Source organism: Wyeomyia smithii, chromosome 3 (assembly GCF_029784165.1).
Source record: "Wyeomyia smithii strain HCP4-BCI-WySm-NY-G18 chromosome 3, ASM2978416v1, whole genome shotgun sequence".
NCBI classification, from domain to species: domain Eukaryota; kingdom Metazoa; phylum Arthropoda; class Insecta; order Diptera; family Culicidae; genus Wyeomyia; species Wyeomyia smithii.
In genome coordinates, this window is record NC_073696.1 from 61,459,503 (window position 1) to 62,036,218 (window position 576,716).

At 38.7% G+C, this 576,716-nt stretch overlaps 15 protein-coding genes, 1 long non-coding RNA gene and 1 other non-coding gene across 42 annotated transcripts in view; 12 read left to right on the forward strand and 5 right to left on the reverse strand.

Moving 5' to 3' along the window:
- Positions 1 to 963: 963 nt before the first annotated feature.
- LOC129727753 (probable serine/threonine-protein kinase mps1) lies at positions 964 to 19,439 on the reverse strand. Of its 2 annotated transcripts, none has more exons than XM_055685889.1 (3): positions 19,015 to 19,439; positions 6,029 to 7,515; positions 964 to 5,447 (listed from the first exon to the last, which is right to left on the reverse strand). In XM_055685889.1, the coding sequence occupies exons 2-3, from the start codon at positions 7,496 to 7,498 to the stop codon at positions 5,325 to 5,327; spliced, it is 1,593 nt and encodes a 530-aa protein (XP_055541864.1). In that variant the 5' UTR covers positions 7,499 to 7,515; positions 19,015 to 19,439; the 3' UTR covers positions 964 to 5,324. The 2 variants fall into 2 exon arrangements, with proteins under 2 accessions (XP_055541864.1, XP_055541865.1); XM_055685890.1 differs by having other exon boundaries at positions 19,038 to 19,433.
- A 38,947-nt stretch (positions 19,440 to 58,386) lies between these two features.
- On the forward strand, positions 58,387 to 74,590 carry LOC129728307 (uncharacterized). Its single transcript, XM_055686740.1, has 13 exons — positions 58,387 to 58,754; positions 59,174 to 59,557; positions 59,617 to 59,686; positions 59,764 to 60,082; positions 60,139 to 60,382; positions 60,438 to 60,786; positions 69,331 to 69,473; positions 72,616 to 72,786; positions 72,840 to 73,223; positions 73,281 to 73,350; positions 73,404 to 73,722; positions 73,781 to 74,024; positions 74,079 to 74,590. The coding sequence occupies exons 1-13, from the start codon at positions 58,595 to 58,597 to the stop codon at positions 74,417 to 74,419; spliced, it is 3,198 nt and encodes a 1,065-aa protein (XP_055542715.1). The 5' UTR covers positions 58,387 to 58,594; the 3' UTR covers positions 74,420 to 74,590.
- Positions 74,591 to 85,366: 10,776 nt separating this feature from the next.
- Positions 85,367 to 95,737, forward strand: LOC129730075 (neuroendocrine protein 7B2). Of its 2 annotated transcripts, none has more exons than XM_055689099.1 (3): positions 85,367 to 85,526; positions 92,381 to 93,089; positions 93,636 to 95,737. In XM_055689099.1, the coding sequence occupies exons 2-3, from the start codon at positions 92,418 to 92,420 to the stop codon at positions 93,705 to 93,707; spliced, it is 744 nt and encodes a 247-aa protein (XP_055545074.1). In that variant the 5' UTR covers positions 85,367 to 85,526; positions 92,381 to 92,417; the 3' UTR covers positions 93,708 to 95,737. The 2 variants fall into 2 exon arrangements, with proteins under 2 accessions (XP_055545074.1, XP_055545075.1); XM_055689100.1 differs by lacking the exon at positions 85,367 to 85,526 and adding an exon at positions 85,610 to 85,711.
- A 9,260-nt stretch (positions 95,738 to 104,997) lies between these two features.
- LOC129732232 (uncharacterized) lies at positions 104,998 to 108,008 on the forward strand. 2 transcript variants are annotated; one of them, XM_055692891.1, is made up of 3 exons: positions 104,998 to 105,137; positions 105,199 to 105,313; positions 105,369 to 108,008. In XM_055692891.1, exon 3 carries the CDS (start codon positions 105,689 to 105,691, stop codon positions 107,990 to 107,992), a length of 2,304 nt encoding a protein of 767 aa, XP_055548866.1. In that variant the 5' UTR covers positions 104,998 to 105,137; positions 105,199 to 105,313; positions 105,369 to 105,688; the 3' UTR covers positions 107,993 to 108,008. The 2 variants fall into 2 exon arrangements, with proteins under 2 accessions (XP_055548866.1, XP_055548867.1); XM_055692892.1 differs by having other exon boundaries at positions 104,998 to 105,313.
- Positions 108,009 to 108,071: 63 nt separating this feature from the next.
- LOC129728308 (uncharacterized) lies at positions 108,072 to 110,408 on the forward strand. Its single transcript, XM_055686741.1, has 3 exons — positions 108,072 to 108,119; positions 108,167 to 110,124; positions 110,183 to 110,408. The coding sequence occupies exons 1-3, from the start codon at positions 108,072 to 108,074 to the stop codon at positions 110,406 to 110,408; spliced, it is 2,232 nt and encodes a 743-aa protein (XP_055542716.1).
- A 2,648-nt stretch (positions 110,409 to 113,056) lies between these two features.
- On the reverse strand, positions 113,057 to 368,231 carry LOC129732231 (mucin-4-like). 7 transcript variants are annotated; one of them, XM_055692890.1, is made up of 7 exons: positions 368,074 to 368,231; positions 263,280 to 263,409; positions 170,899 to 171,083; positions 143,805 to 143,878; positions 117,550 to 117,995; positions 114,737 to 117,419; positions 113,057 to 114,269 (listed from the first exon to the last, which is right to left on the reverse strand). In XM_055692890.1, the coding sequence occupies exons 5-7, from the start codon at positions 117,741 to 117,743 to the stop codon at positions 113,694 to 113,696; spliced, it is 3,453 nt and encodes a 1,150-aa protein (XP_055548865.1). In that variant the 5' UTR covers positions 117,744 to 117,995; positions 143,805 to 143,878; positions 170,899 to 171,083; positions 263,280 to 263,409; positions 368,074 to 368,231; the 3' UTR covers positions 113,057 to 113,693. The 7 variants fall into 7 exon arrangements, with proteins under 7 accessions (XP_055548865.1, XP_055548864.1, XP_055548862.1 ...); XM_055692889.1 differs by lacking the exons at positions 170,899 to 171,083; positions 263,280 to 263,409; positions 368,074 to 368,231 and adding exons at positions 162,784 to 163,199; positions 163,943 to 164,339 and having other exon boundaries at positions 114,737 to 116,408; positions 116,475 to 117,419; XM_055692887.1 differs by lacking the exons at positions 170,899 to 171,083; positions 263,280 to 263,409; positions 368,074 to 368,231 and adding exons at positions 162,784 to 163,199; positions 164,317 to 164,347.
- Positions 136,635 to 136,706, reverse strand: Trnaw-cca (transfer RNA tryptophan (anticodon CCA)). The gene has a single exon. It is a non-coding gene; the product is annotated as a tRNA-Trp (tRNA).
- On the forward strand, positions 212,542 to 213,929 carry LOC129732236 (DET1- and DDB1-associated protein 1). The gene is made up of 4 exons (XM_055692911.1): positions 212,542 to 212,699; positions 212,878 to 213,016; positions 213,105 to 213,166; positions 213,225 to 213,929. The coding sequence occupies exons 1-4, from the start codon at positions 212,697 to 212,699 to the stop codon at positions 213,318 to 213,320; spliced, it is 300 nt and encodes a 99-aa protein (XP_055548886.1). The 5' UTR covers positions 212,542 to 212,696; the 3' UTR covers positions 213,321 to 213,929.
- Positions 227,600 to 418,878, forward strand: LOC129732233 (receptor-type tyrosine-protein phosphatase kappa). Of its 16 annotated transcripts, none has more exons than XM_055692893.1 (18): positions 227,600 to 228,441; positions 231,067 to 231,843; positions 270,086 to 270,662; positions 392,893 to 393,017; positions 393,150 to 393,173; positions 395,154 to 395,434; positions 395,805 to 395,939; positions 397,219 to 397,359; positions 398,058 to 398,224; positions 398,324 to 398,459; positions 398,523 to 398,772; positions 416,356 to 416,432; positions 416,554 to 416,685; positions 416,749 to 416,970; positions 417,027 to 417,121; positions 417,576 to 417,711; positions 417,762 to 417,868; positions 418,738 to 418,878. In XM_055692893.1, the coding sequence occupies exons 3-17, from the start codon at positions 270,619 to 270,621 to the stop codon at positions 417,840 to 417,842; spliced, it is 2,046 nt and encodes a 681-aa protein (XP_055548868.1). In that variant the 5' UTR covers positions 227,600 to 228,441; positions 231,067 to 231,843; positions 270,086 to 270,618; the 3' UTR covers positions 417,843 to 417,868; positions 418,738 to 418,878. The 16 variants fall into 16 exon arrangements, 15 of the variants coding, with proteins under 15 accessions (XP_055548868.1, XP_055548869.1, XP_055548873.1 ...); XM_055692894.1 differs by having other exon boundaries at positions 227,600 to 228,105; positions 231,004 to 231,843; XM_055692898.1 differs by having other exon boundaries at positions 227,600 to 228,087; positions 231,305 to 231,843.
- Positions 405,439 to 416,349, forward strand: LOC129732235 (uncharacterized). Its single transcript, XM_055692910.1, has 3 exons — positions 405,439 to 406,022; positions 406,083 to 415,481; positions 415,542 to 416,349. The coding sequence occupies exon 2, from the start codon at positions 406,654 to 406,656 to the stop codon at positions 407,785 to 407,787; it is 1,134 nt and encodes a 377-aa protein (XP_055548885.1). The 5' UTR covers positions 405,439 to 406,022; positions 406,083 to 406,653; the 3' UTR covers positions 407,788 to 415,481; positions 415,542 to 416,349.
- Positions 417,985 to 424,767, forward strand: LOC129728309 (uncharacterized). Its single transcript, XM_055686742.1, has 2 exons — positions 417,985 to 418,004; positions 418,738 to 424,767. Exons 1-2 carry the CDS (start codon positions 417,985 to 417,987, stop codon positions 422,513 to 422,515), a joined length of 3,798 nt encoding a protein of 1,265 aa, XP_055542717.1. The 3' UTR covers positions 422,516 to 424,767.
- Positions 424,768 to 429,427: 4,660 nt separating this feature from the next.
- On the forward strand, positions 429,428 to 435,453 carry LOC129726884 (CCHC-type zinc finger nucleic acid binding protein). Its single transcript, XM_055684086.1, has 3 exons — positions 429,428 to 429,581; positions 429,825 to 430,122; positions 431,380 to 435,453. The coding sequence occupies exons 2-3, from the start codon at positions 429,900 to 429,902 to the stop codon at positions 431,622 to 431,624; spliced, it is 468 nt and encodes a 155-aa protein (XP_055540061.1). The 5' UTR covers positions 429,428 to 429,581; positions 429,825 to 429,899; the 3' UTR covers positions 431,625 to 435,453.
- A 6,998-nt stretch (positions 435,454 to 442,451) lies between these two features.
- Positions 442,452 to 444,145, forward strand: LOC129731449 (phosphatidylinositol glycan anchor biosynthesis class U protein). Its single transcript, XM_055691456.1, has 4 exons — positions 442,452 to 442,709; positions 442,762 to 443,395; positions 443,461 to 443,732; positions 443,788 to 444,145. The coding sequence occupies exons 1-4, from the start codon at positions 442,586 to 442,588 to the stop codon at positions 444,039 to 444,041; spliced, it is 1,284 nt and encodes a 427-aa protein (XP_055547431.1). The 5' UTR covers positions 442,452 to 442,585; the 3' UTR covers positions 444,042 to 444,145.
- An 83-nt stretch (positions 444,146 to 444,228) lies between these two features.
- On the reverse strand, positions 444,229 to 445,605 carry LOC129731450 (immunoglobulin-binding protein 1). Its single transcript, XM_055691457.1, has 4 exons — positions 445,441 to 445,605; positions 445,158 to 445,366; positions 444,489 to 445,101; positions 444,229 to 444,434 (listed from the first exon to the last, which is right to left on the reverse strand). The coding sequence occupies exons 1-4, from the start codon at positions 445,558 to 445,560 to the stop codon at positions 444,324 to 444,326; spliced, it is 1,053 nt and encodes a 350-aa protein (XP_055547432.1). The 5' UTR covers positions 445,561 to 445,605; the 3' UTR covers positions 444,229 to 444,323.
- Positions 445,606 to 448,759: 3,154 nt separating this feature from the next.
- LOC129732149 (prolyl endopeptidase) lies at positions 448,760 to 452,029 on the forward strand. The gene is made up of 8 exons (XM_055692711.1): positions 448,760 to 449,065; positions 449,120 to 449,483; positions 449,541 to 449,954; positions 450,145 to 450,304; positions 450,373 to 450,882; positions 450,943 to 451,079; positions 451,143 to 451,355; positions 451,416 to 452,029. The coding sequence occupies exons 1-8, from the start codon at positions 448,987 to 448,989 to the stop codon at positions 451,810 to 451,812; spliced, it is 2,274 nt and encodes a 757-aa protein (XP_055548686.1). The 5' UTR covers positions 448,760 to 448,986; the 3' UTR covers positions 451,813 to 452,029.
- Positions 452,030 to 453,565: 1,536 nt separating this feature from the next.
- Positions 453,566 to 576,716, reverse strand: part of LOC129732148 (rab3 GTPase-activating protein catalytic subunit) — a 335,897-nt gene continuing 212,746 nt past the window's right edge. Inside the window, exons 2-5 of one of the 2 annotated variants that reach the window (XM_055692710.1) lie at positions 479,275 to 479,480; positions 454,003 to 454,967; positions 453,813 to 453,901; positions 453,566 to 453,744 (exon numbers count right to left, since the gene is read on the reverse strand). In XM_055692710.1, coding sequence (XP_055548685.1) covers positions 453,678 to 453,744; positions 453,813 to 453,901; positions 454,003 to 454,967; positions 479,275 to 479,480 — 1,327 coding nt within the window. In that variant the 3' untranslated portion in view covers positions 453,566 to 453,677. Of the gene's footprint in view, positions 453,745 to 453,812; positions 453,902 to 453,969; positions 454,968 to 479,274; positions 479,481 to 576,716 lie in introns of both variants that reach the window. The other variant, XM_055692709.1, reaches the window with a different exon arrangement.
- The window catches only part of LOC129732150 (uncharacterized), a 202,403-nt gene continuing 140,909 nt past the window's right edge, over positions 515,223 to 576,716 (forward strand). Inside the window, exon 1 of the long non-coding RNA XR_008729189.1 lies at positions 515,223 to 516,805. This is a non-coding gene — a long non-coding RNA (uncharacterized LOC129732150). The remainder of the gene's footprint in view (positions 516,806 to 576,716) is intronic.

Below are 576,716 nucleotides of genomic sequence, written 5' to 3' on the forward strand. Positions count from 1 at the left end.
AGAGTAGAGTGGAGTAGAGTAGAGTAGAGTAGAGTAGAGTAGAGTAGAGTAGAGTGGAGTAGAGTAGAGTAGAGTAGAGTAGAGTAGAGTAGAGTAGAGTAGAGTAGAGTAGAGTAGAGTAGAGTAGAGTAGAGTAGAGTAGAGTAGAGTAGAGTAGAGTAGAGTAGAGTAGTGTAAAGTAGAGTAGAGAAGAGTAGAGTAGATAAGAGTAGAGTAGAGTAGAGTAGAGTAGAGTAGAGTAGAGTAGAGTAGAGTAGAGTAGAGTAGAGTAGAGTAGAACAGAGTAGAGTAGAGTAGAGTAGAGTAGAGTAGAGTAGAGTAGAGTAGAGTAGGGTAGAGTAGAGTAGAGTAGAGTAGAGTAGAGTAGAGTAGAGTAGAGTAGAGTAGAGTAGAGTAGAGTAGAGTAGAGTAGAGTAGAGTAGAGTAGAGTAGAGTAGAGTAGAGTAGAGTAGAGTAGAGTAGAGTAGAGTAGAGTAGAGTAGAGTAGAGTAGAGTAGAGTAGAGTAGAGTAGAGTAGAGTAGAGTAGAGTAGAGTAGAGTAGAGTAGAGTAGAGTAGAGTAGAGTAGATATATCGATTTACCTGCAATTAAATCACACAAAAAGTCATCAACTCAAATGTAGAATACCATACCACGTACAGCAAAAGTCAGAATAAATAGAAAATTATTATCTATTCAAAATGCACTATAAATGATAGATCAGATTCCTAAGGAAAGCGAAGATGGGACGAACATCTTTTTACCAGCAAGTCATATTTCAATGAATATTGCAGCAAGTTAGACGACAGTCGCTTATGCTTATTCATTGTGCATCCATTCGAGAACTTGTCCAGAGATGTGAGACCTTCAGTAGTCTGATATGAAGAAGTTCGCCGTGTGAATCCTCTGGAGAGTGGAGGTAAGAGGAATTTGTTTCTGGTTCTGCATGTGATCGCCGAGGGGCGAGAACAAATTAACTGCCAGTTTGATTTCGTTTTCCATCTCGGTATATTTATTTTCAGTTTGTTATTATGATCATAGTATAATTTATATCATATGTACAAAGCAGTTTCTTTAGATTATGTATAAATATATAGAGAGGATATGTACATTTGTGTGTGTTTTATATTTTTTAATGTATATAGAAGAAGCCTCAAATTCCACGTTTCTATTTCGTTCTTTTCATAGGCTGATTTAATGTGAGAGTTCACGATTAATCGAGAGCTGCTTAGTTCTCACGTGGTTGATTTTTCGCCACTACTTGCAGTATCAGTTTGACTTGAATAGAATCACCTAAGAAGCTGCATAGTACCGGCAGGTAAAAATCAAACAATACTGCTTGTGGGTTTCCTATGTATATTCACTACAAGTTTCACAAAGTGGAAAATGGGTTCCAATTTTCTCTACTACTTTCGCAACTCCTACTCCGTTAAACTGTACTCCGTTGATTTGTGCATCTGACAATGATTTCTCGCCATGTAGAAATTGAAATCCAGATTCCAATTCCGATGTCTCGAATGAATAATTTGTTAACAAAATTTATAAAAGTTGGTTAGCTTTTGCCGCTAGAAATACCATCAAGTTCTATCATTCCAATACTTTGTACAGAGTTTAACACTTATTGTTTTCCTTTTCACTCAAGCACTGTGATTATTAGTGGAACAAAGTTCGTTTTCAACTTAGTCGTTGGTGTGTATCGAAAAGCTACTCGTATGTTTGTGCAGTTAGAAAAGTTGGCACTCTGTTCTGGGGGTCTCACTCTCCCTGTTTGAAACTAAAACTATAACGGGAACCTAATAGTTCGGGAAATCATCCTTGATTTCCGTTTGCAACACTCAACTAGAGCTGGACAGGTCAAGGAATGTGTGCAAGAACTTTTGCTAACTAGAGAGAACACACTGATACGTATTGCCATTAACAGCGACTCTCTGTAGGAGTTACAGCTTTGGTTTTTACACTTATAATCCTTGATCAACTTGGTTGGTTACTGCACTAAACAAATTGTAGTATCATTTGCATTTAATAAAAATTACACATTTTTAAAAAGTTAGTTATTGTCAAATTTGTTTTTCTTGTTTTTTTTTTTACATCTGCTGTATCGTATCTTTCTGTTTTATTTTCATTAACTTTGCTTGTATTTCTTTTTTTTTAACGAAGGCGAATGGTTTGCAAAACGAATCACAAAAGCTACATCTCAATGCAAGATCCACAGTGGTATCCAGTGCGATGCTTACTATGCTGATCGATATTCACTTTTCAGAAGTAGAAAATGATTCAATTGTAATTAGTTCTAAACATTACCATGCGTCTCCATGCCTGCGCAGAAAACCGATGGAAACGCATGGTTGTACACAGTGAGTAAATTTTTTCGCGTGCGTCACAATTACTGATGGCAATTTGTTTCGGTCCGATCGATTCATGATAGCGCTCGGGCTGTAATCAGCTTCCGAAGGGGGTTGATTCGATCGAGATAAAAAACCATCAAACAGTTGCTGGTCTCGCACGCTTTACCTACTACCGTGTCTTTCTTCGTGAAGTGGATGAGCACGTGCTTTGTTAATTGCATTTATCTATGTCACCCTGCTGAGAAAAGCGTATGGAGGGAAAATATTTGTCCAATTTTCAAAACAATGATCGTGTCTTTCCGCGCTGCGGACTGGCACGATTTGGGGTTATGCAAAATTTATTTTAACAACGATGGAGGGTTAAATGTGGTTTGTGGGTGACAATAAAATGCGAAATAATTGCTCGCGTTCTCGGACTTTTGTGGAAAAAATGGTTTGAGAATAAATAGTTTGGTTTGTATACCTATCTAGTAAAATGTTACACGACCATTGTTTAGTTTGTATCCGGTTGCGGTTATTTAATTGTATTCAATTTACCTCTCTCCTTGCATCGTGCAGAATATGAATTGCCTTGTATTATATATGTAACTCTAAAATTATTTCAATCAGTTTTTAGGTACGTGATTTACTACGTGAATGTTTGGAAACATTCGTCACTGAGATGAAAAAGCTATGGAAAGATGTTCGAGTTGCAACTATGGGCTTGCACATTGAAGTGTTTTGGGCTGGATTCAAATGAATGAATATGCGTCGTACATATGCAGATGTGCGCTGATCATTCATTCATTATCAAGAAATGTAACAGGAATAAAAATTACACTAAAGTAGTACAAGCTACGAATGGGGTAGCAACAACGGTCAGACCCGTCTCCAAATTGACGTCATCCAATTAATAGTCGTGCATAGACTAGCATAATATTCTCCGATGCGCTCTTCTCTCTCTTCCTTGGCGAATTCAATGGAACTGGATAACTTAAACGAGGGGTGCGCAAATCTTCTAAATCATTTCCATTGCACTTTCTCGGACACTTAGTATTTGTGGATTATTTTTCTCTTAAACAATGATAAGTTCTACTTCAGCTACCTGCAGTCCTTGCTCTCGTTATTTTCGTATAGTATTTGCTCAAACTTAATAATCAGTTCATGAAAAAAGTGAAGACTATCGTTCTCCATAGGGTTTTTTTTCCTTGTGATAAACTAGCTAAGCATGGACAATAGGAGAATGTTTTGTTTTCTTTATCACTATCCCGTACAGCAAACCTAGCAGCACCATCTGGAAAACGTAGGCGGTTTGCCGTTTAATTTTCATTAGATTCGCAAACAAACAAAGCCGGTGCTTTTATTAATCAGTGCGCGCGTGGGGAAAACATAACACATGACAGGGCATTAAAACGTACAGCACGAAGAGCAGTGGGAAGTTTGAGCTTTCGATTATTATTGTACAAAAAAATGGAAAAGAAAACGGCAAAGTCGTAGATGTGCTTTTTTGGAAAAAATTAATAAATTGTTTCAGCGTGATTTCATCCATTTTGATAAATTTCCTATGTACAAGAATGAGTCTTTCATCGGGTTTCAGTTGAAGGTTACCGACTTGGAGACGCTGTGGGTAGTTTTCCTTCTCCTTTCAATTTTTTTTAGGTTGCCTCACATCGTATAACCTAAGGGGTAATGTAATAAGCTGCTGGTTTCTGCCTGTGATTAATTTCGTGTGATTGGAACTGCAAAAGTGTGCCGTTCATTGTGTACCTAATAGCGTAACCACTGTATCAATCGGTTTTCAGTTTTCGGTTTATGTTGGAAACTATTTGAAAACCAGCTCAGAAGCGGTTGACAGCTTGAATCGTGTTTTTTTTTATTTTGATTATTTTCATCGATAATTTCGGGCGCTAGCTGCCATCGGAAGGGTCTTGTGGTCTCTTTCCGCTGTCTTATTTTTTCACCTTAAACACGAATAGTTTATTGATAATACTCTGTTTGTTTACGTGTGTTTTGATTACATGATTGGTTCAAAAATTTAGCCCGAGATTAGGGTTATTTCGTATCTGTGAATGCAGCCCGCAATGCAAGCTTAATTCGGGTTTAATGTGCTGGAATGGTATGTTTATTAACATCGACGGAAAATATTAACTGCTTTTACTTTCGATTAACATATACTGTGAACTTCCAAATCAATCGAAGTTCTTATATAATCGCTAAGCTGCAAATTGACATTATCACCTCGGTCCAAATGAACCATAGCAGTTTGTGGGGGCGACGGTCACGGTTCGTTCGCTCATTTTAACATGAACAGTCCAACTCGTAAAAACGAACGAATCGGAGCGTCACCGGTGCAATAGACAATTGGAACACTAATTTTAAGCTCAAATATAATTTAAAAAATAACTTGATCTCTGAGGAAAAGCCTATTCAGTATGAGCATCTCGCTACTTATGTACAGGTAATAATAATAATTAGCTTTAAGTATGAAGAGAATATTTCTTTGTTCTATTTTTCAACAGAAAAGTTGACTCAAAAGGCTAAAAATTTTCAAAGATCTCATATTTTCAGTTCTCCTTTTATCGATAAATATTTATATAATTTCTGTTATCTTCATCGTTAATAATTATTTACATAGGTTCAGTCTCAATCAGTGTTTTCTTTTGTGTCTCTGTGTGTTGTTTTACTTTAAATATATAACTTGTAATGATTCTCCGATTTGTTTCATTTGTCGGGAAGCCTTTTGCAAGTTTGAACTAGCAAACATAATGGCATGCGGTCGGGGATGCATTCTTCCCTCCCGCTTTCCCCCTAAAACACTCAAACCCGATAACAACAAAGGGCTGCCCCGGTTGCAAAAAAATTGCAGCAGTGGTAAAATTTGAAGCTTTGGCTCAATTTCTTTTCCGGACGTTATCGAAAAGCAAGTCAAATTTTAGCTGATTATGAAGGTTTCACCGCTAAAGAAATGATTGGATCCGATATAGTGTTAAATGGCGCTACCAGTGGGGGTGGAAAATTTATTTACGCCGTTCGTTTGAGGCCATCCAGTTGCTGTACCAGGGACTCCTCGTTGGTTACGAAACGTTTATGAACGCGTGTACCTTGGTGCTTCTGGTTGTCCAACTGAAGTGCCAACTCGGCATCCTGGAGGAAGAATGAAAAAGAAAAAAAAATGTTTTAAATAGAACGAAACAATTAAAAGTTAGCGGAAATAATAACTCAACGCTAGAAATTGCTAGTTTATATTACATACACAATTCATAATTTCTACAATCATGGAAAGGATGAACGCCATTTTAGATTTTTTGGAAATTAGTCTCTGATTCAATATGTTTACTACTAAACAAGATTAAATATTGCAATAACCATGATGTTTATTCCGTATTAGCAAAATAAAAAAAAGAATAGCAATATCAACCCGATTGAACTGACGGCGAAGATAAAGCGGCAGATATTTCTGGTATGAACCAACAAAATGGCGTAGACAAATCGAGAGCGAATTACATGTAGGCGAATAAGCACAGGAGAATAACATCTCTCGTTACTCTCGAGGAGAAATATCATGGACACATAAAATTTAACCTTGTTTGAGAGTCAGCAATACGATTTATCATTTGTTCGAAAGAAATCTGATAATGATTAAAAGTTTGAATCAAAATCTGCTCTTTTCTGTTTTTTTCTTAATTTAATGAATTTCGTTGGTAAAAGAGAAAAAAACCACTTACCTCCAGATTTTGCTGCATGTCGATAATCTTCTTGATCGTATCGTAAACGCTGCCGGGCTTCACCTTAATAGGTTTGGCCTGGGCAATCATGTTCACTACCGTACCGGCTGTCGGATGGTGGCCGCTCTGTTTCTGCAGACCGCTTAGATTGGCGAAGGGGTTGCGTACCGGGGCGGCTGGCCGAGGCACGGCAACCTCCTTCTGGCCGTTGTACTCGTTGCGTGTTTGTGCCTGCGAGGGCTTTGCTGAGGTTGTCAACGTTTCAACCGTTACGACCGTCGGGGTTGTCGTGGTCGTTACAGCGGCGGGCGTTGCCGTGAAGGGAAATATAGGCAGCGCCAGTTTTTTCGGCTGAACGTTACGTTTCCGGTCCCAGTGGCTCCAGTTGTCGTCGTACTCGTTCTCGTAATCGTAGCTATTGTACGATGGACTGTCTCGCTGCCAGCTGTCGGTGTTCCCGTTCTGTTGATAGTCACTGGACATCGAACGTTGCTGTTGCTGTTTGATGTCTGGGATAGGAGCTGCAGTCGGAAGTTCGTCCTGGAGCTTATGGAACGATTGTAGGAATTGTGGTTGGTGTAGCTGCTGCTGCTGTTGCGCTACGCGACTGTTCTTCTGTTGGTGGATTAGTGATTTAAGCTCTTGAACTTCCTCATCATCTTCCAGAGCGTTTTTGGCCATACTGTTTCGTAAGCTAGTAATTTTGCTAAGTGTGCTACGGCTATTGCTGTTGGCGTTATTATTATTGTTGCTATTATCGTAGGGATTGATATAGCTGCTGTAACCAGCGTTGCCCGAGTCGGCGTATGGTGTATCGTAGTATTCTGGATCTGCTCCATCGTACTCTTCATATTCTTCGCCAGAATCGGGCTGATTGTTGCGCAGTGAGTTCATCTGTTTGTTGTACATGATGAGATTCCGGAGGAAGGTGGAATCGGCAGAATGTCGCGCAGGACTCTCGTACCACTGCTCTTGGCCAACGGGCATGTAATCACGAGCTCGTTCCCGCTCGTCTTCCTGAAGCATTTCCTCATGCAGATCATCCAGCGGATTGTTCAGCTCCCGGTCATCCGAGTAACTGTAGCTGGGAGCATGAGCGTAATAGTATGGAGTTGGTTTGTATTCGCCGCGATATGTCGGAAGTCCGTACGAAGGATAGCGGTCTTGTCGCTGATGCCGTCGATGAACAGGAGGAACGTAATAATAGTTGCTATTGTAGTAGCCACTGTCGTCGTAATAATCCGCAGTTGAGGGGTTCATTGAATACGACGGCAGCGCCATCGTGTATTGTGACGGACTGTCATAATATTGAGGAGCGGGTGGATATGCCGGTATTGAAAGTGAACTTCCGTAATTGCTCGGGGGAAGCAAGTTTGCTCTTGTGTATCGCTTAGTGCCGAAAACTGGATAGTTTAGTGATGCGCTGCTGAGTGCCATTAGGCCGAACAAAGGCAACAGGCAAGTATACATGTTCGTTGTTCGTACACCTGTTGAGGGAAAAACGAGAGAGAAAAAAGAAAATTTTGCATTCTGATGCGGGTATAAAATATCCGTCGGCAAAACGACGCAGTTGATGGCGGCTCAGTTGTTGCCCGCGGAAAAAGAAGGTGAAAAGCCAGCGCTAGAAGTGTTAAGCATGCGAATGGAGGTTGAAGCAACAAAACACTCATAACACTTGCACTATTGACTGAAGCTTTGTGCCCTGACGCTAGTCGCACCGTACGGTTGAAGGACATTGAAAGGAGTAACGCAATTGCTGGCCGGCTGAAACTAGCGGCCTGGTGTGGGTTTGCTGAGACGGGGAGGTATTTGCGTCATCGCTGCTAGACAAATACGGATAAACATGGCCTCGGTTGGCCTTCAGGCGCGGATAGTGATGAGACCGATAGGACGCTACCGGGTTGAGAAAAAATAGAGCAAAAGAGAGAGTGAGCCACTCTGTGTGTATCGTTGATTCACATACAGCCGAACGGGTATGAATCCGTAGTTTTTATTTCACCATAATCGTTATAATTATTTTCCTTTGCTGTCCGAAAGCAAACCTGCGTCACGCCACCACAACGACGCACAGTGCAACGTTCCATAGACAAAAATCAAAAAAGTTGATTTCCTATTGAACCAATTCTATATGCTGATATGTTTTATACATGTTTGAGACGTACTGTAATGATATTATTAACCTCGTAAGTTCACCCATACGATTATGAAATGCATCTACTGTGAAATGGTTTCAACTATTCAAAAGATACGTTAGTTTTGAAAAATTCTCATAGTTTTCAAATTAATTTTTTAATATACTCTATATCTTTTCAAGTTAAAATCAATATGGCAACGGTAGTGGCATGTAACTACTACATTTTACATGTTACTATTGAGACACAACGTAGCGCACTTGGAAGTAAAAGGCTTCTTGGTCATGCTTCTTTATGTTTGAAGAAAAAAGACACTTTCGATTTAAAATCGATCGCCAAAAAGAGTACCCCAAAGTACCTCTCTGAATTTCACTTTTTCCCCTTATTTGGAATATCCTTCAAACTTTAGAAGTGATTCCCATTGCTCAAGTTCGCTCTTTCAACCGGAATTCGCGTTTTCGAATGATACCTCTGGAACCAAGAGTGAGCAGTTTATCGTACATATGTCCCTTATTTTTATGAATAACACGTAATTTATGTGTAAAACACATAAAAGATTCCTGGATTAATGATGTCTAAATGTTTTGCAACAGTAAACCATATATAAACTTAATCAAAAGGGTGTTAAATAAAAATAATAATAAAAACTAATTGTGGTGGCGTTTAGGTCACTTTTTCATCGCCTATAAATTATTTGAATATGATTTTCAAGCCTTTTATCTCGTAATAGATAATATTCTTGGAAAATTATCATTTTATGCCTATGTACAAAAAATGGCGTTTGAGACATTTTTGCGATTACGTATTTGACATTCACCAATTATGCAAATAGTAGCTCTTATCAGTACTAAACATTTTTCGTGTCACACTAATTGAAAAAAAAAAAACTAGAATGGCTGTTTTGATTTTTGTCCCGCGTTCCCATACATTCAACGCACTGTGCGACGGGCTGGACTATGCTGCTAGCCATAAGTATTTCGTATGCCAGCAAGCTTACGAGCCCAGAAGGTTGGTGTTGATCGAACATCGAACGGAGCATGAACCTTTTGGGCTAAATATAAAAATATATGTGCTGCTATTTTTGGATACACCAATTACGAGCAAGTGACAAAATTGACAATTATCGCTTACAGCTGGCCAGCTTTAAAAAGAAAACCAGTGTGAGCTAGTTAATTGGACTGCAATTAAATAATAAAGAGATAACATTTGAGCATAGCGAGTGTGTTTCGAAGCTGTATTCAACATAATGATTACTGATTTTTATCGGAGTCTTGGAAGCTTTCTAGTCATAATTTAACCCACTCGGTTTTGTTGACAATGATTTGACCGATTTGAACATGTTGAGTTTCATTTCAAAAGTATCTCTGCATATTACCCAGTGTTATGTTTATCAGACTTTTAGTTAAGATTTATTAATCAGAGTCTTAGTTGTGATATGAATAATTAATTCTATATTATTCATCCAATTTCTTTGAAGTCAAAGAATGCATTGTATTATATCGATCGTATTTTTAATAAATCTACGGTTGTTGCTGGTGAAATACTGAAATTATCCAAACTTAATTTAAAAAAAAAAACAAAAAAAACGGATGCATTTAGATAGTTAGTTATCAGCTGCTCAACGCTTTTGAAATTATAAAAAAATCATGCTGCATCATCGGAATTTAATCATTTTGAGTGTTAAAATTTGATACAAAAATTCAAAATATAACTTTTAACTTAAATTTTTGCTACATTTCTCTATCCAGAACTTTTCCTGAAAAAATGTAATAATATCAAAATTCAACAAAGGGGAAAATTTTAGCCTTTTTAGATTTAACGAATAGTTTAGTATTTTTTTTTTATCATTCTCAACTCAAATTCAAAATTACTTGACCGCATTTACGAAGTTAATTAGGGACCATCCATTAATGATGTCACGCGTTTAGGGGGGGGGGTAAGGAGTTTCAATTATTGTGACATTTTGTGACATATGGGGGAGGGGGGGGGGGTTAGCTTGCGTATGACATCACATTTAAACTCAAAAAGAAAAATAAATAAATAAAAAAGTCACATTCCTAACCACAGTTTTCAACTCAGAACTATTTATGATGTTTGTATCATTCTTTTATAGTTCTACGATCTCTTTTTTGCTTAAGATTTGCTTTAAATAAAATAAAAAACATTTTTTTTCATGTTAATAAGCATAATGTTCGTTAATTATGTTTTATCGTGCAGGTTCGTTTATGAATGACAGCGCAATTTCATTTATTTTTAGTGTCTCTCAATCCAATCAATAAATACAAAACTTGTGACAAAACGTAAATAAAAATGCTTGGCTATTGTAACATGTGGAGAAGATTTGGATTGCGAATTGATTGAAGAAGAGGAACTAAAATCTATGTCGTCGATATGCGACTCCATCAACAGCATCCTTGGACTTAGAGCTAGACGCTTTCTAGTTATCTTCTATAATCTTCTTTTCCTTTTAGTTTTAGTTTTTCTTTCAGTAAAATCGTTCTTATGAAGAAAAAATGCATGTCTAACAAATTTCTCGATTTTCAATGAATTATGAGCAAAAAAGAGGGAGGGGGTTTTTTTTTTAAAAACATGAAGTAATTAAGGGGGGGTCAAAGAAGTTGTGACAGCTTGTGACAAGGGGGAGGGGGGGAGTTAATTTTTTCCAAATTTTGCGTGACATCATTAATGGATCGTCCCTTATTTTCGAGGTATTCGATTTGAAATGACCATTTAAATAGTATGAGTGCAAATATTTTGAAAAATGTCAATGTTGAAAATATTCTTTAAAACTCAACCTTCCAAAAAATGTTTTGATTCACTGCTCCATACTGGACTTGTTATCAAAAGCTGCGTTTCAACATCAAGTTTGCTCAAAAAAAAATCAATTTTTTTTTTGTAAATTTAAATTCAGTTTTGATTTTCAATTTCTTCAAGTAGGTACCAAAAAATTTTTTTGCGGTGTATATTTTTTACAAGGTTTTGAAAATTTCATGCAACTCGTTTTTAGACAGTTTTTGTAAATAACAAATGAATTCTGAGCTGAAATGCTTTGAATGCTCTGAAATGAAAGCCCAAGCCAAAAACCATTTGCCAATATTCCAAGCTCTGAAAACTTTCTGTGGGAGATACTCAATTTGCATAGCTAATACGTTTACAAAGTTTTATTTAAATAAACCATCGATATTCAACCATTAGTCATTTGGCGCGATTTTACTGCAATGTTACTTCCACTAAACAGATCCTGAACACTAATGTCTTAATCGATGAGTGAAGTTTTTCCCAAACTTTAAGTATAAGAATCGGCATATCTTTGGAAACCAGTGAAAAAAATGGAAAACCAATTGGAAAAGCAGTGGCTTTCCAATAACGAGCTCGCTTTCTGTTTCTGACGTTTATTTTAGAGCTGTCTTTTAAACAACTCCGCCTTTATTTCAAGTTCTCGAAGTCTTGCGAATTTTCTAGAACGGAATCAGTATTATTAGTAGAATGTACCGAACTTTTTGTTCAAAATCGAATTAATTTCGTATTTACCGCTGGTTATGTACAGTATCATTGAATTGTGCTGAATACAGCGTATTTCGATTTTATTACGGTCCAAAAAACACCCAACGAAACTGTGGATTTGGTGAAATGATGAAAATCAATATTTTGAAGTAGAATACTTCTCTCAGGAAGTTCGGCTACATAGGGATGTGAAATAAAAATCTAAAACCGAAAAAAGTGAAAAATATGTCCAATTTCAAATGCTAATAAATCGGTTAGTATTCGATGGATTTCCTTCGTTCTTACAGCAATAGATTGGAAAATCTTCTAAGATTCTTCCCAAATGAAGATCATTGTTATTTTATTATTCAAACTATTGTACTATTGTAAATAGTCAAGCCTTGTCAAAACGAAAAATTCGACCTCCGATTGGTCGTTATATGATTGCTTCCCAAGCACGGTCGACAGAATCATATACCTTGCAATTGAAAATATGCCATTTGGCCTATAAAAGAGCCTGTTTCAGCCGAAGCCGCTCATAATAGTTCTAGACAGCGACAACAGCAGTCATCCCTTAGCAGCAGCAGTAGCAGTGCAGTGGATACCAGCGATAGCGGATAGCGGCCACAGCTGTGGCGTAACAATGGATAGCGCACTAGTTGCAGCGGATCTCAGCATCGATGGCAGCTGGGCCAGCTGATGCAGGGGCAGCGTTACTAATGGCAGCGTATAGCGGCATGGCTACGAATAGCATAGCAGTTGCAGCGGGTATATCTGACCATGAAGCATTTAGGCAATAATTGAATAAAAATTGCAATTGCAGCATAGGCCTTTTTCAAGGCTACTAAATGTTTTTGGAAGAGGTTTGATGCTACTGCAAATGCACAGCAGTGTGATGTTTATTACGTTACGTTGATACTGTGCTTAACAAGCGGTATATACGAAACAAATCCGATTTCAAAATGACTGACAAGCAAGCAGACGGGTTATCTTTATTGTAAAAGTATTCTAGTTAAACCTCGCGGTCGTGGCTTTGCACACAACCTTCCTGTGATTTTTTTATTAAATTTCAATGTTATTCAACAAAAAATATCAATCAGCATCATTTCACCAAATCCACAGTCTCGATTCCCTGGAAAATGTTTTTTCGGCCGTGATTTGATCGAAACGGCTCTGTATCACACTACAGCGCATTTGTAGCGGCTCCTAAGAGACCATCCATTAATGATGTCACGCGTTTAGGGGGGGGGGGGGTTTCAATTATTGTGACATTTTGTGACATATGAGGGAGGGGGTGTTAGCTTGAGTGTGACATCACATTTAAACTCAGAAAAAAAGTAATGAAAAAGTCACATACCTAACATAGAGTTCAACTCAGAACTATTTATGATATTTGCATTTATAGTTCTACGATCCCTTTTTTTGCTTAAGATTTGCTTTAGATAAAATAAATGATGATTTTTTTTCATGTTAAAAAGCATAATGATCGTTAATTAAGTTTTACCGTGCATGTTCGTTTATGAATGACAGCGTAAATTCATTAATTTTTAGTATCTCTCAATCCAATCAATAAATACAAAACTTGTGACAAAACGTAAATAAAAATGCTTGGCTATTGTAACATGTGGAGATGATTTGGATTGCGATTTGATTGAGGAAGAGGAACTAAATATTGATGGTCTTTAAAAAATCAGCAATGATGCTGCAGTTACTGTCTCGGCTTTCTATGTCGTCGAAATACGACTCCTTCAACAGCATCCTTGGACTAATAAATCAACGCTTTCTAGTTATCTTCTATATTCTTCTTTTCCTTTTAGTTTCAGTTTTTCTTTCAGTAAAATCGTTCTTATCGAAAAATGCATTTCTAAAAAAATTCTCGATTTTCAATCAATTATTACCAAAAAAGAGGGAGGGGGGATTTAAAAACGCGACGTAATTAAGAGGGGGGGTTAAGGAAGTTGTGACAGCTTGTGACAAGGGGGAGGGGGGGAGTTAATTTTTTCCAAATTTTGCGTGACATCATTAATGGATCGTCCCTAATCACGGTTGCAGTTTAATAAAAAATCATTCATTAGAACGCTCATCCAAATACCTGTAATAGCTTTGGAAAAGACCGATTATTGCTCTTGCAAATTTCATTTGGCTATTGCATAAAAGAATCATGCTTAGACCGCTACGATATCCGTACTGACATAATTATATAACTGAAGAGTTCAATGAATAATAACACTGGCCGACAAACAAAATTATAGCTTTTTTACCATTCTTGTGAATTTTGGTGCCCCTTGTTTGGTTAAAGGTGCGCAAAAGCTCGCAGAGAATTGCTCATCAGGTGCGTCGCTTCTATGTTGGGAAACTTATTAAAGTCTTTGAAAAAGTTATATTTGCTAGGGGCCCCAAAATTCACAGGAAGGATAAAAAATCCCCAATCTTTCATTTGTTTCCAATTGAACTGTGCAAGGTAAGTAATTTACGTAGTTCTACGTCTACCATGCGATCGTGTCTTTGATACCACTCTCCAACTATTTTTAACTTTTTAATGGCAGTTTATTGACTACAATCCTAATGATCGTCAAATATATTGGTAACTAGTAACTGAGATGTTTCTAATCTAGTTAGAAGACAGTTTCTTTAACGATGATTACAATTACAATAATAAATATTTTAATTTTTTTTTTCACAAATCACAAATCATGAAAGTATTTGAATATTTCTTTCGATGTGTGGTTCTAATAAAGTTTTGAACTGTTTAATGAGAACCCTAAAAAGGTCGATTTGAATGCTGTTTGATAAATCTGTCGAAAATATTATTTTATACCTTTAACCAACAACTAAATAAAATAAATTGTCTAAATGTTTTTGAAAAATTCAACTCTGCCTCGTAATAGTATAAATATAATTGATATTGTTTTTCAAATACTTCCAATTGCGATTTTGGACTGTAACCATAATACTGGTCTACGATGGTTTTACCCGATAAAAATGAAAGATTATAGCCAGGGCCGGCGGTTCATGTGGGTAGTGTGGGTAGTAGTACTCATTCGGAAAATGTCTCTGTGGGTACTTACCCACACGGAATTATTCCCCTCCGTTGCATTGCTTACTACCCACTCAGGAAAACAATGTGACGCTGGCTCTGACTATAGCTTTCTAACCGTTCTTGTGAATTTTGGCGCTCTAGCCGCTTCGGAAGTACGTCAAAAGGCCACAGAGCAATCGTTCGCCGGGTTCATCGTTTCTCCATTTGCTGGCGGAAAAACTTCATTGAAGTCTCTAAAGACTCAACGCACTTCCGAAGTTTTTCGGCTCTTTTGCCTTTTGACACGCTTCCGAGGCGGCTATGGGCACCAATATTCACAAAAACGGTTGAAATGATATAATCATTCATTTTTTTTAATTTAAGCTCTAGCTTAACTTTTTTTTTGCTTTTGTCGTCCAGTGAAATCAAATATAAGTTCATCTGTGGAATGCTAATATTTTTTTCTAAATTGCATTAGCCGCATAAGAAGTTTGAATTCTTTTTAATATTAACAGTTTTATACCAACTTTTCTGGGTGAAAAAACCAGTATTCAAAATTTGGGATAGTAACTTTACAACTCTTCTGCAGTTTTAGTTATAGTTGAGCAAAATGAATTAAATATTGTACATCATTATTTCTGAGATACATTGGAAAGCAGTAGTTATTACCTTATTTCCTCCTCTCAACTAATCTAGTTGATCGAGAACAATTTTGTTGTTAGTTTGTCATGAGAAAATAATTTTTAGGCTGTGCTTTCAATTTTATTCCGTTCTGTGTTAAAATAACAGAAACTATTTCAAAAGTGATTCTACTTATATTAAACCTATGGCAACTTTTTTATCAGCTCTCTAACAGTCTAACAGAAGAAAGCTAACAGAACAGGTTGATTTTAACCATTGTTAGAAACAATATGCTTTGACAGAGACGAAAAGCTGTTAAGCTTGCTCCCTAATAAATATATTTTAAGATTTGTTATCACATATCACTCAATAAAATTTTTGTTACCAAAAACATTTGGAAAAATACAAAACTGGATCAAAATATGTTATTTGTATTGTATCATGAACGGAAAAGTCTGAAAATGTATCATGATAGGAACAATTTTTCATATGCGAGATTGCTCTACAATTTAATGAAAAGTAATTTCAAATATTTACCTTTAACATCAAACAATTTCTCCTGATGATATTCGGCTAAGTTTTATTGAAATTTTAAAGGAATACTATCAATAAAAAAGTTTTTAGAAACGATCCATTTTCAAGCGCAATTCGCCCTCACGATTGCTATCATGCCTTTTTTCGAGCAGTGATAATGAAATCAAAGACTTGAAAAATACAGTATATCTTCCAGTAAAATGCTTCCTATAACATCTAAATTTCAATGCTGAAACAGTTCTTGTGCAAAATATTTGCTTTGAAGTTGGAGTTAACTATTGGAAGAATGCGATGGCCTGTTTTGTATCATGATCGGAACAGCTTACTTCTGAGACTTCATCGCTTCACTTTGCCTGTGCTTGATATAAGATGGATTTCACGTAGGTTCAATGGAAAAGCTTTTATTAGAAATTTTTTTTCTTTGAGAGGACACATTTCGAACTATTGAGAATAGTTTTAGATAATTGAAAGTCAAAAATACTTGAATTAAAATTGATCTGAAAAGAACTGGCTGTACCGATTATGATACATTACATTTTTGTTACGATCATGATTCACCCTGTTCTGATCATGATACAAACTCTATAATCAGATAAAACGATATATTTGCATAAATTTATATCATTTATTTTGTGCAACATTAACAGGGGAAATGTGACATGAATATCTATGTACCATGAAAATAGTCTAAATTGTTCCGATCATGATACAGTACCTTCAATAGAACCTTAATACTTCAAATATACTATTATTGATTAAAAAAATAGAACCCTAATTTTTTCAAGTTCGGCGCTTCTGATTGGGATGTGTATTATATTTGAAAAAGTTCTTTTCAAATATAAAATCAACTTGTCAGGTGGAATGCTCAGTACAATTCTCTAAACATACCGATTAAAAAGAAAAAACAAGAAAGGTGTTAGAACAACAGAAATTTTAACAAAAATGATTCTACTTGTATCGAATTCATATCAAACTTTGTTACTAACGTATCCGCTTTTTAACAAAATAAGATAGCACATGGAAATATATAATAACAGCCCTTGTTGGAAACCACAGCTTTTGATAGAGACGAAAAGTTTGTAGGAATTATTTCAGAACAACTTCATTTTAGAATTTGCTCATCGTAACTCATTTAGATTCAATTTTGTTGCCAAAAGTATATAGAGAAATACAAAATTTTATCAAAATATGTTATTTGTATCTCCTGTTGATAATATTTTATAATTTTTCAGTTATGCTTTTCTGATCGGGGTGCCATACAAAAGACATTTTTTGCTCCACAAAAAAAACTTTGCGTCTCGAAGCTCAAGATTAGGCGACGAGGAATACTGGCAGCAGTGAAACAATTCTTGGAGTTTCAAGTTTTTAATCTCAAACGACCGAAAATGTATACAATATAAATACGTAACGATAAATGGCAGAAAAAGAAAAAAATGTTGAGTTCAGGAATTGTTGGCTCTGTGCTCATTCTTGGTAAAATGATATTTGATGTTTTTAAAGCGCGCAACTTTTTGTAAATCATTCGCGTCTCGAATATCTTACAACTTTTATTACGAAAAATGCGTCTCAAGGACCCTTACCATGCCCCGCAAAACCAGACAAGTGGAGTGGATGACTTAGACATTTTCTACGGTTACAGTGGCATACTGTTTGGCAATGAAGATTGAAATAAATTACTAGAGCTTTTTGTACGGAGCGTTTTTCGTGTGCCAACAAAAAATAGAGTTCTATAAGAAGCGATTGTGGCTCAAATTAACTGTTTAAATACTTGTTTTTGTTCATGCTTCCTATCATTTGATTGCATCGCATTACGAAATTCAGCAATCCCGTCGGCAGGCTGATTTATTTTTGCTTCCGATGTCAAATATTATGAATATGATGAACGCAAGAATCAGTTAAATTCTTTTTAAGTAATCATGTACTTCGGTATTGCACTCCAAAACATTATAGCAATTCTTTTTCGCTTCAACAATCATTATAAAAACGCTATACGTCAAATTTAGCCGCAAAGTGCAATTTGATTCATGGACATATTACATCAAATATCAGCGTCTTTTTTCCCGGCGGACTAGATGGAAGAGTTGCGATAAGCGATATTTAGAGGGTACTTCAATTCAAGTCTATTATGCTTTTATCACAGGCACGCAGTGCCGTATGAAGCGGAAACCGACGGAAAATGGTGCAAACACTATCTTTGGTTGTGGTAAAAACGCCAAACTTATGTTTTCTGCTTCTGAAACACTTTATCTGAAGTACTGCTAAATTGATTCCGGAATTTATGCTGATAGTAAACCACCACCAAGGTCATTTTAGCTGCGAACATGATTAGGGATGATTTTTCTGCTGTGTTGTTTCAATGTGAACTATTATATTTAGTAAGAGTAAAATTCAGCATCGAAAGTATGGATTTTGATTTGAAAACTCATCACCTAAATTTGGTAATAATGTATTAATTTTTCTGTTTTGAAGCAGGGAGGTAAAATTCCATTCCCAACCGAAGGTTTTATCAGGATTCTAACGGCTCTTCTCGAGGGACAATTATGTGAGCAAGCGCAGCAGCTCAAGGACCTTTTAGCTGTCGCCTGTAACTGAAAACCTAGCGTGGTTATTGAGTTCGAGTTAATCCAGCTGCTGTTTCGACATTCTGTTGCAGCCTGTAGAACCTTCTTCAGTAGTCTAGTGTTTTTACAAAAAATCCATCATCTGAAACTCAATTTGCTCGTAGCGAAACTAGGGACGTCCTTGCGAACAATATTTAAAATGCTTAGTCGAGCAAGGGTATCGAAATCGCATGAGTGTTTCGAAGGCTGACGAAGTGGGGAAAAAATTAACTGAATTCTACATGCCTTCATAGCGCCAGGATTCAGTGATGGTACTAAAAAACAGCCTGCAGCAAAATAGGTGTGAAATGGGAACACAACTTGCAGTGCAGCAGCTATTTGGACGCTGGATATAAGTGCATGTTACGCTATGTACTTCACAATCCGGTATGACCTATTTTACTTCAACAGGTTTCATTTCATGTACCACAAGCACAGCCTTATTAAATTGCCTCGGTAGGCTCCGTGCAATGCCCTGAGAATATGTCCAGCATGCGAATAGCGGCAGCTCACAAACAGGATGTTTGCACGGTATTTAGGTCAACGTTCAAGTGAACGAATTAGCATATGGAACTTACGGCTGTACTCCGTACTTACCTAAGTAGGACAATTTTACTGACCAGTATGTATCCAACGAATTTCCTTATTTAACACTAGGTTTGCACTGTTGCACTGTTTTAGGCTGATAGAACGTTTTCTTAGGCTAGTATAAACTCTCAACCAGTAAAAGTTGATTGTCCTCTGAAGTGTTCTTTTTAGTAGTAACTTTTGAAAAGTGTACTAGTTTTTTTGGTTAACAATTCACAGCTACGCTGTAGGACGCAAAATTTTCATCTGCGTAGGTGTTAGTCCTCTGTTGATCGGCTGTGGCACTCACTCTCTCTCTTCTTGGCTTTAGTTTGCTATCTTCAATTCACTATCACAATTCACTGGTATGTTGCTTTTCCTCACTGAGAGTATCCTGTGGGTTAGTAGGGTTTTGTTCCCTTTCGGCTTTTCACTCTACTGGTCGCTTGCTGAATGTGTGATTACCGATGGAACAGTCTCCTTTTATAGATTTCGGTTCGGCTACTGTTCGGGTTTTTCATCGGAAGTTACACGTCTATCGCCCACACATTCTGAATGAAAATTCCGCTTCGCTCCCTTACTATTCCCTCCGATCTGCTTTTCTCCCTATCGTACTTCCACCAGTTTTCCATTGAGCGATAGCGTTGGATCGGCCCACATCTTCCGAAGCAGGCTGTGCTGAAGCTAGTGCGACAGTCCGGAGCTTTCTTTCATTAACCACTAGTGAAAGCTTTCGTACGAGCCTCCCATTGGCTCACGCGCAGTCGATTGTAAAAGCTTTGGTGGTACCCATTAGTGTGTGTGCGTGTTGTAGTGATGCGGCCATATGGTACTTTGGCCGGCATATTTATGACGTCTTTAAATGATCGCACCAACACACAACCGCCACATGGTAGAGCAAAATCCTTACAGGAACCTACAATAACGTCGGAGTGAAAAATCTATTTTTGGAGCAGAGCTCTCTGTATGGCGGCATTTGCGTTGCGAGGCTCCACCGGGTACTGCTCCGTCCCGTTCCGTTCCACCCATCGCACCGGTCCCTTTGCAGTTTCCGGGTTCTCTGATTGCTAGGCAGCGACAGCACCAGCGGCAGCAGCAGCAGCGCAGTGATGATAGCGAGTGTTTTCGTGCTATTCAATCGAGGAAAATGATGTTATATTCCACTCCACCGGCCGGCTCCGGTCCCGTCAATGAGGGGACTACCGTTGTGAGTTTGTTGTTTTTGTCTTGATTTGCGGTACATTCGTTTGTTGGCAGTTCCAATGGAGGACCTCGACGGTCCTAGTGTTATCGTTTCAACGTGCAAGGCAAAGTTGGATCGGTGGGGAAAACGAAAGATGTATTGAGCGCAACAATATAATTTTCAAGAGTTAACGGTTTCTTGGAGAATTGAATTAATCCTATTTGAATTCCCACTGCAGGCATGCTGATGCTCATCAAATTGTCGAACGAGAAAGTCCTTCATAAGATAGAACAAAGCTGTAAAACGGCAGCCTTACATAACGAAAGAAACAATTCCTCTGACAATCTGTTTTCGTGGAAAAAGGGATTATTAACAGATCTGTTGGACGTTTGAAGAAATTGTCACTGTCTAGTTAAGGCTATAAAGCTTTTTTTTATCGTTTTTTAGAGAGGCGTGCATTGAATCTTCAAAGAGGTAAGATATCATTTTCATTTAAAATATCGTTTTCATTCACGTGAATGCCAAGCTTGTTTTATAAGCGGATGATATTGTTGGTTTTTCTCCTGAGTATTAAATTTGTTTAATGAATTTTTCGTCATTTTGCAGTTCTTTACAAGAAATTTCAACATGAAAACTATATCTCCAAAAATATATTGTTTAGATGCATTTGAACCTTCAATATTGCTCTTAATATACGTGCACCAATTTTAATTTTAGAATCTGAAAAACGAACTTTTGTTATTCGTATAAACTTACTTTCTCTCGATGTATTGATCTTCTTGAGTATTCGTAAAAGTTCTCGGCAAACTGTCAAACGTTGTCGTTGTCTGCATCGCGAAATTTGTCAAACTTTCTAGATCGATTGTAAGTACTATTCTCCAATGCTAACAAGGTTTCCAGTGTTACCATACTCACATCCTAGACAAAACCATACAGACAAGCTATGTGAGCGAATTTTCCAGGGACTTACTTTGATGGCCGAACGGAAAAATGGACTGAGGCGAATCTTAGCTCGGAAACTGTACCTAGCCAAACATAATAACGATACTGCAAGCAGGTTTTTTGCAGGCAAAGTCGTTCGCAAAGGATTACACTAGTAAACAAACATAGGTTCTGCCCTAAAGCTCAAACTGAGAAAAATGAAAGATTATACCTTTTTACCCATTCTTGTTAATTTTGGTGCACTTATAAAAGATCAGCTTTCCAGAGACTTAAATAAGTTTTCCTGAAGACAACGTAGAAGCCATTAACCAGTGAGCACTTAAAGTTAGATCCGCCTAACAGTCAATGACAGCGCAGTGATGAGGAAGATTTGTTTACATAGTGGTGAAAGTTTCATCAAATTCAAGTCAGTAGATCAAAAGTTTTCGACGATGGAACGTGAAAGACGTGAGAAAATTTTGCACACTCACGTTGAAAATCCGATATTGCGAAGTGCCTGAAATGCCCCGAATCAACCATAAACAGCGTGTTGAAACGTTTCAATGAAACTCTAACGCAGGATCGCGCTGATCACAGCAACCACAGAAGTGGAACGATTGACAAGTAGTTACGATTGAAAGTTTTCGGCACCGTACAGCACTGTTCGACGAATCTGTCGACGTGAAGGCCTGCGGTCGTTCCACGCCAGCAAGTACCTCAACAGGACCCTCAAACAGAATCTCATGGCAAAACGCCGCGCTAGGATGCTAAAGGGGAAATTCTTGACCAAATTCGACGGCTGCATTTTAATGGACGATAAAACATATGCAAAATTGGATTTCGCGCGGTTCCAAGGAAGGAAAAATTATATGTCCAAGCGCAAGGGTGATCTCGCCAAGCGGTTTAAATTCGTGTTTGCTGACAAGTTCGCTCGGAAGCTGATGGTGTTGCAGGGAATCTGCAGCTGTGGCAAAAAAAAAACACAAGCAGGGAAGTCATGGATTGGTACAACTAGAATGGAATTGATATCTTCGAAAAAGCTATCAACCCACCAAATTGCCCAGATTTTCGTCCAATTGAAATAATCCACGTCCACGTGAAGGAAGACCAGCAACCTTCGAAGACGCCAAACGCCAGAACAGCTTGCTCCGATATTAGGAGTTACCCGCCAAGCCATTTTCGAGCGATTGCGTACTTTAGGAGTAATTCAAAAACAAGGAAATGGGGTCTCTTATAATTTGTAGCCAACGGACATTGAACGTCCTTTTTAAACCTGTAAACAACTGCTCCAGCGGCAAAAAGAGAGGTTTTTTACATCGTGACGGGTGATGAAAAATGGATTCATTGCAGTAATTCAAAGAAATCACTGGGGAACAGTATCGACTCCAATTGATGTGACTAAGCCAGGCACTGCTCGAAAAATACACACTACAAGCAGAGGTTGCAAAAAGTGATTCTACTGCATGACAACGCTCGGCCTCATAGTGCCAAAGTCGTAAAAACTTATTTGGAAAAGTTCGAATGGAAAGTCATACCGCATTCGTCATTAGAACCAATAAGTTCTAGTCGATTTTTACTTACCCTAAAGGTGATGAACCTACGTGAGACATATGATAATCAAACCGCTTCGACACCTGAGTGACCCTGAGTTTGTGATTTTATTGTGGCGTCATATACTTTTTGTTGTGCGAACATGTTTGATTTTGGGACAGATTATTGTCATTTGCAGAAAGTTACTATTTCATTGAAAAAGGTAGTTGAGATGCATCGAGAGTTGAAAAAAGTTTCCGGAAATGCTGCTCTAAGTGAAACAACGTGGCCATGCCAAACACGGGAAGAGCTTGCTTCGATATTACGAGTTACTCCCAAGCCATTTTTAGGCTATTGCACACGTTGGGCATAAAAACAAGGAACTTGGGTTCCATATAATTTGAAGCTAACGGAGGTCGTTCTTTCACCTGTGAACAATTGCTCCAGTGGCAGAAAAGAAGATTTTTTTTCCATTGCGTCGTGACGGGTGATGGAAAATGAATTCATCACAGCAACCCAAATAAAAAAGGACATTGGCGAAGATTCTTCTGTGTGGTACCAGGTCCGTGTTGAAACCGAACGAAACCATCCCTAAGGAACGGTATCGACTCCAAATCATGCCCTGCTCAGAAAATACACACTACAAGCAGAGACAGGAAAAAGTGATTCTACTTCATGACAACGCTCGGCCTCATACTGCCAAAGTCGTTAGTCCTACCAAATTCGTCTTAAGAAAGTTTTGGAGTTACATTCCGATTCGGAACTCGACATTCTGTTTTATTATATACACAGACTTCATCCGCCATATTCATATTGCTGTCCGATTATTACTTGTTTCGTTCTATGGCACATATGAAGACATGAAAAAGGCTTGATTTGTGGATAACCTCAAAAGGCTTATAGCAGCCGTGATAGCCAGAAAGATGAGTTATAGTTGTACATAGCAGTGGATAATACTTTGAATGATTTAGAGGTAAGTCTTTTTTCAAAATAAATTTGCATTTTTGAGAACTTAGTTGTTGCCGTTTTTTTTTAATCTAAAAATAAATTAATCGAAGAAATTATTGTTGCTGCAATTTGTGTTCTCCAGAATTATATTACTATTTTAAGATTTGACGGATATAAGTTTACAAGTTTTTATTTTAAGACAAAACATTCGGCAGTGAAAGTCGTACTCTTGTTCTCATTAACATCCCTGTACCCGTTCCAGCAATATTAAAAATAAATCCATAAATATACCATTAAACATTCTCCGACTTGTCAGCCGTGTCCTCCACAATCGATAATATCATTTTCGTTTGTTCTTTATTTTCATCATCCAAAGAATAGCCAGCCAGGAGCCACAGAAAAAATGGTTTACGTCAAAGGCATCGCGAACGCGAAGTCGTGTTCTCAAGGAGAATTTCTCTGTAAGGCAAGTTTTGCGTTGAGTAACATTTTTCAGCACCAATTCATGTTGGTGTTTGTTAATGTGTGTGCGTGTGCTTAATCTGAAAATATATGTGCACTCGCTGCCAAAGAGCTGAGTAGCAGTTTCATTCACAAAATTTTCTGACCCCCTCCCCTCCGCCTCCACTGAGCAGAAAAGTTACGAGCTTGGTGTGCTCACGCCGTCCACTGTCGCTACCCCCTCCGTGGAAGGTTTCAATTTTCGTGAATCCCCGGATAGATTTTCCCTTCTAGGTAGTAGTGGTGAGAATGCTGTACTGCATGGGGCATGTTTTTCCCTTCGCAAAACTGTCAACCGTGGGCGTTCTGTTTTCCACTGTTGCGGTGTATTTGCTTCTATGTGTGGATGTGCTTTTGTGTTCAACCGCTTCGAAAGCTTTTGCTAGAAGCATCACAATTTGGTAATCGGTTCCGAGTAGCCCACGAGATTCTCGGTTTGACATTTACTTCTACTAGCGAAGATCTCCACCTAACTTGTTGTTTTTTCACCCGTTCTGCTGTTTCGTATTAAATGAAGAAAAATAGTCACTCGCACGCTACTGCTTTATACATTGCGCTGTGACTTTTGGGAGTTGGATCTTCGTGGAAAGACAATTAATTTTGCTCAACCATGCAGCAGGCAAACAGGGAATTGCTTTGTTGCGTGCTAGGATGTCGTACATATGGTCGATGCGTTGATGGGAGTTGGAATGAAGTGAACTGTATACAGTTCAATTTACGCAATAACATTAAAACATGGTATCTATTGGATACTGACAAATGCGTTGGAATTAGTTACAAATTCACTCTTTCAGAGCCACCCACGATTGAGCACAATTTCATTGACCAAAAAGCCCAGAAATCCACTTCAAATTATCACTTCTATCACTAAGATAGAATTTTTAGTGGTATAACTAAAAAGCAAGCGTTCAATCTTGAAAGCTTACTGAAGTCTAAATCAGCCTACGCCAAGCTTTTATTAGCTAGTAATCAGCTTGCTGGAAATAATTAAAACAGTTATCATCGTCATATGCTTGAGAGAAACACAAGAAATAAGAAAACTCGCCAGCCTTTCTTATAACTGCTGCTTACTGGGGGTGAGGCGTATTCGAAAAGGTAAGACTTCCCGCCAAGTGCCAGATCGCTTGATGCAGTTATGTGATAGGTGCTGTAATCGAACAACTGTAACGGGAACCATTATCGGTGTCAGCATGTGGCAACTGTCTGGTGACGTCAATGAAGGATGTACTGTGAGGATGTACCATGTACCAATTGTACTATGCCATAAATAGCAACACTTGAGCGAAAGGGATGCGGCTGACAATCTATCATTTCCACGAATCGGATCGAGCTAACGTCGATTCGAGGAAGAAAATAATTGCGTCTTACTATACGTTTCGCATCGCAAAAGATAAACACGTGAGTGAGAGTCGATTCATCATGTAACATGGCAATGAATGTCAAACGATCAGGTATGATTGAGCTATTAAAAGCACATTGCTTACCGGCGTTATAAATATAGTGACGCCTTCGCGGCTTGTTCGGAAACGATCTTAATTTATTATATTCGAATATTTGAACTGCCTACCCGGTTTAAATATGACTGACATTAAGTCTACACTACTACTAATGAAGTAGTGAAAATTCAATTAACTTAACGTCAAATGGAATTTTGAAAAGGATGATAACATTTCTAAAGAGCTTTCAGCGCCACGACTAAAAGCAAAGCTGTTTTATATCAACATACAGTATAGACGCTGCGGGGTTTAGGATTTTGGAGCTTCTGTTTATGCAATACAAGAGCGCGTTTATGAACAAGAACAATTAGGTGCTACTAATTCAGTCAATCTCTGTTAGCCGCAATTCGAAACAACTGTCCAAAATATATTATGCTAATAGACCCGACGAAAGTTAGCTGTCTAGAGTGAAGGTTAAGGCTCGTTCAAAACGCAGGCAAAAGTCTGCAAAAATCTGCACACATTTTGAAAGAGTCTGCTTAAATATAGGGAGACTCTGACAAAAATCTGCAGAAACTATTGAAAATCTGCAAATATCTGCGAATTAACAAAAATCTGCAAAAATCTCTAAAAATCTGCGTTTTGCAGACAAATTTGCACATCTGGTTTCCCTGCGATACACTGGAGTTTTCTCCGTTAAAGCTATTTCTCGTTTTTTCTCGCTGTCTTCCTTGCTCGCATTCGCTCCCGAGATCATTGCACACAAGCGCGCTTACTCTTTAACTCGCGTGTAGTCCCCTTCTCGCGAGCATAACCAGCCGAGTACAATTGGGTTGTTTAGCTATACCAGTTTTTTAAATCATCTGAAAGTGCTGCATTTTCTAAGCAAAACGTGATATTCAAAAAAAATCTATCGTTGTCCTTCAATTTTTAAATCACAAATTTAAACTGCTCGAAATCGCTACAATGACAGTTCGCCCATACACCAAATGTCATTGTAGCGATTTGGAGCAATTCTTATTCTTCATTTAAAAACCGAAGGACAATGATATGAAATTTTAAAAAAATCACGTTTTGCTTAGAAAATTACACTCTTTTAGCTGATATATAAAAAACAGAAATCCGTGGATAGCTAAACAACCCAATTGTTTCAAGATGCTTTACGATAGTTGTGGAGGGACAAAAAAAATATTTCAAACAGGATAACGGACTACTTCGGTAGCGGTTGGCTTCGGCAGGTTTTGAATTAGACTGCTATAAAAAACTTACCAAATCAGTCCGATACCCTACACGTTCCAGTATGCGAAAGTTTACAGATTCTCTCCTCACGTTCGGATGTCGGTGCACAAAGCAAAACCGGAAAGATGAAGGTAACATTTTCGTTTTCGAGCACAGTTTTTTAAGCACTCCTCCTAGTCGAGCAATTTTAGTCGAGTACTCCTACTCGCTAGCAGGAACTCGCGTTCTCTTTTACTGTCACTGAGTAGCAATACAAAAGAATTTTTTCGTGTCGATGCGTGTTTGCTGCTACGCAGGGGAATGCATGAAGAAGAAAGAGTATCTCGAAAGACTTGAGAAACGTAGCATACAGTCATGGAGAAAATAATAAATGCAGTGTTGGATAATTTTTCGTATTTACGCACTGATTTTAATTGTTGTATGATGTTATGTTACGTCATTATGATCCGCAGACACTCTTTTTAAAAGAGGCACGGAGACATGCACATAAGACGGTCCACGGTGCTCCCACAGACCGTTATTATAAAAAAAATGCACCAAAAAATCTGAGTACACCGTTCGATTCGTTATAACGTCCAGAATGTCTGGTCAAAATTTCAAAATCATTGTACGGTACATTTTTGAGTAATGCCCTTTTGAAGGTTGTAAAGTACAAAAAAGTGATATAAAAACGACGAAATACTTGTTGTAAAGCACGTTTTTCAACCACCATTTTATGAAACAACTTCCAAAATAGTTTCTACACATTCCAAGGGTTATATTTCAAGATAATAACAATTGGTGGAAAAATTGATTTGAAAATCCCACAGTGCACAGTGGTCTAAACTCGAAAAATCGTGATCGTCCTAGATTTGACTGTGAAAAATTGATTTCATGTACTTCATGTCTTCAGCAACATTGTTTCATAGAACAAGGCTTTACTTTTGGCGTTTTTAGTTTTTCGATCAATCCACCTAATAGTGAGATAAAAAAAAAAAATTTCTAATTTTTAATATATCGGATTGCTTCCTTCAGCAAAGTTGTGGAAAATTAAAAAAAAAACAATTGCTGAATACTGCAATGTCCTATCTGTACGTTGGACACGACAAAATAGAGTTTTTTGTGGAACACCCCTCCTTATAATCAGTTTTTTGTCTATAATTTTTTTTGTAATGGTCAAAACAATGCAAAACGTTCTAAGATTTTATTCATTCAACTAATATTCTCTCAAGACTTTATAAAATTTATTGTTTTAACAATCATAGAAAAAAACAAAAAACTGATTTTAAGGAGGGGTGTTCCACAAAAAACTCTATTTTGTCGTGTCCAACGTACAGATAGGACATTGCAGTATTCAGCAATTGTTTTTTTTTAATTTTCCACAACTTTGCTGAAGGAAGCAATCTGATATATTAAAAATTAGAAATTTTTTTTTTATCTCACTATTAGGTGGATTGATCGAAAAACTAAAAACGCCAAAAGTAAGGCCTTGTTCTATGAAACAATGTTGCTGAAGACATGAAGTACATGAAATCAATTTTTCACAGTCAAATCTAGGACGATCACGATTTTTCGAGTTTAGACCACTGTGCACTGTGGGATTTTCAAATCAATTTTTCCACCAATTGTTATTATCTTGAAATATAACCCTTGGAATGTGTAGAAACTATTTTGGAAGTTGTTTCATAAAATGGTGGTTGAAAAACGTGCTTTACAACAAGTATTTCGTCGTTTTTATATCACTTTTTTGTACTTTACAACCTTCAAAAGGGCATTACTCAAAAATGTACCGTACAATGATTTTGAAATTTTGACCAGACATTCTGGACGTTATAACGAATCGAACGGTGTACTCAGATTCTTTGGTGCATTTTTTTTATAATAACGGTCTGTGGGAGCACCGTGCGGTCCCTATATAGAAGAGTGGCCAAAATTACCAAAATGCGAATTTCATATTTAGGATGTTTTGAGCACATGATTATTTTCATAATTTTATATATTTTTATATATATTATATTTATATATATATTTTTATATTTATATATATATTTTTATATTTTTATATATTTTCATAATTTTTGAATGAAATCTTAATACAAAAAACGGTTCATGTTGCAAAATGCCTTCAAAGTTACCTATTTCAGAAACGGAGAAAAATAGTTTTTCTTAATATTTTGAAATATATGAAAATCTACTGAAGCTATCATGGTATGTTCACATATGATTGAAAGCTTATTGAATTTCTTTCCTAAAACAGGATGGGTAATGGATTTCAACCCTACAGAGGCAGTCGCAGGCCACATTGAAAATATGCATAATTTTCCTAATTTTGACTATCAAAAACATTAAATGTAAGCACGTGTAAGCACAGCACCTGATAGTGTGTCTGAGAGCCCTCCTTGTGCCCTTCAAGAATATGTGTTAAAAGTTTGCGGAAAATTTGCGTTTTGGTAGAGAAAGATGATACAAAATTTTCCATTTTTTGCAATTTTTGAATTTTTGGGTGATTTTTCAACAAAGTTTTTCGTATATTATAGAAATTTGGTTCAAAACACATTAAAAAACTTGAAATTATTAGATTAATTGGTTTATTAGAATATACATTGTTTAAAACATATGTTGAAAGTTTGAGTAAAATTTGCGTTTTTGTAGAAAAAAATAATTTGAAATTTTCAATTTTTTATGTAATTTTTTGGAGTTTTATGGAGGCTTATCAACGTATGTCACAGTAATTAGGTTCAAAAATATACTGGAAAAACTTATAATTAGTATGATTATTCAGTTGTACACACTTAAGTAAAAAATATTTTTTTTCATTTTGTTTGAAAAAAAAAAGGTTAGTATCAGCAATAAATTGATTTCCGCGTGTATATTTATTATTTTCAAACGATGTTTTGTTTATCAACCCAAAGTTTTTTTCTGAAATTTATGTTGTTAACCCATTACGACATCGCTGAGAAACTTAGCGATTATTCATGTGAAATCATACTAAACCGAATAAAAAAATGAATTATTATCCCAAAAATGATTCCCAGTGTTTGTTTTATGAAAACACGGCCATGGAACACCACACGCAAACTTGTCTTACCAAACACAAGTATCACCGCCAGAGTTAAACAAATGGTTCGAGCTTGCATTTGGGCATTTAATCGTCAGTTACAGCCGAAGTAGAAGCTGTGTACCGGATATGTCGGCATACAGCATAAACAAATGGAGGTTCTCATGGTCGAACTTTCCAACATTGCAGTCAGGTTTTTCATACACAAAATTCCATTGAGTTAACCGTCAATATCAAAACTACTCCCACGCGTAAACCCGCAATCTGACACATATTGTTATGCTCTTGAATCAGGCGGCTCATATGTCTTTTATGGCTGACTGATTCTAGTTCATACCTTTGAGTCGGTCTCATTGCTTGTGTATGTGGGGGAAACAAAGTTTTATGTGTGCTTTACAGTTCTGAAGTTTTATTAAAGTGTTTTACGAAGAAGCGAGCAATGTCTTAATAAGATCGATTTAATGAGTTTGTTCATACAATCTAGAACAGAAAATGTTATAAATGATTGCATTGAATTGATCAAGCACCGTTTTAAAACAGTTGTTCACAAACAAGACCATAGAAAACTGTATCAACATTTGGTGGCTCTACAATCGAGATTTGCCAAATCGTTTCGTCTTCAGTAGTTTTGTTCGAATTGAATAGCTTTACAACTTTGCTGAAGAAGCCATATCTCTTGAATGTTCCTATCAAAAGTTAGATTCGTGCGCTATCTCTGCGGACAAATCGCGAACTAACTCTCGAAGCCATAAGAAGCGTTTTACTATTATGTGCATCTTTGCTGAAAACAGTAATCGTTTATCTAGTTCCACTAACGAGTTATTTACCTTTATTCGAAAACACAAGACATTTGCCTCAGATTACGTGGTTTATAGACAGCCCCTTGTCAGTCCAAACTTTTCTTATGTGTCATAATCATCTGCAGTGGAAAGCCAACAATTTGGCACAAAAAAAATGAATTTTGGCCGGAAATTTCAATTTTCCGACCATTGTGACATGGCTGAAGAAATTTCTTTGTCGGTGATTTCGAAATTTTTTTGCCTGAGTTAGTGTTTTTAAAGTGGCGACAAAAATAAATACACTATTGAAATATATATACAAAACAATCCAAATTAGCTTTATTTCTCTACATATCGTTAGCAAAGTGACCTTTAACGTTACAAAACTCACTTTCAAATTTTTGTGGCTTGTCTTTTGTTTTGTAAAGCCATATTCAATCTTCCGGGTATGCTTACCACCAGGTTTTAACGAGTAGAAGCTGAACTAGCATTTCACCCTGCCTGTCCGACGTTTCATAAGTCTGTTTTATTCTTTGGATGATGCTTTGCAACCTAGACTTTTCTAATCTTCCATAGAATTTCTAAAGGATTTGAATTAGGAGTCTGCGCTGGTCAAACTAATAATTTTATATTTTCGTTTAAAAATCATTTTCGTGTTTTCAATGCTGTATGTTTAGGATCGTTACTCTCCAACGAAGAAGCATGTTTTCTTTGGCATACGGAAGCATTGCGCTACGTAAAATATCTACACAGTCGTTAGTATTCATAGTCTATGTTATAAAATCAATGAGTTCCATACCAGCATCAGAAAACAGTATTACACCGTTTTCCAAATTTTACTACTTTCGTGGTTAATTGTGCTTTGAAGGCAGTATTCACCGGTCTTCTCACTAGCTGCCAGCTGCTGACCGTTTGAAACAAAAAGGTTAAATTTCGACTCATCCGACCAAAACACGATGTGCCATTTAGTTGCACCCTAGTCTAAAAACTTTTTAGAAAATTCAGTTCTTGCCAAAATGTGTCGCTTTTGAAGTAGAATAAAGTTTCCTGTGTTTTGCTTCCATATGCCGAAGAAAACATGCCACTTTGCTGGATCTCTATGCAGTATAACGATCCTAAACATACAGTATTGAAAACATGAAGATGATTTTCAAACGAAAATATAAAACTATTAGTTTGACCAGCGCAGACTCCCAATTTGAATCCTTTAGAAATTCTATGGAAGATTGGAAAAGTCTAGGTTGCAAAGCATCATCCAAAGAATAAAACAGACTTATGGAACGTCGGACAGCCAGCGTGAAATGCTAGTTCAGCTTCTACTCGTGAAAACCTGGGGGTAAACATTCCACGATGATTGAATATGGCTTTACAAAACAAAAAACAGGCCACAAAATTTTGAAAGTGAGTTTTGTAACGTAAAAAATCACTTTGCTAACAATATGTAGAGAAATAAAGCTAATTTGGATTGTTTTGTATATATATTTCAATAGTGTATTTATTTTTGTCGCCACTTTCAAAACACTAACTCACGCAAAAAATTTTCAGAATCACCGACAAAGAAATTTCTCCGTGCCACTTTTAAAAAGAGTGTCTGCAGATCATAATGACGTAACATAACATCATACAACAATAAAAATCACTGCGCAAATACGAAAAATCATCCAACACTGCAAGTGTATTTATTTTTTTCTCCATGACTGTATGTCTCATTCTTAAGCAGAAAGGAGAAGAAAGGTTTTGCTTCTCATTCGATTTACAAGGTTAATACGCTCGTTAAGCTGGGTCCCTATAATTTGGTGATGTCACCGAGCAGCTCGGAGCGGTGCTTTTACCAAGTCACTGTGATTGACAGGTGGAAGCAGCACTACAATGAATACCTGAATGACGCAGAGGCAGAGGATCAAATCGGTAGAAGAAACGACTTCGTCAGCACAGCGGATGAAGGAGTTATGCCGCCCCCACGATAGGTGAAGTTAGAATGCTATCAAGCAGCTCAGAGACATCGGAACATCTGCTTTGCAGTTGCGGTGCATTATTTAAACGCAGATCAAGGCTTCTTGACAGTGGCTTCTTACAGCCCAAAGAGATTTAATAAATAAAAAAAAGCAGCTCAAGAAAAACAAATCAGCTGGAAAAGATAACATCGCAGCGGAGCTTATCAAGCTGAGCCCGGACAGGATGGGTTCCTGTCTTTATCAGATGATAGTGAGGATCTGGGATACAGAACAGCTCTGGATGAGTGAAAGGAGGGAGTAATATACCCAATATACAAGAAGGACGACAAGTTGCAAGCTGGTTTTGTGGATGGGCGATCGACAATGGACCAAATTTTTACGCTGCGGCAGCTCCTCCAAAAGTATCGCGAATACCATCGACTTTGAGGTTACTTACCATAATATCGACCATGTAGAGCTATGGAAAGTTATGGACGAAAATGGCTTCGCTGCGAAACTAACAAGACTGATTGGGGTCATGATGGATGGTGTCGCCGCTCCGGGTCAGACACTGTTGTATGACACCCCTAACATGGGGACAGCCGCGTACGACCCAGTCAGCATGCGACCAAAGTTTCCAGCGGAGGTTAGTTACCCGAACTCCGCTAAAGTATCCCGGTCGGCACCTCGTGGAGGTTAGGATAGAAGTTGCTGGACAGAGGGGGGTCTCAAGTTACACGTGTCCAGCCGTTTACCAACCGAAACCACATTGATAAAATTAAAATTCCGAACTTAACTCCGAAATCCGCGTAAAAAATTTGCTCATTACAGTTGTTACTTAAAATGTTTACAATGTTTTACTTACATGCCAAACATTATATTTCTAGTCTTTCACGGTGTCTCTGGTTGAAGAACTTATCCAAAAAAAATTAGTATCGCTCTAATACTCGTCGTTCGAAAGCTTGAGCTGTCTCCTTTAATATCTTACCAAAATTGAAATGTTCTATCGGGGGGTCTAGAACAATTTGTTTTCGAACATATATTTGTAATTGAAAAACTAGTGAAATGGAAATAAATAATATGTTTCAGAAATACAAAAAGTTATCAGGGTTGTCTGATCGTACTGTAATATTCAGGGTTGTTTTCATTTATATAGCAAAACAAAGCTTTACATAATATTAGTTTTTTTGAAAAGGGTTGAGTGGGGTCAAAAAGACACTTGAAAATTTGGAGTCGAAAATCAGCTGAAAACGAATGAAATGTTGTGACTTTGATTACATTTATTTTGATTGATGATTGATTTGACTGATTTCTTCAAAAATCGACATTCTATCCTATGAAAAAATATAAAATGCCGGTTGTTAAGAATTGATGTCGTGGTTTTATTATAGGATATTTGCATTTTTCTTCAAAAAATGGTGATTATTACAACTCTTTTTTGCTTGTCAACAAAACTAGACCTAAGTATCTAAGCTATACGTTTTATAGAGCAACCCTTCATTTCATTTGATGTTATTAAAAAATGCGCCGTTTTAGTAACGACCGAGAAAATTGCATTATTCATACATGTTTTAAATCATTATTTAAACCCATTGTGTCAGGAGCGCAACTCCGGTTTGTATCGATGTCCCCCAATCGAGCTTAAATTTCCAGGGTTTGTTCATCCATGAAATAATTTGTACATATAAGTTTTTTGTGAAAGGGGTTAGTGGGGTGAAATGCAGAGCGGGATTCAGGTGTTGGGGGCCGGGACAGAAATTTAAAAATAGTTGAAATGATTTAACGCTTCGCTGGAAGGTGACGAGCAAAACAAAAAAAGGTCTCCAACCTGTATCCACGTCTGGTCTAGAATCAGGGGGCCCCTCGTGTCGAAAGGGCATTTGCACCCCCCCACCCACTCCCCTCTTAAATCCGGGCCTGGTGAAATGGCAATGTCCAGGTGCTGCTCAAAATCATATTGTTTGAGTAGAATGCATCGATTTTTTTGCAATTCGGTATGCTTATTGTACCATTAAGAATGTTTGAAGTACTGATTACTAGAGATGGTCGGGTTTGGTTTTTTTCAAACCCGTACCCGACCCGTACCCAAATTTTGTTTTTCGGTTGAAACCCGAACCCGACCTGAACCCGAAACTTTTTTTCCGATCGAACCCGAACCCGAAAATTTTATTTTTGGGAAACCCGAACCCGACGCGAACCCGAAGCTGTGAAACCCGAGCCCGCCCGAACCCGAGATTTTTTTTGGAGGTCAATTTTTTAAACCAATTTGAGACTAGGATGTTATAGAGCTATAGCCTGCTATAGCCAGCAAATTAAATGTAGGTACAAAATGGAGTAGCGCTCCTTGTGTAAATAATTCAAATGATGGCCTAAACCTCGTTATGAAAAATCGATTTTTTTAAACGGTGCACTTTTTGAATACGTCCAATAAAAGCCCTTGAGTTGATTTATAAAACGTATTGTTTAATTGTAAGACCTAGTTCTGATGACAAAAAAACTCCAATAATCACCATGTTTTTGAAGAAAAATGTAAATATCTAATTATGTAACCTCGACAGCATAGATAGAATTACCATATCAATTCTCAGAGAAATCGATTAAGCGTACAAAAAGTTATAGCTTTTTTTGTTTTTTCAGCAGTTTTTGGAATCAAAATTTTCGAGTCTTTTTTACCCCACTTTACCCTTTTCAAAAAATCTAAGATTATGCCAAATATTGTTTCATTATATGAAAAAACAAAACTTGAAGGTTTCAACACTATCTGATCGGGCTCCCCGGCACCTAAATCCCTTGATAAGTATACATAGTTCCCATTCCACCAGCTTTTCAATTACAAAAAAAAGGTCTGAAAAAAATTGTTCTGGACCCGCCGATAGAACATTTCAATTTTAGTAGCACATTAAAGGGGACACCTTGAGCTTTCGAATGATGAGTATAAGAGCGATACTAATTTTTTTCGGATAAGTTTCTTCTACCAGAGACACCGTGCTTTTTCAGACTGGTTTAAGAAGCAAATATGCGTGTTTTCCTGTTTTCAATTGTGTTTTCATGTTTTATGAGATGAATATATGGGCTGAGATGAATAATGGAGCAGTTCCCTACCATTTTTAAAAAAAATTATAATTTGGTGTACTCGAAGTTTAAAATATTGCATTTTTTTCTCTGGATTGAACACTATCATGTTTAAACGAGGTTTAAACATTTAGGTCGGTTTTCTTCGTTATATTTGCAACTCAAAAAAGTCTTTTTTTTACGTGGGCCCATACAAATTCGGAACGCATCCCCGCGTAAAAAAAGACCTTAGTGTATTTCACAATAGGTCTCACATATGTAATATAGTATAGTTTGCTAGTGTATGGGCCTTGTAAATTGCGGCCGAATCGCCCAATGATACCCAGCATACTGTTAGTTTTACTTATGTCAGAGGTATAGTGTTCTGCAAAAGTAAGCTTGGAGTGATCCTATCTAAGTCTCTAAAAATTTGCATTTTTGTTCCTAGATTTCCGAGGGATGTTACAATATGTGGTGTGTCAATTTGTCGTTACATTTTTTGACATTAAATTCGAGTGGACTTTACGTCGCTAGAATTGCGGATATCCATGAAGAGTCTCATGTCGTCTGCGTAAATTAGTGCCGTCGTTTCGAAATTTAAGATGGCTAAATACAAATGGCAACACGGAGTAGAATGTGGTGCACGTAAAGTTAACTGTCGCGGTGCAAACATAAAAACAGTTGTTTTTCCCACGTAAAAATCCTCTGAAGTTAATGTAGTTGAAGATCGAGTGCTAACGGTCCACTTAATACCTGGTTGCTGCCTTATCGCCAGGGGTTTGTAGCAGAGAAAGGTGCTTTTTGTTGTCATTATTTTCCAATAAACTTACTTGTGCGGAGGACAAAGGCATCCATTCGGTCAGTTATAACCTGTGTATATATTGAATCCCGCCATGACGACACCACAAACACGGCTACGCAATAATCCAGTCAGCAAACCTGACGGTGAAATGACCGTTGCGGATCTCGCAAATATAATGCAATCCCAACTGACTAGCTACCAACAATCTTCTAAAGAGGACTTCAAAAAATTGGGTGCTTCTCTCTCATCTCTAAAATCTCAGCTGAGTACTCTTCGGGATGATATCGTCTCGGATATGGAGAAACTACGAGAGGAAAATAAACGTACGTTCACTGCAATCTCTTCATCGATCGATAAAGCCAACAAAGATACATCATTGGCACTAGATCGAAGCTCTCGCATGAACGACCTGATGGTTAGTGGAATTCCGTTTGTAGATGGCGAAAACCTGCTGTCCTACTTTCACGTATGGTGCAAGGCTCTGGGATACGCTGAGAATAATTTTCCACTGGTAGATATCCGTCGGCTCTCTAAAGGACCAGTGGCTACTGGCAAAGTATACATGATTATGCTTCAATTCGCAATAACTGTCCAGCGCAATGAGTTTTACTCCCGTTACTTACGATCTCGCTCACTATCACTCTCGGAGATAGGATTCTCCGTCAATACACGCATATACATCAACGAAAACTTAGGACCGTGCGTCAGAGACTTGCGATCTAAAGCCCTGAAACTAAAGAAGGAAGGAAAGCTGAATGGAGTGTTCACGCGTGGTGGATTATTGTTCGTGAAGAGAAGTGGAGAAGATAAAGAGATTGCTGTATCGTCAGAGAGTGATTTTAACCGACCAGTTTAAATCCTATCCTTTCTAGTTTCTGTTTTTCCTTTCTCTCCTATCCCTGCGTTCCTGGCATTCCTCTCCTAAAAGTCTGTTCGTGATGCTGCTGAGTTGTTGATGCTGTTGGTGCTGCCGTTGCTGTTGGTGCTGGCTGGCCTGCTGGTTGACTTGCTGCTGCTGAGTTGTTCATACTTGGAAACCGCCGATTATGGAGTAGAAACCTAAATAAGCTGTTATTACTGTTTGCATCACATATTTAGCGATAATATGTTATTAGTAATGAAGAAGGTTAAATTTGTTTTCGATGAAATGCTCAATAACTACTTTTTCTATTTTGCTGTGTCGTCTTCAATTTTACCCAATGGATAATGAGTCTGGTCCCTACACTTCGACGAGCTGGTGCATTCCTGGTACCGTAATGAAATCCGCATTGTATGATGGAAAACTATCCATATGTTGTGTAAATAGCCAGAGTATTTGTGCTCGGAAACTATGTAAAATTGAGGAGTTACGGCAGATTGTGACCATTAGTAATGTTGATATTGTATGTGTGAGTGAAACCTGGTTGAATGAAACCATCAATAACACAGTTATAGCTATCGACGGCTACAATATAATTAGACATGACCGCATCGGTCGGCTTGGAGGTGGGATCGTAATATATGTTAAAAATGATCTTGCTTTTAATATGCTTACCAAGTCAAATAATCAGACAGGCATTGCCTGCACGGAATTCATTACAATTGAAGTATTTGTTCAAAACCAAAAACTTATGATATCTGCAATTTACAACCCTCCTGAGTTGGACTGTACAGATATTATGGAGAACATACTGTCTACATATGGATCTGCCTATCAACACATTTTCTTTTTAGGTGATTTTAACACAAATCTGCTAAATAATTCATCACCGAAAACTGTCAGGCTTAACAGTCTTATTACCACTCATTGCCTACACTGTTTAGGTAATGAACCAACTTTTTTTCATAGAAATGCAGCGTCATTGTTAGATTTAATCCTAACTAATGATCCATCGAAAGTGTTACGGTTCAACCAAATCGAAGCACCCGTTTTCTCCAACCATGATTTAATTTTCGCATCTCTTGATTTCTCTTTTTCACCCACTCCTAAGGTAATTCAGTATCGTGATTATAACGCCATACAAATTGATCCGTTGATAGAAGCCTTCAATGCATTTGACTGGAGTGCTTTCTACCGAATTGATGACCCTAATTTGCAGTTGGAATTTTTCAATGAAGTATTGTTGAATCTTCACGATACTTTTGTTCCCACCCGTACTGTTTCGTGCCACGAAAAGCGTAATCCTTGGTTCAATACAACCATAAGTATGGCGATTGTTAACCGTGATGTATTGTACAAGGAATGGAAAAGAAGTAAAAATTCGGATGTTCATCTTGAGTTTAAAAGAATTCGAAATCAGGTAAACCGACTTATTCGCACAGCTAAACAAAATTATTTTACCTCCCGCCTTGACATGAATGTGCCTCCTAAGGAATTGTGGAAAAAACTGAAAACTCTAGGAGTTGGTCAATCATCATCGCAAACACCGAACAATTTCACTGCTGATGAAATTAATCACAAATTTTGTAGTCATTTTTCTCAAAACAACTCGCCTTTCTCTAGTACCCTCGGAACATACGAATTCAATAACGATGCTTTTTATTTTGGTAGAGTTAATCAAATTGATGTCATTACAGCCATGTACTCAATTAATTCTAATGCTATGGGAGTCGATTTAATACCAATGAAATTCATAAAAAATATTTGCCCTATTTTGGTTGAGCCTATAACACATCTTTTCAATTCTATAATCACAACAAGTGTTTTTCCTGATGCTTGGAAAAAATCCAAGATTATACCTATTAAGAAAAAATCCAACTCTAACACGATAGATAATCTGCGACCCATAAGCATCCTTTGCGCTTTGTCTAAGATTTTTGAAAAAATAATCAAAATGAACCTTTGTGATTATATAACCAGGAAGAACCTGTTAAATCAGTTTCAGTCCGGCTATCGGACTAAACACAGCCCAAAAACCGCGATGCTAAAAATAATTGATGATATTGGTCTTGTACTTGATGGTGGTCGGCCCGTTGTTCTAATTTTATTAGACTTTTCGAAGGCTTTCGACACAGTGTCACATACAATTTTATGTCAAAAACTGAGATCAAACTTTGGACTTTCATTACATGCATCAAATCTGATAAATTCATATCTGAGTGGGCGATCTCAAGCAGTCTTCAATAATGGAATACTTTCTCAGTTTCTGCCTGTATCATCCGGAGTCCCACAAGGCTCTATTCTGGGACCAATTTTGTTTTCTTTATACATAAATGACCTTCCTGAAGTCATCAAAAACTGCAAGATTCATCTGTTTGCGGATGATGTCCAGTTATATTATGGATGTAGTAGTAACTCGGCTGTAGAAATAGCTCATAAAATTAATGCTGATTTAAAACGAGTCTTTGATTGGTCTGCAAGAAATAAGCTCACATTGAATTGTACAAAAACAAACGCAGTTTTTATTAACAATGGCTCTATACATGGTACCTTGAAACCGGTGTTGTTTCTAGGCAATGAAATTGTCTCATTTGTTGAGGATGCTGTTAGTTTGGGTATTCGCATCCAATCTAATTTTGGTTGGGATAAATATGTGCTCTCACAATGTGGTAAAATTTATAAATGTTTACGCTCGCTTTATACAACAACAGCGTTCCTCGCAACTAACACAAAATTGAAACTTTTTAAGAGTTTAATTTATCCCCATTTTTTGGCATGTGATTTTTTGCTGGACGATGTTCCAGTCACTGTTTTTAATAAGCTAAAAGTTGCGTTACATTCATGTGTGCGTTATGTGTTCAACTTAAACAGGTTTTCTCGTGTCTCCCACCTTCAGTATCGCCTAATCGGTTGTACTTTGGAAAATTTTAGTAAGCTGCGTAGTTGCCTATTTCTACATGGTTTGTTGGAAACGAAGCAACCTGGTTATCTACATAGAAAATTACAAATGACCCGAAGTAATCGTTCCTTGAAATTTATTATACCTAGACATCGCACGTCAATGTACGGGAACTCATTTTTCGTACGAGGTGTAGTACACTGGAATTCATTACCCAATAGTTTGGCCAACATACCTTCCTGCACAGCATTTAGAAGAGGATGTTTTGAGCATTTCAAATAAGTAGTTATTCAAGTATTATTGTTATTTGAGTAGTTTTTGTCATGAAGTTTCTTTACTATCTGGTATTTTTTGTGTGATGCCTATTCTACTTCAAAAGAGTTAACAATGTAATATTAAAAAGACAGAAGTCTTAAGTTACGAGATACAAATACTAATAAATAAATAAATAAAATAAACTTATTGTAAAATAAACTTATTATTGTAAATAAGTAGTGAAATATAAGAAATAATTTCAAATTTTAAGGTGAGAACCGTAAACAAGTTTCGTTATAATAAATCATGAATTCCTATTTTTCACGCTATCTCCATCATACGACCTTGAATTCACTATTGTTCTTTTTACTACAACACACTTCATAAAATGCTCGTTTGATTTGCCCGTTTGTTGTTGTACATTCCGACAGAAATTTTGGTTTCTCTTTTTGACTGCCCCTTTTTGCATTTGAAGAAGTAATGATGAAAAACTTTAAAGATGGTGATAAGATGCGTAATAAATATATTCACAATTTAAAAGCGAACTTAAAAAAAATAACACAATTGTTCTACAACTGTAGTTTCTACTAATTCAGCATTTCGATTGACAAAAAAACATTGTCACGCACATCTCAATCAACAACTTGTCACGAGACTGATGTTTACTCAAAACAAACCAAAGTAGAGTTGAAGAGCATATATTTCCGAAGCATTTAACTTATCAGTTATTCTAGCTGAGCTTTATATCAAATTCAACAAACTAGTTCCCAAACTCGCATGAAAGACAGTATGTAACTGTAGTCTATCGACCTGTATGTCTCCGAGTACCACAAAAAAAAAGTAGGAGGGTGGTATTCAAGACACGACCGCATGACGTTGACTACCGTATTCTTATAAAAAAAAAAAAAAAATATTCCATTGAAGCAAATAGTAGAGGGAATTGCAACGCTTCTTTTACAAAACTTCTGTAATGAAATTTCGAGGCACCAAAAGGGGCCAGTTGCTGAATATATCCTTGTTTTTGGTTAGTCCGTCCAGAATTCCAGCCATTTAAGTGTTTTGCAGTAGCCATTTACTACTAAAAGCCACCAGCATTACGGGTGAAACCGGCACGAGATGACCGGTACTCTTTTGTCTTTCCTCCTTTAAGCTGCTATCACCTAGCGTCCGCATGTCACTGGTGCGGTTTTGGAATTAGAATGATGGGGCGCCGGCCGCTGTCGTAAAATTAACACCAACAAAAAGATGCATATTTGCAAGGTTTTTCCCGCTAGCAGCAGCATAAACATCGGAAACAGAAAGTGACAACAACAATAACAACAAAGTCAGATCGATTGTATCCGTTAGTGTCGACTGTGCTTGGGAAGAGAGGTAGTGATTGGCTGCGCGGTATGATTTAGACAATCGATATTAATTACCAATTCTTCAATAGTGTATCTCAAACAATAGTTTGTTTTTGTTACATAAATTTAACCGTAAAAGAATTTCTGATCGATTGATGTCAAAACCTCGAAAACGTGATTATAGATGACTGCAAAATAAGCGCTCAAAACCTGACCACTTTTCTCTGGTTTTCCCTGGTTGAATTACTAGATTTTCAAATTCAGGGGCCTAACTTCGATATAGACGTTAGTCAACGTCAAAACAAGCCGGAAATATGTCATATCCATTATCCATCGAAGCTCGATCGATTTTCCATCTGCAGCCAAATCTTGTGTCTGGGTATTCGAATAAACCTTCCTATATCTGGACTGTGCCAAATAAATCCTGCACGGACGACGCAACGGCGAAACTCGAACCCGAATATAGCCTTCACTGGCAGAAGTCAACTGTGGCCAATATCACACACTACTCGATGAAAACTAGTGGCGAACTCACGCCCCCCCCCCCTCTGAAGCCACCCACTCCAACTGCTAGAGTCCCACGGATTTATTCGCATAAACACCAAACATCCCCTCCTTTCCACACTATCGCCAGAAACGGCACCAGCAGCCGACGCTGTACGAATGGGCCACTGTAGTTTAGCACAGAAAGTTATTTTTAAAATGACTAGTCTGACCGTCGCCAGTCGAGTTTTCCAAGTCGGTAGCTCGAAAACGGTACACGGCAAACAGACCCCTCCCCCACCTCCGTCTTATCATCACAGTTCCATATCCGGCATTTATTTCACGCGCGCTTGAGCACTCAAACCCGCTCTGCGGGGGTGGCTAGCGAAGCTCGCGAATTTTTGTGGCTGCGAATATTAATGTCTTATGCGGACATTAATTCTACCGCTTAATGGCTGAGTCGGGCGATGGAAATTTTTTTCGTCCATCAACGGCTCTGCCGTGTTACGCTCGCTGGGACCTCTGCTCGGCGTTTTGCTGTTCAATGTTAAATCCAAATTTAATGAAATAAATACTTTTCTGATGTTGTATTAGTTTCAATTGTGCGTTAAAGATTCCATTTTTGGAAGAGTACACATACGATTTAGTACTAAATCATCTTCGGAAATTTACGCAACTAGGCCCAAATTCGTTAGTTAAACAAAAAATAATTCAAAAGCTGTGAGTAGAAATGTAATCTTAAAACTTATCTCAATTGTTTGAAAATCTGTCAAGGTTAAACAATAAGCGTGTAGCAATTACGCATAACTATTCCATACTCATTTAATATAAAACAACAAATCATATTTTCATGACATTTTATTAGCACTTCGTAACTTGTTTTACTCTCATAAATTGTAGGTTACGATCGAAGTTTGTGCACCCCTGTAGGCTGTCGCCACAGCTGGTAAAAATTGGATATAATGAACGGACCCTTTTGCACACTTAAAATAGATTTTCTTTTGAATACCAATTTCCTCTGCCGATATGGAGAACCCCAATCTCTGTTTGTATGCAGTCGTTGCGACTACGGGTAACCATACTACGCTTTAGTTCGCAAACTCAGCAGGTAAAATTGGTACGAGTAATTTCGGTGGCGCTAAAAATAACTTCTTATCGTGTAGGCTGTCAAATGGACTTTGCCACTGATGACAAAAAATATTAGTGATTTATGTATGTTGGATTGAATTGATTGTGTCGCCATAGCAGCTATTGGAAAGATAATCATGACATTACGTTTTTCCAGCATCCCGTATCGTTTTCCACAATCTACGAATAGCGGGTGTTTTCCCCGTATTTATATAATTGTTTTGGGTTGGCAGATTTTCCTAAAAGGGAGCTGATCCATGGCTGTTATCCGTAAAAAATGGATAATAAAGCACAAACAACAGCATCTTCGCAGTTTGCGATGAGCTTTGACATTTGTTCGGAAGAGTGAAAGGTTATTTCGCAGGTGCGTGTCAGTATTACTTCTCGGGTGAGAATTCAATATATCCAGAGGCACGCATCTGCCAGCGAAGGCACATTAACAATACATGCTAGAAATAAGATGAACGTAAGACACACCGAAAAAGGTTAGCAACCATACAAGTGAACGGAACATGACAAGCCTCCTCCAGCTTGTGATGAGTTGAGCGAACTTGTGCATTTGTATGAATATTAGATTAATTGAATCTCTGCGCGTTAAGCGTTTTTATTATTCTCATCTGCTCTCAAATTTTTGATATTATTTGCAGTCATTCCTCTTTCAAATCAATGTATTAATGTATTGACAAAAAAATAGAATTTTGGACAGAAAAACCTCTCCGCCGGGCAATCGTGGACATTGATGAAGACTCATTCCCCTTCCCGCTTCGTCCACGTGAACTTTCATCAAAAATGAAAAGTTGAACAATGTTTGTTTCTGTGGTTAGTGATTAAATAGAAAAAAATACGTAACACAACGAAAAGAAAAAGTGAACATACTTAGAAAATTCACTTCGCTTTGGTTTAATTTAGCCTGTTTAATTTGATGATAAAATAAAGTAAAGATCTGTGCAGTAAAATAAAGACCAGAATTTTAAAATCAGTGTCACATTAAAGTCAAAATTTTCAGAATTCTCTCGAATGCCAAATAAAAACGGAAGCAAAATAACTCCGAATTGGGCTTTAAATGTTCATAGACTTCCTTTGCAAACATCTATGCAAAGTTTCAGCCGAATCAAAAATGGTCGTATCAATTGGTTTTGTGAAATTGCTCAATATCAGAAAAGATAAAAAAATGAAAAGGTTGTGCATGAGACACGGCCGAATGTTAACGTAGGAATTACGATAGCCTGTCTCATTCCAATGTATGAATTGCAATAGGTTTTCCGATTGAAGGCTGCAATAATGAAGAAAATCTGTTGATAACTGACTGAGTTAAAAGCACTTGAAATTGGACAATTTTCGTGACGCTCTTGATATTTTCAATACTTCAATGGGCCCTCCTATCCCAAAATATTGTCGCCAGACGTAATTTTACGTCGAAAAAATACCAAATTCAACTGGAGCCCTCCTAAAAGCTGAAAAAATCATATGCAAAAAATACCAACCTCAAGAAAAACCTACATCAAACAAATTTAATTTAAAATGCATAAAAACTCTCGTAGCTACTTTCGCTTGAGACATCTGAAAATACTTCGGAAGGCTTTGATAGAATAAAAAAGAATGAGTTGCGGAAGCAGCTCAAAATGGTTGGTTGACAAGAGGTCAAAATAAAATATGACCAAACTTTAGCCAAAAATGTCTGAAAAAAGCATAAAAAAATTCGTTTAGAAATATATGAGAAAATTCTTCTGAAAACCGAAAAAAGGATAAAAAAAACCTATTTCGAATTGATTAAAAATGCTTGAGAAGGTTTCTAAAATCCAGAAAAACAAACAAAAATAAAATCTAAAATTAGTTCAAATCAGGCCGAAAATTAAATGATTCAGATTCAGCCGAATGACTGAAGAATACTTCTAAATGACAGAAAAGGGCGAAGCAGAAATTGATTGCAAATCTAGCTAAAAGTGATTTCATACAAGGGTGAGTGAAAAAATAGAACTGGCTTCAAATTTGGCTTTCAGCTTAGTTAAAAGCTCCTCAAAGAGTATAACCGAAGCTTATGGAAAATGATTTCCAATAAGCCTAAAAACGTAAAAGTATCTGTGCTAACAAGAGAAAACAAAAAATGTCTTATTTCACATGAAATTCTTGAAAGGTTTTCAACATATTTGAAGCAGGCTTGTAGACGCACAGTGCCCCGCTGGACCGTTATTATAAAAAAATGTCCAAAAAATCCGAGTAGAGGGGTCAATTCTTGAGACCATTCTACAACTCTGGGTAAGTTTAAAAAACTAGATCTCGAGAAATCTTTATTTAAAGGTTTGAGTTAATAAATTTTAAAATAACCCATATCCGATTCACGCAATAATACCGGAAAACGTCCAAAAACATATCCAAGGCATTCTTAGCGAGAATGTTTTTGTTTGCGTTGTTATAATTATGATTATTTACCTGTACCTTAACTCTTCAAATTGACTTAAGTAGGGGAACTGCTCCATTATTCATCTCATTAAGCCGATATTCACGAAGAATACATGGATTAAACACCAAATTTTCACGAAATCATTGAACAAATAAACAAAATACGCTTCCGTGCTCTTATGGAATCGTTCAGCATTGTATATTTAGTAAAATTAGCTAGATTTATCCTGAATTTCGTAAAACAAACCATTTTTCACAACGCTTCCATATCCATCTCAAAACTTAAATCACTGCTCAATTATTCATGTCACGACGCCTTCATATTCATCACACTGTTAATCATGAATGAATCACATTATCATGAATGAACGTAGCCGCAGCCCGTCGTAGTAGTTTACCTAGATATCCACTGTAGTTGTTTACGTGCAAATATGGTAACCTAGGTAACAACAGCAGTGCTGTCCATTTATGTCAATTGTGTCGGAATAATTCAACATTTTCAGTATAAGTTTTTCGTTTTAACAGAAACTGATTTGGCAACTTTTGATTTTCTTCAAGGCAGTGAAAACAGATGAAAATACATACAGTTGAAATTTAGGAATTGTAGAAATTCATCTCATATATTTCTGCTAATTCCAGCTTGTTTTTGGAAATTTGAAGTGAACATTTCAAAGATTAAAGTATTCTTAGTGTAGTGAGTGTTTTTGTTCAATGATCAAAATGAAAAATGGTCCGCTAGTGATGAAAAAACTTTGGTTGGCTGCTGAACGAGTCCCGTTGTAGCCATACACAAAAATGCGCGGATTTTGTTTTCTGAGGCAGGTGATTGAATTAAATAAGTTTTCGAGTGCAGATGCCTGACTATAATATCAAATTTAGAGCTTTTAAGTGAGTTTTTGAGGATTCTACCTCATGAGAAATCTAAAGTGAACTAAGAAGAATCCATTTCATGGATTAGTAGATTGGTGTAGTTAGAAAATATGCGTTTTTTCCTGTTTTTGATTATGTTTTCATGTTGTATGAGATGAATATATGGGCGAGATGAATAATGGAGCAGTTCCCCTATGTTATTTATATGGTTTAGTAGTTTTAGTTTTGTTTAAATGTTGCTTTTTGTTGAGTGAATGATGAAAAATAGAATCCAATCCATTGTGTTTCATTGAAGAAAAGTAGGCGGGACTCAGAACGTCAAAAAGTTTCAACTTTGTGGGTGTTTTCCTCTTAAACGGCTAGCTCATCAAAAGAGTCAGGGGCCATTCACATACCACGTGGACAGATTTTTAACGATTATTACCCCCCCTCCCGTTGACAAATGTCCATATAAATTCTTTTTTTTTGTAAGGACTGTGGACATTCCACAACCCCTCCCCCCCTAAGTTGTCCACGTGGTATGTGGATGGCCCCTCAGTTCTGTGAAAAAAACAAATTCTTTTGATTCCTCCCAAAAGAACTGGCTCTTCGCGAGCGCATTGCCTGTAAACTAATCAAAAGAGCCAGTTCATCGGAAGAAACAGTTCTTCTGAGAGATATCACTCTTTCAATAAACTAAGTCTCCTGATCATCTTGGCAGCGGATTGCCTGCATCTATATAGATTTAGAAGATCAGTGAAACAGTTCTTTCGCCCTTTTCGTTTCCCTTTTACTATCCATTCGTGTGCGACTCGGCATTAGCCAGCCCCTGTACATGTGGCTGATCTGTGTCAAGTTAATTTTTGCATGCTCTCACGACGGGTGGATGGGTTATGCATAGCAGAGCAGACAGCCGGTGGCAGTTGGTTGCTGGGGGGTTCTATTGCAGTTTCGCGCGCGGCTTTGCGTTCGATAAGAGTTCACATGGCTTTCGCATGCAATGTCAGATAATAAACTATAATGATCAAAATGCAGTGCGAAGAGAGCGAGTGAGCGGTTAAAAAGAACTAGTTCACCTTAGTGAGCGAAACCGCACTGATCCACTCACTGTAGTGAACTATTTTTTTCCACCTCTTGTAATTGCCAATTGGTGTAACTCCGTACAAGATACAATTGTTTATAAAAATCGTATTATTCGATATAAAATCTAAAGAGAGACTCGGTTAATTATCTCATATTGTATATCCTTTTCCGACTGAGCCCACATAATTGTGTAGGTAGAAGGTGTCTAAAACAAAACCTCCTTTATTTCTCTTTGAAAGTTAAATTCTTTGTTTTATCGCTTAAAACATTAGTGTTAATTTTACAGCTACTGCGGAGAGTAAAAAACTAGAGCAAACAAGCGTATTTGTATTGGAATTACTTGGATTTAGTTTTTGCACAACAAATTGAAAATTAATTTTATTTTAATTCATATTTTTTACAGAAAGCAATATTAAAACTAAACTGAAGCTACTGAGCCATACAAATAACATACTTGAACAAGCTTCTGGATTTTTTTTTCTTCATCTATAATTTATTTGACACGGCACAAATACAATTTAATGTTTAACGGCGCCAATTATATCTGGTAGCTTACTTTCTAAAGTATCTTAATAACTAAAAGCAAATTTTTTATCCTCGCTGCCGACTACGAGCTGAAACTAAATCTAACTTAAAGCTAGAATGTTTTGAATTAAAAGCACTGATTTGTTGTTTGATGGTTTTCCATCGCCATAGGTAAGCAGCATGATGACACCCCGTTAAGCATACAGACGCGAGGCATACGGACGCGAGGCATAGTACGCTAGGCATAATGGACGGCAGGCATACGGACACGAGGCATATGGACGCGAGGCCGAATGGACGCGAGGCCGAATGGACGCGAGGCCGAATGGACGCGAGGCCGAATGGACGCGAGGCCGAATGGACGCGAGGCCGAACGGATGCGAGGCCGAATGGACGCGAGGCCGAATGGACGCGAGGCCGAATAAACGCTAGGCCGAAAGGACACAAGGCCAAGGGGAAGTGATATGGAATGTGTTATTATCGTCATCATCAACACAGCATTCGATATCATGTATTTCGCTTCAAAGTGTCATTTGAAAAGCAATACACTCGCGGCCTTCGGCCAACTCGCTGTCCGAGCGAATGCTGTCCTTACTCGCTACCGCTCGTTCGGACTTAACTAAGGGAAGAAAACTCTGTTTGAGTAGACCTAGCAAACCAGTAGATCAGTCGTTTGGGTGCGAGAGGCCGCCGCTTCCGACGGCGGGTCGGCGGCCGGCTCGGACTGCGGAAACCACGGCGGCTTAGTGCCGCCTCGTTTCCTTGCCCTCGATTATGCGTCTTCGCCGCATGATTTCAAGAAAGGTATTATACCCAACTTAAACTCTTTAGAAATATAATTACACCTGAACTACATAATTGGATCTCATGCGATCGTACAACATCGCATTCGGCCTCGCGTCCATTCGGCCTTGCGTCCATTCGGCCTCGCGTCCATTCGGCCTCGCGTCCAATCGGCCTCGCGTCCATTCGGCCTCGCGTCCATTCGGCCTCGCGTCCATTCGGCCTCGCGTCCATTCGGCCTCGCGTCCGTTATGCCTTGTGGCAGTATGCCTCGTATCCATTATGCCTCACATCCATTATGCCTCGCGTCTGTATGCCTAGCATACTATGCCTAACATCCATATGCCTAGCGTCCATATGCCTCGTGTCCCGTCCCCAAGCAGCATATTGAATATGTTCCGCTGCTGGGCCAAGATATTACGGACTGGCATATTGGGTTGTCTCCCTCGGGACCTGAGAGTATCGTGCGGGTCTAGTTGCTGTTTCCGGATCCGGGGTCTTAACGTGTTCTTGTCGTTTGGTTGGATGTAGGCGGAAGGGAATAGGATTAAACTGGGGCGTGGATGGATTTCAGGAAAACGTATATAAGGGACATGTAGGATAGGTCACGGCTCGCCAAGACATCACGAACAGGAACAGCCGGCTGCCTACTTTCGGCCTGCAGGGAAGCTATTAATTTAGACCTGGCGTCACGGTGTACAGGGCATGACCAAACCACATGCTCTATGTCGTGATAACCCTCACCACAGGCACAGATACCACTTTCCCCGAGCCCAACACGACGGAGATGCGCGTCAAATCTATGATGATTGGACATAAGCCGGGACATCACGCAAATGAAATCCCGACCTACATCCAACCCCTTGAACCACGGGTTCGTCGATACTTTGGGGATTATGGAATGTAACCACCTTCCCAATTCCCCTCTGGTCCAAGCATTTTGCCAACTGATGATCGTATTCTGACGTACAAGTGCGAAAAATTCATTAAAAGCAATTGGTATTTCATAAATATCAACGTTTGTTGCGCCCACCTTAGCCAAAGAGTCCGCTTTCTCATTGCCCGGTATCGAGCAGTGAGAAGGGACCCACGCTAAGGTAATCTGAGTAGATTTTTCGGATAAAGCACTCAGATGTTCCCGTATTTTCCCCAGGAAATACGGAGAGTGCTTAACATCTTTCATCGATCGGAGAGCCTCAGTGGAACTGAGACTGTCCGTAAAGATGAAATAATGGTCCGTGGGCATTTTTTCGATAATCCCTAGGGTGTACTGAATTGCAGCCAATTCTGCGACGTAAACAGAAGCAGGATTATCAAGCTTATGGGAGACGGTTAAATTGTTATTGAAAATACCGAAGCCAGTGGACCCATCAAGAAGTGATCCGTCAGTGTAGAACATATTGTCGCAGTTGATGTTTCGGTATTTATTGGAAAAAATTTTGGGGATCTGCTGCACGCGTAAATGATCCGGGATTCCACGAGTTTCTTCTATCATGGATGTATCGGAAAACCCAGTAGAATCAGTAGTATTTGATAAGTCGACACGATTTGGAATATTCGAAGAAGGGTTAATATTTTGGGACATGTGATGGAAATACAATGTCATAAAACGGGTTTGAGAATTAAGTTCGATTAACCTTTCAAAATTTTCAATCACGGGACGGTTCAAGACCTCACATTTGATAAGAATACGAGAAGACAGGCTCCAGAAGCGGTTTTTCAATGGTAGTACTCCAGCTAAGACCTCCAAACTCATCGTATGGGTCGATTGCATGCAACCTAAGGCGATACGCAAACAACGATATTGTATTCGCTCCAGTTTGATCAGATGTGTGTTTGCTGCGGAGCGGAAGCAGAAACACCCGTATTCAATAACAGACAATATCGTTGTTTGGTAAAGCCTTATAAGGTCTCCTGGATGGGCTCCCCACCATTGTCCGGTTATTGTACGAAGAAAATTCACTCTTTGTTGACATTTTTTCATCAGATACCTCACGTGACAACCCCAGGTGCCTTTAGAGTCGAACCAGATACCTAGATATTTGTGTACCAAAACCTGAGAAATCGTTTTACCCATTAATTGTGTTTGAAGCTGAGCAGGTTCATGCTTCCTAGAAAAAACTACTATCTCAGTCTTCTCCGGAGAGAAATCGATACCTAGCTGTAAAGCCCAAGCAGACAAATTGTCCAAGGTATCTTGCAATGGTCCTTGCAAATCGGCAGCTTTGGCTCCTGTAACAGAGATTACACTGTCGTCTGCAAGTTGTCTTATCGTGCATGATTTTGCCAGACATTCGTCGATGTCATTTACATAAAAGTTGTAAAGAAGGGGGCTTAAACATGAGCCCTGGGGAAGACCCATGTAGCTAATGCGAAAAGTTGCCAAATCGCCGTGCGTAAAATGCATGTGCTTTTCGGACAACAAATTGTGCAAAAAATTGTTTAAAATTGGAGAAAATCCTTGTCGGTGAAGTTTGCCCGAAAGAATGTCAATAGAAACGGAATCAAAAGCCCCCTTAATGTCCAAGAACGCAGACGCCATTTGTTCTTTGCGAGCATACGCCAGCTGAATATCTGTTGAGAGCAGCGCAAGACAATCATTCGTCCCTTTGGCACGGCGGAAGCCAAATTGAGTATCCGATAGTAGGCCATTTGATTCGACCCAATGGTCTAAACGACGGAGTATCATTTTTTCCATCAATTTCCGGATACAGAATAGCATTGCAATCGGCCTATAAGAGTTGTGATCAGAAGCTGGTTTCCCTGGTTTTTGGATGGCGATCACCTTCACTTGCCTCCAATCCTGCGGTACAATGTTTTGCTCCACAAGTTCAACAAGCGCCTCTTGGCATTGCCGGGTAGATTCTTCAACAAGTTGAATTTGATTCTATCTAACCCAGGCGCGTTATTGTTACAGGACAGGAGGGCAACTGAAAATTCTGCCATCGTAAAAGGTGATTCTATCGCGTCGTGGCCCGGAGACGCATCACGAACAATATTTTGCTCAGGAACAGAGTCCGGACATACTTTCCTGGCAAAATCAAATATCCACCTACTTGAAGACTCCTCGCTTTCGTTGACCGTTACGCGATTCCGCTTTCTTCGGGCTGTGTTAAAAGGGTGCTCATCGATGTCTCCCTCGACGTCTCGTTCACGAACCGACGCCAAAAACGGTAGGCCAAAAACGCGTCGGATCTTTGCGTGTAGACATCGGAGCACTCTTGGTCCCACCACGGAGTGGGAGGCCGTTCTTTAATCGTTACGCCGGGATATTTCTTCGTTTGGGCTTGCAACGCGGCGTCGAGAATCAAGCCCGTGAGGAGGTTGTATTCTTCAAGTGGTGGATGATGTTGAATCGAATCGACCGCTTTTGAAATCATTACCTCGTATAACTTCCAAACGGAATGTCAACTGGTCGCATGCGAGTTGACCCGTTATTAATTGAAATAAGAATAGGCAAATGGTCGCTACCGTGAGGATCGAGGATTACCTTCCATGTGCAATCCAACCGTAGCGACGTCGAACATAAGGATAGATCCAAAGCGCTTGGGCGCGCTGGAGGTTTCGGGATACGTGTCATTTCACCGTTGTTTAAAATAGTCATGTCGAAGTCATCGCAAAGGTTATAGATTAAAGAGGAGCGGTTATCATTGCAAGGGGAACCCCAAGCCACGCCATGAGAGTTGAAGTCTCCCAAAATCAAACGTGGCGAGGGAAGAAGTTCTATTCAAAGAGCAGCCGTTGCCCAACCTGTGCTCTGGGAGGAATATATATTGAGGCAATACAAAGCTCTTTACCTTGTATTGTCATTTGACATGCGACAACTTCGATGCCTGGAATCGAGGGGGGGTTAATACGATAGAAAGAATAGCACTTTTTAATCCCTAAAAGTACTCCTCCATATGGGGTGTCTCGATCAAGGCGAATAATATTAAAATCACGGAAGTTTAGATCAATATTTGAAGTAAGCCAAGTTTCACAAAGGGAAAATGCATCGCATTTGTTTTTATTTATCAAAACTTCAAACGAATCAATTTTTGGTAAAATACTTCTACAATTCCACTGTAAGACAGAGATAGAATCCTTAATATACGCAGTTGAATTAGGCATCGAAGGATACAATCGCTGCAAGGAGGGGCCATTGGGCAGTCAACTGCTTCAAAAATGATCTAACTGTTGGGAGAAATGCTGTAAGAAAAATTTTAATTGGATCGGGTACATTGAAAGTTTCAAAAATCCAGTCCACAATGTCAGAAAATTTCACTAATCCAGAGTTTGTTTCATCAACTGGATGTGCAAAAGGAACAACTGGGGTTTTAGATATTCCTGGCAGTGCTGGGAACTCCTTCTGGGACTTTAAATTTGCAAGCCCAGGAGGAGTTTGCTTCGGTTTTTCCGCAGCACTGTTTGGTTTGCTTGTAACTTTCATTTCACTTTGAGAAATCTTTGGACCTTTTCTGGGAAGTTTAGGAGAGGAAATATTTTTCCTCTTTCTAGACTCCCCAGGATTGGCGTAAGATGTTCCCGCTGGTGAATCGTCAGAATCGGTTTCATCAGAGGACAACAGATCATAAGGGTTTGATGTAATGGGAGAAGTGGTAACGGTCTTCTTCAGCATCTCAGCGTAAGAACGCTTCGAACGCTCTTTGAGAGACCTCTTTATTTTATCCCTGTGCTGCATGTACACCGCACATGTCGAGAGCTCATGCTGACTCTCCCCACAGTGAATGCATTTTTCAGCATTTTTACTGCAGGAATCATCCGCATGATTCTCCCCACACTTGCCACAACGTGCCTTATTGCAGCAGTAGGCGGCGGTGTGGCCTAACTGCTTACAATTCATGACGCGAGGCACATATAATCGCACAGGGAGACGAACCCGGTGGATCGAGACGTGGCTTGGTAGCGCTGACCCGGCGAACGTAACTCGAAACGAGTCTGACGGGGTGTATACTGTTTTGCCACCGATGATCGATGCTGACCGCAATTGCTTGCAGTCGAGCACCTTTACATCGGGACAGGTTTTGTTTTCAAAGCACCCTTTGGCACTTGCCAGTATACACTCGACGGACAGACTCGAATCGGCTATGACACCGTCGATCTCCACGTCTCGTGCGGGTATGTAAACGCGATACTCGCGTGTGAAGAGCTCAGAGCAAGCTATATCGTTGGCCTCTTTCAGGTTACTGACCACGACACGGAGCTTGTTAGGCCGGACCTTGGAAATTTCGGTCACGCCCTTGTACTCCTTCGTCAGGTCTTTAGAAATCTGCAAGAGGTTCAACTGTTTCGATTTCGGTCCCGCCTTTGGCCGAAAATAGACAGTATAGCTGCCCTGGGCTCCGTCTGGGTAAAGCCTGGGGCGAGGGGGGACTGAAGAATGAACAGGGGAGGGGGTAACAGAAGGGTCAGGGTCAGAGGGGCTCGGGGATGGTGGCGCGGGAGGCGAGGGATCTACATCCATTCCGCTAAGTCTAGCGCACTAGCGCCGACAAGAGCACGTACCTTTTTACTTCTCCCTTCCAGTAAGGTTGGTTGTCCGATCGTTCGAAGTTGCAGCCGTTACAGCCAGCAGCACCAATACAGCAGCACCAAACAGCCACCAGCAGCGAGCCAGGTGTGAGATCACTCCACACAGCGATACAACTCACTGTCAACTGATGGCTTCTTCTTTTTCCTCTTTTGTGTCTCGTCCACTGCTGTAGCACAATTCAGCCAGCAGCCAAATCGGCTTACGCACCAGCTGGTAGTCACGATGCGAAACAGTTGCACAAAGGCGCGACCTTGAACCCGGATTTATTTCACTCGACCAGGCAAACAATGCCAACACTTGTTCACACGTCTTTTGTTTTATGTTCTATCGGAGCGATCACCGATCACACGTCCGATACTGATGCGTGTTCGGCACAGAATGAAAGCTTCTGGATTGTTTTCTATGATATAGCGTGAATCGGATATGGAATATTTTTTTTATTTTTTAACTAAAACCTAAAATGGGGAGCTTCGTAGCCGCAAGGTTACAGAGTCCCCTTTGATGAGCGAGTGGTCGTGGGCTCGAATCTTAGTAGAATCAGGCCATTTGGTTGTCACAGGACTTTAACATGGGTTTATTCTCAGGCTCTCCACTACATACCCTTCCTTCAAGCTGAATTCTATAGTACCCTTGCTGACTTTCATCTTAGCAAAAAAGTCCCTCTCATAATAAAACTGTTCTGAGTAACGTATAATAGTTCTCTTCAGTGAATTGTAATTATGGCGCGGTCTTGGCTGGAGGAACGAGGTTTCGATAAGACTTCTTCCTCTTGACAAAATATAAGTCCTTCTTATAATAAAACTGATCTCAGGAATATTTATCCTCTACACGGAATTGGCGATATTGGCACGAGGAACGAGGTTTCGATAAGACTCCTTCCTCTTGACATAATAAGTCCCTCTAAAAATAAACCTGGTCAGAGAGGAACATTAGGTGTAGCCTCAGCTCAGGGAATTGTAATTTGGCGATATTGGTAGGATAGAAGGAGGCTCGGTATAGTGCACAGTAAAGAAAATTTACATTACTTTAAATGCACATAAATGGAGCATTGGAAACCACGTAATATTCCGTGTGGCATTCTATTCACATGCAAAGTAAATGAATATATTGTGAATTTGCATGCATATTTATATTCGAAGCTTTAAGTTTATATCAACTAACGTCCAAAGTTACATGTCTTAAAACGATTCTGTATTGTACATTATTTACGGTGTGAAATTATATATGTTTTTCACTTTATGTGCTAGAAATCGTTATGTGCTTTCATTTGTATTAGTTGTAAATTTCATTTTTTGGTACTGTGTGGAGCAGTAAGCTTAAAACGAAAGGGAAAACTCTCACACACAAGCGTAAAATGAAAAAGCGTATCAATAGTGATACAGCCAATAATATGAAGTGCAGAGTACAGAAAACACCTGGGTAATATCACAATAGATCAAAATGTCTCTGGTCGCAGTGATGAGTCCACACAGAGGAAAAAAACCTAAAAAGTGAGATTTTTCGATATCTAGTCAGAGGATTTTTTTAATTAACTCAGAGGTGGAGAATTGATGCTCATACTTGGTTTTGATAAACAACCATTATATAGGGTATTTGTTCCATTATTCATCTCACGAAGCCGACGTTCACGAAGAATGCACAGATTAAACACCAGATTTACACAAAATCATTGGACAAATAAACAATATATTATAACATTTTCTCATGGAATCACCCAGCAATGGAAATTTAGTAAATTTAGCGAGATTTATCCTGAATTTTGTAAAACAAACCATTTTTCACAACGCTACTATACTCATCTCAAAAGTTAGATCATTGATCAAACACACTAAGGTCGCTTTTTAAGCGATTTTTTACGCGGTGTTTTTACGCGGATTCCGGAATTTACGTGTTTTTTACGCAGTATCTTTTCCTTACGCGGATTCCGGTTTTTCTTCACTCGGATTGCAGAATTTACGCAGGGTTTTTTTACGCGGATTCCGGAATTTACGCGGTTTCTTGCTACGCGGCACGTATCCCCCGCGTAAAAAGCGACTTTAGTGTATTCATCTCACGACGGTCCCATATTCATCACACTGTTAATCACTTTGTGAATGAACGTAGCCGTATACCGTCGTAGTAGGTTACCTAGGTATCTGCTGGAGTTGCTTACGCGCAAAATTGGCAATCTAGGTAACCACTGCAGTGCTGTCGATTTATGTCAATTATGTTGAAATAATTAAACATTTTCAGTATGATTTTTTCGTATTAACAGAAGCCTATTTGGTAACTTTTAAATATCTTCAACGCAGATTTTCAGTACAGATAAGAATACATACAATTGAAATTTAGAATTTGTAAAAAATTATCTCATATTCTGCTAACTAAAGCTTGTTTGTTGGAAGTATTAGGTAAACATTATAAAAATTAAAGTATTCTTAGTGTAGTGAATGATTTTGTTTAGTGATTAAAATTAAAAGTGGTCCACTAATGACGAAAAAACTTTTGTTTGCTACTGAACGAGTTTCGTTGTAGTCGTATACAGCAGATGCCCGACTATGATATCAAATTTAGAGCTAAGGGAACAGTAACCCAATAATAGTTCTCTTCATGGAATTGTAATTATGACGCGATATTGGCTGGAGGAACAAGGTTTCGATAAGACTTCTCCTCTTAACGAGATATAAGTCCTTCTTATAATAAAACTGATCAGAGGTTTAGCAGTAGAGCCTTTTCAGGGAATTGTAATTGTGACGCGGTGTTGGCAGGAGGAAGAGGTTTCGATAAGACTCCTTCCTCTTGGCATAATAAGTCTCTCTTAAAATAAACTTGGCCGAAGAGGAACATCAGGAGAGGTCTTTCTCCAGGGAATTGTAAGTTGGTGGTATGGGTAGGATGGAAGAGGCTCGGTATAGTAGAGCAAAAAGCTTGAAACGGAAGGGTAAAACCTCACACACAAGCACGGACATAAAATGAAAAAGTGAATAATTTATTTCAATAGTGATACTGCTAATAATATGAAGTGCGAAGTACAGAAAACACCTCGGCAATGCCACAATAGATGAAATGTCTCCGGTCCAAATGATGAGTCCACACAGCAGATAAAAAAGTCAAGTGGTCAGGGGTTTTACCTTGAAAAAAAAAAATAGTAAAATTTAATGGTAAGTAGCACAAATTAAAGCGATGAAGTGAATATAGGTGTTTAAATAAATATAAGAGCGATTCCCCTATAATTTCAATTTGAGAAACAGAAAAGTTAACCTCCAAACTTTATTTTTATATAGATATATCATTGATTTTTATTAGGAGAAATTGACAAAAACATACGCAAAAACATAATGTTTTTGAACAAAACAATAATTTAAACAAATCAAAACGAACTATCAATATACAATTTAACCTCTTTTGGCCTCACCATCGCGAATTACATGAAAAAATACGATATTGGATTTTTTTCTGTCATACCATAAAAAATTACCCCGTTATCATTTTATTCAAATATTTTTAAAATAAAATCATTGTTGTTTCTATAGCCTAATGGAGTTAGAACACAAGTTTTTTTTGAAAATTTCTTTTACATTTTTGTGCCGGCCACTGTACTTCCTAATCATTCAATTATTTCTTTGAGTGTATTTTCGTGGGTAGACTTTTTTGCTTCATCTCATCGACGAGTATTGTATACCATATTTCATACCAGGTAAAGAGTGTTAAAACTAAGACATACTGTTATGGATGATCAAGTCATATACAAAAATGGCACAATTTACCAAAAAAAAAAAAAAACAAAAAAAAAGAAACAAGACAGCTATACTATTTTTGAATCAAATCTAACTTTAGGAAAAAATCTTTATGCAAAGAACTGATGGTGGTAATACAGACATTCACCCCTCGTGTAAGCTTGAGTGTGAACTTTGGTTTTCATTGTAAAAACATCCTGCTATCACGTATTTTAAGCTAGCTAAGGTGATAAGCCAAGATAATTCGATATCACCTTCGGTGCTATTGAAAATTAATATGTACTGCTGGGGGTTCAAAACATTCAAAACAGTTCACTGCATACCGCCGTGGGTGGTGTTTATTGCGAAGTGGTTGTTTTGTTTTGGTAGAAGTCAACCTGAAAGTGCTTCACAATGTTCGTAGAGGCCATCTTAGGCGGGTTCTTGTTATACATTGTGTGGGGTCTTTTGTATATGAGGCAGAGAATGAAAGAGATGTCGAAATACTTTCCCGGACCGAAACCGAATCCCGTTTTTGGCAATGTACTTGAATTTTATGACAAAGATATACCGGGTAGGTGATAGAAAAAAGTTTTTCTTTGTTTATTGAACGTTATTCAAAATGTGGATTTGAAATACTTCACATGAATGGCATTAATCCTATAATCAGAGTAATCGAAGTCAGTAAAGTGGCTAAAAACAACCTCGAACATCGATTGTTGTGAAATTTTGTATTTTTACTATTCTAGCATAATTAGTTTTCTCCACTAAGTTCTTCTTCTCGGCATACGACATCCTGGTTAAGTCGTAGTAGCTTTGAGTGTAAAAAACGAAATAAAAACACAAAACCGACGATGTTACATCTTCAATTCGTCACACAATGAAACGTCAGTTGATTAAATCTAGTTTACGATAAACAAAAATAAAACATTGTATAACAACAATAAACTCGAGCCGGCAGATTATCGCCGCCTCTGCCTTATCTTTTTCTAGGTATTTTCGAAACCATTATCGACATACACAAGCGTCACGGGCCCGATATCATTCTCTGGACTTTGGGCAATATAAGCGTAATCGATGTTTGCAGTGCGAAAAATGTCGAAAAAGTTGTAATGGCCAAGCAAACGCAAAAGTCGCTACTGTATTCGTTTGTTGAACCTTGGCTGGGAGATGGACTGCTAATATCCAGTGGGGAAAAATGGTTCCAGCGGAGGAAAATCATTACGCCGACGTTTCATTTCAAAATTCTCGAACAGTTTGTGACGGTGTTCAACAAAGAAACGGACATTATGGTGGAGAACCTAAGAAAACATGTCGGCGGGAAGGAGTTCGACATCTATGATTATGTTACTCTCATGGCTTTGGATAGTATCTGTGGTATGAAAAATTACAGCTTTTAGGTGATAAAAATCATACATGAACTCGGTTTATTTTAGAAACCTCAATGGGTACAACTGTTAATGCTCAAATGGATCCTTGCAATAAATATGTCCAGAATGTTAAAAGGTTAGTTTAGACTTTCTCAAACTGCTTTAAGAATTGTAATATATATATCCTGATATATCCCTTCCATTTTTCTTCAGAATGTCCGTTTTAATTTTGCTGCGAGTGGTCAGCGTCCTGGCTGGATTTCCGATGCTCTACACGCTACTCCATCCGAACGCTTACGAGCAACGCGGTATCATCAAACAGCTTCATAAGTTTACCGATTCAATTATTAAATCCCGAAGGAAGCAACTGGAGCAAGAAAAGATGAAACAAGTTAATTTCGACATGAATGAGGAAAATATGTACTCGAAGCGGAAGATGACTTTCTTGGATTTACTGTTGAACATAAACGTCGATGGAAAGCCACTGTCCGATCTGGACGTGCGAGAGGAAGTTGATACTTTTATGTTCGAAGTAAGTAGACCGCAGTGCTCTGCTGTTGCATAGCTAAGATCTTCTCTTTTGAACAGGGACACGACACTACAACCAGTGGAATTTCATTCACAATCTATTTATTGGCATTGAATCAACACATTCAGCAGCGGGCGTATGATGAAATTGTGGCTGTGCTTGGGAAAAAAGCGGAACCTTCGGTACTCAGTTACCAAACGTTGCAGGAATTTCGTTATTTAGAAACGGTAATCAAAGAAGCAATGCGACTGTATCCCCCAGTTCCATTTATAGGCAGAAAATTGGTGGATGATTTAGAGATGAGTAAGTGCTTGCTTTGGTGTACATTCTTTGGATTTTAGTTGTAATTTTTCAACAGATGGAACAGTGGTTAAAGCCGGACAGGACTTTCTAATCCCAATATACGTGATTCATCGTAATCCAGAAATTTACCCCGACCCGGAGAAATTTGATCCGGATCGATTTTCCGAAACGGCGGAATCCAATCGGGGACCGTATGATTATATACCGTTCAGTGCGGGATCTCGGAACTGCATCGGTCAGCGGTACGCCATGCTGGAGATGAAAACTACCCTTATCAAGCTGCTTTGGAATTACAAAATACTGCCCGGAGAATCTTTACCTCGCCTGCGTGTAAAAACCGATCTGGTCCTTCGACCGGATAAGGGCTTGCCGGTGAAACTAATCGCGAGAAGCTCGCTAGAATAGTTTTGTTGTAATTTCAATTGTTGGGTGGGAATTCATTCGGCAAATAAATTTAAGTACAAACCAGATTTTTTTCAAATTCTAACATTACACTAAAGTCGCTTTTTACGCGTATGTGCCGCGTAAAAAAACCGCGTAAATTCCGGAATCCGCGTATAAAAAACCGCGTAAATTTCGGAATCCGCGTAAAAAAAACTGCTTTAATTCTGCAATCCGAGTGAAGAGAAACCGAAATCCGCGCAAAAAAAATAAACACCGCGTAAATTCCGGAATCCGCGTAAAAAAACCGCGAAAAATTCCGGAATCCGCGTGAGCAAAATCATTTCAAATCGCCTGGAAATACGCGAAAATTTAATCGACCATTTTTGATTTGAATGAAACTTTGCACACGTATTTGGTTTAGCAAACTGAGCATTTTTCACAGGTGGAGAGATTTTTTACACCCATGAGTTACATTCTAAAAGGGCGTATGCCTTTTGGCATAGGTTTTATTCGAAGCATTGTAGCCCAGAAACCGTTGGTTGTATAGACAAACTGTCTGAGTATGAGTTGTAGGAAAATAAACATCAAATTTCAATTTAAAAGAAATAAAGAGTTGAATTTTTTTCTTACTTTTTTTTAAGAAACTTGACGTTAATACGCAACTTTTTAAAAAAGTCCAGAATGGAGAAATGAAAAATATTTTTTTTATGGTAGATTAATTTTTTTATGAAAATTCTAATTCAAACATTTTTCAAAATATTTGTATTCTGATGATTTTAAAAGAGGTAGAGAGTCATTTAGAATCAAAAAGCTCTTGATAGTTAACATTCTAAAGGCATCGGTTTTCGAGTTATTTCTAATTTAAGCTCGAAAAATTATAATTGTTTAGGAAAATACACGTTTTTCTTAATTTGTTCATGGTTCTCCAGCAAAAACCATACGTTCATTGGAATGCTTCATCAAAAATATACAATTCATTTTTTGACAACAAAACGATTGGGCCAACGGTTCTCAAGAAAAGAGTTAAATGTTCTAAGTGATATAAATATATATAAGAATCAAATTTTTATTTTCGAGTTTCATTATCTTAGGAACATATTTTTTATGACATAGATACTTTACAGAACTAGTTTCACCTTATATTTTATATACATCATAAGTAAATGATTCGTCATCTTTTGAGAACAGCTTCGTTTGTATCTTATTTTCTGAAATCGGAACAGAAGAGTAATACTTTTGTGTGGCAGCTATTATTATAGATTTTTTGAAAATATTGCTCCATTCTGTTACTCCTTGTTCATATTCTTCATATGATACCCAACTAAATGACATTTTTGATGAATTTTTATTACTTTTCTGATTAGACCAATCATACAATTCTTTGGCAATGAACACCTGAACCGCAACAGTATCATGATGGAGTACTTCCGATATTATGATGAGGCTGATATTCTTAAGTGTTCCAGATTCTGAATAGTAAACAACAAAACAACAAATTTGCGTAATCTTGATGAGCACCGATGAGCAGGAAAGAGTTTACAGCATTTGGGCTTGGTGTATTCCATTTTCACTTTATTCATCTTAACAAAATGCAAACTGTTACTAACACATCTGGAGTAGTGCAATCGTATTTATATACGAAAACAGATATTATAGGTAATTATTATAATATAATAATTATTAATTATTAATTATTAGTAATTATTAATTATTAATTATTAGTAATTATTAATTATTGGTTGCGTACTTTACAAACAGTTATTATTAGTAAACAAGTAGGTAGTGTTGCACGACAAACATATTTTTTATAAAACATTCGGCAAGGGGGAACGTGTAGGTAGGCTAAGGTTTAGCGCTTGAGTTATTTATCCAATCGTTGTTGTCAAAGAATGAATTGTATATTTTTGATCAAGCATTCCAATGAACGTATGGTTTTTGCTGTAGAACCATGGACAAATTAAGAAAAACGTGTATTTTCCGAAATATTAATAATTTTTCGAGCTTAAATTTAAAATAACTCGAAAACCGATGCCTTAATACCTTAATACCAAGAGCTTTTTGATTCAAAATGACTCTCTGCATCTTTTAAAATCATCAGAATACAAATATTTTGAAAAATGTTCAAATTAGAATTTTTATAAAAAAATTAATCTACCATAAAAAAAATGTTTTTCATTTCTCCATCCTGGACTTTTTTTTAAAAGTTGCGTATTAACATCAAGTTTCTTTAACAAAAAAAAATAAGAAAAAAATTCAACTCTTTTTTTTAAATTGAAATTTAATGTTTATTTTTAATTTTTTTTGGTCAAAAAAATTTTTTTTTGTACAGTGTATATCTTTTTATGGTGCATTTTTAATTCCCTACAACTCATTCTCAGACAGTTTTTCTATACAACCAACGGTTTCTGGGCTACAATGCTTCGAATAAAACCTATGCCAAAAGGCATACGCCCTTTTAGAATGTAACTTATGGGTGTAAAAAATCTCTCCACCTGTGAAAAATGCTCAGTTTGCTAAGCCAAATACGTGTGCAAAGTTTCATTCAAATCAAAAATGGTCGATATTCGACAGTCGGTCATTTGACACGATCTTGCTCGCGTACAAGAACCGCGTGATTTCCGGAATCCGCATAGAAAACAGCCGCGTAAAAAAACCGCGTAACAAGCGACCTTAGTTTATAACCAAATGTGTGATTCGCGATTATCCAAGAAAATATTTCGTTTAGAATTTAATTTCCAGCAACAACAAAAAATCTCAAAGATTAATGTTTTGGTATACTGCAACCATTTAAAAAAAAGAAGAAAGGCGGCTTCCATAAATTACGTAACACTCATAGGGGGGGAGCGATACGATTTGAACATAGGGGAGGTGGGGATGTAAGATCAGCGTTACGTAACGAAAAATCTCTAAGGAGACTCTCCAAAAACTAGCATTTTTATTCAGTAAATTCTTCTACAGCGTTACGTGAATTTTATGGGGCGGTAGGCGTTGGCGTTACGTTTCGTTACATATGAGAAGGTGGGGGTCCAAGAATAGGATTTTTTGCGTTATGTAATTTATGGATGTTGCCAAAGCAACGCACCTTTCGATACAAAATTTCGGATGAAACATAGGTAGTAGATACCGGAAATATATTCAAAGAATGTTGTTGAACTTTGTTGTCCTTTCCGTATTACTTTTCGAAGATTTTTGTTTGAAAAAGGCCTAATACAAGTTGAGTACCGAATCTTGCTTGGGATTCAAATTCAGCTTTTATTCTCAAATTGGATTAGAAGTTACTGATGTTTGATTGGTTGCACTAGATGTTCTAAGTTTCAGTTGAATCTCTAATTTTGATACGGAATTTCAAGACCACAAAAATACCTTACTAGTACCCCACTGCGACCAAAAATTTTTTGACTTAGTGTGGCATTGTCCGGACGTTTTTGCTGTTCGCACATTTGGTTTTTTTTCACCCTGCTACTTGTTGAGAAGTAACCTGCGCCGTATTATAGTGCTTTTTGTCTTCTCCTTCAGACTTAGTAACCTACTTCCTTCCTTATCGACCCTATCATATCCTCCTGCAAGCTATCACTCAGGCGGCGTATAACATGCTATAGTCTATGATATCATTCAATCAAGCTTTAGACCAGTGGTTATTAAGTCTGGAGGAAAGTTTTGGAAGAGCCTGAGAATAAACTCATACTTAGAGTCCGTTTGCCAACGAATGGCTTGGTTCTAGTGAGATTCGAACCTATTACCACTCGCCTGTCAAAGCAGACTCCGTAACCTTGCGGCTACGAAGCTCTCGAATGTTAATGTCACTTAAACATTTTTTCGCTTTGAATAATAAACTTAAAGATCCATATCTACTAATTGACATACATTATTAGTGTCCTACGATGATATAGTACATTGTTTCATACTGTTGACTATAATATCCTACTGGAATTCTCAATGATTTTTATTTCTACTTAAAATTCTAAATAAAAGGTAGTCCTACAGTGTCGATTACTCCAATCAAAATATTCAATTGAGCTTTCAAAAAGAGCATATGCGACATATGTCATATCACACCAAGATTAACGCAGCAGGAGTAAACAGTAGGGTAAGGACCCCACAATTCGCCCTGACCCCACAATTCGCCCACCCACTAATCAACTAATTGTTTAGGGGGTTTGCTATTGAATTATGCCAATTAATAATTTATTTTCAATCTCAGCTTTTTTTATGTTTATACACGGTTCTAAGAGTTGACACTATAATGTGAATAATAAAAAAATAGGTGGGCGAATTTTGGGTATTCGGATAAAGTGGGCGAATTCTGGGGTTACCCTATAGCAAGACGCAATGACTCACAGTTGCGACAAAATATTTGAGCAGTTGTTTATTTTGACCCGCAAAGAAACTCAGAGACAAACTGAACTTGTCTATGAGCCCGATGAATCCAGAGACGAATTATGAATCATGGACTTGAGGGTTAATGCTCCAGAAAGGCTCCTATGCTCACACAGAAGCATTTTTTAGCCAGGTTGAAGTTTGATAAAGTTCATTTCGATTAGCTAGGCTCAGCAAACAGCACGAAAAATGATGTGGTTAAATGAAACGAAGGTTACCTTGATTGATTCCGTTGGATAAAGTTTGACCCGATTGACTGTGCTTAAGCTACACTACACGATTAAAAAGGGTGAAATACGAAGGCAACATCATAGTCTGGGGTGCTTCTCCTGATCTGATACGGAGTTGATCCCCTACACCTTTACGCTCAGCTATTGGAAGACGTTATGCTACCGTACGCGGAGTGGGAAATGCCGTTAAAATGTCAATTCATACAACCCAGTCAACCACAAATCGTATATCAATGTATGAAAACTATCGCAACTATCGTTTTATTATAGTGAACAACATTGAAGAACCTTAAAAAAAATCGAAAATCACAATAAAACTTGTTCGAAATCTTTTAACTCCTTCAATGAAAAATCAGTGTTTCTCTAACAACTAATCAAACTGAAAGTATATTTGCATTTCACATAATAATTTTTAGTTGTAATAGAATTTTTTTCTTACAAATTTAGTTTTCCGATCCGTTTTTTCCTCGTGCAGATCATAATCCTTCTCGCCGACACGATTGCAATTATACCAACTACATAGTAAATTCTCCAATTAATTCAACTTGGATTTCAGTTCTAAACTAGCTGACCCGGCAAACTTCGTCCCGCCTATTTTAGTGTTTAATTTAATAATTTTAAACATTTCAAATTCATTGATTCCTTGCAATTTGTTAATATCGTTTGAAATGATCGGTTTTATCAGAATGACAACATCCTCGACTTCTGGCTTTTGTACATCACCTCTATTCCGGAAATATATATATATCAAACTGGTGTCTGAGGTCAATTTTTAGCTCCTCGCATCATTCTTGATCCGGTGATTCTCATATTGGGCGGTATTTGGTCACTTCAAGTTTTTTTTTCAGAAACCGTAAGTCGTCATCTTGGATTTTAGAATGGCCTTTGGGGACAATTTTTGGCCTCTGAGCGTCATTCTGGTTTTGGAAACACCCATATTGGGTGTTATTTGGTCATTTTCGGCTGTTTTTCAGACACCGGATATCACCATCTTCGAATTCAAAATGGTGTCTGTGGTTGATTCTAGCTCCTGTGTATCATTCTGGTTCCGAAGATACTCATATTGTATGAAAATCGGCTATTTTGGCCGTTTTTTTTAGAAACCGGAAGTTGCCATCTTACAATTCATAATGGTGTCTGAGGTCAATTTTTAGCTCCTTGCATCATTCTGGTTCCGGAGATACTCATATTGGGTGGTATTTGGTCACTTTAGGCTGTTTTCCGTACACCAGAAGACGCCATCTTGCAATTAAACATGTTGTCTGAGGTCGATTTGTGGCTTCAGTGCATCATAACAATTCCAGAAATACCCATATTGGGTGGTATTTGGTAATTCGCCGCTGTTATTTAGAAACCGGAAGTCTTGGATTTCAAAATGGTATTTGGAAACAATTTCTGGCCTCTGAGTGTCAATCTGGTTAAAGAAACACTCATATTGGGTGGTATTTGGTCATTTTCGGCTGTTTTACAGGTACCGGAAGTCGCCATCTTACAATTCAAAATGTTGTCTTAGGTTGATAGGTCGATTTGTGGCTTCAGTGCATCATAACAATTCCATAAATACGCATATTGGGTGGTGTTTGGTCATTTGCTGCTGTTTTACGAAAACAGGAAGTCGCCATTCTGGATTATAAAATGGCATTTGGGAACGATTTCTGGCCTCCATGCGTCATTCTGGTTAAAGAAACGCTCATATTGGGTGATATTTGGTCATTTTCGGCTGTTTTCCAGACACCGGAAGTCGCCTTCTTACAATTCAAAATGTTGTCTGAGGTCGATTCGTGGCTGCAGTGCGTTATAACAATTCCGGAAATACCCATATTGGGTGGTATTTGGTCATTTGCCGCTGTTTTTCTGAAACCGGATGTCGCTATCTTGGATTTCAAAATGTTATTAGGAGATAGTTTTTGGCCTCTGAGCGTCATTCTGGTTGAAAAAACACTCATATTGGGTGGTATTTGGTCATTTTCGGCTGTTTTCCAGGTACCGGAAGTCGCCATCTTCCAATTCAAAATGTTGTCTGAGGTTGATAGGTCGATTTGTGGCTTCAGTGCATCATAACAATTCCGGAAATACGCATATTGAGTGGTATTTGGTCATTTGCCGCTGTTTTCGGAAACCGGAAGTCGCCATTTTGGATTTTTAAATAGCATTTGGGGACAATTTCTGGCCACCGTGCGACGATCTGGTTAAAGAAACGCTCATATTGGGTGGTATTTGGTCATTTTCGGCAGTTTTACAGACACCGGAAGTCGCCATCTTACAATTCAAAATGTTGTCTAAGGTCGATTTGTTGCTTCAGTGCATCATAACAATCCTGGAAATACCCATATTGGGTGGTATTTGGTTATTTGCCGCTGTTTTTCTGAAACCGGAAGTCGCCATCTTGGATTTCGAAATGGTATTTGGAGACATGCCAGAAGAAGGAAGGGTGTCGAAACATTATGGACATGTTTGTTACACCTAAAAACATTCACTTGCCAAATTTGGTTATATTTGCTTAATTGGTTCTCTAGCTGTGCGGAATTTGAGTTTTATTTGTATGGGGCCCCTCCCTTACAGAAGAGGTGTCGAACCATTATGTACATATTTGTTACCCCTAAAAACATTTACCTGCTAAATTTGGTTCCATTTAGATCGTTAGTTCTCGAGATAAGAAGAAATTTGTGTTTTATTTGTATGGAACCCCTCTCTTACCAAAGAGGGAGGGGTGCCGAACCATTATGAGCATATTTGTTACCTCTAAAAACATTCACAAGCCAAATTTGGTTGCATTTGGTGGATCGGTTCTCGAGCTGTGTGAAATTCGTGTTTCATTTGTATGGGACCCCTCCCTTGTAGAAGAGGGAGGAGTGTCAAACCATTATGGATATATTTGTTGCCCCTAAAAACATACACCTGAAAAATTTGGTTCCATTTACTTTGTTAGTTCTCTTAATGTGCTGAAATTTGTGTTTCATTTGTATGGAACCCTTACCTTCAGAAGAGGGAAGGGTGTCAAACCATTATAGATATATTTGTTACCCCTAAAAACATCCACTTGCCAAATTTGCTTCCATTTGTTTGGTTGGTTTTCGAGATGTGCAGAACTTTGTGTTTCATTTATATGGGACCCCTCCCTTCCAGAAGAGGGAGGGGTCTCGAAGTATCTTAGTCACCTTTTTCGGCCTCCAAAATCCCTGTATACAAAATTTCACGCCGATCGGTTCAGCAGTTTCAAAGCCTATATGAATCAGACAGACAGACAGACAGAGCTGCATTTTTATATGTTTAGATAGGTTTCAATTTAGAAATATTTAATTTAACTCAAATGTGTACCAAATAGTGTTAGAATAGAGTGTATTAGATAGATAGTTATGACAAATTTAGTTTAAGATTATTCTAGCTACTTTTATGAAAGATTTCGAGAGATATCGATTCAATTGTCTCTCATCTGCTATCTTTTCGATCTGTCAGAACTGTTCACCCACGCTATCGCTGTGTTGCAAATCACACCGATCGTCTACTGTATCAGTTTTGATAAGGACCGTGTTGCCTGCTCGGCGACTTTGGTCGCAACAAAAAGTTAAATTGGAAAAATGATTTTGGGAATTCTAAAATAAACTTAACAATAGTTAACATAAATTGGCAGATAGAAGAATGGTGTTTTCGAAAAAGTTGTTTCTTATAAAATGTGCTAAAACTTCACTCAGCAAAGTAGATTTTAACATGCAAAAATGAGAAAAATAGAATTCGTTTCTCACTTTTAGGTAGATTATTTATAAAATACAAAAGCTACGTAATGCGGGTACAAACAGACCTCCGCCGGAACCCTAAACAGTTTTGGAATTTTGTAAATTCGAAGCGAAAATGTTCACTAATCCCTTCTAATGTACACCTCGATGGCACTGAAGCAGCATGTTCCCCGGAGTCATGTGAGTTGTTCGCTAAATTTTTCGCTTCTGTTTTCGCCGACAGCACTGCTTCCGAGTTGGATGCTGAAATTACTTCTGCGGATGTACCGCTTGACCTAGTTGACCTAAGCACATTCGAAATCACTGCCGATATGATAGTGACTGCTGCGAAACGACTTAAAACTTCGTTTTCTGTGGGGCCGGATGGTATCCCTGCAGTGGTTTATACCCGCTGTGCGGCCGTTTTAGCTGAACCTTTATGTCGCATATTCAATCGATCATTCGAACAAGGAAGATTCCCGATGATTTGGAAGCAGTCTTACATGTTTCCTGTGTTTAAAAGTGGTGATCGACGAAACATAAGAAATTACCGGGGCATTACCAGTATTTCCGCTTCGTCCAAATTGTTTGAAATTGTAGTGAGCTCAAGAATCCTCTCGTGTATGAAAAACTACATTTCCTGCGATCAACACGGATTTATGCCTGGACGTTCTGTCGCCACGAACCTTTTGGATTTTACTTCGACTTGTATATCGCATATGGAGCAGAAGGCACAGGTCGACGTAATCTATACGGATTTGAAAGCAGCTTTTGATCGGATTGATCACCGAATACTTTTACGGAAGCTCTCTCGACTTGGTGTGTCGCAACAATTCATTGACTGGCTACGATCCTACTTATGTGGTCGAATACTACGAGTAAAGCTAAGTTCCTGTTTATCCTCAGAATTTACTAACACTTCTGGAGTACCACAAGGCAGTAATATGGGGCCGCTTCTTTTTCTTCTTTATTTCAACGACGTGGCATTGCTATTAGGAGCTGGGTGCAAGCTGGTTTACGCCGATGACTTAAAATTGTATTTGGCTGTGCGGTCCGTAGATGATTGTCGTGAATTACAGAGACTGCTGGATGTTTTTATTAATTGGTGTCGCAGAAATTGGCTCATAGTTAGTATTGCAAAATGCCAGGTCATGACATTCCATCGCACTGCGAAACCTATTCAGTTCGATTATGTGATTGATGGACACGTACTCAAAAGAGTTGATCACGTGAATGACCTCGGTGTCTTACTTGACGCTAAGCTAAATTTTAACTTGAACCGCTCATCTATTATTTCCAAGGCAACTCGACAGCTCGGTTTTATTAGTAAAATAGGACGTGAATTTAAGGATCCGTACTGTTTAAAGGCTTTATACTGCTCACTTGTTAGACCATTGTTGGAAAATGCGTGTTTGATGGTCTCCTTATCAACTTGCTTGGACTTTAAGGATCGAACGAGTACAAAAAAGGTTTATCCGGTTGGCTTTGAAAAATCTTCCCTGGCGTGATCCTGCTAATCTCCCTCCGTATTCCGAGAGGTGTCGCCTTATTAATCTTGATACGCTTGAGCGACGCAGGAAAATTCAACAAGCCGTGTTCGTGGCCAAGGTTTTAAATGGCGAAGTCGACTCCCCGAGAATCCTCTCTTTGTTGAACTTTCGTGCACCGCAACGGTCACTTCGATCTGCTGGTTTACTTCAACCCAATGTACATCGCACTTTGTTCGGATATAATGAACCTGTCACTGCATGTGTTCGAGCTTTCGCTCCAGTAGAGGAGATCCTCGAGTTCGGCGAACCGTCACATAAATTTCTTCAGAAAGTGTACATGTCGAATATTTTATAATTGACCATATTGTTTAATAATAGGATTAATGTTTTATGTAATGACTAAGTTGGACCCAATGTATTATTCATTTAATTCTATGTTAGATATGAACTGTTTGTCGTTTTGTCATTGACTCATTGTAACGTAAAATTTCATGTATATTTATCAAAAGATGATGGGGTTTTTATGCCTACATGAGGACAGCCTCAAATAGGCTTTTCCCCATCCACTAACTTTCATGGAGACCTATAAGGTCAGATGGAAATAGAATAATAAATAAATAAATAAATAAATAAATAAATAAATAAATAAAATGTTAACTTTCATAAAATGAAGAATAGTTATTGAAACAACTTTGCTGAAGACACTACGATTCCAAAATCAATTTTTTGAGTAAAAAGTAATTAGTGTAAATCAGCGCATTATTCAAGTAAAAATCATCAATAACAAAAGAAATATGTGAGATACAAATAAACCTTTTTTCGAAGAAATTGTTTGTTTCGTTATAGCAAACAATATTGTAAAACATTGAAAAGTTGTAGAAAATCACTAAAAAGCAAGTTGGAACAATTGATTTTTAGGGATGATCTATAGAAAACTCTTATAAAAATCCATAGATTGATCGCAAAATTGCAACTTCTATAAAATGGAAAATATTTAATGAAATAACTTTACAGAAGATATTGTGGCTCTAAAATCGATTTTTTTAGACAAAATAATATCGATTACATTTTCATAGCTTTGGGAACAATGTGGACTGCCTGGATTCTTCTATGTCGTTAAAGCGTATCAAGAACAGAGAGGTTCGGGATACGAAAGTAGATTAGCAGGACCACGCCAGGGGAGATTTTTCAATGCTAAGTGGATAAATCTTGCATTTTCCAAAAATGGTCTCACAAGTGAACAGTATGGATCTTTAAATTCACGATCTTTTTCACCAATGAAGCCGAGTTGTCGAGTTATCATAGGAATGATAGATGAGCGATTAAGAGTATGATTGAGCTTGGCATTGAGCAAAACTCCGAGGTCGTTTACTTGCTCCACTCTTTCGATTACATGGCCAACAATTTTAACGCACAGAATAGGCTTCGCAGTGTGTTGGAACGTCATGATCTGGCATTTCGCAGTATTGACTATAAAGCCTGCGGCACTAACTTATAAAAAATCAACAGTCTTTGTGAATCACGACAATCATTAGTATAGCCAAATACAGTTTCAGGTCATTGACACACACTAGCTTACATCCATCACCTAATAGCAAGTATATTACTGCCTTGTGGTATTCCAGATGTATTAGAAACAGAGGTACTATTTACACAAATTCTTAAGTTTTCCGCAGAAATTCGATATTTTTCGTTGCTCGTATTCGATTTCAAGAATATGTCTAGATTAAAATATCGCAGCTTCGAAGAAACTATTTGCAGAAAATTGCCCAACTACTTTCAAAAAATCGTTGGTGTTATTATTTGTAAAAAATGCAACATCTGGATGACTTGCAGAATACCAGAGTAAAGCGATAGAACTGTTGCAATAAGTGCTACTTTGTTCTTTGATTATCTAAACCTTTCTTATCTTATCGTGAGATATCGTTATGAATCCTTGCCCCCAAACAAATCTATGCGTACAGCAAAAACCTTCAACAGTCTTCGATCAATCGTTGCCAATTTCGAGTGTTTTAGCTAAAAATGTAAGTGACTTTCCCAATGTGCTGCGATGTTGGTGGAGGCAATCGTAATAGGTATTGCGATTTACTTGGTGGTCAGCTTTATGACCACCAGGAAGGAGCTGAAACAGATGGCTTCCCACTTCACCGGTCCTAAGCCGAATCCCATCTGGGGAAACGTGGCCATGTTCGCCAACAAGGATGTTGCAGGTGAAAATATAGAATTTTCAAAACACAAGTCAGTTTTATCAATGGTCTTTAAGGTATTTTCGAAACCTTAATCGGTTTCCATACACTCTACGGGAAGGATATCATAACATGGGGTCCGCTGAATTTAACGATGATCAATCTCACCAGTGCTGAGAACGTGGAGAAAGTAATCATGTCCAAGAAGACCAAAAAATCGTTTATCTATGACTTTGTCAGACCGTGGCTTGGTGATGGTTTGTTGATTTCTAGCGGAGAAAAGTGGTTCCAAAGGAGGAAAATCATCACCCCAACGTTTCATTTCAAAATATTGGAAAATTTCGTTGAAGTGTTTAATAAAGAAAGTAACATAATGGTTGACGTCCTTAAGAAACAAGTCGATGGACCGGAGTTCGACATCTATAACTACATTACTCTAATGGCGTTGGATAGTATTTGTGGTATTTAGCGTGTTCACACGGTATTGTGAATCAAAAATAACAAAAAATATTTTTCAGAAACATCAATGGGAACCGCGGTGAATGCTCAAAAAAATCCACACAATAAATACGTTCAGAACGTAAAAAGGTGAGAAATCGAGTATCCAAAATACCTGCATCTACTACTAAACTATGTTTCAGAATGTCGGTATTAATTTTACTGCAAACAGTTAGTTTCCTGTCTGGATTTCCCCTGCTGCATGCACTGTTCCATCCAAATGAATGGGAACAACGAGGTATCGTGAGACAACTTCATCAGTTTACCGATTCGATAATTGCGGAACGAAAGGCGCAACTAGGGAGTGAAAAATTGAAACCAGTGGATTTCACAAATGAAGAGGAAAATCTGTATTCTAAACGAAAAATGACTTTCTTAGATTTGCTACTGAATGTTAGAGTAGAAGGTAAACCGATGTCCAACTTAGATATTCGAGAGGAAGTGGACACCTTTATGTTTGAGGTGCGTTAGGTGAAAACCAGCTTATGTTTGTGAAGACATTTTATGTTTTTTTTAACAGGGTCATGATACTACCACTAGCGGGATTTCGTTCGCCATTTACCAGCTTGCTCTAAATCAGTCAATACAAGATCGCATCTACGATGAGATTGTAAAGATTTTAGGTTCGCAGCCACTCTCTAAAGATCTAAATTATCAAGATCTTCAAGACTTCCGCTATCTTGAGGCCGTGATCAAAGAATCAATGAGATTATTCCCACCTGTTCCACTGATTGGAAGGCAGCTGGTAGAAGATTTGGAAATGAGTAAGTAAAGTACGAAAGTTCGATAACATGGTTGATACTATTTGACTTTTACAGATGGCACCACTGTTAAAGCCGGTCAAGATGTACTAATTCCAATCTACGTGATTCATAGAAATCCGGAAGTTTTCCCTGATCCGGAACGCTTCGATCCGGAACGGTTCACCGAGGCAGCCGAATCTAATCGGGGACCGTACGATTATATTCCGTTCAGTGCTGGCTCAAGAAACTGCATTGGACAACGCTACGCTATGCTGGAAATGAAGGCCTGTCTGATTAAGTTGATTTCCGCATACAAAATAATACCGGGAGAGTCATTAGGACAGCTGCGAGTTAAAACAGATTTGGTACTGCGTCCGGATAAGGGAATACCGGTTAAGCTTATTTCAAGAGAATAACTTGTTCGAATAGCTTAGAGTTGTACCATTATTTATTCACTGTCGTGAAAATTAGCATTAACAGTTATTCACATATACTATATTAATCAAAACTTTTTCATCTAAGAAAGTGACAAAAAAAATCGAAATTGTCGAAAAAGCAATTTAAAAAATATAGAGCATGTCGAAAATGTCAGAAATAACAATAAAAAAATTTACGATCGTTCAGTTGATGTTTTGGTGCAAATTACGTATTTATGATTGGTCATTTCATTCGAAAGATTACGTTTGTTGATCATCATTACGGTTTCATTTCTGGGTTTGATTATTTTTGAATGAATTACGTGAATCAAGTTGCTGATGTGAAAATTTCGCATTTCTACAGAAATATTTCAAAGTCCATAGAATAATGAACATTCCAAGAATACCGAACAACGTTCCAAGAATACCAAACAATCTTTGATCAATTTTCACCCAACCTTTAATTCGTTCAGGCTGTTCCCAGAAAACTTTGCTAAATAACAATTGAGAAAGAAGCAGAAATGACTTCATAACCATAAAACGCAAATGACATGTCTCTTTTTTGTCCTTTTCTTCGACATTTCACCATCCCATTGCTAACAAAGGCGTTTTCGGTAAATATTCAAGCAAACTGTCACATTCATGCCTTGCTGCCAGATGCCACTGCTGTTATTTGGAAGTGAGCTTTGGAACAACGGGAGCTTTCATTCATAAAAACGCGTGCCTGGTTCAGGACGGCAGGGGTATAGTCATGCGCACAACAACGCGTGGTTGCACGTAGAAAACATAACCTCTCCATTTTCCATCTTCCCCGCTCCACTTTGTCGACACAATTCGTTTATGGAAACTCGCACATCACAGTCGCCGTTTTTGCGTCTTGGTTCCGCTTTGTGCAAAAAGGGTACTTTTTATGAGCCATCCAGTCGGCAATCACCATCACCAATTACGCGTGTGGGCGGTTATGGACCTTTTATGGCCAGGGCCATAAAACGCGGGTTGATGCGCAATTGCAGCAAATCCTGTCCCTCCAAGCTGCCGAAATATTTGCCTCCTCCGGAGCAATCCATTTTGATGGGGATTATTGCAATCAACGAGAAGCTTGCTCCTAACGACACAGCGAAGGCTCGCCCACACGTGCTGCCGCTTTGCGAAAGGTCCTTTTGGGCTGCACTAAAACCGAGGAGGGTGGATTCTCTTTTTCCTCTAGCTAATATTATCAATGAAGCCCAACTTTCGAACCAAGCGTGGGAATGAAAATGACAACGGTTGGGTGCCGACTCCGCAGCCTGTGTTCGTTCTGCCGTAGCAACGTTGGCCCTTCAATGGGATTCTGAGGATGTTTCGTAATGTGGAACGGCTTGATACTCATGGGGCAGAGACTCATATACCCTCCACCGAGGGGATGATTAATGCCAGCTTGGCAATCCTAGCGTGGGCGTTTGTCGTCTCCTGGCTGTTGCTCTATAGCCGAGCGGACTGTTTGCTATTTTTTTAGCAATAAGAACTTTTGAGCTTTTACGAATGAAAAAGCAGACAATGAACATGGAAAAATGTGTGAACGTCAATATATAGTGAACGTACAAAAAAATGAAACAAATTCTCTGCATTTCGTTCGACGCCCAACCCGCTTTTGGGCTGTGTTTCGAATGAGTAACGAGTGACAGTTTTTTTTCTAATTTTGGATGACTTACCATAACTATACTTTGTTTTCGCGAACGTGGGATGTAATGAGCTAGGAGCTGTCGCTCTGCCAGTTGTTGTTATTGATTGTGCGGTCATTATGTGAAATGTTGCAAATATGATCCTGAATTGTGATGAGATGACGTTCACGATGTTGCTAACAACAAAATGGAAAAACATTAAAAAATGAAACAGCTTGTTTTGTAATAAGTAACGAAGCTTTCTAATAACTATGACATAGATTATTTGCATAATTTGAAAAAAAAAAAACAAAACTTAGCAGGGTTTCCGTTTGAAGAAGGATTACACACAACTGAATTTTCATGTACCAGCTGCTGAGGACTTAACTTACTGTAACTTACAAAGAACTAACATTGTAAATAATCTTTTAAATTTGGAAATCAGATAGCATCACCCTTTGGAACTGTAGCTGATTCAGCTTGTTACAGTCTAAAACAATTTTTTGAATGGTCTGCTTATTTATTTCCGTTCACACTAATTATTTTACTTTTTTAATGCACACAAAACATATAAAAAATATTTTGTTTTGGAAGAAACATGGAACTGTTTCTATCCCCAGAAAACAGATTTTCAAATTTTCTGACTGCTTTCCTGCACCATTTTCATTTTAATGTACATGGAAGCGCTCTGGTAGAATTAAAAATTTTCTGTTAACAATTTGCATGCCAAGATTTAGATTTTCTTTGCTCGCTGTTTTTTTAGGATCAGACTCTAAACGCTTTAATGAAATTCAATATTTTTAGATGGTTGCCGGCTGCTTAAGCGGGTCTCTCCATCGCTCGGAGGCAAGGATAAAAAAAATCACTTACTTGGAAAATTATTTCCGATTTTCTATCGCATGAAATATTTTTGCTAGTTTTCTGTTATCGAAAATAATAGCAGCCGTATATTTACAGCAAAAAAAAAACCTTGAAGGTAGGGTAAATTGACCCCTTTACTGTATTAAGCTATAGTGAACCACCAGCCAGATTAACTAAATTCCTCTTAACATGAATCAAAACTTATAAATGTTCGTGATGTAAATTGGCTGAATGAGATGTTTCCCGATGTTAGCTTTTTGAAAATCTCTCGAGTTTTTCATAAATTAAGTTAATAGGGCGGGTGGTCCGCTATAGGAAAGGAGTATGAGTTAATTTACCCTAATTACAAAAGAATCAATGGCAAAAATTTTTATTTACCGATTTTTATTTTCAGTTTAATAGTTTTTCGCTTTTTGTAATGATATTTTATATTGAAGTACATGCGAGATTGAAATTAAACAGGAAATACTTTCCGAAACACATTCTGTTGGAAAACAGTGCAATGAAAGCTGGTTGCCGAATATTTATTTACCACATGACTTTTTAAAAATTATCGAAAGCAATAGAGAGTCAGTTGAAACAGTGGTTTATTTTCACTCGAACGACTTTTTCCATCCTTGCTTGGTGGTTACCTTCAAATTTATGCAAAAAAAATATTCTTCTGTGTCGCTTAAATCCGAAAAAAAAATAGGAAAACCCACCCTTTTTGAAGCCAATAATAAGGAACCCTTGTAAGTAGTACCCAAAGGATGCAGGTCGAGATTTCATTTGCGTGATGTCTCGGCTTATGTCCAATCACTATAGATTTGATGCGCATCTCCGTGATATTGGGCTCGGGGAAAGTGGTATCTGTGCCTGTGGTGAAGGTTTCACTACATAGAGCACGTTGTTTGGTCATGCTCTGTACACCGTGACGCCAGGTCTAAATTAATAACTTCCCTCCGGGCCGAGGGTAGCAGACCAGCTGTTCCTGTTCGTGATGTCTTGGCGAGTCGTGACCTTCCCTACATGTCCCTGCTATACATTTTCCTGAAATCAATCCATGCTCCAGTATAGTCCCATTCCTTTCCACCCACATTCAATAAAACGGCAAGAACACGTCGTAGACCTCGATTTTGTAATCAACAACTGAACCCCACATCCGCCAGGACCTGAGAACCCGAGGCCTTCCGGGATATTTTGGCTCAGCGGCACACACTTTATGGCTACTTGAACACCAACGAACAACAACAACGAACCATAACCAGCAACTAGACCCCGCACAATACCTATAGGACCCGAGGATTACAAGCCCCTGGCCCAGCTCATAACATCGTGGATCAGCAGAACAAATCCATACATATTGCATATTCATGGCCATTCGACGATCATCAGACGACCATTCAACTGCATGCTAGTTTTAAGATAGACTTAATTTCAGCTCTTGGTCGGCAGCGAGGATAAAAAATTTGCTTTTAGATTTTAAGTCATCAGATATAATTGGCGCCGTTAAACATTAAATTGTATTTGCGCCGTGTCAAATAAATGATATGGTCGGCGTGCGACCAGACCGAGCCAAGCGCCATTTTCTCAAAAATTGAGTTTTTAACACCAGTAGCTGTTAAAATTGATAATCTATCTTTCATGAAAAAAAAAAGAATGATTTGAACAGTTTATAATGGTATTATAACATAATTTCTCTACAGCAGCTTGCAGGAAACATACGGGGTGGTTGAACTTTGATCGCCGATTACTCGAAATGATATTATTGGCGCTTGGTTCGGTCTGGTCGCACGCCGACCATATGTGAAGAAAAAAAAGTAGCACCCAAACAACGATTTTTGTGCTAATTTATTTTTGTATGCAAGCAAACAAATTTAGACGAAAATATGATTTTCTATTTGATTTTAATCTAAAATACTTTCAGTTAGTACATCGTTAAGAGCAGCCGGTTTAGAGATATTAAAGCAATAATTTGTTTTCATCATATTCAAATTTCACATGTTGTTTAAATACTAATGATGATAAAGAATTCCTACAAGTTGTTAGAAATTTCACATTGGTAATTTTCTAATAAAGCGTATGCATCGATAGGTTCAAGAATTTATTCAATACATTGATTGTATCTCAGAAATCTATGGTTACTATAACTATTATGCTTGGAACGGTAGTGATGTCTTGTAATAAAATGTACACTGTAATAAATATTTTTTTAACTGCGAAAAATTTCTAAATAAACCCTAAAGTTGAATTTAAGAAAATAGGAGTTGATTTTTCTGAAGTTATTTTCAAAGAAACTTATAATCATAACAAAACTTTTCGTAAAATATTCAGAAAATGAAAGATAATTTTTTACTGTAGATCAAATTATTGGAAAACAATTCAATTTAAACTTTTTTTTTTCAAAATATTCAAATATAAATTCAATTACTTAAATAAGCCGTTGAGAGCAAAAGTGGTGCATGTGCATTCAAGTAAATTTTTCAGGAAACTCGGTAAACGAAAACACTCGAATAGTAAATTATTATGAAAATTTTTTTCCTACATAATTGCACTAAATCATTGCTGGAAAGATTTTAAAAGACGGTACATCAAAACATAACAAGTTCTGGTTGAGGAACTGACACACTCTTCAATGGAAAAACATGTACCACTTTTGTTTTAATGGGAAAAATAATGACAACCAGAAAACGTCAGTTTAAACATAAAGGATGCATTATTGCTCGCTAATCTTAGGACATAGAACTTCCATGTCTTCAGCAGAGTTTCCTAAATGATCGAGTACTATCAGATGATGATCTTTTTGCTAAGGAATCCAGATCCGGATCCAGAAATACCGTAGAAGAGGAAAACTGAAAATTATTTCGGCTATACTGCCGTTCCACGCATAACTGTCCCATGTTATAAAACGGACAGCTGAGAAAAATGCGATTAAAGATTTGAAAGGTATTTGCCATCTGAGGCGAAATGGCATTACAAAAAACAATTTTTTGATTTAAATTGCCTTAAAGACCAACATATCCAATGAAAATAATCAAAGACTTCATTTGAGGATTGAATTTACGGTCGTTTTCAGAAAAAAATGTTCAGTGGGACTCTTATGCCTAGAATTATAGGTAAATTGGCAAATTCCACACATAACAGTCCCACTGTGAATTTCGCATCGTACCACCAACTCGTTCAAATGATGTTTTAGTTTGTTTGTTTCGTTCAAGTCGTGTATTGTGTGCATCCACTTGTTTCTTTTGCCGAAGTTTCGCTCAGAACAGAAAATAAATGCGTTGACCATGTTGCAAGTATACAGAAGTGATGACAGTGATGATGAATTTAAAACCTGTATTACACTCTTTGACCAATGGTCAAATATTTGACATTTTGACATAATGGTCAAATTTATTTGACATCATGATTCTGGTTCGCCCGTGTTTGCCACATTAAAAAATTGGAGAGTGACAAACAATTATCTTCGACCAAATTTTTATCTGTCAAAAAGTTGCAAATATTTGACGCTTGGTCAAAGAGTGCAGTACAGCCTTAACGGATAAGGTCTCATCACCGCATCAGATTCTGTGGATGGCAAAAACCTGCATAATTGTAACCTACCAAGAAACAAAAAAAAAGTTCGCTGATAACAATTTTACACTATACCAAAACCTTGTGTTTCAAAAGACTCCTCAAGGAATTATAACAGAATGTAAACAAGCTTTGCTGTCAATGCTTCATACAGTTGTTCCAGCGAACAAATTGAGTTTCTACGAAAGTTTGCCTACAAAGAAATGAAGTACCTACAACGTCTTTGTTTCTTGGGCTTTCGATGTGTTTTTGTTTAACATTTTTTTCGTTTTTATGGTTGAATTTCCATAAAATGTGTAGTTTGTTCGAAAGATAGTTATTGTATTTTAAAATAATGCCCCTCTTTTTAAGAAAGAAGACCTCCTTCCTCCCCTTCGCCATCTTTAGAAGTTCCTAACGTCTAGTTTTAAGTATTTCTGAACTCTACGCTTCGTATTAATGATATATAATTAACTAATTATGGAGATTACTCTAGCGGGACAGTTATGCGTGAAAACTCAAGAATGGGACAAACAGACTTGGTATTTTTTGAAACATTTTAAGAACAAAAAATTATTGTTGAAGTGTTTTCCTGGAAATTTTCGTCAAAAAACAACGTTTGGTGATGAAAAGTAAAAATGACCAAAATGTAACATGGAACAATTATGCGTGGAACGGCAGTATAACTCTGATATAAATTATCAAATCTCGGCTGTTCTTCGATGTTATTATATATTATGGTGTTCTGCATCAATTTATACAAAAAAAAACCCAAAAAGTGGAAAAATGTACACTTTTGCTCTCACCACTTTTGCTCGCATATGTACCACTTCTGCTTTTAACGACTCAAATGATTTTTAACGATTTAGGTAGTAATTTAAGATCAAAAAGTTGCTGAATGAATAACCTCCCAAACTCATCAGTTTTTAAGTTTTTCAAAGAAAAAAAATTAGAGAAAGTAGGAGAATATTCGTGGTGCTTGAAATTAAAGATACTTCGTTCGCCTTCGTAATGAGCGAACTTTGCGCGCAATATTGTTCGATTCTGTCGCTTACCACGGTGACACAACCTTTCCTTTCCGTCGCAGCCGTGGAGATTCAGAGAAAAAGTCGGTCTCCGATAACAACGGCTGTTACACCTCCTTTCTCACAACATCCTACCATACCCTAACGATCGTAAAGATATGGTCGGCGCCGTTATCGATCTATACAAAGCGGTAGCTACTTAATTGTTGCACACTGAAGATGGCAAAACTATCCCAAGTAGCCATATCATGGTTCCTTGTGCAACTTTACTAGCCCAGATAGATCATGGAGAAGCAACTACGAAATGCGCGGTTTGACGACCGCTCAAGCTGAATAAAATTAGAAAAAATAGGAGAGTGATATCCAAGACATGACCTCATGATGTTGAACCACGATATTTTTATATCGCATCAAATACTAGATGCAATTGTAACGCTAGTATTTCCTACAATTTTATCTAACAGTGCATTTCTAAATGCTGAGACGTTGAAGCGATTTTCTCGGATAAAACAAATTCTAAGCAAGATAATTTAGTTTGATTAATTTCCCATTAAAGGTAATTATATTAGTTTACTGAAAAAAAAATACGCCCTTGCGAGTGGCTTTCCGACAGTTAACCGGAGCATTCGCCATGGTGGACGAAAACAAACGTGTGATCGCGTTTTGAGCTTTTTCTTCGTTTTAATTATGAATTCCTCCTTAATTGTTGGCGACAAAATTATTAGAGTAGATCTTACGCTTCAGGTTTACCCAGGAATTCTCGATGGGACGCAACTGGGAGATGTAGGCCGGGATCATCATCTAGACCACGTCGATACTCAACCACACCATCACCTCCAACTATCGATTCGAGTAGTGTGCCGACGCCAGATCCGGCCAGAACAACGCGTCTTCGCCCTTATTCTGTTCCTTGAAGAACGACACAATTTCCGGCGGGTAGTATCAATTCGCCGTTCATGGCCAGTCCGGAGCAAAAGAAGAGCGGCTTTGACATTTCCTTCTCGCTGATTGTCACCCACAATAGCAACTTTTTAGGGAGCTTGGTGTGTGAAATGAGCTTCCCTTCGGTGCTCACTTCCTTCGTGAGGGAAGTAAAATACGAAGTGCCCTGTCTGTCGTTACCATGAGATAGATCTCGTCGTCTATCACAACCGCCACGTAGCGATTCGCTGAGAAAATCGACTTGAACATCCTATTCAGCCGCTGCGCTGCGTCATTACCTGCAGTTCCGAGAACAGTAGATGGGACTGCCGCTTCCTGACATGTATGTCCATGTTCGCCTGGTACTTTTTCACTGTTTAGCCGGCCAAACGCACGACCCTTTGGAGTTTCTTGTCGCTCAGGGTCGTAGGCCGTCCAAAACCTTTTTTGATGCTCTGGTTGTTGCCCATAAGTGCCAAGATGTTGTAGATGCCGGAACGGGTGTCTTTGGCGTTCACAAAGTGCCGCACGGTGTCTGTTTTCGACGCGGAGGAGACCGTTTTTTGAACGCGCACACTTTACGGAGAAGCTTTACTGTTTTCACCAAGGGGGTGAAGTCAAGCAGTTTTATCGTAACTCAATATGGCGTCGTTTGTTTACGACAATTAGGAGAGAGCAGCTCAAACAACTCAAACAAACTCGAAAATCTAGCTGCTAACGCGGTTATCAACTCTCCCCTACTGTTGCTTGCGCATGCGAGGAAACGTCAAAGCACCAACGGTTGGTGCCAAAGTAGGCGATGTTGGGTACGCTGGTTTAATAGGCAATCTGACAGCCACTTCTACCCCCTGGTTTTCACCATCACGGTTAGAGATGTCAACTTTTTTCTGCTGACTCATGGGTTACTATGGTTGATGCTGCGTGGTTAGTTTTGTCAATGCGCGTGAAGGTAAATTCAAGAAACATCGGCAATTTTTGTTCATTTTTGAATGCAAACATTGAACAATAGTTCATACTAAATGGAAAGATAAAAATCTTTTATTTTTGCCCCTTCACTAAATACATATTTGAGTCACCTTTGTTCGTGGCCTTACAGACAAATATTTTGTTAAGCGGATCCGGTATAATTTTCTTTTTCCAGCGAACAGCAAACTACACTAAACTATTTGAATTCGAAGAACAGAACGATTCAAGCGGATATTCTCATAATGAGAAGTATCTAACATTAAACGGATAAAACTCATGCTAGGTTAGCTTGGCAAGTGACGGAAAAGTATTGAGGCTACTTCAATTATGGTTTAGAGAATGTAAAAATGCTTTGGTTTTTCTCACAATAGAGATAAGTTTCTTTTTAATTGAGCATCATTCTAGATTGCCATTCACCGATGACACGGAATGATTGCAGTTCTCTTGTTTTTTTCCGCAGGCACTGTAAACAAGCACACAGGACAATAACGAACGCTCCCGCTGAAAACAGTGGAGCTGGATAATAATACTAATATGTCCGGACATGTTCAGCAATGATGTGCAGTCCGCCGGGTGGTTCGTTTGCTGTGGAACGCTGAATGAGCCATCAGCTCAGCCTCACTGCGCTGAAATCTGCTGTTGCTCTACCGGCTGCGAGTCGAGCCAGTTTCCAGTGAAAGTCAACCGTCCTCTCGTTGCAGTAATCGATTATACAAATACAATGAAGACTAAATGTCTGCAAGCTAGTGCCTTTATATGTACTTGACTACTGAGAGCTAAACTCGCCATGGGCGTTCCGCATAACAAAAAATAGATGGTGGTATGGTTGACATAGGATACGATAGTTTTATATTTTATTTCGAGACTATTTTTATAATTTGTTTGCAGAAGTCAGCGAAGAGGTAATCCCCTATACCGATTTTACTTGAGCACAGTTTGCTAGAATGTAAACTTCCTTCTATATTTATTCGTATCGTGATGGTGATTTACCGATTGCAAAACAACATCATGGCTAGAACTAATTGTCTGTATCTCGCAACTGACAAGCAGAGATGTCACATAAAAGGGTTCACCTGCAAGTTTGTGGAAAAAGTAACGATAAATAATTATAATTTTAGTAGAAACAGTAGATTTACAGATATTTTGAAGCTTACATTCAACCATATAATTTTTTTTACATTGCATTAAATTTGGGTCAATTAAAACATTTTATCAGTAAGCGAAATCAGAAATCTTGAAACTTACCATTCAAGTGAAGTTTTGTCATACATTTTTCCATCCAAAACTTTTAATCAAAAACATTGAGATAATGCCTATTTTCAGCAAAAAAAAAAACAATTTCAATGGAAAATTCAACTTTTTTTTTCATTAAAAAAAAGTAGTGTACATTCTCTAATTTACTTAACTTAAATTTAAAATTACACTAAATGTACACTCGCAAATATTGTTCAAGGGTTTAGAATAAATTGTTGTTGGTTCTCTTCTTACATATTTTGTCTCAGCTCTTATGTTTGTTTGTTTTTCTGGATTTAGGTTTCCTCACTGTTAGTCCAAGTTATATTTTTTCATCTGTTTCAGAAAACTTATATAAAATATATATATAAAATAGATATAAAAAATGCGGCAATAAATGAAATTAGTTTTAAGTAATAATTTAATTAGCTCCTGCTCATTTTTTCAAACCGCTACGGTTATGTGATAGGTCACTCAATGTAATATAGCAGCATTGAAAAAAATTAATATTTTTTTGCGTTATCTAAAACAGCTGCTCGTCCATTAATCAAAATCATCCAAGCGATTTATTATTGTCTCCCGGTATCGTTGACAGTGGAAAACGTTACGATTTTCCCAATAGTCGCCAGTAAACACCCGCTGTCCAGCGACGCTTTCGGCATTCAACAGAGAAACTGAACCGACGCATGCGTCGTCGCGACGATATCGAACTCCTGTTTCTCAACCATTTCGGCATGCTGGCGTGTTTTTTTCCGCATTCGACACACGTTTCAACGGCAAGAGGATGGTTTCCGGCGGGCATGTATAGGTACGTGAAGCTCGGAAAAGCTTATCGTTCCAGCTCGGATACCAACTTGCTCTGCCCGAGTCGCAGTTTCTTTCCAGTTCTTCAGTCAGTGAGTCACAGCCAGTTCTGCAGGCGAGTTAAAGGTTAGTCTGATTTATGAGAACAGATATGCGATCAAGTGTTACTAGTGAATTTTTAATTTGGAAATTTTTCTTCGAAATAATTGGGAAAATGTTGCTAGTGTAAAACTTGAAATGCCGATTTACATGTGATTCAGTTAGGTTTGCGGCATAAAACGGTAGCCGTTCAGCATTCAGCAGTTTAATTGGTAGTTTACCAACAATATCGATCCATTTGCTAGATGACGTGGACAACAAACTAGTGGCTGTTTGTCGAAACGATTATCAGTTGATTATTTTTATCTTCGCAATCAGCGCTGGGTTCTACTTATGTTGGAACTCACAGGTCCAATAATATGTACACAGTGCAGTGTAATTAAAAACATTTGTAGGAGATAATACCCAGCTAGCTTCCGTGACGGGTCACGTCATCACGTCTCGCACAATATTGATTACTACTACCCACATCCTGCTGTCACAGATTTCATCTTACAGGTTCGAATATGTGTAGGTAGTGGGTAATAGTGTATGGTGATCAGGACAAATCGAGCTGTTTTTGTGGGGTCAAGAAAAGCTGTGTTGTTTAACAGGTGGTGATTTATAATTGATTTTGCAATACGGATTATTTGCTCAACTGCACATAAATTGCTTGACAGAAGGGTCAGCTTCAGCAGCACAGGCCCCGCGTGTGTTTTCGCGCATGGAATTATGTTCATTGATAACAAACCGCTAGCTGTGGCCGAGTTCCCATTCATAAGGCCACGGTAAACGATCGCAACGCTAGCCCATGTGAACGTCATTAATTTGAAAATACGGCTTGTGGCTTGGCGTTCCAGATGGGGGTAGAATTGATTTTGCATCACCTTTTCTGTATATGAAAAAGGAGTACCTCGTTACGCTTTCGATTTTGTTTAGTTCCTAAGAAATTTCATATTTTCACTTTTACTCGGAGCTGTCATAGAAATAAAAAACGTCATAGGTTATTTATACAAGGGCTTTTACTACTGTTAATCAATAATGACTACGTTTTATTTGCAATTTTTTTAAAATAACTTTTTGATTTTCCTAAGAAGTTATATTAATAATCAATAAAGTTCTCAATATTTAACTAAACTATTTTATACAAGAAATATTGAGCAGTTAGTCAACTATGTTCCAATTCACGATAATTTGGAGTTTAGGTTTAATTTTTCGAGGAAAAGATTTGTTCTGCTGGTTAAGCTGCCTGGTGAGTTATCATTCAGTATTGCGTGAAGTGCACTAAATAAAACACACTTTCTTAATCAGACCTATTTTCGGGTCTATTGCTACGAGCTTTCTGATACTTATTAGAAATCCAAGCCTGATTTTCCAATTTTGGAAACAATTATATCTAAATTTATTAATAACGTTTGTGTACATATTTCTAGTTTCGCATTGTTGCAAACACGAACGAAGAAACGAATTTTGAATTAATTGTTCATGTTATTCTGTTTAAATCTAACCCTTTCTCGGGCAGCGGAAGTAAAAAAAAACAATTTTTTTTTTGGTTTAAAGGATTAAAGAACAAGCAGTAGTTATAGTAAAAAGGATTAAGGTGAAACGGGATTGTGGCCTTTTCCTATACAATTTTGAGGTTAGAGTTCTTTTTACTTCTGTATTTTGATCGAAAAAAATTCGGCTTCCACTAAATAAACAGCACTTGCTACTTCAGGCATGCAACAGTTGTGAAAACAATTGATCAAAGTTTCATGTACGTAGTCTTCATAAATCAAAAAAAAAATAGATTGCAAATTTCGAGTTGATCGCGACCACGACCCATTTCACCTTAAGAGCTAAATGAATTATATAGAAGTGCCACCGTCGTGCCATGCGGTGAGTCAGTCTCAACCCAGAAACAGTCAGAACTTTTGAAAATTTTTCGAAGCGCCGAGGTAAAGAAAATGGCAAATAATTAACACAATATCAACAGAATCATGCCAGAAAATTATACAACTCATCGAGGTAATGCACGTTTTAACATGACGATGATGAAATCAAACACTCAGAATTTTCAATATTCAACAGCCAAGAATCGAGAAATTGAAAATAAAAAATTGAAGAGGTTGTTCAGAAGACACGACCGCGAGTTAACGCAGAATCATGACAGCCTGTCTTATGTCAATGTATTTCTAGCATTAGCAATAGGGAACACACTCGATTGAAGTTAATCAATTTGATGGGCTGAAATGGTATATTTCAGCAATAATTCTCTTTCAACTCTCTCTTTTTCTGAAATAATTGGTAACATTGAATATGTTGAAAATTGCAGGAACAAAGTTGTAGGTACAGTGCTTTTCCAACGTAAGAAAAAACTGAGCACCTCTTCACCTTTTATATAATAAGATGATGGTACCCAAGACACGGCCGCGTGGTTGACGTAGGACTACGATAAAATTATGAATTATTAAAAAAATAGCAGACGGCGCTGTAGCAATTTTTTTTTCTCAGCATTTTCGAAGCTAAAGTTACAAAAATGTTTTTTGAATAAGGCTTTTACAATAACAGTTTGTTATTTTCCAATGTATAAAATATTATTTTTCGACGAACGTTGAAACATGCGTATACATTTATTGCTCTCAGTTTTATCTATTTTTTGCAACTTCCTTTTGGCATATAGTCAAATTAAAATATTTTTCGATTGTAGTATTAACAAGCCAAACATTTAAGTCTTTATTTCACATTTTCTCTGAATTTTCGAGTAATGTAACAAATTGGATACGTGGCACACTTTGGACAGGTGAAGGTAACAACAGGTAGGAGTTTGTTTATGAAGGTCCAGTAACGAATGATGTGTGGATGCATTGGTGACAGCAAACACAGCAAGACAGCAAGCAGCACGACTCAAATAGCATTTAACAGATTCTGAAAATATTTGTTATTAAACAAGTTCACATGATGCTAGATTAGCGACAGTCTTGCTGGTAATTTCACACAGACCGTTTCAAAGGAAATAAGATATATAATAATTACTTCAAATAAATGATTTTGGGGCGCTGAAAAGAGCCGTTGGTGTGTTACAATAGCGATACTCGGTAAGTTTATTTAATTTCTCGTCATAGAGGATTGCCATTTGCATATGAGGTATGTTGATTTTCCAATCGATTGATGCAAGAAACAAGAAAATCCGTTGAAAACTGACTGAGTTTCAAGCATTTGAAAATGGACAATTTTCGTGGTGCTATCGATGTTTTAGGGTTTTCAATTTACACCCTGCAGTGTTGCCGTAAAATTCTAAGTCAAAAACGATTAAAAATCGCATCAACGCTGACATATTAACCCTTTATAAGGCAGTGGCAACTATATTGCCACCAATGACTTTCGTTTTTTTCTGCTTGATAATTACGAGCTATGATCAATGATCAGAAATAAATAATAAAATATAATGACATGTTTTTAGCCTCGGCCCGTTAAAGGGTTAAATCGAATTGTGTTACTTTAATTTTATCATTTATAGAATCTGAACTATAAAAATAGGGTAACAAAGTGCCAAAAACTGATGCTCCGCACTGTAATTTTGTACTGGTTCTGGCTATGAATCATATACCAGACATTCACATATTGCCAACATTCGCGCTGCTACTTCTACCTTCATACCATAAATTTATAATGCCAACTGTTAAAATTTACACTACGAAGCACCTTCATACTAATAGCCGTAAAAAATTGTATAGGATAGTAGTGCCGATGTGATCTCTGCTTCCCCGCATCCGTGAGAGCCAGCGTGCAAATTTTCCAGTACCGTTGGCTTGAAAGTAAAAAATAAATGATAAGGCAATATTTCACTATCATGCAATATTTATTCTTTTTTGTTTCGTTTTTAAATTATTTTTTAGTAAAGAATGTGAAGATCATTTGGTTGGATTTTTAGCAAAGTTTGTTGCGTGACTGTGAACGACGCGCGTGAAATATTTCATCAAAATAGGATGACGTAAGATATCTGGAAGGGTCCTGCGTTCATTGGAAGCATGCAACTTTTATCTATTGGATAAGCCATATTCCACGTGGACTAGTTTATGGTGATTTCCCGCTTCATGAACGTTCGTTCATACATGTTTTAAAAATTCTGTATAAATCTTGGACATTCGCTAACATAAAATGTTCACGTGGAATGTAAATACCCCCCAAATTGCTTTTCATTACTATAAACTCATTTGAGTTGTTTTAGATTGTTAAAATTTGTTAAAGCAGCAAAGTTTCACTCCAAATTCATCAGAACAATGAAGTGAACAAAATCACCCCGGAGTGATGACCTATGTGAAATTTTTAAAGCATGTTAAAAAACAGCAGAATTGTTGCTAAACTTACCATAACCTTAGGACCAATGTAGATGCCTAATGTAGAGCTCTGTTAAACGCATAATTCGACCAATCCGAGTTGAAAACAAGGCCAAATATCAGGCGAAACTCTCAGCCTCATTCTATATCAAATTAAACAACCAATCACTGCTATTCTTTTCGAACACAGCCGACACTATAGTACACTAAAGTCGCTTTTTACGCGGGGGATACATGCCGCGTAAAAAAAAACCCGTAAAAAGCGACCTTAGTGTATATAAATTAGTGTGTTTGATGTATATATATTGTGTGATTGATTGCCATTTTCGTTTCACTAAAACTAAACGGTGAAGACCATTTGGTTGGATTTTCAGCAAATTTTATTATGGAACCGTGAACGACGCGCTTGAAATATTTCATCGAAGTATGACAGCTCGTTACAAAGATGAAAGTCTATTGCAGCGGTTCCCAACCGGCGGTTCGCGGCCGGCAAAGGGGCCGTGTGGCTTATCTAGAGAGATTGAAATCTTGGAGTTCATGGTAAATTTGACAAATGAATAAAATTTCTTTCTAGATATCTCGATGAGAGCGAATTTTCAACTCTTCTGCGTATTAGTACCAAGACTTGCAAGGCGATATAAGACTGAAAAACGCAGCATCGTATTGCAAAACTTGTATTTGAAATTCTTTTGGGTGGCTGTGAAGCTCCCTGTGCCTCGCAAAGGGGATCACGGAGCTTTTTGCGTTTAGCAAAAGGAGCCTCGGAACCAAAAAGATTGGGACCCACTGGTCTAGAGTATCTGAAAGGGTCCTGCGTTCATTGGCTGTGAAAATTGAAAAAAATAGTTGTAATTTTCGAAGAATTTCGCTAGTGACACCGATTTTTGCCAACACTGGTGGGAGCATCTTACATTAACTCTACAGTACAAAAAATAGTTAACACAACTTGCTGTGAGACTGAAAATTTACAAGGTACAAGGAAAAGTAAACACAATTTACTTCGAAAGCCGCACACTCTGAAGGCAGACGCCAAATTTTCGGATGGTGGTAAAAATAAGCTAAGACAGATAATTGAGTTTGATAAATTTCTATCTATGTTAGCTTACTTGCAAAGGCGAGCGGCCGTCCGGCAATTAATCGAAACATTCGCCATGGCGGTTCTTTTTTCTTTTTATTTAAAAATTCCTACCCAGGTTTCGCGACAAAATTATTGGAGTAGATCTTACGCTTCTAGTTTCCCCAGAAATCCTCGAAGGGACACAACTTGGGGCCGTTGGGCGGGTTCGCCAACTTGAATACCACATTTCGGCCATTCCTTCTCCTCCAACGATCGCTTCGAGTAATGGTTCGACGCCACATCCGGTCAATACATCGTGCCTTCGGCCTTATGGTATTTCCTAATGAATGACGCAACTTCCGGCAGGTACATCTCACTATGAATTTCCTCGCTCACGGCCAGTCCGGAACGAAAGAAGAGCGGCTTCAGCAGCACCTACTTGGGGAACTTGGTGTGTGGAATGAACTTCACCTCAGTGCTCACTTTCTTCGTGAGGGTAGTAAAATACGAAGTGCCCTGCCAGTCGTTGTCATCCAGGGTGAGACAGGTCTCGTCGTCCATCACCACCACCACGTCGCGATTCACCAGGAAAATAGACTAGACCATCTTATTCAGGCGCTGCGCTGCGTCATAACTTGCAGCTCGGAGACCAGTGTACGGGACTGCTGCCTTCTGACATGTATGTCCATGTTCGCCAGGTACTATTTTACTGTTGGCCGGTAGCAACGACCTCCAGACCAAGCGCACGCATCAATGTAGCCGCTTTTCCCTTGATCTTCCTCTTCAGAATCCTTCGGGTTTCTTGTCGCTCCTGGTCGTGGACCGTCTAGAATCGAGCTTCCTTTCGATGCTCTGATTGTTGTCCAATAGAGCTGAGATGTTGTAGATGCCGGAACGGGCGTATCCGGTGTCCACGGACTGTCGCACAATTTCCGTTTTTGACGCGACGGGGTACCATTTTTTGAACGCGCACACTTTGGAACGGAGTAGCTTCACTGTTTTCGCCATCACGGTTAGAGTTCGACTGATAGAGCTGTCAATTTTTTCTGCTGACTCGTGGGTTACTATGATTGATGCTGCATGGGTAGTTTCGTCAGTGCGTGTGAAGGTAAACCCATGTAAAATCTGCAATTGTTGTCCATTTTTTACCGCAAGCGTTTTACCGCGAACGTTTTTAGCTTTCATTACTCTATGAAGTGATGCCTAGTTGAGAAATGTTTAAACAAATATGCAAACTTTTATTCTTCATATTTTCTATATCCTGATACTGGCACATTTCAAAAATACCTATGTAGTTTTCTCCCGTTGGTTCAGCTATTCTCCGCAAAGAATCGAACAAACATGTTTTTTATGTTTTAAGGTAAATTTTATTGTCGAAATCGATCATCTGTTTGGGAAATTAGTGGAGAGTGAATAACTGGGTTAAACCTAATCAGCAACTGTGCCGAAAACGAATTGTTGAATGTTATCTGTAATTATCTGTTGGTTTTATCTTATTTATCACGCTTATCTTCTCTTTTTTACAGAACTAAACTAGGTGCACCCTCGTGCGAGCACCTCCAGATGTATTTCTTTTTTGTTTTGGCCTCGCTGATGGCTGCCTGTGCCCCACCGGTGGCACTGGCATACCTATCAGCGGGCTTGAAGGATCAGCTACTGTCGGACGTACTGTTGCGTGAGATCGTTGATCGAATGGGCAAGGACATAGCGGAAGCGGCCGATTCGTACATTGACCCGATGGACGAGTTTCCCGGTCGACTAGCGATGATGGCCCGTGCCAGTAAGGACTTGGAGTCGGAACAATTAGACTACGACGCTTTGCTCGATGGAAATCCGAACCCGTCTACCCGCGATCAGGAGTACTTGCAGCACAGTTCCCTGTGGGGCCATCAGTACGTGTCGGGTGGCGCCGGAGAGGGTCCGCATCGACCGAAACCACAAGTGAAAACCGATGCCAGCCTTCCCGCCTACTGTAATCCACCGAATCCCTGTCCGGTAGGCTATACGGAAGATCAGGGTTGCACACTGGATTTCGAGAATACTGCAGCATTCAGTCGAGAGTACCAAGCTGCCCAGGATTGTATGTGTGACGGGGAGCACATGTTCAATTGTCCGGCCCAGCCGCAAAATGAGGCCGGCTCCCAGATGGACTCGGATTTGGAAAGCTTTATCGCCCGCCAGTTCCACACTCAGGAGCATAAAAATTTGGTGGCAAAGAAGTTTCATGTTAAGAAGGTGAGTAAAAAAAAAGGCGCTCCTCTCTAACCGTTCTGATATCTGATCAACCCGAGACCAATCAAGGAAAATCATAAACCTGACAGTTTTTTGGTCGTCTTTGCACTCACAGTCTGCCGATTCGCAGGAAGTTATTTTTTTCATTACGCAAGTATTATGTGAGTGGTACCACGAAACGCTTGCAGGTACTTCTTGGAAGTTCACGTTTTTCGTATTATTCACAATTGCCACACCATAATGTAAATGACAGATTCAATTAAAGAACGACAAACGACCGTTTGAACTGGTTTATTTGTCATTTACTTGATTACCTTTGCAGTCAGTGATAAATGTGATATCGATAATAAAAAAAAGAGTTTATAAAATTTTCCCAAAGTAAAGCCTGTAGCTTTTTCATCTTCGTTGATTTATCGCCGATATATTTTATGTTACTATTTGGTCAACCCCATAAATTCAGAGTCTCCAACTAGGTTCTTGATAATAAACGACACATCTATCAACATAGAAATCCCCTTTTATCAAAAACGTGTTTGTTTTTTTTCGTAGAATTCCAATCCGTTCCTGAAAGGTGAAAAGCTGCCGATCGCAGCGAAGAAAGGCTACAACGTGCTGTCCTAAATTGCGCGGGTACACTCAAGTACAAACGAAAACCACCCACCACGCAGCAGTACCACCAGGATACTGACGGAGATGACAATCTGGCGCACTCAATATGGACTACGGCACAAATTCATTCTAGGTAGATATATGCGTATATCTGTAAATTACCAGACAACTAGTAACTAGCGCAGCTAATGCTAATCGTCACATAGCGAGAAACAGTTTCCTATACACAAACAATCAATAATGCAGCCTACGATACTTCGAATGAGATGAATCCCACTACTTTTCCCAAACCCCAACCACTTCAACAGGTGCATTCTTTCAACCAGTCAATGGAAAAAATATTTAAGCGAAATAGTCTAAGAGAAGATGCTTTTTTTCAAATAATCGTGATACGTTTAACTAACATTCACCTTATACTATCACTAGCGTCCGACACGTACCAATAACAAGTTCATATGATAGTATCATTGTACTAATCGTGTTATAGTAATTGAGCAAATTGAGAAACAAAGCTACAAAATAGTAGACACAGACACACAAATTGTAACGATTTATAGTGTATTAGGTTGCCCCAAATTCCGAGTTTTTTTTGTTCAAACTTTAATTGATCAACAGCGGATCCTGTAACGAGAGGGTATTATTGACCCAAACAAAACAAAAGAAGCTCTCTGGGAGAAATGAAGCAAAGCTTAAGAATACCCATTGGTGTACAGGGACCGCAGGCATGATCCACAGTTTGTATGCTGCGAAAGTTGCGCTCAGATGACGACACTGACGCAAAGCGGCTTTTGGCGATGAAAAGCGTGAAAGAAGCTCTTCTCGTTCGATATGAACATACACACACAACCGTAGACATATCATGGAAAAAGCTTCGTTTGTGAAAAAAAAAAAAAACAATTAAATGATGTGTGAACGGTGCGGGCGGGATTCACTTTTCCCGGTAGTTGATGTATTTTGGATACTGCTAAAAGGCCTTAATCTGTTGGGAAAAGGTTTGAATCACCGGCGCCGGGAATAATCTTACAGCATTATAATATGGCTATACTGATTTGTTTACGTAAAAGTAGCGAGCTGTAAAAAGCTTTAAAGAAAACTTTCATAGAAAATAGAAATAAATATACAAAATGAGGCATTTATTTTATCAAGATACTCTTGAATCCAGATGTAATGTATATGAAATATAAGTTTAAAAATTACAGTGATGAAGGAAAATCACCTTCATTCGGACACAGAGAACAAAGAAAACATAGATGATAATGGACAGAGAAAAAAAATCTTGTTTGAAAACAACAGAAAATATCGACCACAACCAAGTCAACCACAACTGACTAGAAATTTGACTATAACTTCTTCGCGCGAGTGTGTATGTTTCAGGACTGGGGGCCTCTGGTTCGCATTCATTTGACGGGGAGAAATTCACCATCCTCGCCAGTTTCGAACTGGTTTCCGCGTCATCCTACCATCCGATCGAACCAGGGGCCAGTCGAAAACGTACAAATGTTGTAACAAATAGGTAATCAATACCTTGTCGCTGACAACCTTAAATATAAATAACATGAAAAGTGTTTTGAACAACAGTAGATATCAAAAATCTGCATTTGAAGAGAATAATGAGGAGTCCTCATAATAAACGAGATGACAATATTTACCGCAGCCAAAAATTCTGTAAATCGTCAAGAGGAATGTGCATTGTGCAGATGTGAAGTCGTAAAGACACAAAAAAATCAGTAGCTGATCTTTCTAGCTTAAAAATAGCTAATATACATTGACGTAGGAGACATCGTGCATCGATAAGATCAGGCAAGAGCAAATCTAAAAATTTATACAAATTAACCCTGTAAATGTAAAATTCACTAAAGAGAGCAACAACTACTAAAAAAGTTCTTGATGTTTTAAAAGCTAGTAACTATCATGACTATCAGTAACGTTTAATTTTCTAACTATCGAAAATGAGCTTTCGTTTGTTTAAATAAACTGTTCAACAAATTGTTTGGTTCCTCGAAAATCTTCATCAATGGATGAACAAGTATAATTGATAAAAATAATAATAAAATATTACCCGTATTATCCTATCCACAGCAATTCTGGTAATGGGAGCCGTAAATCGGAAATATACACAACAAAAAAAAACGTATTATCCTTATCATAACACAGCGTTTTACACCTAGCCAATCAAACAGCAGCATACTATATTCCCAAACATTTATGACAAAATAGAAATAAATACAATGAGTGTAGTATATCTGCAAAACTTGTGTTTTGTTACTTACTGGTCGCTTGAATTCGCAAATAAAATGCCTGCTTTCAGAATGGTACGCTTTCTGTACTTGCTTTGTACTTGCTTTTTTACTGGATTTCTCCGACGTTTTCCAACGTGAAGATAATAAGTAAGTTTCTACCTACAAACTAAACTTGCTCTACTGGACATGGGTTGACTTCTCTAGACTGTCGCTGCCCGCTGAAAGTGAAAGTTCTTATTCTTCGTAAGAAACCGTTGAAACAAACGTACGTTTGCATCCACGTTTACTAAAAGGGCCATTCCATACGAAGTAACCACGAAAAAGCACAAACTTGAACACGACAATCACAGATTTTACTCAAAGTTGGGGAATTATTCATCTAGTGTCACTTTGGAAAAATCACAATTTTGGTGTCCATGAGAACATACCCCGTTTTCTGGGACCCTCCTCCTTGTTGCAAGATAACGCATTTTTTGTTAAAAACTCTCTTTTTTCTATTTCCAACAATTTAAAGACGTAAGACGTCCGAAAAATGCTGATAGGTGATTTTTGAAGTAAATAAACAAATTATTTTTGTCCACAAGTGTTGCCAGATAGGTTATTTTTGTAATCGAAACCTAAATTTGCATACTCAGTGACAATAAAAAAGTATGCGAGTTCATGCTAGCGAGTAGGAGTATTCGACTAAAATTGCTCGACTAGGAGGAGTGCTTAAAAAACTGTGCTCGAAAACGAAAATGCTTTCTTCCCCGTTTTGCTTCATGCACCGACAGCCAACACTGGGGCAACGAGTAGAATATCGGACTGCTTCGGTAAGTTTTTTACGGCAGTCTAATGGAAAACCAACCGAAGCAAACCGCTGCCGAAGTAGTCCGATACCCTATTATTTTTTTGTCCCTCTACAACCATCGCAAAGCATCTTGATGAAACAATTGTCTTCGGCTGGTCGTTCTCGCAGTTTGGGGAGTAGGTACACACGAGGAGAGTAGACGGGAGGCATATGATCTCGGGAGTAAATGCGATCAAGAAAGAAAGCGAAAAAGAACGAGAAATAGCTTGAATTGAGAATTCTCTACTGTCTGATAGTGGCAGCTACGAGCTTACGAGCGAGACTAACAACACTGTGCAAAAATAATCTATCTGGCAATACTTTGGTAAAAAATCACCTATCAGTATTTTTCGGATGTCTCAAGTCCATAAACTGTAGGAAATAGAAACAAGTGTCTGACAAAAAATACTATCTTAAAAAAAGCGGTATTCCAATGGACACCATAATTGGGATTTTTCCAAAGTGATACTAGATGAATAATTCTCCCAACAAAATTTGTGATGGTCGTGTATAAGTGGCATGTAGGGGAGGATTGTACAAAACGCACCAGTTAAGCATTTGCGCGATTTACAGCGCTTCAAATCATTTCAAAGCGACATTGAACGTTTGGTGATTGTAGGATCTATTTATTGTATGTTAATGATTAAGTTTATTATAAAATACTCGATTTCAGTATCTTTTTTGGTAAAATTACCATTGCCGCCAAACAAGCCCGTGACCAAAACGCACCACAACAAAGGTCAGTATGCTCCAAAGCAGTAAGCTAATATGCCACTAGCAGAAATCAGCACGCAAAAAATGGAACATGCTCTAAGTTGTCAAGCAATCTCCTGCAAGCTCTTCGTAGTGCAATCTGCCCCAATTTTAATTTTGATTGTTTTCAGGTAAAAGTTGACGAAAGTTAGTGAAATAATTTGAAATACTCATAGTATTATAAATTCCAAAAGTGTAAAGGTTAGGGGAACCATAGTTTTTTGCATTATTTCCAAGTCAGTTAATCATGAAAGCTTAAATAAAATTCATGAATAATTACATGTTGGACAGAGCCAGCGTCATAAAAAGCCACATGTGTAATTTTTTTAAGGATTTAATAGCATGGGCCATCTTACCCAACTGGTGCGTCTTGTACGGTTCTCCCCTACATAGTGTCAAACCACTTTGATCTCGATTGATAGGTTGTCGAATCGTAGCAATCGAGAGTCAGAAGCAAACATTCAAAAAGTAAACATTGATAGATATATTGTATAATGTATAGAAAGTATAGACCTTTTTACGTACGAATGTGTTAGTGCGACTAGTTGAGGAAAATATTTACAAATAGCTGTTTTATTTGCAATGCTATGTTTTAAGCAGCTGGACAAATATTATGTTGAACACTCATTATATGTTTTAAACTTGTTTCTGAATTAATTTTCTCATTCGTGATCAGAAATCAGAAGAAGCTGCTGAACATAATCGACCAAAAATGGTAAAAAGTCGAAGCAACGAGATGCGATGATTTTCAGTTTGGAGGAAACAAAAGCAACTATACACGGGTATACACGTTTCCTAGTGTGCGTAGGTTAAAAGTCACTTATCTCTATAGTTACGAGAACGATACGTGGTAAGCATTAGTACGAAATTTCGCAAAGATGTATGAATTGGCAACATTATATTGTCAGTTGATTACGCATGTAAACACTAGCAATACCTACCTAGAGGGAGAGATATGCGAAGAGAATGTTGTGAGTCAAAAATTTGACCCAAACGATCAAGAAAGGTAACACATTGAAAGGTATTGCAATCAGATACAATAAAGGATAAAATTAGTTTCACACGTTTTTCGTGGAACTCAAAATCTCAAATAAATCTTCGATTGGACGGCACTGAGGTAGATGCGTTGGGTTGCGTATTTGGGGTACAAGTGGAGTCGAGTGGTTGTTCAGGAACGTTTGTGTTTTTTGTCGTAATTCCATCATATTTTATCTGCTCAAAACACATTCTTACCATCGGTATGAAGTTTTGGAAGAAATGGAATCATAATTTTGTTCAAACATTCGTTCTGGTATTTTGATTAATAGCCAAACCACTAGGCTTGAACCATGATTTAAACAAAAAAGGGAAACAGCCCTTTTCTGTGATCCGAGCCGGTCTTATACTACCATCCTGGTGAATTATTGTTGAGGTTTGCAGGAAATTATACACAGTCGGAAAGGGAAGATTTTCGCTTTCAAGATAGTTTGTCATGAACTTTTTGCCAAAATTGTTGTGCGGTTCATAGCGAACTGTACAACGTGCTTGCGGAATGCTCCTTGTTTCGGCGCCATTTTGAGCAGAACTGGGAATGCATAAACAAAACAAAAACTGGCATAAAGAGGAGAGTGAGAACTTTTATATACATACTCTCATTTCTCTCTGAGTGGGTCTGTTGTGGAATAAAAGAGCCTCAAAAAAATTCCAAATTTTTAGTTGTCATTCGTTATGTCCATGTATTTCTTGCACTAGGTTGGTCTGAATCGATACATTCCAGTGATAATTCTCATTCAGTTCTCTCTTTTTTTAACGATTGGCAACTTTGAAGGGGAGCGTTGTTCAATTGGCTTGAAGTCATTCTAAAATAACACATTTGTGAGTAGGGCAGCTCTTCGTAACCGAAAGATTGACATAAAACTACATAAGACTGTTTGTTACATGAGTTGTATTGTTCCATTCCATTCGAAAGTGATTGCGAGTGGCAAGTTCAAAACTTCTTCTTTTGAAAGACTCTTAAATTATGGCTATTTTAAAGAAATAACACTCTGTGAAATTCATGTGGCGGCCTTGAAAAGATTCAAATTGATATGTGACGTCACACCCCGCGCAGAAGATACCTTATGTTCCGTCACGCAGAATTTTGTCATACGGTACATTTTTAGCTTAGTCCGAAAGACAGTAAGCCTTCTGTTGAATGAAATGAAAACAGGTAGAGTGTAAAAGCGGGACACGGCCGTCTGCGTTGTCCACCAAAACAAGACCATTTGTAAAGAAAACCGGAAAAATCTTGAAGAAAGACCGCGAACGGTTCTGCTATGCAAGCGTTGGCGAAAACAATTTGCCTTCCGCGATGAATAATCACTAAAGCCACCGAGGCATTGAATAAACAAAAAAGAACTCGACAGACGGTAGCGTCGCTCAGCGTCGCCCATGCTCACGCGCGGGTTCTTTGCGCTCACGCTAGCGCACGTGTTTGGAAACACATGTTATGGCGCTCCCAATCAGAATGCCCAAAATGTACTAAATGTTAAGCACAAGAAAGAGACAGGCCAAGAAATGCCATAGGCCAGTATAGAACAGCTAGGTATGTGGTGACCGGATCGAAGGGGAAGAGCCTTTCGCTCTGAGTTACCTGTAGGGTACTATTTAAGCTTTTGTGTAAATAAAGTAAGTTTAATCTACCGCTCAAGTCTCGAGTTGTAATTCCGTGCCGACGGCACGTACAGGGTTTTCTGGAGAAAGTCCTGGTAGGTTATACCCAGGATATAGGTATACCTACACAGATATACGATCGATTTAATGTTTCCGGATACTATTTCGGTTGCGGAAATACTCATATTAAGGGGTATTGGGCGAATTCACCAGCTTGGATTTCAAAACGGCATCTAAGGACAATTTTTGGCCTCTCTGCATCATCCCGATTACGGGAATGTCTAAATTAGATGGAATTTGGTCATTTCAGACTGTTTTTTGTGAACCAAAGTTGCTGTAGATTCACGGAATGGAAAGGGCTACTGTCGGTAACGTAGTTCTTGATAACCGAGACACATAATCTACCAAACCATAGTTGTGGAAAGCTTAGCCAAAGACACGATTACATGCAAATCAACCGATCTCTCTCAGCCCAATATTTTAATGCTTCTTGCCTCGTTATAAAAGGGCATTCCACCATCATAATTTCCTCTAACTTACTGGCGATCAACCCAATAGCAAGTGTCACGGCCGGTCACCAAATTAATCATTGAGTAGTTGTAAAATTTTAGTAGCTAGTGTAATAAAGTTTAAATAGTTTAATAAACGTTGTTAGAGTGTAAATTCTTTTTGAGCCAATAAATTAGCAATTGTGTAGAACAAAAATCGTGTAGTGAGTGCTTGAATAAAAAGAACTGGCGCTTTGGTGTGAAGTTAGGCAACAAGCTCGACAAGATAAGGAGAGCGCAATTTTATGCTACTAGAATTCGGGATTCGCGTCGGAGTCGCGGAATATCGCTATATTGGAGGTCACAATAGTTGCCATCTTTAATTTTAATTAAAATGACGTATTGAATTGATTTCTGGTTTTTGGGCATCAGGCCGATTCCAGAGGTGGTATTTAGTCATTTTATGCTGTTTTCAAGAAAGTCGATAGTCTGGCTCGTTTTTTGCTAGATTCCAAGTTGTAGACGACACTCCCAGCTTGCTCGCGACATCTCAAACGAAAAGGTTGGGATTCCGCATGAAACTACTGGCCATTCTTTTCGTTGTTTTTGCAGCCGTCAGTTTTAGGTTTACCCCTAATTCTGTTTTCCTGGTAGTCGACAAACATTCTCCAAATACTTATATTACGTTGGTGACGGTTGTTTTGGCCATATTCAATAATTTTGCCAACTTGGCGTGCGAGTAGTTCGCATTTTAGCAATGCGGAAGCAAAATTTTGATGTATTACTTCTCTTACTTCGACACCATTTTTACAACTGAAAAGCAAATGTCAGATTATATCATTGATCTTGTAATAATATTTCTCAACATAAATACATATAACGAAGTTGACAAAAATAGGCAAAAATAACATCGCCAAACAATGACAGTGTGAATATTTCCGATGCGCGAGAATCAATTGACCATCTCATCCTTGTGGGAAAAGCGACGGTTACGATATTGCGATGCACGCTGAGGGAGTGAAATCAAATGAAAGGTTTAACCGTTTACAAGTCTGGTCATCATCATAAACTCACAATTTCTTACAGGTTGGTGGACGCGCAGTCAATTTTATAATCTATTGCTACAAAAATGAAGGAGATCCGTTCAAAACTAGCTTAGTTATAAGAATTCGAATTTAGACAGTTTTCGTAACGCTATCGATGGTTTTGGTATTTCAATTGCACTCCTATCCTAGAACGTTACCATAAGACGTGATTCTACGTCAAAGCACAACCTGAAAAGTTCTTGTGTATGAGATGGATTAGCTTTCACAAAAATCTTTTTGCAGTTATCATGAAAATTAAACCAATTGGAAAAATCTTCGGTATATATTTTTCCACTAAAACGGTTTGTTTGATTGGCGTAGTGTGTTTGGAAAAGTTGTAGATAAGATAATTTACTTTCCAAATTAAAATGCACCTTGTGAAAAAATCAAAAAAAAAACTTTTTTTTTCAAAATACCATAACTTTTTTTTCTTGATTTCTCCATGATCGGACAGTCATCAATGTTTTGCGAATATTCTGTAGTTTTCATAAAAACATATCGGAATATATATAGTTTCGTAAGCTGTCAGTGGTCACGCACACGCGAATCGCAAGTTACTAAAACTGTCTTCTTTCCTAGCAAACTATGAGGTACACCAAAGTTTGTTATTTTTTTATGTGTAGCAACTACAAGTTACCATTGATTGCGTTTAGTCCTCTACACACCTCCTCTCGCCTGATACACCCATTGAAGCGTGAGGAAATCAGAGTGAACTGAGTTTTAACTTTCTTTGACCTTCTTAGACACACGTGTTATTATTCGCACATGGCTAAATGTTCTGATAATGATTCGTTAAAGATAGAGGAAGATGATTTTGGGATGTGATAGGAATGTAGTGTCATAAATATTCAGCATGTCACAGAGATTTGAAATTAACCAAACCACTATCAGTTGATTATGAACGTCAATCTATAGTAACATATCCAATAAGTCCTGTAACATCAAACAGTTTCATCAATATTAGGTTGTTAAGTGTTGGCATAAGACAGTACCTGACAATGAAAAAGTCAAGAACATCATGGGTTATTTAAAACAAGAGCTCCAACGTAATCCTTTAACTACACACTGACGTTCAAACTGTTAAAGCGATAATTAATTTACCGATATGTAAAAATATCACCAGTCAATACGTTATTAAATAATAAGATATTATGTCATTGCTTTATAAATACAGATACAGTATAAGCTTACACTATTTGTCATTACTTTGAAACATGATGTCAAATTTGATTACCGGTTTTAATTTTAGAGGTTTGAAATATCGCCATGTGGGTTTCGATTTTTCTAAAATCCAACATAGGTACTGTCCTACAAAAACCAAGCATTTGATTTGTTTAAAAAAAAAAAACAAAACAAATTCCGAAGTCGACGTAAAAAACCACACGAGTTCTGAAATTCGCGTAGAAAACTTCGTTTGCTAAAGGGTTTTAACCATTTCTGCTAAATACTTTCGAAAAAGGATTAACAGCAGAGTTATTTCCACATACGAACTGCGTCAAAAACGACTTTTCTGAAAAGTCTGCGTAGAATCCGAAAGCCGCATAAAAAACGCGTTAATTTCGAAATCTGCGTAAAAAGACCTTAGTGTATCTCCTGTTGGAACCCTTATACACATTCAAGGCTTACACCACACATTTCAGGTTTAAAACCAGGAACAAGGGAACGCGGGGACAGGCTTTTCATGCGCGAAATTGATAATGTGTGAGGTTATACCGGAGTATCACAGAGTGATTTGAACTACCCAATAATGATTAGGAGACTTCAGTACCCAGTTATTCTAGGCTTTGCCATGAATATTATGAAGTACGGAGGCGAACTTTTGCACGAATGAATGATTTCTGGAGTAGTTCAGTATTTTATCGTAGGCAACTATTTTGAAAATTGTTATGTTTTTCTCGGTCACATTTGTTTTTGTTTGTTTTGTAAGTTTTACTTGAAATGTAACATCATACAATTGAAAAATTGAACTCTTTTAAATTATACAGCTTAAACGAAAATTAATAAATCATTAGAATTTTTTTTTCTACAATGGTTAAATAATAAAAAAAAAATGTTCTGTGCAGTGTTTTCGTATGGGAGGCAAGATATTCATTCGTCTTCAAATAAACGATCAATCTAAGCATTTTCATGATACACTGAAAAAAGGATGTTTCTCACCGTTAAGATTAACATTTGAGTTCAAAATTCGTGTTGATCTTCTGCATCGAATTGTATAATTGTCATAGTTGAATCTTGATTCCAAACGAGATTTTTTGAAGAAACTTCATCATTTTAGAATAAATACCAGTATTTGTTGTGAGTCGAAGTAATAGTCCAACATGCATTTTAAAAGTGGCTAGCCACTACGGGTCAACTAGTTAGATAAATAGTTTTTAATTTTCTTTAAACTTTAAAACAAAAATATCTCCAAAAAAATGCACCTTGTAATGAGAGAGAGAGAGAGAGTATGTTTATTTTGGAAAGATGTAATTTTATCTTTCCAAAATAAATCTTCAACTTTTCCGAATACATCACACCGATCAAACAATCCGTATTAGATCTTGAAATATTTGTAATCATCAATACCTTCATTAAGCAGACAGTATGTGAAGTAGAGAGAACGAAAATTAAGCGAACTGGAAATATGATACAGATTTGGAAAAATATACCGCATCCCGACGGGAATCGATCACACAGGTCTATAAGAGTTATCAGCATCAGCTGACTCTTCTGTGTGTGATTAGACATTCCTTTCAGTCTATAAATAACGCTTGCACAGCAGTGTGTGTAGTTAGGGATGAGCAGTAGAATAAGTCAGCAGCGGAATGTGATACGATATAGATTGTGGAACAGTACCACCGTCCCCCGTAGTTTAATTGGTCAAAACACCATGCCGGAGACAGGGAGATTGCGGGTTCAAGTCCCGTCGGGAAGCGGTATATTTTTCCAAATCTGTATCATATTTCCAGTTCGCCTAATTTTCGTTCTCTCTACTTCACATACTGTCTGCCTAATGAACTTGCGTGTTAACGGGAAAAAAACCGTTGTTAAAAAAATAGAAATTCAGTTCGAAAAAATCAATATCTTGCCAACAAAGCATTGCAAATAGCTTTTCAAAAATGAGTCGTGTTTCAAAAAATAAAACCAATAGCACTGTCGCTGAAACCCCCCGTTGCGGCGAAAAGGGGTGTGAACAACAAACCGTTTCATATCGAGCGAAAAGGGCCGAGCGAACAAAATGACAATCAGGGTGTAAACATCCGTAAACGTCATCATTTAATCAGTTTCGATAGCAAGTGAAACCGCATATCAGTCGCGAGTTTTTTTTGATTAAGTAAATTTAAACAAATAGTCGTTCCACAGTCCGGAACAATTTTAAATTTATTACTACTCACCACGTAGTAAGTGGTATTTATAAAGCAGGTTAAAAGGCAAAGGTACGTTGCTGAAAATAGTTATAAAATTATACTTACCTGTAACGTAACCTAAAACACACAGGAAATACTTACCGCTAATCGTTGTTCATCGCTGGTGGACCTGAAAAGAGAAGAAACAGAAGGTTTTCCTGAAAGGTAGAAGGGATTAGTAGAAGGATTAGAGAAACACTGAATAAGTAAGAAATTATAAATTATCATTAACACTTTGTTAGAACTTAAAATATATTACAGCTTTGTAGCTGCTAAGTAAGCAACTAAAAAGACGGTGTTTGTTTTGACGATGGGAACATTCTACAAAGTTATTCATCCTGAGTTGGATGATTCGTTACCCGTCGGAGGTTGCCGTTTCGGATACCACTTGGAAGAGGATTTTTCTCAACGATTTACTACTGACAGGTTGGAGTGCAGCATCGAGTACGAAGTCGAAGTGCAGTAATTAAAGTCAGTACACTATTTTATTCTGTCATCATCGTCGGTCGCGAGCTGCTAATTATAAGGATAGTTAATAAACATAGTTAGTTAGCTGTTAGGGGAATAGGCCCGCTCTCGAAATGTCAGACTTTAACGATAATTTACCCGGTGATGCGGCTTCCGTCACCAACGCAAAATATTGCAAAAAGTGCGATCGTACCGACGTGCAAGAAGGTATGGTGTGTTGCGACGTTTGCGATTCTTGGGTACACTTCCAGTGCGCGGGTGTGAGTGAATCTATCGCTGAACCGGATAGGAGTTGGAAGTGCAGAGATTGCATGGCAAACTGGGATGCAGCATCAAAGTCTGCTGTATCGTTCAATGAATCGTCGGTCAGCAAGAGCAGTAGGGTGTCACAGAAACTGCAGCTAAGTTTACAACTTCTCGAGGAGCAACAGAAATTAAAGAAGAAGCGTATGGAAGAAGAGCGACGCATACGCAGGCTGGAAGAAGAAATGAGAATGAAACAGATTGACGACGAACAAGAATACTTGAGGCAAAAGTACGCTTTGCTGATGCAAATGGGAGAGGAAAAGAAATCGTGCAGTAGAAAAAGCGGAGTTAGTGTAAAGATTAGACGCGAGATGATGGAACAATGGCTCGCAACGGAGACCCAAAAGCATGCAGTAGGACAGTCGAAGCCATCTGCGTCTGAATTAAAGGGTACCTTGCCAGTTTCTGCCATCGGTGCAGTGACTTCGAACAATATGGTTCCACTCAACCAGGGTATGGTTTTGCTAGATCCAACGATTCCAATTCCCGGAGGTGGTGTTACAGCTCTAGCGAAATCTTACGAGTCGTTGGTAGTACCAACGATGCACACAAGTACATCAATCAAAGCATCGGCTAATTCAACGATTCCAGTGACAGTAATGACGAGTGCAGGTGGAATTTTAGTCAGTTCTGTTACTACAGCTCCAATAATGTCTTCGTTGATAGTTTCGATGGTGCCAACCGTGCAGTCAGTTCCTAGACCAACGGTGACAAGAATTCAACATCCGGTGCCGTTTTATTCAAATTCAGAAGCGAACGCAATAGGCTCAAGTATAACTGGTTTGATTACTTCTAACCCAGCACCGACGGCGCACGGAAATTGCCCTGTCTTACCACCGATTAACCCAATGCAGTATTCAATAGCTTCTTATGGTCCTCCACAGTTGCCTCCAACCACTACCTCTGCAAGTATGTTTCCGGGAATTCAAAGCTACCCAAACGCCTTTCCCGGTTATCCAGTATTATTTCCGTATACTGGACCATCTGTAGTACCGACATCCATGGTGGTCGATGGGGCTGGGATTAACCATTTAGTTGGTCCGTTGGGACCAACGTCGGCTAATGTTTTTCCGGGAATTCAAACCAATCCGGGACCAATCGAAGGAAATAGAGTTAACCCTTCAGTCGCATTGTCAGGACCGACCAATGCGCAACTGGCAGCTCGGCAAGTAATGCCCCGAGACTTACCGAAGTTCGTCGGAGATCCCGAACAATGGCCTATTTTTTATAGTTCCTTCAAGAACACGACTGAAGTCTGTGGATATACGGAAGCAGAGAATCTGGCCAGACTGCAGCGTAGCTTAGGAGGTTCCGTCTTGGAGGCAGTTAGAAGTCGCCTGTTGCTACCCGCGTCTGTGCCATACGTAATGGAAACTTTACAAAAGTTGTACGGAAGGCCAGAGATATTAATCAGTTCTCTACTAACCAAAGTGAGAAGCGTTCCTCCACCAAAGGCGGATAACTTAAGCACTATTGTGGCTTACGGATTAGTGATTCAAAACCTCGTCGATCATATTATATTAACTGATCAACAGGCGCACTTGTCGAACCCGATGCTGCTCCAGGAGCTGATCGATAAATTACCTGCCTCGCTGAAATTGCAGTGGGGAGCGTTCAAGCAGGCACACCTGCACGTTAACCTTGCGACGTTTAATACCTTTATGTCGGGCTTAGTAAATTTGGCGTCGGAGCTGAGTGTCGGAGTAGAGTCTGCGCAAAATTACAGCAAGCAGCATAAGGCGGAAGAGTTTAAGCCAAAGGAGAAGTTGTTCACTCACGCGAACGAGCTGCCCACATCAACGAAGGAAAACACAGTTGGGGAGATCTCATCTAAGCCTTGTTCGTTTTGCGAGAAAAATAGTCATCAGATTCTGAACTGCGTCAGTTTCAAATCGTTGGACATTGGTGGTCGTTGGAAGGCAATACGACTAAAGAATTTATGCCGGTTGTGTCTAATACCGCATAGAAAATGGCCATGCCGTTCGAAGAAGGAATGTGGAGTAGATGGATGCCGAGTTTGTCATAATATGTTGTTGCACAGTAGTCGGAATGAAGCGGTAGATGGCGCAAGATCCGCTGAGACCGTTCACCATAATCATCACCACACATAATCATATTCGTTGTTCCGGTATCTCCCAGTTACGCTGTATGGAGACGGGAAGCAAGTCGAAACTTTCGCATTTCTAGATGATGGATCGTCATCAACGTTGCTTGAAGAAGAGATCGCGACACAGTTGGGTATCGAAAGTGAACCTGACAACTTATGGTTGAGTTGGACTGGGAAGATCAGCAGACAAGAGAAGACCTCCAAGCGGTTGAGCGTGAAGATATCCGGGGTTGGTAAGCAGAAACTATTCCAGCTGGGCAACGTACAGACCGAACGGGAGCTGGGGCTTCCCAGTCAAACGCTGAATTACGAAGAACTGTCGAGTACCTTTCCGCATCTGCAAGGACTTCCCGTTGCTAGTTATACCAATGCCAAACCAGGCATGATTATCGGTCTTGAGCACGTGAAGCTGCTCACTAGTTTAAAAATTCGCGAGGGCAGCTGCAGCGAACCGGTGGCCACTAAAACTAGGTTGGGGTGGTGCGTGTATGGGAGAAATTCCGGGGACAGAGGGTCCATGGAACAGCTTCACCTGCATGCTCGAGTTAGTATGAGCAATAGCGACTTGCATGACTCGATGCGAAAGTTTTTCGCCGTTGAAGATGCCGTAGTGACAAAACAGATTGAAGCCGAGGAAGACAAGCGGGCACGCAGTATTCTGGAGGCAACCACGGTGCGGAAAGAAGCCCGTATGGAAGCGGGATTATTATGGCGTATAGATAACGTAAAATTTCCGGATAGTTTTCCGATGGCGGTAAGCAGGTTGAAAGGTCTGGAAAAACGGTTGGCTAAAGATCCTGAGCTTCGCAGGAAAGTGAATGAGCAGATAGAGAGCTACGAGAAGAAGCAGTACGTCCGTAAGGTGTCACCGGAGGAACTTAAGCAAGTGAACCCCGAGCGTGTGTGGTACTTGCCGTTAGGAGTGGTAACGAATCCCAGGAAGCCAAACAAAATTCGGATGGTGTGGGATGCTGCTGCCAAGGCTAATGGTGTCTCATTCAACGACATGCTGCTAAAGGGTCCGGATCTACTGGTTTCGCTTGTGGAGGTGTTGCTGCGGTTTAGGGAAGGCAAGATCGCAGTGTGCTCAGATATCCGAGAAATGTTCTTGAGGATTCTGATTCGTGAGGAGGATAAGTGGACCCAATGTTTTCTATGGCGCGCCAGTCCGGAAGATGAAGTGCAAATTTTTGTTATTAACGTCGCCATGTTTGGGGCAACTAGTTCTCCCTGCACAGCACAGTTCGTAAAGAACAAAAACGCACTTGATTACGCAGAACTTTACCCCAAAGCGGTAGATGCGATTATTAGGAACCACTACGTCGATGACTTTCTCAGCAGTGTCAGTTCTGTGGAGGAAGCCGTACAGCTCGTCCGGCAAGTGCAGCTAATACACGCAGCCGGTGGATTCGAGTTCGGAAAAATTCTATCCAGCTCACAGGAGGTGCTCGATCTACTCGGGGAGACTGGTACGTCTGACAGCAAGTCACTCAATTTAGAGAAGGAACGGGTCTACGAGCGAGTCTTGGGCGTGGTATGGGTTCCCAGGGCGGATCACTTCACGTTCGACCGAACAGGGCTGGAAGGAATTTTAGAAGGCGGAATGATTCCAATGAAGCGCCAAGTTTTACGCACAGTTATGAAATTATATGATCCGCTGGGATTCGTAGCGCACTTTGTAGTGCAAGGAAATATATTGATGCAAGAAATCTGGCGAACGGGTACTAACTGGGACGAGCCCATATCAGAGTCTTTGCACAACCTGTGGAGTAGGTGGATCGAGGTGTACCTGACGATCAGCGAGGTGAGGGTTCCCCGATGCTTTCTTGGTCATCTTTTGCCGGAGGAAATCGACGAAATCGAACTTCATGTGTTTACGGACGCGAGCGTAGCGTCCTTTGCTTGTGTGGCCTATCTGAGGATGTCGTATAGCGGAGGCAGCTGGTGTTCGCTGGTTGCAGCAAAGACAAAAGTTGCGCCACTTCAGGCGCTCTCAATCCCCCGCTTGGAGCTTGAGGCTGCCATGATGGGATCACGCTTGTTGCAGAAAAATTCGTACGGCACTTACCCTCAACATTCGAAGACACTTCCTGTGGACGGATTCAGCTACAGTGCTCGCATGGCTCCGCTCAGACAGTCGTCGATATCACCAATTCGTTTCTTTCCGGGTTGGAGAAATTCTTTCGCTCACCAGCGTGGACGAATGGCGCTATGTGCCATCGAAGCTCAATGTTGCGGACGACGCCACAAAGTGGAACTCGGGACCCTCATTTGACCCAGAAAACCGTTGGTACCAAGGACCACCGTTTCTACGAAACCCAAAAGAGCAGTGGCCTGGGCAGTCAGTAGTGGAGGATGAAGCGGATGTAGCATGCGAAGAACTACGTTTAGTAGGCGTACATCAAGCGGCCGAGGAATAATTCGCGTCGAGCGCTTTTCCAATTGGGATCGTTTGCTTAGAGCGATGGCTTATGTTCACCGGGCAGTCAGGATCTGGAAGCGAACTCTAGGGAGAAAAAGTCGACGGCATGTCCTGGATCAGGAAGATATCGTGAAGGCGATGGAAACACTTTGGCGCCAAGCACAGAGTCAGGCTTATGTGGAGGAGGTTCACGCGCTAAACCATGGTCGCAGCGTGGGCAGAAGTAGCCCACTGTACCCCCTAGTTCCGTTTATTGACGAACACGGAGTCGTACGCGTCGGAAGTCGGATTGGAAGCGCACCGCACATTCCCTACGCAACAAAGTATCCCGTAGTGCTGCCGAGAGATCATCGCATTACCTTCCTAATGGTACAGTCGGTTCATCGCCGGTTCTTACATGCTAACGGAGAAACTGTTTGTAACGAGCTGCGGCAAGAGTTTTACATCCCGAAGCTTCGGGTGTTCGTGAAAAAAGTAAGTCGAAGTTGTCAGTACTGCAAGGTGAAGAAATCAGCTCCCAGGCCACCATTGATGGGACCTCTGCCGAGAGTACGCCTAACCCCATTCATTCGGCCATTCACGTTCGTCGGTGTAGACTACATGGGACCCCTCGAAGTAAGAGTTGGACGCTGCGTCGCAAAACGGTGGATTTGTTTGTTTACATGCCTCACGGTGCGAGCAGTCCATCTGGAGCTGGTCCACAGTCTTTCGTCTGCATCTTGCGTGATGGCATTCAGAAGCTTTGTAGCCAGGCGGGGAGCTCCACAGGAGGTATTTTCGAACAACGGAACAAATTTTGTGGGAGCCAATCGCCAGTTGTCAGAGGAGAAGCAGAAAATTCGGGACATTGTTCAAGACTGCGCCGTCACATTTACCAATGCAAATACTCAGTGGCATTTTAACGTCCCTGCGGCTCCGCATATGGGAGGACCATGGGAACGCATGGTGAAGTCGGTGAAGGTGAAGGATGAAAGCTGTGTCGGATAGCACACGTCACCCTAGCGACGAGGTGTTGGAGACCATCATGCTGGAGGCCGAGGCAATTGTCAACTCACGACCGCTGACTTATGTTTCTTTGGAGGCAGAAGACGACGAAGCGCACACCCCAAACCACTTCCTTCTATACGGACGGACTGGGTTGAAGCAACCGATAACGGAACCTGTTCAGGGAAACATTCTGCGAGACAGCTGGAAACTAGCGCAGCATATCATCGACGATTTCTGGCGCAGATGGGTGCGGGAATATCTCCCGATGTTGACGAGGCGAACGAAGTGGTTCGAAGCAGTGAAACCGTTGAAACCAGGTGATCTAGTCGTGATCGTCGACGAACAGGCGAGAAACCGATGGGAACGAGGGCGTGTACTGGAGACGTTTCCAGACAAATCCGGGCAAGTTAGACGTGCCACAGTGCAGACAGCTAGAGGAGTGCTTGCTCGACCCGCGGTAAAGCTGGCGGTACTGGACGTCACCGGCAAAGTGGATACGGATGTAGTGACTCCGGAAACGGAAGTGGTTCACGGGTCGGGGAATGCCGCCGAAACCCCCCGTTGCGGCGAAAAGGGGTGAGAACAACAAATTGTTTCATATCGAGCGAAAAGGGCCGAGCGAACAAAATGACAATCAGGATGTAAGCACCCGTAAACGTCATCATTTAATCAGTTTCGATAGCAAGTGAAACCGCATATCAGTCGCGAGTTTTTTTTAATTAAGTAAATTTAAACAAATAGTCGTTCCACAGTCCGGAACAATATTAAATTTATTACTACTCACCACGTAGTAAGTGGTATTTATAAAGCAGGTTAAAAGGCAAAGGTACGTTGCTGAAAATAGTTATAAAATTATACTTACCTGTAACGTAACCTAAAACACACAGGAAATACTTACCGCTAATCGTTGTTCATCGCTGGTGGACCTGAAAAGAGAAGAAACAGAAGGTTTTCCTGAAAGGTAGAAGGGATTAGTAGAAGGATTAGAGAAACACTGAATAAGTAAGAAATTATAAATTATCATTAACACTTTGTTAGAATTTAAAATATATTACAGCTTTGTAGCTGCTAAGTAAGCAACTAAAAAGACGGTGTTTGTTTCGACGACGGGAACAAGCACAAAATGGCATCTTTAGCCCATAGAAACGTCTATGCACAGTTTCAGCCAAATCATAAATGGTCGATTTAATTGGTTACCCATTTTTGTTGATTTGCGCAAAGCATTTCATGACGGAAAATATTTATATTTGAGTAATAAACCGGGAGAGAAATAAATTCAAAGCAACATGCCGAAACTGTTACTTGATTAAAGTTCTTCTTAGTTCACCTGATTGAATTTTTTTTTGCAATGTGAGAATGGTATGGAATGGTATATATTTACTTACCCTCCTAAGACAAAGTGTGACCTACCTACTATTATGGTTGTCATCTTCAGGATAAAATGTACATATAGTTTAATATGATACTAGTTTTAAGTAACTGCAAGCTCAGTTAGTTGTTGCTGATTTCTAATGTAGAATGACTGAATCCAAAAAGTGATCTCTAAAAACAACGCAAAACAAGTTTATTGAGGCGAAATTTGTTGCATTTTTTTTGTATTAAAAAACATAACCTAGGTATCAAGTAATCAGGGAATCAGGCAAATAAAAACATTATCAGTTTATAAATTATGTACAGATTTATTTTATTTTCGATATCCTACCACTAGTTAATTCGATTTCAACGATATCTGAATGTGTCGCTACGTATTCTGTAGATACAAATCCTATCATTTCGAAGAAAAAAAAATCAAATTTACACCTCTACATTTCCGCTGCTTGCAAAGGCACCTCCTCACACCTTAGAGAGCTCAGTGCACATGTTAGCAGAACTGAACACGCAATTGGCAGCTTTTCCTACTTTCACCCTTCACTAGCACGCTTACAGTTATCGTTCGACTCCTGGCTAAAAAAAATTAGAAACGTTGAAATTGCCTAGCTATCCTAGTGAACATTTTATTTTGCTCCACGGGGCAGACAGCGAACTGGTAATAATTTATTATTAAAATAAATGATTCTGGTTGCAAGTATTTTTCAGCCATACGTGATGTAGTTGTTCTGAAAGTCAAGCTGCATACTTGCTAGCCGCTCTGTCAACAGCCAGATTGTGCATAAATACGGTAGAGCTCGGGGGAATGAATTCTATTTCTACACTCGCGCACTACTAATAATCAGCATCGATAATTGGCCGTTCGACGCATTCTGAATCAACACAATCACACATATTCACAATCGCCCATTTATCGCTCAACGATCAATCACGCGCTCACTTTCTTAACCTGTGGGAAAAACGCCTCGATTGGCAGGATCGGATCCTCGGTAGCTAGAGTAAAATATCCGGGAACCCGCCTTGACAGTAGACCCTTGTTGACCGATTTGAAACCTTTCTCTTTGCTGGCGGACAGCGTAAGTTCAACCACGCGTTTGCTGTAGTCAGACGAGGCACTGTTCAGATCCCAATCGCCTTCATTAAACGAGTTCGAAGACGCATCTTTTGGCGAGATTTTCATGATTGCCGTCTCCGGATGCCGGTATCCCTCAGTTGTTGTGGTCGTGCTGCTGGTGGTGGTGGTTGAGGACGAGGAAACCGGAGCGGATTCTTCGAACCGATTCTGGTTGGCCACAGTGCTCAAGCTACTCAGGTCATCGTTCTTGGCCTCATCGGAACTAGCTAGCAAACTGTTGCCTTCTTGATCTATGTCCTTCAGAGAGGGTTCCGGTTCCTTCTTGCGGTTGAAGTTCTGAATACGCTGCCTAAGGCTTATCTTGGCAGGCCGGCGGCTTGCCAGAGAGTTGGTGTTCAGTACTGGCGGGATGGCGGTGCGATTGAGTGTCTAGAAGTGGAATAAAAGTAAAATGTTAAATTGTGAGAGTTGCTAGATGAAATCTGGTTTACAATTACTTCACTGAGATTGAAAGTTTAATCAGAAAAGTAAAAAAATGCAAATTGTGTAAAAATATTAACTATTGAAGTATAAAGCAAGTTTTTTTTTTAATTTTCACAAAAGCAAAATAGCAAGAATTTTTTTTGTATATTTACAACTTATAACAAACTAAAAAAAGCTTAAAAATGTTTTCTCTCTGTTTTTAAAGGGAGAATAAGCCAATTTCTATCTCTCTACTCTGGCAGAAATCATGTGTCAAAATGGGCGATGGGTTAAGTATGAGCTAACCGTCCGTTACAAACCGTTAACACTTTTAATTCTGTTATGATTGTTGTATCTATTTATTTACCTTTTTGAATTCAGAGGGAGATAACTCAATTTTGTTTACAACACAACAAAGAAGATATTCCACTTACCGATTGTGTCGTAGTATCCTGCTGCCTTATCCGTCCCCGGTTGACTATTCTGGCCGTCGTAGAAGATGGTGGCTGCTGCTGTTGGGGCGCTTCCGTGCTTGCCTTCTTCACGGTAAACCGATTGAAGCTGGTTCTGGTGCCGGTCGGTCGGAATGCTGTCCGTACCGTGGTAGGTTCTTGATTGCTGCCGGGTGGCGACTTCTCGGTCGTGCTGGAGCTAGGCGAAATAATTTCGTTAGAGTCGGTCGTTTTGTTCGGGCGGCCATTGATCACGAAACGATTCCTGGTGGGAAAACGTAACTTGGTAGCGGCTTGGGTCGTTAGTTCCACGTCCAGAGAGTTGGAAGAAGTCGCCACAGTTGATGCGGTAGTTCGGTTCAGTTTGCTGCGATATTCTTTGATGCTAAACCGGGGACGGTTGAGCTCCGTTCGAGTTCGGTTGACCTCAGCACTGTTTTCGTCTGAAGTGAAACTGGTGGAGGTCGAAGAAATACCGGAGCCAAACGAGCTTGACGGTAGCCTAAAACTGGGTTTGCTGTTCTGTAACTTGAAGTTCAATCGAGTGTTCTCGATGTCACGGGTAATCTCATCCGATTTGAAAAAGTCATCAAAATCGTCACTGAATTTACCTCTTGTGCGGATTGGTTTTGGTTCCGCACTGGTGCCTCGATCGCCACCTGGCCTGAAGCGTGACCGAAAACCATTACCACCGAATGAAAACTGATTGTTATCGTTGCTGAAATTGAAGAATGAGCTCACCGCTGCGGTCGTAGTTACCGGTGGTACCTGTGTGGCTGCAACGTCCTGCTGGTCCACCGTCTGCCGATCTTGATCTTGTTCGTCACGGTTGCCATTCGTGCTGAAGCGGTTACGATTGAAATTAGCAGGTAGTTTTTTCCTTTGCTTTCGTATGGAACTCTCTTCCGCTAGGAATGTTGTTGTTGGAGGCGCTAATGTTGTTTTGATTTCATTTTCCGCTTCGGTCGTTGGACGTAGTCGTAGTCGGAACCGGGTTTTGTTAGGACTTTCAGTTGAATCAGAACTCTCGGCAGAAACTTCGGTGCTTTGTTGTGGTTTCGGGCATCGCCGTCGGCCTTTGTTTTTGAACATGGGGAACACAGTAGTGGTTCCCAGTTCCTGGGAGTCCAAATACGATCCGATAGTGACAATTTCTGGTTGATGCTCATCCAATCGGTTTTCTTCCGCCTCGGTGGTATATTTGTACTTGTTGCGAGTTCCAGGGGGGATGTGGGTAGGATCAGAGATGGCATCTTCGATCGTAAAGAAACTGTGCGTAATCAGAGGTTCCTCCGTTGATGCATCGGCCACAGACACCGGGGTGGTTGTGGAGGGTCGTTTGTTCGGAGGCAGTCCCGTGTAACCCGGATGCATCAGTTTATGCTGCTTGTATTCGCTCTCTGGAGAGCGGAAAAGATTTCTGAAAATGTTTGGCTTTTCGGTGGTGATGAATTTATCTCGTCCTATCCAATTGTCATTATTTGGCGTTACAAGCACCGGTGGGCTGTAATTGTTATGATCGCCTGCAAAGTTGATCGTATGAGAATAAAATGGCTGCCGTGGAGTCGTTGTCGTTGGGAAATGAGTAGCGGGTGGGGTGGTTGTTTGTATCGAACTGGGAGTTGATAGCTGAGCGTTGGATGAAGATCCGGGCCTAGCAAAAGATTCGTAACTGAATCGATTAGCATCCTGCAGCGGGGAATGAGGATTAATGTTGTACTTGTTTAGTATCTCCATGGGGTCCTTGCTAGGGTCCGAGTGAGTCAATACTGTTGGTAGAAAAGCTTGTTGGGTGCTGGGTGGTGGCGGAACTAAGTTTTTACTATATTCATCGTGAATTTCGTTAAATACGTGGGTATGCTGGGATTCCTTGAATTTTCCAATCTCGTGAGGCTGATAATCAATCGGAGGCTGTTGATGACTTTGATAGGAGGTAAAGCCAAACGAATCGCTCCCTTGGTGGTCTTTGAAGGAACCGAATTGAGTTGGATGTACCTGATGTGATTCAAACTGGAATTGAGGCTGTTGAATTTTATGTGGTTTTTCTTTATAAACATGAGTCGGGGGTGCGGGAGTCGCAGCCGGCGGAGCAGGATGCTGCGTTTTAAGACTGAAACCGTATTTGTTTTGCTGCTGTTGTTGTACCTGCTGGAAGAATGGGGTTAGGACACTTGGCGGGATGTGTGGGAACAGTGGACTGGACGTAGTTGATTGGATTTTGGACGAATCTTTCTCCCCGGAAGAGATTAGTTTCTTCGGAAGATCGACCTCCAACGGTATGTGATTGTAATAGGGCTGAATTTTGCTCTGCTGCTGCAGATAGTTCATCTTCTGTAAGTTTTTGATGTGTGAGAAAGTTTGCTGATAGCCACCTCCAACGCCAGCATGCAGTAAACCTTTGAGCTGAGCATCAAAGCTAGGATGGCTGGCGAGTTGGCTTATAAATTTGGTTTTTGCGGTCTGTAGCGGGCTGGAAGCCTGTCCAAATTGAATGTAGGTACCGTAGAGAGGAGGCACAAAGTGTTCTAGACGATTCGAGGTGGCCGCTACTGGCTGCTTTTGCCGGTATGCAACGGCCATGTGTGATTGAAGCTTGTTCATTACAGGGTGAGGCTTAAGTGTGGATTTCTGTTGAGATCCCGCAGGTGAATTAGGGACAGGCTCTCTGAAAGAAAAACGAACAAATTATGGTAAAAATTGGCATATCAACTCTCAATACAACTAGGTCACGTTATTAGTCTAATTATTGAGTCATTTTTGTGAACCTTCGTCACCTTTTTCTTCAACCGTTTTACCTGAACTGGTTATTGAATTTGCCCGATTTAACACCGACCGGGCCGAGATGAGACATCGGTGTTACCAGCTTCGGCGTCGGGGGATGCACGATATTTAGTGTGGTGATTTGGTCCGATTTGCCATACGGATTGCCAGCGTGCCGGGCCGATGGTATGACTGGGCTGACATTGGTTAGCAGCAGGGGAGTGGTCATGTACTTGGGTCCCGGGGTGTGACCTCCGTACGGTTTGTGCGGTGACGATTGCGCTTGCTGCTGACTGCTAGCCGACGCAATCTGAAGGGTGTTCTGGTTCTGGTACTGAGTGATGGGCTGATTAAATTGTTTTAGGATCTGCGCATTGTGTTGCGCGATATGAACTAGTTCGTCTTTGCTGGTAGTATCAAAACTTGCCACACTAATCAGCTGTTGCTGAGGCACGTGGTATGGGATGGGTCTCCATGGAACCTACAAGAGAAAGAAAATAAGAGTCAAAACGAATTCGGAAGAGTGCCCATCGTGACTTTAATTGGTGTTATTTTATATCTTGCTCTACACAAACGCACAGAAATCGGACCATCCGCTGTGCTGATGCATTTAAATCCGGCGACCGTTAGGTTGGAAGCTATTGGCTTTGCGATGAAATTGAACTCGTTGCTTAGGATATTATTGTCAATTAATTGCTTTGTCGTTGATCTTGCTTCAAAGAGGCGTTGAACGGGACATTGATTGCGCCGAATTAGACCAGCCAATTGAAAATAACACATCAAAGTGGTTTCTTACGCATCATGGCTACATAGATGAGGAGAAGTTGAACCCGATTAAATGCGTAAGGTAATTAATTGGACCTATATAACGCACGAACCTCATTGTAATTTTTATCGGTTGTTATTGTTTGCCCTATTTAGAAGCTGGAAACTTTCATTAGGTTATTTCACGAGACTTCGAAGCTGAAATTCATTTGACTTTGTACAGAGCATTTAATAGAAACTATAAAAGAAAATATATGAACGTCAGAACTTTTGTGTTTTATTACGATTATCAGTCATAACTATTGATACGGACAACAACTGGTAATATACCATATTTTATACCTAATCCTAATATGGACCTAATAAAAATCCCTGGATTTGTGAAGACTAATTTTTTCGTTTGAGAGATTCTGTTTGATTTTTTTGGTCCCTAAATTTCAAAGGTTGAATCCATCCAGATCCAGAGTAAAGTATACTACGAAAATCGTGGCGATTTGTGGCGAAAGATAAAACTGCTATTTGTGTTGCCGATAACATTACAGTCAATAATGTCAAAACTCAAACAAGTCACACTTAGGTTTTGACTTCAAAATTATTACTTGAACTCTCCTGACCCTGTTTTCAAAACCTTTTAGACTAATTTACAGAAAATGATTAAATATAGGCATGCTCCTTTGAGAAACCAATAGGGGTACTGGGGGTAAGCCCGGCACTGAGGGTAAGACCGTCACCCCTAGGATTTTACTAGAAAACGCTAATTAACTGTGTTTTGGAATATATGAAGTGTTGGTATTCAATATTTTAGACATTTTAAGACACATCGAAGCCACCGTGAAACGTCAAACGTCAAAATAATAGACAAAACATACGCTACTGCAGCTGATGCGTAAACGGATGTAATTTTTCGTGAGTGGAACTTAAGCTTTTATTCATTTGAAAAGACTAAAATTATATTTCGTTGCTCTACAATTTATTGCCTGTATTGTTAGCAATCACAGGAATTCGATCTGTGGTAAATTGGAGCGATAAATTTGTAGAAATACTCTTTTTTTAAAAATGTGTGCTGTCGGGGTATCACCGTCACCAGTGAGTGGGGTAAGCCCGACATGGTCTGAGGCTAGCTGGATGTTACCATCACATATTTCTCATCTATTACCAATGTCTCGCTGATAAATAAATTAATTATTCGACTTAGAACCATGCACTCAAGCTTTTCTGTGATTTATGAATGATTCCAAGGGTTATTAGAGGTGTCAAATGTACTGAATCAAGTCACAAAACTGACGGCTTTCCTGGTGGTATTTGAAATATGCTCCAGTGTGATCAATGTGATCCTGGCTCCGATGAAACTAGTAAATACTATGATTTAAAGTGTCACATGATAGGCTTGCCGAGTATCAAATTCTTTCATTGTTTATACATAATGTTCACCGGAACTTGTTCCGCAAAATCTCCCCAGAACCAGCTAACCGACAACAGCCAAATTCAACAGTAACATACAGAAATGTAAGATCTCTCATTCGGCGGTTTCCGAATTCAAATTGGTTCAGTTAATTCGAGTAAATTCATGAACAAACTTAGGTGCCGGTGTTACCCCCAAGGGGTGCCGGTTTCACCTTCACTACTCCTTGTAAAATAACTATTAGAAGGTACTGAAAATCTTCATATCTAGTAGAAAACAATCTGGGTAATGATTCTGTGAAAGAAATATAACAATATTCGCCATCAAGTGCTACTGAAGAATCATTTTCCTTAGGGGCCGGCCTTACCCCCACTACCCCTACTTTGAAACCAGAGTGAAACTATATTCAAAACGCTTTTGAAGGCTGTCTAAGAATTAAAAAACAAATCTTCTAAAATAATATCTAACTGGTTGTCCACCATAATTCAAAATTCTCAAGGTTCAGTCTTGGGTCCAGTCCTGTACAACATATTTACTTCAGATCTTCTTGATTTACCTTCAGGAAGCAAAAGGTCATTATTCTGCGATTGTATAACAGTAATTCCGTAAAAGGAAAAACATCTTCGTGTTATTGCAGTCGATTGCAGAAAAGTTTAAATATGTGCTCTTTGTAATTGAAAAAAAATAATAGGAAATTCCCCCTATGCTTTTTAAACTTAATTTATAATTTTTCCTCCTAAGCCTCGAGCTTCTTTTTCCCGATCAAGCGATAATCACGTCTTCAAGATTAATAGGGTTATTTGAAATTGGTCTGACAAAAAATAATGTAATTTTATAATTATAAAAAGCGTATTTTCAAAGAGCACATTGAGAATATTCAAACAAAGTGCATCAAATCAACTCATCAATAGTAATTCTAAACTTTGTTTAAAGAATATATTTTGATCTACATGCAGAGTATAAGGCAGTGATAACAATAATAATAATAATAAAGCTATATATACGTTTATTTGTGGCAACGTATCAAAGGAATCCAATGTTATTTCTTCTAAATAACATATTCCCTTAGATACTCAAGTTGCTATGTATATTTGTTATCATTAAAATCCTAATCAGTTTTTGGAGAGATGTTAAACGAAGCAGTTTGAAAAGGATTTAAAAAAAAATAGATGGAATGGAAAAGGGACAAACAAATTTTTGGACCAGCAATGTTTTATGCTGTACCAATCTAGGCTTGTTGTTGTTTCAAAAAGAAGATGTTCTAAGTGATTCAAAATAAAATACTGAAAATGATATTGAAGCGTTTTTCTTGATTTGGTACAGTCAAATTACTTGGGCTTACTTGTATTGAAACATTAGAAGCAATGTCGAATAAAATTATTAGTAACTAGCTGACCCGGCACACTTCGCACCGCCGCTATGAGTTTTAATGATTGTTGTATTGCAAAAGCTGAAATATCTAACTGCTGCTAAAAAAACTTACTCAAGATATTTTTAGCTCTGAATTGTTTTCAGTTTTTTTTTCAATCCAGCGCTCGTAAAATTCTTAGTTTTTATTTCATTGAATATTATAAAGCTCCTTTCAATCATAATCAAATAATTTCAATACGTTTCTGAAAACAAACAGTCATTCTTTCAAATATTCTTAAGGAAATTCTCACGTTATCTTTTCAAATATTTAAAAGCTGGGCCTAATGCAAATATAGCAATACCCTTCTGCCTAGCCATTCTTACTGGAACAGATTTTATAAAAAGCTTTGGAATTCTAAATAATTCAAGCCTCAAATTCGGGATATTCGAAACATGTGAAAGTGGTCAAGGCGGTTCTAGCCATTAAGTTCTTTATATTCCACAGTGTTGGGGTCAGGGTCAGGTGACATGCAACATAGAGCTGTCCTTGTGAGAAGCATGAATACTCGAGGTTTATGCCACAAATTCTCAGTGATTGTCCTTCGGCTTCATCAATAGTCATCGCGAATGCGAGACGCACGGGAAATTGCGGGATAAATACGACTTCTCCTTTGTAGTTTACTGTCAGAATTTCGCTTCAATGACATTTGCCATCGGGTAGTGGCAGCAATGCACCTATTCGGTGGTAAATTTGACCTTGAACCTATTAAGTAGCAGTATTTGAAAAATTCCGATTAGCATTTTTCTCTCAATTGAGTGTTTAAGTTACTCTACTTTACTTTTCTTTTGTTCAGGTCTCGTATGAAGACTATGGAAATCAAAAATGTAACTGACAATACAGTCATTGTATTTTGAAATATATTCACGACTACAAAGCACAAAAAGATTTTAAAGGCTGCTCACAATCACGTAAACTCTGGTAGGGTCAGGAACGGCCTAAGCAGTAGCGCCTATTTTAATCAGTCGAAGAAAACAGGCCTCAAACTCCTGCATTTTGATCAATATCGACAATTTCAATGAAGGAAACGAAAACTTTGATTGTTTAGCTGTCTTGCGCATATAAGGAATACCGTTAACTACAAAGAAATCTGTGAATAAACATAGTTCGAAACAAATCGACCTATATTGCAGCCATTCAGGAGCCACTTCGGAAAATTTAATACACCAATAATTGACAATGAGCTTCAACTTCTCATACGTTTGAAGAACATACGGAGACGTCAATATCAAAGAATTCGTGATCCTGCTTTGAAAGTTATTTTCAAAGATTTACAAACGAAAATTAAACATAGATTCACTTTCTTGCGAAATGAAAATTTCATGAGAGAAGTTGAACAACTAAAACCATATTCCAAACCTTTCTGGAAGCTTTCGAAGGTTCTTAAGAAAGCTTCAAAGCCCATTCCAGTCCTCAAAGATGGTGACCACATATTTCTTACGAATGAACAAAAAGCTCAAAAACTTGCTCAGCAGTTCGAGAGTGTTCATAATTTCAATTTGAACGTAATGAGTCCTATTGAAAATGAAGTATCACAAAAGCGATCAGATCAGATCACTACTCAGGAACTCTTCTAGACATAGAAAAAGCATTCGATAGTGTTTGGCATAAAGGTTTGATAGCTGAAATGTCCAATTTCTGTTTTCCTCTTAACATCACATAAATGATACAACGTTACTTAACAGACCGCACTCTCCAGGTTAACTATTTTATTTATAAATCTGAAAGATTGCCTGTTAGAGCTAGTGTACCTCAAGGAAGTATCTTGGGCCCAGTCTTATATATGTAATATCGTAAATTTTGATCTTCCTGATTCACCACCAGGATGTGAAAAATCTCTGTTTTGTGACGATACAAGCATTCCGTAAAAGGAAAAGTTGAAGAGGTTGTTTATAGGACACGACCGCAGAGGTAACGTAGAATACGACAGCCTGTCTTATGTCAATGTCTTTCTTGGAATAGGTTTGGGAATACACTTAATTGGGGTTAATTAATTTAATAGTCTCTCTGCTCCAGATGACGTTTACCTCTGTAGCCGGCACCGCGTTTTCACTTGCTGCCGTATCCAAAACAAGAATGAAATTGAATTGTTTTGTGGCTGTCTTTTGTATCAAGTTGCATTAAGATATCGTAATTTAGGCAGTGGCTACGAAGAGGCTATAAACAAGGGCAAATAGTGCATTCTTCATCTATATAACAGATATAACAGTCCAAATAACAATTTTCTGCATTTTACGATAGCGTAGTAATTTTACAACTGATTGTTGCAATTAGTAAGACTTGCGTGAAATAATATGTGATTCAGGCTAACTAGCTCAGATAAACTTTGAGGTTAATTGTGTTTGTCAATGCCATTTATTGACAAGTGAATATTTTTTCAACATGGCTAATTTTTATTTAGTTTTGGATGATTTACAGTGATAATTAAATTCTACATGAGGTCTTTTTTTTAGCAATTATGTATATATGAAAATTTCAATCGCTATACTGCTAGCCACACACGCTATATAGCATGCCACACATGCTATAAACTATATAGCATATATAGCAAGCCACACACACTAGCCGCACGTTATATAGCAAACCACACACGCTATATAGCAAGCCACACAAGCTATAGACATGCATATACACGCTATAACACGCTATAAACATACACACACGCTATACAGCTAGCCACGCACGCTATATAGCAAGCCACGCTCTCTAGCCACACGCTCTGTAGAAAACCACACACACGCTAAATAGCAAGCCACGCACGCTAAATAGCAAGCCACCCAAGCTATAGACATGCACAGACATGCACAGACACGCTGGACATGCGCACGCTATATAGCAAACCACGTAGCTATATAGCAAGCCACACGCGCTATAAACATGCACACACGCGCTACAGAAATGCATACACGCCATAAACATACACACACTTTATATAGCAAGCCACGCACGCTAGCCACACACGCTATATAGCAAGCCACACACCTTATATATTAGGGATACACGCTACAAATATTCACATTCACCTGGCGGTGCGAGTCTCTTTCAGTTTCGGGTTGTATTGACCCAACGATATCTAAATTGGATTACCGCTGGTGGGGTCCAACTCAGATCGAAGGGAAGCCGAACTGAAAGAGGTAAGAACTGCAGCTAACTACTACCACCGCCGTTGTTGCCCGCTGCTGAGCTTACTCACATACTAAAACCGCGATAAAAATCGTCATGCGATTTCTGGTCTTTGGACTTCGAAGACGCAAATCAATTCTCTCGGCGGCATCTAGCAAACCAAAGTATCACAAATAACTTAAGTAATTCCGAAATAATTCTCCAACTTACTGAGCAGCAACTGAAGCTTAGACGAAGATAACTTCATTTTTCCTTTTCTTCACTTCATTTCACTGATTCTCAGATCGAAGGGAAGCCGAACTGAAAGAGGTAAGAACTGCAGCTAACTACTACCACCGCCGTTGTTGCCCGCTGCTGAGCTTACTCACATACTAAAACCGCGATAAAAATCGTCATGCGATTTCTGGTCTTTGGACTTCGAAGACGCAAATCAATTCTCTCGGCGGCATCTAGCAAACCAAAGTATCACAAATAACTTAAGTAATTCCGAAATAATTCTCCAACTTACTGAGCAGCAACTGAAGCTTAGACGAAGATAACTTCATTTTTCCTTTTCTTCACTTCATTTCACTGATAAAGAATTTTAACATGTTTTGCAACAGTTGAAAGTGCGAGGTCCAATCTGCATCTGTCAAAGTTTTTGTTCGAATAACAGATTGGCCTACTATAGTAGGTAAAAAGATCCAATCAGAAAGCTGTGCGATATTGTGTTGCTTTTCAAGTTGGACGTTTTTTTCGGATACTCTATTTTTTCATAAAAATCAAAAACCAATTTTTTTTTCACTAAGCTTAAAGACAAGGAGCTCTTCTAAATGGATACGCATAAATTGGGTTTTGTTTTCAAATGTCAGATAGGACCTTTTGAAATGTTCCTCGAGAATATTTCCTTCGTATTTGCAGAAACGGAAGATTTCTCCTAATGCATCAAAAACACAATTAATTATTTTTCCTCATAAACCAAGAGTTTCTTTTTTTTAAACCCACCAATAATCATGAACGGTGCAATCTTAAATTTGTCTGACCAAGTTAAATATTTAGGGCTAATTTATGATAAAAATCTTACCTTCAAGGAGCACATTGAGAATATCAAAACGAAGTGCAATAAATATATAAAATGTTTGTATCCTCTTATCAACAGATAATCTAGACTTTGTCGCAAGAATGAACTGGTAATGTACAAACAAATATTTAAACCAGCAATGTTATATACAGTCCCCATCTGGACAAGTTGTTGTACAACCAGAAAGAAGATGCTTTAAAGGATTCACAACAAACTTCTGAAAATGATATTGAGGTTGGTTTAGCACGAATGAACTACACAGGCTTACAAATGTGGATACATTAGAAAATATGTCAAACCAAATTATCAATAAGTTCCGACAAAAATCGTTGCAATCCTCAATTACAATGATTAGCTCACTTTAGAGTCAGTAAGATAGGTGTAAGATTAGATTAAGGTTTAAGTTTAAATTCTTTTTTTTTTCTTGACAAGTAGGTTTACAATTTTCCTACAATTATATTCACTTAACTGCGGAAGCAATTACAATCTTTTAATGAAATAAAGCTTAAAATATATGTAAGAGTGTTGATATTATATTATGTTGGCTTTCGAGCTACACCAAAATTATGGCTTTTCTGCACCACTGTAAAATGTGTAGTAGGCAGCGAAAACGAATATCACATTATATGTGAATCATTGCACCAGGTATTACACGAAGCAAATATTTACTATTTTTGGAACAGATTTTATTTTGTGCAAAAAATTCGTACCAAAAATAGCAAATATTCGCTTCGTCTAATACCAGCTTAACAGGTGCTTGTTTACTCAACAACGACGCCTCAATAACGACGCTACAAAAGATTGTCTACTGCCTATAGCCTGCAGTCATAGTAATCTAATGACGTTGTTCTTGGAGTAAAAGGCGGGAAAAGGCGAAAATATATATTTTTTAACTTTATCAGTTGATTATTTTTATTTTTATGGCTTATTAACTCGTCGGAGTTCAAAACAAAACAAACAAAAAAGAATCATTCAAATCCGTTGATTCTATTTTAAGTGAAACGCCTTTTAACAGACACCAACTGATTTTTATTTAATAGAAGAAGACTATTATTTATAGTAATTTCTGATCCAAAATGCATCGAAACACGTTGAAGTGACAACTGCCAGCATGTTGAGAAATGATCCAAAATCCCCAAACGCTGGGTGATAGATTTGGGGTGAGAAACCAATCTATCAAACACTTTATTTCAATTCAACTAGTTGTTATTATTGTATTAGTCAGTATATGCATTCACCAGTGTTGCAAAATTATTCCATACAAATAGTCGACCATGAATCGTATCTTTATCAGAACTCTCAATTCACTAGCTCATTAGTTCCACACTATCCGTGAAAAACATCTTAACCGCATCGCCATTTACGGTAGCGAACTCCCCATAGTAACCTATTATTCAGATAGTCGGATTTTCACACGGAAACCACATTAACCGTGTCCAAGTAGCTTTGTTTTTTTTATTTCGCATGACCAGTGCGCACCGCCGATGAACCAATCCCCTAGCAGCACATTATCGTGAGCATTTTTTCTGAGCACCGCACATCAGAAAGTGAAATGATTTTCCTCCTCTGGTTTCTATTAGCTCTTTTTTTGCTCTTCATCACCATCATCATCATCATCACCTTCTTGTTTTGCTTTTATTCGCTTAGAGTTCACTTTCTTTCATATCTACTGCCCACCGCACAATTATCGCGGGCCAACCGGTAGTTTCGAGAAACTATGTAAATGCACAGCACAACGCCACCGCACTGATCTCATGCAAAGTGTGCAATTTGAGAAAATTGTTTTCATATTCCGCGGACGGCCGACTGGCAGCTTTAGCACTGGCTGATGCCGCTTCGTCCCAAACAAATGCAGCAATTTGTAGGAAAATGTTCACCACCCTGCAACAAACCTAGACAACTTGCCGAGCTCTTTTAACGTGCTTATTGTAGCTTCGTTTTCACGAAAAAAAATCATTTTCACCGTATTGTACGCCCTATTCTGCCTTCGATTTGAGCCTCGTCAAGCTGGAAAGTGATACCGAAAACAATTGCGGCCCTTCGAATGAACTGTTGGTAACAGATCATCGTTAGTTTTCAGATTTACGAGTTCGGGGGTTTCTCTTATCGTTTGACCTAAATGAAAAAAAAAAAAATCATTCCGTACGGTCATCTTTCACTTTTGTAAGGCGTGTAAATCAGAACATTATTTGCCTCTCAATATACAGTAATTTCAGTGTCACAATAATCGTGATAATTAGCACGTCTTGAGAAGAAAGTAGATAATAAGCTGTTCCAAATTTTGAAAAAGGATTTCATCAGCAATTCAAATTTTGTTAAATGCAATCAAAAAATTCCTTTTTCTCTATATAATCTATACATTTTTGTACAAACAAGTTGAGCAACAGCAAAGAACAAAATGTTTTTTCCATTGATTGGATGAATAAAGATCGTCTCCTATGCACACAAACTGCCAACGGTATCAATAATCGAGTTAAACACTGGTGGGAAATTTGGCATGTTCCAGTATGATTCCTTTTTAGGTTTGTGATTTATTTGTTTATTTGAAAAATGTAGGAAATAATAAATAGAAAAATAAAATGTACGACTGAGGCTTGAATTGTCATGATTTTTTCTAACCGGGACGTCAATTCACAGCAAGCAGATCATCGATAGTCTTACAAACGTTCAAAAATTAACTCTTTGTGGAGTTTTCTCTCGCTCATCGTGTACTCTGTGCGCTGTTTTCTGTAGTTTATATAAAACAATTCTATTCCAAGTTTTTGACACGTGATATCATCGTGATAAAGTTTTTGTTTCCCTAGGCCTTCATCAACAGCTATGTATCTCTTAGAATTTTATTGTATTAAACGGCATTTTTCTACTCTAAGCATCCTTATATTAACTATACTATAAGGGATATTATTGTACAATGAAAACTACAGGTTTTTGATGCGTGATATAATCACGGAGTATTACTTCTTGTACACGCAAAAGTTGGATGGTGTAAATCCAGTACAAAATTGTTCGTTTTTAGCGCAGTTGTGGATGTGATTTGAAACCAGTACAATGATTGCGTGTTGGGCATAACGCAATTAATGCGCTAGCGTTTTTCCAATGTATTTGGAAGCCCCAAACTACTACACTTAAACAATTTCAACTGGTATCAAGCAGCATTGCAAAGCGAGCGAAAAGCAAAACCTTTCTCTTTCTTTCTGCTTGAGAACGAGACATATGCTTTCTCCAGTCTTCTGCACACACGCTTTCAAGATACTCTTTCTTCTTCATGCATTACCCTGAGTAGCAGCAAGCACGCACCGACAGCATAAGTGAGACTAACAACACTCGTATCAAGTATGTACTGCACTGGTGTCTCGCTCATTCCGTAAAGCGCCGTGACATCGCAATCCGAACCGAAAGAGAAGCTAAAGAGCAACCTGCAAATTGTATGTGATGTGTCTAGTCTCGTCGCACGTACATGGAAATCATATGAGCGAGAGAAAAATTTCTCCGTCGCTTGGAAAAAAAACGCGCGTGCACAGGATGACAAATAATAATTATTCACAATTTAAAGTGTTGCCATAAAGAATCGGCAACGCTTTTGTGGCTTTGTGGAATGGAGGGTTTTACGGTGAAGCTAGCGTTGATTACAAAATGTTGTGAACACAATTTTGTTTCGTTTTTTTCTTTTTCAAATCATTCAATGGTACTTTTTAATGACCAAATCCATCGAAATAAATCGATCGAGTATTATAGTTATTTAAATCTAGTGAGTTCACAAGTTGTTGTTTGCTGCTTGCACTGCTCCATGCAGTCACTAATACACTCGACGTAAGAAATAAAGTGTCGGTATATGATACATATTCTGATTTCATTCTATGTCAATGTATTCGCAGTACAACTGTTGCGTTATGCGTTTCACACATTTATTGTGCGATTTCTGTGCAACATTTGTGCGAATCGGGAAGACACAATGATTGTACAAGACTACAACTTTTGCGTGTAGTTGATGCCTTCCTAAAACAGAACATACTCAGCTGGGCACCTTTTTGATTGAATTTTTTTCGACATGTACAACAACCGGCTAGCAACCTGGTCATATCTTAAGGATCGGACTTGTGGATTCATTGGACCACATATATCATTCATTAGACCACATATATCCACATATTATCCACGTGAAATGTGGACGGACCCTAATGTATACTGATTTGTGACTGGACTGGCTGGGGTAGATGCGGAGGGTCCAACAGAGTGACTATCAAACCGAGAAAAAACCTAGGATTATTTAGCACCAGGAAAAAAAGGAAATTTCACTGAATATTGCATCAGTTGAGTACCGTAAGCCGGGGTGAGATTGTGCCATACAAACCCATTGTTTATCAGCCATCTCATGGCGATCACAAGACCAAAATTTTCTTGAATAAGTTTCCTGGAATACTTAACCAAAAAAGATTAGTCTTCTGACCCGGAGAAGATGGCTGACAAGTCACGGGCTGGATGGTACAATCTCGCCCCGGCTGACGGTATATTCTACACATTTCTTACAGTGCATATATCAGTTTTCCTTTTCTATTCATCTTCCTCTTCGAAGCTAACTTGACCATGGTAAGCTCCGCGGAAGTAGCAGTCAAACGGCTCGAATTTTGCCTAGAGCAAATGTTTTTTTTTTGCATGGTTCACAGAGATAATCTCGCGTGAACTATAATTGACAGATGTCGCCAAGAATACTCACTACTATTGAGTATGCATTCGACGGAGACTTTGCTGACTTCCTACCGCCGCACAGTGGGAAGAAATCAAAAATAATGGGACATTGGTGTTTGCGACGAAACGCATAGTTTTAGCGTTTCGATGTCTTTTAGAAAGTTTCTCAGTTTTATGAGTACTTTATCTGGATGGTAAATTTTTTTGTTTAATAGGGGTGTACACCAAAATAAAAAAAAAACTACAACCTGTAAAATAACTCCACGTTAACCTGTTTTTGCTTCGAATTCAATTTTTCTCCACATATTATTATTCTGTACATATTTCATAGCATTTCCATTTCGCACTCGCGAATCTGACCTAAACCAGACGTCGAACAACTCGGAAGTCAAACATTTCAACACTTAGCTCAAATTTTCGAGCACCTGTCAAATCACCGAACTTCCATGGCACACTTATTTACGGGCACCGATTGTTCGATTAAAAAAAAAGTTATTAAAAAAAATCAAATTCCAAAAAAATCCCAGCTTAATTTTTTTGATTCCAGTGCGATATATATATATATATATATATATATATATATATATATATATATATATATATATTTATATATATATGTATATATATATATATATATATATATATATATATATATATATATATATATATATATATATATATATATATATATATATATATATATATATATATATATATATATATATATACCTATATATATATATATATATATATATATATATATATATATATATATATATATATATATATATATATATTTATATATATATGTATATATATATATATATATATATATATATATATATATATATATATATATATATATATATATATATATATATATATATATATATACATATATATATATATATATATATATATATATATATATATATATATATATATATATATATATATATATATATATATATATATATATATACATAATTGGAGGAAATAAGTATCCGAATAAAACGAAACTGAAAGTAGCTGCCAATATTTGCCCTTCCGCAAGATATGTTGTTTTGAAAATTGTGGCCTAAAATTGCAAAAACTAACATAACTCCTCCAAATTAACCCTCTAGTGCCCTGTGCCGCCTTTAGATGGTCCGTCTGAAAATTAACTTGGGCACTATAGGGTTAAGACATAGCGATACACTTTCTTTTAAAAATATGTGACAATCAATCTTAGTTTGAAGTTTGTAGAACACTTGCAGAACATCGGCAACATTAAGATGAAGGCGTTATCACGCATAAACACATTTTAAGGGGGTGCTTCACTTTTATACCTTATAAATTTGTCAGGTTAAACGATCGAATTTCCCAATCCTCTACAAACTTGCTCGAAATAGCAAGTTCTACAATGTGTCGGAAGGAAGTTACCAAGTTCATCTACCCTTAAACAAAAAAATTTACTAGCCAAATATAGTACTTATAAAACATAGAAACTTCCTAGAAGATATCGAAACGTTAAAACCATGCGTTTCGTCACAAACACCAATGTCCTACTATTTTTGATTTCTTCCCACTGTGCGCCGTAGCGAGAAGCGCCTTGATACTTTTTGTAGAGATCTGATAGCCGGTTCAGGCAAGAACCTTCCTAATAGGGTTTGCAATATTCCCGGGAATTGTCTTCCCGGGAAACGGGAATGAAAAATCTCAATTCCCGGAAATTCACGAGAACCGGGAATAGAAAAAAAATTTAGTAAAAATGAGATTTTAAATAATGTTTCTTAATAAAAGGTATCAAATTAGAAACTGCAGTGTCCAATATTTTCAGTTTGTTGACAAGTAAACTGGCAGGCATTAAACGAGGCAAATATTTGCTTTTGTTGGAATTGAATTTTTTGGGAAAAACATGTCTTCGGGCTTGGTTTTTTATGTAAAATCGTGGCTATGGCCCAAGTTACACTGACTGAGTTTTATTCAATTATTTATTTCTGGTCGTATTGATTTACGGATTCCAATTGTTTTATCAATTCACAAGTTTCAAAATTTTTTTTCAATGAACAAAGAAAAAAATCGAGCAAATACTCGCTCAGTAGTGAACTAACTAGCTAATTTTTCATTCACTGATTCATTGATAAGACAGCAAATATTTTTAACGAATAATTGAAGCAAATGATTCGACTTACACGGCAAGCGAGTATTGACTGTCATTCCAGACAAATATTTGCTTCGTATGATGCCTACTTTAAAGCTGCTTTCGGGAACTCGGGAATCCCGGGATCAATATATCTATTCCCGGGATCCGGGAATCCCGGGAAAAGGTAATTCCCGGGAAATTGTTCCCGGGATTGCAAACCCTACTTCCTAACTTGACCGTGTTTACTGAGAAGATTTTGATTCTATTGCATAGCATAGTACAGGATGCCGCTGGAGGAGACGGAATTGATATCACTAAGTCGTTGATCCACAACGCTCGCATTTCACATAGCCGATATGTTGAATCGTTGAAGGCAAAGAAGAAGGAGCAGTCAGATCAAGATGAAGAAGCCCGGAAAAGAATGCCACGGCCCGTGCTATTAAAGCGATGGAAGCCAAAAAGACACAACTTCTCGCGAACACCCACAAAGAGGCAGCACTGATGGAAGAGGCAATGCGTTTTGCAAGAAAAGTGTAACATAATTTCTTTTATATATTGATTCTTATATGGTTGAGGTAAGACCGGCCCTTCAAACTCAATTTGGCCTAGGAGTCACCGGTAATGAGTATTATATGCGTTGTTTATAAGATACTTGTAGACAACATATCCTCTCCGAAAAGATGACGTCCGTCATATTTCTTGAATTTTTGCAACAATATCTCTTGATTTTAATAAGGCTCGCAATAAGTCACGCTTTTTCAATCCTTAACTGTATGTAAAACTACAGAATTCGAATGTTCAATTACCCGGGAAAAATATTTGAACGAACAGGGCAAAACCGGGAAAACAATCGGGAATTTAATTTCGGGTTTAGAGTGGCCACTCTGATCCAACATCAGCTCAGGCGAATTGCGAAAAACTAAAAGCAATCTGCTCGTTGATATCCAGAAATTCATGCTCAGTAAAAGAAAGCTTAGTGTTAGGCAGGTTGTTGCTGTTTTTGGTACGATCTTTTATGGGCAAAATATTTCTTCGGGCTAATATATGTGCTTGTGTGTACAACTAAACTATGGCAAATGTTCCAAACTCTGTTTACTTGGACAGTAGCAAGACCTCTTAGTTCATTTTTTATCAAATATATTTGCTATGCCATTACACGATGCAAATTATTTTCAAAAATATAACTGAATAGAGAGTAGAATTCTGTGTAAGAATTTATTTGATTAACAGGGACGTTGTTCGCCATTCGGCAAATTGAAGCAAATAAAGTGATATTACACGGCAAGCAAATATTGACCATCATTCCAAGCAAATATTTGCTTTGTGTAATGCCCACTTTAGTGCTTTAGTATTGAAAATTATAGTAAATCATGCAAAATGCTTCGAGAAACTCGGGAATCCCGAGAATCAATATTTCTGTTTACGTGATCCTGGAAATCCGGATTGCAAACCCTATTTCGTGCTTATTAAGAAACAGATGAAATGTGTCATTATATGGAGACCGATTAGTGACCGTATATGCATGTTGAAAATGAAGGGCAAATTCTTGAATTACAAGCTAATCAATTGCTACGCACTAACTAATGGTAAACTCGATGACGAGAAGGAGCAGTTCTATGATCTCCTTGAGAAGACTTACAGTGAGTGTCCAGAGCATGACATCAAGATCGTCATCGGGGATGCAAATTCGCAGATCGGGCAGAAAGACTTCTTCCACCCCGTAATTGGTAGAGAAAGCTTCCACTCTACTACGAACGATAATGGCCTGAGGCTTATCAATTTCGCTGCAGCCACAGCATAGCTATCTCATTATAAAACTATCTTGGCAAGCTCTTACAACTATTAGTTGAAGCTCCCAATTAGAGAAGAGTACTTTAATCCTTCCGTACGTATTTGAAGCAATTTCCATTTTTTTGCAGCGGGCTTCTTTAAACACCCAAAAAAAGTCTAACGGCTATAAACTTGGTTGATTTGTCACGATCAATGTTTATACAAAGATTTTTCAGTGATACACCGAATTTGATATAGGTATTCGTAAGACAGCTAGTTGATCAGACTTTTCGCTTCCGTCATTGGAATTGTCGATATTCAGGAGTTTCAGGCGCGTTTTCTTCAACTAATTCAAATAGTGGAGTGGACTACCAGAAAACAAAAAGCCCTTGCTTCGTTGGATTCTATTCACAGAGCACACATATTTCACGCAAATTAACGCACTTTTATTCACATTCAATGGCGAACACACCTACCATGAAATTGAAGTGTGAAATGCTCATCAACAGTAGCCATTATCCCACCCTACCTTCCACAACAAACAATGGCGAACCGGCAAATATAAAACAAACGAAACAGTCAAACAAACCACGTGCGGCGTTGTTGGTCTGTTACATTAAAAACCATCTGGTATCGGTCCACGGTACCTATTTGCGATCTACTTCTCTGCTAAAGTTGAACATATTCACAAATTTCCCAGGTGTGTTCATATCTTTTCTTGGATTATAATTTCAATTTCAATATGGTAATAAGCATGAGCCGAGATAATTAAATTTAACGCATCGCCGACCGACCGGTCATTGCTTGCTGCAATGAGACCCAACAAACAACAAAATAAAAAAAAACTCGTTCAGCGGTGCGGCCAATTGATAATCGCGATGAACTGTTCAGACAGAGGTAACTATCATATTCATAGAAAGAAACACATGAAAAAAAAAAACTGAAGAGTAATGGAATTAGAGCACAGCTAAGCAAATGTAGTTTTCAACACCTTAATCAACGAGCGGTTTGTGTTTAGTGTTATGTATACATGTTAATTTGGCGGTGTAATTTAAGTGATTATTTATTTAATTTTGATAGCTACCGTACTGTTATATGCTTAATAATACTTACTTTCAAACGCAAATGTGTAATGGATAAATTGACTAAAAGTCGTACAAGGTGAAAGCACTTTGACAACTTTTGCCGTTGTTGTTTTTCGGGAGAGCGATGCAAACAAAGATTAATCAAAACGCAACACCGTTTACGGGTTCAACTGTGCGTGAATGTTAGTGTGGCTGTTCTTTTTTTCGTTTCATTCGTGCACGATGCAAAATATATGCATGCTTGCCTGCAGCAGTGATAAGTAGGTATGCAAACTTTATGTACACTGATGTTTGATTCCGACAAAATGGGCAAATTTTTTATTGCTCGTTTAACTGCGGTGAATGTGAGATAATTGCTACTTTCTCCGCAAGGGTTAGAGATGCATCGTTTACATCGGTCTGTTGAAAGAGAAATTCTTGTACTGTGTACTGGTAGTGGTGTGTTAATCAGAGCATGTACCGCAGTGTCGTAAGACCTCAGATTAGAAGATGGTGGCAATTGATATTGTTTCTCCAGTGAAACTCACAGACAAGAGCATGGATTTTTCTTGGAGTTAAAGTTGAAACTGAAAAAATTGCATAATACAGAGAATCGTGTCAAAATTGTAATTTAAATCATAGTTTTATAACTAAAGTTGATACGGTTTTATAGAATTTATTTAAAAATTGATAGAATTCCAATAGTCAGAAATAATTTATCTTTAACAAAATAGTCACCCTTGAAAAGGTGGAAATTAAAAACGAGAAATCACGAAAGGCAGATTCATGAAAGGTAGAATCACAAACGCAGAATCTGTAAGAAAGACTCACGAAAGGCACGAAAATGCACAGGATACATAAACTATACTAATTAGCTAGTTTATAATTATTATCGATTATAAAGTTAAAAAAGAATGATCACCTCCCCCAACCGCCCTCTAGCCGATAAGGGAAATCCTACGCACGGCTATGACAGAGCTGCAAGGCATCTACTGTCGGTCAATTTAACACCAGGAAACTATAATGTTAGAAACTGGCTATGCTGAGGAGAGATTAATGTCTCTCTTCTCGAAACGTTATGTCATAAACCAAATCACGACATGATAGCTTACAGTAAACAGGGAAGTATACGAAAAGCGGTAACAGCGGCAAACAAAACGGATCAGTCTCGCGTTGGAATCAACAAAATATATCGATTCCACTAATTCCGTATCACTGACAAGACAAATTAATCGCTCTGTTTTTAAGAGGCACCAAAAGCTCACACGAAATTTGAATTATGTTTTCGTGCGGTAATATTAAGACGCATTCATTAAGCGGTTCCCCCTGCTGGCAAACCGTCAGAGGGAGCACGTCCCACAGAAAGACGCCCAATCAGATAAGTAAACACAAAGCGAATCAACCTGTTTAGACTAATGGTTTTACGTACCTTTATGGTTCGCGCATTCACACACCGCCAGCCCGGCACGTTGACCCCAAACTTACAATCCGAGCATCCGGAAATAATAAAACAGACTGCGGAACACATGCCATCAATCGACAACGGAAAGATAAGTTAACTCTCGACCAAACCTCTCTCAGTGATACTGAACATCACCGTAGCTTCGCGACCGTGGCAGTGAAAAGAAGTGGCAGAATAATTTATTGCAACCACTTTTCGGGTGGGCAAGGAAGTACCAAAATGATTGGCACCGCAGCAAAAAAGATGGCTTCATATTGACCCCGACGTGATTTGAACACGCAACCTTCTGATCTGGAGTCAGACGCGCTACCGTTGCGCCACGGAGTCTGCTGTCGGTGGGGCAGGCGTTAGAGTGTGTAACGATACTTTGGTTATCGCGCGAACTTGCTGATAAATATAGCTACGGAACTGCGAAACACATTGAATCTAAACAACCTTTCTCAATACGCGAATCGGCCGTGCATCGTTAAATATCGTTGTCGCTTAGATGCTGCTGCTGAATGGTGTCTATCGCAAAGTGTACCGAGGCACAAGTGCAAATTATCACTCACCGAACTGCGCCAGCTAGCAAGTTCAGGAGTTGGTTGATTCATATTATCGAAGCAACAATAGTTTCAATATACAGTACAGCATTTTGAAAAGGATTTATTTGCCTTAAATTAGGGAAAAGACATTAAACATTGAAGATTATGATCATAAGGTTCGTATTATGGGAGAAAGTTCTTTTATATCAGAAGTAAAGTTGGCAATAAAAAATGAAATGAGTAAAATCAATGATGGATTGGGAAACTACTATATATGATAACGCTTCTAGTTGGTGATGTGTAGTTCAGGACTCAATATTTTACTGGACTTAACTAAGAAAAAAGAAAAAAATGTTAACTATGAGACACAACCGCAAGGTCAATGTAGAATTGCGGAAGCCTGGCTTATGCCAATGTGTCTGCAATAGATTAGGGAACTCACTTGGTTGGGTTTAATCTCTCTTTTTTGACGTAGAACTGGGTCTTTGTTTTCTATACTGGGGTACATTCTGTACAATTTGAACAGAAACTGGTAATATGTTGTTGGATAGATAAAATGATGCAAAATTTTGTAATACGTTAGTTTTCATTATTATTATTTTATTGTTCAGCGGTAAAAAATGATAAAAAGATTCAAAGGACTCTTTTCGCTAACAATGAACGAATCACATGCCAGCATGCCTAGTACAGGCGGCATGAATAGACAGACACCAACCGTTTACTGTGACATTCTCTATATTAGTATAAAAACATTGACAGAGTTTCCAAGGTCAATAAATGTTTCCTTCTATGAACGTGAACTAACTTGATGTCTCAAAGGTAAAAGTTTTTCAAAAACTTGAAACAGCCCTCTTTCTTAAACAATTTGCTACAGGCGAAGAAAAAAAAACAATTTGTTACAGGTGAAGCAGAGTACCGCTGCACAGTGGTCCAAAAAGGCAAAAAGTGGAACTTGATACCATAACGCTGTTCACCGTCATCCTGCCTTAATGGTGTCTTCGAAACAATTATTTGTATGAATGGCCCGCATAAACTCAAATTATCAAAAGTTATTAAAAGTTAACTATAACAAATTTAAAAAACAAACTTTTTTGTATTAGGGATAGAGCTATAGTTTATTTGGCAAAGTTGTAGAGAATTTGAAAATATGAAACTTTGCTGAACAAACAAAATTTCTATCTTTATTGGGTACAAAGTTATGGAAGTTACTCAAAATTTAGTATATTGTACTTAACTTTTGTTAGTTACATTTTACACGAAAACGTTGTTCGGTAGAATTGTTGGAGCACATAAAACACATATTTTTGCCAAAGACCACATATCTCCAGGACTTTTCCTTACAAAGTTATAGCATATTTTAGAATATTTTTTCGACAGCTTAATGAAGTTATAGGGTAAAAAATGCAAAAAAAGTGGAATCATGATGTCAATACCTTTTCTTAAATCTTAACGCATAAACTACAAATTGTTATAAGTCCCATTTGTCCCAATCGACCCACTTTTTACGTTCTAAAAGTTATCGAAAAAATAATCTGAAATATGCTATAACTTTATTAGGAAAAGTCCTGGAGCTATCTGGTCTTCGACAAAAGCGTGTGTTTATATTTCCCAATGTTTCTTTAGAATGAAATGCAACTATTAAAAGTAAAGTGCAAAAAACTAAATTTGGAGTAACTCTCATACAAAATACACTGCAACTCTGTACCCAATGTAGATAGTAATTTTGTTAATTCAGCAAAATATCATGTCTTTACATGTTCTAAACTTTCTCCAAATAAACCATTACTCTATATGCAAATATAGAAAAGTCAGTATTACTGATATATGAGAATCTATTGTAACATATGCTCTCCGTACTCTAGTATGGGTAGATTGAAACAAATGTAAACTGCAACAGTTTGTAGTACTTGAGCTAAACTTTGAGGAAAGTACGGAAGTTAAGTATAAAAATCTAAATTTTGAGTAACTTACTTTATAACTTTGTATCCAATGAAGAGAGGAATTTCATTTATTCAGCAAAGTTTTATATTTTCAAATCTTCTGCGACTTTTCCAAAAAAAAAAAAAAAACTTTTCCTCTATCTCTCAACACAAAAAAGACAGTTTTCTTTATTATTAAAACAGTACACTTTTCATAACTTTTGACAATTTGAGATAATGCGGGCAAGGATGAAAATTGTCACTCATGCTCATTTTTTTCGCAAGCCGATAGCTCATTTGATATGCACATTTTTGAAAAACTTTGTATGACGAGCTTAAAGTCCTCAAGTAGTACTACAACTTTGTCGAAAAAAGTGTTGCTCGTACTCAAACCACGGGGCCGTGAGAACAGATTTAAGAAAATTATCGCGTTAATTATCGCGGTCGTGATAATTATCGCGATAATTTGCCAGAGTGTCCTCTTACAGCTCCGGTGTTTGAGTACGAGCAATACTCTCTTCGACAATGTTGTAGTACTACTTGAGAACTTCAAATTCGTCATACATAATTATTCAGAATTGTGGTTATTAAATGAGCTCTCGGCTTGCCAAGAAAATTAACGCGAGCGATAATCTTCATTCTTGTTTGCGGGTCACTCATACAAATAATTGATCCGAAGACACCATTGTGCTAGAATGAAAATGGAAGGCGCTATGGAATTAAGTCCCACTTTTTGCCTTCTTGGGGCATTGTGCACTGATGGTTATCGGAAAAAACGTGAAATAAACGCCACGTAGGGTAGAGCGCGGCTTGTTGGTCACGGCGCGTGTCGTTTTTCGGTTTGATTCTGTGCTGTGAAAATAATCGCCAGTAGGAAGGCAGCAGAAGCAAGTTCTCCGAACCGCCGGATGTCGGCAGCACCGTTTGCAGCACGGAGCAGCAGCTGCTGGGACCTTTGGCTGCAGATAAGCAGCAAAAGATATATCCTCGCAGAGCAGAGCGGATAATAATGGTAGTTTTTTTTTGTATTTTCTACGGTATCGGTGGTATATTTAGGCCTACATTTTTACCTCTCTCGTCCGAAATGGACGAAACAGTTATCGATTCGTGGGATTCTGGAGATAGATTCTCTATCGATTCTACGTCCGATACAGGCTGATACAGGGTGCCGCGGGTCGGAAAAGCTGCCTCACAAGACCTGATTCATCGGGCAAAACTATACCCGGATGGATATCCGGGGCCCTGGATTGTCTGTCTTTGGTCGAAAACTAAGGCAAGCCTCAAGCAAGCAAATGAGATTGCTGTTTGTGAGTTTTTCACGCTGGAGTACCACGTGTACATTCCAGCTCGTGCAGCGGAAATCGACGGTGTGATCACCGACTCGAGTCTGTCGGTCGAGGATCTGTTGAAGGCTGGAAAAGGCCTCTTGAACGACTCCAGGCTTCATCCGGTAAAGATACTCGATCGCAAGCGATTGCATTTGGTATCGCTTGACAAGGGTGTTAAAACTTGCACCCAATCAGACTCTTTTCGCCTGACTTTCGCTGGGACTGCTCTGCCGACCTATGTGCTCGTGGATAAGGTGCGCCTACCCGTGCGCCTCTTTGTACCACGGGTAATGAACTGCAACAAGGGCAAGCAGTTGGGTCATACGGCCACTCACTGCGGCAATAAAGAACGTTGTGGCAAATGCGGAGAGCAACACGCAAATGATGTCTGCGATGAAGGTGCTGGAAAGTGCCTCTAACAGCACCAAAACATAATTAAGCGGTCTCTGAAAGAAGCGCAGAAATGCTCCAAGAGGCCGCTGCCGCCGAATTAGTTTCCCCGAACCTTTTCGAGATTTTGTCGACTGATGAATCTGATTCTGACGATTCAGTTGGGGAACCCTCTTTAGCTGAACCTGGGAAATCTAGGAAGAGAGAAAACCTCTCTTATCTTAATCTTTCTAGAAAAGGTCAAAGGAGGTCCCCATCTGAAATGACAGATACTATAAAAACTGTTGGTGCTGTTGAAAAGCCGAAGCAAACTCCTCCGGGATTGATGAAGCTCAATTCCCGCAGGGAGTTTCAAATTGCCCAACAGTTTCTTCTTTTTCGTTTAAGATTCAGCCAGAATCTGGACTGTTAAAGTTTTCAGTTATTGTTTAGAAGCCTTCTACTGGCATTTATACCTAAAGTTAAAACATTTTTAAGCAGTTGACTGCTAAACGGCCCCTTCTTGCAGCGATTGTATCCTGCGATGGGTAATTCACCCGCTGAAGTGAAGTATTCTATCTCTGTTTTACAGTGGGATTGTAGAAGTATCATCCCCAAAATTGATTCACTCAAAGTTTTGATTAATAAATACAAGTGCGATGCATTTTCCCTCCGGGAAACATTGCTCACTTCACTGACCTTAACTTTCATGATTTTAATATTATTCGCCTCGATCGAGATACTTCTTACAGAGGAGTACTTCTAGGGATTAAGAAGTGATATTCCTTCTATCGTATCGACCTCCCCTCGATTCCAGGTATCGAAGCTGTCGCACGTCAAATGACAATACAAGGCAAAGAGCTTTGTAGTGCTTCAATATATATATCGTATATATCCCCCCCAAAGCACAAGTTGGAAAACGGCTGCTCTTTGAATTAATAGAACTTCTCCCCTCGCCACGTTTGATTTTGGGTGATTTCAACTTTTATGGAGTGGCTTGGGGTTCCCCTTCTAATGAAAACCGATCCTCTTTGAACTAAAACATCGATATGACAATATTAAATAATGTGGATATGACACGTGTACCAAAACCTCCAGCGCAACCAAGCGCTCTAGATTTATCCTTATGTTCGACATCGTAACGGTTGGATTGCACATGAAAGGTAATCCTGGATCCTCACGGTAGTGATCATTTGTCTATCTTAATTTCAATCGAATAACATTTCGTATGACCTCACACGAAATATTGATTGGAAGTTATACGAGGAAAAGATTTCACGAGCCGTCGAGTCGATTCAAGATCTCCCACCACTTGAAGAATACAACCTCTTCACAAGCTTGATTCTTGACGCCGCGTCGCAAGTCCAAACTAAACGATATCCCGGCGGGAAGGTTAAAACACGGCCTCGCACTTCGTGGTGGGACATCCGTGTCCTATGTCTACGCGGAAGAAACCGACGCGTTCAAAACCTTTCGGAAGGAAGGCAAACCCGACGACTTTAATCGGTATTCGGAGCTTGAGAACAAGTTTAAAAGCTTAGTCCGAGCGAAGGAACGCGATTATTGGAGCCAGTTCGTAGAAGAAATTTTGAGAGAGACATCGATGAGCACTCTTTGGAGCACCGCCCGACTCGGAAGAGAATGTTAGTGTCAGTAGGATCGTAGCGCTAGTCCCGCACTTATCCTGTAAACATAAGGTCGAGTTCCGAATCGGAATGTAGCACCAAGGCTTTGCTTTGCTTTAGTGCTGGTTCAACAGCTTGTTGGAAAAGAATTTCAGGTAAGTCGAATAATTTACGATATTTCATGATGCATCACCAAAATGCGTTTCTGTGCATGATGAATTTCATTGATCTTGCCGTGCAAGGATTCCGTCCCGTTCTCCTCATTGAGTAATCGAACATATCGACATAAAGCACCGATTCGAGAATCTATGTGGCTTCTAGATGTGTTATCACATTTTACACGTTTGTAATAATGTTCATTGGTTTCGAGATAGCCCCAGAATAGAATCAGTTTTCAACATTTTTATAAAAAGTGAAATGCCACTCTGCCACAGGCCATATGCCGGAATTCAGCTTTGTAAATTTTAACTTGGCGGCACCATTCCAATTAAAATATCGTCGATTTGCGAATTGCTTGCAGAGGAAAATACTCTCCATAAAAGTCGAGGTGCCGTTTAGCAGGTGAGTAAATCCGCTCGTAAACATCGTAACCGCGAAAGAAGAAAATATTACTGCTTCCGGGCTCTATCGTTGTTGATGGCGAACTACCGGCATCGCCCCAAAACATTTTTTCTTTCGCTCATTAATTTCGGCAAATTTATGGGTGTTGCCATAAAGCGATGAAATACCTTTCGCGCGGTCGCGCGGAAAAACAGCGTCGAGCTCACGATATTCGCCACAAAATCATACTCACACGTATGCCAACGCATCGGAGGCTGCATTAGGGTGTTTCACTTTTGACAATCGGATTATTTTGAGCGAATTTAATTTCTAGTGCTCGACATGAATATAAGAAGCATACACATTCGCGAGGAGGACAACCTAGTCGACGCAAGTATTATGAATCAACCTTTCTACTGTAAGGGAAAGATAGTTTTTCAAAACAGCAAAAAAATTCAACAAAAAAATTCAACAAATGGTGAACCTCAACCCTGCCTCCAGTGAAACAGTCGGACTGTAGCAGCATAGAAGTTCGCGTTAAGTGATCTTCGGTGATGAGGATTTCCGCTTCATCTTCATTTATCATATTAACCCATACGTGCAAGATATGCTTAAAAACGAAAAAAAATACCGCCAATGCAAAAGCGGTGAAAAATAGAACTAAAATTGGGTGCTGGCCTTTATTTGAACAGCTTCCCGGTAAACGTAGGCTGCATCCGAATGCTGTAAAAATCTCGCTTAAAAAGGTTATGACGCATCGTAAATATATAGGGTAATACATATGGTTTAACGACAGAGTCCATATCTCTTTTAAAATTAATCGACACTGTTTCGTTATAATTTGTCATGGCTTGGGATTAAATTTTTATAATGACGTCCGCGTATTTCCGGCGCCGAAGTGGATAGAATTAAAATATCCGATTTTTTGCTATATGTCGCTTCCTAAGAAAAGCATCGTAGCAACAAGATAACTAGCTTAGGAACATAATAATGCCTCTGATCCATGCTGAAATGATATGTTTTTGGGTCAGGAAATATTGTGAGTAACAAAAATGATATGATCAATCACCGCGACCAATTTGAGTTATTTGAATATCGTTATTTAATATTTTTTACTTACTGATAATTCTAATGCTCTGGGTTCAGCATTTTCACTGTGACTGCTTTTGATACTAAGTAACACTAGCCATATTCCTGTGGAAAAATAAAAAAAAACAACGACACGATTAATAACCATTCATGTTTCACATACCGTACAACATGTGTAACCATCAATGAAAAAATTGCTCACAACCTAGTCTTATTTTTGTTTGTCAAGTTGAAGAATTACATTGTCATGTAAAACACGAATCGATCATAAATTTCACACACTTCACCCTAGCAGCCAATATTAGAGGGGACACCTACCGAGACCTCCTTTTCGTGGGAAATACGCGCAGGGTGGCCCATTGAAAATTGGTGAGGAAATTTCTCTCATTTCTTTCCCCACACCGATTATTAGCACCCATCATCATTTAATTAATCGATTGTTTCTAAGCACCTGGCTGGCGGCTTTAACGTATTCCGATATGTGAATCATCGAGAGCAGCCGAAACGAAAGGAAACAGAGAGTAGAGCACCGTTTTGCCGCGTGCCGTTCGGTTCGCCTAGTTTTTCGGGCCCGAAATGAATTATTAGTTTCGGCTGGGACCTATGCTTCCCATCGGCGGAGGCATCACAGTGGGTCGTTTCGATAGGAAGAGCGGGCAGTCTGCAGTGTGGTTCTCAAAAACCTTCCAAAATGGCTAATATCTGTTTGGTGACGGAGACTATCGCTATCGAGTTTGTATTTAAAAATATACCTTGTTTTATGAAAGAGTATTCTTACAACGCAAACGAGCAACAATATTTTTTCTCGTCTATTCAGTTTAACAGTCTACATAGAATGCTTACAAATAATTATTATTCAAATTATTGATGAAGTTTTTGAAATTATTAAAGAAAGCGTAAAAGTTTAATGACTACCTACAACTCATTTCTTTATAGATGAAGATATAGATTTTTTTAAATTGTTGGCCAATGTTGAAACTACTGTGTGTATGTGCCAATCACTTTGGGTGGTGAGATGCGGCGAACAAAAACCCGATAAATCTCAGTGGTGTCTGTCTTGCGTAGTTCAACTGGGATATGACTACATGATGAAACACTTAAAAATATATACATTACGCAACCTGTCTGGCAACACTATTACTTTTCTTTACACTGAAAAGTTAAGGAATCGTCAACTGAAACCTATGAACTATATTCGCTACACACGAAGGATCGAGTCTGAGCGATTATTGCATTTTTCTAATTCGCACAAGTGCTGATCTGATTTCGCACAAATATTATGTCAAAAGAATGCGGTAATGGTTATCGAGTGAATATTGTGATATAACTTGCAGCAGATTTGACAGTTTTTACAAGTCTTTCGCCAAACAGTAAGATGGTACTATTACTGGTAAATATTTTTTATTGTACTAATTTTTGTCGACCAAAGCTCCAGAAAACATAATTATATGTTTATACATAGATGCATCAAAACTAAGACTTTTCACGATAAGTCAGTATTCTAATTCAGTATTCTAATTGAAGGAAAATTTACGTGAAAGAATCAGAACATACATTTACAGTTTGCCTTATAGTTTAATTCAAATTTGACTCTTTTTGAAGTACGAATATATTTTAATGTACTTCTGCGCTTTCCGGAAGCATTTCCCCTGGCAGCACCGTCTCAGAATTTAATTAATTTAACGTTTTGGTGTGTAATGCGCATATAATTATGAAAAAGTCTAATATGCCATTTTCACCAAAATCGAGAAAACAGTTTCTCGTGATAATAAACATTCCAAACAACATCCCTACGGTAGCCGATTGTCAAAAAATGCGTTTATAGAAGCACCAAATAGGAAACAATTTTGGCTACTATCCAAAATAATGAAAAAATGGTCTAATATATGAGATGTTTTCAACCCGCATGTACACTAATCAGCGTGTTATTACTTCATATTGTTTCAGCACACTTTCGAGATGGTCTTGTGGTCTGGAGTTTTCTGCTTATATTCGAAGTTTTCTATTTTAAACGTACAAGTCAGGTGGCAGGACTCGTAGCTTCCACGAAGTACAGTTTAATGAAGCTGCCTCTTTTCTTCGTGTTTTAAGGGCTTGAGCCTCACGCTTCCGCAATGGTTTGATCGGGGTGCACGGAACATCTGCCTCGTCGACCTTCTCGTCCTTACTTGTACTGCCATACTGTTTCGCCATTTTTTCACAAACCAAACACGACAGAATTCTCAAAATATGCGCATTAGCCAAATTTCACACGGGTTTGCCAACTTTCTTGAAAAACGGGCTACTGCGTTAAAAATGCATAACGGATGGAATTTGGCTGCAGATTTTCCTGTTTGAACTCAACGTCAACGTTCTTGCTATGTGAGGGGTGATTTACTCATTACAAAAGTTATCTTGGACGTTCAGAACTTGTTGTACCGACAAAAACATTCAAATTCCGTTTTTCTCGATTTTTGTCTATGGGCAGTGTAGACCTTACTAACTTTACTACTTTCAACTGTATATCAACTCTTTTTTTTTTAAAGGAGGTTTAAAACGGTGAGTTGTCAACCTGGAAGGAGCGTCAAACATAGTTTCGATCCTCACAAGTTCCTATCTCACACCTCCACGAGTCATATGATCACACTAGACTGCCGGTTGAAACATGGATACAACTGGTTGGTGCTGCCTGGGCTATGTTGTCATCCGAGCTAAGTGAGAAGGTGCGACGCGACCCTGGCGCGTAAATCATATTCCAGCGGTAGAGGAAATGCTTCGCCAATCCGAACGTCTGATCACCAAGATAGTGCGGCTCAAAACAGCGTCTGATCTTCAGGTTAGGAGCGGCTGATCAACGTCCTGGTGGCAGCGTGGGACTCTAAACAAAGCTGACACGATGGTTCCCCAGCGAGACAGGGGTTGGGAAAAGCCCAACGAGCCTCCCCGGAATGTTACATGTTACAGAGATAATACGAAACTGAACCCCTAGGACCTAGGTAACCAAATAAAGACTACAATTGGAAACTTGGGACATGGAACTGCAAACTGCTCTGCTTTCCAGGACGCGACAGGATAATCTACGATGAGCTACATCCACTTCGAAGTTGTAGCGCTGCAGGAACTTTGTTGGACAGTACAGAAGGTATGGAAAGCGGGCACCGGGCGGCTGCTTTCTACCAGAGCTGTGGCACCACTAGCGAGCTTGGAACCGGCTTCATAGTACTGGGTAAGATGCGCCAATGCGAGATGGGGTGGCAGCTGATCAACGCTAAGATGTGCAAGTTTAAGCAAAAAACTTAGTAGCTGTGTGCATCCGCTAAAATCTCTCGGCGGTGTATAACACCAGCCGAAGTCGAAAGCCACGACCGAATATTGAGTAACTGCGGAAGCTGGGGTTGCACAGGAATACGCGCAGCAGCTGGAGGCAGCTCCCGTAAAGGCTACGTGCCGCAACCTGATATGAGCAGGAGCTTGGACGGCAACCTCCTTACGGACGAGTGTGAGGTGATCGAAAGGTGGAAGCAGCACATCGATGAGCATCTGAACGGCGACGCAGTAGAGTCCAAGGACGGTATGGAAACTGATCTTGGTGCACGAGCAGAAGACAACAGGATTCCAGCCCCTTATCTCCTGGAGATGGAGGCCGACTGAAAAATAATAAAGCTGCTGGAGTGGACCAACTTCCCTGCGCGCTGTTGAAATACAGTGGAGAATCACTGGCTAGAGCCGTGCACTGGGTCATAGTCAAGATTTAGGCGGAAGAACGTTTACCGAAGGAGTGGGTGGAAAGTATTGTGTGTCACATTTACAAACAGGGCGTTTGAGTGCAAGTTTTTGAGTGCTGCAATTACCGGGCAACCATCGTTAGAAAACTGTCCACGTGGTATGTGGATGGCCTCCAAGCAGAATGACATTTAACTCTGCTGAAACGTTCAGTAATATTTCACTGTCAAAGCGACGATGGATCTAGTGATGTGTGTAGTTCGGCTATCGGGGACATTCTCGAGTCCCCTCGAAACTTGGAGAGGTTTAAGGCAAGGTGATGGTCTCAAGGAGCAAGGAGGGGCTCTAGAGAAGACAGTGCCAACCTCCCACTCCGAAGAAATCGAGGTGGTCGACGAGTTCGTGAACCTGGCTCACTGGGGGAGCTGCGTTGCCGCAAGGTTATAGAGTCCGCTTTGCCAAGCGTATGGTCGTGGGTTCGAATCGCAGTAGAATCAGGCCATTCGATGACAAAATGGACTTCAAGCATGGGTTCATTCTCAGGCTCCCCACCAGTTAACCTTCCTGTACGCTTGCACCCTTGCGGTTATCGAGCGAAAGATATTGCGTACCATCTTCGGAGGAATGCAGATAAAGAACGGAGCGTGGAGAAGACGAATGAGCCATGAACTGCAGGAGGTGCTTGGGGAGCCATCTATCGTCCACACCGTTAATATTGGCAGGTTACGGAGGGCTGGGCATGTTGTAAGGATGTCGGACGGCAGTCCAGTAAAAATGGTTTTTGAAACCAATCCGTCAGGGATGAGACGGAGAGGTACACAACGGGCAAGGTGGATCGATCAAGTGGAAGACGACCTTCGGACCCTACGCAGACTGCAGAATTGGTGAACTGCAGCCAGGGCTCCGTACAGCGAAAGCCAAACCACGGTTTGGGACTGGTGGGTAAGGTCATGTATGCGTTAGAGAAGGATCAAAATGGGGGAATATGGAGAAGGGAGGTAGGGCATGGGAATAAACCAACATGACTATACGCTTGTCAAAGCGCACTCTGTGAATTTTAGGCAACGAGCTCTCCTTTGCAAAAACGCGAAGATTGGTGGACATGGAAAAGTTCATATTAGAAAAACTTTTTCCCCTAAGATTGCTTATTGATTTGTTCAGAGATTTAGGTTTCTTTTGTCAGTATTGTCAGTTGGAATGCACTGGTGCGGTCTCTTTTTGATTCTCTGTCCAGTAATAATTGGCAAATTTTAAAAGAAATCATCACTGAGTTTCTATTTGGATTCGAGCACCTGGCCAAAACGGATTGTGTATTACGAACATAAAATTATTTGGTTGAGTAATCTTACTCTATGATGAAATACCTAAACCATAATCCGAATAGATAATTAAATATTATAGATATTGTTTCAAATGCATAAGGTTCATCATATAGGTGTTGACCGGTTTGAGAATCGAAGTATTTGCTTTTAATTATTAGTACATGTGACGGTTTTATAGCACATAGTTGGAATAATCATAACATTAACCACTTTTGCACTGAGTGTATCGGTTTAAAAACCCGTACTGTACTTCTAAGTTAGCTCTACATTTTCGCCAACATTATTTTATCATTGAATTGCAACTTCACCTTTTCGCTGCACAAGAAATCTACAATGTAATTAAGTCTGATTGTTTTTTTCTTGAATTAATCACTAAAATCAAAAACAAGTTCGATATCTATTTATATAACTGTCCAACATTTCCTACCGCATACCGGCAACATTTGCTTCTCTTTCCTATTTTCTTTGCCACTCTTTCTCTGTCTAGCATATCGCACTGATTTCGATCATTTCATTCATGAAAGGATTATTGTTGATTCGATGGGGCACTGTACGCTTGCAGTGATTCAGCATACAAGGGTAGAGGAGCCGGGGGCCAACCGAGACAGCCACAACAAATCTTCGTCCGAAATTTGTTCGTGAAATTTACATGAGTGGCAACCGATACCGTCGGTCAAACAACCGAACTCGTATACAGTACTATTATTATGGCTCTACTTTACTTGTACCATCGTCGATCAGTTTCCCGATAGGTATCAACACACTTTCAAGCTTCCCCACCGCCAAATGTTGTTAACCAATGAAGAGGATGCTTCTAAAAGACGGTCATTTTGAGCTGGAAAGTTCATTGTCAAAGATTTTTTATTTGAATTACACAATATTTATTCAAAATACAAAGCATTATTTTCTAAATCCATTAGAATAGAGGGTGACTAACTTTTTAGTGTGAATGTGAACTTCACTTGTAAAAAGTCATACTGTCAAACTCATACTGGCCAGAGTAGTAATAAAACATCGAAAAATAGTAGCGTCTTTTGGATGCCAATAGTCAAGCCTGTAGTACACTCTTTGTCTAATAGTCAAATATTTGACCTTCTGACATAATGGTCAAATTTATTTGACATCATGGTAGTTGTTTGCCCGTGTTTGCCCCATGTTAAAATTGGAGAGTGACAAACAATTATCTTTGACCAAATTTTTATATGTCAAAAAGTGCCAAATATTTGATGCTTGATCAAAGAGTGTAATACAGGCTTCAGTTTTTCTAACACTATTTACGAGAAATTTCTGCTGTTTGTGGTCGAAAACTTTTTAAACGAACTTGGTACGTATCAAAACCATAGACGACACATAAAGGTCTGGCGAAAAACTCAAAAAAAAGCTTATACCGTCGGTTGAATTGACAATATGACGAAAGTTTTTTTCATCAAAACGAGCGGCTGACTTAGAAAAGTTTCTTAGATCCCTGTAGCCCCTTTGTAACGCGACCACTTTTTTTGATGAACGCCCTCGGGCAATCAATGTTTCTCCTATTCAATTCGCCAGTCAATGGAGTCTCATTAAAACCAGCCGAACGGTTTTAGCGTCTCTATCCACTCGCGAGCTCACCCACCCGGTATGTCATCTTGTTAGTTTCGTAAATAACGCTAAACCGGCCACTTTAACCTCGACATTGGTTCCATCATGGGAGCGAGACGGTACAGTTATAGTGTGGCGCGACGGACGGCCCCGAACAACCCATTTTCCGTCGTAGTAAACGGGCCGCGATGACTGGGACAAATGATAGTGAGTCGCATTTGTTCCTTCTTCTGCCTTCCCCAGACTGACTACCACCAACACCATGCGAATCCAATACCCCTACTCTGTAGGGCACACTGAAAACCGTCAAAGTAAGTCAAACCAGCTGGTAATTGGTGCACAGCCAGCCAGTTGCATGAGAGCAAAGTTGAGTGCAGAAAAAAAAAAATCAAAAGCATGCGAGAAAAGCAGGACCGATCATCTTTGTATACCTCTACGAGCGTAACTGTAGTTCAAGTTGTTTACGATACATTCCAGCTTCGAAACCTTTGAGAGTTTATCCTCGTTATCAAGCTACTTCCATCCGGGCTAACCCACCAAGTGCAAAGAGGAAAAGCGAAGGAAGAGCCCTAAGCTGTTTGACCTTGGCCAACATTCAATCCGGTTTGCATGTTTTAATTTATGTTCGACGTGGGTCGGCTCGGTCGGAAATGTATATGTTTAAAATGAAGAGAGGAAAAAAGATCTAATTGATGGTGCGAAGAAAGTTACGAATGTGGCGGCAAGTTTTGGGCTAGCTGAGAGTTGATATCTACCAAGTTTACGATGAAGCATAAAGTTTAACCGGTGTGCATTAGGCTGGAGGGAAGAATTTTAAAAGAGGCAATTACGAATGAGAAAAAAAAAACGAGGAAACCTAGCGGCACTTGACGCGGTGTCAGCGGTGATGCTCTGGAAATTATTCTAGGCGTCAGCATCTATTAACCCTTTGTAAACAATGTGATCTCCTGTGCAAAGAACCCGTTACGAAAAGGTGATTAAAATGCAGTTCACAGATGCTGTAATTGGTGGGAGTAAGTTAGAAAGATGTGAATGTTATTATGACATTAAGATGAACGGTGTTCTTCTCCCGACGATACAAGAGTTTGCTTTATGATCTGTCACATTTGCGGGTGCGTTGCTGTTTAAATGTCTGACAGTTCAGTTGGAACGAAGCATTAAAATGTACGCTAAATCAAGATGTTTATCATCTTTACTTTAGACATAACCTACATTTTATTACCTATGACATTAGGAATGACACTATTTCAAATAAACGTACGTTTTGCCAACATACTATATTTTACTAATTAGTGCCATTTTTGAAAAATTTCATTCGGCGATTCAACTGTATTCTTAAATAAAGAACATTCATCTTTTGATGACATTTCTAATAAAACTAAACGACAATTGCATCGAAATTAAAAATAATAGCTCTGGATCGGTTCACGAAGTAGCATTCAATGGTAGGTAGATAAAAATGTCTCTATAGCAATAAATATTTTATGGTTTTCTTGAATACAAAAACAACCGGCATTACTATTTACAAAGAAATGGTTAATCAGTCGATTCTCCGTGTAATTCAAATTGTTATAAGCCATGTCACATCTCCGCATCGAAGGTTTTGTAAAAGTTTGTCTTTTAACTGTGGGAATGTGAATAAAGTGGAAGGGTTTGAGCCCAAAGTACAGAAATGCAGATTTAATGAAGAACTAATATGATTTTTTTTTGGCTATGAATCATAAAAAATTCTTATTTCAATTTTTTTCCGACTTTAGCAAGGGATTTTCCAGTCCTCACAAACGACATGTTGGTGACCTTCAAAAGAAGATTCATAATAGTATGAAGAATATGTTCTGTAAATGGTCAGAAATGTTTAAGCAAGCGTCGTACAGACGGGGCTTAAAGCCTTATACAAACTTTTAGCAAATGACACAAAGTGGTTTGTTAGAAATATTCTACATTTACATATTTTCAACCTGGTGATATTTATATGAGATACCAGAAACTATTCTAATTTTAATTATGTTGTGTGACAAATTTCTAAAAGTGTATGTTTTGATTGTGACCAACTCCTGAACATTGCGATGCTTGATTTTTTTATTTCACCGATGAAATTTAGAAAAGATTGATTGTGTAGGGTAAATATGTATAAAACGCCCCAGTCCATTTATTCGGAAACACACAAAAAACAAGACATGAGACTATTGGGAATCCGTAGCGGGTCATAGGACCAACGTTCTGTGCAAGTTCGATAATTGTCACTAGCAGCAAAAAATAAACAAAAATCAATTTTGATTTGAGCTGCTTCAGATCTAATTTTTTGCAGCGTTTCCGTAACGTTTTTTCACTAGCGTATAAAGTTTATTACCTGGTATTTGCACTTATATATCTCAAATGAACCTCTAATCAGCTGTATCTAGTGAAGAAACGATAAAAATTGTATAATTCGCTTAAGTATTCAATGCTTTCTGCTACATTACAGCTCCGGGCAATATGCCCCACCGCTAGCCGGGCTGATTTGTTCATTGCTTTAGCGTTTGCTTCTGAGACTTCAAGCGCTGTTTCACTTCGCGTGCTGAGCTGCCATATGATGCTACTGCATGGGGCATATTATCCTGCACCTGGGGCGTTTTGCCCCGGTAGATTGGAAAGCTTGCAATTTTGTCGTATTTTTTAATAAAATTATGGCGGTTTTGTGTAACAGTAATTACAAAACAAAATAATAGCAGTGCATTACCAACTAAATAGTGTATCCAACAGCATGAAAGATTTGTTGTTTGTGATAAACATAGCTACAATATTGACGATGTTCCTTAGGGGGGGGGGGGGGTTTATTATACCTGTTTACCCTACATATAAAGTTATAACACACAAGTTGAAATATAAATATCAAGAGCTATTTTTAAATGCAATCACATTTTCATGGGGAAAATAGGTATATTTCTTTATATACAACGTTTATTTGACACGGCACAATGCATACAATGTTTAACGGAACCAAGTAAAATGGGAAAAGTATGTCGCCAACTTCTTGAAATTTTCATGCGCCTTCAGAAACGTTAGGTTCAGAGTATACTTGAAATTTGGAATATTTTGAAAAAACACGAAAAATTAAATTTATTGCTCTTTTTGAGCAAATGTCTGTTATTATGTAACTCCTGTTTCAATCTTATTTTAAAATACATAATTCAAATTTCCGAGGCAGACGTTTAAATTATATTATGGGTTATTTTCATAACAGGTATGTTTTAGCAATCATCGCCCTTATTTTAGTAAGCCAAACAACTTAAGGAGTTCGTCGATTATTCTTAGTGACTTCCGTAAAAAATATGCATTCCTCTTGATAACGATCACTTCTTGATTCTTCAATAATCTTTTCTTTGTTACGTGATTGAAAAGGATGAATACTAAAATTACGTGGAATTTAAAAAAAAAGACATGTTTTTTTATAACAACATTTGACATATATTTTCTTACAAAAGTAACGGTGACTTAATAGTAACATTTTTCGGTCAAAGCCCGATGTTTTCTTTTTCTGGTATTTGTTCAAACCAAAAGAGATAGACACGTGGTTCAAAAATTATGGACAGAAACGTGTTCTAGAGACTATTTAATCTCACTCATTTTTCTCAGAGATGGCTGGACCGATTTTCATAAAATCAGTGTCATGTGGAAGGTCTAGTTGCCCCATAAGACCCTAGTGATTTTTTTGCAATCGGAATTTTACTCTGCCTGTTATGTTTAAAAATGTGAAATCCAGCTATGAAAAGAAACTTATTCCGATGACTACTTAAACTCACTAACTTTTCTCACAAATGGCTGAACCGATTTCCACAAAATTAGTGTCAAATGGAAGATCTAGCTCATAACACCCTATTGAATAATGTGAAAATCACCAAACTTCATTATCTCAAAAACTACACTCATGATATGAAAAATATTGGTATCAAGTGAACGGCTAGCGGATTACGGGTTACCTAATATAATGATGATTGAACATGTGGTTCAAAAGTTGTGAAAAGAAACATGTTCCGATGACTTTTTAAATTCACTCGTTTTTCCAAAGAAGGCTGCTCTGATTTCAACAATCTGTAGCGTCACCATCAACATCATCATCATCATCGCTATCTTCGTCGCGCCGATGGTTGATGTGACACTCAGAGCACTACAATGACCGTGCTACATTCTTTTCATATAAGACACATTATTGTTCCCGTTTATATCATTTCTACTTTTTTACCAATTCACACACAAAACCGATCTATTGTACCCTCATAAAATTTTAATAAATCTAAACCAATTAGTCTTAGCCTGCTACTCAAACGGAGCACATCTTTTTAAGAGAAACTGCCCAACCAATCTAAGAGACACTAAAGTGGTGACCCCGACGTGATAGGGCACGAAATCGCTGATCTTTCTTTTTGACTACGGGTACCGCGAATCGCCAGTTCGAAGTAGTTTTACGGTCGGTTAGTGCAAACGCAAAATGACGACTGAGGACAATAAAACCATCGTTGAGTCGATACACGCGCCGCGGCTCAATCCGCCCAGCATGGCCGATACGAGCATCGAGACATATTTCATGTCGCTCGAATTCTGGTTCGCTGCATCGGGAATCGGTTCCCATCCCCAGCAGGATTCCCGCAAGTATAATATCGTGATGGCACAAGTGCCACCAAACAAATTGTCCGAGCTCCGGTCGATTATCGATGCCACTCCTACGGCCGAGAAGTACACATACATCAAAGCGAAGCTGATCGAGTACTTTGCCGATAGTCAGCAACGCCGTCTGCAACGTGTTCTGTCCGACATGCCTCTGGGGGATCTAAAACCCAGTCAACTCTACAATGAGATGGAACGGGTGGCTGGCGATTCCCTCGGGGACAAGGTGCTGCTAGACCTGTGGGCGCCCAGACTGCCGCCACATGCACAAACTGCGGTAGTCGCTTCAAAGGGAAACGCGGCAGACAAAACTACCATCGCCGACGCCATTGTGGATTCAATGGGCCTACGAAAAATTAACGTCGTCGAATACAATGGACAAAATTCAGCGATGGCGTCCTCCAGCGTTATGGAAACTGCAGCCATCGATCCGATCCAAGAGTAGAAACGTGAGATCGCTGAGCTCACCAAACGACTCGAAAAAGTGCTGCCCGGTCAGAGGAATGCTCGCGGTCGGTCTCGTTCACATTCTCGTGTAGCTGAGCAGCGAAATTCTTGTCGCGACAGAGAACCATCAGTAGGATTGTGTTGGTACCATCGAACGTTCGGAAACGATGCCCGCCGGTGTCGCAAGCCCTGTTCCAACAGCCGGCAGTCCTCGTCCAACCAGCAATGACGCCATATTGCTGGTCCTGTGGGGGAAATTAGTGAAGTTTCCAACACAGCCGCAATCTATCGCCAAAAATTTCAGACTCTTCTACATCTATGCAAATTCTTATCGATACCGGCGCCGACGTGTCTGTGGTGCCGATAAATATGAAATCAGACAAAGTGAAACCATCAGCAGTAAAATTGTACGCCGCAAATGGGACTGCTATTAAAGTGTACGGTGAGGTGTTAATTAAAGTTAATCTCGGTCTCCGCCGCGAGTTTTTGTGGACTTTTATTATCGCCGATGTTGCGTCGGGCATAATCGGAGCAGATTTTATATGCAACTTTGATCTGTTGATCGATTTAAAACGAAACCGCCTTATTGACAATACTACTCGCCTCGAGTCGGTCGGTTCCCTCACTCTCACTAGCGACTATTCAATAAAGACTTTTAGTGCAGTGTCACCATATGCCAGCATACTGGCAGAATTCCCTAGCATCACCCGGTTAGAACCTCCGGGAACAGTTAGCCAAACTTCGATCGTGCACCGGATTGTCACGACCGGTCAACCAGTTTATGCCAGGCCCCGACGTCTCGCGCCGGACAAACTGGACGCCGCTCGTACCGAATTCGAGCATTTAATGAAGCTGGGAATCTGCCTCCCGTCCAGCAGCAACTGGGCCAGCCCACTCCATATGGTGAAGAAGGCGGATGGCTCCTGGCGTCCATGTGGAGACTATCGTGCCCTGAACGCCCAAACCGTATCGGATCGGTATCCCCTACCGTACCTGCAGGACTTCACCACCATTTTGCAGGGTAAAACAATATTCTCAAAAGTTGACTTGCAGAAGGCCTACCACCAGGTTCCGATTCACCCCGATGACGTTCCGAAAACAGCCATCACGACGCCGTTCGGCCTGTTCGAGTTCTCCTTCATGACCTTTGGTTTACGGAATGCAGCCCAAACCTTCCAACGGCTAATCCACGAGGTCGTCCGAGGGCTGGATTTCGTGTTTCCCTACATCGATGACTTGTTCATCGCCTCGTCATCTCCCGAAGAGCACCGAGAACATCTGTGCCAGCTGTTTCAAAGGCTCAAACAGTACAATCTTGCGATAAACGTCGCCAAGTGCGAATTCAGAGGGACTCGCTGGAGTTTTTGGGACATTTCGTTTCCGTTGCTGGTATCCGGCCATTGCCGGGACGTGTAGAAGCTGTTCAGAACATCAAGTTACCAGCTACAGTGAAGGAATTGAAGAGTTTTTTGGCCATGATAAATTTCTATCGAAGATTTGTTCCTAACGCCATCGGAGCCCAAATCCCGTTGCTGAAAATGACCCCGGGCAACAAACGCAACGATCGTTCACCGCTAGTTTGGACAGAGGAAAATATCGCAGCTTTCGAGCGATGCAAACAACAACTCGCTCAGGCTACTCTATTAGCGCATCCCTCTAAATCCGCTGAATTGTCCCTATGGGTCGATGCCTCCGACATTGCAGCAGGAGCAGTGCTACACCAAATCGTCGATGGTGAAGTTCAGCCGCTGGGATTTTTCAGCAAAAACTTCGATAAAACTCAGCTTCGCTACAGTACATACGATCGCGAGCTGCCTGCGATCTACCTAGCAGTGCGGCACTTTAAGTTCATGTTAGAAGGACGAAACTGCCACATCTACACCGATCATAAGCCGATCATCTTTGCGTTTCACCAAAAGTCCGACAAGGCTTCCGACCACCAAGCTCGCCAGTTGGACTTTATCGGACAAATAACGACGGATATCCGGAACATTGTCGGCAGGGAGAATATCGTCGCCGATTTGCTGTCCCGCATCGGAGCCATCAAGGCCTTGCCTTCGCTCGACTTCAGCGCCCTAGCCGATGACCAGAGGACCGACGATGAACTTCAAAACATTTTGAAAGGTAATTCTAAATCCTCTTTAAAGCTAAAAGCTTTTACAGTTCCAGGCAGCGCAAAACAACTGTTTTGTGATTGCGTAGACGATCGTATTCGCCCATACATTACGAAACGCTTTCGTAATACCGCACTAAAAGCAACGCACAACCTCTCTCACCCTGGCACGCGTGCAACGACCAAATTGATGACAGAGCGATTCGTTTGGCCGAGAATCCGGAAAGACAGTATTTCTTTCGCCATGAGTTGCTTGCAGAGTCAACGTTCGAAGGTGACTCGCCACATACAATCACCTGGGACTCGGTACTCAGCGCCCGACAGCCGATTTTCACACATCAATATCGACATTGTTGGACCTTTCCCTCCAAGTAAGGGCAACCGCTACTGCCTCACAGCCATCGACAGGTTCACTCGCTGGCCGGAGGCGTTCCCAATTCCGGACATGACTACTCCAACTATAGCTGAGGCTTTATTCACCGGGTGGATTGCACGGTTTGGCACCCCAAACTACGTCACGACCGACAAGGGACGACAGTTCGAGTCAAATTTGTTCTCCGAGCTAAACCGCTTGCTTGGGACTACCCACCTACGCACGACAGCATACCACCCACAATCAAATGGCATCATCGAACGGTGGCACAGGACTTTAAAATCTGCAATCCTTTGTCACGATTCCGATCACTGGAGCGAACATCTGCCAGTGATATTGCTTGGTCTGCGGTCCGCCTATAAAGAGGACATCAAGGCGTCGCCTGCCGAGATGGTTTACGGAACCACTCTGCGAATACCGTCCGAATTTTTCGTGGACAATCCGGAGAAACCAAACGAAGCTGAATTCGTCGCTAACTTGCTCAAAGCGATGCGGAATTTGCGCCCGAAAGAGACTGCATGGCACGGTAGTCGAAATGTTTTTGTTCATCAGAACCTACAGTCGTGCAAGACCGTCTTTGTACTCAACGATTCAGTGCGACCATCACTATCGCCTCCATACGAAGGGCCGTTGGAGGTGGTAAGCCGATCAAATAAGTTCTTCAAGGTCAATATAAAAGGGCGGACAGTCAATGTTTCCGTGGATCGACTAAAACCCGCCTACACACCGGAAGAGCAACAACAATTAAATTCTCCTGGCTCAGCCGCTACAACACCCACTACGGATCCACCGACTAGTGTCACTCGTTCTGGTCGACAAGTTGTTACCGCTACCTCTGATGGAACCTAGTCTAGGAGGGGAGTACTGTAGCGTCACCATCAACATCATCATCATCATCGCTATCTTCGTCGCACCGATGGTTAATGTGACACTCAGAGCACTACAATGACCGTGCTACATTCTTTTCATATAAGACACATTATTGTTCCCGTTTATATCATTTCTACTTTTTTACCAATCCACACACAAAACCGATCTATTGTACCCTCATAAAATTTTAATAAATCCAAACCAATTAGTCTTAACCTGCTACTCAAACGGAGCACATCTTTTTAAGAGAAACTGCCCAACCAATCTGAGAGCACACTAAAAATCTTATGTTTGTGTGCCCAAGTAACATTGAAAGTTTTTTTTATACTCCCGACATCGCTGTAATGGCTGTGTTCTTAAATCTACTTTTAAGTAGGATAAATCTCAATAGCTATAATAAAACTATGAAATAACTTTATCACAGCTTCAAGAACCCACACTACAAGAGGGCGTTAAGCCTACCGTCTGCCGGGGTGAGATTGAGCCAAAACGGGAAATGTTTGTATGTTAAATTATTTGAGATTTCCAAAACCTAGTACCTCAAATTCAATACTTTATGAAACATGACATATTTATTCACAACTTAAAATGGAATATAGATAATATCAGTGAACTGTTTCGCTTAAAGAATGTTTCAAAGTACAGGGTGAAAAACATGCGCAAATAACGTTATCCAAAAATGTCCCAGGAAAACCAACCCGATCAAGAAATCACATCAACTTACTGCTCAGTTGGTACGTTAGGATGTCGTCTCCAATATGTTGAGAAAATATTATGCATTGAACCTGTGCCGGCTCAGAAAATAATGTTCCTCCAAACTGTACACTTTTCGAGCCCTTTTGGGGTTAGATTGTGCCAAGCTATATTGAACGGCACAGTGTGCGGAATTCACATTCACGACAAAATTATATCAGTATACACCAAAACATATGCATTGTTTACATAGGGTATGTTTTTTTCCCCACAGCATAAGGTATGTTGTCTAGCTATAGTATTCTTTGAAACAATGACTAAAAGCTTAAGAAGCTCACTGTTCTCAATTGTTAGATTTAAATTTTCAATGATTGATATTACTAATGGAATGTAACAAAATTTTATACTCCAATTCTACATAAACTGATCACTTTTAAAGCGAAGAAGGAGGGTTGTGGGTACGTTTCCAGAGGTTTTGAGATCTCCAATGGAATATACAGTTGTCAATGACACATAATAATTGAAACGAAAAGTCTTCTCAAACTTCATGTCCTAACGTTTTCCCTTTTTAGGCTACCTGGAGACGCCACTATGTGTATAGAGACTGTTTATAAGCCACGTTCTCATAACTAATTACTCTATGTATCAATTTGATCCAGCCATACATTTTTCTATAATTCATATGAGATATAGTTTCTGATCAACCCCCTAAAGCCCCTTAATAGTCCACGTTGTTTATGGTTGTCCCTATACTTACTGTTTTATCATGTTAGTCATGTCGATTATCCGTAGACATACTACTTTTCATTTAACAGGTATTAAGTTCAACTTTTTGTTTTTGGCACAATCTCACCCCATAGAAGGGGTGAGATTGAGCCAAAGTTCATGTATTTTTAGCAAAATTATAGTTTATTGTAACTTAACCATATTTATTGTAGTTGTTAACAAAACATTCTAGAATGCATTGGTGTATTTTGGATCGAATTCTTTGCTTAAATGTGTGCGTTACAAGCTTGAGAACAAAAAAGCATCATTTTTTGGCACAATCTCACCCCGGATGACGGTATATTTCAAAACCAATTATATGAATATACGTTTTAGTCGGCCATCCTTAACACAGCTCTTAGAATTTGTGTACAGTTTGAATAAGAACTTTAATGACATAAAAGAAAACTTAAGATGTCATTCAAAGGATCGCTTGAGGTTATGAAAAACCTGCGTTTATAGGTAGTCACGAGCACAGACACACAAAAATGTGAATCTAAATTGTATGAATTCAATCTTTGGTACAACCACAGACTAACAGACGTAACACTGGAACAGAGCTCCATCGCCACAAAAAAACGTTCATTTCAAATCTTCAATCGAATAACAGTCATCGCGCGAAAACGTCGTCTTGGGCGCTGTCATGCAATCTCATACATATTTTGTTGTTCCCCATTTGACACATGCAGTAACGCTGGCGCTGATGTCAAAATACATGACACAGCGCGAACACGACAGCAGATGGTGCTAGTGTTACTAACGTAAAGTACTGTAATCATCAAAACGAGGATTTAATTGAAAATTTGTTCGACGTGTTATGTCTGTTAGTCTGTGGTACAACTTTAAACCATCATCAAACCATTTGAGCTCAATTCATGATATAATATGCTCTTACTTCCAATAATGAATACAATTTTTCTAATAATACATAATATATTTATGTGCTGGTTTTATCAAGGCCTCTCTAGAAAACTTTCTCCATCACGATACCTTAACAAAACTAAAACCAGAAATACTACTCTTGATCTGCGTTTTATGTGTTTTGAAAAACCAATAAGCTTTCTGGTAGCACGACACTAGGTCAAACGCACTCTGTAGCTTTGTTACCTAATGTTTCTGTCAAAAACGTAAACAAAATCGTTCGGTGTGCAACTTAAAGTGCTGGTTGTGCTTCCTAAGTGAGATAATCAAAGTTGATTAGTGAAGCGCGTGAATCTTTTAGATATTTTCAATGTTTCTTTGAAATACTTTTTAGATACCGTACAAGATTGTGCAGACCGTCGAAAGCGGTCCCAGCTTTTGTGATGTTGTAATGCCGTTGGTGACAATTGACAGAAAGAAAATTTAGAATTTGTAGAAAAGAATTTCTCTTGGTTTTCCGTTCGAGGTTACTACTATTTTTAATCTTTCGCACATATCAGCAATGATTGCAGCTCGCAATTGTAAAGAAATTCGCGATTTTATCAATGCCCTCACGTAAGCCAACAGTGGACCAAACTGTTTTAATGTTGGTTCTAAAGTCCTCCTAAAAACTTGATGGTCTCTAGATACTATCTTAAGACAATGAGAAACCTTTAACACAAGTTTTAATGTAGTTGTAAGGATTAGTTTTATCGTGCAGTTGTATTCCCATTAATGAACAGCGAATAACACATTTAAGAAAAACATGAATCTTACGAGGCATCTGAAAACCTTTCCAAGACGTTCTGAATTTGATTTTTTTTGATGCAGTATGTTGCTGTGTAAAAACTAAAAAGCTTGTTACTTGGGGTGTGAAAGTTATGTTTAAAATATTTGGTGTAGTTTTGCTTTTGGCTACCAGCAATTTGTTATTTAGAGTGAAAAACACATTCTGCAAAAATTATCAAGGTGTGTTTTTTTGATATAGCTGAAAGTTATTTCGATTGCTTTTTAGGCGATGGACATGCAGATTTAAGTAGATTATCTATTAAATTTTCACATCTCAAAAAATCTATGAAAGTTAACGACCCTCAAGATTCCCCCTTGAGTCAAGCTTTTATTTTAAAGCTCGCAAGCATTTCTGTATCATTAATGAATAATGTTGCATCCACAAACGAGAAAAATCTCTCAATAATATTATATGCAAATGATCTTTCATTTTTCGTCTTAAGCCAAGAATGATTCAGTGTTTTTCACTAGGCTTTTTCTAATCATGCTCTATCCAGTTTTACCAAATGTATTGAATTTTGCATTCTAAATTTTTATCTAAATTAAGTAATCCTCTATTATGTTAATTATGTAAAACAATTGCATTTTTATTCTCTGTCTCGTGTCTCACATGCATACCTGCTGTGCTCACTTTGTTTATTGCATTTGATTCCCAGCACAGCACTCAAACAGAGCTAAATAAAACATCCAAGAGAAGGCCCCAAAACGGTCGCAATCAATCACAGTTATTTTACCAGTCAGTCAGTTTACCTCTACCTCGGTTTAAACGATTAAAAAATTCAGTCAATCCAAACGGTATATTACAGATACTCACGGATGATAAAACTTAAGTCGACACGGCGCCTCATCTTGCCCATTAATTACTCATTTATGGTAGTCCGTCGAGTTTGGCTGTTTACTTTGCTGGCCAGCAACAATGACAGCTTCTTGATGGATATCTCCCGTTGCGTTCTGCTGAACAGCTGGTTCCGGGTTGCACCGTTGGTAGCACTAGTTATTGGTATTATTATTATTATTATTATTTTTAATTCTGGATTTCTATCCGGCTTCTCTGTGACTGCAGCAGTCGTTCAAGTTGTTTTGGCACTTTTGATGTGCTTTCAGCACATTTCACTCACAGGATTACCACTTAATTGGTCAGATCATTGTTTCGTCACACTTGGGGAAGCCACGAAAGACATTAACAACAATATACTTTCACTTTATAAAACACCACGGCTAAATAGAACTCTAAAGAATCGAAAATTTTGGAAAATTAAATAATGAATTCACAAAGTTTCAGTGCAAAACACACAGAAGGCAATCATGTTAACGCCCAATTTTTTGGGAGTCTTATTTTTCGCGCGGCCTGGTGTCAAATAGGGCGCGTATGGAGAAACGAATACAAAATAATCATTTTTCCAGTCGGTTAAGTTCCGCTGTTTGTCTTTCTTAGTTTTGTGTTTGGGCCGATGGGGTGAAGTATTTATCACACATTAACAGTTTCGTTAAAACAAGCACAAGCCACATTTGTCTTCATCATCTTCTCGAGCATCAAAGGAGGAAAACGGCACTTGCCCACACCATACATTCATCTGAAAAATTCATTTATTCGCACCCCACGGGAACCGGATTGATTGCGAGCACGCCACACAAAACGCTAACGATGACCGAAAATTAAAAATTCCGATGCTACCGAGCGCCACAATCGGTACTGAATCTTGTCGAACGCGAAAAAAAGCTGTATGAACTAATTAAATCACTGGAGCAGCGAAAAGAAATCAAGTTCGATTGAAAACAAGAAAAAAAAGAGATTTCCAAAGGAGTAACACACTGACTGACATTTACAAGCACACACACTTTCTGTTAGTGCAAGACGATTTGCTAGGGAAAATCGCGTACTGTTCAAGAAAGTAAAAAAAAAATACACAAGCCTTAGCGCGCCACAATCCGGTAAAACTAGTCGTTGCACCGAAACCGGGAGCTGGTTGTACCTGCTTTCTTCGAGACCGCTTAATAACTTATAAAAACTGAATCGAAACTCAAGAGCATGTAGAGTAGTGCGGAGTAAAACTATGCTTAGCAATTTTTTCCACCTCCTTTCGGTGAGAGCGGGCGAGTGAGCATAAGTATCCATCAAACAAACACCGTGTCTTTTTGCATCTTCTTCGTTTGCCACCCAACCCAGCGCCAAACGGAGTGAAGCAGGTGCACGCACCCCACGCGACAACACTTGACGGGTTAAGCGCGTCGAATGTCTCGCGGCAAACAATCGTTCCTCTTTTGCTGGGTCCACTGGACTCCACTTCGAACACCGACCCACTCGAGATGCGCGGATGCCCTGAACAATCGATTGGATGGACTTTACCGCACTAACAACCGTACGCTTTCGAAGTTCAAGTTTAACTGATGATGATTCGCATAAGATTTCTGATGGTGGCTGATGCTTTCATCCCGACTCCGTGGTCCCGCGAGCGCCACAAAGCCGGCATGGCTCTTTCTTCGGCTTAGCATGCTACTTGATTTGCAAGCTGAAGGAGAGAAAACTGTTAGCAAAAACAAAAAACGCGTTGCTCTCACAGCTACTGCAGGTGGGTAGGTACCCCTAGGGTTGCTCAGTGGTTGTTTAGAAATTTATGGTTTGCTGCACGACCATGATGCAATTGAACGTAAAGTTCAATTCTACTCCTCTGTGTTTCCTCTGAGTCATTCATCCTCTAGGATTAGAATATTTATAATTTCTCTTGCATTTAAGATGCGATTTTTTTTCCACAGAATCCGGACAGAATCATACGGTCGACCGTATACCAAAAGAAAACTGGAAAGAATCATAGTTCTATACACATACAATTGTTAAATTTTACAAATCAATAAAATTCAACAAAAAAATTTAACCTCTGGCACTGCTCAAGCGAGTAATGAAAGTTGCAAAACTTTGGCAAAAAAAATTAGAAACTCATTGTTTCTATCCATGAATTATCCTTTATAACCACAGTTAAAAAAATTATAAAAAAAAATGCTATTTTACCTTACTTAAGGGTCAGTAAAAAACACACCAAGTAGAATTCATGTCGAGAATAAGTTTTATTCACTATTCCGTGCTAATACTTCGTCGTATACCTATCCTTTGTTCCGAACGAGTTTCTGCATCTCTCTCTGCTCATCTTCTGGTCTCGAGGCTGGCCTAACAAGCCGAGAGACCGTTAGTGTTAGTGTTCCGGCCTAGAATCGACTAGCTTTGGACAATTACTGACAGGGATCGCATACCAGGCTACTTTGATTACTTCCAATATTTCCTGCTCGCTTTCGGGGTTTTCCATATGAACTGAGTTATTTACGATCTGCCACAGATTTTCAAAAGGATTTAAGTCACAGATTCTCAAAAGGAGTTAAGACTGGCCTGGCCACTCCGTGACGTCGACATTCCGATCAGTAAACAATTTTTTCACAGTTCGTCATAGTCTTGCATGAATTGACATTTTAACGGTAGCCCACTCCACGTACAGTAGCCTGATGTCTTCTAATAATTGGTTTTCGCGTGTACTGCGGTTTAAAGATATAGCCAATCGGGCGATGTAGCCAGTTTTTTTCCATAAGAAACAATCAAGTCAAGCATAAGCACCTTCCTGGTCCTTCTACCACCGAGTCTATGTTCTATAAACCTCTAGATGGAACGGAAACACATAGGTATGTTCAGCTCGTCACTGCAGACTGGAAAGAATCTTTGTTAGAAACTATTTTGATTTGAGCATCACCGCTCGCTGTCGTTTTTCGGGGCATCCAGTCGATTCCTGTTTTTAATATCATAAAGTGTATTGTAAACAAAGGTTTTCTATCGTTTGTTGTCATTCTACGAATAACAATCCGGTGCGGCTCCGTGCATTGAAAAAAGCGGCTCATGTAGCGATATTTTGATCAAAATTCACGAATTAAAATCATATCGGTTTATTTTCAACGTGATAAATACTCTCTAGAATTTGTATCAATCAAGGTATCTCCGATAAATAGCACGTTTTCTTCAAAATTAGTCAAAATAATCAACTGGTCGTATATTTTGTCGCAACTTTATCCGACTGTTCGCTGGAATCAATGTGTTTTGCTAGAGCTTGTTACTTGTGCTGCGTCAAACTTTGTCTGACGTGTTGTCATACTAGTGCAAGCGCTCGCCGCTTGATGTCGCATATGCTTTTCAGAATTGGCGATTTCAAACTCATTCGTATATTTTGCATTGGAGTGGTCTATACGACACTGTATTACTTTTGAGAAAAACTTTCAATGATCAAAGATAATCTGTACAATAAAGCAAGTGCCCCAACTTTTCAAATTGTTTAAATTGGTTCTGGGCCGTTTTTGACCGTTTATTCCTAAATCTCTACGACAGCGGCAAAATAACGTGGTAATTAACGGAATCGAACGATGTTGCGCGCGAAGCTAGCTCATTAGAAAAACGAATGAACGATTCAAATAGTGTGATCCTATACGAATGAAGCGCGTAAAAATCATCTACCATGCTGAGCACCTAAATATTTATATCATTTTCTATCAATGCCAAGTACCTTCGGAAAAAAGGCAAACGTTGCGTAGTCATCGACACGATACATATTATATTGATGCCTTTAAAGCTCTCAGCTTTATCGGTCCAGCTCGGCAAGATGTCCAAAAGAAATCAATTTTTGTACATACATCCGTATTACGAAACTGGGACAAATTGTGGGAGCTTGACAAAAAGGCGGAGCTATTCAGAAGATAGCTTCAAAACAGAATGATTTTTTTTTCGTACATTAGTATTCCAACATACGAAATATTTTTTTCGAACGTTGGAAAATGATATAACTGGAAATAAAGGTGTGACTTCTTTATTTTGTCAGTGCGGATACCGTACGCGATTTGACGACGGCGCATACTAAGTATTCCAACATAAGAAATAAAATTTTCACATACGAAAGAGAGAGAGAGCGTAACGAAAAGGCGCTACCCATTTGATTGTGTCAGAGAGGATAACGCACGCGATCTGACGCATTTATGCGATAATTGAATGTAAATTGCAGTAATCGGCCTTTTTCAAGGCTACTATACGTATTTGGAAGAGCATAATGAATGGTGATTCGTAAACTGTAACTGTGGTTTGATGGTGCTGCAAATGCGCAGCAGTGTGATGTTCACCACGATTCGTTGATACTGTGCATAACCAGGGGTATATACGAAACAAGTCTGATTTCGAACAGAAAAGTTCGACACATTCTGCTCACAATGCTGAGTCTGTTTTAGAAATTTCACAACTCTTCATTAACAAAGATGTCACGTCTTAAATAAGACGGTTATAGTTTGACATCACAGCAGATTTTCGACCTCCATACTCATGTCTGCCATGAGCAATATCAAACACGCAACGGGAACGGAAACATTGTCTCCTTCCAAGCCGCAACACGACACGATACATGTTATGTTGTTGCGTTTGTGAGAGCTTTGTGCAATCGTATTATTAAACTGGGGCATACTGTGGGAACTTTACAAAAAGGCGGAGCTATTCAGAAGATAGCTCTAAAATTGAATGAAATGAGATTTATTTTTTGTACATTAGTTTTCCAACATACAAAAAAAAAATTCTTCGAAGGTTGGAAAATGAGAGAATTTGAAATAGAGGTGTAACTTGTTTATTATGTCAGTGCGGATATCGTACGCGATTCGACCACTGCGCATACATTAGTATTCCAACTTTCAACATACGAAATAAAATTTGTAGAAGGTTGGAGAATGAGAGAACTTGAAATAATGACGTGCCTTTTTATCATGTCAGCGTGGATATCGAGTGGAACCGCATAGCTGCACATAGCTTCTGCTGTTGGTCATTGTCGTAACACTGGTGCCGGCTAGGTAAAGGTCATCTGAAAAAGAAAGCTGATCACCAAATTGATTAGCTCCAATCGTGTGTATTCCGAAACCTATTGCAAGAAATACATTTACATAATATTCTACATATTCTACGTTAATTCTGCGGTCGTCTCTTAAAAACAACCTCTTTATTTTGTCTAAATTAGAACGATTTTTTGAAAGAGTAATTGAAACTGAAAGGAAGAGGATTATGAAAGATAACTAGAAAAAGGTTTAATCATCAGTCTAAGGATTCTGTTGATGAAGCCACATATAAACGATATGGAAAGCTGCAAGACCATCCATATCTAGTTCCTCTTATTCAATCAATTTACAATCCAAATCTTCTCCACATGTTACAATAGCCAAGCAGCCCTATCAATATATAAATAAACATGCAAGGTAAAATAGAGTGTTCGTTCCATTGTGCTATTAAATGTGGAAAGAAATTTGTCATTTATTTTATCTCAAGTAAATCTTGAGCAAAAAAGGGATCGTAGAACTATGAACGAATGATGCAAGTATCATAAATAGTTCTGAGATAAACTCTGTGTAAATCTATGTGTCTTTTCCATTTTTTTGAGTTGAAATGTTATGTCACACTCAAATTAACACCCTCTTCCGCTTATGCCATAAAATGTCACAATAATCCAAACCCCCTCCCTCCCCCTAAATGCGTGACATCATTAATGGATGGTCCCTTAGATTTATCACAAAATTTATGGACCGAACGAAGCCTATTCCGGTTTACCAGCGAGTGAGTCATCACACTCCGAAAACCTTGAGATGAGGAAAACTCACCGGGGCCGAAGACGCGTTTACACCGGACCATTATGGACGACCGCTGGATAACTGGGTAAAATGTCAGTAACCGTCCGGTCAGGACTTACCATTGAAGGCAATACGATCAGATACTTTTCGCGCATAATTATATTTTTTTTAAAGATTTTTTTATTGTAGAACTGCCAATTCTGTCTAAAGATTTGTAGCATATTATTAAGGCAAAAATAATATACAACAATCTACCAAAAAAGAGATCAATTAGTGTCAAAACGGTGAACTGACAACGTTGGGTGTATGAAGTAAGTAACACTCTCCAATCTATTTGCTAAACACACATTCTCCTACCGTTGTCATCCCACTGCGTCGGGCGAGAGCGTGTCATCCACCTGGTCATGCGAGAGGATCCAAAAATCGGCCTCTCCGAAGCCCAAAAAAAATTTCTCTCGCTCGCCCGCTGCCGTTCTAATCCAACGAAAGAAAAGGTGTGCATTAAAATAGTCACATTTGTACTTCGATATCATATTAAAACCCACATCGCACCGCATGTAAAATATCATCAAAACCAATATCACTTGTCTTTTGATTCCCGTATCTCGTGTGGACCATGGTATTATTGCGAGCAGCGTTGCTCGGGCAACAACAGGAACAGCTGATGCAAAAAAAGGCATTCTGTTGTGCACAAAGCTCAGAGAAAGAAAAAACACAAGCCTTCTCATCGTTGACGCTTCCATTTTCCCTTCACTAACACTACAGTGCACTTGGTAAAAAATGAGAGCGTGTACGATTGGTGAGCAAACCATATCTTCTTTTTCAATTTAGACTGCATAATCGGGTGACTAGTTCAAATAAATCCTAAATATATCTTCAAATCAATTCAAGATTCATTGAGTAACCATTATCAAGTAACTAATTATAATTGTAACCCAGAACTTGAAAAACCCTAGGTATTGAAATTTCCTTTATAAAACATTGTTGGCGACACTGGCAAGCGTCGTGCCGAAAAATTAAAATGTTTAATGAAGGCTATTTTGAACGAAAAGAAGAATAACTAGAAGCCACTTGTCACATCCTGTCCTAGCTCCACACCACTACCATAGCACTGAACGCGGATGAAAAAAATGGCTCCTCTCAACTCAATATATCACAAATTCTCCGAATTTTATCAATTGTAAATCCAAGCGACCAAATCACTTTTTCAGTCATTTCCTACTGTAAACAATAATATACAACATCCATTACAACCTGCTACCGATTCCACTTATTTAAATAAACGAAAACACCTAAACTTAATAATAAAACACTGCCAATGGAAGTGATGCCACTCTCCCCCGTTTTTAAAAATTATCGAAAGAGTTGATTTATTCTTTTATTTATTTTATTTTATTTTTCATCAAAAAGTATTTAAGGTCAAGATCAACTACATAACAAAATCTTTTAAACAAAACTAAGAGTGCACTAATCGGTTCAGTAGTTACAGAGAAAATGTACGACTAACTGGACAGCTTGATTTTAGAATTTTTTAAAAATTTCTTCCTTAAAAATATATCAAATTCTAGAAACTTGTATGATATAAAATATCTTCAGAAGTCAAAATCCTTTTTTCAAATATTTCGATTCTTCTACCGATGTCCGTTCAATAATTTCACAGAAGGGACTGATAAGTGTTTCACGGCAGTGTTGGCAAAAAATTCTTATTATATATTGTTATTATTATTTAGTAAGTCACAAAAACGGTGCAAAAAATACATAGGTAAATTTTGCTCTTACTCCACGTAAGTACGTTTAATTTTTTTAGCGAAAATTTTGCTCTTTGCATGAGGTATGAATGTGAGTCAAACCAATGTCTGAAAAAGTTGATAACACGCTCAAATCTTTCAGCCAAGAATGGTTACATCTAACTACTTTGAAAATATTTGAGAAATCGGGATATTCACTGTATTCATAATTATTGTTCATTGTTGAACATCTCTACCGACCGTAATGCAGCTCTCGATGCAACCAGCCAAGAAAAAGCAGCATATTTTGAAATGTCTTGCGACCTCTAGGCCACGCACAGATGAATGGGACTGCACGGTTTGAAATAATCAGAAAAAAAAACAAGCTGCAGAGGAAAGTAATAACACCGCAAATTACCACAGCACGTGGCTGCTAGTGGGCGCCACTGAAACTCGATCCACCGATTGACGAGAGGCCGGCAGAAGGTGAAACGTAGCGCAACGTGCAGCCATCGGAAATTAAAAGTTGAAGTATTATTGCCCAAAACAATTGCCATGAATGTGAGTATTGTAATACTAACCTTCAAATCGGTGGTTGAAGCTTTGCTGTTTGCCGATAATTACAGGCTTCAAGATGATGCCTGGCCTGGTGATGGATTAAGAGAAATGCTGTTCTGAAAGCGGGTCGATTGCCGACCGGACGAATGCTATAGATTGCATTGGCATCAGACGAACGTTTTGTACGCGTTTTTAATCGGTGAAAAAACTGTAATGGGAATAGAAATGTGATGAATTTATTGAATCATTGTTTTTCGCAGTAATAGTTTAAGCGATAACAGAGAAGCATAAAATACAAACGAACGAAATATGGATAAAATGGCTAAGTTCGTATCAACGCATAATAAATATATCAATAAAAAAATGGAAAGTAAAAGTGCGAACTGTAAAATAAAAACTAGAAAATGAAAAAGAACTATTTTTTTTTTAATACAAGAAGATAAATCGGAACAGTATGAAAATATGAAATGAAAACATTTTTGGTTCTATGAAATATTACGTTATAACTTGGCGGGCGTTGACAGGTTTGAATTTCAAACCAACGGATAGTTCCAATCATAAACCAGGTGACTGCGGACCTCACATTCCGGGAATCCGCTTACGCGTCTAATCGATTCTTTGTGCATGCCTCCTCGTTGCACCTAAGCGAGCGTCATTTTATCCCCCATGTGACGCGTCAATATGGCGTAAGCGGGCAGACCGAACGCTTCCGGCAAACGCTGAGTTTCTATTTCAACAATGCAACTGTTATACCGATAGGTATTTTGTCATCATCAAACAACACGCGCATAAATGAAAAGTAAAAGTGATACCCAACCTGCTGTCTTCCGAATATTGATTTGTGGTTGTGGTGTTGTTTATTGTTTCACTTCTTCGTTTGCCAAGAAGTGCATTGAAATAAATGGAAAGAAAAAGCGATAATGCGCACTGAATTTCGATGAGGTGTAAAACATTTCACGCGGTTGTTCGCTAGAAAAGCCCCCAGGAGAAAAAAATAGCGCGCCAATTTTCTATTTCTATCTGCTGGTGGATGCTTTTCGGCCGGACAAGTGCATGCCTGCGGCCTATGCCCACACCATAGGCCTGTGCCTCAACGGCAGTTTCGTTTGCGTTTTTATGAGCTAGTTTTAAAGCCATTACCTTTGCTATCGTATGCTTCTCGGGGAGTTTTATGTGTGGTTTAGTCCAATTTTACCCTCCCGGGTACTGTTATCGAAGCGCAGAAAGGTGATTTCACAATTATAAAATTTCACGGTTCATTTCGTTTCATCGACACCAATGCATCTGGTCTTTGTGTATGGCAATCGAGCAGCAAATGACAGAAAATCGCCGTGGGTAATTTCCGGCCAACCACCTCCACGTGATAAAAACTGTAATCGAAGTTAGAGCATTTTTGTTGTACCTATTTCCACCGAATATCTTCTCAATTATTATTGTACAGTTATTCTCAACACACTTTTGTAATATTATGATTTAACATCCATGTATTGTGATGAAGTTCAAATCTTGCTTCAAAATTAATCAATTAAAACTTCATATTTTGCTCCACCATTAGATACTCTCAAAAAACCACTTCACGCTGCTTGTTTTCAAGCCTACACGCAGAAGTTCGAGCCTGAGCAATTATTGCGTTCTTTCAATTCGTACTAGTGTTGATCTGATTTCGCACAAAACATTATACATTTTTATTATTTACACAAAAGATGCGTCATTAACAAGACAGATTCGTAATCCAGGTTCAAATTTATTCAAAAGTTGCACTAAATCCGCACAATATTGATGTGGTTTCGCATTTTGTTCTTTTTATGACTTTATATCAAAAATTTGTAATAAAAAAGTATTATAGGTCATAACGCATAAATGAGCCATAACGTTATAATTCTATCGCACAGGCCTAATTCGGTCAATGATTAGGCAACCTAAAACGCATCATTTATTCTGTAAGTGAAACATTCACCCACCCGATTCTTCTCCAACGGACGGTTATGAATTCTGCAGGTTTCACTTTCTAATGCATATTACTCGCAGATAAACCGTTTCGCCGTAGCGTGCCTTGCATTAGTTAAGCCGTTCGCTGTTTCATCATAAACCTGACCAATCGTTCGCTTACCAGCAGCCGTCTCATCCAATGGATAAGCTGCTATCACTTAGCGCACATTTTTCCAACAGGGCAAATAGTTCTTCTGCTTCTTCTCCAGCTACCGCCCACAAATGTGACGCTAAATGAGTGCAGGCATAAAAGATAGTAGCTGAACTAACAGCAATAAAATATACAGAGGGATCGACACTTGTTTCAGTGCCCCGCAATGGTCAGTTTAAAATTGCATGCATAAGCAGCCTATGTACTTATTTTAAATGAAAGTGAATATTTGAAAGAAAAAAAAGGGGATTGAAAAGAAAGTAAACATTGAATGCTGTTGTGCTAGGCTCATATTTAATAGTTATTTTTGCTGAATGAAACAAAGCGCGATCAGTAGAATTACCACTTTCTCGAATGAAATAGTTGGTCTAGAACTGATTAGATACAGGTATGTCACGTTAAGTGAGTTAACATAATCTCACTATAGAAAGTTGTCAAGTATTCATCACTAAATTGTATTAAACATTTTCGCTTACAAAAATGTTTATGATTCTTGAACAAAAACAACATTTGAGGGGATTAATGTATATGCATAAATTTTCATTTTAATGGAAATGTTTCCAAACTCAAAAATACTGCCCAACTGCTGCAGCTATTTTCAAACTACCCTGTTTGATAAAGCAGCTACAAAAAACTTACACCAATTATATGAAGCTTACAATTAAATCACCTCAAATTCAATTCGTCAAACTCATGCTTCCCACAAGCGTAATTTGGATTTTCGAAATTTATACCGTGGCATAGCATAAATGATGCATAAATTCGCACCAGTAACAATGCTCTGTTCAGGAGAACAAATTACCCTCATTCGTGGGCAGTGAAATGAAGCTTGGGAACTAATTGGGTCCGCTCCGCCTTTGACCAAGGGTGGACTTTTCACTTTCCCCAGAAAAAGTCTTGTTTTGCTCCATATCAGATACAGTAGGTACAGTTAACTTTTTTTGTGATCAAACATTCACTATATTCTTTATTTCGTTTCAACGCAATCTGTTAGAGCTACCGAGGTGCGGAGACATTTCAATTTTATGATATTGTTTAGCAAAACTATATCTTAAATTTCAGTTAAAGATCGTTATTTTTGCAAAAATGTTGGATGAGGCGATCTTTTTGTCAGCCATTTTGCAAGGTTGTGTTCGTGATTGTATGGTACAAACTTACCAAAGGCCAATGAATTCCGAATATATACTATATGAGTTTCAGTCATACATTCAAGGGAAAGAACAATCACGGAAAAGTCTCAAAAAAGTTGAAACCGAAGACATGTCCATCGCGGAAGCTGCAAGACAGCCAAAATGCAGTCGGCAGACTATCTACAACAAGGTCTCTGATTCACACCAAAGAAAACCAAAGAATTTTCATAACATAGGTCCTTATGTTATAACCTATAAAAAGAAATATGACTAAGCTAAAAAAAATGTATTTTTGTTCAGAGTCCTATCGATTTCTTACCCTCCCAGCTGGTGTCGAGGTACGAACCAGTCGTCGTAGGTTCGACTCTCGGCTCGGGAGAGACTGTTAGCGTCAGTAAGATCGTAGCGCTAGCCCCGCAATTGTCCTGTACACTTAACAGTTGGCTGCGAAGTCTGTGTATAACAAACAGAAGGTCGAGTTCCGAATCGGAATGTAGAGCACCAAGGCTTTGCTTTTGCTTCGCCTATCGATTTCTTGAATCGCCAAAGTAGCCCCAGGTCGGAAGCAACAAATAACTTTTTAATAGCTATATGAACATTTTTTTTTAATTTCTCAACGAATTCAAATGAAATAATTCGTGACTATTGCATACGTATCCGCGTTCAATGTAAGTAAAAATCATTGAGTTTCTATTAACTATAATGGACTCCCATTACCTGAATTACCTGAAGTTGAAAAATTTGGAAAAAGTGTCAAAAGAAGCCTCGTACGACGTTACTATTTTTTCTAATCAAATATAGAAGTTGCCATCTCACAATTCAAAATGGTGTCTGAGGTTGATTTTAAGCTCCTTACATCATTCTGGTTCCGCAGATATTCGAAGACTCTAAGCGCTCGTCGATCGGCCTCCTTCCACGCGCACGATTCATGTCCGTAGAGCGCCAGCGGAGAGATCAGGGTCATATAGAGCGCAAACTTCGTACGGATCTGTAGACTACGGGACCTAAACTGGCTACGCAACCCGTAATATGCCTTATTCGCTACCGTAATCCGTCTCTTCACCTCGCTGCTCACCTCGTTGTCACATGTTACGAGAATACCAAGATGAACAAATTCGTCGACCACTTCAAAAGTATTCCCATCCATCTCCACCGCAGGACCAACACCTGCAGAACTACTACGCTCTCTGCCAACCACCATGTACTTCGTTTTGCCAGTGTTTATGATGAGTCCAATTCTCGCAGCTTCCCTTTTGAGAGACGTAAAGGCCTTGTTAGGGCCATCAGACTGGCAACCAGGGTTGCCACATTTAAATCTGTGTTTTCCCTTGAAAAAATCTGAGCATCTGTATATGGAACAAAAATATGTGTAAAAAACCTTAATCAATCCACCTAGCGGTCAGACTCAGCCTTTCTCATTCAAACTTATTATTTGTAAAAATAGATTTACATGAATGCTTAAATCCAATAAAGGTATTCATATTCACTCATTGGGTTCTAAAATATTGATGTTGTAATTGAAGTATAAAATATGAAATTTGACGTAATGTTAGTGCTTAAGAAATAGCGAAATTAAAGAAATTGCTCTTAATTTCGAACAATTGATTCACGAGCGATACCGGAAACGCTGAGCCCATATATATTGATCAAAGCAGGTATAGTGATGAATAGTCTTTGAATTTCTTTTCTTTCCAAAACTTTTCAACAGCATATCAAATTTTTATGAAGTATGTTATTTGAAGGTTTGTGATTTTTTTTTTGTAAGATTTGGACCACTGGGACCATTATTTTGATCTATTGTGGTATAAGTTTGAGATATGACTCGTTTGTATGACACTAGTTAAGTGCAAATGAGTCGTGTAATACTTGAGATAATAGACTTTCATTGTTTTAACAATTTAATACATAACGGTTGCTTAAGTTTGATAACAATCAAATGAAAAGAGAACGTATAGGGCAGCCAAACTTTGAAACCACGTGTTCAATCATAATTCATCAGTTAACCCTTAACTAGCCCGTTCATCTGATATCAATATTATTCTAAGATAATGAAGTTTCGTGATTTTCACATTTCGATACGATACAGACGAAGTTACGGTCCGATTACAGCAAAATTCAATAGGGTGTTATGAGGCAACTAGACCTCTCATTTGATACTAATTTTGTGGAAATCGGTTCAACCATCTCTGAGAAAAGTGAGTGAGTCCAAGTAGTCTTCGGAATATGTTTCTTTTCATAGCTGGATTTCACATTTTTAAACATAACAGGCAAAGTAGTTATCCGTTTGCAAAAAAATACTGGAGGGTTGTGAGCAAAGCCACGACCGCAAGGTTGAAGTAGAATACTTTTACACAGCTCTACTTACGGCTGTAAATTAACCTACGGCCGGCGTATCGGTTCGCGCCGCTTATCGCGTTTAGCCTGGCAGAGGCCTAACGCGCACGGCCAACACAATAGAAAGGTGTTTTCACATTGAAAATTAGACACGGCTTTACTGGAGTAAGTGTTGGCAAATGCATCTACCGCTAATACCGCCGCTATCGTACGAAAAATGACGCGCGTTTAAGAACACCCGAACTGTTTCGCCGTGCCGATTCCATTTACTTCCTTATTACATCGGTCTTAGGGAAGTTCCGACTGCACCTACCGCTGAGGCTGTTAGCATACTGCTACTGGTACCCAAAGCTATTAACTCTTCGAATTAAGTGTTTTATTTGTCCTCAAAAGAACAATTGTTCAATTCCATATCGGATATGATGCAATCGCATCTCTGTAATATTACCGACAGTAATGTTCTTCTAAACAAAATGATCCTACTTTTCCATTAGAGGAAGTGCCGGCTGATGTACCGCAAAATTCTCGCCCGATCGCTCGCGTTGGCGTTTAGCCTGGCAGAGGCCTGAGACGTGGTGACCAACCACAGGGCAAGTGATTTGTTTAATTTTAAGGCAGCCACAGGCGCGACCCGCTGCTATGGTCTGTTACTGCTGAGTGCCGATATCTGCTGTTACTGCTGTCAACGTTGTGGACGGTTCATCCAGTTCACCTTCCGACTAATGAATGTAGCTAGTTTTCCCAGAAACACTCTTTTATAGCCGAAGGGTGCAACGTAATAGGCCACGCCTTTCAGTTCAGGTTTACCATTTCCTTATGTTCTTTAGACTAATTATTCCACAATTCGCATTTGATTTTTGTATCCAGCGAATAAATACCGATGGTGCTCTCACACACGCAACGGTTTTAATCGGTATCTTATTGCGGTTTGTAACATCAAGCGATTTCGCTTGCTCACTGTTGCGTGTTGCATCATGTTGCAACTTGGCAGCTGGGAGACGACGAAATTCTGTTTATGCTGATTGATTGAATCGACTTCATATTAGCTCTGCATAGTCGAACTAACTGTCTTTGTGAATGCGGTCTAACAGGGCAGTTTGTTATTTAATGTCGGTTATGCTGATCGCAGCCTTTGCGCTGCCCCTACAGTGGGGGGTTTACTAAATAAAGTAAAAATTAGACATCAACAACAGAATTTGGTTGCATCCCGCACAGAATGTCTGCTTGTGTTGATGCCAGAAAATTATTAACCTTCAATTATTTTTTTATTTGCCTTGAAAAAAAAAGCATTTTGCGGTTCAAAATCGGTTGCTAATTACAACCTTTGAGCTGCCCTAACATTGGGGGAATTAAGATACACGGACAACATGCACTGTGGAAGCTATTTCACGTTCAGTAAATTAGACGGGTGCGACAAATTTAAATTGCTAGGATGCAACACAGAAGACTTGCTTGCGTTGACAAAAATTATTAACTTTCAATGACTTTTTTATTTGCCTTCAAAAAGGCATTTTGATTTCCAAAATTGGATTTCCTGATGGCAATCTTCATGCAGCCCCAACACGGGGGGAATAATGGCTGTCTGGCGGCACACGCTGAGAAAAACCGCGCTGCTCCTGAGACGTGGTGACCAACCACAGGTCTAGTGCTGCTGCTAAGGAAGGACGACTGCTGTTGTCGCTGTCTAGAACTATTATGAGCGGCTTCGGCTGAAACAGGCTCTTATATAGGCCAAATAGCATGTTTTCAATTGCAAGGTATATGATTCTGTCGACCGTGCTTGGGAAGCAAGCATATAACGACCAATCAGAGGTCGAATTTTTCGTTTTGACAAGGCTTGACTATTTTCAATAGTACAATAGTGTGAATAATAAAATTACAATTTAAGGAAGAATCTTAGAAGATTTTCCAATCTATTGCTGCAAGAACGAAGGAAATCCATCGAATACTAACCGATTTATTAGCATATGAAATTGGACATATTTTTCACTTTTTTCGGTTTTAGATTTTCATTTCACATCCCTATGTAGCCGAACTTCCTGAGAGAAGTATTCTACTTCAAAAATCGATAGTGTCTTATGGGACAACAAGACCTTCCATATGAGACTGATTTTATGAAAATCGGTCCGGCCATCGGTTACGTTTCTTTCTATAACTTTCAAACCACATGTTTAAATATTATGTTTAAGGGTTTAAAAGCCGATTAATTTGAATTCAACTATGTTCATAGCTTCTAAGATATAAGAGCGATTTTCAAATTCTGACGCAGCGCCAAAACTAAAAGTTTGATTACAATAAAATTTAGTAGCAACCTTAGCGGCAAATAGACCCTTCATTTGACACCAAGATAGAAAGAATCGGTCAGACCATCTCTGAGAAAAGTGAGTGCGAAAAAAAGGTGCACATACACACGTACACACCCACACACAATCATATACACCTAGACATGCATACATGCAGAAAATGCTCGATTCGTTGAACTGAGTAGAGTAGTATATGACATTCGGCCGTTTGGATCACTTTTTTACCTTTTAATTAGCCAGTGATCGTTGAGAGAAAGTCAATATGTTTACTTACATTATGTGATTTCACATTTTTATAAACAACGGACAAAATTACAATCCGATTACAATGAAATTCAATAACAACCTATGGGGCAACTAGACCTTCCATTTGACACTGATTTTGTGAAAATCGGTTCAGCCATCTCTGAGAAAAATGAGTGAGTTTAAACAACCTCAGGATAACTTTTCTTTACATAGCTTTTGAACCATATGTTCAATCATAACGAAATTCAAAATATAGGGTTCTGGGGACAGCCCAATCATTTGAAACCAGTTTTATTGAAATCGGTTGTGTGGTTTCTGAGATATTGATGTTTCGTGATTTTTACATTTTGATACATAACCTCTAAACTAAAAATCCGATTACAATGAAATTCAATAGCAACCTATGGCGCAACTAGACCTTTTATTTGCAATTCATTTTATGAAAATCGGTCCAGCCAGCTTTGAGAAAAGTGAGTGAGAAAAAAAAGTTGCACATACACACACACACACATACACACATACATACATACATACAGAAAATGCTCAGTTCGTCGAGAGAAGTCGAGTGGTATATGACATTCGGCCATTGGGACCACTTTTATACCTTCGGTTTTTCCAGTGATTGCTATACCTTTCTAGGAGAAAGGCAAAAATCTGTATTGTTTAAACATAAAGAACTTTGTATTTTTTAAGTTTTTATTGTACATAAACAAAATTTTTAGCTTAAAACGTGTGAGAAGTTGGAAATATGTTCAATTTGCTTAATATTTCATGAAATAAAATTTGGAGTGTTTATACAAATTGATGTCAATTTCGAAAAATCTGTAAATCTGTACTTTTCGACGAAAATCTGTATATCTGTAAATACAGATTCTGTACCGTTACTTCGGCCAAAAATCTGTAAAATACAGGTTAATCTGTACATGTTGCATCCCTGCTGGCAACCAGTCGGCAGCGGAATGTGTTACTATATAGATTGTGGAACAGCACCACCGTCCCTCGTAGTTCAATTGGTCAAATGCCGACGACAGGGAGATTGCGGGTTCAAGTCCCGTCGGGATGCGGTATATTTTTCCAAATCTGTATCATATTTCCAGTTCGCTTAATTTTCGTTCTCTCTACTTCACATACTGGCTGCTTAATGAACTTGCGTGTTAACGGGAAAAAGCCGTTAAAAAAAGAAATTCAGTTCAAAATAGTTCGGTCTTCTCAGTTAAAATTTGGATTAATACTTTTTACACCGAAAATCCTTCCGGGTTGACGGTAGTTGTGCGCCGGTGATATTTTACTGCCTGATCGGCAGAACTGACGCGATAGGCGCAATCAAACAAATAGTGCGAGTGAAGTAGAAGCGGCTCAGTGACGGAATCCCAAGGTCATTCCCTACCACGGTCCTCCAGGTAACTTTCGAACAGGCCTCCTCAACTGCTCTACGGTTGACACCAATTATGTCAACGTCGTCCGCGAAGCCTAGAAGCATGGACTTCGTGATGGTGGTGCCGCTCCTCTGCACACCTGCCCTCCGTATTGCACCTTCAAAAGCTATGTTGAACAGCAAGTTCGAGAACCCGTCACCTTGCTTCAGACCATCTAACGTCACAAACGCGTCCGAAAATTCGCCCGCTGTCCTGACACATGATGTGAAACCAAGCGTCGCACGCAACAGTTTAATTAGTTTTGTTGGAAAACCATGTTCTAGCATGATTTGTCACAGCGCATTGCGTTTCACTGTATCGTACGCCGCCCTAAAGTCAATAAACAGATGATGATGTGTCTGCAAGTTGTGTTCTCGAAACTTGTCGAGAATCTGTCTTAAGGTGAACTCAAGGTCCGTTGTAGATCGTCCCACTCGAAAACCGCATTGGTATTCTCCAACAAAGGCTTCCTGCAACGGCCCCAGTCGCTGGAACAGGATACGGGAGAGAATTTTATAAGCGAAATTGAGGAGGGTTATGCCTCGATAGTTACTACAGTCCAGTCTATGTCCCTTCTTGTAGATAGGGCATAGGTGTCCTTCCAACCAGTCCGTAGGTAGTTGATCCTCAGACCATACGCTTAGGATAATCTGGTGAATTGCACTACACAGCTGCTCGCTCCCGACTTAAAAAAAAACAGCCGGTAAGCCGTCCTTCCCAGCGGCTTTGTGGTTCTTCAGCTCTTTGCAAGCATTCTTCACCTCGTCCAATGTTGGTGGGTCCACAGCTTGTCCATTCTCCTCAACTTCTATCCTGTTCCCCTCGACGACTCTCCTACCTTCCGCACTGTTCAACACCACTTCAAAATGGTGCCTCCAATGCCTGGCCACCTGTGATTTATCGGTATTCAGATTCTCCTCCCTATCATTACACATGGCACGGTCCGGTTCCTGATTTCGTTATTCGTTCTATAGAAGCTCTTCCTTCTCCGCCTTCGCGAGGACGCAAACGTAGTCCTTTCGGCAGCTCTTGCCTCCCGGTGTTTCTCCCGCATCCGACGCGTCACACGATTAGCTGCTACTAACGTGTTGCCGTAGGCCCGGTTCATCTCTTCCGTCACCTCTAGACACTCAGCATCGAACCACCCACTACGCGTGGTTCCTGTTGTCATGCCTATTCTCACGCTTATTCGCTGACCGAATCATGGATGTGCTCCCGAGTATACTCTGCAGCTCTTTCCACTGTTAACCTGTGGATGTCCAGACGTATCTTCCTCGCCGATCTCGATTAAAATACGTTGGACAGCCGGGCGTGAATCTTACCTAACACGAGATAGTGATACGAGTCGATGTTTGGACCTCGAAAGGACCGCACATCTATGACGTCTGGAAAGTGTCGGCCGTCGATCAGCATGTGGTCGATCTGGATTTAAAAATGATATTTGGAGACATTTTCTAGCCTCTGGGCATCATTCTGGTTGCGAAAATACCTATATTAGAAACCAAAAGTCTCCATCTTTAATTTGAAAGGGAGTCGATTTTTGGCTCCTGGAAAAAACTGGTTGAAATATCTGTTTCATTTGTAGGGGAGACCTTCCCCTTTTCTCGAGTACGGATAATTTGTCAACCAATAGGAATTTGTGTTTGATTTGTCTAAAAGTCCTTTCATCCAGAAGACCATAAACATATTTTTTGCTCTCAAAAACCTCCGCATGCCAAATTTGGTTCCATTTACTTGATTAATTCTTAAGTTGTGAAGAAATTTGAAAGCTCGAGAGCTCTCTCTCTCTCTCTTTTAGAAAAGAAGAGGGGAGGGCGGGTGTCGAACCACCATGGAAATTTTTCTTGCTCACAAAAACATTCACATACTAAATTTGTTACCCCTAAAAAGCTTCACTCGTCAAATTTGGTTTCATTTGCTTGATTAGTTCTCGAGATGTGCAAAAATTTGTGTTTCATTTGTATGGAACTCCTCCCTTCCAGAACAAGGAGGGGTGTCGAACTATTATGGACATATTTGTTACCCCTAAAAACATTCACATGTCAAACTTAGTTCCATTTACTTGGTGAGTTCTCGAGATGTGCAGAAATTTGTGTATCATTTGTATGGAACACCTCCCTTCCGGGGCGCCAGATCTTTTTGCCTTTCTCCTAGAAAGGTATAGCAATCACTGGAAAGCCCAAAGGTATAAAAGTGTTCCCAATGGCCGAATGTCATATACCACTCGACCCCTTTCGACGAACTGAGCATTTTCTGTAGGTATGTATGTATGTGTGTATGTATGTGTGTATGTATGTGTGTGTATGTGTATGTGCAACTTTTTTTTCTCACTCACTTTTCTCAAAGATGGCTGGACCGATTTTCATAAAATCAGTGTCAAATGAAAGGTCTAGTTGCGCCATAGGTTGCTATTGAATTTCATTGTAATCGGATTTTTAGTTTAGAGGTTATGTATCAAAATGTAAAAATCACGAAACGTCAATATCTCAGAAACCACAATACCGATTTCAATAAAACTGGTTTCAAATGATCGGACTGTCTCCAAAACTCTTAACTTTGAAATTTCGGAATTATTGAACATATGGTTCAAAAGTTATGTAAAGAAAAGTTATCCTGAGGTTGTTTAAACTCACTCATTTTTTCAGAGATGGCAGAACCGATTTTCACAAAATTAGTGTCGAATGAAAGGTCTAGTTGCCCCATAGGTTGTTATTGAATTTCATTGTAATCGGATTGTAACTTTGTCCGTTGTTCTTAAAAATGTGAAATCACATAATGAAAGTAAACATATTGACTTTCTCCCAACGATCACTGGCTAATTAAAAGGTGGAAAATTAATCCAAATGGCCGAATGTCATATACTACTCTACTCAGTTCAACGAATCGAGCATTTTCTGCATGTATAGGTGTATATGTTTGTGTGTGGGTGTGTACGTGTGTATGTACACCATTTTTTTCGCACTCAGTTTTCTCAGAGATGGTCTGACCGATTCTGTCTATCTTGGTGTCAAATGAAGGGTCTATTTGCCGCTTAGGTTGCTATTGAATTTCATTGTAATTAAAATTTTTAGTTTTGGCGCTGCGTCAGAATGTAAAAATCGCTCTTATATCTCAGAAGCTATGAACATAGTTGAATTCAAATTAATCGGCTTTTAAACCCTTAAACATAATATTTAAACATGTGGTTTGAAAGTTATAGAAAGAAACGTAACCCGCAGACAGTTTAAAACTATAGCTACGATCAAAATATGTGGCCTCAACATCATTTAAATTTGATATTGTACCATTTCAATGTTTGCGGCTTTGCTCAGGATTGAAGTTGAAATAAAAAGTCATTTCTACCATTTCACTTTTTGCCTTTCTCCTAGAAAGGTATAGCAATCACTGCAAAAACTAAAGGTATAAAAGTGCTCAAAAGGGCCGAAGTTCGACGAGCTTAGCATTTTCTGTATATATGTGTAAGTGTGTGTGTGTGTGTGTGTGTGTGTGTGTGTCAAATGAAAGGTCTAGCTGCCTCATAACACCCTATTGAATTTTGCTGTCTATCATCTCAAGTATTACACGACTTAAAGCAAAGCAAAGCCTTGGTGCTACATTCCGATTAGGAACTCGACCTTCTGTTTATTTATATTTAGACTTCGCAGCCAACTGTTTAGTGTACAGGACAATTGCGGGGCTAGCGCTACGATCCTACTGAAACTAACAGCCGAGACTCGAACATACGACGATTGGCTTGTTAGGCCAGTATCGTACCTCGAGACCATCTGGGAGACACGACTTATTCGAACATAACTAGTGTCATACAAACGAGACATATCTCAAACTTACAAATAACAAACTTCATAACAATTTGATATGCTGTTCAAAAGTTTTGGAAAGAAAAGAAATTCAAAGACAATTTAAAACTATACCTGCTTTGATCTATATATGGCCTCAACATGATTTAAATGTGGTCGTACTATCTGAACGTTCCCGGCATCGCTCGTGATTGAATTGTTCGAATTTAAGAGTAATTTCATTTATTTCGCTATTTCTTAAGCACTAACATTACGTCAAATTTCATATTTAATATCTCAATTACAACATCAATATTTTAGAACCCAAAGAGTGAATATAAATACCTATATTGGATTCAAGCATTCATGAAAATCTATTTCAACAAATAATAAGTTTGAATGAGAAAGGCTGGGTCTGACCGCTAGGTGGATTTATTTAGGTTTTTTCAAATGTCTTTACCCTCCGCGAAAAAATGTGTTCACATGTCTTCAAACCCGAGATGTGAGGAAAAAATCTGCTGAAGATTGGAACCGGCAAATTAAGGATCTGATGTCTTCACATATTTCTCAATGTCTTCACTCTGTCTTCGCAAACCAAAATGTTTTCGCAGCTGGTTAAATGTCTTCATATTAAAAATTAAAGACATGTCCTCCAATCTAGAATCGCTGGTTTGTGAGCCTCCGGTTAAAAATCACTGTGATAATGTAATTTTGAAGCATTCTCAATACATTGTTTAGCAATAGAACAAGAAAAACGTACGAAAATAAACACGTTCTTTTTTTACCCGATTGCAATACTTTGCAATGTGTTGTTACCTTTCTTGCTCGTTTGGCTCACAACATTCTTTTCGCCTATCTATCTTTCTAAATATTGCTAGTCTATACGAACGATCCAAATGCTTATAAGAAGCCGTGCTGCACTCCTTAATTATGACTCCAAAAAGATAAATCTCAAACTAAATAACTATGATTTTTTTCCGTCAATTCATACAGACAAGTAAAAAAAATGCAAAAAAAATCCTCCTAGCAAAGTCGCTTACTAGAGGCGCACAAATTCAACGAGCGAACGGAATAGGTGACTGATAAGGTTGAATGTCACAATCTCACCCCGCCTGACGGTATTATAAAAATATTTTACAGAGTGTTCAAATAGTTCGAATGCACTTTAAAAATGTATTAAAAAATGAAAATACAAGATATCATTTTCTGAGTCAATATAAATTGCGAACCTCAGGTGTCGTACACAAATTACGTAAATTACGTAACAGAGTGTTCAATTAGTTCGAATACACTTTAAAAATGTATTAAAAATGAAAATACAAGATATCCTAATTGCGAACACAAATTACGTTACCTATCGTTACATAGGTGGGTAGGGGGTCTGAAATCTAGATTTTTAGCGTTACGAACGTTACGTGTACGACGCCTTACGACATATTACAACAGGAGGACTATAGACCTTTTTACGTACGCATATATTAGTGCCACTAGTTGAGGAAAATATTTACAAATAGCTGTTTTGTTTGCAATGCTATGTTTTAAGCAGCTGGACAAATATTCAGTTGAACACTCATTATATGTCTTAAACTTGTTTCTGGATGATTTTTTTCTTTCGTGATAATCGCACATAATCGACTGAAAATGTTAAAAAGTGATAAAAGTCGAAGAAACAAGATGCGATGATTTACAGTTTGGAGGAAACAAAAGCAACTTTACACGGGTTTAGACGTTTTCTAGTGTGCGTAGGTGAAAAGTCACTTATATATATATATATATATATATATATATATATATATATATATATATATATATATATATATATATATATATATATATATATATATATATATATATATATATATATATATATATATATATATATATATATATATATATATATATATATATATATATATATATATATATATATATATATATATATATATATTGCGGGGCAAGTGCTACGATTCTACTGGAACTATCTAACATTCTCTCCCGAGCCGAAACTCGAAGCTACGACGACTGGCTTGTTAGGCCAGCATCGTACTTCGAGACCAACTGGAAGGTGTAATCGATGTCATCCCACAGAATTGCTACTAAACTAAACTCTCATGAGTAGTTTGCTTTATCAAACCTCGGAACCATTTTGTGACCAATTATAAAACTTGATTTGCAACCATCAGATACCGACACAAAGGAAACTATGACAAAATAGACAGATAATAAAGTGCAGTTTAAAAGTAATCGTGCCGATAGAAGAATCTTACTCGTGTGACATTCCGTCACATATCAACAGGTGAAAGGCAAATTACATCCGCATGACAAAACTGTAACCGATTACATCACCACCCTCCTAATTTTTCTCCTGATGCTTTAACAGGTAAGTACCGAGACTGAAGCAACGAAGAAAGTGAAAATGTCGTCATATGCGGCTAACATGAGCATAATTTCTAAAAACAATTTAAAACTGATCGTTGAGCTACGCTGGGTCCCATAGCGGAATACGTGAGTTAGAAATAATCAGCGGCCAACGACATTAATCGTTTGGTAGGTAATACCGGCAGCCGAGGCGAGCCGGCAAACTAATCAATATGTTGAGAGGCTCGCAGTACGTGTGCCCGCAATTGTCCGCTTCCTTGACCATCGTGGCAATACGATGCGTACCGTGAAATGATAGCTCTTGATTCATTCCGATCAGTAATCGATACGTGTTGTCTGTTGTCCGTGGCCAACGAAAGTCAACATTATGTTGGGTTTTGCACAATTTCGTAATTCAATGTTTCCATACATAGTTTAATATTTTGAAAGATTTAAAAATTTTTACTGTTTATCAACCTGATGAGATGTTCTCTTGAAGCTGCTGCTCTGTTTCAACTTTGTCAAAAAGGGTGTAATGGAAGCCATAAAATGATTTTATGATCCATTACGAAACAACCGACAATTTTCCGGTCTTAAATATCTGCTGGATCTAATGGCTTCAGATTGCACCATATAAACAATTGCTCTCAAAGTTAAACAACGCGAGCCATGAACAAGAGGACCAAAATCACAATTAAGCACTTAAATTCACTGATTGCTCAACGTATCTCAGCAGCTCAATGACGATAATAATCTAATAAGATATATGACACAGATCGAAAAATTATGCAAATTTGCAGTAACACCTCCTTGGCGCTGGTGATGCATTTTTCCACATTCTCTTGGATCCGGAAAAATCTTCGTATTCTCGCTCATATCGACAAAAGACACGAATGCAACTGCCCGACTCAAACCATTCAACCAAAAAGTGAACATTATGCGAATAAGAGTCCAATTTCTCTTCGGTCGTCAGACTGCAAAACCCATTTGTTATGCGCTGCGTCGCCTGTGCCCCGAATGGGTGGCATTTGTTTGCAACCGAGCCCCTACCCCTCCTCTTTTGCACGTTTGGTTGGTTTGGAGCGCCATGTTTGGTGAGTTCGATGTAGTCGACTATTTGCAAAACAGCTGAAGATTTTGTTTTCGAAAAAGCACGCATAGTATATACATACTTGATTGATGGCAGTAGGAACGAGAAGAAGATCGGCCGGCGGGAGGCACTAACGATGAATAATTTGAATTGCACAACATTAAGATCTGGTGGCCCCGAGGTCGGCTTCGCGGCACTCTCGATTTCTCCTATTGTTTCATGCTTATGGTTGGAAAATACGTTACAGTTGGCGAAAAAACGGCGAAATAAAACGCTGCTGATGATGTAAAATTGATTGCCAAATTTGAACCAAATGCAGTAGTACACGGGGGAGTCAATCGAAAAGTGAGGTGAATCTAAATAAAAAAAATGGCCGTCATGAGCGAAAATGTAATATGCATTCCCTTTAAAAAAAAAATGTTCCTTTCTCAACAAATCCATCCATGCGCATTCTGTGCCGAACACGCATCAGTATAGGACGTGTTTGGTGATCGCTCCGATAGAATATAAAACAAAAGACGCGCGAGCAAGTGTTGGCATTGTTTGCCTGGTCGAGTGAAGGTTCAAGGTCGCCCGCCTTTGTGCAACTGTTTCGCATCGTGGCTGTTTGCTGGTGCGTAAGCCGATTTGGCTGCTAAGTGATTTGTGCTACAGCAGTGGACGAGAATCTCAACACAAAGGAGGAAAAAGAAGAAGCCAACAGTTGACAGCGAGTTGTGTCGCTGTGCTGAGTGATCACACACCCGGCTCGCTGCTGGTGGCTATTTGGAGCTGCTGTATTAGTGCTGCTGGCTGTAACGGCTGCAGCTTCGACCGTTCGGACAACCAACCCTGCTGAAAGGAGAAGTAAAGAGGTACGTGTTCTGTCGGCGCTAGTGCGCTAGATTTAGCGCGATGGATGTAGATCCCTCGCCTCCCGTGCCACCATCCCCGAACCCCTCCGACCCTGTCCCTCCTGCCAACCCTTCCTCTGTTAATTCTCCAGTCCCCCCTCGCCCCAGGCTTTACCCGGACGGATCTCAGGGCAGCTTTACTGTTTTCTTTCGGCCAAAAGCAGGACCGAAATCGAAACCGTTAAACATCCTGCAGATTTCGAAAGACCTGACGGAGGGGTACAAGGTCGTGACCGAAATCTCCAAGGTCAGACCCAACAAGCTCCGTATCGTGGTCAGCGACCTGGAACAGGCCAACGCTATTGCTCGCTCCGAGCTTTTCACACGCGAGTATCGCGTTTATATACCCGCACGAGACGTGGAGATCGACGGTGTCATAACCGATTCGAGTCTGTCGGTCGAGTGTATCTTGGCAAGCGGTTTTGGCTGCTTCAAAAATGCTTTGTGTCACGACGTAAAAGTAAAGATCATAGATTGCAAGCAATTGCGGTCTGTGTCTCTTGTCAACGGCACAAAAGTGTACACTCCGTCAAACTCGTTTCGTGTTACGTTTGCCGGATCTGCTCTCCCTAGCCACGTCTCGATCGATCGGGTTCGTCTGCCTGTGCGATTGTATGTACCCCGTGTTATGAATTGCACCAATTGCAAGCAGCTAGGCCACACAGCCGCCTACTGCTGCAATAAGGCACGATGTAGCAAGTGTGGAGAAACTCATGCGGACGATTCCTGCAGTGTAAATGCTGAAAAATGTATTCACTGCGGGGAAAATCAGCATGAGCTCTCCACATGCCCGGTGTACATGCAGCGCAGAGATAAAATCAAGCGGTCACTTAAGGAGCGTTCAAAGCGATCTTACGCTGAGATGCTGAAGAAGACCGTGACCACTTCTACCATAACATCGAACCCCTTTGATCTGTTGTCCTCTGATGAAACCGATTCTGACGATTCACCAGCGGGAACAACTTATGCCAATCCTGGGGCGTCTAGAAAGAGGAAAAATATTTCCTCTTCTAAACATCCCCGAAAAGGTCCTAAGATTTCCCAAAGTGAAATGAAAGTTACAAACAAACCAAACAGTGCTGCGGAAAACCGAAGCAAACTCCTCCTGGGCTTGCAAATTTAAAGTCCCAGAAGGAGTTCCCAGCACTGCCAGAAACATCTAAAACCCCAGTTGTTCCTTTTGCACTCCCAGTTGATGAAACAAACTCTGGATTAGTGAAATTTTCTGACATTGTGGACTGGATTTTTGAAACTTTCAATGTACCTGATCCAATTAAAATTTTTCTTACAGCATTCCTCCCAACAGTTAGATCATTTTTGAAGCAGTTGACTGCCCCTCCTTGCAGCGATTGTATCCTTCGATGCCTAATTCATCTGCGTATACGAAGGATTCTATCTCTGTCTTACAGTGGAATTGTAGAAGTATTTTACCAAAAATGGATTCATTCAAAGTTTTAATAAATAGAAACAAATGCGATGCATTTTCCCTTTGTGAAACTTGGCTTACTTCAAATATTGATCTCAACTTCCATGATTTTAATATTATTCGCCTTGATCGAGACACCCTATATGGAGGAGTACTTTTAGGGATTAAAAAGTGCTATTCTTTCTATCGTATTAACCTCCCCTCGATTCCAGGCATCGAAGTTTTCGCATGTGAAATGACAATACAAGGTAAAGAGCTTTGTATTGCCTCAATATATATTCCTCCCAGAGCACAGGTTGGGCAACGGTTGCTCTTTGATTTAATAGAACTTCTTCCCTCGCCACGTTTGATTTTGGGAGACTTCAACTCTCATGGTGTGGCTTGGGGTTCCCCCTACAATGATAACCGCTCCTCTTTAATCTATAACCTTTGCGATGACTTCGACATGACTATTTTGAACAACGGTGAAATGACACGTATCCCGAAACCTCCAGCGCGCCCAAGCGCTTTGGATCTATCCTTATGTTCGACGTCGCTACGGCTGGATTGCACATGGAAGGTAATCCTCGATCCTCACAGTAGCGACCATCTGCCTATTCTTATTTCAATTACTAACGGCTCAACTCGCATGCGACCAATTGATATTCCGTATGACCTCACACGGAATGTCGATTGGAAGTTATACGAGGAAATGATTTCAAAAGCGGTCGAGTCGATTCAACATCACCCACCACTTGAAGAATACAACCTCCTCGCGGGCTCAATCTTCGACGCCGCGTTGCAAGCCCAAACGAAGAAATATCCCGGCGTAACGATCAAAGAGCGGCCTCCAACTCCGTGGTGGGACAAAGAGTGCTCCGATGTCTACACGCAAAGATCCGACGCGTTTTTGGCCTTCCAGAAGGGAGGTATACCCGACGGCTATATACGGTATTCGGAGCTTAATACCAAGCTTAAAAGCCTGGCTAAAGCAAAGAAACGCGGATATTGGCGTCGGTTCGTGAACGAGACGTCGAGGGAGACATCGATGAGCACTCTTTGGAACACAGCCCGAAAAATGCGGAATCCCGTAACGGTCAACGAAAGCGAGGAGTCTTCAAGTCGGTGGTTCGGTGCGTCGGTTCGTGAACGAGACGTCGAGGGAGACATCGATGAGCACTCTTTGGAACACAGCCCGAAAAATGCGGAATCGCGTAACGGTCAACGAAAGCGAGGAGTCTTCAAGTCGGTGGATATTTGATTTTGCCAGAAAGGTATGTCCGGACTCTGTTCCTGAGCAAAACATTGTTCGCGATGCGTCTCTGGGCCACGACGCGATAGAATCACCTTTTACGATGGCAGAATTTTCAGTTGCCCTCCTGTCCCGTAACAATAACGCGCCTGGGTTAGATAGAATCAAATTCAACTTGTTGAAGAATCTACCCGGCAATGCCAAGAGGCGCTTGTTGAACTTGTTCAATAAGTTCCTGGAGCAAAACATTGTACCGCAGGATTGGAGGCAAGTGAAGGTGATCGCCATCCAAAAACCAGGGAAACCAGCTTCTGATCACAATTCTTATAGGCCGATTGCAATGCTATCCTGTATCCGGAAATTGATGGAAAAAATGATACTCCGTCGTTTAGACCATTGGGTCGAATCAAATGGTCTACTATCAGATACTCAATTTGGCTTCCGCCGTGCCAAAGGGACGAATGATTGTCTTGCGCTGCTTTCAACAGATATTCAGCTGGCGTATGCTCGCAAAGAACAAATGGCGTCTGCGTTCTTGGACATTAAGGGGGCTTTTGATTCCGTTTCTATTGACATTCTTTCGCGTAAACTTCACCGACAAGGATTTTCTCCTATTTTGAACAATTTTTTGCACAATTTGCTGTCCGAAAAGCACATGCATTTTACGCACGGCGATTTGGCAACTTCCGATCGATGAAAGATGTTAAGCACTCTCCGTATTTCCTGGGGAAAATACGGGGACATCTGAGTGCTTTAGCCGAAAAATCGTATCAGATTACCTTAGCGTGGGTCCCTTCTCACTGCTCGATACCGGGCAATGAGAAAGCGGACTCTTCGGGTAAGGTGAGCGCAACAAACGGTGGAATTTATGAAAGACCAATTGCCTTTAATGAATTTTTCTCATTTGTACGTCAGAATACGATCATCAGTTGGCAAAATGCTTGGACCAGAGGGGAACTGGGAAGGTGGTTACATTCCATAATCCCCAAGGTGTCGACGAACCCGTGATTTAAGGGGTTGGATGTAGGTCGGGATTTCATTTGCGTGATGTCCCGGCTTATGTTCAATCACTATAGATTTGACGCGCATTTCCGTCGTGTTGGGCTCGGGGAAAGTGGTATCTGTGCCTGTGGTGAAGGTTATCACGACATAGAGCACGTTGTTTGGTCATGCCCTGTACACCGTGACGCCAGGTCTAAATTAATAGCTTCCCTGCAGGCCGAAAGTAGGCAGGCGGCTGTTCCTGTTCGTGATGTCTTGGCGAGCCGTGACCAATCCTACATGTCCCTTATATACGTTTTCCTGAAATCCATCCACGCCCCAGTTTAATCCTATTCCCTTCCGCCTACATCCAACCAAACGACAAGAACACGTTAAGACCCCGGATCCGGAAACAGCAACTAGACCCTCACGATACTCTCAGGTCCCGAGGGAGACAACCCAATATGCCAGTTCGTAATATCTTGGCCCAGCAGCGGAACGTGTGCTTACCTATGGCAATGAAAACCATCATACAGTAAACCAGTGCTTTTAATGCAAAATATTATAGCTTTAAGCTACATTTAGTTTCAGCTCGTAGTCGGCAGCGAGGACAAAAAATTTGCTTTTAGTTATTAAGATACTTTAGAAAGTAAGCTACCAGATATAATTGGTGCCGTTAAACATTAAATTGTATTTGTGCCGTGTCAAATAAATTATAGATGAACAAACAAAAAAAATCCATTCATGCATCCATGAATCCAATCCATCAAGGCTTTTTGTAGTGATCTGTTAGTAAATAATTGCATTATTCAAATAGAGTTTTTTAATAACTTAAGAAATATAAAAGATGAGCAATTCTCGCTGAAACCGTCCCATGAGGTTTTTCAAAAAGGATATTTTTATGTCTAAATGATTGAAAGTAGCGAAAAAATGAGAAAACCACTTTGGTTAGTGCATATTGATGGACCCCTCGGGCACAAATCGGTTAAACGGTTTTTACAAAAATTGATATTTTAGCAATTCTTGACCTTTTTATTGATTTATTTCTCTTGAATTTGTCATTGAACCCCCTGCAACCAACACATCGTTTTCAAGAAAAATGATAGAACTTTCATCTGAAGTAGGAAAAAATTGGCCGCCATATTGGATTTCGACGCCATCTTGGATTTCATCAGAAAAACGTGTTTTTGAGCAAATTCGCAACCACCGATTTTGAATTTGACATCACCATTGGAAAGCTGAGAAAAAATGCTTCAAGATACATTCAAAATAATCGAGCTTCAAACAGTTCAACGCATGACGCGCATCCAATATTAAATCAACGCAATATACTGAGCCTGTGGTGTGCGTATGATGTGGTCAGTTAGTATTCCTTGTTCACAGGTAGTAAGTGCACCGTAATTTTCGAATAGCCTTTAATCAATTGGCTGAGTTTCATTAGGTATCAAAAGTACCATTTTCGTCGATAAGAATTTGCTAGGGATCAAAAAAGTGAAGATTCTAGTCTTACTTTATTTACGCTGGCATACGCAAAACTTCTCCAGATTTTCCGGGATATACTTGATTCATATTATACCTTGGTATACCATACCTAAGTTTGTTAATGCATGGAAACAACAGTACATAACAGTAGCAAAAACAACATCTAACAATAATTTGTTTAATTACTAAACACGCGAAAACTGTCCTCCGTACAGAGAACCAAACTTTGTTCTAGCAAAAAATCGTAGAGAAGCTTAATCACAAATTACGTTACACTCAAGGAGGAGCGAGAGAGTGAAGAAATAAACAGTGTGAATGCAGTGAAAAGGGATCAAAGATACGATTTTTTGCTTTACGTAATTTGTGAACAGACCCAGAATCACACAGGCATTGGGCCATCCACATTCCACTTGGACAACTTTGGGGAGGGGGTATGTGTGATGTCCACGGTCCATACAAAATATTGAGAATTTATATGAGTAGTTGTGGGGGAAGGGAAGGGGGGGAGTAACAAAATCCTTGAAAATCTGTCCAGGTGGAACATGGATGGCCCCTAATATACACTACACACAGACACACACACCACAGGCTCAGCATGATTTGATATTGGCTGCGCGTCATGCGTTGTACTGTTTGAAGGTCGATTTTGTAAAGTGACCAGAATGACAAGGTAAACTCAATGCTCACCTAATGTTTTGGATGTATCTTAAAGTATTTTTTCTCAGCTTTCCAATGGTGATGTCAAATTCAAAATCGGTGGTTGCGAACTTGCTCAAAAACACATTTCTCTGATGAAATCCAAGATGGCGGCGAGATCCAATATGGCGGCCAATTTTTCCTACTTCAAATGAAAGCTCTATCATTTCTTTTGAAAACGATGTGTTGGTTGCAGGGGTTTCAATGACAAATTCAAAAAAAATAAATCAATAAAAAGGTCAAGAATTGCTAAAAAATCAATTTTTGTAAAAACCGTTTAACCGATTTGTGCCCGAGGGGTCCATCAATATGAACTAACCAAAATGGTTTTCTAATTTTTTCGCTACTTTCAATCATTTAGACATAAAAATATCCTTTTTCGAAAGACCTCATGTCACCAGTGGGACGGTTTCAGCGAGAATTGCTCAGATTAAAATAAACTTTCTTGGTAAAATGGTGTGTTGAGTTATAGTGAACACTATTGTAAAACATTAATAAAACTTCACAAAAGTTCATCACTAGGCAAATAGGAGTCTGATGTCTTCGACAATGTTGTTGCCACACACTTTTCCGATCTTTTATATGCAAAATAAGAAAAGTAATATTCGTTTCCCTTTTTTAGGAGGAATAATCACGAAATTGTAACTTCTATAAGGTGGAGTATAAATAATGAAACAATTTTGCTAAAGAGAGTATGGCTCTAAAATCAATTTTTTGGGTCTAAATAATTTCGAACACGTTTTTGCAGCTTTGCAAACAGTGTGCACCGCCATCTTGTATCAATCGATAGTATTTTGACGTTTTGGTCTTCGGGTTTGTTCGTTTGATTGCTTTTCACTATGTTGTTATAGGTTGGATTTGTAATGCCGTTAGTAGCTTGAAAATTCATATTTTTACTGCTTTTAAATTTATATTTTCTTTATATTTTTTACTGCTAATAAATGGATATAACAATGATGCCCTCAAATAAAATTCTATAAAATTTGTTCTTGAGAACGAAAGCAATATAAAAGTACACAACTTAGATTTTGACCCTATTTATCACGCCAGTTACAGCTGTGAACCGATCATTCGTGACACCGAAATCTGCTCTTATCATGGAACATTATCAAGCTTGTTAGGAAAATTACCGAGTTCAGAGTGAAAAAAATGAATATTTTTTCAACTCGAATATCAACAATTAACTAAATTATTATTGGGAAATCTTATGTGAAAATTGTTTACGTGAAAATAATATTGATTTATGGGTATATATAAATTTTTTGAAGCTTCAAAAAAGTAATTGAATTCTATTAGAATTATTTCATTTTACGTTAATCGTTAATCAGCTAGTATATAAGTAAAGTTTCTTTCGCGTCAATAAAGGGTCAAATTGTATCACTTAAGGCTGAGAAATTCACGGCAAAACAATTATAGAAACCGTGGAAAAACCTACCTTTTTCGTTAAAATACTACCTTACGTGTTATGTACTAATTATTATTGCCACAAATTATCTTATATTTTAGGTATTGATCATTCTCTCATGAAGTAGGCACTATTCTATCCCCTAACGACTTTAACCATAATGAAACTACTAACTTTTGGAGTAATTTTCAAACCCCGCCTGCTATAATCTAAGCATAACATAACAACAAACCATAAGAAACAAAAAGAAACCACGTTTTTGTGTCTGCTTTGAAGCGTGAAAAACGCGAATGAAATTCCTGTTAGTTAGTATGTTTTCGTATGAACCATTTTCCAACCGGCTTGCCACCCGCAGACTCCGTCGCCGAAGCAAAGGGATGCTGTACTGCTGCAGTCGTCACGTCTCGCCCAACAAACTTCACCTTGATATCGGTATGTTGTTTGAAAGCTTTCAAATTTTCCTCCGCGATCAACTGAACTACGGTATATTGCTTTTTTTTTGTCTGGAGCTTCGTGTTTCTTTCTAGAAAAAGTGCTTTTGAGGGTGATGTATAACTGTAATGAAGGCCGAAAGAAAATGCAAGGCGTCGTGTTTGATGTGGGCATCAATTATCGTTTCAAGCATGGTAAGTTTTCACGTGAAATTGAAATTGTTTTAATGTACTGCACCGTTGATGAGTAGCCTTACGAAGAGAAAGGAATTGTCGAGGTGGAATGTTACGATTTTTCGTAACGACGGAGCGAAAATTAACATTCCAAAAAAATGCCGCACGCCGAGCGGCCAATTGAGCAGGTAGCAAATACCCACAGATAGGAACAAGCGAACATGCATTCGATAACGAATTGATGTTACGAGAAGGTAAAGTACGATAAATGGGTGATGAATAATGTTAATGCTCTTCGCGTCTTCCGCTGCCCAAAAAGCTTGATATAAACGTTAGGTATGGTAGCCAATTGAGTAAGAAGTGAAAAAACTAGGTGAACTGTGCGCAATTGACAAATGTTTCGTAAAATGTTGCACGTATCGCACAAACAACATGATTAGTAGCAAGAATGCCTATTGCGGAAAAATTTCACACAAAAACAAAAAACATTCTGAAGCGAAGCAACACGCTGTCTAAATAATGAATGGACATAGATAACCGAAGTACTAAATAGAAATAGACCAAAAATACTTTTCTAATTTTGCACATTTATAGCATCACATAAAAAAATGGCTAATGATTACACAAACGGCATATTTATTTTTCATAGACGATAATCAGTTGTACTGAGATTTAACGGATAACCGACAATAAAGTTGATTTTTTGTACTCCCTCTTAACACTAATTGCAACAGTGTCGATTAGCAGCGAATAACTCCAGTTCTTCTGTATTAGATAAAAGAAAACTTTCACTTCCGACCGAATCGCAGAGCATCATGTTTGCGTTTATGCTCCGACTGATAATTTGTAACTATAAAAATTAACAGTTATATTTAAGTATTTCATTGTCAGAGTAATCAGAAGACATTTATAGCTTCACACTTACCAATAATAATATGAATGATTTCTAATTGCAGTTTTATACATATTCGGCTTAAACACAGAGCACAGATATCCAAGCACAAGGTCTGGAACTGTGTAAAACGTTCTTTTGGAAAATTTAAAACAATAACGGACCCAAGGAACGATTTTCAAATTAAGTTCTTTCATTAGAATGCTTTTTATTACTGAAATGAATGGTATAATGCAATGTCGATATAAGTAAATTCCATGCGAATGGGTTTCGGGAAAAAGGATTTTTGGGGAATGAATTCCGTGAGCATAAATCTTTTAGTGTGCGAACGATAGCGACCTAGCTGACATTTGTTTTTGTCACTTGGTAAGTCTCAATGAAAATTCGTATAAATTATAAAAATACATGTAATGTACTAATTATTTGATTATTAAAATTGATTATTATTAGATTTTTTTCTATTAATGATGTTCACAACTGTCTTGGTCTTTGTGGATTTTCGCATCCCGTTAAGCAGTTCTAAGGAATGACATTCAGATGAAAAGACGAAAAAAACCCAAATAGGTTCTTTGTCGTTCCTTGATCACTACGAAATGGTCACGTGGTCTCGCTGCTTTCAAACAATTGGTAAATGATAGCCACTGCCACAGATAAACATACACGATACTCATAGCGTTAAAACTAATTCCATCCCCACAGACAGCCATTCGAAGCAGGCTTCTGTTGCGTAGTCTGAAATAGTATTTTTTTTCTCGATTTTCCTTTGCTGGAATCAACTGCTGATACTAGACACCTTGTTTTCAGTGAGAGAAATAACGACAGCGAAATAAGTAAACGACAAGAAAAAGAGTAGCGATAGTTTTCTTTCTTGGTAACTATAGGTGGCAGAAAGAAAGCCAAGAATTTAAAAGCTGGAGAATGATCAATCTAGCAACAGACCTTATTGCGGGCGGTCGTTATTTTCTCCTCACGTTGGATTTATACACTGTTCGTTCGCTAACTGGGCTGAGGGCCTAGCCCAGTTATCGAATGTCGCTCGCTAACTGGGCTGACATTTCAAATACCGAGGGGGATTTCGATGTAATGGCGCTAGGCAAAACTCCCTCAGCGAATATTGGAAAATGTTTTAAAACAAATACACTAAAAATTCTGATTGATGAACAGTAACAGAGAAATAATAAATTGTCTTTAGCTATGCGTGTGCTTTATTTGCACTAACCGTTGCTTGGAAACATTTTCTTCCAACAAAATATTTATTTGATATCTGGTGGATCGCATGTGTGATGACAACCAAAATCCATTGAACTGAAAAAATCAATTTCAATTTACTATTCATGTGCCCCTATCTCGTTTTGACAGCGATATGCCAAACGCTGATTTTTGACGTTCATCTGCTTTTTAACTGGGCTATAGCCCAGTTAGCGAACGCCCAGTTAAAAAGCAGCCCAGTTAAACAGCACCCAGTTAGCGAACAGTTACTGTATTACGTTTGATTTATATTAGGGGAGAAGTTTACCTTCGAATTTCAGTTAGCAGTAGGCCTTAAAGCCGCCAAAGTTTCACTTTTCGAACCTGTAGTAGAAGAGATAGCAGTCATACAAATAAATATAAGTCGATGGTAACAATGATTATTTATTCTAATAGACATTTCTAATATATTCCCAATTCAACCCTTAGGGAAGTTACTAAGACTTCTGAAGGGAGTATGAATTGCCCTATTAATCTCGTACTTGAATGTTATCTGTAGTGGTGCAACTGAAGAACGATAGCGTGAGTGTGAGTGTGATATCATATCCCTAGCGTGGGTCCGAGCGCATTCTAGATGTATCTGTATCTCATTCGACTGGAATAAGCGATGGAGAATAGACGCTGAATAAAATGGGACGTCACGACAGAACCGATAAAAAAAAGCATGAAATTTCCGATGTCGAATTTAATTTTATGCTAAATGTCATGAGAATGGCTGAATCATCAAGATCTGGTGCTGCCTCTTAAAAAAAATCTTTGCAGAATCGACTTTCTAGCAGTCAGACAATCAGAAAATTTTATAGCTGAAAGACTTTCCCAGAAAGCTTTTTTTTTTGAGAAGAACTTTTTCGACAACACCAGCTTTCGAAGTTTCATGCAATTCTGAGATACTTAATTTAAAAAAAATATCAATTTCTAGAATTTTTGCTCATTTTTTCATCTGTCAAAAAAGTGAAACTTTGACCGCTCTAAGGCCTACTGCTAACTGAAATTCGAAGGTAAAATTCTCCCCTACGTGCAATGCAATGCAGAACCCTAACATAAATATAAATCAAATTTGAAGAGAGCTTCGTAGCCGCAAGGTTACAGAGTCCGCATTGATGAGCAAGTGGTCGTGGGTTCGAATCTTTGTAGAAACAGGCCATTTGGTTGTCAAAGGACTTTAACATGGGTTCATTCTCAGGCTTTCTACTACATACCCTTCCTTCAAGCTGAATTCTATAGTACCCTTGCTGACTTTTATCCTAACAAAAAAGTCCCTCTTATAATAAAACTGTTCTGAGTAGCGAATAATAGTTCTTTTCAGGAAATTGTAATTATGACGCGGTCTTCGCTGGAGGAACGAGGTTTCGATAAGACTCCTTATCCTCTTGACAAAAATATAAGTCCTACTTATAATAAACCTGACCAGAGGTGTAGCATTGAGTGCCTCTTCAGGGAATTGTGATTGTGACGCGGTGTTGGTAGGAGGAACGAGGTTCGATAAGACTCCTTCCTCTTGACAAAATAAGTCCTTCTTATAATAATACTGATCTTAGAAATATTTACCCTCTACAGGGAATTTTAATTAGCGATATTGGCACGAGGAACGAGGTTTCGATAAGACTCCTTCCTCTTGACATAATAAGTCCCTCTTAGAATAAACCTGGCCAGAGAGGAACGTTAGGTGTAGCCTCAGTTCAGGTAATTGTAATTTGGCGATATTGGTAGGATATAAAAGAGGCTCGGCGGTATAGTAGAGCTTGAAATAAAAGGGTAAACTCTCACACACAAGCACGGATATAAATAAAAAAATAAAGTGAATGATACACTTCAATAATGATACTGCCAATAATGATAATATGAAGTGCGGAGTACAGAAAACACCTGGGCAATATCACAATAGATCAAAATGTCTCTGGTCGCAGTGATGAGTCCACACAGAGGAAAAAAATCAAATTTGAAGGCTCTGGAAGACCCTAACCCCTCCCCACGCTTAGCTACGCCACTGCTCTCAATATCTTAATGTATTAATTATTAAGACTCTGCGAACACGCGCGTTGTCGCTCTTTCGCAATCGATAGAATTAGAATCGCGATATAATGTATACTAGCAACACAAGCAACAAGAAACTGACACACTTACACACAAAAACTCCCCCATACCCGTGATGCTTGTGGAGTATGCAGGAATATATCAGGCCTCTAGTAGCAACAAGTATCGAACTAACTTTCCTTTCCTTCCTGCAGGCGTCGATACTGATCAGTAGGGATCATTGAAGATGCACCACAGAGAACAGACATTCATGTTCATATGAAGAAATTTGATAATCGTGTGTAAAAATTTGCATCAAAATACGATAATACACTAACGACATCTGTCTTGTGGTGCCACAGTTGCACTGCAAAAATATTGCAGTATCGATATTTTATCGATATCAGTGCTTGGTTTGAAAGAGACGAGAGCGCCACGTAGCGAGAGCATTACCATGAACATTACCATGAGCATTATATGAACATCTGTTCTCTGTTGATGCACATCGAATAGCTAAATTCCAAGCAATAATTAATAAATTCGATGTGCAATTCCGGTCGATCCTCGCCAGTAACGAAGTTGCAACTGGTGATGATCTATTAAGCTCAAGTTCAAGCTAACAAATTTGAGAAATTAGAAAAAAAGTTAAAGGGTATGTGCTTGAGTGCACAAACGAAGGCTTGACGTGGGACTATTGTGGGCAGCGTTGCCAGGTATCAAGATTTAGCTGGATTATCAAGATTTTTGAACATGTATCCAGGTAGACAGCTTTGATGTCCAATTATCCAGATTTTTCATGTATGATCCAGATTTTATTTTCTCTGTTCCGCAAAAAGGTCATCACTTCAATTTTGGCGCGAAATTTTGCAATTTTGTCACCTCAAATTTTGCGTACCCCAAAACTTTTATTCGAAAAATTAACCTTTCACCCCACGAAATGACTTCCAGATTTTTATTTTGCCTTCTCCAGATTTTTGAAAAAATGACCTGGCAACGCTGATTGTGGGTGTAAAGATTTAATTCTGCCATAGCCATAGTATATAACACACACCAAACGTACAAATACCATACACAACAATCCATGAACAAAAAAAAAACACAGACACCTGTCATAAACCATAGCATACAAACTAGTAGGAAAAATAATTAACTTGTTGCCTATAAAAGTATTCTGTCATAAATAAATTTACCTCGGATGAATGCATTTTTGCACACACGTTATACACACATACACGTTTTACACACACGCTATATACACACACACTTCTCACAAGCACACGCTCCTCAGACACACCCACGCTACTTACACACATACACACACCCACTTACATACACACGCCACTTACATACACACGCCACTTACACACATATACGCCGCTCACACATACACACACGTTACTCACACACACGTCACTCACACACACACATTAACACACACACACATTCACACACACACATTAACACAAACACACACACACACATTGACACACACACATTAACACACACACACGCGCGCGCTACTCACACACACACAGATACACACACACGCTACTCACACACACACACATGCTACTCACACACACCCACATACGTTAAGAATATAATTATCATTGATTATAAAGTGTATAAAAATAAATTGTAATTGTAACCAAATATGTATATACATACCAACAGCCCGATAGCCTTGGAATGTGCTAGTGGCCGATCAAATGAACAAATGAATAAATAACACCCCCACACACACGCTACTCACACACCACCACACACAAACGCTACTCACACACACACACGCTACTCACAAAACCACACGCTACTCACACACACACTTACACACGCTACTCACACACACACTTAAACGCGCTACTCACACACACACACATACATGCCGCTTTCTTTCTTCGTCGCTTACGTTGGGTGATGAATGCGATGCCAATTGGCTGGCATTGCTAGCCAATGACTGAATTCGTGAAATCATTTCGTCTATGTTTTTGAAGACTGCGTTAGGGAAATATACCAATCGTATGAAAAATGTATGTAGATATTCGACCTTCAAACTTTCCCGCAATTTTCACGGAGTAATAAGAAAATGGTAACTAAAATTATCATGTAATACAAATCTTGTATGTTTAAGCTTTCCAACGGTATATTAACTATTGAAATCGGAACAGTTGTTTGAGCGCTATTAGCATCTAAAATCGCCAACCAAAAACGTTACATGTTCAATCCAGTTTTCCCAGAATGTACCTTGGTATGGTGAAGAAAGACGTAGTCCCACGTCAAAAATCTTATACACAGCGATACACAGCGGTACACAGCTGACAAGATATCAGAAACCTCAAAAGACACTAAAATCCTTATGGTGTGAATACTGCTGTGAAGCGAAATGTCACTTTTTTGGTACAGAATAATTGGCGGTGGCATTATTCAGGTGCAGAAAGAATCAGCCAGTTATTTGTTTTCTCCTCTGATCGTCTCTGAGCCCCTAGAGAAAACAGGAGCAGCCAAGTGGAACTAAAATCACTCACGACAGATTACGTTACTGTGAAGCATTCTCAGCTGTCAAAATTCCGTTAGGTATCATCGGTATCAGACCTACAAATTTTTTTTAAACTGCAAATATCTGCAAGTCAACAAAAATCTTCACACAAACTCTAATAATCTCCGTTTTGCAGACAAATCTGCACATCTGGTATCCCTGGAGAGGGGCAGTTGATGGTAAAAATAAAAATCTACACTCAAAATAATTTTCATGTTATGATTACCGGAAAAGTTATGTGAATATTTTCCACTGTCATTTTCACGTAGATTTTACGTGATTGTCATTTGAGTTCATCATGATCTAGTGAGATGATTTATCCTGTGAATATTAATCAGTAGACATATGCGTTTCATGTGATTTTCACGTAGAATTTAACTACCGGTAAAGTGAAAAGCATTTGATTAACGGATAGCTACTACGTTTTATAAAACGTATAAATTTCGATTGTGGTTTCCCAAATTCTTAAAAGAGAAGATAGATTACAGAATTTTTTGAAATATGTTGCTAGATAAATCGCACGGGGATGCAAAATTTCCAATTCGAAAATGGGTTGAACGACATAAAAACTGGCAGACATTAAGACATCCACCGTCGAAAATTACTGTTAGCTGCTACTGTTTATGTTCAGGTAACTCCTGGATCTTTGAACTGAATCTGTGCAAAATCTGTAAGCTAAAGATTCCATGTCGAATTATGGTTTTTCTAAATCTCACTCATTGGCAAGCCATCGGTGAAATCAATTTTATGTTCAGAGACCGAATTACACAACAGCTTCGCCATTTTGATTCTTGTATATTTTCGCACGGAGAGTTCATTCTGTTTGACGTTGCCAAGTTCACGTAGATACCACGTAATAAAACATAGTATGCATGTGATTTTCACGTAGATGTTATGTTTGTCACATAAATCATGAAAACTGACAGAAAATGAATAAGTACAAGAAATTTCACGTAACGATAACGTGAAAAATATTTTGAGTGTAACAATACTGCAAGTATCGTTTAGAAAGCATCGATACCGGTACTCGTCTCTCGCGGTTAGTACACTCAAAATAATTTTCACGTTATGATTACCGGAAAAGTTATGTGAATATTTTCCACTGTCATTTTCACGTAGATTTTACGTGATTGTCATTTGAGTTCATCATGATCTAGTGAGATGATTTATCCTGTGAATATTATTCAGTAGACATATGCGTTTCATGTGATTTTCACGTAGAATTTAACTACCGGTAAAGTGAAAAGCATTTGATTAACGGATAGCTACTACGTTTTATAAAACGTATAAATTTCGATTGTGGTTTCCAAAATTCTTAAAAGAGAAATTAGATTACAGAATTCTTTGAAATATGTTGCTAGATAAATCGCACGGGGTTGCAAAATTTCCAATTCGAAAATGGGTTGAACGACATAAAAACTGGCAAACATTAAGACATCCACCGTCGATAATTACTGTTAGCTGCTACTGTTTATGTTCAGGTAACTCCTGGATCTTTGAACTGAATCTGTGCAAAATCTGTAAGCTAAAGATTCCATGTCGAATTATGGTTTTTCTAAATCTCACTCATTGGCAAGCCATCGGTGAAATCAATTTTATGTTCAGAGACCGAATTTCACAACAGCTTCGCCATTTTGATTCTTGTATATTTTCGCACGGAGAGTTCATTCTGTTTGACGTTGCCAAGTTCACGTAGATACCACGTAATAAAACATAGTATGCATGTGATTTTCACGTAGATGTTATGTTTGTCACATAAATCATGAAAACTGACAGAAAATGAATAAGTACAGGAAATTTCACGTAACAATAACGTGAAAAATATTTTGAGTGTAACGATGCCAAAATATTCGATTCTGCGACCTTAAGTATCGATACGTATCGACCTTAAGTATTGGTCAGTGTATGTACTTTTCACTCCCTTTGGTACTGACGTTGAAATATATATGCTATGCCGTTCGCTCCACGGCGTCAGTACCCGAAAAAAAATTTACGATGTATTTTACGGTGAGAACAGTAAACGGACAATGTTTTGTATTGTAACCTTAAAAAAGATATGGTATTTTTACTGTAAGCTTGCAAACGTTTTTTGTCATTACCATGTTTTAAAAACGTTTTTCGTTGTTGCATCTACCACCGACAATATTTTTACCATGAAAAACATTGTCAGTGACTTCTAATTGTATGGGAAGAATGCCTGAAAAAATGCTGTTAAGGGATCATTCAAATAATACATAACGCTCTAGGGGGTGGGAGGGTATTCAGCGGAGCGTTATATTGCATGTGGCCAACATGTAAAATTGCGTTACATGGGGGTGGGTGGGTATTGAAAATTGCCGAATTCCGCGTTATGTAATATTTGAATGGTTCCTAAGATACATAACAACCCATGGTAAAAATGACAAAAAAAATGTTTTTTATTGTTCCGGACAATGATATTCAATGTTAAATTGATGTATTTACAATGAAAAACGTAGTTAAATTATGGTATAACTATGTACAATTACAGTAACTTTTAAGGCTTTTTTGATGTTATTTTTTTTTCAGGTAGCGACATCACACTTTAAATTACCATTTAGCATGACGAGGGGTTTAATTCGCGGGGTATGTTTTTGCGCAAACAAACTTTTGCCTTTCTCCTAGAAAGGTATAGCATTCACTGGAAAAACCGAAGGTATAAAAGTGGTTCCAAAGGCCGAATGTCATATACCACTCGACTTCTTTCAACGAACTGAGCATTTTCTGTATGTATGTATGTATGTATGTATGTGTGTATGTGTGTGTGTGTGTGTATGTGCAACTTTTTTTTCTCACTCACTTTTCTCAGAGATGGCTACACCGATTTTCATAAAATTAATTGCAAATAAAAGGTCTAGTTTCGCCATAGGTTGCTATTGAATTTCACTGTAATCGGATTTTTAGTTTAGAGGTTATGTATCAAAATGTAAAAATCACGAAACATCAATATCTCAGAAACCACACAACCGATTTCAATAAAACTGGTTTCAAATGATTGGGCTGTCCCCAGAACCCTTAACTTTTGAATTTCGTTATGATTGAACATATGGTTCAAAAGTTATGTAAAGAAAAGTTGTCCTGAGGTTGTTTAAACTCACTCATTTTTCTCAGTGATGGCTGAACCGATTTTCACAAAATCAGTGTCAAATGAAAGGTCTAGTTGCCCCATAGGTTGCTATTGAATTTCATTGCAATCGGATTGTAACTTTGTCCGTTGTTCATAAAAATGTGAGATCACATAATGAGAGTAAACTTATTGACTTTCTCCTAACGGTCACTGGCTATTTAAAAGATAGAAAAATCATTGGAATGGCCGAATGTCATATACTACTCAACTCAGTTCGACGAATCGAGCATTTTCTGCATATATGCATGTATAGATGTATATGTTTGTGTGTGGGTGTGTACGTGTGTATCCCATTATTTTGGCACTCACTTTTCTCAGAGATGGTCTGACCAATTCTTTCTATCTTGGTGTCAAATGAGTTGCCCTATAAGACCCTATTGAATTTTATTGTAATCTGATTTCTAGTTTAGAAATTATGTATCAAAATGTAAAAATCACGAAACAGCAATATCTCAGGAACTACACAATTGATTTGAACAAAATTGGTTTCAAATGAACGGGCTACCTAAAAAACCCTTAAATTTTGAATTTTATGAAGATTTCACATGTGGTTCAGAAGTTATGGAAAGAAATGTGTTCTGGATACTATTGATTCTCACTCATGTTTCTCAGAGATGGCTGGATCGATTTCCATAAAATCAGTGTCATATGGAAGATCTTGTTGCCCCATAAGACCCCAATGATTTTTTTTTTGCAAACGGATTATTACTTTGCCTGTTATGTTTAAAAATGTGAAATCCAGCTATGAAAAGAAACATATTCCGAAAACTACAAAAACTCACCCACTTTTCTCAGAGAAGGTTTCCCCGATTTCCATAGAATTAGTATCAAATGAAAGGTCTAGCTGCCTCATAACACCCTATTGAATTTTGCTGTAATCGGACTGTAACTTCGTCTGTAATGTATCGAAATGTGAAAATCACGAAACTTCATTATCTTAGAAACTACACAACCGATTTGAACAATATTGATATCAGATGAACGGGCTAGTTAAGGGTTAACTGATGAACTATGATTGAACACGTGGATTCAAACTTTGGCTGCCCTATAAGTTCCCTTTTCATTTGATTGTAATCAAACTTAAGCAACCGTTATGTTTTAATTTGTAAAACAACGAACGTCTATTATCTCAAGTATTACACGACTCTTTTGAACATAACTAGTGTTATACAAATGAGTCATCTCTCAAACTTACAAATAACAAACTTCATAACAATTTGATACGCTGTTCAAAAGTTTCGGAAAGAAAAGAAATTCAAAGACTATTCACCACTATACATGCTTTGATCAATATATATGGCCTCAACATGATTTAAATGTGGTATCGTACTATTTGACGTTCCCGGTATCGCTCGTGATTAAATTGTTCGGAATTAAGAGTCATTTCGTTTATTTCGCTATTTCCTAAGCACTAACATTACGTCAAATTTCATATATTATACTTTAGTTACAACATCAATATTTTAGAACCCAAAAAGTAAATATACCTTTATTGGATTTAACCCTCTCCCGCTCACGAGGTTTTTCATGATTTAAAAATACTTTCCAGGTCAATTTAGGCAAAATACTTTGCAGGGTAGTTGAAATACTGTAAAACATTGTATTTTGAAGAAAAAAGCGAATTTTGAAATGGTGCTCCAGAGCACCTATGAGCACAGCAGGGACATATTTTAAAACACGAAAAAAAAATTTCTGATACTTTTTGAACTATTTATTCAAATACTATAGAAAAGAATAAAAACAACGTAGTTTTCGAAAAAAAAAAACTTAGTTTATATCTATTTGATGATTTATTTTTTAATGAGTAAGGAACTTTCTAGGCTACAAAATTGGCGTTCACTGCATCGATGAAAGGACGAATTTTGAAGAGCTTGTCATATCCGAGTTCTCCTCTTTTCTTCATCTCTGAGTTGTCATGTATTTAGATTTTGGCTTGCAGCTTTTCCCAGAAATGGTAAGTTTTCGTTTTTGGTCCGCTTTCAATGCGTTTAGAGCCATTTTCATTTCTTTCTTGGCCCGTTTTGCTGGTGTCTCTACTTCTGCCTCGTTTGTCTCGGAAAAATACTCATGAACTTCATCTGTAATGGATCTATCGCAAACATAGCGACTTCATCTTCGATGTCGCTTCCCATCTCATCAGTTTCTGATTCATCCCCTTCTGGAATCACCACGTAGTGAGAAGAACGGCCAACAAAAATATGAAATCAGATATATAGTTTATTTAGGGGCATCGGTTTTTTTGTCTCCTGTATGCCCAGTGGTGTTCTGAGGCACCATTTAAAAACTTATGAAACAAATGAACAAGAACAAAATTTGTTAATTTTATGGACCGTTACACTCAATGAACAATAGATCTACGTAAAAGTTATTTTTATTATAAAAACGAATAATGAATGTTTCAGAAAAACAGTTGCCAAAAACACACATTATTTTTTTATCATAAAATTCGGACTTTTTTCAGTAGTTTTCTTGATAACAGTTCAAACATTGAATCAAGCTGACATTTGATATGCCAAGTTGAAAGTACATTAGAAATGCAAAATTTTGTAGAAAAATAAATTCAAAATAATTTATTTTTTGTCGAGGTATAGTCATTACAATTCTTGGTGCTCTAGAGTCACCATGAGCGGGAAAGGGTTAAGTGTTCATGTAAATCTATTTTCACAAATAATAAGTTTGAATGAGAAAGGCTGAGTCTGACCGCTAGGTGGATTAATTTAGGTTTTTTACACACTTTTTATCGTTCGCCTGTTAATCCGTTCTCTGTGATATATCTACCAATAAGACAATCCACGAGACAGTTGCGATCAGCTGATTTCAGTCTGTTTGCAACTTCTGACAGCTTTATGCATGTTTGATCGGTCGCAACTTGGATGCTTCCACTTTCGCTGAAACGCGAATTAAAGACAACTTGCAAGGAGAATGCAGATAATTTGTACGTCAGATTTACAGTATACCAGCATACGAGAGTGAACGCGATTGACTGTAAACAAAGATAACTAGAACAAGATGTCTAACTTCCATATTTTTCATACATTTTGAACACAACCGATTCCCGACGGTTGGTGCTGCCATCTGATGACTTCAATTCTCATAAAATTGCCGCTATGAGCATAACCGATTTATCGTGCATAGTTCGTCATCGATCGTTGAGCTGTTCAAGATTGAATATGAAAAAGGTGTAGCAGTTTGGTCAGCTCGACGCTTAAGATAACATGCAGATTAATGATATTGTCATTTTTTGCACTAAATGCTATTGCCATATTTTTTGCACTTCAAAGTACGAAAGAAAAGTGTGAAGTTGACTGTCAGAGTGGGGGTTTATATTGAGGGGTTATATTTATTTTCAGGTCTCATTCTATAAAAATTTAAGGCCACATTACACTCTTTGACCAAGCGTCAAATATTTGTCACTTTTTGACAGATAAAAATTTGGTCAAAGACAATTGTTTGTCACTCTCCAATTTTTACATGTGGCAAACACGGGCAAGCAACCATCATGATGTCAAGTAAATTTGACCATTATTTCAGATGGTCAAATATTTGACCATTGGTCAAAGAGTGCAATAAAGGCTTTAAAGTTGGAAATGTCGCAAAACAGGTTTCAGAAACATTGTGCATATGGTCAGGTTCACCGGGGCATCCAATTTTTGCTTTATTAACCTCAGCAAGATTGGAAAACTTGGCTGTAGAGCGTGCTCATAGCGGTTATCAGGTAGTTCTGATGGTACGCTAAATTTTAAATGACGCGCCGATAATTCTTGATTCTTGCGGAAAGTTTCATGCTTGAGAACTAAACATTCGTACACGTTATTATCATTTTTCGGATGGCAGCACCGTAATGTCGTCCACATGGATACTGAAAAAAATGTTTCACCTTTCAGTAGTCATGTCTTGACCTTGTCGTCAGTTGATTTTGACGTTAAGTATACATCATATTAACAGTGTATAAATTAGTTCGACTTTTGCTCACGCGCAGCGACAATCATGTCCGATTAATTCTGCAAGAGTCAGGTATCTTGTTCTAGTCATCTTTGCTTTAAAGATATACGATTAACGAAAGCATTCTGTCGCATTCGCTCTGGTTGACTGGTATACGATCAAACTGACGTGCACAATGTATGCATTTTGCTTGGTCTGTAATTCGCTTTTTAGATGCAATCAACAATAAAAGATTTCGGTTTTGGTCGTGTTTTGGTTTCGCAGCTTGAAAAACATCAACAATAACAAACGCACAAACAGTAAAACGTCACCCGTGGATTGCCTTATAATATATACTAATACCACATACATAAGACATACGTAACACTCAGGAAGAAATCTTCCAAAAAAGTTGGTTCAAAATGAACTACTCGAATGGTACCCCACTCTGAATAAAATCATTGTTTGAGTTGTTTTTGAAGACAGTGTGCCAGTGCAGCCCTGCATTTGTCTCGTTCCTACTCGAAAAATGCTGCATTGATTTTGTAAATAACTTTTAGACAGTTCCTTATAGGATTTTCTTTGGGGCTCGATTAAGCCGAGAAAAAGAAAATTCCTTTTGTTCATTATTTGTCGAGCAGTATGACAGGACGAAGAACGGAGTACAATGGGGCAACGTGTACCAGAAAAAAATGCCAGTGTTACGTATGTCTTATGTATGTGGTAATACCAAAATATTTTTCACAAATATAAAGATGTCTTGCCCCTATTCCGACTAATAATTAATTTCGGCCATCATATTTAAATCACGAAAGTGTTTACCTATAAATTCATTTTCATGATTTGAAAAATGTTTTCTTCTTCACTTAGGGCATCCTTAACAGTGCGCTTCTATACCCCGTTTGGCAGCGCTCTATCATCACTTCATACCGTACCGGTCGCTGCTAAACGCGCTAGAGAAATAGTAGCCGGGTCTCCGGAAAGCATCGCGCTCTCAAATTTGGCAGCCCAGTAACAGCGCTGCTAAAGGTTTATGCTGGATGAAACGTCAAACAGAGACGATAGCAACGACCGGTGTGAAAACGGGTGAGTGCGTAAAATAGCCGCGCTGTACACAGTCGCCATAACAACTTAAATAGTAGCGCACTGTTAAGGATGCCCTTAGTCTTGGATAAATACAGTCACCGCATCCTTGACATGAATCAGATTCAATAACAAATCACTACAAACATTCACATTCTATATATTTTATTTCTACTCCTCGGCGCAGGTAAAAATAACTCAGTGTGAGGTACTTTTTACGAGTGTGTATCTACATCGTTGCATTCAGAGTTGCCAATGTTCCAGTTTAAACTAGACTCTTCCAGTTTTTTTTTCAAGTGATCCAGTCAAACAGTTTATTCCCAAAATCTTCCAGTTTTTTTTATATATCTGCCAGTTTTATCCAGATTTTCTGGACACTCAAGCTCCGACTGGTTTGGAAATATTTTTATAACGTAAATTTTGTGGATTGAGAGTCATTGTAGCAATTCTTAACAGTATTTTCAGTATTGTATCTTCTCGCACGAAACACAGCCAAAATAAAAATCGTATTGCATGGTTGAGATGAAAAAGGCAAGTAATCTCAGCTTTAATCTAAAACTAAAAAATTGGTTTTATCAGATCATGAAGAAAAAAAATTAATTGCAACGATGGGTTAATGTTATATAAAAATAAAAACAATCCGTCTCAAAGATATTTTATAAAGGCAACATTCTCCAAATTTATTTCAGTGGCGTAGCAGTTTCAAAATTGTTCGAATAATTAGATACCTAGGGATAGCGATCTCAGAGAATTGAAATTTAAACTTCACAGATGTAACGTAAGAAAGCGTTGCATCAATTCTTTTGTTCAAAGTTAAAGTAAATGAATAAAGCATCATTTTCGTGATATTGCGATGAACTGGTTGCGCAATTTGTAATTTTGCTCCTGTAAATGAAGTTCTCGAGGTACGATACTGGCCTAACAAGCCAGTCGTCGTAGGTTCGAGTCTCGGCTCGGCAGAGACTGTTAGTGTCAATCATATCGTAGCGCTAGCCCCGCAATTGTCCTGTACATCCAACAGTTGGCTGCGAAGTCTGTGTATAATAAACAGAAGGTCAAGTTCCGATTAGGAATGTAGCACCAAGGCTATGCTTTTTTTGCAGTTTAAAATTTCAACAAAATGTAAGCCCGAAGTTGCTGTATTTAAAACTTATATTGGATTCAATAACCATCACAGAAAAGCTCCCTGACGATTTATTTCATAGGTATTTGGCAAATTCATTTGGAATCCAGTTTTTCAAGTTTTTTCTTCAGCATTCATTCAGTTCAATTAAAAATTTTATTGGCAACTCTGGTTGCATTCCGAATTGTCTGTCAGTCAAGTGTCAACAATAAATTTGCGTTTCCCGTGTGTGGAAGTGATACATTGTCAACACCAGAAATTTGTTCAATTTTGTCGCAGTTTGCCATTCATTATACTAAATTATCTCATTTGTGTTCCACTGAAACATCAAACTTAGCCCTAAGATATTATGGTGAGTTGAATCGTATACTGTAGAAGCCATACCTCGTGCTCCTCGTTCAATCGCAATTCATATGTCATATCCTCTCTGCTAGCTACAGCAAGTTCCATTTTGGAATGATCTTTTTTGTATTTCCTATTATGTATCACAACCCGAACTAATATCTTTGTTTCTACGATTATACTTTTAGTCTATAACAGAATTTCTCAAAGACCTACCCTGCCACAACGAGGAGAATTTTTCACTGTTCAATACTGAGAATGGTGTGAAAACGTCCTCTAAAAGGCCATCAGTTTACATTCAGACAGCCGAAATTCCTTCTGAACAGGGTGAGTTTCCGTTATAGAATCCTAAATTGCTTTTGCATCGTAAGTTAGAGGAAAAGTTTATCAACTTCAATTTATATTATTTTCTCAGTGATAGTTACCGAAAAAAAGAATATTCTGCTCCGTTACCTTCATCAACAATGGGATAAAAAGGTAACAATACACAATTGCAAACATTTCGATCAGATTTTAATATATGTTTTCTTTGCAGAATGCGCCGAAAAAGCGCGATCACGGTAACGAACCATCCAGCGATGCCCTCAGAAAGCGACCCCGACTGGAAAACCGCGAAAACAACAACACGTAAAACGGTAGCATTCCTTGCAAGCTAGAAAGTGCAGCGCAAATATCAAATTGAAACCAATGCACATCCCATCTTGAACAGCAACACCCAGCAAGATAGATCTTTCAATTGCAATTTAAGTTACTCGCGCTTATGAAACGGAGTCGTCTTCGTTCGTTTGACCGATGAAGATTTTAGGTTTAGGTTGATTTAAACAAAAATAGACGGCGTGCGTATCTTCTTGCCGTATAATTCCAAATCTATCGAAGTAGAATAAAGGAAGATGCGATGCTCATTGGTGTGCAGTTTCGGGAAATTACATTAATACTTCCGTTTTTGCAGTTGTTTTGTACTTGATTGTGTAAATTTGTACCCCGTTTGTTTTGATTTCCTCGGTATTCTATTACCAATATACTATTTGCTAAGGTGCGGGCCTAGAGATGTAAAAGAAGTTTACTCGCTTTGTCTCGTACAATTCCGATCGAAGATTCTCGGTGTCGAGTGTGACGAATGCGAACGTACTACCCTGGTAAATCTTGTCTTAAGCTTGGTTTGAAGAAACTACTTGCTATTAACACTCACTGACGGTAGCATTTCGATACTATTAAGACATATATCTTGTGTAAAATCGGAGGCGGTGGTTGATTTTCTGTGGAACTTAAAAGAGAAAGCAGGATTCCGTTGCAGTCTGAGCTTCTAGGAGCGGCATTGCAAGGGATGAGTAATCTAGACGATGGTCGCGAGAATGTTGTAGTGCCGAAGGACATTAGAACTGATCTTCCTTTGAATGACCTGCATATTAGAGATGGTCGGGTTTCGGGTTTTCAAACCCAAACCCGACCCGTACCCGACGGGTTCGGGTCGGGTTCTGGTTTGAAAATTTTTGAAAGTGTCGGGTACGGGTCGGGTTCGGGTTTGGTGAAAAAAAAAAATTCGGTTTCGGGTCGGGTTTGGGTTTGAAAATTTCGGGTTCAGGTCGGGTTTGGCCCGAAACCCGACTATAAAATCTATGAAATCTCGGGTTCGGGTCGGGTTCGGGTTTCATAGAAATAAATTTCTCGGGTTCGGGTCGGGTTCGGGTTTGAACGAATAAAAAAAGTTCGGGTTCGGGTCGGGTTCGGGTTTCGACAGAAAAAAAAATTCGGGTTCGGGTCGGGTACGGGTTTGAAAAACATCAAACCCGACCATCTCTACTGCATATGGTCATGAGCTTCGATGACCAGCTTGTCTCGTTTGAAATACATGGGCCAGTCGAGTCGAGTTGTATCTTGTAATAGCAAACTGCAAACTGATATGTACTAGAAAAGCATTCAATGTCAACTGTTCCTGAGTTCTATTTCTCGATGGTTGCTTTTCAACAATTCACCAAAAGAACTGGTAAGTTTTATTAATTGAATAAAACAAATTGAGTCAATGCTCGTGGTGTCTAGGAGATGACTGTGTTCAATTTTATTGAAATACGAAAACTCTTGAAAACAGTACTTTGAATTTAACATAAATATTATAATTCTTGGGTATTTTTTTTTTTTTTTTTTGATAGGAGCCTCTATTTACTTTGTTATTTGTGTTTATTAATAATGTGCATATAACCAACTAGCCAAGTATGTGCCCAACTAGCCTCTCATATATTATATATCAAAATTACTCAAACCACCCTACTCCGTCAACTAGCTCCGCTCTACTCTACTCTCGAAAAAGACTAAAAGAAAGTTTGATCATGGATCACCTAAATTTTTAAATTTGAGCTACCAACATAGCGCACAAGAGATTAGTGCTTCAATCTTTTCTAAAATGAAAAATTTAATCTTTTTAACTCATAATCTACCTTCAGGCCCACCGTTACCCCTGACACGTTTTTCTCTTTTTTCTCTCTCGCATACTTTACTTTCGCTCTCAAGGTGTCAACATAATACGGTACAGTCAAAGCGAAGCAGCAGGTGGCAGGTAGTGATGGGTGGTGGGCAATGACCAACGAGCTGACAATCTGTTCATTCGGCTGCTTCACCAACAGCGGAGATAGGTGTAAACAACCCATCATCATCTCATATCACGGATCACTGCTGTCCTCAGAGTTGCCAATGTTCCAGTTTAAACTGGATTCTTCCAGTTTTTTTCAAGTGATCCAGTCAAACAGTTTAATCTCAAAATCTTCCAGTTTTTCTGTATATCTGCCAGTTTTATCCAGATTTTTTGGACACTCAACCTCCGATTGGTTTTTTGAAATATTTTTAGAACGTAAATTTTGTGGATTGATAAGTCACTCTTAACTCTTAACTCTTAACAGCATTTTCAGTATCGTATCTTCTCGTACGAAACAAAGCCAAACTAGGTGTTGTATTGCATGGTTGAGATATAAAGTTCAGTTTTATTCTAGAATCTAACAAAAATCAGATTCATCAGATCATGCAGATAAAGAAATTAATTGCAATGATAGGTCAATGTTATATAAAAATTAAAACAATCTATTTCAAAAACGTTATATTCAGACGGCATTCTTCAAATTACTTTCTGTTGCGGAGCAATTTGAAAATTGTTCGAATAATCAGATATCAAGAGATAGCAAACTCAGAGATAACTGAAATTTACACTTCACACTTGTAACGTAAGAAAACGTTGCAAGCTTTATTTTCTGTTTTCGCTATTAACTGGTTAACTGGCGCAATTTCAAATTTTGCTCCTGTAAATGAGATTTTTCAGTCTATATGTTTAACAAAATATAAGCATACAAAATGTATGCCCGCTGTATTTGAAACTTATAATGGATTCAATAACCATCACAAAAAAGCTCTCTCACAATTTTATTTTAGCGGTATTTTGTAAATTTATTTGGAATCCAGTTTTTTCCAGTTTTTTCTTCAGCATTCTTCCAATTTAATGAAAAAGTAGGAGGGTGGTACTCAAGACACGACCGCATGACGTTGGACTACGGTATTCTTATATTCCATTAAAACAAATAATAGAGAGAATTGCAACTCTAGTATTTGCTGCAATTTTATCTAACAGTGCATTTCTGGATGCTGAGACGTTAAAACGTTATAAATAATAATATATACTAAAAGAATGGATATCTTTTATTCAATCGCTGTCATTTCATACATATTCGAATCAACCCTTTGTTTGCTGCACTACCAAGACAATCATTTAATTGAGCGAATTGGTAAAATTTTCCTATCTAAGCAAAAAGCAAACTTTACGAAACTATCTGAAATTGGAGCCCAGAACGATTCAACCGAAAATTTTAAATTTGAAAATTGTTTGACATTTAATCGATAAAACTCATGCTAGGTTAGTTCCAGCCCAGCATATAACTTCATGTATTTGAAAAAAAAAAAAAAAAACGTTTGGTTCAATAACTCAATATAGCAAGAGCTCAATCACACGTTTTTCGGTAGTTGTTATCAAGGTTTGGGCGAGTGACAGGAAAATATCTTAACTTCTTCAGTTGTGATTTAGAGCATTTCTAATTGTTTTGTTATTTTTCACGATAGCGACAAGTTTGTTTCTTTCTCTGTGTGCGAGAAACAAAATCAAAACCGCGCACCGAGAAACAAAAACGAAAATTTAATGAATGCTCATTGAGAAAACTTGCAACTCTTTTTACCAATAACTTATGATACTCAAAAGAACCCGTTTTGATCTAAATCAAATTTCTAGTAAATAAGTGTTGATAATTCATAGGTAGTAATTTTTCCTCGATGAATAAAGACTGGCTGAAGAAGTTAAAATCGCTGCTGTAAAAACAAATTCACAACTGTGTTCGTTAAGACGTTTTAATATTTTCATAGTTATTCACACACATGCTATAACTATCTAAACACGCGTTAAAACTATTCATACACACGCTGTAGCTATAGCTATCCATACACACGCTATTCCTTTCCATACATCCGATACAACTATCTATACACACGCATAAGCTATCCAACCATGTGCTATTACTATCCATACATACGCTATAACTAATCATTACACACGCAGCAGCTATCCACACACAAGCTATAACTATCCGTACACACGCTGAAGATATACACGCAATAGCCATAATATGCTACACATGCTAGTGTCTTACACACGCTATAGCTAGCCATACACACGCAACAGCGCCATCCCTATCATCGCAAATGTTATAGCAATACAGATGCACATACGCTATATGTGCACACTGCACACACACCCAACGTTTTCACCCAACGATATCTGAATTGGATTACCGCTGGTGGGGTCCAACTCAGATCGAAGGAGCACCGAACTGAATGAAGAAATGCAGCTTCCCACTACCTCCGCCGCTGCTGCCTGATACCACCGCTCTGGTTCTGCTGCAGCTCAGTTTGGCCGCTGGAATCAGCCACCGCTGCTGATTATACAAGTCCGGCCTGGTGGCCTTTTACTTGTTAACTGAAGACTGCTATGAGACGACACAGGCTATTATATAGCCCAAAGCAAAAATCCATCCGCGAGCAAACAAGAAGCGAGCTTGTGATTGGTTGGATGTGCACGACTTTTAACATAACTTTTAACTAGTTTAGTATCGAAAACATATTTAAATTATTATATGACAATCTTGCGCAATATTTCCCCTATCAATCAAGCCATTGGTGTTTAGAATCTGTTCAGTGGTAATGATAAAAGAAGCATTTTAAAACGGTGTTGAAACACCTGTTGCAGCTACCGAAAGCGAGCTCGTTATTGGTTGAAAGCTGTGAGACTGTTTACAAAGTCAGATCGGTTGTATCCGTTAGTGTCGACTGTGCTTGTGAAGAGAGGTGGTGATTGGTTGCTCGGTATGATTTAGACAATCGATGTGATTTATCAATTTTTCAATAGTGTATCTCGAACAATAGGTTATTTTTGTTACATAAATTCAACCGTAAAAGAATTTCTGATCGGTTGATGCCAAAACCTCGAAATTCTGAAAAGAAATGACTGATATATAAGCGCTCAAAACCTGACCACTTTTCCCTGGTTTTCCCCGGTTGAATTACTAGATTTTCAAATTCAGGTGCCTAACTTCGATATAGACGTTAGTCCAACGTCAAAAAATTATTGGCAACTCTGGCTGTCCTGTTGTCGGCTGAGGAAGTATTAGTAGTGCTGGCTGAGAGAGAAAAACTGCTTCTGCTCTTCTCTGCCGAGTAGCACTGAATTATGAGTGGATGCCTGAAGCGGATCTGCTTCACATGCAAGCACGCGCGGAAATTGTGTCCACCAGAGGAAACAGGTGGTTAATAATAAATCGACACCTAGCTCAAAGCGATGAGATAATATTTGCTTTTCAACATATGGAACTGCTCTTGCTCTTCTCAGTTTTTCCAAAGGTGTGGATAATTTTCAGCGAATTTTCTGTTTTCGATAAAAAAAAGACATGATCGCGGTGCCGTAAAGTTTTCAGTGCCGAAAGGGTTAACAGATGAAGATATCAGTCATGCTGACGTAATATTGTTGTGTAACTTATACCACACGAGTACATGTAATCGAATCAAAGCATCTTCAATTTTTGACAACAGGTTTTTTTTCACTACACAATAAAAAGAGAGTATATGAACGTAAATATGTGTACTGATAAGGGAACACCCATAAAATACGTAGTTTTTTTTAGTTGTTTTTTGACACCCCCCTCCCCCATCGTAGCATTTCGTCACAAAATCAGGACACCCCTCTAGATAATTACGTAGCTTAATAACCACTCCCCCCCCCCCCACATGATATTTTTTTTTGGAAATTTTTTCATCAAAAACGGACCTTGTGTCATACATGAAACCAGAATAGGAAAAGGAAGTACTAAAAGTGACCCTAAGCATACAAAACAGTGATAAAAAAGAACAATTAGAAAAAATCTAAATGTTTCTCTAAGTTTCATATTTGCTACGTAGCTTGGCTTGACCCCCCACCCTTCCCCTCGTCACATTTCGCCTCAAAACTGCAAACCCCCTCCTCCCCCCCTCGAATGCTACGTCATTTATGAATGTTCCCTAAGTTACCTGGGATGAAAAGGACTTTTTTAAAACATTGGTTAATAATAAGTTGAAAATGAAAAAAAACTTGAATATGAATCAATGATACAAATGGTCGGCGTGCGACCAGACCGAACCAAGCGCCAAAAACTTTAATTCGAGTAATCGGCGATTAAAGTTTAACCACCCCGTATGTTACCTGCAAACTACTGCAAACCAATTTTGTTATAATACCATTATAAACTGTTCAAATGATTTCATCAAATTTAACATCCACTGGTGTTAAAAACTCAATTTTTAGAAAAATGGCGCTTGGTTTAAAATTAAATTACACAAACATGAAGGAAATATGAAAACGAGACAACATAGTCATAAGCGTATCCAAGGTTTAAAAAAGGAAGGAAAATAATTTTTAGAAACGTGGGAGCAAATTTAAAATTATCATTTAAACAAAATATATATATTTCATTTCTATTAGAACTAGGAGAATTTACCAAAAAAGATGAACATTATAGATGAAACGGTCAACACAGGCAGGCTCAGATTTAAGTGTGGCAACCGGGGCAAATGCTACAGCTTTTTTCTGCCACCGCGTTTCCCAGAAAAAAAAATATATTTTAATCAGTCGAAATAAACTGACCTCAATCTCTTAAATTCCGATCAATATCGACAATTTCAATGATGGGAACGAAAACTCTGATTAACTAGCTGTCTTACGAATACATAAAATTCCGTTCAATACAGAAAAATCTTTGAAAAAACATCACACGAAAAAAATCGCAGCTATTCAGGCGCTATTTGGGTGCTGACGAAAATCCCCTGCAAAACAGATGGAAACTGCTTAAAATAGGTTCGGGGTGATTGGAATAGTGTCCCTCGATAGGAAACTTTAATTGATTATTATTAAAGTTTGCTAAATCGGTTGTAGAACATTTTGATATACTTATGTTTGCATTTCACCATACAGATTTCAAGTATTTCGTCTCAATACACAGGCGGCTCCTAAAGCTGCTTAAAATATGTTCCCTACCCTATCTCTTTTCTAAAAAACGAAATCTACTTAATTTCGAAACAAACATAAAATTAGAGATTAGAGATTACGCCCTTTTGGATGCTTACGTTAGTGAAAAACTAAATTTAACTTTATGTTGATAAGTAGGCGAACTTGAAGTTGTCAACAAAATAAACATAAAACGTCCATGCCTAGTCTAGTCTCACTTCATTCCGCCTATAACCAACTTAACGACAAGAACACGTTTGGACCCCCGATTCAGAACCAGCAACAAGACTCCGTACGATACCAGCAACTAGAGGCCCGAGGAACCCTATCTCCCAGTTCGTGTCTTGATTCGAACAGGTGAGGAAGAAGAAGACGATATTTGGGTATTACAATAGCGAAAAATAGGTAAAACACGTGCGTTTGGGGTTGTGACGTAGACCTCCGTCAACAAGCGACTGCCATTTGAAATGGTATTCCACAATGTTTAATGGCGCAGGAAGGTATTATCAGCCCGTGATAACTTGTGAAAAAATCTACCAAACATTGTTTTCGGTATTCTACGTCGTCACTATGAACAAACAAAAGCGCTTCAAATCTGAGATTCAAACCATTTCACTACACTGCCGCGCATAGCAAGTCAGTCCCATTTGCATTTTCAGTTAAATTGAGTTATTACGCGTAAATGGTAGCTAACAATGCATAGTTTGATAACAATGGATGAGCTCAACAACTTTGTTCTGAAAAACTGCTGGAAATCATCCAAACATATTGTCCCATCTCGTAAGAAGCAATGTTATAAAATCATGTAAAAACGCGTTTTTCTCGGCTTGCTGAAAATGCAGGTGGGACAGATATGCTATGCGCGGCAGTATAGGATTTCAGGCGGACAAAAATCGGAAAAGTGAATCGCCAATCTAAAAAATAGTAGGAGGGTGGTATCCAAGACACGACCGCATAGTTGACGTTAAGCTAAGTTTGATTTGAGCTCGTTTTACTTTTGTAGTTTGCTTGATTTATTTTAAACAATTTAAGCTCAACATCTTCCAAAAGGAAGGTATTTTGGTTCGGGTGGTAATATCAAGTATCTAGGTCGTCAGCCCAAATTCATCAAGCGACACCTCAAACGACTTGGAACCAAAACTAGTTCATTGGTGATTTCTACTGTTAAGGTCGTCTTTGACCACTTAAAAAGCCAAAAAGTCATGAAAAAAGAATCGTTCATTTTTGGCATGGTTCGATTTTGGCAACAGAAAAAATTCTGGTGTGTTGCCAAAATCAAACGGGGTCTGTATTTTGATTATTTCTTTGCAGCACTCTATCTTAGAGGAAAAAATATTCTTTTTAACATTCACAATGGTCCAGAAACCAAATTTAGGGGGAAATTTGGGTCTAGAACTCTATAGCAATGTTTTAGAGAGAAACTTTTTTTTACAAAGTTACTTAAAATTATTGGAGCTATAAAATTGTAGAACAATGTTTTCTATCTACAAAAATAAAAAAGTTAGGTACTTGATAGCATCAAAAATTTTGGTCAACCTAATTTTTGACACTTTTTCAATAAGCGCTTTATCATATGTAACAACTTTGTAGAAGAAAGTTTTTCTCTAAAATATTGCTATAGAGCTCTAGACCCAAATTTCCCCTCAAATTTGGTTTCTGGACCATTGATGAATACCTTTCATTCTAGTACTGCGAATTTTCTTTAATACGCGAAAAGGCAACCTTCTATAAAATATTTAATTGAGTTCGATTTAGTAGAAATTAAACTCCCTTCTATATCTATTTTTCTTGTTGAAGTTGGCTCACTCACCGATCACAAAGCAGCAAAGATGTAACATAATTTTTTTCCTGCAGTTACAAGCTTGTGGAAAAAAATATCGATAACGAATTACAGTTTTAGTAGAAAATATATATTCACAGAAAATTTAAAATTGACATAGAATTTTACAAACATGTTAACATTCAATTCAGGTCAATTTAAACATTTTATCTGTATACAGAATCAATCAGAAAAAATTTGATCAGTTCAAGATACCAAAGAACAACGAAAATACCATATTTGAAAGTTATATGTCTGTTATCTTCGTAAATAAACTGGGCTAGAGTGATGCACAACATAAGCCTCAGCAATTAATATTTGCATAGCGTTGTTCAATTACAAGTAAGGTTACGGAAAATAATATTTTTTTGCAAATGCTAATTCAAAAAAAAATTCAATTGAAATATACAAATACTAATGTTGGAACTCTAATATCAAGATGAGATGAATTTGGTTTTTCTTCTATGCCGCCACCGCGGGATGCAACTAGTATTGTCATATTGGACTAAATTCATTTAGCTAGTAAAATATAATCTTCAGTACAGCTCGTTTAACTACCTATTCAAAGATCTGTACGGAGCATTTTGGCTTTCTATTGTCTTTTAAATACCCTATGTTCAGTTATTTAAATAAATCTGAAAACAGCAGAGTGTAGAGTTCAAAAATAAACAACGCATTGTGTTGTCCCCGACGGCGCGGTGTATTTTGCGGCACTCGAAAAATCACATTGAATTCTGATATTTGCTGCTATACGAAACAAGAAGGAGAAGAAGAAGACAATTCAAACGGCAATTCGATTGTGTTCCACGCCACGGCAATGTAGTTTTCAATTGGCTTGGCTGCACAAAAATGAATATCGAGTTTTTCTGCACTGACAGACGACGAGTAACCTCTGTACATACATTGCTCGGTGCAGTACTGTTGCCTGTGACATCATATTCTCCTTCAAAACATCAGCTTTATTAACATTAACATATTTATTAACAGCAGAACGTAATACTGTCTGATAGTGGAGGTGGTTACGAACTTTCCGAAAAAGCTTCACCTTCAAGACATCAAAATAGTCTAGGCTCATGGAAGCTAACATTAGTTGACCTATTGGGATGGGGAGATTCTGTCAATTTTTTTTGCCACTTCTATCCAGGATATCACAGCAGGCAGTTGGTGTCTATTCATGAAGTCTGTGCCAGGCGTACTCGCATATGATTGGTACATTGTTGGTGAAAATTCGACCTTGAAACTTTTATTCAATTTTCACTGTTTAACAATGAAGTGATAATGAAAATTGAAGAATCACAAAATTGTCCATCATTTTATCAATCTAACGACATATTGATTATTGTGATCCATCATGTGGTTAAATCAGTATAACCGGAATGTATCTCGATATAGTTAGACGTAGTCCTACGTCAGAACAAGCATAGCCTTGGTGTTACATTTCGATTTGAAACGTGACCTTCTGTTTGTTATACACAGACTTCTCAGCCAACTGTATAATGTAGGGGTACCTAGGGTAATAAGCACCGTTGAGGCAAGATGCACCCCCTCTTATTTACAATGGAAAAGCGTTTCAATAACAAAATAATAATTTTATTATTTGAATTTATGGTTTCTATAGTCACCCTGTTAATTTGGCAGCACTACAATGTCAGAAAATGTAAATATATACAAAAAACTGTTTTCGTAGCAAACGGTCTAGTTTTATGCCCAGCTGAATTAAGTGTTTAGCCCTTCATTGTTGTTTTTCACTTGCAAAATATGTTATTGTATCGAATATATGTCGAGCAACATATTTCCGATGAAATATCTATAAGTTTCAATTAACCTTACCGTTATGGAACCAGAAACGTTCTGTTGTTATGTTTGAGGCATAACGCTTCCCGTAGCTCGAGGCATACGGACTGTTTGTAAACAATTTTTTTGTTTACATTTCATCTCGTTTCCAGCAATGTCCGGAAGTCCAATCGGCGGTCCTGGACCGTTGAACAGCTACGAATGATGCTAAAGGCAATCAAAAACAGTGTTTCCAAAAACCGTGCCGCTCGAGCGTATGGAATCCCGAAGAAAACTATTTTGCCATTATTCACTAGATGACAAAATGAGCCTTACTGCCCCAATATTGTGGTGCATTCTGCCCCGTTGATGGGGTGCATTTTACCTCATTTGCATGGTGCTTCTTGCTCCTTTGTTGCAGTGCATTTTACCCCAGCAAGGGTGCATTTTGCTTCGATTGGTGGCTTTTATAGATTTTTACACTCACCTAAAAAAATGTGTGTTATGCATTTTCTATAATGTTTTTGCATCTGATGCGAGTTTGAACGAATAAATAGGGGTTTTCATGTTTTGATCAGTATATAACATTGGTTTTATCTCTCAGCTTTGACAAGAACATACTCTGCTTTCGTTAACTGGTGCGTTTTACCCCAGTAACCTCTACAAGTTTTATTGCGGGGCTTAGCGCTACGATCCTACTGCCACTAAAGGCCCAAACAGAATGGATACGTAGCGGTTGCGTTTGCGGCAATTTGACATACCCATAGGGGAAAGTAGGTAAAAACGGACACCCTAAGGTTTAACCAAAGTAATTACTCAAGTATTGCTATTCAGATCGCAGTAGTCATACAAATTAAAACTTGAGATCATTTGTTGTCATAATCATTTTTGGTATTATTGAACTTCCTCCAAGCTTTGTGTGTTTTGGGTCTTTAAAAATATGACTACAAATTGCTGTTTTTTTTTGACATGGGTGGGAAAGATGGACACCTGGGGTGGGTAAGATGGACACTACGATGGTAAAGGTGGACACTCACAAAAAGATGTAGTACGTTACGTGTTCTTTTGATTTATGTTCAGTGATGGCCATACACGACTCTACGTTATTGGAGCCCTTCTATATATCACGTGAACAGTTTGAGAGGGTGGATTAGGATGAAGGCAACAATTCACGGCATATATGGCCTGTTCTTACTGCTATGTGATTAATATCTGCTGGTTTCTCTCGCGGGTGTACTTTGTAAACATCCGTAGTACACAACATCTTTCCCTACCTTAGTGTGTACGTCTTGCCCGACCTGGCTGTAAATTTTTCAAACGATCGTAGCTCTCTATCGGAACATCGAAAATCTGCTGAATTTTCACTAGAAAATCGAGGAAAGACTATTTAAACACTAAACTACCGGGAACAAGTGAAAACACATAAGTTTCTCGAGTTTTCCACTATTTTCCGTGGAATGAAAATTACATCAAATAGCGCGTTCACGAAAATATTGTTTATTTTACTTACAAATTTGTCAGTTTGCTTGCTGAAAATTGACAATGCATCTCAAAAGTATTAACACACTACAAAGAAGGTATTCGCATCACTCAACTATCATAATACATTTTAGTTTGTGGAATATTAAAAGTGTCCATCTTACCCGCAGTGTCCGTCTTTACCTACTTTCCCCTACATTTTCTATCAAATCACCCGATTAGTGTCGAATGAAAGGTCTAGCTGCCTCATAACACCTTATTGAATTCTACAGTGAAAAAATGCTAAAAATACTCCAATTTTAATTTTAGGAATCCAGCTGAGGTTTCAAGTTATCGACCAATCAGTTTACTTTCTTCAATAAGTAAACTGTTTGAGAGTATTATTCTTAACAGGATAATGTCACACATCAACGAAAATTCATTTTTTGCAGATGAACAGTTTGGGTTTCGCCAATGCCCATTGCACTACTCATCAATTGCTCAGATTTACTAATGTGATACGAGCTAACAAATCTGAAGGTTATTCTACTAGAGCTGCTCTTTTAGACATAGAAAAAGCATTCGACAATGTTTGGCATAAAAGTTTGAATGCGAAATTTAATTTTCCAATTTTTCTAATCAAAATTTTAAAAAATTATCTGACTGATCGAACTCTGCAGGTTGTCTACCAGAATCTAACATCTAATAGATTTCCCGTCAGAGCAGGTGTGCTTCAAGGTTCAGTCTTGGGTCCAGTCAGGTACAACAGATCTTCCGGATTTACCTCAAGGATGCACTGTTTTGCGATGACCGAGCATTTTCATAAAAGAAAAAAAATCTTCGTGTCATTTGCAGTCGATTACAAAAAAGTTTAGATATTTTTTTCTTCCTGCTTGCAAAATTGGAAAATCTCTCTCAACGTTCCTTAAACTCAATTGTTATTTTTCATTTTCAAAGAGCATATTGAGAGTATACAAGTAAAGCATCAAATGTGTGAGATGTTTATATTCTCTCATTAACAGGAATTTTAAACTTTGTTTAAAGAATAAACTTGTGATTTACAAACAAATTTTTCTACCAACAAAGCTTTATGCTGTACCAATCTGGTCAAGTTGTTGTTTAACAAGAAAGAAATCGCTTCGAAGGATTCAGAATAAAACTCTTAAAATGATTTGAAAACAACTTTTAGTTAAAATTTGACAGTTTGGTTGGTATTTCCCCAACATTAAAAAAAAACTCCTGTGAAACATGGTTTGTCAAATGCCAAGAGAATGATCAAAAATACAGATACTGACACGAGTATCCACCGCGAACATAGAAAAATACAATTTAAGAGCATTGCAAAGTAAACTTTCTCTAGTATATCAACGTGCTTAACTGATTAACTTGCACCGAAACATTATTTTCATGTCATGTATTGAGCCATCGCAAAGCATATTGATATAGCTGTTGGTACAAAATCCATTTCGTTGATTACTTTACTTTAGCTTATATAGAATGCAACGATGCAATCTCATATTCATGTCCGCTGGTATGTAACGGAGATCCATTTATAACAATATTTTGTTAATTATAAACACAAATTGAACTTCTATGAAGCGACAAATCATACCAAATCCAAACACATTGAATATTTATAATGTGTATATTCTGGTTTTGTTTTAATAGGTGCAGGAAATGCGAACGTCCCTTTGTATGCTTAAATCAACATCATCATGATGTGCTCATTATACCCCCAATACATATTGCCCCCCTTAAATAGGTAAACTCTTAGCACTAGCAGAATAATATCAAAACATTGAACATAACCATCCGCAAGCTTCTCTAGGCTCGAAGCGCTTGTGGAAACTGCCAGTATACATGCAGTTCTCAACAAAGAACCTAACCTAACATTTTTGCAGCCAAACTCCAATAAACTTTTACTTTTTCCATCGCTTTATGCGCTCATAACGGTTTACCGCCCTCGGTCTGGTCGTATCATCCTTTGAGGCCGGCAACCCATTGCGGCTACTAACACTCAAACAAACAAATTTTCCTGCTGATTTTCCCACAAAGCAGGTTCACTCACTCGCTCTCGGTTCTCGTATCTCTGCGCGACTCTCCCTTCACACTCGGCCATTTTCCTTGACAAAGTCAGCTGGTTGAGCGACCCCGGCTCTCGCGGATGTTTTTCATTTGCCGCGCCTGTGTTGGTACCGTCCATCCCTAGCCGTGGTGAGCTGTGCTGTGGACCATTCCTCGTATGATCATCCTCATCGTCATTCGAGCCGAACGGAGACAAAACTGCCAGCCATCGAATCCTCTGTCTGCCAGTAGATCGTGAGTGTTGGTACGCGTTGGACGCGAAAAATCGTCGACAAACGCTTCAACCCCGTGTTAGTACGCCTTTCAGTACAGGACATACCGCACATACGTCTCGTCGTCGGTCCCGCAGTTTCTAGTGTGCAAAGAGCGGAAAAAGTTGGAAAATTATCTTTTCGCCCAGCAGCATTGGTGTCGACCCCGAAAAAGAAAGTTCACCGTAGTTTAGTTGAAGGAAAAAGGTCGCTGCGGACCCCACCCCGGATGAGAGGATAACTCCGTCACCGTCGGCGGCGGTGTTTTATTGAGTAAAGTGAAAAGATGAATTTTAAGGCATTACAAAAGCAGGTGGAAAACTGGAAGATTTCGTACAGTAGATGGTGTTCCCACCCACCATTTGGTTAGCCGTCGCTATTGCATAAAAGGATGTATAACGAGTGTATGTGTCCTCCCATTGTCACAGCAGCGCTGCAGCTGCAATAGTGTTAAGTGAGTAGTGTGAACCGGGTGAGCACTGGAAGGCATCTCCTTTCGAACGCGTATCACTCCTTTTCACCGACGGCAGTGTAAAGCGGGGCCACCTTTGTCGGGGCCAAGGGATTGTGTGGCAGACAAATACCCGGTGGATACAGGAAGCACGGGCGAGGCCACTAGGCAAGTGTTTAGGTCACGACGTGCGAATCCTCTCAATTGGGGCCACTTTTTACATCTCGTTGATAGTGTTTGCTTGTGTGTCGAAGAACCACTAATCCGAGCAGCAGCAGCAGCATCATTACCATCATCTTTTTTGGCGATACATCATCAGCGGTTTTGCTTGTAGCAACAGCGCGAACGCAGTTTTCGGTAGCTCAATGAGAAGAAGAAATATAATTCTATAAATATACTTTCGCCCCGTTTTCACCGACCCTACTCTGTGTGAAGATCTGTCGGTCGGTCCGGCCGGGGGCCTTGCTAGGCGTCGATGTGTTGTCGAGTGGATTTTCCTTGTTTACTAACTGAATTTCACAGTGAGGCGCGCTGGGGCAAATACCGGTCGTAATTCGAGTGTCGGAAAAATGTGTAATTTTGATTAGACTGGTTGGGGGGTTGGGGGAAGAGGGTACCTGAGGCCTGTTCCGTTGACTGTGTTTCTGGCAAGAGTGAATTAAGTTGCGAATTTAATGCTTTTTGTTACTCTGCTCGAACAGAGTACAGCGTATCCTAGATAATTTAATTTCAAACATTTTGATTCTATAGGCCTTCTTCTATTGGGTTTGTTTGAGTGAATTTAAAATACAGTTTTTGGAAATAAAATGTTGTTACATTTTTAAATTACCTTCCGATGCGTAAAGCGCGGAAAGCTGAAATACAGGTACACTACCCACTTTAACTTTTCCAATCGATGAAAGCATATCTTTTAAGCATGAATTTGCAACTAAAGTTATTCAAATTATCATTACGGGGCAAACTAAGGAATATAATAAAAAATAGATTAACTTTTTCCCAAAAATTTTTAATTTTTGTTGAATAATTTATGATTCTTAGAAATTATTTGCGTTAACTTGAAATTACTGAAACTATATTTTTGAGAAAAACTGATAATTTCCGTTGACAACAGTATTGTGGTTTTCTCTTGGCTCACGCAAAAATCGGAGGGTGCGAAGTCACATCAATATTGAGCGAAATTTCCGTACCTTTCGATTACGTCTGTAACCCGGATAACAAATGTGTCTTAGAAAACGCATCTTTAGTGTAAACATATACCCATGCTTTTCTCGTGATTTGATCGACAAAATACACTAAAATAACAAAATGTTTAACAGTACTAATAATTAGAAATGGTCGGGTTTGAAGTTCTTCAAACCCGTACTCGACCCGAGCCCGAATTTTTCTTTCGGTTGAAGCCCGAATCGTAGACAATTTTTTTTTTCGATCAAAACCGAACCCGAAATTTTTATTTCTATCAAACCCGAGCCCGACCCGAACCCGAAATTGTAAAACCCGAATCTGACCTGAACTCGAGATTTTAAAGATTTTATAGTCGGGTTTCGGGTTTTCAAACCCGACAATTTTAAACCTGAACCCGAATATTTTATTTTCATTAAACCCGAACCCGACCCTTATACGACAGTTTCAAAAATTTTCAAACCCAACCATCTGTACAAGTAATGTTTTACCTCCTGCCCAGTGCTGCCACATTCTCATCTATATGTTAAAGCACAGAAAACTTATTCACTCAGCCAAATAGTAGAAAACCTTCAAAAATCACAATAAATCCATTTTAGAACAATGCGCAAGATTATTATCAAAGAATCTGAAACAAAATCTTGTATTGAAGAAAATGCGAGCTTTTAAGAGGCTCTTTAGATGGCTTCAATTTTTTTCACAAATCTTCCACTTTCGTGGTAAAACAACATCGCTTGTCGAATAACAAGCATTCTAATTTCTTGGAACTTGTTCTCGAGATGTTGCTCATTTCCCCGAATGCGAGGCTGGGAAACTGATTTATGATTCAATTATGTATTTTATTCATGTCCAAACTTCAATACTGGATATTAATCTCAACTAAAACTGGAAAACTTGAGAACGCTAAATTCTAAGTTCTTCTCTATTTTTCATTTGTAGAAAAACAAACCAGGTTTGAATCTAAATCTAGAAGAAAATAAGACAAACTTTTATTTTCTTCAACAAAACAAAAAAAGTTCTCGTCAAAAACCTGATTACACACACAAGAATTCCGCGGGAAACAAGCATCGACAATTAAAATATTTCACTGTTGTATTCTTCATTTCAGAAGAAGTAGATCATTCGCAAGAGAAAAGTATAACGCAGTACATATTTTATCATAAAAGTTTTGCCGAAAAGTTACTTCACAAACTAAACACTAACATTTTGATGAAAGCGTAATCATCCTTATATTCTCGAATATCGAAACGAATAACGACTGGGTTTGCCTCACTGTGCGCCGTTGTTTTTGAGAAAAAAGAAATGAAAAGATACTCACTTCTCCCGGCCATTCGGAATCAAGACACAACCACACAGGAATGCGGCCTAACAGTCTGAGAGCATATGCGTACATATCGGGCGACTATAAATTGTACCAGTTGCGGGAAGATATGCTAAGTGTTTTTGCTAACAACTTGGGGAAAGAAGCACAAAAACTGTTGATAAGAAATTGGGCGCTTGTTGAAAACCGGAAGCAAGAACGAAATCCCCAACCGAACTGCGGTGTTTTTTACGTTATGTCTCCCAAGCAGCCACTTCCTTTGAATTGGTTGATCGGCCGTTTTTCAACATGGGAAGTGATTGGCCGTTTCAGATTGCAGGGAAAAACAGCCGAACAGTAGCACCGAAATAAAGGCGCGTCCCTGTGAGCTCGGGAGCATGAAATTTCGACACTTTTGGCTCAAATGCTCTTCCTTGCAGTGTAGTGTAGTGCGTTCGGTTAGACTGAACCATTCGCCAAATACCAGCTTGCAATTTTAATAGTCGCAGACGAGCAGAGAAACAAACGGAAAATTAAAATACCATTGATCGTACAGGTGCAAGTGTCCTAGCTGTATAGTGTGTGAATCAATGACGAGCCAATTACGTTCGTGCTGTTTGCCGGAAAATCGAAAGTGGAAAGTGGTTCTTCGAAAGGTCGGAAATAACGGCAATCTACGACCGAACGACTCTTGAGTTGTGTATTTTGCGGAGCGTTGATTGTGTGATTGTGATTTCTCAGAGTTTTATGTGGCAGAAAAAAATAGGAAATAATTAAACTACAGTTTTCGATATCGGAATCTTATTAAACCGATCAGTTTACGCCACCCCACGGAATGCTACACCACCCAATTCGTTTGCAGATAAAGGAAACTGATTGTATTATAAATTGAAACGAGTTCTTCAGTGAAAGCTTGACGAATGGAAAAGGCTAGATTGTGAAGTACGTAATGGAATATTTATAGAAAAAAGAAACAACTACAGCATAAAAATCGTCCCCCGATTTACAACACTGGTGCCTCCTACGCTTGGTAAACCTATCGTGGCTTTTAAAAGAAATTACGCGTGAGATTGAAAGTGAAAAGTGGTTTCCCGGCCGCCACCTCGGAGGAAAAGTTTCCCGATCTCATCAAGACTTTGTCACCAGTGTCAGGCAGTGGATCGGCGTCTACAGCCAGTTGTGCGGTGCGAAACTCAGAACGTGATTGGATAGAATTTTAAACTTCAACCCAGCCCACGGCAGGATTTCGAAAACCACAGCAAAAGGCATCCTATCAAAATGTATGAGAGTTTATTTTTTCTAGCTTGTATTGCTTTCTGTCTGCACCAACTCATCTACCTTCCCGTTTTCACCCTCCACCCCAACCATACCAATCCAATGTAAAGTGGATAAAATGAGAAAATAATCATTGTTCATACATAAATGTTTCGATCACAGAAGGTAGCGACAAAAAGCACTCAAAGTGACATAAACCCCATCGACTGCATACATATAAAAGCTCCGGTACCGTACTTTTCACCATATCCCACGTCCTCGTTCGCTGATGTGCTCTGCAAAAAAAAATCACGTTCCATGCACCCCGTTTCTTGTACTCTCTTTTTCTTCCTTGCGCGTTGGGTCTTTCCAGTGCCAATTTAACTGTTTCGCAAATCAAGTCGGTCCTTTGTGGAACAAGGCGCAAATAAACTTTTACGTGGCGAATTGGCAATCCGGCGAGTTATCTGGTACTGAATTCACCGCATGTATAAAGCTTCACATTTATCACTGCCGATGTTATATTTTCGTACGAACTTTTCTCTGCGCACTTGCATGGCTTACACGGTGCGTGTTGGTTACTAGGCGACCGTTTTTTGCACGATAACTTAAAGCGGCTGTTTGTTTGCTCATAAAAGAAAATATCGTTGGGTATGATGAATTTTGCGTAAATATTATTGAGTATTATCATGTTACTGCTACTTATTATCATTAATTTCACTGCTGCACTCAACAATAACGAGCAGTCCTATCAGATAGAAAATGCTATTTCACCCTACTAAGGGTACACTGTAAGACGTGATGGTAAAACAAAAGTTGGGCGTTCCAACCGTGAATAAAATGGCACGTAAATACCTATTGAAAAAGTTTGGATAAATTTTGACAACACACCGGTACAATTTTTTTTTCGTTTTTTCATTCTTCAACACTTTTACGAAAAGGTTTGTTTAGCTTCGGGTGAATATCTTGATTATCGGTTTATGCTGCAAGCACTTGGTGAACTTTTTTTCCCTTAAACCACTCGACATAACCAATAACAAAAAAACTTTTTCTGTACCGGGTCGCAGTTGCTGTACGCTTTACTTCAAAGACAAATTCAACATCTCAAAAAGATACTAGGCAAAAAAACAACAATGGTATCAGTTTGGTATCACCTTAATGATTCGCATTCTTACACCTTCATTTGTCACAAATTGGTCCATACAATGACCGCTAATTCACTAAATTGCTGATAAACCAATTCCCTGTTCAGTTTCAGATAACGAAACTGGATAACGTTGCTGACATGTTTGACCTTCGAACTGTTAATTGTCAATTAATTACATCAGCAGAATTGCAGTAGCAATGCTATTCACAAAAGCAGACACGACCTCATAATTCCCAGGTAACAATGTTGGTTTTATCAAAGTTTTAGATTGCTTTACACAGCCAAAACAGCGCTATAAAACCTTGATATAAGCAGGTTTTGTTACTTGGGTTGTTATAGAAGACTACGCAAATTGTTATTAATCAAACCAACATTTATTTGTATTATGTGATTAATTTTTAGTTTGACGCGTTTTTTGCACGGAAAACTGTAAAAAAATTGTGTAACTGTAAAAAATGAAATTGTGTAAACGAAATTTTAATTCGATCGAAAATGCCTATAGTCCACCGGGAATGCAAAGCTTCCACGTGGAAAATCATTTGGGTTTGTTTGTAGACTCCCAAGCAGCATTATTGAAAGCGCTTTGCGCCGCAGCGTAACTTAACTGAGAGTTATTGCGTTACGATGCTAATAGAAGGAAAAAATTTGAAAATGGGCGAAACTCTTTTTTCACGAAGGATTACGCCTAACTGGAAATTCTAACAATGCAACCAAGGAAGAAATGGTCGGTTGGATTCTTGCAATCGGTTGTTCGAAGTACAACCTATTTCAATTATTTATTTATTTATTCATTTATTTGGCATTCCGTCATGACATAGCCTGATAACAACAAAGTTTCTCCAATTCACGCGGTTATTGGCTGCTACTCTCCAATCCCTGGGACACCGTGTACTCTAAAACTCCGAGCTCTCCAGGTCATTCTCGAGCATTGTCCACGTTTCATGCCCGTCGATAACAACCGGTCTTATAAGCGTTTTGTACGGGTTACACTTCGTACGGGGGCTTGGTCTGTTCGACCGCAATTGCTTGTGAAACCCATAGTAGGCACGATTTCCGCTGATAATACGCCTCCGGATCTCACGGCTGGTATCATTGTCCTCGGTTACTAGTGAGCCAAGATAGACAAACTCGTCGACTACCTCGAACTCATCGCCGTCGATCGTGATGCTACTGTCTAAATGATGTCGGCCGGCTTCGGTATACTTCGTTAAGACGTATTTATCTTCAACCCAATCCTCGCTGCTTCGCGTTTTAGTCTGGTGTACTGTTCTGCCACCGCCGCAGTTGTTCTGCCGACAATGTCCATGTTATCAGCAAATCAAAGAAATTGACTGGATTTGTTGACAATCGTACCCCCCGTGTTGATGTCCGCTCGATTCTTCACACCCTGTAGCGCAATATTGAATAGCAGTCGAAGCCCCCTGCGGGACCCGACAATCCACCCGAAATCCGCACACAGTACTGCGTCCCAACCACCGTAGCCTTTATCAGTCTAATCAGCTTTCCCGGAAAGCCGTTTTCGTCCATGACCTTCCGGTCGATAGTGTCATACGCGACTTTGAAGTTGATGAATAGGTAGTGCGGGGGGGTTCTGTATTCACGGCATTTCTGGAGGATCTGCCGTATGGTGAAGATTTGGTCCGTCGTAGACCGTCCTTCCACGAAACTGGCCTGATTACTTCCTAAAAATCTGTTGGCTAGGGGTGAGAGGCGGCGGAAAAGGATTTGGGAAAGCAGTTTGTAGGCGGCATTCAGGACCTACAGTCCAATTTGTCGCTTTTCTTATAGATGGGACAGATAACCCCATCCTTCTACTCCTCCGGTAGCTGTTCTGTATTCCAAATTCTTGCAATCAACCGGTGCAAACAAATGACCAGCTTTTCCGGGCCCATCTTTAGGCTCCGCTCCGAGGCCATCCTTTTCAAGCCGATTTATTGTTTTTTAGCTTCTTGATGGCATCTTTAATTTCGCCTATCGTTGGGGCTGGCACATCTTCTACATTCATCGCACCGGCGGAATCGCTTTCTCCGCCGCCATGGTCTCTTGCCTGGGCGCTATTCAAGTGTTTATCTAAGTGCTGCTTCCACCTTTCGGTCACCTCATGATCGCCCGTCAGAATACAACCATCTTTATTCCGGCACATTTCGGCTCGCGGCACAAAGCCTCTGCGGGATGCGTTGAGCTTCTGATTAAACTTTCACAACAGCTGTTCCAGCTCTGCAAACTCCTCTTTTTCCAGGCGGCGCTTTTTCTCCCGGAAGATTTGGGTTCGCTGCATCTTCTTCTGTTTATGTCTTTCCACATTCTGATGAGTGGCACTTCTCCTCATCCATTACCCTCCAACATTCGTCGTCGAACCACTCTTTTCGTTGGGTTCGTCCCACATGCCCGATGACGTTCTCTGCTACGCTATTGATGGCTGTTCTGATGATGTTCCAACAGTCCTCGAGAGGAGCTTCCTCCAGCTGGTCCTCTTCCGGCAGCGCAGCTTCGAGCTAATGCGCGTAGTTTTCGGCGAAGCTAGGCTGCTTCAGTCTCGCGAGATCTAACCGAAGCGGGCGTCGGTACCGAATGTTGTTAAAAACGGAGAGTTTTGGGCGCATCTTAACCATCACCAGGTAGTGGTCCGAGTCGACGTTAGCGCTTCTATAGGATCAGACGTCGATTATGTCTGAGAAGTGCCGACAGTTGATCAGAACGTGATCGATCTGTGTTTTTGTCTGATTTAGTGACCTCCTCCTTGTACTTGTGTAGGAGGTTGTGCTGGTGCGCGCTGAACCCATCGATTAGTATTCCTCCTCCTGGCCGACCTGAGCGTTGAAATCCCCGATGACGATCTTGATATCATGTTTTAGGCAGCGGTCGTACTCATTCTCCAACTGCGCGTAGAATTCATCCTTGTCGTCTTTGGTACTTCTGAGGTGAGTGCTGTGTGCGTTTATGTTGCTTATGTTGAAGAAACGGCGCTTGATACTCAACCTGCACATTCGAGGACTGATTGGTCACCACCCAATCACCCGTGTTCGCATCTCGCATATCGATATAAAAGCTGTTCCCAGCTCATGCGTGTTGCTACAGCTCTGGTAGATGGCATGACCATCCCGGAACGTACGTACCATTGAGCCCTGCCAGCATACCTCCGGCAGCATTACGACGTCGACTCTGCGGGATTTAAATACTTCAGAAAGCACTCGTGTGCTCCCTTGGAAATCGAGAGACCGGCAGTTCTACGTCCTGAGTTTCCAATCGTTAGTCCGTTCTCGTCGCGTGGGTCTGTGCCGATAGTTCCAGTCCGAATATCTTTGTTCCTTGTCATTACTTGTTAGTGTTTTACGGTGGTGGCTTGTAAGGCCTGCGTACCAACCCCCTACCTCGCTGGAGGACCATCGTGCACAACACTGTTTAGAATCCCACGTCGGCACGAGGACAGTAATCGGCCGCCCCTAACCTGGAGTACACACGCCGTTTTGAGCCGCTCCTAACATGGAAGACAGACGCTCGGAAACTCAAAAGAGCCCTCCTTCCCTGTCAGCATACTACCAAGCTTTCACCAGGGTTGGCTACCCGATCTTCCCTTGGTTGCTCGTATCTCAGCTGGCACCGCGTGCAGGTCGGGATAGGAGTGGCTGGATCAGGGGTTAAGGACCACATGTGGGGTATATTTTATTAAAGTAGGTGCACTTGGCCCCGATGGCACGCATTATCCAGCCGTTTAGCCAGCCAACCTATTTCAATATTGTAGGTGAATTAGAGCAGAATTTACATGTTGCTGACATCAATTTCATCAATCAATTTCAGAGACTTTTTCTCTTAATAAAAACCATAATTTGACCACAGACAAACAGACGTGCCTCTCGATGACGATTTCATCGACCAGAAAAATAACGATTATTTTGAAATTTTGCTTAGTGGGCAATAATTCCGCTAGCGTCGCTATAAGCAAGCGTACACATTCATTATCAAAGACAAAAACCGTCAGTAATGCCTCTGGTGTTTTTTTTTTTTTTTTTTTTTTTTAAAGGTGGCGGGGAAATCTGCAAACAGACACCTGAGAAGAGAACTCAGGGTGTGGGGATGAGACTAGGGGAGAGATGCTGGGGTAGTTACACTCGCCCAGACACCTACTGATCCCTGTCCCGACCCACTAAAACCCCTCCAGTCTCCAGCCCTGGTCTTCCCGGAACGACGGTTAAGTATTACGTCGGGGAGTGGCTTTTGTGCGTGATGCACCCTCTTTACTCTTATAACCTCCTAGCTAACTACCTGGAGACTGGTAATTAGCTACCACTGGCGTGTTGGTGGTTGACCCGCCACACACGTTGCAGCTCCAGAACAATCTGAGAGGCGGCCGCACAGACCGCGTTCCAGATGTCCGGGTCGTCGCACATCCTCCGGACTAGATTGTCCGGAGTAGTGCCAGGCCCGCTCACAGCCATCATGTTGCTCCTCGCTCTTGCGAAACGGGGGCATACGAAGAAGACATGCTCAGCAGTCTCCTCCTCCTCCACGCACTCGGGACACATGGGGGACACCGCGTGTCCGAACCTGTGCGATATTGCCTGAAACAACCATGGCCTGACAGGATTTGTGTCAGGTGGAAGTTCACTTCACCATGTCGTCTCCCGACCCAGCCGGATATCTCCGGTATGAGTCGGTGCGTCCATCTGCCCTTTGTGGAGTTGGACCATTCCCGCTGCCAGCGGAGCATCGAGAATGACCTTCTGGTACCTCGTATGCCCCTTGTGTCACGTTGGTCGAAACACTCTCTGTCCTCCTTGATGGCGATGCTGATAGGCATCATGCCGGACAAGACACAGATTGCATCGTATGACACCGTACGATACGCACTCGCAACTCTCAGGCACATGAGCCTGTAGGTACTTTCCAGTTTACCACGGTAACTGTTAGTACCTAGCGCTCTGGACCACACTGGCCCACCATACCTAAGTATGGACGAAACCACGCTGGCAAGAAGTCTTCGCTTGCTGCCATAAACCGCTGAGCTATTGGACATCATACGAGATAGTGCTGCAATAGCCGATGAGGCCCTCTTACAGGCATAGTCGACGTGACTCCCGAACGTGAGCTTGTCGTCCACCATAACCCCCAAGAGCTTCAGGGATCGCTTCGAGGTGATGGTGCAGTCTCCGACTCTGACCACCGCCTGTTGCTCCGATTTACGGTTGTTCACAACCGTGACCTCCGTCTTATGATGCGCGAGCTCCAGTTTCCTGGAGCGCATCCAGTCCTCGACCTTGCGTATACAGTGCGCGGCCGTCAACTCGACCTCCTCGATAGACTCGCCGTAAACCTCCAGCGTTATGTCGTCTGCAAAGCCGACGATCACAACCCCTACAGGGAACTTGAGTTTCAACACTCCGTCATACATGACATTCCACAACACCGGGCCCAGGATAGAACCTTGCGGAACTCCTGCGGTAATTGGGACGCACTTCTGACCCTCCTCCGTGTCGTAAACAAGTACTCGATTCTGGAAATAATTTTCCAGAATCTTGTACAGCGACACCGGTACATGGATGCTCCTGAGCGCGAGCGCTATGGAGTCCCAACTGGCACTATTGAACGCATTCTTCACGTCGAGCGTGACGATTGCGCAGTAGCGTATTCCCCTTCTCTTGCGCTGCATTGCTACCTCCGCCGTCTTGATGACGGAAGAGATTGCGTCCAGCGTGGACCTGCCCTTCCGGAAGCCGAACTGGTTACTTGCCAGACCGTGTACACCCTCCGTGTACCTCACCAGTCTGTTGAGGATGATCCTCTCAAGCACCTTGCCCGCGGTGTCCAGCAGGCAGATAGGCCTATATGCCGATGGGTCCCCTGGCGGTTTCCCAGCCTTCGGCAATAAGACCAGTCTCTGCCGCTTCCACCTGTCCGGAAAGAGACAGTCATCCAGGCACCTCTGCATGACTGCCCTGAACAGCCAGGGGGCATGCCTCTGGTGTTGATATAAGCAAGCGTGCATACCCATTAGCAAAGACAAAAACTGTAAAACGAGAATAAGTTAGTAGGCAATAAGCTCACATGGTGGCGCATGAGTGTAACGTTTCGAATAAGGACGAAGATTTTTGATAATTTTTCTTCGAAGTAGCACGTCCGTTTGTCTGGGATTTGACTATCACATTTAGATATGAGGGGATCCATGAATGCTTTACAGGCTTGATATTCCTTTGCTTCGTGAAATATATTAAAACCATGCCAAAACTGTTATCGTAGAATCACCGCTTTGAGATCAATTTTTGTCCGATTAAAATCTTTTTTTAATGGGTGAGAAACAAACTCTTAGAATTTTAATATTAGGCTTTAGGGAATTGCTCATATATCAAATGAGAGGAACACCTGAATAAGAAAGTAGATTACGTTTTTTGTTGAGTTTGCTTTGCGTCTCAAAATTAAAAAAAAAAATCCAGGCTCCACTCCGTATCACATTCTTTTACAAGAAAATTAAACTTGTCTCTGTTGTTTCATCTCAGCAGTGCGCACTGCTGTGTACTTCTGTGTATTCTCACTACCTACCTACCTACCTTATCACCTACCTCAAAAAACAAAATCCGCGCATCGTTCTGTACGGCTACAACGGGACTCGTTCAGCAGCTAACCAAAGCTTTTTTCATCACTAGCGGACCACTTTTTATTTTAATTACTAAACAAAATCACTCACTACACTAAGAATACTTTGATCTTTGAAATATATGAGATGAATTTCTACAATTCCTAAATTTCAACTGTATGTATTTTCATCTGTTTTCACTTCGTTGAAGAAAATCAAGAGTTGCTAAATCAGTTTCTGTGAATACGAAAATATCATACTGAAAATGTTAAATTATTAAATTATTAGTAAACAACTGATGCGGATATCTAGGTAACCTACTACGACGGGCTGCGGCTACGTTCATTCATGATAATGTGATTCATTCATGATTAACAGTGTTCTGAATATGGGGGCATCGTGAGATAAATAATTGAGCAGTGATTCAAGTTTTGAGATGGATATGAAAGCGTTGTGAAAAATGGTTTGTTTTACAAAATTCAGGATAAATCTAGCTAATTTTACTAAATATGCAATGCTAAACGATTCCATAAGGGTACGTAAGCATATTTAGCTTATTTGTTCAATGGTTTTGTGAAAATTTGGTGTTAAATCCGTGCATTCTTCGTGAATATCGGCTTCATGAGATGAATAATGGAGCAGTTCCCCTATTTATGAGAAGTGGTTTTTCATCTGGTATACAACGATATTTCGAATAAGCTCGTTTTTGATTTCAAAGATATTTTTCAAACACTAGTTCAACAAACAATAGCTATAACATAAATAACAATAACTATGACATGATAATTGCACTATTATTGCAAAACAGTGGTCGCTTGATGAAGATATTATAGTTTTAATTTGAAAACAGCCGTCAATCGATAGCCCATGTTAGATTGTTAGATTGCGTAACATGTACATTTTTTGACAGATTCACAGTGACATTCTTGCAACTACTTGTTCTTTGCAATATGTTAGGATTACCAAATTGTAACAAGTTGGAAATAATTGAAGTTCATGCTACATTAAAGTTCTAATTGCGTATAGGATACTTGAAAAAAAAAAAAAAATCGGCAATTTTCGTCCATTTTTAAAGGCAAACGTTACATTACGCTTTGATGCTAAAGAATAAGATAATTTGAAAATGGGCGAGACTCTTCTCACGAAACAAGGGCTTAAAATAAACATGCATAATATCTTTTAAAGTTTGAATGCGTTATATGTAAGATACTGTTCAGTAGTATAATCCTTTAATTCTCAACAAACTAAAATTATGTTTTTACTGTGTTATGAGCGGTAGTTATGTTCGTCAAGCTTCTATACTGCCCGAAAAATTTACCATGTGATTTGCGATGAAACCAGTGAAGAGATCTTTTAACAACATTTGAGATACACTGTCGAAAAATCAGTAAACAACATGGATTGTCTAAATCACCTACACAACCAATCACTGCCTGTCTTCTCTAGCATATTCAAAATAAAGTTTACAAGCGATACGACCACTTGCAAACAATTTTGCGACAAGATTTTTTTCTACCATTTCATAGTATTCATAGATATCTACCATTTCTACCATTTCATAGTATATAGATATCATACAGACGGTAAAGTCTAGGCGTAGCCAAGAAGGGAAAGTCCCGTTAATTTCATGCCGGGTTCCAATTCCCGGTAGGTCTAAATCACCGTCTGCAGCGGAGAGCAGAGCGCGTTGGTGCTGAAGCAGCCGTCTATCTGGTGGCAAACATGCTGAAAATGGCATAAATTGCTCCAGATGACAAGAAAACTAGAACCAGCCCATGTCATATGTAAAGGTCAATCCGCGATGTCAAGAAATTTAAAAAACTTGCCTGGTGTCGGCAATGGCAATGGCGCTTGATAGTGGCCCAAAATCATAACATTGAAGTAGTTAATATTTTTTTAACTTACCAAAACATTGTAGATATGATAGTGGTACAAACTACGCGACAAGCATATATTCTCGCTTTTCTTCTCAGTGTTTATATTTCGCGGCCAGTACAACTATCGAAAATATCAAACAATTATTTCATTTGCTTTGCCATTTCCTATTCTTCGAAGCTCTGCTACCACTGAAAGTTTCTATGGAAGCATGGTTTCATCCCGATTCCGAAAATGATAGGTGATAGCTAAAATTGGACAATTTTTTGTGGCACTCTACTCAACAACAAACACGTTCAGAGAAAAATGAAAGTTGGTATACCAGTATTTTTTGTTTCGTTTATGCATGCTCAGTTCTGTTAAAAATGACATCAAAACAAGGAGCCTTGGGCAAGCGCATTGTACAGTTCTAACCGAACTACACAAAAATTTTGGCAAAAGATTCTCGGTAAACCATTTTAAAGGTGAAAATCTTCCGGTTTTGTGTATAATTTCCTGCAAACCTTAACAGCAATTCGTCAACAGCTCTATGAAACGCGAATACTTAATTTTGAGTAAAAATTTGTATGGAGTTTTTGATATTGATATTGATGATTCAAGGTATCCAAATGATGACTTCCGTGCAGGTACTCAAAAGTAAGTAGATCACTTTTACCTAAAAGTACTTTCCCGCACAGAAGGGTTGATTACGTCAAAAATACGCATATTTGGGTATTTTTATTTTGCTGTATACCAGAAAGAATATTGGCATAAAATGTTGATCCCAGTTCTTCAAAAACAACATGCCGATAGATAGTATGTGTTTTGGCTAGATAAAGCACCATCACATTACGACTTAAAACACAAAGGTTCCTGAACAACCATTCGACCCCATTTGTGGCCAATATACGCAACCCAACTAATGTGCCTCAGTGTCGTCCGAAGATTTCAGTTTTCCTTTAAGTACATATACCTTTGTTTGACAGCTGTAGAAAATAAAATCCAAAATTTCAGTTGTCACCCGTTAGTATAGATGAAATCTGTTATACAAAGTGATTTTCTCTCTGTTATTTTCTCTCCTTGAAAATTATCCCAATGTTAATATTGTTTTATTATCATTTTTGATATTGTTATTTTATACTATCAGAATTTTTTTAGTTTTGAATCACGATTAATTTCTGAGAAGGGTTTATGTGAAGATGCTAATAATAACTAGAGTTGTCGCCAAATCGATCCGGTGACGCTATGATACTTTTTCTGAGTACTTCGAATGTACTTAAATCAAATATTATTCCGCAACTGTTAAACCTCTATGATCGCGTTAATTCATTAGGCAGAAATTTACCAAGTAGCATTGAACGCTGGACTTGTATAGCCAGCATCAGTATATGTGTGTGTACACACGTGATTGTGTTCGTTTCACCAGACGCTAGCAGGGCAGACCTCAAATTGTAAACCACCATTCCGCACGGTGATGTATGGCCCATTTCCCAGATGCCAATGAATGTTTTTTTTTCTTTCACTCCTCCTTGCGGTTGCGTTTAGCGTCAGCGTCGACAACGAAATTGCTGATGATCGTGACCTCACACACGTTACACCCACCTGGCGTCCGGCTTCACTCCGCTGCGTATTCTACAGCCGGAAAAGAGGTGCGTCGGTCGGCATGTGCCTATTTTCGTCCCGGTATAGCTGCCGCGGTATTTACGTCTAGGACTAGGGCAGCTCGAAAGAAATGCGCCGCATTTGCACTGCGGTTATTGTTGGTTTCCGTTTGGGACCTCAGCCACAATTTCTCATGTATATTCTAGGTGCATTCGCTGATAGCATCAGCTTTTTACGAACTGTCAGCGGTCGGATTGCCACATCCGTTATTTTTAAATTAAGATGGGATTGGTAGGTTCATTGTTTGCATGCGAAAATCATCCCCCGCACAAACTTCAGCGCGCGCTGCATCCGGTGAAATATGTAGCATTTGTGACTCTTGTGCATTGCGTTGCTGGTGGGGCACACAAAGTTGATCATCAGCACCAGGGCTTGCGAAATATGTTTGCACACACGCTGATACTTCCATGAAATTGCTTGCGAAGACATAACCTAGGTTACACTTTTCCGAAAGACAACCCATCGTTATCATCATGCTGGCATTTTTCCCCGAACGAATGAGGCGCTCTCTAGCTCTCTAGCCGTGGGCGGAAGAAAGTAAATAAAAATGTGAAGAGTGGCCAGCGCGGTGTGCGTGTTATGTTTGCCACTTTGGCTAGTATTTTCCCGTTTTCCGCTGTGCTGTTCTGTATGTGCATTTCACGATGCTCGCAGTATGATCCTCCCGGTATTAAAGGTTTGTTTGTTGGTTCATATTGTAAGCATATTGGAGGTAGACGATGGAAGATTGTTTGTTGGCGTAACACGTTTCGCTTAAATTATTTATTGAAACGTGAGCTGATTCTGTTTCCTCTGTAAAATATTACCCTGACCGGATTCAGTTCAATGTTTAATGCAGTTTTAATTGCAATTGTAACTAAGAAATGAAGCTATTGTGGTGTTTGATCACTGAATTATTTACTAAGTACTTTGACCCGTATTTTCACCTAGGTGCCATTAGTTTTAAAATGATTACATATTCGAGATATAATAGTTTGTTATACTAAAGTCTTTCTTTTTTACTTATAAACCAGTGTCAACTGTCAACATCAAAACGGATAACGGCAATGCAAAATTATACAGATCGCCCGTTTTTATGTTGACAGTTGCCTTAACGGTGAGTGGCTCGCCGTCTCTCTGGTGTATAGGCTAACTAATGTGACTGTTCCGCTGTTTACGATCTTAAGCGGGTTATGAATTTTCGGCGAGTTGTCCTAAGTTTTTTATAATATGAAAACCTCCTGTAACATATGACCGCCGATCTCTAAAATGGGTGGATTGGGACAACCTACAAAAGTTTATAGTACTTCAGTTTAAATTCAAGGGAAACTATTGACATCATGATTTCACTTGCCCCTTTTTACTCTATACGTTCTTCAAGTTATCGAAAAAAATAAGCTAAAATATGATATAACCTTGTAAAGAAAAGTGCTGGAGATGTGTAGTCTTTGGCAAAAATATATGGTTTGTGTGCCCTAACAATTCATCTAAACAACGTTTTCTTGTAAAATGTAACTAACAAAAGTTAAGTACAAAAAACTAAGTTTTAAGTAACTTATTAATAATAATATACTTTATAAATTTTTACCCAATTAAGATAGGGTTTTTGTTTGTTAACTCTCACTATGAAACATTTCTTAAATATTGATTGAAGCTTTTTAGAGGTTCAACTGAAGACCGTCCAACGGCGGCACTGGGCACTAGAGAGTTAAGCAAAGTTTAATACTTTTAAATCTTCTACTACTTTGCTGAATTAACCATTCCTCTACCTCTTAACATATAGAAGTTAGTTTTTTTATTTTTAATATAGTAAATTTTTCATAATTTTTGCCAATTTTTGATTATGTGGGTCACTCATACAAACAAATGTTCCGAAACACCATTAAGTTAGGATGAGGGTGAAAAGCGCTATGGAATGAAGTTCCACTATTTGCTTGATTGGACCAATGTGCCGTGGGACCTCCCCACGCCTGGGTACGGCCCCGAGGAAGGGGGGGCGGTTATTGGTCACCTTCGGTTGTTTTCTAGTTGTCATGTTCTTTCTAGTAGCCATGTTAGAGTTCAAAATCATGTCCGGGGTCGGATTTTTTCTACTGTGCATCATTCTGATTCCGAAAGTATCCATATATGGGAACTGCTCCATTATTTATCTCAGCCCATATTCATCTCATACAACATGAGAACACAATTGAAAAAACAGGAAAAACGCATATTTTCTAACTAAACCAATCTGCTAATTCATGGAATGGGTTCTTCTTAGTTCACTTTAGATTCCTTATAAAGTATAATCCTCAAAAACTCACTTAAAAGTACTAAATTTGATATTATAGTCGGGCATCACTCAAAAACTCATTTAATTCAATCACCAACCTCAGAAAACAAAATCCGCGCATTGGTCTATACGGCTACAACGGGGCTCGTTCAGCAACCAACCAAAGTTTGTTTCATCACTAGCGGACCACTTATTATTTTAATCACTAAACAAAATCCACTCACTACACTAAGAATACTTTGATTTTTGAAATGTTCACCTCAAATTTCCTAAAACAAGCTTGAATTAGCAGAAATATGAGATGAATTTCCACAATTCCCAAATTTCAACTGTATCTATTTTCATCTGTTTTCACTGCGTTGAAGAAAATCAAAAGTTGCCAAATCAGTTTCTGTTGATACATTCATCATACTGAAAATGATTGATTATTCCGACATAATTGACAGAAATCTACAGCACTGTAGTGATTACCTAGATTACCAATTTTGCACGTAAACAACTACAGCGGATATCTAGGTAACCTACGATGAGCTGCGGCTACGTGCATTCCTGATAATGTGATTCAATCATGATTAACAGTGTGATGAATATGAGGGCGTCGTGAGATGAATAATTGAGCAGTGGTTTAAGTTTTGAAATGGATATGGAAGCGATATGAAAATAGGTTTGTTTTACAAATTTCATTATAAATCTAGCTAAGTTTACTAATTATACAATGCTGAACGTTTCCATAAGAGCACGAAAGCGTATTTTGTTTATTTGTTAAATGATATCGTGGAAATTTTGTGTTTAATCCGTGCATTCTTCGTGAATATCGGCTTAATGAGATAGATAATGGAGCAGTTCCCCTATTTGACTTTTATGCATCGTCACAATTACGAGAATAGCCAATTTTGTGGTATTTGGTCACTTTTTGCCTTTCTCCTAGAAAGGTATAGCAATCACTGGATAAACCAAAGGTATAAAAGTTCTCCAAAGTGTCGAATCTCGTATATCAATCGACCTAGTTTGACGAGCTGAGCATTTTCTGTATGTGTGTGTGCGTATGTGTGTGTGTATGTGTGTGTGTATGTGTGTGTGTAACGCTCTCCCAATCTCACTCGATTTTCTCAGAGATGGCTGGACCGACGTTCATGAAATTAATTGCAAATGAGAGGTCTAGTTGCCCCATAAAACCCTATTGAATTTCATTGCAATCGGACTTTTAGTTTAGAGGTTATGTTCAAAAATGTGAAAATCACGAAACATCATTATCTCAGAAACTACTCAACCGATTTCAATGAAATTGGTTTTAAATTAACGAGCTACTCAAAAAACCCTTAACTTTTGAGTTTCATGAAGATTGAACGTGCGGTTCAGAAGTTATTTAAAGAAACGTGTTCTGGAGAGTGTTTAATCTCACTCATGTTTCTAAGAGATGGCTGAACCGATTTGCATAAAATCAGTGTCAAGTTGGAAGGTCAAGTTGCCCCATAAGACCCTATTGATTTGTTTTGCAATCGGACTATTACTTTGCCTGTTATGCTTAAAAATGTGAAATCCAGCTATGCAAAGGAACATATTCCGAAGACTACTCAAACTCACTCACTTTTCTCAGAGATGGATGAACCGATTTCGACGAAGTTAGTGTCAAATGAAAGGTCTAGCTGCCTCATAACACCCTATTGAATATCAATGTAATCGGACTGTAACTTCATCTGTAAAGTACCAGAATGTGAAAATCACGAAACTTCATTATCTCAGAAAGTACACAACCGATTTGAACAATATTGGTATCAAATGAACGGGCTAGTTAAAGTCTAATTGATGAATTTTATAGTGATTAAACATGTGGTTCAAAAATTGTGAAAAGAAACATGTTCCGGTGACTTTTCAAATTCACTCGTTTTCCCAAAAATGGCTGGACTAAATTCAACAATCTTAGTGTCAAATGAAAAGTTTGGCTTTCCTGTAGGTTCCCATTTTATTTGACTATAATCGTATTTTTATTTCAACCGTTATGTATTAAATTATAAAAACAACGGAAGTCTATTATCTCAAAGATCACACGACTTATTTGAACATATCTAGTGTCATTTGAACGGGTTGGCTCTCAAACTCACAAGTAAGAAATTTCATAGCAATTTGATATGTGGTTCAAAAGTTATGAAAAGAAACGAAATTCAAAGACTATATAAAGCTGTAACTGCTCTGATCAAAACATATAGCCACAACAAAATTTAAATTTGGTATTGTGCTATTCGTACGTTCCCGGTACTGCTCGTGATTGGAGTGTACGAAATTCAAAGTCATTTCTTTTATTCCGCTATTTCTTCAGCACGAATATGTTGCTCCTAATTAGTAATTTTTTTAACTTTTTGCCTTTCTCCTAGAAAGGTAGAGCAATCACTTGCAAAACCGAAGATATGAAAGTACTCCAAAGGGCCGAATGGCATATATCACTCGACTCAGTTCGACGAGCTGAGCATTTTCTGTATGTGTGTGTGTATGTATGTATGTGTGTGTGTGTGTGTGTGTGTGTGTGTGTGTGTGTATGTGCAGATTTTTATTTTCACTCACTTTTCTCAGAGATGGCTGGACCGATTTTAATGAAATTATATGCAAATGAAATTTCTAGTTGCCCCATAAGACCCTATTAAATTTCATTGTAATTGGATTTTTATTTTAGAGGTTTTGTTTGAAAATGTAAGAATCACGAAACATCAATATCTCAGAAACCACGCAACCGATTTCAATAAAATTGGTATCAAATGAACGGGCTATTTTAAAAACCCTTAACTTTTGAATTTTATATAGATTGAACATAAGGTTCAAAAGTTATGAAAAGAAACGTCTTTTGAAGACTGTTTAATTTCACTAATGTTTCTCAGAGATGGCTGGACCGATTTCCACAAAATCAGTGTTATATGAAAGGTCTAGTTACCCCATAAGACCCTATTGATTTTTTTGCAATCGGACTATTACTTTGCCTGTTATGTTAAAAAATGTGAAATCTAGCTTTTAAAAGAAACACATTCCGGAAACTACTTAAACTCACTCACTTTTCTCAGAGATGGCTGAACCGATTTTCACGAAATAAGTGTCAAATGAAAGGTATAGCTGAATCATAACACCCTATTGAATTTTACTGTAATCGAACTGTAACTTCGTCTGTAATGTACCGAATCGATTGATCGATTTGATCGATTGTATTATCAGATGAACAGGCTAGTTAAGGGTTAACTGATAAATTATGATTTAACACGTGGTTTCAATGTTTGGCTGCCCTATACGTTCCCATTTCATTTGATTATAATCGAACTAAGCAACCGTTATGTATTAAATTGTTAATTAAACAACGAAATACTATTGTCTCAAAGATTACACGACTTATTTAAACATAACTAGTGTCATACGAACGAGTCATCTCTCAAACTTACAAATAACAAACTTCATAACAATTTGATATGTGGTTCAAAAGTTATGGAAAGAAAAGAAATTCAAAGGCTATTCAAAACTATACCTGCTTTGATCAATATATATGGCCACAATATAATTTAAATGTGCTATCGTACCATTTGAATGTTCCCGGTATGGCTCGTGATTGAATTGTTCGAAATTAAGAATCATTACTTTTATTTCGCTATTTATTGAGCATTTACATTACGTCTAATTTCATATTTTATACTTATATTACAACATCATTATTTTAGAACCCAAAAAGTGAATACACATTTATTGGATTGAAGCGTTCATCTAAATCTATTTTTACAAATAATAAGTTTTAATGAGTAAGGCTGGGTCTGACCGATAGGTGGATTAATTTAGGTTTTTTCTAGAAACCGGAAGTCGCCATTTTGGAATTCGAAATTGTGTCTGTGGTCGATTTCTGGCTTCTGTGCATTATCATGATTACGGAAATACCCATATTGGGTGGTATTCTGTCACTTTCGGCTAACTTTCAGCCCCTCCTCCTCCTTCCAAAGTAGAGAGGGGTATCAAATCATCATAGAAACATATTTTACCGAATACCAAATTTGGTTCCATTTGCTGCATTAGTTCTCGAGTTGTGCAGGAATTTGTGTTTCATATCCATGGTGCCCCTGCTTTAATGAAGAGGAAGGGGTATCGAACCATCATGAAAACATTTCAAACCCCCAAAAACTTCCACATGCCAAATTTGGTTCCATTTACTTGATTAGTTTATGAATTATGCAGAAATTTTTGTTTCATTTGTATGGGAGCCTCCCTTTCTAGGAAAAGGAGGAGTGTCGATCTACCACATGGATATCTCTTGCTCTTGTGAACTACCGTACGCCAAATTTGGTCTATTTGCTTGATTAAATCTCGAGTTATATAGATATTTGTTTTTATTTGTGTGGGGGCCCTCCCTTCCAGAAGAGGGAGGGGTCTCAAACTATCCTAAGAACCTTCCCCGGTCCCGAAGAACCCTTACATACAAATTTTTTTGTCGATCGGTTCAGTAGTTTCCTAGTCTATGTGGATCAGACTGACAGACAGGATTCCATTTTTATAGTTATGTATAGAAGAGAAGATAAAGATCGTTTAACATAAACTTGATACAACAAATTTTTAGTTCCAGCCCAGTTTTATGATTTTACTTTTGTTCGAGAAAAACATGTTCCGATAGAGCAGCGGTTCTAAACCATTTTTTATCCGCGTACCCCTTGGTGATATTTTCCAAATCCATTGTACCCCCTGCCTTGGTTTGTTCTCGCAGAGTGAGAGAGAGTAGTGATTAGTGATGGATCATGTTGTGGTAGTCTAGTTCCGGTTTCAAGTTAAACTATGGTTTGTTTGATTGCTACAGTCATGTTTAAGAGCATTTTTTTTCGCGTACCCTCTGTAGGCCTTCGCGTACCGCTAGGGGTACACGTAGCCCAGGTTAAGAACCGCTGCGATAAAGAACATGACTCAATTCAAATCAATCTGCTATCTTATTTCTTAGAGCATCCGTTTTCAAGATCCTCTAAATTTAGATTTGAAAGTTTGAATCATAAGCTCATCAAAATGTGTGATCAATATTCCACAAATCACTCTTCGGCTGCAAGAAGGTTGAATGAATAATTCAGAAGCTGTGTCTATCTATCGGCTGCCTGAAGACCTGTGCCTAAATAAATGTTGCACAGTGTATATGATCTTTCATGCTGAAAAATTTAAACCGTCACTAAAAAAGTAAAACTATGGAACTGTCGATTTCGGCTAACTACGTATTTATCAATTTGTGAGTCGAGTCGATTACATTACAACAATGTGAAGCCACGCCAATTGAATGTGATGTCGATGAGCATTTTCACTGCCATGTACATCGAGGTATGGAATGAAAATGGGGTACAGCATAAAAAATACATTTCCGGTGTGAACGCAGGAGACGGATCCTTTGAACGATAAATGGGACAGTGTAAAACACACGAATACATTGTAAAACAGTTACGGAATTTATAAAGCCTGCTTTATTGAATCCAGACCAACATACAATGAATTTTTGGTATCCTACCCAAATAGGAAAGAAATACCTATAAAAAGACATATTAAGTGCCCAGTAAGTGAAGTAAGATAACCGATGACTGATAACAATTCGCTGTCTGCCTTATTTCAATTATCGAAACGTTTCAAAACACCCACACCGGCGCGGCGGTGCTTCTAAATGGGAAAATGGTACGACGTGAAGCATAATGGGAAATAAACTTTTTTTTTGAATCTGACGATTCAAGAATACCACTTTCTTACGAGCTAAAACGTGGCGCCGTTTCCCCTCAACTTTGGCTCCTCTAAGATTACTATCGCCGGTCGTTCGGTGCCAGCTATCGAAACCAAGTGTGCCGGCAGGAGGCTTATTTCTACATACAGAGTGATTTTCGAGCGAATTGCTTGCCAGTCTTTTCTTTTTCACATTCACACCTTCTGGCAGTGTTGGGGTGGAAATTTTCTCAACTGTACTAGTCTTCGAATATGTGCGGTCTCGGCTTAGCTTACATACTTGTCTGCTGCTGACTGTGCTTTTCCTTTGAAGCCGGGTCGAGTGCAATAAATGCTGGACAGAAGACAGAAGTGAAGACGCTTCTCTGTTTCTTCCCGAGGAGCTCTCCAACCGGTTCTCGTTAGTGGATTTCGCTTTCACTGAATAGAGCTGTCGAAAGAGGAGTGCATCTGACTACTAGTGGCATACTAGTAGAACTTGAAAGGCTAGAAATAGTTTGTCGAAAATTGACCGTTTAATTAATCTAGTGTGTTCGACTTATTGCTCCCATTAGCTGCAATTCTGCTAATGCAAACTATTACTCCCGAATCCCCATGCGAAATATGAAGATGGTGAAAATTTTTTTTCGTTCCTGTTTTACGGCGTTATAAACCTTCGGTTTATAGATGCATATTTAAAATTCCACCCAATTAGGAAGCCTTCGGGCAGCTTTTAAGATTTATTATTTAAGAACATTTTCCCCGAAGTACGATATTCTCTCTATGTGAACATTCTTTATCTCTTCGCCAAGCCCTGCGTGAATCACCTATCTGCGGATAAGCAGGAGAGTATCGTGCGGAGCGGATGCTGTGTAAACCGCACAAAACAACAATTTTCTTCTAATAATAGCGCAGCTAATGAAAATGTATAGGCTGCCGGGCGAATGCCAGTCGTCATCACGCGGGGTAATGTACACTGACAATAAAAAAATCAATTAAATCTGAATAGAAGGAATACTTGAAAAGTATGAAAGAATCAAAATTTATAGAAAAAGATACAACTTTTCAACATCAAACTAAATTTGATTTGTAACAAACACTCAGTATGTACGTAACCAGTTGATGATGGAATATAGGGTGCCGTACGTGCATAAGAATCTAATCAAGATTATGTATTGTTGGCCATTTGCAAATATATTTATTAGGTGCTTGCTTTCCGATACTAGATTGAGTTGCATTTTGCCTTGTTCCCTCAAGCACCCACACTGTTTCTCTTTTTATCGTGGTAGAAACAACAATCAACACTCGTTTATTGAAGCCCTGACAAAACACAGACGTCTCATGTGAACTTCGACGCATAAAAAAGCATTAACAGTTTTTGCTATGTTCGCTCTCTAGCAGTATTGGCAAATGTCGAAAAAGGTCGATGTACGTGGCCACCCGCCAGCTGGTGAGATTCGAAAACTGCTGAGCCAAATGACGGATCGTTCAGGGTCGACTCTCTGTTCGAAACTGTTTTCATCCTCTTTTATGGAGCATAGTCGTGCCATGGTTTGGAATATAGCGATCCCCAGCGAAAGAACCATTTCCATGCTTTCGAATTTTAGGAAATAATTATGCAGTTTGCGTGATAATGATTACGACAGGAGCTATTTCAAATTTATGAAGGTCTTGTGGGCCTAAAATGCCGCACGTCGGTTTACCCAAACCAATTTTAGATTCTCAAAGTGAACTGATAAAAAACAGCTTATTGTTTAATTTTGGATAAGAGCTCGACACTTTACCAGCTGACAGGGAAAATTATATTTTATTAAAATTGCACTGGTCAACACAGGTTTTGCCATAGAGCTCAAACTGAAAAAAAGAAAGATTATAGCTACTTAACCATTCCTGTGAATTTGGGCGCTCCTAGCCATTTCAATTACGCGACAAAAGCTCCCACCCACTTCAACGCGAAAGTTAACCATGCGTCTCCTTTCGCTGTTGAATCGGTGGAGACGCTAAGTTATTTATTCGACAGCCTTCTAGGGAACGAGTTTAAAGTGAAATTTTGGTCTAAAGGTCGATAGTAATATTCTAGGGAAAAACTTTCTTCTACAAAGTTGTTACATATGATAGAGCGCACGTTTTCCTGTAATCGCAAATTAGAATGTCCCCAATATTCGACGAAATCCAGCATCTACCTTTCTTATCTTTTCAAATAGAGTTAAACAAGGTTCTAGGATGTTGAAGTCCCCTCAATTTTGTGTAACTTTGTGGCAGAAAATGTTTTTCTATCTTTCAAAACAACCGATATAGAGTTATTTTACTAAATCACAACAAGAAAATTATAGGTGTGGCTTTGAAGATCAAACTGAAAAAAATGAAAGACTATAGCTTTTTACCCTTTTCTATAAGTTTCGGTTCATTTACGCGACAAAATTCCCACCCATTTCAACGCGAACGTTAACCATGCGCCTCCTTTCACTGTTAAATCGGTGGAGACGCTGAGTTAATTATTCGATAGCCTTCTAGGGAGAGATTTGGATCCAGAGCTCGATAGTGATATTGTAAAAAAAAACTTCTACAAAGTTGTTACATATGATGAGGCGGTTATTTACTTTACTTATACGGCGACAGACCGATTATCGATCTAATTCCGAATCCAAATCGCCGTGGTGCTTATTACGGGAGTCACTTCACGGTGAAATATATTTCACTCTCACGCTCACTTCACTTTTTTAGACCTATTCCCGATTCCACCTCAAGTGAGGTGACAAATACCACCTCCGTGAAGTGAGACTGCCAGTGAAGTGTAATTGAGAATAGGACGAGTGAAATGTGGGAGTTTCCCAGCTCAAAAATTTCTAAGTCCCGGGAATTCGATTGAGCTGAAATTTTGTATAAGGACATTTTTCTACAAGAGGAAACTTTGGAGCCCTACCGCTAAACGAAATTCGAAGGTCAATTTTTCCCTTTTGTTCCATTGGCCGCAGCTCGAAAATTTGTAAGTTCCAGAGAGCCGATTTTTTCAAGAAAAAAAAAGATTCGCCTTCTTACTGGAAAATAAATCCCATATATATTACCGCTAGATCACAAATCAATCGATTTCTAAACTTCCCTATCTTCGTGAAATCATTCCACCGTTCAAACTGGTCGTGGAATAATTCCACGCGAAACGTCGCTTTTTCCGTTTCCACTTCACTCATATGACACTCATAATAACCCAGATTTCACGGCAGATGTCACCTTGCGACGTTTTTCTCACTTACGTGAGTCCCGTAATAGGACTTCATTCACTTCACTCTGATTTCACCGTGAAGTGACTCCCATAATAAGCACCCGTGTCACTTGGTCTTGGGCGGCTCCAATCTCCCCTAACACCTCTTTCGCGAGCACCCTCGTCGACAGCAGCCTACCTCTAAGTCGATGGCCACTATCTGCTAAATATAGTCTTCGCTAGTCGTTCTTCCGGCATTCTAGCTACATGCCCAGCTCCCTGCAACCTGCCGCGTTTTATCCTCTTGACTATATCCGCCGATTTGTACACCTGGTACACTTCATGGCTCACGCGTCTGCGCCAAACACTATTTAGTAGTTTACCGTCAAGGTTTGAACGCAAAATCCTGCGCTCAAAAACACCAAGAGCTCAGGGTCGCCGATCAGCCTCTTTCAACGTCCATGCTTTAGGGCCGTAGAAGGACATGGGAAAAGTTAGTGTTTTGTAGAGTTTTTAATACGAGCTCGCAGACTGCGGGACCTCAGCTGGTTACGTAATCCGTATAAGGCCCTGTTTGCAGCTGCTATCTGCTTTTCTCCCGGTTAACCTCGTTGTCACATGTCATTATTGTACCTAGGTAAATAAATTCGTCGACTACTTCAAAAAATTTTCCACCTCAGCACCAACATCCGTCAGACTACCACGCTCTCTACCAGCTACCATGTATTTCGTTTTGGCAGAGTTAATGATGAGCCCAATTCTCCCAACTTCCTTCCAGAGAAGCCCGAAGGCCTCTTCCACTGCTATACGGTTGATACCAATGTTGTCGATATCGTCAGCAAAACCTAGTAGCATATGAGAATTCGTAATGATGGTGCCGCTTTTTTGCATGCCAGCCCTCCGTATGCGATGTTGAACAATAAGTTTGACAGCCCGTCTCCCTGATTCAAAGCATCTAACGTCACGAAGGAGTCCGATATCTCACCGGCTATTTTGACGCATGATGTATCGTACGCTGCACTAAAGTTTATAAACAGATGGTGATTCTGCAAATTCTCGAATTTGATCGAGGATCTGTCGCAGGGTGAACATTTGGTCCGTAGTGGAGCGTCCCCCTAGAAAACCATATTGGTATTCACCAACAAAGGTCTCCGACAACGGCCTCAGTCTATGGAACAGAATATGAGAGAGAATTTTGTAAACGGTGCTGTGATTACTGCAGTTCAGACGGCGGCCTTTCTTGGAGATCGAACACATGAGACCCTCCAACCAGTCCAAGGGTAATTCTTCATCGAACCACACTCTCAGCAGGATCCCGTGTAAAGTACGATACAGCAGTTCGCTCCCTACTTTGAAGAGTTTGGCTGGAATGCCGTCCTCACCAGCTGCCTTGCAGTTCTTCAGCTCTTTCATTGCTCTCTTTATCTCATCCATGGATGGTGGGTCCATAGCTTTGCCATCATCCGCAATCACCATCCTTCTCCTGTCGACTACACTGTATTCTTCACTATTCAACAGCATACTAAAGTGTTCTTTCCAACGCCTGGCCAGCTCCGTTCTATAGGTAATCAGGTTCCCCTCCCTATTGTTGCACATGGCAGAGGCTGACACGTTTCGGTTCCTGATTCCATTTTTCTTCTTGTAGAAGCTTCTCGCATCGTGCCTAGAGAAGCAAGCTTTCACCTCCGCAAGAATACGCTCCCTATACTGTCGTTTCTTCCGGCGATGGAGGCTTTTTTCAGCGACTCTAGCTTCCTGGTATCTTCTTACGCTCTGACGAGTCATAGCCGTGGCTAACATGTGAACTATGGCGCGGTTCTTTTCATCCATCGCTCGCTTGTACTCAGCGTCAAATCACTCATTGGACGTGGCTTTCGCAGATGTATCTAACACTTCTCCCGCTGTGGTGCTGATTGTACTATGTATATGCCTCCACTGTTCATTCAGATTACCTCCAACTTGATCCTCGATCCGCTAATCAACCTTCTGCAGGTACTCTGTAGCCACTTCTCCAGTTGATGTTTAACTGTATCCTCCTTGTCGTCGTGGATTTTAACACGTTGGACAATCGGGCGCTAATCTTGGATACCACGAGATAATGATCCGAGTCATCGTTTGGTCCTCTAAACGACCTCACTTTTGTAATATCTGAAAAGTGCCGACCATCGTCAGAATATGGTCGGTCTGAGAGCAGGCCTCTCCATTTGGGTGCCTTCAGGTGTGCGTACGTATTACGTATATATGCTGCCTTAATAGGGTTGCGATACCTAGTCTCGCGACGGGGCTGCCGTCTCAGATATAGCTTGCGAAGCACCACGTTTCGTGATTCAGCCGCCTGCTCCGAGTCAGACGCTGTTGTACGCCGCCCCTAACATGGGTATACAGCCGCTGCCCAGTCAGCACACGACCATAGTTTTCACCGGGGGTTAGGGGGATCTCCGCTATGGTTACTTGTATTTCAATCGGCACCTTGTGGAGGTTGGGATAGGAGTTGCTGGACAGAGGTGGAAGACCACAATAAGGTCTCAAGTGACCCGTGCCCAGCCATTTACCAACCATGATGAGGCGGTTATTTTTATGTAATCACAAATTGGAGTGATCAAAATTTTCTATCAAATCAGATATCTAACTTTCGTGTCTTTGTAGATAGAATTGAAGATTGTTGTACAATGTTGCTGTCCTGTTTATATAAGACAATTTTTAAAAAAAAGTTTTTTCTATCTTTCAACCGACCTAGAGATACTTTATGATTTAAAAATCATAATAAGTAAGGTGACAATGGAACAACTTTTGCCTTTATGAATTTTAAGTACGAAAACGACATTGTTAAATTTAAAAAAGAACGATTTTTTTCTTCTATCTGCTTTGTTTCACGTGAACTCAATATAAAAATGAAATTCAACTTAGGAAAGTGGGAGGTATGTTTCTAACTTCACAAGTGTACACCTTGCGAGTTATAATCTAATTTCTGTCCTTGCGTTCAAGAAACATGTTAGTATTACTGTGAATCTGTTGAAAACAAACCAAATAAATAACTACAGTCGACTTTTTACGATTCTATGTAGTTTAAACCGCTGTCGTTATCTTATACTCCCGTAGATTAAGATGCTGTAAAAACGAGCAGTAAAAAAAAGATAGAATTTTTGTTTTATATTCGAGCAATAACTATTACCGTGTCGATAAAGACGGGGAGGTAGTTTGGAAAATGACAAATCAAAATTAGAATTGTCACTTTTTCAACTCGATATATTGAACTTGATTGATCAAATTATAATTATATCTACCCGCAAATGTTTATGCCTTAGTTATTCAATTAACCTTCTCATTTCGCACAGCTATTGCTCTGATTGATTTCGCACAGTAACATATTATAATTTGGTTACTGACATTGGATATAAGGTCATCAAGAAGCGTAAAGTTCATGTTGTTTCCGAGTCGGCACGCTGGTCACGACTTTATTTTTCTGATGAGAGTAAAATAACGCGAAATGACCAGAAAATACACAAAAATTCGACTTTGCACGCATATTCGGTTTAGCATACTGAGTATTTTTCAATTTTCAATTTTAATTTTTTAGACGTGAAAGTCATTTTCTGAAAGGGCGTATGTCTTTCTGGTTCCTGAGCTACAATGCTTTGAATAAAACCTATGTCAAAATGGCCGCCTAAAATCTCGAATCGACGAGGTGTCAAGCTGACTAAATTGTAGTCTATACTGAGTGCAAGCATGATCAAAATCCCCATTTATTCTCTAGAAGACTGCAATAGGGCCAAAATACTATATCGGCATGGTCCTTCTTATCTTATCCTGAGGAAAATAAAGCCACATAAAAAGAATTTTTAAGCACTTTAAGCTAAAAATAAATCAGTAAATTTGAACTTGATATCATTCGACTATTTCATTACAGCCAAAACGAACCTGCTGCACAAAAATCTACAAAACTTCAGCAAACAGATTTTTTATTGTTCTGCCTGTGTCTAACTATGCCTTACGTCAGGTTGCCAATCCCATCGAGCTTTCCTTGGAAAACATCCATTATCTTGCTGTTAGCCGGAACTGAAAGAATAGATATAGCTATAGTTGCGAACAAATATTGCCAAAAATCGTGCCGATTTTATTCCTGGTTCAAAACAGGAACCTCATTTAAAAGCAGTCTTCTATAAAAAGTTGATAACTTATGCTTTTCTTGGGCATTAAATCAAGCTACCACACCGCCCAACTCTTAAGATTTTAAGTTTATGGCGAATTTGTTGGCTTGAAAATGTTCTTTCAACGAATCGAAGAGCAAAATTTAAGCTGTTTTTCAAAATGAATCTAAATGCAAATTCAAATCGAACTATCACCGATAGTTTCACATTGTATTTATGTTGAGAATATTGAAACTTTTAAAAACAATGTCAACAGACGATTTGTGTTTGGTTTGAATCAATAGACTTTATTATGTTTCAAACATACTAAAACCTAGCCGGTTCGTTTCGACTCCCAAAAAATAGAGCAAAAAAAACAGGTAGTTACATTTCCAACCGTCGTCATCCGGTTGAATAACAACGCCGGCAGCGCACCATCCCGCCGTGGAACGCAGACTACGTGCCTTGTCTATTGGCGTCACGACGTCGCTAGCTGTTTGCCATCTATTTGCGTTAAATGTTGCGAACCAAGCACTGCATGCTTCTCCAAACAGTGGCATGTTAACAGTGGCAAAATGGAACGGAATGCAACATTGAAGTTCACAGTTTCGATGACAGAAAACGTTGCCGAGATGTTTCAGCCGAAACTTGTGTTCTGTTCATGCGGTTTAATGTAGGTCAAACAACGTTTGACTCTGATAACGCATGAGTATTTTTATATCACTGATAAATAATTTTTATCCTTCATAACGACGTATTCCTGCGAATGGAATTGTTTCTATCTGTTACTAAAGCTTTTCGAATGATAAGCCGGCACGACACAATAGAGTAGGGTGGGGCAAAAGTTAACATTGGCTTTTTTGGAATATACGACACTTTGTAAGTTTGATATAACTTCTGCCCCATAAGACTCCTCACTTTTTGGTTCGCAGAAAGTTTTGCCGGAAAATTTCTTAGCGTTCAACTTTTTGCTGAAGTTTGGCATGTAACCGGATACGATCGTCATTGCTACCATTGCTATCACCAGGGTCGCAGGATGGTGTTCAAGTTAATTAATATTTCATTCTGAGAACACTTCATGCTACGGCCATGTTGAAATGAAGTTTTGTATGAATAGTTGCCACTGCTGCGTTTGTCACAGCAGTGTTCTAGTGAATTGAACAGCAGTTCCATTAACTGTCGAATTAAGAGCCAGTTCGCGAGAGGCGCAACCGTTCTCCGATTCGGCTGAAATTTTCAGCGTTTGTTTGTCTATTCAAGGTAGGAAGTTTTGCAAAATTTCAATTTTTTTTCATTGAGGTTAATTACCCCACTTAACCTAACCCACTTAACGGCCTTCGTAAATGATATGTCCAAAAACGTCCAACGTCATTTTAAAATTAAAAAATGCAATAACTCCTGCTAGACTTGATGGATTTTTCTAAAAATTTGTGGTATTATTCTGCACTAAGAGTACTTCAAAACTCATGGTCACAATATATGGCAAAGATATAAATTGACGAAAAAAACGCATTTTTCTTTTAAAAATTGTCAATTTTCAGGGTCATCCTACTCTTTTCAACATCGCTAGAAAAAATATCTGAATATGGCGTTTTATAGAAAAACTCTAGAGCTTTAATGTCATGTATAAGCCAAGTGTGCCAAATGGGGTAAAACGGCCCTAGAAGGTTTTTCTCCAAAAACCGTCAAAATCACTAAAATCATTATAGTTCCTGCTAGACTTAATAGATTTTAATGAAAATTTGGATAATCACTGTACCTTATCAGAGCTACCTACTTCACCAGAAGACACGCAATTTGGGGTAAAACGTTCCTTGAAGATTTTTTTTTGAAAATGCTGTCAAAATCACCAAAACTGCAAGAGCTTGGGTAAGACTTGATAGATTTACTGAAAATTTATATTATCACTCTAGTTAAATACGAACTAAAGGGTAAGATGACAAAAGTGACAAATAGATTTACATGATGAAAAAAAAAATTTCTTGGAAAATACTTGGCGATTTTCGGGGTGCTTTTTCTCAACAGAAAACAGTCCAAAACTCGAAGTTAGCATTTTATAAAACAACTAAAGAGATTTAATTTGATATGAAATCCAGATGCATCATCTGGAAACTGACTAAATAGGACTAAACTTTTTCTTGACTGTTTACTAGGTTTCAAGAAAAGCATCAACCTTGTAAAAGACAATATCGATGAGACGGTTGCTGAAAGACTGCAATATTTCGAGTTTGGTTAAAGCAAATGAAGTAAGTTATTGTTTGAGTTTAATGTTCATCTTTTTAATTTGATTATTTTTAAATTTATTTTCATCGGCCTCATTCTTCGCTTTTTCCAGAGTGTTGGCCAAAACATCATGTTACTCTGGTTGCTGTTGTATCAATAAAAATGAACAATCATTTTAAAAAATCACGAATTCGAACACTAATGTTTTAGAATTCATACTCATGATGTTATGATGTCAACGTTCATCAAAGCACCATCTTCCATTGCGCCAAGTATTACCTACATGAATATTGCAGGGAATCGTGCAAATAACGATTTTATTTGCTCCACGGATAAGTAGGAACTCGGTTGGAATTATTTATTTTCGCAACCGTCATATCTATAATATCTTTGATGCTTTTCTTGAAGTCAAGGAAAACTTTAGTCCTTTTTAGTCAGTTTCCAGAAGATGCCTCTGGATATTATGCCAAATAAAAGCTCTGTAGTTGGACCTTTTCTGTAGAGAAATTAGCACCCCGAAAATCGCCAAGTATTTTTCAAAAAATTATTTTCCGTTATGAAAATCTATTTGTCACTTTTGTCATCTTGCCCTTAATTTCGTATTAACTTCTATCAAGTCTAACGCATGTTCTTGCAGTTTTGGTGATTTTGACGGCATTTTCGAAAAAAAATCTTCAAGGAACGTTTTACCCCAAATTGCTTATTTTCTGGTGAAGCAGGTAGCTCTGATAAGGTACAGTGATTATCCAAACTTTCAATAAAATCTATTAAGTCTAGCAGGAACTATAATGATTTTAGTGATTTTGACGGTTTTTTGAAAAAAACCTTCTAGGGCCGTATTACCCCATTTGGCAGATATTTTTTCTAGCGATGTTGAAAAGAGTAGAATGATCCTGAAAATTGACAATTTTTAAAAGAAAAATGCGTTTTTTTCGTCAATTTATCTCTTTGCCATATATTGTGACCATGAGTTTTGAAGTACTCTTAGTGCAGAATAATACCACAAATTTTTAGAAAAATCCATCAAGTCTAGCAGGAGTTATTGCACTTTTTAGTATTTGGACGTTTTTGGACATATCATTTTCAAGGGCCGTTTTACCCCACTTAACCTCAATGGAAAAAATTGAAACTTTGCAAAACTTTCAACCTTGAATAGACAAACAAACGCTGAAAATTTCAACCCAATCGGAGAACATCAAAACAACGTCCCTCAGAAAGGTGGTTGTGGCTCTCGCGAACTGGCTCTTAAATGTTACGGTATATTCATTTCGTGATAACGGAACGAGGATATTATGTGTAACAGGCTTTTTTTTCCTTTAATTGTCTTGATAACGTTTCCACCCTGTTGTAGAACTTTTTAGCGAATCATAACGCCAAACGTTTGACGGTTCATATTCCACCCACAAAAGCTATCATTCATTTATCGGCACATTTGAAATTTACGGCCGTCTGTGGTTGAACTTTCTTCCCCACAGTTTCAGTTGTTGCCTACTAGTTTGGTGCTATATCACAGCGGTCACTGCCCTCTCCACCTACCTACTACTCCCACGCTTCTAGCAAGCCACATTGGCAACAACGTACGACGGCACAGGATTCATAAATCCCCTTCTTCCCTGCTGCCATTGTAAAGATGTGGTTTCGGATACAACGCGTGTGGTATGGATGTGGTGCCATGACAGCCAGTATATTTACCATCATTGCCCCGGCCGGCGACAGACAGCACAGTTCCCACTGTAGCTATGACGAACCGATTACCAATCCAGCCAGAGTCGTAAAACTCAACCTCTTAACTTTCAACGGAATTCGTTGTTTAGCCCGGAGCTGCCCATAAGGGTCTGACGCTTCCACTCTTTTGGGAGATGAAGACTAGTGTAGTGTAGTTTGGTGATTTTCGAATTGTTTTCAAGTGCACATTTATAGCAGTTATGGCCCCCTGGACGTATCATTTCGAATGTAGATGAAGAAATTGTTTGGTTATTCAGTTCCGAATTCAGAACTTTTTGGTTCTCGATTCTCCTTTGGCAATGAGACAAATAGACTTTGTGTGACAGATGCAAAATCTAAATTTATATCATATTCGCTATATTCGATAGACGTAAACAATTTTTTTAAACTCTCACAGTACAGACCAATCAAAGGAAGATGTCTCTTTGACAGTACTTTAGATGATTTTTGAAGCCGTAACAGAAAAGCTCATAGCTCTAATTTCAGCCTACTACCATTTTTACCTTTAATTTCATTAGAAGCCATCGCATACGATAAATTCGTGCTTTGTGAACAGGAAAAAGTGAGAATACAGAGTCCGTTTTAACATGCGGGTAGTCATGGGTTGAAATCTTATTAATTTCAGGCCTTTTTGGTTGTCGAAGAACTTGAACATGGGGTTTTTCTCAGGCTCTCCACCACATACCTTTCCCAAACGCTGAGTTCTACAGTACCCCTATTGAGTTGAACTCTCATTAGAATACTGGCCAAAGATACGTATAATAGTTCTCTACAGAGAAATGTAATTATGGCGCGGTATTGACATGAAGAACGAAGGTTCGATTCGACTTCCTCTTCATAACAACATAAGCCCTACTTATAATAAAAGAAATATTATTCCTCTCTAGAGATTTGTTCTAATTGGCGACATTGACGCGAGGAACAAGGTTTTCCGATAAGACTTCTTCCTCTTGACTAAATGGGTCTCGTTTTCATAACGACGAATAAAATTTTATTCTGTAACCAAACACATTTGTTACTTACTTACCTAATCTTGCAAGTCAGCTGCAGATCGAGGTGTCCCTTACTCTTTGAAGAACCATTCCATTCGGTCCATGGCTGCAGCTCGCCAGCCTGCCGTCTGCGTAGGCCTCACAGACAGTGGGTAAATATCGTATCTGGAAAAAGCAAAAAAAAAATCTGGAAAAAGTCATTTTTTCCAATGAAATTCTTGGGGTATAGGGTTTGAAGTGACAAAATTGCTAAATTTTGCGCAAATTTTGAAGTGATAACCTTTTTGCGAGACAGAAAAAAAATCGAAAAAAATCTGGATTATTTATGAAAAATCTGGTAAATTGCATATCAAATCTGCCTAACGCTGCCCGCAGGTTGTCCTCCACTTGATACGGTCACCTTGCACGCCTCGTCGCCCAGTTTGTTACTTATGATCTTCGATTCGCACTTAGAATGTTGACCAGGGCTCCACATTTTCGAAGCACAAAAATGAAACTGAAAATTTCGCACTGTCGTTTCGATTCCAGCAGTTTTATTTTCTTTTCATTCCTTTCGGCTACTGTCATCAAGTCACGATGAACATTTTCGCTGCCAAACGAAAAAAAGGAACTAATGACGAGGGTACGTTAATGAACAGGTATTCTGGACTCGAAGTGTGTCGATACACGATTCACACATACACTCTCAACTATGATGTGTTAGCTTCGACGAAGTGCGGCAAATGCATAGCATTTCACAGCGAAAGTCTTTTTTTGCTGCAAACGCTACTTGCTCTGCTGCTTCTTTCTCGATAGTATTCCAGTAAAACGTAGTATGTATATTGCATCTAGTATACCTTTTAAACTGAAACAAACAGCGTGTCTGAACTGATTCTGCAACTGCGACGGAATATCCATGGCCTAAAGAATGATTCTAACATTTCAGATAAAAATAAGGGACATAGAATTTCGTTATTGTCCAGTAGATAAATTTATGAGATAATGTTTCTGTCAGCGTTGACATATAGGAAGTTGGAGAGGCTTTTAGACCAGAATCTTCGCTCTAATTAAATCTTCAAAGATGTGGCGAAAGTCCATGAAGATAGGACAGATTGAGTCTGTATGGTTTATGTACGCATACATCTAGCATTGCTTAAAACTTAACAAAACTTTGTCGAATTCTTTAAATAAATAGTGTACACGGACGCAAGATTAACCAGAATTAGTGACGGTTTTTGGGAGATTTAGATTATGTCTACTCATACAGGCACTCTAAATAACCCAAGGTTTTGATGAAAAAGAAGACCAAGGCAGAATTACTTTACGCTGCGATAAACTATCATGTACTTCAAACTAAAATAAAATAAACTAATTTAGTCAAATTTCCTATACAACTCTATGTAACTTGCTAAGCTAACACGTCACAGCCTCGCTACTACTGATCCAGTCCAGAATACCTTGTCATTAACGTAGGTACCCATTTTTGCCATTCGATAATACTTTTCGAGCCCGAAGCAATGCTCTATCGGAATCAATCACATTATATTAGCATGGAGTGGAAAGGCTCACTCCTGCTTGTCAATCCACTGCAAGCCGCAGTTTGTACCCGGGAACATTTTTTTTCAAATACCTCGAATAATCCAGACTCTTAAGATATGCATAACGTCCCACCAATTCTTTGTTGCTTACGTCATTTTGGGTTTTGATGAAAAATTCAAATAAGAGTTATTATAAAAAAAAACTGTCGAAAAATATTGAAAATCAAGTTGGAAGCATTACGAGGGTTGATTTCCCAAGAATTCGAATCAATGAGAAAATTAATTCCAGTAGCTATGCATCAATTCCATTTGTTACGGAGGTGCTTATGCATGACTGTGGATGAAATTTATTACCTCTACCTCTTCAAATATTTAGCAAAAGCAAATCAAAGCCTTGGTGCTACATTCCGATTCGGAATTTGAACTTCTTTTTTACTATACACAGATTTCGCAGTCAACCGTTAAGTGTACAGGACAATTGCGGGGCTAGCGCTACGATCCTACTGACACTAACAGTCTCTCCCGAGTCAAGACTCGAACCTACGACGACTGGCTTGTTAGGCCAGCATCGTACCTCGAGACCAGCTGGGGATTAAATATTTACTTATTCCTTAGATGTGAGAAACCCTCAATGAATTCCAACTTGAAAGTTGTAATTTCTGCTTGCTTCTATGAAGTCCGCAATTGTTGGTGTGGTCCCCGTTAACATATTTTAATGAATCAGCAGATAAAAATGCAAATTGCATCAAAAGTATTCTTTTGAATAATATTGAAGCCGGATAATATTGTATTTTTACTAACGCAAAGATGTCATCCAATTTACCATAGCAATTACAAAAGATTTCAATAGTTTTCTAGGTAATTTGCACGAAAACTTGAACCACCGTTAATTATTAGCATGTGTTGGTTGATTTATTTTGTTTTGGTATTGAATTTGGGCTCTGACCATCATATTTAAGAAATAAATATTGGAGGGTTTCGAGAAAACCGCAATTTTATTTTTAGAACGCAGAAATATCTATGGTAGTAAATGAAACACTGTACGCCAAATCTGACAACGCAATTCGATTTAAAGTTTTAAAAAGCTTTTAAAATGAGGTCTGAAACTCTTATGGTCTCCGAGATATAACTTTTTTTAAATATATAAAATGATATTTTATAGAAATATGAAATGACAGGTTGTTCGATCGACCCAAAACTATGAATTATCCAGTTATAACCTAAACAAGTTAAATATTTTTGCTACCAAAAACATCCCCGAGCTGAATTTGCTTCCATTTACTTGATTAGTTCTTTAGTTATACAAAAATTTTTGTTTTATTTGTATAGCAGCATTCCCTTCCAGAGGAGGGAGGGATCTCAAACTACCATAATAACCTTCCTCGGCCCCAGAGACCTTTACACGCAAATTCTCCCGTTGATCCGCTGATTGCTTTTTGAGTTATATCGTGATTTGCGGACACCAACTTATATTTTTATTATAAAGATTTTTTTTCTTCAAGTTCAATTAAACGATCACTGCTTAGTCAACAGTGTGTAATTTTTGTAGAAAAAAATTTGATTCTTAAGACGCTCGTTTTTGAATGACCATCATTGACGCTTGTATATGGAGTTGTAAACAGGAGTTCGGAGCTTTTAAATATGTTTCCGAGTTTTGGCACCCCCCTTGACTCAAATCGTATCAAAACACTGACAAAACTTATGTTTACGAGTACTCACCAGCTTTATTGGGTCACATCTCCTAATTTGGATAAATTATGATGGTAAAACCGAATCATTTCTTGAAAAAAGAAACTTCACAGTCGCAGCACTACCCGAAAAAAATAACATTAACAAAACATTAAAAATACCTTAAAAATTGCTGTAATTGTACATAGCTATACCATAATTTAACTATGTTTTTCATTGTAGATGCATCAATTTTACATTAAATATCATTGTCCAGAACAATAAAAAACATCGTTTTTGCCATTTTACAATGAAAAAGGGGGGTCGTTATGTATCCATACAGTAAAAATACCGTGTTTTTTATGGTTCATAAAAAACACGGTATTTTTACTGTATAAGCTTGTAAGCGATTGTTGTCATTACCATGTTTTAACAACGTTTTTTGTTGTTGAGTCCACTACCGACAATAATTTTACCATGAAAAACATTGTCAGTGACTTCTAAATGTATGGAAAAAATGCCTGAAAAAATGCTGTTAAGATACATAACGACCCCCCTGGTTCATTGTAAAAATGGCAAAAACGATGTTTTTTATTGTTCTGGACAATGATATTTAATGTAAAATTGATGCATCTACAATGAAAAACATAGTTAAATTATGGTATAACTATGTACAGTTACAGCAATTTTTAAGGTTTTTTTTAATGTTTTGTTAATGTTATTTTTTTTCGGGTATGCACACTACCCATGTTGTTATTTTGCAGTTTTCATGGTAAGCAATAGAGCAATTCCACAAAAAAACGGGCAACCAATTTAATAGACCATTTTTGATTTGTTTGAAACTTCACTTGAACATTTCTATAGGCAAAAGATGCCATTTTGTGCTATTGGTTAATTTTTATGGAACAAACAGTGTTAATTGGCACTTCATGCATTTAATAATTATGCCCTCAGGAAGTCACCCAAAATTAGTTGCTGCCACTTTATCTATGTTTCATTTTCTAACCTAAAGGTGAAACAGCTTTTCAAATAATCGAATCTTCCCCACAACAATATCCGAATGCAAAGGGCACGTAGAGCACAGCACTTCAGTCCCTGCACAGTTTGACCCAAATGCTAAGTGACCACTAACGAGAGCACAGCAGTACCGGTGGTTTTTCCATTGGAGCAGCAAACGGCACCAGGGACGGGAACGTGGGACAATCAATAAATCGCGATGGTTCTGATATCTTTGACAAGGGGTTGACTCTCTTTGTGCTTATCCCACCGATCCCACCGGACCATTTCTTTTGTTTTCAACCTTTTGCTGCAGTCATGTACGATTGCTTCTGAGGACTACCTTTGATTGTTCTTTGGCAGATATGACAGCAGCAAGAGGGCACCTCGTGGAATGTCGAACACAGACAAAAAGAAATTTCCCAAAAACAATTTCGTTAAGTGAACCGAACTCGTATTGCTCTGGACAATGATATTTAATGTAACAAAAAATTTCCTAAACAATGCAAATAAAAGTTCCGATTTTTTGGAAACTTTAACTAAAACACTTCAAATGATAATTGTTTGTCAATAATTGTGTCCGTCATTTTGTACACATTTTTTCTGTGGACCGAGCCCAGACAATTGTGTAGATTAAAAATGACGGAAAACAAAACCTAAATCGGAGTCCTAATTCCTAAATAAATAAACTCGTTTGTGTAGATAGTATTGCGAATAATATATTGGGCGGTTAATTGAAAAAGAGGAACGATAAAATGTTTTTAAAAAATCGTCATAATAAAATTAAAGTTAAACGTTTTCGATAAGCGCGTATCGGCCCTACGATTGAATAAATTAATCGTGTGAAAGTGTATGAAAAGCAAGTCGCGTTGATGGCATTCAATCGTCTTGCTCATATGCGAGTATGAATAAAGTTTTGTGAGAAGTATCTTCTTCGCATTTACTCTTCCATAGATTCTTACGCGCCTCTTTCATAAACTAAACTTTTCAAGGTGGCAGCACTGTATCCCTTCTTGACCATTGAGTGTCCTTTGGGTATCTTATTAACCATCCGGTTCGGTTTTGAGACAGACGTGAAAAAGTAATGACGTATTGTGAAATGACCAGTTTAAAAAAAAAATTAATTGATTAATAAGTGAAAAATGGAGAAACTTACTCCGTTTTCTTAATTTTTCGTAGTACCTGCGATGTTGACACTAGCGTTGTGAGCGATACAACAATGAAATTGACATTATAAAAGCGCGAGAGGTTTTGTTTTAGTTACCTTCTACCTACATAATTATGTGGGCTGGATGGGGATGGTTTATTTACATCATCCAAACCTTTTCGACAAAGAGACATTTTGAGTTGATTGACAACATCCCTATGCCGTTCATGATAACATAAATTGAATCTTTTCTTTGCTGGAAGCTTAGCAAAAATTGTTCAATCACCAAATTGACCCACACAGATCATAAAGCCGCAACGATTTCTATTCATTTCCGCTGCGTAGTGATAACTTATTTGCGGACGATCGCTTTTATGCCGCTACGCGTCTAACTGTCTCTGGTTTGCTGTCATCTTGACTCAGTTTCTGCTCGTTTGTCTATTTGTTATCGGGCAAATAAATCTCTCAATCGGCAAGTTTCCCGAATATTATGCTGATGCTTTAATGTATGCGTTTTTTATATTCGTGCTATGCCGTGGTATTCGAAGTGTACATAAATGTCTCATATGGGAGTATCGATACTTTTTTGAATAATGGCATTATTGGTCAGGTCAGGAAATTGGTTTACATAAACTTAACCAATATTTCAGTTTATTCGTTTCGAGTACTAAAGATAACTTCACTTTTTTAGCAGTTCGTTTACATAGTGTGAGAATTTCGAGTTGGTTTATGTTTTCCTTGAATGAGGAAATTTTCCTTGCAGCGAGGCACTTAAACAAACATTATTCAGTCCTTTTACACAAACTTTCTGGTTTCCAAATGATGTAATAGTAATCGATAACTTCTGCAATATCTACTAATATTGCAGATTTTTCCGTAAATTCCAGTCTTTCGAATTTTATGATCAAGGTAGTATAAGGTGCGGTTTTTGCAGTTTTCCACAATTTTATGCACATTGTTTTTTTAAGAAACACTTTTTTTATTCTGATACCTTGTTAAAAAAAATTTGAGCGAGAGCCTATTGAATAATCCCTTTAAAAAGCTGCACAGCGGACAGAAATTGTCAAAACAAAGTCGAAACAGTGGCCTCTCAGGATAACATTAGTTAAACCACAAACAGTATTAATTGGCACTTCATGCATTTAATAATTATGCCCTCAGGAAGTCACCCAAAATTAGTTGCTGCCACTTTATCTATGTTTCATTTTCTAACCAAAAGGTGAAACAGCTCACACACAGCACTTCAGTCCCTGCACAGTTTGACCCAAATGCTAAGTGACCACTAACGAGAGCACAGCAGTACCGGTGGTTTTTCCATTGGAGCAGCAAACGGCACCAGGGACGGGAACGTGGGACAATCAATAAATCGCGATGGTTCTGATATCTTTGACAAGGGGTTGACTCTCTTTGTGCTTATCCCACCGATCCCACCGGACCTTTTCTTTTGTTTTCAACCTTTTGCTGCAGTCATGTACGATTGCTTCTGGAACTACCTTTGATTGTTCTTTGGCAGATATGACAGCAGCAAGAGGGCACCTCGTGGAATGTCGAACACAGACAAAATGTAATTTCCCAAAAACAATTTCGTTAAGTGAACCGAACTCGTAACATTGTAGTGAGGGGCTTACGCTGAGCTCAAGTCGAGTGGATATAATTCAATATTGTAATCTGGCAATATCCACGGACTGGTCAATTGCGCCTCGGCAAAGTAAATAATCAAACCAAAAGAAAATAAGCTTCCGACTTCGACGGTCTAAAACTGCCGGAGAAAAAGAAAGATACAAAGCTCTTAGCTAGTAAAATCTGCGAAACAAACAGTGTCGACTAGGTGAAACAGTTACCGAAGCAAAAGGATACCAGCCTGTGTATTCCACACCTTCGTTTTGGGCATACAATCCGAGGCAAGCACTTGCTCTGTACAGCATTGCCTGGTATCAATCTGTCATTCGCGGTGCTCCTGCACATTGTCCAGCACGGTACAAGCCGGATCAGAGCGACAAACAAGTCGACCAGAAGGACATCATTCGACCTGACGAGCAGCTCAACATGTCCCGGTCAACAGCATCCTCTCAGAGAAGACACAGATCAAGGTAGAGTATTCAATTTATGTTGTTTATCGATTACAGGAATTTGTGCTTGTCACACCGGAAAATAGACACCTACACGAACTCTAGCCCACACAAACACAACATGCATACACGCACGAAATATTTTGAACGTGCACACGAAGGTCCGCTGTCATATAAACATACGCCCTCTTTCCTCCTTTTGGACATGATTGTTTCGATGTTTAGTTGTTAGGATTAGATGTTAGGATTAGAGGTTACAGGTTACGGCACAGTAATGTGCTGTGTTGATCCTGATTATAATTCCTGTTCATATAGGTAACCACAGACAGAGTACAGGAACAAGGTTCGATTTAAAGTGCTTAAATTTACTAGGTCGTAACATAGCCGTAAATCTTGTGGCTTGTAAACTACAATATTTATATATTATTTATCACAGTTTCTAGTGAGTAAATGTTCATGTTGCTGTTTTAATTTTTTTATCCAAATATCGTAACAATAAATTGGTTTGCTCAAAAAGAGTAAAAATAAAAAATCAAATCAATAAGTAAGCGAAATTTATGGGGAAATTTCTGAAAATTACTTAATTAATTAAAATGTAACTAAGTAAACGTGCTATTTTTGCTACCCGAACTATAGTTTTAGCGAGTTAAGAAGTGGGTGTGGCATATCATATGATCATAAAAATAAATAATATTATAGTGAACGTTCGATTTCTAAAAAGATGATAGATTTTAGCTAGAAAAATCAGTCATGGAAACCCTGCAGTGTACACTCTGGGCGAAGCGGAAATCACGAGTTAACATTTCGAGTGAAGTGAATGTATTGGCTGAAACTGTCAGAATATAAACGAACAGAAAATAAACTTTCCTCAGCATTATGTAAAAAAATTACGCTCTACAATCTTCTTTTTTTTTATTTATGGTTTCAGAAGATTACATTTTTACGCATGTGATAAAATGTACATTTTTATGGAACTTCACTTTCGATTGGAGGTTTGAACAAATTTTTTATAAACAAAAATGCAACATTTTGAAGAAAAAATTCCTATGTAAAAATAATCAGTATTTTATTTTTCTGTGTTATATTTCGAATTATTTACAATTTATATACATTTTTCGTTTTCCGTCTTAACGCAGATTTAGTCATTTTCCAAAACATGTTCTGAATAACTTCCTGCCTTTAGTCTTTTACTTTTCGTATTTATTTTTCAACTGAGGATATCTTCAGGATTCGTTGCACTATTTTCAAGCAATCTTTTAAAACATAATCCAACTACCGTAGGATTGTATTTGTGCGGATACATTCCTTGAGAATATGGCTGTTACTTTCTGGTACAGCACAGACATCACACAGATTATTAGAAAGTCTTGTTTTATTGTATTTAGTTAATTTATCCTTAGAAACAATTAGGTCGTTATACAGCAGAAACATTTGAGATTTACATTCTTTTGAAATAAAACTACGTGAGAGATTCTCCCATATATTTTCCCAAAGTAAATTTGGAAATATGTTTTCTATTTTCGTTCGAATATTCCGGTCACCCACAAAAAATGGTATGACCTTTTTTCCACATCCAGTGCAGAGCTAGCAAGCTGTAACCATTCTTTAGTATTTCTTCCCAGGGATTGCATTTTTAGATGATTTAACGTGGCTATCTCCTCCCATGTTTACAATATTTTTTTTATAAACGAAGCCTTGGTTTTAGACTCCACGTCAATAAGTTGTTGTGCAGTAACCTTTTTCCCAGATGTACAGTCACAAAATTTTATTCCCTCATACAGACAATTGATGCAACCTTCTGTTGTATAATCTGAAAAAGTACAGTCTCCCGACATTCCTTCGCCAGAATAAAATTCTGAAACTAGACACCTTGTTTTCCATGGGAGAACCAACGACGACCGCATGGCAACAAAATGAGTAGGCAACAAAAAAAGAATAGCAATTAAATTCTAAAAGCCAAGAAATAAAAAGATAGCAAAGAACAGGGGGGAAAATGGAATAGGAAAAAGTTCATAAACCAAAAGCCGACTATACCCGAGACTTCGATCATTTGACTGAATCATTCGCAAACACCGAAATTGTCGGGCGCAGGAATGAGAATTCTATTATTCGTCTGGAGAAGTCAAAGCATCTCATTCTCGTTGGTGTACCCTAAAGTCCGACAGAAAAGGTATCTGTTCTTCAATTGAGTCGGTACGGGTGTTGGTGACTCGCTAAAGCATCGAGAATCATAACAGTTCGTAAATATTTCAGAGGTTCTTACTTAACCGTCATATGCTCGACAAAAAAAACACCCTTACATGCCCGACGGGGTACCCGGGTACCCACAAATTGAAACTCTCGTAACTTTGACAATTTTCTTCCGATTTTTATAGTTTTAGTATTAAAAAATTAAGCAACTTATCTACTTTCATGAATGATGTCCAGAGACCTCAAACGACCCCAGAGGCCATTTGGAATTCAAAAATAACAACTTCCGGTTTATAGAAATGAACCAATATATGACCAAATACCACCCAATATGGGTATTTCCGGAATTAGGATAAGGCCGAGAGCGGGTAAACCAACTGCAGGTGCTATTTTGAACTAAGAGATGGTGACTTCCGGTTTCTGGAAAACAGCACAAATTGACCAAATACTATCTCATAGGAGTTCTTTCGGAATCAGAATGATGTTCAGAGACCTGAAATCGACCCTATCGGTTATTTTGAAGATCAAAATAGTGACTTCCGGTTTCAGGAATAAATAAAAAAGGCCGAACACCACCCAAAATGGGTTTTTTTCCGGGATCAAGCTGTCCCGATTCAGAAACTACTCATATGAGGTGATTTTTGATCAATTTTAGCTATTTTCCGGAAACCGGAAGTCACCACCTCAAATTTTAAAATGGCGTCTAGAGTTGATTTCCGGTCTCTGGGCATTATCTCGATTCCGGAAATACTCATATCCGATAGCATTCCGGTTTTTTCCAGAAACCGGAAGTCGCCATTTGGAATTGAAAATGGTCATGTTCATTTGAGATGATTTTCGGTCAATTTAATCTATTTTCCGGCAGCCGGAAGTCATCACCTCAAATTTCAAAATGGCGTCGGGAGTAGATTTTCGCTCTCTGGGCATTATCCCAATTCCGGAAATCTTCATATTCGATGATATTCGGTCAATTTTGGTTCTCTTTCAGATACCGGAAGACGCCATTTTGGAATCCAAAATGGGGTCGGAGGTTGTTTTACGGTCTATACATATCATCCCGGTTCTTAAAATACCCATATTGGATAGTATGTGACGTTGTATACAGTAAGGTCGCTTTTTACGCGTTTTTTTTTACGCGGTATACTTCCTCCATTACTCAAAAACGGTACAAGGTATCGACCTCATTTCAATCACATTTTCCGTTTTAGGCCACGAGTGATCATATATCAGTTTTCAAAAAAAGAAACACAATTTTTGGTGTAAATACTCAAAATTTAAAATATTGAATTTTGGTCTCTAGATTGGCCACTATCATATTCAAACGAGGTTTCAACGTTTTAGGACGGTTTTCTTTGTTATATTTGCAACTCAAAAAAGTCGTTTTTTACGCTGGCCCATACAAATTTCGAACGCATTCCCCGCGTAAAAAAAAACGACCTTAGTGTAGTTTTATTTTTTCTATGGCCATTAGAAGCCCGGTGGAATCTATTCCGGAAGAACCATTTTGAGGGCACACCACTATAACACCCAAAACCAATAGTTGTTAAATTCTGTTTATGAAATATCCATGGAATTCCTTTCGGAACATATCCCTGAAAAACAGGATTTCCGGCAATAAGAATTTTTTTTTCGATGCACCACTGACTCTGAATTTAAAGTAGAGAAGTTACTGAATCTTTTGGTGCTATAAGTAACGAAATCGGATGAAACTTGTCAAAGTTACACGAGTTTCAATTTGTGGGTAACCGGGTACCCCGTTGGGCATTTAAAGGGTAAAAAAATTCAACTCACCCCCGCCCCCCGCCCCCTTGTAACTATATAGAATTAATGTTATCAAAAGTTGCCTTTTATTGAGCTTTGTAATGTCACTCAGTTTTATCATTTTTGATTGCAGTGAACTATGCAATTTCGTCTTATGGAACCTAAAAAGGTACTAGGGTACCCCGTCGAGTACATAACGGTTAAATAATCTTCGTCCGATAAGCATTTTTCGTTCCTTGTCGAAAGCATTTGAGAAAATAATTAAAACTCAAAAATAATCTTTCATTATTTATTTTTAGAGCATTTACCCTGGTATCTCATGTTAAACTTTTGGAAAAAAAAATATCCAGTCAATTTGCATTCTCTCGAGCTGCGTTGACACTCATAGAATCGTACCAGGATCAAAGAACTCAAGTCTCAAGCAGGTATTAGACGAAGCAAATATTTGCTATTTTTTAATACAGATTTTATTTTGTGCAAAAAAAATCGTACCAAAAAAAGCAAATATTTGCGTCGTCTAATACCTGCTTTAGAAAGCGACGGTAAGCTTTCAAGTCAAGTTAACATTTTGTCAGGTGTTCCCCAAGGTTCTGTTCTTGGACTTTTATTATTTTCATTATGTATGATGATCTCCCCATCTGGTCTCGAGGTACGATGCTGGCCTAACAAGCCGGTCGTCGTAGGTTCGAGTCTCAACTCGGGAGAGACTGTTAGTGTCAGTAGGATCGTAGCGCTAGCCCCGCAATTGTCCTGTACACTTAACGGTTGGCTGCGAAGTCTGTTTATAGTAAACAGAAGGTCAAGTTCCGAATCGGGATGTAGCACCAAGGCTTTGCTTTGCTTTTATGTATGATGATCTACCGACCGTACTAATAGTGTGTATGATACACATGTTTGCTGGCGACTTACAGTTATATTTTGGTAGTATTGACTTATCTGTCCCAACCTATTAGAATGTCCTCAAACAAGTTTTCCTATGGTCAAAGCGAAACCCTCTACCTTTAAGTATTGATTATGACTCGGCAGCAGACAGAATGAGGGTTACTGTGAAGTGTGTGAACTGCTGTGTCCGGTGGGTATTCAACTGATTCTCAAGAATCTCTTCTTTTCAAAGCAAACTTCTAGGCTGCAATTTCTATTATTTTCTTCAGCTGCGTTACTATTTGACAACCTTCAATATAATTCACAAAGACTCTCAGTATCTAACACAAGGACAAGTCTTAGTCTTCCTTAATTCAATAGTTCTCCTTATCGCAATACATTCATTATACGAGCTACTAAATTGTGGAACCAACTTCCCATATCTAATAAAAATATTCTTACGTGTCTTGGTTGGCCTTATGGAAAGAATCAATTTGTTGGGAAAATGCTTACACCGAAATATCAGAATGAACTTGTTAGTTTAGGTTATAACTTTATTCACACATGAACAACCGATTATAGTAATTTAAAAGGATATAATATAATTATAATAATCGGTTAATTTCAACCAAACTTTTCACTAAATCATTGTTTAGAAGGATAGTACAAGTTTAGGGCATACTTCGCACATTCACGCACAACCCCAATTAAAGCTATTGAAAATGAACTCAATTAGTTTTCATATTGTCAAGAATTGAGAGAATCTAAATTTCAGTAATTTCCATCGGCTGTGATAGGTATATGAAAATCATGCTGAAACCGAGTTCATTTTTTTCCTTGCTTTGGGAGCAACTGACACTCTGAAATTCGCACATCAGCTGTTTAAGTTATTCAAGGTTGAAAACAGCGAAACCATCAATTACTAAAACTAAAATTGCTGTAATCGATTGATAAAAATCAATAAGCTGTGTTAGTACTACCGAGTCAGGCCGCAGCGATCTATTTCTAACTATTTCGGCTGCACATTACAGTAAACAAGCATACGCCGAACGTTATATAGTGTCATTAGTGTCGATTTCGTTCCATCCGGCTCAGCTCGTATTTCAAGGAATTAAACACCTGCCGTAAATTGTATTTCCATGTTTCCCGCCCCAGCCGGTGTGCGTTGCACACAGTGAAAACCAGCCACTTGTCTGTCAGCTTTTTTGCTGCAAAGTGTCTGCAATCAACAGACATTCCTTTATACATAAGTTTCCAGTATACTTGGCGATGAGTGGTTTGTTTTCTCAAAGTGTTCGATTTCTCCATTTAGAAACGATTTTTTCTTCGCCATTTGGCCTTGGTGTACCATTTTATTACGTGCCCGTGCACATGCTTCAGATTACAGACTCGATAGAAATATGCTCACACCAACCCAGTAGCATGTAAAAATATGCTTCCTGTCGAGATTGTGCAGAATATTCCGGAAACTGTGGTCAGCGGGGGGAACGTAAAATAGAAGAAATCAATCATACTGATACATGCGGCGTCCGCTCTTAGTAACAACCCTCCTTAATCATAATTTGAAAGGTCCTTACCCAGGCCTTAGACGTGCCTATGCTTTTGCACTGGGTTGTATGTGACTTTTTTGTGGCTCCATTTCCATTTCGAACCCACCGTGGTTCCAATATTTCGCTTGTTATTTTTCGGTCATAAAAAAATGGCGTCTTTTCATAGGCCTGTCCTTACCAGTTTCCTCATTCAGCCCACAAAGATTTTCGACGGCTTGTGTTTTATAGTTATTGTGATTCATGGCAGGATCACAGTCGAATATAAATTATCCCTCGTGATCAGATTTCGACTGGTTTTTTTTTCACGGTGTAAAGTCTGAACCGGAATCGGAACGTAACTGGTATCCTCCAAGAGAGCAAGATAGAGTGATAAGCCTGGGTCAAAATACTTCTCCATGATTAATGCGCAAAACAGCAACATGGAAACACGCCCTTCAGACACGTAGCAAATGCGCCAGCAGCGCCGGTGCTAACTTCTATTAGCGCGAAGCAGCTCTCGTCTATTTTCTGATTACAACTTTGATGGAACTTTTTTTTTAAAACCTAGTGAAATCTGGTGCGTGCCCTTAGGAGGGAGAAAAATCATTATGAGTTTAAAATGGTGGGTAATTAGTCTACCATTTAAATAAGTAGAATAGAAATTATGTGCTATTTCGAGGATGGAAACAAGATTTTCCAACGGTCTAAATTTATTGCCTGGTAATTGATGAAACTGAAGAAAAATAATGACAACAAAAGTTGATCACTATGAATGTATAAATATATTATTTTAATACAAATTGGACTGGCTGCAAATTCAAATTTCCAATCTGTTCTGATTCTCCTACAAATTTATTTTGCTGCCATTTTTCGCGAACTTGGCCCAGTTTTTCACTTCTGCTTTTTTGTGTATACAATCTCTAGCATCCGCACCGCACTCTGACACCGCCGAGAAAGCGTCTAATCACATTAAAAAGTTTTGTGATTTCGGGAAATACGTTCCGTTTGTTGCGATCCTTGCAGTCCCAGCCAAACGTACGAATTCGGCCGCAACAAACACGGTACCAGCTGGTTCGGACGTTGACAATATTTGCCTTAAGTCGACTGCATCTGGGGCCTGGCTATAGATTTATGTACCCTCAAGCGCACATACTTTGGTCGCAATGCATCGTTCCACCAGCACATGGAGACATTGATTGTAATAAACATTTCCAACACTGCCTTGCTAGGGAAAACTTCGACAAGATGAGGCGACCTAACTCGTACATATCCAGATGTCTCACTTGGCGATGGCGTTGGATTCAGTCGAGATTTGCACCCCGGTTATCTCAGGGTATAAGCAAAGAAGTTGCTGTATTGAAATCAGGCCAGAGCGACATGTTTTCCGATTCGACCAAACAAACGAATCATAAATAAGGAAACTGAGACAGATCCTTACCAAACAGCAGAACGGAGATATTCCTGCAGAACAGTGTGGCGTTTACCAACTTTATGGTGGAATTCACTCATCTCCCACGAAGGTAAAGGCTGGTAGCGAAATGCACTTGGCCCGGTATACAACAACAACAAGTTTCGTTGTGTGTATGCGTTCGAGTTTCGATGTCGAAAGCTGGCCTGAGGGGATTTTCAGAATAAACTTGAAATAAATTTGTGGTCTATTCCTTGTAGCAGCATGGAAGAAAGTTTCTGAAGAATACTTCTGTATCCGATTTGTATGTTTGAGCAATCAATTTTCTTTAGAATTTTTGCAGTGATCCAGTATAATTGTTTAAAGATTAATTTATTGTAATTCTCGAGTGGTATTACTAAGTCTGGTAAAAAATGGAATCGCCAAACTGGATTACCTTTTTTCAAAGTAAACTCATCCCCAATTCAAATCATCCTTAAAGGTTCCATTTTGTATACTTATGCTGCCGGTAACCGCAAGTCAGTCCCACCTGTAAAAATGTTAAAACGAGAAACCAGCTTCGAAAGATATTTTATTCACGCTCAGTTATCACTTATTCAAGATGAATTATTTTGACAATATAGTTTGCATACTAGCCTACACTAATTACGTTGTAAAATCCATTGAAATCATTGATTTTATGATAAAAACCTTGAGTGTGACTGACTTGCCGTTACATTCTACACCGAAGAGAAAAGTAACCGCAAGTCAGTCACATTGCCATGTTGAAACTATAGTGCCTGTTGACGTGTTGTTATTCGTTGCCGTGGAAAACTGTCAACCCTTCGCTGTTAGGAAGTGTATGTCCATGAGAACCGTTTAAAAAATTTCGACGTTGGAAAATCTCATGATGTACGGAACCGATGAAAGCTTATCTGGTGAGGACTCGGATAGAGAAACTGAAGCCGGGACTGCAGTTGGTTCATTCGACAGCAAATGTCAAGATGATCCAAATCCATTTGAGGTTCGAGCATCACCTTTGGAGATTTCTTAGAATGATTCCCTGGATTCTGATGGAAGTTTTTTCGATACTAAAGGTTTTCCGGATAGATCCACGAAGAAGCGAACCAAGAAAAAAAATTGACTTCGTATTAGCAGAAAATTGCTCCACATAAATTCATCACTAATTCAAACTAAAAAATAATCCCAATAATTGATAATTGTTACTAGATAACTTATTTTCATCTAAACGGTCATATCGAACTTCTCTTCTTTACTCCCCATCCATTTTACTGTTGTGTTATGCACGTTTTTCTGTAAATTGGGACTGACTTTCGGTTATTTTTCTTCTGGGACTGACTTGCGGTTACTTTGCATAATGGGACAATTCGACTTGGTATTGATTTCCACTTTTGTTGAACAAACCACTATTTTTTATCGGTACATCTGAAAATATACTCAAGCTAGGCCAAAATCCGATGTTAACTCAAAATTGACAAAATTACAGATGGGACTGACTTGCGGTTACCGGCAGTATGTATCATTCAAAATTGGTTTGTGTAACTCTCGTAGAAATAAATTGCTGAAAATTGTGACTATGAAATTTCACTAAATTTGATAACTTTTATTCCTTTACTTACCAACAATGGGAAACAGTTCACCTTGTTTTTAAATTGGGAATGGGAGTATTGGTCTAATTTCTGTTAATTTTTTTCACGATCAAAGGTGTTGGAGCTATAATAATTCAATGAAGTGTAAACCAGAATGAAAAAAAAAATTAATCTGAAAAACTCTCTACTCAAAAGGGCATTATGAACATTATTCTGAAATTCAAGATGACGAAACTTGAATAATAACGATTATTGCACTAGAAACATTTATTGCATAATAACTCCCAGTCAGACACCTATTTTTTTTTTATTCTCGCTTATTTTCCGTCGGTCTAGTTCCGCCACTGTTGTGGCCAATCACCGACGCCCAGGGAGTCGACTCCACCCAGGACCCTAACTCACGACCCGTTTATTAACGGACCGGCGCCAACGGCTTTACTTCCTCATGCGATGGCCTTTTCATTACCCGGAATCGAACAATGAGAAGGGACACACGCTAAGGTAACCCGGTAACTTTTATCTGTTAAAGCACCTAAAAACCGCCGTATTTTCCCCAGGAAATACGGGGTGTGCTTCACAGGCTTCATCGATCGCAGAGCCTCAATGGCACTGAGACTATCTGTGAAGATGAAGTAGTGGTCTATGGGTAGGGTTCCGATGGTTCCAAGAGAGTACTGAATAGCAGCAAGTTCTGCGACGTACACGGAAGCAGGAGCATCGAGTTTGTAGGAGGCGGTAAAATTTTCGTGGAAAACACCGAAGCCAGTGGACTCATCTAGATTAGATCCGTCAGTGTAAAACCTTTTATCATAACTAACATGTTTAAACTTATTGGAAAAAATCTTGGGGATCTCTTGGGGTCGCAATTGATCCGGGATACCAGAAATGTCTTGTTTCATGGTGGTGTCGAAGAATATAGCATTATTAGAAGTATCTAAAAGTGCGACATTGGAGGAATCGTATGAAGAAGGATTAATATCTTGAGCCATATAGTCAAAATATAAAGTCATAAATCTGGATTGAGATTGAAGGTCGACCAACCTCTCGAAATTTTAAATTACTAATGGGTTCATAACTGTGCATCGAATTAGCAACCGGTAAGAGAGATTCCAAAAACGATGTTTCAACGGAAGAATACCCGCTAACACTTCAAGACTCATCGTATGGGTCGACTGCATGCAACCCAAGGCAATACGCAAACAACGATATTGTATTCTCTCTAATTTTATAGTGTGCGTGTTCGCGGCGGAGCGAAAGCAGAAACAGCCGTACTCAAGAACTGACAATATCGTTGTTTGGTATAACCTTAGAAGGTCTCCTGGGTGGGCACCCCACCAGGTTCCGGTAATCGTACGAAGAAAATTAATCCTCTGTTGACATTTTCGTGTCAGATACCTAATATGACAAGCCCAGGTGCATTTAGAGTCGAACCAGACCCCGAGATATTTAGGGACTAAAACCTGAGTGATTGTTTTACCCGTTAGTAGGAGCTGCAGCTGAGCTGGGTTATGCTTCCTAGAAAAAACGACCAACTCAGTTTTCTCCGGAGAGAGTTCGATACCCAGCTTAAGAGCCCATTCAGACAAATTGTCTAAGGTATCTCGCAATGGTCCTTGCAGATCGTTAGCCTCGCTTCCAGTAATGGATACAACGCTATCGTCTGCAAGTTGCCTTAGCGTGCATGAATTTGCAAGACATTCATCGATGTCATTGACGTAAAAATTATATAAGAGAGGGCTTAAACATGAACCCTGGGGAAGACCCATGTAACTAATTCGGGAAGTTGTCGAATCGCCGTGTGAGAAATACATATGCTTTTATGACAACAAATTGAGCAAAAAGTTATTCAAATTTGGTGAAAGGCGCTTAAAACTTCTACAGAGACAGAGTCAAAAGCCCCCTTAATATCCATGATCGCAGAAGCCATTTGCTCTTTTCGAGCAAAGGCTAGTTGAATTTCAGTAGAAAGCAACGCTAGGCAATCGTTCGTCCCTTTGCCCCGGCGAAAGCCAAATTGAGTATCTGAAAGTAACCCGTTTGTTTCGACCCATTTGTCTAACCGTAAGAGGATCATTTTCTCCATTTATTTCTGGAGGCAAGAGAGCATCGCAATCGGCCTATATGAATTGTGATCAGAGGCAGGTTTCCCGGGTTTCCGAATAGCAATGACTTTTACCTCCCTCCAGTCATGCGGAACAATATTTAGCTCAAGAAACTTGTTGAACAAATTCAACAAGCGTCTTTTTGCAGAGTCGGGTAGATTCTTCAACAGGTTGAATTTTATTCTATCTAACCCTGGAGCCTTATTGTTGCACGACAGGAGAGCCATTGAAAATTCCAACATCGAAAATGGAGGCTCTTCCGTAGTTACTAAAAACGCGTCGCGAAAGGTTTTCTGTTCCGGTACAGAGTCCGGACAGACCTTTTTGGCAAAATCGAGTATCCAGCGATCTGAATACTCCTCACTCTCATTCGAAACGTCACGGTTCCGCATGCGCCTGGCGGTATCCCAAAGAGTGCTCATCGCTGTTTCCCTCGACAACGCGTTTACGAACCGCCGCCAGTACCCGCGTTTTTTCGCCCTTACTAAGCTCTTCATCTGCCTGCCCAGTGCCTCGTACTTGCCGTACTCCCGGTAGTCCTTATACGCCGCGGACCTTCGCGCGTACAGCTCAGAGCACTCTTTGTCCCACCATTTGTTGGGAGGGCGCTGTCTAATCGTTACCCCGGGTATCGGTTTCGTCTGAGCTTGAGTCGCGGCGTCGATTATCAAGCCAGCTAAGAACGCGTATTCTTGCTCCGGAGGAAGTTCCTCGTGAGTCTCGATAGATTCCGCTATAATAGACTCATAACGCTTCCAATCAATATTACGTGTAAGGTCGTAGGAAATATTGATTGGGTTCGGGGGGCTTGAACCATTAGCAATTGATATAACGATTGGAAGATGATCACTACCGTGGGGATCGTTGATTACTTTCCACTTGCAATCTAACGCTAGTGATGTCGAGCAGAGGGATAGGTCAAGCACGCTTTCACGTGCTGGAGGATTAGGTACACGTGTCGCTTCCCCAGTATTCAAAAGTGTCATATTGAAGTCGTCGATCAAGTTACAAATTAAAGAAGATCGGTTGTCGTCGTACAGCGACCCCCATAGCGAACAGTGAGAGTTAAAATCTCCCAAAATCAAAAAAGGTGCGGGAAGCAATTCTGCTATATCAAGGAGTTGCTTCTGTTCAATCCGCGCGGATGGGGGAATATATAACGAAACAAGGCATAGGTCTTTTCCATTCATATTTGATTGAATAGCAACAACTTCAATATTCGAGATCGAGGGGAGGTCGATTCTGAAAAAAGAATAGCACTTTTGACGTTGACTAACGTCTATATCGAAGTTAGGCCCCTGAATTTGAAAATCTAGTTATTCAACCAGGGAAAACCAGAGAATAGTGGTCAGGTTTTGAGCGCTTATTTTGCAGTCATCTTTAATCAGGTTTTCGAGGTTTTGGCATCAATCGATCAGAAATTCTTTTACGGTTAAATTTATGTAACAAAAACAAACTATTGTTTGAGATACACTATTGAAAAATTGTTAATTAATATCGATTGTCTAAATCATACCGCGCAGCCAATCACTACCTCTCTTCCCAAGCACAGTCGACACTAACGGATACAATCGATCTTACTTTGTTATTATTGTTGTTGTCACTTTCTGTTTCCGATGTTTATGCTGCTGCTAGCGGAAAATACCTTGCAAATATGCATCTTTTTGTTGGTGTTTATTTTACGACAGCGGCCGGCGCCCCATCATTCTGTTTCCAAAACCGCACCAGTGACATGCGGACGCTAGGTGATAGCAGCTGAAAGGGCCGGTTTCACCCGTAATGCTGGTGGCTTTAGTAGTAAATGGCTACTGCAAAACACTTAAATGACTGGAATTCTGGACGGACTAACCAGGAAACTATAATCGGCAACTGGCACCTTTTGGTGCCTCGAAATTTTTGTACAGAAGCGGCTAATTGAATTTTCTGTTTTACCAAATGCTGCTGCTAGCGGAAAAAACCTTGCAAAAATGCATGTTTGTGTTGGTGTTAATATTACGACAGCGGCCGGCGCAGCTTTCAAGAAACATTTGTCTCTACCATTCCATCATCTATGTAGCCCCTCCTTCTTTCTAATTATCTGACAAAGCCTTGGTATAAAACGTATCGTTCGAACATTTCACCCCATCAGTTTCATTATTAAACCGTACCGGATACATACGGACGCTCGGTGTTAGCAGCTAAAAGGAGGAAAAACAAAATAGTACCGGTCATCTCGTGCCGGTTTCACCCGTTATGTTGGTGGCTTTTAGTAGTAAATGGCTACTGCAAAACACTTAAATGGCTGGAATTCTGGACGGACTAACCAAAAAACAACAATATAATCGGCAACTGGTACCTTTTGGTGCCTCCCCAACAAGCAATTTTGTTGATTTACAGCTTAATAAGCTATTATTCAGTGGATTTCGGTTGAACTATAGTTTAACAAGCCGTTATCTAACATATCCAACAAAATTGTTTGTTGGGTCGTAATTTTGGTACAGAAGCGGCTAATTGAATTTTCTGTTTGACCAAATGCTGCTGCTAGCGGAAAAAACCTTGCAAAAATGCATGTTTGTGTTGGTGTTAATATTACGACAGCGGCCGGCGCAGCTTTCAAGGAACATTTGTCTCTACCATTCCATCAGCTATGTAGCCCCTCCTTCTTTCTAATTATCTGACGAAGCCTTGGTATAAAACGTATCGTTCGAACATTTCACCCCATCAGTTTCATTATTAAACCGTACCGGATACATACGAACGCTCGGTGTTAGCAGCTAAAAGGAGGAAAAACAAAATAGTACCGGTCATCTCGTGCCGGTTTCACCTGTTATGCTGGTGGCTGTTAGTAATAAATAGCTACTGCAAAATACTAAAATGGCTGGAATTCTGGACGGACTACCAGTAAACGAGAATAATCGGCAACTGGTACTTTTTGGTGCCTCGCAGTTTTATAATAGAAGCGGTTAGTTGAATTTTGTGTTTTTCAAAATGCTGCTGCTAGCGGAAAAAAACCTTGCAAAAATGCATGTTTGTGTTGATGTTAATTTCACGACAGCGCTAGGTGTTAGCAGCTGAAAGGAGGAAAGACAAAATAGTACCGGTCATCTCGTGCCGGTTTCACCCGTTATGCTGGTGGCTTTTAGTAGTAAATGGCTACTGCAAAATACTAAAATGGCTGGAATTCTGGACGGACTAACCAGTAAACGAGAATAATCGGCAACTGGTACCTTTTGGTGCCTCGAAATTTTGTTACAGAAGTTTTGTAAAAGAAGCGTTGCAATTCCCCCTACTATTTGCTTCAACGGAATATTTTTTTTTATAAGAATACGGTAGTCAACGTCATGCGGTCGTGTCTTGAATACCACCCTCCTACTTTTTGATCCCTAAAAGTACCCCTCCACCGTGTGAGTCTCGATCTCGACGAATGATGTTAAAATCGTTGGAAATTAAGTTGGTCATTTGAATTGAGAAAAGTTTCACAGAGCGCGAACGCATCACAATTGTATGTGTTTATCAAATGTGAAAATAAATCAAATTTGGGGATGATACTTCTGCAGTTCCACTGTAACACAGTGACAAAATTCCTAACCTCTTTCGACGTATTAGTCATCGAAAGATATGATAGCTGAAATGAGGGGCCAAGTTGCTGTGAGTTGCTTCAAAAAGGTTTTTACTGTAGGGAGAAGGGCAAGAAGAATGTTTTGAAGGGGATCTGGTATGTTGAATGTTTTAAATATCCAGTCCACAATATCAGAGAATTTTATGAACCCTGTTTCTTTTATGTCTTCTGATCGAGAAATGGATGCACGAGGGGTTTTTGGTGCCCCAGGAAGCGGTGGGTACTTCTGGTTTGATTTGAAATCAAAACCGGGGGGTACTTGCTTCGGTTTTTCTTCACTGCTTCTTTTTGTGTTGTCTTATTGGTCATTCCGCTAGGGGTTATCTTACGACCTTTGCGAGAAAGATTAGAAGAGTTGAGCATTCTCCTCTTCCTAGATCCCTCTGGCAAGGCATAAAAACACCCTTCGACGGGATCGTCAGATGTACCCTCATCGGTTGGCAAAAAGGAAAAGATGTTTCCTGTCGAGGGTGGCTCAGCCCTCTTAAGCATTTCTGCAAAAGAGCGCTTTGATCGTTTCTTAAGGGAACGCCTAATTTTTTCCTCGCGCTGTTTGTACGCGGGACACGCCGAAAGGTCATGCCGAGTTACCTCGCAGTAAAGACACTTTTCAGTATCCTCACTGCAAGCGGTCTCAGCATGATTGCCTCCGCACTTGCTGCAGCGTGCCTTGTTGCAGCAGTAGGTGGCTGTATGGCCTAACTGCTTGCAATTTTGGCTATGCATGACCCGCGGTACAAACAGGCGTACAGGCAGACGAACCCTGTCCAAAGCTATATAGCTCTGCAGTGCGGATCCGGCGAATGTCACCCGGAAGAAATCCGAAGGGAGGAATTTCTTCTTCCCTTCTTCGATGGATACTGAATGCAATTGCTTGACATCCAGTATCTTCACATTTTGAATCAGGGGGTTCTTGAAACAGCAAACTCCGTGACGCAAAATGTCATCGAACGTGAGGCTTCCTTCGGTAACCACACCGTCGATCTCCACGTCCTTGGCAGGGATGTACACGCGGTACTCCCTTGTAAAGAGCTCGTAGCTAGCAGTTTCGTTTGCTTGCTTCAAGCTACTCACGACAACTCGCAGTTTGTTCGGCCTCACCTTCGTAATCTCGGTTACGGCCGGAAACTGTTTTGCCAGGTCTTTGCCTATTTGAATTATATTCAAAGGTTTTTTTATGGACCGGAAGTAAACAACGTAGGGACCGCTAGCAGCATCTGGGTAAGCTTTTACCCGTATTTCCGGTACCCTTGGTACAGGGCTAGGTAGCGGGGATGGTACAGGGGAAGGTAAGGGAGAGCTGCTGGGGAAAAATTCAATTTCTTCCCCATTTGTTTCCACATCCAGGAAAAGTTGCACCTGCATGTCGTCCATTTTGTGGGAGCGTTACGCTCTACCGCACACAAACGATAAATATTCGAATGTGTGGGGGGGGGGGATCAAATAGTTGGTATTAAATTTTAAAAACAATATTTCAAACTACAATGGATCAAATAAAAAAAGACAGTAATACTAATAATAATAACAATAGTAATAATACTAATACTAATAATAATAATAATAATAACAATAAAAATAATAATAATAATAATAATAATAATAATAATAATAATAATAATAATAATAATAATATTAATAATAATAATAATAATAATAATAATAATAATAATAATAATAATAATAATAATAATAATAATAATAATAATAATAATAATAATAATAATAATAATAATAATAATAATAATAATAATAATAATAATAATAATAATAATAATAATAATAACAAAAATAATAATAATAATAATATTGATAGTAATAATATTAATAATGATAATAATTCTGAAGTGAATACTTCACCGATCGTCTAAGTCACGACCTCTCGGCTGCTAGTAGGATCAATCTGGAAGTGTGTCTCCGCAAAACAAACAATGACGATCCAGCTTCGTGTTGTAACACAGTGGCCGTGGTCATGTAGATGCCACTTGTTGAAATTTACTATTTTGGTCAAGTGTATTTCGAGAACCAGTTGAAACTGTCAAAACGGAAAACAGTCAAGTTGATGCCGAATCTCTCGGTTAAAGTATAGTTATCGTGTAAATATGAAATGGATGTTGACGAATCAATTATGAAGTGGGCAACCATTCTAATCAATTTTGATATGGCTGAGACTTTGCTCAGATATTTCTGTTGGGCTAACTAAATGGTGTTGGAGATTACCAATATTTTTAGAGCCAGATTTGTTTATTTGATCGGTACCGTCTTCGGCAAAGTTACTGATAACAAGTTTTCTTTTCGGAAAACCATAAAAAAATTTTTAAGAAAATATTTAAAACATCGTAGGAGCTCTTTTTTAAAAAATCTTATTTCTATGAAAACAAGAAAAGGTTAGCTAAACAATGATGGCTGTCCGATTATGAAGGAATAAGTAACATCAAATTTAAAATTGTCTAACAAAACAAAAAAATAAAACCAAAACTGTTGGTTTGATTGGTACACCGTTTGCATCACGGATAAGTAGCTGCTGGAACAAGGATCATTCTTACAGAGCGACTATTAAAGGTAGTTTTTTTCTTGTTTTTTTTTTTTTGTACGATTCTGTTTTTCGATTTTGATGTAGAGATTTGATTCTCCCGTCCAAAATGGACGAGGAAGAGACTGACTCCTGTGATTCCGCAGTCGGAGTCACTTTCGTCCCCCTCTTCAATCCGGACGGGTACAAGGCTCCGCGAGTCGGAAAAAAGTCCCACAAGAGCTGATCCATCAGGTGAAGCTATACCCAAAAGAATATCCAGAACCCTGGGTTGTATATTTCCAGCCAGAAGTTTAAGTCTTGAATACAATGCAAATTTGTAAGAATTTAGTACGGTTTCCAGTCGTGACAGTAATTACTAAAGTCCGCCCTAACAAATTGCGTTTTTTTGGTGTCAAGCCTTGAACAAGCAAACCAGATTGATGTTTGTGAGCTTTTCACGCTGGAGTACCACGTGTACATTCTAGCTCGGGCAGTGGAGATCGACTCCGTGGTCACCGCCTCGAGTTTGAGCGTCGAGATTCTGCTGAAAGTTGGAACCGGCCGTTTTAAGGATTCTAGCCTCCAGCCGGTGAAGATACTTGATTGTAAGCAATTGCACTCAGTATCGCTCGACAAGAGCGTAAAAACTTACACTCAATCAGACTCGTTTCGGGTGACTTTCGCCGGGTCAACTCTGACAACTCATGTGCTCGTACACAAGATGCATCTACGCGTGGGTTTGTTTGTACCGCGGGTAATGACCTATCATGAGTGCGAAAATATGATCATGTGGCCACCCACTACGGTAATAAAGAATGCTATTGTAAATGCGAAGAACAACACGCGGATGATCATTCCGCGTCGAAAACTCGACAGAAACGGACGTGCAAAGTGGTCGTTCTATTACAATCCGGTCCGTGTGTACGAATAGCCAAACAAAAGAGTGTATTATTCGCGCTAAAGGCCAACTAGATTGTGAGTTGTGTCGATACGTTCTGTACCCGGCTCACAACTTTGGCTGTATTGGTGCAAAATACCAGCTGCAGTTTTGATCTGTGCACAGTGAATAGATCTTTTTAATCCAAGCCCATCAGTTGACAGTCGAGTCCGTGTCGCTGTGCTGAGTGATCTCACACCCGGCTCACTGCTGGTGGCTGTATTGGTGCTGCTGTACTGGTGCTGCTGGCTGCTTTGGGTGCAGCTTCGAACGATCGGACAACCACTGCTGGAAGGAAGAAGTAAAGAGGTACGTGTTCTTGTCGGCGCTAGTGCGCTAGTGCGCTACATTTAGCGCAATGGATATAGATCCCTCGCCTCCCGTGCCACCATCCCCGAACCCCCCTGACCCTGACCCTTCTGTTACCCCCTCCCCTGTTCATTCTCCAGTCCACCCTCGCCCCAGGCTTTACCCGGACGGATCTCAACAGGGCAGCTATACTGTTTATTTTCGTCCAAAGGCAGGAGTGAATTCAAAGCGTTTAAACATACTGCAAATTGCTAAAGACCTGACGAAGGGGTACAAGGCCGTGACCGAAATTTCCAAGGTCCGACCTAACAAGCTCCGCGTCGTGGTCAGTGATCTGGCACAGGCCAATGCTATCGCTTGCTCTGAGCTCTTCACACGCGAGTATCGCGTCTACATACCCGCACGAGACGTGGAGATCGACGGTGTCATAACCGATTCGAGTCTGTCTGTCGAGTGTATCCTAAAAAGCGCAACCGGTTGCTTCAAAAATACCGAAACACAGGCGAAGATTTTGGATTGTAAGCAATTGCGGTCCATGTCTCTCGTCGGCGGTAAAAAAGTTTACACTCCGTCAGACTCGTTTCGCGTTACGTTTGCCGGATCTGCACTCCCTAGCCACGTCTCGATCGACCGGGTTCGTCTGCCTGTGCGATTGTATGTACCCCGTGTTATGAATTGCACCAATTGCAAGCAGTTAGGCCACACAGCCGCCTACTGCTGCAATAAGGCACGATGTAGCAAGTGTGGGGAGACTCATGCGGAAGATTCTTGCAGTGTTAATGCTGAAAAATGTATTCACTGTGGGGAAAACCAGCATGAGCTCTCCACATGCCCGGTGTACATGCAGCGCAGAGATAAAATCAAGCGGTCACTTAAGGAGCGTTCAAAGCGTTCTTACGCTGAGATGCTGAAGAAGACCGTGACCACTTCTACCATAACATCGAACCCCTTTGATCTGTTGCCCTCTGATGAAACCGATTCTGACGATTCATCAGCGGGAACGTCTTATGCCAATCCTGGGGAGTCTAGGAAGAGGAAAAATGTTTCTTCTCCTAAACTTCCCCGTAAAGGTCCTAAGATTTCCCAAAGTGTAATGAAAAGTACGAACAAACCAAACAGTGCTGCGGAAAAACCGAAGCAAACTCCTCCTGGGCTTGCAAATTTAAAGTCCCAGAAGGAGTTCCCAGCACTGCCAGGAACATCTAAAACCCCAGTTGTTCCTTTTGCACATCCAGTTGATGAAACAAACTCTGGATTAGTGAAATTTTCTGACATTGTGGACTGGATTTTTGAAAATTTCAATGTACCCGATCCAATTAAAATTTTTCTTACAGCATTCCTCCCAACAGTTAGATCATTTTTGAAGCAGTTGACTGCCCAATGGCCCCTCCTTGCAGCGATTGTATCCTTCGATGCCTAATTCAACTGCGTATATGAAGGATTCTATCTCTGTCTTACAGTGGAATTGTAGAAGTATTTTACCAAAAATTGATTCGCTTAAAGTATTGATAAATAAAAACAAATGCGATGCATTTTCCCTTTGTGAAACTTGGCTTACTTCAAATATTGATCTCAACTTCCATGATTTTAATATTATTCGCCTTGATCGAGACACCCCATATGGAGGAGTACTTTTAGGGATTAAAAAGTGCTATTCTTTCTATCGTATTAACCTCCTCTCGATTCCAGGCATCGAAGTTTTCGCATGTCAAATGACAATACAAGGTAAAGAGCTTTGTATTGCCTCATTATATATTCCTCCCAGAGCACAGGTTGGGCAACGGCTGCTCTTTGATTTAATAGAACTTCTTCCCTCGCCACGTTTGATTTTGGGAGACTTCAACTCTCATGGCGTGGCTTGGGGTTCCCCTTACAATGATAACCGCTCCTCTTTAATCTATAACCTTTGCGATGACTTCGACATGACTATTTTAAACAACGGTGAAATGACACGTATCCCGAAACCTCCAGCGCGCCCAAGCGCTTTGGATCTATCCTTATGTTCGACGTCGCTACGGTTGGATTGCACATGGAAGGTAATCCTTGATCCTCACGGTAGCGACCATTTGCCTATTCTTATTTCAATTAATAACGGGTCAACTCGCATGCGACCAATTGACATTCCGTATGACCTCACACGGAATGTCGATTGGAAGTTATACGAGGAAATGATTTCAAAAGCGGTCGAGTCGATTCAACATCATCCACCACTTGAAGAATACAACCTCCTCGCGGGCTTGATTCTCGACGCCGCGTTGCAAGCCCAAACGAAAAAATATCCCGGCGTAACGATCAAAGAACGGCCTCCCACTCCGTGGTGGGACCAAGAGTGCTCCGATGTCTACACGCAAAGATCCGACGCGTATCTGACCTTCCGGGATACAGACGATGCCGACGACTTTAAACGTTATTCGGAGCTTGATAGCAAGTTTAAAAGCTTGACTAAGGCAAAGAAACGCGGATATTGGCGTCGGTTCGTAAACGAGACGACGAGGGAGACATCAATGAGCACTCTTTGGAACACAGCCCGAAGAATGCGGAATCGCGTAACGGTCAACGAAAGCGAGGAGTCTTCAAGTAGGTGGATATTTGATTTTGCCAGGAAAGTATGTCCGGACTCTGTTCCTGAGCAAAACATTGTTCGCGATGCGTCTCCGGGCAATGACGCGATTGAATCACCTTTTACGATGGCAGAATTTTCAGTTGCCCTCCTGTCCTGTAACAATAACGCGCCAGGGTTAGATAGAATCAAATTCAACTTGTTGAAGAATCTACCCGGCAATGCCAAGAGGCGCTTGTTGAACTTGTTCAATAAGTTCCTGGAGCAAAATATTGTACCGCAGGATTGGAGGCAAGTGAAGGTGATCGCCATCCAAAAACCAGGGAAACCAGCTTCTGATCACAACTTTTATAGGCCGATTGCAATGCTATCCTGTATCCGGAAATTAATGGAAAAAATGATACTCCGTCGTTTAGACCATTGGGTCGAATCAAATGGTCTACTATCAGATACTCAATTTGGCTTCCGCCGTGCCAAAGGGACGAATGATTGTCTTGCGTTGCTTTCAACAGATATCCAGTTGGCGTATGCTCGCAAAGAACAAATGGCGTCTGCGTTCTTGGACATTAAGGGGGCTTTTGATTCCGTTTCTATTGACATCCTTTCGGGTAAACTTCACCGACAAGGATTTTCTCCAATTTTGAACAATTTTTTGCACAATTTGTTGTCCGAAAAGCACATGCATTTTACGCACGGCGATTTGGCAACTTTTCGCATTAGCTACATGGGTCTTCCCCAGGGCTCATGTTTAAGCCCCCTTCTTTACAACTTTTATGTAAATGACATCGACGAATGTCTGGCAAACTCATGCACGATAAGACAACTTGCAGACGACAGTGTAATCTCTGTTACAGGAGCCAAAGCTGCCGATTTGCAAGGACCATTGCAAGATACCTTGGACAATTTGGCTGCTTGGGCTTTACAGCTAGGTATCGAATTCTCTCCGGAGAAGACTGAGATAGTAGTTTTTTCTAGGAAGCATGAACCTGCTCAGCTTCAAACACAATTAATGGGTAAAACGATTTCTCAGGTTTTGGTACACAAATATCTTGGTGTCTGGTTCGACTCTAAAGGCACCTGAGGTTGTCACGTTAGGTATCTGATGGAAAAATGTCAACAAAGAGTGAATTTTCTTCGTAAAATAACCGGACAATGGTGGGGAGCCCACCCAGGAGACCTTATAAGGCTTTACCAAACAACGATATTGTCTGTTATTGAATACGGGTGTTTCTGCTTCCGCTCCGCAGCAAACACACATTTGATCAAACTGGAGCGAATACAATATCGTTGTTTGCGTATCGCCTTAGGTTGCATGCAGTCGACCCATACGATGAGTTTGGAGGTCTTAGCTGGAGTACTACCATTGAAAAACCGCTTCTGGAGCCTGTCTTCTCGTATTCTTATCAAATGTGAGGTCTTGAACCGTCCCGTGATTGAAAATTTTGAAAGGTTAATCGAACTTAATTCTCAAACCCGTTTTATGACATTGTATTTCAATCACATGTCCCAAAATATTAACCCTTCTTCGAATATTCCAAATCGTGTCGACTTATCAAATACTTCTGATTCTACTGTGTTTTTCGATACATCCATAATAGAAGAAACTCGTGGAATCCCGGATCATTTACGCGTGCAGCCGATCCCCAAAATTTTTTCCAATAAATATCGAAACATCAACTGCAACAATATGTACTACACTGACGGATCACTTCTTGATGGGTCCACTGGCTTCGATATCTTCAATAACAATTTAACCGTCTCCCATAAGCTCGATAATCCTGCTTCTGTTTACGTCGCAGAATTAGCTGCAATTCAGTACACCCTAGGGATTATCGAAAAAATGCCCACGGACCATTATTTCATCTTTACGGACAGTCTCAGTTCCATTGAGGCTCTCCGATCGATGAAAGATGTTAAGCACTCTCCGTATTTCCTGGGGAAAATACGGGAACATCTGAGTGCTTTATCCGAAAAATCTACTCAGATTACCTTAGCGTGGGTCCCTTCTCACTGCTCGATACCGGGTAATGAGAAAGCGGACTTTTTGGCTAAGGTGGGCGCAACAAACGGTGATATTTATGAAAGACCAATTGCCTTTAATGAATTTTTCGCATTTGTACGTCAGAATACGATCATCAGTTGGCAAAATTCTTGGACCAAGGGGGAACTGGGAAGGTGGTTACATTCCATAATCCCCAAGGTATCGACGAACCCGTGGTTCAAGGGGTTGGATGTAGGTCGGGATTTCATTTGCGTGATGTCCCGGCTTATGTCCAATCACTATAGATTTGACGCGCATCTCCGTCGTGTTGGGCTCGGGGAGAGTGGTATCTGTGCCTGTGGTGAAGGTTATCACGACATAGAGCACGTTGTTTGGTCATGCCCTGTATACCGTGACGCCAGGTCTAGATTAGTAGCTTCCCTGCAGGCCGAAGGTAGGCAGCCGGCTGTTCCTGTTCGTGATGTCTTGGCGAGCCGTGACCTATCCTACATGTCCCTTATATACGTTTTCCTGAAATCCATCCACGCCCCAGTTTAGTCCTATCCCCTTCCGCCTACATCCAACCAAACGACAAGAACACGTTGAGACCCCGGATCCGGAAACAGCAACTAGACCCGCACGATACTCTCAGGCCCCGAGGGAGACAACCCAATATGCCAGTCCGTAATATCTTGGCCCAGCAGCGAAACATTTTCAATATGCTGCTTACCTATGGCGATGGAAAACCATCAAACAACAAATCAGTGCTTTTCATGCAAAACATTCTAGCTTAAGTTAGATTTAGTTTCAGCTCGTAGTCGGCAGCGAGGATAAAAAATTTGCTTTTAGTTATTAAGATACTTTAGAAAGTAAGCTACCAGATATAATTGGCGCCGTTAAACATTGAATTGTATTTGTGCCGTGTCAAATAAACTATAGATGAGGAAAAAAAAAACACGCGGATGATGCCTGTGATAAAGGTGCTGAGTGCCTCTTTCATGGGCAAACTCCGCATGAACTGTCCGCATGCCCCACGTACAAACAGCGCCAAGATAAGACTAAGCGGTCTCCAAAAAAGCGCTCAAAGCTCACTTTCGCAGAAATGCTTAAAGAGGCCGCTGCCGCCAAACTGGTTTCCACGAATCCTTTCGAGGTTTTGTCGTCCGATGAGGCTTACGATTCAACTGGAGAACCTTCTTTTGCTTAACCCGGGAAGTCTAGGAGAATAAAAAGCCTCATTTTTCTGAAACTTCCTAGAAAAGGTCAAAGGCGACCCCCATCTGAAATGATGAATGCTATTAAAACTAGAAGTGCTGTAGAAAACCCGAAGCAAACTCCTTCGGGATTGGCTGAGCTCAATTCCCACTAGGAGTTTCCAGCACTTCCCGAAACATCAAATTGTCCAAATGATCCTTATTTCTCGTCCAAGATTCAACCAGAATCTGGACTGCTAAAATTTTCAGATATTGTGGACTGGATTTTTGAAACTTTCAATATAACTGATCCCCTTGAAAGGCTTCTGCTGGCACTTCTATTTACAGTTAAAACGTTTTTGAAGCAGTTGACTGCTAAATGGCCCCTCTTTGCAGCGTATCCTTTGATAGGTAATTCATCCACTGAAGCGAAGGATTCAATCTCTGCTGTACAGTGAAATTGTAGAAGTAACATCCTCAAAATTGACTCATTCAAAGTTTTGATTAATAAATGCAAATTCGATATATTCTCTCTGTGTGAAACTTGACTCATTTCTACTATGGACCTTAACTTCCATGATTTGCACAGATTGGGCAACGCACAGCGAACTAGAATTGTATATAGTCAAAAAAATCAATTTTACAACTTAATGCATCGAGCAGGCACTCTTCAGGAATCATTTCTGCACTATTTGAAAATGTATCAGAATATATGGATTATTAATTTTGTCATACAATCAACTTAGTTTAGAAAGTAGGCTTCTTGTAAACTCTTAACTTCTCTATTTTTACTTTGTTTATCAAGGTGATTTATTACAGAATGCAGGAGTAGTAATGAATGTTACAATGGTGTCGAATTGATTACATTGCCTCACTCTAGCACAGCGGTTCTCAACTTGGGGTACGCGAAAAAAATCGGTAATGTCGGACAAAGCAATTTTTCTTTGTAATACTACAATATTGCTCTCAAAACATGACTGTAGCAACCCAAAAAACCATAGTTTGATGTTAAACCTGTACTAGACCTCTAAAATGTAATCTACCACTACTCCTTCCCACGCTGTGAGAGCAAACCAAGCTAGGGGGTAACAGTGATTTGAAAAAATCGCCAAGGAATACGCGGACAAAGAAGATTAGGAACCGCTACACTAGTATTCTAACCACTTCAGATATCCTTTTTGGACCTGTTTTATGGAAATGAGCAGTGGTGGGCACCGCTAAACGAAAATTTAGCGACGCTAATCGCTAAGCCGCTAATCGGAAAATTTAGCTCGATAATCGCTAAATGCTAAACGCTAAACCCACATTAGCGGAACTTTCGCTAATCGCTAATCGCTAACTTTTGAATATGTAAATAGTCATATCGCTATATTTATTGCTCGTGTTTTGTAAGATTTGGACCACTTTGATCTTTTGTGGTTAAACAAACGAAAACAATTACTTTTTAAAGCTAAGTATTTACAATAAGAGGTTCACGAAACGGTATTCATATTTGATTTTGTAAAAACAAGAATAATAAAAGTTATTTAGTTTGCATTGAAAATAGATACTCTTAGGAATGTTTTCATAAAATTTCAATTATTATCTGAATCGAGAAGGTAGAACCAAAGTTGTCATAATTTCAAGCGCATTGCAATTTACCAAAGTTCTTGGTGTGCCGACCTTGTGCTTGTTCTTCAAAAAGCTCCTGTTGCTTGTACGATAACTGGAATTCCATTCTAGGGTAAAAAAACAGGCAAAAGTAACTTTCGCAGTAAAGTATGTTCATCTTTCGAATCAATTTACGTACGCCATCAGCAATCCACAGTTTTTCTAAATATTTCTATTGTCGCTTCTCTACAAAATTTAGCGAATTAGCGAGTAGCGTTTCGAAGGCCAAAATTTTAGCGACGCTAACAGTTTCGCTAACCAGCTCAAAAATTAGTGAAACCGCTAAATCGCTAACTGAATTTTAGCGTCGCTTATTAGCGAATTAGCGTAATGGTGCCCACCACTGGAAATGAGCTCTCCAAAAAACTTTTTGTAAAGTTTTAAACGGTATCCCCGCCGATTCCCGTGCTGATTCGAAGACAGGAAAGTAAAAGTTTTCTGAGCAATTCTCGCCTAAATATTCACAATTCAGGGTGTGCGAAATTTCGAGTTTCACGAAATTGAACGAAATTTATCAAAATTGAGAACACATTTTTTTAATAAATAGATACAAATTATGATTTCTGAACAAATTTTTCTGCTGTTATAGACTCTAATTAAGGTCCGGAAATGCTACAAAGCTTTGACCGTATAAAGTTTAAAAAAATCTGTAGTTTACTATAATTTTCCTAATTTGCGGGATTTTCTTGAAAATTTTCCACTTAAATAAACTCAAAATATCTCTAAGCCTTCTGTTGAAATATGAATCAATAAAAAGATTTACTCAAAATTTTTAAATTCTCACGCAAAAGTTGAAGTCTTGTACAATCATTGTGTCTTCCCGATTCGCACAAATGTTGCACAGGGAAGTTGCGAGAAATCAGAATTTTGTCGAGATGAAATGATTATTTGAATCCATTAATTTTCAAGCCATATACGTGGCCGCATGGATTATTCTTACCCACCATCGCTCTAAGCGCAGTTAGTGTCGGGTCGAGACCGATTCAATGATACTTTTAAATCTTCCAAAACCAATGATTCTAAATAATAGCCAAACCAAAACTATACCGCAGAGTTAAATGCGCCGTTTACGTAATGAGTAAAATTCAGCACAAACTGCACGGTTTAAACCAACAGTTCCGAAAAAGGTGACATAATCATTGGATTATCCCTAATAGTGTAGCGAAAATGCTTCGCCGCGCCACCGCGGTTGCTCCGGATGCAGTAGCCCCTGTTTGAACCGACACTGCTATTAATCACACCACAATTCGAATCCTCGCTGTCGAATTGCTGGCAGGGGAATTCAATTCATAGCCACTCGATTTATGGCCCCCAATTCGAATTGGACTCGTGCCGCTGCGTATGCACAATTCGTATCGCCATATTCTAAAGCGGTAACTAGAATAGTCGATCGAATAAAGCGTGATATATTTGTAAATACGATTTGGTGTTTATTTTTGAATTTTCGATACAATTACTCATCCACGAGAGAATAACAATTCCTAATTAAACAGATAAGAGTCGACAATTTAAGCGAGTGAGTCTTATTGTGTTTTAATCACATTTGTAACTGACCCTTCAGCCACAATATAAAGTTGTAGCGTCCTGTTTGTTTATTTTCAAAACAATTTAATACAGTTACCAGTAATTTAAGTGGCGCTACAGTATTTTTGTTTCAAATTTTGTTTTTTGTTTATTTATAGTCAATTTTAGTTATAAATAAAATGCATCAATTTTTAAAACTTCAATTGACTTAGCAAAATTCTAATTGTTTTTCTCAAAAGACTTTGCATTGAAATTTTCACCAGTTGAGTGAATCTTCACACTCCTTTTTTTTAAACGTAACTAAATTCTGCACGTGCTGTTCTGGTTTGAATCGTTCTCTTCACATTCTGTCAAGTAGCTCCATTCGTCCATTAAGCGATGAAATTCTCTCAACTGGAAACCACTTGTTAGTATGACGCCAGCCAAGTGGGAAGACACTGTTGGCTGCCGGGCAGATTACAGGTGCTTCTTTGTTTCCATGCTATATTTTAAGCCGTATGCCAAACCACGCACCGCATCAGAGCAGCAGAATACCTTGATAATGTAAATGTGATTCGCCTCGATCCCCTTTCGACACTGTGCGTAGGTTGGTTTCGTCTTCTAAAAATACTTCGAATTCTAAATCTAGCATCATCGTCTAAAGCGCACCGAAAAAAGCTTTCTCCTGTAAAGCAGGGTTTGTTCGATTCGGCAATGAAAGTGAAAAGCATTCGAATCTGTAAGCTATCGCCCGCCTAACGTGAATTCACAGCTGATTAGGTGAGGTAATAGGAAATTCGAGATATTTTGGGTTTTATTCTTTTAGAGAGAAGAAACAAAATATTTTAAGCAACCGATCGGATGGAAGGGGGAAAAATCCATTTGTGTCTGGCTGGGTGGGAACAAATCGATACCCTATTCATCAAATTTTTCATTGCTGATTGATTAGATTTTTTCTTGTCGAGTGGAATTATGCCATGTGGGTAAAATTCTACACATAGAAAAAGTTATTGACGAGATTGCTCTTTGAAAACCACTGAACATTTTGAAAGTGGTTTTGAAACAGTATTTGCATCTGCTTGGAACGTTAACAGTTGATTAATTTTCCTTTTACTGCGCATTGTTCGAAACTTCTATTGCCAATAATTTTTTCCATTTTTCACGTAAGTGATATTATTACGAAACCATCATTATTGGTAAGTAATCTTTTGTTAGGGTCACGTTAGTTTGTTTGTTCACACAACATTTATTTGACACGGCACAATACAAATTAATGTTTCACGGAGCTAAGTCTATTGTCTACTAAAAGTTACCGAACGGATTAAGAAAATCAGAAAAACTATGGAAACATTTTATAACACATTGTAGTGTCCAACTGCAAAGACTATCTAAGCAGCAAAAGGTACACCGGAGCTGACTGACTAAAATAGGTGCAGATCCGTTTTGAGGTACTGCTATTCATTATTCATTCTTCACAAAAGTCTCCACTGTCCCACATTGCATTCCTTCAATCCAGTTGTGTGATGAGAAATTTGTATCAAACATTTATTTCATTCATGTTCCATAAAAAGCTTATGCTTCCTTCGTTACACAAGACGTCACTCCGTCGGTGATGAGGGTGCGCTGGAAAATCTGCTTCTGTACTGAAAAATAGCAGAAAGTATGTCCATATATATGTATCTTCATAGGTTGAACGAGAGCATATTCTATACCAATCATGCCGGGCTGCTACATTTCATACTATTTCTTGCTGATTATTTTGCCAAAGCATATGTGTTTTGCAACACAAATTGTGTATGTTTTCATATACTGTACTGTACTGTACATCAGGTAATATTCTACACCCGTAATACTCACTGTAGATCTTAACTTCCAACTAATGTTGAATTCGTGATTTTCAGTAAATATGAGAATTGGGTCTTCGTCGCTTATAACTTTCATTCTACTGAATAGAATTCAGTCATCAGGGGGTTTAGATTAATAAAGTGTCCAGTAATCTAAAATAATAATACAAGTCATTAATCAATTGCTCAAAACATCAACTGTGATATTCAATAAAAGTTAAACCATTTCTTATGAGCTCGATAATGCTGCTTCTGTTTACGTTGCAAAATTAGCTGCAATATACCTTAGGGGATATCGAAAAAATGCCAATGCTAGTGAGGCTCTCCGATTGAAAAGAGATGTTAAGCACTCTACGTTGTTTTAAACAAAGTTCGGGAATGCTTTATTCGAAGCATCGGCTCAGGTCCTTGGTGTGGGTCTTTTCTCAACGCTCGATACCGGCCAATTAAAAGACTGATTCTTTGGCACAGGTGCGTATAACAAATGGTGAAACTCATTAAAGAGCAATCGCCTTCAATGATTTTTTGAGAGCGCTTCAGAGTATTCACAGTGAATCATTGAGGAAAAATTATCATCGGATATCTGTGCAAACTTAAAAGATGCTTGAAGATAGAAACTAAATAAAGAAAATTTATAAGCACCAGAAACTTTATGTGGGTCAAAAATCATTAGGTCCTCCTCACGAAAACCAACAGAAATTTTCAGATAGCCAATCAAACTTTTGTACCAAATTTCAGATTGATCAAAAACATTGCGCTGTTCAGCAAAAATATTGTTCATAATTTTGAAAATAAAAACAATGAGCGTTGGAAATTAATTGCGGCTCATCCAGAAAGATGATGCTTGGAAATTCAGCCTTGGGCACCAATAATCAAATCAATTCAATGTTCAAATCAACTGACGATGGCAGGGCATAAACAGTCGATGATAAGTGGGCTGAGCCAGCCACAGACTGGAAATTTCAATAATAAAACAGTCCTCATGAACAAATATAAAACCAACCGTTATTCATTGGAATTTCTCATTTTTGAGGCCAAAATATTGATTTAATCCCTACGGTACCTCAGGAAATGAAAACGACTATTGATCAATCCGTCTGATTCACATTCACATTCTGAAATTTATAAGAATATTGCTATCATATATAATAGGTACTATCGATTTTCTTTACTTGTTTATTTTATCACGGGGATTCTGATACAATTTCAGCTACGAAACTATTGAATTGTCGATCTATATTTTTCAATAAGTTTCAGAGGCCATATCGTCATGCGCTATAAATCCAAAAATATCTACAATCTCTGATCGCTTGTGTCCTCCACGTGTAACATTGTTCGAACTCACCATCCTGATATGGTGTAATGAATGAACAGATGAAATATCCAGCTCATGAAGCAAACCTGTAGTCAAGTTTTTCCTCCTCCATGCTGGAGTGGATAGCGAAGAAAATACTTTATTTATTGGATTCTTAATAACGTCATTAACGTTATCTAACGGCATGAGGTGGCAGTATGCGACCCGGCATGCTATCGGGCGTCCTTGTCGTCCCGTAGTTACGTTTCGGTTCATTACGCTCGCTTGATGATGATTGTGACATCGGCGAAGACGACAACGGCAGCGACGAATTCAATATGTTTCCATCTCAGACTGGATGACGGCGACGAAAACTGAACTGAAAGGGCTGATCGGCTGCAAGCGATAAACTTTTGTCACAATTTGCTAAGAAAAGGCGGCTACCGACAGTGGTACTGATAATTAAATTATTGTCGCGTATTGAATAAACACGTTAAAGATAGCGTGCTCCTCCACGGAGAGAGATTTAAACTCGTTCAACTGTCACGCGATAAGCTTTGTCAGACGAAGAGCTTCGAAAAAAAAAGCAATAATAAAAAGCTAATTGGCCAGAGCGTGCTCAACTACAATTTTTTCAAATTACCATTATAACATGTAGTATATAAAACTAAATCCAACATTGTGACCTTCATTCTTCAATTGTCCATGTAACGTATTGTGACTATATAATTCGCTATAAAGAGTAAATTGGAAAGGATTTAATACGCACACATCGGTTTCTACCTTAAACAAAACTCCTCACTATTCATTTTTCAATGGCCTTTCAGGATAGCTAGGCCACCCGGAAAGGTAACTATCATGCTCATAGTCGTGAGCACGGGAGTGGTTTCGGGGAAAAGAGAAATTTTGTTATGCTTTTGGAGATTGAGAGATCTGTGTGCTAATGACTCCAAGTTCATGAATACATGGATGTACATAAATACCTTTTAGTACTGCATAAAAAAAATTTTATTTATTTTTCGACTAATAAACGAAAATAAAAATAATTGAAAAAATCACATCACTAAGATCAAAAATTCATAACTCACGCATCGTATCTCGTAGAATCAAAGTTAGTAAAGGAATTTTCTCTGACAAATTATCAGCAACTCGAAAAAAATAATCTAGTAAAAATAGTAATGGAAAATTGGAAAAACTATCCTCCGGATAAAAAATCTATCTTTTTAAATAGACTGGAAAAAGAGAAACTTTTGAATTGAGTAAATCCGTATGTGTTGCAGAAATTTGAAGATATTTTTTTCACATGACTTATAATCGATTGTTAGAAATAGATTTAAATTTTTCAAAACACCTGCTATTTTATTTCTTTAACATTTATCTTAATGGCAGATCAAAAACCACGGCGGATTTGAGACAAAAGTTCAAAATTGCAAGTTAGCAATAGTTGCAATAATAATACATTTAATCTGATGACTCACTTACCACTTATCAACCAGACGAGAGCCTTGGTGGCACGTGCTGTGTCAAGAAGTTGTCGCCATGTTGCTCGGTTTTGGGCTGTGTTTCGCCAGTTTCCCAGGCGTCTCATCACTCGTAAGTCTCCTTCGATCTGGTCGAGCCATCCTTCACGCTGCGTCCTTTTATTTCTGATGCCGGCAGGGTTGCTGGTTGCCAGGTGTGCAATGGAGTTCTCTCCAAGCGGCTCATGGTTCATGCGCCGTCGTCATTCTTCATCGACCGTCTCTGCTCCACCGTAGATAGTCCACAGTACCTTTCGTTAGGAAACTACAAGAGCGTTGAAGTCCTCCGTGAGAAGCGTTGTTGTCTCGATTTCGTAGAGGACTACCGGTCTTTTCAGGGTTTTGTACAGCGTCAACTTCATGCGTCGTCGCACTCGACTCGATCAAAGTATCTTCCGAAGTGAAAAGTAGGCACGATTTCCAGTCTGGATGCGTCTCTGGATCTCCTTGCTGGTGTTATTATCGGCGGTCACCAGTGACCCCAAATAAACGAACTCGTCAATCACCTCAAGCTCATCGCCGTTTACAGAGACTTGAGTTGGGAGGCTGGTATTGTTCCCCTTGTTTCATTTTCGACGCATTTATTCGCCGTCCGTTCCGTCCGGCTTCGGCTTTGTTATCATGTCAAAGTTATCCGCAAAGCCTTGTGAAAATCGTGCCCCTCGTGTCGGTGCCCGCTCTTCGAATCACACCCTCAAGGGCCATTCCTTGTCTTAACCCTCTGCGCGATTCAAAGAGGCTCGAAAGTATCCCCGAAACACACATGTAGCACATCACTTGCGCCATGGTGGCCTTGATCAATCCTGCCATAGCTGTTTTCGATCGACTGTATCATAGGCCGCCGTATGTGATGTGTGGGTACGTTGTACTCGTGACATTTCTGTAAGATCTGTCGGATTGAGAAGATCTGGTCCGTGGTGGCACAGGCTTTCATGAAACCCGCTTGGTACTGGCCCACGAATCTCCTGGTTAATGGTGACAGACGACGGAACAGGATCTGTGAGAGTATTTTGTAAGCGGCATTGATTAGCGAAATACCTCGGTAGTTACGGCACTCCAGCTTGTCGCTCTTCTTGTAGAAGGGGCAGACGACTCTCTCGATCCACTCGTTTGGCAGTTTTTCTTCTTCTCAAATCCTGGAAATGACTCACTGCAGCGCTCTAGCCTCTCTTCCATGTTTAAAGAGCTCACTCGGCAGTTCGTCATTGCCTGCGGCTTTGTTGTTCTTCAGTTTCCCGATCTCACACGGAACTCGATGAACATCGGGGGCTAGTACTTGGTCATCTGCTGCTGGTGCTCTCATGTCAGTTCCTGCTCCGCTTCTGTTTACTGTAACGGGTGACAACTAAAAATTTGGAAGTTTTTTCTGCTGTTGTCAAAAAAGGTGATGAACTGAAAGCGGCTTATGGCACATAGCCTCTGCAAGACTGGTTTATCTTATCATAGAACTTCCGCGCATTACTGGCACGGTACAGCTGCTCCAGCTCCTCATGTTCACGATACTCTCGCTGGTGCTTCTTTCGTTTGTGAATCGTGGTCATGGCGTTCCGTGCCCGTTGGTTATTGGCTTTGTTCTTTCTCCTAGACCTGTCCAGATATATCGCCCAGGACCAGTTCTTCTCATCCACCGCTGCCTTCCAATCCCCGTTATAATAGTCGTTTCTGCCACTTGGTGTTTCCATTCCTAGTGTCGACGTTGCAGTCTTCCTGATAGCTGCACGACTACTGCACCAGCCGTCCTTGAGAGCCAATGCACCAATCCACAGTGGGGAATCGCTGGCCATCGACCCAAAATTGAAAATGTGAATTTCATTTCAATTATATTTTTCCGACGGAAAATAAGCGAGAATAAAAAAAAATCCTCATCATTGGATAATGTATAATTTCAATGTAATACTCAAAAAAAAAAATGACGGAATCAAAAAATTACGTATTTTTTGCATAAAACAGCGTTTAAAGTTTAGACGGCAGGGTTTGGCACTATCGGCACTAGTTTTAAAAGATAGCTTGCTGTAAAATGCATCTAGTCCGATCCTGCGCAGAGTTGCGCAGAGTACCTTTCTTTCGAAGAGAAACAACGTTCTCCGACCATTTTTACCACTTTAAGCCAATTTTTTTTAAATTTTTCAACATTTCCTCAGCTTTGCCTTCAAAAGGGCGAATTTCAGGGCAGTTTGGAGGATTCATCTCCTTTGGGACACATGTGACATTAATTGTTTTATACCACCCTAGTGCATCCTTAGAGTAATGGCAGGAAGCAAGATCGGGCCAAAAGATTGGAGGATTGTTATGCTGCTTAACCATGGGTAACAACCTTTTCTGCAAACACTCTTTCACGTAAATTTTACCATTCATTGTGTCATTCGTAATGAATGGACGAGATATTTTCCCACATTCACAAATGGCCTGCCAAACCATTACCTTCTTGCCGAATCTTTCGGTGTAAATGGCTTTCACTGGTCCAGGGACATCCTTTCCCCTCGGTGATGTATAAAATTGTGGTCCTGGCAGAGTCTTATAGTCCAGTTTTATTTAGGTTTCGTCATCCATGATAACACACCCCATTTTTTTGGTCAGAAGTTTGTCATAAAGCTTCCGAGCTCTCGGTTTCACAGATTCAGCTTGTTTTGGATTTCGGTTTGGCTGCTTCTGCTTCCGATGGGTCTGCAGACCCATTCTTCCCTTGGCACGCATAACGTTACTCGCCGAGGTTCCAAGCTTTCTCGCCACATCTCGTACTGATACTGAAGGATGCCGCTTGTAGTATTCCTTAACCTTTTTGTCCATTGTGGGATCAACAGGCCCGAGTTTTCTACCACGTCTTGGGGCATCAGTAAATGTGCACTCTTCACAATGCTTCCGCAATGCGGTTTGAACTGCTCCGACACTTATACCTTCTTCTCTGGCTAATTTTCTTATAGAAAGACCACTCACGGTGCCCCATTTGTGCACAATTCGCTTTCTTTGCTCGGGAGAAAGGCCACGCATTTTCATAATTTCGCACTAAATGTTAGAAAAAATGACAGCATCTGTTTCTTTTGGATGTAAACAACAGGACGCAGCCAACGTTTGGTTGAATACTGCACGTTATTTGAAATGACGGTTGATCGTAAGTGTATTTATAATCATCGGAACGGTCTATAATAACAAATGGCTCATATTAGTCTGATAATAACAACGTTTTCAAACAAGTTTTAGTATAATTAATCACACTATTTTTATATTTACAAGTTTAACTGATCTATATTTCGATAATTAACGAAGTATCAAAAACTAGTCATTGTTTATGTTTTGGATCACCAGCACTGACTACCAAAATCATGTTTTAAGTTTATATCATACCAGTCACATGTAAAAACAATCGCGTAAATATAAACCATGACATAATACATCGCCTGCTAATTTCTACAGAGCAAATAGTGAATAATTATTTTGACGTTAGAAACTGCATTTTGAAAACCCTTCTTGAAGATATTAAAACTGTATTGAGAATGAACACAAAAATGAAGATGAAGGTGAAAGTGAATGGAAAAAAATGCGAATGCAATAAAAAGAATCAATGTAATATAAAAAACAATATCGCACGCTAGCCTGGGGGCTAATGCGGTCTCGATCAGCCAGATTAGTTGAGAGAATTCGTTATCGATATTGTTTCTGGCACATTTTGCATGTTGTAGGATAAGTACAACGATACACCGTGCCCCAGTGCTGAGTCGAGAAAATTTCCAGCTCGAAAAGTTCCTCGACTCGATCAGGAATCGAACCCGATATCACAACCGTGTGGGAGAGCTAGCCGACCGACATCGCTAACCACAGAACCACGGGACTCACTAATCAATGTAATATAGTCACTTTGAAAAAAAAAAACCTAAATTAATCCACCTATCGGTCAGTCCCAGCTTTTCTCATTCAAACTTATTATTTGTAAAAATAGATTTACATGAACGCTTCAATCCAATAAATGTGTATTCACTTTTTGGGTTCTAAAATAATGATGTTGTAATACAAGTATAAAATATGAAATTTGACGTAATGTAAATGCTCAATAAATAGCGATATAAAAGTACCGTAAAACGGGGCGAATAGAAACAGTCTGCGATATATCTTGCAGTGTACAAAAAATACTATAATGTCTAGAATGAATATGAAGCTTTAAAACATGGGTCTTGCCTCCCTTATTAAGGGTGTAACGACCATTTTGATACAATAAGTAATTTATTGTTTTATTGAAAAAAATGTTGCATGTTTTTATTCACCCCGCAAAGGGGGGGAATAGAAACACTCGCCAATAAAATACGTTTTCCTTGCTCTGATAAAAAGTCTTAGTTTCAATTTGGAGAAAACAGAACAAATGCATCATATTTATAGAAATGAGAGGCAAGAAAATTATATAAAATATTAAAATAGTGGAAATGTTCGGTTTATTACTTCATGTGTGTTATCTTATGAATGAATATGTTCTATTAGAGTCCTTATTAGCAACAGAAGGACTCGGGGCCGAGGTAAGCATTTCCACCGGTCTGCATCTTCCGGTGTTTCATCTAGGACACGACATCCGGGAACATTTTGACGTGGTGGAACTGAAACCTTGATCCATATCTCTCGGGTCAGTCCATGTCGAGCATCATGCAGCAGATAAATTAGACTTTCATCACGTTTTTGGCAACTAGCGTGGTTGTCTACTGGATTAAAGTCTAAAGGTAACATCCGATTTACCACAGAGTACCTAGTTGATTCTATATTTCGTAACCGCTTGACAAGGAAACATTTTTTTTTTGCGTAAAATCTCAACAGCATCAGGCGGAGCGAATACGTTTTTGGACCAGAAGACGTTTCTTTTCATAACTTTTGAATCACATGTTCAATCTATATAAAATTCAAAAGCTAAGGGTTTTTAAAATAGCCCGTTCATTTGATACCAATATTATTGAAGTTGTGTGGTTTTTTGAGGTATTGATGTTTCGTGATTTTTACATTTTTAAACAAAACCTCTAAAATAAAAATCCAATTACAATGAATTTTTATAGGGTCTTATGGGGCAACTAGAACTTTCATTTGCATGTAATTACATTAAAATCGGTCCAGCAATCTCTGAGAAAAGTGAGTGAAAATAAAAATCTGCACATACACACACACACACGCACACACACACGCATACACACACACACACACACACACACACACACACACACACACACACACACACACCAAATTTAAATTTTGTTGAGGCCATATGTTTTGATCAAAGCAGTTACAGTTTTAAATAGTCTTTGAATTTCGTTTCTTTTCATAACTTTTGAACCACATATCAAATTGCTATGAAATTTCTTACTTGTGAGTTTGAGAGACAACCTGTTAAAATGACATGATGATGATGATGATGATGGTCCCACCTCATACCCCTATATCGGTTTGAGCTGGTCGATTTATCTATGAATGATATTATTTAGAGACATACAATGTAACCAGTAGGCGAACAAATAACGGACTGGTTATTAATACAGACATAGTAACCCTTCAAAAGAATACCAATAATTGGAAAATAAAAAAAAGCGATTTTCCAATAACATCATTGATCTAAGGCTCATCCAAAACATTTCCAACCCGAAAATTATCTGGATTTGGCTAGGAATCGAACCTAACATTTAGGAGCTTTAACTAATCAGAATTGGTTCTGGATAACTATCCAGAACTACGAGAGAGATCCTATGATACTATAGTTCTCGATAACGAGCTTTACAGTCCACAGGCAAACCCAAGCCTTTTCAGTTTTTTCTCCCAACCCTTTGTTATAAATCGTGAAAACAGATAAATATTAAAAATCTTGGTAAAGATATATATACTATTACAAACCAAAAAGCAACTTATCAACCCGATATGCCTTTTGTTTCAATTTCAGGGGCTTAACCCTGATGTACTCAGTATCCAGATTGTCTATGTCAGTCTACGCGCGCGTGGCTCAAACATGTGTAGTCAACTCATTTTTTCAACTCTACAATTTAATAATATTATCTATATTCAAACAAAAATCCATCATCATCAATTAGTGTACCAGACTTAGTGTACCAGATAAATTTAAAAAAAAAACTTAAATATTACAATCTTCTCCATAATTTACAAAAGGTTCGTTGATATCTGTCTACAAAACAGATTTTATGTGTGAAATACAAAGCCTTTTGAACTCCGCCATTGTTGCTGCACGTTTCACTTGTCTGGGCATCGAATTGAAAAAGTTAATTCCTTTGTGCAACAGAGAGTTCTGTGATCTACTAAATAAAAAGTGTGGTGTTTTAACGTCCTCCGCGTTTCTAGTGTTGTACCTATGAAAATCACTTCCTCTATCAATTCGATCACACAAATATCGAGGCAGCATATTATTAAAAATTTTATAAAAAACACCATTGTCAAAAAATATACTCGTTGCTTCACAGAAAGCCATTGCAATGCGTCCAGCATGAAACTTGAGGAAGTGTATCTATTACATCTTAATATTAATCGCATTACTTTATTTTGCTGTAATCTTAATATTTGTGTATTATTTGCAAGGAATAAGATGGATGAGCAAAAGTCTATACGTGGTGAAATGATTGACTTATACAACAAAATTTTACTACTAACAGTCAATTCATTTTTAAACGACACAGAATACCGTATTTTTTAGCCATTTTTCTGATGACGTTGTCAATGTGAGACTTAAAAGTTAACTTGTCATCAATGATTACTCCAAGATATTTTACTTCATTCACGCGATCAATCGTCTCACCATTAATTGCAATATTTACGTCTGGTCTGCAGTTGGCCGTTTTGGATCCAAAAACACCGCAAAAATAGTTTCTTTAGCCTCGATTTTCTCTTTCCATTTTGCTAACACCAAGTTCAATGCAGACTCACAAGAGTGTCCCTCTCGATAACCTGATTGTTCTGGGATTAGCAAATTATTACTGTTCAAATAATGCATTAGCTGGCCTTTAACAATTAGCTCCAAAATTTTCTCTAGTGTTTGCAGTATATTAATGGGGCGGAACTCTTCGGCTTTATCCGTCCCAGCAATTTTGGGGATAGGAACCACAAGAGATTCCTTCCAAACTTCAGGCACGTGCCCTGTTTGTAAAGATTCGTTGACAAGGTCCAGCAGGTCGTGTCCAATTACATGAAAGCAATCTTGTATTACTTTTGCGTTGACATTGTCGATACCAGCCGATCTCTTCAAAGAGAAACAAATATCTTTCAACTCTGCGAAAGTAATAGGATGAAAACCATCAAATCTACAGTTATTATGGATCGGCTGTATTATCTCGTCAGGTTCATTGACCACATCAATACTTTGATTGATCGATTGAACACTTTCAACGAAATAACTGTTAAATTTATTTGCAATAACTCGCGCGGAGTTTTCCTCAATACCATTATAAGTTATGGGCTGTGATAATGTATTATTACTTTTCATTAATTTTTTTAAAGTTTTCCTCAACTATTTGCTGTTATTTTGATGTTGATCGATCTTCCGTTGTATATATGCACATCTAACCTTTTTCAAGGTGCGTGAATATATGTTTCGCGCCGCGGTGTACCTGTTCCAATCATCGTTATCATTACTTCTACAAAAAATTCTATAACACTTATCTCTTTTACGTTTTAAACGCACAAGATCTAAAGAGTACCAGCTGTTCGAATTTTGTAACTCAACAAATTTTTCAAAAACTAAATTCTTGGTACACTCTTCCAGCGTATTGGTTAGAACAGCTGCTTTATTGTCCAAATTTCCAGTTATTGGATGAAAATTCAAACTCCTTGAAACAAGCTGAGATATTGCTTGTTTCGAATAACTATTTACTTTATTCCTCGGTTTTGATCGTTTTCAATCGAAATACAAATTGTCTCATGATCTGTTATTTTATAATCGGCCTCTGTAATGGAATGAACATTATCAAAATTTGAGAACACATGATCAATCAAGGTACGAGAGTGTCTGGAAATTCTTGTGAATTGAAAAACTGTTTGTCTTAAATTGAAAAAATCGACTAATTGCTTTAATTGATTCGAATTCGATTCACCAAGCCAATCAATATTGAAATCACCAGCAATTACGTTTAATTTATTCAAATCAACAAAATTTTCCCACCAGTTATCTAAAATTTCCAAAAAACGCTGGTCACTTGAACTGGGGGAATGGTAGCCTATTCCAAAATTTCCCATCGTCATGCCTCTCTGAACTGATATTCCCAGAAACCAATTGTTTTCAACAGATTCGTTTGCTAGAATGTTGAACCTGACTGATTCCTTGGCGTAAATAGCAACCCCACCAGTATGTCTGGAATGTGAAAGGCAAAAAGCAACTTTATAACCCGGAATGCTATATTGATCAAATGCATCAGCTTCCACTATGTGAGTTTCAGCCAGCAATACTAACATTGGTTGTTTTGTTTCCACAAGATGCCGCAAAGCAACATAATTTGTGGATAAACCAGCAATATTAAGATAAACTATTTCTAATTTCCTCTCACATTGCATATTCTTCAGCTGCTATTTACTTGACAACATGTTGCTTTTCCTTTTTTCAAACAGTCTCCGAAAAACTGGACACTGCGAACTTGATGCTGGATGTTTCGCGTCCAAATTCATTTTTAACTCATTATTATGTTTTAAACAATTTACGCAATTATAATCAGTAGAAGCGCATTCCGATGTTTTGTGCTTTTCACTGCACTTAGAGCATGTCTCAGGATTAACACACTCTGTGCTTTTATGACCAAATTCGCCACATTTAAAGCAACGCAATACATTTATGGCCTATCGTACAAAACACTTGTCCCACCCAATGCTTATTTTTCCAGCATTCATTAGGCAGTTATAAGTGTCTTGATCAACTTCGATTATCACATTAAACTTGTTATATTTGAAGCGTGAATTTTCATACTCGGCAATAACCTATACTTCTTTAAAGCCGATGCTATCAGTCTGACTTTTTAACAAGTCTATGAATTCATCGGAGGAATATCGATCACTCATTCCCACAATTTTCAACTTAGGCTTCGGGATTGTGGGAATAACAGCATTAGATCGTTCACCTAGATTGCTTTCAATGTCTTTTTTAACAACCTCAACATTATCCCCTACTGCACACTCTGCAATTATCGAGCCATTCTTACCGTTGCTAAAATTCCTAATTTTGTGGATTTTTGGATCTAAAGTTTTTTTCAAAAAACATCTAGTATCTTCACTAGATTGAGAAGTCTCGACCGGTTTGATCACAATGACCGGCCGAGCCTTACGGTTTTCCTTTTTCTGTAATTTATTTGACATACTCCCAGTCGAACCCGCTAAAACATTCGCGTATGTTGGTATACTTTTCGAAAAAACCTCGTCCTCACGTACTATTAACATCTTTTTACTGGGGTTAGAGTCCGATTCAGAGTGAACCGTTCTCTCATTTCGACTCCTTTTTCTGTTCATTGGACTATTATTAGACACTAGATATGTTCAAATAAGTCGTGTGATCTTTGAGTTAATAGACTTCCGTTGTTTTTATATTTTAATACATAACGGTTGGAATAAAAATACGATTATAGTCAAATAAAATGGGAACCTATAAGAAAGCCAAACTTTTCATTTGACACTTAGATTGTTGAATTTAGTCCAGAGTGAATTTGAAAAGTCACCGGAACATGTTTCTTTTCACAATTTTTGAACCACGTGTTTAATCACTATAAAATTCATCAATTAACCTTCAACTAGCCCGTTCATTTGATACCAATATTGTTCAAATCGGTTGTGTACTTTCTGAGATAATGAATTTTCGTGGTTTTCACATTCTGGTACTTTACAGACGAAGTTACAGTCCGATTATATTGAAATTCAATAGGGTGTTATGAGGCAGCTAGACCTTTCATTTGACACTAATTTCGTGGAAATCGGTTCATCCATCTCTGAGATATGTGAAATCCAGCTATGAAAAGGAACATATTCCGAAGACTATTCAACGGAATATATTCCTTTTCATAGCTGGATTTCACATTTTCAAACATAACAGGCAAAGTAATAGTCCGATTGCAAAACAAATCAATAGGGTCTTATGGGGCAACTAGACCTTCCATTTGACACTGATTTTATGAAAATCGGTTCAGCCAACACTCTCCAGAACACGTTTCTTTAAATAACTTCTGAACCGCACGTTCAATCTTCATGAAACTCAAAAGTTAAGGGTTTTTTAAGTAGCTCGTTCATTTAAAACCAATTTTGTTCAAATCGGTTGAGTAGTTTCTGAGATAATGATGTTTCGTGATTTTCACGTTTTTGAACATAACCTCTAAACTAAAAGTCCAATTACAATGAATTTTAATAGGGTCTTATGGGGCAACTAGACCTCTCATTTGCAATTAATTTCATGAAGATCGGTTCAGTCATCTCTGAAAAAATCGAGTGAGATTGGGAGAGCGTTACACACACACATACACACACACACATACGCACACACACACATACAGAAAATGCTCAGCTCGTCAAACTAAGTCGATTGATATACAAGATTCGACACTTTGGAGCACTTTTATACCTTTGGTTTTTCCAGTGATTGCTATACCTTTCTAGGAGAAAGGCAAAAAACAAGTCATACGTGATTTTCAACACGAAGCATATTTTTCAATTTTTTTTTCTTTTTCTTAATAATTGATTAATATTTTATGTTTTTTATGGCATATGAAAATCTTTCAAGCATCATGCATTTTATTTTCCAAAAGATTGAAACCGACGTAAAATTTTCCTCATATAGTATATATAAAAAACATAAAAATTCCCCTGGCGTCAAAAATACGCATTTTCATGCAAAAATAATATCAAATTCGGACTCAGCGTCCCAAAATTATATAAAATCCATGTATTTTCCATGATTTGAAGATATTTTTTCGCTTGGCCAGCATTTGTATGGAGCCGCCCTACTGTGCAATCCTCTCCGTCGTGGGTAGTACCGCTTCGAGCTGTTGCGCGTTTTACTCCGCAGCCTGGTCTGTGCTGTATGTTGTTCAGGTGGTTTTGTGGATGTCCTTTTGAGGAAAGAAGGTACTTCGGACTGCCAGTCCTCGGGAAGCATTGGGTCTTCCTTCGTGAGGGCAGTGCACATTGAGGATAGTGTAGTTGGGAAACCGGCCTTTTATTCTCAACGAACACAACCTGACGCTGATCGCCTGCCACTTGATCACACGACTCTGCATCCTGCCCAGCACTATGAAGCCGATACCTAGCTCATTGATTGTGCCGCCGCTCTGGTAGTACTGTGCCCTTCGGCCACAAATCCTCCGTACCTTCTCCCCTTTGCGACACAGCACCTGAAGCGCAACGATGTTGAAGTGGCGGAGTTCTAGCTGACCTGGCAAAAGCTGGTCGCCACCCAGAGCGTTCAACGATCTACAGCTTAATATACCGAGCTTCTAATCGTCGCACAGTGGTCGGAAAAGACTGAAATCAGGGTGAAATTAATAACACCTAAGAGTTGCCTCCTAGATGTACGATGTCTTCTCGAATGTTGATTCTGAAACTATTGACCATCTTTTAGTAATGGCTATGTAGTTTAAAACTTCACAACTAGGGCGGAACTGTCGCTAATTCCTTAAGGAAGCAAAATAGAAGGATAGTCTCTGAAGGTAGTTTGTAGAGAACAGTTTTTTGAGAAACTCTTGAAGTTAATACATGCTGTATTTTTCTTAGAAATTTTGCAATTAATCCTTAAAATCATGGTATACTGCTACCTACAGTATGTCGAAGCAGAAAACCCCAACGGCTATTAAATTATATGCAGCTCCAGACCACTGTATTAACTGTATTTTGTATTGACAGATACAGCTGAGTTTAGGCGTCGTGCTTATTTCGTCGCCTAGGTCGTTGCCGATTGATCCGGATCGTGTTCAATTTTCATTGTATTCATTGTTTGTAGTCTGTATTTCAATTTTTCGGCATGCTGCCTTACTAGGGCTGCAGGTGTCTAGTCTCGCGACGGGGCTGCCGTCTTGGATGCAGCTGGTGACACCGCATTTCAAAATTTAACCGTCCGCTCCGGATCAGACGCTGTTTGAGCCGCTCCCAAGCGCTCAGGCAAGCCCCCATTCACTGTTAGCATACGACCAAGTTCTCGCCAATTTACCTATCTTCCCTTGGTTGCTCGTATCCCAGTCGGTACCTCGTGGAGATAGGAAAAGGAGTTATCTGATGTTTCATCAACAGAAAAACACTGGCTTTCTGATCAATTTCATGCTATAAAATTTACATAGGTTAATTGAATGAATTTAAATTTTTGTTCACTGATAATTCTTTTTCCGTCAACTGACGGAGTTTCAATGATAATTGGAATTATTACACGTTTTCATTTTATTCTAAAAAAATTGTTGAAGAGGTTGTTTATAAAACACGACCGCAAGATTAACGTAGAATTACTATAGCCTGTTTTATGTCAATGTATTTTATTTTTGTAATAGGATTGGAAATACACTCGATTGGGATTGATCAATTAAATGGTGTTAAGCGGTTAATTTCATTTCTTCGACTCTCTTTTTTATTAATTTATTGATAACCTTGAAGAGAAGCGGTGACTTTGGATTGCCAATTACCGATGACAAGAGATGATTGCAGTTTTGTTGTTATTGTTCGCTCCGCGCACAATGCAAGCAAGCACACAAGACGCACACTCACAGCTTTTAGCAGTGGCCAAATGGCTAAAAGCAAATGAGATGCGGCAAATCCGGAAAAAATACTAACGTATCCGGACAGTTCAGCAATACTGTACAGTCCATCAAATGCTGTCCGTCGCCCATTCAGTCTTGCTGTGCTAAAATCAGCTGCTGCTCTACCGATTGCGGATCAAGCCAGTTTCCAGTAAAAGTCTTCTTGCTGGAACAATCGGTTATACAATGAAGACTAAATTTCTGCATGCTAGCTTTTATACGTGACTACTGAGAGTCAAACTTCCGATAGGTGTGTCTTTATGTTCTAGAGCGACTAAAACAACCGGAATCGTGGTGTAACAAGGGCAGCGGTGTCCAATCGCATGCACCAAATATTGTTGCCCGATTATTGTATTTACAGATGCAGCTGAGTTTGGATGCTACGAATTCAGTTTCATCGCATTGATTGAGTTTACATCATTACAAGTAGCTAGATGGAAATTATTTATACCTCTATCCTCAATCTTAGTTATGATCTAAATTGCCCTACCCAATATAAAACTCAGTAAAGTCCAGCAATTTTGCACTTAGCTCCTGCTTGTTAAAGCTCCTATGGTATGGTTACCAGTCAAAAGAGCAAAACAACTTTAGACATGCCACAACCGTAGGGGAAAAAAGAGCCCGGTTTGTTTTACTGCATGTACTAAAATAACAACTTTTACTAGCAAGACACATGAGAACGGAGCTTTAAGGTTGAATACATGCAATGCACAACCCCTCATGATCTAGTAAATTAACAAATAAACAAACACTGATTGCTGACTTTGGTTTGAAACATTTCCGAACGAAACTGGGTTTGTAATTTTCACTCTGCTAAAGCTGCTCTAGCTACTACTACAGTAGCCTTTAGTGAAGAACAGACCAGAATAAAAAGTTATCTCATTACTTTCTTCTAACTGTACTTTATCTAATTTCGAGCTGCACGAATTCTACAACCCGAGCTGGGCTAGGTTGGTGTGCGGATAGTGTAATCAATTTTCCACTGCCGGTGTAGCAACAAAGTAACCCCCAGGAAAGGACAACGAAACTTAACCCTCTATTCCGTTGATTTTCGGAGAACATTTATCACGTAAGCGCATCAACATAATAGAATAAAAGTTTCCCCGTTTTTTTTTTTTTTTCAACAACTGCCATTTACACAAAATCATCGCCACTAGCTGCAGTATCACGGAAGTGACGGGTTTGCATGCTGAGAATGGTCTTAGTGTTTGATACACCGGGAATAGAGCAGTAGGTAATGTATTGTTTACTTTTTTTCACCTAGCTCGCAATTTCCGGAATTTCAGACCGCCCGGGTTGGCTTGGGAGTGAAACTTTTGTACAGGAGTTTTTCTCCGTATCCTTCTACGAGATTGCAAACTTTAGAGGCGACTTGACACTCAACGTTATCCACAGAACAAACGGTAAGCGGTGTCTTGTCGCCTCCAAAGTCGTTAGTCTCTGTACCTTCTATCATCAGATGAACGGAATTGCTGCACTAACGTCATTGTACTGGGATATAATTTATGTAATTCTCAGAGGATGAGAATTGGCATCGTTTGTAACGTACACTGCACACTGAAATCATTCTATCCGATCTGTAGGTGGTAATGTTTAGCATGTAATGCATTTAATGATAAGTCTTGCTTTAACAGGCTGAAGAGATTCAACATCAATTTAAAACGAAACAAAAGATTAGACAAAATGTCTAGTTACTATTCGGTACGAGAAAGATGAATATGGAAACTTAATCTATTATGCCCCTTCACCCTGCTTCGCAGCGCCAGTTCTTTTCCAGCATAGAGATGCAGCTCCTGCTTTCAACTTACTGAGTGAAGCCAATTGGTCTGCAGTAAAAGCATAAAAGAAAATCGGAGAGCCAAAGGTTAATTTGAATGATGAAAGGGTATCCTCTGCAGATTACAAGCGAACCAACGCTGTTGGGGTGAGGAATTGAATTATTTCACTTTTTTCTGTTTCTTCTTCCTTCTTCAATTAGCATAACTGCACTGAGCAACACAAACAATACAAAGAAAAAAAAATTAGGGAGAAGGGTTCGAAGAGACCAACATCCGAATTTGCATAGTCATTAAATTGCATATAAGCTATGTACTAATTATTTTCTGTGTACTGTGCTCGTACCGCTAACAGAGACCTAATAATTCGGAGTTTTTTGTTGTTAGCTGCCACTCAGGAAGCAAATTGACATTTAGTCGATCAAGTTTCCCTTATATAACTTTTCTGCTACCAGTAGCATTTATTATGTATGCTATTTAATTTTTTGTGTTTTTGTTTCAATTATGGTGGAGCCGTTTCTCCTGAACCTCGAATGTAAAACAGCTTGTTAGAATAGTAGGATCTGAGTTAGCTTCAGCTACCGTTTAAGTTCCTTGGTCAATTTACAACAAAGACCATGTCAGAAAGTAATTAAGCACAAGTTTAATGAAAGTAACTTCAAAATTAATAAACATTGTTTTGTGTTTCACATTGTTTTTCTACATTTTATATTTCATATTTTTTAATCAATTTCTTAATTGTTTCAGTTCTTGAAGATTCCCACTTAAATACTGCCAATGTTTTTGGGATTTTACGAGTTGATATCGCTTTTTACGAGTTGATATCGCTTTTTACTTCATTAAAATGCCCTTGGTGGTTCCCCGGTTTTTTTTTTGCGTTCACTTAGGTAGCGGCTTGCCATCAAAGGAAATTTTCTTCCAGTGCCTTTTATTTGCATTACGCGCCACTTGCAAACCTCCTCATCTTTTCAACTTCCCCAATTAAAGGGCCGGAACAGAATACCATTTTGCATCAATAGCAGGACTTTTCACAACAAGAATTTATTTAGAATAATTTTTTCGCACTCACTTTGACGCTTGAATGTAAACAACGGATTGTAACCTACTGTGTATTCGACAAACGAAAGATATGTAAATGAGCGTAACTTAATAACCAAATTCAAACCTCCATACAAGAAAACAACTGCTTTTCGATTTGAATGATTTGTGAGCAAAAGTTAACCCGTTAGTTACTGCAAATGACTAATTTAATTTTATAATAACGCATTCATTAGCTATTTCTAAACTAGAATGTTTCCTACAAGCATAGCAACGATCTGGTACTCATGATGCTCTTGAGTGAGGCACGATCTGACCATATCTCCGTAAAATCCGACTGGTATTGATTACGCCATCCAGCAGTAGTAGTGCTAATTTGATGATAGAAAACACGAATTTAAAATCACCGTCCCGGAGAAAAAGCGCTTGATTGCTTGGTTGTCTGTCAATTTCAACCGTCTGTAATAAACCAATTGCCCGCTGATTCCAGAATGAATCACCCTCGATGTAAAAACCGCCCCGAGCGGAATCAATAACGTACCGATCGAATGTGAAGAGATACAGATTTTCATTCATAAAATAACAGCATGCTTCAGAGAACCTTTAGCACCCAACGCCAATCGTATATTTTCCGTGCTGCCCATATTTTTACTCTGCTACCCGAAAGCACCGGCTGACGTCAGTCGGCTTTTTTCTTTTTCTCTCGGGCAACCGCCGCCGCACTTGCACCCATTTGATCTGAGTTTGGCGAAGGGTAGTTAAAAATAAGTCAAATAGCAACGTATGTTTAACGTTTCGCACATTCAGTGAAAGGGAGATCTGCTTAACTTAGTGTTTCGATGATCTTCGGGGGTGCCAGCAGGCAAATTGGCGCGATGGGAAGGCAACGAAACACATCGAGTCCGCTGTTTGCACTTCAAATTACTACCCCCCTTTTACGCTTCTTCGGCCGTTTCCTCAAACAAAGTGATCTTGTTTCGACGTTGGGCAATGATAAACAAAACTGCAAATTCCTTACCCGGGTAGATACGAATTTATATTTATACTTATTTGCACACATCCGTGTACGTTCGAGATACTGGATCTATCTCGGGTCGTGTAAACAGAGCAACAGTTTATTCGTAAACATTTGAATAATCTTGATGCCAGTGAATAACAAAGAAATGTTTATAATTGCTTCTAGAAACGTTTCGAAGTAAAACTTTCAAATAAATTTTGCAAATGTTTCCCATGTAAATTTTTATGGAGTGTTAATATGCTGTAAACAAATGCAACTTCTCGCGAAATACGCAGTTTATTCAGTTGAAACCTGGTATCACTCCGAAAACAGATAAAGTTTAGACAAAAACATTTGTAATACCGAAGAAATTTCAACGACAGTTGCAATGAAGCGTAGTAGACCAAAACAAAACAACAAGTCTCAGCACTAGGTGTGTATCTCGAAACAAAAAAATCACTTTCAGCAGTTCATGTGCGGGTGGATCATGCACTACGTGTAAACAAGGTAAACAAAATCGATTAGGTCGGGTGCTTTTTGGAAGATTGTTATCTTTACACTATACTACATTATAAAAAAACTCATTTAAGTCTCTGAAAAAAGTTAGTGGCTTGGGACATCAAAACTCACAGGAATAGTTGAATAGCGATTTGAGCTTTTGAAGTGCATCTGTGTTGATCAGTGTAATAGATCCGTTATAGATCTGTGCACTTATCTGATCAACGCGACGGTGGTGTAGAAAACATCTTGCTTCTGAGGTGGCCGGCGCCAAGAATCAAAAAAAAATTGTAAAATATGTCAGGATGCAACATAATACACAAATTTTAAAATGTTAAAATTCATCAACAATGTTTAACTATTGCAAAAGAAGAACGTCTAGTTAAGTCTAAATCTGATTCTTTTTTTTCAGATTCATGATTCTTACAATTTATTCTGAAAATACTTTGTATAAAGGGCATATCCAAAAACAGATTAGCTTATATTTTTAAAAAAGTCTTCACTTTTGATCTTTGAAAACTGCAAATCCAAGATTAGAGATGCTGCAATGTTCTTATATAAAACTGCACCTTTCCGTTCCAACAATTTCGATTAATATGATATTTTTATCGACTCTTTGTTTGAATCTGTTTCAGCACAATATCTCCAGATATACCTTACATGCGCAATTAAAATCTGAATGTTTTTTTCGATAAAAATGCAACTTTTTATTTAAATCAGTTACCTAGAAATTGTTTAAAATATTGGCCAGCGGCAACTACAACTTTGTTCCATCTTCCTTAGAGAGCATGAATACCGTTACGATAAAAGTGCTTGTCTGGTGAATTTTGCGGGGAGGTACAACTTTCCATTTGATCGTCTCTATGTCAATTTTCACAACTGTGGCAGTATGAGGCCGAGCGTTGTCATGCAGTAGAATCACTTTTTTGTGCGTATGCTCATATTGTCGCCGTATTTCGAGCGATGTAAGGCTTAAACGCATCAATTGAAGTCGATACCGCTCCCCAGTGATTGTTTGGTTTGGTTTTAACAACTCATGATAAATAGCACCGACCTGGTCCAGACAAATGCACAGCATAACCTTCACGGCCGAACCCACGACTTAGAAGCTTGACCGAACAGTCACCATGACTCTCTTTTGCTGTAATGAATCCATTTTTCATAACACGTCACGATGCGATGAAGAAAACTCATCCTTTTTGCCGCTGCAATAGATGTTAGAATGGGGTGCCGTTATATGGAAAAAAAAATAATTTAATAACACAAAGTCAGAACCAGGTATTTTGACGTTGGACTAACGACTATATCGAAATTAGGCGCCCGAATTTAAAAATCTAATAATTCAACCAGGGAAAACCAGAGAAAAGTGGTCAGGTTATATCAATCGTTTCTTTTTCGTGGTTAGTAACGTCTCCGCCAACCACGCTCGACCCCTGGGTTCGAATCCCACCGCCGACATAGGTGTCGATGGTTGTGAGGTGGCGTGATCCACTCACAACCAACTCTACTGGTCTAGATTCAATCCCAGCCGGCACCGGGAGATTTTCTGAGGCGAAAAATCTCTGGGATCACGCCTTCCATCGCATGAAGAAGTAAAGCCGTAGGCGCCGGTCCGTTAATAAACGGGTCGTAAGTTAGGTGGAGGTGGAGTCGCCTCCCTGGGTGTCGGTGATTGGCACAACAACAATGACGGAACTAGACCGACGGAAAATAAGCGAGAATAAAAAAAAATCATTTTTTTAAGAGCCTCGGCATCAACCGATCAAAAATTCTTTCACGGTTAAATTTATGTAACAAAACCAACCTATTCTTTTAGATACACTTTTGAAAAGCTGGTAAATAACATCGGTTGTCTAAATCATACCGAGCAACCAATCACTACCTCTCTTCCCAAGCACACTAACACTAACGGATACAACCGATCTGACTTTGTAAATGATTTGTTGTTGTTGTGGTTGATGTTTCACTCCGGGTCACTTTCTGTTTCCGATGCTCCTTTACTTTCCTTACCATTCCCTATTCTTCTAAACTACTCCCTCTTTACATATAACTGACGAAACCTTGATATATAAGGTACCAATTCGAAAATTTCTACCCATCATTTTGATTCCAAAACTGTACTGGTGTCATACGCACACCATCGAATTGAATTTCTTGTTTGTATAATATAATGACCGGCAAAGCCAACGGTTCTTTCTGGGGCAGCAAAAAGCGGGTGGTGGCAAATATGGATCGCCCATAATAGCGCATGCCATCGAGTTGAATTTTATTGACCGGCAAAGCGGGTGGTGGCAAATATTAGGCCATAAGTAGAGCTGTTCATTAACCTACGGCAAGGCTCTCGCCCGATCGCTCGCTTTTGTGTTCAGCATAGCAAAGGCCTTAGTCGCTTATAAAAGCGCACGCTATCGAATTAAATTTCTCATTCGTTTGTATGTATGAATTGCTATACCACGTGTGTGGGTAGCTATAGCGGGTGTTTATCGAAAATTTAGTATTTTCTCGTTTATTTATTTACATTCATTGAAAATAATAAAACGCCTAAACGAACACGGTTGTAAATTCGACTTTACAGCAGCGATTTAAACTTCTTCAGCCAGTCCTCATTTATCGAGGAAAAATTACTGCCGATGAATGATCAACACTTATTTGCTAGAGATTTCCTTTAGATCAAAAAAGCTTCTATTAGGTACCATAAACTATCGGTAAAAGAAGTACCATACATTATCGGTAAAGTTTTCTCAAAGAGCATACATTTAATTTTTGTTTTTGTTTCTCGGTACGCGGTTTTGTTTTTGTTTCTCGCACACAGAGTAAAAAATAAATTTCTCTCTATCGTGAAAAATAACAAAACATTTAGAAATGTTTTGAATCATAATAAAAGAAGTAGCATATTTTCCTGTCACTCGCCAAAACCTTGATAACATCTACGCAAAAAGCGTGTAATTGAGTTCTTGCTTTTTTGAGTTATTGAAATAAACGTAATTTCTTAAAATACATGAAGTTATATGCTGGGCTGGAGCTAAGGTTTTTCTGAAGTGACCACGCTCATATAGAAGATCCATTCTTTTAGTATATATTATAAATTTTAAAGGTTTCAACGTCTCAGCATTCAGAAATACACTGTTAAATAAAATTACAGAAAATACTAGAGTTTCAATTACGTCTAATATTTGTTTCAATGGTATATAACAGGCCTGTCCAACCTTTATGACGCGCGGGCCAAATTTCCCGATTCACAACAGCAGTCGGGCCAAATTTTGGAAAACTTTCAAATTTCAGCAGACTATGATACTGGTTAGCTTTGATTTTGATATAGAAGCAGTCCGTTTTAAATTTAATAACCAAGGGTGATATCAGTTGAAGCTTACCATAATAAAAGTAAACTTACAAGCCACAACTATAACAAATAAGGAAAATAAACAATGACTTTTTGAGATTTTTCCTTTGGTAAAACATGATTTATATTTATTGTTATCAGGTTTTAAAATAACATGAGTTTGAAGAGATCATGAGCAACTTGAAACTATTGATTTTTTTTTCAGAATATCTGCCATATTGATATCAAAATCTGATACCGAAATCCGCGATGAGTCTAAATTCTCGTCTGATGCTGATGAACGACGATTATTTTTTACTGCCTGCATTCTTTTGAAATCGTTCTCCGTTTTTGAAATGTCGAAACGGATTGATAGTTTCAACTTTTAACACACTAAAAATAGGATGGCATTAATCGTGTAATTTAAAATTATGCAAAGGTGTTTTTTATCACAACAAATTCCAATCCGAATATATGAACCAGTGCTGATAAAAGTCATTCTTCCCAGCAAAATTCTTTGAAAATTACAGCCAATCATTTTCAATTTTCACTTCCAATGATCGCAGCACTCTTTCAGATACACTAGATTTTCGTCCTAGTAACGTGCTGTTATACTCAGATGAAATAGATCGCGCGCATCGTTCACGGTTACGGAATAAAATTTGACGACAAATCCAACCAAATGATCTTTACTTCAAAGCGAAAAAAAAAACAAACATTCCACTCAACCAAAATGAACCTCACCGAAACACTTTTTCACTGACACTGACCGATGCCTTGACAATCTTCGTTAACTGATAAACTGATTTTGTTGTCTTACTTCCATCGCAAAAATATAATGAGGTGTTTTGACAGTTCACTTCCATGCAAAAAGCGGGAAGGGAGAACTCTGAAAGGATTGTAAAAAAATAACGTTTATGGATGCTTTTTTTCACTTTCACTCAAAAGTGTCAACAAATATCAACCCTGATGAACACATGGGCCAGATGTAAAACGTGTTTCAAAACTTAACGCGGGCCACGAGAAATGAAGCAGAGGGCCGGATGCGGCTCGCGGGCCGTACGTTGGACAGCGCTGGTATATAAAAATACCGTAGCCCAACGTCATGCGGTCGTGTCTAGGATACCACCCTCCTACTTTTTCATGCTAAACAGCTACGCAGCTACTAATGCTATGCTACCAAACACTACAGAGCTAGGATATCCCCAAGAATGCAATAGCTATTCAAAGTTGAGTATGTCGAATTAATTGTTGAAAATCAGTTTTTCCGCTAACACTACCAGCGTACCGGCGTCAATAGGATTTCCATTAGAAGTAACCTGTCGTATCGATTTTAAACACTCAGCGGGATTGAGCAAAAAAAGGTAGATAAATGTTCTAGGCGTAATCAGGATCTACCCATGATGAGTAGAACATGGTGTAACGGTTTGACCAAAAAATAGGCGCGGGGTGAGAAAGCGTTTTTTCACTCTGGAGGATTGGAGACGAAGCATCACTATGCAACAGCGAATAACTTTTTCGTGTTTGTTGATATATCCTTACTAACTAGGCAATTGAATACCGCAAATTCAGGTGTTTGAAGTTAGAAATTGTTTCTTAAATTAGTGAATATTGGCAGCAAGGTATGTAGCATTGCCATATTTATAATTTAAATGCATCCAAATGATATACTATGAGATGCGATAATTATTATGCCCTAGTTGTTTACCCTACTCGCTGGCAATATTTTTCCAATATGGCCGATTCTGCTTTTGACATACGGTCACACCATGTCTTTATACATCATGGATCTACCTTATATTGCAGAGGCTACGTCTGATCTAAATCTTACTGAAGCCGGTACACTGGCAGTTTTGGCAAAAAAATGATTTTGAGCAATGAATTCGACATACTCAACTTTGAACAGCCATAATTTTTTAAAGACATAGTTCAGTGTCTTCGGCAAAGTTGTTAAGCATCTAAAATACAATACTTAAACGTGCTGTAGTTCATAATTTAAGCAGAAATGCAAAATAGTACATTTTCTCAAACAAATATAATACAAGTTGGTTGTTTTTTTTTAAATTCTTCTGTGCAAAACACTAATCATTTCACTGTGGAGGATATTGAATATTTCAACAAAATCGTAAATCACCAGATCGAATCGATTCATCATGCTGCCTGGAATTCTCTAGATATGGCCATCGATGGACTGGTTTTTGGATTCCAATCCGGAAGTATCCGGAACACAACCGGAATAGGTATATGGCGACCGAAACAGTGTATATGCCCACCGAAGTAATTGAAGGCATAGTATGGTCCTAACCACTGTCTTGATTATGGCCATTATATCACCGGAACATGGCTATATATCCTGGAACCAGATGACCAATTTTGTCATCTTCCTCGGCAACATTAGGGACCATAATACCTTTCGTTTGGCGGTTACTGAGCTCAAATTTGTTAAGGGAAAAAACGAGAAATGTAAAAAATATGATAAAATAATAACCGTTCGTTTTTGGCACATGTGCTAAAATCGAACAGCGACAAAACTAAACCGTCATTCTGTGCCGAACACGCATCAGCATCGGTTGTGCTTCGAAATCGCTCCGATAAATTTCAATACGTGTGTGCAAGTGGTGGCATTTTTTGACCGATCCCGGTGTCTTTTGTCTAGATTGCTGTGTCGTAAGGTCAAGCGCCTTTGTGTTACTGTGTCGCTTTGTAGCTGCCTGATGTCGAACGATTTGGTGGTGAGTGCAGTGCACTCCAACACGAAGGAGAAAAAGAAAGGAAGGTACGTGCTTCTTGTCTGTCCCATTTAGCGCGATGGATGTAGACCCCCCACCTCCCGCACCACCATCCTCGAATCACCTCGACCCTCAGCTCCACCAAGTGTCAGATTGTATCCAGATGGATCGACTCTTCCGGTGGCAGTTTACCTCAGGCCTAAAGCGGGACCGAAATCGAAATCTTTAAACATTCTACAGATTTCGAAAGACCTGACGTCACACTTTAAAGCTGTGACTGAAAATCAGGCCGAACAAGCTCCGTGTCGTGGTCAATGATCTTAAAGAGGCCAACGATATAGCTTGCTCCGAGCTTTTTACACGGGAATACCGTGTCTATGTACCCGCTAGAGATGTGGAGATCGACGGTGTCGTGACCGATTCGAGTCTGTCCGTCGAGTGTATATTGGAAAGTGCTAAAGGGTGCTTTAAGAACAACACATGTCCCGATGTGAAGGTGCTCGACTGCAAGCAATAGCGGTCGGTATCGATCGTCGGTGACAAAAATAGTAGGAGGGTGGTATCCAAGACACGACCGCATAGTTGACGTAGGACTACAATAATGTTGTATTTTTATTTTGAAGCTATGTTTGATTTGAGCTCGTTTTGCTTTTGTAGTTTGCTTGATTTATTTTAACCAATTTAAGCTCAACATCTTCCAAAAGAAAAGTACACTAAGCTTTTTACGCGGTTTTTTTACGCGGGTTTTTTTACGTGGATTCCGGAATTTACGCGGTTTTTTTTACGCGGATTCCGAAATTTACGCGGTTTTTTTACGCGGATTCCGGAATTTACGCGGTATTTTTTTTTTGCCCGGATTTCGGTTCCCCTTCACTCGGAATGCAAAATTAACAATGGTTTTTTTTACGCGGATTCCGGAATTTACGCGTTTTTTTACGTGGATTCCGGAATTTACGCGGCACGTATCCCCCGCGTAAAAAGCGACATTAGTGTATTTTGGTTCGAGTGGTAATATCAAGTATCTAGGTCGTCAGCCCAAATTCATCAAGCGACACTCCAAACCACTTTGAACTAAAACTAGTTCATGAGTGGCCATTTCTACTGTTAAGGCCGTCTTTGACCAATTAAAAAGTCAAAAAAATCATGAAAAAAGAACCGTTCATTTTTGGCATGGTTCGATTTTGGCAACAGAAAAAATTCTGGCGTGTTGCCAAAATCGAACGGGGTCTGTATTTTGATTATTTCTTTGCAGCACTCTATTTTAAAAGAAAAAATATTCTCTTTAACATTCACAATGGTCCAGAAACCAAATTTAGGGGGAAATTTGGGTCTAGAGCTCTATAGCAATGTTTTAGAGAAAAACTTTTTTTTTACAAAGTTACTTAAAATTATTGGAGCTATAATTTGTAGAACAAGGTTTTCTATCTACAAAAATAAAAAAGTTAGATACTTGATAGCATCGAAAATTTTGGTCATCCTAAAATATTCCTATAGAGCTCTAGACCCAAATTTCTCCCTGAATTTGGTTTCTGGACCGTTGATGAATACCTTTCATTCTAATGCAGCGAATTTTCTTCATTACTCGAAAAGGCAACCTTCTATAAAATATTTAATTGAGTACGATTTAGTAGAAATTAAATTTCCTTCTATATCTATTCGTCTTGTTGAAGTTGGCTCACTCACCGATCACAAAGCGGCAAAAATGTCACATAAATTTTTTTCCTGCAGTTACAAGCTCGTGGAAAAAATATCGATATCGAAGTACAGTTTTAGTTGAAAATGAATATCCTGTAGAAAATTTGAAATTGACATAGAATTCTATTAACATGTTAACATTCAATTCAGGTCAATTTAAACATTTTATCAGTATACAGAATCAATCAGAAAAAAATTTGATCAGTTTCAAGATACCAAAGAACAACGAAGATACCATATTTGAAAGTCATATGTCCGTTATCTTCGAAAATAAACTGGGCTAGAGTGTTGCACAACATTGGCCTCAGCAATTAATGTTTGCATAGCGTTGTTCAATTACAAGTAAGGTTATGGAGAGTAATATTTTCTTGCAAATGCTAATTCAAAAAATTTCAATTGATAAATACAAATACTAATGTCAAAACTCTAATATCAAGATGAAATGAATTTGGTTTTTCTCTATACCGCCACCGCGGGATGCAACTAGTATTGTCATATTGGACTAAATTCATTTAACTAGTAAAATATAATCATCAGTACAGCTCGTTTAACTACCTATTCAAAGATCTGTACGGAGCATTTTAGTTTTCTATTGTCTTTTTAATACTCTATATTCCGTTGTTTAAATAAATCTGAAAAAAACAGAGTGTAGAGTTCGAAAATAAACAACGCATTGTGTTGTCTCCGGCGGCGCAGCCTATTTTACGGCACCCGAAAAATCATATTGAATTCTGATATTTGCTGCTATACGAAACAAAAAGAAGAAGAAGAAGACAATTCAAGCGGCAATTCGATTGTGTTCCACGCCCCACTGTGCGTCAACAGCGGCAATGTAGTTTTCACTTGGCTTGACTGCACAAAAATGAATATCGAGTTTTTCTGCACTGATAGACGACGAGTAACCAGCACTCTGTTCATACATTGCTCGGTGTAGTAGGTACTGTTGCTTGTGCCATCATATTCTCCTTCAAGACATCAGTTTTATTAACATTAACACATATATTAACAGCAGAACGTAATACTGTCTGACAGTGGAGGTGGTTACGAACTTTCCGAAAAAGCTTCACCTTCAAGACATCAAAATAGTCTAGGCTCATGAAAGCTAACATTAGTTGACCTATTGGGACGGGAAGATTCTGTCAATTTTTTTTTTGCCACTGGTATACAGGATATCTCAGCAGGCAGTTGGTGTCTATTCATGAAGTCTGTGCCAGGCGTGCTCGCATATGATTGGTACATTGTTGGTTAAAGTTCGACCTTGAAACTTTTATTCAATTTTCACTGTTTAACAATGAAGTGATAATGAAAATTGAAGAATCACAAAATTGTCCATCATTTTATCAATCCAACGACATATTGACTATTGTGATCCATCATGTGGTTACATCAGTATAACCGTTTAAAATCTTTCATTCCGACGTTCATCATGGTTTCAGTTTTCGCGGAATGTATCTCGATATAGTGCGGTTAGACGTAGTCCTACGTCAAAAAGATTACACTCCGTCAGACTCGTTTCGAGTTACGTTCGCCGGGTCTGCACTACCAAGCCACATCTCGATCCACCGGGTTCGTCTCCCTTTGAGGCTATACGTGCCCCGCGTCATGAACTGCACTCATTGCAAGCAGTTAGGCCATACAGCCGCCTACTGCTGCAATAAGGCACGTTGTGGCAAGTGTGGGGAGACTCATGCGGAAGATTCTTGCAGTGTTAACGCCGTTAAGTGTATTCACTGCGGGGAAAATCTGCATGAGCTCTCGACATGTGCGGTGTACATGCAGCGCAGGGATAAAATAAAACGGTCTCTCAAAGAGCGTTCAAAGCGTTCCTACGCTGACATGCTGAAGAATTTTGGACTGGTGAAATTTTCTGACATTGTGGACTGGATTTTTGAAACTTTCAATGTACCCGATCCAATAAAAGATTTTCTTACAGCATTCCTCCCAACAGTTAGAACATTTTTGAAGCAGTTGACTGCTCAATGGCCCCTCCTTGCAGCGATCGTATCCTTCGATGCCTAATTCATCTGCTTATGTGAAGGATTCTATCTCTGTCTTACAGTGGAATTGTAGAAGTATTTTACCAAAAATTGATTCGTTTAAAGTTTTGATAAATAAAAACATATGCGATGCATTTTCTCTTTGTGAAACTTGGCTTACTTCGAATACTGATCTAAACTTCCATGATTTTAATATTATTCGCCTTGATCGAGACACCCCATATGGAGGAGTACTTCTAGGGATTAAGAAATGATATTCTTTCTATCGTATTAACCTCCCCTCGATACCAGGCATCGAAGCTTTCGCATGTCAAATGACAATACAAGGTAAAGAGCTTTGTATTGCCTCAATATATATTCCTCCCAGAGCACAGGTTGGGCAACGGCTGCTCTTTGATTTAATAGAACTTCTTCCCTCGCCACGTTTGATTTTGGGAGACTTTAACTCTCATGGCGTGGCTTGGGGTTCCCCTTCTAATGATAACCGCTCCTCTTTAATTTATAACCTTTGCGATAACTTCGACATGACTATTCTAAACAACGGTGAAATGACACGTGTCCCGAAACCTCCAGCGCGCCCAAGCGCTTTGGATCTCTCTTTATGTTCGACGTCGCTACGGTTGGATTGCACATGGAAGGTAATCCTCGATCCTCACGGTAGCGACCATTTGCCTATTCTTATTTCAATTACCAACCAACCAAGAGTGCTCCGATGTCTACACGCAAAGATCCGACGCGTTTTTGGCCTATCAGAAGAAAGGTATACCTAGCGACTATATCAGTACTCGGAGCTTGATACTAAGCTTAAAAGCTTGGCTAAAGCAAAGAAACGCGGATATTGGCGTCGGTTCGTGAACGAGACGTCGAGGGAGACATCGATGAGCACTCTTTGGAACACAGCCAGAAGAATGCGGAATCGCGAAACGGTCAACGAAAGCGAAGAGTCTTCAAGTAGGTGGATATTTGATTTTGCCAGGAAAGTATGTCCGGACTCTGTTCCTGCGCAAAACTTTGTTCGCGATGCGTCTCCGGGCCACGACGCGATAGAATCACCTTTTACGATGGCAGAATTTTCAATTGCCCTCCTGTCCTGTAACAATAACGCGCCTGGGTTAGATAGAATCAAATTCAACTTGTTAAAGAATCTACCCGGCAATGCCAAGAGGTGCTTGTTGAACTTGTTCAATAAGTTCCGGGAGCAAAATATTGTACCGCAGGATTGGAGGCAAGTGAAGGTGATCGCCATCCAAAAACCGGGAAAACCAGCCTCTGATCGCAACTCCTATAGGACAATTGCAATGCTATCCTGTATCCGGAAATTGATGGAGAAAATGATACTCCGTCGTTTAGACCATTGGGTCGAATCAAATGGTCTACTATCAGATACTCAATTTGGCTTCCGCCGTGCCAAAGGGACGAATGATTGTCTTGCGTTGCTTTCAACAGATATTCAGCTGGCGTATGCTCGCAAAGAACAAATGGCGTCTGCGTTCTTGGACATTAAGGGGGCTTTTGATTCCGTTTCTATTGACATTCTTCCGGGCAAACTTCACCGACAAGGATTTTCTCCAATTTTGAACAATTTTTTGCACAATTTGTTGTCCGAAAAGCACATGCATTTTACGCACGGCGATTTGGCAACTATTCGCATTAGCTACATGGGTCTTCCCCAGGGCTCATGTTTAAGCCCCCTTCTTTACAATTTTTATGTAAATGACATCGACGAATGTCTGGCAAATTCATGCACGATAAGACAACTTGCCGACGACAGCGTGGTTTCTGTTACAGGAGCCAAAGCTGCCGATTTGCAAGGACCACTGCAAGATACCTTGGACAATTTGTCTGCTTGGCTCTACAGTTAGGTATCGAATTCTCTCCGGAGAAGACTGAGATAGTAGTTTTTTCTAGGAAGCATGAACCAGCTCAGCTCCAGCCACAATTAATGGGTAAAACGATTTCTCAGGTTTTGGTACACAAGTATCTTGGTGTCTGGTTCGACTCTAAAGGCACCTGGGGTTGTCACATTAGGTATCTGATGAAAAAAAACCAACAAAGAGTGAATTTCCTTCGTACAATAACCGGATCATGGTGGGGAGCACACCCGGGAGACCTTATAAGGCTTTACCAAACAACGATATTGTCGGTAATTGAGTACGGGTGTTTCTGCTTCCGCTCCGCAGCAAACACACATTTGATCAAACTGGAGCGAATACAATATCGTTGTTTGCGTATCGCCTTAGGTTGCATGCAATCGACCCATACGATGAGTTTGGAGGTCTTAGCTGGAGTTCTACCATTGAAAAACCGCTTCTGGAGCCTGTCTTCTCGTATTCTTATCAAATGTGAGGTCTTGAACCGTCCTGTGATTGGAAATTTTGAAAGGTTAATCGAACTTAATTCTCAACCCCGTTTTATGACATTGTATTTCAATCACATGTCACAAAATATTAACCCTTCTTCGAATATTCCAAATCGTGTCAACTTATTAAATACTTCTGATTCTACTGTGTTTTTCGATACATCCATGATAGAAGAAACTCGTGGAATCCCGGATCATTTACGCGTGCAGCAGATCCCCAAAATTTTTTCCAATAAATATCGAAACATCAACTGCAACAATATGTAATACACTGACGGATCACTTATCGATGGGTCCACTGGCTTCGATATCTTCAATAACAATTGAACCGTCTCCCATAAGCTCGATAATCCTGCTTCTGTTTACGTCGCAGAATTAGCTGCAATTCAGTACACCCTAGGGATCATCGCAAAAATGCCCACGGACCATTATTTCATCTTTACGGACAGTCTCAGTTCCATTGAGGCTCTCCGATCGATGAAAGATGTTAAGCACTCTTCGTACTTCCTGGGGAAAATACGGGAACATTTGAGTGCTTTATCCGAAAAATCGTTTCAGATTACCTTAGTGTGGGTCCCTTCTCACTGCTCGATACCGGGTAATGAGAAAGCGGACTCTTTGGCTAAGGTGGGCGCATCAAACGGTGAAATTTATGAAAGACCAATTGCTTTTAATGAATTTTTCGCATTTGTACGTCAGAACACGGTCATCAGTTGGCAAAGTTCTTGGACCAGAGGGGAACTGGGAAGGTGGTTACATTCCATAATCCCCAAGGTATCGACGAATCCGTGGTTCAAGGGATTGGATGTCGGTCGAGATTTCATTTGCGTGATGTCTCGGCTCATGTCCAATCACTGTAGATTTGATGCGCATCTCCGTCGTATTGGGCTCGGGGAAAGTGGTATCTGTGCCTGTGGCGAAGGTTATCACGACATAGAGCACGTTGTTTGGTCATGTCCTGTCCACCGTGACGCCAGGTCTGAATTAGTAGCTTCCCTTCAGGCCGGAGGTAGACGGCCAGCTGTTCCTGTTCGTGATGTCTTGGCGAGCCGTGACATACCCTACATGACCCTCATATACATTTTCCTAAAATCCATCCATGCCCCAGTCTAGTCCCGTTCCCCTCAGTCTACACCCAACAAAACGACAAGAACACCTTTGAACCTTAAGCAGAGATTTTGGAATCAACAACTGCACCCCACACGAATTCACCAGGACCTGAGAACCCGAGGCCTTCAGTGATATCTTGGCTCAGCGGCACATACCATAGGCCACTTGAACACCAGCGAACAACAACAACGAACCATAACCAGCAACTAGACCCCGCACAATACCTTCAGGACCCGAGAATTACAAGCCCCTCTTCCAGCTCATGACATCGTGGCTCAGCAGAACAAATCCATACATGCTGCATATTCATGGCCATTCGAAGAGCATCAGACGACCATCAAACTACAAAACACTGATTGAAAAATACATCCTAGTTTTAAGATAGACTTAATTTCAGCTCGTAGTCGGCAGCGAGGATAAAAAAAAATGCTTAAAGATTTTAAGTCATCAGATATAGTTGGCGCCGTTAAACATTAAATTGTATTTGTGCCGTGTCAAATAAATGATATGAGAAAAAAAAAACTGAACCGTGCCAGAAACGAAACGTTCCAAAATCGAACGGGTCTGTATATATTTCATCGTTTTCTAGAAACTTTAAAAACATGAACCACTCTGAGAAACAAAACTAATCGAAGCACAGACCTTGCTGCATAAGAAGTCAAGCTAACGAGCAGAAATATGATACAACTGAAGTAAAGAATCCTCAGTAACATTTCATGATTGGCGTGAGTGATCGGTACAGTGTTGGTATATGCCAAACAACAATCACCATCATCTCTTCCAACATATTCTACCTGTTTGATACAGAAATAATATTTTTAATGGCATGTTGTGCACATGCTTTTCATTGATGTAATACTACAGAAGTTTAATTTGATCCAAATATGTTCACTTCAGTCAGCAATATAAAATTGTTGGACGAAAGTAGCACAAAAATGAGATTTCACTTGATTCGAAATGAATGTAAACAGATACAAAGCCTCCCCAGCTGGTCTCGAGGTACGATGCTGGCCTAACAAGCCAGTCGTCGTAGGTTCGAGTCTCGACTCGGGAGAGACTGTTGGTGTCAGTAGGATCGTAGCGCTAGCCCCGCAATTGTCCTGTACACTTAACGGTTGGCTGCGAAGTCTGTGTATAGTAAACAGAAGGTCAAGTTCCGAATCGGAATGTAGCACCAAGGCTTTGCTTTTGTAAACAGTAACAAAAAGTTGTAATTGAATCGAGAAAAAAAATTAAATATATATAATTTGAACAATAATCCAAAGTTCAGCAAGCAGCTGGTCGCTCGCTGAAACAAATTAAAACCTATAATTTTGTTCCCGAAAAAATAAAACCTACCTCAATGTGTCTCTCTTCGCTATTATCATTATCATCATCATCATTGCCGCCACCATCAAACCACTGTGAAGCCTAGTGCAACCCTCGGGGAGAGTGACAGCTTTGTAACCACATCGTTTGTTGCACCCCATGCATTATTAAGCGTACTTGCCAACCTTTTCATGCACCTAGCCAGAACGCCATTGCCGTTTCCACTTAGTAAACCTACTGACCAAATAACTTAACATTGATAGATACTGGTATGGGAGAAGCGGACAATGGGTTCGGGTCAACTGCCTACCGCTGGGGCTTGCAATTTCATAATCGCTGGGTTTTCGACGGATTACCCGAAAAATTTACTGGTCACTTTACCCGGATTATGCAGAACCCAGTTTTTTTTTTTATTCGAAGCTTGGTAATCTTTCTGCCTTTGTATTTTTTATTGATTATTTCGATTAAAATGCTCTCATTTTTCTAGGGAGCTTTTGAAGTTCTGCGTCAATACATTATACGTTGAACTATTTCGAAAACAAAAGTCCATGACGAGTTCAATGCGATTGATGTCAATTTTTTTACACTTTTACGCTAAGTGAAGTACGGCTAAAATCCTATTGGTCTTATCCACATCACTATCTCCCAGTAATACAATCGATACGAAGCTATGCAAGCCATATTTATACCTAACGATGTTATCGTTTCCATCAAAGAAGAAAATGCACTTTCACGGATAATGCAGCGAGATTGTGGATAAAACGTGTTCCAACGGCTAAGATAAAACACCGACCCGGCACAACGTGTGCACCGCAGTCAGGCGAGCGGACCATAATCTAATTGTGTTTAGCTTTGAAACTTTACCCAGCACCCGCGCTGATGGCTGCCATTGATGGGATGGATGCTTACTGCTCGTTCGATACATTTCAAAGATTTTTTTCACTTTATACTACTTCAGAAATGTAATGAAACGATAAGTTAATTTTAAAATGATCCGCCTGAACGTATGAAAGTGGAAAACTGTACCTATTTCGAACTGCAATGTCTAGCTTTTTCCACACTGCTGATGCTGAGCGATTGCTATCTTCGACACATTCAGCCATCCTCAAAATGTCTTAATAGCCTTTTTATTATCATTTTACAGTTACCATGACATAAAGGGACAGTTTCGGTTAAAATTATCGTTTTACCAAATCAAAATCATTATACTAAATTCATTAGCCCGTTTACATAAATTTTGCCGTGAGTACAAGCTGGGAAAAACTGGATGTTTTCGTGGACCGAAAATGAATTCAATTCAGCGGTTGTTGAGTAAACAGGAAACATTTCATCTTCTTCCATTTTCCTTCGACACAATGGAGATGTTTGCGACCACTCTGTAATGGCTTTAGGATCGAGCGGTTTTAAAAGGCTTGGTGATTTCAGCTCTAGCCACCGACCCTTTCTCATCTGAATAATGAAATTCTCTCACTTCAGATTTTTCAAACTTTTAAACTGTACCACACGCATACGTAAATGTGAGCACTTTTGAGCAAAACACTCGTGGAAAGGTTGACATTTTGTTATTTTTATTTTAGTTTTAAGTTATGACAAAATCTAAGATAACAAGTTTAATTTTATTAAAGTGACGTAATGTTGCTATATTTTTATCAAATAAAAGAGGAAATAGAAGAAAGTTACTCTTATACCTACAATGTTATGTCAATTCACATCTGTTTTGTAAAATTTTCATGCCATTCTCATCGGTTCTATATTATTATTGTCCTTTACGTTTCAAATAGTAACATTACTGCTTCATTTCTATCTCAAGTTCGACGTGATCTTTTTTCTATTCCTTTAAACTAAAGAATCCAAAGTCAATTACTGACTGATGCGAAGCAATAAAAATGTAGATACAATAACTTTTTATGTATACATTTTCACCGTGATTAGTAGATCAGAAACATTCCTTCCCCTCTCTTCCCTACAATTTTACGTCTTGCAGAAATGTCTGTTTTGAAGTTATGCGATCACGAACGGGCAGCATTTTATTTATACACAGTCGTTTCATTCACCATTTTCTCGTCTCAAAAAATCAAAAACAATCTTAATTGCAAGCCAATGGCTGTTTGTGCCGCTGCTTTCAATAACTGTTGAAAGCACTTGGCATCACAGTCCAAAGGATTCTCAATTCGTTTCTAGCCACTTTCATTCCCATTTCCCCAATCACGTATACAAACAACAACTGCGCGTTGTTTGCGTTCAAATAAAAAAATAACAGACCGGATCAAAAATTCAGCTTCTCTTGTCTTTTTATATTTGCTCTGTATCGTATAATGGATTTTTTTAAAAAAACGTGATGTGCGTCACGAAATGTAGTGGAAAATGTATGCGAGAATAACAGTTGAGAAGCTTCCACACTGGCTTAAAGACATTATGAACTGATTTATATTGTCATTATTGTCGTTTTCGTTTTCGCGGTGTAGCGACAGTCGGACTACACTTTTGACACCGTAAATGTTTTATTTCACTTTCCGGACTACACTTTTTCTGTCTCTGACTACCCTTTTACTGTTCCGGACTACACCCGAAAAAAGCAGAGTGTACTGTAGGAAGTTACCAACACATTCACACGTATGTGTCAAAACTGGTTTGTTTTGGTTCTTTATCCACGTGGTAAAGTGTCAGGTAAATTTTTTTCAGCACATTTGCGAGAAGGAAACGAGACAAAATGACGATTGCGATAATGACCAAAACAAAACAAATTGACAGCTATCTCATTATAACGCAGACCAATGCAACTACACTGACAATGTTTTATTTGAAGCTGCAAAGTCTAGTCCGGAAAAAGTGTAGCTACAACGCGAAAACAAATTCGACATATGATTGAAATAATAACAATAAGAATTTATTCACGAAAAACAGAATGCTCCCCGACAATGTAAGATCTATCAAGGGGAGTTCGCATATAGTTGACTTGTAATTGTGGCCGCAGAAATCGTACGGAAGCGTAACATCACAGCAGTGCTTTCAATAGAGGGTATTATATTTCAAAGAATATCATTGAACCTAACATAAGCCCTACAGTAAAGAATCCAGCTAATCATTCCGATGTTCTTTTTAATCATAAACCAGCGTTGAGTCGCTGTTTAATAAAAATTAGACTTGAGGCTAATGATTTCTTCACTTACATCCTGTGCAGCGCATTTTAGTTTTCAACGCTAGGGAGAACAAAGTTGTTCAAAGGATCCTTCAAAAGCAGTATATTGCTAGATCTTCTTCAAATATTTCCATTTTTCATAAAACCGGAGAATGATATGCTTGCAGCAGAAAGTTATTCTGTTTGAAAAACAAAATGGGTCGCCATTACAGTAGCGCATGACTGGCGAAGAAAAGAAAATTCGAAATTTTTTGAATGCTTGCCAAACAAACAGGAAAATTGTAGGAACTGGAGTTTCTATACACTGCATCCACTATCACGGAGGCGGAGGGATTGCCTGTTCTCGGACTGAGCAGCTAGCAGAGCTTTGTTTTGAAGTAGAATACTTCTCTCAGGAAGTTCGGCTACATAGGGATGTTAAATGAAAATCTAAAACCGAAAAAAGTGAAAAATATGTCCAATTTCAAATGCTAATAAATCGGTTAGTATTCGATGGATTTCCTTCGTTCTTGCAGCAATAGATTGGAAAATCCTTTAAGATTCTTCCCAAAATAGGATAATTGTAATTTTATTATTCACACTATTGTACTATTGAAAATAGTCAAGCCTTATCAAAACGAAAAATTCGACCTCTGATTGGTCGTTATATGCTTGCTTCCCAAGCACGGTCGACAGGATCATATACCTTGCAATTGAAAACATGCTATTTGGCCTATATAAGAGCCTGTTTCAGCCGGAGCCGCTCATAATAGTTCTAGACAGCGACAACAGCAGTCGTCCATCTCAGCAGCAGCACTAGCTCTGTGGTTGGTCACCACGTCTCAGGAGCAGCGCGGTTTTTCTCAGCGTGTGTCACCAGACAGCCATTATTCCCCCCGTGTTGGGGCAGCATGAAGATTGCCATCAGGAAATCCAATTTTGGAAATCAAAATGCCTTTTTGAAGGCAAATAAACAAGTCATTGAAAGTTAATAATTTTTGTCAACGCAAGCAAGTATTCTGTGTTGCATCCTAGCAATTTATATTTGTCGCACCCGTCTAATTTACTGAATGTGAAATAGCTTCCACAGTGCATGTTGTCCGTGTATCTTAATTCCCCCAATGTTAGGGCAGCTCAAAGGTTGTAATTAGCAACCGATTTTGAACAGCAAAATGCTTTTCTGAAGGCAAATAAAAAAATAATTGAAGGTTAATAATTTTCTGGCATCAACACAAGCAGACATTCTGTGCGGGATGCAATCAAATTCTGTTGTAGTTGTCTAATTTTCACTTTATTTAGTAAACCCCCCCACTGTAGGGGCAGCGCAAAGGCTGCGATCAGCATAACCGACATTGAATAATAAACTGCCCTGTTAGTACGCATTCACAAAAGCAGTTAGTTCGACTATGCAGAGCTAATATGAAGTCGATTCAATCAATCAGCATAAACAGAATTTCGTCGTCTCCCAGCTGCCAAGTTGCAACATGATGCAACACGCAACAGCGAGCAAACGAAATCGCTTGATGTTACAAACCGCAATAAGATACGGGTTAAAACCGTTGCGTGTGTGAGAGCACCATCGGTGTTTATTCGCTGGATACACTATCTACTGTCTACTGAACGCAATAATCTGCTTACATGCGACATGGGGACGGGAACATTTTCTTCAACCATGCTACACAACACGACACAAAACATGTTATTTTGTTGCTTCAATGAGAGTGCTATCGGTCCGGCTCGACAGAATGTTCACAAGAAATCATTTTTGTGCATCCGTGCTACGAAACTGAGGAAAAACTTTAGAAACTGAAAAAAGAGGTGGAGCTTATCAAATGATCGCTCTGAACCAGAATGAAGTCACACATATTTTTCAAGCCATTCCACCACGTACGTAAAATAATTCATTCCTATTTTCATCCCTATATAAGAACCTGTTTTAGTCGAAGCCGCTCATAGTAGTTCTGAACAGCGACGACAACAGTCCTCCCTTAGCAGCAGCGGGAGCAAGCAGTGGGTACCATCGATAGCGGATAGCGGCCACAACTGTGGCATGGCTGTGAATAAGCGTAGCAGTTTCAGCGGATCTCACCATCGATAGCAGCAGGGCCAGCAGATGCAGGTACAGCGGATACCAATGGCGGCCACAACTGTGGCATGGCTACGGATAGCGTTGCAGGTGCTCAGCAGTTGGTCCAGCGTATAGCGGCCACAACTGTGGCATGGCTATGCATAGCGTAGCTGTTGCAGCGGGTATATCAGCATCGATAGTAGCAGGGTCAGCTGATGCAACGACACTCCCTTCACTAAAATGCTGTTTCAGTGTGGTAGCGGGAAGCATCAGCAGCAGGCTTGCATGAAGTGAATACATCAGCCAGCAACTTTCTCTAAGGCCTCTGCCATAGTAGACGCGAAAAGCGGCGCGAACCGATTCGCTCGGCCGTAGGTTGATGTACAGCTCTACTGATGGCTGTACATTAACCTACAGCTGAGCGAATCGGTTCGCGTCGCTTTTCGCGTCTATTATGGCAGAGGCCTAATGGGACAGTTGTATCAGTTTGTTCAGAAGAATATTATTGTCGGTAATATTACAGAGATGCGATTGCGTAAATCCGATTTTGAATTGAACAATTGTTCTTTTGAGAACAAATAAAACACTTATTTGAAGAGTTAATAGCTTTTGGTACCAATAGCAGTATAGTGACAGCCTCAGCGGTAGATGCAGATGCAGCCGGTACTTCCCTGAGGCCGATGTAAAGGTAAATGCTCCAGCACGGCGAAACAGTTCGGGTTATGCTGAGACGCGCGTCATTTTTCGTTGTCGATATTCCCCACATGAAACGACGCGCTTTCGTATGATAGCGGTGGTATTAGCGGTAGGTGCATTTGCCAACACTTTAGAAAATCTTTAGATTAGAAAATCTTCTAAGATTCCTACCAAATGCATGAAATTGCAATATTATCATTCGAACTATTGTACTATTGAAAACTCTTAAGCCTTGTCAAAACGAAATTCGACCTCTGATTGGTCGTTATACCGCGCTTTCCCAAGCACCGTCGGCAGAGTTATGGACCTAGTAAATTGGGAATGCATCATTTGGCCTACATAAGAGCTTCATCAGATAATAAACAAACATTTCATCGGATATTAAATTGAACAACTGAAATTTGAAGAACACAAATTATTATTTGAAGGGTTAATATTTTCTCGTTTTGCGCTTTAATCCAAAGTTAATTATCTTCATCTACATGCATACTCTGACTATTATTACGTGTCTGCGTCGCTTAGTGTTTGGCTACGGTCATGCAGAACGCAAATAACGGCGCGATGCGATTCGGCAAGACGAAATCTGTTGAAATGTATAGCTCTACTTCGCCTTAAAAAGAGCTGTACATTTCACCACGGTAAGGCGAATCGCATCGCGCCGGCATTCGCGTTCTGCATAACCGTAGCCTTTGTTCCGTTCCCGTTTAATGATGTCGTTGAATGTGCATATTACAATTCGGCAGCACTTCAACTTCTCATTTGCACAAAATTTAAAAATATCCAATGAACTTCATTCAAAATATCAGACAAAAAGAAATTACAATACTGCCAATGAACGGTCAACGTTTATTTACTAGAAAAAATGACTGACACGCAAGCAGCCAGGTTATCTTTCTTGTAAAAGTATTCTACTTCAACCTTGCGGTCGTGGCTTTGCATACAACCTTCTTGTGATTTTTTTTTAATAGAAGATATGTATAAGCTTGACGCATCAGTGTCAGAATTGCATGCCAATTCTGATTCAATGTCATGTTACCTCTTAAAGTCTCTACTTTGAATATTAAAAAAGTATTCGCATACTTTGAACAATAATAAATGCTTTGTGTTTTGTGTTAGATATAACTTTTTTTCACTTTAAAGTAGCAAATTAATTTCTTAATATTTCATTTTAACTAGTCTCTGGAATGTTTTGGAAAGGAATTGAACCGCTATGAAAAATATTCAACACAGCAGCTACCGATGTTTGATCAAGAAATTATCGTATAAGTCATCAAAGGGAATGGTTCTCTTCCAACCGAGTCTGAATTAAAGAGATATGTCCATGTTAAAGCTTCATCCCAATCCTCCTGCACATCTTGTGAAAGTGGTAGTATGGCGAAAATTAATGAGCATAACCTTACCAAAGCCTGCAAAGTATGTGTACGACAACGAAAAAGTCACCCCAGATTCTATCTCTCATGTAGAAAAACACAAGACTCTGGCTGTCGCCTCTTTATTTGCCTCGGTTCAACCGAGTTCTCACTCTTGTCGAGCATACGTTTCCATTAAGCTAGCATCGGCCGCTTCGGATGAAAAGCACAGCCCTTAATATGGAATATAATTGACTCTGCTTGCGTTTCAGGATAACGACGTTAAATTTTCTTTATCTTTTAGCCAGAATAGAAAAGTATTCGCTATGGCCTCTTGTTACAATGAAGAACATCGGCCGAATGGAATGGAACATAATTTTTTCATTAATTCAAAGGTCAAACAAAATGTGATCCGAAGAGGAGGAAGCCAAATTCAGGCGTTGCTTGTTTTTCATCCACGAGGCGCATTCATTATTCACCATCGCTACACGCTGAACCGGAAGTATGGTGTCCTTTTCCTACCAGTAGAGCGTCATTACACAGAAATGTCATAATGCGCTCCCAGTATGATCCATTAGCGTCAGTAGAAATTAATAACACGAATGAACTGTGCGCGTGTATGAGATCGGACTAGTCTTTGAGTGCTCTTGTTTCGTTCTGAAATGTTAAATCATCGGATTTCACGCGGTTCAATTAAGTGTGCGTTTTTATTTATATATCAATATATTTTTGCCTTTCTCCTAGAAAGGTATAGCAATCACTTGCAAAACCGAAAGTATAAAAGTGCTCCACAGGGTCGAATGGCATATACCACTCGACTCAGTTCGACGAGCTGAGCATTTTCTGTATGTATGTGTGTGTGTGTGTGTGCAGATTTTTATTCTCACTGACTTTGCTCAGAGATGACTGAACCGATTTCCACAAAATTAGTGTCAGTTAATAAGTCAAGCTGCCTTCTAACACCCTATTGAAGTAACTTCGTCTGTAATGTACCAAAATTGAACTGTAACTTCGTCTGTAATGTACCGAAATGTGAAAATCATGAAACTTCATTATCTCAGAAACTACACAACCGATTTGTTCAATATTATTATCAGAAAAAAGGGATAGTTAAGGGTTAACTGATGAATTATGATTGAACACGTGGTTTCAAAGTTTGGCTGCCCTATACGTTCCCATTTCATTTGGTTAAAATCGAACTTAAGCAACCGTTATGTATTGAACTGTTAATAAAACAACGGAACTTTATTATCTCAAAGATTAAACGACTTATTTGAACATTACTAGTGTCATACGAACGAGTCATCTCTCAAACTCACAAATAACAAACTTCATAACAATTTGATATGTGGCTCAAAAGTTATGGAAAAAAAGGAATTCAAAGACTATTTAAAACGATACCTGCTTTGATCGAGATATGTACTATTTGAACGTTCCGAATTCATTGATTCCTTGCGATGTGTTCAAAGTCTGCAAATGCACGACGAATCGGCCATAGGATAAGATCAAAGTCAAATAACAAATCGTTTGAAATGATTGGGTTTATCGAAATGACAATATCCTCGACTTTTGGCTTCTGTACATCGCCTTAAGTCTGAATATATTCATATTGGGTGGTATTCGGTCATTTTTAGCAGATTTTCTGGCATCAATCTGACACCGGAAATACCCATATTGGGAGGTATTTAGTTATTTTGGTTGTTTTCCAGAAACTAAAAGTGGTCGTCTTTAAATTCAAAATGGTGTCCAGGGTCAATGTTTGTGTTTCTATGCATCATCTTGATTACAGAAATATTCGTATTGAGTATTATTCGGTCATTTTCGACTGTTTCCTAAAAGTTGCCATTTAGCAATTCAAAATGGTGCCTTAGGTCAATTGTTAGCTCATTGCATCATTCTAGTTCCAGATATACTCATATTGGATGGTAAGGTCTCTGAGCGTCATTCTGGTTGAAGAAACACCCATATTGGGTATTATTCGATCATTTTCGGCTGTTTCCCAGGAACCGGAAGTCGCCAACCTAGAATCCAAAATGGGATGTGTGGTCGATTTCAGCTGCTGTGTATCATTCTAGATCCGGAGATACCCATGTCAGACGGAAATCGGCCATTTTTGGCTGTTTTCCAGAAACCAGAAGTTGCCATTCTACAATTCATAGTGGTGTTCTTGCAACATTCTGACTCCGGAGATACTCATATTGGGTGGTATTTGGTCACTTTGGGCTGTTTTTCAAAAACCGAAAGTCGTCATTTTGAACTTAAAAATTGCCTGTGAAATCAATTTCTGTCATCTGGGCGTAATTCTGGTTCCGAAAACATTCATATTTAATGGTATTTGGTCATTTCCGGCTGTTTGCCAGGCACCGGAAGTCACCATCTTAAAATTCAACATTGTGTCTGTGATCACTTTTTAGCTTTTGTGCATCTTTCTGGTTTCGGAGATACTCATATTTAATGGGAATCGTCCATTTTAGGCTTATTTCCAGAAACCGGAAGTTGCCATCTTACAATCCAAAATGTTGCCTAAGGTCGATTATGGAACATATTACTTCCACTTAAACATTCACCTGTCAAATTTGGTTCCATTTAGTTGGTTAGCTCTCGAGATGTGCAGAAATTTGTGTTTCATTTGTATGGCATTCCTCCCTTCCAAAAGAAGGAGGGGTGTCAAAACATTATGGACATATTTTTCACCCCTTAAAACATCTACATGCTAAATTCGGTTTCATTTGCTTGGTTTGTTCTTGAGTTGTGCAGAAATTTATGTTTCAATTGTATGGGTCCCCTCCCTTCCAGAAAAGGGAGGGGTCTCAAACTATCATGGGAACCTTTATCGGCACCAAAAACCCCTACATACAAATTTTCACGTCGATCGGTTCGGTAATTTTCGAGCCTATATGGATCAGACAGACAGACAGACCGGATTGCATTTTTATATGTATAGATTACAACATCAATATTTTTTAAAGGGAACATACATTTATTGGATTGAAACGTTCATGTAAATCTATTTTTACAAATAAAAGTTTGAATGAGAAAGGCTGGGTCTGACCGCTAGGCGGATTAATTTAGGTTTCCTCCTATCAGTTTCTAAGCTTGTTGAATTGACACCAATTAACAACAAAAAGGCATCCAACAACGCCAGCTATCATAGCCTTGAGCCATCAGCAACACCATCACGTCTCAAAATATAGGATAACCGATCGGTAGCGGATCCGAACGAAGATTCCTGGCGGTTTCATCGCTTAGCTCTGCGTGTACCTATGTACATGAGAGCGGTACGAATGTTTAATTTTGGCACTAGATTTGCTGAATGTCGAGCCGCCGAAGAACGAACTCGATATGTTGCGCATCATTTTGGCCACCGACGATAGCTCTGCGAGAGGCGTGTGAAATCAAATTAGTATCACTTGTTGGCTTGGGGGCACAACGGATGCTTTCAAAGGCCAGTCAAATTGAATCACGTTCATGTCCTGCACTAATCGATATCGGTTAGTGGCATTTACTCGTTTCATTCGTTGATAGTGGACTGCGTGACTGATGATTTTTTTTAAATAAATATTCGAAGCTATGTATTGTTTCCGGTTTGTTCAATTACGCATGCCATAAGTGTTTTTTTACTAGAGTACAAACCCTCGCATGTACGTCTCAGAATTATTAATTTTTTTTTTCACAAAAATAACCCCAACCCCAAAAATGCACCCAACTGAACCAAACGACATTTTAATAATCATTTTTTATGTATTTGTAGCATTTTGCACAATATACGCAGGGTAACACATACAAGCGCGTAGCCGTCGTATATTTTGTTGCCTTTGGGTTATTATTTTTTGTGTCTAGTGCGCGGTCATAAGACAAAAAAAGTTATAAAATATTGCTCCAAGGCAACAAAATCTTCCTCGTTTGTTTTGGGTGTAATGAAACTTTCTCATTCAACACATTAAAAAAAAAAATGCTGCCCAAATTGCATTTGAAAAAAATTCTTTTTAGGCGAGCTAGCCACTTAAGCAGAGTAGATCATTTTTCTTTCGAACGCCAATTCTATATTGAGAGCACGCTTGAACTGAAAAACATGTTGAAAATTATTGTACTTTCGACTTTTATTCCAATTTTCGTTCACCGGGAAAGTTTTTGTGAGATTATTCTACTGAGAAATGTATCTCAAGAAATTATCTAGTTTCAATTTATAATTTACAACTTTGTTAGCACTGAACAGGTTACGGTCATTGATATCTCGTTTGATAGAGATCAAATTTTGTTGGTTTAAGCAAACAATTGAAACATTCTGCCGTAGTAAAGTGGTTAAAATTCATAGCCAATTTGATTTTAGTCCAACCAATCTGGTGTCCGCAATGATGCAATCCAAACACTTCCCCAGCACAGCCGACACTTAAGTATACAAACGATTTGTTGTTGTTGATTTTCTCACTCGATTGCACAACGACGACATGCTTACCGCAAGCCACGGTATGCCGCTGGACCGTTATAATAAAAAAGTGTCAAAAATCAAATCCGAGTATGGGGGTAAGTTCTTGAAGTCATTCAGCACCTTTGGGTAAATTTAAATGAAAAATCCACCGACTAGATCTCACGAAATCTCGGTTTAAAGGTTTTAGTTATTAATTTCCAAACAATTCATATCTGATTCGTGTAATATCACCGAAAAACGACCGAAAACCTATCAAAGTCATTTTCAACCAGAATGTTTTGTTGACGTTTTTACAATTATGATTACTTACCACTGTCTCAACTCTCCAAATTGACTTAAGTATGTTATTTGTATGGTTCAGTGGTTAGTTTATTTTAAATGTTGTTTTCTGTGCATGGTTAGAAAGAATTTCAACTCATTGTGTTTTATTGCAGAAAATGACATCAAAAAGTTTCAACTTCAAATTTTCAGCGTCGGTGTTTTTCTCTCAAATGGTCGGCGTGCGATCAGGCCGAACAAAGCGCCATTTTTTTTAAAATCGAGTTTTTCTCACCAGTGGATGTTTAAATTGATAATCTATCTTTAATGAAAAAACGAAATCATTTGAACAGTTTTTAATGGTATTATAACAAAATTTCTCTGTAGCAGCCTGCAGGAAATATACGGGGTGGTTAAACTTTGATCGCCGATTACTCGAAATAATGTTTTTGGCGCTTGGTTCGGTCTGGTCACACGCCGACCAAATGGCGAGCTGATCAGGAGAGCCTCTCCGCGAGGGATGCAATCTGATCAAAAGAGCTGGTTTATCGGAAGAACTAGTTCTTCTGGGAACAATCAAAAGATTTCACTCTTTCAAAGAACTGACTCTTCTGATCGTCATCATGGGCTATATGGATTCAAAGGTTTTAAGAATGTTGTATTGTGTTGTTAACGACTGAGCCAACGGTAAAATAGGTACATTTTGATATAAATAGATATCACCAATGTATTTTCATTTGTCAATTCAACAATGTTCTTAAGCGAATTTACGTGAGTGCAATGCATCAAAATGTGCGTTAGGGATCGTTTATCTGTCCAAAACACAATTTGGCTGCCGAGACCTGCCGACTGGTTTGTGAGAAGTGATTACAAATTGGTAATTTTTGGGACGTCTTCTTCGTTTCTGTTTTGTTTTTGAGTGTTTTCTCAAGCTGTCATATTTTGCAACCCCATTTCGACGAATACCGTGTGACGCCAACATATTTATAGGTTCATTGTTTAGATGTACATTTTTCAAAATGCATGTCTTTAAAATTTGAGCTGGAAAATCTGGTAGGTTTCATGAGAAGATGCAAGACATTTTAAAATCTAGAAACTTACCACTATGAGATTTTATAACTTGAAGTTAGATGAATATTAAGCTCGAATACATTATAGTTGCACCCGATTATCAGTTCACTGGAAATAATTTAAACGACGAAAAAGCAGATGCATGAAAAGATATGTCACATGTTTGAATGAGGTAGAGCAGATCGATCGTCTGTTATTGAACTATGATAACACCACCAAGGAGAGAACAGTTTCTTTTCGTGGTCAGCTTAAGAAGAACACAGAAAGATTTTTATTTCACCACTTTTTATGACATATTGAGAATTGTATTATTTTTTTCATTGTAATTTACTTAATATGTATTGTGCCACATCAAAAAAATGTTGCGAACAAAACATTTTCTTAATTTTCAAATACACATCGAGAAATACATTTCTTTTGTAGTGTATAACTCATGAAATTTCTGGCAACGAACAATGAAAGTTTGGGAAATTGCATGGTTAAGAAAAAGTAGTGAAGACAGAGTTGGTGAAATATACTTGTACTTTTAGATAACCCTTGACCACGGACCTATGAAAAATACTTCGAAATAGATGTGAGTTTTGGATGCTGCATCAAAAAATACACTTAGATTGACATTTTGAACTCAAGCCATAGGAAAACAATATTTATGTAAGATGCCGGGGGGAGGAATGTCTCTGGTGAATTTGGGCTGTTACAGATACGTGCTGTTTGTGTAGCGCTGACACGGACGTTTGTATAAAAAAAAGCTTCTTCTCTTTTCTACATTCAATATTATAAATCAAAATAATGCCGAATCTACACACGAAGTACATTTTTCATTTCCTTTTGTGCTCTGTTGCCGATATGTTCTCAATGTGATAACCCGACTAGTAGCGCGGATAGGTATCGCGAACAAAGAGTAACGGAAAAAGTATTCTGAGAAAACAGTGCAAATAAGGTTGTACTCTTGGGATGCCTGGCTTGGAGTTGTTTTGCAGCTTCATGCGCGGCCTCGCGCTCGGTAAGAGGGGTGTGAAGCTTTCACATAGCTCTCTCTTGTGATGTCTTATAATGAACTATATTGATCGAAACAATATGTGAAATGAAAAGAGTGAGTGAGCGGTTAAAATAAAATAAAACCTTAGTGAACGAAACCGCTCTGATCTGATCCACTCTCACTGTAGTGTACCACTTTTTCCCACATCTAGTAATTACTAATTAGTGTACCTCCAAACAAGATACAATTGTTTAAAAAACCGTATTATTCGATGCATAATATGCAGCTATCCGCTGCAGAAGGCGCCTTGTTTTTTTTTTTTGGTGCATCAAAATTATTCAATTGAAGTAGTTATTTTTTTTTTTTTTTGTCACTCGTTAGAATGTTTCTAATAGTGATAAAAACTTTGAAATCTCGCTTTTCATCTTAAAAAGCAACGACCGAGTATGTTCTAATTTCTCCACCATTTTCTCGCCTTTGCTTTATACTAAGTTTATAGTCTTTATATTGTAACACACCACTGGCAATTTTTAACTCATTTATCAAACGATGTTTCCAGCTTATGTAGTTGCATTATTCTAGCTATTTAATTTGTATTACACATATTAAACGGCTCAATTACAGCAAAAATCAAATTTCAAACATAATTCAATTCATCGCAAGGCCATTTATAATAGATGAAGAAAAAAAAAATCGCAAGGCCATTTGTATCTTGTACTTGGCATGAGGAACGAAACAATTCTTTCTTAACTAGTGTCTTTTGTAATAGCTTTAGCTTCGGAACCAACTTACTTGGCTGCTTTTGTGTCCTCGATACCATCTTATTAACGAGTTTTTTGACGGTTGAACAGTTGACGGAAAACTAACGCACTTCGTGCACAACGTTCGTCCTTATACCTGAAAAACAATGCGCAGCGCAGCCCAACTTTTTTTTTTTTCTTTCATCCATAATACCGTGTGCGTGGCCCCGCCTTCCTGTCGCGTTAATTCTCTCCGTAAGCAATTAAAACGATCGCACGGGTTTATTCCATCACATCATCATTCATTCATCCACTGACTTTCGCGCGATTCGGGCGTATATTTAACAATCAGTTCCAGTTCACATGTTCTCGTGATTACATTCCTACCACGTGGTTGGTAAACATAGAAGAGGACGCACTGCCACCACGGTCAATACCCTTGAATTATGCGGGTTGGCACAGGATTACCTATCGATTTAGCGGCTGCAGTGTACTGCGAAAGTGTTAGAATTGGCGGGGAACGCTGCTAAAAATAATAGAATGAGAATCATCCTACAAGTAGCAATTCGCAATGACGAGAAACTGAACGAGATTATATCCGGCTTCACTAATTGCCCCGAGAATGTTCTTCCAAATATCCAAGCTGTTCTGCCTTCGGAAAAAAAACAGGAAAAAAAGCATTATTCGATTTATTCCCAGCTTTGTAGAAAATTAACCTAACTGTCCTTCTAGGGACGATCACTTGCTTTCAGCTGAAGTAGTCAATGAGTTTTTCGCATGTCAGTTCAACAATTTCGAGATGCACAAATCGAAATTTATGAGGGCTATTCAATGAAAAGTAAGAGTAGACTCTGGTCTGTGTCAGAAAAAGAAGATTGATGAATTCAAAAATGATTCAAAGTCAAGCATAAACGAAACTATGACATAAAGTCACGCTTTAGAGAGAATCTTTGTCGAAAGTAATTATTGCATCAACATTCTAAAACACATAGTTTGTTTTCAACTGATGATATTCGAAAAAAATTGTGTAAGGAAAAGTAATTCAAGGTTATACTCAAAACACCGTTGGGGATATTCGAGAAACTTCAAGTATGGCCGCAAGACTAGAACTGCAACCTACACCAGGCCACTTCAGAAGTTCTTGCATATTTTCATTCGTACCACCTTGTTATCCGAAAACGTCATTTTTTAATGATAATGGAATAAAAATCATAAACAGACCCGGATTTAAGGGAAACAAAGAGGGCACATGCCCCAGACCTCCCGATTCGAGGGGTTCCTCTAGTCCTGGGGCAGAGGTGAAGGCAGAGTGTTTTTTTTGCTGTCACCTTCCAGCACGTTACTTTTGAATGTTTTAAGAAAAAAGGGCCTCACAAAAAAAATCTGCCACAGGCCCCCAGCACCCAAATCCGGCCCTGATCATAAATATTACCACCTAATCAGCTGATAATTACTATCACAACTCAACTTTTGTACAGCTTCGAACAAGAAAACTTTTTTCAAAATAACAGTGCAGAACAAATTATGCAAAAAATGGCCCCATTAATCGCATGATGCGTCAGTATAACCTGCATTGTGAAATCATAGGCATAACAATATTAAGTGGAAAAATTAAAAAAATTCTGAAAGACACTAGAAATAAACATTATTTTTATTATCAGCATGTAAAAATAATATTGTAAATAACAACTGTAATGAAACACTGTATGTAGTCTAGATTTGCTTAACGAAATAAATTTATTAAAGAAAAAAATAATTTCGATATTGGAAAGTATCGAAAATAATTCAAAACTTGATCGTAAAAAAATGATTATAGGCTTTTAACCATTCCTGTGAATTCTGCTGCTCCCAACTAAGAAAACTTTTTCAGATACTTAAATGAGTTTTCCCATAATCCAACGTAGAAGCGACAAACCCGGAGAACGATTACTTCGCGGTCTTCTGACGCACTTCTACATACACTGGGGGTGCCAACATTCACTGGAATGGCAGAAAAAATTGTAATCTTCTTAGAGCAACTCGTATGAGCTTCAGTGCAATTTTATTCGCTTTTGTCGACTAGTCACTATCTACAACTTTACCGGAGACACAATTCAATCAAACAAACCGTTTCTTCAATATCTCAGATTTTATTCAATGCATCAATGAGGTATCAGCAAACAAATGGAGTTTCTACTTATTCTAAGCGAATCAAAAATGAAACCTTAAACTGGTTATTAGTTCACAGTCTTAAAGTTATCTCAAGTCTTTCACTTCGAAACGAGTCTTGTTTATTTAAAGGGTTGCACACATTTTTTTGCTCGAATAAAATGTTGGATTATGGATTTTATTCAAAAAGTTATAATTTTGAAAAGCATAGAAGCATTTTTCAAATTTTACTTTGTAAAAGAATTCATTTTGTCTCCTTTTTGCATTTATCTCAACATTCAAAGAAATGTAAACTCTAAAAGTTGAATAATAAGACTATAATATTAGTGCTCGCTAAGTGAAAGAACTTCGATTGCGGTGTTGAATATATGATATCAATGATATTTGTTTGCGTACGATATCACGCTCCAATCTCGTATCCAAAATGAAAACACTGCCTCCTCAATAAATAGTATCTGTGCAGTAATACTCAACAAACAGTTTCCCCTGACAAGCCGATTTTGGGGTTGCGGTTGGGTTGATACTGATACATAAAATAATACGTTTGTGGAATCGGATATTCACTTTATCATCGATTGTTGGTGACATAAAATACTCATAAACTTATTTATAGCAATACAGATCCTAATGGTATTGGCATTTGATCGCTTTTGAGCGTATATACCCCTAATATCATATACCGGTAATTCAAAGCGATAATCTTGATTCAGATAACTCTAGCATCGCGTCGAAAGATTTTACATTGAGATTTCACCCCCAAATTGTCACAAGAACGGACGGGTTTGGTTTTGCACCTATAGAGGAGACAGAACGTTGTTTTCATTGTTTTTCACCACACAGCTTATAGCCTAGCGAATGTTATTTACGGAACCTTTACTGTCCCCTGGTAGCAGTTCTGCTGTGCAGCAATACCGGTTAGTTTCAGTATCAAGAATTCCTCATAAATATAGATATGCCATATTCCATTCTTCCCTCCGTTCACTGCAAAGTGCGGCAGCCTACCAGAAAAGCTCGCACGTGCTTAACGCTACAAATGTCGAGTGGCCATAGCTGTTTGTAGTGATAATATCTTTTTTATGAGCGGACTGGAATGACTCTTTCCTCCTAGTTTGCTCGGGGGCAGCAAGCGGCCGCTATTCAGGAGCAGGTAAATTTTAACTAGGGGAGACCAAGGCGAAATTGTTGAAATTTTAAGTAGAACCTTGATCATCCTTAAGCCTTTTTAGTTTGCGAATTTATCTTTTAAAGTGGAACTTTCAAACAAAAAAGAAATTTCATACTATTATACTATTATACTATTACTATTTTGTTTCATTTTTTTTTTATTCATTCCTATTTTCAGACAATAGGTAATTCATTTTTGCATTTTTTTTATGCATTTACTGCTTCAAATCTCGCGTAATTTTTCAAAGGGACTTAAGTAACAATGACAGATTCTCTCCTCTTTCACTTTGTTTCGTTAATTACGTCGTCATTATATATATTTTCTAAGCTTTCTTCCCCTTAATCGAGAGATAGTAACACTGTCTTGCTTACTATGCATTGAGTGTTATGAAATATGGAAAAAATAACATAATTTATTGATCTAAGAGAAAGTAAACAAAGAGAGTCTCTCAATGTTAGATAGGTCGCTTTGAAAAATTACGCGAGAAATAAAGTTGATAGCCAACAACCTGAAAACGTCCATGTCGATTGTATCCTTACAAACGCTTTGGCTAACCTGTTGTGGCGCGGTTGTAGACCTTCATCTGTTGATTGTTACCACTGTCTTCTTATTCTTGCTGACACACTTCTACCTGGCAAATAAAAGGTAGGCAGGCTTTCAAGAAAATGAAAGGCCAGATAGGGAGAAACGTGTTAGGGCTATTTGCGACTGTCACTACTGGAAGACTGGAGGCATTGTTACAGCTCACAGCCAAATGTAATCGGAAACAATGGTTGCGACAACAGCTAGGATTAGATCTGAAACTCTATGAAATCCGCCTAAAATGGAAGATGTGTCAAATTTATAAGTCTTTTGTTTCTAATTGAACGTTAGGTCGAATGTGCTACCTGAACCATATTTGAATACAAAAGTTTTGCGTAAATTGGGTGCCATGATTAGGTGAGATTTGTTTTATTAATTTAATGAGACATTTAAACCAAGTGAATGGATATTCTTACCATCGACATTTTGCTAGTAAACGAGGCTAACCAGTATGATCATGCAATAAACTAAGAACGATAACCTAGCCACAAATGTGAAGCAGAAGCAGTTTACCAACTGCTACCGTTCATGACAAATTTGGAGCTAGAAAGTTGGCGAAAAAAACCCAATGAAAAATTTCAACACAATCAAGCTTTAATTTGTTAGTGTTAAGCCGTTGAAGTTTACAATATTTGAATACTGAAGAACACAGAAGAAAGAATCGATCTAAATTGAATTATATGAAACGTGTTTTCCGTAAAATATTATTTATCAACCAATTCTAAACCCTTTCTTCCTACTAGACATAAATAAACCTTTTCGTAGGCTGCTCGCTGTTTATGATTAATACTGTTGCTGTAATGGTAGCGTGACGAGAAAGCTTTATGACGTGTTGCATATTGTAAACGGCCATTAGGTGGTAACTATAACTTTGCGTGTCCATAAAAGTCATTGCATGCATGAGGTTTTATGTTCAACGTTTCGTTGAATAGATTAGATAGTCCTTTACATCGGTTTGCACATTGAACCATTAATACTTAGGATTCTTAGGAGTAATAACAGACTGCACTCCATGTTTATTCCATTAACTTTTTCCTCTGTGGATCTTATTCATCTCAAATAATAACATGCTTCAATCCAATTGTCGCCACAGCTCATCACCGATAAAAAAAAGTCCGTCGCAAACAATTACGCATCAAATCTACAAGCACACTTCATTCGTGCGGAGAAATTCCGCTTCGTGTTAATTGGGAGTCAGTGTCAGCCAGATCCCTAGTTAATTAAACGTAGATCCCAGTTGATACAGCTAATACTGCTGATTCAGTGCGGTGGCAGAGGCTGTTCCTTTGCATCGTCCTCTCATCGGTGCGGTACACCGAAGGCGTTACAACTGGTCCGGGTAGATGCTGTCTTCTTTGTACAGCAAAAGTTTGCCGACGCACACACAGAATCTAATTACTTGATAACTAACTTGTTTACCCTGTCTATGACTAGCTTACAAAAGGTCTTGAGGACAATAGATTTCGTCTGCTGGCGAATATGTACAACAACCATCATGTAATATCCTATGATTGCTGTTCGAATACAAATGTACATTTTTAAAAATAATTGTAGGTACTGTTACCAGCTAAGAAGCCCTCACCAAACCGGAGATTGATCTGTGGAAAACGGCAAGACTGGACTTGTGGTCAAACACCATTTCCATTCGATTTCCTGCGCCATGATTGAATGTTGGTTTTATTGATATTTGCTTGAGCTCTTTTTCTCTGTCTCATACACCTTAATTAATTCCAAATAATCACACTGTCCAAGACGAGATATCGAAAAATTGATTTCATTTTTCATGCGAATATCTATCTCATTGCAGCGGTAGAATGCTTGAAATGAACTATAACGGTTGAAATAATATCTACAGCACTCTATTCATATTCAGGAAAAAACTCATCAATTTTAAAACCAATTTAATTAGTGCACAGAACACAGTAGTCCCTGTTGAATGGGATTTATGTCGTGTTGCAAAATCGTTAGCACAGAAAAATGATTCTGCACAATTAAAATTTAACGCTAAATCGTAGCTGTAATAACACGCAAATCTAGCGAACGCTGAGCGTCACCTGAATTGTGGTTCGCACTCATCGCAGTTTAACGCTATGCTGTGGTAAGTCAGTAACGTGTAAAATGATTCAGGCGAGCACAACATGGAAATTAAAAAAAATAATTACCAGTGCGATGGTAACATTTTGAGCAGTAACTTGGTCGTCTCCATTTATGTTGATTAGCAAAACTCACGTTCACTACGGAGCTCGTCATATTAAATGTATTAGAGAGGATCCAGAAAAGGATTTTTTACGGAATTCGAAGTCTCTAAAGCTAAAGCAAACATTAAAACTTATGATCGATATTCCACAATAATTTCAAAAGTGGAAGATCAGTAATAAAACATATGGTAAAAGAAAAAAAAAGTGATCCTCCCTATTATTTTGCTGTTTTCACGTGTATACGAATAGAGTGAGGGAATATTAAGCCTGCACGTAGGAGTGGTTCACATCAGGAGTTGGTTACTGGTACAAATGGGTACAAATTTGCGTGAAACGTTTATCTTTTTTGAATCGATTCCAAGATGAAAAACCTTAGCGTAATGTTTAGGAACGCGGTGGTCCTGATCGCCGTCCAGGATCAATAGTTAATGGTTAAATAAAGATGGTTAAAAAATGAACAATCGAGTGGGAGTAGGAGTAACTAGCCCAGGAATGGACCTGTCAATTCCAATGGTCCAATGGCCAACTGTCTTTCAAGCTGAAATCCAAGCAATACTAGAATATTCTGATATATGCTACGCAGGAAATACAGACATTTAAACATTTGCATTATATCCGACAGTCCAGCAACGTTAAAGGCTTCGGAGTCTGCGACATGCACATCGAAACTAATTTGCGAGTCTGTTCAGTCACTCCAAACACTGGGTTGTAAAAATCAGGAAGACTTACATTGTGTTTCTGGACACTGTGGAATAGATGGAAACGAAAGAGCCGATGAACGCGGCAAGACTTGGATCATCTCATCAGTTCATAGGAGTAGGACCAGAACCCTTCTGTGGTCTATCCGCTTGTTCCCTTAGAATGGAACCGAAAGCATGGAAAACTCTGAAAGTGGAATCCAACTGGACGAAAACTTCCATCGGTAGGCAGTCGAAGCGTTTCATCACACCGAACGTTTCTATGACTCGCAAAATACTAAGCACGTATACTGGTTTAATAACAGGGCATTATCTAAGCCGTTATCATTTGAGGTTACGAAAAAACTTCAAGATGACACATGTCGAGTGGCATGGAAAAATAAGACTCGGAAGATCTGTTATACAGATGTCCAGCACTTTTTATCAAAAGATATAAGTTCTTCGAGAGAGGGCTACTGGAACCCTCCGTAATCTGGAGAACAAATCCCAGTACAGTTGTGCGCTATATAGAAGCAAAGCCTCGGTGCTACGTTTCGATTTGGAACTCGACCTTCTGTTTATTATTCACAGACTTCGCAGTCAACTGTTAAAGTGTACAGGACAATTGCGGGGCTAGCGCTACGATCCTACTGACACTAACAGTCTCTCCCGAGCCGAGACTCGAACCTACGACGACTGGCTTGTTAGGCCAGCATCGTACCTCGAGACCATCTGGGAACTGGACTAATGCTATTGGTCAGGTTGTAAAGACCACTTCCAATAGCGATACGTTGTCCTGACGTAGCAAAATCAAAAAGGGGGAATATGTCACAAAATATCAAAAAATGGTCGCAGTGACGAAAATACCCAACACGGAGAAAAAAAGATGAAAAATATTTTTAAAAAATAAAAACAAATTTGCTTATTCTAAAAAAAATCTTTTTTCTGTTTTTTCTAGGTAAGTGAAATCAGACGAGGAAGATTGTGTGGTTTGCCACAATTTATCTACTGTTATAAGGTATTTCTAGACGTTTTTTCTATTGAAATGTGTACTTAAGCTTATGATAAACATTCTATTTTCATTATTTGATATACTTGATCCAGGAGCTGATATAAAATTAAATTCGTGCTTGTGCATTTGAGACATGTGTAATAGAAGCAAGTAAAAACAATCAATAGCTTCAAAATAAAGTTTAAAAAAATATCAGCAGAAAATGCAACATGAAAAACACACACACAGCACATTTAAATAAAAAAGCAAGTCACAACACAAATTTGAAAATTACTCAAAATAATTCAAGCAAAAGAGAGTTGAAAGAATGTTCATTAGAGAAACCGTCTAACATTGAGTACGATAAGAAGCATAAGCCTCAGAATTTTATATGTTTTTCCACGGATACAAACTTTTGCACGAAAATAACATTTTAATAACAAGTTCTCAAATTATACCGAAAAAAAAATACATTGGAAAGTCCTATAGGATTCGCTGAATTGCAAAAAGGGTTTCAAACGCTAGTTTCACAATCCCATACGCCTTTAAATCGTTCTTTTCCCGTACAAGTTGTCTATAGTAATATTTTTACATAATTGCAAAAGTGACTTAAATTAAATTTTGAAAAAGTCAGAAATGTTCTGAAGTTTTTCTTTTTTGTTGTTTGTTTGTAATTTTTATTTATAATTTCTCACTATCATCATTTTATCAATACTACCAGAGATGACAATATTCCAGTTTAAACTGCATTCTTCCAGTTTTTTTAGAGATTCAGTCAAACGGTTGAATCACGAAATCATCCAGTTTTGTATATTTTTATCAGCTTCATCCAGATTTTTCATCAGCTTTAGTTCCCATTATTTTTGTCTATTGTGAAAATATTTCTTTAGATAAAAGTTGTAACTTGGTTTATCTTTGTAAATTTTTTAGGAGGGAGTAAATGAAGATTTCATTGATTTTTTCCTTTCTCGCACGAAACTTAGCTAAATTGACAGCAACATGACTCGTTACAGACTTAAAAAAAACCCAAATTAATCCACCTAGCGGTGAGACCTAGCCTTTCTAATTCGCTCTTTAATATATATTGAAACAAATTTGCCAAAAAAAAACTTCAAATTATCATAGTTTACTTCAAAAAATAAAATTGGGTATCCAACAATTATTATTTATCCAATTATATAAAATTGGGTATACCAAACATCATTTTGAAATAAGCATTCACACGCAACATACATTCACACATACAAACATGTGTGTAGATACACACACATACCAATTACATTTGAAGAAATATTCGTTTCGAATATAGTAGGCTTTTTTCTGAATGTCACGACACTGTGGGGTTTTCGGGTAGAAGCCGGGAATCAACGTCAGATTTTATTTTGGAATCCGAAATTGTGGCTTTCTTCTTTTGGAATACATCCTAGAATTGCCAAATACGATCCAATAAAAATGTTATCGCTCTTTGCGTTCCAAGAATAGTGCTGCTGTATTTCAAGTAAATGAATTTCATAATGATAAAAGTATAATATTCTTGAAATGAGTTGAGCTAAAGAGGTAGTAAAATGAAAAAAAAAAAGATTCCTAATTTCGAATAGTTTAATTCCTGAGGTCACATATTTTAATCTAGGCAGTTAGCTTCAAACAGTCTTTCACCTAATAAATGAATATGAAATAAATTACTTGTTAGAGACCGTTCGTCTGACACCTGTTTTGTTCAAATATGTTATGTAATCACACATGATGACGATATACCGTATTCCGGCTCACTCCCCCTCGGCCTTGTGTCCATTCGGCCTTGCGTCCATTCGGCCTCGCGTCCATTCGGCCTCGCGTCCATTCGGCCTCGCGTCCATTCGGCCTCGCGTCCATTCGGCCTCGCGTCCATTCGGCCTCGCGTCCATTATGCCTAGCGTACTATGCCTCGCGTCCGTATGCCTCGCGTCTGTATGCTTAACGGGGTGTCATCCGTTGGCCATAAACCGAAGTCTACCGAAACACCACGATTTTGTATATATTATACATATTCTGATTTCGATCTCTGTCAATGTATTCATTACGCAACTGTTGCGTTATCCTTTTGACACATTTTTTGTACATAGTCAGAGAATTTAATGTGCGTTTTAAGAGCACACATCGAATGATGTAAGCTTGAACTTTTGCGTGTATATTAAACTCAGATATTTTTTACTCTTCGTATGTAGATCAAATGTAAATATATTGGCATAATATTTTTTTTAAATCATGCGGCGCAGACGCATAATCGAGGATAAGGAAACGAGGCGGCATTAAGCCGTGATTTCCACAGTCCGGGCCGGCCGTCGACCCGCCGTCGAAAGCGGCGGCTTCTCGCTCTTAAACGACTATCTATCGATCTATTGGTTTGCTAGGTCTACTCAAACAGAGTTTCTTTACTTTAGTTAAGTTCGAACAAGCGGTAGCGAGTAAGGACAGCATTCGCTCGAACAGCGAGTCGGCCGAAGGTCGCGAGTGGATTGTTTTCCAATTGACACTCTGAAGCGACATACATGTTATTGAAAGAGGGCTGTGATGATGATGACGATAGTACCGTATTCCGCCTCACTTCTCCTCGGCCTTGTGTCCATTCGGCCTTTCGTCCATTCGGCCTTGCGTCCATTCGGCCTTGCTTCCATTCGGCCTCGCGTTCATTCGGCCTGGCGTCCATTCGGCCTCGCGTCTATTCGGCCTCGCGTCCATATGCCTCGTGTCCGTATGCCTTGCGTCTGTATGCTTACCCTCCCTTACCCTGGTTCATGAAATTGTCGATATCGATTTTTTGTTGTTGTCAAATGTCTTAGAAATGCACGAAACGTCGAGATCTAGTGTTATCTCAAAAAACAAATTAGAAAAAAATCGATGTTTTGGGACCTATTTTTGAGGTGAGAGAGTTTCTCAGAAAGAGGATTTGAAAAAAATCAGATTACACCAGATCTCGACGCTTCATGACATTTGGCATCAAAAAACATTTCCGATATCGACGATTTCGTATACTACTAGGTACTTGTGTTATTCTTTGTATTGATGGTATCAATACTGCTTACGTTTCCTACACACTATCTAAATAACACCGTATGAGCATCTTCAACACAATTAAACCACTCTTTGTTGCATACCGCAATATTCAATACCCTCTATATCTGACCACTCTTATCCAGCCGATCGGTAAACGCAGTATAACACCTATTTTAAAGCCTGAAACCAGACTACAGCCCTTCTAGACTTCGGATTGTTGAACAACAACATTTTAGATAATCATGACACAACTAGGACATTCCATAGAAAATTAATAAAAATACATATTTTTTTAGCTTGTCATTTCTGATATCGCTGAACCTTTTCAAGAGGTCATTTTATTATATAAGTTGCAAATAATTATTTTATTATTGAATTAATTATTTGTTTGATTATTAATTATTATAATCTATATCAGAAAAACGGTTTGTTTGAATGGAATAGTGTCTCGGGCAAAGCTGTAGGAAATAAAGCTGCGCGTCTAGAAAAAATATATACACCATAGAATTTTTTTTCCTGTGCCAAATTTTACAAATCATCACGAAATGTTGAATATCTCAAAAAGTACCTTTTTTAATCTAATTTACAAAGTCGACTACAATCTGACTAATGTTTGATAATGGTAAAAAGAAAAATAACATGGTTTGTTCGATTTATGTTATGTCTTCAGCAAAGTTGTAGTTAGTATTTTTGTCGTTCCAGGAAAAAAACATACACCGTAAGAGAAAAAATCTTCTTGTGATAAATGACCTCTTCATCAGAAAGGAACAACTGTGCAAAGTTTCAGTTAAATCGGAAATTTTCGATAAGCATCGATTTGCATCAATTCCAATCGTGTACCAACAATCATAACTTAAAAACGATTGAACCTCAAAAATAATTCTCTCAGTAAGAATGATGCATGCAATCTGAATTTGCAACAATTATACTCTGCAGAAAGAACACTAATAAAAATATGCTAAATTTTAAAGATTTAAAGACAACTGAAAACTAACCACGATAGCTCTTTTCAGAGTTTTTTCCTTTAGTGTATTTTTTCCAAAAATATATTCTATTTTGTATAACTTTTTTAGACGTCACTTCAATAGAAATAGCGAATTTCCAGCGATATTTTTCGAAAAAAAATTCATTTCAAAATACACCTGATATTCAACGAAAAAAAAAATTTAATGGTGATTAGGCATTGGTTATTAACTGCCTAACATTTTTGCTTGAGTCACTGATTGCTGTATTTATGATTCATTTGATTATTTATACAGCGTGGTTGATAACACCAATACCAGTCATCGACACTTGATTTAATACACTAAATATAGACCTGTAATCCGAGAATAAAAAAACGGCAACAAAAAATAAATCAGTTAATATCCATTTCTCCTCATTCTATCAGTCCTAATGGCACAATATTTCATAAAACTACTCTCCCAGGTAAACAAAATAATATATAGTACATTATGACTAACAATTTGCAACAGGTTCGGTAACTACCTAATACACATTTATTCTCTACCACAATCTAACATGAGTGAATCGAATATGTTATACATATAAACGATTGTGCCAAGAGGTTTTCCATATTCCCATCCACATCAATCAATCTAACATGGGTCAGCTCAAACCTCTCAGGCACAATTTGGTGCAGAAATGTACGAATCTATACAATTCCACACGTGTGGCATTGATCATATACCATACCAAAATTTCAGTCTCATTTTGTGTTGGTGAAGAAATTTTTGGGGATATGGTGGTTGACGATGTTTGAGGGTTGGTGAGTGTTACCTGTAAGTCTTCTTCTTTCTCATCGAAAGGGGTCGTTATTTCCGAAAACTCGGTTTGTAAAATTTGTCGGTGCTTTCTCTTAGTTGTTGTAGGCGGTGTGTTCGTTCACTGGATAACGATGTCCGATGAGACTGCAGGTCTGCTAAAACGTCATCGCGTGATATTCCCAATTCTTCATGTACGTCCAGGAAAATTTCACGTAGCAGGTTTAAGTCAGTTGGTAGTCCTTCAGCTGCCAGCATCACCGATGAACTAATTTTGGTGATTCCTCGAATGCATACCGTTATTGGCTGATTATGCAGGAAAGCAAGGAAAGTTCGTACCGTATCCATAATTTTGTGATCACGCAGCCGTGCTTTCAGATAGCGTTTCTCACCAGGAGCGGATTGCTCCGTTAGTCTGACAATCGGTGGACGCATAGGATCTAGCAGCGGAGCAGTATTTTCCGGTTCTGACTGTGAAGTAGTGCTCTGTGTTGTACCTTTTTCAGATCGATACGGGTTGATAGTTACTCCTTTCCTGAAGTTGATGAGTTTTGGAGCAGAAAGTGCAGCTATCGGATGGTCGGTTGATGAGGGTGGCCCGGCGAATTAAACTTTTGCTGTGGCTAGTAATAATAGTCTGATGCGTTGATACTTTGATAGTTTTGCGTACCGCTGTGCTGGTTGTTTTGTTTACTGGTATGAGTGATTTGTTGTTTTCTTTTTTTACGGTTTCTTTTGGCTTTTTCGGCAGCTTTTTCTTGTTGTCTTCGAGACCGTTGCTTGGCATCATAAGTGGTCCTGCTTCCATTGCCATTGGTTACCCAGAAATCTCCATCCTGGAGATGTGTGGTCCGCTTTCGGGTAGTAAGATTTTTCAGCTAGTTCTTCCTGAAGATTTTTTTGAGGTTTTGTACTGCATGTGTTGGTCACCTGAAGATTGGAGACAGTCCCTGAGACAAATTTCAGCTCCTCGAGTATTTCAGTAAGTTTTGAGTCGTTATTTGTATGAGGTTTCAATGACTCAGCCTCTGCGATTGAACTAATAAAATTGCTAGTCAGGCTTGAGAGCCGTTCGTCAAAATATTTATGTATTTTTTGTGGCATCGTTGAAAACGACTCGCTGATGCCGGTCAATGTCGTGTGCAATTTATTGTCACATGACTTTATGTGCTGCCCGACCGCACTGCACATGTTTTGATTGCTTTTGTTTATCGCTGACAAAGTTTCTTTGACATCATTAAGCAGGTGCTCAATACTGTCGAACAATTCTGACACTAAGCAGAATTTTTTCATATCCGCGGCAATTCGATGATTGGCGTCCGTCTGTCGATGTATTGCATCCACAAGCTGCTCCTGTTGATGAAGCAGCTTCCGTACGTCAGCTTCCTTCCGGAGAATTTCTTGACATTCCGTACTTACTGGCGCCATATAAGATGTGATGAAAAGTTCGCGGTGTCGTTGTACGCCGATACACGCAGCATGGTAAGTTCTACTGCAGAACTCGCACTTCCAAAGAAAGCGGTCGTCGTTTATGCTGCACGAATTTACACCGCACGGCATGGTTATTTACGTTAATACACTAAGCGGAAGAGTTACGACACGGTCAGCAAAAACACGCGACGTTGTCAAGGTTCGAAAAAAAACAAAAAAAATGTATGCTATACAAGTTAATTGCGGAGCGAAAAGCAAACGCGTCCGCGCCCGATGACTGTTCGAGGCGAAAAAAAGGTGGTATTCATATACCATTGAAATACAGTGCCTTCTTGATTATGACAACATACAGTTAGGTAGTTTTATCTATCTACAAAGATGCTTTAGAAATCATGTTGAACGATCCTTTTAAATTGTTTAATTGAAATGTTGCAAATACGGAATAGGGTCAAAAATCGAACAGCCACTGTCATGACTCGTAACTTATTGGACCTCGCACCACCAATCCCGAATGAATGAGGTCGGTATTATCCTATCGATTTATCAATAGGTGCCAGCCAACCAGACGGCTTTCCATCGGATATATTAATTTCAAATTAATTGCTGCTGATCAATCATAATTGTATATCAGCTTCCAGCATCACAGGATATGGCACGAGGCATAAGGGTCGAACTTAATAAGAAGCGCCGCAAACGTACAACGCAACGAGCAATCTCGGAACCGAGTGCAACCGAATCACTGACGAATTTTCATCCGTAGGCTGGTTCAGTGTCTAATATGGTGGGTAAATGGTGTGTCCTATTTGTGTACGCTAATAAAAATACCTGTTTATCACACCAAAACAATCAGCCAAAGCTTGTTGCGTATAGCTTTGGCTTATTGATGTAATGTACTGAACCACCACGAAAAAAGCGCCATCATGTGAGGAATGATTGCGTAGAATTCTGCCTGTAATTAAAACCTTCCGCTCCATCGAGCCAATAGCAGAGCAATAATGAAGTCGAATTTACAAGGCGAGCGTCATGACAGGGGAAATTCTATGCTGGCAGATTAAATCCCGAACACATAATGATTAAATTAGGTTTGAAGAAATTATGCATTCTAACGAGCTCGTGAATTAATAATTTCCCCAAGCTAATTGCCAAAGTTTCAGGATGACTAGGGAATAGTTCGGGCATCCGTTTAGATTCTTCATATTCATTTTTAGCTTCAATTTTGCATAATTTCCTTCTAATTAGGAATCATTTTTAAAACCCCGTCGAAATGAGCTGCATAAAAATACAAAGCGTCTGCACTGATTGACATATAACGTGGAGGTAGGTCATCTACTATTTCTGGAGTTTCTAAAAAAGACTAGAAATACACATCTTTTTTTCCGTCATTTGGCACTTTTCACACGTTCAGTTGCATACATCCGATTACATAAACAGCTTCTGCAAACAAGAATGTGCAAACGGCATAGAACTGCTGAAGAAGTGCCGTAAAAAATTCTTGTCGTATGTTATCTCCATGTCTACCACATGAAAAGTTTTGACAGGCTATCTGAAGTGAAACCGAGCTTTCCTATACAAGTGAGGTTCGGATGCAAACGAAGTGCCTTACGTACGTCACCAGCGAGACCAACAGACAAAAGCTTATCGAAGCAACCAAAAAGTGGGGAAAAAAGAATGTCAAAGCAAAGCATGCTGACGAATTGATGTTCTCACCTTCACACATTCCCCCGAACGGGATTGAATTTCTTCACCCACTAAGTAGCATAGCAATCAAACTTTGGAACAGTTGTTAAAGTCGTCTTTGATTTCAATGAAACTTGCTTAGGTACTGCTTATATTATACATTTTTTTTGACGCAAGACAGGAACCGTAAGGGTGGAAATTCAAATATTTCTCGCATTTAATGAAACGTTTTTGAAGTAAGTTTCCAAAATCAAAATCGATCCTATTTTCAAAGTTTTTGTATCAACTGGTTCTTCAAAGAAATAGTTATCGGTTTCCGTTATACTCTACTAATTTTTTTGGAAATAAATATTGAAATTCAGTCCGCAAATATATATTTCGACTGTGACGTACAGTCTTCCTCAGTGCTTATGTGGACTGGTGGTGGATTTTTTAAATTTGAACTGGTTCTTGGTGTTTATAAATTTTGTGCTAACAGGAAAAACCAACTTTTTCAAACTCCAAAACTATTGTATACTATGAAAGCTATGCATATTAATACCATGCGATCAAAGTACAACGACGAAGAGGGAGCTGGCTAGTTAGTGTGTACGTTATCCAGATAAACCTAAAGTGTTATCCGTGGATGCGTTGGTGTGTTTGTTCAGCACGTGGGTGTTCATGCAACGAATGCCATTGTTATATTAAGGCATTCGTTTGTTCTCTCTGCAGGAAACATACCTTTACTGGTGGTAAAATGTAAATGTAGAACAAACGCAAAACGTGCATGAATCCGCCCTAAATTAATAGTATGACACCCAAAATATACATTGGCCTTCATAGTCAAGTTTTACCTTCTGGAAAACTAACTCTCCTCGCGAAGCGAATTTGTTCAATGCGTGCATATACTTACAAATTCAAATCGTGAGCATCATAAACGATAATGTTGCTCTGTGGGCGAGTGAAATTTTCAGCCATTTCAACAAGTGGAAGCTAAAATGAAATAGAAGGTTTTCTGTGCTTTAGACGCAAAAGACGACGATAATGATGATGGCTGTGATGATATGGTTTCCAAGCATTGTAAAGCGAAGCACGTTTCCCGCACATGTGGGCACAAAACTCAAAAAATTGGCCTCTAATCACTTTCCGAACCATTCCTCCTTTTTTTCCAAAAGCTACCAGCATTCACCACATGAATTCTTATCTTTAGGGGCACGACGAGAGGATGCCGGGCGAGATACATGATTGATTTTACATCGGTCACCCATTCTCACAAAACGCACCAGAAATCTAATTTTAGAATCAACCCACAAATGGTTTCCGGTTCCCTATCGGAAAGATTTTTTCGATTCCACAAATCGTACGGGTAAAATATCACTTTACACATACACACTCACAAACGGTAATTCACTTAGGTGTCACTGATGTTTCTAAAAGTGTTCTGTAAATGATCACCAAACAGAGATGCACATAAATTACATATCCTTTTCTTCTACATTTGAGCATGGAACTTGCACATTCAAACAACTCACGAGTGCTGAGAACCGTGAAATCACTTTACGCAGATGTGCTATTTATCCCCCCGAAACATACAACCAACCACCACTGGGTGACTGCCTAAAATTGCTGGGCCAGAAATATGAATATCTCTTATCTCTCCGCTATAAATTTCCACTTGTTGCTTTAGCGGTTGCGGTTGCGGGCTAAAGCCTTTCCGCTTTTAGCGGTGGAGAACTTTTCCTATGGTTTGCAAACCGACACCCTTAACGTAATAAGAAGGCGACACTCAAAAAGGCAGTAACGCTAAGTAATGCAACGTGAATTGTTTGTTCTTATTATTCAAGTTGATGCTTGATTTTTAGCACAATTTGTTTTTCGTAGCGGAATTCGAAATTAATAATTAATATACTTTGTTTATTAGAATTCAATAATCCTTTTTTTCGCAATTAAAGTTTGTTAATAGAAATTTAAATTGGGGTAAAATATTTATTTCTAAAATAATCTTCACTACGGATTAGAACAAAAGTTGAGAATGTTATGATCATACGTAGATTTTTACGTATAGCTAAACGATTTCAGTGTAATTCGTTTCACATTGATTAAGTTTAAGTACCTACTGTTAGTTTTTCGATTTTGAATTTTCAAATATACCTATCAATGTCTCTCAAGTGTAAAAATACACGCTGAAAAAAGAATTTCTGCGCTGTTACAGTATTCTAACACAAATAAATGTATCTTATTGGAGAAATTCAGCATAGTTGTGTATTGTGCTTGCACGCATTGAGAAGATAGTGTACTATATTTTCCGAAAATTACAAATTCATGCTAAAGGTTAATCCAAATCACAGCACAAAAATCTTTCCAAAAAACGATAACTGATACTATCACAAAATTGTACTCTGCCACTGGAGGCATCCTTGTTAGATGCTACCCACGTTAAAAGCAAAAAGGATACGATAATAATGAAGTTATAAGCTCTTTTAAACACTTCATTAATAACAGACTCTATCTGGTCGGAACAGGTGTCCGCTATATTAGCCACATACACGTAGCGGCTGCCAATGACCAGAGCACACGTATGCCGAGTTCTTTCACAAAATTTTCACAGGATATACAAGAGGCGGCGAGGTATGAAATCGTGCGCCGACGGTGAACAGGCTTTTGTGTGGGCATTTTTCTATAGCGATAATAAAACGGTATGTTTGATCTCGATTAGCGTTGAAAAAAAGGATACGAAAACAAGTTTGATTCTGTCACAAACTACGGTAATAGCGGTAACGTGACTCGCTTGTATCATGAAATTTGATTGTCTGCCACTTTTGACCTTCCCGAATAGCTGGGTGAAATAACGCGCGTGGCACCGTATGCTTGTGACTTCTTGGCAAAACAGCATTATTCACTTTAGCCGAATCACTAGTGTCAAGATATTTTGCTTTTCACAAATTTTGCAACGACCAGAATTATAACACATACTAAGTAAAAAACCAATGTTATCTCTGGGTGCTAATTCCACAGATTAGTTCATGTTATTCTGTCAGATAACCCGGCGGTCATTAGACTATATTTTTAAAGTTTCAATATTTCAGTTGTTATCAACACTAACGATATTTGCAATTTTGTCAGTAGTAAAATAATATAGTTGTGATGACAGTGTCAAAGTATAATAATATTATAGTTATCTCGACGATACATATTTAATCTTACCATTCGCTTTCCAGCCGTGGAATTGCTGTAGCAAAAATGTAATTGTCTTATTCAGTTCTAGATAATGAACATGACTGCCATCAAAACTGCGTAAAACCCAACTCTTATCATATTTTTTGCATTGCAAGCACGTTTCAATAACATCACACACACGCACACAAAAACATAATTATCACGGACAATTTCGCCAAAATGACAATAGTATTTTATACAAGTCGTACCTACTTCCAGTGCCGAAGGGATTGTGTGATGCTCGGCTTCACTGTCATATCCACGGGCCGGATATTTTCGCTTTTCCTACCATATGGTGTGCATTTGACTGCTTATATCTCGCGCACTTCAGTTACGCCCGGTGTTACGCGCTCTGGTGTGATGCAACGGAGTGTTTAATTAAATTTAAAAGTATTTACACTGCTCGGTTCGCTGAGTTCGGGGAGCGGAAATTGGATTACTTTACAAAACGGTCGACTGGTAATACAGGACACTAGGCTTATCTTATGGCCGACAGTGAGCCACATTCATGCACTGCCAATTTTATATATATCTAATCCTGTTTTTCTCATGTCACGCATTGGAATCATGCTGAGTCTTTTCCTGACCGATTTTCGCTGATTGAACTCTAGGCTTATCAGCGAACAGTTCTGCTACACATAACAGCCAGGAGGCTGACTCGGTGGCTGCAAATATTGAGGACAAGCCGGTGCTGCCGGCTGCCAACAATGATTTGTTCTTTCATTGATATTTTCCTGGCGGGGTTACCACTACGGGCAATAAAAACAGCTTCACTTTCTCACCTTGCAGGATATTTGGCAATGTTTCAATAAACAAGCATGCATATTTATTTATTGAATGAATACCAGGTACCGCTGCAAAATCATCCAGCGGTGGTTGGAGGATACCACATGGCAAGTAGAACAAACGTTTTTCCCTGGGAGCGAACACGGTATCAAATCGGATCAGCAAAATTAACGATCAGAGTAATTATGAATGATTTCCAATAGTAACATATTGCAACATTCACACAATTAGCTTGTTTGCAAGCGATTCCCAGAGAGGTGTTGGTGCTCTACAAAGCATCGTTAGCACACGTTACAATTTTGAAAATTAATTCTAGATTATCTATCCCGTAGAATCTGCGCGGAAAAAAGATCCAAAACATCAGCTTATCAGCTTATGAAGGTCGCCCATCCACGGTTCGGTTATAATGTGGAGCACCTGAGTGTCTGCATGGGGTTTCGACACCGATGTCAAGAATTTGGTCGCGTTGCGGTGGTAAGGATTAACAGCAGCCAGCGCATGTCCCGATATCCCCACGGTGTGTTTATTAATAACTTTTTAAATAAAAAATACGAATTGATTCACCTAGTCGAGTTATCTGACCTTTTTTATACAAAATTTATTAGTTGCAAGAAAAAATTAGTACATACATATGACTTCTAAAAAATATTTAACTTTTGCAACCAATTATGCTAAAACTTAGTCAAATAAGGTGGAGGGATTAAAATTCCTCAGAAACTTTGTAGGATGAGTGTTTTTTTCTCAACTATTCCGGGCGGCCAACAAAAGATAATTCGCTGAATAACATTAGATCCATGGTAGTGTGGCCTTCCGGAGGATCTGGAATGATCATATTAGAAATCAAATTTTTTGGTGGTTTCAATTCAACCTTTATTCGTCATTTGTAGAGACAATTTTAAAACTTATCCTAGAGGTTCCCTTTTTTTCTAAATATATCCTGCACGCTAAACTCAAATTGAAATGGTCAACTAACCAGTGCCCACTGTTTTCAAAGTTGCAAAAAACGTGATCGAAATTATTTTGACCCGAAAAACTGATTTTAGAGCGACTTGAAAAGCGTAAAAATAAAATAATCTCAAACCACCAGAAATTTACATGACCAAAATACATCAAAATTCCTGAAAACCGTAAAATAGTGAAATGATTACAACAGAATTTAATGCCAAATTGAAAAGAAAACCATTCGAAGCAGCAGAGAAATACTAGAGGTATTAAACCAGAAAAAACAGTTAAGAAATTGGTGTCAAATTATAATTTTAAGTTTTCCAGAAACCGGAAGTCACCATTTCAGTTTACAAAATTGTGTCTGTGATCGATTTTTGGCTTCTGTGCATCATCATGATTGAAGAAATACCCATATTGGGTGGTATTCAGTCATTTTGGGCTGTTTCCCAGAAACCGGAAGACGTCATCATCTTCAAAATAGTGTTTGAGGTTGAATTTAGGCTTCTGTGCGCCATCACGATAACGGGAATACCCATAATTGGTGGTATTTTGTCACTTTCGGCTGTTTTCCAGCCCTCCTCCTTCCAACGAAGGGAGAGGTGTCAAACCATCATAGAAACATTTTTTACTCCCAAAAACCTTCACATGCCAAATTTGGTTCCTTTTGCTCGAATAGTTCTCGAGTTTTGCAGAAATTTGTGTTTCATATGTCTTTCTTGAGAGAGAGGGGTGTCGAACCATCATGAAAGTGTTATTTGCTCCCAACAATATTTTCATGCCAAATTTGGCTCCATTTTCCACTACCCCCCCCCCCCCCCTTCTAGGGAAAGGAGAAATGTCGATCTACCACAGAAATATTTCATTCTCTCCTGAACCACCACACGCCAAATTTGGTTCTATTTGCTTGATTAAATCTCGGGTTATGCAGAAGGGAACATATTCTAAGCAGCTTTAGGAACCGCCTGTGTATTCAGACGAAATACTCGAAATATGTTGAATGAAATTAAAACAATAGTATATCAATCTGTTTTCTATCGTTTTCTCTATCAGAACTTGTTTTCAGATTGTAAAACTAGATTAGCAAACTTTAACAATCATCAATTAAAATTACCAATCGAGGGACACTATTTCAATCACCCCGAACCTATTTTAAGCAGTTTCCATCTGTTTTGCAGGCGTTTTTTTTTCAGCACCCGAATGGCTCCTGAATGGCTGCAATATAGGTCGATTTGTTTCGAATGGTGATTGTTCACAGACAGACAGACAGAATTCCATGTTTATATGTATAGATAGAGCTCACAAGAACTCTAAAAACCAAAATATCTTAAGAATTTTTGTTAAAGGCCGATGTATTTTTTGGCAGATTTCGATGCTTGTTCAAAAAAAATAGTGTCTACGTAGACATTATCATTACCCCTCCCCTCTCTTAACGTGGGCAATCGAAGGCATTTATTCTCTACCTACAACCCCCCCTCCCCTCCAAGGTTGTTCACGTGAAATGTGGACGGCCCCTTCTGAGAATTGCATTGAAAATCAGATTGTATGATTCGACTTAAAGAAAACTCCAGAATTGGGTTGAAATTATAGATTAAACTTAATTACAATATTACAAATTCAAGTTTTGAGTTTTGGTATGAGAATTGGAGTATTGAATTTAAAAGACGCGATTTAGATTAGAATATAATTTATAGATTCGTTTACTCGATCTGAGTGTTTGTTTTGGGATTTCAATTACTTATAAGATAACGGTGCTTATTGCGGGAGTCACTTCACGGTGAAATATATTTCACTCTCACGCTCACTTCTCTTTTTTAGACCTTTTCCCGATTCCACCTCAAGTGAGGTGACAAAAATCACCTCCGTGGAGTGAGATTGACAGTGAAGTGAAATTGAGAATAGGACAAGTGAAATAAGATTGTTTCCCAGCTCAAAAATGTCTAAGTCCCAGACAGTCGTTTTTTCCCGTTTTTCTAGATAACACCAGATCTCGACGTGTTCTGCATTTCTAAGACATTCGACATAAAAAAAAATGTTTTTTCGGTATCGAAAATTTCCTGAACCATTTTTCCTTTTTTTTATCGGGCAAAAAAATGAAAAATTGACCGCTTTAAGGCACGGATCAAACTCTGATTCGCTTCGTTACTGAAGAATAAATCCAATATCTACCATTAGATCACAAATCAATCAACTTAAAAACTTATGGCATCTTCGTGGAATCATTTCACCGTTCAAAATGGTCGTGAAATAATTCCACGCGAAACGTCGCATTTTCCGTTCTCACTTCACTGATATGACACTCATAATAACCCAGATTCCACGGCAGATGTCACTTCGCGACGTTTTTCTCACTTACGTGAGTCCCGTAATAGGATTTTGTTCACTTCACTCTGATTTCACCGTGACGTGACTCCCGTAATAAGCACCAACATTATTTTTATCAAAATTATTGGACAATAATGATGGTTTTGAAGTTCAGGTTTGAGGATTGAATTAGAAGATTCGAGATTCTTGGACTAAATTTGAGAGTTGGAATTTCGAGTTGGATAAGAAGATTGCAGGCCAGAATAACATTTCAGAATTATTTTTGAGGAATTTACAATCAGGGGCGAAGACTGAATTCCGGTAATAAAATTTTGGATTCGATTTAAAGATTATTTTTAAGAATTGAATGTAAAGTTTAGCTCTGAGCATTTAGTCTAAGTATTGAATTCATGGAATGTAGTTTAGAATGTTTCAAATCAATAACTTGTTTAAAAGTTTGTACTCCTGGATTGGATTTAAGAGTCTTGTCGCTTGGATTTCGGGACTGATTACGATGTTATAATTGGATTTCAGAATTTGAGTTGAGGATTAAGTTTGACGATGCAATCGAGGAATTAGTTTAAAGATCGGATCTGATTACTAAATTTCGGCATTGCGTTTAATGATCAAAAAAGTAAATATATATCGGATTGAATGATTCGACTTCAAGATTTTTTTAAAAGATTGCGTTCCATGATTGGATTTGGGGTTCACATCTGAGCATTGTGGTGAGATTTTAGGATTAAATTTGAATATTGGATTTGGAGATTGAATTTGAAAAGTGGATTGGAGAATTATCTTTGAGAATTGGAGTTCAGGATTGGATTTGATGGTTTATTTAAAAAAATGGATACGTTGTTTGAAATTTAAAATGTGTCAAGAGAAATAAATTCAGGGATTCAATTCAACTGAATCATATTGAATTGATAGATCAAAAGATTAGTTCTAAGCATCAGATTCCAGAATTGAATTCAAATATTCGATACAATTATTGATTGATCCGATTGAATTGTATGACTAAATTAGATTAATCAATTTGAGGTACAAATAATGGTACTGTATCAAATTATATTTATTTATTGGATTTGAAATTTAATTTAACCCTCTAGTGCCCAATACCGCCATTTGGCGGGCTTCAGTCAAACCTTTAAAAAGCTTCAATAAATACTTAAAAAGTGTTTATAACGATTCATAGTGATTTTACCGGAGCCCGTCTAGAAATTAACTTGGGCACTAAAGGGTTAAGTATGTGTAAATCCTATTCGAGCAGTTGATTCGAAAACCTAATTTAGGGATTAGGATAATTAAACCAAATTGCTGAATTATTTCTGCGGCGAATTCCAAAAATATTATTTTTCAATTTAAAAAAAAATAGAAGAGTCTGAATTCACGTACAAACGCAAATTTGACGAAGAACTAAGGATGGTATAGAAAAATTGTGTAAATCTTTTTCATAATTCGTATTCGTATCAGTAAGTTTGAAAGCTGAAACTTTTTCGTTGAAGTATACTGTCTCCGTCGTCACCAACGCAACTTTTGTTAAATGCTCAATTTATCTAGAAGGTACCATCAGCACCTTCTAGATAAATTGAGCACCAGTCACGTTTTGCTACCAAACACATCTGACCCCTTCCCCCCTGATTACTCAGATACTCTAGTGTAGAAGAATGCAAACTGCTTTACCTTCTTTCCGCTTAGATCCTTGCATAGAGACTTCGTCTGTTCCAGCCTGTTTAGTATCACAGTACTGTATATACACGCAAAAGTTCAAACTATAATCATCCAATGTGTCCTTTCAAAACTCACAATGATTGCTCTGATTTCGCACAAAAAATGTGTGAAAAGCATAACGCATCAGTTGTACAATAAATATATATGGACAGAGATCGGAATCAGAATATGTGTCATACACACAAAATCGTGATGTTTCGGTAAACTTCGGCTTCGGGCTAACGATCTGTTTTGGGGCCCTCAAAAAACCGCTGCTTACTTTTGCGAGCCGGTGCGTATCAAAGGCTAGTGTATCCCTAATCACTGTCAACAAACGAAACAGCCAATAGCGAGCCTTGTTGCAACAGGATTTACTGACGCAGATGCCAGTAACGTGGAACCGAATGCATATGAATAAAATCAGAGTCGTAGGATAATCGCTTCTATATTCTTCTCAGTACCTATATTCATCTCATCGCGCCTTTTTTATCAATTTATCGTCAAATTGTACCATATTTTCAACGTAAAACTTTCAACCACTTGACAAAATCGAGAAACAAATAGATTTACTTTCAAAAATTTTATAAATTTGACGGTAAATTGAACAAATGAGAAAAATAAGATGAATACAGGTGCACCATTATCGGATTCATGAAAGGAAAACAATTAGTTAATATTTTCATCAATTCATTGATGACCAAAATTATCAGTGTTTGTTGTTGGTTGCACTGCTTCAACGATAGCAGCCTTGTAAAGAACATTATCAATACCAGTACAAATCATCATGACGATATCAACACCAGTTGAAACTTTTGAAGTATAGTGATTTGGAGATGCTAAATACATTCAAAATACGCTAGAGCATCAAATGCGTTATGCTCAGCACACATTTGTTGTACTGGTTCCAAACTTTATCAGTAAATGCGCTAATTTCGCTCATAAATGATCTGGTTACGCACATTCCATCTTTTGCGTGAGCTACTGTTACTCCACACAGTTTTGACCATCCAAAAAGGCAAAAAGTGGAACTTGAAACCATAGCGCCTATCATCTACATTAGGGCGCCAATCATCGTATGGAAAAAAAGTGACCAGAAAATTTCAAAAAAAAACCCTATACAAAATGTTCACCTGCTCGAAAAAACACCCTGTGCTAAATTTCAGCTCAATCGGACTTAACATGGGGTGGCGCAAAGCGATTGAAGTTTGGCTTTTTTGAAAACCGAAAAATCACCCAAGGGGGGGGGGGGTACGTGAAATTTCGGTTTTCGAATTTCTTTTTTGATGCCAAATGACTTAAAAACGCATGAAACGTCGAGAATTGGTGTCATCTGAAAAAAAAAATCGACTCGTTTTTTCAATTGTGGTAGGCGCTGCCGTGAGATGACAATGTGACGTAGATCCAAGTGATCAGTTTTTCAGTACGGCTCAAAAACGAATGAATTTCTGGTCACTTTTGTATTGAAATGGGTGCCTACGTCACTTGGTTTTTTATTTTATTTTATGCTACGTACGGATAAGTAACAACGAAAAGGAAGATACCGAAAGATAGGTCTTCGAATAATAAACAAATTGGCATGAAAAACCCATATTCGGAAAAATGGCTCTTACGTCACTTTGTCATCTCACGGCAGGGCGGAGTTCAACATGTTTAGAATTTATCTTTTGAAATTGATCACTAGTCTCTCGAAATAGCTTGTATAATGATATACACTATAACTAGCATATTATGTTTCATTAGGGTGGTTCATTTATTCGACATAGGGTGGTTCATAATATTGTGTAAAAATGAGTATAAAATGGAAAAAATCTCTTTTCACTGAATACCAATAGAAAAATTCCTGAAAATATAATACAGGTCGGACTCGATTATCCGGAGACTCGATTATCCGGAGACTCGAATACCCGGAAACTCGATTATCCGGAATTCGATTATCCGGAATTTTAGACTCGATTATCCGGAATTTCATTTTTTTGGTGTTGGTTTTTAGTTTTTACTACGAAATTTTACCTTTACCATCCCTTCTGGCATACTTGAGACCATTTATGTCACTTCCGGCATGTTGGGACATGTTCAATATAAGTGAAAATAGTCGATGTCCAATTTATTTTTTTTGCTTCTCACGATTTTACCTCTTTTAGCCTCAGAAATAATTTCTGGTTATGCCACTGAATCAAAAAATGTTCAATAAGAAAGAGGAAAAACTTATTTTATGATTGTTAATAGGAAATTTGAATATTTTTTCTGTGATTCGATTATCCGGAAAACTCGATTATCCGGAATGAAATTTTTTTTGATGTTCCGGATAATCGAGTCCGACCTGTATTTGTTATATCGTTGTCGTTAGGGTGGCAATGTTGAATTAGAAAAATTATAAGTAAAATGGCGAAATATTACAAAACAAATTTACAAAATGTATCAAACTACTCTGTGCAAAAAAAAATTATCTCAACCAAATTAAGATTGTGTCTCGTGGAAAATGCTGAATGCCTTCATGTCTTTTGCAAAATCACACACGGGTGGTACATGGAATTTTAATATTTGAAAAATGTTTTCGATTCCAAGTGTCTTAAACTTTTAAATGAAACGGTAGAAACTGATGGAATATGTTATATTACTTTGTTTGAAAAATCTACTCTCTAAGACACTTGCACTCGTCTTTCGAATGTTGTACCAGACAATTTATTCGTTTTATTTACCACAATAATGTCCTTTGTCAACACTTGATTGAACACACAGTGCTCTGGCTTATATAATCGGACAAAAGACTGTATCGATGTTATTCAGTGATAATGAGAGTATAGGGATCTCAATCAGATAGGCAACACTATTGACTCGTTCTTTCTGGGTTTGCGTCGTTTTGACAGTTCGACCATACATTTTCTGTCAAGTTTACATCATCTGAACGTGAACGTGCCGGTGTGTGGTGTGACATCTTCGGCAAAGTTGTAGATAACAGTTTTGTTTTTCAAAAAAATATACACTCTAAAAACAAATTACTAATTTAAAAAAAATAAAAGAAAGTTATAAATTAATTATCGAAAACAACTGATTTTTTTTATAAAAACTACGCAAGTTTTCCTGAACAACGAAACCGGCCATGGAGAAATCAGAAAAAAAAGTTATATATTTTAATTTTTTTTTCCACAGGGTACAATTTTTTCGGAGGAACGAAGTTATTATTTACAACTTTGCCAGATACACTATGCCAATCAAATAAACCGTTTTGACTGTAGAAATATTCTTGATTCCTCATAGAGTGCTCTATTGGAAATTAAAAATATGTCTACAGTCAAACGGCATAGTGTCTTCGGCAAAGTTGTAGATAATATTTGTCCTTCCAAAAAAAATTTGCCTTTTAAAAAAAAATAATTGAATATAATTTTTTTTTTCAAAAAATTTTTTTTTTTTTTTTTAAAATGATAACTTATTTTTCTTGATTTCTATATGATCGGACTGGTTTCATTGTTTCGGTAATCTTTCGTAGGTTTTATTAAAAAAATCAAGTTTTTAAAAAATGAGCCCTTTTGAATAATTAATTTTTGATCTTTCTTCTAACTTTTGAACGAATAAATTTTTGAGTGTAGTTTTTTTGGTAAGACCGAATTATTACCTACAGCTTTGTCGAAGACGTCACAATAATCAAACGAACCGAAGTGCTTTTTTTTCATATTATACTCATTTTTCACAATATTATGAACCACCCTATGCCGAATAAATGAACCAACCTTATGAAACATAACGTATTCGATGCTAGTTATACTGTTTATCATTATACAAGCTATTTCGAGAGACTAGTGATCAATTTCAAAAGATAAATTCTAAACATTTTAAACTCCGCCTGCCACAATTGAAAAAACGAAAAGTCCCAGAGAGTTAATTTTTGCAAAAAATTTTTTTTCAGGTGACACCAATTCTCGACGTTTCATGCGTTTTTAAGTCATTTGGCATCAAAAAAAAATTTCGAAAACCGAAATTTCACGTACCCCCCCCCCCCCCTTGGGTGATTTTTCGGTTTTCAAAAAAGCCAAACTTCAATCGCTTTGCGCCACCCCATTTTAAGTCCGATTGAGCTGAAATTTTGCACAGGATGTTTTTTCGAGCAGGCGAACATTTTGTATAGGGTTTTTTTTTTTTTGAAATTCGAGATGACCATTTTGCCTGGCACCCTAATCTACATCCTTCATTAAGTTGTAGAGAAATTAAAAATATGGAACTTTGGTGAACTAACGAAATTCTTATTTCATTGGGTACAAAGTTATGAAGTGTATAAAATGGAAGTTACTCAAAATTTCGTTTTTGTACTTAAGTTTTGTTAGTAGCATTTTACAAGAGAAAGTTGTTCGGAGGAATTGTTAGGGTACACAAAACACATATTTTTGCCCTAGACTATTCATTTCCAGAACTTTTCCATACAAAGTTATAATATTTTAGCGTATTTTTTCGATAATTTAAAGAACGTATAGAGTAAAATGAATACATACATCAGTATCAAATCGTTTGGGGTATGCTCTAACTTTTTTCTCCCGTGTTGAGTATTTTCGCAAATGCGACCAATTTTTGATATTTTGTGACATGTTCTAACTTACTCGAAGTACACACGAGCAGGCTCACAATAAAAGGGACAGAAATAAATTTCAAACATGTGCCAAAAGTCGAATACTAGAATTTATAAATGTTAGATGTTGAACATTCAAGACTTTGTATCAAACGATACTGCCATTTTCAACCGGAAAGTCGGACACACAAACGAGGACAGACTCCGTACGCTTCATTGTTTTAAAAAAAACTGCGGGCGTCCGTACACTATCGCACCCGCATGAAGCTAAAACAAGCACTGTGCTGATGCAACAGTTTTCCATATGGTATCCAATGGGACTTGTAGGTACCTACACTTTAACGAAAAACTGACTGTACAATGATCGATTTGAAATGAAGGAAGTTGAAAAAAAATTTATTTTGTTCACACAACATTTATTTGACATGGCACATTACAAATTAGTGTTTCACGGAGCCAAAAAAAAACTTATTTATCAATTTGACGTCAACATCACCTACATTTCTCACATTGTAGAGCTGTCATTCTTTAATTGGCTTTGACAGATGTCTTCGATCATTATCTTGAAATGTCACTGCATGTAGGATGGGTTTTGGTGATTTAATATTTATAATATTTAAACAAAAGCTGTAAGAGTATTTTTTCAACACAGTATTCATTCTATTTTTTTAATGAACCAACCAGATTAATGTAATAGGTCAATTTACATTTTGATAGTTAGAAATAAGCATGTATTAAAATTGAGCAAAATAAAAAAGCACTTGAAGTACGTTATGCTTCGAATTCAATCTTTCTTTCAACTATAAATCCAGTGAAGGCTCCTGTAAAATGGAAAAGATACAATCATAGCGGAATGATGCAACTAGTAGCCAGAAATCGATTTCGTTTTTCTGATTTGTCTTTATTTCATTCAATAGAATTGAATAAGATTAGCGCACACTGTTTCAGGTTAATTTGCACCACGTCTCTAATCTGATCACAGCCCCGCAACGGATTTACTGCAACATAACCAGGTCTACTGGCTTTAATTTAGATTTCCTGGCGCATCACGAACCGTGGGGACACATCATCGGTACGCTGGCTACGGATATGGTGTTGCATCCGCCGAGTCTACGATAGAAGCCGATCCGGACTGGTTCGCGAAAATAGCTGACGCTAGTGTTCTACTGTGGACTGTAAGTGAGGAAATTGAAATTTTCTTCCCTCGCTGTTCCTGCACACACCGTCCGTCCGCCCGTCTAGTGGGCACATGCACACTCACACGTCAAAGTAAGTGCTGTCCCATAAACCCTAATGGACCACATATCACTGCATTGCTTGCGGTGTAACTATCAGATCCACTGGGGTTTCAATCATCACACATGTGTATGTAGGTAGGACAAACGAGTCGGCAGCGAACATTCACTAAGTTGATTGCTTCAGTTTTCTATGCAAGAGATAGCGATTTCGGATGCCACGTGTGCAGGGGAACTCCAACCGTAGGGACACACAGCTTGCTGGACCAGCCTAACCTACTTGCATGCTTCATTCTTCAAGGCCTTATTTCAATCACCCAGAGTGCATCGACGTGCCGTTCGGAACGGAATGGAACGGAAATGTGGTCAGCGCAGGGGAAAAGTGCTCTTTAATGCGGCTAGGAAATTGAGTTTAAAACATTCAATTAATAAATGTGGTTCGCTGGTTGGAAAATACCCCCGATTATGATGTAAATGGATTCTACTTTATGTATCGACTGATGCTCATATAACATGCGCAAATTTTATGCTAATTGGATAATACGGGTAATCAAATAATTTTAACTGCAGAGAATAAAAAAAAAAAAAAATGGACAAAATAATTCCTTTCCATATAATTGATGAATCAACTGAGCTCAATCCAAACAATTGTAAAATGATTATTGTAAGTCATCATGACAGTATAGGAGAGAACTGATTTTTAATCAATCGGTGAAACACGACCTATAAAGAGTACATACCTAAGTGAAGAGAAGCTGTATTGCGGAACGTTTTTAATCCATGTTATGCATGTTCATAGAGGCGAAAATTGTAAAAATAGCGTGAAATACGAATCCAGAAAGTTTTACAATGAGGTTTGAAAGTTAAAGAACAAGTCACACCCGCTGAGTTACAAACATTACCAAAAAACCATCAAAGAACATAATTTGCCCTTAATTCGTGTAAGTAAAAGGGACCAAAATCTGGAAGTGGCATCACGAATGTGCGTTTCCTAACTGAAAGTTCAACTAAAGAGTGGAAACGTGGACATGCCAACATCAAACGCGAAATCTACGGATGCCATCATCCGGAACCAGCTTTCAATGCATTGCGATGGTGATGCTTTGCATGAAACAGAGTTTGTTTTCATTTGGGGGGACGGTTTGAGCTGGTAGCGAACGCATAGTTTAAGTATATATTCGGTAAACTTGCACTGTTGACCGAAGTTCTGAGCTAATTTGATGCTCGAAGTGCAGAGAAATATTAATTTATTTTGGATGATACTTATTTGATCGTTATTTGAAGGAAAAATGGAAAACTTATGATTTTGAATCAGCTAACTTTAAGTGAGTTAAATCGAACAACTTTTTAGTTTTTTTGGCTGTTACTCTTACATTTATTAAATATAAGCGTCGATCGAAATCAACTTTTTTATGCTTAAACAAACAAAAACAAAATATAACACGCCTGGCATATTTCTGAGTAAAAATACAGAGCTATTTTCGCACAATGATAAGCACGTATATAAAGTACGAAAGAAAACGATAAGACGAAAGTTGACAAATTCTACGACGTGTTTTTCTTGGCAGAACAAGATAAACATTAATAGAGAAGAATCAAAGCGAGAACATGATATCTTCAGAGCAGTCGTAACCTAGGGATTGTGTATAATGAAAATCGCAGCCGACATCACAAAACGCATTTCAGTGTATATATTTATAGTTGTTCGTTGCTACAATTTCTCATAGCTTGAGGTTGAGCACGAATAAATCCTATAACACAAAAATCGTGCTAATACATTTAGGTTATTTGATAAAATTTATGAAAATTGACTGAATTATGTTACAAAATGATTTGAAAATCTGTAAGAATTAAATAAAAATGCAATTTATATTGAAAAAATACAACATCGTTCCATTTCTCCCCATTTTCCTATTTCGATCTCCGTTACGATCAAAGTGTTCATCTTTTGAAGTTTTCTATGGGCTATGGAATTTTTCGATGTCTTCATATGAACAGAACAGCTTGACCATGTGCCATCGAACGGAACAAGTAATATTCGGACTGGAATATAACGTACGAGGTAGGACTTCCCATTCAAGTGTTTCTGTGTAAGTTTTAACGACTTTGGCCGTATGAAACCTAGCGTTGTCATGCAGAAGAATCACTTTTCCGTGCTCGTAATGTGGGCGTTTTTCGTGCAGAGCCAATTGAGAGCGATACCGTTCACCAGTGATGGTTTTGTTCGGCATCAACAGCTTCTGGTAAATAACACCGATATGGTTCCTCCAAATAAACAGCATCACCTTCGCAGCGTGTATATGCGACCGAGCCGACGACATAAAAGCATGGCCGGAATTAAATGAATTTATTTACAATCAGCCGTCACAATGCGTTGAAGGAAACCCTTCCTTTTTGCCGCAAGAGCAGTTGAAACAATGGCTTCAAATCATAAGGAACTCAAGTTCTTTTTATTTTCTTTTGAATCAGTCCCCAAGCACGCAATCGCTTAGAAATGGCTTGGTGGGCTTAATACCGAAACAAGCTGTTCCTGTGTTTGGCATAAATCCTTTCAGGGCAATTGCTGCAGGTTTTTGGCCTTTTTTCGCGCGGACGTCAGCATTTGAAATTACCGTCTTTAAAGCGTTGTGACGGAACCAATCACGGCACATTGTCCCACATAGAGCAGCAATTCCATAAACGGTTTTGAACTCTCGATGCCCTTCAGTCGCTGGTTTTTAAACAACTAAAAATATAAGACGCTACAATTAAATCACCAAAAGGTTTGTTAATCATATGTCTCAGTTTCGTTCATCACATTGTGCTAACTCTTCCGTCATTTGTTTTTTTTTGTGAAAATCTTTCTTGAGTCTTCCTTGGCTTGGGGCTTTCAGTTGCACCAGCATCATAGTTCGGAACGCTTGTGACGCCTTCCGTACTGCCTACCATTCGAAAGAACACGTCCAGCCGTGGGTTGAAAGGGCACCTCCACAGTTACTATTCATCGACACAGCACATAGCATCGCAGCATCAGTCGGAATGCAAATAACGTTGAGAAGATCAACTCGTAAGCAAAGCTACTCGAAAAGAGTTGTAGAAATGCTTCCAGATACGTTGGGTAGGTTCAGTTCAGCGGAAAAAGCACAAGAGAAAAACGGGCTGCTCAAATGCCTCCTGTCTACTCTTACAAACCACCGCTCTAATGGTTCGGCAATGCTCCATCACCATAGGACATATAACAAGGATTACGTGCCTATGAAAAGCCACATGTTTTAATCACTCTATCACCGCACCATGTTTTTGTTTGTTTGCTGCGCCCTCCTCGGTAAAAAAGTGGTACCCGAGAAAATGGTTTGATGACAGAAGTGATATGTTATAAAAGAGTATTAAAATATTTTTTTTTATAATTGGGTATTCACAATTAACAAGCATTTACTGTAAGAGACAATGCACTTTCGTTCGCGTTTTTCTGATAAAGTCGAAGTTACAGTAAGAGTAACGGTGTTTACTTGCAACGTTAAATCGCTTTCGATGAAAATTAGCCGAAATATTGGTTCATTAATTTCTTAAGTTCAAAAGCGGTTTAAAGAGAATGTTAAATTCATTTCGCCTAATGGTGAGTTTAATTATTGAAAGAAAGGCGAAGTCAAAAAAAAATATTTAAAGATTTAATTTTCACGCAGTAAGGTTCTATTTAGGTACTATATTAATAATTTCCCTTGAGACATCTTTTTCTCCAGGAATTTACTGTTTACGAGATTGTTAATATTGCTAGAATGTTTTATGCTAACGTCCCCGGGGAAGGATAAAAATTAGTCTGCCGGTAAACTGGTCCATTCCGAATGCAGTACTAACTTTATGGTCCGAGATCCAAGACCGGGTCTGCCCTGTTTAAGGGGTGGCTAATTCAGTTGTTTTTTCTCCAGCACCAGCAGTGCCGCCATACTTTGCCAACGTAAACAAACTGAAAGTCGAGTGCAGAGCTGACATTCGCAAGAGGCGGATTCTTTACTGGGCTGGTAGCTCTTGTCATACACTTGTTACAGTCCAGCGCTCAACGAGCTTGCAAATAGCGAGTTGTTGTTTTCTAGGAATGAATTACTGCGAATCAGGAGAGGACACCGGCGAAGACTGGCGAGCTGCTGAAAATAAGTACGGAATCACTAACCCCCGACTGCGAACGTTCTGTCGCCCATGTTGTACATTTACGATGCGCCCATTCGCAGGAGTTTATGCAGCTGTTATGTATGTTGCGAAGTTGAAGCTGTGAAAAGGGCTTCACTGAGAACTAGTTATTTGGAAGCTTGAAAAATAGAACATAAATACCTCAAAATATTTTTTTAAGCAATGGTTCATGAATTCTATAGCTTTTGTAAAGAAACCAGAAATTTGTGGTACCATTTGTGCTTTAGCAGAAGGATGATATTCTCGCACATAAAACGTATCAAAAGGACAGAAAATTGACGTATTGTGAGGGGACTAATTTTATGGGTTAAGGGTTGGAACAATCCCGAAAGGTTCGCCGGTTGCTTTCTATATCGACTGCAGGTGTTCGTAACCGTAGCGTGAGAACCAATTTCATTTGTGCAAACTTTGTGAAAACCGCTTTGTTTAGCCTACCTACTATAGAGGGAGACCTTCCCCGATGTTGCTGAAACGAAAATGGTCCAATCTTTTATGCAAACTGCCGTCCGCTGACCGTTCCTTTTTTCTAGTGCCGGTGGCATTATACAGACTGTAGGCAACAGGCAAGCCCGGCACATGGAACAGAAAAGATTGACTAAATTGGATTTCCAACATCAAAACGATGCTGGAAAGTAGATGTTAATGGAAAAGGTGGCGGTCAAATTAGTTACATGTCAACCTTTTAGGCGACAGTGAGATGCAGTACTTGATGGTGTAAAATGCTCTGGTACCTGCAACCTTTTACGATTGGATCGTCCGTTGATGGTTATTGCTAGGTATTAACCTGTACAAATTAATAACCATGCTACAAATGAAAAGTGTAGTGCGGGGCAAAAGTTTGCATTGATATTTTTTAAACATTCGAGTAACAAAACTTGCAACACTGTATAAATTTGACACATAACAACGTCAGCTAACAACACGTGTGAATGTGAATGTGAATGTAATTCTTTCAAGAGTTGGACTTCAACTCTTAATAGAGGGAGGAATTTTGATTTTTAAGATGATGTGCGAACTTTAATTTCAATTCTCGGACTATAAATAAAAATCGCAATTCCGTCATGGTGTTTTATCCGGGACAGGGAACTGAATAAAATATATTTGTTCAAGTCTATATCACACTTTTTAGTTCGTTCATTTTTCATAGTTACATTGTCTACTTTGCACATTACTCTACCGTTGGTTTTAACACAAACAGATAGATTTAGATTTTATTCGTATAATCTCAAAAAACGAAAGACTAAAATGATCGAACACCGCCCATGAGCCTAACTAAGCCTACGAGCGTGAGCCGCACTGGTCAACTTGATTACATCCCCTATATTGACTACAGTCCGGCTTTTGTTTCTCGCTTCAGCCGAAAAAGAAAATGATTTATCTCTCGCAAAATTTTGACATCATAATTCACTTCATGAAAGCAGAACCATGAATCACGGCCCGGATGATTGGACGCGCTCTCCCCTTTTCCACAACTAAAGGGAGGGAAGGAAGAGGGAGGAGTTTCTGTCTGGTTCGCTGTGAACCATTGCAGCCTGAAGGATTTTCGTACGTTATAATCAATTTTTGGTCCGCCGCTTTCATTGCTTCGCGTCCCGTCGGTTTGGCCTACCTGTAAGCTAAATAAAAAAGATTTCATTAGAACACGTACTTGTTGATTTAGAAGATGAAATTGATTTTTTCGTTGCTTTTGTATTCAGCTGCTTGTGCAAAACTGGTCGGATATTGCTTCTGTCTACCATCCATGCCCAGGGCTGTGTTATGTGTAATGGCATGTCATATATAATTTATCGTTACACTAGACGAACTCATCGCCCTGCAAAATAGCTATTGAATATTTTAGGCTGTAAGTTTTTGTAGAAGAACGTTCAATGTAACAAAAGAATTGCTTAATGTATAAAACTCATTCAGCAGAATGGAAACCTTAATCAGAATTTGTTGCAAGCATCTACTTAATTTCAAACTAAACCGAAAAGCAGAGGTAACGACTATTGATTTTTCTTCGAAGCTATCAACTATCCTCGTTGGTTGTCGACTGTCACCCCCCCCACAACAAGTGCATTATTATTCGCTACTGGACAATATCCATGAATGGTGCCAATCAGAAGTCATGATCAACAGTACAAAACCCCTCTCGCGTAGAGCCTATCCGTGCTGTATCGCATATGCATCTTAATTAAGTGCATCCCCAATGGCTGCATAGTTGCAGTTTTGCAGGCTTACAGCACTGTGTCTCTCTTTTCTGTCATGAAAACCGGGACAGCACACATGCTACACAGTTTGTGACAAGTACCATTAGACAGTGTGTGACCTTGATACGGATAAAGAATAATCAGCCCTTGTGTAATGACTTGTTCGTTTGAGCTTTAGTTCAAAGCATCAGTTATATAAGGGTGTGTGAAAGTATGTATTGCTTTGAGTGAACTGTATTTTCGTATTCCTTCGCCACAAAAGTGATTCACAATTGTGGTGATGATGTACATAATGCACCCATGATAAAAGGAAATGTACAAAATGACGGCCAAAATTGTGCCGAATGTTAATTTTTTTATTTATTGTTGGAAGAAACACACCAGTTTCAAACAATGAGGCGTGAGGTTTTAGCATCAGCAGTTCCATAGAAAATTTATCGACTCTTCAATTTTAATCAACATATATATTTGTTTCTTTTTCAAAAAAAAAAACTGTGGAGGATGGTCCACGACGAAAAATTTAAGACTGTAATTTCGCCAGAAATATTGCACGCAATCTAGTCTTAAGAAAATTTGTTACAAAAAGCCACCGTTAATGTTACATCAGATTTCCAACAATCATAAATATTTTACTATATAATAGATTGCAATCGTCGTTGGATAAGTAAAATGTTTAACAATTTTATTAGTTATCATTATTACTTCACGGTTTTGCAAGGGAAAATGAATGGAAAGTTTCAAAATCGATTTTCCCCGCATAAATCAATCAATCACGTCATTAAATAAAATTAAATTAAAGTCAAGAATAGACACCCTCTGTCTACTGTGACAACCTTTGCTTTTCTCCTTGCCCACTTCCGGAGCTTTATTGAACTAAGATCAACTTTATGTCGTGCAGGTAAAATTTGTCTCAAAAGTTTGTGGCAATTTTCTCTTTCTTACGGCATAACGGCTTACGGCTATTACGGCAAAAGCAAAATCTTTTTACACTGCGAGTAACTTTGAATAAAATGCAATTAATGTTCAAGTAACTAAATATTATGCATTGATTGGTAGCCGCAGATACGTAAATACCATGAACATGTCATGACGTCATTATAACTTCCTTACCAATAGAATTTTAAAAGGCTTTCTCCAAGGGCTTTCATCCGATGGGGTAAAAATTTATAATCTTGATAATCGGCATGTGGCACTTCAAATCATATTATTAACTAGTTTCATTGAAGCCAGGATCACATTGACCACACCGGAGCATATTTCAAATACCACCGGGAAAGCCGTCAGTTTTGTGACTTGATTCAGTACATTTGGCACCTCTGATAACCCTTGGAATCATTCATAAATCACAGAAGAGCTTGAGTGCATGGTTCTAAGTCGAGTAATTAATTTATTTATCAGCGAGATATCAGTAATAGATGAGAAATATGTGTCAGTAACATCCAACTAGCCTCAGACCATGTCGGGCTTACCCCACTCACTGGGTGACGGTGTTACCCCGACAGCACACATTTTTTTAAAAAGAGTATTTCTACAAATTTATCGCTTCAATTTACCTCAGATCGAATTCCTGTGATTGCTAACAATACAGGCAATAAATTGTAGAGCAACGAAAGATTATTTTAGTCTTTTTAAATGGATAAAAGCTTATGTTTCACTCACGAAAAATTACATCCGTTTACGCATCAGCTGCAGTAGCGTATTTTTTGTCTATTATTTTGAGGTTTGACGTTTCACGGTGGCTTCGATGTGTCTTAAAATGTCTAAAACATTAAATACCAACACTTCACATATTCCAAAACACAGTTAATTAGCGTTTTCTAGTAAAATCCCAGGGGAGTACCCCTACTGTTGAAAAATAGTTTTTTTTAAGATAAGTGCGCGGAAAAATATGCTGCGCGGATTTACCCGTAGTCACGGTACTTCAAAAATTCGCTAAGAAACACCATCGGTATTGTCACTATAGTGAACCAGGTCAGGCCAATTTTCTAGTCATTGCAAATTGTCATTTGCATATGACGCGAGATGATTCTCGTTTTCTTATTATTTCTAGCAGTATTAACCTAATCATCGAACGGTTTTTCTGAATTGTGTAGTTGTAGTCAATCTAGCGGGATGCTCAGCATTACATCTTACTAAATGACTCAATCACCTACAAACAATGTGTAACGCAGTCCGTCCTCTTTTTCGGATTCCCTCATCATATCACCTACACCGCGCAGCTTGCTTATTGCGTTAGTCCTCTCCGCAGATATTTAATACAATCACGTTGATTCTACGCTGATCGTGTCTTATAAACAACCTCTTCAAATATTTGTTTATCTCATATAATTTGCTTAGATTGTCGCTGCATATTCCAAAATATTATTCCTGACCTTTTAAATTTTTCCTTATTTTCATCTTAATGGTGGTGTTAACTTCATCTTTTCGAAAGTATTAAATCAGCAAACATCGTGAAAAGATTTCTCAGCATTTTTTGCGATTTTTTACGCGAACTGCGGAATGTCACGTGTTGCGCAAAAAGCGACTTAAGCGTATTAGGAACGAGGATTATTCTTTATCTTCAATTCTACAGACACATTCTCGCGTAACGGGACAACGCTTTGACTCGACCTACAGTCACATTTTCGCCTATAGTTTTAGAACGAAACCAAAAACCCTCAAATATTTTTACATATTCGGAAGAGCATTAAAATTTCCATAAAACAACATTATTCTCATTTGATTTTAGGTTCACAACCAATTCTTAGAAACGATAGTAGAGTGTGACGGGACAACGCGAGCAAAATTAAATTTTCTTCACCCTCTTTCGCTAAAGTTTAAATCCTGCTGCCTCCTAAATCCTAATTATGAGCACAGACCGATAAAGTCTTCTACGTTTTGTTCTTGTATAAAAAATGAACAAATTGGTTGAATGTTACACTCAAATACTTGTTTATTTAATTTTTATCGAGGTTTCCAAAACGTGACAAGCTATTTGAAAAGGGTTTTTACTCGCGTTGCCCCGTCACGAAATTAAATAATTGTAAAATTACTGTTGGGCATAGCGAGGAACGAATCAAATCCATAAACTTTATTCAAACAAATGTGACTTATAAAATTCCTGAGGAATATTGAGCTAAGTTAGACTAAGTCATTATATATTTTTTAATACCTACTTTAGTGATTCTCGCTAGCGTTAACGAATTTCGAGGGAGATCTACTCCACTTCTAGGCTTAGGCTTAGAAATTTTTATACGATAGATAAAACCGGAATTCCTATTTGCGGGTTTCGCTGCCTAGCCGTGCAACCTGTTCCGAATCGCAGTGCGATTTAAATATATTAATCTAGTGAATCTCCGGGCAAATCTAATTATAAACATGTGCACTAGTAATTAAGGCAAATAGGTTAGGAATTATATAAGTATCATTACATTTCTCACCGTTCTGTACGTTTGGCATTGAGTTTAGCAAGTAATTTTAGAAACTAGATAGTGTATAGTTCACTAGGTTCAAGCCGGTAGATTTAAGGTAGATTTAATCAGATTAAAGAATAATTAGAAATTCCTTTAAGATTCTTCGCACTAGCAGTACAACCAATAATGTTCAAATGCCTCGCTCCTATCTGATGATGACACATGACATTCGCTTCGTCCGCTTTGATCGTGGTTCGATCGTGACGATCCACATAGGAGTAAATCAAGTAAAAACCTGATCAAAAGTGAAAAAAGTAAAAGTTTATTAATCATGTTCTGCATAGTCTTATTTTGAAGTGTGTTACCTACTGAATCTTCTGACAGCTTATGGGCATTAGACTGGGACACGGTTATATGGGAAAAAAGCGATGGTGTTATTTTTTCGCTCCCATGCACTTTTTCGTGTTTCTTATGGGTCCTATAACAACTGTGTAACTTTTCAGATCGATCGGTGAAACGCCCGATTTGCGCCCGATTTTTAAAGCTTCCATACGATTTTATATGGGAAAAAACACTTTTTCAAAACTTTTTGTATAGAAATGTCCAGTTGGCTCCTAAAAATATATCAATACATGATATTTATAGGAAATTTTCCTGGGAAAAACTCTTCTGAAGACCGCAAGGCGCTACCTTGCTTGTGAAAAAAGATATTCACCCCAGACTGATTGAATATCTGACGAACGGTTCACCATTGAATTTTACTAGCAATGCTGCTGCAGCATGCTGCTGTTGCAAATTCAACCATGTGATGAGAAATCATATCGCTTAAATTTATCTTGGAGGCTTCCCTGAAGATACTATGAGCAAAAATCACACTTTGAAAATTAATTCCACGCGAAATTATTCCTCATACTTAAGCAAGTTTGCAACAGCAGCATGCTGCAGCAGTGTTGCTGGAAAATTTTAATGGCGAGCCGTCCGTCAGACATTCAATCAGTTTAGGGTGAATAGCCGTTTCTACAAGCATCGTAGCGCCTTACGGTCTTCAGAAGAGTTTTTTCCAGGAAAATTTCCTACAAATATAACGTATTGATATTTTTTTAAGAGCCAACTTGACATCTCTAGAGAATAAGTATTGAAAAAGTGGATTTTCTCATATAAAATCGTATGGAAACTTTAAAAATCTGGTGCAAATCGGGCGTTTCACCGATCGATCTGAAAAGTAACGCAGATGTTATGGGACCCATAAGGAACACGAAAAGTGCATGGGAGCTAACATTTGTTTTTTGTCCCACCCTAATGAGCATCCAGAAGTATTGTTAACCTTTGTTACAGCTGGTTGAAATCGATAGAATTTTAGCTTTCTGTTGTTGCATTCGATGCTCCCGTACCGTTCACTTTTTTTTTCAAAACAATCAAGTGCAACGTAGGGATTTATCATCAAACCAACTATGGGGATTGTCAAAGAAGGTTAGTTTAATCAATCTGTTAACTTCAAATGCTTATAAGTAGTCTCGATATTGCCAGGGAACATATCAATAATCATAAAAATGCTGTAAATGAGATTTTTTATGTCATATTATATGAGGTAAGTTAAGTATCAATGAGTTACAATGTAAACAGTCAATTGCAAATGAAAGCATGTATGTTTTTGGTCAAACTGGTAGTATCAGATCATCCGAACCAATCCGAACTCATGAGTTAAATCATTGTGAAAATCATCGAAAAATTTCAACTTTTCAGCTTCCGGCAGTGTTTTTGACTTAGTTACAAGAACATACCTCTGTTATGTAATGAGTGGTCTGAGAAATTCTCAACAGGTTGCTATTGAATTCGGATCCTTCGATTACGAGTTCTAGGCCAAAATCCAAGAAAAACGGTCAAACTTTTTCGTCCGAAGCAATGCAAATGTTGCGAGTGAAATGTTCGTACACGGACAATGATGATAATACTAGTGACTCTTCAGATTCTTCTGAAGGCTCAGATTGACTAATAATCAAAATAGTGTTAACCCCGATCCTCACTGATCTGAAATACACTTATGTTTCATTTATAAAGGTTCAGTAGAGAACAAACTACCTTTCAATCCGAACTACATCATCAGAAAAGTAACAAATCACTCGAAGGTGGGTTATTCTATGAAATTTTTAGTCTCGACTATTTATTTTACTATATTTTCGATCCATACGTTTCCAGTCACAAAAACCTTCAAAATAATTTTGATCAGGTTTGGTATTCTAAGTGCTCCACTATGCTATCAGTCGTGTGAAGTGATAGTAGCTGCTGTGGCCGAACATTTCGACAGGGCGCAGTCAACAATTACTTTGGGTTATTATGGTTATTATGGGTTATTATGAGGCGCTCAAAAATTACGTTCCGCAAACAGAAATAATGATCACTTTTAAATGAATATTGTCAATTATCACTACATAACTCGTGCATGTGCATACGATAAACCGGATTATTGTACCTCAAAAATGAAAATGTATTTCAACATCGAAGTTTGGCGAACTTTTTCGACACATACAATGGGACGCAACATTCAGGATTAAATAAACGGTAAAAGAAATGATTGTTTTTATGACAAAACTTTAACGCATTTGCAATTGTGGCACAGTACAAAATTGTTCATATTCATTTATGAGGGCGGTTTATTTACAAAATACGAAACGTAGCGTAACAGTAATAAAATTCAAGTCAAACCAGAATTAACAACTTCATACTTTGCGCTAGTTATGACTCCATCTGGTCCAACGGTGAAGATATGGAGCTGACTTATTCCCGGATACGCGCTAGATCCGTCGAATATTGGGTTGTTGTTATTATGCAGACAATTTGAATCAAATCTTTACACATAGAACAGAACAACTCAAAGAGCATGGTGTTCGTTTAGTTAGAAGCACGCGCAGACACACACATACATACACTCAAACACGCAAACATGTTATCATAATCAAAATATGCTTGTGACATGTATTGAATCATTTTATTCTCCGTGTCAAAAAAAAAAAGACTAAAGAATATTATTTGTATATATTTTAGGCAGCGTATATTCATTGTATAACGCAAATTTATGAGTGTTCAAACTAACCCTTATTAGTATTTTAGAGCGTATTTTTTAGTGCGGGATGTTTTGTTATATCGCCAAGACAAACTTCCTCTTTATCCTAGGAGCGTTGCGTTATTAATAGAAGGCACCTTTCACATTTCGGTTAATATAAAGTCTAAAAACACACAGACTTTGTTGGCTGATATTAAGGCATCATTTTCTAGGCGAACATGGGTTAGAAAAGCTAAGAATGTGTCCCCTATGTTATAAGACTATGGCTGTCCTTTTTTACAAGAAATGAAAATATAAGTTCGTAAGTTAAAATGCATCTGTTAAGCAACCCAAATGTGAGATAATATGACCCTGCTTGTCGCTAAATCGATTATGGCTAGATAATGGATATCAATTTAAATTATATTTTTAATATTAATTCTACAACTATGACTAAATAAATACACACCTCTTTCTCCAATTACAGGTCCACCTCGCGCTACGCCGACCTGGAGAAGCCAAAAAAGAAAAAGACACTTAGTTCCACCAGCCTAGTTTCCATACCAAATACCATAAAGTTAAGCATGTTAAATAGCGGTTTAATTTCATTAGGTAAGTGTAAGTGCACTCCTAAGAGTAAGGTCCATTTGCATAAACAACCCAAAAGTTGCAAAATGTACCTACTTCTAATGAAATTTTCTCGTTTTTCATTTCATGGTCTTGCCTCTCGGTGACCCGTTCCAGATAAAGTTAAAATTTCTGCCAGAGGTGAGTGTCTAGAAAGTAAAGCGAACTTTTTTTTTACATTTGCGGCTTCCTTCCCCGGCTGGTTTCCTTTTTTGCTCGACTCGAACCACTCAAATCGACAGCTGTTGATAGAATATGCATTTCGGTTAATTGATTTCTGTCCAGCGTTTTGCACCATTTTGTGATAGCTATAAAAAGTAATCGTCCAAGTCATCTCGGAAACTATTTTCTACCTGAGGGTTCTATTATTAAAACGCTTTCAATGGCAGAAAAAATCATTGTGATCTAACCGAGCTTGCCGTATTCATACAATAGATTTCATCAGGCGTTTGACTAGTATCTCTTTTCTAGCCGCGGAATGGGGTGAAGTTTAACACTTACAATTTGTTATAAAAAGGTACTGATCTTACAATACTAGATCATGTTTACGTGTCCTCGAATACAACTTTTACAAGATTCACGTGCCAGTCAAATGACCGGGACTTTTTTTCATATTTTTTAGAAATTTTTCTATAATAAGTAAAAAAAAATGAATGATAAAACAAATGATTTACCAGCAAATCACAAAAATTTGAATTTCAAAGCTAATAATAGTTTTATAATGACATAGATCATTATTGTTAAGAGTAAAATAGTAAGTAAGTAAATTTCCAGCCAAAACGGCTATAATTCAACATGATACATAGCTATTCAGTTTCCCAAAGTGGCCGTGATTGATTTGCTATGTAAGTATCGTCAGATAATATGTTTCTTATAGAATGTATGGATTTAATGAAAGATCAATTTTACCCCTATTAATCTTTTAGGACCTCAGAGAATTATTGTATTCATTTCAAAAAGTAAACGATTGAAATTACACTTATAGCCGTATGGTTTGTATCAATTTTACCCCATTCCATGGTACCGTAAACTGGGGTGACTTTGATCACCGGGGTGACTTTGATCACTGTACCTCTTTTTTGAAAATGTGGTAAAAAAGCGCTCGTAGTGCTTGGGACTTGTCGTAATCTTCACTGAATGCGTGGATATATGTTCGCATGGCTACTACTCATGCATTTCCTGCTATTTAAAGAGTGTTTTTCATGCTAAAATATTAATTGAAAATAAAGTGTATTTTTAGCGATTTTTGTTGCATACAAACAATCGGTTCAAGCAGATTCAAAACAACAAGTTGCAATACGTAAAGTTTTTTTTATTTTGTTCCCAGATTAGTTCTTAAGATGAACAAATATTATAACAATACATTTTATTGTTATTTTTGCAAGTTTTTCCTCAAAGGCAATGTTGAGTCCCAATATTCTCCGCAGCGTATTACATATTTCTTCTTAACAAAACCCCAAGACGTGAAGTAACATGCAAATTTAGCCAATTTCATAAGTCATATTCCTCGTGGACTAGTTTTTGATGATTTTAGACCACCTTCTCTCTCAGTGGATAACAATTCATATATACTCTAAAAATTTTGTATGAATCTCGTACATTCGCCATTATAAACTGTTCACGTAGAATGTGAATGGCCCCCATATTACTTTCCATATTTATAAACTCGTTTAAGCCGTTTAAGGCTGTTCGATTTAGTGAAAGTAGCAAAGTGTTACACCAAATTCATCAAAACAGTGAAGTGATCAAAGTCACCCCGGAATGATGATTGGTGTAAATTTTTTAGAGCATGTTTAAAAACAGCAAAAATGTTGCTAAACTTTTGAAGTAGTGACTGAATCTTTTTCAATGCATGCCAGTACTTATTTTAAAAAAAATCGAATAAAATTGTTTTTAGTATATTCTGAAAATATTTGAGATACAATCAAAAAAGTGATCAAAGTCACCCCAATTTACGGTACCTGATTTTAATTGATTCCCAATACAAGATGCGATGTGGAAAGGGGATCCGGGATGTTATTGGAAGAGTAAGACGATGTCCGGGATGTTGAATCAATATTTTTCCCCGTTTTATTTTTTTTACCTTCACCGAATGGACGGACCTGGCCGGATGTGCTGCAGATGAGAAGAATCCGCTGTCGCAAACGATGCCGGATAAACCAACGGAGCTGCGGCACTTTGTCAAATTGTGCGAGCAGCGGCGGAAGTTTCCCATCCTATACAAGCTCGAATTCCAGACGGCTGTGAAGGTGGAGACCAACACGTGCAGGCACGCGGTGCGCAAATCCAACGCCCACAAGAACCAAAATCCCAAATGCATTCCATACGACTACAACCGGGTCGTACTCGGCAAGTACGAAAACATCCCAGATACCGACTACGTAAACGCGTCCTATGTCGATGTAAGTATATTTGTTTTCTCCAAAGGGGAGAGTGATTCTGTACCTCCGTTCTTGCATATGGTTAGCTAAATGTAATTTTCAATGAGTTCTTTTCACGCGCAAAATAGTATCAAACTCTTCTGCGACAATCAGTCATTCATGTTCTGAAACTATTCCTTGGAATTGTACCTAATAGAAAATAGCTAACAACCTCAACATGAATGTAAATTGTTCTCGCTCGAAGCAATCATGCACGGGGGAATAAAGCTTGAATACGTTACTGTTCTACCGCACATCGTCATATTCTTCTGATCAATATTCTATGCATTTCTTTCCCGGACGGTTCCACACTTTCGGCGCCCGTTTGATGCTGATGGTCTTCCGGGTGCAGAGTTTACTGAAACCAAATGCATACATCGTAACGCAGGGACCAACGGAGGAGACAGTGTTAGACTTTTGGCGGATGGTGTGGCAGGAGAACTGCAGTGCAATTGTGATGCTGACGAAAACTTTTGATTTTACCAAAGTAAGTACCAAGCAAAACTCTTTTGAAAATTTTCGTTCCATGGTATGGGTACATACACGACAAGGCATACAGTAAGACAAGGAATTCTTGTATGATGTTTGTTCGATTTTCAGTTTTTAGGTCAATTTACGACTTCCTAGAATTCCAATCAGAAATTTTCAGCCTCTTGTCATATTTTCATCTAACTTTTCTCTCTGTTTTTCTGGACATAATTTGTTCATTACCAAACTATTCCAGTACCGCAGTTGATTAGGCTTCAAGTTCAAATACGCCCCAAAAGAGATGGATAATTTGATTTCCGGGCAGTGCTTTTACCGGAAGTAAACAAAAAAAAACCGGAAAACTTTTACTCGGAATTTCTGTCGTCGGCTTGACAGGTCTCACCTTTATTGCATAATTACGCATCAGTCCTGTCTTTCATCAGTCGTCTGCGTGGCAATCAAATGGTTGTTTTATGGACCATCTTCTGCTTAACTTTATTCTTGTTTGCCAAATCGCACCGAAGGTCACCGGCAACCAGACCGTGTTCCGTTCCGTCGTAAACTTTTGCGTTGTTTATTCCGCAGCCCATCCACGGCGAGATGTCTCTGCAGCTAATTGACAATTTATCGCCCGTTGCGAATTTGTACTTTCTTTCCACGCCCGGTGGCGAGATGTCTCGCAATTTACATTACAACTTAACTTTGGTGACACTGTCAATTTGCAGAAACCATTCCGAATATGTTTTATGAATACTTTCGGTAATCTGATTGTTCGACGAAATGAAAGATCAAGCTGGAAGAATGGCAATAAAATATATTTTATTTTTTTTACAATTTTCAAAAGCTAAACATCACTTTCAGGTATAATTCCCAAAGAAAACCATAAGGACATCAAATTGAATGTTTTTTTTTCAAATTAAATGTCCTGTTTACGATAAAATGAAGGATGTTGGAATTCTATTCCCAATCGTTTCGTTTTTGATAAACAGCCGAATCGAACATTATGTAAAAAATTTCGGGGCCCTTCTCTATCCGGAAATCTTCTATCATTCAATATAGTATCGAAAATCAACCCGAAACAAATTGTAAAGTTTGAAGAGCCTCAGTGCTGAGAGAACCGCACTTTGCAACCAACCCTCATTTTTCTCTTTATTATCGCAAACCAGTTCAAATTTATTTGTTATGTTATAAAACTTCTCAGAAAATTATTTTCCATTTTCGTTTTTTTTTCTCGTAATTTTTTTCACCACCGAAAGACAATACTAACTTTGGTTCCGTTCTCTTTTGTTCACCAACAGGTTATGTGTGTTCAGTATTGGCCACCGAACCGAGAGAAGGAGGAAATCTACGGCGACGTTCACATTACTGTGCAGTCTGAAGAAGAGCTTGCTAATTTTCATATAAGAACGTTTAGGTTATTCAAAGTGAACAAAGAAAAAGTAAGTGTTTGTGGAAAAGCTTGTGCCTTCCGCTAGTTTTCATTTTTCCTAGTGCGCTTCTGTGTTATTGCTTGCATTCCAACCAGAACCAATTCATCAACCCACATGGAAACTTTATTGTATGTAGAGAAATTTGTTCAGCATTTGCAGGCTGAAATTGCAACAGCCATGGGCGTCTTGTCGTCATACAAACAGCAGCAATATGTAGATGAATGTGCTTTATGCGAATATACCACGATACATACTGCAACATATCCATGCTACTATAGCAAACAAACTCTAGTGTGTCACAGCCCATTCCACCCAGTACCTTTGCAGCCCGCGGATGCACATATATCTCTCATCTTCTGCGCAAATGTGGTGCTTTATTTCACCAAGAAACATCGCTGCAGTGTAAGGCTTATTACACTTATTGTTGGTATTTCTCCTGTAATGTCGAATTATAGCCTACAACGATTAGACAGTCATCGAATAACTATTCCCCATAAACTTCCACGAAATATTTACTATCATAAATATGCTTCGCAAAGTAACACCCGTTTTTACCGCGCCCTATTCAACCGCCTGTAACATGTTACCACCAACATTGAAATTATCAACCTGCCCGCCTGCAGCGGTGACGGCGGTTTCCGTCGTAGCTCGACTGGTTTAACTTTCCTTTTCTTTCCGGTTGAATCTGGCTGGCCTTCCGGGAACAGGTGGTGACGGAGGAACGTTTCCTGCTGCAATTTCACTACACTGAATGGCATTCACACACCTGCCCTTTCTCCAACGCCATCCTCGAATTTCGACGAAGAGTCCGCTCCGTTGTGGGGACAATCATCAAAGCGAATAGCCAGGTTGGACCGATGCTGGTGCATTGCAAGTAGGTTTTTTCCCCCTGTGGGCATCGTTTTCTTCCCTCTCAGCTCCCACACGAATAAACGAACAAAATGTCAATCACTCTGCAAATCACATTTTCCAGCGACGGTGGCGGGCGATCCGGGGTGTACTTGGCTATCGATGCCAACATGGAACTGGCGGAGGAAGAGGACGCGTTTCACGTGTTTGGTTATCTGAAAAAGTTGCGACAGTCGCGAAAGGGCCTTATAGAAAATGTGGTAAGCACTAACGATTACTGCTTTCCATAAACAACCCAATGACGACGCCTTTATTTCTCCAAGGACCAATACAAGTTCGTATACGATACGCTCGAGGAGTTTGTGATCTGTGGAAACTCGTGGTTCCCGGTGAAAGAGCTTTCACAGCGATTGAAAGAGAAAAGCTTTAAGGATCCAGTAACGAAGATGAACGCCTACCAGAAGGAGTACGCGCAAATCTGCAAACAGACGCCCCGGTTCACCATCGGTGATTGTGCCGGTGGACATCGCGGTGACAATCGAGACAAAAATCGGGACGTCCTCTGTGTGCCACGTAAGTTCTGTCGACTAATAGATTACTAACAGAGCTGATTGGTATGGTGGCATTGATGTTTGCGGGCGGTGGTTTGCGTGATAGCCTAATTTTTTCCGATGTGATAGCTTGATTTCATGACATTGAACCACCATGCTTCTCCATCAATTTTATCTAGATGGCGACGCAATCTTTGAGGCTCACTGTCACATCAACATCAGAAATTAAAATAATTCTAGAAGATAAACAAATTCCAAAAGTTATTTTTTGGATTCAAAATAATGGTTGATCCACAAAATAATTCCAACATTATGCTGAAATCACGTTAAAATCCATAAACGACGGTTATTTTTAAACTTCTACAGTCAGGTTTTTTTTCCCGTTTTTTTTTACGAGGTTTTTTACGCGGATTTTTGAATTAACGCGGTTTTTTTTTACGCGGATTTTTTACTCAACGCGGATTTTTGAATTAACGCGGTTTTTTTTACGCGATACCGCGCTAATTCAAAAAAATTTTCACGAATTTCCGAATTAACGTGGGTTTGGAACCAGAAACGTTTAAGTGTTTATCTAGTAAAAGACATAGTCCAAAAACTACTCTCCGCCCACCGAAAGATCCGGAATGACCGTCAAAGAGGACAATTAAAAACTGTATTAAATACTGGTTCTAGAGTGTCTCGGGTTTTTTTCTAAAGCCCTTCTTGCTGGACTACTTTACGCGGATTTTTTAAAATACGTGGTTTTTTTTACGCGGATTTTTTAATTAACGCGGTTTTTTTTTACGCGGATTCTTGAATTAGCGCGGTTTTTTTTACGCGGATTTTCGAATTAACGCGGTTTTTTTACCGAGGTACGTATCCCCCGCGTAAAAAAACCTGACTGTATAACGATTTATGATTATGCCATTCTTCTTGATTTCAAATTATATTCAAAAGATTCTAATGCAAATACAATTCATTTGCACATAATTTTGAAACGGTTTACAAATAATGCTTAATGGATTCTAAGCTAATTCCCGAGTGACTTTGAGAAAATAGTAAACAGTAAGGTTTGTGAAAAAAATATGAAATACTACCTCAAAACATATTCAAATGTTTAACGAAGCCAGTCATAAACTGATACTCCATGATTGTGATTAAAGTTTGTAATAATCCATTGATTATTCTGGAAGTTATGAAATCATTCTAAAATAATTCTAAAAAGTTTCTAAAATGATTCCAAAATTCTGAAATAAATCAAAAATACCTCAACATTCAAGCCAAAGCTATCTAAAAATTAATGTAAAGAAAGTTTAAAATATTTCAGAAATATTTTTAAGTTATTTAAAAAAAAAGTTGAATAACAATTTTTGAATAATTCCAAAACTACTTTAAAATCATTCCTAAATTACTCTAAACGGATTGACTCACGGAGCAGCATAAATGAACTCTAAATACTTGTTGCTAATGAAAATAATTAATGTCTCGAATTTAAAATAACAAAAAATTGCATACACAATTCTGCTATGTATTGTATAAAAAAATTACATTTTTTTAAATTTGTTCTTTGAACCGATATTTTCCTTCGACATCGACTCCCCGAGGTTTCACTGTAAAATGATTTAAAATAATTTATCAGATGATTCTATCAGACAGTCAGGCCGAACTGCTAGCATTAGAGTCTGCCACATGTATTTCCTGACTAGTCTGGGAGTGCATTGCAACACTCAGGGAACTTTCCCACCTCAACGAAGTTATGCTACTTTGGGTACCCGGATTTTGTGGAATCGAGGGAAATGAACATGCCGAAAGCCTAGCAAGACAAGGCTACTTAGTTTAACTCGCAGTGAACTACGCATCATCACGGGACTCCTCGCCAGACACTGTCCCGCTCTCTATCATTTAAAGAAAATCGGCAAAATCCCAACCGACAATTGCCACTTCTGCAACGCTGAACCTGAGAGTTCTGCTTTTGCGTAGCTCTTGCTTTATAGAGGTTCAACTTCTTCGGAAGTTACTTCTCAACTCCACATCAGGTATGGAGTACCAATCCCAAAACAGTCACTGGTTTTACAGTTTTACACATGTTGTTCCGAATTGGGGCTCAGGCTTACAACCAACTAGCTCAACTCCATTAATGAGTTCGAGCATCCTGTAATCTGTGTAAAGCATTCGGGGCCAACCACAAAAGACAATCATTTCTGTCGCAGTGGCACTTCTGCCCAATGCCCTTCAGATGATTCTAAACATGTTCTGAAATATTTTCAAAATTATTTCTAACTGAGTTCAAATTGATTCTAAAATAATTTAAAATGATCAAAAATGAATCAAAAATAATTCTTAAATGATTCCAAAACAGTTCGCATTGTGAAACTGGTATTGGCGTCCTCCGTTTCATATCGTTCTTTTTTCCCTTTTCTTTCTATATGCGGTACTGTATGGAAGCCTCCTGTCTCTGCCAGCGTTCATTGCCATTTTCAATTGAAAATCGTCAGGTGAAAGTGACGCTGTAAATCTACGCTTTCAATTGAAAATCATTTCTTTTCTTTTCAAGCCTTTCAGCTGTCAGAAACAAAGCAAGAGAGAGTTTTCAGTAGATTTCAGTCATAGTGATGGTAAATGAAACGAATGTTATTCAATTGGAAGCGACGGGTACAGCTATAACCTGATAATTGTCAATTAAAAATGAATGACTCAGCAAAATTACTTAAACTTTAGAGTAATTTTGTTGAAGGGTGCATGAACGGATGCTGTCTTGTAAAAAAAATACTTCGTGAAAAAAAAATTTGGTTTTCACTATAAAAAATTCTAAATAAAAAAATTCAAAATAATCACATGATAAATAAATATATTATCAGTCAATAAATAAATACATATAAAAATATATAAATTTTAATTACATAAAAAGAGTTGTTTTTCTAAACAACTTGAAATTTTAACAAAACATTGCAACAAACAAACAATGGCTAGGGACACCAAAATTCACAGGAATGGTCGAAGCAACTATTACCTATCTTTCATTTTTTTCCGGTTTGAGCTTTTAGAGTGCACTTGTGTTGACCAGTGTAATTCTAAATTATTCTGAAATAATTATATAATTTTCTTTAACGGCATAAAGTGTGTGCAGCTGGGGAAGCGAAAAATAAGCGAATGCGGTTTATTTTTGCAAATCTGTATCATATTTTCAGTTCGCTTATTTTTCGCTTCCCCAGCTGCACACACTGTCTGCCTTTAATAAAGTTAAATGTTGACGAGTAAAAGTTTGTTAAAAACTGAAATTTGTTCAAAAAATTCTACAATGATTCAAAAATACTTTTAAAATGACTCATAGAGGATTCTAACGAAATTCTAATGTTTTGCTAAACTGGTTCTAAAATTATTTTAAAACGTTCTTAAAATGATTTATAAATGATTTTAAAAATAATACAAAAACAAATTCTCATTCTGGAATGATAAAGGTTAGGGTGCATACCAAAATGATCATTTTGAGAAACCCTATAAAAATGTTCACCTGCTCGAAAAAATACCCTGTGCAAAATTTCAGCTCAAACTGGCATAAAATTGGGTGGCGCATAAAAGATCATCGAGATCTGGTATCAACTGAAAAAAAATCATGGTTTTCGTAATTTTTCGAATTTTTCTAGGTCAAACTTTTATCGCTTTGCGCCATCCCGTTTTAAGTCCGACCGAGTTACAAGGAGTGTTTTTTTTCGGGTAGGTGGGTATTTTGTGTAGGGTTTTTTAAAATTTCTGGTCACCTTTTTACCATATAGGTGATAGGCACCCTAATAAAGGTTTCCAAAATGATTCAAATGAAAAGATAAAGAGTTTCAAAATGATTCAAATACAATTCAAAACTGTTTTTAAAATGGTTTTACAATGTTTCTCAAGCGATTCTTAAATGATTCTAGATTGATTTGAAAATAATTTTGAAATTGTTCTAAAATGATTCTGAAACTAATAGTAAAGAATAAGTCTGTAGCTTAAGAAACGAAAAAAAACTAAAATAATTCAAAAAGGTTTTAAAACATTTTGAAACTGACTCTAATATTATTGTGAAATGATTCTCAAAAATCTTATAGAAAATAATTCCAAAATGGTTTTTACATGATTTTGAAACAGTTTCAAAATTGTTCCAAAAATATTTCAAAATCATTCTTAACTTATTTCTTAATCGAACTAAAATGATTAAGCCCTGGAGAGATAGTCTGCGTCAATTTAACTTCTCGCATTCATCAATATTGCCCATTTTTTGACAGTGCGTCGGTTTTTTCTCGTTTTTCCAAATCAATAAAGAAATAATAGAACCTAAATTTAGATTTATGATATTTATCGATGTGTTAACACCGTTATGACCATGCATCGATAATTTATGAAAAATTAAAACTTGCATATTCATTTATTTAGAAGTTGGGTGTCCATTTGACGCAAGATTGCACTGGTCAACAAAACAGGAAAAAATGCCACTTCAAAGCTCAAAGTGAAACAAAAATTGAAAGATTTTACCTACTCAACCATTCCTGTGAATTTTGGAGCACTCAGCCATTTCAAAAACGCGTCAATAGCTCCCACCCTCTCCAACGCGAACGTTAACCGTTCGCCTCCTTTCACTATTGAATCGGTGGAGACGCTAGGTTATCCATTCGACAGTATTCTAGAAAACGTGTTCAGGGGGAAATTTTGATCTAGAGCTCGATAGTAATATTTTGAAGAGAAGCTTTTTTCTACAAAATGGTGCAATATGATAGAACGCACATTTTCACGTAATCACAAATTGGGGTAACCCACATTTTCGATAAAATCCAGCTTATAAATTTCTTATCTTTGCAGATAGAGTTAAACGATGCTATACAATATTGTAGACCCGTCAATTTTGCGCAACTTACTAGAAGAAATTATTTTTCTTTCATCCAAACTTGCAAGCTTTTTAAGTTTAATGGTAGGTTTTAACTTATTCTGTAAGTCTTTTGTTAAATAAGTTTTTCAACAAATATGAAACGAAATTGATAGAAGAAAAAGATTGTTCCTTTTTAATATAAACAATGTCGTTTTCGTACTTAAGATTCATAATGGCAAAAATTGTTCCGTTGTCACCTTTTTATGATTTATGAATTATAAAGTAGCTCTAAATCGATTGTTTTAAAACAGCGGGTCTCAACGTTTTGTTGTCCGCGTACCTTGGGCTTGGAATGTTTTCGCAGAGATGGAGAGAAAAGTGGTAGATCATGTTGTGATGGTCTGGTTTCAAATTGAAGTATGGTTTGTGTGATTGCTACTATGGCTGCTATGTTTCGAGGGCAAGGTTGAAAAACAAATAGTATTATAAAGAAAAATTGCATTATCCGCCATTAATGATTTTTCTTTCGCGTTCGCGCTACCCTCAGGCACTCCTCCTTGACGGGCAATTTTAGTCGAGTACTCCTACTCGCTAGCAGGAACTCGTACTCTTTTACAGTAACTGAATAGCAATACAAAAGAGTTTTTGCGTGTCGGTGCGTGCTTGCTGCTACTCAGAGGAATGCATGAAGAAGAAAGAGTATCTCGAAAGCGTGTATGCAAAAGACTTGAGAAGCATAGTATATGTTTCGTTCTCAAGCAGAAAGGAGGAGAAAGATTTTGCTTCTCGCTCGCTTTGCAACGCTACCCTAATTCGTGATAACATGAAAATAACCGCATGTAACAACATTGTAGCAGAAAGTTCAACTCTACAATATCACTATCAAGCTCCAGATCCAAATTTCCCTCCCGAACTCGTTTCTTAGAACGTTGTGCAAAGGTTGTTTACCGTCTCCATCGATACAACAGTGTAAGGAGGCGCACAATTATGTCACTTTTGACGCGTTTTTGGAACGGCCAGGGCACCTAAATTCATAAAAATGGTTAAATAGCTATTATCTTTCATTTTTTCCAGTTTCAGCATTTAGGCTGTAGTTTTAATAAAAAATAATTTCTTCTACAAAGTTGCGCCAAATTGGGACTACAACATTGTATAACATCGTTTCACTCTATCTGCAAAGATAAGAAAGTTAGATGCAGAATTTAATCGAAAATTTGGGTCAACCTAATTCGTGATTACAGGAAAATGTGCGCATTTTCACAGAAGAAACTTTTCTCTAGAATATGACTCTTGAGCTCTAGATCCAAACTTCTCCCTAAACTCGTTTCCTAGAACGCCCTCGAATGGTTAACCCAGCGTCTCCACCGATTTGACAGTGAAAGAAGGCGCACGGTTAACGTTCGCGTTGGAGTGGGTGGGAGCTTTTGACGCGTTTTTGAAATGTCAAGGGGCACCAAAATTCACATGAATGGTTAAATGAAGGATTATAGTTTCATTTTTTGCCAATTTGAGCTTTAGGGTCGCACCTGTGTTGACCAGTGTTATTTTTTTACGTATATCAAAATGCCATATTTTCTCGAAGGTTAAAACTGACTCTTAATGATAATTTGAAATGTTTTAAAACAATTTTAATATTTCAAAACTGATCCGTAACTAATTGTAAAAGGTTTCTAAATCTATTCTGAAATAAGTATAAAAATACCTTTGAATGATTTTTAAATCATTCAAAGGTATTTTTATACTTATTTCAGAATAGATTTAGAAACCTTTTACAATTAGTTACGGATCAGTTTTAAAATATTAAAATTGTTTTAAAATCATTTCAAATTATCATTAATAATAAATATATAAAAATATATATAAAAGTATATAATAATTCTAAAATGATTAAAAAGTTATTCCAAAACCACTTTCAAATGATTGTACAATGATTCTGAAAAGATTAAAAGATTATGAGCGAATTACATTTTCGATTGAAAAGTAGTGGTTTAAGAACGATTTTAATATTCTCCTTTAATATTCTCCTCAAATTCTGACTAACAGCCTTTAAAAGTTTTGTTACAGTTAGAATAAATATAAGTACCGTACACATGAAGCAGAGCAATGAAGTCGCAGTAGTCGAAGGCACACGCAATATGCCACCAGAAACCACACTACTTTGAAGCAGTTGAAATTTGATAGCCACCGACAGTCCGCCAGTCTCTAACCAAAGCGACGCTGCTAAAAAATGACAGGAAACAGGCAGCACGGCTTATGAGGAATAAAACGAACTGTCAAACGAGAGACAGTCAACTCGATCGAGAATTTCTTTTTGTGTGAGAAGTCGTCGGGTGCACATCGCGAGTCAACCGCGGACGGAGTTACTTCTTGAAGAGCCGGCGAACGATCAAGCCAACAACGGACAAAATCCCGCTGAGGCATTAAAGAGAGAAAACCAAGAAAGGCCCTCCAGAGAGGTAACAAAAATCATAAATGGATGAGAAGACACCTGTACTCACGTGGTGATTTGTGCACAGGGCTCTTTTTTCCTGTTTCTTTTTCCTGTTTTTGTGCTGTGGTGCGGTGTTCCGAATTTCGGCGGCGTCGGATTCGAACGGACTGTTCGGAAACGTGCAAGTCGGCACGGAAAGGACTGGAGCGGCTTTGAGGATTGTCAGCTGGGAGCGGTGGCGGACTGGTGTTGCTGGACGGACGCCGCGAAGACCGGATGGCAGTCAAGTGAGCTAGATTAAGCAACGTGGGGTCGCACGGAGCGCGAAATACCCGGCGACAAAAGTTGACAGGGAATGAAAAGCATAGGAGATTAGAGCGGGACGGGATGAAGAAGGAAGGAAAATACACAGAAGTTGTTTAAGTAGATTTGTGGCCAATTTTCTTCAGTTTTGGGAAAAGCCTTTTTATGATGAGGTTAGCATATAGTCAACCCGTAACATTGGCGCCCAACTGAAAGATCCACATTTGATTTATTTATTTGGTTACCGTTAAGTGAACTATTTTTGAAATTTTCGTTTTGTGATAGTTACGGTTTGTTTTATAAGATTATTTAACACATTTTGGTTTGTAATACCCGATAAAAAATCCACTAAAATGGATTATACTCAGCTTACAGATGAGGAGATAACCTACGAATTGGCGCTACGCCACATGGTCAACTTAGGACCAATGACGCACCGACTCAAAGTTCAGCGATTGAACAACGCGGTACAAGATGATCTTGCAAAAAATAGTAGTCGATCGGAGTCTACACACATCATGAGTCCGACCGTCAACTTTGAAGTTTGCCAATTGGCGGTTGCGACAATACAAAATGAAATTCAACATGCAATCAATAATCATGACATTCATGCACTTACAGTGCTTCTATCGCGTCTTACACACTACAAAAATCGATTGGCCATTGTAAAGCCACCGGGTCTTTTTTCAGAAGCGGTCAAGTCTACTCGGTTGCTCGTAAACGAGCTTCATAGTGAAGTGAACAGTGTATTAACCAATCCAGTGAGTCAACTAGTGTCACGAATAACAGCAGAGGAAGCAGGAGCAGCTAGTGGAGATGCCACGAATGAAGAGCACAATTTTAGCGGAAGAGCAACGTTGCCAGCAGCTAGTTCACCGGTGGTTGCAGGTCGAGGCCGAGGTAGAGGATTGCCAACACACGACGTCTCGGGATATCGGGGCAGTCAGGGCGGAGTGCAGTCGGAGGGACACGTTACACCCCATCAAAGTATTAATGCATCCAGCGTTTGGCAACCGCAAACCAACGGGGAGATAGCGACTAGAGAGCAGCAACAACGCGATGAAGCAGCAGGCATACAACGCGCTGCGGCTGGCATGGGGAGACGCATTTTTGGACAGCAGACGCAAACCGCCACAGCAATGGGCCATTCAAGGTGTCGCGATGTACGCGATCAATTCGATCAACTACGGAATGATATGCTGCGCTATTTGCTGAGGCATGAAGCCAGACCAACAGCGGAGAGAGGCGAGGATAGACGTATACTAAAGGCGATTCACAACTGGCCGTTCAAGTTTAGAGGACAAAAAGACACAACATCCTTGAACATTTTCTTGGATAGGGTGGAGATATTCGCGAGATCGGAAGGCATGAGTGACGAGGTATTGCTAGCTTCGATCAAACATTTGCTACAGGAGGATGCATTAGACTGGTACGCGCGAGCTATGGTGCAAGGTTCACTAGGCTCGTGGGAGGCGTTTAAACATTAAGTACGAAAAGAGTTTCTGCCAAGTCAGTACGCACACATTTTGCGTCTAGAAGCAAGTTTTCGTTATCAAGGAGTGAATGAGCCGTTCGCCAAGTTTTATCGGGATATATCGGCCTTGTTCCGATTTGTTTCACCACCAATGTAAGAGGATGAAAAGTTATTTATCGTGAAAAACAACATGAGCGAGGACTACGCCGTGATCACTGCCGCCGCAAGAGCACGCACACTGAGGGAACTACTCGAAGTATGTACGAGCTACGACGAGACGAAAATGCTACATAGCAGGCAGCGCCGTACGCAAATTCCGCATAACGCGTTACTGGAACCCAATTTCGCAACTCCAGCAGCTCCGCAAAGACCTGCAGCACCTTCTCTTCAGTATCCTCGGTTACGTAGGGTACATGCAGTAACACAAGAAGAGGACATACAAGCCGCAGCCGAAGGCAGGCGAGTCGCATCAGAGACGGATGAAACGCTTCAAGTAGACAACAGTGAGAATTGGCAATTCAAGTTAGATCAATTGGTGGAGCAAGTAAGCGCGATGAAGGCGTTTCTTACAGCGAGAGGTCCTAGACCGGGACACGCGCAAAGCGATGTTGATTGGGCACACAGCAATCAGCAAACACGATCGAAACAATGGGCATCGGCTCAAAAACCACCCGCAAGACAGCCAGCGCAGGCGCAAGTATCACAAGCTTCGCAAGGGACGCCGGCCAGGCAGTTTCAACAAGCGCGGACATCACAAGACCGACAAGCGCAGTTCGAGAGAAGGGAGCCGACAAGGGATTATCGGCAACTGACGTTGATTTGTTGGAACTGTGATGAAGAGGGTCATCGTTTCATGGACTGTCCGAAGCCGCAGGCCATTTTGTTCTGCTACAGATGTGGACGAAAGGGACACTCCCTACGCAGCTGCATAACGTGTCGCACAGACACGGGAAACCTAGCGGCGGAGAATCTGCAATAGAGGGCGTCGAATCTCCGCAGCAGTCTAATAAGCCCCTCAACACCACCGAACTAGGACAACTTGACTCGATTGTGATTAACCCCGGAAATGACATTCGACCACACGCCGTTATTAATATCCTAGGCAAGGAACTCAGCGCGTTGCTCGATAGCGGTGCAAATTGTTCGCTACTAGGAGGGAAGAACGTATCAATAGTAGGAGAGCTGAAACTACGGAAAAGTGAGATACAGGGCGGAATAAAAACAGCTGATGGTACACAACACCGAATTCGGCATTTCGTTCAAGTTCCAATAGTGTACAATAACCGCAACGATACTATACCTTTACTTCTCGTACCGACAATTCCGGACTGCGTGATTCTTGGTATGAACTTCTGGAACAAATTCGGAGTGAAAGCGATTTGCTGTTCAATGGAGGTACAGGTGGAGACAGCACCGGAGCAAAACGAGACCGAGTTAAAGACTCTTACGACAGAGCAGCAACAGCAGCTTCAGCTTACAATCGCACTGTTTCCAAGAGCGAGTGAAGGCAAACTAGGAAGAACCACCCTATATGAGCACAGGACAGTCGTGGGTTAAGCTCTACCACGCAAACAACGGCATTACCCGATGTCACCATACGTTCTAGAAAAAGTGAACCGCGAAATTGATCGCATGAGCGCTCTTGATGTTATAGAAGAGGCCATGTTTTCGCCATGGAACAACCCGTTGGTTGCAGTAAAAAAGAAGACGGGAAAGTACCGAGTTTGCTTGGACGCGCGCCATCTGATTTCTGTGATGGTAAACGAAGGGTATCCGATTCCACAAATATCCGCAACAACTTAGGAGGCTGCGCATACATCTCATCGATCGATCTGAAGGACGCGTTCTGGCAGTTACCCTTGCAGAAAGCGTCAAGACCATTGACCGCATTTACCGTACCATCCAGAGGACACTTTCAGTTCAAGGTAGTGCCGTTTGGGCTGTGCACCGCCAGCCAAGCATTAGCGCGTCTTATGACCAAGCTTTTCGCTGATATGGAGCCACAGGTGTTTCACTACTTGGATGATATAATCATCTGCTCATGTACGTTTGCAGAGCACATTATAACGCTGGAAGAAGTAGCAAAAAGACTGCAGCGAGCAAATCTGACTATTTCGGCAGAGAAGTCCAAGTTTTGTCGGCGAGAAATTAAGTTTCTAGGGTATGTTCTGAATGAGAGCGGCTGGAAGACCGACGAAGAGAAAGTGGAGAGCATTGTGAAGTTTCCGATCCCCACAAATAGAAAAGAGGTTCAGAGATTCCTCGGACTTTGCAATTGGTATAGGCGATTCATTGCGGATTTCTCATACAACGCTGCGCCGATAACGGAGCTAACCAAATTGAAGACCAGGTTCAAATGGACTCCATCCGCGGAAGACGCTTTCTTAAGGCTGAAAGCAGCGTTGGTGTCGACACCGGTGTTGGCAATGCCGGATTACACAAAACCGTTCGCGATCGCATGTGACGCGAGTGACGTAGCGATAGGAGCTGTGTTGACACAGGAGACTGATGGCGAGGAACACCCGATCTGCTACTTTTCACAGAAGTTGTCATCGGCGGAGTGAAAATACTCAGTAACGGAACGAGAGTGCTTGGCAGTAATTCGAGCAGTTGAGAAGATCCGTGGCTACATCGAAGGAGTTCACTTCACCGTATATCGCGACCATGCAGCACTGAGCTATTTAAAGTCTATGAAAAACCCAACAGCGCTCATGAGTCGTTGGCTGCTCAGGTTAAATGCGTTTGACTTCGAAATAAAAGGATCGTGGCGAGCGTAGCACTCACGGTGGATCAAATCAAAGATCCTTGGTATAGAAGCTTACGAGAGCGTGTACTCGAGAAGGCGGACAGTTTCCCAGACTTTCGAGTCACGAATAACGAACTGTATAAGAATTGCCTTTGCAGAGAGGGATCGGGACTGACAACCCATAGAAGAACGGAAAGAGGTCATCAACAGATTCCACGACTCACCAACCGCAGCACATCTCGGTTTCCAGAAGACTTGGGGGAAGGTACAATCTTATTTTCACTGGCCGAACCTGCGAGAAGATGTCAACAAGAACGTGCGAAAATGCGGAATATGCAAGGCAAGCAAGGCAGCGAACACGAAAATGATGCCGCAGATGGGAAAACTGAAACCGGCAAAACTCCCCTGGGAACTCATCTCGATGGATTTTTTGGGTCCGCTGACTCGTTCCAAACGCGGCAACACAGTAATACTCGTTATTGTAGACTGGGTCACCAAGTACGTCATCGCACATCCGATGCGCAGCGCAGACTCGTCAAAGATGGTGGAGTTTCTTGAACAGGCGGTATTTCTTAAGTTCTCGCGGCCACGCATTGTTCTGTCAGATAACGGAAAGCAGTTCCAGTCGCAGATCTTCAAATCGCTGTTGCTTCGCCACAAAATCGACCACATGAGAACAGCCTATTACTGCCCGATGGTGAACAACGCCGAGCGCGTCAATCGAGTGTTGATTACATGTATTCGGTCGCTATTGGATGGAGATCATAAAGAGTGGGATCAGAACATTCCGGCAATCACGGCAGCGATAAACAGTGCCAAACACGAGACTACTGGCGTAAGCCCGCTCTACGCAAACTTCGGTAGAGATTTGGTGCTACACACGGACCTGTATACGCAACAGCTACTGAACACGGCGGAGGATCCGAAAGTGGCACAGGAGATGCGTCTGTCAACGATACGACGGATACACGAGTTCGTCCTGCAACGAATTAAGGGAAATCACGAAAAGATGAGGCGGCGGTACAATATGCGAAAACGAACAACCTCGTTTAAGATTGGAGACGTGGTTTGGAGAAGGTCGTTTGGACTGTAGTCGAAGGTAAACCACGTAAACCAAAAACTAGAGCCAAAATTCGTCCCAGCCATCGTGAGAGATGTCATAGGCTGCAACTTGTATCTGCTAGAAGACGTGGCTACTGGCAAAAAAGGCAGGTACCACGCAAAGGACGTCAAAGCAGACTAAGGGCAGTTGTTCAAGCTATGTCCACAGGCTAGACCTGTCAACACAAAAAAGCAACTTGCTACCAAAATACCGCGTAACAACCGGGAAAAACCGCGAGCGCCAGGTGTGATGAGCAACAACATTTTAAAACTACCTCTCCACCTGGACAGCGTAAATCGGACCATCCTTGCCGAAGCAGATCCCCAGATCGCGCTGAAAATAAGTAACTGACGCACCCGAAATAAGCAGAGGAAACAAAAGTGGTAACGCATAACCGCTTGCCGTTCGCGATTCGGGAGAAATCGTACCCTGTCGGGCTGGAAACGGTTCGCAGGGAGGTTCGCAACACTCTAACAAGTTCCTGGATAGGAGGAGCGGAAACCTCGAGATCGGCGGTCGAACCGTGGCGACGGAGAGTGGAAGCTTACGGCCACTATCAACGAAACAGGAAACCATAGGAGTGAAATTAATCGACAAATTAGAAACCGGCAACATCAGAGTACAGGCGAACCGCTATCGTAGAGAAAAAAAAACGACTTACGAGCTTGACAGAAGGACGTAGCAGCCCACACAGGCGCGCCGTTTGCGGAACGAGAGAAACCGGGAAAGTGGAAGCAGAGGTAACACGACGGAGCAGAGCAAGACAACGAAAACGCACAGCAGATCGGCGCGAAGCAAAATTAGTTTGAGCAAACAAAAAAAAAAAAAAGAGTCTCAATTTTGACAAAGCAAAGCGCCAACATTATCGAACAATCCGTCGTCCTCGACCACAAAGTGATGTCACGCCTGCCGTTCACGAAGTGAGAGAAATCGTACACTGCGGAATTGGATCAGGTCACGCAGGGCAGACCACCAGTCAGGTTCCTCACAGGCCAGCCATTACCAGATCGGGAGAAACTGGAACCACCAAGCTATGAGCAACACCAGCTACAAAAAGCACTAGCCAAAACACGCAAGACGGAAAGAGTTGTACGCCTGGATTGGTGCCATACAGTGTGTAAGATCCAACGGCAAATTTGCAAGACCAGTAATTTCGGGTCAGATACAGTTGTGATAGGGGTCGTCATGAAATTTTACATTCCAAAGTAACGCGAATCTAAGGCGCGGTAAAACCTTAGCTCTGGGCTCATGGCGATCAAGGAATTAAATACTCCTTTTCCAAGCGCAGCTGTTATCTATATACAAACCATAAAAAACTATCACAATGTTTCAGTCCTATTTTGTTTAAGTTTAATGTTTTGCGTTCAATTCTAGCCTATTTAGCAAAACCAATAGGTTAAGAGTTTTCTGAATGTTTTGCCGCCGCAAACGCAAGTTTCGTGAAGTGGGGGTTTAAGGACTTAACCGGAGACAACTAGCCAAACCTTAGTTGGCGTTGATCGAAATCTTTAGCCAGGATTTGCTGGCGTTATTGTTGCAGTTTTGGGTTATGTTTGTTTAGTTAAGTCACAGTAAATTCTTATGCTAGCAAGAGTTTACTATAATGGCCTTGAAGATTCTTCGAGGACCTCAATCGGTCGATGGCTCCGATCCACTCCTTAACGGTAGCGATGTTTCAATTTCTCATAAATCGTGCTGTCGCCGATTTATGAGAAATTCACCTTGGCGGTAATGTTGTGTTACAGTTAGAATAAATATAAGTACCGTACACATGAAGCAGAGCAATGAAGTCGCAGTAGTCGAAGGCACACGCAATATGCCACCAGAAACCACACTACTTTGAAGCAGTTGAAATTTGATAGCCACCGACAGTCCGCCAGTCTCTAACCAAAGCGACGCTGCTAAAAAATGACAGGAAACAGGCAGCACGGCTTATGAGCAGGGATGCCACATATACCGATTTTTCTGTATTTTACAGATTTTTGAACTGAAAAAGCAATACAGAATCTGTATTACAGAATTACAGAATATTGCCAAAAATACAGATTTTACAGATTTTTTTGTTATGAGCATGAGTATGATTTACCGCCCGCGGTTGCTACTTCGTTATTGCCAGATCAGCTGTAATTACACAGAGAACCAACAGATGATGCTTGGGACCAACATGCATCCTCAATGTGTAAAATCTGGTGACCTTAATCTTTATTTTAGGCAATACTAGCGCCGGCCGCAACCTATATAATGCAGGTCAAAGAAGGAATTTGTATAGGAGAATGTTGACGTGATACTCGCTTATTGGAAGCCGAGAACACCTCTGCACTTCCACGAGAAATCACTGGGATGTTGGAGAAAGGGCAAGGTACACAGCAGGGTTCGTTTTGGTAAACGATGCGCTGGTTTCGAGTGTCGGGTTCTTTAGAACAAGTATCGCGCGAACAAGTTAATTATATCCGCCATGATATTCATAATGCGATTCGAACTTATTTAGTTTTACAATGTAACAATGATCAAATTGGGACAACTTGAAATGATATGATATCTCTTCGTAAGGTGATCCTCTTTACACCGAAATCTATTGCGCGTTGTTGATCTATCCGCAGATAATTCGACCTCATGAAGGTATCGACGCGGAGTCACTAGGGGTTCGGTCAACCGGGCATTTTCTACCTAATTGATCGACCAACGACGTTTCTCGTACACACTTTGTCTGCTCTAAAAAAAACGATACGATTCCGCGAAAAACACACCTGAAAAACAGAATATAACAATGTTGCGCGCTTATTACGAAAACTAACCATGAGTATATTTCTTGCCAAACATCGCGATCATCTGCGTACGACGCACGCGATGGATTTTACAGATTTTTTTGTTATACCAATGAACTGAAATCAATTTTAAAGGTATAATTCGATTCGATTTTCAAAGTTTTGTAAAAAAAAACAACATCAGGATTATGTAGGTATCGATAAAGAAGAAATGGAATGTGACTTGAACGAAGCCCGAAAACGAGCGTTTCGAAATATTTTTTCTATTCAAAATTCGTAGAACAAATTGCAAAGAGGAGCGATTTCACCGATCCTGTTATAAAAATGGCAGATGCGATTATTCCCCAAATTCGTAACAATAACTGACTGACAAGGGCTATCTAACTAATTTCGCACGCTTGAAAAAAAAAACTTTTTGACCGGAAGATTCATTGAAACAAATGACTTAACTTGGTCTGAGCTGTTGAACACCATTAGGCGGGATGGTAATTTCAAGTTTCTATTACAGATCATTTGTGAGAATTTTTTATATAAATCTACACTCTTCGGTTTGTTTAGAACGCATACTTTTAATATATATTTGAAACCAGAAATTGCATGGCCCCTAAGCTAATGATTTCAATTTAAAAAGCTGAGAGCTACGTTGCAGAACAAGAAGGAGATTCTAATATTAAATCAACGAAAACTTTAAAAAATAAATTTAACAAAAACCTGTATGAACATCATGTAGAGAAGAATGAATTTGTTTAAATATGTTCTGCAAGTAAATTTTTTCCATCCAAGATTCTGAGTTTGCTCAATACTGATTTTTAATACAGATTTTTTGTCCCGAGATACAGATATACAGATATTTTCAAAGAAAAATACAGATATAAATGTGGCAACCCTGCTTATGAGGAAAAAACGAACTGTCAAACGAGAGACAGTCAACTCGATCGAGAATTTCTTTTTGTGTGAGAAGTCGTCGGGTGCACATCGCGAGTCAACCGCGGGGGGAGTTACTTCTTGAAGAGCCGGCGAACGATCAAGCCAACAACGGACAAAATCCCGCTGAGGCATTAAAGAGAGAAAACCAAGAAAGGCCCTCCAGAGAGGTAACAAAAATCATAAATGGATAAGAAGACACCTGTACTCACGTGGTGATTTGTGCACAGGGCTCTTTTTTCCTGTTTCTTTTTCCTGTTTTTGTGCTGTGGTGCGGTGTTCCGAATTTCGGCGGCGTCGGATTCGAACGGACTGTTCGGAAACGTGCAAGTCGGCACGGGAAGGACTGGAGCGGCTTTGAGGATTGATAGCTGGGAGCGGTGGCGGACTGGTGTTGCTGGACGGACGCCGCGAAGACCGGATGGCAGTCAAGTGAGCTAGATTAAGCAACGTGGGGTCGCACGGAGCGCGAAATACCCGGCGACAAAAGTTGACTGGGAATGAAAAGCATAGGAGATTAGAGCGGGACGGGATGAAGAAGGAAGGAAAATACACAGAAGTTGTTTAAGTAGATGTGTGGCCAATTTTCTTCAGTTTTGGGAAAAGCCTTTTTATGATGAGGTTAGCATATAGTAAACCCATAACAGTTTAATACTTTGAAGCCTGCAAAATTGCTAACCTTTGTGAAACTTTTCGACGAATAGCATCATTGTTCGTTCATTCCGCCGTCAGCGCGATTGATATCGCGTCAATTACATTATTACCGTAACAATGCCGCCGTGCCATCGGTACTACCGCTGGACGCCGAACGCACTGGCGTCAGACAAAAAAAAAACGTATTCTTCCTCCGGGACCTGTGACAGTGCGTTCCGTCCCGTAATTGCAGCTCATCAACACATGCAATGCGAAGGCGCTCAGTCACTTTGTGCCGTTGTTTCATTGCGGATTGCACCGTGCAAAAGCTTAATTGAATTACGTGCTGGTGTTGTTAATGGATCGTTTTTTTTCTTTCTCTCTCTTTTTCTTCTTTCTCTTTCCAAACAGCTGATAACTTCCGTCCTTACCTTACCTCGTTTCAGGGAAATTCATTTACCGATTACATTAATGCCGTATTTGTAGATGTGAGTAACGGATGGTAGTTAGGGGAATTATATAATCTTTCGAAATCTCGTGTGACTAATGAATGCAATTTGGATTCCGGCAATAATTTTTCTTTTATTCAACCGTTTGTATTCATTGCAGGGCTATACTAAGCCTAGAGAGTATATAGTAACCGAGTGGCCCTTACAGAAAACTTGCGGTGAATTTTGGTCCTTAGTGTACGATCACGAGTGTTCCGCGATCGTTGTTCTTTGCCAACCACCCCAAAACTCGGTAGGTCTTTTCGTTTTTGTTTATCCTCTGCCAGATGATTGATCTTTCGATTGACATCAACAGCAACAATATCCCTCCTGCTGGCCCGAAGGGCGTCATTCGAAGAAGTACGGTCCAGTATTCACGATCGATCACATCTCGCATAATCACTACGCCAACATAAAATCGTGGATGTTCCGGATCAACAAAAAGGTCATATCGCTGACGGAACTAATGGCCGGCGTCAAAGCTCCTCCCAGAACGGTGCAACTTTTTCAACTGATATGTTGGCCAATGGGACATAAGGTACCATAAGGAGTCAACGAAGTAGATTTGAATCATCCAACTGAACTCACTTTTAGGTGCCAACATCGACAAACTCTCTAGTGGAACTAATGAACATGGTCGAACGATGGAGGCAAAAAACGGACTACGGCCCAGTTTGTGTAGTTTCACCGTAAGTTATAGTTAGATTATTTTAGAATGGAGTTGATTGTGTATGTTTATTTTGAAGTGAAAATACAGACCTTCTTTATTTGCCGTGCTATCTCTCCGTGCTTCATGGAACGTAATTGATGTGTAAATGTTGAGCAGTCAATATTCAAATTGATTCAATTATTCAAATTATTCTATTGGTCGCTTGGTTTAACGTCGAACAAAGTGCAAGAAGATGTCTGCTGCTAAGCGTACCTTCCAAGTCACACGATTTAAATTTTCCATAAGTGATTCACATATGCTTGACTGAATGTATGCAAATGATTGCAAAATCAACCAAATAAACACCGAAAGCTGCTTTGATTCGATTATAGGGTTTTTCTAATCGATAAATTTTTGATGCCAACCTCTCTTCGAGTGGGGTTCAAATACAAATGCAAATCGTCTCACGCTTCACTTTCTTTCTTTGCTTCCAGAGATGGCCGTAGTCGAGCGGGGGTGTACTGTGCTGCGAATGCGTGCATCGAACAGGTCATCCAGCATGGCGAAGTGGACGTTTTTCAAGCGGTCAAGACGGTGCGAAGGCACCGGCCTCAGCTGGTGGATAACATGGTTGGTCTTTCGTGTGTTAGTTTTACCATTAACTGATTTGTCCTTTTCAGACTGAGTATAAATACTGCTATGATTTAGTTTTACACTACGTTCTACACTATTTAAATAAAGACTTGAAGGAAAAGAAGTGAGAATGCGATTTACACGATGATCTGTGGTGAGTGCGACTTTATTCGTTGCTAGTGTTTACAGTAGAATCTTCTTAAATTTTATTTTCCCTAATCAACTTATATCAGCCAAGTTGCATTCAAATCTGAGACAGGAAAAACAACGATGATTTTTTTCAACGTTTTGTGAGTCGGAAAAGCTCTTTGTTAATAATGGAAAATTACATTGTTATCTGAATGTTACTTGTTAAAGCAGACATTAAAAAGTAAAATATTCTCAAAAGGTTACTTGCTGAGCATTCACTGCCAGGATGATCTGAAAATACACAAATATGTAAACTTATTTGGCTTTGCAAACATTGCTTTTTTTTAAACTACGGTTTTTGCTGGAGAATTACGATCAACTTACGAAGATGAATCACAAAACTCGAAGCAATATAGGAACATGCTATGAGACACCCATTATCATTATCTCTGCCATAAATACCTCCTTCCCTCCCTACGATCTTAGGTTGTTCTCCACGGAACTCGATTGCCATTTATTGCTATTTATGCAAAATATTGCTTATAACAACGAACAATTATTTAACTGAATTATTTTCCAAACTTTGTTTTTATGCATTTACCCTATTCTTTATTATTTTCTAGGTATTGTAACATAATCATCGAACATTAAATCAGAGTTTGTTGTTGTAAGGTTTTTTCTATCTCCTTCTTGGTTAAAAAGTTGATAATTTTATTTGAAATAAATATTTTGGTAAGTTCAAATGTTTTATATGGGTTTGAAACTAATTGGTGTTACTTTACTAATCCCAATATATCGATAGTTTAAATATGTTTCAGTTCTCATGATAATCGCACTACAAAATTATGACCAAACAAAACAAAACATTTTTAAACACGAACTTATTACTTCCAGGTTTATTGAGTTTGGCCGCGGCAAAAGCATACCACTGACGCCCGACAACTCTAATGTGGAGCTCTCCAAAGAACTATCGAACGCAGGTCGTGTAATCGTGGAAAAATCAATCAGAAAATTACAGCGAGGAGAGTCCTACGACCATTGTCAATCGTTTGACGACAAAAAGTTTGTTATCGACAAAAACGGCCGCATATGCGAGCGCAAAAAGAAAGGCCGTCTGTACAGTTTGGGCGGTAACGACCCACCGCGAAAGTGTCACCGAGGCCGACTGGATCGGTTGAAAACTGTTGGTACCTTCGACATCACAAACGAAATCTCGCGGCTTAGCCAGAAAACGGTGAACCTGAACGAGCGCATAATTGGTAACCAATTCTTTGTCCAAACTGGTGACAATGTGGCCGCCACTTCCATCGGTAGTGCAGCGGATGGTATCGGCGCCGGAATAGTACCTTTCATAGCGACCACTGCATTTGGACCCGTTGTGAATACCGGTGTCGGCATACCCGAAAACAAACAGCAACTGTTCAACGTTAGACCTAGCAACGGTCCAATGCTGTTGAAACAGAGCACTGAAATCATGCACCTGTCGCCCCATCATCATCTACCACCCCATCATCCGCTGGTGCTGCAGCAGATGCATCAGCTGAAAGCCACCAAAAGTCGCAGCCTAAGTACGGGTTCCTACATAACTAAAGAATCGAGTGTTTATTCTAGCGTAGAGAAGATTATCAAATCTAATAGTAATTCCGACCTGAACGAAAACGCGCAAAAGACGATCGACACTATTCCGAAAAACCGTTCCCTAGAAGATAGTAGAACAATGAAGCTCAACCAGTCGCATTCACCAATGCATATGCGCAAACCGATACTGCGTAAATCCAAAAAGATCGTCCGCACCGACTCAGAGTTTCTGAAAGGGAACATCTACGAGAAGGAATCTAGTTTATCGAGTTCACAGTACACCCCTACTCACGACAAACGGCGGGAATTCGCGGAGCACCGTAGCAGTAACCCGTCGTCGGAAACGCACAAATCGACCGATGAAAGTTCAAAAAACATTTCTACGGACGAAATCGATACCGTTTTTTCCGACACTATGGAATTGGAACAGATGGAAGCAGATTACAAGATGCACTTGAAGAATAACCTCCAACGAGAGTACAAAAGCGATAGCGATACCTTGGACGAAGTTGGGAAGCGACACACAGACTACAGTACGTGGAAAAACCAAAGCTACGAAAACACCTTCGATATCCGCGAAGAGAAAGAGCAGGAATTGAAAGAGAGTGGAAGTTCCTGCAAGGATACCCTAAAGACTGATGAAGTAAAAGCCGAAGCAGAACGATCGAAAAGTTTAGAAGTTCCTGGTTCACAGAAAACGATTAATGGAGAACAGACAGCGGGACGAACGATAGCACGGCCAACGGAGCTAGAGCTTGGAACATCCTCAGACGGTGGTAAGCCAACCTCTACAGACGGTCCATTTGGCCACCTGTTCGAGAAGAACTTGGGTCGTTTCAAAAAAATGAATAAACTTTTGAAGTGCAAACGGTTCAGCACTTCAGCGCTCTACGATAAAAAAAGCAAACCCAATTTCAAAGAGACGATGTTTTTTGAGGATAAGTCATCCCCGCTGAAAACGAACACAGAAGCCACTAGATCTCCAGTCAAGTCTTGTCATTCCCAGTCGAAAGCTTCGATTAGTTCGTCTAAATCTTCCCTGTTCGGCACGAAGAAAAGCAATGTTTTCAACCTGAAAGGCAAAAAATTCCTGTTCTCCAACAGCAGCAGCACCGCGAACGACGGCAACTCGAAGATATCCCCGAATAAATCGAAATCGAGCAATGAAATTAGCTATTGCCGCACGAAGTCTGTGAAGTGTACGAAAAAATCCGTCAAAACAAACAGCACCGCTTGTTTGAACCTGGAAACAACCTCCACGTCACCGCTGTCCGAAGCGTTTTACAACCCAACCGGCAGTGTTCGGCTAAGTGCCATGGAATTGTATGAAAAGTTTTGCTCTCGAGAGTTTAGTGGACTGTACAAGCACGAAACCCTGCGACCAGATTACGGGACAGACGAAGATCCGGACCATTATGATCCTAGTCGAAATCTGGGAGCGATACGCAAGTACAAACGAAAGAACTTCAAGCTGCTGCGACAGAAAAGCGAGCCGAAGTTTTCTTTTCGAAGCGATACGTTGTACGAGAACGAAGATAGTTATGACGACTCGTGCTATCCGGACGAGGAACCGAAAAATGTGTATGAGGTAGAAGACTATAACCAATTTCTGTATGATGAGCAGTATTACGAGGAGGATATCGAAAATTTAAGCATTGAGAACATCTATTATCGAGGCAATCTGATACGAGAGGATGGCACAGTGGTGGAGGATTATGAATACGAAGAGGATGAATATGAGGGGGAAGAGGAGGAAGAAGAAGAAGAAGAAGAGGAGGAGGTGGAGGAAGAGAATGATGGATTCGAAGAACAAGATGAGGACGAACGAGAGCAATGTGAGCAAGCAGTGGAGTTGGACGATGGCAATCTGGAACCACCGATCATTGATGCGGTAACCGCAATAGATTCCGATTGTGATGAAATATATCTAATGCCACGAAATGAATCGAATAAGTTAATCATTCGTGACTTCCTCTTCCACCATACTAATAATGAGTTTGACACGGCTGAAGATCATTATGAAGCCGGGCCAATGAAGTTAGAACAACATAACACCAGTAATCAGGACGAGGAAACCCTGACGATCTATAAAATCTGTTCCAAAGAGAGTATTTTGGACTCAAAAGCTGACCTAGACAATATTGCACCCAGCTCATCACTAGATCCGTACTTTCTCAAGTCGGACTGCTTGACAGCACTAGAACGGACCGTTTCACTGGAGCTTCTTAGTAATTCCAGCGGGACGCTCAACAAATCCACGTTAACAGATTACGCATTTGATACAGTTAAAAATGTTAATCTAGATAGCTGTAGCACTTCGAGACTAAGTCTATCGTTGAAGAGTGAAATCTTCGAGGAAACTCTAGCCAATGCCACCCACAGTGGATCGGGAAAAATAAAACAAATTAAAAATTGGAACATTGAAGACTTTACCCTAACTCCCGACGGGTCAGTTTCAGATGAGACCATAGATGAAATGCTGAAATCTCATCTGATCGAAGAAGTTGATACGGAAATGCTTCCTCAAGAAGCACCCCCGAGTTCGAAGCCAGATTCGCAAGATCACGCAAATGTGCCAACCAGCGAATACACGATCATAGATCTGGATGAGGAACCATATCGACTTGACCCGACAATATCCGATTTCACAAACGAGATAACAAAGGAATTTGATTTATTATTTTCGCGAGCAGAAACCGAATCACATGCCCCTAGCTACTCTGGCAGTCCAAAGAACGATAACGACGAGGATGATCCGAACGTTGTTCAAGCCTGTCTCGAACTGTTGGATCCGAAACCGGCGGTGGTAATAGACCTCCCCACTCGCTACTCCATGCAAAAGTTAGAGCCCATCAACCTAGATGCTGATGAGATTAGCATTACAAGACACGTTAAGGACCAACCTAAAACAGAACACGAGAGTGCCAAAGCAGTAGCTGTAGATAAAAAATGTACAGTAGATAAGCATAACGTTTCGGACGACGGTCGGACCGGTGGCTCGGCGACAGCAGCCGTGGGTGATGTTCGTTTGCGAAAAGCTCGTAGTCAATCCTTGGGTAACCTTAAGAACAAAGCCAAATGTTTTCCATTATAGAAGATAAGAAACGCTGTAATTAGACAACTAGCGATATAGCGTACGTGGACAATTTTTGTACATTTTTTACTGCGGATCATCATTATTTCGTTCATCGTTAGTATAAGTGTCAGGACTGAATGGCGGATACAGTTCAAAACTGTGCAAATCTAACCCATCATAAACAGCACCTACAGCTAGCGAATCGAAATTTCATAAATTCCTCTACATGCTAACAGCTCCATCTAGGTAGTAGTACCCAATTGTAAAAAGCCTCATCTCTCATTTGAGTGATAGTGTAAACAGGTGCAAATGAAGTATCGTAGCGTTCATGAAATTATAAATGAAACAAAAAACAACAACATGTAAATTAAAACCAGAAAAAGATAATATGTTCTAAAACTCAATAGCTAAACTAAATTGTAAAGAATGTGTAAAACACTTCTTTCTGAAATCCTACATTTAAGCAAACCCTATTCAGTACATCATGGACACGCCTACACCGACACGTACACACCATCACTTACACTTTATATATACACTCTCACAACATATAGGAAAAGTAACATAAATTTATACACATATTCCATTTGTTGTTTATTGATTACTATATATTTTTTAAAGTTTATCACGTATTCAAACCCGATATGAGAGGAAACATTATACAAAAAAAAACACGCAAAGGAAAAGTAATGGGAATTTCTCCGTAACAAGGTAAACTACTGATTTGATATTACCTTTAGACATGTGGTAGTTGAAACAAAAAAAAATATTAAAACAAAAGTGTGATACAATGAGAAAACAATGGTTAATTGTTGTAATGAAAATTCGGTCATGAAAAGACGATAGCTATTAATTTGTTGAATGTAATATATATAAAACAAAACCTAGTAAAGCATCATAACTCGGTGTTGTTTGCTCAAATCCAATTTTAAACGGTATAGTCATACAGACATTAATTAGATTATAAAAAAAAAACACGTGAAAAAATAAAGTTAACTTTTTACCATCTTAAGAAGAAACCTATATTTTTATAATCTAATAAATAGCTTTCAACCGTTTCCACGAAGCGGTACTCTTGCAACCAAGCTTGTAGTTTTCTGCAGTAATGACTACAATTTTATACGATAAACATTTTAAACAATTATTGAACTAGTCTCCTTCAATATGGCCTTATATTAAAAATCTGGACTGTATCAAGCAACTTCATTTTTCATATCCAAGAAAATTAATCGTTACTACTTCATAAGAAATCGACCAAAGCTTGTTTTAGAATTAGTAACTACTGTTGCTATTAGCAATACAACTTACACGCGTACATTAATATAATAAAATAGGCTATTGATACCGAAAAATCCAAAACCAATGTTTGCTCTTTTTCGGCTAAATAACTGCTGTTTTAAAACATTGAATTTTACATCCTTTCTAGCCAAAATGAGCAAACGACGCCGAGTTTTCAATCCACCATTATTGTTGTCACGATTGTCACTGAAACTTTTATAGCTGCGGAGAACATGTAAAGTCCATGTTTGTATTTGTAAAATCAGAAAAAAAAAACAGTGGGTAGGATACAGTAGAGGTTAAAATTCCGTTTGTTTGAATCAAAAATATCCATTGGTGTTATGATTTAATGTTGAAACTGTGTCAAGGTGATTAAAATACAAAACATATACTATTGTTGTTAAATGTTTTATATTGTTTGTACCATAGGCATGAGTGAAGTACCTTAATGTTTTCCTAAGTATGCCAGGAATTATTGGAAATACTGCGTTTATTGGATTATGAAAAGGCTTGTTTTCAGAAACAGTTGTTTGCCCAAGTTCCACTATAGTCAAAGTTGTTAATGTTTACCACAAATTCGAACTATATATGACGAAATGAATAGAGAACAAAATCCCATTGTTAAACTTCACACTAGGATGCTTAATTTTTTTTTCCGTGGATCCCATAACCACCCCAGCATCAATTCTATAGAACAAATGTAATCAAGCAAGCAAATATGTAACAATAAAAAGCAAATCTCACGCGATATATACTATAAGAAATGAAACAAAACATAACCGCTGATGAGATTTCGTTCCGGACGACTGTTTGACTGAAATTTTCAAAGATGATCTCCGGACTTTTTTTCAATAGGAAGAAATATATTTTTAATTGGTGGACAAACAGTAAAGTGGAGAAAACTTGACAAGAAAAATTCCTTTTGTTACATTTATAATTAGGTGAAAAAAATAAAAAAATATTTTTATAGCAAATAAAAATCATATAAAATAGTGTCGGTGTTTTATTTTATCATTACTTGAATTTTACTTATAGTTTTTTTACAGATACTTTGTTTTTAAAGATGGATGTTAAAATTCAAAAATAAACATATATTTTATAGATTTTTACATATAACTGAATAGGTTCATGTTTTATTATCATATTCTTTTTCAACTTTCAATGTTTTTGATTGTTTTTTTTTTCTCGAAATCAAATTTTTTTTTTTGATTTGCTTGGGTGTTGGCCAGTATGTTGTTTAAAGCAAATTTAGTACAGGTAAAATCTTCAGATGCTGTTAGACGAGCTCTAGAAACAGACCGCAACGGCCGTAAGTATGGCAATTCTATGACAAATGTTTTAATTCAAACAATTTTGACAATTTCTTGTTTGGAAACATCGGCAACTTTGATGAAGAAACCACATTGACTTCCTGCAGAATAGGACAATTTATCCTTTAATTAATCCCAAATGCAATGTCAAAGGCATAATACATGTTGAATGAATCAACTTTATCGAAGTCGCGATGATTATAACTCATAACTGAAGCGAAATATTTATGTATATTCAAGACCGGTGTCTTGCCCAAGAATCCGACCCCCTTCTTGCAAATGGGGGAGGATCATGTGAAGAAAAATTGTTATTGTATCTTCGAGTATCGTTTACACTCTAGATATTACTTTAAACCTAGGACAGGACGTGACAAAAGAAACCAAAAATCACTTAAAGCTCTGTCAAAGTAAAAGCCCTCTGGGGCCTTCCACATACCACGTGGACAGCTTTGGGGGGGAGGGGGGTTGGGTAATGTCCACGGTCCATACAATTTTTTTAGAATTTATATGGGCAGTTGTCCACGGAGGACTAAAATCGTTAAAAATCTGTCCACGTGGTATGTGGATGGCCCCTCTCTGATTGGTCGATTTTATTTAGCGCACTGTTAAATTTCATTATTAGTCGGTACGGTTGGCCGTGCTACAGAAACCTTCGATATTTTTGGTTTTACACTGTTTCTGCTTACCAAGTGGATGAACTGCGTTTTGTTCAACAACTTTTCGAAACTTTTTCATACACCGGACTGTGTTATATCTGCGACAATCAACATTCGAAATATTAATCATGTTTTTGAAACTACGTATGATGAACAATTGCAGATTTATTCCATGAGACCAAGAGGAATCCGGAATAAGTTGAAATTATGACTAGTTCAAATAACCCCAAAATATATCTTAAAATCAATTCAAAATTCATTGATCAATTATAATTGAAACCAAGAACTTGGAAAAACCCTAGATATTGATATATTCTTTATTAAATATTTTTGGAGACACTGGCAATCGTCGTGCCGAAAAATTGAAATGTTTTATGAGAATAACTAGGAGTCATTCCCTGTTACTTAAACTTGGTATGGGGATGTCAATTGCTCGCTTTAAACAGATTGCCGAAAAGAGGCTTCACCGCCGTAAAAGACGTGACTGCTATACGATCGCGTCCTCGTGGAGGCGAAGAATTGTTTCACTCAGGGGGAAACTATCTGTTAAATATCGTGAAACCGTGACGAACACATTTGACAACAAGGCGTCTGTATGTTTTGGTTGCTGTCGTTTTGATCGAAGTAAAATGGAACGTTCTCTTTAACAAAACTCGAGAAATCACGAAAAACTTTTATTAATAATGCGTTCCGTAGTGAAATTTTGGGACAGCAACAAGTTTTTAACGAAAATTGGTGATGTTTTATCGTCACATTGGTAATTTATCAAATGTCATGGACCAACAAACTTCATGGGCCAGAGTTGATCTGCGATAACGCACACATATATGAAATTCGACAGCGGTAAATCCCCCTTGGTTACCACAAAAGATCAAAATAATGGTCACAGTGGTCCTAATCTTACAAAAAAAAAGTCCTAACTGGTTTTACTAGACACGACACGAGCTTCTATAGAACGAGTTACGGAATTACGAACCACGTGTAAGGGAGGGGAACCTGATTACCGATAAATCACTGGTGGTCAGGCGTTGGAATCAACACTTTGAAGTAGTGTTGAATGGTGAGGAAGGTGAGAGAGTCGTCGAGGGGAACATGATAGAAATTGGGGAGGACGAACAAGCTGTGGACACACATACATTGGACAAGGTGAAGAATGCTTACAAAGAGCTGGAGAACCACAAAGCCGCTGGGAAGCACGCCTTACCGACCGAACTTTTCAAATTCGGAGGCGAGCAGCTGTGTAGTGCAATTCATCAGATCGTCCTAAGGGTATGGTCTGAGAAACAACTACCTACGGACTGGTGGGAAGGACTCATATGCCCTATCTACAAGAAGGGATAAAAACTCGACTGTAGAAATTATCAAAGCATAACCCTCTTCAATTCGCTTAAGAAATTCTCTCCCGTATCCTGTTCCTGCGAATGAGGCTGTTGCAGGAAGCCTTTGTTGGAGAATATCAATGTGGTTTTCGAGCGTGACGATCTATAACGGACCAGATGTTCACCATGAGACAGATCCTCGCATCTTTCGAGAACACAGCTTGCAGACACATCATCTGTTTATAGACTTTAAGGTGGTGTACGATTCAGTGAAACGCAACGAGCTTTTGTTGGTTTTCCAACAAAACTAATTAAACTGTTACGTGCGTGAGACGCTTGACGGTTTCACATCAAGCGTCAGGACAGCGAGCGAATTTTTGGACACGTTTGTGAAGTTAGATGACGTTAGTCTGAAGCAAGATGACGGGCTCTCCACCTTGCTGTTCAACATAGGTTTAGAAGATGAAACATAAAGGGCAGGTGTGCAGAGGAGTGGCACCATAATCACGAAGTCTCTGGGCTTCGCGGACGACATTGATATCATTGGTGTTAACCATAGAGCTGTTGAGGAGGCCTTTACAGCTCTCAGAAGGGAAGCTACGAGAATTGAACTCACCATTAACCCTGCCAAACGAAGTACATGCCACGGCAGAGATCGTGGTAGTTCTACGGGTGTTGTCCTGCCGTGGAGATCAATGAAAATACTTTCGAAATGTTCGACGAATGTGTTTATCTTGTAATTCTCGATATTAGTGACAACGAGGTGAGCCGTCAGGTTAAAAGACGAATTTCGGCAGCGAATAGGGTCTATTACGGATTGCGTAGTCAGCTTAGGTCCCGTAGCCTATACAGTAACTATTCGCTAACTGGGCACGCTTTAACCGGGCTTCTTTTTAACTGGGTGCTCGCTGACTGGGAGAATTCCTAGTTAAAAAGACAACAAACGTCAAATATCAAAACGAACGGAGGGCATGTGGATTGGGATCGAAAATTAAAAACTTGAAGTTTTTCTAATCGAGCATATTTAAAATACAAAAACAATAATATTGCTGATGAATGTACTCGCTATTTGAAAGTAAAGCTTAAAATCTTATTTGAGAGTTAAATTCGTAAGTGTGGCTTCCCTATTTGATGATCAACTTATGAACGATATTTTTTTATGAAATTGTCGCGAAGCAGTGTTATCCATTGAAATCCCCCTCGGCGTTGAGATGATATCCCATTTAGCGAGCTGGTTTCAATAACTGGGAAGTGCTCGTCGCCCAGTTAACGAACAGTTACTGTAGATCCTTCGATATTTGCGCCCTAAAAGACTCTGATCCCGGTGGCGCTCTACGGACATGTATCGTAAACGTTGAAGAAGGCCGATCGACGAGCGCTTGAGGTCTTCGGGCGTAGAATCCTGCGATCAATATTCGGCGGCAAACTAGAAAATGGGATTTGGCGCAGGCGCATGAATCACGACCTGTAGAACGAAGTATACAAACACGCTGATATTGTCAAGCTGACGGAACACGGCAGGTTACAGTGGGCTGGCCACGTAGCACGAAAGATGGATTAGCGACCGGTAAAGAAAATATTAAGCAGAGAACCGGATAGAGGCCGACGACTTCAACGCAAACCCCGCACGCGCTGGATGTGTGCTGTCGACGAGGATGCCCGAACAGCCGGGTTAAGGGGGGACTAAAGAGAAGCAGCATGACCGATCACGTTTATGTTGATTTATATTTTCAAAATCAATTTTTTTCAGTATGGGATCTAAAATTTTAATTTCAGAAAAGTTGTATGCGACTAAATCTTCTAAAAAATAACATACGAAGTTGCTTAGTTATTTAGCAAGACTCACATTCCCACAAGTCTCAAATGATTCTGGAAAGATGCAGTCAGCCACTAAGTCGAATTGGCGCGAAATCGTGTATATAATTTTCCCTGGCCAGTACTAGTATTGAAATTGCCTCACTGTGCAATGGCAAGTTGGCGTGTTGCAAAGTACCACAAGGCAATTATATGACAGCTAAATAACCGGAAACCGCCTCTGTCAGGACCAGTCTACTGAGCTGCAGTTCATTTGCTTTGACCTCGGAAGGTGGACGTCTCGCTTCTGCACGTTGCCGACGATGCATCAAACAACCGGTCGAGTGATAAAGAAGGCAGAGCGCGCGAGAGCGAACTGCGACACCTATATACTGACAATGTTGCCAGAAAAGAGAATATGCAATTTATTATACTTAGTTTATGTATCTTGTGGAAGAAACTAAAGCAAAACTAGAACAAAAATCATTGAAAAACAATTTAATTTTTTTGGGGAATTTTTATTCTTAATGTCAACAGTTGTAAATGCTTACCTTCAGGCTCTGGACTGAATTGTTTCTTTTCACTGTTACTAAACAAACCTGGCATCACTGGCGAACCGACGTGATGACGGCGACGTCGGCGAAAAAATAAATCCCCCTTGTGCAAGTGCAAAAAGAAGTGCTCTCTTGTGTGCGCCGCGAACGGTTTTTGCGGTCGGTGGAAAAAGGTAGAAATTCATAACGATTTATTGTAATTTAGCGTTAATTTACTAGTTAAAATCATACATAATAGTTTTGAAAACTTTTAACGTGAGAAATCGTGCAATTTGCCGGGTAAAAGTTGAGTTCAAACCAAACCCGTGTGTTCAGTGAAAAATCGACATCTTGGTTTTTTGTGCGCCGTGCTTTTTATGAAATATGCGGAAAAGAAGTTTGAACGACTGATAATTTTTATTTTCCTTGTTCTGTAGAGTGTGTGGTGCAGGTGAGGAGAAGAGTTGTAGCAGGAGCGAATTCAGTCCGGAAAACAGCAGCTGGAGGGTAAAATGTCGGGAAATACTTGCTTTAAGTGCGACCGGCCGGGCCATTATGCTCGTGATTGCCAGAACGTCGGCGGAGGTAGTAGTGGCGGTCGTCCAGGTGGCCCTCGTGGAGACCGGCGTGAATTCGGTGGCGGAGGCCGACGTGAGAAGTGCTACAAATGCAACCAAATGGGACACTTCGCACGCGATTGCAAGGAGGACCTGGATCGTTGCTATAGATGTAACGGTAAGTCCCGCTGAATGTATAACCTGCGGTTTTTTTTTCACACATGGGTTCATGATCAATGGCTATAACAATGCCAGCTCAGCATTTTGAAGCGATAGGGTGTACGAAAAATTACAGCACGTCATAATTAAATATTTCATAATAATTTGCTTTGCTGGTGTCGTTTGGAACTTCGCAATTTATATAAAATACCTCCGGCCAAAACGCAGCTAAAGGAAACAGTCCTCTCTATGAGATGTTGCATATCGCTGAAAGCGAATCATCGCAGATATATCAGGGTTGCCAGTTAACATGCGACACGTGAAACGAGAAAATTGTAAAAAGTTAACGATTTTTTTTGTAGGTTCTGTGCTCAGTCACACATGAAATCTTGTTCATACATAATGCAGAGTGGCGCAAAACTGAAAACTCAGAATTTATTTTTTGATCAAGGAATGTCTGGCAAAATATTTTCAACGACTCTGAGCTAAAACGGATTGTTTTCCAACATAAGGAGCCAATACGGAACATCTACTGATTGGTTCTATTTCCAATAGAATAAATTTGTCACTAAGATTTTAGGGTTGCGTTTATCTACGTTGCACTTTATGGTTCCTAATCGAGGAATTTTATTTTGAGAGCTTTTCGCTACTCTGGAGTCAGAAAATCATTTTTCGATCGGGAAATATTCAAGAAAACTTGAAAACAGTCCAGGATTTTTTTTAAACAAGCGATTGAACGCCTCACCTAAAATGAGTTTTCTTAGCGTAAAAAAGTATCTTCTGGTAGGTTTCATACTTAATAGAATATTGCTTCTATTGTAACGGTTCTTTTTTACAAAATTTGCAAAATTTATTGCACTGAATAACATCAAGTCTTCAGACTTTTTTGATTTTACCAAGATGTTAACTAAGATAACCTATAGAATCTTATTTCGGAAAATATAGTAATTAAATAAATCTAAAAACTTTTAATATCTGTAGAACGCTGGCCATGATACAAAAGAAATTAGGTATGTCACGATTTCGTATTTTATTCGAAAATATTTTTCATGGTGTACATCGTTTTGGTTTCGGATAGCTTTCATAATGTAGAATTTTGATGAAAACATGTTATTAAACATGAAAAGATGTCAATTTCTATCACAAAGTTAATCAGAATGGTAAATGACAAATTGAACAACAATTTCGTCATACCGCATGTAGTTGCTGTTACTGCTTATCACTTGCACAAAAATATGTTTCGTAATTTGCTTGTCCTTTTCATGTTAACTTGCAGGAAGCGGTCACATTGCGCGCGACTGCAGCCTATCGCCGGACGATTCGTGTTGTTACAATTGCAACCAAAGCGGTCATCTGGCCCGTAACTGTCCAGGAAAAAGCGACATGAACGTGTCTTGCTACAATTGCAACAAGAGTGGTCACATTTCACGAAACTGCCCTACAGGAGACAAGAGTTGCTATAGTTGCGGCAAAATTGGCCACTTGAGTCGTGACTGCACTGAGAATAAGGGTCGCGATTAGAAGTCGGGTTATGCGTCGTCGTGGTGTACCAGCAGCAGCAGCAGCATCAACAACAATAATAATAATAACCATATTCACAACAACAGCGGCAGCAATATCAACAGTAGCAACAGTTTAAACCACATCAATAACAATAACAGCAGCAGTGTGGTCGTATCCGGTAACAATTACTATCACCGGTTTCCACCTCCTACAACTCCCTCACAAACGACCACAACGCAGCAGGAGCAGCAGAAGCAAATCTTCGGTGGACTGAATCCGTTCCATCTGCAACATCAGCAGCATCCTTCGATTCATCAGCATCAGTCGATTCACCAGTTTACGTTTACCGAAAGTACGATCAAACCGATGGTCGACATTGGCCAGCAACAAACGATCGCATCAGCAGCCTACCTTCAACAACAAAAGTCGAGCTATTATAACAGCGCTTCATCACCGATTGGTGCTCATCTTGGACATTACAGCGCAACAGGCGCTGCAGTTTCGGGCACTGGTGCGGTGTCCAGTGTAATGGGAGGGGGAGGAGGTCATCCTGTAACTACAACGGCTGTCGCTGCAGCAGCCGCTGCTGCTGCTGCCACCCTTCACGCAAATAAACCGCGATTCAAATTATAATACTAAATGATGATTGAAAAAAAAAAACCTATACCTAAATGTTAATAATTCATGAATGAGCCAACACAAGGAAGAGGAAGCAAAAAATAGAACGATCGATAAGCAACTAGGAGTTATAAACGGTAAAAAGATTTAAATGATTCACTTTCACACAGATAAACAATCAAAACACTCATATAAGCATTTTACGCCATTGTTTTTTTTTTTCTTTTTCATGTTCTTAAGTGTACGAAGCAAAAGCATTGAAAAAATTTACACTTTCGTATGAAGAGCATAATAATAAAGAACCAAGGAAGGCGTAAGCAACCGTAACAAGGTTTAACTTTTGTTTATTTCTTTTTATTTTTACTTAACTATTATTAAGGTTGAGGGTAGCATTTCTGATGTAGAATCAGTTATAGAAGTGTCAATTCCCGTTATCAGTTTTACTTCTTTTTTTTTACACATGTGTTTGTGTTTCTAATGCCCCGCAAACGAAGGTGTCCAAAAATGGAAACATCTCTTACCACTAAGCGCAGAAATAAGTTATTAGAAACTTTGTTAGCAGTTTTGTTAGTCGGAACAGTAAATAGATCATCCGAATAAGTGGGTGTACCCGAGCAGAAAAACTCACCGGTTCGATTTTACTAATTTCAAAATCAGCGAACATCTAAGCGATTGCATCAGCCTTAGGTTTTCCATATATTACAAGTAATGGAACTCGAAGCAAATTGAAACAATATAGCATAAACGGATTGAGTACCATCGCTTCTTATAACGGTAGTTTTGCAAGCAGCGCGCTACTCCAAAGATGAAATCCGAGATAGCCTCTTTTTTGTCGATTTTAATACAACTTTCGTGCTACTCCTGACACTATTTTTGGAAACCTTTTGCTACTATTTCTTACTCAATAGCCGCGAGCGCTAAATGAAAGCATTTCGTTGAGGTTAATGCAAATGTGTTTTGGAACATTATTATCAGTTTGTTAGTTAATTTATTTATTTCATTCAGTTGAAAATTAGCTACCATAATCAACAAAAAATTTCAATCATAGTTGTGCTGCTAAATATAAAGTTCAACTCGAATCAACTTCGATTTGCTTTTGCACGCTTCCATCAGGATAGAACTAAACGTTTCAGATGGTATGGATCTCATTATTTTGGCATTCGTTTATGTCGCAAGCATTTTCCTCTAACTGCGCTTCAGCTTCCGTTTATTATCAATAGCAAGCTTCTCTGGAAGTTGATCTTGTCTTATCTCACTATAGAGTCGAGCGCGCTGAAAATGCCATTTATTGGAATAAAACAGTACACAATATTACAAAAAAGAATAGATTTTTGCGTATTAGTCTAAAAAACAATATTTACTAAATACAATTGATTGCAAATTATGAACCTTTAAACAAACAAAATCTATTAAAATAATGAAAAGAACAATTTTAGTGTCGATAAACGTCTATATATTGATGCAAAAAAAAATGTAATCGTACAAAAAGATTAGATGAAGCAGACCCAAAGTTGAACAGCAAGAAGGAAAGAAGCAACACCGAGAACCGAAGTAAGGAGAAACAAGATCTCACTTTTCCAGCTAACGAATTTCAGCAGGAGAAAGAAGAAAAGGGAAACGAATAGAAGAATACACACACGATTCACGCTATGTTATTCTTTTTTAAACTGTGATAACAGCCAAATCATAGAAGAGCAGACGAATAGGGAGAAATGACGAAGCAGAATTAACAAAACAAAATTCTACAGTACTGATGCGCGGAAGGAAGCCACATTTTGGGATAGTAGAGATTCCAAACAGACCCGCACCTCCATGGTATGTTTGCACTTTTTGATGGAGTGATGCCTAAAAAGATTTTTTTTAATATCAACTAGGCAACTTATAAAGCGAATTAATTCGGGAAATTAAAGGAAGTTTCGTTCGGTGGAAACTGTTTTCTTAGCCGTTCTCGCGTTTACAATACAAAACCGTTACACACCATACACGTATAAAGTGGGAAAAGCAGAAGCTGAGTTACTGAAACAATGAAGAAAACAATGCCGATGCCGGACAAGGTACGAAAATACTACGTGTTATCGTTTTATGATAACGTTGGCGCTCTATTCATTTATTTTTTACTTTTTATACATAACTCACACCGAACCGAAAGAAGGTAAAGGGGCTACTTACTGTAACTTTTAGAAATCAAAAAATCCCACGCAAACGAAGAAGAGAGATAGAGAGCAAAACCAACAAACAAAAGCAAAGAGTACCTTTAAAACAATTAATTTAGCAACAAAAATACAAGAATAATATTTTACACGTTTTCCGTGTGGTAACACACACACACACACAAAATATGAAATAATATGCAATTCACAAAGTTGGCAGAATGATGACGAGAGCGGGAGGCGCCGTAATGCGCGTTATTCTAATTCCTAAGTGCTCAAAAAGAGAACGACGAGAGACGAAACGAGATGGGAGATTTTTTCGGAGGTACTTACCAAATACTAAAACTAACGCAAATCAGCGAAAGCGAGAGAAGGCAATCTTCTCAAATCTCAGGAACCAAAGTTTTCTTTTACCAAGTGGCGCAGTAAGTCGCAAACTGGTGGAAGGACTGCGGCAAGACGAGAGCGGAGATAAAGTTAAACGAGCTGTAAAACACTCACACATACCCAACATACAAACAATAGCAAACATGATATTCCCTCAACACTTGGAAAGGCATAATTTTTCACCTACGGGTTAACACTAACACATTCAGAGAATAGCAAGAAACTACATCAACACAAATGTTCTTTTTTACCAATCTATGATGAGAGAAAAGTCAGTGTGTTACGATGGAGTAAATAAACAAATACTACCACATCCACACTAGATGCAAACAATGTTGAACAACAGCGAAAACCAGCACATAGAAAACAGTAGACAAATAGTAACAAAATTTAAACCCTGTATTCTAACTGCGATGGAAAAACGGAAGGAGTTGAAGGAAAAGGAGAGACTTTATAAAACCCTAAGGTAAAAAATGCGAAGACGGAGGAGTCGTAAATGTGCGAGATTCAAGTAACACACACAAACAGAGAAAATCGAAGAAGAAACTGCGAAAAATGTTAAATATCTAAAAGATTACAAACAATGCACTATTATTATTATTATCTTGATTATTATAAAATACTACAGACAAAAAAACTGAGAAACAATATCGAGAAGGACAAACTGCAAAAGTGACAAAAACCTACAAAAATGCAAACTTTTTGTAAGAGGAAAGATTTGTGAACAAAAAAAAATAAAAAATCATCAATAGAAAGTGTGTTTTTATTATCATAATTACAAGCCCCTTATTGCGAGCGTCCCTCTGCTTTGTGAGACACTGACAAAAACTTAATTTGGACGTTTTTTAGTAACCAAATTAGTTTACTTGAATACAGACCCGGATGTAAGGTGGGTGGGGGTGGGGGCAAATCTTCTGTAGTAGGGGATAATATTCTGAGGAAAACACCCCCGAGAGTACCAAGATAAACAAATTCGTCGATCAATTCGAAAGTATCCCCATCCATCTCCACCGCAGAACAACCTCGCTCTCTGCCAGCCACCATGTACTTCGTTTCGGCAGTGTTTATGGCGAGTTTAGTTCTCGCAGCTTTCCTTCTGAGAGCTATGAAGGCCTTCTCAACAGCTCTACGGTTAACACCAGTTATATCAATGTCGTCGGCGAAGCCCAGAAGCATGTGAAACTTTGTGATGATGGTGCCGCTCCTCTGCCCTTCGTATTGCACCTTCTGAAGCTATGTTGAACAGCAAGTTTGAGAGCCCGTCACCTCAGACCTTCTAATGTCACAAACAGGTCCGAAAGTTCGCCCGCTGTCCTGTCGCTTAATGTGAAACCGTCAAGCGTCGCTTGTAACAGTTTAGTTATTTTGTTGGAAAACAATGTTCAAGAATAATTTGCCACAGCTCGTTGTGCTTCACTGTATCGTACGCCGCCTTAAAGTCGATGATCTGTCTCAAAGTGAACATCTGGCTCTCCAACAAAGGCTTCCTGCAACGGCCTCAGTCGCTGGAACAGGATATGGAAGAAAACTTGTACTCATTTTCGTTAATTCCTGGTTTGCATAACCCAAGAAACAATTTGGAAGCTGTTATGAGAGCAAATGTGGAACAAAAGCAGTATTGAAGCAATCGATGCTGAATAAACAACACGTTGAACTATTTGTTGAACAAACGTTGCAGCATTCTTTATTCATGAATTTATTCAACAGTGGAACTTTAGCTTAACAAAAGTTGTTCAAACGTTTGCAAGTGATTACCAGCAACACTAATAAACATGTGCTGCGTTAAAGCGCTTTAAAGGTCTCCATTTGTCAGTGGCGTTCTCGCCCAATAAAAGCTATTTGAACGTTTCAAACGGCAACTCCGCAACTATTATTCTGCACGTGATGTTCAAATGCTGCATATATGCGTTTGGAATCTTTCAAAGAGCAATTCTTTAGCTCTTATAGACGCGAACGCTAGATCACCGGTTTTATAAAACATCCTTCTAAACGCGTCGTATAGTTGATTTATTGCAGTATAAACATTTTTTTAAACCATTAAAAGATTTAGCAGCTTGTGTACTTTCAAATCAACGTCAGTGATGCCTCGATAGATTTTTTTTATTCTCTAAAACTGAGGAACTCTACGAAAATTTGAAGAGCATTTTACAATTATTGAATAACTTTGATTAGACAACAGTCGAACAACAACCGAAATGAAAATAGAAAATTTCTGTTCAACGGTTGAAATTTTCCGGCACACAGTTGTCTAGAAACGGCGGAGAGGGTTTTAAACAACAACATCAGAATATTTCATTCAACACTTGTTAAACCAGCGTTGAATAGATGCACCGCAAAAAAAATTATTGGGCTACTGTTCTGTGTGTTCAACCTGTCGAATAAAATATCAATGAAACATTTGCTAAGCCGTTGCTCGACTGTTGAAATGCTTTTGTCAAATGCTTGTTTAACCTTGTTTAATAGTAGTGTTTACAAACCTTCGTTTCGCGCATTAGAACATACTTATGCAGCTCACGCTGAATAGTAGCGTAGAAAAAAGGTTTAATCGACATTAATTCAGCTCTTTTAGCACAAAAAAAAAATGCAAAAATGGAGCCCGAATTGTTTTTTAAATTAGTTTTACTAGCTTTATTAGTTTTTTACTTGTGGAAATGATATGGGTGATTTTTTAATTTGTATAAAAAGGCAATAAAAACTATCTTTTGCTGGGCTTCTGTTGAGATTCGAACTTGCGATCCATTGCTTGGCTGCCATCGATGAATGCATGTGAGCTAATCTTTAATATGACGTGTGCAGTGTGTAAAGTGAATATGCTTCTAAACGTTCTGGTCTAATAAATATTGACCAGCCATCATATAACCACTGGAATATAAGCTTCTTGCACGCTGCAGCTGCCGCTTGCAAACAATGGTTATGTTAAATCAACCGATACGCTTTGTTTAGAGATGCGTGCAAGAAGCTTATATTCCAGCAGTTATACAATGCCTGTTCAACATTTATTAGATCAGAACGTTTAGAAGCATATTCACTTTTAACACAGCACACGTCATATTACAGATTAGCTCACATGCATTCATCGATGGCAGCCAAGCAATGGATCGCAAGTTCGAATCTAATCAGGGACCCAACAAAAAAGATGGTTTAAAAAAAAGGGTGGCGTGTGATGATGATATGTTGCCTTCCGATATAAATTAAAATTCACCCGTAGTTTTTCCAAGTAAAAAAACTAATGAAGTTTATAGTGAGATTTATATTAAAAAATATTACCACAAATAAATATGGTTCAACTAATTTCTTCGAACTTTATTTTTACATTTTGTTTGTGGTAAAATAGCTGAATAAATATCGACTAACCGTTTTTTCCACGCTACTATTCAGCGTGAGCTGCATAAGTATATTCTAATACGCGAAACAAACGTTTTTACACATTTTTATTAAACACGCATTTCAACAGTCGAGCAAAGGTTTAACAAATGTTAAATAAATATTTTATTCGAACACATACAGAACAGTAGGCTAATAAAAGTTTTCTGGTGCATCTATTCAACGCTGGTTTAACAAGTGTTGAATACAATATTCTGCTGTTGTTGCTCAAAACCCTCTTCGCCGTTCCTAGAAAACTGTGTGTCGGATAATTTCTCCAAATTCAACTGAACAAACATTTAACAGAAGTTTTTTATTTTCCATTTCGGTTATTGTTCAACTGTAGCCTAATAAAAGTGATCGAGTAAATGTTTAAGCAACAATAATTGCTACTTGGGAAACCACCCCTTTGGCATCACGCCATGTTTCAAGGGCTAACATCTCAACATATGTAAAAACGAGATAGCATATCACCGCTTCTTTTCATACATCTTCATCTTACTGCTGACAGCGGGCACAAATTAATTTGAGCCCAGGACATGAGTTCATTGTCATTCACTGTTACTCGGTATAGGGATGCCAAAGGCTCGGCATAAACAGAGTAGATTCTAATCAGTTTTTGACGTATGACGCCCTTACTCAGAAGTGAGTAACCGTAAAAGTACTCAAATTAGGGTACCTCCACTTTTTTCAAAAATGGGTCATATCTAACTCACTTTAGAGTAACAAATAATGAGCGTGTATAGAAGCGCACCGTTAAGGATGCTCTTATAGCGCTTCAACGCAGCACATATTTATTAGTGCTGCTGGTAATCACTTGCAAACGTTTGAACAACTTCTTTTAAGCTAGAGTTCCACTGTTGAATAAATTCATGAACAAAGAATGCTGCAACGTGCTGCAACGTTTGTTCAACAAATAGTACAACGTGTTGTTTATTCAGCATCAATTGCTTCAACACTGCCTTTGTTCTACATTTGCTCTCATAACAGCTTCCAAATTGTTTCTTGGGTTGTGGGTGAATAAAACAAATTCACGAAAAATCGAGCCTTTGGCATCCCTATACCGAGTAACAGTGGTTGACAATAAACTCATGTCCTGCACGCTCGTTCAATTTTACTCTAAATTGAGTAAAAGGTACTCACTTTCGTATTTTAATTAAAAATGTCAAAAAATGAGTAACTTTAATTAACGAAACTGAGTAACATAAACTCAGTTTACGTATTTTTCTATTTTACTCATTTTTGAGTAACTGGCCATTTTATTTTCCGCGATTCAAACGCTAATTTCGTGATTGGATGTGCAGAACCTAATTTGTGAAGTGAAATAAAGGAGTAAAATTTGCTAAAAGAACCGAAATGGATAAAATAGCAGCTAAAGTAGGCGCCGAGACGTGTAATAAATTGAAAGGTAAGCTATTTGAATAAAAATTTTGGAAAAATAAATAATAATCATTATTGAAGGATTTCGTTGTCATCTTCCTTCATGCGGGATTCTGGTTCCGGGGCATCATTACATGCCATAGACACCTTCTACAAAGCCTACAGTGTGTTTGGAATGAAAATTCCAACTAGCTTAAGCATGATTATGGATTTTTTAGGGTGCGTTCTGTATAAAACTTTAGATCACAGCTGCCGCATAACCGTTAACAAAATAGCCGCTTCTTTCCGCGAGGCAATCAATGCGGAAGATGTGGAAATGATATGAAATGTAAACTTTATTAACCAAATAAATCTATAACATTTATGCGATGCTTCTTATGTTGTTTTCAAATTTGAATTTACGAAATTCCAGTCATTTTCCCTTGCGTAGGAACGTCAATTTTACGAAACTGAGTAACAGTTACTCAGTTTGCCTAATTCTTGCTGTGTTTGAAATGAGTAAGTAGTACTCAGTTTTTGACATATACTAGGGCTACTCAAAAGTGAGTAACAACATGATTACTCTATTTAGGGTAGATCCACTTTTAACGAAACTGAGTCATATTTTACTCAATTTAGAGTAAAAATGGCCGAGCGTGTGGGCTCAAACTCATTTGTGCCCACTGTCAGCTGTCAGAAAAAGGTGTATGAAAAGTGGCGGTGTTATGCTATCTCGTTTACACATATGTTGAGATGTTCGCCCTTGGAACATGGCGCGATGCCATTGGGCTGCAAAAAAATACATGTAAAACGAAAGAAATTCAAATTTGAGACGTAACATACATCAAACTACAGCAATTAAGCTTTCGATAGCATATTTGGATGACAAATATATTGTTGAACCGTGAATTAGGATTTAAATTTGTAAGTGAAAACTTTGTTTGCCTTTTGTGAGTTTTGTTGTCTTTGCTAGTTTCGCCCTAATCACGAAGTAGTCCGGATATATGAACGGTGGGACCGAGCAACATTCATGTTTATATTTGCGTTGGAAAAAAAGTTTAGGGATGGATGTTCAGAAACACGAGAGTTACTCAGATTTGCTCTTTATTTTACAGGTTTTTTCAGAAAAACTCGGAAAACCTCAAATTTACTCACTGTCTCACCCCTCGGTGGTGGATTTCAACATTTCATTCATGAATTGAGGTTTGAAACGTCTCGTAAAATAGTTTATAGTGTCTGTAAAAACAAAAATAAATCAAACAAAATTAGGCGTAAATTCAGACTTTGAATACGAACCGATTTGATTCACTTTTTTTTGAGTTTGACGTTACTGAAACTTTGCAGTCTTATGTTGACAAACTTTTTCCACACCTTCATATTCCTGATTTGGTTTCATTATCATCACATTCCTTCACTTTGACAACTGTAGATAATGATGACGTGATGATGAAGTTTTTTTTTCGGAGTTAGTCTAAGGATTAGTTTTATTTGCGATGGAGCTGAAAAGGGATTTTATGTTCCCATTGACTTATTTTTCGGGATTGACTTACTGTAATAAAAAGTGTTTATTATTACTACATTAAAACGCCATCGAACAAAAATATCAAACATTTACCGCTCCAAATTCTATCACCTTGTAAACGTATCTCCCTGAGCTATCGAAAAAGTCAGGGCCATGCTTTAAAAGTCAAATTCGATATAACAGTCACGTTCTCAAATTTTATATAGCGATACCACTAACACAGCAAAGCACGACAAGGTTTGCCAGTAATAACAATTATTATTGTAATAATTTTGGTAACACCATTTACAAGGTAATACATCTTTATGTAAGTAAATTGTTTACAAATGACGCCATTTTGCATAAAGATTTTGGATACGGGATACTAGAGATCCTCAGAGGGAGAGATAAGCGATGAAAAAAAACGAGGTGCCAGATCTCTTCTCAAAGCGCAAAGTTCACTAACTTTTTTATTCGGCTCGTTTAACTGATGGTGACGGTGGAAGTCCTGGGGAATAATAAAGTGCATCACAAAAATCGTGAAAGTGTTAAATTTTATGTTTATGTTTAATTTTATATACTTTCATCATTATTCTGTAGACCATACAAAGGGTTTGTGAACCACCAGTTAAAAATCACTGTGATGAAGAAACTTTGGAGCATTCTCAATTCATGTTTAAGCAATAAAACATGAAAAACGTGTAAAAATAAATATATTTTTTATTAACCTTTTTGCAATACCTTTCAATGTGTTAGGGGCCGTACAATAATTACGTAATCATATTTTTCCACTTTTTCAATCCCCCCTCCCCCCTTTGTGAGACATCGTAAGATTTTTTGATACCCCCCTCCCCCCTAGTAATATCTAACTATATATACTAAATATAGATTTTTATTATAGTTTTATCATCCTGAAGCAAGCACAATACTTCGTTTCCTTTTCTGTCTCTAATTCGAGTTAATCGGCCTTCCGTAATTTTCTTTTTATGATTTTTACCGTCCACACTTTCATGAATATGGTTATTTGAATAGTTCCATCAACAATGTTTTTCTTACGTAAGATAATCAATTCACCCCCTCCCTTCCCTGTAAGATAGCGTAAGAAAATTGCACACCCCCCCCCCCCTCTCCCCCTACTTGCTTACGTAATTATTGAACGGCCCCTTACCTTTCTTGTTCGTTTGGCTCGAATTTTGACATGTTCGTTTGGCTCACAACACTGTGAATTTATTTCGCTTCGTGCAATAATCTATAGATTTTGCGTTTTTAATAAAAAATGTTTTTAATTATAATCAATGACATTACTAAACTGCACTGATCTCTACAACAAAATTTGTTTAATTCCATTAGCAAAATAAACATTTCCATTTTGATCTATTAACATTTCAAAATTCGAATTTCTAGCAACTCAGCCATAGCCATATCGCCGGTTTGTTTGCAATGTTGACATCAGAACGATAAGTTTTTTGCAATAATAACACAAAAGCAGAGATTTGAGTTGTCTAGTTGCCTCTCAAAAGCAAATAATCCTCGAGTGACTGAGATTTGTGATTTAGTAGGAAATGTAATTTATTCATTTTAATTGCATACGATTTTGAAACATGAAATGGTTGGTAAGCATTCTACTGGGCGCGGCCGTGCGGTATCTGCTTATGAAGTCTGATTATGCCGTTACGATCCAGAACCGCGTTGAAGTTGCTACGCCCATCAACGCATGGAAACGAGGTAATTTTGAAATGTTATCTTCGAAATACTATCTACCATTTACATATTTTAGCCGTCGAAGGAGCCTATTTGCACAGCAATGGCATCGATCCTTACGAAGGTGATCTGTACCATCAGAATCCTTTCATTTTGGTTTCGGTTAGCTATCTTCTGAAGAATGCAGCCAACGTTATAAATATGATTTTTATACAGCTAGAAGTAGGAACAATGGTAATGCTGCAAGCAGCGGCCACGGTGTTCATTGCAGAGCTGTATCGAAAGCAAAAAGCAAAGCAACACTCCTATGCCAAAGGAACACAAGAACTTCACATTTCTGAAAAAGATTTAACCAGTATTCCATTTAGCGTGGCCCTAGCATACATGTTCAATCCGTATGCTATTCTCAATTGTGTCGGCCAAACAACGACCGTCATCAGTAATTTCCTGTTGGCACTGTTTCTACTGGGAGTTGCACGCCGGTGGAGATTTGTTGCGTGCATAGCACTGGCGCTAGAAACGCAAAGCAATATTTATCCGTGCGTCCTGATTATTCCAGCTGCGCTGTTCATTGCAGAGGAAGATCGAAAGCTATGGTTAAGCCTTTTCAATACGATTTTCACATTTGTAGCAGCATGTCTATGGCTGAATTATGCAGCATTTAGTATAATGGGTAACTGGAATTTCCTGGATGCAACGTATGGTTTTATGTAAGTTTTTGGATTATTTTTCTAGTAATTCTGTTTCCAGTCTTATATTTTGCATATAATTTCAGTTTCAACTGTCGTGATCTTCAGCCCAATATAGGACTGTTTTGGTACTTTTTCACGGAAATGTTTGATCATTTTCGAACGCTTTTCCTATACACATTCCAAATCAACGCTACCGTGTTATATTTATTTCCATTGACATTCAAGCTGAACAAAGATCCAATAATGTTGTTGACGATGCTACTATCACTCGGTGTAGTATTCCGTCCATATCCATGCGTTGGTGACATCAGCATGTATCTTTCCTTGTTACCGCTGTGGAAATCGATCTCCAAATGTAAGTTGTAATATTTTTTCACCTAAATAATCTAGAAAAACGCGTTCTTTTCTAGTTATGGGCCATAACTTCATTGTGGGAGCTACTATGCTGGTAACCAGCATTCTCGGACCAACCGTATGGTACCTCTGGATATACTCTAATTCCGCCAACGCAAATTTCTATTTCGGAGTTACATTGGTTTTTTGCACGGCTCAAATTTTCCTCATTACCGATCTCTTTTTTGCCTACATAAAGCGCGGGTTCTGTCTGAAAAATGGTATGCAGGTAACTATAGATGGAAAGGAAGCGAGAATTGCGTTGGAGTAGGTGGAATAGTGTTTGGCGGAACACGAGTAGGAGTTGAGCTGCACACCACAATTAAGTCATTTTTGTTTTAGCGATAGATAGAATAAATTTTTAAACCAATGAAACTGTTGAAATTGTCCTAGTTTTGCGGACTTTCGTCACACTCGTCTGCCTTAGGTGTCAGACTCATTCATCTGAACATTGGGTGTAAATTTGATTGTTCGGGTAGGACAGTTTTTATTGATTCTCCTCAGTACCTTTAATACACAATAATTTTGCAATCGAAAATGATACTATCTCCATTTAGCTGCGATTATAACGATTTCCATAACCACGTCGATGGTCATCCTTAAATTCATCCTTGGCACGTTGGCGGGCCAAATACTCCTCATCATCCTGTTCAATCATGTTTTCCTATAACAAAGAAGTAATTCAAGCTAGAGTTCAAAAAACCATCGTCAAATTTACCGTTTTCTCATCCTCCTTGTCTTGTTCCTCAGTATTGTCCTGATAAACACGGTTCATCAGTGAGTTCTTGTTGATCTCCTTCATGCGCTCCGCATCCGGGAAGATCCCGTCGGCAACACGCTGCTCGTAGAACTCGGCAACTGTCATGGTCGGTAGACTAGGATATCCTATCCCGTAAACTGCCTTCTGAAAGGCATCCTTCGTGATGATAATCGGCTTCAAGGGTTTCGGCGCTGGGCCTTTTGGGGGGTGCTTGTGATGTTCAACTCCCTCTCCGCTTCTTCTCATAATTGCTATGTGCTCGAGGACTTGCTTTTCTTGGCTAATACTTATCAACTCCTCGCGTGCTTCTATTATGCACGACTGTAATAATTTAAGATAGAAATCTCGTTTCACCTCGTCATCCACTTGTTCCTTTTCCATAGCTATTTTCAACATTTTAATCTGGTCGTCTAGCTCTTTCTTTTCCTGATATTTTCGCAATTTTGCGTTTCTTTCTTGGCCCATTCTGAGTAAATCCTGCATTTTATCTGTCGAGTGTGGATTATCCATGACGGCAACTGCTTCCGGGTCATCGCAAAGTTGGTAATTTGCACACCGGCGTAGAAAATCACTGTAAAAAGTTTATATTATAACAGATAGGATTAAAAGCGCAAGCTGAAAATCTACCTGTAGTACACTTCAGCAACTTCAACAATTTCTTTCCGTTCAGCACTGCAAAGCTTCAAAGTTAGCTGTCCGAGGAAAAACGGAAGCAAAAAGTAGCTCAAGTGTTCCGTCGGTACTTCGTCCGGCGTCTCGTTTGTGCTGAACAGACCACACAGGCTAACGAGCCGAGTTGAATCCTCAAATAATCCGATGCATTTCTTGATGTTTGCCTGTTTTGTTGGAAAGCGCAAGTGCATATATGAAGTGTACTTTCATGTTGCTGAGATATCAAATAATTACCCACCTGGAATTCTGGACTGTTTGTTGGATCATAGCACGTATCGAATGTGTTCATCAAATTGTAAGCTTCTTCGAAAATATCGGATAATTTGCGGTCGATTGGAATTTCGTTTGGTTGTGCCATTCTAATGCGCACTTAATAACAAAATAAGCAGAAAGTATGTACAGGGCTGCCAGCTTTTATTCGGGAAAATTTACAAAAAAGATTGATAACAAACTAACAGTTAAACGATAATTGCCATCAGCGTTGCCAGGTATCCAGATTTAGCTGGATTATCAAGATTTTTGAACATGTATCCAGGTAGACCAGAGGGGACTCACTGCTGTCAAATTTCATATATGTGTGCGTTATCGCAGATCAGCTCTGGTCCATGACGTTTGTTGGTCCGTGACGTTTGTAACTATGAACGATAATGAGGAAAAAATCACTACACAACACATTCATAAAAGTTTTCCGCGGTTTCTCGAGTTTTGATAAAAAAAAGTTCCAATTCTATAATATTTCACATCGATCAATTTCATAACCAAAAAGAACAAAAACCAAAACAAACACCATGTTGCCGAATATGTTGGTTACACGATCTTTGATAGATAGATTCCCCCTGAGGTAGACAGCTTTGATGTCCAATTATCCAGATTTTTCATGGATGATCCAGATTTTATTTTCTCTGTTCCGCAAAAAGGTCATCACTTCAATTTTGGCGCGAAATTTTGCAATTTTGTCACCTCAAATTTTGCGTACCCCAAAACTTTTATTCGAAAAATTAACCTTTCACCCCACGAAATGACTGCCAGATTTTTTCCAGATTTTTATTTTGCCTCTTCCAGATTTTTGAAAAAATGACCTGGCAACGCTGATTGCCATTCGTTACCGGTTCGTCGACGATATGTCAAATGCATGTAAATCTAATAAGGCCTCTGCCATGCTGAATGCCAACGCGAGCGATCGGGCGAGATTCTTGCCGTAAGTTAATGAACAGCCGTAAGTAGAGTTGTTCATTAACCTACGGCAAAAATCACGCCCGATCGCTCGCGTTGGCGTTCACCATGGCAGAGGCCTAAACTGCCGCTCTTCGCATATCCGTCCCATATCGATTCTTGATGATTTTGACTTTTTCGTGGGAATCTGTTTAAAATCACGTATCACATATGTTTGAAACTTCTCCTTTCTTTTTAAAATGTGTACGTAATTTTTAAACAACCCTATACTACCATACCCTCTTGTTACACATTTTTCTTATAAACCATCTCCCCGCGGAAAAATCAGTTTTTACTTCGAAAAAAGACCCACAAACTCACATTACTCTCCAATTGTGATGCATATTAAGGATCGATCTGTTCTCTAACCCTATTATATACTATTAAGTTTCATCGTTCATAGTTTCAAGTATAGTTAATGAATTGTAATTAAAGTTTGGATGTCTGGTAATACAATATGGCATCACCCGCGGGGAAAGGGGTAATAAATAATTGATAATTATGACAAAAAATAGGAAAAGAAGGGTATCGGACTATTTCGGTAGCAGTTTTCTTCGACGGGTTGTGCATTTGAATGCTGTAGAAAACCTGCCAAAGAGAACTGCTGTCGAAGTTGTCGAATACCCTGAAGCAACACTTTTCGTTACGAGGCGGTTATGCGAATATTCAGCTGAGCAGATCGAAAATTATTCGCATGTCAGTCACATTGCTGTTATGTTAATAGAAAAATAGAATTTATGTCATTTTTCAATTGACTTGAACATACTTTTTTTAACCAATTGATAACAATTTTTTACTAGGACAAGCTATGCGGACACGAAATAACCGAAAGTTGCTTAAATAATTCAATTGACGTTTTCTTCATTTGAGTTTTTTTTGCTATGGGACGGACATGCGAAGAGCGGCAGTAAAGCAAAAAGAGATCGAAAAACTACTTGAAACAAATCAAAGCAAACAGTCGTTGCAAAGTTGGGCTGTGAATATTTTCCCTGAAAATTGAACTGAATACATCGTTGCTAAGCAGAAAACAAATTAACAATTCCGGACTACTTCGTGATTAGGGCGAATCTTACAATGACTACAAAATTCAAAAAAGACAAACAAAGTTTTCAATCACAGATTTAAATCCTAAATAACCGTGGAACAATATATTTGTCATCCAAATACTCTAATAAAATCGAAATTTTTCTAGCTTTGTACATGGTAAACCTAAAACTTGAATTTCAGTCGCTTTACATTGTATATTCGAGAATTTATAGTTTCGCCCTTTACTACGCAACTTTTTCGATCTGCTCGAAAGTATCGCCCTTTACTTTGCGCCTTATTTAGATCTGCTCGACAGTATCGCTCTTTAACTATGTGCCTTATTTTCATTTGCTCGACAGTATCGCCCTTTACTATACGCCGTGTTCACGTTATTGTATTGGAATACGCCCTTTGCTTTTAATGTTTATTTTGTTGACAACTTTGATTCCGCCCATTCATCAAGACGAAGCGTAGAGCAACATGTCAAAGGGGTCTATCTACTTTAATCGATTTTCTTGATTGACTTTTGATTTGTTTAATAGCTCAGCTAAAGTCACTATTCCCAACGTGGTTTTTATTTAAAAAAGCTAGATTAGATTCTCCGCTATCGGTGTAAAGGACATATCATGAAACGTGTTTAATAAGCCGTGGCGGTTGAAAGAAACCGATCGATAAAAAAATCGATCTATATGTCAAGTTTCGCCTTTTACTAACGTAATCAACAAATAGGGCGTATTCCTCATTCTATTTCTTTCTAATATAAAGTAGATTTCGCCCTTAACAAGCATCGTACTTTTTAATAGTTAGAAAGAGATACATTATTTTTTCGAAGTTTGAAGGTAGATAGTAGCTCACTTCATACGTTTCCGGTAAAATATCTATTTGTTTACAGTTTGTTAGATTCGCCCTCATCACGAAGTACTCTGGACTTGTTTCTAGTAGTTTTTCGATCTCTCCGACGCTGATTGTTGCTTTTTGCTTTGCTCGATTTGCATGCGCATTTGACACACCGTCGACAAGTCGGTGACCAGCGAGAAGTGTTGCCAGGTCACATCTTTTAAAGGGAGCAAATCGTAAAACTTTAAGGGATAAACCGGATAAACCTTTTACGAGGCAGAGATTTAGATAAATTTGGAATATTTTTGAAAATCATGGAAGATTGGATAACAATTCCACCTATCTGATACATGTTCAAAATTCTTGATAATCCATATTAATCTCGATACCTGGCAACACTGATTCCAGTTCTTGCCTATCCCTCGTTTCGACTAACTCCAGCAATGTTTCTGAATGGCCGAAACCGGCTTTTTCAACCGAAACGTCAGTCGCTGCATCTCATAACTTGAAAAACGCTTTTCTTTTTTTGTGAGATTTCTATGGTTATTCATTTATCTGTGTGTCAGAAATAAGTGCATTTGATGCAGTTTTGATGCGTGAATTTGAAAGTCATTATTGCGCCTAATTACGCATCTTACAGTCGAGAAATATTTTGTTCTGCAGATTAACAAGTGCCTATCTAGTCAGTGAAACTCGTATTGTGGATTGCATGAAAACGCTGCGCCAGCTTCTGAAACTAGCAAACGCTCCAAGTGTCATAACTCAAGGGAATTGTCATTTGAGCCAAAGTATAATTGAAGTTAATCTAGCCAACAATAGCTACATATCTGCACCAATTTCAGAAGCAATTGTGTCGTTTAAGGCCAGTGGTACAAAGTATCGCCGATTAGCTATGCCAGAAGCTCAAGAAGGTTCTGCTGTATTTCCGTACCCGGAAGCCCGACGGGACGAGTCTGTTGTCGATGATTTTCATGGCGTGAAGATTGCCGACCCGTATCGGTGGTTGGAGGATCCCGATTCCGAGGAGACCAAGAGCTATGTTGATAAGCAGAACAAAATCTCTCAACCATTTCTGGAAGATTGTGTTGAATGGAAGAAGCTCAATGAGAAGTTGACTAAACGGTGGAACTATCCCAAGTATTCCTGTCCGTTTAAGCATGGTGAACGATACTTCTTTTTCATGAACACCGGATTACAGAATCAGGAGTAGGTTTTTGCTTGGATTTTTTTCAGGATGTTATGATTAATTTACCATTTTTACAGTGTTTTGTACGTTCAGAATTCTTTAGAGGATGAACCTAAAGTTTTCCTGGACCCTAATTCGTTATCCAAGGATGGAACGATCGCTTTGGTTGGGTCACGTTTTTCCCACGATGGAAATTTGTTTACCTATGGTTTGAGTCAGAGTGGATCCGATTGGACCAAGTTGAAGGTACGCGATGTCAACACTGGGGAAGATTTTCCCGAGACCTTAGAACACACTAAGTTTGTGACGGCTTCGTGGACCAAAGATAACAAGGGATTCTTTTACGCGCGCTACCCGGTGGTTGAAGGGAAAGCCGATGGTTCTGAGACGGCAGCCAATGAGAACCAAAAGTTGTATTATCATCGCGTCGGGGAACCACAGGAGAAGGATGTACTGATAGCCGAGTTTCCGGAGGAACCGACTTGGCGGATGTGAGTATTTTTTTGATGATAGGATAGGCTATAAAGCAGATTTATCAGGTTGCGCGAAAGATAACAGACGATGATGCGAAGAAAATTATCAGGTCGTAACAGGCGTGCCAGATTTGCAGTTTTTTTTGCTATTACCTAGTAAGTTAACAGATTCCGGAATTTTGAAGGTTCAATTTTTTTCCTCAACTAGGACACCGGAAGTATCTGACTGTGGAAAGTATTTGATGTTGTTCATTATGAAAGGCTGCAAAGATATGCTGCTTTACTTTACTCATTTGCAAAAATCTGAGGACATAACGGGCAAGCTGGATTTAGTAAAGGTTGTTACCGAGTTTGATAGTGATTACGATGTGAGTATAACTAATCTAAGGCGGATATTTGCAAACTTTTACGTTTAATTTATGATTTGTGTTTGCAGTATATCACCAACGAGGAAAGTATGTTTTCTTTTCGCACGAATAAAGCCGCCCCAAACTATAGAGTGATAAATATTGATTTCAACAACCCGACGATAGAAAACTGGACCACTCTTATCGAGGAGCATCCGAAAAATGTGCTCGATTGGTCAACGTGCGTCAACAAGGACAAAATCGTGCTAGGTTATATCGATGATGTGAAGTCGATGCTTCAGGTGCATAAACTACAGGATGGCTCCTTCGTTTCCAAATTTCCGCTGGAGATCGGAACCATTGTTGGGTTCAGTGGAAAGAAAAAGTATTCGGAAATTTTCTATCATTTCGTGTCTTTCCTGACGCCCGGGATTATATATCACTACGATTTCGCCCGAGAGGACGCAGAACCAACGATCTTCCGGCAGGTAAAGATTGAAGATTTTGACAACAGTTTGTACAAAGTGGAACAAGTTTTCTACAAGAGCAAAGATGGCGAGCGAATCCCTATGTTTGTCGTGCAGAAGAAAGCTGATACGGTGGGACTTGAGACTTGGGTGTGAATGCTTAAATTTTAAATCAATTTTGTTCATTTCTAGCAAGAGGAAAAACCATGCCTCCTGTATGGTTATGGTGGCTTCAATATTAGTGTCCAACCTTCATTCAGTATCACGGGCTTGGTGTTTATTGATTCATTTGATGGCATCTTGGCTTATCCCAATATACGCGGTGGCGGGTACAATCTTTTTTTGAATAGCCCAAATGTGTTTTATATTAATGAATGTTGTAAATATTCTAGCGAATATGGTGAACGCTGGCACAACGCAGGTCGATTGCTGAAAAAGCAAAATGTATTCGATGACTTTCAATATGCGGCTATGCATCTGGTTCAAAGCGGTTACACTCGTCACGAGAAAATTGTCATCCATGGGGGATCCAACGGGGGTTTACTGGTCGGTGCATGCATTAATCAACGGCCAGATTTGTTTGGAGCTGCCGTAGCTCAAGTAGGGTAAGTAGACTATTTATTCTTGAGGCGTTTATCGTTCTATCTCTTATCCTTTTGCTTCAGAGTGATGGACATGCTTCGTTTCCACAAGTTCACTATAGGCCAAGCGTGGGTGTCAGACTACGGAGACGTGAAGGAGAAGGAGCACTTCGAAAACTTGTACAAGTATTCACCGCTGCACAATGTGCGCGCGCCTAAGACAGAAAAGGAACAATATCCAGCGTCTCTGGTTCTAACAGCGGATCACGATGATCGAGTTAGTCCGCTGCATTCGCTGAAATTCGTTGCCGCTTTGCATCACGCCATCCGGGATTCCGAGTTGCAGAAAAATCCTTTGCTACTGCGCGTCTATAGCAAAACGGGACACGGTGCTGGAAAACCGACGGCCAAGAAAATCGAGGAAGCAACCGACATTTTGACTTTCATGTTCAAAACCTTGAAGCTGAAGTTAACTTTCTGAGCTGCAGTCGGCAAAGAATATGATTCTTTCTAGCTTTTGTATGGCCATTTTCAGATTTGTTTTTACAGTTTTATTTTTAGTGTAATAATTTGCTTTGTAACAGGCTCAATGTTATAGTCATTCAATCGTCGTTGATATAAATAATCCAATTCAGGTGACATGTGAAATTTGTATTGACTAAAGCACTAATGGTTGAAATAACATTCTATACAATTAATATTTGGATAGTATTTTGAGTGGATTTTCACAACTTCTACAAATTTAATACGAAAATTGCGTTTCAGCAAAAATTAAATTACTTTATGCTGATGTCAAAGGTGGATATTGACTCGACAAGCGGTACACAACACGGCAGAAAAGTTATTTGATTGAAGCCACCAAGAATAACCTATTCTATCATCTGTTAGCACGAAAGTAACTGGTTACGAACAAAGTGAATGAGTGAGAAATAAAAAGCAGTCTTCCCGACGAAGCTCTACTGCAAACAAGGTAAGTCTATTTTCCATATCAAAATCCTGAATTCTGAATTGAAAAGACAATACATGAAAATAGTTTGTTGAGTTTAAATCAAAAGAAAATCCTGAAAACGATATCTGTAATTAAGTTTTATTACGATGCCCAATATCAGCAGACTGTTATAATGCAGTTTGTTATCTGAGCATCGCTATCGTGAGAAAGGCGGAACAAGATCGCATCCTGTCAGCTCTATAAACGCCAAAACCAATTAAGAGTGAATTTATCAAAAGAAATAATTATCGGTCTTCGTGTTTCAAATCCAGTTCTTCCAAAAATAAAGGGTTTCCCCAAAATTCACAAACCTGGAAATGAAATGAGAGAAATTATCTCAGCGGTAGGAGCTCCCACAGAAAAATTGGCTAATTGGCTAATTACCCCTCATGGCTATTCAATCTGCTTCCCAAAAACCCCAGACATGGTACGGTAAACAATCGACCGCATAATTCCCTACCCAACTCCAATCAAGAGTGCTAAATTTTCATTTTTATAATATATATTTGCGCGGACTGAATTTCAATATTTATTTCCAAAAAAAAAATTATAGTAGAGTATAACGGAAACCGATAACTATTTCTTTGATTTCTTAAATCACTCTGCTAAGACGCTCGGTATAGATTTTCCAAAGTGAATTTATCGTTCATTAACAATATTTCTAAAGGTAGAATAATATTTACGAGGCTTGGGTTGTCGGTAAAACATCAAGAAACCACTGGCCTGGTTAAGAGATCATATTCCATGGACAATTGATGAATGGAAAAGGTCATATAAGACCAAAATAATACTATTTAGCTCTGATGGTATCATAATGGCGAAGAACTAGTGAATGTCAAAAAAACCAATGCCTTTAAGCCCACAAATCAAATGCATTTGGTTGGAACAAAATTGCACTTGAAACGACTGCCAAGCTTGAATAATTGAACGAAGTCAAGCTGCAAAAGAAACCAAGAGCTGTCTGTCACACGAAATATCGAATGATTGTCAAGAATAAAGTGGATGTTGATGTCAAAATTTAACGCAGATTACACACATCACATCCGATTTATGAAAATGACGAAATCAGTGGATAAACACTGTAAATTGCGAAAATTTGCGTCTGTAATGATCCAATGTGCGACACTGAGTTAGAAAGAAAAGTATAATCTTTTACTAAAATATGGTTTGGGAATGGTATGGTTAATAAAAGATTGAATATCAGAAATTATGTGATAAGCATCACTACCTTAGACAAGTGCCCAAATGTGCTAGATTAATATAAAGGCATATAATTGAAATACGTGTGCCTGCTGTCCGTAACGTTAAGTTTAAACAATCATATTATAATGTGAAAACTGCTGAATATTGCGTAGTTTCTAATAAAATGTAGTATTTTGGCTAAATGCTCCGCATAAACGAAATTCGTTGTGTGTGAAAATAGCCCTTAAATATGAAAAAAGGAAAAACAGTTGTTGAATAATTTGTCAATTTGAAACAAAAAATAATGTTACCTCATAAACTGTGGCGATCCCATTCCTTTATTGACGGTTTTGCCACCCAGCCTTAGGGTGAACTGTTTCTCCACCGGATCGGGCAAGCACTGGAATAAAAAAAAAAGAAAAGTCACATCAACTGAACTACTGGCCGCACTACAGAAAAAAATTATACAACGTATGCTCCATCAGCAAGCATAAAGCTTACCAACGCAACGGATTTCTCGTTTGCCTGCTCGTTGGCGGCTTTCTTAGCCTCGGTGAACATTTCCAGTACGCGCTTCGCGATGAAGCTTTTCGCTCCTCCGTCAAGTTCGCTTTCGAATGCTTTCAGTAGCTTGGATAAAAATTCCCGCTTCCCTTCAACGTCCATCGTATCTTCCGCTTGTTCATTGCCTGTAGAGAAAAGTTTCTTTCGCAAACTTCGCACCTGAATAATTACATTCTCGAGCTGAGTTATGTCCCCCAGTAGGACTTCATACTTTTTCCAGGAGTTTCCACGCGAAGTGGGTGCATTTGTTACCCAATTCTCTCGCGATAACTTGCAGCAAGTGCTAGTAATTTTATCCATGTTTTCTGCAAAGCTCGGAATCACTTCACGGTCCGAGCCTGCTTCTTCGGTAAGAATTCTAATGGAAGTATGAAACAGTGATGATACCGTGAGCTGTGTGATTTGTCCGATGGTTCTAGATTCAAAGTAATGAAGCACTTTCTCCGCTTCTTTCGCATCGTCAAACAGTCTTCTTTGACGCCTGGCGGGAACGGGGCGTGCATTCTCCCATACAGTTTGCCAGGTATTACCAGGAATCAACATTCGCGAGCTCAAATGTCCCTTCCTTCCGAAGGGATCCCGTTCATCGGCGTCCTCTTCGATCCAGTCCCGGGGGCTGTACCAGCGAATGAAATCCTCCAGCTTGCCGGCCGGATTGGCCGCCTTGAAGCTTTCCATATCCGATAGCAGCGAGGCACTCATCATCTGAGTGCACAGCTCACTGCCGGGTCCAAGCTTCAGCATTACTTCAGCGTCATCCTCGAGCTGGTCTTCGGTCTTTGGAACCGGCTCCTGGGTGATTGGAATGTAGAGTGGTTCGTCCGAATCCACTAGCAGCATCTTGCCAAGCTTCGATAGGCGACCCACCGGTTGATTCCAAGCCGCATGGCGCCGTTTTGATTCTGCAATGTGAAAAGCAGGAAAGGTTTTGTTGTTAACCGAGTTTAACAAGCCTTGCTTTATTGTTTTAATTCAATATACGTAGAATTACGTAAATCACCACATGTCTTAGTTTTCATTTTCTTCCTAGAACAAAAAAAAATGTAAATTTTTCATTGCGACATTTGATCGAAAAAAGCTTATCTTCGCTGCCAAATTTAATGTAATAATCAACATCTTTGGGTTCCTAATAATTCAAGTACAACAAATATAATATTCAATATTTTTAGAGAGAGAGATTTTTAGTGAGATAGATTGAACTTCAATACCACGTAAGCAAATAAACACCTACCATCAGATTACATATGAAAAAAAACTTGCTTCCGACGAAAACACATTTTCTTCACCCAAGAGCGGGCTCAGAGATATTGATTTATTGATTCGCAAAATTTGAATAAAATGTCCTGTTTTGATCAAATGATTGGAATGCCTATTAAATAAGTACCTTATTTATCTTATTTGCTTTTTCGGTCACATTCTTTGCCGATCCAGTTTTTTTTTATACTAGATTAAATTGCTTTTTCAATTTTTTAATGTCTCAATTATCAAACAAGCCGCATAAACCTAACTGAGAGAGAAATTTGTATTAAAATAAAAAGTCAATGGACTAGTTAGAGTCAAGTCGAATCAAATAAAAATAAATTTTATACTGATGGTGATACTACTTCGGTGTTTGGAGACAAAATTCCTTAAAATTTAAAAAACTAACAGGCAAAGTTGATTTTTGAAGATTCCATTCGATACTGCCTTCTTATTTTGTTTCCGTTTTTACCAACATTAACTTTTTATCTGATTCAAAGAAAAGCTCGTAGTCTCAAGGTTAGACAGTCCGCTTTGTCAAGCGAATGGTCATGAGTTCGAATCTTAGTAAAGTCAGACCGTCTACTGTCTCAGCCTCCGCTAAACTGCAAAAAAAAGTTGAAAGAATATCTCTCCAGACAGTTATAATTGTCGGTACTTGGCAGGGTGACTAACGAAGCTCAGTGAAGAGCAGTAAAATCTATATTAAGGCATGTAAAGTAAAGCGTCCATTCCCCGACGGTTTTCAGCTTCCCGGGATTGCGGAAATAAAAATTTGATATCCCAGTAAATCCCGGGGAAATATAACAATCGCAAATAAAAGTAGAAAAGCCCGCTGCTTGCTGCTACTTAGGACCGTCCTAGTCGTCATCTACTGATAAAATGATTGGTTCAACAGAAGCAGGCTCTTATTTAGTATACACTGCCGCGCATAATAAGTCCGTTCCGTTTGCATTTTCTGACCATTGCTTCCTATGAGATGAGATTCCCTAACAAAGTGGTTAAGTCTATTGTTACGAAACTATGCATAGTTAGCAGCAGTATATTTCTGACGACAGTGTTACCAATTAGGCGACCAATCAGATCAATCTAAATCTGCGTTTTAACAAGGCTAGACCATTTTCAATATTACATTGTTCGCATAATTAAGGGTTAATTATGCGTTTTAGTGTAGTATGGAAGCAAATAACAGACTCAAAGAAGCAAATAACACACTCAAATACGCAACGTTTACTATGCAACTCTTGTGTGGTGTTGCATTTGTCCTCAAAAGTACAATTTGTTATTTAATTTAATATTGAATTTGATGCTGATCGTATCTCTACGCTATCCTCGACAGTGGGAATAAGGTATTTATATGAAAATTTGACGGCCCACAGATTTTATTTGCCAGCATCCTAAAAAGTTTATGTGGTCGAAATACAGTAGCTTTTCATTGGAGGAATGGCAGGTCGAGGAACCTATAGCTATAAACCACTGCAGCTCGCGCTGCCACTAGAATTGCCGCCACCGCATAAAAACAACTTTGTAATAGATAGTACCGCTGACGCCGCTACCACTGCAACTATACGCTACCGCTGGTACCTGCTGTAGCTGCTGCTACCCACTTCTACTTAGTCAGGACCATCCTAGTCACCATCTCATAGTAAAATGATTAGTTTGAGTAGAGAAAGGCTCTTATATAGCTCAAAGAGTGTAAAGTCGGTTTACTCCTTTTCTACATTTGGGCGGATGCATAAATATTTTTCCAATCGATTGCTGCTAGAACGAAGGAAATTCATTGAAAACCAATCGACTTATTAGCATTTAAAATTGGACATACTTTTCCCTTTTTCCGTTTTAGAGTTTCACTTTACACCCCAATGTAGCCGAATTTCCTGAGATACATAATTCTACGTCTGAAATACTAAGATTTTCAACATCAAAAAGCGGAAGTGATGACGGATAGTAATTCACGAACAGGAGCATTAAGATACCAATGAAAATCTACTACTCGAATTTCGTTTAGAGGTAGGACTCAAAAGTTTCGTTTTCTCGGAAAAAGTTTTCATGCGAAATTTAAGAAAATGCGCAAATAATGATATTTTTGAAATCGATTTTTTTATGTTAAATGTCTAAGAAATGCAGAAAACGTTGAGATCTGGTGTTAAGTCAAAAATTTTTTTTTTGGAAACAACTTAGGACTAAAGACAGGGCGACTAAGACTTTTGGTCCTAGAAAGTCGATTTAAAAAAATTCAGAGGTGACATAAAATGGAAAAAAAAATTGGAACGTCATAATTGAATTAAAAAATGTCACGTGAGCGATGTTACCAGCATAAGCATGTGCTTTCGTTGCGTTCTAATTTTAGCTCATTTCAAGATGGCTTGATAAAGTATTTTTTTTTTTTTGATTCTTTCAGCACCAATATTTAGTGGTTAATTTGTGGTTTCGAAATCCAATTTGTGGTAATTTGTGGTTGAGTAATTCCTGAAAAATTTTCAAAAAACTGAGTCAAGCCATCTCTGAAAATGATTTCGCTTCAAATGAATCGGACAACGATGATATATACATCAATCGAAAGCTCTTAATTTGTGGTTCACGAAAATGTAGTTTTTGTAGGCATACTTCATAATAAAATAATTGAAAAACTATTATTTAAATTTTTGAACATTGTTCACCTCTTGTTGTCAACACCGACCGTACGCGGCGCTGGTAGACCATCAAGAGCTAAGAGATCTAGAGCATATCGAAAACCGGTAAATCTTTGTTTGAATTCTATCATCTACCTGCGCCATCTGCACGTAACGTTTCCCAATTCGTCATTTTCGTGTAGTGCGTATTGTTCGAGTAAGGGAACCTACTTAAATGACGTAGCATTTTTTCCATGATTTTTAAGACCCCCCTCCCCCCTTGAAGCATTTGGTCACAAACCGAAAGATTCGGAATGACCGTCAAAAAGGACAATTTTTAATACTGGTTCTAGAGCGACTTGGGTTTTTTTTTCAAAGCGCTTATTGCTGGTTCACTTAACGCGGATTTTTGAACTATCGTGGTTTTTTACGCGGATTTTTGAATTAACGCGGTTTTTTACGCGGATTTTTGAATTAGTGCCTTGTTTTTACGCGGATTTTTTATGAGGTAATATCTCTCGCGTAATAAAAACCTGACTGTAGTAACATGCATACAAAAAAATACTTGAAAAAAAAAAACCGTGTCTAATTCAATTTATTTACAACTTATAGACTCGCGACTGCATCTTCTGCTTCGAAGGGCTTGTGTTTTTGTACAAGGAGTAAAGGTGTTTAAATAGCTTAGTATGATCCATGTCTACAGAAAACACAGAAACTATTCCGGAAATGAAACGAGTATCTTGTAATTTTCACTATTAAAAGCCACAAAAAAGCAACGATTTTTGTATTCAAAACAGATTGTGTGTTTGGAAATCCAAGTGATTGTTTATGTAGCAGAACTTTTAGAAGATCTCAGAATGCCACAGATAAAAACATTTCGACAGATCTCGCTGCAATACTTTGTGCAATGTTTTAGTGTATTTTTAGTATACATTTTTCCTGCAAAAAAAATTAGTCTTTAAAAAAAAGCTACGTCGATTTTACTAGAACCCCCCCTCCCCCCTTGTCTTAGCTTGTCACAAAATGATGATATCCCCCCTCCCCCATAAATGCTACGTCATTTAAGTATGGTCCCTAACGTAAAACAGATGATTTTTTCTCAGGAAGTTTTCGTGCGGTGATGAGTATGGTGAAACTAGAGATACTCAGAGCGAGAGATATGCGGTGAGCCAAACGAACCGTCAAAATTGGAGCCAAACGAACAAGAAAGGTAACACCACATTGAGAGGTATTGCAATCAGGTACAAAAAAGAACGTGTTTATTTCTATACGATTTTTTGTTCTATTGCCAATGAATGAATTAAGAATGCTGTGAGTGATTTTTACCCGGAGTTCAACAAACCTTGTGTATAGGTAACAAAATAAGTGAAGATGTATAAAATCAAACATAAACATAAAATATATCACCTTAACAGTTTTTGCGAAGCACTTCACTATTCTTAAGGACTTTTACCGTCGCCACCGATTATACAAGTCGAATGTTAGTCAACATTGCGCTTTGAGAAGAGATCTGGCACCTCTGACATATGAAACCCAGTTGCCGAATTGGCGATTTTTTTCACCGCGAATCTCTTCCTCTGAGTATTTCTAGGTGAAACAGTATGTAAACAGCAGGGATACTATATGTGCAGATTTGCTGCGAAATGCAAATGTTGATCAATTAGCAGATATTTGTAGTTGACAAGCCTCCGTGGTTTTACGTAAATTTTTTCAAAATAAGTGAAGTTTTACGTAGACATGCAAGCGTAATTTTCTCGATCTTCGGTCGAATCATTTCCGGAAATGTAGTTTCGCCGTTTACCGATTGTTTGAAAAAAAAAAAAAACCTAAATTAATAAACCTAGGGGTGTGATCTGGTCTTTCTCATAAAAAATCTATTATATGTTAAAATCTATTAGCACATACGTTTTAACTCTTGGAATAAATTACAGCCTGATAATAATAAAGAACAATTTTTTGTTTCGATAAATATAATAATATTTTGGTAACCAACTACGCAACTGTATTCGACTGTTGGGTATTTTAGAAACCGGAATGAAGCCTGAAGGTCGGGAATGGGCCTTAGAACTGTAGGGAACGGTTGAAACGCATGGTAAATGCCCAAAGGTGTGAGTCCTGACTAGAATTAAAATTCGATATTTGCTCATCTCAGGAATATGCTACTACAACTACCCCCTGAATAATAAAACAAAAAAGCTTAAACGGCAGCGACAACTGTATGTCGTATACAGTAAGGTCGCTTTTTTACGCAGTTTTTTTTTACGCGGGTTGCTTTCCTCCATTACTCAAAAACGGTACAAGATATCGACCTCATTTCAATCACGCTTTCCGTTTTAGGCCACGAGTGATCATATATCAATTTAAAAAAAAAATCACAATTTTTGGTGTTAATACTCAATTTTTTTTTTATTCTCGCTTATTTTCCGTCGGTCTAGTTCCGCCACTGTTGTTGTGCCAATCACAGACGCCCAGGGAGGCGACTCCACCCAGGACCCTAGCTTACGACCCGTTTATTAACGGACCGGCGCCAACGGCTTTACTTCCTCATGCGATGGAAGGCGTGATCCCAGAGATTTTTCGCCTCAGAAAATCTCCCGGTGCCGGCTAGGATTGAATCTAGACCAGTTGGGTTGGTTGTGAGTGGATCACGCCACCTCACAACCATCGACACCTATGTCGGCGGTGGGATTCGAACCCAGGCGTCGAGCGTGGTTGGCGGAGACGTTACCAACCACACTAGGCCCCCGCACTATACTCAAAATTTAAAATATTGAATTCTGGTCTCTAGATTGGCCACTATCATATTCAAACGAGGTTTTAACGTCTTAGGACGGTTTTCTTTGTTGTATTTGCAACTCAAAAAAGTCGTTTTTTACGCGGGCGCATACAAATTTGGAACGCATCCCCCGTGTAAAAAACGACCTTAATGTATATGAACGACTGTCGATATGTTCTAGATTACCCACTAGCACCAACATCGGCAGGTGCTAGTACTATGCTCATCCAACGCCGCGTACGGTCGGTGTTGACAACAAGAGGTAATCAATGTTCAAAAATTTAAATAATAGTTTTTAATTATTTTAATATGAAGTATGCCTACAAAAACTACATTTTCGTGAACCACAAATTAAGAGCTTTCGATTGATGTATATATCATCGTTGTCCGATTCATTTGAAGCGAAATCATTTTCAGAGATGGCTTGACTCGGTTTTCTGAAAATTTCTCAGAAATTACTCAACCACAAATTACCACAAATTGGATTTCGAAACCACGTATTAACCACTAAATATTGGTGCTAAAAGAATTAAAAAAATACTTTGTCAAGCCATCTTGGAATGAGCATTATTCCAATTTTTCCCATATTGCCTGAAATGACAGAGCTGATCAATCTTCTTTTCTATATAATAAAAATAAGTGCTGTCCGTATGTCACGATTACCCTCAAGATAGGATCAGTGGATCGGTGTGAAAATTCGTATATTGAGGTTTTTAGCGCCGGGGAAAATTGTTATAATGGTTTGAGGCTTCCACTTTCTCTTGAAGGGAGGGTTCCAATACAAATGAAACACAAATTTCGGCATAGCTCATGAAATAATCAAGCAAACATAACAAAATTCGGCAGGTTTTTGGAAGTAAAAAATATTTCTATAGTCGATCGACACCCCTCCCTGTTCAGGAAGAGAGGGATCCTATACAAATAAAACACAAATTTCTGCATACCTCGAGAACTAATCAAGCAAATGGAACCAAATTTAACACGAAGAAGTTTTTGAAAGCAGAAATTATTTCTATGATATTTCGACACGCCTCCTCCCTCTGACAGGGAGGGGTCCCATAAAAATGAAACTCAAATTCTGCATAACACGAGAGCCAAACAAGCAAATGGAACCAAATTTGGAGTGTGGATGTTTTTGGGAGCAAGAAACATTTATGAGGCAGCTCGAGACCCCTCCATCTTCTGGAAGGGAAGGACACCCATACAAATGAAACACAAATTTGTGTACAACTCAAAAACTTATCAAGAAAATGAAACTAAATTTGACATGTGGAGGTTTTAGGGGCCAAGACATGTTTTATGATGGTTCAGAAAAAGAGGGCTCCTTTTCTTAGAACCAATCAGGCAAATGGAACCAAATTTGGAACCTGGGGGTTTTGGAGTGCAAGAAATATTTCTATGATGATTCGACACCTCTTCCTACTCTGACGAGTTCCGGTTTCTGGAAAACAGCCCAAAACGGCCGAATATCACCCAATATGGGTATTTCCGAAAAAAGAAAGATTTTAAGCGGTTAGAAATTGGCTCCACATGTCAATTTAAATTCAAGATGATGACTTACGGTTTCTGGAAAAAACAGCCTAAAATGACTGAATACGATCCAATATGGATATTTCCATAATCGGTATGAGGAGCCAAAAATTGAGATCAAAACTTGTTTAACGGAATTAGTTGGCATATTCAATGAAACAAAAATCGCGAGGCGAAATCAGTCACAAAACTGGAATTTCTTCTATGAATTATTCAATTTATTCCATCCGCAATGAGGTTAACAATTAAATTTGTTTGAAAAAGTACATGCTATCTATAATGTACGAGAAAAGTGGGGGTTGTGTATGAAGTTTGGCGGAGGTTAAAAGCATATCACTCTACGCCATATTTGCCAACGAAATGGCCATGGTCAAAAATTTATCACATGGATCCAAAATGTGTTGTCCAAATGTGTGCTTTCAAGGTAAGACAGGGTAAACAATATTTATTTTCCAAATCTTTTTCTAATGTTTCTCAATCCATTCTACCGTCTGAAGTTTCTAGTTAAATTCCTGTTCATGCATGCTTGATAAACTCATATGCTGACGGTTTAGTAGGTAGGTCGAACAACAGTTAACAAAAATATGCTGGTAAACACAGGCTGTATTGCTATTGAGAATAACAGTCAATAATGTGCACATTGGTATTTGTACTGAAACTTTTCAGAAACTAAAATTTTAAATAATTCAGAGTTCCTGCGATGGAGTTGCAATTGTGAGTCATCGCCAAATTGAACATCGTTTTCTTTTATCCTTTTTGCCTTTCTCCTAGAAAGGTATAGCAATCACTTGCAAAACCGAAAGTATAAAAGTGCTCCAAAGGGTCGAATGGCATATATCACTCGACTCAGCTCGACGAGCTGAGCATTTTCTGTATGTGTGTGTGTGTATGTATGTGTGTGTGTGTGTATGTATGTGTGTGTGTGTGTGTGTGTGTATGTGCAGATTTTTATTTTCACTCACTTTTCTCAGAGATGGCTGGACCGATTTTCATGAAATTAATTGCAAATGAAAGGTCTCTTTGTCCCATAAGACCCTATTAAATTTCATTGTAATCGGATTTTTAGTTTAGAGGTTATGTTCCAAAATGTAAAAATCATGAAACATCATTATCTCGAAAACTACACAACCGATTTGAACAAAATTGATTTTAAATGAACGGGCTACCTGAAAAACCCTTAACTTTTGAATTTCATAGGGATTGAATTTGTGGTTCAAAATTTATGACAAGAAACGTGTTTTGAAGACTACTTAATCTCACTCATGTTTCTCAGAGATGGCTGAACCGATTTTCATAAAATCAGTGTCAAATGGAAGGTCTAGTTGCCCCATAAGGCCCTATTGATTTGTTTTGCAATCGGACTATTACTTTGCCTGTTATGATTAAAAATGTGAAATCCAGCTATGAAAAGGAACATATTCCAAAGACTACTTGAACTCACTCACTTTTCTCAGAGATGGCTGAGCCGATTTCCACAAAATTAGTGTCAAATAATGAGTCTCGCTGCCTCGTAACACCCTATTGAATTTTACTGTAATCGGACTGTACCTTAGTCTGTAAAGTACCAAAATGTGAAAATCACGAAACTTCATTATCTCAAAAACTACACAACCGATTTGATCAATATTATTATCAGATGAGCGGGCTAGTTAAGGGTTAACTGATGAATTATGATTGAACACGTGATTTCAAAGTTTGGCTGCCCTATACGTTCCCATTTCATTTGATTATAATTGAACTTAAGCCACCGTTATGTATTAAATTGTTAATAAAACAATGAAAGTCTATTATTTCACATGACTTATTTGAACATAACTAGTGTCATACAAACGAGTCATCTCTCAAACTTACAAATAACAAACTTCATAACAATTTGATATGTGGCTCAAAAGTTATGGAAAGAAAAGAAATTCAAAGACTATTTAAAACTATACTTGCTTTGATTGATATATTTATGTGGCCTCAACATAATTTAAATGTGGTTTTGTACTATTTGAACGTTCCAAAGTCATTGATTCCTTGCGATGTGTTCAAAGTCTGCAAATGCACGACGAATCGGCCATAGGATATGTTCAAAGTCAAAAGACAAATCGTTTGGTTTATCGGTTTTATTGGTTTTATCGAAATGACAACATCCTCGTCTTTTGGCTTCTGTACATCGCCCTAATTCTGAATATATTCATATTGGGTGGTATTCGGTCATTTTCAGCAAATTATCTGGCATCAATCTCACACCGGAAATACCCATATTGGGAGGTATTTAGTTATTTTGGTTGTTTTCCAGAAACTAACAGTGGTCGTCTTTAAATTCAAAATGGTGTCAAGGGTCAATGTTGGGCTTCTATGCATCATCTCGATTACGGATATAACCATGTTGAGTATTATTTGGTCATTTTCGACTGTTTCCTATAAGTTGCCATTTAGCGATTCAAACTGGTGCCTGAGGTCAATTGTTAGCTTATTGCATCATTCTGGTTCCAGAGATACTCATATTGGATGGTATTTGGTTATTTTAGGCTGTTTTCCACAAACCGGAAGTCGCCATCTTGGATTTCAAAATGGTATTTAATATAATTTCTGGCCTCTGAGCGTCATTCTGGTTGAAAAAACACCCATATTGGGTGTAATTTGAGCATTTTCGATTTCAGCTGCTGTGTATCATTTTAGATCCGGAGATACTCATGTTAGACGGAAATCGGCCATTTCTGGCTGTTTTCCAGAAACCACAAGTTGCCATCCTACAATTCATAATGGTGTCTGAAGCCGGTGTGTGGCTCCAGTGCATCATTACGATTCCGAAAATACCCATATTGGGTGGTATTTGGTCGTTTGCCGCTGGTTTTCCGTAGCCGGAAGTCGCCATATTAGAATTCAAAATGGTATCTGTGGTCGAATTCAGCTCCTGTGTATCTTTCTTGTGGTCCCCGTGGCTCTGTGGTTAGCGATGTCTTGGATCTTTTTGAGCTGGAAATTTTCTCGACTCAGCACTGGGGCACGGTGTATCGTTGTACTTATCCTACACATGCAAAATTTGCCAAAAACAATATCCAAAATGTTGCCTGAGGTCGATTATGGAACATATTTGTTACCACTAAAAACATTCACCTGCCAAATATGGTTCCATTCAGTTGATTAGTTCGCGAAATGTGCAGAAATTTGTGCAGAAACATGTGCTTCCATAAGAGGGAGGGGCGGCGAACCATTATGGACATATTTATTACCCTTTAAAACATCCACATGCCAAATTCGGTTTCATTTGCTTGGTTTATTCTTAAGTTGTGCAGAAATGTATGTTTCATTTGTATTGGACCCCTCCTTTCCAGAAGAGGGAGGGGTCTCAAACTATCATAGGAACCTTTATCGGGACCGAAAACCCCTACATACAAATTTTCACGTCGATCGGTTCGGTAGTTTTCGAGCCTATATGGATCAAACAGACAGATAGACCGGACTACATTTTTATATGTATAGATTACAACATCAATATTTTAGAACCTAAAGAGTGACATACATTTATTGGATTTAAGCGTTCATGTAAATCTATTTTTACAAATAAAAGTTTGAATGAGAAAGGCTGGGTCTGACCGCTAGGTGGATTAATTTAGGTTTTTTCTTTACAACATGAATCAATTTTGAATCGTATAAAGCCTGTTCTTGATTATCACAAGCCTTATGAAAAGATAAAGATCATCAGGACGAGTCTACACACACTTTTACTTTTCGGGAAATCAGGATTTTAAGGAATTTCAAAGTCGAAGAATTAAAATCATATTCAAAACCCTTTTGAAAGCTGTCTAAAATTTTCAATGGACCTTCAAATCCTATTCTAGTAATTCAATGTAATCAATGAACAAGAAGTGTTCTTATTCTGTAATAGACCTTATAATCTAATTCTAACCGAGAATCTTTTGCCTGTAAAAGTAGTTGAAACTAGTTTAAATGAGATTAAATCAGTTACTGAGCTTTTTTTAAAGAAAGCAACTGGTGCGATGAAATCTTCAACATTTTAATTGAAATTTTCCCCAAGACCACAATGAAAATTTTAGTTAAAATACTCAATGACTGTTTAAAAATTGCATTTCTCCCAAATTGTAAAAAAAATGTAGGAAAAATCTAATTTTAAGACCGGGTAAGGATATAGCTGAGGTTCCAAGTTATCGACCAATCAATATGCTTTCTCCGATTTTCGAATATTCCAATAAAAATTTGAAAACATTACACTGGTGGACAAAATGTAAAAAAGTGCATTCCAAAAGTTTGAACCAGGATTAAGTGAAAAACTATAGCTATTCAACCATTCCTATGAAAATGCCCCTAGCCATTACCAAAACGCATCAACTTACGTGAGAGTTCGCATAGCACTTGCTCGCCGGGTTCGTCGATTAAACGTTATGTTTACGAGAGAACTCATTTAAGTCTCTGTCTACCAGAATTCAAAATCAAATCCTGTCAGAGCAGGTGTGTTTCGAAGTTCATTCTTGAGTCCAATCCTGTACAATGTACTTACTTCAGATCTTCCTGATTAACCTCCTGGATGCATCAAGTAATTGTTCCGCCATGACGCAAGCATTCCCGTGAAAACGACTTTCTGTCATAGACAGTCGATTAGAGAAAAGCTTAGCCTACTAACAAAAATGGAAAATTTCTCCCAATTCTTTCAAAATTCAATTGATTATTTTGACGTAGAATTACGTATACAAGGGACTCATTTCAATACAGGGATCAATTTCAAAACCAAAAACATCGAGAGCGTCACGAAAATTGTCCAAATTCAAACGTTTTAAACTCAGTCAGTTTCCAACCGATTTTCGTCATTTTTGCACCAATCGATTGGAAAATCATCTAAACACCCGTCCAAATGCAGAGAGTTGTAATCTGATTGTTCAAACTGTTGTACTATTGAAAATTGTCAAGCCTTGTCGAAACGCAAATGTCGATCTCTGATTGGTCGCTCAATGCTTCTTTCCCTAAAAAGGGTCGACAGAATATACCTAGTTGACTAGGAATGCGCGCTTTCTGTTTTATGTATAATTCATCCCATGACTGTACCGATATCACACCGACGCTGGTTGCTGATCGTGACGAAGAAAGAAAAGCAGGGTTTCAATTTCTGGCTGATCGCGCTGGGCGTGTTGATACTTAAGCACGGGTCTATTTGGCGGCTGTTATGGAGTCTTCGGTAGCTGCAGAATTATTGGAAATGGCAGGCAGTTCTACTGGAGAAAACAGGAGAACTAGAATCATCGGCGAATGGTTATCCGAAATTATGCTAATTGAACAAACTTGCCAGTGTTGTTACTGTTGTGAAATACAGTATTTTTCATCATGTGTAACAGACGGACAACCGCAAACTTCAGCATTTGCAAGCCAAGAAAAATTCAACATTGCCTCAAGAACGTGTTGGTGGCCCTGAGAAGGGCCGGTTGTAATTTATACTTGTTCTAGTACTGGAAAACAACAGATAACAGATATGCAGCACTTACGCTTTTTGCGTCTTAAAACAAAACGGTTATAGTTTGACATCACAGCAGAATTTCCACCTTCATACTCATGTTTACCATAGGCAATATCAAACACGCAACAATCTGATTCCATGCGACACGGGGACGGGAACATTTTCTTCTTCCAATCCGCGCAACACGATACAATACATGTTATTTTGTTGCCTTTATTAGAGTGCTATCGGTGCGGCTCGACAGAATATCCACAAGAAATCATTTTTGTACATCCGTGTTACGATACTGAGAAAATCTGTACTAAATTTATTTATTTACTATTACCAACAGACATAAAATAAATTGTCCTAATGGCTACTAATACTAATACAAATATCTCCGGAACATTGACAAAAATTTAGAACGTATAACTCGGTATGATAAATGGAAGTCGAAAACTAGCGACACTCTGTTGAAAGCGCGTTGAATACCTGTGATAGCACTGTTTGAGCTATAGTTGGTTCGGCGAAAGGGCAAGTGCAAAGCTGGCATGCTTCGCAGGGTTCTAGTTGGAGCATGCAGGTTGATTCGACGCAGAATGGCAGGACAGTCGACCCGTGATGTCAGAATATCGGAGACGGGCATAGCGCGTGCTGTTTCCCGACTTAGTTGAAGAGTATCGATCTGGAGCAGCTGGCATCGGTCCTTATACCTGGTATTACGCATGGGCTGTTGCCAGGGAAGCATTCGAAGGGCATAACGTACAAACCGACGCTGAATATTTTCGATTCGGTAGATAGCATTATTATAATGAGGCACCCAGACTGTAGAACAGTACTCCAATGAGGACCGAACAAGCGAACAGTAAAGCGTGACTAGGCAGTGGATGTTTTTGAAATCACGTGTCATTCGGAAAATAAGTCCTAGTTGTCTAGAAGCCTTCGCTACGATGAAAGATATGTGTTGCTTGAAGGTGAGTTTTTCGTCCAGAAGTACTCCGAGATCCTTAATAAAGACGACTCGCTGTACTGGAGAACCGTTTAGGAAGTAGTCAACTTGTAGTGGCCTGTGTTTTCTCGTAAATGTTATGACGGAGCATTTGGACGGGTTTAGTACCATACGATTAATCTCGCACCAGGAAGCGAATATGTTGAGTTGTTTCTGAAGAAAAGCGGCATCGGCAGAATGTTTGATTTTGTTGAATAGCTTCAAATCGTCGGCAAATGCAAGACGGGGGCATTTTGAAGAATAGTGTACGTCGTTGAAGTAAAGCAGGAACACTATTGGGCCAAGATGACTGCCTTGCGCAATCCCGGAGAAAGCCGAGAATGATTTCGAGATTTTGTCGTTAATTTTCACACTCAGAGTCCGTCCCACTAAATATGACTCTAACCAGCACAGCAAGCTGCCGCTAAAGCCATAACGGTCAAGTTTGGCGACGGCAATGCGATGGTTTATTTTGTCGAAAGCGGCTGAGAGGTCCGTATAGATCGTGTCCGTTTGAGATCGGTCAATGAAGCTGTCGATTACGAAATTTGTTAGGCAGAGTAAATTCGTCGTACACGAGCGTTTCGGAAGAAACCCATGTTGTTCGTCAGCAATGTTATTTTGGCAGTGCGCGAAAATTGGTTGCAGTACGATTAGCTCGAACAGTTTCGATATAGCACACAAAGCAGATATCATTCGTTGTTTTGCTTTCGTCTTGATTAGACGCAAATTGTTTATCTCCGTTTGATTCGCAAAATAACAATACACGAGTTATCGTACGGGTGTTTTTTTTCGATTAGTTCTTGTGTGCGATAAAAATAGCCTGCAATATATCGGCAGAAACATCCTCTGCACACTGGTAGGGGCAGGCTACCCCGCCAGTGATCTGATACGCAGCTGATATATCAGCAAGAATAATTCTCCCGCACCGCTGTTACCCCGCTAGCAGCACGGACCATCATACGATCGAGCGAGTGGAAGTCAACTACAAGTGGCATCTACAAGGTCGAGTGTAAGATACAGCCACTGTGTCACAACACGAAGCTGGATCGTCATTGTTTGTTCTGCGGAGACACTCGATTAATCCAACTATTAGCCGTGAGGTCGTGACTTAGACGTTCGGTGAAGTATTCACTTTAGAATTTTTATCATTATTATTAATATTATTATTTTTTTTTTATTCTCGCTTATTTTCCGTCGGTCTAGTTCCTTGATATAGCAGAATTGCTTCCCGCACCTTTTTTGATTTTGGGAGATTTTAACTCTCACTGTTCGCTATGGAGGTCGCTGTACGACGACAACCGATCTTCTTTAATCTGTAACTTGATCGACGACTTCAATATGACAGTTTTGAATACTGGGGAAGCGACACGCGTACCTAATCCTCCAGCACGTGAAAGCGTGCTTGACCTATCCCTCTGCTCGACATCACTAGCGTTAGATTGCCAGTGGAAAGTAATCAACGATCCCCACAGTAGTGATCATCTTCCAATCGTTATATCAATTGCTAATGGTTCAACTCCTCCGAACCCAATCAATATTTCCTACGACCTTACACGTAATATTGATTGGAAGTGTTATGAGTCTATTATAGCGCAATCTATCGAGACTCACGAGGAACTTCCTCCGGAGGAAGAATACGCGTTCTTAGCTGGCTTGATCATCGACGCCGCGACTCAAGCTCAGACGAAACCGATACCCGAGGTGACGATTAGACAGCGCCCTCCCAACAAATGGTGGGACAAAGAGTGCTCTGAGCTGTACGTGCGAAGGTCCGCGGCGTATAAGGACTACCGGGAGTACGGCACTGTCAACCTGCTTCGAAAGTACGAGGCACTGGGCAGGCAGATGAAGAGCTTAGTAAAGGCGAAAAAACGCGGGTACTGGCGGCGGTTCGTAAACGCGTTGTCGAGGGAAACAGCGATGAGCACTCTTTATAATACCGCCAGGCGCATGCGGAACCGTGACGTTTCGAATGAAAGCGAGGAGTATGCAGATCGCTGGATACTCGATTTTGCCAAAAAGGTCTGTCCGGACTCTGTACCGGAACAGAAAACCTTTCGCGACGCGTTTTTAGTAACTACGGAAGAGCCTCCATTTTCGATGTTGGAATTTTCAATGGCTCTCTTGTCGTGCAACAATAAGGCTCCAGGGTTAGATAGAATAAAATTCAACCTGTTGAAGAATCTACCCGACTCTGTAAAAAGACGCTTGTTGAATTTGTTCAACAAGTTTCTTGAGCTAAATATTGTTCCGCATGACTGGAGGGAGGTAAAAGTCATTGCTATTCGGAAACCCGGGAAACCTGCCTCTGATCACAATTCGTATAGGCCGATTGCGATGCTCTCTTACCTCCGGAAATTAATGGAGAAAATGATCCTCTTACGGTTAGACAAATGGGTCGAAACAAACGGGTTACTTTCTGATACTCAATTTGGCTTTCGCCGGGGCAAAGGGACGAACGATTGCCTAGCGTTGCTTTCTACTGAAATTCAACTAGCCTTTGCTCGAAAAGAGCAAATGGCTTCTGCGATCATGGATATTAAGGGGGCTTTTGACTCTGTCTCTGTAGAAGTTTTAAGCGCGAAACTTCATTCACAGGGACTTTCACCAAATTTGAATAACTTTTTGCTCAATTTGTTGTCAGAAAAGCATATGTATTTCTCACATGGCGATTCGACAACTTCCCGAATTAGTTACATGGGTCTTCCCCAGAGTTCATGTTTAAGTCCTCTCCTATATAATTTTTACGTCAATGACATCGATGAATGTCTTGCAAAATCATGCACGCTAAGGCAACTTGCAGACGATAGCGTTGTATCCATTACTGGTAGCGAGGCTAGCGATCACCACCATGAAACAAGACATTTCTGGTATCCCGGATCAATTGCGACCCCAAGAGATCCCTAAAAATTTTTCCAATAAGTTTAAACATGTTAGTTATGATAAAAGGTTTTACACTGACGGATCTAATCTAGATGAGTCCACTGGCTTCGGTGTTTTCCACGAAAATTTTACCGCCTCCTACAAACTCGATGCTCCTGCTTCCGTGTACGTCGCAGAACTTGCTGCCATTCAGTACTCTCTTGGGATCATCGAAACCCTGCCCATAGACCACTACTTCATCTTCACAGACAGTCTCAGTGCCATTGAGGCTCTGCGATCGATGAAGACTGTGAAGCACACCCCGTATTTCCTGGGGAAAATACGGCGCTTTTTAAGTGCTTCAACAGATAAAAATTACCAGGTTACCTTAGCGTGGGTCCCTTCTCATTGTTCCATTCCGGGCAATGAAAAGGCTGACGCTTTAGCTAAGGTGGGTGCTATTGATGGCGATATTTATGTAAGACCAATTGCTTATGATGAATTTTATAGCATTTTGCGTCAGAGAACACTCAACAGTTGGCAATTATCATGGTACTCAGATGAACTGGGACGGTGGCTATATTCCATTTTTCCTAAGGTATCGACGAAAGCATGGTTCAAGGGGTTGGATGTAGGTCGGGACTTTATTCGCGTGATGTCCAGACTTATGTCCAATCACTACACGTTAAACACGCATCTCTTTCGTATAGGGCTTGTAGACAGTAATCACTGCGTTTGTGGCGATGGCTATCATGACATCGAGCATGTTGTTTAGTCGTGTACCGAATACTGTGGTGTTAGGTCTGAGCTTATAGATTCCCTTCGGGCCCGAGGAAAACAACCGAACGTACCCGTTAGAGACATTCTGGGAAGCGGTGATCTCCAGTACATGACACAGCTATACGGGTTTATAAAAAATGCTGGCATTAAAATTTGATTTCTTTTATCTATTTGCTAGAATAAAATTTCTGTCACAAACTGAAAGAGAATGATACACCCGGCTGAAGACACTAAAACGAAGACTCGGCATCTCTATGCTTACGCAGACACCTCAGACCAAAACTGCTCAAAAAGAACATCACTGGTTAGCCACGTACAAATGAATACATTCTGTAATATAGAAATAGTTAAAAACAAAATTGTAACACCCCTCCTCTCACCCTTTCAAAATCGTTTAATTCTATCCACGTGGTATGTGGATGGCCCAATTACTACATACGAAATAAAAATTTTCTAATATTGTACAATGGTATAACTGGAAATAATTAAGTCACACCTCTTTTTCCAGTTAAACCATTCCACAACGTTCGAAAAATTTGTTATGTCAGAGCGGATATCGCGCGCTATCTGACCATGAAGCATTTATGCGATAATTGAATGAAAATTGCAATTGCAGCCATCGGCCTCAAGGCTACTAAATGTATTTGGAAGAGCATAATGAATGGTTATTACTAAACTGCAACTGTGGTTTGATGCTGCTGCAAATGCACAGCAGTGTGATGTTTATTACGATTTATTGATACTCAGTGCGTCTTGAACTGTCCTACAGATCAGACGTTTTTTCGGTTGCTTGTGGACTGGTCTTTGACTGCCTATAGCTTCAAAGTTTGTGTTTTGTCAGTGTGTCTTTTAAAGACTACCTGAAAGTTATTTCCCATCAGTCTTTCTCAAGACTACCTACTTTTGAATTTAACATTTGTTTTAACTTTTTTAGTATCACCTGAAATGGCTGGACGGAAAAAGAAACCTCGCATCGCTGCGGGGAGGAAAAGAGAGGCATCTCTTTCTGACACATCGAGTGTCTGTAGTGACAATCCTTTTGATATTTTGCCTGAGCAAGAAGCTGGTGAAATGGAAGTTACCAATAATGAAACTATACAAAATATAAAATCTTTAAAAAAGGAGAAAGTTCCACCTATTGTGGTAACTATTTCTTCTGAATTTAATATATTCAAAAAGGAACTTTCAACGTTTGTTTCTGACGTTAAAGTTACCTATCAAATTGGCCGTAGAGGTGAATGCCGCTTATTAGCCGACTCAGTAAAGGGTCGTGACCGTCTTGTTCAGTATTTAACTGACAAGATGTACAAATTTTCTACATATGACACCAAGAACGCCAAGCCGTTCAAGGTTGTCTTGAAAGGTCTCACCAACGATCAAACCGTTGATGAGATCAAACTTACTTTAACAGAATTACTTGGCATAGCCCCTACCCAAGTAATTCTAATGAAACAAAAATCACGAGGCGAAAACAGTCAGAGAACTGGAATTTCCCTTGTTAATTATTTAATTCATTTTAACCGCAATGAGGTTAACAACTTAAAATTTTTTGAAAAAGCACATGCTTTGTATAATGTGCGTGTAAAGTGGGAAACTTATAGGAAGTATGGCGGAGGTGAAAAGCATATCACCCAATGCCGTACTTGCCAACGTTATGGCCATGGTTCCAAATTCTGTAACATGGACCAAAAATGTCTTAATTGTGGAGACTCTTCTCACAAAAAGGACACATGTCCTGTGAAAGAGAGTAAAAATTTTCGCTGTGCGAATTGTAACGGCAACCATATGTCAAATTTTTATCAATGCCCAGTCCGTTTAGCAATTGTTAAGGCAAGGCAAGGTAAACAAAATTCAATTTCTCAATTAAAACCAACTTCAAAACAAAATTCTCCAAGCGTACCAGTGACGCATAGTTTACCTACTCCTTTGCATACCCGTTTAACTTATGCACAGGTTACAGGTAGTTCGAACATTATACCGCCTAGTGTTGGTAGTTCGAAAATGACCGTTAATATGGGTAAGCAAAACACGCTAGAAAATAATTGTACACCTATTACTCCAGCTAATATTGCTGCCGAAAATATTTTTTCTAATGTCAACTGCCTGGGGCCTATTACGGCAGGTAAACTTTCTTTTTTGCAACAGGCAATGTTCGATCTTATGAACGCCATGTTGCAGGCAAAATCAATGTTTGAAGCCATTCAAATAGGCACAAATTTTACTATTAAAATTGTTTCTAATTTAAAATTTAGCAATGATTTTAAATAAAACAATTAAAATATTAAATTGGAATGCTCGCTCAATGAGAATGAGCTTTTTAATTTTTTAACAGTAAATAATGTGCATATTGCAATTATTACTGAAACATTTTTGAAACCTAACATAAAATTAAAATATGATCCCAATTACGTGGTTCATAGATATGATAGGATTCAGGGTTCCGGCGGTGGAGTTGCAATTGTTATTCATCGCCGAATCAAACATCGTGCTCTTCCCCATCTTGAGACGAAAGTTATTGAAACTTTGGGAATTGAAGTTCAAACTGAACTTGGGATTTTATTTATTGCCGCAGCATATTTACCATTTCAATGCACACGCGAGCTCAAAAATTATTTTAAAGGTGATTTACAAAAACTCACCAGAAATCGTTCGAAATTTTTCATAATCGGCGATTTTAACGCTAAACATCGTTCATGGAATAATTCTCAAAGTAATTCCAATGGCAAAATTTTATTCAATGATTGTTCTTCAGGATACTATTCTATTTTGTCTCCGAATAGTCCTACATGCTTTTCTTCTGTAAGAAACCCTTCAACAATTGATTTGGTGCTGACAGATCAAAGTCATGTATGTAGTGATTTGATCACACATGCTGACTTTGATTCTGACCATCTTCCAATAACTTTTTCTTTATCACATGAATCAGTTTTAAACCCTATGAGCTCTGTTTTAATTATAACAAAGCTAATTGGGAAAGATACAAAAATTATATTGAGAGAAATTTCAATAATGAGCTTGATTTGCAAAACGAAGTGAATATTGATTCCGCTTTGGAAGCATTAAAATGTGCAATTGTTGATGCCAGGAATTATTCTGTTCCAAAGGCTCAAGTGAAATTTGATTCACCAATAATTGACGAAAATCTTAAACTTCTAATTCGTTTGAAAAATGTCCGCAGACGTCAATATCAACGTTCTCGTGACCCTGTTTTTAAAACTATTTATAAAGATTTACAGAAAGAGATTAAACATAGATTTACTCTTCTGAGAAATCAAAATTTTGAGACTAAAGTTGAAAAATTGAAACCATATTCAAAACCATTTTGGAAGCTGTCGAAGATTCTTAAGAAACCTTCAAAGCCTATTCCAGTTTTAAAAGATGGTGAACGTTTTCTTGTATCCAATGAACAAAAGGCTCAAAGACTTGCTCAGCAGTTTGAGAGTGTTCATAACTCAAATTTGAATTTTGTGAGTCCAATTGAAAATGAAGTCACACGTCAATTTGATTTAATTTCTTCCCAGAATTTTTTACCTGCAGAAATAATTGAAACTAACTTGAATGAGATTAAATCAATTATTAAAAATTTCAAAAATATGAAAGCACCTGGTGACGATGGAATCTTTAATATACTAATCAAACATCTCCCTGAGAGCACAATGGATTTTTTAGTGAAAATTTTCAATTGCTGCTTCAAAATTGCATATTTTCCCAAATTATGGAAAAATGCAAAAATTACTCCCATTTTAAAACCGGATAAGAACCCAGCTGAAGTTTCAAGTTATCGACCAATCAGTTTGCTTTCTTCAATAAGTAAACTGTTTGAGAGAGTTATTCTTAACAGAATGATGTCACACATCAACGAAAATTCAATTTTTGCAAATGAACAGTTTGGATTTCGCCATGGGCATTCCACAACTCATCAATTGCTCAGAGTTACTAATATACTCATATACGAGCTAACAAATCTGAAGGTTATTCCACTGGAGCTGCTCTTTTAGACATAGAAAAGCATTCGACAGTGTTTGGCATAAAGGTTTGATTGCGAAATTGCAAACTTTTAATTTTCCAATTTTCCTAATCAAAATTTTAAAAAATTATCTTACTGATCGAACTCTGCAGGTTGTCTATCAGAATTCAAAATCTGATAGATTTCCTGTCAGAGCAGGTGTGCCTCAAGGTTCAGTCTTGGGTCCAGTCCTGTACAACATATTCACTTCAGATCTTCCTGATTTGCCTCCAGGATGCACAAAGTCATTGTTCTGCGATGACACAAGCATTTCCGTAAAAGGAAAAAGTCTTCGTGTCATATGCAGTCGATTGCAGAAAAGTTTAGATATTTTTTCTTCCTACTTGCAAAAGTGGAAAATCTCTCCCAATGCTTCTAAAACTCAAATGATAATTTTTCCGCATAAGCCTAGGGCTTCTTTCCTCAAGCCAAACAATAATCACGTTGTCAAGATGAATGGGGTTATTTTAAGTTGGTCCGACAAGGTTAAGTACTTAGGACTAATTTATGATAAAAACTTATTTTCAAAGAGCACATTGAGAGTATACAAGCCAAGTGCATCAAATATACGAGATGTTTATATCCTCTCATTAACAGGAATTCTAAACTTTGTTTAAAGAACAAACTTTTGATTTACAAACAAATTTTTAGACCAGCAATGCTTTATGCTGTACCGATCTGGTCAAGTTGCTGTTCAACAAGGAAGAAAACGCTCCAAAGGATTCAGAATAAAATTCTGAAAATGATTTTGAAGCGTCCTCCTTGGTTTGGTACACTCGAATTACATAGACTTACTGGTGTTGAACCATTAGAAGCTATGTCAAATAAAATTATTAACAATTTTCGACAAAAATCGTTGCAATCCTCAATTGCTACGATAAGCTCTCTTTATAGCCAATAAGTTAGCAATTAAGTTAGTTGTAAGTTTACTTCCCCTTTTCTGACAAGTAGGTTTAAATCCCTACGAATGATAAGTCCTAATTGCGAAAGCAAACAAATCCTAACAATTAAAATTACAAATTTCTAACAGTGTTGAGAAGTCACCATTTGTGAATGGACACACATACTCATTATTTACTAATATTTATCATAAATACTTAAGCTACTAACAAATCCCCCCTTAAAAAAAAATAAAAAAAAAATATTGATACTGTGCATAACACGGTACGTTACGTTCGGTACGTTCTGCACACGATGCAGAGCCCGTTTTAGAACATTCACAACACTTCATTAACAAGGATGTAACGTCTTGAAGAAGACGGTGATCGACCTTCATACTCATGTAATAATATACGAAAAGTATACGGAAAAATATACCAAAAAATTTCTTGACATAAGACAGGCTGTCGTATTTCTACGTTAACCTTGCGGTCGTATCTAATGAACAACCTCTTCAACTTTTTTCTCTTGAGTCTAGAGCTTCTTTCCTCAAGCCAAATAATAACCACCTTATCAAGATTTAGCACTTGGGACTAATTTAGGAAAAAAACTTATTTTCAAAGAGCACACCCAAAACAGACAAGCAAAGTGTATCAAATATACGAGATGTTTATATCCTTTCATTAACAGAAATTCCAACCTTCGTTCAAAGAATAAACTTCTTATTTACTAACAAATTTTTAGGCCATTACCTGCCTTATACCGTACCGATCAGGTCAGGTTGTTATTCAACAAGGAAAAAAAAGGATCAAATGATTCAAAATGAAGTCCAGATAATGATTCCGTAATGCCTTTTCTTGGATTTGTAGAGTACAATTACACAGACTTACTGGTGTTGAACTATCAGAAGCTAAGTCAAATAGATTTATTATCAATTTTGTGATTGGCCACACAAAATAATTGGTGGTTTATTATAAGATTCTTTAATTACAATTTGAAAAATTTTGTATTACAATTAAAAAAAATTTTTTTTTCAGCATAAAGCGATTAAAGCATTCGACATATGAGACAAATGAAACTAAAAATTTTTGAGTTTTTTTATGTTCTCTCACAGCAAACACGCTTAAAGAGAAATGAGAGTATGTATATGTAATCTCTTTCACTCTATTTTTTGTTTTGTTTATGCAAGCTCAGTTCTGTTCAAAATGGTGTCAAGCATTGTACACTTCTAACTGAACTGCGCAAAATGTTCACGATAAACCATTTTATAAGCGAAAATCTTCTGGTTTCGACTGTGTATAATTTCCCGCAAATCCAATCATAATTCGCAAGGAAGGTACTGGAAGACCGGCTATAACAATGGACAAAAAACGACTTCGTACTTGTCTAAATCATGGCTCAAGTCTAGTGGTTTGGTTATCAATCACGATGTGTACCAGAACGAACGTTTAAGAAAACTATGATTCCATTCTTCCAAAACACCATGCCGGTGGAAGGTACGTGTTTTGGTCAGATCAAACATCAGCACATTACACCAAAAACACAAACGTTCCTGAGCTCGACCCCATTTTTACTTGAAATGCGAATTCCTTGGTATACAAAAAATAACTCAAGAGCACCAAAAAAAAATCCATCATCTGAATATATTCACATATTAACGGTTTGCTGGTTTCATTATAGATTTTAATTTCCAAAATGTCAACCACTGAATTGGTTTTTAGTAAACGTTTGCACATTCAATTGGAACTGTTGGTAAACGTTTGAGCTACAAGCTGATGAACATTCGTTCAGAGTCAACAATTCCACAATTTCGATTCAAAAATTGGTGTTTTCCAAATCCACTTTACCAGTAACACGTCTACGGTTAGTGCTACATTCTCTTTCGCTTATACTACGCCTAGATTTGTTTAACCAAATAATAAACCACACAGTAGTTGATATTCCACAGCACAAACACGAAAGCTAAACCCATAGTCGAAAGCCCAGTCCCTGTAATCGGATAAATCCAGAACTATTTCCAACGTTTTGCTTCGCTCATCGGTATTCGATAGAGCACTTGAAACGAATAATTTGCATAAACTTTCCCAACAGCAAACTTACCGGCCTCTTCATCATCGGAGCAATCGAAGAACTCATCCTCTGATTCGTGGCTTCCCTCGCGGCTGTCCGCCTCGCTCCCGGTCCGGTTAGTCATTGCGAAGGGCAGTCCGCCCTCCCGGATCCGGCGGCGTTCCATGCAAACGTTCAGCATCTGAAGCTTCTGGTGGAGCAGGCATGTTCTCGAATCCGGGAATCCGGCCGCAATTCTGTAAGCGACAAACGAGAAAGAAAACGATTGAGTGAGGAGTGTTCTTGTCAGAGCTTTCACTCCTCTTCATGAGCCATCGCATTGTGAAGATCGGCCTCGCAAAAGCAAATCAGGAAAACAACAGTTGGCTGGCTAGTGGAATCTGCCGGCTCGAGTCATCGTTTTTTGGGGAAGGACGCAATCGAATGGGAACGCCTCACCTGGGACGTAAACAATGAAACTTTTTGGATACGATATAACAGTTCATTCGGTGGGAAACCCGTACGGGGCGGAACATTTCCGAGCTCAAAAGAACGGACGTTCGTCTTTTCGATAGATTGATAAATTCTGGGCCGATAGATGCACGAAGAAGCGAAAGCACAACAGAACAATAAGTTCAGCGTAATTATCGGTGCATCACCACTTCAATGGACTATTTCTGTTTTGATCTAAATGCTGGACGGGCATTGACATCGCATGCTAAACTGATTCTGTTGTGTCGTGTTTAAAAAAATAATAAAGCGTTATGCGAATGGAGTTAGTAATCAATACTCTTTTATGATGCGTTGATAAGCACGCAATCCGAAACCGAGGTCAGGATCAATTAACCACTTGTACGAGATCTGGTTGTAATGGTTAATTACAAGCACCATTTGAACTTGTTTCCGAAATTGCGAAGCAAATTTGTATAATCCAGTTTTGGACTTGCATGCCTACAGCCCATGCCGCCTGCCTCGCAACACTCCACCCAGCGGATATCTGTGGGAAGTCGGGCTCTTGCCCATGCTAGCTCGAATCATGTCGAGTGGCACCCGAAACAGCAAAGGAAAACAACAATAATGAGCTGTATTCAGGTAACGCACAATAAAACAAGCGCTCAAATTGAACAAAAAGATTTTACTTGAATCGTTGCTGAAGGTGCGAAGGCTTAAAGGGTGGTGATGATACAAAGCAATACACATTCTTATGTATGGCGTGGCGACGAAAGCAAAAAACGATGGCGCGAGACTATCGAGAGACGGTATCAATTGTGTATGGTGGAGCTGAAGCCTCGACGCAACCGCGGCGGGTTGTACCTGGTACGGTTTGGAGTCGGACGGAACAAAAAAATCTACAAACGAGCGTGCGGTTTAGGTCATCGAACGGTAGGTACGATGATCAGTGAACTTGAATTTTGTTCCATTTCACAGCTACGATAAGCCTTGGTATTTGAATTCAGAGGCGAAACGAATAGTTTTCAAATGGAGTCCATCCAGCGTATTTCTCCTGTATGGTTAAAGGCACAAATGTCATTTAACGTTGTTAGTTTGTCATTTTAACCCTCTAGTACCTAAGCTGGTAAAATCTCTATAAATCTTTATAAACATGTTGTATGTATTTATTAAAGATTTATAGTGATTTCACGATTCGAGATTCGTGGAATACGATGTATACTCCTGATGAGGATAACCTACTGTTGTCAGTCATCAGAGAGAAACTGATATACATTACAACTAAACATTCAGATTTCCAACCTATGGTGCTAAAACCGATGACGAAATTGCTGAAGCTGTTATAAATCCAGATATCTATACTTTTATATCGAAAAAAATCTTACATGTTCTTCAATTCAAAATAATTGGAGTTTGACTAAAGCATGGACAATGCAATGAACTTGTCGGATGAGACAGTATTGAATCTGACTTGACACCACACTTAAAAACAAAGCAAAGCATTGCACTATGGTTTAAAAACCGATTTTGACGCGCTTTATTTATAACTCCAGCAACAATTTGAAGTGGTTATTAAACGGTGAGGAAGATAGGAGAGTCGTCGAGGGGAACAGCATACAAATTGGGGATGACGGACAAGCTGTGGACCCACAAGCATTGGACGAGGTGAAGAATGCTTGCAAAGGGCTGAAGAACCACAAAGGTGCTGGGAAGGACGGCTTGCCGGCCGAACTTTTCGAAGTCGGGAGCGAGCGGTTGTGTAGTGCAATTCACCAGATTATCCTAAGGGTATGGTCTGAGAAACAATTACCTACGGACTGGTTGGAACTCATATACCCTATCTACAAGAAGGAACAAAGAGTCGACTGTAATAATTATCGAGGCACAACCCTTGTCACTTCCGCTTATGAAATTTTCTCCCGTATCCTGTTCCAGCGACTTAGGTCATCACAGCAAGCCCTCGTGAAGAATACCAATGCGGTTTTCTTAGTACTCAGCTGTCTCTACGGCAAATGCGTTAAAAGGTGATAGTTAAAATAATCGAAAACAAACATCATATAGTAGATAAAACATGTTATATATTTTTCAAACATGTTCGTTGGTTGTGTTACTTTATGATATACAGTCATGGAGAAAATAATTAATACACTTGTAGTGTTGGATAATTTTTCGTATTTGCGCACTAGTTTTAATTGTTGTATGATGTTATGTTACGTCACTATGATCCGTAACACTCTTTTTAAAAGAGGCACGGAGAAATGACTGGAGAAATTTCCTTGTCGGTGATTCCAAAATTTTTTTGCGTGAGTTAGTGTTTTTAAAGTGGCGACAAAAATAAATACACTATTGAAATATATATACAAAACAATCCAAATTAGCTTTATTTCTCTACATATCATTACCAAAGTGACCTTTAACGTTACAAAATTCACTTTCAAAATTTTGTGACTTGTCCTTTGTTTTGTAAAGCCATATTCAATCTTCCGGGTATGTTTACCACCAGGTTTTCACGAGTAGAAGCTGAACTAGCATTTCACGCTGCCTGTCCGACGTTCCATAAGTCTGTTTTATTCTTTGGATGATGCTTTGCAACCTAGACTTTCCCAATCTTCCATAGAATTTCTAAAGGATTTAAATTGAATGTCTACGCTGGTCAAACTAATAATTTTATATTTTCGTTTAAAAATCATCTTCGTGTTTTCAATGCTGTATGTTTAGGATCGTTACTCTCCAACAAAGAAGCATGTTTTCTTTGGCATACGGAAGCATTGCGCTGCGTAAAATATCTACACAGTCGTTAGTATTCATAGTCTATGTTATAAAATCAATGGGTTCCATACCAGCATCAGAAAACAGTATTACACCGTTTTGTGGTCACTTCCAAATTTCACTACTTTCGTGGTTAATTGTGCGTTGAAGACAGTATTCACCGGTCTTCTCACCAGCTGCTGACCGTTTGGAACAAAAAGGTTAAATTTCGACTCATCCGACCAAAACACGATATGCCATTTAGTTGCACCCTAGTCTAAAAACTTTTCAGAAACTTCAGTACTTGCCCAAATGTGTCGCTTTTGAAGTAGAATGAAGTTTCCTGTGTACCTAGGTGGTCGAGTTTGCTTCCATATGCCGAAGAAAACATGCCACTTTGCTGGATCTTTATGCAGTATAACGATCCTAAACATACAGTATTGAAAACACGAAGATAATTTTCAAACAAAAATATGAAATTATTAGTTTGACCAGCGCAGACTCCTAATTTGAATCCTTTAGAAATTCTATGGAAGATTGGGAAAGTCTAGGTTGCAAAGCATCATCCAAAGAATAAAACAAATTTATGGAGCGTCGGACAGTCGCTAGTTCAGCTTCTACTCGTAAAAACCTGGGGGTAAACATTCCACGAAGATTGAATATGGTTTTACAAAACAAAAAACAGGCCACAAAATTTTGAAAGTGAGTTTTGTAACGTAAAAAATCACTTTGCTAACAATATGTAGAGAAATAAAGCTAATTTGGATTGTTTTGTATATATATTTCAATAGTGTATTTATTTTTGTCGCCACTTTAAAAACACTAACTCACGCAAAAAAATTTTCGGAATCACCGACAAAGAAATTTCTCCAGTTATTTCTCCGTTCTTCTTTCAAAAAGAGTGTCTGCAGATCTTAATGACGTAACATAACATCATACAACAATTAAAATCACTGCGCAAATACGAAAAATCATCCAACACTGCAAGTGTATATATCTTTTTCTCCATGACTGTAATTGCTGTTGCGATAAATGAATCGTTAATCTTCACAATACGAATAAATGATAAAAGATGCGCTTACTAAAATTGTGAACCACGTTAACAACACCAAAAAAAAAAATTACTTTTCTGATCTATTTTTTATAAATATAATAAGTAACGAGTTCAAAATACCAAGTTACGTTATAACGAGGAATACCTATATGCGAAAAAATAATGTTTGAAAGTGCATTCAACGATAGAACGTAAACTTGTCTCTTAAGAAGCGAAATACTGGATAGCTAATAGACAGTTGAACGAAGTTTCAAAAAGACAGATGATTTTTACTGAGTATCAACAGAATTACTTTACACTTTACATTACACTTTCAATCTTTATTAATTTTGAACTATATCTATTCACTAGATGTCTGTCAACTAATAATCAGAACCGGATTTAGGTGCTGTGGGGTCTGGGGTAAATATTTTCGTGGGGCTCTTGTTTTGGACGACCCGAAGCATTTGCCTCCTTTGCTCTCCTTAAATCCGGGCCTGCTAATAATAATAAAATATTTTCTTATCTCTACAAACAAGTTGACTTGTTTTTTTCGTCCTGGCCTAAAAGTCACGCCTGCTGGAAGTTAAACTCTCAGTAGTCACGTATAAAAGCAGAAATTTACTCTTCAAGAGGTGCAAATGCAAATAACAGTATAAATATTATGAAATCAGAGAAAAATCACCTGTATGAAAAACAATACACTCATGAAAATAATTATAACGCCACCTTTTAACAAGAATACTTCGTTGCTGTATTTTTGCTGACAAATTTCCCCATAAGTCTGGACTACACGATGACCAATCAAGCAATGTGTTACTGGCTGTATGAGATGAAGCAATATATTGTTGAAAAATCACATTCTTGTTCATAGCGTCTTCCGTGAAAAAAAGGCTCAGCAATTAGAGGTGCTTCTCGAATTTCATTCTGGTTTATATGAAGCATATTGTATTTTTTTTAGTGCCACTAATGCCTGCCCAAACCATAATAGTCCCTCCTCCAAAGTAACGTAATTTTCACGTAGATTTCTTTTTAAATTGTCTTGCCGATAATCTCTTGAACCATCAGAATCGTCAAGATTTAACTTTCCATCACTGAAAACCGCTTCAGACCATTCTTCATCCCTGCATCCTTACTTCTATCAATTCTACGAGTATCATCGGGGAGAGGAAACCCTTTTTCCCTCCAAACATCGATTTCACTCCACTCGTTTTCGGTGACTCAATCAGACGGACCAACCGCCGGACCACAATACTGCACAGCATTATTAAACATGTCCCGACATGTTAGTAATTTTGTACTTGTCTGGCGCGTTGCGCCTACATTGAGCCACTACTAAAAGCCCTCAGTGTGCAGGTAACTGTCGAAAATGTTTCACTTTCCTTGCAATTCCCTAGTTTACGATTTTAATGTAGAATTACGTCTTGTGCTGATATAGAAGTACTCTTCAAGGTTACCAATCAATTATTAAAAAAGGAAGTAGATAGAGAATTATCAATGAAATTTACCGCTTTAGTCCATTAAATTGATTAACCCCAATAGAGTGTATTCCCAAACCTATTGCAAAAAATACATTGACATTACTGCCCCTGTATACATAGTTGACGTAACAACCAACACCATCATTGCGAGAAAAACGCGTTTTTGTTATTTTAACCCAAATAATTATATTGATATACAATTTCAACAAAATAGTCTGTCAATTTTATGAAGATTGATGTTTGAATATAGGCCCCATGGTTTATACGAGTCTGCCCATGGTAATTAATCCAGAAAAACCACTACGCCAGTTTATGCGAATAAACATGCATTTTTCTCGCAGATTGTTCGCATAGCTTGGCGTGAAAACTCGACTACTTCCTACTCTGCCTCGCAGTTGAATTAGTTTCATCAATCGTGTTTCGGTCAAACGTCAGTTATTGTCCATCGGCAGTTTCAATTAGACAAATACGCACAAACACACATACAAACCCACACACAAACACATGCATAAAAACTTACATTTATGCTAAGGTGGGTAATCGTTACAAGGAAAAATGCAAACTTGACAGCACAGAGCCAGAACAAACTGTTTTTTGTTCAATTTGGGCCCCCAGACAATGCTAAACCTGCCGATTTTTTTTTGTGTGGACCCCACTGCGACCAGTAGTTGTTTGATCTATTGTGGCATTGTCCGGACGTTTTTGCTGTTTGCACATTTCTGTTTTTTTTTCACCATTTTGCAGTGCTACTTATTGAGAAGTAACCTGCTCCGTGTTATAGTGCTTTTTTGTCTTCTCCTTCAGACTTAGTAACCTACTACCTTCCTTATCGACCTTATCATATCCTCCTGCAGGTTATCACTCTAAAAGCATATAACGTGCTATAGTCTATGATATTATCGAAGCTTTAGATCAGTGGTTATTAAGTCTGGAGGGAAGTTACAGTACTTTTTGTCTTCTCATTCAGATTTAGTAACCTACTTTCTTCCTTATCGATTCTATCATATCCTTCTGCAAGCTATCACTCTAACAGCGTAGACGTGCTATACACTAAGGTCGCTTTTTTCGCGGGTTTTTTACGCTGCTCTTTTACGCGGATTCCGGGATTTACGCGGTTTTTTTTACGCGGATTCCGGAATTTACGCGGTTCTTTTTTACGCGGATTCCGGAATTTACGCGGTATTTTTTTTGCCCGGATTTCGGTTCCCCTTCACTCGGAATGCAAAATTAACGATGGTTTTTTTTACGCGGATTCCGGAATTTACGCGGTTTTTTTTACGCGATTTCCGGAATTTACGCGGTTTTTTTTACGCGAATTCCGGAATTTACGAGGTTTTTTTTTATGCGGCACGTATCCCCCGCGTAAAAAGCGACTTAAGTGTAGTCTATGATATTATCGAAGCTTTAGACGAGAGGTTATTAAATCTAAAGAGAAGATTTTGTGTGGAAGAGCCCGAGAATAAACCCATACTTAAAGTCCTTTTAGCGAACGAATGGTTTGGTTCTACTAAGATTCGAAACTATCACCATTCGCTTGTCAAAGCTGACTCTGTAACCTTGCGGCTACGAAGCTCGACATTACATATGCATGTACATGAATTTGTATGAAAATTAGTATAGGAAAACTTTTTCGGATATTTTTTCTTAGAGAGCTATCGATCAATCCACTTTAGGTAGTGTCAGGATTGTTTGGGGCCCCGAATAGAACCATACCACGTTCTGGCAAATCGATTAAATTTACCCGCCGTAATATACACACACACGTTTTAATTATTTCATCTGATGCAAATATCCACTAGTAGGGGGAAAGGACACGGTGACTTTAGACCTTCCTGAGGCTGAGTGTTTGTAAAAATATTAATATGAGTAACGGGGGTATTTTGGCCCACCCGGTAACATTTTACGCATTTTATCTGATAAATTCAATGAATATTAGAAAACTATTCATACAACATTGAATAACACACCTAAGAATCATACTACACTATAATTTTCGGCGAAAAACTGGCTCTAGGTAGTTTTTTTTTTTTTTCTTCACATAACATTTATTTGACACGGCACAAATACAATTTAATGTTTAACGGCGCCAATTATATCTGATGACTTAAAAACTAAAGCAAATTTTTTATCCTCGCTGCCGACTACGAGCTGAAATTAAGTCTAACTTAAAACTAGCATGGGATTTCCAATCAGTGTTTTGTTGTTCAATGGTCGTCTGATAATCGTCGAATGGCATGTATGGATTCGTTCTGCTGAGCCACGATGTCGTGAGTTGGGACAGAGGCTCGTAGTCCTTGGGTCCTGGTTCTGTTGTGCGGGGTCTGGTTGCTGGTTTTGTGCTTAAGGTTCAAACGTGTTCTTGTCGTTTTGTTGGGTGTAGACGGAGGGGAACGGGACTAGACTGGGGCGTGGATGGATTTCAGGAAAACGTATATAAGGGACATGTAGGATAGGTCACGGCTCGCCAAGACATCACGAACAGGAACAGCCGGCTGTCTACCCTCGGCCTGCAGGGAAGCTATTAATTTAGACCTGGCGTCACGGTGTACAGGGCATGACCAAACCACATGCTCTATGTCGTGATAACCTTCACCACAGGCACAGATACCACTTTCCCCGAGCCCAACACGACGGAGGAGCGCGTCAAATCTATAGTGATTGGACATAAGCCGGGACATCACGCAAATGAAATCCCGACCTACATCCAACCCCTTGAACCACGGGTTCGTCGATACTTTGGGGATTATGGAATGTAACCACCTTCCCAATTCCCCTCTGGTCCAAGCATTTTGCCAACTGATGATCGTATTCTGACGTACAAGTGCGAAAAATTCATTAAAGGCAATTGGTCTTTCATAAATATCACCGTTTGTTGCGCCCACCTTAGCCAAAGAGTCCGCTTTCTCATTACCCGGTATCGAGCAGTGAGAAGGGACCCACGCTAAGGTAATCTGAGTAGATTTTTCGGATAAAGCACTCAGATGTTCCCGTATTTTCCCCAGGAAATACGGAGAGTGCTTAACATCTTTCATCGATCGGAGAGCCTCAATGGAACTGAGACTGTCCGTAAGGATGAAATAATGGTCCGTGGGCATTTTTTCGATAATCCCTAGGGTGTACTGAATTGCAGCTAATTCTGCGACGTAAACAGAAGCAGGATTATCGAGCTTATGGGAGACGGTTAAATTGTTATTGAAGATACCGAAGCCAGTGGACCCATCAAGAAGTGATCCGTCAGTGTAGTACATATTGTCGCAGTTGATGTTTCGATATTTATTGGAAAAAATTTTAGGGATCTGCTGCACGCGTAAATGATCCGGGATTCCACGAGTTTCTTCTATCATGGATGTATCGAAAAACACAGTAGAATCAGAAGTATTTGATAAGTCGACACGATTTGGAATATTCGAAGAAGGGTTAATATTTTGGGACATGTGATTGAAATACAATGTCATAAAACGGGTTTGAGAATTAAGTTCGATTAACCTTTCAAAATTTTCAATCACGGGACGGTTCAAGACCTCACATTTGATTAGAATACGAGAAGACAGGCTCCAGAAGCGGTTTTTCAATTGTAGTACTCCAGCTAAAACCTCCAAACTCATCGTATGGGTCGACTGCATGCAACCTAAGGCGATACGCAAACAACGATATTGTATTCGCTCCAGTTTGATCAAATGTGTGTTTGCTGCGGAGCGGAAGCAGAAACACCCGTATTCAATAACAGACAATATCGTTGTTTGGTAAAGCCTTATAAGGTCTCCTGGATGGGCTCCCCACCATTGTCCGGTTATTGTACGAAGAAAATTCACTCTTTGTTGACATTTTTTCATCAGATACCTCACGTGACAACCCCAGGTGCCTTTAGAGTCGAACCAGACACCAAGATATTTGTGTACCAAAACCTGAGAAATCGTTTTACCCATTAATTGTGTTTGAAGCTGAGCAGGTTCATGCTTCCTAGAAAAAACTACTATCTCAGTCTTCTCCGGAGAGAATTCGATACCTAGCTGTAAAGCCCAAGCAGACAAATTGTCCAAGGTATCTTGCAATGGTCCTTGCAAATCGGCAGCTTTGGCTCCTGTAACAGAGATTACACTGTCGTCTGCAAGTTGTCTTATCGTGCATGAATTTGCCAGACATTCGTCGATGTCATTTACATAAAAGTTGTAAAGAAGGGGGCTTAAACATGAGCCCTGGGGAAGACCCATGTAGCTAATGCGAAAAGTTGCCAAATCGCCATGCGTAAAATGCATGTGCTTTTCGGACAACAAATTGTGCAAAAAATTGTTCAAAATTGGAGAAAATCCTTGTCGGTGAAGTTTACCCGATAGAATGTCAATAGAAACGGAATCAAAAGCCCCCTTAATGTCCAAGAACGCAGACGCCATTTGTTCTTTACGAGCATACGCCAGCTGAATATCTGTTGAAAGCAACGCAAGACAATCATTCGTCCCTTTGGCACGGCGGAAGCCAAATTGAGTTTCTGATAGTAGACCATTTGATTCGACCCAGTGGTCTAAACGACGGAGTATCATTTTTTCCATCAATTTCCGGATACAGGATAGCATTGCAATCGGCCTATAAGAGTTGTGATTAGAAGCTGGTTTCCCTGGTTTTTGGATGGCGATCACCTTCACTTGCCTCCAATCCTGCGGTACAATGTTTTGCTCCAGGAACTTATTGAACAAGTTCAACAAGCGCCTCTTGGCATTGCCGGGTAGATTCTTCAACAAGTTGAATTTGATTCTATCTAATCCAGGCGCGTTATTGTTACAGGACAGGAGGGCAACTGAAAGTTCTGCCATCGTAAAAGGTGATTCTATCGCGTCGTGGCCCGGAGACGCATCGCGAACAATATTTTGCTCAGGAACAGAGTCCGGACATACTTTCCTGGCAAAATCAAATATCCACCTACTTGAAGACTCCTCGCTTTCGTTGACCGTTACGCGATTCCGCATTCTTCGGGCTGTGTTCCAAAGAGTGCTCATCGATGTCTCCCTCGACGTCTCGTTCACGAACCGACGCCAATATCCACGTTTCTTTGCTTTAGCCAAGCTTTTAAGCTTGGTATCAAGCTCCGAATACCGTAAATAGTCGCCAGGTATACCTCCCGTCTGGTAGGCCTTAAACGCGTCGGATCTTTGCGGGTAGACATCGGAGCACTCTTGGTCCCACCACGGAGTGGGAGGCCGTTCTTTGATCGTTACGCCGGGATATTTCTTCGTTTGGGCTTGCAACGCGGCGTCGAGAATCAAGCCCGCGAGGAGGTTGTATTCTTCAAGTGGTGAATGATGTTGAATCGACTCGACCGCTTTTGAAATCATTTCCTCGTATAACTTCCAATCGACATTTCGTGTGAGGTCATACGGAATGTCAATTGGTCGCATGCGAGTTGACCCGTTAGTAATTGAAATAAGAATAGGCAGATGGTCGCTACCGTGAGGATCGAGGATTACCTTCCATGTGCAATCCAACCGTAGCGACGTCGAACATAAGGATAGATCCAAAGCGCTTGGGCGCGCTGGAGGTTTCGGGATACGTGTCATTTCACCGTTGTTTAAAATAGTCATGTCGAAGTCATCGCAAAGGTTATAGATTAAAGAGGAGCGGTTATCATTGTATGGGGAACCCCAAGCCACGCCATGAGAGTTGAAGTCTCCCAAAATCAAACGTGGCGAGGGAAGAAGTTCTATTAAATCAAAGAGCAGCCGTTGCCCAACCTGTGCTCTGGGGGGAATATATATTGAGGCAATACAAAGCTCTTTACCTTGTATTGTCATTTGACATGCGACAACTTCGATGCCTGGAATCGAGGGGAGGTTAATACGATAGAAAGAATAGCACTTTTTAATCCCTAAAAGTACTCCTCCATATGGGGTGTCTCGATCAAGGCGAATAATATTAAAATCATGGAAGTTGAGATCAATATTTGAAGTAAGCCAAGTTTCACAAAGGGAAAATGCATCGCATTTGTTTTTATTTATCAAAACTTTAAACGAATCAATTTTTGGTAAAATACTTCTACAATTCCACTGTAAGACAGAGATAGAATCCTTCATATACGCAGTTGAATTAGGCATCGAAGGATACAATCGCTGCAAGGAGAGGCCATTGGGCAGTCAACTGCTTCAAAAATGATCTAACTGTTGGGAGGAATGCTGTAAGAAAAATTTTAATTGGATCGGGTACATTGAAAGTTTCAAAAATCCAGTCCACAATGTCAGAAAATTTCACTAATCCAGAGTTTGTTCCATCAACTGGGAGTGTAAAAGGAGCAACTGGGGTTTTAGATGTTCCTGGCAGTGCTGGGAACTCCTTCTGGGACTTTAAATTTGCCAGCCCAGGAGGAGTTTGCTTCGGTTTTTCCGCAGCACTGTTTGGTTTGTTTGTAACCTTCATTTCACTTTGAGAAATCTTAGGACCTTTTCTGGGAAGTTTAGGAGAGGAAACACTTTTCCTCTTTCTAGACTCCCCAGGATTGGCGTAAGATGCTCCCGCTGGTGAATCGTCAGAATCGGTTTCCTCAGAGGGCAACAGATCGAAGGGGTTCGAAGTAACGGGAGAAGTGGTAACGGTCTTCTTCAGCATGTCAGCGTAGGAACGCTTTGAACGCTCTTTGAGAGACCGTTTTATTTTATCCCTGCGCTGCGTGTACACCGCACATGTCGAGAGCTCATGCAGACTTTCTCCGCAGTGAATACACTTTTCAGCGTTAACACTGCAAGAATCTTCCGCATGAGACTCCCCACACTTGCCACAACGTGCCTTATTGCAGCAGTAGGCGGCTGTATGGCCTAACTGCTTGCAATTCAGGCAGTTCATGACGCGGGGCACGTAGAGCCTCACAGGGAGACGAACCCGGTGGATCGAGACGTGGCTTGGTAGTGCAGACCCGGCGAACGTAACTCGAAACGAGTCTGACGGAGTGTATACTGTTTTGCCACCGATGATCGATGCTGACCGCAATTGCTTGCAGTCGAGCACCTTTACTTCGGGACACGTTTTGTTCTTAAAGCACCCTTTGGCACTTTGCAGTATACACTCGACGGACAGACTCGAATCGGTTATGACACCGTCGATCTCCACGTCTCGTGCGGGTATGTAAACGCGATACTCGCTTGTGAAGAGCTCAGAGCAAGCTATATCGTTGGCCTCTTTCAGGTTACCGACCACGACACGGAGCTTGTTAGGCCGGACCTTGGAAATTTCGGTCACGCCCTTGTACTCCTTCGTCAGGTCTTTAGAAATCTGCAAGAGGTTCAACTTTTTCGATTTCGGTCCTGCCTTTGGCCGAAAATAAACAGTATAGCTGCCCTGGGCTCCGTCTGGGTAAAGCCTGGGGCGAGGGGGGACTGAAGAATGAACAGGGGAGGGGGTAACAGAAGGGTCAGGGTCAGAGGGGTTCGGGGATGGTGGCGCGGGAGGCGAGGGATCTACATCCATCGCGCTATGTTTAGCGCACTAGCGCTGACAAGAACACGTACCTTTTTATTTCTCCCTTCCAGTAAGGTTGGTTGTCCGATCGTTCGAAGTAGCAGCCGTTACAGCCAGCAGCACCAATACAGCAGCACCAAACAGCCACCAGCAGCGAGCCAGGTGTGAGATCACTCCACACAGCGATACGACTCGCTGACACTGATGGCTTCTTCTTTTTCCTCGTTTGTGTCTCGTCCACTGCTGTAGCACAATCCAGCCAGCAGCCAAATCGGCTTACGCACCAGCTGGCAGTCACGATGCGAAACAGTTGCACAAAGGAACGACCTTGAACCCGGATTTATTTCACTCGACCAGGCAAACAATGCCAACACTTGTTCACACGTCTTTTGTTTTATACTCTATCGGACCGATCACCAAACACGTCCAGTACTGATGCGTGTTCGGCACAGAATGAGGCTCTAGGTAGTGTTATTTTGGAATTAGTTCATACATATTCAAAGTCATGGCTGAGTCAACCCAAAGTCAAGAGGAAGTGGTAATATACAAGTCAACGTCCGGAAGCTATTGTAACAAATATGTATGCTTATGAAACAATTCGTTGTTGTAGTAACATCGATAAAATGTCAAAGAAATAGTTTGTATACTCTAACATGTTGGAAAAAGTAGAAAAAGTGGTTAAACGCATAGCCGAAATATGTTTCCCTCTTTCTGAAGCAAACATATTTTGGCCATGCCAAGTTTTGACATCTCTTTGATTACCGTTCGGCCGTTGCACGTGAACAAAGAAGCAGCTTGTGACAATTTACAGGTAATTACTTCTTAATTTATTACATTTAACGATATAAAATTAGATGAGAATGCCTGTCAAACCGCTATAAGCCAAATCATTTCATTTTTAGATGCCTAAAATTTACAAAAATTCACAGCAGAAGGATGTTCTCCTAAAACCCACTATTTTTGCTCTAAAAATACCGATGATGATCTTAAATATAATTAGTTCGAACTATTTCCGTACACGTCTCTAGGTATAAAGGTGGGCCAAAGTAAAAATTTGGTGGACCAAAATATGTTTCTAGTACTTCGTAGAAATTTTGATATGTCTAGGATATTTTTCAATATATTGCATTGTTGAACGGTGTTTATTGAAATGGACACTTAGCTTTTAACAATGGTATAATAGAGTAGGTATTTATGTTGAAAAATTGTGTTTTTTTTAATGAACTGCGCGAACACTTCCCAAAGCTGGCCAAAATACCCCCGTTACTCTACAATACAAGAATTCAATCCCCCTTTCCCCTTTTCCCCTTTCCATGGAATATTTTTCGAATTAAACGACTTAACTTAGACAAACAGACAGTAGTTAGACAGTCGAGTAAAACGACTTAACATAGACAATTGCACCTTGTATGGAGTGACGCCAGTTTTTGCAACCAATTGGCAGTTACGCCAAAACGTTTTTCCAATATTTCTCAAAAGTTTTAGAACAAAATAGTTTTCTTTACATTTGTAGTGTATGTGTCTTAGGGAAAGGAAGCTGAATCAACGAAAAAGTGCATTTTGGTCATTTTGGCTCTTACGTCAACTATGTAAACAGGGGCAGATTAGACAGGCTGTCGTACGTTAATCTTGTGGTTGTGTCTTATGAACAACCTATTCAACTATTTTCATGGGTGTTTTAAGAATAGTCGCAGACAGACGTCCAAGCTGAGTTCCAAACTTGTGTAAAGATTTTTGTACTAGCAATTCGAAACCAGATAGCGCTACCAGTGACGCCAGCCTCGTAAACCAGCGAAAAAAAATATTATTGTAGCAATAAGTTCACCAGGTGGCGCTAGTGTACAAGTGATTTATAATGCAATTTTCTTTGAAAATTTACACAGAATTTTCGATCAATTTAGTTCTTGCTTGGACGTCTGTCTGTGGAATAGTCTTGCGAATAAATTTTCGATCAAAACTGGGCTGCTCTGAGATTTTGAATGTTTTTTTTTGTTTCAAATAAAAATAATCATTATATTATTGCACTTTATTTCTGCGACAATCGCTGAGTTAAAGCTATGAAGGATATACTAAAGATTGTCTGTAGAAGAAAAAACATTAGGAAAAATGACCTGGAAAAACTTGTAAAAATCAAGGAATTTCATTTTTGAAGTTGGCTAGATTCCCCTAAAATACGAAACAAAAAAAGTAAACGAGAAAAATTTAAAACGAGTAAACGAGAATTTCGGAATCCATACGCGAAGAAATATTTATTTTAGTATGCACAAATTTAGGGGAAAATGAGTTTAAATTCACCGAAGTACATATTTTCATGGAAACCTGATTTTCTCTGTCTCCCACGGTTGGTTTCAGCTTGGCTCCTCCATTTTTGAAATTCGATGTAATGATATTAAGCATTGCTAAGAACAGAAAACATATAATCATAAGAAAAATTCTAGTATTTATTTTACTGAGTAATAGTGAATTAAAGCACATAAGTTTTATTGTTTGCAGCGGCATTATATATTTTATTATTATATTTTATATTTTGTGATTGGTGACACTCTGCTAGCTTCGATAGAGGTTTCTTTTTGTTTTAAACATATTGTATATTGTATATTATTTATTATTGCTCATGTCTCAAACATTTTTTCCCAATTCCAATTCCTTTGGTGCTGCATTGATTTCAGTAACAGTTTTCATCTGAATGCTGAATTCTCCTTTTTTCAGACAGTCAATCCCAATATTGCGGGACTTAACGACATTGATGATTTTGCATTTTGAATAGCTTTTGTTGCAATCATTATCACTCCATTCAGATAGAAACATTTCTTTTGTCCATCCCCTTCTAAGTTGTACGAATATGTGGTACCACTGGCAAACTGAACATACATTAATTGATTGCGATTATCGATAATTGGAATCATTTGACCATTTCTTACTGAGCTGAACTCAATTTCGTATCTATACTAAATTCCAGCATATGTGCTAAAGCAATAAAAGTGAATAGAGAAGGCAATTATTTTATTTAATACCGGATCTGCTTGTTTGTGCTCAGGTTCCAGAATCATACGTGTTGTACATAAGATTGCTGGGTAACTCAGTTCCACTCTGCTTCGTTCATGCTGCCAGAATTACACATACTTTCGCTACAGTCTCTGCCTAATGGCATGTGAATGATTTATTAAGACGACGATCCAGGAATGGCAAGATTCGGTTTATTACCCCGTCATGATAGGAAGTCGCGTTCCTTGGGCTCCACCAGGATACGCGGTTTGCCACTAACCAGCCGCCGCTAGTGCACCGGTGCCATAATCCGTCTATATATAATGCACACAAATAATGGGCGCTCGTCATCGGCGGTGGTGGAAGCATAACACATCCCTCCGTCAGCCGCCAGTTGAAATATTGATGGCTGCTGCCTATCGAATGCAGACTTTTCCCTCTGAAGATAAACGAAAATGAAATTCCTGCTCTATTATTGCACCAGGATCACTTTTGCGGCTGGATGTTATTCTATCCGGACACGAGGCACGGACGGAAGGACGTTGATTAACGGGGTGGTGGTGCAATAAATTATACATGACGTTCCGGATTGACACATGTGTCAATCGGTGTTGTTTCATTTTCTGAAGCTGTCCTTTGGTCTTTTGGCGTGTCGTCGGTTGGCTATTTTATGAAGCTAACTCGACAACATAGGGTTGCATTGCGTATTATGTATTTTGCACATAAAAAAACTCCTAGCACAGGAGGTTTATTCTTATATTATATAAAGTAATGGACAGATATATAGCATGGGTCACATATAGTACCTTTTCATCATTGCTAGAGATGTGTAGTAGAAATTATCAAGAATTGTTTGCTTCCGCAATCAAGGTTTAGCATTCTGGGATAGGAACTTACATATCAGAAAAATGAAATAATCTTACAACTAACTTAATTGCAATTGCCATAGCTAATAATATTTTAGGTTTATACAATTCGGGGGCACCAAACCAGCTTCGGAATCATTTTCAAAATTTTCATTCTTATTAAACCACAGCTTAACTCTATAGAAACTGCATAAAGTATTGCAACTGCCTAACAATGTAAATTTGGTGCGAAATTTGGTAATAACACTTCTAATTGTGGTTTCACTAGGTTGGTTCTGATGACCATAAAATGACTTTAACAGGCGGAACATGTTTAACAGAGCACAAATTTTGATAATAAATTTCTACGATTCGCAATCGTTGTTCGTTTGCAAGTCTTTTCATGATAAAACTTAGACCGAATGGACACCGTTACATATCAGTGCTGCCAAAAAAGGTCGTAAAAAAATTACCCTTTATGTGTTCTGATTTTGAATTTTGTTCGCCTGCCACGAAGAACAAATAGCAATAAAGGAGACTTTCATTAAGTTTAGTAAAAGGCTTGCTATTTTCATCAAAAAATGGAAGTCTACTTTCAAAGCCAAAAAAATTAAAAACTATTCTAAGGAGTCCATTACTAACATATGAACCCTCCCTTTTTAGTATGTACATAAACTTATTTTCATATTGAAGACAATCATTTGGACAGTCAGGCCAGCCCGAGACGTGCTATTGAACCTTTAATTAGTTAGGCGGAGAAATATATGTCAAGGGAAGCTGTGACAACACAAACCGGCAGGAAGTAACTTTACGATGCATTCAGCTCAATGGATAACGAAGGGGCGAGATTAGACACGTGAGACTGCTACCATTCCAATTCAATGGAGGAATAAATTTCACCTATGAATCGCTTGCTGCACGACACGCAACTATGCTTTGTCATGTTTCTGCTTCTCGAAGTTGAATAAGCATCATGTTGTTCGTGTGCTAACTTGGAACAATCCAGAATATTATCACGGATATGCGACATAAACAGCGCATTGTTTTGTTTAGCTGCTTAGAAAGAAAATCCATTTGTACATAATCAGCCTCTGTTAGAAGGAATGAAACAAATTAAAACTCCGAAACAACCGTTTGCATTGAAGAATCATCTGACTGATACGGAAGCTTCTAACCACCGTAAATTAACTTAACACAAACTGCGTGTTGAATATTGGAAGCGTAATGACGACACGACGCTAAGAAACTATTCCAGCGGCACAAGATATGACGGTTCACGTTACTCTCAGAACCGGCAAACCGACATCCGATTGAATCGCTGGATGTGATGCGCAGAGCCAATATAAGCTCAGTGCGGAACCGAGTGCATAATTGTCGTCACTGGCATTAGCCGTCGGCGGCATGCAGCGCACAGCATCGAACGCACGGTTTTGTTAACAATTCCATGATGTTAGTTTGGTTCAGTCTCGCCCACCCTTCCCACTCTCCTTTTCCCCATTGATCAGCACAATTCAAGACATTCCGAAGAGAACAACAACAGAGCGCAAATAAAGATGCTCATTTGCTTCGTGCCACAATTCTGGTACCTTCCTGTATTCAATTATCCCCATCGTCTGCCCATTCATGTTTCGCCTCGCGTCCTGGACTAGCTGGCGCCGATATGGAACTTGCCGCTGCCGGTCGAATGATGGGGTGAGGAAAGGCGCGAGGTCCATAATCTGTTTAAAACCCCAGAATCTCCCGCTGATAAGAGGCGGCCGGTAACGGCACCGGCCACAAGCAATGTTATGTTGCTGTTGCATTTGTGCGAATATTTTCTCGCTTTTTCCTTTGGCTGTGGCTTCGTTCTTTGCCCGGCTGAAGTGCCGCTAAGGAATTGGAGTGTGCAGCACAATCATGAATATAACGTACGGAGAAGATACGACGACGTGTGCTCATAGGTTGTTTCTCGTTGGATCTGCTAGAGAAGGCAGATCGACTGGATTTAAAATTAATTCTAAAATCACTTTATGTTTGGGAATATGTTCGCCTGTTCGGCTGCACTTGTTTGTTTGAATTTAAATTTAGGAATACTAACGAGAATGAACGGCTTCCAATTATTCGAGATGTTTTGAAAAATATCTCAGTGTCAATCTCATCTTTTAGAGGAAGTGTTTTTAATTTGTTCAGATACCAAACCTCTTGATTTTACAATTTTCTTTAAAAGAGTACATTAGTTCCAATGTATATAATGAATAACCGTTTTCCAGCTTACCCATTCTATAGTTATTGCAGGTGTTGAAACTATAAGTATCAATTATGTTTAATAATAATTTAATATTGTTCTTCTCAGAATCTTTCCTCACAGATTCCTATTGTTTTATGGAAAACCTTAATCGATTCCAAAAATTATAATAGCAAATTGGCCATAACCACTCGTCAGTTTGGTGATATGAATTCGATACCCGCAGTATCGGGAGTTGTGGACGTGAATTCGCTGTTTCCATAGTAAACAAAATTCCATGGTGTATGCAATGATTAAATAATGAAGATAATAATAAACAAATCACAGTGGAGAATGACTAAGTAGTATAAACATAATAGAAAAAGAAACATGGAGCATGTGGAGTTGGTTAGGTTATCGAACTTCGAACAATCAAAAATATGATCAAACTTCAAGCCATTTCAATATCCCAAAATTAGAGAGAAAAATTTAAGAAGTAACTTATTTTTTTGACCCAACTATCAAACAGTTTCAGTGTTTCACACTCCACACACTAACTGTTTAAGAAACCAGGGAATCCACCTTGATAATAATGAGAAACAAATAATATTTTTTTTCGGAGCGCTCGTATTTCAGCCTATATCTTTTACTCTTTTAAATCTCTGTGTAAAAGATTATGCTTCTTTGATTTTTAATTAATGGGTGACAACTAAAATTTTGGAATTTTTTTCGAGGCACCTTACTCAACAACAGGACAAAAAAGGACTTTGTTTTTCTTGTCAAAGTCATGGTTCAAGCCCAGTGGTTTAGCTATCAATCAAGATCAATATACCAGAACGAATGTTGGAAGAAAATTTTGATTTTAGATGAAAACACCATGCCGATAGATGGTATTAACCGACAAAGCATCATCACAATACGGAAAAAATCACAAACGTTCTTGAATAACCATTCACGAGCGGCGGGTTACACGTCTTACCAATTTTGGTACTGCACATGGCGAGTCGGCTGAATTTTGGATCAATCACGTTCTTTAATACAACATTTTTCCGCCTGGTCAGTGATTGCTGGTTAATTTGAGAAAAAAAAATTGTTAGAAGCTTTTGGCCTTTTCCTGATGCTAATTTTTCTATATTTCCCTGTTTTCCTGAGAATTTGTTAGGCTAAAACTGACAAAATTAAAGTATTTTTTTTCTCTTTCTGTGTATAATGGTCAGTTTGCTTCTCGAAGCATTTTCATGCATTTTGAGTTAAATTTGGTGCATCTATTTTTTTTAAATCTCTCTTAACTTGTATAAGAGCTTTTATCTTTTTCCACAGAAGCTTTCAACCATATTGAACTAGTTGTTGAATCCTTTTGTTTTTATCTTTTATTCGATTTCTTCAAGCGGTTCACAACTTTATTATAAATTCATTTTTGTTTTGGCCATTTCATGGTTTCATGAATGTTGTGCTATATTTTGACTTTTTTCTGTTTGACCTCTAATTTTGTTTTGCTATAAGTCAATTCAGAGTAGATTTTGGAGCCTATTGTGTTGTTTTTCTCGCATTTAGGAATGTTTTCAATAATTCAAACCATAACTTATAATATTTCTCTTGATTTACTCTAGACTATAAAGGTGTTCCACGTTTTTTGACTTCTGGTTTGAAGAGAAATTCCTGTTTTTTTTTAAATTACCAATATGAGATCAACATTTCAGTTCTTTAATAACAGAAATTTTCAGCAACATTGGAGTTTTTTTGTTATTCTCCTCCAACTTCGGAACCATCCACAATAAAATTTATTTCTTCTTTTCTCTTTTCTGATCTTTTTTTTGGTGCTTTTCTCAGTCCTTTTAGGCTGGACTTTTATGGAATTCTTTTCATTGATGGCTATTCTGATCTAGGTGATTTTGAGCTGAATCTGAGATTATGCATTTATTAATTGTTATTCTTTTGCTAACATTTTTTAGGTTTAATCACTTAATAGAACACAGAAATGAACGTTTTTCAATTTTTCTTTGTAAGAAAAATTTCCACGTTGAGGGGGGAGAGTTGTTTTATCAATCCACGAGTGGGACGAGAGGTCTAAAATGACGATTTTACTGTCCACGTGGAATGTGGACGGCCCTTAATATACTCTCAGGTGTAGAAATTGACAACCGCCGTTTTTTCATAATTAGAGGCTTTATAGACAAAAACAGTCACATCTTTGTTTTGTTAAAACCCAGTCCATCGTTAGTCACAATTTCTCCGCATTCTGGCGGCATATGAATTTTGTGTCGAAAAAACTGTTCGTTTTTTGACACTATCCATGAATCCACCCAATTGAATCGAACTGAGTGAAGTGTTGATCAACCAGGCCATGCGTCATTGATCGAAAAGAGAGAGTAATCCAGCGGAGAACACAGCGTGTAGATGGGACGTCCTATTTCAGCGTCCCCAGATACGTTTTGATGATGTTAGCATCTTTGTACACATTGGCTGTTTTTCCTTTAAAGCTTGACTTTAAAGCATCATTCGTCGTCGTTAGAGCACTCGTGTGATGGTTTCACCTCATATTCTACGTTGGAATTTGTTGATAGCTTCAGGACGCTCCTTGTCTCCTATATCAAAATCATCATTTTTGGTGGGGTGAAACCATTCACGACAAGATCTTTCATCTATGCCATCTTTACCATAAGTTTCGAGAATCTTACGAAGTGTGTCGGCTGTAGATTTTATGAAATAAATGCGAAAATCAAAACTTTCCGCGAATTCGCCATAAACTTTGACATTTTCACTCAATAAACAAAAAAAATGAATCGAAATTCAACAAGTGTGATGATTTGAAGTTGTTGGCCGACTCCAGAGCTTAGGGTAGGAAATTCCAAAACGGAATTTTTCAGCGCAAAAGGGTACCGCATTTACTGTTTGGTTTTATATCCGATCGAACACTTTTTTCACTGTGATTTAAGAGTTGCGTTCATCTACGATTCCCTTTTTGTGCTGAATACTGAAAAATATCAGGGAAATTAATGTTATGTTTCAAGGAATATCAGGGAAAATCAGGGAGTTTAATTGTGAAAACTTTTTCGTCATCCTGATTCAATTATTCAGCGATTTAAAAAAAATCAGTACGAAAGTTACTAGAATAGTTCAAAGCCTGAACAGTTATTCTGTATGTTATTAAAGAAATTGAAATGTGATGGAGTAAAGTTCAGTATATCTGAACATAATTATGTAGTATGATAAACTATAATGACGTAGATGAAATATGATGAGCAAGGCGAGGCACGGGTAATGTTTTATTATGACGTATAACAAAACGTCATAGAGTATAAATAAGAACATATTAGAGCATTTGTTTAATAATTTTTACGTGGTTTTACGCAAGTAGAAATGGCCGACAAAAAAACAAATGCTGCCGCATAGTAATTGCCCACCGGGTTCGTCCTTTCAACGATACGAGAAAACTCATTTAGGTCTCTGAAAAAATGTTGGGGACTAGGGGCACCAAAATTCATAGGAATGGTTAAAAAGCTATAATCATTTATTTTTTCCAGTTTGAGTTTTAGGGTCACACCTGTGTTGACCAGTGGAATCGAATTAATGATTAATAATTACCACCCTTTAGGTCTAAGTCTACACTAAGAACGAAAAGCTAAGATAGTTTTTTGCAATGTTACCGCGTATATTGCGCAGAAAAGAATACCTACGCATTTTAAATGAATGTTGATTTCCTGGATAGTGGAAAATTTTGAAATTTTTTTTGATCATGCATTTAAAATGGGTTTTTTTGATCTTGAGTAATGCCCGGGAAGCCAACCATAGGTATTGAAACTCTGTATGAAAATTACCAGAATTGTCATTTTCTATGGGTACAAAAATTCAACATATATAAGCTTTGTGAGAAATATAAACTTTTGCCAGGATGAAGTGTTCCACAAAGCTCATCTTATAACTTTTCGAAGAACATTCAAACACAACATTTATGTGAGTAGTAGGAAAATACTCCAAAATAAAGCTTATTTTACATTTACATTTACCCCCATTTCATAGTCCACACATTTACAAGTATTTACGAAGGCTGCTGAACTGACTTGCGATGCACAATTTGTGGAGAAAACAAACACAGGGCCAACCGTTTGCGGTGTCCAATCCACCGGCCAATTTTTGCTTCACTGATACATATCGACAGTAGTAGCACTAACAGTAAACGTATTTCGGGAGCTAATGCCGATGCCGATGTGTGTAACGAAAGCTAAAAATGATCAGCCCAATTTTTCTTTCCTGTACAAACACGTTCCGGGCAATTTTTACGTCTCGGTTGTTGCAGATAATCCAGGCAATTTCGTTTGGGAACATAATATTTCTTACAGCCAGCCTCGACGGGAGAGTGGACGGAGAAGAACGTGATGAGTCCCCCCGACAGAGTCTCGAGAACGGTGCTAACAGTACGTTCACAAGAACATTTCGAATAGACTTGCTCAGGAGCTCATTAAAACATAATTGTTGGAAACGATCGTGTTGTAAATTGTAATATTAAACGTAGTATTTCACATCAATAATTTCAAACCTTTTTGTCATCATAAAAAAACCGGAAGACCCTTGGATCGTCCCGACCCAAGGCATATTCAATGGGATAAACTTTGGCAAACTCCCCAGCCAATTAAAAAGTAATAAAACTGACTTTCCGGTTTGCCATCGTTAGGCAGTGTATAATCATTTTATTCGATTGTTCTTTCACGTGCAAAAAAGGGAAAATCCAATGCCGTAGTGAGTTCCGCTTTGAAACGATTTGTAGTTAATTGCTAGAGAACGAAGGGAAGACGTTCTTTGGGTTCATTTTGAAGTAGAATACTTCTCTCAGGAAGTTGGGCTACATAGGGATGTTAAATGAAAATGTAAAACCGAAAAAAGTAAAAAATATGTCCAATTTCAAATGCTAATAAATCGGTTAGTATTTGATGGATTTCCTTCGTTCTTGCAGCAATAGATTGGAGAATCTTCTAAGATTCTTCTCAAAAGAAGATAATTGTAATTTTATTATTCACACTATTGTACTATTGAAAATAGTCAAGCCTTGTCAAAACAAAAAATTCGACCTCTGATTGATCATTATATGATTGCTTTCCAAGCACGGTCTACAGAATCATATAACTTGCAATTTAAAACATGCTATTTGGCCTATTTAAGAGCCTTTTTCAGCCGAAGCCGCTCATAATAGTTCTAGACAGCGACAACAGCAGTCGTCCTCCCTCAGCAGCAGCACTAGCAGTGCAGTGGATACCAGGGATGGCGAAAAGCGGCCCCAGATGTGGCGTAGCAATGGATAGCGCACTAGTTGCAGCGGATTCCAGCAACGATAGTAGCTGGGCCAGCTGATGCAGGGACAGTGGATACCAATGGCAGCGTACAGCGGCCACAACTGTGGCATGGCTATGGATAGCGCACTTATTGCAGCGGATCTCAGCATCGAGAGCGGCTGATGCAGTGAGGCACTTTAGTGAAATGCAGTCTCTGTGCGATAGTGAGCACTAGTAAATGCATTCAATGAAAAGTTGACTCATTTTGACAACACGTGATCCGTCTAGTTTTGAGTGTTAAATCAGCTTTTCACTGTTTATTTTATCACAAGGAATATTTTATTCACACTGTCAGTGATAACGCAAAGATGTGATCGGCATTTTATCCGGTACTAAAATGAACAACAAATTTTCCTTTTCAGGATGAAATAAAAACTTGATTGAAGAGTTAATATTTTCTAATGAGTTTATTCACATTTTTAAATTTGTAAAAGTTAAAAATTTTACTTCATCTCCGTGTCTCAAAACGTACTGAATTATCTTTTCTTTAAGTCATGAGCACGACATCCGAAAAAATTTCATCTCAAAATTTAAAAATTGTCAAGCCCTAACCATGACAAGCAACTTACTATATTATTGAAAATGGTCAATCCTTGTTGAAGTGCAAAATTCGATTGATCTGATTAGTCAACGTTTATTTACTAGAAAAAATGACTGACACGCAAGCAGCCGGGTTATCTTTCTTGTAAAAGTATTCTACTTTAATCTTGCGGTCGTGGCTTTGCACACAACCCTCCTGTTATTTTTTGCTTCAGGAAACTCTTGCGGTACTTGTTTTCAGCCTACTGGCTATAAGAGTTCTTAAAGTAAATTCCGGAAGCATACCGTCATGTTTATGTCTTTTCTTTCTGCACCTGTATAGTAGTTATAAATTGTTTGTCGGGAGCAGAAACAAATTAATGCGCCGTAATTAGAAACTGTGCTTCCAGTCCTCCATACGTTAGGCAGCGAAATACGTGACATTTGCTGCCTCTTAAGAAAAGTGCAGGGCAATTCGATTTGTGAAAAACTGCGATCGGCGGAGCCACCTGTTTGGCACTGTTCCAGCACTTCAGACTGAACCGAACCGGATGGACCATCGGTTGCTATCAATGCCACCCGCATCGACCCACTTAGGGTTCATTATCGTGCGGTTTGGTACCTACATACTTGAGGATGACACTTTTCCTCCGCAAGATAGAACTGACTCGTACTCGACTTGCAGGTAACGGTGTAATTTCGTTTCAGGGCGGATTGTCTCACAAATTAGCATAATTGATAGGCGGTGGTGTGCTCCGTGGGAAGAATGTTAACGCGCTTAGTTCAGTTTGTCAGGGGGAAATCATATCAGCTGTTAAATACTGCAGGGGGCTTGAACTATGCGAAGGGAAATTTCTGTCCGAAGATTGGCGTTGATTATTGCAAGCTGTTCTATATCTACATTACTGTCCTATAAATACTCATTCGCAAGGATTATAATACTGGCAATGATTCAACTTCTTTGATGGGGTTTCAGACATTTGAATGCTAAATTTCACCTTGAAATGATATAAACAAAAAACTGTATCATCAAAACCTAATAAATTTAGATTCTAATTTGTTCCATTATAACAATGAAATGAAAATGTAAATGAAAACCATTCAGAATTCATACCTATATTTATGAATGAGCGATGAACAACGCACGAATACCAGTGAATAATAATTTTAAAGTCATTCGCGGCACGTAATCTACAGTTCATTTCAGTCCTGTATGCTTTATCATTAGCACGAGCTGCCGCCACCTCCAGAAGGGGAACTTATGCTGAAAGCATTAAAGTTCACCAGCGTTCGTGCGACATGTTGCACGTGAACACCGCCTGCCCAGCACGAGAGGTCATTCGGTCGGAAAGCTTGTTTATTTATGTTTCCGTCTGTTGTCGTCGGGTGACTGGCGGTGCACTCCCCGACTCGGTGGCACAGTTTGAACGGAAGCACGAACGTTTCAACCGAAGGCACGATGAGAATAAAGGCCAGACTTTCTCACGGAGCGAACATGGTTCTCAGAATCAGTCTCATGTTCGCACGAATCGCAGCTGAAAACGAGAGCCTATACGAAGGGTAGTCAGTGGAGAGAAGAGCGTAAAAAGAAAGTAGGTTCTCTGGTTCTCATGGCCCGAGTTACATGAAAGACTGAACGAGGTACCAAAAATGTTTCGTTGTTTACAATCAATCAAAGTACATTTTTTTGAATTAGCTTCAGATATAATTTGTACTTTGATTAATTTAATTATCCTAAAATTTCTTCTAACTATTTGCAGAAAAAATTGTTTAAAACGAAAATAAGTTTTATTATAATTTTACTACTGAAAATACAAATGAACAGTAATTAATGCTCTCTTTTCAAGCACAGAGTTCATAAAAAAAATTTAAAATAAAATATTGATTTCATCTGAAATATCAAGTTCATACCGATTCACGTCTGCCATAATATTCCAGGGTTGCGAAAAAGTTTTTGAAATTAAATTTCCTGATTTTTTCTGATATTCAGCATTCAGCACAAAAAGCATGTACTGACAAAATTCGTAGATTTCGTTTACAGATCCAGGTATCCGTAGAAGTTGTACCAAGCTATTTATTTATGTCTCACGGTGACCCTTTAGCAGAAGACTGCTCACGCGTAAGTTTCATTCAAGCACGTTGCAAACCGGAGTAGGTTTCGTTTGGTCGATATATATCATGATTAATCTAACGATTACGCGATGTATACCTTTCAAAGAACTGCGTCTACCGAAGCGCGTTTGCTTTCTCAAAAGTATTCGGAAATGAAGATAAGAAGGATACTAATCCTTCGTTTTCGTAGTGAGCGAGTTTCGCGTGCAACATCGTTCGATTCCGTTAATTATCACGGCGACATAACAACACAAACCGTCTTTTTCGCCGCAGTCGTGAAAATTTAGCAATAAACTCGATTTCAATACGACCGTTCGGCCGGAGACTGCTCATCCGCTGTTTTAATATAAGTGTGTCGCAAATCGGAGTAGGTTTTAATTGATCAAAAAATATCGTGATAACGCAGTGTATAGCTTTCAAAAAACCACGTCTATCGAAGTGCGTTTGCTTTTTCAACGGTACTCGGGACTCGTAATAGACATACATTGAAACACCTGTACCTCACTTACCACGGTGACACAACCCTTCCTATCCGTCGCAGTCATGGAGATGCAGAGATAAACTCGTTCTCCGGCAACATCGACTGTTACACCTCTTTCCCTACAATCTCCTTCCTCATCCTAACGACCATAAGGACGTGGCCGGCGCCGTTATCGATCTATACAAATCGGAAACTACTGAATTGCTGTACATTGAAAATGGTAAACTAATCCCAAGTTACCATTTACCTAGTTCTCCGTGCAACTTCACCAGCTCAGATAGATCACGGAGGAGCAATTACGAAATGTGCGGTAGTCAAACTCACGCCCAAGGTCAAACTAAAGATCCGTTTATCTGTAGAAGTGAAAACATCCGTAGATCTGCGGAGTAATCTATAGATCTGACATGCTTGAAAGCAACAGCAAACTTGATAAAGTCTGCATAGCACTATGGGCGACAGTCACATACACAGAATTGTATGTATTTATACAGATTTTGAAGTAGAATACTTCTCTCAGGAAGTTGGGCTACATAGGGATGTTAAATGAAAATCTAAAACCGAAAAAAGTGAAAAATATGTCCAATTTCAAATGCTAATAAATCGGTTAGTATTCGATGGATTTCCTTCGTTCTTGCAGCAATAGATTGGAGAATCTTCTAAGATTCTTCTCAAAAGAAGATAATTGTAATTTTATTATTCACACTATTGTACTATTGAAAATAGTCAAGCCTTGTCAAAACGAAAAATTCGACCTCTGATTGATCGTTATATGATTGCTTTCCAAGCACGGTCGACAGAATCATATAACTTGCAATTTAAAACATGCTATTTGGCCTATATAAGAGCCTTTTTCAGCCGAAGCCGCTCATAATAGTTCTAGACAGCGACAACAGCAGTCGTCCTCCCTTAGCAGCAGCACTAGCAGTGCAGTGGATACCAGGGATGGCGAAAAGCGGCCCCAGATGTGGCGTAGCAATGGATAGCGCACTAGTTGCAGCGGATTCCAGCAACGATAGTAGCTGGGCCAGCTGATGCAGGGACAGTGGATACCAATGGCAGCGTACAGCGGCCACAACTGTGGCATGGCTATGGATAGCGCACTAATTGCAGCGGATCTCAGCATCGATAGCGGCTGATGCAGTGAGGCACTTTAGTGAAATGCAGTCTCTGTGCGATAGTGAGCACTAGTAAATGCATTCAATGAAAAGTTGACTCATTTTGACAACACGTGATCCGTCTAGTTTTGAGTGTTAAATCAGCTTTTCACTGTTTATTTTATCACAAGGAATATTTTATTCACACTGTCAGTGATAACGCAAAGATGTGATCGGCATTTTATCCGGTACTAAAATGAACAACAAATTTTCCTTTTCAGGATGAAATAAAAACTTGATTGAAGAGTTAATATTTTCTAATGAGTTTATTCACATTTTTAAATTTGTAAAAGTTAAAAATTTTACTTCATCTCCGTGTCTCAAAACGTACTGAATTATCTTTTCCTTCAGTCATGAGCACGACATCCGAAAAAATTTCATCTCAAAATTTAAAAATTGTCAAGCCCTAACCATGACAAGCAACTTACTATATTATTGAAAATGGTCAATCCTTGTTGAAGTGCAAAATTCGATTGATCTGATTAGTCAACGTTTATTTACTAGAAAAAATGACTGACACGCAAGCAGCCGGGTTATCTTTCTTGTAAAAGTATTCTACTTTAATCTTGCGGTCGTGGCTTTGCACACAACCCTCCTGTTATTTTACATATTTTTCTTACATATGTCTGTATATACAGGTTATAGATAATCTGGAAATTCTGCATACTTATACAGCTTTTTTTATTGGTTTGATAAGGTTGCGAATCAAACTTTTTGATATAAGAGAAAAAAAGAAATAAACTCAAAAGCTGTTGAGAATACCCCTGAGGAAGTAGTCCCACACCCTACATTTATATATTACATGAACGCGTGCGCAATAATCAATTACCGGAACAATCTAATTGTAACTTTTTAACATACATTTTTGTTGTGGAGATGCGGTCTCCAAATAGCAAGGGTCACACTAACATCCCTTACTACTTCCCACCTGATTGCAAGGACGTGGCCGGCGTCGTTATTGATCCTTTAAAGTATTGAGTCACTAAAACTTGTACAATGAGAATGGTCGGTCACTCCCAACCCCATTCAGTTGACTGTACAATTTTACTGATTCGGATCAATCACGGAGTGCAACCATTGATATGTGCAGTCAGTCAAGCTAAGCTAAGCTAAGCTAAATACATTTTTGTTGTCTTGAAAAGTTTGCTTATATGTTACACAATATACACATTTTAAAAGCATTACTTACGATTTGGCAAATGCAAATGAAAATGAGGTAACATTGGTGAACGGACCCAAAATGTAGTTCTTGCTTCCTACATGCACTCAGTGTTTGATGCTCGTCTTCGGATCGGCAAGCAACGAATGAAAAACAGCACGACACAGTGAATACCTATTTTTCAGGATTTTTTGCGGTTGCATGGTGCGTAGAGCGGCTCTGTAAGAGTGACTAAATCTTCAATTGATTTCAAGACTGGCACAACTCAAAATCGATACAATACTTATAACTCTAGATTTTCTGTAAATTTTAAACCGGGTCTTCGTGGGATGAAATCTAACTGTATTTAGCCACGTTTGCCATCAAAAACAGACGACTGTAAAATTTTTATTTGTGTCAGTCTTGAAATTACCCGACTTTATATTTCGTGTTGCAGTCAAAACGACATAATTCTCGCTATAGTTTTCAATTTAAAATTTTCAAATTTTCTGAAAGAAAACTTGATACTTGAAACTGCTCATGTTGAAAATCACCTCTAAAGTTACCTTATTAGGAAATGAAGAAAAATAGTTTTTTTGAATGTTTTTTTTATTCTCGCTTATTTTTCGTCGGTCTTATTCCGCCAATGTTGTTGTGCCAATCACCGACGCCCGGAAGGCGACTCCACCCAGGACCCTAACTTACGACCCGTTGATAAACGGACCGGCGCCGACGGCTTTACTTCCTCATGCGATGGAAGGCGCGATCCCAGAGATTTTTCGCCTCAGAAAATCTCCCGGTGTCGGCTAGGATTGAATCTAGACCAGTTGGGTTGGTTGTGAGTGGATCACGCCACCCCACAACCATCGACGCCTATGTCGGCGTTGGGATTCGAACCCAGGCGTCGAGTGTGGTTGGCGGAGACTTTACCAACCACGCTAGGCCCCCGCATTTCTTGCCTTTCTCCTAGAAAGGTATAGCAATCACTGGAAAAACCAAAGGTATAAAAGTGCTCCAAAGTGTCGAATCTCGTATATAAATCGACTTAGTTCGACGAGCTGAGCATTTTCTGTATGTGTGTGTGTATGTGTGTGTGTATGTATGTAACGGTCTCCCAATCTCACTCGATTTTCTCAGAGATGGCTGGACCGATTTTCATGACACTAATTGCAAATGAAAGGTCTAGTTGCCCCATAAGACCCTATTGAATTTTATTGTAATCGGATTTTTAGTTTCGAGGTTCTGTATCAAAATGTGAAAATCACTATACTTCATTATCTCAGAAACTACAAAACCGATTTGAACAAAATTGGCATTAAAAGAACGGGCTTGTTTTTTGAACCATTTGTGAAATATTTTATTATGATTGGCCATGTAGTTCAAAAGTTATGCAAAGAAACGTGTTTCAAACACTGTTTAAACTCACTCACTTTTCTCAGAAATGGCTGGACCGATTTTCCCAAAATAAGTTGCAATAGAAAGGTCTAGTTGCCTGATAAAAACCTATTGAATTTTATTATAATCGGACTGTAACTTTGTCTGTTATGTATCAAAATGTAAAAGTTATGAAACTCCATTATCTCAGAAACTACACAACCGATTTGAACAAAATAGGTATCAAATGAACGGGCTGTCTTTAAAACCCCTAAATAACGAATTTCATGATGATTGAACATGTAGTTCGAAGGTTATGAAAAGAAACGTGTTCAAAAAACTTTATCAAATTCACTCGTTTTGCCAAACATGGCATCACTGATTTCAACAATCTTAGTTTTAAATTAAAGGTTTAGTTGCTTTATTGGTACCCATTTAATTTGATTATAACACTGGTTGACAAAATCGAAAAAATGCTGCTCTAGGGCTCATAATAGTTGCCCTAGAAAGAAAAAAATTCACAGGAAAAGCTATAATTTTTCATTTTTTCTTAGTATGACCTTCGGGGCAACACTTGTGTTGACCAGTGTAATCGGACTTTTATTTTATCCATTATGTGTTAAATTGTAAAAATATTGAAAACCTCTTCTTTCAAAGATTACACGACTTATTTAAAGAAAACAGGTGTCGCAAATTCGGATTTCAAAATGAAGTATGAAGTTGATTCCTGGTCTCTGAGTATTATCCCGGGTACTGAAAAACTCACATTGGGTAATGTTTGTCCCTTTTAGACTGGTAGAAACCGAAAGCTACTGTCTAGAAATTTGAAATGGCGTCTGAAGATGATTTCTGGCCTCAGGGTATCATACCGCTTACCCAAATCGTATTGGATGATATTTGTCCCTTTAGGCTGTTGATCGGAAACTGTCGCCATCTTCGCCATCTTCGCCATAGATATACCCAGATTAGGCAGTTCGGCAATTTTACGATGGATTTTATGATTATCAGGCAACCAGAAGTGGTCATCTAGATTGATAATTGGGTTTTAGGTCGGATTCTGGCCACTGGGTATAATCCAGGTTTCAAGAACCCATATTGATTGGTATTTGGCCATTCATTGGATGCCTCTCAGAAACAATTAGTAATATCAACTGCGTTAAAGAATTTCAATTTCACTGATAAGATCATTCAAATTATGTATAAGGAACAACATTTAATTATACATTATGTGAAATCTACTGACAAACGTTGACTTAAAGAACCTGAATATTTATAGGCAGTAAATGAGTACAAATCGATTCTACCACAATCGAAAACAAAATCGCATCATATAGTTGAAAGAATTCAATGTTATTTGCATGTAGGTATATGTGTTAATTTATATTCATATCGTCGGTTTCGTGCAACAATGGCACAACTCAAAAAACATAGTTTCGAGAAAAACGCGTTTGAAAATTTGCGTCAAAAATTTATTACTCAATTTTTAAGAAAACTTTGAAGTTTAGGATTACCAATCCTTATTAAACACCTTTGGGTCTATTATGCACATATTACGTGCTCACGTTGTCCAAGTTAAAACCTTATTTTTACTAACTTTATGGAGAAATTTCGATTCGTGCAGCAATGGCACTTCTACTCATAACTCTGGAATTTTTGTGATTTTAGAAATGCATCGTTTGCCATCAAAAACTCAAAAATGCAAAATTTTGAGTTGTGCCAGTGTTGCACGAAGCCGATGATATGGTAAATTTTAAATGTTCGGTATAGTTGTGCTGTTGGCTACCAAAAATTTGTTGTTTAGAATGAATAACAAATCCAGCAGAAATAATCAAGGTGTACTTTTTAAGTATTGGAGTAAATCTATTTTAACAAATTATAAGTTCGAAGGAGAAAGGCTGGGTCTCACCGCTAGGTGGATTAATTTATGTTTTTTTAATATGTTCGAACATAAAAATCCTGCCAAAGCTGTTACGATATGTTTGCATACATTCAAGAGCTTATTATAATAGTTTCCCAAAACTACAAGAGTAATGGATTTTAACCTCATAGAGTCTGCTGTGGGCCACTTAGAAAAAATGTATAATTTTCATTATTTTGACCATCAAAAACATCAAATGTAAGCAAAGTTTCCGATAGTGTGCCTGAGAGTCCTACTTGAGACCTTCAAAAATCTAAGAGAAAAGTTTGCGGAAAATTTGCGTTTTTGTAGAAATAGGTGATTAAATCTTTTTTTGTAAGTTTTGAATTTTTGATTGAGTTATCAACGAAAATCTGTGTATATCATAGCAATTCAATCCAAAACACAATAAGGAAACGTACAATTAGTATAATTATGTATTTGTTTACACTGACAAGTTATTCTTGTTTTTCGAAAAAATATAAGATTTGCCCCATCTTACGAAGCTTAGAGACAGCCCATTATCATTACAGCACCTTTCTCCTTTGACAAAATCATCTACAATGGAAAACCAACAATTTGAACCCAGAAAAAAAAAATTTGACCGCAAATCATAATTGTCCGAACTTCCTGTACTGGACTTTAACCCCAATAACCATCTGCGGTGGGACATCAAAAACCGTTTGAAGACTAAAAACCTAAGGCCTAATAATTTTCCAAAAGTTAATTTTTCAAAATATTTTGATTTAAAAAGATTGAACGTCATAAAACTATTGCAATGATAATATTTTCAAAAGTTCACACAAACACTAAAAAAGGTCAATCAAAGAAATAGTTATCGGTTTCCGTTATACTCTACTAAATTTTTTGGAAATAAATATTGAAATTCAGTCCGCAAATATATATTTCGACTGTGACGTACAGTCTTCCTCAGTGCTTATGTGGACTGGTGGAAAAAGGTTTCTAGTAGGAGCTGAAATACGTTTCTGCGTGATACGTAAAATAAAAAAAAGATATAAAGTGATAGAATTGAAAGTAAAAAAGTATTTGAGGGATTTTTTTTTGTTTGACGTTTTTCTTGCCATTTACCTTGCACCAAATAAAACGTCAAATACATTTTTCTCCAAATTTAAATCACGTAAAAAGGATGTCATTTGGAAAGTTTTGAAGATTGTCAAAAATTGATCGAAACATATTTCTATAATTACTAAAAAAAACAAATATTTATGTAATTTCAACCAGAAATGCTTTAGATCAACACATTCTTAGGTGCAGTCATTTTCTAGATAATTAAAAAAATATCTTCTTATTGTTAAATATCTGGATAATGTTCAAAGTTTACATAATACTTTATGATTCAAACAGGGGTTTCGAATATAAAGATACAGTATAATGATATCGCTTGAAACAACAAAATACCATACTATACCATATATAACCTACTATATAAATAGAACTACAGACTCCTTGAATGTAAGATTTTCGTAAAATGAAAAATTTTGAAAAACGGTTTCCATAAGACCTCAGAAGATCACGAAAAAATGGCGAATTATTCGTTTCGGAAAGAAAATGCTTAAAAATAATTTTAGAGAAGGTATTCGTTTCTGAGATATTCCAATTGTACATCGCGATTCATGTTTAGTTGTTCTTGAGACCAATGTCTGCTGTTGAACGTTTTAAGCAATGAAAATTAAATTGGCAGCGAATACCAAAAATTGAAACAACTTTTGCCTTGCGCAATAGTATAAAATAGTCTTCGATATGTTGCAAAAATCTGACATAAATTGAATCCAACGAAGTTTAAAGAGTATACAATGAAACTAATTTTTATCGTATTTTTGCATCGTATTGCAGTTGCATATTCTTGATATTAGTGCGTTTGAATTTTTGAACGTTGCTAGCTTTAATCAACTATTAAAAAAAAAAACAAAGTGTAAAAAAATTGTAATAAAAACGAAATGTAGTGATTTTCGTTTATATTTCTTTAGTTATTACTAGGGTAATGACAGCTGACCGGTATATTTGAACATACGTTCTTTAATTCATTTGCAGCTATAATGCTGCTTGTATGCAATTGAGAGTAAATAGATCACCTCGACTTATATTATTTTAACACATTGGAAGAAAAAATCGCGAATTTATCAACTTCGCTGTTATGTCAAAAAGATGTATTATGTGCAATTTAATCGGACCGACATTGTATCTACAAAACATGCTCTGAATTCCGATTATATCTTTGGAAGCGAAGTAGTCAAACACTTCAACGGAGTGTTACAAGAGGTATCTTTTTTCGTTCACACCTCAGGAAAGCGCATTCCACCGAGCTCCACTTGAACAACCGCAACTTACTTTGCCAAACAATTTAACAGTTTTGCATCAACAAAACGCACGAAATTCAATGTTATCACAACCTTCTGCAATCGGGACACGTTTCACCGCCGCCGCTACCAAAACAGTGAGCGAGAAACAACAGTTATTTGAAAACACTTATCTATTCTGGTTACAACTTGGCGGACCGACCGACCATGAGCATGCTATCGCTGGCCCATGTGCGTGGCTGCGGATCTCTCACGGGAGTACGGCGGAGCGATTGGAGAGTTGAGCGAGAGTATGAAGCGTAAACTTCTGCGGTTCTCAAAGCTTACGGTACTGCTGCCGCCCGCACGGCCAATGCCGGCTTTGGTTCGTATGGTGGCGCGGGGAAGCGCATGCACAACAAAAATGCTACTACTATGCTGCTGATGCTGATGCTGCCGCTGCCGGAGATCTGTATATGCTCTAGTATAGATAGTATTAGCCCAAACGATACCAGCCGACCGTGCCGGAGCGAGCAGCGTCTGGCAATGTACGGTTTCAAACGTAAATCCAACGCCAAGCCAGAAACTCGTGTATTGAGCGGCACTCCGTAACTTGGTCTATAAACGGTTGGACGGTCGGCCGGTTTGGTGCCCAACAGTGCTAAGCTAAGAGTGTCCAAGTATCCATCGGTTTCGTGTTCTGTAGAACACCGAGCTACAACACAACACAGCACTCGCTCGATCCGTTTGCTAGATCGTCGAAAGATCGCGCGCGAGAGGTCGTGGAGAGTGGATTTTCAGCATTTTTCTTTCGTTGGCTTTCTTCGTCGTGGGGCGGGCGGGCACTTCTTTGGGGGAAATTAGAGACCTCGCTGGAGTTTGTAGTAGTACGCGCATTCCGCGGCCAGTTGCAGTTAGCGGCCGTAGAGCAGATCGCGTTAGTCACCTGTGAACGTTTGAATCTGACGCACCGTTGTCGTCGCGAGTGCGGTTCCGCAGTCGGTTTTGTCGAATTCAGTGTGTTGATCCTGTCAAGAGCGCGTGGATTTTAGACTTTTCGCTGCGCAAAAAAAAAAAGAAAAACGGGATCAGTGCCAATTAGTTTGGTGTTTTGCTTTACGTTGCGTTCCGGGTTTAACGAGATCTGAACGCTTTAGACTGGTTATCTAGTGGATGCTCCCGAGTATGTTTAAACTGTTGAGATTTTCTGTTTTTTCGCAATAGTTATCTCCAAGTCGAATTACGTTCATCAGCAACGAGACTGGTGTTAATTCTTAACACTTGATGCACAGGGTGAAGTGGCTCAACGTTGGCGCTTGGGAGTTGCATTGAAGAGAAATGGTGTGCTTGAAAGCAAAAGAAGTGCCGTTAGATTTTTGCGCCGTTGCAGAGCGTGAATCAGGCGCACTGTAGGACGGTACGCGAGTGCTGTTTCTTTTATTTTGTAATAAATTGTGCCGAACGTGTCATTAGGATGTACCGAAAAATCGAATGTGCGACTGAAATAATCGGTAACTCAACCTGGACCTGATTTGACAGCGCATTCCAAGTGTTGCCAAGTATAGTGATCGAACGAATCAACAGGCAATAAAAATCATCGTGAAACAGTTTGTGAAATTGCCGGATGATAGTAAAATAATGCAAATTAGTTTTAACGATGCGGTTATATGGATTTACTAAATTATGAATTTATGCTCCCGGAGACCCCTTTAGCTGGGACTTGACACACTTTGTGCTCCACATTGTGTTCAGCAGTGGGCAAGAAGCATGATAGATCCGTGTACGGGGTGAAATAGAGTGCGACTAAAACATACATCGAAGAAACGGAAGAAAGCGTCAGTATACGAAGCCCCGAGAGACGGTGGAGTTGAAACATATGAGTTGGGAGCAAAAAAAAACTTCATCTAAAAACACATGATTAAAGCTTACAGTTAATTGGAAAACAACGTGTGAGGTTCCCGATTGATGATCATACTTAAACTGATGTGTGCAACAAGTGTAACAAGTGCAGCGAGAAAATTACTGAACGTGAATAAAGCCTGTCAAAATCTGTACGCTGTACGGATCTGGAAACCGAGGACCGGCAATCGAAGGAATTGAGGTGTATGTGTTATCCATTTTTTTCTTTCACCTTAAATTACTATCATTGCACTTTCCATCTTTCGACTTTCCGACGACCCGCGCGCGAGCTTTACGGGCTGACTGATGATTGATAATTATCGTCCATCATTCAATCAGCAGCAACCGGCGCTAGGGTGATTTGTTATAGATAGAAATTGTTGGAGAGTATAAAAAATTAAAGCGGGAATTTTGGCCAAACCGATTTCGATTGACCCAGATCGAAAGGGTTGCTTGCTGAAAGTTGGCTTAGTAGATGGGTGTCGCAAAGCTTCTGGGACTTCCCTGTGCCCTGTGCCTACCGCGGACCCCTCGGAAAAGACTCAGAGCCCGTGAAGACTCGAGAGTCGGCCAGAGAGCGAAGAGTATAACCGAGCCGCGTGCTCGCAGAGAAATTCGGATTAAATTAGGGCTGCTGTGAGTATTTTGCTTTCGATTAGAAGTCCTGGCGATGTCACGAGGAAATTAGAGGTCCCAGCGACGAGATTTGCTTCTGGGCGTGTTAGTACCGTAAAAGGTTTGAAACTCGAAGGAAGACTTCCCGATTGAGGTTGAAGTCTCGGTTTTTGCGGTATCAGGGAAATCGTTTAACATTATAGACCCTGCAAATGTTGGATGTAAACAAAACTATTTTTTTTTTGCTTCTTGAGGTTGTAGAAATATTGACAACGCTTTCATCAATTATTAAAATGATTAAATTAAAATTAATGAATTAAATTTTAAAAATTGGCATAATTGTAATGTACGAACGGTTTGAAAGCTACTAACTAGAAAATATAACAAAAAATCCCCGGTCGAATGAGTTATGCAGAATGATATGACAGATAGCGAAAAAAAAAGAAAAACAAAGCAGAATTTTGGATTCTTGGATGAGTACAAACATATAAGATACCTTTGTTTAACCTAGTGCGTTAAATGCCATTTTCTAGGATAATCTTTGCATTTTCCATTTGAGCCGAAGGGTTCTGGGAATATTGGAACGGTTTTCCCAAAGCTTAGATCCGTCCCCCACAGTGTGTAACCTTTTCAAATGTCAAACGATATGGTACAGTGACCAATATGTAAACAATTTATTGGTCTACCATAATGTCACGCGAAATTGGGGAAACCACCCGGGCTAAATGCTTCGTCCGAAAACACGGATTTGACTGGTGATAAAAACCAGTTGGAAACTTGCGGTGCGTTCGCAGTTTTTTGTGGCAGATAATGAACGGTTTTGTAACAAGGCGGGTTTGGTTGGGGTAGACAAAAAAAAAAGGATGTGCAGTAATAACATTTCAGGAGGTCAAAACCACCGGTGCGTGTAAAATTTATGGCAACCTCAATTATAAAATAATCAACTCATTTTATGCCGCCACCACCATCACCAACCGGTGGTAAGGGGGGGTTCCGAAATTCCGCCGACCGGCCCGGGTCATGTGTGCGTGCATCAGAGTGAGCGTGGTGACGTTTCGGTGGCGTATTTTGTCGGGATGTTGCATAAATTATGGTGTGCTGATTATAATGATGCCGGTGATAATGGAGTGAAAAGGGGGCGATTTCGTCGGTCGTCGGTTTTTTTTACAAGTGTGCAATGTGTGAGGGAAGTCAGGCTCCAAGGAGACAGTTTGGGTTTTATCGTCGACCTGGCGGTAGGTGATGGGTACAGAGGTAAAATAAGTATGTCTTGTATTTTAATTTAGCGATTCGATAAAAAATACTGTGAAATGTGATGATTTTTTTGAAAGGAAATTCGATGTATAATTACCTTCTAACAATATGCTGTATAACCTTTTAACAATATGCTGTATAACAAAGCACAAGTGGTAGCTTTTCGCAAATCAGGGGTTAAATACCTTTTTAATTTTAAACAAAAAAAAAAAGATTTTGTTGTATTGCTCTTTTTTATTGCTGTAGCACAAAGAACTTTGCGCTGACATAAATAAAATATGCTGAGCCGATAAAAAAAAAACATTTTTAGAGCCAAAATGGTTTGTTTGATCTGTATAGTATGTTGGGCAAAGTGGTATATAATAATTTTGTCTTTTCAAAAACAATTTTACTGTAAAAAATATTAGGATTTTTTTTTTAGAAAATTGTAACTTTTTCAGTTTTTTTATTTTTCCAAATGCGAACAATCTTTTATATTGATAATTGTGTAGTTTTCGTAAATATGAATATGAAAGATTCGAAATTTTGAAAAAATGTTGCAAAGAATGATCAAATTAATAAAGACGCGACAGATCAACGACATACAAAAAAATTCAAGTGGTTGAGAAAATTTGTTTACTAGACTGTGTTGTCTAAAAAGTTTTCATGTAAAAAACGAGCAAAAAACACGGACATTAAGTAATAATTAACGAAAAATTCATTCTTTTAGAGAAAAAAAAGAAAAAAAAGTAGTAGGTTGTATCCAAGACACGACCGCATAGCTGACGCACACTATTAGCAAATGCATTGTTGTAAGTGTTTCATTAATGAATTATAAAGCCTCCAAACGCTTGCTTTGTGCTGCCTCAACAGTGGGGGAATAAAGACACTAGAAACTCGAGCTGTAAAAGCTGTTTCACATTCAGTAAATAGGTAGTATCCAGCACAGATTGCTCGCTTGAGTTGTCAAAAAATGATTAACCTTCAAATACTTGTTTATTTGCCTTAAGCTGCCTCAGTAGTGGGGCAATAACAGAAGTCTGACGACACATGCTGTGAAGTGAGAAGAACCGCTCTGCTCCTGAGACATGGTGACCAACCACAGGGCGAGTGATTTGTTTGATTTAAAGGCAGCCACAGGCGCAATCCGCTGCTACTGCTGAGTGCTAATATCTACTGCTACTGCTGTCAACGTTGTGGACGGTCCAGCCAGCTCACCTTCCGACTAATGAATGTAGCTGATTTTACCAAAAACACTCTTTTATAGCCGAAGGCTGCTACGAAATAGGCCACGCCTTTCTGTTTAGTTCTACCATTCTCTAATGTTCTTTTGATGAATTATTTCACAATTCGCATTTGATTTTTGTATACAGCGAATAAACACCGATGGTGCTCTCACACACGCAACGATCGTGTTGTGGTTTGTAACATCAAGCGATTCCGTTTGCTCGCTGTAGAAGCTGTTTTCGTATTCAGTAAATAAGACGGCCGCGATAGATTGTATTTTATTGGATTCAGCACAGAATGTGTTGTTGCCAAGATAAAGCAAAACTTTATCGCGGGAAGAATACCGAAGCCCTTAATTGGCATATCGAGACGTTTGGTGCTATCTCGCTGCTGCTTGGATACGTAATGTGATTTGTTCACTGGCGTAACCCGCTGCTGCTACTACCGCAATTCGCGGCTAACTAGTTATACTATTCCAATCAGAAGACGTTATTTTCGTTTCAACAAGGCTTGACAATTTTCAATAGTACAATATTTCGCATAATCAATCAACACTTTTCTACATTTGGGTGGATGCGTGTACAATTTTCCAATCAATTGCTGCAAGAATCAAGGAAATCGGTTGAAAACAAACCGATTTATAAGCATTTAAAAAGGGACATTTTTCGTCCCCTTTTCGTTAATAGTTTTCCTATTTACATCTATCTATTGAAGAAAAACGTAGTTCTACGTCAAAAAAAAAAACAAATAAAAAATAACAGGAAATGAACCATAGTTTTGGCTTGAAGATGGATAACAAATAAAAAAGGAATAATAAACAAAAAACTAATAGAGTGTATTGAACGCTAAAGACGTTTAGGGACCCGATTTTCACATATAAAAATACAAGTAGCAGAGAAAAATAAAATATTATTAGAATATTGAAATTATAAACATAAACCAAAACAATTGACATGAAATTCACAAAGTTTAAGCAGATTATAAACGATAAAATATACTTAAAACCCATTGAGTATTTGGAAAAAATTACCGAATTGATAAAACATGAACTAAAAAAAAGATATGAAGAATAATAGTCATAAAGAGTGAGGCAAAACTGTTCACCCGAGTACTGCAAAATGTTATATAAACCAGGTAACTGAGCCAAGTGAAATGAATAGAAACTCAATATAACTACTTTTATGAATGAAATAAAAAAATAAAATATAAGAAATCGAACATCAAAAATAAAATCAGAAACATAAATACAATAAATATTGTAAGCACAAACGATTGACAAATAAATATCAGTAGCATGAAGCTTTGTTTAGCATTGAAACTAAGCAAAAAAGAGACAGAATTGAAAACAAATGTTCAAATTACTATCGATAATAATTTGCCGACGAATGAGAAAAATATATTGAATATATCAGTTCAAATAAATTTAAACTAAATATTAAAGATTCACAGAATCATTTGAACGATTAGAAAAGTACACAAAAGCTGAAAAACTAAAAGAAATTCAACAAAACAAATAAATAATGGTATTAATGTATAGAAACAAATATATACGATTACAAAAATTTCGAAATTTAGCCAAATTTCCAAACATAAAGCATACAGAGTGTATAATAGTTACTAATAAGTGATTAAAACTTTTTTTTACGAAATAAATAAATAAAACGAAGAATATACTTTCGAAGATGGAAAAGAAAAAAAGCGGAGAGAACAAAAAACCTTTAAAGTGCACAGAACACGTTCATTAAAAATTACAGAATTAGAAATTTTGAGGCCTAATTTTTACATGATAAAAACAATGAAGCTGTTACAAGTTCAGGTTTTGCTATATCAAATAATTGTGGTAAATTATAGAAAAATAATAGAAAAAAGGAGCAAAAATCGATAAAATTATAAAAAAAAATTCGTAATAAAAAATAACTGCAATAAATTATAAGAGACAGACAAATACAAAATACATCGGTAATAAGTAAAAATCAAAATAAATAACAAATCAAAAGAATATAGTGATGTAAAATTTACGAACCTAAACTTATTAACATAAGGTGAACAATACTTAACAAACGTATAGAATATTAGCAAAGCTTGTGATAAACCTACCAAATTTGCACAACAAAAGAAGAGAATAAAAATCAAACAAAACCATAGTTTTATTGTAAACATCCTCTATCATACAAAGTGCACCTTAAATTTTCCTTTCAACTCTGCAAAACATTTGAAACATTGCGCTTATTCTATTTGAATAAATTGAAACTCAACGCAAAAAAAAATATTAGAGTTAAATCACAAACAGCTGGCGAATAAAAATCCATAACGTTCAAACTGAGCAAAACACAGTAACAGTAAAAACATGAGTTAAAATTACTATCGTTCATATACGGGCAACAATGATCTATAAACTTACTAAATACAAGTCATATTGAGAATAATAAAAGAAACGAGATTCTACAAATATCGTACAAAAATGATAAAACATCGCTAAATTCATGATAAAATCTTCAGTTGAACATAAATAAAATAAAAAATAATAAAAAATGAAATACACAACATTATACAGAAAGTAGAAAAATATACAAAAATGGAAAATGAAATCTTCAATCAATATTCACAGAATAAAAAACAAGCAAACATGGATAAAACCTTAAAAAAGCATGCAATAAATTATGAAAGACAGACAAGTATAAAAATGTCGGTAAAAATAAAAGGGAAATTTACTTTATTTATAATAGAATAAAAAAACAAATGCAATAATATACTGATCACAAACCTGGTGAACAATATTTAAAAATCGAATTTAGTTAAAACTGTCGAAAACCGACCAAACTTGCTCAGCAACATGAACAAAATGAAAACCAAATTAAAACATTATTAGATTGTGAACATTCTCTGTCATACAGAGCGCATCATACCTTTTAGCATGAACTCAAACATAAATCATGTTAAAAACAATGGAGAAATAAAAATACAAAATATTATACAATGAATAGAAAAATATACAAAAATTGACAATACGTCCCAAAATGAAAATAAAATCTTTATTGAAGTTCACGTAATTAAAACCACAAAATAGATAAACTGAACTATAAACAAAAGAGTAACAGAATTGTTTAAATGGGTAACACGATCAACCGAACCGAGTTGTTACACGCGAAATGTATAATATCATTATAATATAATAAAATAATAATAATTATAATAGTATTTGTATTATAGATGAAAAACGTATCATGTTGACTTTCTACAGGAAAGTTGTGGAAAAAAATCAAAAGAAAAAAAACGTGCTTTACAATGTGTTTTTTTGTCGTTTTTTTTATCACTTTTTTGTATCACTCTCCCAGCTGGTCTCGAGGTACGATGCTGGCCTAAAAATCCAGTCGTCGTAGGTTCGAGTCTCGGCTCGGGAAAGACTGTTAGTGTCAGTAGAATTAGCGCTAGCACCGCAATTGTCCTGTACACTTAACAGTTAGCTGCAAAGTCTGTGAATAATAAATAGAAGGTCGAGTTCCGATACGGAATGTAGCACCAAGGTTTTGCCTTTTTTTTGTATTTTACGAGCTTCAGAAGGGCCTTGCTTAAAAATGTACCGTACACTGGTTTTGAAATTTTGACCACAGATTTAGGACAAATCGATTGGAGTACTCAGATCTTTTATTGCATTTTTATATAATAATGGTCTGGTGGAGCAGCGTGGTATTTTTTGATGAAATTACAGGAAAAACTGACAGGAAACAAAATAGCAGGATAGGAACATTTTCAAAGTTAGAAAACAAAAAAAAAAGTAATTAAAAAAAATCAAAGTGTAGTGAACTTTAAAAATACTTATAAAAGAATAACACAAATCAAATTTTTAGAGGCTAATTAGTCGAAATAAAAAACAACGGCAAAAATGACTAATAAAAGTTGTAAAATAAATCTCTCAGAAAAGGAAGAATAACATTCTGACCCGGATTTGCAGAAAGATCTAATCATTTTTACGTATAATACTATTTATCTGACATGGAATCAATACTTACTACAAACCTTTTTTTTAGACTTAAAATATATAAGGACTTATGTCACAAAACAATCTCTCTGTTTTATAGTAACAAATATTTGTTCAAGCTATGTGAAAATTGTTGGAAATCGTTAGAAAAAGTCGTATTCAGAAACTGGATACTCAAGGATTTTTTTTTTCAAATGTACACATTTGAGCAACTTTTAATCGAGAAAATATTGGATGGTTAGAGAGCACATACACAAACTCAGTATACGTGATACGGCTCTAAGCATTTCTATTCAAAAGTTTACTTTTTTGGCTTGCGCGTTGAACTCGCTGTGGGTTTTTGTTTCAGAGATCATTTGTCAAACAGAGAACAGATAATGTGAAATGACATCGTTTCAAATCGATTTGCGTGGAACATGTCCCGCTATTCCGAGGTATAGCAAGAAAATTTTCAACTCGCAATTAGCCAACTGAAGTTTTTCTTCGCGAAAACCGCAAACGAACGGGCATTCTTGTGACATTGTACGCAGGCGGATTCCAATACCAGCTCTCAATCGGTTGGGTGCCCGGAACCCGATAGCTCTTCGGAAACCTTCCATTCAAAAGTCGAACCCCTCGAACCGGTATCAATTGTTGTTTAGATTCTCGTTTTTTTTCCCCGGGTTGGTGTGGTCTCAATCCAGCTAACCGGTGCAGGAGCCGGTCGGTTTGTAGGTCAATGTGTTATTCAACATCAAGTCGCTGTGACTAGATAGCCTGGATGGACTACGGCGTGGTGGGAAACACAAAAACGCGAAAAGGAACAAGACGGAAAACATTTTACGGCTTTTTTCCGCAACGATGGCGCTCTGCCGGCTGGATGTAACCTAATTAGAACAGACTAACGGTGATAATTTGAGAAAATACGTGTGAAACGATTCAAACTGGGATAGATTTGACAATGCTTTCCAGTGATTGATTGGAAATTCGGCTGACAGAGAAATGTAAACCGTCACTGTTGGAACGGTTTCTCACAGTGAGACTGGCAAGAACCGGTAGTTACCTAGTTCGGTGGGTTTCTTGTAAGTGAACTTACGGTCCAAGTTTGCATCGGTGCGTGACTTCGAGCGAGGAAGTGACGAACCCTTTTCAAACTAACAGTGTCAATTGTCGGAACAACCTTTGTCAAAAATCAAAGGGATCTAAATTCCATGTTGAGTTAATTAATGTAACAGTGGCTTGTCTGGTATTTTGTAGCTAAATTACACAATTTGCTCCGGTCATGTTTGAATAATGAACTGGATTATGCGATAGAACCAACGCCAGTTCATTGAACTGCTGAAAGTGGTAGCTTTTAGTACCAAGCGAGACACTTAAATGCCCAAACTCAAATTATTCCACGCGCCTATGCAAATAGTGAATGTAAACAGCCCGCACCTTCTAAGTTTTAAAATGAACAAGCCGTTATTCAGTGCGAGTCACCTACAATCGATAGAAGTTCCAAACTGCTTCTGCTTCCATCGGTAGCAATCAGGTGACTTGGCCCCACTTCGGGTCGGACCGTTCGTAACGGGGGTTGATGATCTTTCGTGAAAGTGAATAATCAGCAGCGACGGTGACGCGCACATTTTTCGGTTTTGTTGTTCCGTCTGGAACGACAGGAATGTGATTGAATCATCCTCCTTGGTGAGGCAATTTGTTCGGAGGATTTTTGGCGAATCGTGAGAAATGAATAAGTTATGCCGTTTGAACAATAAAGCCGAGGATATGTAGGTCAAATGCACTTTATGACGATGGAAAACGTGATTTGATGGAAATTGGAAGTTTTATTTAAAGATTTATTATCACGAGACTTTTACTTGAAAAAAAAAAAAAAGAAGACTTATAATACGAGACTCAAGACAAATAATTACTCTGCAACTGAGAATCATCACATGGCAAAAGCATTTAATGCATCATTTAACGCACTCCAATTGCAAACTGACAAGTGGTTTTTCACTGCAGCACGGGATTCTGATTGATAGTTTCACACATCGAACTGATTATGTGTGTTTAAGGCCCCGACAGAACCGATCACTCTCTGGCAGATCCTTCAATCATTCGCTCACATATGTGCTATCTGAATGTATTCCCGGCGGCATTGATTAATTCTATCCCGCGAGTGTTTCGATGCATCAGCATAAGTGGCCTGATGCGGGATGCTTTGCATACTTTACCGTACGGCTGATGCCTCCTCTGTCCCGGTGTCCCGTTTGGCGATGTTTCACACTGAACCGAAAGACACACACACGGCTCGAGGTGAAGGTTTTTTCTTGAATGCGCCGGTTTACCATCTTCAAGCAAGTCATTTCGTTCGTCTTGCTCCTTTGGTCTGATCCATTCTGGCGATGAAGTGACTTCCTACTTAGTTGCCGTTGGATGCTGATAGTGCAGTGCAGAGCGGCGGTCTGCCGTGAGGCCGCCTTGCTTAAATGCAACCGACGAAGAACACGAACGAACCGATAATCAACTTGATCACGTTACCGGTGCGACAGGCTTTTGTGGAGCAGCCTCATTAACTGGACGGAATCTTGATTTGCTCTTTTACATGGGCCGTCATCTCTTACCGTACGCAATAAGAACGCTTGCGGATAGTTTTTTATTTTGTCAGCAAAGTGTGCCCACTTGTGGAGCTGTCAGATTAAAGAAGGTGTGTAGAAAAATTGCTGATAAGATGGGTTTTATGTTTCAGTTGTACGAAGCTGGTTTGGATTTTGTTCTTTGTTGAAAAAATACTTTTGATGGGAGGCAAAGATGATTTCATGTAAAAACCCAAAAAGCAAGTGAAGCAAGAGTTTGAATAAAACCCAGCGATTTGAATTACAATTTATACAGGCTGTTGCATTTCTTGTTTTCAAATGATAATTTAAATCGAAGCTGATATTTAATAAGGGTCTCAAATCTCACAAGTTTGGTCTAAATTGAATTTGAAAAGTACAATACCAAAGCGTTCGTTAGGTGGATTTTTACTACACATTTTGTTTTCTTTCGCATCGCTGGAATTTTTAAACGGGGAACAGGCCATTCACTACAGAATAAGATAATGTGTACCTAAAAGAAAACGTTGATGTTAATTAGAGATTACTGAACTCTACAATTTAAATGCTGATAAATTGTTTGCGAATTACTGGCCATGACTGCAGACCAACATTAAATTCGACGCCTCGTTTCTTTTATATTTATTTCTATAGCAAATTGAGAAAACAGTTTATGGAATGAGCTATGCATAAAAGTGTATATGCAATACTGAACTTTAATTACAGACTAATCATGAATCATATTTTTTTCTTTGTTGTATGCGACCAGCAGTTTGGTCCTTTGTTTGTTGTTCTACTGCATTCCGTTCATTTTTTTGCATGCGTAACCCGATTGTCTTCCCCATGGACTTACTGTTCTCTTTTCTTGTTTATCGATTTTATCATACACTGCTTCACGTTGAAAACACTGGTCGACAAAAGCGAAACAATGCTGCCCTAAAGCTTAAAATAGATTCTCTAGAAAGATTATAGCTTTTTAACCATTCCTGTCAAATTTGGTGCCTCTAACCAGTGTAGAAATGCGTCAACTTACGTCAAAGTGCCGCATAGTAATCGCTCGCTGGGTTCGTCGCTTCAACGTTATGTTTACGAGAAATTTAAGTTTCTGAAAAAATGTTAGAGGCTAGGGTTAAAAATTTATAATCTTTCATTTTTTCTAGTTCGAGTTTTAGGGCCACACCGGTGTCGATCAGTGAAATGTTTCATAAAAAACAGTTTTCAAATAGTTTTTTGAAAGTCATCCAATCACAACCCTACAACTCTTGTCATTATTTAGATAAATCGATTGAGCAAATGAGGTTTCATCTCTGAGAAAACAGTTGTGTTCACAACTACAGATTGTGATGTTAAACGTATCAATTGTTTATAGGCATCTTGTATTTGCGAATAGACATATTGAATGATTAGTTTAGTAGCATAATGAAAAAGAATTCGCTTCACTTAGAGTAGCATTTTCGTAAACTTTTATTTCAACTCTCTATGCGCTTTAGCTGCCGTTTTTTTAATGAAAGGAGAATAACAACACATCTCGAAAATGACGATTATTTTGGCACAAAATCAGACAAGTAATTGACACCACAATAAAATAATTGACGTGTCAAATGGTGATGAACCGATATAACATACTGAATATATTAAGTAAATTTGGTTTATACTTCTTAGTAAAATTCGTCCAATCCTTTTCACGTCAAAAAATGATTTGTGTTATATCAATCGTGTATTTCAAAAAAATTATGTTCGTTGTTGGAGAACCACAAGTAACTCACAAAAAAATCGTATTTTTATAAGAAACTAAAATTTTTCAAACTTTATAATAAAGTATCTCTAAAATGGAATCATATAGAAAGTTGGTTACCAAGAGCTTTATGATCTCAAATTACTTTAAAAAGTGTTGCATCATTGGAATTTGATGATTTGAAAATGTTGGAAAGGTTTCTTCTACAAAGTTGTTACATACAATAAAGCGCCTATTTAAAAATTATTAAAAAAAATCAGGACGACCCAAATTTGCGATGAAATCAAGTATCTAACTTTTTATCTTTGTAGATAGAAGAAAAATTTGTTATACAATGTTATAATTCCTTAAATTTCAAGCAACTTTAAAAATAAAAGTTATTCTATATCTTCAAAAATTACCGATATAGATAGAAAAAACAACACATTTTTCGCTCTTACTTTTTCACAAAAGTTTTCACATTAAAATTGTCTTTGAACGACTTTTAGCGTTTTTAAGAAAAACAATTTGCAATTCTAACATCGTTAATATTTCAATTCTACTCAAAGTTTTTAAAAAAATATGCCTTTTTCATTTGTTTTTCGTTATTTTTGGGGCAAACATAAAAAATATCTCTTGGTTTCAATTTGAAGAGAACATTTGACTCTATATATGGATTAATTTTGTAAAATGTGTTATTTTATGTTCGAGTAAATTTAGTTCGAAAACATTGCAAAAATTCTAATAATTCTATATATTTTGCAAGTAAAACCACATGGATTCACATTTTTAGTATGCTCTCTAAATACTAAAAAACACCTCAAATTTGATCCAAAAAGATCACAAATCGATCAACTGTTTCAAAAGTTATGAATTTTGAAAATAAAATACATCGAATAAAATTGGTCAGCTAAAGTGCTTCAATTGTACTCAAAATTGCAGTGATGAATCTTCGCCGAAAATAATCAAATCCGTATTTTTTCGTTGGGTTGATTTTTTAGTGCAAGAAGTTACAGCATAGTTTAAGTGTTCGAAATTTGATGCATTACGGTATTTTTCTAGTAAAAAGAAAAAAATACTAAAGAAATAAATCTGTGTGCTTTTACATGCAAAATAGATAATGTTTTTATAATTTTGGTCGTGTTTTCAAGTTAACTTAACTGAAATATGAAAAATAACAAATTTTCAAAATATCTCCATATGTGTTCTTTGAATTGAGACCGAGAGATATATTCAAGTTGGTCCCAAAAAAAACGACAAACAATTGGAAAAGGTATATTTTTGATGAAAAATAATAATAAATTTGACTAGAATTTATATATTCACGATGTAAGAATTGCAAATTGTTTCTCCTTAAAAGCCCTAAAAGTCGTTCAAAGACAATTTTAAAGTGAAAAATAAAAAAAGTAGAGTAGTAGAGCACCATCTGTTCATAGACTTCAGGGCAGCGTACGATTCAGTTGAGAGAAATGAGTTATGGCAGATTATGATCGAACATGGCTTCCCAACAAAGCTGATTAGGCTGATACGTGCCATCCTTGGAAGTTCTACATCAAGCGTCAGGATATCCGGTGAGATATCGGACTCGTTCGTGACATTCGATGGTTTGAAGCAGGGTGACGGGCTGTCGAACTTATTGTTCAACATCGCATTGGAAGGCGCTATACGGAGGGCTGGTGTGCAGAGAAGCGGCACCATCATTACGAAGTCGCACATGCTTCTCGGTTTTGCGGACGATATCGGCATCATTGGTATCAACCGTAGAGCTGTGGAAGAGGCCTTCGGACCTCTCAGGAGGGAAGCTGCGAGATTAGGGCTTGTCATAAACTCTGCCAGAACGAAATACATGGTGGCTGGCAGAGTGCGTGGTAGTCCGTCGGAAGTTGGTGCTGCGGTGGTGCTAGATGGGGAAACATTTGAAGTAGTCGACGAATTTATTCACCTGGGAAGATAAGTGACATGTGACAACGAGGTTAGCCGTGAGATAAAGAGGCGGATAGCAGCCGCAAACAGGGCCTTTTACGGATTACGTAACCAGCTAAGGTCCCGCAGTCTGCAAATCCGTATTAAACTTGCACTCTATAAAACACTGATTCTTCCGGCGGCTCTCTACGGCCATGAATCATGGACGCTGAAAGAAGGATTTGCGTAGGATTTTGCGTTTAATCCTTGGCGGCAAACTAGAAAATGGTGTTTGGTGCAGGTATACAAATCGGCGGATATAGTCAAGCGCAGGGTAGAAAAATGTACCGGTACGCTACAGTAATCACACGACAGCAGCGAGACTTTTGTGATTACCACTGTGGAATGAAACACTACGCGACAGTAGCCGCTACCGAACTTTCATACGATCTGCTTTATCTCTTGCTTTTTGTCACGAATTCAATATGAACAACAATGCTCTCGCTCACTTCTTTTCATATTGTTGTTATTGTATAGACAATCTCTGGCTCGTGTGTTATTGACTGTAGCTATCTGTGGTATTTATTGCATTTATTACGAATTGAAGTGGAATCAATTTACTTAGCGTCGATTTTTATTTGGGCACGAGGACGTTAATCGAATTTGTAAAATTCATGCTTTCATTGTCCTGTTTTTGATTAAATATGCTAAATTTGGATGAGACTTTCGCTACAGCGAACTATTTTCGAATGAAAAAGTTTAGAAGTTAGGATTCAAATTTTCTGGTGTACACGATTGATGATATTTTTCGGCAGTACATACATAGTAATTATTAATTTTCCATCTTATTACTGTGCTAAACTGTCGCATGATTGCCAATTATTGTCATTCGCACAATGCGACAGTCGAGATATCGAAGCGGCTGGAGATCGAAACAAAAGAGAATCGTTACCTATCCGTGTTGGCCTTTAGTCTCACGATTCTCTCAAATAGAGAAGCGTACAGTTGAACACTGCTGTCGAAGTCAGCAAGAGAAGCAACAGTATTTTTCGATAGGGCGTCATGCAAAAATGTCAACTGTTCGACACACTGGTCAAGCGGATAAAACATGGCAGGATGTGTGTTGTCGACGAGGATGCACGCGAAACAGGTGTTAGGGGCGATTGGAGGATAGCAGCCCAAGACCGAGGGACATGGCGACGTATACTGGATTTGGCACTGGATCGATAATCGGTTTGTCGCCTTAAAAGTATAAGTAAGCAAGTAAGAGTAGTAGAGCAAAATATGTATTTTTTCAATCTAAATCGGTCATTTTTAAAGATAAAGAAAAAACTTTTTTCCACAAAGTTGCTTTAAATTAACGAATCTACTGTAGAACAACTTTTTCTTCTATTTAAAAGATAAAAAAGTTGGATACTTGGTTTCATCGCAGATTTGGGTCACTCTAATTTTTGATATTCTTTCAACAGGCGCTTTATCACATAGAATAACTTTGTAGAAGAAGAATTTTCTCTAAAATATTGCTATCGGATTTAAGATCTGAATTTCCCCCTGGACCATTGTGCACTGGGGAACGGTGTCGACTTTAATTAATACGAAAAGGGCGAGCACTGCGCGAAAAAATGGGCATGATACCAGTAAAGGTGTGAAAAGATGATCATAATGCATGACAACGCTCAGCCTCATATTGCCAAAGTCGTTGAAACTTACATTCTGCTCATATGACAACATCGAAAAGAATCATGGATAGTCTCAAACGACGAACACATTTATGGTAATGGTATACAAGCTCTGCCAGAAAGATGGGACAAAGTTGTAGATAGCGATGGGCTATACTTTGAACAATTTATAGGCAACTATTTTTTCCAAATAAAGTAGCATTTTTATTCAAAAAAACAACAAGAATTTAGTTACGCTCCTAATTATTTGCAATTAGGAAAGCATTTCAATAGCCTTTAATCGACCCTAGTGAAGCGCGAATAAGGCCTCTTTCAACTTCTATGCCTCTTGGATTTTACCTAAAGGAAACATATTAAATTCGTACTCTCCTGCGTCATCTACCGAATGTCGGTCAGCCGCCCAAACGAACTTTACGATACGATAGGATACGCCACCTGGCAGCACACCGATAGGCTTTCTACCAGCGCAAATCGTTCGCTAGCTGGTGGGGTCAGAATTGAACGGATGAAAAATTTAATTTTAGCAACAAATTTCGAACCGTATGAAGGTTTCGGCTATCATCATCCTTTCGCTTGCTTGCCGCTCTTTATTTGTTTGAATCTCAGCTTTTTTTTTGCGATGGTGGGGGTGGATCGCTATGCAGGTGAAGATAAATGAATCAAACATAATCTATCGAGGTAAGCTGACCGTTGGGCACGCAACCGTTTCAGACCGTGCATCGTAACCGGCTGGCAAGTGGAAGGCCTATCGGCACGGAGTGTGAGTGGGTGCGCCAAAAGATGCCCCGTGTATTAGATGTTTACGAAAGATCGGAGGAGATAGCGTGTAACAAATCCATATTTTACTGCTTCACTGGAACATGCATTTCGATCCGCTCGATTTCCGACCGACCGACCGACCGAAGGATGTGGTAGAGAGTGGATTCGGTATTCGGTGTAAAACAGTGAAGAGTCTAGTGAAATTTCCACTCCGATCGCCGCGCTTACAACGGGAATGTTTACCATGTGATGATATTGACGGTTAGGAGCGTGATGCCTATGCGCATGAATTCCTCACAGCCTAGTCGAGTGGATAAAAACATTCGCTGTTAGTTTGGGAAGCATGTTTTCCAAAGGCATATTTTAGTTTTTGCTGGCACGTAAAAGTGCTAATGTAAATCTTGACGCGAGTAATGTGCAATAGCCTTGCACTATGACGTTTAATTTAAGTTTTTCATCCATTAGTAACGATCAAATATTTAAGTCGCTAGTCGGAAATAATCTTGTTTGACCTTCCGTTGCCTTCAAAATAGTATCAACACGTTGTACCGTTTTTTTTGACACTGCAGGAAAAAAATAAAGTTTAACACGAGTTTATCACGTACTGGAAACCAACACCCAATCTGGACAAATAATTTCATGCATGAACAGTGCCACGATAACGCAACTTTCGTTCATACCACCAATCCGAACGAGCGAACATTTCACCTATTTACTAACTATCCACGCAAGCAGTAGGTCCCGTTAGCGAAAAAAAGTATTTGGCGTTCACTCGAAACTTAACGGGTTCACCAGTCTCAGACGCACAAATATGGTCCCGTGGTGAACTATCATTTATCAAAGAAACGCGCTACCGTCAGCGGATGACCACAATTACGTACGGGTTAAGTAGCACTGGGTCCCAAAAAAAAAGGAACTTACCCAAAGCTGATACCTTTTAAAGTTGAACGGTGTTCCCGTTGCTGGAATTGCTTTATTGCGTGCAATTAAAATTTATTGTTTATCGATAACTGTTCTTTGTTCGCAGCGTGGCGGCATGATGGGTTGCCACGAATCAGCGCTGCCCTTCAACAATCGTTTGGTAGTGCGGCATCGGCCCTTCATTGCATTTACATATGTTCCAAACCCGCTTAGCAATTAGGGGGGGGGGGGGGTTTGGGAACACACTTTGCGCAGTGAAAGCCCTGATAACCATGGGCCTTTTTATTGCTCCAAAAATGCACCCGACTAATCGTGCTTTGAAAATCATTCAATTATGCTGTAATGGGTTTAAGGTTAAGGTTTTTATCTCGAATTGACGTGCGAAATTGGAGCGTGCTCTGATTTGAGCGGACAGCTTCCGGCTGATCTATTCGATTTCATATTGTAATTTTTTTTAAACAAATATGGTTTTTATTATCAATTACCTGCACAAAAGGAACTTTAAAGTGCTTTTTATTTATAAAATTGTATAGGACGTGAAGGTTAAGATTCATTTATCAACTGGACAAAAAAGTCATTCGTTAATAAGAAACGTTGATAGTGTTGAAGCTACTCATACAACTGAGGCGACACAGTTTTCACAATAGGTAGTGCTAGATATTTGTGTTAATTTCACCGCCCTGGCTGCTTGTGCTTTCCATGCTTTATAGCAGTATGCTGCTCTATATGTCATTTCATCTCAAGTGATTGCACTGCACACTGTTTTATTTCACTGGTTTTTACCGGACATTACTTTCAAGCTGTTTGAAAGCAGCTTCCCCCATTAACTTTGGGAGATCATTTCGATTTTATCACGTTATCGTTGAACGTAAGACAAATACTTTGCATTCTGCAATGAAAGGTGATAGGGTCTTTGAATAATAACTTTTCAGACCAGGCGGGAGTGCACTTTATTATGAGGCCTTGAAATGCTTGAAAATGCGCTGCGGCACCAACTTTGGAAGCCCATATTCCTTGAACAAAAAAAAACGGTAACCTGAAACTATCTAGAAACAATCTAGAATTACGTCAACAATATATGTGATTTTTTCCAAATTTTTCCATGCCCCAAAAATCTTTTCAACATATTGATTTATGTAGTTACTATTCAAAACAGGAATTACGCACTACGTAATGTAGCATTACTTATTTGCAATCTCTCATTTAGTAAAAGTCTCTATGTCCTTTTTCGAACAAATAAATAGTTTTTCTTATTTTTAATGACTTTAATTCAAGTCAAGCTATTTTTATTTATGACGATAAATACGAATGAAACGAACGAATGAAACACAAATTTCAGCACATCTCGAGAAGTAATGGAGCAAATGGAACGAAATTTGGATTGTGAAAGTTTCAAAAAGTAAAAAAATGTTCCCATGGTGATTCTACATCCCTCCCTTTTCTGGAAAGGTGGGGTCTCATACAAATGAAACACAACTTTCAGCGCAGCTCGAGACACAATCATACAAATACCAAATTTGGCATGTGGATGTTTTTGGGGGTATCAAATATATCCATGGTGATTCAACACCACTCCTTCTTCTATATGGGAAGAGTCTCATTAGGGTTTGCAATATTCCCGGAAATCGATTTTCCGGGAAACGGGAATGAAAAATCTCATTTCCCGGGAATTCCCGGGAACCGGGAAGGGAAATTTTTTTCAGCAAAAATGAGATTTTAAATAAAGTTTATCAGTAAAAGGCAACAAAAAATTGTTTACAATTTCATTCTAAATTCGCATGAAGAACAAAAAACAAATGAGATACGAAACACTTGAATATGAATTGAATAACAACAGAAATTCGTGATCGATTTTTGTAGCATATATTTGCAGAAGAGGAGGATTAAGGGTTTTCATGTCGTCAAACAATTGCTTCAGATCCGCTGACAATTTTCCTTTATGCTAATGTTATTTATATGTCTTCTGTAAAACTTTGCTCAAGTCTGCTGAATCTAGAATACTTAAATCACCGATTACAGCTCTTGCTACATTCAATTGAAAACTGGTGTCCGATTCTTTCAGTTTGTTCAAGAGAAAACTAAGTGTTAGGCAGGCATTAGACAAAGAAAATATTTGCTATATTTGGTACGGAATTTTTGGGCAAACTATTTTTAACACTACAGTAAACATTTACGATTCACTTGAGCGGTAGCAAACCTAATCGCTATTTTTTTATTAATAATATTTGCTTTGTCATTGCGATTTTCATGGATAAACTGCGGCTCAAAGCTAGTCTCAAATTGACAGAACAATATTCCAAACCCTTTTGGAGGTTATATCACCGTTGATTAGAGCTTAAGATTCCGGGGAAAAATTTTGGTTAACTAACCACCTTATTTCGTTATTCGATCCACAAACCGGAAAGAATCGATAGAATACTGAATAATCAGTTCAATACGACTTAAAATAAGTCAGTCAGTAGAGCATATGAATGCCTAATAATTAACATGCAAAGATGATTTTTACGTTGAAATACTATACTGACATTGAGTTTTATTAAATGATTTATTTCAGGTCGCATCAGTTTGACGTATTTAATTTTATTGCACTATTGCATAAGAAACTATAGTGAATCTTACAAATTTTTTTGCGGAACTCGGGAATCCCGGCATCCCGGGAATCAATATTTCTGTTCCCGGGATCCGGGAATCCCGGGAAAAGCTATTTCCCGGGAAATCGTTCCCGGGATTGCAAACCCTCATACGATTGAAACATAAATTTCTGCATATCTCGAGAAGTAATAGAGTAAATGGAACCAAATTTGGCAAGTAAAGGTTTTTACAAATGAAACACAAATTTCTGCATAACTAGGAAATTAATCAAGCAAATGGAACCAAATTGGTCATGTGAAGGTTTTTGGGGGCAAGAAATGTTTCTATGCTGATGACTTCTCCATACTCTGGGAGGAAGGACAGGTCTTCCACACAAATTAAACAGATATTTCAACCAATTTTGTCGGAAAACAGCCTAAAACGATCGGTATAGGAGCCAAAATCGATTCCAGGCACCATTTTTAAATTTGAGATGAAAATTTCCAGTTTTTTTGAGAACAGCCGAACATGACTGAATACTATTCAATATGGGTGCCTCCGAAATGACATTTTGAAAAGCCTCCAGAATGACATTTTGAAATCCAAGACGACGTAGAAAATAGGCGAAATTTTTCCAATTATGACTTTCAAAAACATCAAATATAAGCACTTGTGAGCACAGTTCCTGATAGTGTGCCTGAAAGCCCTGCTTGTGCTCTTCAAGAATCAGTGTTAAAAGTTTGCGGAAAATTTGCGTACCGTCTGCCGGGGTGAGATTAAGCCACGGGGGTGAGATTGAGCCAAAACGGGAAATGTTTGTATGTTAAATTACTTGTGATTTCCAAAACCTAATTCCTCAAATTCAATACTTTATGAAACATGACATATTTATTCACAACTTAAAATGGAATATAGATAATATCAGTGAACTGTTTCGCTTCAAGAATGTTTCAAAGTACAGGGTGAAAAACATGCGCAAATAACGTTATCCAAAAATGTCCCAGGAAAACCAACCCGATCAAGAAATCATATCAACTTACTGCTCAGTTGGTACGTTAGGATGTCGTCTCCAATGTGTTGAGGAAATATTATGCATTGATCCTGTGCCGGCTCAGAAAATAATGTTTCTCCAAACTGTTCACTTTTCGAGCCCTTTTGGGGTGAGATTGTGCCAAGCTATATTGAACGGCACAGTGTGTGGAATTCACATTCACGACAAAATTATATCAGTATACATCAAAACACTTGCATTGTTTACATTTGGTATGTTTTTTTTCCCCACAGCGTAAGGTATGTTGTCTAACTATGGTATTCTTTGAAATAATGACTAAAAGCTTGAGAAGCTTACTGTTCTCAATTGTTAGATGGAAATTTTCAATGATTGATATTACTTATGGAATGTTACAAAACCAATTCTATATAAACAGATGACTTTTAAAGCGAAGAAGGAGGGTTGTGGGTACGTTTCCAGAGGTTTTGAGATCTCCAATGGAATATACAGTTGTCAATGACACATAATAATTGCAACGAAAAGTCTTCTCAAACTTCATGCCCTAACGTTTTCCCTTTTTAGGCTACCTGGAGACGCCACTATGTGTATAGAGACTGTCTATAAGCCACGTTCTAATAACTAATTACTCTATGTATCAATTGGATCCAGCCATACATTTTTTTATAATTCATATGAAACATAGTTTCTGATCAACCTCCTAAAGCCCCTTAATAGTCCACGTTGTTTATGTTCGTCCCTATACTTACTGTCTTATCATGTTAGTCATGTGGATTGTTCGTAGACACACTACTGTTCATTTAACAGGTATTAAATTCAACCCCATAGAAGGGGTGAGATTGAGTCAAAGTTTATGTATTTTTAGCAAAATTATAGTTTATTGTAACTTAACCATATTTGTTGTAGTTGTTAACAAAACATTCTAGAATGCATTGGTGTATTTTGGATCGAGTTCTTTGCTTAAATGTGTGCGTTACAAGCTTGAGACCAAAAAAGCATCATTTTTTGGCACAATCTCACCCCGGATGACGGTATTTGTAAAAAAAGATGATTAAAAGTTTTCTATTTTATGTAAGTTTTGAAGGTTTTGGGGATTAATCAACGAAATTCATCGTATATCATACCAATTTGGTCCAAAACACATCGAGAAAACCTAAAATTAATATAAAGATAGGTGATCAATCCACTAATAAGTGAGATAAACAATTTAAATTTTAATCAGAATAAGATAGACGTAAGTTGTCTTCGACAAAGTTTTAGGTTATCTTCAAACAAGAAACTTTACCGAAGACATCATGTTTCTATCTCTTACATATTACGTGCAACATTGAGTTTTCTAGTAAGGCACTAAAAATCACAATTTTCGTTCTAACTTTTTTCGCAGATTTTTCCGAATTTTCAAACCTTCTACTAAGTTATCAGCCATCGCATTTGCTCTTTGAACATTGTTATTTTTTATCTCCCACAATAAAACAGTTATTAAATATATTTGTTAAAATGCATAATTTTCCATCACATATAAAAATGCCAATATCTCAGCTCCCCGATGATGTATGTATCTTTTTTCGTCGTCAATTCCGCTTTGCAATAAAAATATCAGTTCTTGATCAAAAATTTTTTTTATTTGTGTTTTGAAGGGTTTTATCTAAAAATTATTTTTCTGTTATGTTTAATGGGCTCTGGGAGTCAAAAACTAAATGCAATGCTAAGCTGAACTATGCAAAATATTCAAAAACAACCACACAAAAATTAAAAAATATATGGAATAATGTAGGAATCGAATAGAATTGAAATAATGTGCAAAAGAGTGGATTTGTAGCTTAAAAGTCATTTTTTAATAAATCACGTTTAAGCAACCTGAAAACAATTTTTTAGAAAGTCGAAATGTTTTACAAAAATGTTTACTATAAATAACATTATCTTTCAATTTAAAGCTGAGCACCTTGACTTTTTCAACATCGATTTTTGGGACACCCTAGTGTGTAGCTTCATTACTCTAAATAACTTTGGATATTTTTCTTAATTTTTCAGCAATAACATTTGAAAAGGTTTAATAAATCGATATATCAAAATAATGACGAGAGAAAGGGAAAAGTTGTCAATAGATGGCTTCCAGAGAGTTGACTGAACTTTTGTTTAAAAGTATTGAACAAATTTGATTTGTGATCCTACACTAAAAAAATCATTTTATAAATTAAAAATGATTTGAAAAAAACGGTTCTCTCAGATTTTTTTTCAAGGCAATTTTTCAAGTAAACACTTTAACAATTCAAAGGTAGACAACAAACAGACAAACTCAAAGGTAGATTTTCGAAACCAGTCAAACAACCTCCTAAGTTCCTCAAGGCTCTCACTTGGGCCCTCAATTTTTTATATAATTCGTTAACTATATTGAATCAATTTTTAAAAATGTCAAAATTCCTATTTATGCCGAAGACACATTTTCCGTAACGAGATACAACTTGTTTCGTATGTGGTCTAAACAAGTGTAAAGTTAGTTATAATAACATGTAGTTTACTTCTGTCTGGCAGAATAAATAAATAAATTTGGCTGCATGACAGTATAGTCTGCTGCATTATTTCGGGAGCAATCTTCTTTTGTGAAAATTTTTCCACATCTTGCGTTTTTCGGGACACTCACCGCACCCTCTATTTTATTTTGCCTTGACTATCTTTATTTTTTTTCGTTTGATTTTGGGACAAGAAAACCTTAAAAGAGGATGTAGACACCACAATTAGCAACTCTTTTTTGTATGTTTTTCAGTCGCAGGCGAAGGTTCTTCAATTTAAGCTTGAGAACAAACTCGAAGTTAAATATGGTTGTTCCTGAAACATGAAAAAAATAGTTAATTCTATGTGTTGCACATTTCGTTAAAAAAAAATGATAACATGTATATTAGGCTGGCAACAAGAAGGGTCCAGTCAAATTTTCAAAATCGACTATGTACATATTGTTTATTGGCCCAAGATAATGACCTTTGTGCAAAATTTTAGCTCAATCAGACATGATTTGTTTATTTGTTTATGATTTAAGGGTACCTCAAAGCGCTCAAAAATGTGATTTTTTTACTCTCGAAAATCTACATGGGTACATCAAATTGGGAAATCGAATTGACTTAAAAATTCCTAAAATGTCGAGATCTGGTGTTATCTCGAAAAAAAAATGTTTTGGTCGAAAATCAACTTTCTAGGACTTAGCCGTTTTTGGGCAAATTTGAGCCTAATATGGGATTTTTTTTAGAATTGACTTTTAAGATGGCTCACAACTCGCTCCAAACATATAATGTTTGTTGGGTATCTCCAACTTGATTTTCACTAGGGTGGTGCAAAAAAGCATTTAAAATGATATTTATAAAATTTATCAAAAATTGTTTTTCGAGATAACACCTGATCGCGACGTTTTATGTATTTTAAGTCATCTGCCATCCAATTTTTTTTCGATATTCCCAGTTTCATTTCCACTGGAAGATTCTCGAAGATCAGAAAATCGCAACTTTGAGCGCTTTGAGGCACCCTTAAATCATGTCCGATCGAGCTAAAATTTTGCACAGCTAATTTTTGGGCCAAAAAACGGTTTTTGAAATTCGAAGATGAAATGTTTTCCATACAGTCATTGTCACTCTGATGTATATGAATGAAAAAAAAGTCTGCTTTGTAAATTTGTGGTCCAAACTACAAGTAAAAATACGTGTAAATTCTGCCTTCATAGTTTATTAATTATTTCATACTAAAATTGACTTTGTTACCCAAACTTTTCAAAACTAATTCACACCCAGTTTTCAATTTTATTGAATTTGAACAGTTCGGTTTCTAGATACACTTATCTTTATTTCAATTTGTATAGTTAGATACATAGTTTTTTTCTGTATGTAAAAAGGTCTTATATATAAAAAAAGAAATTGTCTGAAATCACTGCGCTCATGAATATGTTAGCTTGGAGTATTTCTGATATTAATTACACCAAGAATCTTTATTTGCGTACAAATGTGCAAACAAGTTTTCTGCTAAGGAATAAAAAAAAATCCGCCACGTTATGAGTTCTGGAATTGCTTATATGTAGCTTTTAATTTATGGTTAGATTTGTGCACAAATACATAAAAAATTTAAGAAATAAACAAGAAGGCAGCAGTTTTTTGTCTCAGATTTCATGCAAACCACATGACGAATTTCCACTGAGAACGAATGTTTTCACGGGACCGGTTTCAAGCAGCTGTTCATTTCTTGCTTTAATCTAATTCGTAAAAAAAAATCTACCATTTTTAACGAATCTGTTATCGACTGTCGGATAGACGTAAAATGGTTCCTTGTTTCCTTCTATGCACATTGCACCGTATTCCTGGGCGAGAAGATACCGGAGGTGACAAACTAATGTTTCGGTCGCTGTTTTTGGCAGCATTGCAACATGTTATACGATTCTTGAATAAACATGAGATTGCAGAAGGAGAACAAAAAAAAACAACTTCAAATACCGACTGGCCAACTGCTGGTTGGCTGCTTCCGTATGTCGAACCAACCGAACCAGGAACAGGTTATCCAAAAACGATGCAGGTGGACAATGTTGCCAGAATAGACGCAAAATGATCGTCGTCTGTTGATCTATTAAGTGGTACGACCATCGAGACGAGAATGGCATCACCATTGAGAATTTGGATTCCGGTTGGCACAAACATTTTCAGTTGATAAATATATAGAAAAAACTTTTCTGCGGGGATAACTGAATTTCTTCATAAACTTGTACAGAATGGAACTAGATAGGCAGCTACCCTGCTGCAATTTAGGTGATTTTTTTAACAACGTCATCTCTTTCAATGTTTTTGGCGAAATTGAAAATAAATGGCAAGAGTAGCAAACTTGCGGTTGCCAGTGAGTCTCGGTGGTGGTGTTAAATGGGAGCCAGTCATAACAGTCGGTCTTTTGAGCTGTAATGCCCGAAGGGACCGCACCCAGTTTCCTTCCATTTTTTTGCCTCTATATTGTGACTTCGTCCTGATTCACGCCTCTATATCATACCGTTAAATGTTGAGATTGAATAGCAAACCGTTATCCAGAACCCAGCGGCAATGTGAGAGAAACGTGAAATCACCCTCACTACCGGAAAAGCACTTTCGCTCCGCCTCTCGGCCCGGCCCGACTGTCTTTGAGAATCTTTTAGAAATTTTGTATGACTGCTGAGATAGAAGGAAAAAAAACAAACATCGTTTTAATGGATCGGCACTAGGCGAAGTTAAGAACGCCTTTTGCTGGTCAAATTTGGCGCAACGTTTTAATGGATTTTTGCTGACCGGAAAGTGAGAGTTAGTGGGGAAAACTCACTGCATTGCCACTACGCTTGCTGGTAGCTGTTTTTTCGGATTTATATTTTCATTTTAGCGAAACGTTCAATTGAAACTGAAGATGGAGAGCTAGCCAGAACGATCATTGCATTGGTTTGTTTGAGATGAAACGTAATTATAGTTTTCATTTCCTTTCTTACTCTGTTATAATGAACTGCAATGATACAGCTATAAAGTTTATATAGATTTAAGAGGCATTTGATTGCTCATCCTAGTCATCATAAATATTAATTGAAAGTTTTTTACTATCAGCATATGCTTTTTGACGACATTCATCGTTGTTCATTACGGCTTTGCGAAAATGTAATTAAGCATAGAAGTTCTAGAAACAGTTATGATTTTTACCTCATTTCGAACGAACGTTAAGAGTTATGCAGCGAGAGTGACAACCATAGCAACCAAATGCCGAAGGGTTTATCGGCAGAATGTTTCAATTTACTGCAAACTAGGAAATCAGCTCAATTGATGGCCACCGGTGCTTTGAGTCTTTGAATGAACAACGAACAACGGCGAACTACACATAACCGGAGGGCAAAGAACAGGACGATCTTGTTATCTGCTGTTGCAGTGTGCTAACAGTGTTGAATTCCAAAGAAATCCAGCTGAGTGCCTTCCAATCGGTCATGAGGGAACGCTGTGCTCATCTGCTTTCAAAATGGCTAATGTTGTTGTTTAATATCCAGCTGAATGTTCTAGTCATTTTTGTAGAAGAAATCTGGAAATGATATAATAAATAAATGATTGTCATCTCCATTATCTATTTTTTAATTCTCAAACAAAACAGAAACGGTGATTTCAATTCGCGAAATCCTGTGGAACGCCTCATATCTCATAATAACTCAGCGTTTTAGCCATTACTTAGCATTAGCTCGAGCATACGATTCATTCACTATTTCTCCAACGAGCCTGACGACCATTATGGAATTAACACCTGCTACAGTATGAGCCTGGCTGATGCCACATAGACCTTAAAAAAGCTTTCAGTATTTGCCTCCAACCGCCGAGGCAAGCTTGCAGCCGTAGCAGCAGCATATGCACATGCAGCATCAGATCCGTCTGCTTGATTCCTTAGTTGGATATAAATTTCAATTATCCTGTCCTGTGCGGTGGATAATGCCACCCACATCCCCACACGTAGCGATGTGGAACAAGAAAGGTGTTTGCACGCTAAAGAGGATAACTCCTGATGGCTCGAGTCAGTGTGTTTGTGTGTATGCACCGTGTGTGCGGCTTATAACAGAAGAGTGGTAGGTACCGGATAATTACATGCAGGTTATGTGTCTAGTGTATGCACTATTTTCAGGCTAAAAGTGTGCTTCGTTACCGAAGATCCTGTTGTGTGTGTGCGGATGCACCGACCAACCCGAAAGGATTATGCACGGTCAGCTGAAGCAAATAAGTGTCTAAAGAAGGAACGGGACAGGGCGGCATTGGGGATTCTTTTAAAGCAACTGAATAATAGACGGGCCGTAATGAGCGTAATTTTACTCCCTAGCGGCAATAATTTGCCACGAGAAAATGTAGTGAGTTTTCCCGGAATGATATTTAGAAACCACCCATGACAAGCCGTGCATTAATCTGAAAAAGTATCTCCCTTCAACAGTGACTTGTTTATTTAATGTTTAATTTTCATATCTTTCTCTTGTTTTTCTTCGGAAAAATTTTCAACTTTGTTCCTGTTTCATTGAGATGTACAGGGTAAACTTTCAATTAGCCATTGACGAGGGCAGCCTGGCTAAAAAAAACTCCAAAAAAGTTGCATCAATGTTGCCTGTTCGACCTACTACGCTGAAAGCCTGATATAGATAAATAAATTACACGCTGTACCAATTAGACGCGATTGAGGCATTAAACCCATCTTCGCTGCTACCTGAACTTTCTGCCGAGAAAGGAAAAGGAGAGGTGGCGCGGCAGTTTGTTTCTGTTTTCACTGAGCCATTGGTGCTGCAAATTTCCCCAGCCAGCTAACTTTATGTTTTTCTCTGTTGCCCTTTTAGGTAACGGTGAGACGCGCGCGCGCTTGCAAAAAGCTTTCTACACACCGTAGCCGGCTTGAAAGCACCAAGCGAGAAGCGAAACAGAAAATGTGCTCATTTTTTCCATCATCCAGTTACCAGCCGTCTGTCTGTTTGTAGCCGGTATCGTTTTTTGTTGTCTTTTTTTTTTGTATTCTCGAGGTTTAGCCGATCAGTGCGAGGAATCACCCACGTACGTCGAGTACCCTTCCTTCCCCTCGACGGTGTTATAGTTTTAATTTTTGTGCTTTGCATGCGGGGAGGTTTAACTGTCAAACCGAATAGTTTTGGTGCTCTTGCTATTATGGAAATGTGCTTCTTTTGCTATTTAATTAATTAAATCAAATCTGATTTAGGTGATGCTAAATATAGGGCTTCCAATGCAGACATGATTGGTATGTTAACATTAGAAAGGATTATGATCTGTTGTAATCAACTTTTTTCCAGTTTAAGGTCAAGTTGAAGCAAACCATTCAAATAAGTCTTCCCTTTAACAGGAAGTCTATAAGTGCTGGATTACATTCAATTTAGTTTGTATATAATAATTGATTTTTTTTTTATGAGAAACTATATAAATAGTAGTACTATTCCATGCGATTCTTTTTAGTATTGAATAAGGGCTTTGGAAGATGGTTGCCATGCTCAATTAACTACAGTGCAATACCGCGTGATTCGAAAAATAAAACACTAGAGCACTCTGTCGGAGATTGAAAAGTCAAAACGTCAAAACGGTTTGTTTTATTGGCATAGTGTCTTTGGCAAAATTGTAGATAACATTTGTCCTTCCCGAAATATATATATATCCTTTTTTTTGCAGAAAATCATAACTTTTATTTCCTTGATTTCTCCATGATCAAAAAGATACCGCTGCTTAGCTAATCTTTTGCAGTTTTCGTAAAAAAAAATAAATTGTAAAAAATGAACTTTTATAGATAAATAATTTTGAATATTTGTTTTGAACTTTTTCCAAAACAAATTTTTTGATGGTGTATATTTTTGCCGAAAGACAAAGTTATGATCCACAAACTTACCGAAGACGTCCACCGATCAAACGGGTTTTGACTCAAAAAATATTAGTAATAATCAATCATAAATAGCTTCTTTAAAAATAACCGTGTTTCAAGAAATAAAATCAGTAGCAAAAAAATGACATCTTTTACCCATAAGAACGTCTATGCAAAATTACAGCCAAATCAGAAAGGCTCGATTGAATTGGATGCCCGTTTTCGGTGGAATTGCACAATACTCGAACAGAATATTATCCCCCAGCCGCACAGATGATGTATGCAACACGAAATAGCGTGATAAAGCATTGCGTGGCTCAGAGTGTTACACTTTTGATATCTGCATCCATCCGACACAAGAAGAATTTGATTGTCTTCTTTCCAACTCGTAACACTATACAATGTGTTATTTTGGTGCGTGGCTGAGAGCGCCACTAGCCCTGTTCCACTGTTTGCCAACACGAAATGAGATTTATTTTTTCGAACATCCGTATTACATATGGAGTAAAATCTTTTAGCACCTTGCGTAACATAAATTGAAAACAAGGCGGAGCAACTTACAACTTGGTTAAAACAAAAAAATATTGCGAACAGATTTTTTCACTCGTTTGCAATTGTAAAGATATACAACTTATTACACCGAAAGTTTGAGAAAAACTTCACCTATCGATTAAGACATTAGTGTTCACGATCAGTTTATTAAAACCAGGGCTCTACATTTTCGTAATAAAACAATAAAACTGGATATTTTGCGCTATCATTTCGACTCGAACAGTTTCATTTTTATTTGATTCTTTTCGAATACTGTCATCGAATCACTTCATTATCTCTTTCCCGCCTGGTGTTCATCGCGTCATTTCGAATGAAACTGATGACTGTTCCAATTAACGGAGAGAGTGACAGAGAGAGAGAGAGAGAGATAGAGAGACTTTTCGAACTAAATTTCTATTTTTAACAATGGCTTTTTCCCGTTAACACGCAAGTTCATTAGGCAGACAGTATGTGAAGTAAAGAGAGCGAAAAATAAGCGAACTGGAAATGTGATACAACAGATTTGGAAAAATATACCGCATCACGACGGGACTTGAACCCGCAATCTCCCTGTCTCCGACATGGTGTTTTGACCAATTAAACTACGGGGGACGGTGGTACTGTTCCACAATGTATATCGTATCACTTTCCACTGCCGACTTAGTCTATTGCTCATCCCTAACTACACACACTGCTGTGCAAGCGTTATTTTTAGAGAGAGACTCTTTCCTTTTTTTAGCGTGTCAATTAAAATTAGCGCTGCATCGCGTCGTTTGAAAATAGTTGGTAATCTCACACCGCGAGACGTAGTTGGAACGGCGATGGCATCCCATAAATACGTCACGCAAGTGTTGAACAATAATTCGAAGATTTTTTTTTCTGTTGATTCCTAGCGCCCGGTAGCCACATAGGGTTGTGAAACTGGAGCTGGCATCCTCCGTTTCATATCGTTACAATTTTTTCTTCTCCCTCTTCCCTATATGAGCGCTGACGGAGCCCCTCCGTCTCCGTCAGCGCTCATTGTCATTTTCAATTGAGAATCGTCATGTGAGAGTGACGGTGATAATCTCCGCTTTCAATTGAAAATTATTTCGTTCATTTTGAAACCCTTTCAGGCTATCAAAATCAAAGCATGAGCTTTCGAGTAGTTTTCTTGTGATTCACGAAGTGCTCGAAAATGATACAAATGCTTTTCAATTGAAAGCGACGGGTCAAAGCGTCATCATAACCTGAAAATTGTCAATTGAAAATGACTTTGTCAGGCTCTGATTGAAACTCACAATGCATGCATTCAAAACGGCATAAGGCCATAACGATTCTACACTTGACCATCTCGTTCTTAGCTTAAGGAGCGAGCCGGAGATTGGTTAAATACTGCGAAACAAACCAAAAATGATTGCTTTTCAACTGGGCTTTTCATCAATTTACTAATGGAAAGAAATGCCTGCTAGCAACACATAAGATTAGGGCAACCATCATCTTTCGATCAAGACACTGGCGTTGAAAATCTGCTAATTAGTAGCATGATATCACATCTGTTCAACTGAAGAACCAAAAACGAGACAAAATCTCTTTATTTTAGGTATCGACAGCGGTGGAGAGAACGCATTTTACACTCGAAATTTCACCACGCTTATATTCCATTCATTCAACAAAAGGACTGTATGAGCTCTCGCCGCTTTTTCATCGAGAGAATCCTTTGTTCATCCCGGTACTGGTATAGCGAGGGTGCCTTTTCATGATAAACGTACAGTACCACCCGCATACGTGCAACGGTTTTTATGTAGATATATTTTTAATGAATTTCATTGTTGCCCAAGTTGAAAGCTGAATATCTTGACTAACGACAATCATTTTTTTACATTATACCTAATGTCGTAAGCAGTGCTGGTACAGCGCGTCTGATATGTATTTCTATCAATGTTAGGAATAAAAAACGGTACTAGAAAAAAAATTGTCGTTGATCGAGAAATTCGGTTTCCAAGTCCAACGAAAACATTCAAGTAAATCAACTCACAGGTTAAAATAGTTTTAACAGTCGCGAGGTGTACGATCCAAGAAAATTTGTTAGACAATGTTTGAATGGTTAAAAGATTTTTAGTTTAATTTGTTTTATTGACGTTGATTGTGAATTGTTACTGAATTTCCACTTTGAAGATCTCTTGAATGCGATCTTGTCTTAACTTGATTTTGATAGATTCAACTATTCAAAATCACCTTTTTGCCTGGTCATTAAAGCAAAAAAAAAGTGTTTTGGTGCATGTTCAAACTATTGGAGAGAACTGTTCGAACGATGCACTGTAAAATCAATGTAGGATGGAACAGCAAAAAATGAATGCGAAAGCTTGCTAGTGCCCAAGCTGTCCAAAAAAAATCCATGTTGAAAAAGTCAAGGTGCTCAGCCCTAAACTGAAAGATAATGTTATTTATTGCATTTTTGTAGAACATTTCGACTTTCTAAAAAATCGTTTTCAGGTTGTCCAACGTGATTTATGGAAAATTGACTTTTTCAAGCTACAAAACCACTCTATTGCACTTTTTTCAATTCTGTTCGATTCCTACATTTTTCCATATATTTTTTTATTTTTATAGGGTTTATTTTAGGCAACCTGAAAACATTATTTTAGAAAGTCGAAATGTTCTACAAAAACGCTATTTTTTTCCTGTATGGACTTCCTCACTGCGACCAGAATCGTAGATCTTTGTGAGATATGCCCGGGTGTCTGCTGTATCCCGCACTTCTGTTAATAGCAATACCGCTATCGAGAAGTGGCATGCTTATTATTAATGTTTATCAGTGCTTGTGTGTAATGTGATACTCTTCCTTACACGCTACCTGTTCTACTATACCGATACTCGTTCCTCTTGCCAAATATCACCAATTATAATTCCCTGGAGAAGTTTCGTCGCGCGTCCTTCTGGCCAGTTTTATTGATAAGAGGGACTTATTTTTTGTTAAGAGAAAGTCACGCAAAGTACAATACCTTACAGCGTAAAGGAAGGGTAACTGGTGGGGAGCCTGAGAATAAACCCATGCTTAAGTCCTTTTTAACATCGGATGGCCTGGTTCTACTTAGATTCGAACCCTCGATCATTCGCATGACAAAGCGGACTCTGTAACCTTGCGGCTACGCAGCTTCCCTAATAATGCTATGAATAACATTATCTTTCAACTTAGGGCTGAGCACCTTGACTTTTTCAACATCGATTTTTTTTCAGGACACCCTATTGGGCATCGATTTGCTGCAGAGTTTTGTTCAAAGTTGCATATCTTCTCTGTGATGATATGCATTCTGGGAGAGCACATTTTCGTTACACTTTCCACAGCATGCCACCCTACTAAAGTAAGTCGTATTCCTACGTCAAAAAATCAAATTTTCTTTGCTAATAATTCTAATTTTTTGCTCATAATTTTAATTTTTGATTGCCTAATACCTCTGGAACTGTTATGATTATGGATATTCTAAATTATGTGATTTGAAGTGAATTAACTAAGGTATTCAGGAAATATTTAAATTTTGACTAGAAATGTTGCCAGTGAGTTCTAACTTGAATATCACAAAAAAAATTTTTTTTATTGATAAATTCTTTTCTCAGAATAGATTCTAAAACTTCAAATTTATCAACTTTAATTCAGTTTGTTTTCGAGAGGTAATGTTGTTAATATTTTTTTTATGTTTGATGAATAAAAATGTTCAATAGCTTAAATTGAATAAAAAAAAAGAAAAATTGAAAACACTGGCTCTTAATAAAATAAATTCTGATTCCATAAACTATAATTTTCAGAAACATGTTATAATTCATTCAACACAGGTCAATACACTGGTCAACACGGGAGTGGCTTCAAATCTCAAACTAGAAAAAAAAGAAAGATTATTATTGGTTCCTTTCCGCCGCCATTCCTGTGAGTGCCCCCAGCCACTAACATTTTCTCAGAGACCAAAATGAGTTTTCTCGTGAACATACCGTTGAAGCGACGAACCCGGCGAGCAATCATTATGCGAGCTTTCACGTAAGTTGACGCGTTTTGGTAATGGTTAGGGCCACCAAAATTTAAAGGAATGGTTAAAAAGCCTTAATCTTTCTAGGGCAGCTATTTCGAGTTTCGGGGCAGTATTTTTTTCGCTTTTGTCGACCAGTGTTATTAAGTACTTAGATGTTTGTTTAAGTGATATTTCCAAACCAAAAGTAAACTAGCCAATTTTGTCGAAGCTGAAAAGTTTTGAGATGTTTACTGAAAATGCTGCATCTGGTGTGAAAAAAATAAAGTGCTGCAGTAGGAAACTGATGAATTTGAGGTTTGAGAAGCTATCTATTCCAAAAAAAAAATTACCAATAAAAACTCAATAATTTCAAATTATTGGTTTTTCGACTGTGTATATGCTAAATTTAGTAACAAACAAGTCCAGTAACAGCAATAGTGTCATTAAAAAGCAAGCAATATGATTAACAATGGTATCTCTCAGATGAGCTCGAGGTACGATGTTGGCCTAACAAGCCAGTGGTCGTAGGTTCGAGTCTCGGCTCGGGAGAGACTGTTAGTGTCAGTAGGATCGAAGCGCTAGCCCCGTAATTGTCCTGTACACTAAACAGTCGGCTGCAAAGTTTGTGTATAAATAAACAGAAGGTCAAGTTCCGAATCGAAATGTAGCACCAAGGCTTTGCTTTACATTGCTTATGATTAACAATAATAATAAGTGTTATTTTTAACATTTATTTGAGTGCAAGTTACAAACGTCGTAACTTGTATACATGCTTTTATCAAAGATATTCCTTTTTTTCGTCTCGGTCTTATTTATTTTTCGCCTTTCTCATGGCTAACTTTGATAATCTTGGACATAAAAAGAGTTCGCAATTTGTATCAGTCTTAATTAGAAAAACTGTTTTTATGGAATATCAATGAAGTGGCAACAGTTTCAGTCAAAATTTATATATTTTCTGCATTCCTTGGGTAATTTCCTTTACATTTTATAATTCAGAATGTCCATAATCATAAAAGCAAAGCCTTGGTGCTACATTCCGATTCGAAACTTGACCTTCTGTTTACTATACACAGACTTCGCAGCCAACCGTTAAGTGGACAGGACAATTGCGGGGCTAGCGCTACGATGCTACTGACACTGACAGTCTCTCCCGAGTCAAGCCTCGAACCTACCTATGTCCATAAACATAGTAGTTTTGAAAAGGCTTTATTGAGTTAATAAATGTTTGAACCACATTTGAATATGATGGGGGCGAAATTTAAAATTTTCAGTATTCACGATAAAAATTGGGATTTTTTTAAAAATAAATATGGGTCATTCCATACGAAGTGTACATGGCGCTTGGACACGACCATCACAAATTTGGTTCCAAGTTGGGGGAATCATTTATCTAGTGTCGCTTGGAAAATATCCTGATTTTGGTGTCGATTGGAATACCCCCCTTTTTGTTGCAAAATAACGTACTTTATGTCAAAACTATTTTTTTTTCTATTTCCTACAATTCATAGACGTAAGACTACGACGACGAAAAATACTGATAGGTGATTCTTGAAAAAAACAACAAAGCAAGGAATCCAGAAAAAAAATTTTTTTTTACAGGAAGTGTTGTCAGATAGATAACACTGTGCTACAAATGAAAAATAAATGCAGGAACTTCTGAAGTGACCTAGTGTAGGTTGTAGATCTTGTTGAGTGCAACATTCGCTCATACTAGAAATTTTCCAAACACTAGCAAAATCTGAGGTAATGGCCACAAAACGGTTTTTTGGACCTCAGTGCATACAACTTTTTTTAATGCAGTCATTTCTCGAACGATTTTCAATATTTTAGCAGTTTTGGAAAGGGGCTAAACAGAGCTTTCAAAATATATACAGGTTTTAAGTCCGATTGAGCTGAAATTTTGCACAGGGTGTTTTTTCGAGCAGGTGAACATTTTGTATAGGGTTTTTTTAGAAATTCGAGATGACCATTTTGGCTGGCACCCTAGTATTCAGTCACTGTATAGCAAAAGATTTTTTCATTAGGTTGGCAAAAAAATAAATAACATGTATTTAAATTATTATTAGAAACCATTCAAAATATTCACTTGAATGATTGATCTTCGAAAATCCTTCATTACACGGATCTGGACCATCAAACTAAAAGTTGCTTTTTAAATTCAAGATTGAAACTAGAAACTCCTCTGTATACGTTTACCTTCTGCAAAGAAGCTCTGGAAGAAAAACAATAATATTATTGCTACTATCTGATTAAAAACTCGTCTCACTATACTCGTGACACATTTCACATTCTGAACAGCCCTCAAGCGGTGTTCCAAACCCCAGTGACATCCACAACGTCCGATCAATGAAACCCTCTTAACCTGCCATTGGTGTTTCTCCCTCCGGCACACACGCATGCATTTTCACCCAAACGGATCAATACCTGATGAGGACGGCTTCACGCTCGGAAAGGGAATTTTGAAAATGAAAACTCAACAAAAAAAAGACTGCTTCTCTGATGGAGTGCCTACACACTGTTGGACATGCCGTCATGTCACACAAACCGTCGTCCGTTCGCTTGGTCAACTGGTGTCGCAATATCGCTTTCCTCAGCACACAGCTTTACGAGCCGGGAGGCTTGTGGCTGCCGGGGTAGTTTGTCCTAATCGCTGGTAGCAATCAACACTTGTGCCGCACCGTTATTCCCCCTAGCATCATCCATCCGTTACGTTCCGGGGCCAATGGACGCTGAATCCGGATGTCAGCGAATGGGTTAGCAAAAGGACGACAATGGATTATCTCCCGGAACGAGTGGGCCGCAGACTGAACGCAGGAAAAAGAGGAAAATAACTGCTTGTGGTTTTCTCTACCCCACTTTTATTCTGCGAACGTCAATGGGAGTGCGAAAGAATTCTTGCCCCAACGACGGACGCTGAACTGGAATAGAAAACGGCATCACAGTATAAACCGACAAAACACCAGGATTTGTGTCAAGTGGCGGTGATGTTCTGCAGATGCTGCAAAGTAGAGTACTCTTTAGAGCATCGGGTGAAGCAGATGAGATGCGATTGACTACTTATCGTAAGGGGTATTTACGTTGTGATGTGACCAAGGTTAGCCGATTTCCCTTGGTTCGCGTCGGGCTGACCCGGATATCTAACGCAAATGTTACTAGAAGCGTTAGAAGTTACTTTATAATTGGAATAAAAAAACACTACGATTCACTCTAGATCTTCGAATTAAAGTGGTTTCATTGAAAGCGGTTTGAACGAACGGATACACAATGGTATAACAGAACTTTTGAATGATCACTATTAACTGATATCTAATGGCAACAATATAATTTTCAGCTTTTTATTCTATCCAATTCACGCTGTTTGTCTTAAAAAATACTTGCCACTTTCTTTCACATAGCTTAGCATCCTATACAAACCCCATTTATATCGGTGTTACCTGATTGATTGAATTCCCCGAGCCTAAACACGCAAGCAATATGGGAACAATAAACTCAAACCGATTTATTTCAACACTTGAAAATCGATTGGATTCGAATCAAATTGCGGTGCGGGTGTGCGCGTTTACTTAACGCGGAGTATGTAGCCTTTCTCGGACGGTGAAGCATCCTCGAAGAAGCCTAACAGTACCTGGTGTTTGCGAGCGGTGGACGATGTTCGGCATCATTCCCATGATTGCGGGGTAGTTGTACTTTTCACTGCTTGTAGCAATAACTGACAGCACCACTCACTCTTGGGCAGAATAGGAAACGCATCCGATTGCCGTTTTGAAGAAGGAAAAAAAAAACAACGAAACGCCTTTTCGCTACGCCAGCCACAGACGGAGCCGATCGGTTCTGGCTCAGTGGGTTCACGCGCGATTCATGGCCAATGATCAGATTAGGCTTCAGTGAAAAGCAGGGGCGACTCGTGGCTGTTCAACCTACCTGTTCAACTAGAAGTTCTAAAAATCTGAGTTTGGGGAAGTAACTACAATTTTATTCGCGAATAAAAGCAAGTAATTCCCTTTGTTACTATTTAAAAATAAAACTACAAAATAAGAAAATAAGATCAGGAATTTGGATTTTCGATTCATTTTCTGCCTGACGTCCGCATGTGCATTGCACAGGTTGCACCTATGGACGAGTCGCCCCTGGTGCCAAGCTGTGTACTACGGTGTGCTAGCCCCGCGGGTCCTCTATTTTACGAAAAGAAAATCTACAAATTTTCTTATTGTTGCACAGCGCGCGGACGCTGCTAACTGCCCCCGGGGTTTGATGTATCGCTTTCGGACGAGGTTGAGTGATGGGGATTAATGTTGATTGGGGCACTGCGATTATGAAATACTGAAATTAAAGCACACTTTAGAGGGTCGATGAACGGTGTTCTGGTTCCCTACTAGTGTTGATTGATGAGGCACGCTATGCAAAGCGTGCAGTGGGAGCCGCCAGAGCGGCAAGTTGATTGCTCTACATTAGTAACGGATTCTACACAAGATAAGCTTTGTTATCAGCATAAAAGAATATCAATATGGATATGTGCCGATTTTACTGTACATTTAGATTAATCAGTAGCCGTAGCTTGTTTCGATTATTGTTATTTATTGTAATAAATCGTGCTTTTTGGACCAGCGTTCGTTAAATTCTGAAATGCGGTGGCTGACCATGCCCGATACAAAGCTCTGGGATAGAAAAAGATTTAGAATCAAATTTTATACCTGTTTAAACAAAAAAAAGTTGCGACACAATGAAATGAGGCAACAAAGTTGCTAGCAATTGACGTGAGCAAAACGAATTTTTGAACCATGCGACCTTATCAAATGCGTTTAGATGTTAACGTAAAAAGTTCTTTTCATGTTATTCAAATCTTTTGATGCAATAAAGATTGCTACAATTCAAATACGGTGAGACAAAATCAGAGAAAATCGTTTCTGCCATTATTCCTGATCAATGTTTCGGGATCGAACAGGCATGAAACTAGTTGTAGCTAACTAAGAGAAACAAAATTCACTGACTCAAAGTGTGCAAAATTTATTATTTTATGTATTCTAACGTGTACAAATCCACACTCACAGACATAAGTTCAAATTGTGAACTTGAAATATCATCCAACAGGAGACCAGCGTGCTCAACCGGGACGGGACTGGTTGTAATTTAAATACATTTTCTAACCCTCCAGCCTTTTGCCATCCGGTGTTTAGTACGCCTGTTGTTTTCGTTCGGGAGGTGTTTCCTTGATTGTGAATTGTGATGTTTATTATAATCATGTGATGTTTTCCACCGTCTGGTCGGTTGATCGGTGCAGTTGCTAACAACGGTACTCACACACGAACGCCTGTTGGTAATGGCCTAATGTTGTCGCACGGAATCCAGGGCGAGAGACCACAGATGGTGGTGACTCTAGCCTGGTGGTTACTGAATCTGATCTGTTGGCGTGTTTCACCCTGCCAACGGTGGCAGTTCATTTTCCCATTAGAATAGCAAATTAGGAGATTAGATTTATTGGGATTGTTTTTGTTGCTCGTTTCCGGGGTGTGAATGTAATGCTAACTTAAATTCATGGAACTTTGCAAGCAGTTAATTTTTCTAAATAACCAAGAAGTTAATGACAGTCACTAGACAACCCACAATTGAAATAGTAATCCAATCAATGCAAAACGTAAAAATTATCATTTTGTATTTGACTTTGATTAACCACGATCGATTGCCACTTTATTACTGATCAGAATCGACTGAAATTGTATTTTGAATTGCGACACCTATTTGTCAGGAACGCAGATAAATGACAGGAAGGAAAAGGATGTTAGTTAGCTGCAACTAGAGGCCGGTTATACTGTACAAGCATTACCGGAGTGCATGTTTTATATGAGATAAATAAGTATGAAACTGATGTAACATTTCGCGTTTTTTCGCGCCACCATAAAACTATTCGACTGTATTTTTTTCGAAGCAATTTTTTCTGTTCTGTTACCAGGTATTCAGATGGTTCCAGACTTTTACGTAGGGTAGTTTGGGGTAATTTGGACCCCCTAAGGAAAACTCCTGTTATTTCGTAACCTGTTTTTTCTACCCCATAAACGTAATGTACTATAGTAATATAGATCTGTTTTCTATGTTTCTACACGAAAAAACCTTGATATTAAGGTCAAAAGAACAAAAAAAAAAAACGAAACTAAAAATTATGATTTTCGGACATAAAAAAATCGTTTGGGGTGAAAATGGACAGCTATTGGGGTAATATGGACAGTGTTTGGGGTGTTGTGGATAGGGTAAAAAATGTGAGTTTTACAGTATCAATAGTTGCTTAATACACAGTAGAAGGTGGGATCAGGCATACGGAATGATAACTGCAATTCTTAGGCATTGCACAGTGGTTCCACATTAGGCCAAAAAAAATTCCTTTCTCCAATTATTCATACTAGAAACTGAGAATGCGATCGTGTGTCGCACACGCGCGTTTGTGTGTTTGTGCATGTGTGTGTGTGCGTGCATGCGCGCGCGCGCCTGTTTGTGTGAGTGTGTGTGTGCGTGTGTATGTGTGTGTGTGTTTGTGTGTGTCTGTCTATGTGTGTGTATGTGTGTGTGTCAGTGTATGTGTGATGTAAGTTTCACGAGAATCGGATGATATACCAATTTTTGGCAGCACTTTGAATGTTGCTGTGTCAGGAAATTTCAATGATTTTTATGTTCGAAAATCACAATTTTGAGCTTAACTTCGATTACCTAATTCCCTCAATTTTGATCTGATTTTGGATCAACGAGTTTCGTTTTGAGGGGAAATTTATGTTATTTTTCAGAACTCTTGTGTACCGTACAGTCTCGTGAAACAGTTCGGAATGATCGGATAATCAACAGCCTATGAAATTAACCGTATTTTTCAAATTTTTGGGTTCCGGTTTGCATATCGTCGTTCCAAATCCGTTAATCCCGAATTCGCGAAACGGAAAAATATATAACGAATGTACGTTGACGTACGTGTTCGATAGCTAGCGGAGAACGAGTGGACTGTAAGGAATGGGGTATCACTGCGCAGACATCCTGGTAGAAAGAGAATTCTTGCACCTTCTGCTAATGACGCTGCAGGCCCAGGTATCCTGTACCCGCGTCCAATCTTCGTGTTATATTCCCAGCTGACATCCATGCCGGTGGGATTTCGGGTTTAAGTAAACAGCGACACCGATCATAATTTGCTATGCACTAGTATATTACATCTTAAGCCTAAGTACAAATAAATATTTACAAAGATGGACAAGTGGTTAACGGCGACTGACTTAAGCGTTAGATATGCCACCTGATATAGCCTTATCCAAACAATATCCTCATTGTCGTTAATGAAGGCTCATTGTAGTCCAGCATGCGCGCAAACTGGCGTCGCTTGACCGTCGATCGTGGATGGTGTGCACAGTCAGTCCTTCACTTGTTCGGTTGCACTTCCGAACAGTACGATTTCTTATTTTTCCTTGAAAGGCCTTTAAAATTCCTTAAATTTTCCATTAAATCTTTTAATCGGTCAAACGGCTCAAAAGTTATAATTTTTTGAAAAATGATTGCCGGTTTTTCGATCAAGAAAGGTATACCAATGTTGAACATGATCTGAACAAAAAAATAAATCTGATAATAAGAAAGGTTTAGCGGCATTTTAGGGGAACAACATTTTCGGACATCAGAAATGAGTTCAGCACCCAAAAATTGGCATTATATGTCATTTTCAAGAATTTTAGAAAAAAAATTAGGTTTTTCCAACTTTTGTTCAGAAACCCGCCACTCTGCGGGGCATTAAAAACACTTTTTGTACAGATAAATCATCCCAGATTGCCTGCAACACTTTTTACAGTTCATTGTTTGTACACTGCCGTCTATCCGTTCTTTTTTATATGCCCGCGGCATCAGTCCGACAAAAGAATTTACTTCGAACTCGCCTGACCATAACACCCCAAAAAAACTGTCCATTTTACTCCAAACAGGACGCCTTTCTAAAAACTCATTTCCTTCCACTATTTTCGGTCAAACTTATCGCAATCTTTCATTAAAATGTACTCTTTTACTAGAGAAACACGGCTGCAAAGCTCATTGGACTGAAAACAACGAAGAAAATCTCAAAAAACCTTAAATACACAAGCGTAAAACTTACAGCAAAATCAACTATTGATGTTTCCTTTGTTTACATTGGCACTGCGGTGCACCTGTCATAGCAAACCATGAAATTTTTATATTAGTTAGGGTTTAGTAGTTCAAGGAAAGGATGAAGTAGTACATGGAACCCAAAAATGTAATACTTTCCAAGATAAAGCACCCATTTCACCCCAGGGGTCCAAATTACCCCAAACTACCCTACGTTTCCCAAACATGACTAAGGTTTCGAAATAGAATGCAATTTCAAGAAAAATGATCACGTAACCAATTGTCACCTCCCATAAATTTAGGACGCGGGCGCAAACCCACCGAAAATACATAAAATTCAATTTCACAAACCATTTGCTGCCTTCCCGCCACTCTTCCGTTATTCGCAGGCACGATCTTTCGCGACGAGCTGCTCCACCCGATAGCCCCTTCCCCTGACAGGTCACCGCCACTTTTCACACTGTGTAATTTTATGTAATTTCAGAAAGAACAATTAAAGTGGCATTCTACCGGCGAATCGGGCCGTGCCAGGATGTGGGAAAAGTACGATTGAAAAACGAGCAAAACTATGTGCTCTGGCACTGTTTGAACTTCGGTTCTGCCAGAGGAAGGAAACATACACCACATTGTGTACGTCTAGCGGTACCTTGCTGCTTCTGGTGCAGAGGAATTATGCCACTGACGAAGTAAAGCGCTGCGGAAGCTAAAAGTTAAGAAACTCTTCTTATTGCATTGTGGGGGATGCTCCCAGGGCAGGGTTGCAGCTAAATTGGTCGACCTCACAGAATTGTATACATACCTGAAAGAAAGGCAAAAAGAAAAAGATTACAATGCAGTTCAACTACAATATATGATTTTCTTGCTGCTATATGTAATAGTTGTAACATAATTCTGCTTTATTTATTGCAACAGTCAGATCCTGTAATCGCACAGATCTGATTTAGCTACTTTATTTTAGTTTTAAAACACAATACTGATTACATCAGTGGAACCGTGCCAACCGAATCCAGTAAATCATTGGTCACATAAAACTTGCTCGACTTCTTACATCAGCTTAGGTGTTGATGGAACAAAATAAATTGGCTTACAAGGTGCGGTCACAGAAAGAAACTTTAATTACCAGGGGTACACATAAACACATACCCTATAGTTTTTGTAGGACGGCACTTTTCTGGTACATCCATCCACACAGAATTCACTATCGCTGCTTGCCAAGCCATTCATTGCCATTAAGTCTGTGGACCTTCCATAATAGAACATTTTCCCATGCTGCTGTTCCCGGACAGATCTCCGAAACCCTTCCCTAGGGGCTACTTCGAAGTTATTCTTTGCATCCATCCGCAGGATTGGAATAGCCGGGCAGCAGAAATTTGCGCTCCTTCTTCCTGCTTTATGCTACAGGAAACAAGACAGGATGTGCGATAATATTTATTCGTTTACAGTAGTTATTTAGTAGTGAACTCCGCTAAATAATGGGAACATTCTTGCGTTGTATAAGCAAAGAAATTCCAGTATGTGTAGGTACTTATCATCCTCTTTTCTGAGAACGGCAGCTGTTTGAAGCTTGCCAAGTGAAGAGTTTCGGCTTTCATCCAGTCACAAACTGACACGATGGAATGGTGAAATTCGTTTGATATGCAGCCCGGTAACTCTTCCAACAGCACACTACTGCAGGACTAATCAGCTGCGAAATAATTTCAAAACCCACATGTGCCATCTAATGAATGTCACTTGAGTGCAATTGAAGCCACATTGTGGAGTATGTAGGGTAAGTTAAGAGAGGGAATGGATGGATAAACATTTTCCACCGAAACAACAAAGTAAGCCTTTAGGCACTTTGAAGTTACTATAATTTACCCTTCACTTTCTGCTCAAAGTGAGGTTACTTAAATAAGAGAACAAAAGATTAACTTCACCTTTTGTAATTGGTACTCTAACTAAAAACAGAGGTATGCAGGGTGCTTATGTTATATGTAAACCGTCACAAGCTCATTGATATATATTTAAGTCTCCAGTACATCAAAGGTTATCACTTTTCAGTCTCTACAAAACATTTTATCGAAAAAAAAAAAATTGGCACTTCCCACTTTTACTCGCAGGTGTGATCCCATGCCAAGTAAGTTAAAGAAGGCCTCTTCTAATGCTGTATTATTTACAGTCCTTCGTAATGGATTCTAAAATGGAGCCAGAGGTGGACTGTTTCAACTGTTACAAGTCATGCCGCTCCATCTGGGAGGTTCTTAATGCATTATTTTTAATCACCTTCCGTTATAATTAATTTTGTGGTAATTATTCAGCTCCCTAAAACCACTAATCAGCACCTAGAGTCAGTGGTGGGCACCATTCCGCTAATTCGCTAATTCGCTAATTAGCAACGCAAAAATTCAGTTAGCGATTTAGCGGTTTCGCTAATTTTTGAGCTGGTTAGCGAAACGGTTAGCGTCGCTAAAATTTTGGCCTTCGAAACGCTACTCGCTAATTCGCTTATTTTTGTAGAGAAGCGACAATAGAAATATTTAGAAAAACTGTGGATTGCTGATGGCGTACGTAAATTGATTCGAAAGATGAACATACTTTACTGCGAAAGTTACTATTGTCAGTTTTTTTACCCTAGAATGGAATTCCAGTTATCGTACAAGCAACAGGAGCTTTTTGAAGAACAAGCACAAGGTCGGCACACCAAGAACTTTGGTAAATTGCAATGCGCTTGAAATTATGACAACTTTGGTTCTACTTTTTCGATTCAGATAATAATTGAAATTTTATGACAACATTCCTAAGAGTATCTATTTTCAATGCAAACTAAATAACTTTTATTATTCTTGTTTTTACAAAATCAAATATGAATACCGTTTCGTGAACCTCTTATTGTAGGGGAAAGTAGGTAAAGACGGACACTGCGGGTAAGATGGACACTTTTAATATTTCACAAACTAGAATGTATTATGATAGTTGAGTGATGCGAATACCTTCTTTATAGTGTGTTAATGCTTTTGAGTTGCATTATCGGTTTTCAGCAAGCAATCTGTCAAATTTGTGAGTAAAACAAAGAATATTTTCTTGAACGCGCAATTTTATGTAATTTTTATTCCACGGAAAATAGTGAAAAACTCGTGAAACTTACGTGTTTTCATTTGTTCACAATAGTAAAGTGATTAATTAGTCTTTCCTCGGTTTTCTAGTGAAAATCCAGCAGATTTTCGATGTTCCGATGAAGAGCTACGATCGTTTGAAAAATTTACAACCAGGTCGGGCAAGACGGACACACTATGGTAGGGAAAGATGGACACACGGTTTTTTCAAAAATTTTCACATGTAGCATCTGTTGTGTACTACAGCAGATATTAATCACTTAGCAGTTAGAACAAGCCATTTAGGCGAAGAATTTTCGCCTTCATCGGAACCCATCCTCTCAAACTGTGCACGTGATGTATAGATGGACTCTAATAACGTAGAGTAATGTATGGCCATCACTTAACACATAAATCAAAAGAATACTTAACGTACTACATCTTTTTTGTGAGTATCCACCTTTACCTTTGTAGTGTCCATCTTACCCACCCCAAGTGTCCGTCTTTCCCAACCATGTCAAAAAACAGCAATTTATAGTCTTATTTTTGAAGACCCAAAACCCATAAAACTTGAAAGAAGTTCACTAATACCAAAAATGATTATGAAAACAAATGACCTTGAGTTTCAATTTGTATGACTACTGCGATCTAAATAGCAATACCTAAGTAATTATTTAGATTAAACCTTAGGGTGTCCGTCTTTACCTACTTTCCCCTAAATACTTAGCTTTAAAAAGCAATTGTTTTCGTTTGTTTAACCAAAAAAGATCAAAGTGGTCCAAATCTTACAAAACACGAGCAGTAAATATAGCGATATGACTATTTACATATTCAAAAGTTAGAGATTGGCGATTAGCGAAAGTTCCGCTAATGTGGGTTTAGCGTTTAGCATTTAGCGATTATCGAGCTAAATTTTCCGGTTAGCGGCTTAGCGATTAGCGTCGCTAAATTTTCGTTTAGCGGTGCCCACCACTGCCTAGAGTGTTTAACGATAATGAATTAAAATTAATAGACTATGATTAAAATAATGAAATAGTAAATTGTATTATCTTGCGTTTTTGAAAAAATTTGAAGTGAAACTCTGCAATTATTATTTTCTGAGAGGCATGAACTTTCTTTATTTTTTATCTATTTATTATATTTATATTTACTAAAAAAGAGTTTTGAAATGGTGGCCCTTTTTAATGAAAGTCCAGATAACTTGTTGAAAAATAAAGAAGACAAAGTTGCTTAGGTGTCATCCATAAATTACGTAACGCTCATAGGGAGGAGCGGGATCATTGTGCGTTACGATTTGTTTCATGGGAGAGGGGGGGGCTAAGATCAGCGTTACGTAACAAAAAATCTCTGGAGAGGCTTTCCAAAAACGAGTATTAACCCTCTAGTGCCAAATGCCGCCATTTGGCGGACTTCAGTCAAACCTCTAAAAAGCTTCAATAAATATTTAAAAAGTGTTTTTTATGATTAATAGTGATTTTACCGAAGCCCGTCCAGAAATTAACTTGGCCACTAGAGGGTTAAGCAAATTCTTCTACAGCGTTACGTAATTGTTATGGGGGGAGGGGGGGGGCTTGCGTTACGTAATGTATGGATGTAGCCTTAGTTTAGTAACGCCTACACATTCTAAAAGTTTCATTGAATTCGGAGAGGATGCGTCTACGAGTTGGTGCGAAATCTGTCTAGAGGAACTTGTTCAAATGAAGTATTTAGAAATCCAACAATTTGTTGTTGAAAATCTCGTAACATGAAAACTACAAATCAATCAAAACTAAGTCAAGGATAATACTGTAGAAAACTTCTTGAGAAAACAAATATACTGAGAAAAAATCGGTAATTTTCGGTAAAAGTTCTCTAACCAGGATTAGAAGAAATCGCTTTTCTCTCTGAGCTTTTGGAGTGCACTTTTTTTTCATTTTGTCGACCAGTGTAATCAAAGTGATAGATAGATAGAGCTCTCTCGTAAACAAACACAGAAGCATGCTCACTCAAAGCAAGCATTTTACTAGTGGATGGCAACTAGGAACGTCCTAAATAAGTAGTAGCAGGTAGCAGAAACAGTATCAGCTGCAATAGGTGTAGCGGCACTTCCTTCAGTAAAAAACCGTTTTTGTACGGTAGCGGTAGCATCAGCGGCATAGTGAGAAGCTGTCGTATTTTGACAACACACAAACGTTTTAGGGATGTTGACAGTCAAAATCTGTCGGCCGCAAATCGATCCCATCATTTCATTATTTCTAGAGTTTCACACAAACAAATATTGTTGGGTAAAAGGTAATGACATTGAAACAACCCTTTTGTTATTTTTCTCCAGTTTGAGCTCTAGGGCAAAACCTATGTTTACCAGTATAATTTATGATTAAATTTCATTTGATTATTATGATTGATTATTACAAATAAATTTAGTCAAATAAAAAAAATTATCGCAATAAATCATGAAAAACTTTATTGAGATTGGAGATACGTATGTCCTGTTTTCGGCAGAGTAATTACCCACAAAAACTTCCCATTTTTAACGGTATTGAACTTGTAATGGCTCAATATACCGTACCCACTTCAAGCAAATGCCGAAATGTTCCAAAAAATGAACTTTCTGGATAATTAAACAAATTGATTTTCCTGCTTAGGGCCCTGCATTCCTCAAAAAAAAATCAAACTAATAGTTTGAACTATTAAGAATCCTTCGAGAATTTGTAAATATAAAACATTATTACAATTTGAAGTACTATAAATGTTTAAAAAAATCTCAAAAATTTGTTTTTTTTTTTCAAATTGGCTGAACATACTTCCGAAGTGCCTATTTCTTTGTAGTAATTTTCTCAAAATATATGCGGCAATTTTTAAGTTTAGTTGAAGAATTGTGTAAGGCGTTGTACACAAATTACGTAACGCTAAAAATCTAGATTTCACGACTCCCCCCCCCTAAAATTACGTAACGCTGAACAGCCTGACCCTCCTCTAAAATTTTCAATTTCAAGCAAACATCACAGTTACGTAACTGTCTCTACTACCCCCCCCCTCCCCTTACCTCTACGTTACGATAAGTAACGCTGACTCAACCCCCCTCCCCTCATTCATGCGTTACGTAATTTGTGTACGACACCTAGAAACCATAAAAAATTGATTTGGGCTGAAATAACTCAACATATTCTGGGGAAGTTAGTATAAACCTGTAAATATTTAAAAAGCTCTATCTTTTCCCTCTCCACAACTGTTACAACAGATCGGTTACGGAATGACCGAGTAAAAAACAAATGCGCTGAGTTATTCAAATACCTTTTAAACGGTATTTTGACCATAACCTAAAATTTTAGGGATGTTTGAAAAATTTCTAGTATGAGCAAATGTTTCGCTCCACAAGACCTACGACATACAATAGGTAACCAGATTTTCTTTTGAAGGTATCTCCATTCTCGAAGAGTTTGATAATAATGTATATAAATGTTTTTTTGATATCCATGATCTTAAAAATAGTGGGTTTTGGATGGAAATAGTTAGAATAGTGGACTTTTAGATTTTTTTTTTATTTCGCTCACAACAATTGCAAATCAATTTACGACGATCTTCTTCCGACAACGCCTTTTTCTCAACAAGCATCACTTGACAGAATCGACTGGTCGTGTTACCAGTTATATAAAAGTAGATCTTCATTTTGTGGAACAGGATTTTTCGATTTGTGCAGCACTTCGAAATCGTAGACCAATTTAAAAGTTGTTCGGATTGTTTTTCCTCACACGCTAACTCCAGAAATTCTTGCATTTTTTTTTTATTTGTAGCACACACTACTTCAATTAAATGATTTTGGAATGCTGAAAAGTGCAATTGGTGTGCCACAATAGTGGCACCCTGCAAGTTGGAATGCTTTCTCGTCATTGCGGATTGCCATTTGTACATACTAAGTATTTCATAACAGATATTACAATACCGTCTGCCGGGGTGAGATTAAGCCACGGGGGTGAGATTGAGCCAAAACGGGAAATGTTTGTATGTTAAATTACTTGAGATTTACAAAACCTAATTCCTCAAACTCAATACTTTATGAAACATGACATATTTATTCACAACTTAAAATGGAATATAGATAATATCAGTGAACTGTTTCGCTTCAAGAATGTCTCAAAGTACAGGGTGAAAAACATGCGCAAATAACGTTATCCAAAAATGTCCCAGGAAAACCAACCCGATCAAGAAATCACATCAACTTACTGCTCAATTGGTACGTTAGGATGTCGTCTCCAATGTGTTGAGGAAATATTATGCATTGAACCTGTGCCGGCTCAGAAAATAATGTTTCTCCAAACTGTTCACTTTTCGAGCTCTTTTGGGGTGAGATTGTGCCAAGCTATATTGAACGGCACAGTGTGTGGAATTCACATTCACGACAAAATTATATCAGTATACACCAAAACACTTGCATTGTTTACATTTGGTATGTTTTTTTTTCCCCACAGCGTAAGGTATGTTGTCTAACTATGGTATTCTTTGAAATAATGACTAAAAGCTTGAGAAGCTTACTGTTCTCAATTGTTAGATGGAAATTTTCAATGATTGATATTACTTATGGAATGTAACAAAACTTTGTACACCAATTCTATATAAACTGATGACTTTCAAAGCGACTTCTTCGGTTGTGGGTACATTTCCAGAGGTTTTGAGATCTCCAATGGAATATACAGTTGTCAATGACACATAATAATTGAAACGAAAAGTCTTCTCAAACTTCATGTCCTAACGTTTCCCCTTTTTAGGCTACCTGGAGACGCCACTATGTGTATAGAGACTGTCTATAAGCCACGTTCTCATAACTAATTACTCTATGCATCAATTTGATCCAGCCATACATTTTTATATAATTCATATGATACATAGTTTCTGATCAACCCCTTAAAGCCCCTTAATAGTCCACGTTGTTTATGGTCGTCCCTATTCCTACTGTTTTATCATGTTAGTCATGTGGATTATTCGTATACACACTACTGTTCATTTAACAGGTATTAAATTCAACTTTTTGTTTTTGGCACAATCTCACCCCATAGAAGGGGTGAGATTGAGCCAAAGTTTATATATTTTTAGCAAAATTATAGTTTATTGTAACTCAACCATATTTGTTGTAGTTGATAACCAAACATTCTAGAATGCATTGGTGTATTTTGGATCGAATTCTTTGCTTAAATGTGTGCGTTAGAAGCTTGAGATCAAAAAAGCATCATTTTTTGGCACAATCTCACCCCGGATGACAGTATGTGGTATTTCAATTTCTCGACTAAATATTTTAGCGTTACATTTTTTGACATTGAGTTGGAGTAGGCTTTTATTGCACCAAGTAATAAACTGACTTCTTTCTGGAGTTCTTCTGCGTCACTAGAGTTGCTGATTTCAATGAAGAGTTTCATGTTGTCTGCGTAAATTAGTATGTTTATTTTTTAGGTATGGGGGAAATTTCATTTACATACCTTTCACTTTGTATGTAAATGGAATGAAATGAAAGTGAACTCAAATGCGAACCCTGGGGCACCCTGGAGGAGACTGAAATGGGGTTTGACAATTTATTTTGAACGCGTCCAATTTGTTTGCGATTTGTTAGATATGACTGGAGTCAACACAGGAGTTGAGACGCCAATCCACATTTTTGCAGTTTGAAGAGTAACAATGGTATGTCGATTCGGTCAAAAGCTTTACTGAAGTCAGTGCAAAGGGTTTCTACGTGTCTACCATGGTCCATGGCGTTGAGAATAAAGGTTGTATATTCCAAAAGATTCTAGGTCGTTAAAGGTTTAATAAAGTTATGCTGTTTTCTAGGGATAGGTTTTTTTACTTGCTGAAAAATTTTGTCATTCAAAAGTTATTCAAAAAGTTTTGGAATGAAGGCGAAAATGGCAATTCCAACGTTGTTACGGACGTCAGCTTTCGCGCCTGATTTAGAAAAACAGGCACTAAATAAAATGACACCAAACTCTCGAGGAAAACTTTTAGTGAAGGAGGAGCCCCGTAGACTAGGAAATGGCATAGTAAATACTTGTTGCAAAATCGTTCACAAGTAACCAAATCGTTTGTATACTTAAGTGTCGAGAAAAAAGGAAGTGTTTGGTTGTTTAGTTTGATTTAGTCTGAGACAGCGAGTTAAACCTGATATTTGGCCTTGCTTCCAGCTTTTATTCGAAGTAAGGCTAAATAAGGGTTAAACAAGGCTCTACATTTTTCAATAGTATATTATTTGGCAATATAAAATAACAGTTTTTCGCATTTTAAGGCCCAAATACACACACGGCACAAAGACACCTTTTCCATACAAAACAGAAGGCGTGGACCCTATCCCGCCTTCCATTTTGTATGGAGAAGGCTTCATTACGCCGTGTGTGTATTTGGGCCTTTAGTAGACTCATAGCTAATTGCTGTAAAAATGAGGAAAATCCGTTGTAAACTGACTCGGTTTTAAACAAAAAGAAGTGGACAATTTTCGTGACGCTCTCGAAGCTTTGATTTTGATTTTGCACCACTCTCTCAAAATATTGCCGTGAGACGTAATTCTACGTCAATAATATTGTCAATAATTACATCGATATTTTTTTCTTTTTGTCCATTGTTTTTCGATAATGGTTGGTCTTCCTCAGGGACACTATTATATTACAGTAAGTTAATCATTTCTTTTTACAAATTTTGTCTACTTACAAATTCTAGTTAGAAGAACCACAGGTTTTGAATACCATAGCAGAACAGTAAAAGTAAGAAAACAGTAAAATAAAATAATGTTGAATCACAAATAACAGACTTAAAACCCCATAATTTTCCAATTTCGCAGAATGTGTAAATTTGTAACTTATTTTAATATTTTGTTTCAATGAAGATGATTTCAACCAGTGTTGAAACGTTGAAAAAATCAAATACAGATCCCGTTCGATTTTGGCACGTTTCGTTCTTCGATTTTAGCACATGTGCCAAAAACGAACGGATTTTTTATTCATATTTGCAAATTTTCTCGTTTTGCTTTTACAAATTTAAGTTCAAGAGCCGCCACAAGAAAGGTATTTCGGTCCTTTATGTTGCCGAGGAGGATGGACGAAATCGGTCAACTGATTCCGGATATATGGCCGGAACATGTTCCGGTAATATAATGGTCACGACTAAAGCAGTGCTTAGAATCGTACCATGCCTGTCATGGTCGCCATATGCTACATGCGGTACCAAAGTGTCATGGTCGCCATATGCTACATGCGGTTGTGTCCCAGATATTCCAGGATTATTTAACCTAAACCCATTAAGCGACACCTTTATCGATCCAAAAACTAGTCCATTCGCCATATTTAGAGGCTGAGTGATCATAGGCCACTTAAAAAAGTAAAAATATATGATGGAAATAAAACCGATCGTTTTTTGCGTGGCTAGATTTTGGCAACATAAAAAATTTTAGGGGATACGTTCCAGATTTGTAATTTGTATTTAAAAAAAAAAAACTAAATTGAGTTGAAAAAATTACGTAGAATACTGTCCCAAAATGTTTGAACTTTGACTGAATATGATAGTGGTTGTTCTGAAGGCCAAAATACTATGTTATAAATTTTCAGTATTTATACCAAAAATTGTGTTTTTTCTGAAAACGGATATATGTTTCCTTTTTTTTTCACGGAAAAAGTAATTGAAATGAGGTCGATATCTTGTACCGTTTTTAAGCAATGGATGAAAGCAACCCGCGTTAAAAATCGTTAAAAAAATCCTTTATGTACCTACTTTTTTTTTTCTTCATCTATAGTTTATTTAACACGGCACAAATACAATTCAATGTTTAACGGCGCCAATTATATCTTGTAGCTTACTTTCTAAAGTATCTTAATAACTAAAAGCAAATTTTTTATCCTCGCTGCCGACTACGAGCTGAAACTAAATCTTACTTAAAGCTAGAATGTTTTGCATTAAAAGCACTGATTTGTTGTTTGATGGTTTTCCATCGCCATAGGTAAGCAGCATATTGAATATGTTCCGCTGCTGGGCCAAGATATTACGGACTGGCATATTGGGTTGTCTCCCTCGGGACCTGAGAGTATCGTGCGGGTCTAGTTGCTGTTTCCGGATCCGGGGTCTTAACGTGTTCTTGTCGTTTGGTTGGATGTAGGCGGGAGAGAATAGGATAAAACTGGGGCGTGGATGGATTTTAGGAAAACGTATATAAGGGACCTGTAGGATAGGTCACGGCTCGCCAAGACATCACGAACAGGAACAGCCGGCTGCCTACTTTCGGCCTGGAGGGAAGCTATTAATTTAGACCTGGCGTCACGGTGTACAGGGCATGACCAAACCACATGCTCTATATCGTGATAACCCTCACCACAGGCACAGATACCACTTTCACCGAGCCCAACACGACGGAGATGCGCGTCAAATCTATAGTGATTGGACATAAGCCGGGACATCACGCAAATGAAATCCCGACCTACATCCAACCCCTTGAACCACGGGTTCGTCGACACCTTGGGGATTATGGAATGTAACCACCTTCCCAGTTCCCCTCTGGCCCGGTATCGAGCAGTGAGAAGGGACCCACGCTAAGGTAATCTGATACGATTTTTCGGATAAAGCACTCAGATGTTATTTTCCCCAGGAAACACGGAGAGTGCTTAACATCTTTCATCGATCGGAGAGCCTCAATGGAACTGAGACTGTTCGTAAAGATGAAATAATGGTTCTTGGGCATTTTTTCGATAATTCCTAGGGTGTACTGAATTGCAGCTAATTCTGCGACGTAAACAGAAGCAGGATGATCGAGTTCATGGGAGACGGTTAAATTGTTATTGAAATCAAGAAGTGAAGATCAAGAAGTGATCCGTCAGTGTAGGACATATTGTTGCAGTTGATGTTTCGATATTTATTGGAAAAAATTTTGGAGATCTGCTGCACGCGTAAATGATCCGGGATTCCACGAGTTTCTTCTATCATGGATGTATCGAAAAACACAGTAGAATCAGAAGTATTTGATAAGTCGACACGATTTGGAATATTCGAAGAAGGGTTAATATTTTGGGACATGTGATGGAAATACAATGTCATAAAACGGGTTTGAGAATTAAGTTCGATTAACCTTTCAAAATTTTCAATCACGGGACGGTTCAAGATCTCACATTTGATAAGAATACGAGAAGACAGGCTCCAGAAGCGGTTTTTCAATGGTAGTACTCCAGCTAAGACCTCCGAACTCATCGTATGGGTCGAAGCGGAAGCAGAAACACCCGTATTCAATAACAGACAATATCGTTGTTTGGTAAAGCCTTATAAGGTCTCCTGGATGGGCTCCCACCATTGTCCGGTTATTGTACGAAGAAAATTCACTCTTTGTTGACATTTTTTCATCAGATACCTCACGTGACAACCCCAGGTGCCTTTAGAGTCGAACCAGATACCAAGATATTTGTGTACCAAAACCGGAGAAATCGTTTTACCCATTAATTGTGTTTGAAGCTGAGCAGGTTCATGCTTCCTAGAAAAAACTACTATCTCAGTCTTCTCCGGAGAGAATTCGATACCTAGCTGTAAAGCCCAAGCAGACAAATTGTCCAAGGTATCTTGCAATGGTCCTTGCAAATCGGCAGTTGGTTGGGAGGAATGCTGTAAGAAAAATTTTAATTGGATCGGGTACATTGAAATTTTCAAAAACCCTGTCCACAATGTCAGAAAATTTCACTAATCCAGAGTTTGTTTCATCAACTGGATGTGCAAAAGGAACAACTGGGGTTTTAGACGTTCCTGGCAGTGCTGGGAACTCCTTCTGGGACTTTAAATTTGCAAGCCCAGGAGGAGTTTGCTCCGGTTTTTCCGCAGCACTGTTTGGTTTGTTTGTAACTTTCATTTCACTTTGAGAAATCTTACGACCTTTTCTGGGAAGTTTAGGAGACGAAATATTTTTCCTCTTTCTAGACTCCCCAGGATTGGCGTAAGATGTTCCCGCTGGTGAATCGTCAGAATCGGTTTCATCAGAGGACAACAGATCAAAAGGGTTTGATGTAATGGGAGAAGTGGTAACGGTCTTCTTCAGCATCTCAGCGTAAGAACGCTTCGAACGCTCCCTGAGAGACCTCTTTATTTTATCCCTGCGCTGCATGTACACCGCACATGTCGAGAGCTCATGCTGACTCTCCCCACAGTGAATGCATTTTTCAGCATTTTTACTGCAGGAATCATCCGCATGATTCTCCCCACACTTGCCACAACGTGCCTTATTGCAGCAGTAGGCGGCGGTGTGGCCTAACTGCTCACAATTCAGGCAGTTCATGACGCGAGGCACATATAATCGCACAGGGAGACGAACCCGGTGGATCGAGACGTGGCTTGGTAGCGCTGACCCGGCGAACGTAACTCGAAACGAGTCTGACGGAGTGTATACTGTTTTGCCACCGATGATCGATGCTGACCGCAATTGCTTGCAGTCGAGCACCTTTACATCGGGACAGGTTTTGTTGTTAAAGCACCCTTTGGCACTTTTCAGTATACACTCGACGGACAGACTCAAATCGGTTATGACACCGTCGATCTCCACGTCTCGTGCGGGTATGTAAACGCGATACTCGCGTGTGAAGAGCTCAGAGCAAGCTATATCGTTGGCCTCTTTCAGGTTACTGACCACGACACGGAGCTTGTTAGGCCGGACCTTGGAAATTTCGGTCACGCCCTTGTACTCCTTCGTCAGGTCTTTAGAAATCTGCAAGAGGTTCAACTGTTTCGATTTCGGTCCTGCCTTTGGCCGAAAATAGACAGTATAGCTGCCCTGGGCTCCGTCTGGGTAAAGCCTGGGGCGAGGGGGAACTGAAGAATGAACAGGGGAGGGGGTAACAGAAGGGTCAGGGTCAGAGGGGTTCGGGGATGGTGGCGCGAGAGGCGAGGGATCTACATCCATCCCGCTAAGTCTAGCGCACTAGCGCCGACAAGAGCACGTACCTTTTTACTTCTCCCTTCCAGTAAGGTTGGTTGTCCGATCGTTCGAAGTTGCAGCCGTTACAGCCAGCAGCACCAATAAGAACTGTATGGTTAGGTAATTAGCAACTTTTAAAATTCATTTACTCAAAAACGACTAAACTTCGCTTCGTGTGTATACTTGCAAAGGTTTGTTTACATGTCGAAGAAACGTTGTGCAATCCATTTGTTTCAATTTAGTGGTTCGTTTTCGACATGGCTAGAATAGATCTTGAAACCAGAAAGAAAATTCTGCACACTTGGTGCTCTGAAAAAAACATTACCTACAATCAAATAGCAAAACGCTATAAAGTGCACCACACAAGCGTGAAAAATATCATTAGTAAGTATAGCAACGAGTGTACTTTGAAGGATTTGCCAAGATCCGGGAGGAGACCTGGTCCCAGTATGCCCGAACTGGATGGTAAAGTGGTCGAGTACATTAAACTAGATCGATCGGAATCAATGCGTGATTTGGCCAAAAGATTCAAAACCAGCATTGGGATATTTCAAAGAATTAAGACTAGGAACTCTTTGAAGACGTATAAGAAGCGGAAGGTTCCAAAAAAGTCGGTAGAGCAACAATCTCGAGCCAAAAGAAGGGCAAGGAAACTGTACAATCGCATTCTGGACAATTGGGGCAAGTGCATCTCAATGGACGACGAAACATACGTTAAACACGATGCGAAAACACTTCCGGGACCGCAATTCTACACAAAATCAGTGGAAGAGGATGTGGACGATGCGGACTGCACGGTTGAGCTGGAAAAATTTGGACAGAAGGTCTTAGTTTAGCAAGCTATTTGCACTTGTGGTTTGCGGTCATCAATTTTTTTCACGAAGGTTACAATAAATGCTCAAGTATACCTTGATGAATGTTTAGAGAAAAGATTGCTGCCCCTCTATAAACAGCATAAGTCTCCCCCTCTGTTCTGGCCTGACTTGGCTTCTGCACACTACGCTAAACCTGTTCTACAGTGGCTTTCACACAATAATATCCAATTCGTCGAGAAAAACATCAATCCACTTAACTGCCCGGAGCTCCGACCAATTGAACGATTCTGGGCAATTGTTAAGGCGATCTTCAGAAAAGAGGGGACAGTATCCCAAACCATGGAGGAATTCATAAAAAATTGGACAGCAGCAACCAGAAAATGCACAAAAGAGACTGTGCAGAATTTAATGAAAGGAATTCGTTCAAAAGTGCGTTCGTTTATCAGAAGATAAATTGTTGATTTATGTAATCCATGATATTGATTGAAACTGAACTAAACTTCAATGAACTGAAAACATGAAAAGAATTATCAATCCCTTTCAAATATAATTCACAAACAGATATTGCTAATTACTTTTCGATACAGTCCTTACAGCAGCACCAAACAGCCACCAGCAGCGAGCCAGGTGTGAGATCACTCCACACAGCGATACAACTCAACTGTAAACTGATGGCTTCTTCTTTTTCCTCTTTTGTGTCTCGTCCACTGCTGTAGCACAATTCAGCCAGCAGCCAAATCGCTTACGCACCAGCTGGCAGTCACGATGCGAAACAGTTGCACAAAGGCGCGACCTTGAACCCGGATTTATTTCACTCGACCAGGCAAACAATGCCAACACTTGTTCACAAGTCTTTTGTTTTATATTCTATCGGAGCGATCACCAAACACGTCCGATACTGATGCGTGTTCGGCACAGAATCTATTTATGTACCTTTGATAGAATCCAGAATGTAAAAATTGAATCAACAAAAACGATTGGATTTAATATCTACGAAAGTTTCTGGTTGACAAAGTGCATTTGACTGCCAACTGTTATCAGAATTTACCCGAGCACGTTAGATCGCAAACACATATTAGTGCGATTCGTTTGTGTTTGAAAGGGCTCAAAAAACGCTACGAAGATTTTTCAGCTCTTTGAATAATGGTGTTTCGGAAGGGTGATTATAACAAAATAATAGATAGTAAATTGCATTAGACCTCTCTATGTGATATATGCAATCCTTGAATCAACAGGATTTGTAGCAGTAAATGTAGAAACCTTGACTGCGAAGAACTGCTGGGGCAGTAAAAATGTTGCCTGTACTCTGCAATTTATTATTTGAGCCTCCGATTGCCGCCGCAGCAGGTTGGGAATTAATGTGCCAATTTAGGAGGATGACCTCTCTTGATTGTATCTATTGCCAATATTTATCGCCTATCAAACTGATAGGTCAAAAATATAGGCAAAACGGGTGCAATGTGTTAAAATGTCGAGTGAACAGAAATAGAAATCAATTTTTCGCTGTGAGAAAAAAAATCGCATTGTTTCAAGTGTACATCTACAAAAGGGCAGTGTTATGCTATATAGTACCAATCACCCGTCCAAATTCAGCTGAACAATTAAAGCAAAACTCATTGAAATCAGACATTTGTCTTGTAATCGCTGCCACGAATTACAAAGCATACCAAGGCATGCTGGAAAGACGGCATTGTTGATCTCTGCTCTTAAGAAAGCGTTTGTTACCGCTTTTGTTACCATGTTTCCAATTATATTTTCGGTACCATCTAAATGTTGTACCTACGCTGTATTATTGTACACAATGTGCTTCAACCTCGACCCCCTTCTGTAAAAAATGAGAAGCGCTGGGGGGTGCAATTTATGTTGGGTGCGTAGTTTACCGCTAGACTTCCACCGACCATTATTTACGGCCAATCAGTCAGTCCCGAAACCGAAACCGATAGCCGCAACATGAAAGCTTTATATCGGCCATATCGTCTTCTTTCTTTGCGAGCAAGTGCTGGTGATTATCAATTCTTTATTCAGCTCATTTTCACCAATGCGGTTACTACCTACGCCGTATCATCGTTGCTCTTCTTCCCCAACCGGCAGTGCATTTCACTGTTTGCATCAGGGGCCTATTAACGTCAACATTTTGCCTACCAATCATATATTCATCACGGCGGTGATATTTCATTTCAAATACTTACAAAACTTATCTTATTCATTGAAAGTGCACATTTTACTGAAAACAAATGTTGAGCTCTTGTTTTTTCCATCTAAAACGACATTTACTCGAGAATAAGTCTACCGAAAAATGGGACGTTTACTCTATTTCACTTGTTTTAGGGCAAACCAACCAAAAAGTGGGTACCAGAAACGCTGGTACCAGAATCAATGAGTGGTAGATGGAAAATGTATGGAGTTTGACAGCCACAAGAGCCCCCTGGTTTGCATACATTTTTCTGTGGTGTGCACAAATCACAAATCGCTTTCGCTTCCATTCGACTGCAGCTGGGCGGGTGGTGATCCGGTGGAAAACTGATGCCCGTGGCTGTAATTGTTTTGATTGATAAAGGTTTGAATTGATTAATTGTGTGTAATTACTTTCGGGTGGATTCGATCGACGGTTGGACACGCTCTGGGAAAACAATCGCGAGAGTTTGCATCTGGGTTCGGTTTCAGTGAAATTGCAGTCCGCCAACGAAACGAAACTGGTGCACTGGCGTTCAATGAAGGGCCTGGCGTTTGTTTTGTTTCTGTTGATTCTCAATTTTCTGTTTGGGTTTGTCATCTGCGAACGATTGGTCATCGATTTTCAGCGCAACAACGGAGCGGGCGCCGTTCTGTTGTTTTAGGTGCGATTGGTTTTCGGTGCCTTCGGGGTCCCGCAGCTGTAGGTGTGCTAAATTCGAAATTATCCGTGCATATGGTTGGAAGCTTTCCAATATACATTTGCATAGTAATCAACATCGCCTGTGAGTGTAAGTTTTCACTTGTAGTATTTGAGGACCACCGAACGATTTTGGGCGTTGTTTAAGGTTTGTTAGTTGTTGTTTCAGCAAGAGTTTGGAATTGATAACAAATAGGTTTATATTCTAATAAATATTACTGGAAATAAAATGTTAAAATACGATTAGGGATTTCCATACTAGGCCACAATTCGGTCAACACTATAAATTGCGCTTGTCAAATAAATCATTATTATATCAGATAACTTCTTTCATTTCCATTGACATTTTTGCTGGCAATAGCCTGATAAAGTTCTACGACTAATAATTATCTCATACCAGCATCTCCCTAAAGCAGACTACCAAGTGGCGCACATCCCCTTGGTCTATTCGTCATACCCAAGCTGCCGCTGGCTGGTGTTCCATATAGAAAAGGACCTAATATCTCTTCATTAGCTTAATGAGAATGTAATTGTGCGGTAATTAAATCTCCGACGCCGCACGCCGCCTGGCAGCGAAAAACGCATGTAGCCATTTCTTGCTGCTCACTTTCGGGAAAGAGACAAACCAAACCGTAAGAGGCCACAATCCTAAAGAGTTCCAGACGATGACGGAGCAAAAGGGTCGTCCGCACCCATGAAACGGATCGTCGCGCTAGGGTAATTAATGTGATTAGTCTCCGTAGGAGACGTCACAGGTCCAGGCGAAGTGACAAAATGACTTTGCTTTCATCGCATTCACTGTGGAAAGAATTATGCTTTGCGGTTGAGCTTTCAGTTGAATGAAAAAAAAAACAAATAGTTTCCAAGAAACATTCTAAGCGAGATTGCGAGTTACTGATTTTCCCAGCAATTTTACAGAGAAGATGAAACAGGAAGTGTTGGGAGATATTTGCTCCGTTCAACATAATTAAAAGACATTCCTAAGATTGTTCGCTCAGCGTGACTGCTTCTACCTTGTGGGAGTCATTCAAGAATGAATACAATCTGAACCAAAAATGTTTTGAGCCGACATGCGTCGGAAAGTTGCTGATTCTTATCATACCTGATGACAATTTTCATTTACGGATAGGCAAAAGGGCGAGACATAATTACTTGCGACACAACGAACCACAATTTGTTGCTGTTGAACTTTTCTAATTCTGAAGCTAATTAGCCTCGAAATTAATATACATTCGTTACTGTTCGGGGCGGTATTTGCCGCTGGAAACGCATCGAAAGTGCTGCTTTCGTGGAGGAAATTGTGCCTATTGAACCGTTAGTCTCATTACCGTCTTCCAGGT

Coding starts and splice junctions, on each gene's coding strand:
- LOC129732235 (XM_055692910.1), top strand. CDS start 406,654: ATGGATTATACTCAGCTTACAGATGAGGAGATAACCTACGAATTGGCG.
- LOC129728309 (XM_055686742.1), top strand. CDS start 417,985: ATGATTTTTTTCAACGTTTT. Junction 418,005..418,737: donor ATGATTTTTTTCAACGTTTT/GTGAGTCGGAAA, acceptor TATTACTTCCAG/GTTTATTGAGTTTGGCCGCG.
- LOC129732233 (XM_055692893.1), top strand. CDS start 270,619: ATGTCCCGGTCAACAGCATCCTCTCAGAGAAGACACAGATCAAG. Junction 395,940..397,218: donor AAACTTTTGATTTTACCAAA/GTAAGTACCAAG, acceptor GTTCACCAACAG/GTTATGTGTGTTCAGTATTG. Junction 398,225..398,323: donor CCGATGCTGGTGCATTGCAA/GTAGGTTTTTTC, acceptor CACATTTTCCAG/CGACGGTGGCGGGCGATCCG.
- LOC129727753 (XM_055685889.1), bottom strand. CDS start 7,498: ATGTATACTTGCCTGTTGCCTTTGTTCGGCCTAATGGCACTCAGCAGC. Junction 5,448..6,028: donor ACATGCAGCAAAATCTGGAG/GTAAGTGGTTTT, acceptor TTCTTCCTCCAG/GATGCCGAGTTGGCACTTCA.
- LOC129730075 (XM_055689099.1), top strand. CDS start 92,418: ATGTATTTCTTTTTTGTTTTGGCCTCGCTGATGGCTGCCTGTGCCCCA. Junction 93,090..93,635: donor AGAAGTTTCATGTTAAGAAG/GTGAGTAAAAAA, acceptor TTTTTTTCGTAG/AATTCCAATCCGTTCCTGAA.
- LOC129728307 (XM_055686740.1), top strand. CDS start 58,595: ATGTTCGTAGAGGCCATCTTAGGCGGGTTCTTGTTATACATTGTGTGG. Junction 59,687..59,763: donor TATGTCCAGAATGTTAAAAG/GTTAGTTTAGAC, acceptor ATTTTTCTTCAG/AATGTCCGTTTTAATTTTGC. Junction 60,083..60,138: donor TTGATACTTTTATGTTCGAA/GTAAGTAGACCG, acceptor TCTTTTGAACAG/GGACACGACACTACAACCAG.
- LOC129732149 (XM_055692711.1), top strand. CDS start 448,987: ATGAAAACGCTGCGCCAGCTTCTGAAACTAGCAAACGCTCCAAGTGTC. Junction 450,305..450,372: donor AGTTTGATAGTGATTACGAT/GTGAGTATAACT, acceptor TTGTGTTTGCAG/TATATCACCAACGAGGAAAG. Junction 451,356..451,415: donor GCTGCCGTAGCTCAAGTAGG/GTAAGTAGACTA, acceptor CTTTTGCTTCAG/AGTGATGGACATGCTTCGTT.
- LOC129731449 (XM_055691456.1), top strand. CDS start 442,586: ATGAAATGGTTGGTAAGCATTCTACTGGGCGCGGCCGTGCGGTATCTG. Junction 443,396..443,460: donor GATGCAACGTATGGTTTTAT/GTAAGTTTTTGG, acceptor ATATAATTTCAG/TTTCAACTGTCGTGATCTTC. Junction 443,733..443,787: donor GTGGAAATCGATCTCCAAAT/GTAAGTTGTAAT, acceptor GTTCTTTTCTAG/TTATGGGCCATAACTTCATT.
- LOC129731450 (XM_055691457.1), bottom strand. CDS start 445,560: ATGGCACAACCAAACGAAATTCCAATCGACCGCAAATTATCCGATATT. Junction 445,367..445,440: donor CAAACAGTCCAGAATTCCAG/GTGGGTAATTAT, acceptor CCAACAAAACAG/GCAAACATCAAGAAATGCAT. Junction 444,435..444,488: donor ACAAGGAGGATGAGAAAACG/GTAAATTTGACG, acceptor TCTTTGTTATAG/GAAAACATGATTGAACAGGA.
- LOC129726884 (XM_055684086.1), top strand. CDS start 429,900: ATGTCGGGAAATACTTGCTTTAAGTGCGACCGGCCGGGCCATTATGCT. Junction 430,123..431,379: donor TCGTTGCTATAGATGTAACG/GTAAGTCCCGCT, acceptor GTTAACTTGCAG/GAAGCGGTCACATTGCGCGC.
- LOC129732232 (XM_055692892.1), top strand. CDS start 105,689: ATGTCAGACTTTAACGATAATTTACCCGGTGATGCGGCTTCCGTCACC.
- LOC129732231 (XM_055692887.1), bottom strand. CDS start 162,826: ATGGGCAAGATGAGGCGCCGTGTCGACTTAAGTTTTATCATCC. Junction 117,996..143,804: donor CCAGAGCATTAGAATTATCA/GTAAGTAAAAAA, acceptor TTTCTCTTGTAG/GTTCCATGGAGACCCATCCC. Junction 117,420..117,549: donor AAATTCAATAACCAGTTCAG/GTAAAACGGTTG, acceptor TTTTTCTTTCAG/AGAGCCTGTCCCTAATTCAC.
- LOC129728308 (XM_055686741.1), top strand. CDS start 108,072: ATGGATCGTCATCAACGTTGCTTGAAGAAGAGATCGCGACACAGTTGG. Junction 108,120..108,166: donor AGAGATCGCGACACAGTTGG/GTATCGAAAGTG, acceptor TGGACTGGGAAG/ATCAGCAGACAAGAGAAGAC. Junction 110,125..110,182: donor CGCATGGCTCCGCTCAGACA/GTCGTCGATATC, acceptor TTCGCTCACCAG/CGTGGACGAATGGCGCTATG.
- LOC129732236 (XM_055692911.1), top strand. Junction 213,017..213,104: donor CGAAATTCCTTCTGAACAGG/GTGAGTTTCCGT, acceptor TTATTTTCTCAG/TGATAGTTACCGAAAAAAAG. Junction 213,167..213,224: donor ATCAACAATGGGATAAAAAG/GTAACAATACAC, acceptor TTTTCTTTGCAG/AATGCGCCGAAAAAGCGCGA.